Genomic DNA, 438,648 nt, shown 5'->3' with positions numbered 1-438,648 from the left:
ACCATGAAATTAATGTGCATGCTGAGTTCTTCCATGTTAAGATTAATAATCAACTGGTTATTTCTGAAGCTGGACTGGGGGAAGATGGTAAGGGCATCATCTCTTCTTTTGACTTTGTGCTTTTTCTACAGTATTTGGATATTTGCAATAAGAATGTACTGCTTTTCTAACCTAAACAATAACAAAAATTAGGGGCCCCAAAACATGGATTTCTTGCAATGTCTGACTGCTTATCTTCTTTAAGTAGCTGCATTTTGTGAACTTTCTCACATGAAGGTGCCTTCCCAGTCTCAGCAAACTGTAGTCAAGGTTCCAACATTCTGGTGTATGTCACAGTTGGCTACACACCTTCATACATCACGTCAAAGAAAAGCATAGACGCTTTAACCTCCTCCCTTTTACCTACTTCCTCTTCCATTCCTCAGGGGAATCACAGCTAAAAGGCGCCACATCTAAAAATTAAGTATGATATTCATTACCTGGAACGTATGATGAGAAAAATACTGATCTTACGGCCAAGAATGCTAGATATGCATCTTAACCTCTGAGTCTGTTTTTAAATCTATAAAAGGGAGAGAATATTACGTGCCCTTACCAACTCAAAGACCTATACTACAGGAAATGGTCATTATTAAATTACAACTGTACAGCCAGAAATGATGGCTAACCTCCACGCCACACAGATATTTTGTGTATCTGGAGTTCAAAGTTAGCACATCAGTTTGCTGAAAGAAAATAAGTAAATACTTCAAACTTATATTGAATCTAGAGGAGCTACTTATTTATATTATTCCTGCTTTGCTGGATAATTATCTAGTCTTCTGTAAACATCGGGTCAAACGACCCATAATTACTTTTGCTCAATTTGTTAATAAATTAAATTTGTGAGGAAAGTTCAGGTTTTCTAGCACATTTACAGATAGAGAAGCTAAGCACTGTTAAAAACTGACTTACCTGTGGTCAGCCATGATTCAATTCCTTCTTTCCATTATGCTGCCTATTCTAATTAGAAAGATTTGCTAATTCAGCACTGTCCAATAGGATTACCACATAAGTAATTGCAAAGTATGTGCAAAAAGTGATTTAAAATTTTCTAGTACATTTTAGCAGATTTGATTAAAAGTTCAAATTAATTTTAATATTCTATGTAACCTGATCTATGCTAAATATTATCATTTCAACATGTAATCAATATAAAAATCATTAATGAGATACTGTAACTTTTTTCCTAAAAGACTAATAAGTCTTAGAATCTGGTATTTCACACTTACCTAATTTCTATTCAAGCTTTAATAATGGTAAGAATAAGTAGCCAGAAAACATGATTTCCTCTGATTTGATTTCATATGCTTCGTAGCCACATGTAATTGTTAGTACAGATTGAATTGCTCTTACTTCAGTCCAGAGGAGGGTAGGATGAGATATGTGGGCTCTGGAATCAGCCAGCATGTCCTAGGTGTTGGTTCCACTGCCACTAAATGTGTGACGTGGGCAACTCACTTTCCGTACCACATGTTCTTACACGTCAAATCTTTGATAGAGTTGTTGTAAGAATGAAATGAGCTAATATTTAGTGCCTGACAAGTAGTAGGCATTAAATGTTAGCTATTGTTATCGTTGTTGTCAGATGACACACAGGAACAAACTCTTCTTTGTATCCTCCCCCCAGTGAGACTTATAAGAAACTGAACACATTAGATCTATGACAGGGTTTGTTATGTGTTGAACTACATCCCCCCATAGGATATGTTGAAGTCCCTTATCCTCCTATAGCTCAGAATAGGACCTTATTTGGAAATAGGGTAGTTGGAGATATAATTAGTTAAGAAGAGGTCATATTGGTTTTTTTATATGTTGGTCCTTAATCCATTATGACTTATATCCTCAGAAGAAGAAGAAAATTTGGAAACAGAGACATATAGGGAGAACATCATGTGACAAGAGAGCCAGATGCTAGGATGATGCAGATGTAAGGAAAGGAACATCAAGGACTGCCAGTCACCCTCAGGAGCTGGGAAAAGCAAGGCAGGATTCTACCCAGAGTCTCAGAGAGACCGTGTCCTGCGGATACCATGATACAGAACCTCCAGCTTTCAGAACTATGAGAGAACAAAGTTTTGTTGTTTTAAGTCACCCAGTGTGTGGTACTTTGTTATGGCACTTCCAGGAAACTAATATAGGATTCTTCACCCAAAAGGAAGCACTGTGTCTTACAAACAGCCAAGAGTTGGAAGACTGACAACCTGGCACTTCCAAAGTTTCCCAGAGTCAGTGGAGGCTTCTATATAGTCCGGACAGTCCTATCTTCTCAAGGGCTCTTAGGCTGGTCCTTAACTGCACACATATTCTTTGGAAGGAGGATCCTGCCCTTGGAGGTGGTATCTGGGTGGGACAGCTGCCTGTGAAATGACTGAGTTAAGTCACAAACCCAGAGGAACGATTCCATTGGTTCCTTGGGAATTACACTGGTGTGAGCACCATGTCTCCTAAAGTCTCCATGTTTTTAAATTGAAGTATAGTTGACACAGAGTGTTATATTAGTTTCAGGTGTGTAACAGTGAATCAATAATTCCATTCATGAAGCACTGCTCACGGCCATAGTGAGTCACCATACAACATCATCACAATATTACTGACTACATCGTCTATGCTGCACTTTTAATCTCTGGGACTTTTTATATATATATATATATATATAACTGGAATTCTCTACCATTTGCTTTTAATGGACTTGGTCGTTTTTTGGCCACATTTTTTCTCAAACATGCTATGATGATCAAAACATACTAATTTTAACTGGGTTGAGAAGTTTTTTGTATGTCCTTAAAAACTGGGCACTAAAGGGGGTACACACAAAGAAGTAAAATAAAAATAATCTCAAATGAATTTTTTTTATTTTTAATACTCCTGGTCCTGTGAACTGTTCTATAGATTGTTTTCTACAGTTCTTCATCCTCCTAAATTAAAAGCTACTTTCTTTTTTTCTCCAAATACACATTAAAAAAATGAAGTTCTCAATCACATATGCATATTTTGTGATAAATTTAGAGAAGAAATAATCTCTCTAAAAGAAATACTGCTTTCCCAATTTCAAAAATGCTTGGCTGACTGAAAACATAGAAAATAGTCAATAAATATATATTATACTGATTTTCATCTGATGATTCTGAAGTACTTTATTTCAGTGTTATGATCTGTTAATTCTTCATATTTGCCAGGAAAACACGTTTCTACAATAACATCATTTAAATATATTAGATGTCCCCTCCAAATCTCTATTTATATTTAGAAGAATATAAACTGCTCCAAGTAGAATGTTAGGCCTAAAAGAACCTTGGGAGAGCTTTTGTCCTAAACTTTTCATTTTATAGATGAAATAACCAGAGCAAAGGAATGTTAAAGACTTGACCAAGGAGGTGCTTGGCCAGCTCAGTCAGTAGAGAATGCAACTCTTGATCTCAGGGTTGTGAGGCTAAAACCCAGCTCAAGGGCTTTCACCCCATACCACCAAGCAATAAATATGATCATCCTGACACAGATGAGGTGGACAGTTAGCAATGAATCGGTGAATTTAAGCAGAATTTAGAAAAAGTCTTTACCATTAAATGAAATAATGCATGTAAAGCTCTTCACATGAATGTGGGCCCATTCTAAATTCTTGTGAAATGGAGCTCCTCTTGCTGTTGTATAATTCAGAGGGACCTGGGTTCCCCTGACCGTGTTCTGGGCAAGTCACTTCAACTTTCTATACATCTATTTCCTCACAAGCAAAATGGAAATAATAAAGAGATAAAGGCCTGTCAAATAGCAGATAAGCAGAGGTATTTGTTAATATTAATAATGAACTTACAGTTTGTTTTTTGGTATCCTGAATCAAGAATATAATTAATCCAAAGAGCTGCTCCTGTCATTAACACATCCACGTAAAATGGAAGGGAGTAGGGCAGGCTCACACCGACTCTGTCTTTAGTACCTGTCTACCTCGCTTGTTTGCCACCTCGCATTGTCTCTCTGGCATTGACAAATCAGCCTAAGTGTCCTTACACTGCTGTCCCGTGGGTGTTCAGGAAACTCCCCCTGCCTGCCTGTGTCTATGTCTCTCTACAGGTTCCCCTGGTTTTAAAAACTCTCCCCTCCTTCACTTCATCCTCTCAAACACTTGATCTTGACTTTATAAGGTAAAGTATACTTAGCAAGTTTAACTTATCCAACTAAGGTAGTGATTCCTGAATCATTTTCTGTGGTGTTCCATGAGAGAAGGCCAAGTAAGTCTGAGAAATGCTACAGAAATCCCACTACTGCAGATGCCCACTTTTGGATAAGGCCCACCAGTACCTCCTCAGCACTTCTGGTGCCCTTTCACCCTGAGGGCTTTCTGGTACAAGCACCTCGGACTCCTCAGAGGCCATTCTGACTGGGAGCTCGCTCTGCCAGCTCCATGTGCAGCCAGAGAGTTCACGCTGCCAAGAGCAGCCCATGACCCACGGCAGGTGGGAACCGACGGGTACATCTACTCTAGCTTCCTTGTTCTCAACTGCCACAGTCCTGAGAGAGGTTCTAGCAGTTTTCCAGAGGTCCATGGTAGGAGAGTGCCCCAGATGCCTATGCCAATGACTCGCTCATGAATACACCTGATCTATATTCGCTTTCTCCCCTTCTGGGTCTCATTTCCCGATAGCTCACCAGTATTTCATGGGACCGTCTTCGAAATAAACTACTTGCTTTAAGATCTGTTTTTCTTTCCTCAAAAGTTATGACACATGCTGGCAATATTAGAGACTGTGTGAAATCCTTCAGGAAAGAGATTAATTTAACTTTATTTAATCAGAAACTTTATTTAGTAAGTTTCCCAAACTTATTTGGCCATGGGAGACTTTTCCTTTTTTTTTTTAATTTTATTTATTTATTGGAGAGAGAGACAGTGAGTGGGAGAGAGCACAAGCCAGGGGAAAAGGCAGAGGGAGAGGGAGAGACAGGCTCCCCACTGAGCAGGGAGCCTGATGTAGGGCTCAATTCCAGGATCCCAGGATCCCGGGATCCCAGGATCATGAGCTGAGCCCAAGGCAGTCACTTAACCGACTGAGCCACCCAGGTGCCCCTGGCCATGGGAACATTTTTAAGGATAAGAGTTTTAGGGACGCCTGGGTGGCTCAGTTGGTTAGGCAGCTGCCTTCGGCTCAGGTCATGATCCTAGCGTCCTGGGATCGAGTCCCACATCGGGCTCCTTGCTCGGCAGGGAGCCTGCTTCTCCCTCTGCCTCTGCCTGCCATTCTGTCTGCCTGTACTTGCTCTCTGCCCCCCTCTCTCTCTGATAAATAAATAAAATCTTTAAAAAAAAAAAAAAAAAAGGATAAGAGTTTTAATCCTATGAAACTAGTGTTTCTCTTTGAAATATACTTTGGGAAATGCTGAATGAAGCATTAATGACAGACAAATTAAAGTATTATCCCTCTCAGAGATATCCACATCTTAACAGCTTCTGCAAATCTGTACTTTCTGACTCAAAGAACTGGGTCCCTTTAGATGAGGAGTTCAGGTTCTACAGCAGACATGATGGGAACTAATTTGGGAAGGGTGTGTCTTGTGAAGTCTCTTAAATCAAATCAGGTTGGTAAGTGTCTGCATACTCTGCTATCAAGAACAGGAAATTACAGATGGCTTTGTTTTGACTCCAGAGTATAGTCCTGAGACTTGGAGGACAGCAGGAGGTGTATGGAATGAAGACAGTTACTTTCTAAAACTGCTCTGGAGAAAATAACTATCATTTGGAAGAAGGAGCTCATTTTTCAGTGGTCTCAGCCCAAAACATCAGATGCCTAGGACTGCAATATCCCTTAAGATATTTCAGGAAAAAAAAAAAAAAAGCTATTTCAGGAATAAAATGGTCAATATTTACCAAAATTTTAAATACTTAAGCCTTGAACTACTTTGGAAACTCCATAAAAAGAGGTTCCCTGATCTAGAAATACAGATCGGGAATATTCTGGAAAGCAGTCTTGCTCTGATTTTAACATAAGCATTGGCAACAGCCATGTACTCACTCTACTGTCCAGGCTGGACCCCACTGGAAGGAAGTGGTAAGAAGCCTTGTGAATGGACAGTACTTGGGGGGGGGGTGAGGGGTAAACAGTCAGCGTGTGTGGGAGCATGTTTAGCACAGCTGGGATAGTTCATCTCCAGGGCCTGACTTCTGCCGCTTATAGCAGTTCTCCTCCTAATTCTGCAACAAGATTTATACTATCTCTTTTGTCATTTCAGTCACATTATCCCCTCTCATGGCCGTTTTCCAGATGTTGAGATATGGAATATTTTAAAATGAACTGCCATGGATCAACGTTAAAACATGCCACTTTTTTTTTTTTTTTTTTTTTTTGGTCAACACAGCTATTCTGAAACGCTCTCTCACTTATAAAACATTAATAAATGAGCTACAAATCAGTGAAGAGAAATTTCAAGTAATCCTAGTTCTCCTAGGGGTCCATTCTCTGTATTAAAAACAATAAGAACAGAATAGTGCACAGTGAGAAAGTGTGGAAAAGCAGTACCGATCATCCAGCATGGCCACGAGTTGGAGGGATCTGACATTTCCATCTTCATCCCGGGGGATTCTGTCAAGTAGCAACTCAAACTCCTCACCGGTAATCTCCACACCAAACCTGAAACAAATAGCAGTTAGCATCAGTCACCCCCCAAGTTCACATCTGGGTCACCCTTACCCACAATACCCGAAGCATATGGCTGCCATTACCGCTTTGTTACTGCTGCGGTCCTCGAGATCAAGAGCACCACGTGAATATCAGAGGTTAATCAGGGTGTTGATCGCTTCAGCTTTCTCAAAGAAAGAGATTCTACCACAGAAACCCCGCATTGGTGATGCACAGAAATAGAAATACCGGGGTGTTGAATTGTGTGGGATTGTCCTCTGTAAAAAGTTATTCATTACACTAAAACACTGGTATTGCTTAAACAAGCTAACTCTGAAAGGCCTTTCAATTGAACTGCTTAGCACGAAAGAAAAGGTAAGAAAAAAAAGTGCCTTTCCAAAAACAGCTTCCTAATGCTCTTGCAAAAGCATTTCATAATGGCTTTACAGATATTTTGCATACAAATATTTAAAAAGCGGCAGTGTTTATTCATCAGCAAGAAAGTGTTTTCATCTCTCCAGAACAATCAAAACATAATCCTTGAATTACTGGCATAAATAAGAATGACTTAAGCAATAATAATGAACAAGGCATTCATTCATCATTTTGCAAAGCTGATAAAGACCCAGCTGACTTTTGGAAAAGAGGGGGAATAGATTTTCTTTTGGCAATGCAATGAAAGAATAACATGAGAAAGGGTTTCTTTTTCTCCCCTCATTTTCATTAATACTTCCTTGATAATTATCAAACAAAACATAGACACCATCAAGAATAACACAACAAACAAAAAATGGCTTTATGAAGAATTAATTTATCACATATGTGCATTTCATAAATATGGAGTGTGATAGTGCCTCAGAGGCTTGGATGTCCTTTTTTCACTTGCATAAAATCAGGGAAAAAAAGGAGAGACCCAATTATTTAATGAGACACGTAACACTTTTCCCTTTATTCCCTGTTATACTCTTTTCTTTTTCATTTCCTAGCACTGAAGTTACCAGTACTAATGAATAAATCTTTGGCATTGTCCTGAGAAGATAAAACTAATTCTCAGGTTTTATTTGCACTTAAATTCTTAAACTCAGTACTTAAAAAAGAAAAGAAATGGTTTTTTCCCAGGGATACTGGAAAAAATATCAGACTGAAAGTCAAGAGAACTGAATTCAGTCTATATTTACCACTGCACAGCAATGTAATTATGGCAAAATCACTCGACAGTCAGATTTCAGTTATCTCAACTCTCAAGTGGTCTGTAAGTTCTCTCTATCTTACTTAGTAGTCACAGGATTATGAGAAAATGAAAATAAAAGTGCCTTGAAAAATAGGAGAATATTATAAAATATTATGTATTATGAAAAAAATACTGTATACTGTGCATTATTATTATTGATATAGAGTACAGTTTTAAAAATCTTCAAAAAGGGGCTCCTGGGTGGCACAATCGGTTAAGCATCTGACTCTTGGCTTTGGCTCAGGTTGTGAGATCCAGCCCCACCCGGGGCTCTGTGCTCAGAAGGGAATCTGCCTGAGGTTTTCTCTCCCTTTCCCACTGTGCTTCCTGCTCATGCTCTCTCTCTCCCCCCAAGTAAATAAACCTTTAATAAAATCTTCAAAAAAAATACTAGAATTTATTGCTTAAACAGTGACACAAGTAGCCCTTTTTCTCCGGATGCCTTCTGAGTGGAAAATGACAGTGGAGAGAACGTGGGCTTTGGATTAATTAGACTGACATTTGAACCCCAGTTCTACTTAGCTCTCTGTGGCCTTGGGCAATTTTCTTAATTCCCAGAGCTTCATGAAACTCTGGGAAATTTTATGCATCCATAAAAAGAAAAGCTACTCAGGAAATTTAAAAAGTTAATACATGTAATATGCACATACTCTCTCTCTCTCTCTCTTTGGCTTTTTTTTTAATTTTTAATTTTTTTATTAACATATAATGGATTATTAGCTCCAGGGGTAGAGGTCTGTGAATCACCAGGTTTACACATACCTTCTCCAATGTCCATAACCCAACCACCCTCTCTCTGCCCCCTCCCCCGGCAACCTTCAGTTTATTTTGTGAGATTAAGAGTCTCTTAGTCTCCCTCCTGATCCCATCTTGTTTCATTTATTCCTTTCCTACCCCCTAAACCCCCCACATTGCCTCTCAACTTCCTCATATCAGGGAGATCATGTGATAATTAGGTTGACTGACTTATTTTGCTGGGCCTAATACCCTCTAGTTCCATCCACATAGTTGCAAATGGCAAGATTTCATTTCTTTTGATGGCTACATAGTATTCCATTGTATATATATACCACATCTTCTTTATCCATTCATCTGTTGATGGACATCTAGGTTCTTGCACATACTCTCTTTAATGGGAAAGGTATTTGGGGGGGATGTATTTCCATAACAGTTAAACCGCCTTCCTTTTACTGATGGGTAAAATGAGGCTTTCTCTAACCACTTTACTTCACTCTCCCCTCACTGACCTAGTTATTATCATTATCATTCTATTTTTATTATTATTTTTCTTATCAATGGAAATTATTCTTACTGCTTTATTAGTGACTAGGTATTGTCTGTCCTGTGTCTGCACTTCTCATGTAAGCTACATGAAAATAGGTACCTTGCCTCTCATGCTCAGCACTGTATCCTTAGAACTTACAACAATGGCCATAAAGTGCTCAAAATGTAGTGAATGAATGAGTAACTCATGCCTCCAGTATGATGATATGTATTCATAGAAAGAGGAACTTTTAAAAGCTACCCTTCCATTATCCATTCTAATATGACAGGGAAAAATGAAAGTCAGACATGTTTGCTTTGGAAAACATTTTACACTTTTTTTTTTAAAGATTTTATTTATTAATTTGACACAGAGAAATCACAAGTAGACAGAGAGGCAGCCAGATAGAGAGATAGGGAAGCAGGCTCCCTGCTGAGCAGAGAGCTTGATGCGGGACTCGATCCCAGGACCCTGAGATCATGACCTGAGCCGAAGGCAGCGGCTTAACCCACTGAGCCACCCAGGCACCCAAACATTTTACACTTTGAATTAAGTGTGGATAGCCTATGTTCACAAATTTAACAAGACTTCTAAAAAATAATAAAGCTATATTTATTCATCCTTCTGGTTATTCAACAAATACTTAGAGACCACCTACTATGTGTTAGGCAGTATATTAAAGGTTTGGAATACAGTGATAAGACAGACCTTACAGCATAGCAAGGAAGACTGTAAACAAGACATTGCAATAAAATGTGAAGAATATTATGACAAGAAATACAGGATTTTAACAGAGCTTTTAACAACATGACCTAACTCAGTCTATAAGTGAGGAAATGAATCTTAAGAAAAGGGTGAGCTGTGAGTCACCTAAGTAGAGAAGAAAAGAGAAAGAGCATTATAGGTAGAGAACAGGCACATTCTGGAAATGAAAAGATCTCAATCTTACTAATGCACACAGTTCAGGTATCAGAGGAGAGAGAGACCAGGTTTGACAGAAAGATGAATGCCAGGTTGTACAGACATTACAGTAGCCCCTGCTCCCCCATCTGCAGGAAATACGTTCCAAGGTCCCCAGTGGACACCGGAAATGGCAGAGAGCACTGAACCTTATATGCACTGTGGGTTTTCCCATACATACATATCTAAGATAAAGTTTAATTTATAAAAAAGGCACAGTAAGAGACTAAGAGTAATAACACAAAAAAGTAGAACAATTACAATATGCTGTAATAAAGTTAGGTGCGTGTGGTCTCACTCCTAAAATATCTTATAGTAATTGTGCTCACCCTTCTACTTCTCGTGATGCTGCGAGATGGTAAGAGGTCTACATGATGAAATGAACAGAGGTAAGTGATGTGAGCACTGTGACATCCTGTTAGGCTACTACAAACCTGACAATAGGTCAGGAGGAGAATTATGTGATTCTAGACCATGGTTGATGCCTTGTAATTGAAACCAGTGAAAGTGAAGCCTCAGATGAGGGGGGACTACTGTACATGCAGCCACTTTTAAAAAGTATGGGCTGTATTTGAAAGGTGTGAGAAGCTATTTGATGGCCTTTGATGTGTCAGTGTGGCTCGGCTAACAGTCCCCAGTTATTCAATTAAACACTCATCTATGTGTTGCATATTTGGCAAATACGACTGAAGTTCATAATCACTTGACTTTAGGTAAAGGAGATGATCCTAGATCATCTGGCTGGGGTTGACTTAATCAGTTGAAAGACCTTAAAAGCAGAACCAGATATTCCCTGAAGAAGAAATTCTGCCCATACACAGCAACTTCAGGCCATGCCTGAGAATGCCAGGCTGCTCTTCCTAGAGCCTGCCTTATGGCATTTAGACTTTGCCTCAACCCGTGTAAACCAATTCCTTGCAAGGAATCTCTTAGTATATTGGTTCTGTTTCTCTGGTTAAACCCTAAGTAAAATACCATTAAAGGATTTAAAGCATACAGAGACAGACAAACTTGTGTTTTTAAAAGCACTGAGTGGAGAGGGATTTGAAGGAGAGCAATGCCTGCACGCTTCAGAAGGAGGCTCTCTAGCGTGAAATAATTCATGTTACAGAGCACACTAGCTTAACTGAGATGGTAAAGCATGAATGAGAGAAACAATGTAAAAGATACAAAACTTGATTTTTTAGTTGGATGTCTAATGTGAGAGAGAAGTCAAGGATAATTCCTAGGTTTCTGGCTTGGATGACTGGGTAGCTGGGGGTGTCATTAACTGAGATGAAGGAACACTGGAGGACAAACAGGCTGTGACGGTGCAAGTGAGGATTCTGAGCTCAGTTTTAAACATGTTGACTTTGGGCTATGAGACAACCAAGAGGAAGTGTCCAATAAGAGGGCCGAGATAAGGGTCTGAAACCCAGGAGAGCCACTGGCTGGAGATATATAAATGTGGAAGTCACTGCTATATAAAGGTGATCTGAGACTATAGGATTACATGTGATATTAAAGGAAAATACATACAGTGAGTTGAGAAGAGGAAGCAGGGCAGAGGCCCTACCTAAGGGACGAGTAGAGGAAGAGTGCTGACAAGAGAACCTAAGAAGTCGTGGGGGGAAAAAAAAAAAGGCAGAAAGGAAGCCAAGAGAAATGATAACAGGAGCCAAGAAAACAGAGGGCTGTGAAGAGGAGCCAATGGTCAGTCACTTCAAAGCAGTCTAGAGGTCAAGCAAACCATGCATTTCATTGAGTTCAGAAGTAAGAAGCCAGGACACCTGGGTGGCTCAGTCGGTTACGTGGCTGCTTTTGGCTCAGGTCATGATCCCAGGGTCTTAGGATTGAGTCCCACATTGGGCTCCTTGCTCAGCCAGGAGCCTGCTTCTCCCTCTGCCTGCTGTTCCCCCTGCTTGTATCCTTTCTTTTTCTGACAAATAAATAAAATCTTGAAAAAAAAATAGAAGTAAGAAGTCAATGACCCTCATGAGAGCAGTTCTGGTAGAGTGATGGGGTCCACAACCATACTGTAGTGGGCTGAGTGAGTGGAACTGGAGGGAAGAGACACAAAATCTACATTTCTTTCAAGAAGCCTCGCTCGGAAGGGAAAAGGAAAAAGAAGGCAAGCCGGAAGGAAAGGTGGAGTCAAGGGAGATGCTTGCTTTTTTAAAGATGAATAATATGAGCACTGTTAAATACTGCCAGGGGCAGTATGAAGGCAGAGGCTGAAAAGAGAAAAAGAAGGAATTACTGACAGAGCCTATGAAAGAAAGATCACGGGACACCTGGGTGGTGCAGTCAGTTGGGCACCCGGGTTCTTGGTTTCTGCTCAGGTTATGATCTTGGGGCCATGAGATCGAGCCCTGCATTGGGCTCTGCACTCAGCATGGAGTCTGTTTCAGATTCGCTCTCTCTTACTCTGCCCCTCCTGCTCATGTGTGTATGCGCACGCTCTCTCTCTCAAATAAACAAATAAAACTTAAAAAAAAAAAAAAAAAGACCACAGGTAGATGGGAGAAAGAATACCTTTCACCAAAACAGGGGGAAAGAAGGAAATAATGGATTTATAGGATTTGAAATATCAGGGGCTCCCCTTTTCTAATTTTACTATGAAGATGCAAGCCTATTTTACCGAGATTAGGGCAGGGGAGGAAAGCAAGTGAGAGGGGATGTGTTTTGAAGAAATTGAAAAAGATGTGAAATATGCAGAGTGGAGACAGAGACATGGAGTTGACTGAGAGAACATAGTAGGGGGTGACAGAGAAAGTGAAGAGCCCAGCTGAAGTTGGTGACAATGAATTTACAGTGATATTCACCTACTAGTAGTCTGGTTTTTCCCAGTAATCTGGTGCAGTGAAGGTAAAATGGACAATTGGACTTATCCATGTTTGGGAATCTGCCGTACGGATGTGAATAAAAGAAACAAAGCAAGATAGTTTATGATATTGACAAGAAAATGTCTAACATGGGAGAAGAGATTCTAAGCTGGCTTTTAGCTCAGAGAAGGTGGTCCATGGACTAGAACAGATAGAGGATGCTAGTCAGAAATAGGCTGAAAGTATGATTTCATAGGATTTTTGGATAATGACACACACTTATGGGAGAGTCAAGTAAACATAAGAGTAAAAACTAATATTTACCAAGAATTTAATATGTTCTTAACACTATGCTGAGTATTTTATGTGCATTGTCCCCATATATTCCCTACAACCATCAATTGAGTATTATCATCACCAACACTATCCTGATAGTATTAGAGATCTCTGAGGTGCCTAAAGAGGGCAGGAGAGAAATGGTCTAGAAATGACAACCAAAAGCTTGGATAACGAGGTTTGGGTTTGTTGTTTTTTGGCGGGGGTTGAGATTTTATTTACTTATTTGAGAGAGAGAGAGAAAGCACAAACAGGGGGAGGGGCAGAGGAGAGGGAGAAGCAGACTTCCATCTGGGCAAGGAGCCCAACATGACGTGATATGGGGCTCAAATCCAGGACCCTGGGATCATAACCTAAGCTTAGGCAGATGCTTAACAAACTGAGTCACCCGGGCAACCTGGACAATGAGCTCTCGAAAGGGCTTCTGGAGAAGTAGTGTCCTTAGCAGAGAGCCATTTGGTTAAACTAGATTGTAACCTTTTGAAGAAGTCAAGAACATAGTAGAAGTTAATTCCTCTTGGATTGGAACTTCTGCCAAGCACAGTGGGAGGATGTCAGAATGAGAAGAGTGAGGGTTTGGAAGAGGGAAGAAGCCCAGATAAATATTAGGATAGGAAAACACCGAGAGGGTACATAGGTTAGACAGTTGAGGAGGTTTACATCATGGGTATTATAGCAAGGAAAATGAGTGTGAGGTCACATGGATTCAGACTCTAGAAGAAACCTTCAAACATAACCATCCAGCCCCTATTTTTCTTTTTTAAGATTTTAAAGTAACCTCTACACCAAACATGGGGCTTGAACTCATAACCCTGAGACCAAGAGTCACATGCTCTACTGACTTGAGCCCACCAGGTGCCCTTGCAATCCCTATTTTCATTTCATCACTCATTCTGTCCCTACAGGCAATGGGTAAGTAGCTTCAATTCTGACTGTAGTCAGATATATTTATCTGACTACAGATATCTGTAGCCAATAGTTATTGGCCACTTACTACATGTCAGATCTTACAAGTATTAATTTTTTCAGTCCTAATACTATTATTATCTCCATTGTATGGTGAAACCTTACATCGCTAGTATCTGATGGAGCTTGAACTTGAACCCTGCTAACGGACTCTGGAGTCCTAAAGCTGGCCATTTCGTTACTCTTACTGTTTGAATAAGGCTGAAATTTCTTCCCTACGATTGTCTTTCCTACATTCTATACTTTCTCGAGCAGAAAAAGGTCCCTCCACAATCCTTCCATAGAAACTTAAACGTTAATGTATAAGATTATGACGTCAATACATCCATAGCTAACCTTTAACGCTATACTCTGTAAGTGAGTTTTGACATAAGGAGAGTTCATCTTGGACTTTATCTAAGAGAACTTACATTCTTAAGTACCCCAAAGACCTCCTTTACTGAGAAGGTAGTCTTGGGACACCTGGGTGGTTCAGTCAGTTAAGAATTTCAGGTTTCAGCTCAGGTCAGGATCTCAGGGTTGTGGGGTAGGCCCCACACCTGCCTCTGCACTCAGCACAGAGTCTGCTGGAGATTACCTCCCTCTTCCTCTATCTCTGCCTCGCCCTCTGTTCCCCTCCTGCTCCCACATGTATGTCTATGAACTCTCTCGAAAATAACTCAATAAAATACTTTAAAAAAAGAAGCTAGTGTTGGGCAGCTGGGTGGCTCAGTTGGCTGGGTGTTTGCCTTCAGCTCAGGTCATGATCTCAGGTTCCTGGGGCTGAGCCCCACATTGGGCTCCCTGCTCAGCAGGGAGTCTGCTTTGCCCTCCACTCCTCCCAGCTTGTGCTCTCTCTCTCTTTCTCTCTCTCTGTTCTCTCTCTTTCAAATGAATGAATTAATTTCTAAAAGGGAGAAGGTAGTCTTTAGGCACAAAGCCCAAAGATACTATTTTAGCACAAATCTACCCTGTTTAAAAAAATCTTCTGTCGGGGCGCCTGGGTTGCTCAGTGGGTTAAGCCGCTGCCTTCGGCTCAGGTCATGATCTCAGGGTCCTGGGATCGAGTCCCGCATCGGGCTCTCTGCTCAGCGGGGAGCCTGCTTCCCTCTCTCTCTCTCTGCCTGCCTCTCCATCTACTTGTGATTTCTCTCTGTCAAATAAATAAATAAAATCTTAAAAAAAAAATCTTCTGTCATGCAATAACTTTATTCTGTCCTCAGAAATATCAGAAACCAGTCTCTGATATTTCTCCCTAAGGACAAAAAACAAGTTACTGACAGGCTTATTACTTTCAATTCCATAACTGACAATATCTCAGGAATTTTTTTAGCTCCATACATTTTTCTGTATGCAATAAATAAAAAAGCAAAGTGGCTTTCACACATATAAAGTAAGCAGAAATCCCATTATAGAAACTCCCCCTTTCTGTTACTGAATGATTTTAAAATCAAAGCACAGTATTTATATACAGAGTACAGAAGTAATAAAAAATAAAATGCCAACAAAGAAGCCAGACTCAGGATTCTATTTTTTTTTTAATTTTATTTATTTATTTGACAGACAGAGATCGCAAGCAGGCAGAGAGGCAGGCAGAGAGAGGGGGAAGCCGGCTTCCCACAGAGCAGAGAGCCCGATGTGGGGCTTGATTCCAGGACCCTGGGATCATGACATGAGCGGAAGGCAGAGGTTTTAACCCACTGAGCCACCCCAGGCGCACATCAGGATTCTATTTTAATATCGATTTAGCAATTAGATTTTGCTTTTAATGAGTGCTATTTCTAAAAGAGTTAAATAAAAAAGATGTGGCAGAGGGCCTCACATTAAATGAAGATCTTTTACTTACTCCAAAGGTAACTACAGCAAGAAGGCTCAAAGTTGAAGTGTTTATATATCAATTAGTTTTGAGCATTTCACTAAGGACTTTGTAAATGGCATTCTTCAGAAACAAACAAAAATACAATGTATATTAGCTAACTATGTTTCAAAATAGAGACAATACTATGTCTGCTATAATAAATTTGGGGTTATTTCATTGTATTTTAGCATTGATTCTTCAGCCAAGTCCCTGGAGATAGGATCATATATTTTCCTGATCGATCTATGTTTAATGGGATAATTCCATTATTTTAAGTGTATTATTAGATCATACTTAACATTCAAAAAAGTATTTAAGGATGATCTCTTTTCTCTAAAGAAGTGTTTGGGGTTTGTTTTAAGACTTTCTTTAATTTATTATATTGTGTTTTTTTCCCAACTAGACCACTTTATTTTTAAAATATAGACAAGGATATATAGTGGAGGAAAAATACTATTTTTCATCACCTCTGTTCCCTTCATTATTGTAGAAACCTTTACTCTATGCTCTCTCAGAAATCATCTGGGTACTACTATAAAATACATTCTCAGGGGACGCCTGGGTGGCTCAGTTGGTTAAGCAGCTGCCTTCGGCTCAGGTCATGATCCCGGCGTCCTGGGATCGAGTCCCACATCAGGCTCCTTTCTCGGCGGGGAGCCTGCTTCTCCCTCTGCCTCTGCCTGCCATTCTGTCTGCCTGTGCTTGCTCTCTCCCCCTCTCTCTCTCTGATAAATAAATAAAATCTTTAAAAAAAAAAATACATTCTCAGGTTCTGAAAAAAGTATTTTCTGTCTTTATTTCAAAGTGGACAGATAATTTAAGCTAATGCTTAGGACTATACTTTTCTAACATGATTAGATGTTAAAACAAAAGCACAGTATAAAAAAAATCACTGATCAAACCCAGGGTGAGTGACAGAAAACCCACCAACACAGATCACATATGTCAGATCTCTTGGCATATGACAAGCCTGCTATATGTCCCGAGTAATATGTCTTGTCTTTTCGCTCTCCTGTGCACCAAGTCAGGCAGAAATTACCCTAGGAGACCTACAGGCTTAGGTTTGAAAGGTCCCAAGGGGGCCAGGTGGAACCAAGCCTGAGAACGGAGATTTACTAATGTAACCTGGTATGATAAGCCACAAAGTAGTCCAGGGTCACTCCACACTCCCAGAGGACCTCCCAGCTGCTTCTTGGATGACCTCACCTTGAGATAGATAGATAAACATATACATATACATATATATATATATATATATATATGTATTTGTATTTATATTCATATTCATATAAACAGAGGTAAGGATATAGACGCACACACATACATACACATATATGTGTATATGTATACACATATAGGGCATCTTTGTTATTGTTTTATTTTTTAATTAGTTATGGTTAAGAAGAGAAGGATATTTAATACTAGAAGAGTAGTCCTTTTCTTATGTTCACCAAAACAAACACAAGCAAAGGGATTTGAATAATGGATTTTTTTTTCTTTTTTTCTAAAAATCTCTTAGCATGGGTAGTAAAGTGGGAAGTCCTGCGTTTGAGTCCTCACTTCTGCTACTTAATAGATGTAGGACTTCGGCAACTCTCTTCATTTCTCACACACTGTTTTTTCATCTGTAAAACCAGCAAGATAATCCCACCTAACCTACCAAACTACAAGCCTATTTCTAGGGGTCAAGTTGCTTAATAAACATATAAACTACTACATATAAATCCTCAGGCAGTCTCCTGATGTCAGGCAGTAGTGATATTAACCACACAGCTGGGTAAAGTTTGCATTCACTTCAACATTAACTGAAAAAAGAAAAAAAGAAAAAAAAAAGTGGGTGGCTAGCCTCCTCGCACTCCCTTTGCATTCCTTGTTCTTCCAGACATGGTAAACTCGGTTTCTGCGGGATAGGATTTCATTTCAGTTAGTGAGAAACAAAGCAATTGGACAATGAATAATAGCCCAGACAGGATACAGCTGAAGATTTGCGCAGAAGAATGATGAGGACCGGCTTGATGCTGAGCAGGTGTTCTCCCTAGATTGTCTAGCTTGAGGATGATTGACTTTGGGAGCTACGGCTTGTTCCCAGGTGGGTGAGCCTTAGGGCCACGGGTTTTTCGAGATATGGAGGAACACGTGAGACCCTGTGGGAAGAAGGTAGGGGGATTTTCCAAGCATTAATGTGGGGATCTTACCTGGAAAAATTCTTGTTAACGCACACAAGTCCCCGCCCTATCTCAGGGAAAGAGCGGCAGCTGGCATCTGCGCTGCTCGAGGAATGCGAACCGCACAAGCCTCCAGGTAAGCCGCTGTGCCTGTGGCAGCGAGGCATGCTGGGATGGGGAGGTGGCATGCCGGGATGGGGAGGTGGCATGCCGGGATATGGAGGGGCATGCCGGGATGGGGCAGGGCATGCCGGGATGGGGCAGGGCATGCCGGGATGGGGCAGGGCATGCTGGGATGAGGAGGGGCATGCCGGAATGAGGAGGGGCATGCCGGGACGGGGCGGGGCCTGCTGGGAAGTCATCACGTGGAAGGAGGGAACGTGAAGCCCGGGGCTATCTGAGGAGATGGTCCCAGACACAGGTGTCAGTTATTTCAGAAGTGAAATTGCCCTGGTAGTGTCCATTTTAGAGCTGTTCTTATAAAACAAGACAGCTTGGATTGTTTACAACCAGCATCTCTTTTCCAAAGATGAGTTCCCCCCATGGGGTTCCCCGAAGTCCCTCAGCTTGGTCCAGATGCCTGAACGGGACTATGTCCTGCAGCCTCTTCCCACGCCCCCCCGTGTTAACGATCCGCACCTGTACTGACTTCCGCATCCTGGCCCTCTAAGCCGTCTCTGCCTGGGCTCTAACTTTTTACAGCACTGCAGGGAGAAAGTCCTCTGAAGGTTTTCTTCCACCTGGTGTAAATAATACAGGCCCTTAAAAGCCTCCAAAATCATATTTCAAAATCCCAGCGTTAACGGTTTTTTCCATCTTAGACAAATTCTTTTGATGCATGCATTAATTTGGGATGGAGCCCCAGCCCTAGGTGAGTGGATTGTTGATGCGATCCTATTAAATAGAACTTCGACCTGACTGCAACACACAGATTGGAATATAGCTTCTGTGTCATTTTGAACAAAAACAACAAAGGATTTACACTTTTTCTTTTGTCTCTCTCTCTATCTGTCGCTCACTCTTTTTGGCATGTCTGGCTGAGATGTGACAATGTACTAGAAAGATTCTGGGTCTGATTTCACACTGGAGGTTTTCCCAAATGATAAGTGCAAGAATATCCTCCCGGGTGAAATTATCACCATTACTCTGTTTTTCATATGTAACCTAACCTAGCTAGTTCAAAATTTAGGGCAATTAGGTCCATCTGTGCAAACTATTATTTCCAAACTATTAGCTTCCAAATTCTGCTCTTTTCTAAAGTCTGATTTTAAATATTCTGTTAAGTTCATTTTAGTATATTTGAAATGTTCTCATTCTCCCCTTCCTGTTAGCCCTTTGTGATTCTCTTGTGAGAAGGCCCATATGTAAATCAAATGCAATTGGAGTTGCCTTATGAGATTTACAAAATGCAAGAGAAGAGCTGAAGGGAATAATTCTACTTAATCAAAAGAAAATATTTAATCATTGAAAAAATATTAATTACCTCAATAGGTAAGTAAAGTTGTTATTATGGATCATGTTTAATATTCTATTTTAGGGCAAATACAGTATCATACAGAACACATTTATGACCATAATCATCACCTGTTAATCTGTCCCTTGTGTCATTTTAAACTAAAGTTTTAAAATGAAATTAAAACTTTTACTTTGGGATCACAACTTCATAAAAATGGAGGTATAGACAGACATAGATTTAGCTACAGATATAGACACAGTTCCGTATGAATTACTTCAATGTTAGTTTTCAGTGCAAATAAATAAATTCTTCTTTTTTCAACTTTATCTGTATTGTTTCTTCTTGATAATATAACTTATTTCTATACTTGTTATTGACTTTTTTCTCCTTAAAACACCATGGAAATTATATGAGTTTTACAGAAATGTTTTGAATAGCATAAAAACTTGTAATATAAAACATTATCCCTTCCACAATAACTGCTCCCTCCATCCTCCAGAAAATAACTACTTTTGGCTACTTGATGCCTCATCCTTTCCATTTTTTTTCATACATAACATATACTAACATGTATTGTTATTTCACAATAAAAGTATATTTGAATACTTATTCTGTTATTTTATTTTTTCATAAGTTGATCTTAGATAAGCTGTACTAATACTCGCGTACTTAATCCTTTTTGAAAAGAGATATAGTGTTCCACTGTGTGGATGTACCATCATTTACGTAACCAACCCCTTACTAATGTATATATTGGCTTTGTTGAATTTCTCCTTACAGGCTTGCTTTTTGAACTATGGTTTTTTTTTTTTTCTTTTCATTGCCTGTTTACCAACACCCCTACCACTACCACCACCAATTTGGTGTTTTCTAGTGACCCAGAGCCACTGTACTTCTTTTTCATTTAGCCTGTTTTCTGAAATGTTTTTCTGACTTTTAAGACTTGTCCTTTCCTTTTGAAACTTCTCTTTTCATGCTCTTATTTTTTTCGCATTAAGGACAAAGGTCCTCTTAGAGAAAATCTCTCCTCTCCGGTACAAGTGTGAGCTCCTCACACTCTTTTCCAACCCCGAGGGTGAAGAGAAAGAAGCAGTGAGGATTCCATTTCTGATAAGAAATAAGAGGCTGCTCCTGGCAGGGAGCCTTGTCAAGATCTCCCTATTCTGAGCACTCCATTCCCACGTGAACAACAATGAATGGAGATTTCACCCGCCCACCCCACATTGTTCAAGTTGTCCTTTGCCCTTTCTGTCAAATCTTGGCACCCAGGAGACAGCAGAACATGTTCTGAATTCAACCCTGGGGAGCCACCGATCAATATCACTTGACTCTTCTTACCCACTAGTTGTTCTCTTTCTGTGCCTGACGTGGAGGGATGCCTAAGCTATTCTTTGTCATGGCCCCTTCTCAGTTGGCCCAGCTAACCCCCATAGGGTGGGATGGCTCTCTCCAACCCCTAGAAGAGTGCCACAGGCAGGGAGTAAGAGTGGGGACAAAGTGAGAGGCTGAGTCTCAGGCCATAGGTTCTCTGACTGCTTCAGTTGCGGGGTCAGTGGCTATGGAGAAAGTTAGTATAGTTTACCTCTTTGTGAGCTTAATTACCAAATACCGAAAATATTAACTGTCCACTTGATTCATGGAATACAATAAAAATAAAAATGTATAAAGCACTTTGAAAGTCAGATTCAGCACCGCCCCCCAAAGGACCTGTTTGCATCCTCACAAAAAAAAAAAAAAAAGTCAGATTCCAAAGAAACAGAGTTTACTGTTTTACATGTCTCTTCTCTCTTTTTTGGTACATATATTTCAATGACTTCCCTTTTCTTCCTTTTTCTTGTTTCTGGTTTTGTCCGCCATAACTCCTTAGCCCTCCCCATGAGTTAGTTCTTATTTATGGAGCACATATAATATATTTATATTTGTCTTCAGTGAGACCTTCTTTCAGCAGAGTTTTTTGGTTTTGTTTTTGTTTTTGTTTTGAGGGGGTGGAATGGATTCAGAGGGGAAGAAAGACATGACTATTATCATTTTTTAAAAACCTTTTTTTTTTTTTTATGTTGCTCAAATTTCTTTTATACCTAAAACATTCTCTGGAATGTTTTTATGATTAAGACCTTCATCCTAAGTGGCAACCTTCAAATAAGAACAAAAACTTTAAAGGGAGACTAAATTCCTGTCTGATTTTAAGTGCTTAGAAAGTTAATTTCTTCCAAGCCATAGATAAATTGGTTAGGAAAACCAAATCAAATCCCTAAACCAACTCAGTGTTTCCTTGACACTGACCAATGTCTTAATCTCTCTGTATTTGAATCTTCCAACTTTAATATCAGTAAAACTTTGATGCCAAATGCTAATTATCTTCTAATACTTAGATAGCAGATTATGGGTTAAGTAAAACAAATCTGACCATGACACTGAACTCCTCAGGAGAAAGGTATTTTAGAGATTTTCAGGTTTAAAACTAAGAAATATTTTAGGAGCTTAAATGGGACAAAATTTCAGAAAATTGTAATTCTCATTTCCCATCATAGTTTATGGCAAAAGAAAAGCCAGAGAAATTCTTTTTTAAATGGCTGTGAAAATTTTTTTTTCAATTATAAAAACAGTCTTCATGTATGTATAAAAGTTCTTTTTTTCTTAGTTGGAAATGGCCCATCTCTAAGCATATCTTACCATCTCTTCCTCTGCAATTTACTTCCTCCTTCCCAAATGCATTTTAATACTGTACCAATGAATTCCAGAACTAAATTATTGTTTTGGCCCTTGGTTCCTGAAGAAGGGAAAGATATGCAATTTTCTCTTTTTATTAATAAATGCTTACCTTCTAGTATATTATAGGCAATCTCATAACTCATGTCAACCTGAATATTTAACATCATTTGGATTTTCAAATACAACACTTAACTGTAATAAAAGGAAGCCTGAAGACTCAGTATTCAGTAGAATTCTACGATAATGGACACCAGATTGCAGATCAAAGTGATTATAATGTAATGATCTCACTGAGCATTTCCTCTTTGTTGTTCAAATGACAGAGATTCTGGCCGTCAAGCAGAAGGAAAGACCTCAGAATGTGTGACTAGTAATATGAGGCTGCCAGTGTCCCAAGCTTACAGCCTAAGTTAACTAAAGGCAATTCACATTCATTAAGTTGGAAAATAACAGTGTATTAAAGATTTCAGAAGGGAGCTGAGTGTAAACCGTATTAATCACTAGGATAACATTTCAAATAACTATATGGCTTTCATGAGGAGATCTGACATAAGTGGTATCAACAAAATTATTATTTTTTAAATAGTTTTATTTGACAGACAGAGATCACAAGTAGGCAGAGAGGCAGGCAGAGAGAGAGGTGGAAGCAGGCTCCCCGCTGAGCAGAGAGTCCGATGTGGGGCTCCATCCCAGGACCCCAGGATCATGATCTGAGCTGAAGGCAGAGGATTTAACCCACTGAGCCACCCAGGCATCCCATCAACAAAGGTATTGATGGCGTGTAAAATTATAGATCAAGCTGCTGCACAATTGAGGTTTGAGGAAGTCACTAACATTTTTTTTCACAAAAGGAGGATCTTATTAAATGCTGGCAGAGGCATGTGGTAAGCCAAATGGCCTCCTAACTGGTTAGATTTTCTGACTTGCAATTATGTTGGTTTAATTCGGCTTGGTTACCCTGGACCCTCTATAAAGTTACCCAGTCTGTACAGGGGATTAGGAAGCAGAAGCATGAACAGCTGGTGCCAAAATAAGTCCCAGACCTAATCTCTTTCCCCCATGTCCTTCCCCTTTCTCCACAACCTGCCAAATTCTATATTCAATATATCGAAAATCAGATGAGCCCAGAACTTGAACAGAAAATTATTGAAGAGCGTGAGTTTTGGAGTTAGATAAACCCAGCTTGGAAGACCAGCTCAGCCACTTACTAGCTATGGGATCTTGGTCAAGATATTTAATTTCTCTGAACCTCACTTTCTTCATCTGAATATCTGAATAATGAATATCTGAATAATGAATAAAAATATCTACTTCACAGATTTCACCATGAGGATTTTTTGTTTCTCTTTTTGTTTTGTTTTGTTTTGTTTTGTTTTTTTAGCCCAGGATCTGAATGCAGCAGCCAAAAGAAAGTACCAGGAGTATCACTGTTATGTTTCCTGAATAGTCTTTATATGTCTGCTATGTCAAGAGAAAACAAAAGAGAAGGTAGGGTTAATACCTAAGTCTCAGAAAATAACCACTTTTCCCACCAAAGAAGGACTTTGGTGATGATGACATCTGAGATACTGTGTAATATTACTATTAATACCACCTTACTTCATTTTAGAAAAACACTTAGTAAGTAGAGACCATCCCAAAAGTCACTGGTTGCCAGTTGGATAACATTTGTTGAATTTGAGGGATGGCCCCAAAATAGCCATAAAAATAGCTGGAGTTCACAGCACAAATTAAAATGTGTTCTTCTCAGATTCATGAAAATTAAAACATCTACTTTTCAAAAGGTATCATTAAGAAATGAAACAGCAAACCACATGTTTGCAAAAGGGCTTACATTAAAAATATATAAAGAAGACTTATACCTCAATAAGAAGATAATCCAATTTAAAATGGGCAAAAGATTTGATCAAATTCACAGAAGATGACATACAAATGACCAATGAACTTGTGGAAATACTTTCAGCTTCCTAAATCATTAGGAAAACACAAATTAAAATAGTGAGTAAAGACTCTACATGACCATTAAAGTGGCTACAATTAGAAAGACTGACAATAACAAGTGTTGGAGAGGCCATGAAGCAACTGGATTTTCATACACTGCTGGTAGGAATGCAAAATATTACAACCATGCTGGAAAACAGCTTGGCAGTTTCTTATCAAGTCTCATCCAACCCATCAATACTACTTCTAGGTATTTACCCAAAATATTGAAAAAAATGTCTACAAAGAGACCTATATACACAAAGACCAGCAGCTTTGTCCACAACAGTCCCCAAACTGAGAACAACCCAAGTGTTCGTCAACAGGTGAATGGATAGATAAATTATGGCATATGCACAGAGTGAAATACTTCCCAGCACCAATAAAATACTGACACTCTATGGGTAAATCTCAAAAAACATGCTGAATGAAAGAAGGGAGACACCAAATAAAACACCCTGTATGTTTCCACATATGTGTATGAAATGCTAAAAACAGAAGATCCGTTGGGGGAGTAGAGGGAATTGATTGCAAAGGAGCATGAGGGAACTTTCTAGAGACATGGAAATATCCTCTATCTTGACTGTGGTGGTAGTTACACTGATATACACATTTGTCAAAATTCATTGAGCTATAGACTTCACATGGGTGTGTTTTATTGTATATATGTGTATCTGGGTAGTAAAGAATTTAACTTCACCCAAAAAGGGGTCTGGCCTTTTCCTTCAGCTTCTGGGAGGTAATCTCTAAGCCCTTGGAATGTCGTGTATGATAGGAGTGTCTTTGTTTACCGGGGGGCCTTGGATTATGTTCATCATCTAACAATGTGACATAGGGTTGGAGCTGGACGCATCCGATAGCATTTAGGGTAGGAGCTGATCACACCAGGAAGACCAACAAATTTGAAGTAGGTGAGGGCTTTGGGTCACACAGTATTGGCTTAACCAAAGGGGCTGGAGCCTAGAGAATGAAATTAGCACACAGGCAACCACTCATGCCTGCAAAACAGAACCTCAGTGAAACTCTGAACATGAAGGCGCAGGTGAGCCTCCCTAGTTGTCAACATTCCATGTATTCGACACAGATAGGAGGAAAATAGCACAGCCGAGACTCCATGGGGAGAGGACATGGAAGTTCCACATTTACTTCTCTTCCTGGATTCTGCTCGGTGTCATTTTTCCCTTGGCTGACTGTAATCTGTATCCTTCCCCACAATAGAGTGTAACTATGAGTAGGACAGCGTTCAGCGTGTTCTGTGGGTCTGCTAGCTAGCAAGTTATCAAACCTGCACTTGGTGTCAGAAGCTAGAGTGGGTTTATGGAGAGCGTGTCTCCATGAGTCTTGCAGTTTCCTAAACTCCTTAGGACTCAGCTCTAAGCTTTAGCAATATCACATCTCAATACGTATTATTTTTTAACATATGTACGTACATATGTTTGTGTGTATGTGTATATATACACACACATCCCCAATGAAACATTGCTTTGAGTGCTAGGAAAGAAAGAATCTCTTAAAAATTTTGCAAGGGCCTTAATATTTTGTGCTCCATATTTTAAAGACATAGATAGATCTTTATAAACTTAGAAAAAATATGAATGAATGGGCCTCAAATCACAGAATTTATCTGGGCAAAGTGGGAAGAGATAAGCACACCAGGGGTTGTCATTTATTTTTCTCTATGAATATTATTCAAGGGCTGCCTCGGTGGCTCAGTCATTAAGCATCTGCCTTTGGCTCAAGTCATGATCCCAGGGTCCTGGGACTGAGCCCCACATAGGGCTCTCTGCTTCTCCTTCTCCCACTCCCCCTTCTTGTGTTCCCTCTTTTACTGTCTCTGTCAAATAAATAAATAAAATCTTCTAAAAAAATAAAATAAGAATAAAAAATATTATTTGAGTGGTAAAATTAAGGGTCATTTTTGTCTCAATATTTTTCAGCATTTTTCAAATTAATGAAAAAATAAATGTATACTGGGCAAATTTATAAATACATACTAATATATATAAGAAATTCAGAAATATGAAAATTTGACACTTAGAACCTTATGGTCACTGGAAATACAAAACATCTATTTTCATTTATACACAGACTCTTGTTGCAGAGAAGGAAAATACTGTGGTCAAAGCATGTAGGCTTAAAACATTTTATATTTGTATAAAATTCTGTAGAGGAAATAAAATGGAAAATAAGGGGGCGCCTGGGTGGCTCAGTGGGTTAAGCCGCTGCCTTCGGCTCAGGTCATGATCTCAAGGTCCTGGGATCGAGTCCTGCATCGGGCTTTCTGCTCAGCAGGGAGCCTGCTTCCCCTCTCTCTCTCTGCCTGCCTCTCTGTCTACTGTGATCTCTCTCTGTCAAATAAATAAATAAAATCTTTAAAAAAAAATGGAAAATAAGGTGTTACGGAGAAAAAGGAGCAATTAAAGTATCCAATGTAGAAGATGAGCTTGTTTTAGAATTTATAAAAATAGCTGATGGTTGCTATCAAATCACTATGGTATTTTGCACTCAATTAGATTCATTTTAAAAAATGAGATAATAATTTAATTTTACAATTTCACTATTTATAGTATGCCAGAAGTTAAACCTCTTCAGTTACTTAAACTTTTGTTGAACGATTTTATACGTAAACCTAAAAGTTTGTGGCTCCTGTGTATGTTTTCAGAATTATTTGAGGGGTACATGAATAAAAGATTTGAGGGCCACTAGCGTTCACTGTGAACCACATTTGGCAATCAGTGGATAAATGTAATATTCAATCTAAGCCAAGGACACTCTGCCACCTGGTGGCTCAGAAATTTTCATGGTCACTAAGCAGAAATAAAAACCTCTTCTCAGATCAGGTATGATGATAAACTAATTCATGTACATAGAATCAAGGATGTGGATTATTTGATTACAAGGCATATAGGTTCAGAGAAAGAAATAAAATGGTTAGTTCTGAATATTATCATTGCAAATCCAGAAAATTATCATTGGTAGTCTTTTAGTGGGTAGGAAGAAGTCTAAAATTTCTCGCCTAAGATCAATTTCAGAGATTCTTAAAATTTCAGAGATTCTTAAAGATTTCAGAGATTCTTAAAATGCTAGTCATGTAGTTTTCTGAATTTAAAAGCAACTTTTACTTGTCATTTTATTGTGGAAAAAAAGAAAAAAACTGATAGACTATATGCACTGTATAAAAGCACAATCATCAAAGATTTCATCATACTTTAATGAAAAAACATACATGTAAATAGTTATTACCTGCTTTCAATGGCTATCTCAAAATTCCTGTGGACTAATGATGTTTTCTTCAATTTGTCAACCTTTCTGTCAAAAAATAAGCAAAAAACAAGAAAATGTGGACGTTGGCAAAGTAAAGCCAGTGGCTATACTTCTAACTTCCTGAAAATCCTTCAACAACTCCTCGGACTTACAGGTAATAGAACTTAAAGGTGGTCCCCTTTCTAGGATGTGTGATTTGAACACATACGTGTGTTCTTCTACCACATTCTCTAGATAACTTGGAATAGACAGATGAGAAACTCTTATTTTCAGGATGCAGCTTCACAATCTTCAGAGTTATTGATAACATACAAATCACACTGCAGATGATTTCAGAACTCTCAGTCCCTTTCATAGAAGTGCCAATCGAAGTGTGTTTCTCTCATATCCCTGTACAAAAACATTTTCAGTTTAATAGGTACCGTACGTAATGGCTGGCTTTGTAATTCCCTAAAGAAAAGAAAGTAACCATTTAGAAACAAAGATAAAAACAAAAGTGGAACATCTACCTTGATTTAATTTTACTTGAAAGTGGTCAAGTGTAAGAGGAAATAAAATTGCAACAAATTTGCTAATTTGACATCAATTCCACTTAGAGTGGAACTGATTCTTCTCTAGTCACTATTTTTTTCTATAGAAAAAAAATATGTAACATAAAAGTCATCATAATCTCTTAGGTTGAAAAAAGGAAACGGGGTCAGGAATCCAGAACAGTCAGCTTTTTTCTCTGTTACCCTAATTTAAAACTCTGCTTTTTTCTTTCCTCCCTCCCATCCTTTCTCCATCACTTCTTTGTTTATTTGTTTGTTTGGTTGGTTCCTTGCTTTACTTTGATTAATTTCCCCACTGTTGGGATATCTTCATGAAAACAAGAGCTCTCTTCTAGAAGTTGGAGGGGTTATTTTGTTTGGTTGGTTGGTTTTGTTTTTGGCTTGCATTAACAGATGATCCTTAAAGGGTCCAATTTATTTACATCTATTAAGGTAACAAAAGGACATATTAATGCATGTGCATATGGGGGGAGGAAGATGTAACATACCCCCCCCCCGCCCGCCGCCAGCAGGGCTAATGATATTAGCTGCTTTATATGAGCATCAGCTATAAGACAGCCTACCCAAGGAAGGTATCATGTCTTTTTTAGTTTATTGTTCCTACTAAGCCTGTCACCACACTTGAATTTAGTAGGTATTCAAAAAACAAACTTATTTAATAAAATGAATAAATAAGACTATGCCCAAGCTAGCTGAAGAAGCTATTATATTTCATTTTGGTTGCTCCTGGGTAATGTTCACATTATCCAACAAAATTTTAAAATATAGCTGCTTCTGAGCTGTCTTGGCTTATAGCTATCTGTTTTGCTTCTCATGTGGTTTAGTCAACTAAAAATGATAGTTTAGAGTAAAAACATATAAAATAATTTAAATTTAATCATTTTTAATGGTTAATTCAGTGTCCACAAATGAGTAGCTTATCGGTGACATCTGGCCTGCAGATGTGTTTAATATTAACATTTTTTATAAACAAATACAGGTATTTAAAAAAATTTTTTTTGAAGATTTTATTTCTTTATATTCAGAGGGAGAGAGAGTGTGTGTGAGCACATATGCAGGGGGATCGGCAGGCAGAGGGAGAAGCCGGCCTGAGGCGGGACTCGATCCCAAAACCCTAGGATCACGATCTGAGCCAAAGGCAGATGCTTAACTAACTGAGCCACCCCGGGGCCTCTAAAGAACTCTGTTCTTAAGTATACAGTAGGCAAGTTTTGGATGGCAGCAAAGTTTTGCATGGACTGATATCTTCAGTAAGTCACAAAGCATTTATGGCTTTGGCCAAGAACTTAATTTTACAGATAAAGAAACTGAAACAGATTGATGACGAGTCAGGAGAGAATGCTTAGGAGCTCTTGCCCTCAACAATAAGTAAAACCAAACCCTCCTCAAAACCTTCCATTAAGATTAACACTTTAAATAAGAAAATTTCATATAAAAATCTGGTTTCCTCATTCTTGTCTAAAAGTCAGAAGATGGGTCAATATCTGCAAATCCTTAGTGACCACAACTGGCTATGGCCGAATGGCCACTGCTCCCTTGAGAAGAAACATATCTGCCACAATATCCACTACTTTTTCCCCCAAACTGAAGCCAGTTTTCAGGGGCTACTTTACCATCCAATTAGTAGTAGAGAAATATTTCTCTGTTGCCATTTTTCTATCAAAAGAGATTAAAAGGACCACAGAGTTTGAGGAAGAAAAAAATGGGTGAACGATTATTTCTTTGTGGAAATTAAACCTATCCCTGCCTGTTTAATCTCTGGACTATGTTTACAGGACTTTGTTTACGGGACTTGCCTGGCCAGTGTGGGCATCCGAATTTGTGACCCCCTGAGATAGCTCACGAAAGGAGCTTTGTCAACATGTTCAAGCACGTAATTCTAGATAACGTGTGTGTGTGAATATGAATACGAACAAGATTTCGAGGCATAGCTCGCCTCTAAATGGGGCTCACATTTCACAAATTCACCTACAAAAACAACTAGGTAAGTTTTGAGAGGCAGTGACAGTGACTTGCCCTACCCCACAGTGAGACATAAAATTGTAGTAACTAAAATCCTACACGTGACTAGCCACCTCAGCAGCTCCAGAAATAGAGCGCAGTCTGTGTGGAGTTTAGAATATGATACAGTTGGCATGGTTGAGTGATAAAAGCAAAGTGCAGGGGCACCTGGGTGCGCAGTTGGTTCGGCAGCTGACTCTTGGTTTTTGGCTCAGGTTGTGATCTCAGAGTCCTGGGATCGAGCCCCCTGTGGCACTCCCTACTCGGCAGGGAGTCTGCTGGATTCTCCTCTCCTTCTGCCCTTCCCCCTGCTTGCATTCTCTCCCTCAAATAAATAAATCTTTTTATTAAAAAAAAAAGCAAAAATACAATAAAATGTATTAGCACATACCCATTTGTGTATGTGTTGTTATATATAAGGGATAATATTTTAAAATTATGAGTGGATTTTTTTCTTTTGTGTTTTGGAGTACAAGCCTTGGGCACTTAAAGCATCTATCTGCCGAAGGAGAAAGACTGGAGTGTGTTTCATGCCGTAGATGTTATCGCTGACAAAGTCAATAACCCTTATTTCTTCCTTCTTCCATGGCGGCAGAAACCCCACAAAAGATGCTGGGGAAATGCCTGATACCTTCCATCCTTGTCTTCTTTCTGGCTACGGTGCTTCATGTGACATGGGTATGAATAAAATGAAAACTAGAGAAATCTGTTGGGATGGCTCCTGAAGAGATTTCTCACCCTGATATAAAGGACAGAGACATGAGGAGATGTCTCTCCATCCCAAAAGCTCCCCTTCACGATCAGCCTCTGAGCGAGGCTGTCGGATGAAGTGATGCCCAGAGTAGCTGTGACCCTGACGTGATAAGACAGAATAAGACAGAAGACGACAAGTCTTCCTGCAGATGGTGGAGACAAGGGTCGGGAACCCTCTGGCATTGCCAAAACAACTCTGAAGTCCTTAACTCCCAGAGTTTTTTTTATCTTGCAAGATTATTAAATGTCTTCATTGATGAGGCCACATTGAGTTAGACACCATCACTTCTACTCCACATCCTTCTAGCTTCTGCATTACAGAAAGAACGTCTAAAGGAGGTCTGAGGTAATATCCGATAACTGATACATAACAACAGTGTTACACAGAGAATTATTCCAACTCCTGTCTGCCCCTGGAGTATATCAGCATCCAAGCCCAGAAGACCCAAGCTCAATGGGTTCCCTCACAGAGTAAAGAAGATAGCGGCTGTGTTGGTGACAGTCGGCGGGGTTGTGTTTGTCTTTCAATCTGTGACATCCAGTCAGGGAGCAGGTAACCGAAGGCACAGGGAAAAGTGGACCCCCTCCACAACCGCTCTGTCTGGGTTCTGGGAGGGTGCAGCCTCATGGCGGGGGGGCCCCAATAGGGGCAGGATCAACTTGGATCATGGTCAGGTGGAAGGTTTAACCCAAGGTTTAGCTTTCATAAGCCACGTGTGCTGGGGCCTGCGTGCTGACAGGCCTCAGAAGTAACTAAGAACCCTGGCGAGGAAGTTCCCCAGAGGCAGCCGCCCTCGCAAGGGCAAACTGACTCTGGAGAGAAAGAAGAAAAGATCTGGCACACAAACCCACAAGAGCTTAACTTGACTCTTAAGTCAGGGGGACAATGAACAGATTGTACCCGAGAATGACATGATGACTTTTGCCGTTTAGAAAGGTCATCCCTGCAGCAGCGTGTGTGGGTCCCGGAAGAGGTGGGCAGCCTGGAGGCAGGTAGACCAGCTCGGAGGACCCAGTGTGGTCTGGTGAAGGGGAACAGTACCTCGTCAGAGGCAGGGAGGACAGAGAAGATGGTCAGGGAGGAGCCTCTCTTCTCCTTGGTGACCTCTACGCTCCTTAAGGGTGAGACGAGAAAGAACGGGAGTCTAGGATGCTTTTTGGTTATCTGGTTTGGATGGGGGGGAGATAGGAGACCTGTAAGGTGGTGTCTAACAGGGTAAGTTTGAGGTGGGGCTTACAGTACACGGATGCATCTGACACACGAGCAAAAGAGATGTGAGCTAGACATGTACGTGTGAGAGCCATCACCACAGAAGTGATTTCGAAGGTATGGGTGTGCGTGAAAGTGACTCTAAGAACATATGAAGGAGAATAGCATTGGGGTCGTGCCACACCCGAGGGGTGAGAAGCTAGAACCCGCCAAGGAACCCATACAGGAGCAGCCGGAGAGAAGAGTGGGAAACCAAAAGAATGCGACATGGTATAACAAAACCCAGGCTAAGTGCAGATTGAAGAAGCAGTGGGGGTTCGGTAGAACTCCGTGTTCCAGATAAACCAAGGACTGGAGAAGGCACATTTTTGTCTGGCAACATGGAGGTCCCCTGAGGCAGCAGCAAGAGTAGCTTCGAAGGGAAGGAGAGCCAAAGCCAGGGGGCCGCGTCGTGCACGAGAGAGTGGGAAAAGCAGAGTACACTTCAGAAAGGGTCTGCCAGGAAAGCAGAAGGTAGAAAGATGCCAGGAAAGCATACAAGCTTGCAGGAGGGGGTTTTGCGACGTTTATCCAGAACTCCGGCACTTAAGTCAACACAGCATGGTGCAATCACAGAAGTAGACTATGTTGACATTGATTTCCGACTTAGAACCGAGAGGCTGAAAGTAAATGACGGCCAAGGCTCTCACTCCTTTGAGGTCATCCAGCAGAAATACCGGACAACTCATTTGTCTTCCGGGGACCTTTATGAAAAGAGTCTCAGGAGGCACCTGGGGGGCTCAGTGGGTTAAAGCATCTGCCTTCAGCTCAGGTCATGATCTCAGGGTCCTGGGATGGAGCCCACATCGGGCTCTCTGCTAAGCAGGGAGCCTGCTCCCCTCTCTCTCTCTGCCTACTTGTGATCTCTCTCTGTCAGAAAAAAAAAAAAAAAAAAAAAAAAAAAAAGAGCCTCAATCTTTTGCCTGAAGACCTCTTGCTCGTCCACTGGACCTTGGTTGGTTGATTTTTCACTGGGTGTGCCAGAGTGGGTTTCCCACTCTCTGTGTTGTAAGTGAGAAGCCCATGTCAAGCTTTTATCTCCCGAGAGAGGACAGTCCTGCAAACAGGCCCCTGATGTGTGTCTAATGCATACGCAATCAATCTGATGAACCATGACTGAGAAACATAGGACTTCTGACCGTCTATGTTTCAGGAAGCAACACAGAGAAAATTTCTGCCCAATGGAGAAGAACATTTTAGGTGATTCTAAATCTACATTGGTTGATGGACTGGGGAAGATGACAGGGACCCAGCAGCCCTGAGCCCTGTCTATGGCTTGCATTGTTGAAGCACCTAGATCTATAGTGCTAGTTATAGGACCATATTTAGCAAATGTTACAGTACATTTTAAATTAACTAAAATAAACAGATTCCACATTACTATGCATATTTCACATCATAGCTATAGCATGGGGTATTTTTTTATTCAAAGAATAATATTATTTGGTCTCTTGGAACACTGCAGAACAAGGTGTTGTAATGATATAATCTTTTCCTATATTTCAAAGAAACGCAGTTATTTACTTACATGTATATTCACTAAGTTTTGCATCAGGAGTAGAAACTTATAAAGTCATAAAGTAGGGCAAAGTGCTAAGCATTCTATCATTTAATAAAAATTCCTAGTTATTTTCATGGGGTTTTAAGTACTCTAAGGGTGAATCACAGTGAAACATTTGGGAGTCTCTCGTCCGTCAAATCCTAACATAAAATGTGGTGTTTATGTTAGAAAGACTGCCAAAACAGAGTGCAACCTCACACTTAGACATAAACGAACTCCTATTTTCCAGTCATAAACAAAACCGAACGCACCGAGCAAAAGATCCCTCCCAGAGCAGGTTTTGGTCATTCTTTCCCATAAACCAAGGCACACGCATTATATATCACACGGCCCGGTCTCAGCTGGGGTTTGGAATTTCCTTTCTTGGTTCTACCTATTGGAGGGAAGAAAAATGATCCCTTCAGTGTCGGAACACACTGTCAAGCTATTCTAAATCACTGTGGGCTAGAAATCTCTCGAGTTTTCTCCTCGTGATTCAAAACCAGTGCAGAGATTGAGACAAGGCTGAAAATCATGTTGACAAGTAAATCAGGAAAAAAAAAAAAAAAGAATAAAATGTTAATAAAGAACAAGCTGAGTGAGAGTCTCTGTGTCCTTCAAAGCAAGCCCACATTCTGTCCAAGAGGTCTGTGATGTCCTTCTTGGCCTGGAAGTCAGAAGCAGGCAAATTCTCACTCACTACCTGTTTGACTCCGGGTCCCTCTCTGAGCGTCAGTCTCTTACATATAAAATGAGGGGATCTGACTACAGGACTGCGAAGAACTCTTCCCTTTAACTTGGAAAGTCGCTGATTCTTTCTTTTTATTCCATTAGGAAATGCATGTCTTACATGTGTCTCTACATAACAACAAGGCATATAGCAGACTCAAAATACACGGGAACTAATGAACTAGTATTAGTTCTCACTGAGAACAAGAGGATCCTCTTTAGCAATTATTTGAGAAACTGTAGCTTATGAGTTCTCTTCAGAGTAGGAAGAGAGAATGTTACATGGTAAAAAGCTTCTGGACTGAAAGATTTCTGGTTCTTTGTTAGTGACTCCAGCCCTGTTAGATCTGCAGAGCTCAAAAATCAAAATCTTTCGGAAACCTAAAGAATCCTTTTGTTCTTCATGCCTACAGGATCCCCATGCCCAGAATGCAAAATCTGGACCAACTGGGGAATGCGTTTTACAGAAAAAAAATTGCAGAAGTACAATCCCTAACAGAGAACTTCAGTGTACCTTCTGAACCAAGAAATAACCTGGGCAGAAGATTTTCACTTCAGATAGGAAATGGAACAATAGAAAATAAAGTTCTATTTAAACACCTTTGAGCAGAAAATAAAGGCAGAGAACACGCTGTAAACTGTGTAAAGACCTAACCACCTCTACGACTTATTTTTATCTTCGTGGAGCTCAATTTCATCATTATTAAACCTTTAACCCTGGATGAGTTAATTTTCTATTTGGGACTTTCTCCTCTAGAACTAAGTAATGTTTGGGGTGGGGGAAAATTGATCCAGATAAATTCTAGAGTCACCTCAAGCTCCTATGATTCTAAATAATACGACTTTTCTAGTTATAGAGGTCACAGAGTTCATATCACAAATTTGTTTTAAAATGGAGGAAACTTGAGGACATTATATTTAGCAAAAGAAGCCTGTCACTAAAGGACAAATACTATATGATTCCTCTCATATGAAGTATCTAAATCATAGAAACAAAAAGCAGAAAAGTGATTACCAAGGGTGGTGGAAAAAGGGAGGGGGAAATAGTGCTTAGTGGATACAGAGTTTCAGTTTTGCAAGATGAGAATGTTCCAGAAATCAGCTGCACAGCAGTGCACATATACTTAACATTACTGCATTGTACACCTAAAAATAGTTAAGATGGTAAACTTAATGTTATGGATTTTTTTTACCACAATAAAAAATAATTTTGTATTAGTATGAAAAGAAAGAAGAAATCTAAAGCCATCCCAAATTCAAAGACTTAGAGAAAATGTCTATTAACTGGCTTGTCTACCAGATATGTTCATTATTTATTTTTCAACAGTTAACGAGTATCTACCCTGCGGTGCTGTCTATTGGGAACAAAACAATGGACATGACAGAGACCCAGCTCTCACAGGTAAGGAGAATAACAATTACATCTAAGGGAAGTAAGTTCCAGAAGAAGGGACACACCGAGAGTAATGGAAGCGTAGAGAAGGGGCCAGGAGGCCAGGGTAGGGATGAGGAAAAGCTTCTCAGGATGAGAAGATATCGAGGCAAAAAGAAGGCAACAGCGTTCTAGTCAGATGTCCGGGTCTCCTCAGTGGCATGAACAGCGCTGCGGGGGGCGGGGGGGGGGGAGCACCCAGAGAGGAGGCGCTGAGGGTACCAGGGGCGAGATTACGAAGGGCCTTGGACCCCGTGTTCTTGAGCACGGACATTTTCTAAAGGCTGTTGCTCCACTCGGTGGAGATTGTTAACTGTGGAATGGACAAGATTAGCTTTGAATTTTGAAAGACCTCTCTGGCTTCGGTGCCAAGAACGGGTTGTAGGGGTCATGCCTGCTGGACGGAGCCCATTTAGGGGGCTGCTGGGCAAACATGATGACAAAAAGGCACAGCTGTGGCCATGCTGCGTTTGTAGTTTGGGGCTCGAGTTTTCACCCTCAATACCCCATAATTAGCATTTTCCTATTTCAATTTAAAAAAAAAATCTGTGGTAATCCTTCCTAATGGCTGCTTGGTACTTCGCTGTCTGGAAATTCCATGATCAGTCTAACTACTCTTCGGTTTTTGAATGTTATTTCCAAGCTTGTTATTCTAAAACAAGCGGGATGGTTATTTTGGTACAAGATCCTTATCTACATTTTAAAAATATTTTCATAAAGAGGCGCCTGGGTGGCTTGGTCGGTTAAGCATCCGACTGTCGATTTCGGCTCAGGTCATGATCTCAGGGGCATGAAGTGGAGCCCTCCACTGGACTCCGCGCTCACCGGGGAGTCTGCATCTCTCTCCTCCTCTGCCCCACCCCTTCTTTGTGTGCATGTGTGTGTGTGTGCACGTGTGCTCTCTCTCTCTCCCTGTCTCAAAATAAATAAATAAATCTTTAACAAATATCTTCATAAATGTTAAGATGATACTAATCTCTTGCCGCAGATGGCAGAAGAGATGTAAAAGAAATGACTGCAATCCAGGCACGCAAAGCAATGTTACGAAAGGGGCGTGTGTGTATGTGTGTGTGTGTGCATACACACAGCTTTACTTTGTCCTAAAAGACAATTCTAGTTTGCAGATCTTCCAAAGAAGGTATAATCTAACACTCCCTGTGTTGCACAGGACATGGGAGGCTGTGGAAGCTCCATAGCACATGGGTCTATCTGGGCAAAAGGTCAAGTGCTGCAGAAGGCCAAAGCTAAAAATAAAGTGTGGCACTGGGAACATTAAGGAGTTGTTTGGAACATTAAGGGGGAAATGAGTCATACTAAAGTAGCACTTCAATATCCTCCCAAGATACTGTGTAACCTCCTCAGCCAGGAAGGTAGACCAGTTCTTTCTTTCTTTCTTTCTTTCTTTTTTTTTTTTTTTTAAGATTTTGTTTATTTATTTGATAGACACAGGGAGAGAGAAAACACAAGCAGGGGGAGTGGAAGAGTAAGAAGTGGGCTTCCCGCCGAGCAGGGAGCCTGATGAGGGGCTCGATCCCAGGACCCCGGGATCATGACCTGAGCCAAAGGCAGATGCTTAACAACTAAGCCACTCAGGTGCCCAAGGCAGACCAGTTCTAATGTGAAAGTAATTTTATTTTATTTTGATTTATTTTTTTGAAAGTAATGTTAATAATAATTCTAATAATTTTATTAACAACACAGAGGAGTGTTGTTAATAAGTACTATAGCACTTTTGTTCCCAAAGGCCAAGTTCTCATGGACCATCTACAGATCATGCTGTCCCATGTCCATTAGCACAGGTCTCCAGAGAGACAGAGCCCTGCAGAGGTGAGGAATCTGAGCCTCCCTGCGAATTTATCAGTGGTTAGTGGATTGGAATATCAGAGCAATGTGGAGGGTCTGTAGAGCCTGTGCATGGGCATGGAGAGGATTTTGTGCATGGTCCCATCATCACTGCAATCCTGGAAATTTTGCAAGAAGTCCAATAACTAATGCTGGTTGGACTGTTTGTAAGAGTAGATCTCTTCCGGAAATCATTAAAAGATCCTCCTCCAGGAGTGCCTGGGTGGCTCAGTCAGTTAAGCTTTTGTCTTTGGCTCAGGTCCTGATCTCAGGGTCCTGCGATAGAGCCCACATCGGTCTCCCTGCTCAGTGGGGAGCCTGCTTCCCTCTCTCTTTGCAGCTTGTACACACACACTTTCTTTCTCTCAAAAAAATAAATAATCTAAAAATAATAAAGTTTTATAAAATTAGATCATTCATAAAATGATAAAAGAATATATGAAAACAAATGCTTTCACACTTAGATCGAGTATCTTTTCTTTTCTTTTCTTTTTTTTTTAAGATTTTATTTATTTATTTGACAGAGAGAGATCACAAGTAGGCAGAGAGGCAGACAGAGAGAGGAGGAAGCAGGCTCCCCACTGAGCAGAGAGCCCGATGTGGGACTCGATCCCAGGACCCTGAGATCATGACCTGAGCTGAAGGCAGCGGCTTAACCCACTGAGCCACCCAGGTGCCCCTCGAGTATCTTTTCTAATTAGATAACTTAATAGATTCATTCTCAGTCTTCGTTTAACTCAGCTGATTCATCCGTTTGGCAGAACTAAAAACCAAAGCAAATTAGGCTGGTTTTGTATTTTGCTTGCACTGTGTCCCCACCTTGCCTAGATATAATGGGATTTCTAAGAATCTAGGAAATTCTCTGCAGAGACTCATAACAAAAGAAGCAGAAAAGCAGAAAACTTTGATAAACTGCAAACTGGATAACTGAGTCAGGGAATGATTTACCTGAATAACAACTATGTACCTGAGAAATTAATAAAACAATCCCATTTACAATTGCACAAAAAAATGAAACACCTGGGAATGAGTTTAAACAAGAGGGAGAAAACCTGTGCCCTGAAAACTATAAAACGCTGATAAAAGAAATGAAGATGACACAAACAAATGGAAAGATACACCATGCTCATGGACTGCAAGAATTCATATTGTTAAAATGTCTATACTACCCAAAGCAATCTACAGATTCTATGCAATCTCTATCAAAATATCAATAGTATTTTTCATAGAACTAGAACAATCTTAAAATGTATATGGAACCACCAAAGACCCTAGATAGCCATGCAATCTTGAGAAAGAAAACAAAGATGGAGGTACCACAGTTCCTGGTTTCAAGATATCCTACAAAGCCACTGTAAGCAAAACAGGATGGTACTGGCACAAACATAGACACATAGATCAAGAGACCAGAATAGAGATCCCAGAAATGAACCCACCTACATATGGTCAATCTATGGCAAAGGAGGCGTCCAACTCTTGGTTTCTGTTCAGGTCATGATCTCAGGGTCATGGGATCAAGCCCTGGATGGGGCTCCTCGCTCAGCATGGAGTCTGTTTGAGTTCTCTCTCTCCCTCTCCCACCACCCCTCCTCTCCTCTTCCTCTCTCTAAAAAAGAAAAAAAAAGGGAGAGTAAATGATATTTTGTATAAAGAACCCAGGACACTGTGCAGCAATTAATAGGGCCCCAACAAATGACCTTCATGATGACCAAGTCAGACCTATTCCATAGCTGACCATAATCCAAAGCTGAGTCTAACACAGGGGCTGGGGTGTGGTTGACAGGGGCAAAAGCTGAGGGGAAATTAAAAGGAGGGCTAGGAAGCAAGCTTTCAACACACATTTACTGAAGAAAAAAAAAAAGAGTAAAATATACATTTTTTGAAAAAATATTTTTTAAAAGAAACAAGCACTAAAAACCAGTGTCCACTGTATGCCAGGCCCCATGCTGGGCACTGGAGTCAGAAATGAGAAGGGAACAAGGAGTGAGAGCAGAGGGTGGTAAGTCTCCTACCCTTAGACCCTTCCAATCACTGCCCATCTGGCTTTAAATGTAAAGCCCAACAAATTCAAGATACAAGGATGTGTTTTCATTGATATTAATGTCACACTTTTTCTTTGCAGTTCCAAGAGGGAATGTGTCAGCATTTGTTCCACAGTAAGTGAAATTTAAAAGAAAAAAAAAAAAGAAAGAAAGAAATGAAAGTTACCACTGCCAAAGTATTCAAACCCCATTTCCTTCATATGAAAACCTAGTTTATTAAGAATTTCCTTAAATTCTGGCCGGAGTGTTGTTTTTTCATCTTCTGCGTTTTTCCCATGGTGTGAGATCCAGGAATCTGTTTTTAATAAAAAGAACAATGGATTGGCTAAAATGTGAACTATATTCCACTACAGACATCTATAAATAGATTCCCACTGACTTGATCCCTTGAGTTGTATTATTTGGATTATCAATGTGAAAGGAGAAGATATAACCCATAAAACCACACACGTCCAAGACACACGCCTCCTGTAATACAATTAACCCTATAAATTCCAGCATAAGCTCTTCGACATTCGGAGCTTGCTTGCACACACTGATAAAAGGCAGGCACTGATTTGTTCATGAAGTCAAGAGCAGACCACATTTGGGGGGCTTTTCCTTTAATGTCTGTATGGACCTGTGAGGCTGTCATCAGCGCCCCCTGGCTTCTATTTAAACGGTCAGACCGGGTAGGAATTCCCGAGGGAAGGGGTTCCTTACCTGCTGTGTACAACTCTTCAACGTTTATCATGATCTAGTCCTTGGAGTTCCAGCCTGTAAGAAATTAAGATCCTAAGACCCCAGGTTCGAGCCCCGCATTGGACTCACTGTTGAGCGGGGAGCCTGCTTCTCCCTCTCCCCCTGCCTGCTGTTCCTCCTGCTTATGCTGTCTCTCAAATAATAATAAATAAATGAAATCCTAAAAAAAAAAAAAAAAAAGTAAAGAAAAGAAAGAATTTCTCTCCACCCTTCTTCATGGAGCCCAGCCACCTCCCGGCACAGTCAAGGAGACTTGACCTTTTAGAGTCAGAGAAATATATTCTGCAAACAGAGTGGGGCGATTTACCCTAAATTCTTGAGTGTGACTTCAACTCCCGTTATTGCTGATTTGCTTTTTTATTTTTTATTTTTTTAATGATCAGCATTAAATCCTCGCCAGGTTTCCACTCCAGCCCCGTTCTCACCTCCGGAGGCTGGTTATCTTCCCTGGTGTAAGAGGCAGGAGGACCTAGTCTGAGTCTTTAATGCTGAGTACTTCCTGGGACACGACAGAGACAGGTCCCAGGCCTTCGAGCTACATAAGATTTTGGAAGCCATTTCTCTTAGCCAGGCCCAGACACAACAGAAAATCCTTACAGAAAAGAAACGTTACCAGAAAAGTGGTAACATTGGAAAAATAAAAACCAGCTTAATTAAACGTAAAAGAAAAAGTAATTAATATAATTACTGCTAACATTCTGGTGTTTGGCATTCATGTTCTTTATCTTGTGTGTATTATTAACACAGCCGAGATTCATATTATATTATATTATATTATATTATATTATATTATATGGTTTTATACAGACAGACACATCCTCATACCTTGTGCTTTTCACCTAACCTTATTATATGAACGTTTCTCATATTATTACAAACTTTTGGGAAAGGGTTATTTTACTGGCTGTGTGATATCCACGGGCTGTGTGAAAGTTCCACACTTTACTTCTTATTAGCCATTTCCCTAGTGGTCATTATTACATACATTCCAAGTTCTATCATAAATAACTCTCTAGTGAAGACCTTTATGCATCCAGATTTTCTCTATATTTTCAATGATCTTCTTGAAATAACTTTCCATTAGTAGGATAGCTGAGTCAAAGAAAAGAAATACTTAACCTTCTTGATATAATTACCTTCATCAAGTCTACAAATGGGTACTCTCTCCATCAGTGTATACAAGTACCAAGATAAGAGTTTGAAGCTAATTCTACTTTTTTTTTTTTCTTCAGATTTTATTTATTTATTTGACACACACACAGAGAGAGAGAGTATATAAGCAGGGGGAGAAACAGGAAGAGGGTTCAGTTCCCTGCTCTAGGGATCCTGGGCTGGATCCCAGGATCCTGGGATCACAACTGAGCAGAAGGCAGATGCTTAACTGACTGAGCCTGCTGGGCGCCCTGAAGCTAATTCTACTTCTTGTTGACTAAAATATTTGGGGCGAGTTATTTAACCTCTCTGAGTCTGTTATCTATGTGAAATAAATTTCAGGTTTGTCCCACTTCCTATTAATCAGGCGCTTAGATCATGGTTGAATCATCTTAACCACAAGGCATGAGAGGAAGATAAAACTGTACAATATGGGCCGTTGCTTACAGAACCTACTAGACACTACATAATTGAAGTGGTAGTAAATACTTGGTACATTTGTTACTGTTACTTCATTTCTGAACAGAGTCAGTGTTTTATATATTTTTCTATTTTATCCTTATGCAAATTATTTACCACCTCTGTTCTCAGCTTCCCCATCAGAAAAAGTAAGGATAATACCTGTGCTTTTTGTAGAATGAGTATTTCTTACTAACTATTAAGCTTTTAACTCACAGACTAATGACACACACACTGAATGGAATACGGGTAGGATTAGCCACACAAGTCAGAGAGACGTGGAGGGGAAGAGGAAAGAAGAAAGTAACCTTTACCCACAGCCTGTATTTTATGCAGATTAACTACACACACACACACTATCATGAGAGGTGCTTCACAGGTACTCAGATTTTACAGATAAGGAAACCGAAATTCAGTAAGGTTAAGCAACTTTCTCAAGTTACCAAGACACAACACAAGCCTGTGTCCTGAAACGCAGAAGGGCACCCTTCTGTTGTATTGGCTTGATCCCAATGCAACACCAAAGGCCAAGTGTCTGTGCCTTGTTGACCTGTAAATGTGGTCAGTGTAGACAGATCCATCTCCTAGCCGAGGCCCTGTAAGATGACTGTGGGTTTAAATGATGCAAATAGGCTCCACATAGGGATTACAAATTACAGGGATTAGCTAATTACAAAGTATCCATTTTATGGTTCCAGTTGTGTGGAGAGATAGCTAAAGACTGGCTGGTCTCCTAGATTTTCCCTAATTGCACATTCAGAGCATTCCGGCAATCCATGTCAGTTCTGCAAGCAGTGCTCGGGCCTTCTGAGACCGGCTTGTGCCCAGCGCCAAGACAAAGATGTGGCCACTGCCCTCCAGGGCCTCCCACCTGAGCCTGGGGCTCAGACAGGTGACTTACAAGGAGGCTGTGGTAGCCAGCAGAGAAGACTAAAAATGCTGTAGGGAAAGGGAGGAGGGAGCAAGCAATCCTACCAGAGGTAGTTTATCCAGAAGGAGGACTTGAGTTAAACTGGGAGGCTGGGAAATAGACTAGAAATAGATGGATTGCTGGAGGCAAGAAACCAGGAGGTCATGTGCCAGCTAAAGGGGGAATGTGACTACAGAGAAGGGAGGGATTGAGAGGGTTTTGAATGCCAGCTGGGAGCTGGCATTAAACTTTAACTTTAAACTGGCCTTAAACCTTATTCTGCAGGAAGCAGGGAGACATCCCAAAGGCCTCCAAGCGGGAAAGTAACACCAGGACGGAGGTCAGTTCTGTCCTTCGAGGACAGGTGGGGAGAATAAGGAGCCTATCCCTTCCCGGTGACGCAGGGAGCCTGAAAGACAGGCATCCCTCCCAGGAGACAACTTGACCTAAACTGTAAGCTCCTTGACGGCAGGGTCAGGGTCTTGGCCACGTGTGTTTCCTTGCTGTCAAGCACAGTGCCTGGTGATTAAACAAGAGAGAGACAGGAAGAAGGGAGGGAGAGAGGAAGAACGTTTGGGGAATGAATCAGATTCACGCAGAGGGATGGATGCACACCTGTGCAGGCTGAGCCCGGGCCTCCCAGGGGAAGGGTCTCAGGTCCTGCCCCAGCTCCGAGAGAGGCCGGAGAGGAGGGGGCCTCCCACACCGGCCTGGAGAAGGTGCTCGCAACACAGAGGCCGCAGCGCCTCGCTCAGGTCGGCCGGCGGAACTAAGCGTGACGCGGCCGCAGCGAGGCACGAAGTCGTCGCTGAGTGAAGCCCGGGGGAGCTCTGCGTCCTGCGGGGCGGGGGTAGACTCAACAACCGAAGGAAGGAACCTCTGCGGCCGGTGAAGGCCGGGAGGGCGCTGGGTTCAGCGAGGCGGGGAGGCTCGTGGTCCCGGGTCGCACGGAAGCTGGACAAACCTCCCCAAACCCCGAAGCCCCAAGCCGAGCGGACCCCAGCCGCCCGCGCGCTCACTTACCTGCCGGCGGCTCCCGCGGGCTCCCCCGGGGCACCGTCTGCCCAGACCGCGGGGGTGCCAGAGCCCGGGTGTCCGCCGCCCCCCGGACGCGCCGCGCACTCAGGCTGGGCTGGGGGCGGGGCGGGAGGGCGTCCGTCCCCGCGGGAGGGACGCGCGGGAGGGGGCGTCCCCGGGCCCGCGCTCCCCGCCGCGCCCCACCCAGCGGCCGCGAGCACCCGCCGAAGCCCGTGCGCTGCTGTCGGGGTTCCTGCTGCGGCGGTGTGGGGTGCCGCGGGTTGAGAAGGGGGCACCGAGAATGCAGAGCGCGCTCAGAGAGCCGGCTCCCTTCCAGCCGCCCGCGGTCACGCCCCTCGTCGCGCAGCCTCGGCTGCTGTCCCCGGACTCCCTGGCGTCTGTCCCGCGGGAGCCGCGAGGCGCAGGGCTCCGCGATGGGCGCCCCACTCGCCGCCGGCTGGAGGTTGCCACCGGCCGCGGCCCCAGGGCGCAGCCTGCCCTCCGCACCGCGCTTCTCCCCAAGCCGAGCACAGAGCCCGAGAAGCGGACCCGCCCGCGGCGACCCCCCGGCCCGAGCTGCCCCCGGACGCGCCCGGGATCTGGTCGCTCCGGGTCGGGGGCCCGGGTAGGGGCACGGACGTTGGGGTCCTCGGAACCCCGGGAATGCGCCTGGCAGGAGAAGGGAACTGCAAGAAAGGAGTAAATCTGCAGATAGCTCCATTCTTTGCTCTTCCCCGTTAAGCAAATCATCCCGCTCCCCTCGGGATAAATCAAGAGAAACAGCCGAGATTGGTGGCCCCGTTAGGCAGCAGGTCCCACTGCAGAAACTCTTTCTACCACCTGTCTAGCTGTCTCTGTTTTCTGAAGACAAATAATCCTCGCTATGAACCTCTCTACCCAGCTTCTCCGGAAGGTTAGAAGAGCTAAACAGATCTTCTTACCGGGACGTTCTATTAGCATTCCATGTTCTTTGCATTTCCACATCAATTTTATAGAATTCGTTTGTCAATTTCTACACCCAAAAGAGCTTGCAGAGATTTTGATCAGGGTTGCATTGAGTCTGTTTTGTCAAACTGATTCCTAAGTTATTCATGTTTCTGAATCCATTGTAAATGTTGTTTTAAAAAATATTTTACTGGGGTGCCTGGGTGGCTCAGTGGGTTAAAGCCTCTGCCTTCAGCTCAGGTCATGGTCCCAGAGTCCTGGGATCGAGCCCCATATCGGGCTCTCTGCTCAGGGTGAGCCTGCTTCCCCCACCCCCTCTCTCTGCCTGCCTCTCTGCCTACTTGTGATTTCTATCTGTCAAATAAATAAATAAATCTTTTTAAAAATATTTTACTTATTTAATTTAGAGAGAGAGAGCGAGCGAGCGAGCAGGGGAAGAGGGAAAGGGAAAGAATCCCACAGCCCCCCTTCTGAGCCAGCCGGACCTGGGGCTGGGTCTCAGGACCATGAGATCATTACCTGAGCGAAATCTAGAGGCGCTGACTTAACCGCTGAGCCACCCAGCGGTTGGCCTGTAAATGTTATTTCTTAATTGAATTTCCAAGTGTTTAATGCTTGTATATAGAAATACAATTGATTTTTGTGCATTGATCTCTTATTCTACTAAGCCTTGTTATTGGATTTCTAGCTCCCAGAACTGTGAGAAAATAAAGTTGTGCTGTATTCAACCACCTAGTTTGTGCAAATTTGATACAGCAGCCCTAGGAAGTGAACACAAGGAGATGGCAATCCCTAATTGTAACTGTGGATCTGTTTCTCCTTGCAATTCTATCAATTTTTGTCTCATGTATCTTAAAACTCTGTTTTTCGATGAATAAACATAGAGGACTGTCATGTCCTCTTGAGGAACCAACACCTTTCTCTTTATGAAATGACTTTCTTCACTGCTCATGACATTTTTTCTGTTACAGTTTTCTCTATCTTTTTACTTTTAGCCTACTTGCGTCTTTTTCTTTTTCCTTTTTTTTATGAAGGGGATTTTCTTTTCTTTTCTTTTCTTTTTGCCTAATTGTGTCTTATGTTTAAAGTGCATTTCTTGCAGCAGGCGCCTACTCAAGTCTTGCTTTCTTTTCCTATATGACAATCACTGCTTTGACTTCATGATTTTTGTTTAATATTTTAAAGCTTCATGTGTATGTCTTTTTAAAAGTAGGGAGATTTCCCCCCCTTAGTTTCTGTAGTATTGACAGGTTTTTAATAAAAATCAGAGACCTAGAACGGCTACATATGATCTCCCCCTAGTGGCTACATTGAATAATGCTATGAAATTCGAACAATTATTTCAGAGCACAACTTCTCCGTGGCAAGCTATGCCCATTAAACAGTTGTGAGAACCTCGTTAATTTGACTTTAGTGTTTTCTGCACTGTGAATAAACTCCTTATGGTCACAAGAGATGCCCAGTCCTTACATAGGCCAAGAAGGGAAACTTGGTAATCTTGAACTGGGACAGTATTAAAACCACCCAAAATAATTAATAACCACTATGGTGTTATTAATACCTTAGTAAGTAATTAAGATAATATATAGTGGTTGACAAGGGATAGTCATGGAAAGTAAGGAATGAAATGATGACTTTCAAAAACATTCAGAGGATAAATAGAAAGCATATAATAAGTGATAAATAAACATTCTAAATATGTGTAGTAATTCCTTTGCAACTTCCTTTGAATCTATAATTATTTCAACATAAAATTTAAAACATATCAACGATCAATGATCATGATAAAGGGAAATGGATCCAAACTTTCTAGCTAAAAGAATAAAAGTATCAACTTTAAAAAAAAGAGAGAGAGAGAAAAGAAAATATGGAAGATTACAGAGAACATACATAAAACATACAAAATGGAGAAAAGTAAAGGGTTAGAAAAAGATTAACCAGGAGAATACAGACCAAATGACACCAGGGGAAAAGACTTCAAGGTGAAAACATTACTTCAGATAAAGAGGATCACAACTTAAGATTAAAAGTTAAATTTGTCCGGGCACCTGGGTGGCTCAATGGGTTAAGCCTCTGCATTCAGCTCAGGTCATGATCTCAGGGTCCTGGGATCGAGCCCTGCATCAGGCTTTCTGCACGGTGGGGAGCCTGCTTTCCCCTCTCTCTCTGCCTGTCTACTTCTCTGCCTATTTGTGATCTCTCACTCTGTCAGATAAATAAAAAAACCTAAAAAAAAAAATTTTTTTTTTAAAAGTTAAGTTTGCCAAGAAAGTATAACAATTCAAATCTTGTATTCCTTTAAAATTAAAGCCCTAAAATATGTAAAGGAAAATTTGACACAGCAGCAAGGAGCGACTGATAAGCCAACCATTAATGTGGCTATGATTTCATATGGCAGATTATTGGTACAGTCATATTTCTGCTAGTATAATTACTCCTCCTACTTTATATGATGAAATTCTGCATACCTGTATTTCCTACTGTTCCACGAAAACTATGGTGGGTTAAATGTGCTCCAGTACTGGAAAAAGTTGAGAACTGTTGCACTAGAAATTGAAGCACACTGTTTCCTATGGATTGAACAGTCTTTACTGAACACCTGTTATGTTAAAAGAGTAAGTTGTTTTACTTATTTAGTTTAGCCATTTAAAAACTGCATAAGCTGGCGTGGGGGTTCTGGGTGGCTCAGTTGGCTAGGTGTCTGAGTCTGGATTTCGGCTCTGGTCATGATCTCAGGGAGATGGAGGTCTGTGCTGATCATGGAACCTGCTTAGGATTCACTGTCTGCTTTTGGTCTGCCCCTACCCCCACCCCCAGGCTCCCGCGTGCTCTCTCTCTCTCTCAAAAATGCATAAGCTGGAGTTTCATAGAGCATGATAGTGAAAACCATAGTTTTCTGTAACTCTAGTTATAGTCCTCAAGTTCCCCCCTCCCCCATCTCTCTCTCTCTCCTTCTGTCAATGAAGTCTGTCTCCTTCTTGAAATAATAAGTGCTTGATTTGCCAAGCAACAGTAAAGAATTTCCAAAATTATGATATATCTTTGGTATATTTTCTTTTAAAACTAAGAAAATACTATATAGCAAGCACAAATATTGGCCCAGGAACTCAACTGTGCAAGACAACTTAATTTCTATGAAGAGACTCCATTCAGCCGCATGGCGAAAGCAATTTGGGTCCTTTTTCTCTTTCACTTTGGCAGTGATTTGCATATAAATCTCAGGGATTTCTATAAAGATGGGAAGGGAGGGGCATATGGTCTGGATTTTCACCTATGCACGCAGGCATCAGCTGCCAGGTTCTTATCTCCTTCTGGTCTTCAGTCACTGCTCTGTCAAGGTCATTCTTGACATTTGTCTCATTTCCAAACATGAGGCTCTCCAGGTCTGGCTTGTTTACAGTTAACTTGGTTGTCCTTGGATACAAAATGCTATTCCGCTGCTCCTGGGCCACAGTGGGGCAGGAGAAACTCATGGGGTCTATGCAGGGTCCTTCAAACAGGCAGACTAACCTACAGGTACTGGAATTTGTTCTTTTGTTCCTTTATACTGGGATGAACTCTGTCTCTGACCTGGGTACTAACACATCACCCAGTCCCTTATCTCCTGGCTTCTTGCTGCCTCTCTGAGCTGGGGGAGAGTACAGCACCCCTATTTCTTTTTTTTTTTTTTTAAAGATTTTATTTATTTATTTGATGGAGAGAGAGTACAAGTAGGCAGAGAAGCAGGCAGAGAGGCAGGCAGAGAGAGAGAGGGAAGCAGGCTCCCCACTGAGCAGAGAGCCCAATGTGGGACTCGATCCCAGGACCCTGAGATCATGACCTGAGCGGAAGGCAGTGGCTTAACCCACTGAGCCACCCAGGCACCCCAGCACCCCTATATCTCAAGGACCCACACTGACATCTCACTTCTTGCTTTCTCCCTAATCCTTTCTCTCCAGGTTTGGGAAAACTTGATGCAATCTTTGGAAGGATGGGGTGGGCGGGAAAATTCGCTTTTCGTCAGGTGTTCTACCAAGTCTACTGTTTATACTTGAAACCTTTCTTTTCTTTTGGAAATTCTAATGCCAAGAATAGTTTTCATTTTCTCTGCTCTCTGCATTTTTTTTTTTTTTTTAAAGATTCCATTCATCCTCTTGACAGAGAGAGACAGAGGGAACACAAGCAGGGGGAGTGGGAGAGAGAGAAAGAGAGAGAAGCAGGCTCCCCCGTGAGCAGGGAGCTGGATGTGGGCCTTGATCCCAGGACTCCGGACCGAGCTAAAGGCAGGCACCTAATGACTTAGCCACCCAGGTGCCTCTGAATCCCCTCCTCCCCCCAAGCAATGACACAGAATGTCTGTCTAGCTGCATGAGAAAAGGATCATGGGATAAAAGCAAGCATATAGGGAAAAACCCTCATGTGTTAAAATAGCAAAATATTGTTACTCAACCGTGCAGAGGAGCAAAAATGGTCTCACTGATAACATTTATGATACGTTGATTGTAATAGTAACAGGGATTCTCCTGTCAATGAAGTGAAAGCAGAGGAGCCCTTGAATCATAAAAAAGGTAGGTGTGGTGTTTGAGTATACAGGTCAGAGACAGACATACAGAATTCACCAAAGTGTTTTAAAAAATGATGGGTTGGTGTGGGGGCACCTGTCTGGCTCAGTTGGAAGAGTGGGTGACTCTTGATTTTGGGTCATGAGTTCAAGCCCCACATTGGGTGTAGAGGTTATTTAAACAAAACTTAGAAAAAAAATTATTGGTAAGTCGCATGAAACACTAAATGCGAGGGAAGCCAGTTCAAAGGGTTCTTAAAAATCAATTAAGTCGGGGCGCCTGGGTGGCTCAGTGGGTTAAGCCGCTGCCTTCGGCTCAGGTCATGATCTCAGGGTCCTGGGATCGAGTCCCGCATCGGGCTCTCTGCTCAGCAGGGAGCCTGCTTCTCTCTCTCTCTCTCTCTGCCTGCCTCTCTGTCTACTTGTGATTTCTGTCAAATAAATAAATAAAATCTTAAAAAAAAATCAATCAAGTCAACTCCAGGTGAGTAATGGCTTTATTCAGAGAATGCAAGTCAAAAACCAGAAGTGTCAACGTTGGAAGTAGATAGTTAGAGTCAGATATGTTATTACTACCCATAAATTAAGCTTAATTGTCCAATAAAATACCAAATATTCTTTTTGGAGTTTTGGATAAAATAAGGAGGGGATGATAAGGTTATGAATGGCAGAGGAGTCATGGAACTCTCTTTAGCAAGGGGGGGTCCTACCTGTGTTAGTGGGGGCTGGAGAGTGCCCCAGCTCCCCTGCCTCTAGCAACCACTGAGCCTCTTTCTCCAGGGATCAGGGCTTTCCAGGAGAAGTCCCTCTCTCTGACCACCTTTTTCTGTTTTTTTTGTTTTTGTTTTTGTTTTTGCTTTTTTTAATGATTCAGGGACTCTTCTGCCACCGGAAATCACATCCTTTAAATAAGAGTGACTAAAATCTTTCTAACCAAACTTTTTGTTTCATAAGCATGCATAAAATGATAAAAAGACAGACTGTGACTGAAGTACCCCTTTGAAAGTCATTCAGCTGGGAGGACAACGAGAGACCCGGTTGGACCCTGTCGCCCACAGCACAGGAATCATCATGTAGACACCAGACATTAGCGTCTCTAGGACAATAATCTTAACTTTCTGATTTTCCTGAAGTTTTCAGTGTCGAAAGTGAGAATGCATTAATGCTTGTTGAAAGGTTTTGAAAAAGAAAAAAGTGAATGAATGAATGAATAAATAAATTAGGTGTTCGTGGTTCAGATCATTTCTATGTTGATGTGGAAAAGTCAGAGGAAAATGCACACCCAAGGATCTGACCACTAAATGTAAGAAGGTTCTAGAATGAACAATGGGTTTAAAAAAAAAAAAAGGACACATTTTGTAGTTTCATAGTTTTGCTTGGCATTAGCTAAAATAGGAACTGGTAGTTGAAGCATTTTGAAGGAATCCTCATGACTTCTGAAGGTATGTGGTGTGTATGCTCAACTTTACTATAATGACACCTGATTATAAAGAACTTGTTAATTCCATGTTTATTAGCTAAGCTACCCTGAGCAAGCATTGTGAGAAATACTGCATTTATTTTGTTTTGCCTTTTTGAAAACAATGCATCATTGTGAACGTGTCTATTAAATACCTTCGAATGAAATTCAGAAATTCATATGTGGTCTTCCACGATTAAAAAAAATAAATTTTCAGAATTTACTCCTTACTTAAGTGTTTTTTATTTCTTGTGCCTTTTATTCTTTAACAGATCCCATTCTCTATGCCCAGCTTGGTAAAAGATTGAAGACTCTTTAAGAAGTTTCTACTAAAATTAATGAAGACTAGCCCAATACCCTCCTCTCAGTTCCTCTCGGACCCCCCAGCCTCCAAGATGCCATGCCAAAGAGTTTTCTCTTTGATCTCCCAGATGCCTTGTCCATTCTCATATTGGCAGAAAGCCCCTGAGTGCTAGGATTGGTGGGTAGACACATGTTCTGCTGAGCACCAGTCTCTCTCCTGCCTGTGTAAGTGATACCTGGATCTTGTGATCACAGTCAGCTCATGCTCCTGAGGGCATCTGAGGCCTCTCTTTTCTGAGAAAGTCCGTGGAGGGAGAGAAGAGAATATAGACTTCCATGGAAAACCTCTTGTCAAGGATTCCAGCTACAGCTTGCTCTACGTGACGGGATAATTGGACAGAAGCCAAGGAGAAATATCATACCTTCCACTTAGAAAATAGAAAAAATTGTGATTGGTGAAATCAAATGCAACAAAGATGATAATACTTCCTGAGTTAGTACGCTAATATTTAATTTAATTTCAGTATCTGTTAAAAATCTTCTAGCGATATGGAACTAATTGAACCACTTGACAGTAAAAACAAATCCAGACATAGAAGCAGACAAAACCTTTTGTTTTTTTAAGTGGTTATAGAATCACATGTAAGTTGTTCTTTTTTAAAGATCAATGATCAAATAAATGAGTCATGGTATGGTGATTTCCTTAATTAAAGCTATATAAGAACACAATATATGACAAACTAGAATTAGTAATCCAAAGCAAATAATGGAGAAAAGAAACTATCTGCTTAAGAATTAGAGTTGGCAGTGGGGGTGGGTGGCATCTGGGTGGCTCAGTTGGTTAAGTATCCAACTCTTGGTTTAGGCTCAGAGGGGTGATGGGATTGAGCCCTGCATGGGGCTCTATGCTCAGCACGGAGTCTGTTTCAGGTTCTGTCTCTTCCCACTCCCCTCCTTACTCCCGTTGCCCATGTGTGCAGATGCTTTCTCTCTCTCAAATAAAATCCTAAAAAAAAAAAAAAAAATAGTGTTGGGAAACCTGAGAATGGTATGGTATGAAATTAGATCAAAAGAAGTAGAAGGAGGGGCGCCTGGGTGGTTCACTCAGTGAAGCTTCTGCCTTTCGCTCAGGTCATGATCTCGGGGTCCTGGGATCGAGCCCCACATCAAGCTCCCTGCTTGGCGGGGAGTCTGCTTCTCCCTCTGCGTCTGCCTCGGCCCCCCACCTGTGCTCATGCTTTCTCTCCCTCAAGTAAATAAATAATATCTTAAAAAAAAAAAAAAAAAAGGAAGTAGAAGGAAATAGGCCAGTAGGGCAAATAGACACTGTATCTACAAAAGATACATTTACATCAGAACATGAAGTATGTCATATGGATCTGTTCATATTTAAATAAATAACACTGCTAGAACAGTGTAATAAAAATCTCAAAAGAAAAACAACAAAATGAAACGTGTTTAACACGCATTTATTGCTGTAAATATATAAAGAATTTTAAATATAAATACTCTGCTTTCACACCACAGGTAGTCAAGGAAGATTAAAAATGGATACCCAGGGGCGCCTGGGTGGCTCAGTGGCTTAAAGTCTCTGCCTCCAGCTCAGGTCATGATCTCAGGGTCCTGGAATCGAGCCCCACATCGGGCTCTCTGCTTGGAGGGGAGTCTGCTTCCTCCTCTCTCTCTGCCTGCCTCTCTGCCTACCTGTGATCTCTGTCTGTCAAATAAATAAATAAATTCTTTAAAAAAAATGTATACCCAAGGAAAACCCTGACAAACTACATCAAATCACATGGGTACATGCAGTTCCATAGCAATTAAGGAGTGCCAATTAGAACTCATAAAATGGCACAAATAACTTAAAGAGGCTTTTTTAAAAGCTAGTGCTGGGGGAGGATCTGTGAGCATTTGACGCTGCTGGTGGGTTGCATCCTTTCTGAGGAGCAATTTCTCAATATGTAGCAAGAGCTAAAAATCTTTCTAAAATATTTAATCTACCCATTCCATTTTACAAAACAGAAATGAGAAGGGAGAGTAGTAAAGGGAAAATAAAATTTGTGCAAAGTACGTAGCAGCATTATTTTTAATCGTGAAAACAAGAAATATCTCTAATGCACAAAGTGAAATGTTTAGGCAACTGCTCAACAGTAACAGAATGGAACCCAGCTATTATGTGGATTAGTTTGACCCATGAAAGCTGGAAGAAATAAAGCTGACTCAGGGACAGATACGTCCACAGAGAAACTCTTAAGTTTCTTGGGACACTGAACCATCTCTTACTCATAGTGAATCTGCGGGGTCAAACTTTGTTCCTGGTACAGGGTAAATGCTACAGGGCTTGTTGAACAAATCCTCCAATGGCTTTTCTATTAATGCTGAATTCTTGACCTTCTGCCTGCTCTGACCTTGATAAACTTGCATTTGCTAGCTTTCACGGGGCTCGCCTAGATTTCTGGACTCTAGCCTGCCCAGCCTCAGATAAATGCATACCCTTCATGGTCCTGGCACCTGACTAGTGACCTCTGCTCTACTGAGGGCTCCATACCCCGGGTGTCAGACAGCTGCAGTTCAATTAACAGTTAACATGAAAGGCTGCGCACTCATCAGCAAACTTATGAAAAAATAAAATGCAAAAACTTTGTCAAATATACAAAAATTGGGAAGAAACTTGTAGGAGCCTCCCCAGTCCTCAGTGCCTAGCATGAAGAGGCAAACACAGACAAGGATTCGACCTTCTCTTACTTGACTCCCAGTCTCCCAGCTGCTTAGACGGGAAGGCGAGCAGCACTGACCCTCAGGAAGCCGCCACCCGCCGGGAGAGCATTCTGCCCAGATTATGTCCCCAGATTCTGCTGACAGCGGAGCAGCACATTGAGCCCTTACGGGATTTACAAAAGAAGCGTCCTGTAAGGCCCGCTGTAAGGCCCCGGTTGTGCCCCTGCACTCGCACTCGGGCTTTCCCCTCTCCCGGTGGCGCTGGAGGCCAGGGCCGTGAAGGATTTCGTGGTAGAATGAATGGTTGAGGGACTGAATGAAGGGAAGAGGGGATTCGGGGCAGGTTGCCAGATTATGAGCTAATCACAGCATCAAGTGACGTTAGCATTTATTTTGGAGGATCTTAATTTGCGAGCGCACACAACTCGGAAGAGGCCCACATCCGAGCAGGGAGCGTGGTGAGGGCCGGACAGGGCTGCAAGGAAGAAGAAAACAGCCCGAAATCCCTTGGCCAGGAGCGGGTCCCGTGCAGGCCCGAGGTTAAAGCAAGCCGTGCTTGAGGCATCGGTCCCCTGTCTGTCCCCAGGTCGGCCCCAGCCTAAGCCTTCTGGTGCTATAAATACAGCGGCCCACACGCAGCAGAGACACGGTGTTCCCTCGGCTCGCCGGGACAGATAACATGAATTTGCCCTTTAAACGTCCCAAGCTCAAGGCACAGCCCCCGGCCCACCCCTGCCTCCCGGAAGCGCCTTCGCCCCGGTTGCCCTCTGCCGAGGAGGGGGACGGCGAGGGGGTGTCCAGGCACCTGCCCAGCCAATGCGCGGTGCGCGCCGGGCCCCGGGGTCCCTCCTCCTCTCGCGAGACGCCGCGCGGGGCATATAAGGAGGGCTGCGGGGCGAGGCGAGCGGCCCCTTCGCGTCGCGCGGGGACAGAGAGCGGGTGGCCGTGCCTGGCCGGGCGGAGGCGAGAGCGAGCGCGGGGCTGCCGGAGGCTGTGTGCGCCCGGCTGTCACCATGAGCGATCAGGCGTTGAGCTTCCTGAAGGATTTCCTGGCCGGCGGCATCGCCGCTGCCGTGTCCAAGACCGCGGTCGCCCCCATCGAGAGGGTCAAACTGCTGCTGCAGGTAGGCACGGCGGGGGCGGGGGCGGGGGCGGGGGCGGGGGCGCGGGCGCAGCGAGCCGGGTGCGGCAGGGCGCGGGGCAGGGCGCGCGGGACGCGGGCGAGCTGCGGCGACGAGGGGGCGCGGAGCGGAGCGGGGCGGGCCGGCCGCGGCGAATCTGGGCTAGGCCACGGGCCCCGGCCTACGGCGAAGGGGAAGGTGCCCTCTGCGTGGAGGCAGGTCCGGCATCCCTGGCAGATTCCTGGTGTCGGGTGGCGCCCAGCGTTCGGGTGTCTATATATGGAAACCCACCCCGGGTAGGTTACAGCCAGCCAGAGCCTGCTCCTGGGACGGCACTGACCCTCCACTTAGGTCTCCGAGGTCGACCTCACCTTTCCATTTTCAGGTCCCTTGCACCTTTTGTCCTGCAACCACCTTCTACAGCACAAGCCTCGGAATAATTATTGCCCCGAACCTCGCATAGTGTGTCCCATGCACCGTGCTGTAGGCTGACATTTATTTCATTTATCTTTCTGTAAGCTGTTAGGTATTATTCCCACTATTTTACAGCTGAGGAAATAGGTTTTGAGAGATGAACAGTTTTCAGAATAGACTCATGTTGTCTTACCTCGTCCCCAAATCTTTTCGTCTGCCGTCTGGTCTATGGCTTCTCTTCCTCCTTCTCATCCTGTCTATCGTGTGTCTCTCTTCTTGCCCAAAAGGCAAGGGCCCCTCAATGAGAAACTCCGCCTCCTCGATTTGGGAGTCAAAATTATCATGAAGAAAAACCCCAGTTGCTCACTCACAGCGACAAACCCCTCAATAATTAATTACTTGCGTAATCTGCTAGAAAATTTTCAGGCTCTAATACCCAGTGGATTTATTCTACTTCTGTGAGAGCATCTACTCCTCCGAGATCCTGGTCTCCAGGGAGACCCAGTGAGACTGAGGCATCATTATCTCCTGCCTGTCCATTGTGTGTGTGTTATATCAGAGCAGGTGCCCTGGAGGGCAGGAATCTTTAATCATTTCTATCTCCCGATAAGCCCCTAGCATAGTTCTCATACCTAGGAAAAAGGCAATGCATAAATGACTCTTTACAGTGGAGTCTTTTCAGTTTATTTGGGGGAAGAACCTTTTCTCTCAAGTGCCCTGATAATTGAGGCAAAAGCAGATTTTTTTGGCTTATTATCCCAGTAGCCGATGTACTTCTTTAGTTAATATCTGCTTGATTTCCCCATAGATGTTTTAAAGAAAGAAATTCAAAGAGTTGTAAACGTTCATTTGCTCCTGTTCTCTTTCCTTCTCCCTCTGCTCTGGCCATCCTCCCCCCATCCTCCCCTCCCTCCATGACCCCCTCCCCCCCGCAGGTCCAGCATGCCAGCAAACAGATCAGTGCCGAGAAGCAGTACAAAGGGATCATTGATTGTGTGGTGAGAATCCCCAAGGAGCAGGGCTTTCTCTCCTTCTGGAGGGGTAACCTGGCCAACGTGATCCGTTACTTCCCCACCCAAGCCCTCAACTTCGCCTTCAAGGACAAGTACAAGCAGATCTTCCTGGGGGGCGTGGACCGGCATAAGCAATTCTGGCGCTACTTTGCTGGTAACCTGGCTTCCGGTGGGGCAGCTGGGGCCACCTCCCTCTGCTTTGTCTACCCGCTGGACTTTGCCAGGACCAGGTTGGCTGCCGATGTGGGCAAGGGTGCCTCCCAGCGCGAGTTCAGTGGTCTGGGTGACTGTCTCACCAAGATCTTCAAGTCTGACGGCCTGAAGGGTCTCTACCAGGGTTTCAGCGTCTCTGTCCAGGGCATCATTATCTACAGAGCGGCCTACTTTGGAGTCTATGATACTGCCAAGGGTGAGAGAGGGGCCTCAGGGGGTGTGGGGTGGGAGGAAGAAGGTCCCCAGGGGTCTGTAACTCACGAAGGACCGGATATTTATTAATAGTCTTGGTTTTGTTCCTAGTCCCCGAGCTAAACGGATGCTTCTGAAGGGGTGGTATAGTGTGGATAAATAGCTAAAGGAGTCTCCTTGTCCTCTACTGAAATAAACTCTGGCCTTCAGTTATTCAGAGAGGAAGAAGGGGTGCCTGTCCCCCCCCTTGCCACAGCTCTGTCAGTGACCTAGTTGAACGTGGAGCCCCTTCAACATGCCCTGCACCCTGGGCACAACTCTGGCTTCCCTGGACCCACAGGGCAGTCCCCAGCTTTGGCTGACTGCCTGGCTGTGAGGCACCCCCAGGGGCAGGTTCTTCCAGAAGGGTAGGGCATGGAGTTGGAGGTACAGTAGCCTCTTCTCCATCTCTGCTTGCTTTTGGCTGAGCTGCTGAGAGAAATCACGTCACAGCCATTTGGCTTCTTGCCTCTGCCTACAGGGATGTTGCCTGATCCCAAGAATGTGCACATTATTGTGAGCTGGATGATTGCCCAGAGCGTGACAGCGGTGGCAGGGCTGGTGTCCTACCCCTTTGACACAGTCCGCCGTAGGATGATGATGCAGTCTGGCCGGAAAGGGGGTAAGCCTGACACCTACTGGTCTAACACGCATTTCTCTGCCCAAGAGAAACACTGCAATGCTCTTCCCAGTCTAAACTGTTCTGGTTAAAATTACGTGTTAAGAACTTAGGAAAGAAGCTTTATAGTCAGTCCCCTTAACACTGAAATAAACAGTGGACAGGAAATAACTGTTATATAATAAATATATATACCTGTTATATAATAAATAACAGTGGACAGGAAAATAACTGTCCACTGTTCCTTTAGAGAAAAGAGTGTGTTTCTATCAGAGATAAGAACATCAAAAAATGAGATATTTCGAGGTGAACTTTACTAAGTATCTAATATTATAGAGGCTGTAGCCCTTTTCCCTTAGAGCCCGAGTACAGAAATACAGGAAACTAATTAATTAGCTGGTTTATTTAAAAATACTGCTTTGGGGAGACGGTGCTTTTGTTGGGTGACATGGCCTGAAGCCATTTCGGCTTCCATAGGTTGAAACATGAAATTGTCATTTTTAGCATCAAAAAGTCAAATATCAGTTCTATTTGCTTCAGCCTAATAGTTTTCTCTCTTTTAACTGTGTCGGGCAATATAATCTGAGACTCTGCCCATAAGATTTTCCGTTCTCATCCATAAAAAGGGGGACCACCAGCTTAGTACTTCCACGCCACCCCATCCCTCCCACTCTATGGTCTGGCCACGTGTGAGTTAGCTGGTTCGTTGCCCCGGTTCTTTACCTGGTTTTGGGTGGAAGGAGCAGGACTGACCAGAGACACTGACAGTTCTGCAAGGAAGAGGGCGCCCAGCTGGACGCCACACGAAGCTGGCGCTTAGCGCTCAAGTGACTGACCTTCCTAACACTGTGTGTATGCGTCTTGCCGAGGAAGAGCCTCTTTCCTCCAGAATTAGAGCCCTTACCAGCATTTGTTTCCACAGCGGATATTATGTACACTGGGACGGTGGACTGCTGGAGGAAGATTGCGAAAGATGAAGGAGCCAAGGCTTTCTTCAAAGGTGCCTGGTCCAATGTGTTGAGAGGCATGGGCGGAGCTTTCGTATTGGTGTTGTATGATGAGATCAAAAAATACGTCTAATGTAGTTAAAACGCAAGGTCATTGGTTCCAGATCCATTGTGTGGTTTAATAGACTTTTCCTATGGGAAGTAAAAAGAAAGATCTGGGATAAAACCAGACTGAAAGGAATACCTCAGAGGAAAAAAAAAAAAAAGCTTCACTGAGTGTTCATTAAACCACAAATGTATTTTGTATTTATTTTACATTTAAATTCCCACGTCAGATATAAAATAACTTATGATACTTGTATAATTAACTGAAGAACTGATAATGAAGATAACCGAATGTGAAATCTCAATAAAGACCACTTAATGCACCATGTTTTTTTGAGTTCTTATTCATTGCTGTGTGGATTTAAACGTAAGACCACCAATGCACATTTTCTAGCATGACTTACATAACTCGGTGGCCCAGCTTCTGAATGTCAGATGTTCTACTGTGTGTCACAGGAGTACCTACAATGCTTAAAATGTGTGGTTTTCAAACTTTGGCGGCTTTTACCTGCTTTCTTTTTATCTTACCTCAGGCCGTGGTGCTGGGGGCTCCAAGGCGATGGCATGGATCCTGACTTGCATAGTCCTACCTGATTTTATGCACTTTCATGCAACCCTCAGGAACTCTGAGATTACACTGAACAGTGTTGGAAGTTTTGTGAGGTGAGGAAATGTTCTGCCTTAGGGCCTTTAGAGAAGTGTGCTACTGAGAATTTTATGACAGTGGGCAGTATTCATTGACAATCAGCTAGCAAGCTAGTATTTAGTACCTGTTAGGCTCTGTGGAAGATACAAAAAGACAGAAACCAATTCTGAAAGAAACTTCCATGGGGTTAGGAGAGAGGAATGAAATGGCTGTTATTATATAATGTAATATTTAATATAATCTTGGTTGGGTAGGACTAGAAAGGAGGACATGAAATGTGGGGAGTGGTAGGAGGCAGGCCTGAAAGAAAATAGCGGAGTTAGATAACAGGTATAGAAGGTATCTGCCAGGGGTGCCTGGGTGGCTCAGTGGGTTAAGCCTCTGGTTTTGGCTCAGGTCATGATCCCAGGAGAGCCCCGCATCGGGCTCTCTGCTCAGCAGGGAGCCTGCTTCCCTTCCTCTCTCTCTGCCTGCCTCTCTGCCTACTTGTGATCTGTCAAATGAATAAATAAAATCTTAAAAAAAAAAAAAAAAAAAGAAGGTATCTGCCAGCACTTCTTTGCAGTAACAGTTTATCAAGACTAGAGACAAAGTCAGTTTTGGATATGACTCTCATAAACTAATGACCAAGAGAAAAATAATTACAATTTCTAGTTGGAAATTACTTCTGGTCCAGCTCATAGAGCACGAGCCTGTTAGCAACAATGCTGGAAACCAGTCCCTAAACCCTAGGCAAAGCTTGAAAGGCAGGCCCATGTGTTTTATGGGTTCCCTGGCGGGTGGTTTGAGGGGTGTGGTGTCTCTGTTCCTCCCGTTCTTCACCCTCCTTCCCAAGCTCTCCCACCTACTCACTCCTAGCTCCCCAGTAAAAAATCAGCTGCTTTTGTTTTACCACAACAAACAAGGTTCCATCTGCCCTACTGTAGTGCCTGTCTGTGCTGATGGGACAGGCTAAGGCATGCAAAAAGCAAGCTTCTCACTCAGTCCCATCTCAAGGCCAGGTCACAAACATGTAGTGTTAGGGGCCTTCTGGATACATTACCCTCATGCTGCTTTTCATCCAGTGAATGGTGTGAATGGTCCCAGTTCTGTTGCTGATGGAGAGGAGAGGAAAGCAGGGCAGGCTAGTAGGGCAGGAACTTCAGTGGAGCATAGCTCAGAGTAAGGCCAGCAGCCTTTTCAGTATTTGAAACCTTAAGAGTTAGGTGAGGGAGGAGCCATGAAGAGCAGCTGAGACCTGAAAGCAGTGGATGAATAGTGGGTGGTCCCAGGCCAACCAAGAACCAAAATTGTTCTTGAGTCTTTACAGGAAATGGGAGTTTATTAAACACACATTATCTGCCACGTGCGAGTGACCCAGATGTCAGCCTCCCCGTTCTGCTAGGGTTACCTCGATGGCACTTAGGAAGTGTAGATTTGCCCAAAGGGCCCCCGAGTCAGTTCCTTGCTATAGTATCGCATTCACTGGTGACTCCTAGAACCAAGCCTCTGTCACGATGCTGTCATCTTCTGGCCGGGGACGTCATAGCTTTACAAATCCCCTCACTGTACCGTCACTGTCAAAGCTGTCACACCTGAAGCTCTGGGAAGATGGAAAGGGTTTACATTAAGCTAACAACTCAGAACCGAGCGCCCTGCCCTCAGGAATTCCTCACTTTGCTTTCTGCAAAGCTCTCTCCCTAAATGCAGCCCTCCTCTTACCACACCCCCTTCAAAAGTTCTTTCCATTTTTTATGCATTTACAGCTTGCCTCGACTGTGTTTAAATCTTAAACCATTTCCTTTCTGTTTTACTTTATGTAAAATACATAAATAGCACAGCTCGTGCTGAGACAAAATTGACAAATACCTACAACGTGCCAGGCTGTGAGGGAATGGAAGTTCTCTCTGCAAGGGCAGTGGTTCTTACTGATTTCACTGGAGCCCAGAACAGTGCCTGGGACACAGGCCATGTGTAGTGTTTGTTAAATTCAAGAACAAATGAAGAAATCAGGCACCTACAATCCAGAGTGAGAGAAACAGATTTAGGGGAAGGCGGGTCCTCCAGTTTGGTGGAATCTTGAACATGCAAAGGGTGTCGAGTGGACAAGTGGGGGCATATAATGTAACTGATAAAAATTTCTGGCTGCTTTACATTCGAATTTCAAGTCTTTAAAAGGACCATTTTACAAAGTCTACCATGCTATGAATTCCTTTTAGTTTTCTGCTTCTCTTGAATATCAGCCTTTTCATCCATCTGTGATAAAATTGACCCTTACTGGCAGATTGCGTATTTGCAAACTGGCCTCCGCTTTAAGATTTTATTTCTAACCCTTTTATGTTCATTCGTGGGTACTGCCTGATACACAGCTGAGGTCAAACAAGGCCAGGCAGGCTCTGCCCTCTTGTTTCAGCTGTCACACTCTAAAAAAGGGTCTTCACATTTTCGTGTTTTGTTGGTGATTTCATGGTTTAAAACGGCCCCCCAGCATAGTGCTGAAGTGATGTGCAGGGTTCCAAAGGGTAAGAAGGCAGTGATGTTCCTTGTGGAGAAAATGTGGGTCACAAGCTTCCTTCAAGCATGAGATGTATACCACAACCTATCAAGTGCTGCTGAAGGGGGGCACTTGGGTGGCTCGTGGGTAGAGCATGTGACTCAATCCCAGGGTCATGAGTTCAGCCCCTATGTTGGGCGTAAAGCCTACTTTAAAAAAAATGAGCCGCCGGACTTTTAAGCAGGGAACTGACTTCAAAATTCCATTTTAGCACTTTGGCTTCAGTGTGGAGAATGGATGCGGGCAAGGAGATAGCAGTGGAAACAGAGCAGTAGCAGCAGGACCACTTGAGGACTAGGGACTTGGAGTGGAGTTCAAAGGGGGAGGAGACCAGGCTTGAGGAGGCTTGTCACTGGTATGAAAAGACAAAAGGATGAAGGATCACGTTCGTCAGCATCCCCCAACCAGGACACACTGGGGAAGAGAACACTGGGCTGCTGCATTTGACAGCTGCCCAAACTCCTTTAGGCTCAAGATGAGCACAACTCACTTGGCAATTTCACTGTAAGATCTAATAATTATCTTGATGTGCCAGGGTGGCTCAGTCGTTAAGCGGCTGCCTTCAGCTCAAGCATGATCCCAGGGGTCCTGGGGTCGAGTCCCGCATCAGGCTCCCTGCTCAGCGGGAAGCCTGCTTCTCCCTCTCCCACTCCCCCTGCTTGTGTTCCCTCTGTTCACTGTGTCTCTGTCGAGTAAATAAATAAAATCCTAAAAAAATATATACTGATTTTTAAAAAAAAGATCCAAGAATTATCTTAAAAAAACAAGTATATTTGTGGTTTATAAAGCATTTCCATATTGGCAGACTAGGTAATACAAACCAATGCTCCCTCTGAAAACAAGAAGGGTTCAAAGTATTTAAAAATCTGCTTGAAGGCACTGGGGAGCTAATAAGGCATGTGAAATTATAGGGCCAAGGCCACGATTTTGAGGAAGATAGCCCTGAGAAAAGAGCTTAGTATTTGAGGGTCACTATTCCCCAGGGAGTATCTTCAATATGTGGAAAACAGCCACAGGGATGAGGAACTAGAAACAGAGTTGAAAACCTCTTGGAGAAAAAGTGACAAAATCCAGATTTCAGGGCCTTCCAAGGAAGAGGAGCCCTGGTAAACATCCATGTTTAGAACCATGTCTAGGACCCCCAAAGCATGACCCTGTAACAATAAGAGAGTATGGGAAGTATAACCCGTGGCCACTGATGCCCACTCCATCTCTGTTTTAACACGATTTGAGACTTCAAGCACCCTTGCTGCCTGCCAGAAGCAAAAGTAAATCCTGTCTGGAAGAAAACACCATCCAGAGCAGGGGTCAACAAACTCTTTCTCTGAAGGACAAGACAGTAAATATTATAGGGTTTGTTGCCAGATGGTTTTTGACACAACACAGCTTTTCCATACTGCAAAAGCAGCCTTGGACAAGAAGAATGAAGGCAGCTTGGCTGTGTTCCAGAAAGCTTGTGTGCGAATACTGAAATGTGAATTTCATATAATATCCACATGCCAAAAATATTTCTGCTGGTTTTAAAAAACCACTTAAAAAGGTAAAAGCCACAAAACAGACACTAGGCTGCTGGCTCATGGGTTATAAAGTTGCTGACCCCTGATCTAGAGTTTCAAGTTTTTTCTACAATTTTTCATATAAACCAAAAATACAATCATAACTTTAAAACATCCTATTAAGGGCACCTAGGTGGCTCAGTAGGTTAAAGCCTCTGCCTTCAGCTCAGGTCATGATCTCAAGGTCCTGGGATTGAACAGGAAGGGGAGCCTGCTTCCCTTCCTCTCTCTCTGCCTACTTGTGATCTCTGTCAAATGAATAAAGTCTTTAAAAATAAAAATAAAAATAAAACATCCCATTAAAATATATATTCTAGCGGTGCCTGGATGGCTCAGTTAAGCATCCAACTTTTGATTTTGGCTCAGGTCATGATCTCAGGGTCGTGTGATTGAGCCCCGCATTGGGATCCATGCTGAGCTCCATGGAGGAGCCTTAAGATTCTCCCTCTTCATCTCCCCCTCCTGAGCTCACAGGCATGCTCACTCTTAAAAAAAAAAAAAAAAAAAAAAAAAAAAAAAAAAAGAATAAACCTATATATATTCTAAAAGAGCCCATGGGTTAAATAGTAGAAATCACAGTGGAAACTCGGGATATTTTGAACATAGTGAAAAGAAAAATACTACATTATCAAAACTGGGAAACAGCTAATGCTATGCTCAGAAGAAACGGATAGCCTTCAATGCATCTACTGGAAAAGGAGACAGGCTGGGGGTCCGGGTGACTCGGGAGAGCATGCAACTCTTGATCTTGGGCTTGTAAGTTTGAGCCCCACATTGGGTACAGAGTTTACTTAAAAAAAAAAAAAGAAAAAAAGAAAAAGAAAAAGCTGAAAATCAGTTAACTGCATGTCCATTTCAAGGAATTAGAAAAATAACAGCAAATTAAGGCCAAGGAATAAAACTGGCAGCCATTAAGGAAAGCCATTTCATTCATGAAAAAGAGACAACAATGCCACGTGAACTGTATAACTAAACGTGAAAGTCAAAACTTCTGGAAAACACTATAGCAGGTATCCTCTTGTATCTGGGTAAATGAAAATTTAATAAAACCCAACATTTAAAAAAAGTACTAACTATAAAAGATTGATAAAGTGGACTAACGTAAAATTAAGCATTGTGTTCACATCATTTATAGTGAAAAAACAAGCCAGACTGGGAGAAAAGAACTGTTAACACACTGGGACTGCATTGTATCCAGAACATGTAACTGCTCCTACAAATCAACAAGAAAAGGACACTCAACCCACAGGAAAACAGGCACATCCACACAAGATATCCTAATGGCCAATACACATGAAAAGGCGTTTGAGCTCATTATAGGTCAGAGCAGTGTGACTAAATCACGTCATAACACCGCACACCCACTCAAATGGTTAGACGAAAATGACGGACACTGAATGTTAGGTGAGGACACAGAGCAACAGGAGCCAGTTAGTAGACTTGTGCTGCGAGAGTCAACTGGGACACTCAGGCTGGAAAACTCTATGTGGGCTCTATAACCCAGCAACCCCACCGCTAAGTGCATGCCAACCAACGCAGGCACATGTAATCAGACGCATCTACTGAAAATCTTCCTATCAGCATCATTTGTAATAACCAGAAACCTGGAAGCCACCTTGAGGTCCATCAGGCACTGAATGGACACATAAATCCTGGGCTGGTCACGCACTGGAGTATCGTACAGAAATGAGAACAAAAGAATTACAGCCACGTGCAACCCCATGAAGGATATCAGCGACGGAAACGTGCTCTGCAGACGCAGGCGGACACCAGAGCATCTTATTCCTTGCGCACGGCAATCAAAACTAGGCAAGACCACACAAGGAAGGGTGTCAGAAGTTTAGACATAGTTACCTTCTGGCAGGCAAAGAGCTTCATGCCTGGTAGGGAGCCACCCAGGATCTTGTGAGTCCCGGCAACACCCCGACTCTGGATCTGGGTAGTGGTGACGCAGGTTTGCTTTGTAACAATAGATGAGGTTATATTTATGTTTTGTGTCCTTTTCTGTATTTCTGTAATATTCACATGAACTGCAAACACCAAAATCTTTGGCATGCCATTCTCATGTCCCTTTCACATTCCCCAAAATAGAATTTCAAATTAAATCTTCTCAAATTAATGGCAGAATTCAGTTTTTCTGGTTAGTATATATAACTGCATGCAAAGAAGATGTATTTACTTAGTACAAGGTATATTCTTCATGAAATAAATCAGTCTCAGAGTAAAATCAAGAGAACAAAGTACATTGCAAACTTGGAGATCAGCTATATAATTTCCAAATACATGAAATAAATGTGTGATTGTTGGTGAAGACTATCACTGTAACATAAATCCTGTAAAAATTTAGACCCATAGTTTTTAAAAGTTTTTTGGTGACTACCTAATTTTTTTTTTTTTACCATCTTGAAACAGTGGATGTGAAATTAGGTTCCTAGGAAAAAAACCCATGTCACACTATAGTAAATTAATGACGTTACCTCTTAAGTTTTACTCTGTAAAAGAGTAAAACCTTAAAAACATCATCTTAGAATAAACAGTGCAACTTACCTGAACTTACAAAGTATACCCTGAAAGAGGTATAGACACTTAAGACTGTATCATGGTGAGTCCAGAAATCTCTCTCAGTGGCTTAAAAAACAGTCACCAGAACCTTAAAAGCAAATAAAACTTTCTGCTATGACGTAATATTTGCTCTAAGCATCCTTGAACTCCGCAGTTGGGAACCCGAATATACTACCACAGGATCTGCTCAGTGATTTATTCCTACAGCTTTGTTGTTATTAAACCCTCATAAAGGGACGCCTGGGTGGCTCAGTTGGTTGGACGACTGCCTTCGGCTCAGGTCATGATCCTGGATTCCTGGGATCGAGTCCCGCATCGGGCTCCCAGCTCCATGGGGAGTCTGCTTCTCTCTCTGACCTTCTCCTCGCTCATGCTCTCCCTCACTGTCTCTCTCTCAAATAAATAAATAAAATATTTAAAAAAAAAAAAAAAAAAACCCTCATAAAAAAAGTTCCTAAACTGATGTTTTAGCAGCAAGTTTTAAAAAGGGTATTTCTTATCACTCATTATGCAAGTGAAATGTTGATATGGACACTAAAAAAACATTCCATGAGGCTCTAAGAGTGTCCAATGCAGCATCATAGCAATGTTACAGAGCAAATTACATGATGTGGGGTCTGAAGAGATGGCCAACGATGTAATTATAAGCAAACTCTTTCCCACATAAATGTAATACTTTCAAAGATATAAATAGCTAATACCCCCTCCTTCCAACTTCATTCTAATTCTTAGGCGTGTAAAGCACCTAAAAGTTATTATTTTAATTTTTAAAAATGGGAACAAGAAAACACAGTTGACATTTCTTAATTTATGGGAAAAAAAAGAAAATACATTTAAGAGATGGGTACAGGATCAAAACTTAGTTATCTTTAATCCTTTCATTTTTCTCTTCACTATGTCAAGCTAATTTTTCAGGCCTTAAAACATGTAACAGATTGGGAAATTAAAAAAAGATATTGATTTTTAAGTTTACTACTAATTTATTCATGGAAATAAAGTAGCCATTATCATTAAGAACATTTTTCGGATGGTATACAATCATGTATAGGTTAAGATTTTGGCATTTAAGATAGTAAACATTTTATGAATTAAAATATAATAAATTCAACTTGTGTCTCCACACTTTTATTGGTCATAATACTTCCCACAGTTTGCGTATTTGAATCTGAAGATGAGAAGCACACAAGCATCATAATGACCTCTTTTTAAAGTTGTCTAGATATCCATTTTGGACATTGGGTCAGTGACTTGAAAACAACTGCATTACACTACATTTATAAGTAAACCAGAAAAACTTTATTTGGAGTAGTAGTGAAGAATGCAGCTTTTCAATGGAGATTGAAAAAAGCAAGGAAATTGTGAGTAACAGCTATCCCTTAGGAAATAATCTTAAGTTAAAAGTCTTTCATAAAATCTTATTAAGATGGAGGCAACATTAGTTTAACATTTGACAGATATGAAAATAATTCCCAATTAGAATCTTGCCTAATAAGTTTAGATCCTGGATTAGTATAATTTCTAGATGCAGATGTAAATCTTCAAAGTATAAATATTAGGTCCAAGTGAACCAAATATAGAGTAGTGCTAGAAGATCCCTTACCTTTTTATAAGTTCTTGAAAATGAAAATAGTATCCTTATGATTCCTTCATGAAAGTGTCCCTCAAACCATAACAACTTCAAAGTACCTTGACTTCTAGCAGAGAACAGCATATTCAACTCTTCTCCTTCTATTTTTACTTATCACATGGAAATAACGACAAGAGAATTACAAATTCTGCTTTGAAAAGATGAATATTGTTCTTCCCAACATTCACTTCAAGTTGAATCCCTACTGTCAGCAATACTTAGATTAATCTCCCCATCAAAGCAATAAAGACAAAAGGCATTAAATTAGTATCTCAAATCAAAGTATAGGTTTACCTATAAAATTATGTGTTATATCCAGACATAGGACAGCAAAGGCCATATAAAATATATTCAGAGACTAATGTCATTATGAAAGGAAAAGGTTTTAAAGGTTTCATATATATACACTTTCCCTAACAACTTAAAACTCAATTTTTAAAAACTGGCTTACAATATCAGGCAGGTGTCCAAATGCTGAGTTATAAATTCAGCATTACCTTATCTCTTCATAAAGATAAGCTGTTATACAAACATTCAAAGTGCAATAAGCTAAAAACACAGCAAAGTAAAACACCCTTGGTTTAGTGTAACTAAAATTAATAAATAAAGCAGAGCACTAAATGATCTACGAACTTGGTCATCAGAACAGAGCATCAAACAATGAACAAACATTATAGCCCAAAGAAAGCAGCAGAGAAATCTCACAGTCGGGTCATGTTCCCGTGAATATTTTTTAACATCACTGTTCACACATTTTATGATCCTATCCTAGACAAAAATCCATCAATAACAACTTAAGACCAAGAAATTCTGAACTGATATTTAGCAAAATGCAGTTTGGCTTAATGCCCAACGTGGTCAGAAAATAAGTTCAGCAAACACTACAAAGCTTGAGCTAACCTGGAAAACTAAACAAATATTATTGCGGCTACAGATCAAGAATTCATATTAAAAAAAGAAAGATTTAGCATTTAATCCATTACATTCTAAAGGTATACTGAAAAGGCCAGTAATGAAAAAGTGATTATTAAGACAGAAGAAGCAACCACATCTGAGATATACTTTGTTGTATGAAATAAGAGTCCACAGATTGACAGAAAATATTCTGATTTCAAAAGTCAACTATATTACACCCTATTTGCCATTACTAATTGCATTAAGATTACTAGGATTTCAAAAGTGGCACTGGCAAAAATGATACTTCAGGATTCAATCCAAAAGCCCAAACCAAATAATACAAGAAATTAGATGACATTTAAAGTAGCCTCAACAAATGTGTGATATTTTCCTTTACCATTTATACTTTAGTTTTCTTTCTCCATTCTTAAAAACAGTAGTTGGAGTTTCTAAAGCTTCAAGACCATGCATTTCTTATTTACCTTCTCTTTTGATACAGCAAACACTAAATATAACACAACCTAACAGTATAGCCTAAAACACTGTTCTGACACAACCGAAGATCAGCTTCTTGGCTCTTCAAATTGGTGGTGCTATTTTGCTCAACAAGTATTTGCTTTTGCTTATGGTCATCTGGTCCTTGGACAACATATTCACAATGTAGTGGACTGTAGCTCTAAAGTCTACCTCATTTCTCAGCATCATCAGTGGTATTTTACCTGAATGTGTAAGAATAAGGAAGAGGGCCTTCCCAGTTCAACTTCCTAATACTCACAGTTTGAAAATGGTCTGGAATGGTTGATTACATTTTTAAGATCTAACTCAGCACACTTATACAGAGGTAGTAGATGATTTTGGTGAATCACAAGGACTGCCCTAGCACAAGCGTCTCTCAATTTGCTCACCAAATATCAGGCCCACCAATGAGAACAAATTTCAAGTTCTGTTTCATAATAAGAAAGTGTACAATCAAGTTTTACAAACAAATTATGAGCTGTACCACCTATGTTCTGGAGCAAAGAGAAAAAGTCAAATTTAGGAGCTATGCTCATAGTTCAAAGCTTATTTAAAAAAAAAACACATAAAACAAGAACAATATAGTTAACATCTTGGGTTCAATGTGCAGTGATATCACAACTGTTTTGTCAATATCGGAGCTGAATCAATTTTTATGTCAAGAAAATATACATGCATACTACCATTTCTCTATCAAATACATCTGCATCTCAGAGAAACACATCCTCATAGGAAACACTGATTTCACACTGTCTTTTTGAAAACAATTTTGCACTGAATTACAATACAATTACAAAACTCATTGTTCATATCTTAAATTAGAGATGTTTACACAGAGAACTGTAGTAATATACAAGAGCACTTCATTAAGAACCGGATGAACAATGCTTAAAGTAAAAAGTTTTTATAACCAAGCCGTACGAACATTAGGGGGCTTAGGTCTTAGTAACAGGGCACTGGACGTGTCAAAAACTGGTCGCTCACTCTTACAACTGAGACCACTGGTAGCGCTGGATGTTCTAGAAGCTCCTCCTGAAAATATATGAAGAACAAGAAATAATTTTATTTAAACTAAATACATACATCATCACCTGAAAAACTTCCTTTCCTAAAGTTCAGAATAAATGTTTGCTCCCTCACATGCATTTTTATTAGTCTAATATAATTCTCAAACAGGAATGTACTTCAGAATTCCCTGTGGAAATTAAAAATATATTAATAAACGTGCCCAGACTCTACACTAGGGGATACTGATTCAGTAGATTTGAGATGGGGATAAAGATTTTAAAAAGCTGCTCAAGTGATTCAAGTGAAAAAACAAAAAAACTGTATTAACTATTTATGAATTTATTCAACAATTTATCACATTCAAGGCAAAATGCTAAGTATAAATTACTGGAACAAGATCCTCCTATCTTAGTCACTAACTATACCAAGGAAGTGATGCTTGAAGAATGAAATTAATGAACAGAATTACTAGTCATGTGAGTGTTTAAGACTCACATGAGCATTGGGGAGTTGGGACTTTTAAAAAAATTAACATACAATGTATTATTTGCTTCAGGGGTACAGGTTGGTGAATCATCAGGCTTACACAATGCCTAGCACTCATCATAGCACATACCCTCCCCGATGTCCATTACCCAGCCACCATCTCCTGCCCACCCCCGACCCCAGCAGCCCTCAGTTTGTTTCCTGAGACTAAGAATCTCTTATGGCTTGTCTCCCTCCCCAGTCCCATCTTGTTTCATTTTGCCCTCTCTTCCCCCCACCCCCGCCCTGTGAGACCAACTTTCTTCTAATACTGTGTTGTCTTTTTTTATAGTTTAGAATGCATACGTGAAGTAATAGCACAGACTTCTGTATGTGAGGATGTCCAGCCTTTCCGCGATGTCACACACCCTACTGCGATGTCACACACCCTACCGCTAAGTGGTCACCGGATGCTACATTCTCTGGGATCCACCACCAGCTGGGTGTGTGCTGATCACAAATCAATAATCAGGAGGGATTATATCTGATGACTCTACAGACTAATTCCTGTTTTAGATATCCAGTATTGAAGACAAAATATATATATAAAGGCTGGACGTTACTACCAATAATTCTTAACTGGTTAGGGGGAATGTTTCAGCAGCTTTTTTAAACAGTGTTATCTACTCATTTCTTCAACAAATGTAATGAAATTCTCTCTGTTATCGAAGACAATACTGATATTTTCAATTTTTATCTCCTTGTTTCTTTCCTATGTTGCCATTACATGCTGTGCGTGAAGCCTGAAATTAAGTGAACTAACAAAAGACAAGGCATGCCAGTCTTATTTTTCAATAAGACTGCATTCCAGAAGTTGGCTTATATATATGCTATATATTATATATGTATGTTATATATATGTTATATATAACATAATGTTATATATTTTGTTATAAAATAAATAACATAATATGTTATATATTTTTTAAAGGATGAAATACACAAATCTAAGAACAAAATAATTCTGAATATGCTTACTTAATGGGCTGTACTGGCCAAGAGTTGATCTCACTCGTCTTGAGGATGGTGATGAGCTGAGATAACCCATATTGCGATGATAGTCCATCAGCTGGTCAGAACGTTTCATACCAACTGTTGGTTTCACAGCTTCAAGCCTTTTCAATAAAGCCTTCATTTAAAGACAATCAATTTGAAAGTCAATGTTAGATAAGTATCAATAAGCAGTAAGTTATTATAATAACTTAGCAAAAGAGCAATAAGTTTTTAAGAAGGCAAATACTTTTTAAATAATTTTATTTTAATTCCAGTATAGTTAACACAGTGTTATATTAGTTTCAGGTGTACAATATAGGGATTCATCAATTTTATACATTATTCATGTACTCATCATGGTAAGTGCACTCTTGATCCCCATCCCCTATCTCATCCATCCTCCAACCCCCCCACTCTGGTAACCATCAGTTTGTTCTCTATAGTTAAGGGTCTGGTATTTTTGCTTTTTTGTCCTTTGTTTCTTAAATTCCACATGTGAGTGAAATTATGTTGTCTTTCTCTGACTTTTTCGTTTAGCATTATACTCTCTAGATCCATCCATCCATGTTGCAAATGGCAAGGTTTCATTCCTTTTAATGGCTGAATAATATTCCATTGTATAATGACATCTTTTTGTCCATTAATCTATCAGTGGACACTTGGGCTGCTTCTGTAGTCGGGCTATCATGTGATAAACATAGGGGTACAGATACTCCTTCAAATTAGTGTTAAATAGAAAAATACTGGATAGAACCTGATAGTTATGAAATAAAGATTTTAAATCATTTTTGAGATACTATATGGAAAATATATACTTTCAGAAAAATCTAAGGGTCCGCCTATCCTGTAAAACCACTGTGATTTTAACACCTGACCACAGGTACATCTCTCTTTTACATCGCCTTACGGTCTTAGGAAAGGTGCTATAAGCTAAAATACACTGAACCACAGAATGGACATAATGGGAGTAAAAAGCCCAGTGTGTTCAACCCTAGAAATTACCATAAACCTATCCAGACTACTATAAATTCTGTTTATGATTCTTGAGCCCTGGCTTTTAACCTGTTCACTTTCCAGCTGGGCCTCAACATTCGGCACTGAAGAGAGGCCAAGTCGGCAGGGCTCTCAGGTCCCCCACTCCTAGCTTCTACCAGCTCCTCTATGCTTTCCACGTTGCCTGTATTATATACTAAAGATTCTGCATCAAATTTAATTTGGAAAAAAATAAAAATAAATTAAAAAATTTTTTATTGGTAAGAAATCTGAAAACCAACTACTTTAGAGTGTAAAACTTAAAAAAAAATTTTTATTTATGTATTTGACAGAGAGATAGAGAGCACAAGTAGGCAGAGCTGCAGGTAGAGGGAGAGGGAGAAGCAGGGTCCCCACTGAGCAAGGAGCTTGATCAAGATCTGAGCTGAAGGCAGACACCTAACTGACTGAGCCACCCAGGCGCCCCTAGAATGTAAGGGCTATATAATATTCAATATTGTGGTATTTTAATATGATTCAGTAACAGCATCTAATGAGTTACATTCCAAATTTTTCTTTCTTCACATATTAGAAGGTGGAGAGAGTTTCTTTTGCTTGATTTTGCCAGGCATTGTTAAGAAAGGAATATTTAAGCAGACCAAATGGATCAAGGAATTGATTTATGATTGTTTTATGATCTCTCTACTGAGTTAAACTATCTCTGCAGCAAGGTGATCTTTCCTTGAAAAGAGAATGTTGTTGTTCAGCACTCAGATTCCCAGTAAAGAAACCAGCCTCCTGAGTTCAGTCACAGGACAAGTTTTCTCACACAATCTGTTTTTTTCCCTCTGCCTCAACTAAGTTTTTCTTTTCTTTTTTTTTTTTTTTTTTGATGGCAAAATATACATAAAATTTACCATTTTGACCATTTAAAAGCATACAGTTCAGTGGCATTTAGTATATTTGTGTCATTATGAACCAGGACCACCAATCAACTCCAGAACTTTTTCTCAACTTTGTGTTTGCTCTTATCAGTCTCCCGCCTACACTTATATTCTAATCAGTGTTCTGAGTAAGTCCAGAGGTAGAACAAGTCAAAATATTCCAGAGAAGAGCCGTTCAGAGAAAGGAGAAGGCTTTACAGAAATGAACTGAGCCTGGGGAAAAATGGCAGAGGTAGAGAGCACAGGAAACAGCAACCGGACCAACTGAGACATCTCAGCCTGCCAGTTTTGTTTTTGTTTTTTGTTGTTGTTTGCATAAAATGGCCTTTCTCAGTTTTTAGGCTTTCAAGGTCTTTCTCCCTCAGGAAGCCAGACCCAACTAGAGTGAGTGGTTTTCTTTGCTGAGAGTTATGATTTAAACACGGTTCCATGTATGGTCTATGGTCTTGCCGCATCATAACATGCTGTCCTTCTCTTGCTGCATACAGAGAAGCTGTATAATTTAGGGGCAAAACCTCCTAAGATTATGCCTTTTCTATATACAGTTTGTAATTGCTCTGAGCTCTGCAAGACACTGGAAGGGACAGAAAGAAAAAAATAAAAAATATATGCCCTGTAAGGTAATTTATAGTTTGGGAAGAAAACACTACTGCATGCCTGAATGAACAAGACATTTACAAATGAGTTAAGAAACTTCCTATATATCACATTGCCAATGTATTTTACTGGGCAGAGCAACATTTGCTGTGCTGATTACCCTATTAACTACCTACTGAACTGTGGAGGGTGGGAGAGACAGGATAGAAAACTTGTTATTTTCAGCTAACTACCAATTTTGATTTTTTTGCTGGTATTAGCCTCATTTTTTGGATAAACTAATTTCCTAAATTTACTTGGCTAGATGTATTTTTTTTTAAATTTTAAGAAAACTGCAATGCTTATTCATCAGATGTAAAACATATAAAGGAATTATGATCAAAATAAATTCTAAGGGGTGCCTGGGTGGCTCGGTGGGTTAAGCCTCTGCCTTCGGCTCAGGTCATGATCTCAGGGTCCTGGGATCGAGCCCCTCGTTGGGCTCTCTGCTCAGCAGGGAGCCTGCTTCCCTTTCTCTCTCTCTGCCTGCCTCTCTGCCTACTTGTGATCGCTCTCTCTGTCAAATGAAATAAATAAAATTTTTAAAAAAATCAATTCTGAGATAATTTGACAATAAGGCAAAGAATACACCCATTCCGTTGTCCTGATAATGGTATTTACCAAGTTTATATGCAGAAACTTTGGGAAATAAGAGAGATATTAATGCTATCCAGACCACATGGAACATATCCCATATTGAGTTTGTACGTCTCATAGGAATATAAGGAGCTAAGCAAAAGCTAAGGGATAGCAAACAGAAATAGCTCGCGCTTATGGAGACTACTAAAATACAAAGCAGTGATTACATTATAAACCCTAAAGTCAAAAGTAGATACATTTTAATCTAGTCAACAGTTTAGAACTTCTGGGTACAACTTTAAAATGACAGTTCAAAATATTTTAACATTTGTATTAGTGACCAGAAATGTAAGCTATCTAGTTAGAAAGGCCTGGATTTAAATCCTGGCTCTGATACTGATTATCAACAACATGACTTGATATGGATACTAACAATGAAATAATCTCCAAGAGTCAGTTTCAAGCAGTGAGATAATGCATATAGAATGTTCACAGCAATACCTGGCATACAGTACAGAGTTATTAAATATTAATGCTATTATTAATACTGTTTTATGTATTTTCTAGTTGTCTGACATAAAAGAGTATTACCTTCCTAGCTACGTTATAAATTATATGACAGGGCAATATTTTATATTTTAATATTCCTTCTGGTGTCTTACACAGCTCATAGCAGACATTAAGCAAATTTATGTTTCATTAACTGAGAAATGGTAAGATTGGTTACTTAACCAATCTGTTGGTTCACAAAATCTTAGAACTGCTGCTCTAATCAATCTAACAATGAATCCCAAAATAGTTTGTCCAAATATTTATTTTCTCTTTAGAAGTATCATTCTTTTTCAAAAGAAAACTAATCCAGCCTGAATCCTAACCTCTTTAGGAAACAGAAAGTTAATGAGTATTACGTTAATGTTTCTGCAGCTGTCAGCAAAGGAGAGGTGATTTATCTTTCTGAAGTGATAAAACAAAGACCTTAAAGGATATTAAAGGGTAACAAGCCTTCTACAGTCAGGGAAAACCAGGACTGTTCTTATTTTTCTGTAACTGAAGTCAAACTTAGTTATCACAGCTTCTTTTCTTCTATGAAAGTACTTTAAAAAAAAAATAAGAAAGAAAGAAAGAAAGAAAGGAGACACAGACAATAACCAGAGAAGGAGGAAACCCAGACTGATCCTAGAGCAAAGGTACTGATTATTCAACATTCACACTTGAATCCTTACACTAGAGATGACTTACTATAAATCTTCATTTTTGTGACAACATTATCACTCTCCCCTTAATTCATTTTTTTTAAAGAAAGAATTTATTTATTTGAGACAGAGTGCGAGCTTGTGGGAGCATGCATATGTCCAAGAGCATGGGGGAGGGGCATCACTTTTACTTTAAAAATATTTTGGGAGCACCTGGGTGGCTCAGTTGGGTTAAGCGTCTGCCTTCAGCTCAGATCATGACCTCTGTGTCCTGGGATGGAGCCACATCAGGCTTCCCACTCAGCGGGGAGTCTGCTTCTCTCTCTACCCCTCTCTGTCCCTCCCCACGGCTTGTTCTCTCTCAAATAATTAAAATCTTTAAAAATATATATATTTTAACAGAGGAACTTCTGAGTGGAAAGACTGTGTTCTACTTTATTGCCTATATATTTTAATTTCTTTAAAATTGACTAATTACCTATACATGTAATGTATGTATATATGTATATGTATTCTCAGAAAGTAAAAAAATAAAATTAATAAACTAGCTCCATTTGAACTCTAGGCTCTAATCCTTATGCCTTCCTTCAGGAATCTTACTTCCTTCCCTGATCTGGGAAGTACTCCTCACACCCTTTTTTCATAGTTCAGGAAACTGACAGTATATTTAAAATAATGAAACAGGGCGCCTGGGTGGCTCAGTAGGTTAAGCCGCTGCCTTCGGCTCAGGTCATGATCTCAGGGTCCTGGGATCGAGTCCCACATTGAGCTCTCTGCTCAGCAGGGAGCCTGCTTCCCTCTCTCTCTCTGTCTGCCTCTCTACTTGTGATCTCTGTCAAATAAACAAAATCTTTAAAAAAAAAATAATGAAATAATCTCATTTCTTTTAGATAGTAAAGTGAAATATAAACTAAGTACCCTCACTTACCTGCTGTCCTTGCCTTCTGCTAAGATTATTCTGGTGCTCTTTCATGAAAATAGGATTCATATTATATTCAAATGAACATAAGGAAATATGCTTTAACAAGAATATTTTTCAAAAAGAATATTTCAAAATTCATGTATTAAAAAATGAGTCCCCCTTTTGGAAATTAACAAATTCTGAGTCTTTATGTAGCAAACACACCCTCTATTGGATAAAATTACTTTTTCTTTTTTATCCCTTTTATTTATCTCCCTTGTGAATGAGGAGGACAATTACTTGCCTCTTGAGACATATAATGAAGACTGTGAACTTCACCAGAAAGATTAACAGTATGCTTTTAACTATAATGCACAGCACACTCAGTTTTATACAGTATCTCTGCCCTTCCTTTCTACCTACTCAGCACAGAACAATTTCTTTGCTAATGTGGACCTAAATAAGGATTTAGTGGGTGGCTGATTATAAGATAAATAAAATCAAAAGTTTACAAAAGCAAGCAGTTAGAAATGTAATAAAATATCTCATGCGCAACAGCATAGAGATATATAGTTTTGAAGAAAACCACAAAACTTTACTAAGGTAGAATATACGAACGGTTGAATTAAAAAAGAAGGTGGGTCACCTGGGTGGCTCAGTGGGTTAAGCCTCTGCCTTTGGCTCAGGTCATGATCTCAGGGTCCTGGGATCGAACCCCACATCGGGCTCTCTGCTCAGCACTGCCCCCCAACCTGCCTGTCTGCCTACTTGTGATCTCTCTTTGTCAAATAAATAAATAAAATCTTTGAAAAAAAAAAATTAAAAAGAAGAAGGCGTGAATAAATGGAAGGACACACTACAGGAAGGTAGTATTTTAAAAGTGCCAAATACTTTCCAATTAAAATATAAATTTAACATAATTCCAACAGAAACTATAATAAATTTAGATGAAAAATTAATCAGTCATTATGAAGAATGACTGTAGAAACAGCCAAGAAAAGTTTTATTTTGGTTTAGAGAATGAAGAGTTAAACACAAATGTGAAGATGAGTTCTCCCTGCAGTAACATAATGATATTTTATAATAAAATGTTTATTTTGCTTTTCAGCTTTAAGTTACTTTTTTCACTTCTGCATGAATTAGTTTTTGATTTAGAGTTGTAATGTCCAAAGTCACTAGCCATATGTGGCTAACACAGCATTTGAAATACGGCCAGTCCAAATTGAGATGAGTTCTAAATGTAAAATATACTAAGATTTCAAAGACCGGGTACCCAAAAAAGAAAAAAAGAAGTAAAATAGCTCATCGTTAATTTTTTACACTGGTTACATATTATAACATTTTGAATTTATTCAGTACATAAAATGGTTTATCAGATTTCACCTGCTTCTTTTGACTGACCTTCTCAATGTGACTACTAGAAAATTTTAAATTATACATGTGGCTCATATTATATTTTTACTGTTTTCAAGTATACCAAAGATCTTACTGTCAAATGGGAAAAAATATTGCTCACATAGGCAAACTACTAAGTATGCCAAGTAAAAAGAACAAAACAGTGGTAATTCTTCAGTGTATTAAAATAGCTGAAATGTGGGGCGCCTGGGTGGCTCAGTGGGTTAAGCCGCTGCCTTCAGCTCAGGTCATGATCTCAGGGTCCTGGGATCGAGTCCCGCATCGGGCTCTCTGCTCAGCAGGGAGCCTGCTTCCTCCTCTCTCTCTCTGCCTGCCTCTCTGCCTACTTGTGATCTCTCTCTGTCAAATAAATAAATAAAATCTTTAAAAAAAAAGTAGCTGAAATGTACAACTGACCTGAGGGATGACAGAAGCCGTAAACAGAAGCTGCTAACAGGGTTCATCCTAATATACAGAATAGCCACTATATAGTAATGGTTTCAACTGTTCAAAAGTAAACCCAGATTCCTCAAAAAGCAGAATTACCATATGATCTAGCAATTTCAGTCTTAAGTATACACTCAAAGGAACTGAAAGCAGGCACAAAAGACACTCAGATATCAATGTTCACTCCAAAATTACTCAAAAGAGCCAGAAGGTGGGAATCACCCAAATGTCCATGTACAGATGAATGGATATGCAAAATGTAGTACACACATAAAGTGGAATACTATTCAGCCAGAAAAAGGAATGAAGCTCTGATACAGACTACAACATGAACCAGTAAAACACTATGCTTTGTGAAATAAGCCTAACATAAAACAACGAACATTGTATCACTACATTTACATGAAATCTAGAATAGGGAAATTCATAGAAACAGAAAGTAGATTAGAGGTTACTTGGGGGGAAGGGGAAAAGAGAGTTATAAATAGGTAAAGGGTTTCCATTCGGATGATGAAAAAAGTTTTGGAAATACTGATGGCACCACTGAACTGACCGCTTCAATCAGTTAAAATAGCAAATTTTACGTTCTATGTGTTTTACTACAAATCAACAAAATTAAATATATCAGAACCCACTGAATTATGCACCTTAAGTGGTTATGGTGTGTGTGTTATCTCAAAAAGCTGTTTAAAAAAAAGTGACCACAAAGCTGGTAGCCTCCATATGCTTCTGTTACTTTGAGCAAGTCAAGGTAACTGTGTCCCACTCAGTGTCTCATTTTCTCCTCCATGACAATAGTCTCTACATTATTTGGTTGCTATGAGGATAAAATGACCTAAAATTTGTAGACTAGTATGGACTACGCAATTACTTGTTAAATGAAATAAGCACCAGAGTAAACCCAAATGTTCATGATACAATTTCAAATTTTCAAAAATCATGAATGAATGAATCTTGAATGAATGAATCTTGAAAAACTGCTAGTCACGTGCAGAAAGCTATACTGTAGCTCATTACCCATCAACCTCATTTCAACTTGTTTTTCTGGTCCCTACTCATTACCACATGTAGGGTAAGCCTCCTGAAGGGTTTAAGACTTTACTGTTTTCTGTAAATATAACTCTCAGCTCCCCAACTCTTAAAATTAGTGATAGCAAAGAAAAAATTAGTGATGGCAAGAAAACATTTTATAAGAGTTGGTACAGATTTAGGTAAGCACATGGTGAAATAGGGCGTACTGGTGATGAAATATCATGAGGATGGATTCTGCAAACTGTTCCAGTCATTTTAATAATAGCTTTCTCATTTATTTTAGCTCTGAATTTGTGCGATTAGGGTCTAATTTTAGTTTAAGACAATACCTGTGGTTAAAATCTTGGTCAGCCCTTTACTCATTCGCTCTATATCCCAGGTTAGTTACCTTATCCCCCTTGGTCTCAGTGATTCTATCAGTAAAAAGGGGATGAAAACAATACCCACCAGAAAGAAATTATTGCAGGATTCAAAAAGCTAATATTTGGAGACACTTGGAACAATGACATTTAGTTCAGAGCCCAGTAGACATCAGCAAATATGATGAGTATAGTTTTACGAAGAAAATCACAGGCTATGAAGAATAGTTTTTATTGGAAGATTTTCAACAGTCCCCATATACCTTAGAACACCGAAGTGTTAACTTTGGAATTTTTAATAATCAATGTCTTTCACACATTCAAGTAGCAGCCCAACAAGGATACAATACAATGGAACAGATATGGCTAGTGAGTGAACACTTTACAGAAGATACATGTATCTGATCCTTGGAATACCATTTCCTATACTACTGTCTGACTTAACACACCTAGCCAAGTAAGAGAGCTTTCAGTATTTTCATTTAACGTTCCCTTAAAATACAGCTTGATGAAAAAAAAAAGCACACATATTGTACCTTCTAGCTCATAGCTCATTATGTATTTTATACAATACATATCTATACTTACTTTCACATTATTAAAATGTGGCTGTATCTCATTTCCTGTTAAATTGGCCTTACAAATCATTACAATTCATTTTCTTTGATGACTAAAAATTTTTAGTTACTTACCAAATTTTCTCTTTCAATCCTTTGCTGTTCCCTCTGTCTGTTGAGGGCACTATGGTACAACTTAGGGGGATGAACAATCGATCTTCTAGGAATCGTACTTTTGCTTCCTGATTTTTCAGCCTGTCTTGACAGTTCTTTCAAAAGCCTCTGATTTTCCCTATCAATCTGTCTCACCTCCTCTCTTGTGAAAGAGTAGTTTTTCCTTGGTGCTACAGAAGGCTGATCAAAGTGATGTTTTTGTGGTCCTTTTTTATCTAATTGCAGAAAAGCTAAAGAAGTGAACAAGAAAAGGAAAAATGACTGAAGGAGCATAGCAACATGGTGGTGTGTACTGATGCTTAACTCTTACAAATGGAAACTATTAATTCATGGAAAGGAATGTATGAAATAGTGTTAATGACATCCAGACTACAACTATGTTGAAAGAAATTCAGAGGCAGCATAGAATTTTAAGTTTTGTTGGATTCTTTGGGAATAAAAGTTACATGCTGAATGGTGAAAATATTTTATTAAGAAATGTAAATGTTATGAGTTCTATGGCAGGTATAATTTATAGAAAATGCCCTTGTCATGTCCAAGTAATTTTATGTTTCCTTAAGGCAGCTCAGTAGTTGGGGAGGTTAGAAACCTCTGGTTAAGTGCATCAACACACCAATACTTCCAACTTGGACTGTTTTTGTTAATTGGAGGGCATACTTAAAATATAAAATGTTCTCAGCAATGACTGATGGAAACAAGGGTTAAAAACTGGCAAAAAAAAAATCCAGCTTATGCTGAAACTTTCAAATTAATCTGAAAATACTTTGTGGTTTTTAATATTAACATTGAAACAAATACAGCTACAGTAAAAGTCAAACATTTTATTCCTAATTAAACATAAACCAAAATAAATACATTATATAAAAAATATTTTGCATACTATTGTTAGCAAATGAAATTTTATTAACATGCTTAATTTTTAAATTTCTGTAACAATTTTCAGTAAATCACAATTACCAAATGTTTGTTCAAAGTTTCTAAAAATATCAAACTTGCTGAATGTTTCAGCTTAACTCTGTACTAAAAAGGAGTATAGCCTATCAGATTAACTGACTGGAACATTTGTTAACAGTATTTTTTTTTTTTAAGAAGTAACTATTATTAGTTTGCAATTCAGTACCTTTAATTCTTTTACTTGCTTAGCATTTTACACTGTTAAAAGCAGAGGGCTTGAAGGGGAAGAATGCTTCCCCTTAAAAATTGAACCCCAATTTTAAAAAGGGACTGTGCAGAAAAGTCAAATCTTTTGAACAAAGTCAAAAGAACTGGAAGTCTACCTCCCTATGTTTAAGCCAAAGACTATCAAAGATTACAGAAACTTAAAAAACTTAAAAGAAAAAGATTTTAAGAAATGGCTTTTTGAAAGGAAAAATGAGAGAATTACTGGTTGGTAATTTGTTGAAAATCATACCAAGTTAATCGCAAAACCTGAAGAACATATTTAGAAAGATGCAGGTGTGATGTACATAATTCAATCATCTTGCTTCCAAGAAATGCACATTTTGTAGAATTTAATAAGGTTCCTGAATTAATTTAGCCACATATGAAAGCCTTTAAAATTAAATTTTAAAGGGAATTAAAAGCTATTTTCCTAATGGCATTTAAAAAAAGTTTTTAGAAGCAAAATAAGGCAATAGCAAAAAAAAAAATTAATAAAGGAAGTTCAATCTAATTCATTAAAAAAAATAGTACTCACTTTCCATGACAGAAAAAGTATACATGGAGTACTACTTATATACTGATACCAGATATCACGATTACATTTTTCTAAAGTGGTTACATGCTTTAGTATGAGGCAACCTCAAATACTTGGCTCATTATTTTTTCAATTAAGATCTAAAAAAGTTTTTTAACTTAAATAAACTTTCAGGAATACAAACATTTATATAAATATGTACATATATATTTAAACTCACATATTTAAGAAATATTGTTTTCCTAATTTTAACAAAACAATTTTGTTCCAGCTCTCTATAGTGTTTCGATATCATGCCCATCATCACTAGATCTACTTACTGAGTCGGTCATCTAACACAAATCACTCACTAGTGGTATCAGCTTTACTTTCATCTATGCTGAGACACAGCATTTAAAAAAATTTATGTTATGCTATCACCAGAAATTTTATTCCATGCTATATTATGTCCTTACTAATATGTTCTTAAAAAAAAATCCATCGTAGACATGTTCATGATCCCTATTAAAAAAACAAAACAAAACAAAACCACCACCGATGGTTTATTTTTTAAAGGTTTAAAGAAAAAGTCCAATACTTGTAGTTGGGGGGTCACAATTCAAGGAATGATGATCAAATTTACTAGATTTCTTTGTCTTCTTTATGAACAACTTGTCAGATGAGGAATTCTGTGACATTCTTCCTATCCCCTTCCTTTGAATCTGGGCAGGCCTGTGACTGTGTGGACCAAAATGATACAGCCCAAATTGTGACTTTCAAGGCTAGGGAAGGAGGAGATGCAGTACCCCACCACCCTCCCACCTTGTTTGCTGGAATACTTGTGCTTGGGGCCCTGAGCCACCCTCTGTGTCTGACTAGACTGAGGCTGCCACCTTGTGAGGAAATCAAAACCACATAAAGGGGCTATGCACACGCATTATGATCCTAGTCTTCTGAGTCATCCTAGGCTGCTGCTTTATGCATCTAAGCTTTGGGTTTTGTTATCAGAGCAACAGTAACTAATACAAAATCCGGTACCAGGAATCAGGGTACTACTGTAAAAAACCCCTAAAGTACAAGGTATTAGTTTTGAGACCAGGTGACAGTAGAGCTGGAAGGGTCTGGAGGAGATGGTCGATGTAGAGGATGAAGTAGCAGAATTTTAGCAAAACTGTTGGCTGTGGCGACAAGGAAAATGGGGAAAATACCTGCCACTGGTGGATTTGGCTAAGCAGAATCCCATGAAGGATGCTGAAAGGACCAATGGTTTACTTTATCCATACTAATGAAAGAGGAGAGGGATAGGCTAAAAAAAAAAAAAAAAAAAAAAAAAGGAAATGATCTATTTTCAGTCAAACTATAGAGAGAATATAAAAAGAACCAGGACTTAGGTGGCTCGAAAATTTATCTACTACTCCTTCCTAATCTCTCCTGGCAGAAGACTGTCCAAATACTCAAAGAGCTATGACTGAGGAACCATGAGTGAGGAGGTTTAGCTGTACTTGGACCAGATTTAGACCCTGGATGTCGAGGTGAGACGAGGCGGGGAGTGGGATCTTCAGAAAGGGGGAATGTGTTCTCGTGTCTGAAGGAATACAAATCAGCGTGTGGCCATAGGCTGAAGAGGTTTTGAAACCTGTCCATAAACTTGACAGTCCTCCCATTAGGATGGAGGGTATGTGTCCCTCCCTCTTAAATTTGGGAAGGCTTATAACTGTTTAATAGAATATGGAAGGAATGATGCTATGCGACTGGCATGGTCACATTCTGAGGCTAGGTCATAAAAGGTGATGAGGTTTTTGCCTTGTCTCTCTAAACACTGTACTTGGAGCCCTGAGCACCATGTTAAGAAATCCAGCTGTACTGAGGCTGCCATATGTGAAGAAGCCAGGACACATGTAAAGCTGCATGTGGGCCCTCTTTCAGCTGCCCTGGTTGACCCTAAACACCTGACATGTCAAAAAACCAGCACTCAGAGGGCTCCAGTCCCCACTGTCAAGTCACCCAGCTTCTGAGTCTCTCCACACCCCAAGTGTTGGGGTGATTTGATTTTTAGCAATAGTAACTGGCATTTCATCACTTAAAAAAAAAATACTGTGTAAAAGACAAAATAGAGCCCATACATAGGCCATTAATTTTGGTATAATTTAGTTATCAATCAGTCTTCCACAGTGATTATGGTTTTGCTCATTTCATGATCTAGTTCTTATCTACTTTTTATCACAAATTTCAAATCAATGGCTGTTCAATTATTTTTGTAGATTTGGTAAGCTTATAAATGTAAAACACTTCTTTTTGTCCCTTTTGTGCTTTTCCCATCTTGAATTCTATTTTGTAAACTATTAGGATTGATAGTTCCATTTTCTCCTCTTTATTTTCATTCCTCCTATACTACTTAAAATGTCTTTTTAGTTTGGATTTGATTTAAATTCTTAAAGATGCCCTGATGGTATCTTCTGGTAAGTTAAAACCGTCTACTTATACTGTTTGAACTCTTTCTCCAATCTTCCTTTTTTAAAATGCTTGTTGTTTTTTCCCCTTTTAGGAAGATTAACTATGCTAATTCTTTCTCTAATACACCAGAAATGATAAATTCTAATTCTATCCTCCTAGAAGTTCTTAAATTTCTTGGTCTCAGAACCCTCCAAAAAATGTTCATGTGAGTTATATTTATCAATATTTACCATTTTAGAACTAAAAAAATACTTTAAAGACATTAATTCAATCGCTTCTCGGCCTTTTGGCTAATATCAAGTGAAGACATTAATTCATCTGAAAATAAACCAATGACAGGTTAAGATCATTCTTTTATAAAAAACGAAAAAAATTAGCGAGGAGAGGGGCAGAGTTTAATAGTCTTGCCAATATTAATGCCTGGCTTAAAACAAGCCAACTGGATGCTCATATCTGCTTCTTTGTTCATTGCAGAGTGCTGTCATTGTAGTGTAGCCCCTGCAAAACCACTATGCAAATGTGACAGGAGAACAAGGCAAATCATGCCTTAGTTTTATTAGTGAAAAGAGTGTTGTCCTTGCAGCCTCTCTCTAAAATCACTGAGCTCTGTTTCAAGCTTATGTTCTTCATCTGTGAGTCTGGTGCCTCTCTGCGGATTCTAGCTTTTCTCAAAAGTTGATAAACACTTGGTGGTGAGTTGAGAATATCTGACATTTCCTACTCCCCTCTCTGAATCCTGTTTGCTGCAGCCTGTCAATAAAGGGCTAAGATGTGCCACCAGGGAGGATGAGGCAGGAGCCCATCTCAGGACAGGCAGCCTCTTCTTTACGGAGTAAAACCAGGTCCAGACCTTTTCCTCAAGTAAGGCACTTCACTTCCTCCATCCTGCGTTGGTGTCAGTTTAGCAGTAAGCTTAACCACTTTCTTTACCCATCAGGGTTTCCTTAATCATATTTCTGCCTCTTATATTACTTTTCCTTTTCAGAATACATCTCTAATGAGGTATCTAATTATTTCATACAGAACCTAGGTGGTAAAATTTGAGGAGGAGCATTTCTAAAATGTGTCTATTTTGCCATCGTTTCTTCCTAAATTGACCTGATTTTACCTATACAAAGACCGAAACACACCTTCAGATCTAGTCATGTCAATTTATTGTTCTGCAAATATCACACTCATGTCATCACCCAATAGATAAACTTGTTTACTCCACCATTTCATTTTTAAACATTCTCTCTGCCTGCCTAGTCAATGCTTTACAGCTCAAGGCCAAAGAACCAATTCCAACCACACCTTTTCAACATAAATAGAGCAAAGAGAAGCTTGGGGTGGGGACAGGAAGTCCCCCAAATCAGTCATGTTATTGAGATAAAAGAAGCTGAAATATTTAGAAATTCTACTAAATTTTCAAGATCTACTTTGAAGTCAGCTATCAGATAAAGTCAAATATCTAATACTACTAGGCTACACTAATCTTCCCTTCTAACAGTTCTTACAGAACCCCAGAACCCTGAATTTAGAATATACCTTAGCAACCTATCAACTGCCTCATTCTACAAATGAAGAAACTGGGGCACAGAATAGTTACTGCTTGTCTAAGGTCACATGGATAACACTCAGAAGCCAAAAGTCTTCTGATTCCACTTCTAGAATTTTCTTCCCCTCACTGTGTAAGTAACCAAGTTCAAAACTGTTTCCTATTCTCTGGCCTGTAATTTGGATACTTGATTTTACATTCCTTGATTAACCATTGTTTCAGAGGCTTAGTATTTTATAGTTCAAATTTATAAACCTGTTAACATGTTATTTTAAACCAATAAATAACATTAACACTGTTGGCTCTATAGGCATCCCTCACCATCTGAACTTTGGCCCAATATTTTAATAACTAAATTTTTTTTTTCTCAAAACAATAAAACTATTTCATTGCATCTTTGCATTGAAGCTAGTGACAATGTTTAAATTGAGAGGGTGCAGATTATACTGTGTTCCCACCTCAGCTGTTCTCTGATAGGATCCCATCTCCTGCTCATAATTTGTGGGATGTGCTGTGCATTATTACTCTTGTTTTCTTCAGGTTAGGTGGAAAACGTTGTGAAGAAACACAACCAGCCAGAACAGCCCATAGAACAGATGTTCTGCTCAGCCAGAACAGCCCATAGAACAGATGTTGAAAGTGATAAAACATATTGAGAAATAAGTGCAGAAAAGGAATAGCTTGGCCATGCACATATCTCCCCCTCACCAGGTCCAACAATTCAGTTTTATAAGAAAAACAAAGAAAACTTAGGAAATTATTCTTGGATCTGAAAAACAGTGGGTCAATTGAGTATGAATCACAACTCTGAAAAACTGAAGTAATACAAAGAAATGCTTTATGCAAAAAACTGATAGCTATAATTAGTGTATACAATCTTTTACTATTATAAAAAACCATTGTGGATTGTTGTATTAAGGACTCCAGTAACAGATGGACCAAGTGGCAAAATGCCACCTTTGTTCCTGTGCCTTTAAAAGCTCTGAGCAGTACTTAAAAATCAGGTCATTCAGATCGGTGATCCTTATCTTGTAGTATTATGAATAAATTTTCCTTCTACATTTAGCTTAGTTCCTGTGCTAAACAGTGTTTCAGTACTTCATTTATATTTGGAGAAACTGTTTAGGGATTTTGGGTGGGAATAATACTTAGGCTTTCCATATCCAATTAAGTTTCAAAAATGAATTAGATTGGAATAGTGAGGGATACATCATTTTATTACAACGAAACCAAATAGATTTTTAATGTCTTGAAACTCAACATTAAGGTCCTTGAATCGGGGTTGGTATCACTTCTGCATTGACTAGAAATGTGGCTCTTTGGGTTTTCTACTCTAGATTTAATGAACCAGAATCTGCTTTAAAAGGCTCTCCAAATGACCTATATCCCCGGAAGAGAGGGCAAGGGACATAGAGAATCTTAAGCAGGCTCCTTGCTCAGTGCAGAGCCAGATGAGGTGCTCAATCTCTCAACCCTTAGATCCTGACCTGAGCCAAAATTGAGTCTGATGCTTAAGCCACTGAGCTACCCAGTGCCCCTGTATGCAATACATATTAAAGCTTGAGAAACTCTGGCCTTGTGGATAAACACAAGAGTCTGCTTTTCCCTTTTAGCATACATTTCTACTTTCCTCAAGTCTTAACAAATCTCCCCGCCTCACTTTTAAAGACACCTACCTACCCCATGAAGCCCTGTCCCCAGAGGAGGCTGACTTCCCTCCTCCTCAGGAATCCTTAGGATTCCTACTCCTAACTTCAGGGGGAATTAGGCCCATAATAACCCTATTCTCTTGCTAATGACTGTCTTACAAATAGGAGCATAACCAATTCTGGGCAATGAGACTTAAGTGAGTCAGATCAAAGCATTCTGAGAGAGCCAGAGGAAGAGACAATTTCCCTTTCTCTGGACATTCTCATGTCTAAATGTAAATACTATAAATTGCCGCAGACATCTCCTACTAGCCTAAGAATGAAGCAAATACCACAGCTGGGGGAACACAGTGGTAGAACCTAGGTCTCTAAGGACATTTTTGAGCCACTGAATTGGCCAACTCTCAAACCTGGTCTATCTCTGGAATTCTTGTTAGGTAAAAAACATTGTTTCATTAGGAATTTCTGTTTCCTGGATCCAAAATCATCCTAATACAAAGAGATGATCATTGACAGTCCTGAACAAAAAGCTCAGGTATCACAAATTATTTTCCATTAGGTGGCTTTTAAAAATCTGACAATTCCAAAAGTGTGAAGTGCTTTCTTTCTACAAGAACCTTGTTATTGGATGTGTCCCCTCTCTCTCACCCTCTCAGTCCTAGGATAGAGTGGTCCTTGTAATTTGTGGAATTAAGAGGCATCTGAGTGGCTTAGTCAGTTAAGCAGCTCCTTCTGCCTTCGGATCAGGTCATGATCCCAGGGTTCTGGATCAAGCCCTGAGTTGGGTTCCCTGCTCAGTGGGGAGCCTTCTTCTTCTCCCTCTGACACTCCCCCCCACCCCTCTTATGCTTTCTCTCTCTCTAGCAAATAAATAAAATCTTTAAAAAACACTAGTAATTTGTGGAATCAAAAAGTACTTAAGAAATGGAACAGTGAGCCCTTAAAATGCAAATTATAATTTAGTCAAACAGTATTAAAAAAACACAATAAAACCTGCAAGTCATTTTAACATTTTCTATTACACTGTTTTCAACATCCATTTATACTGTTTTTAACCTAATTTTATTTTATTTTTTAAGATTTTATTTATTTATTTATTTGACAGAGAGAGAGAGAGAGAGACAGTGAGAGAGGGAACATAAGTAGGGGGAGTGGGAGAAGTAGGCTCCCCACTGAGCAGGGAGCCTGATACGGAGCTTGATCCCAGGACCTTGGGATCATGACCTGAGACGAAAGCAGACACTTAATAACTGGGCCACCCAGACGCCCCTCAACTTAATTTTCAAGAAAAATTTTTTTTTACAAATTTAATTTATTTATTTGAGAGAAAGGGAGAGCACACATGGGTTGGGGGTAGGAGTAGAGAAAGGGACAAGCAGACTCCATACTGAGGGCTCAATCTCATAACCTTGAGATGGTGACCTGATAACAGGAGTGCCCCAAAGACAGTTTTATGAGATACTTTATATGCCAAATGTTAGGCTGCTACTTTTAAAGACATGTAAATCACATTTGAAATGAAGAACTCAGCACTAGAAATAGCATAGAAGAAAAAAAGCAAATATATTAAGATGCACATTATTAATACAAAGCATCAGTGACCAGTCTACATTATCTCATCAGATAAAATTTTTTTTTTAAAGATTTTATTTATTTATTTGACAGAGAGAGACACAGCGAGAGAGGGAACATAAGCAGGGGGAGTGGAAGAGGGAGAAGTAGGCTTCCCACCAAGCAGGGAGCCCGATGCAGGGCTCAATCCCAGGATGCTGGGATCATGACCTGAGCCTAAGGCAGATGCTTAATGACTGAGCCATCCAGGTGCCCCTGATCAGATACATTTTAATGATTTAATTTCAAACACCTTCCAAATTTTATCCTACAGAAATTATTTTTAAAAACAAATTCTGTTGCAGTGTCTGGTTGGCTCAATTGGTAGAGCATGTGACCAATATCAGGGTTGAATCCAAGTCCCACATTGGGTGTAGAGATTACTTAAAAAAAACAAAAAAAAACTTTAAAAATAAATATAAATGAAAATTACGTCAACTTCAAGGAAAACAACTGACAGTATTTTTTGGTGAAAATAAAATCTGAGTGTTTTAGTAAAAATCAGGATTTTTGGCAAACTTGAGTTTGAAAGCTTCCCAAAAGCCTCCTTATGAGATTGGTAGTGATATTAACAACTATAATTTCTATATAGTGTATTATGAAATACGTCATTTGTAAGCTCAACAAACCAGTATTTTCCAAATAACCTATATATTCTGTTATAAAACTATGAAGGGGTAAAAGACACATTCAAAATGTAAGATCAATAAGTTATACAATAATACACTATGATTTAGTCTCAAATGTCACATTGTAACTAACATTTAAGAAATTTATACCTGTGGAATCTTGGTATCAAAGAATATCTAAAATTAACTGAAAGGGCATTAAAATACTCCTCCATTTTCTAAAGATCTGTGAGGCCAGTTTTTCTTCATGTACTTTAACCAAAATATCACAACAGATGTATACAGAAGCCAGTACAAGAATCCAGCTATCTTCTATTGCCACGCATCAGAGATTGGCAAAAATCACTCAGTTTTTGAAAGACAGTTATGTTTCATAAAACATCCTTATTACCATTACTGGTTTATTACCATTATTCTTAGATGAATTAATACTGTTTAAATTTCTAATGTGATAAATATTAATAGATATAATCCACACAAAAAAAGGCTCTTTGGGGTCCTCAATAATTTTTAAGAGTGTGAATGTTTTTGGTCCAAAGGCCAAAAAGTTTGAAAACTGTTGGGGTAGAGCACTGGGGTTTGCACTGGCAATCTGGAAGGGTTGAAGACAGGGAAGACCTCAACTTGATCAATCATCAACCTCATGAATCATACAACTGATCTTATACACTAGAAAGTGGCCATAAATTTTTTTTAAAAAGTGAAAATTTTTACAGTGGATGGCTCCACAAAGATTTTCCCTAAAAAAGAATATTAATAAAATATATTAGCAATTGTAATTTTGACTATGGCACAGATGTATCCTGTGTCTTTCAGATGCCAATCTAAGAGGTAATTGTTAAAAATAAATCAAATGTCAGTGAAATATATGAAATATGCTTCCTGACCACTGCAGCTATGCAACAACAGAAGTTTCCCTTTGTTCTTTCACTGAGAAATACTGCCTATTTTGTGTCAATAGATTTAAAGATTCTAGCAATGACTAAGATCCTACCCTCATGTGGCTTATACCCTAGTGGGAGAAATAAGCAAATCACACTAATTCCAGGGTCTGATAAGTATCCTGATGGAAGGAAACCAGGCTTTTGTGACAGACAGCCAGGGGCAGGAATGTGAAGCTACTAAAAATAGAACGTTGAGAAAAAAGTATCTCTGAGGAGATGATATATATACCATAAAACTCGAAACCAAAGGTGTCTATGCAAAGAAAAAAGGCAACAGCAAGTGGGAATAGCCCATAAAAACAAAGTATCTGGGAACAGTAAGGAAGCACTGTGACTGGAGCAAGGTAATAAAAGATTTTTTTTTTAAAAGGAGATGCAAAAAATATCCAATGTACAGTAATGGTTTTCATCGACTGGAATAGCCTATTAGACTAACTGCATCAAAATTTCTGTGGCGCCTAGGCATCAGTATTTGTTTTGTGTTTGTTTTAATATTAGTCTCCCAGGTGACACTAATATATTGCCTGGGATGAGAATCACTGGGCATTGACTCTGTTAGGCTACAATAAGGAATTTGGATTTTATTCTTAACATAAGAGTGAGCCCATGGAAGAGTTAAGAAAGAAAGTAGTAAGGCTGATTTTATTTTTAAAAGATCACTCTGGTTGTTAGTGGAAGAAGCAAAGGGGCAAGAACAAAAAAACTCAATCCTGAAAGTTTTAAGAGATTGAGTGGAGGGGGTGGAGGCTTAACAACTACATGATAATGGCCAAATTCCAAGAGCCTAATTTTTCAGACACACTAAACAATCAGTAGGTACACAATCAGAGCAAAGAGAAAAGAAAACCTATAAAAAAGGGGACAAGTGTAAACTCCTCCAAAACACTTTACCCATCTGACTATGAGAATCATTTGATTACCTAAGGGATTTGTTTATACTCTTACATTACCACCATATGTAAATTATGTACCAAAAAAATTTATTTTTTCAACTGCATTTCAAACAGAGAATACAATTCACAATTTAAAAATGTTATCTTCAAGTAACTATTTTACAGTTACATTTACTAGAGTAAAGATAAAGTTTCAAGCTATTTTTACCTCATCTGGAAAAAACTATTTCTTTCACACTAAAGAATAATAATAATAATGAATTGATATGTCCAAAAAATAATAAACTGACGGAAGTACAGCAATAAAAATTTTTACTAATTAAAAAGTCTGTATCTTATAAAAATATACCATGCTCATGGATTAGAAGATTAATATTGTTAAAAAGTCACACTACCAAAAACAATCTACAGATTCAGTGCAATCCCCATCAAAATACCAATGGCATTTTTCACAGAGCTAGAACAAAGCATCCTAAAATTTGTATGGAACCACAGAAGACCCCAAATAGCTAAACCAATATTGAGAAAGAATTAAAAAAACACAGTATTACACTTCTTGATTTCAAACTATACTACAAACTATACTACAAAGCTCTAGTAATCAAAATGGTATGGAGTGCCACAAAAACAGACACATAGATCAATGGAACAGAACAGAGAGCCCCAAAATAAGCACACGCATATACAGTCAATCTATGACAAAGAAGACAAGATTATACAACGGGGAAAAGACTGTCTCTTCAATAAATGGTGTTAGAAAAACCAGACAGATACATGCAAAAGAATGAAACTGGACCATCTTATACCATATACAAAAATAAACTAAACATGGATTAAAGATTTGAATGTAACTCCTGAAACCATAAACTCCTGGAAGAAAACATAGGCAGTAAGCTCTCTGACATCAGTATTTGCAGTATCTTTTTTGGACTAGTCTCCTCAGGCAAGGGCAATAAAAGCTAAAATGAATACGATCACACCAAACTAAGAAGCTTTTGTTCAGTGAAGAAAACCATCAATGAAATGAAAAGGCAATCTACTGAATGTGAGAAGATATTTGAATCATACATCTGATAAGGGGTTTGGTTTGTATACCCAAAATATATAAAGAACTTGCACTTTCAAAAACTATCAAAAAAATAACCTGATTAAAAAATGAGCAGAGGACCTGAGCAGACCACAATGAAATATTACCTCATACCTGTTGGAATGGCTAAAATGAAAAAGACAAGAAATAACAAGTGTTGGTGAGGACAGGAGAAAGAATCCCTTGTGTGCTATTGGTGGGGATGCAGAATGGTGTAGTCACAGTAGAAAACAGTAAGGGAGGTTCCTGAGAAAATTAAAAATAGAAATAGCATATGATCCAGTAATTCCATTACTGGGTATTTAATCCAAAGAAATCAGAAAACATTAACTTATGGGGCACCTGCGTGACTCAGTTGGTTAAGCATCCAACTTCTGATCTCAGCTCAGGTCTTGATATCAAGAGTCATGAGTTTGAGCCCCACATTGGGCTTCACGCTGGGTATAGAACCTACAAACAAAAACACTAATTTGAAAAGATATATGGACCCCTATGTTTACTGATTATTTATTATTTACAGTAGTCAAAATAAGGAAGCAACCTAAGTGTTCATACATAGATGAATGGATAAAGAAAATGTGGTATATATGTACAATGCACTATTACTCAGCAATAAAAAAGAATGAGATCTTTTCATTTGCAACATGGGTGGACCCAGAGGGTATAATATTGAGAAATCAGTCAGAGAAAGACAAGCACCATATGACTTCACTCATAGGTGGAATTTCAGAAACAAAACAAACAAAGAAAAAAAGACAAAAAAACAGACTCTTAAATACAGAGAACAAACTAGTGGTTATCAGAGATGAGGTGGATGAGTGGATGGTGAAATAAGGAAAGGAAATTCACAGTACACTTGTCACGATGGGCACTGAGAACTATACAGAATTGTTCAATCATTACACTGTACACCTGAAACTTTAACAGTGTGTATTAATTACACTTTAATTTTTTAAAAAAGGTCAGAGACCTGAATAGCCATCTTTCCAAAGATGACAGGATGACCTACGACAGCAGACAGGTACTGAAAAGGATGCTCATCATAACTAATCCTCAGGGAAATGCAAACCAAAACCGCAATAAGGTGCCACCTCACACCTGTCAGAATGGCTAAAATCAACAATACAAAAACAACAGGGGTTGCTGAGGATGCAGAGAAAAGGGAACCCTCTTACACTGTTGGGAATGTACATGGCGCAGCAGCTACAGAAAACACAATAGAAGTTCCTCAAAAAATTAAAACCAGAAAGGCCATATGATCCAGCAATCTACTTTTGGGTATTTATCAAAAGAAAATGAAAACACCAATTTGAAGAGACATGCAAACCCTGTGTTCACTGCGGCATCATTAACCATAGTCAAGATATGGAAGCAACCGAAGTATCCATAGCCAAATGAATGGATAAAGATGAGATATATACATATAATGCAATTATTACTCAGCGATAAGATATCTTGCCATTTGTGGTGCCACGGACCTAGAGGGTATGATGCTAAGTGAAATAAGATGAAGACAAATACACTGTTTGTCTTTCACTTGTATGTGGAATCTAAAACCCAAACAAAAGAACAATACTAAACAGACTCAGATATAGGAAACAAACTGTTGCTTACCAGAGGAGAGGAAGGGTTAGGGGCTGCGGGGGACAAAAGAGGTGAGGGGAATTAAGAGGTACAAACTTCCAGTTATAAAATAAGTCACAGGGATGTAATATACAGTATAAGGAATATGGTCAACAATATTGTAATAATTTTGCACAGTGACAGATGGTAACTAGACCTATCATGGGCATCATCTCATAATTTATAAAAGTACTGAATCACTGTGATATATACCTGAAGCCAATAGACTACTGTGTCAATAATACTTCAAAAAATTTGTATCTTAAAGGAACTGCCACCTGAATTATGCTATTTCATCAACTTGGTAATTAGTTTTCAAGTAATCCTCTTTAACCTTTAAAGTCTGAATAGTTCCCTACAGTTTATTCCAAAATTTCATTTGGTAGCATTTCTTGCCACTTTCTCTGATATGAAGACAACAGGTCAGGTTATTTTAATTTTAGTACTGTTGCCTTTCTTAAAGAAGAAAGTGAAATCTATCTCATGCCCACATCTCTCAAATGTGAAAAACATCTGTCTCCACTTCTCTCATTTCTGTTGTCTATATGGTCCCTCCAAACTTTATGACTTTGTAAGAAACTAAACAAAATTAGGGTAGTAGTTACTAGTCCTCATTCATTAGCTTTTCAATATTATAACTAATGATATTCCAAGTATTTTTAAGGTAAAATAGGATATTTGGTAAAGTTATTACATCAATTATCCCAAACAATAAAATATATCTATTTTAGAAAAATCAGTGCAAATTCACAGTATTTGCTATTTAAGCTCAATATACCATGAAGTTTACTATTTGCCCAATATTTATAGCTTTTAAAAAGAAAATTACCTTTCAAAAGATGATTGAGATCCATTGTGTCATGTAAGGCTTTTTGTTTGTATCTGTGGTCTGAATTGGAATCTAACACTGAAGATTTTGAAGTGAGATCAGGCCCATGTTTTTCTTGCCCTTTTTTGGTTGATTTCAAAGATTTTGAATTATTTTTTAAATCTTCAACATTTCCATATACTTCTTGACTCACGTTTTCCTGCCTTTTAACTTTTACTTTTTGATCATTTGATGCTCCCAGTTCAAAAGACTGAACAGGGCTGATGTCTGGAGTTGACAGTGGAGTGACATCTGTCACAGTATCTTCCGATTCCTCAGGGTAATCATTGACTTTTGGTTTAGTACTTGAAGGCTGTATTCCTGCTGATTTCATTCCTGGTTTATATTTCTGTTTTGGTGATAAGTGGGTTACACCGCATAGACGTTTCTTTAATGATGGCGATGAATCAGAAATACAGTTATCGGACCCTGCATCTGAACAATCTGTGCCTGAACTTGAAGATGAGGAAGACAGAGAAGAAGAGGAGGAAGAGGAATTATTTTTGGAATATTTTTTACTTATGTTTTTCTTAAAGTTATTAGATGGTTTAGCTGACTTGGACCTGACATGTCTTTTCCCATCATCACTGCTTTCCTCTCCATCTGTATAATAATCATCCTCACCTTCTTTTATAATTTTAGGAATTCTCCTTGGAGTGGGCAAGTGTACTTTATGCCCTGTTGTAGCATCCCACAATTTTTTTGATCTTGGAGTGGTCAATGATAAAGAATTTCTGGTTTGCATATTATCATTTTCTACAGAGTGTTCTGGAGGAATTTCCTCCTTTTTTTCATTTTCCTTTTTTTGTATTCCAAATTTCGAATTTTCCGTATCTTTATCTATTCTCTCTTCAGGGTCATCATTTTGCTTGCCAAAAACTGTGTTACTTTCACATTTCTTTGCTTCTTCAAAGTCACTGTCAAAGAAGGAATGGTCCACTTCACCTTCTGATACATCTATAAACCGATCCATGGTGGTAAAAATATATCTGAAAAAGAGGCCAGTGTTACCATCAAACTAAAGAATAATTTCCTAGTACTTTTCACTTTTTATAGTAATTACATATCCCAAACTGAGACATTTGATTACAGAGAAATGACAAAAAAATAGAGCCACCAAAAAAAAAAAGTAACTCAGTAAGTGATAATCAGGCACAAGGGTAACAATAAATTGTACCAGTGATGTGAAACTTAAGTTCAGTTCACAAGAGTACTCAAGGCAAGTTTATACAAACATATACCTCAGTAAATAGCCATACACCTAGGTGAACCCTAAGGAAAATCTGCCTTCAATAAGTACAATTAGAGTTTAGAATAAGAAGGGATGGTGTTAAACCTCCCCCAAATCAGCTAAGCCATCTTGAATTTAGAATTTGACCTCTAATACTATTCTCCACTTAAAAAACAAAAACAAAAACAAACACACACACACACCCCAAACAAACAAAAAAAAACCATAAGTCAAAAAACTGTAATGACTATTTCTGGAGGTAAAGAAAAACAAGGGCCTAGAAGATCTTACTGTTATAAGAAGGTACAGTATTCAAATATGCCTGATACCGTGATAATACAACAAAGGCTCTAGTTTAAAGGGGTTTCCAGGGCGCCTAGGTGGCTCAGTGGGTTAAGCCGCTGCCTTCGGCTCAGGTCATGATCTCAGGGTCCTGGGATCAAGGCCCGCATCGGGCTCCCTGCTCAGCGGGGAGCTTGCTTCCCTGCCTGCCTCTCTGTCTACTTGTGATCTCTCTCTCTGTCAAATAAATAAATAAAATCTTAAAAAAAAAAAAAAAAAAAAAAAGGAGGGGTTTCCACTGTCCAAGTTGGAAAATTTAGTACTGGAAAACAAAACACACAAAATACTCTTAAAAATGAAAAAGTACTTCCATGGAAAGCTATTATATGATATTCAAAATCGTAATGATATTCAAAAGGGCAAATAATATGAGGTACATTAAAGGAAAGGTACATATAATAATATACAGCCAACAATCCAATTGTGCACTCAGTATACTCAAATTATGATTAATTCTACGACAATTAAAAAAACATGTAATCTGTATTCTCAATCAACCATGATACTCTGGAGCCTTTTATTGCTTAAGTGATCCTGCAACCTATAAAACAAGTACAAACATGATTTAAAAATCAACCAAACTCAAACTATCAGTACTAATGCAATAGGTTAATAAGACAGATGAGAGGTATGTGTGGTAATACATCTTATCATCATTGGGTAACTTACTCTGCCTTAAAGGTTTTGAAGAATTTAAGAGATTCTGACATAATAAACATAAAAACTTAACTATTCAAAATCAACTTTTAGATGCTTATTTAATTTAATAACTTACCAGATTTATTAAAAATGTCTAAGTGCTTAGTTAGACTTCCTTTATTAGATATATAAGTATCCCTGGCCAGATGTCCAAGGTACTTGAGAAAATCAAATATACTAAAATTGTAATTGTGCTGTTCATATAAATTAAATTTGCCAGTCTGCAAATGGTATAGAATGTTCAGGGAAAATCAAGCTAAGTGAAGATTAATCAAAGTACTAGTGAGTTTTATTTTATTTATTAACATATAATATATTATTTGCCCCAGAGGTACAGGTCTGTACAGGCTTACACATTTCACAGCACTCACCATAGCACTAATACTCTAATATTCCCCACAATGTCCATAACCCAGCCACCCTATCCCTATCCCCTCCAATCCCCAGCAACCCTCAGTTTGTTTCCGTGAGATTAAGAGTCTCTTATGGTTAGTACAAGTGAGTTTTAAAATTCTAACACATTATTATATTTAAATTGAGAAAAGATATGTAAGTAGATCTTAAAAGTTTAAAGAAAAATCAGATAACTTATACCTAAACAATAAATACAAGAAATATTATTTCCCATAGCACAGATCAATGCCCTCGTAAGTTTCAAAACTCTATCAACAGAAGGATGCCTTCTCCACAAACCCTCAAAGATATTTAATAGGTTTTAGAGGTCAAATTAAAGTCTACTCTTTTAATTTATAAAAACTGAAACTTATCTCCTTGGCATTTGGCTATTAATTTTCAGAGCCATAAAAAACCCATCAGCCTTTTAAATCAGTACCTTCACTTCGGAAATTCATCCTAAGAATATAGTACTAAAAAGAAAGAATGGTATGCATTATAGTATTACCTGTACTGAAAAAACTTAAATGAAAAAATACTATGATCCATTAAAAAAATTATTTACATCAGGGGTCAGCAGGCTACTGTGCATGAACCAAATCTGACCTGCCATCTGTTTCTGTAAATAAAGTTTTACTGGAACACAGCCACAGGTTTAGATATTGTCTCTGACAGCTATCATACTATACCTGTAGAGTTTAGTAGCTGTGACATAGACTACAATATATTTATCACAAAGCCTAAAATATTTATCAACTGACCCTTTACTGAAAAAGTTTGTGGACCCCTGATTTAGGTGATATATCAGCATGAAAAATGCACAATACAAAACTGTTTATCCATACCGGATTAATAATACAATTTACGCATTTAAATAAAAACCAGGGGGGAAAAGAGCAAAATTAAGTTGACCTGTTTGAAGAAAACCAACAATCTCACTACATTTTTAATATTTCCATTACTGTTTTTATATAGTGTCCCTGCAATAAATTAAGTAGACTGGGAGTTTGCACAATGAAAAAGAATGAACAGAGTCAGACACAAACTTGGTTTTGCCACCTACGAACTGTATTTCTGGGCACATGTAAAGGATGTTCATCACAGCACTACTGTTTCTAACAGCAATGAGTTAGGAAAAACGCAAAGTCTAATAAGAGGAAAATGAATAAGCAAAATATTGTATCTGACATACTATATGTCAGTCAAAAAGGATGAGCTAAGATCTACAAAAATAATATTTACTAAAGAGAATTAAATGAACAATTATATAAAACTTAAAACACACATGATACTGAATTCCTCATGGGAACAAAATTACATAGCATGGCCTGGAAGGACCAGTTCTTAGCTAATAAACAGCTAAGAGTATGAGGCTGTGAGGGAAGAGGAGGAATGAGGGTGAAGAAGCCCATAGAAGGTAAAAATAAAGAACCTGGCATAGGCCTGGGATCATGGGTCACCACATCACAAAGAGTATGACTGACGGGCACCTGGCTGGCTCCGCAATTTGAGCATATGACTCCTCATCTCTGGGTTGCGAGCTGGAGCCCCAAGTTGGGCATAGTGCCTACTTAATTTTAAAAATATAAAAATAAAAATAAAAAAAGAGTATGACTGATCATTGTCAATACAACTCTGCTCATCTGAGTTCAAAAAGGAAACCAATAAATCAAAACAGCCACTGCAGGCTGGCCAGCTCTTACATTATTTTGCCATTAAATTCCCAAAAGTTACCCTCTTTTGTAAGGTAATTAACTCTTTGATCCAAAATACCAAGGGATGGAATAAAAAAGGGTTACAGGTAAATTTTTTTTTCTCTCTCACTTTATTACATGGTTAAAAATACCTTTGTGATTTAAAAAATTTGAGGGGGGGTGTTGCCTGGGTGGCTCAGTCTGGTTAAGCGTCTGACTCTCAATTTCTGCTCAGGTCAGGATCTCAGGGTGGTGAGATCCATGATCCCAGAGTTATGAGACAGAGCATGAAGCCTGCTTAAGATTAGCTCTGTCCTGCTCACTCTGCCCTTCCCTCCACCCCTGCCTCCCCATGCTCTCTCAAAAAAAAAAAAAAAAAAAAAGAATTGTTTTTTGGGATGCCTGGGTAGCTCAGTTGGTTAGGTGGCTGCCTTCAGCTCAGGTCATGATGCCAGGGTTCTGGGATCGAGTCCTGCATTGGGCTCTCTGCTCAGCAGGGAGCCTGCTTCTCCCTCTGCCTCTGCCTGCTGCTCCCCTTGGCTTGTGCTCTCCCTGTCAAATAAATAAATCTTTTAAAAAATTTGTTTTTATGGGGCACCTGAGTGGCTCAGTGAGTTAAGCTGCTGCCTTCGGCTCAGGTCATAATCTCAGGGTCCTGGGATCAAGTCCCGCATTGGGCTCTCTGCTCAGCAGGGAGCCTGCTTCCCTCTCTCTCTCTTTGCCTGCCTCTCCGTCTACTTGTGATTTCTGTCAAATAAATAAATAAAATCTTTAAAAAAAATTGTTTTTTTAAGTTTCTTCAAAATTTAAAAACAAATGGTTTTATGGAATTGCCTGGAGCATAAATTTCCCTAGTTTAGTTTAAAAAACAACTCTTTCAGGGTGCCTGGGTGGCTCAGTGGGTTAAAGCCTCTGCCTTCAGCTTGGGTCATGATCCCAGGGTCCTGGGATCGAGCCCCACATTGGGCTCCCTGCTCACCAGGGAGCCTGCTTCCTCCTCTCTCTCTGCCTGCCTCTCTGCCTACTTGTGATCTCTGTCAAATAAATAAACAAAATCTTAAAAAACAACAACAACAACAACTCTTTCAAAAACAAATCACCAAATCATTCTATCATGCCTCAGAAAAACTTGTTTTTCAGGAAATACACAAAATCACTAACATAACTCTCATTGGTATTAGTATTACTATTCTAGTACAACTAAGAGCTAAAACATATTTAAGGTTAAGAGGTTTTTATCATTCCCATTTACCAATGAGAAAAATGAAGCAGAGCAAGAACTTGCCCAGAGTCACACAGCTTGGTAAGTGGCAAAGCCAGGATTCGCAGGCAGGCAGGCAAAGTTTAAAGATCATGTTATTAATCACTGTTTATTCTGCTTCAAAATAAGGTCCTTAACTAAGATATGGGTTTTTTTTTTAAATCTTTAAAATACATTGCTATGATATCTATGATTTATCTAATAATAAACTGCAAGATAACAAGATCTTCTCATCAAGGGGACTTTTAAAGGAAAACGGGATCTATTTAGCAATACGGTTTTAGGAACAGTTCTGTGCAGAAAAAGAGGATCTGTACAGTTAAAATTAGATACACATGTGATTGCCACACATTTTGCTGGAATTTATTTGCTATGTAGCAATTTTCCATTAACAAAGTAAACTGAAAAAAACCTCATGGGAACCACAAACTAAACCAGTGGTAGCCTTGAGTAAATTAAAAAGTGTTAACCTAGGTAACAAGAATTCAGAACTTTAACTTATGACCCTCTCTATCCCAATCTGAGCTTGTGACCAAACCACCTGTCCAAAGACGGTAGTGAATTACAAAGGTATTTCTGACAAGGAGTGACAATTGTGGAAGTCACTAAATTTGAAATGTTTCCAACATGCCTCCTCTTTATGTGTTTGGCATATCAAGTCAATTTTGCGATCCCTGATAATCTTGGGTAAGACCTACGTAAAGTTCCCTATGAAGGTGCATGGCAAAATAATTCAAGTTAGAGCTAATACCCTTCCATACCCTTAGAGTTTCCCAACAGTCCTGAAAGGAAAAAAATTTACCACCTTACTTTAGGTATGAAGAGACTAAGACCTAGCAATTCAAATGGCTTTAATAATTTAAACTGATAAGTGTCAAGTATGCCTCTTATGATTTCAAGCTTTATCAAATTTGTGAATTAAAAAAAAAACTGAGATAGTTGAAATTAAGGATTCAAATGGATAAGTGGAAAAAAAAGCTATCACTCACAGAGATTTTATGACGTGCCAAGCACTATTCTAAGCACTCTTTCATTGATCATTTGCCACTGATTATTTTCACTGACCATTTAATACTGGTAATGACAAGGAAACTGAAGCACAGAGGTTAACTGACATGTTCAAAGACCATGTGGCTAGAAAGCAGTAGAGTCAGGATTTGAGTCCAGAGAGTCAGCCGTCTTACTGGTTATGCTGTATTGAAACAAGCAAAGGAAAATGAATAAGCCAAAAACCTAATGGGGAGGTATACTCTGAAACTGCCAAATAATAACACAATAATAGCACAGACACAGAATGAGGGAAGGTGAGTAGGGCAGGTGCACTGAGGGGCCCAAGTTCAAAGAACGTTCACTGAAAAAAGACTTGGAGCTTACCAAGTGGCAAAAGAATGACTGAGAAACCAAAACATTAAAATGCTCTTAAGTCATCCCAGGATAGCAATATGCAATCTTGGGGTAACCTGCATTACATTCTGCTTGGTCAAACTACTTCTTGAATAAAGCAGTTAGCTCTCAGTGCTATGGTGAAGAGTCTAGAATCTAAGTCATGATCAATGTTTTATAGAACAAGGGATTCATAGTTAGTAAAAGTAACAGTTAAGAGAAAGGGTATGCTCAGATAAAGGACTGTGATATGAAAAAAGATTTTAGAGCTGTTATTTGTAGTTACAGATGTAGAACTTCCATCAACAGATGTAATCTATAAGAAACCTGTTCTTAATAAAATTAAAAAAAGAAAAAACAAAACTTGTTTTTTGTTTTTTTTAAAGAAACCTTTTCTTAAATCAACATCAGAATTGCTCAAAATGGAATGGGCTACTTTCTAGGATTATGAGCCATGAGTCACTAGATAGATTTTGGAGCAAAAGCTCAATGTCCACTTGTGATGCTACAGAGGGAATTCATGCATTAGGAGGACATGATTTTCCCAACCATAACATTTTATCAACTAGGTCTAAATCCTAACAAATATTTGTAATCCAAATAATTAGATAGTTCTTTGAAATCCGTTTTTCATAGCTAACAGTTTCGTGCCTTATCTCCTTACTAAACTGGGAACTCTAACATTAGACATTCAAAGAATGTTTATCTGATGAAGGAGTTTGGAGCTAGGAGGCTTAAGATTTTCTGCTACGTAAGCAGAAAATTCACTGCTTTTCCCTGAGCTAATTCCCTTGACAGTTTTCCACAATTGTTCCCCTCCAACACCCATACCTCCACCACACACACCAGAATTAACTATCCTCTGATCTGTATTTACATGGTTGATGTAACCCTCAACGGTTGTTAAGGACCCACCTTACTTAGTGTTCATGAGAGGTGGCGAAACACCTGGGAGATTTTTCAGGCATAATACCCAACAGATAGGGTTATTGTAAGGATTTAAGCACTGTGGTGATTTAACTGAATTTATGGAAAAAATTATCCAACCATCCCACCCACTAGGCAATCCTTCCCATAACTTTTATTTCAAAGTTAGTGAGATTCAATTAACATTGGAAAATGAAAATGTGGACTTAGGACTGTCACGATTCTCTTTACAACATATTGGGAAAGGATAGAAATGAAATGATAATTCATTTAATAACTCTTCTGGGGCTCAGTGAAAACCTCTATTTGTCAAAAGCTGCCTGGGCGTCACTTGGACACTTACCATTTGTATAACTCCCGCAGAGCCAGCAACAGAAATACTAATGCTTTTAAAGATACAAATACCAAATAAGAATCTGGCATTTTTCAAACTGTCATTTCGTTACTGTGACATCACATTATTTCTGAAATTAGGTGTATAATACGCTCCTAATAAGGTAACCGACTGGGTATGAAAATTCCGGCCCTAAGTAAAAATCCGTTTTCCAGGACTTGAGTCAAGGGTCCGTTCACCACCTTTTCTTGACCACCCCCTTCCCCGCCCCCCCAGGGCAGCAGAAGATAACTGAGAGGCCGCCCTCAGGCTCCCGAGTTCAGAGTCAAGTCTTCAGAGGTGGGCGGCGCCGACCCGAACCCGGCTCCCAGTTACCCCCACTTCCTGACTCAGGGCCGACCCCGGCCCCCGGGCCATCCCCGAACGCACCCTGGGGGTAGGCCGGGCGGTTCCCACAGGGGCCGGCTGAGGTGCGGGAGGCCCCAAGGACCCTCCGGCCGCGGGCTCGGAAGCCTTTGTTGTGGTTACACCCACCACTGGAGAGGCTGGTTGGGCAGCAGCGCCCACGGAGCAAAGGGGTGGGGGTCCCGGCCAGGCCGTCTTTCCTAACCTCCCGCGCTGGATTCCTCACAGCGACCCTGAGGACTCGCCGCTGCCTGGGCTCCGGAGACAGGAAATGGACCCCCAAACGGAGGCGAGGGAGGCGGGCGGGGAAGAAGGGGTTGCTCGCGCGCCGCTTACCTGGGTGCTGTGGCCGTCGCCGCCGTCTCGCGCGCCGCCAGCGGCGTTCTAGAGTCGCGCGCACGCGCTAGCGCGCGCACGCACGCCCCACACGCGGCTCCCAGCGGCAAGGCTCGAGCTTCCGGAGGCGGAGAGAGCGGAAAGGGAAAGGTGGGGGGTGCAGAGGGAGCGTCGCGAGTACCGCGGGAACTGGGCGGGGGTCAAACGTGCGGCGCGGCGGCTCCTCGTGGCCCCTCGCGGCGCGGGGAGGGGGGGGGGGCGTCATAGAGCGCGGTGGGCCGGCCGGAGGCCTAGAGAGGCTCTCTGTGCCGCGCCCCACTGCGGGTGTCGGGGAGGGGGAAGTCAGGCCCGCGACTCCGAGTGGGAAGGCGCACGTGAAGAAATGAGGCTTGGAGGCCGTTAGTTGCCCAGCGCACCGTTAAGGTCTTACCGCTACTGCCCCCCACCCCCACCCCCACCCCCGCTACTAATGGCAATGCGGTGGACCTAGTTGGTACAGCGGCTAGTTGGGAAAGTGGCTTCAATTATCTTATAAGTCGTTACCAAAACAACGGCAGTAATAAAGGGGGGCAGCTGTGACTTTGTGATTCTTTTTATCAGCAGAACTCCGATCAAAGAACTAGTTGGTTCTACGATTCAAGAGCCGGTAACGCATTCTGACTACTGGTGAACGAGGTGGGTGGTTAAAGGAAGAAAGAAGTGATCTCTGCGGAATATGTTGAAAGCTATCATTTTTCGGCTTCGAACTCCCAGGCACATAGTAGTTGTGATAGGGTAATGGTGCCCCACATATGTACCCTTCCTAATCCCTGGAACCGGTGAATAGGCCATTTCACGTGGCAAAAGGAACTTGGTACAGTGGGGTTAAGGATCTTTTCTGTGTGTGTGTGTGTGATTAAGGGTCTTGAGATGGGAAAATCAACCTAGATTATCCAGGGGCGTTCGGTGTAATCCTATGGTTTCTCAAAAATGAGAGTCAAGAAGTTTGGAGTCGTTAGTAGGAGTGATGGTTGTAGAAGCAAGAGGTTGTTAATGTAGAGCACCGTGACTTCAGTTAACAATACTGTATTGCGTATTGGAAAGTCAATACTGTAGATCTTAAACGTTTCTCATCATGTAAGAAGTTCTCAGGGGCGATGGGGTGGCTCAGTTAAGCCCCCAACTCTTTTTTTTTTTTTTTTAAGATTTTATTTATTTATTTGACAGAGAGAAATCACAAGTAGATGGAGAAACAGGCAGAGAGAGAGAGAGGGAAGCAGGCTCTCCGCCGAGCAGAGAGCCCGATGCGGGACCTGATCCCAGGACCCTGAGATCATGACCCGAGCCGAAGGCAGCGGCTTAAACCACTGAGCCACCCAGGCGCCCCAAGCCCCCAACTCTTGATTTCCTCTCAGGTCACGACCTCAGGGTGGTGAGATAGAGCCCTGAGTGAGGCTATTAAGGCTTAAGAGTCTTTTTTTTTTTAATTTATTTATTTGACAGACAAGAGATCACAAGTAGGTGGAGAGGCAGGCAGAGAGAGAGGAGGAAGCAGGCTCCCCGCTGAGCAGAGAGCCCGATGTGGGGCTCGATCCCAGGACCCTGGGATCATGACCCAAGCTGAAGGCAGAGGCTTTAACCCACTGAGCCACCCAGGCGCCCCAAGGCTTAAGAGTCTTAAGGCCCTTGAGTGTGGAGCCTGCTTAACATTCCTTTTCCTACTTCCTCTGCCCCTCCTCTCTCTCTCTTGCTCCAAAAAAAGTTTTTATCTCAAGGGAATAAATACGTAACTATGTGAGGTGGTGGATGTTAACTAGACTTATTGTGGTATTCCTTTCATAGCTGTACATCCTGGACTTACATGCTGTTATATGTAAGTTATATCAATAAAACTAAAAAAAAAAATTTTTTTTAAATAAAAAGCAGCAAGAGGTCAGAGTGATGTAAGGGGACCTTGAAGCAGGGAAAGCAGGCACCTCTGGAAGTTGACAAAAGGAAGAAAAGGTATTCTCCCCTGAAGCCTCCTAGAGGAATGAAACCCTGTAAATACCATGATCTTAGGCTTCTGACCTCTAGAACAGAAAGAATAAATTTGTGTTGTTTTAAAGCACTAAATTTGTAGTTATTTATTATAGCAGCAGTAGACACCTAATACATTGGGTAGTCAATAACAGTTTTTGCATGAAAGTGCAAAGAAAGCGAGGAACTAAGGGTTATCCATATCCTAGGGAGTGTCACTAAGGAACTGACTGTATTTTTGTTCTTTACAATGCGTTTTGTACTTTCGAGTTATAACTACCAGCAAGTACACAGTATCCTCCTGTTCTTTTTATAGATTAAAAAGTAGGATTTCACTTAATTCTGCCTGATGAAATTTTGCTGGCACCATTTCCCAGGGATGATTTTCTACTCTGTGGTCAAAAGTTTGTTATACAAAGGGTTTGAATAAACATTTCTCTGAAGAATATATACAAATGGCCAGTAAGCACATGAAAAGATGTTCAACATGGCTAATCGTTAGGGAAATGCAAACAAATCATGAAATCCCACTTCACACACATTATGATGGCTATTATAAAAATAAGAGAAAAAATAAAAAGGATTGGCAAAAATGTGGAGAGATTGGGAACCTTGTATATTGCTCATGGGAATGTGAAATGGTATGACTGATGTGGAAAACCATGGCAGAGATCAATAAACTGAACTCAGAGCTACCATATGCCCCAGCGATTTCACTTTGGGTATGTACCCAGAGGAGTTGAAAGCAGAGTTTCAAACACATATTTGTGCACCCATGTTCACAGTAGCAGTATTCACCAAAGCCAAAAGCTGGAAATAACCCAAATGTCTGTCAACAGATGGATAAGCTAAATGTGGTACATTCATGCAGGAATATTATTCAGCCGTAAACAGGAATGAAGTTACGCTAGATGCTACAACATGGATGAATCTTGAGAACATTATGCTAAGCGAAATAAGCCAGGCATGAAGGGACAAATATGACCCCACATATATGAGGTACCTAAAATAGGCAAGTCACAGTAACCGAAATTAGAAGTGGGGGGCCTGACTAGTTCAGTTGATGGAGTATGCAATTCTTGATCTTGGAATTGTGGATTTGAGCCCCACATTGGGTGTGAAGATTGTTTAAAAATAAAATCTAAAAAGAGGAAAAAAGAGACTAGTGGGGGTTGGCGTGGAGAGGGGAGGGGGAGTTCTTATTTAATGCATGCGGCATTTCACTACAGGTTGACAAGAATGATCTAGAGATGGATACTGGTGATGGATGTACAACAGTGTGAATGTACCTAATGCCACTGAACTGTACGCTTAAAGATGGTAAAATATTAATTTTTGTGTATGTTTTATGATTAAAAAATAGCAAAAAAGGCTTATATCTTAAGCTTTAATTTTGGCTTTTTCTGAACTACGAATTTGGAAAAATTTTGCCTTTTGCCTGGTTTTCTTTTCCTATAAAGAGCACATCATCAGTAGTCTATATTGAATGAATCAATAAGCAAATGAAATAGATGGTAAATAAGCTTCTTCAGGCCAGAGATTTTAATTGCTTTGTGCCTCTTCATAATTCTGGTCATAGAGGGTCATTAACTCATAAGTGAAAAAAGGCTCTTCCCCAGATTCATTAAATCTGGACTCTTATCAGAAAAGATGAAAATAATATCCCCTGGCCCCTTTTCAAAAATTGTTTTTCACTTATTGTAAACCTCTTGGAACAGAATATGGGCTTGACTTTCTGCAGAGAGCAATTAAAAGATCTTTTTGCATAATAGCTGGAGGTTTTTTCATGTATGCTAAACTTTCTTATGAGGAAATGTATTTTTTTTAATTTAGGAATTAAGTTTTGAAGGATGAAGTCTTTATGGAGTTGAAGTTTACAACCAAATTTAAATTAAATATAGTTTCATATTTTTTAAGTTTCTTAAGGGGGTACCTTCAAAATATTTAAGTGCTCTAAGAGGAAATTGAGAAAGTAAAATGACTTAGATTCACATTTGAATCTCCTGTACTTCCACAAAGCAGAATTAGTGGCTCTCTTCTCACCACCATAGAACTTTGTAATACCTTAGTAATATATATTACATTGCTTTATGCTTTCCCCCAAACCCAGTTAGAATGTGAGCTCTTCAGGGACAGAGACCTTTTTTTTTTTTTTTTTTTTTTAAGATTTATTTGAGAGAGGGGCAGAAGCAGAGGGAGAGAGAGAATCTCCACCAGACCCCACTAAGCAGGGAGCCTGATGTGGGGCTCAATCCCACAACCCTGAGATCATAACCTGAGCTGAAATCACGAGTGGGATGCTTAACCAATTGAGCCACCCAGGCTGTCTGCAGAGACTATGTTTTACATTGTTTTCTAACAAAGCACCTAGCTAATATTTTTGTACTGAATGAAAGAATAAATAGAAGTCACATACTACTTCTAGAAGTTCACAATATATTGAAGAGCTGGATGAATGCTATTGTACTGGTTTTGTAAGGACATTATTTGTATAATATAGAAAGCAGTTTGTTTTGTCCTTTGACATTACTTTTAGCTATTTGAAAGATGGCATCGTGGAGGAGAATCTTATAATTTAGGTCCACCACCTACTAGCTCTGTGATTTTGAGCAAGTCATTTAACTTCACCGAGTCTCAGTTTCCTAGTCTGGAAAATGGGATTATAAAATTTACCTTATGTCCTTTGTAGAGTTATAGTGAGGAATTTATGTTTTAAACAGGATTTCCGAAAGTTGAAGTTTCCATTAAGGGATACCTGGGTGGCTCAGTGAGTTAGGTGTCTGCCTTTGGGGTCATGATTCTAGGGTCCTGGCATCTAGCCCAGCATCTGTCTCCCGGCTCGGCAGGGTGTCTGCTTCTCCCTCTCCTTCTCCTCCCCTCCACTTGTGCTCTCCTGCTCTCTCTCTCAAATAAATAAAATCTTTTTTTTTTTTAAAGAAGTTTCCATTAAAATATGAGGGTTTTTTTTTTTACTTTTATTTTTTTATTTCTAAATATAGTATCATGGAAGAATATCATTTATTCATTCAAAAATATTTATTAAGGGCCTACTCTGTGCAACCCCTATTCATACTCTAATTAATACTCTAATACTAATTTTTATTGTCTATAGGTATGTTCTCTTTCCTAGAGCAAATAAATGACAAATGAGAGACACTGGCTTCGTTTTGGTAGTATATAAACGCTTTATATAATATTAAATACATAGTGTTAATCTGAAAATATTAAAAATCTTTTCCTAATTTATGTAAGTATATTTAATCCATATTGTGTCCTGCCTACTTTTAATACATATCATGAAAAAGTATCAAGATCAGTTCAAAAATTTTTTTGCCCACATGCATTTTGGAGAAATTAGTTAATAATTAAACACAATTTATATTCTTTTTTAATAATCTGCTGCCCAATAATACTGGATATTAAATTTAAGTGACTGTAGAATTTTTTTCATTTTGTTTCATAACTTGAAAATATTAGAATAAAGCTAAATGATACATCTATATATATAATCATCAAACTCTTTACTGAGAAACATAGTTGTATACTGTCTCCCTTCCCTCTATCTTCCCTAGGTCCATTTGTTCATTTTATAAGTAAATAGGATTAGATTATGAGGAACTATCAATTCCAAGAACAAGAAATGTGAACTTTAACATATTTACAGTGCTAGGTCACAGGATACCACTGATTTTGGTGACCAGCCAGATGATCCACAAGAAACTGATTAGTGTGTTCCCTCAAAGCAAATGGTGGTAAGTTGTTAAACTAATGCAACCAATGAATTATACTCCCCCTATTTAAGCCCATGTGTAGGCCCCTCCCCACTTAATTACTGGATGGGCCATATGATTTGCTTTGGCCAATGGGACATTAGCAAATATAACCTAAGCAAAAGCAAAGCTAAGCATTAGCAAATATAACCTAAGCAAAAGCTTAAAAAAAAAAACGTGGCATTCCTGAGACTGTCCTGAGAAAAAGGCCAACCTGACCTTTTGGAGGGTAAGGATACAGGGAGCAGAGACAAGCCATCTCAACAGAGAGTCCATAGATCACACAGTCCCAGCCTATGCATCCAGGAGGCCATAGTTTCATTAGTGACCCCAGGCAAGAAGAGCAGAATTGCCCAACTGACCCCAGTCCAAATTGCTGACCCACAAAATCATAAGCAAATGAAATGGTTGTTATTTGGTGGTAGCTTGTTATGCAACAGTAGATAACTGTGGCACACTGTATTTCCAGTATGTCTTCTTTTGGATAATAACCTCTTGGATAATACTTTGTTTCAAAAGAATAAATAACTGGAATTTAAATAAAAACTTGAAACAAACAAAAGTATTTGGCAGGTAAAAATCAAATTGCACGGCTCATTGTATGTAAATTATTCATAAAACAATTAAAAAATTAAAAATAAAAAAAATCCATCAAATATCTTACTTCCTGTGAATGTTGTATTTGTCCTTTGTTGAAATAATGACAGACGATTCCTTATAGAAAAATAGTATAGTCACAGTAATTTGAAAATACATTTTAATGCTTTTCTTCACTATGCTCCCTGGGAAGCAGGATATAACGCATTTTATTGGACAACAATAGTGCAGTAGTTGAACTGTTGAAATTCTTCAGGATTGCTATGAGAAGAGAGTTCTGACACTTCGCTTTTGTTTCCCCCCATCCTTTATTTCTCACTGCTTTTCTCGTCTATTTACTTCTTCCCCTTCTTCTTTCTATTCCGGATTGGCCCTATCACCCGTCCTTTCAAATCATTAATCTCTTCAGAGTTCCATCATTTCCTTTACAATTCTTTCATCTATCAAAGATACAGCTGCTTCTTTTACTGCTCTTAGTAGTAATTACTAGTATTTAGCATATTAGCATCTTTTCAGTAAACATCTGTATATTAAGCATGGGATCGTGATAGGAGAATTAGGAAAATAACGTACTCTAGAAATTATTTGGACCTTTTGGCTCGTGTAGGTAATAACACTTCTATTGACTCTTTGTAACAAAAACATAGGGACTTGGAGCCAAAGTGCTTATGGCAGCTGTGCACACCCTCTGGCACCAGGCCGACTTTGGGGGCCTTTCCATAACTAGCAATTGCAGGTTTCATTACTCTTGCACGTTCGTCGGATTCTTTCCCTGAAGGGGAAAAAAAAAAGGAAGGTTGTTGGGGGGGGAAACTGCATTAAAAGCGAGGATCAGGAATGCTTGCCGATTTTATCTAAATAGCAGGTGAAAACAAAGAAATTTGGGGAACCCTAAGCTTGGGAGATTACTTGGCCGTGAAGAACGGAGAGCGAGGATTCAGGGATCACCTGAGCCGGAGAATTACAAACGCTTCTGACACCTGCCGCAAAATTTTCCATCGCGGACGGTACCCTGCGGGGAGGGGAGCAGGAGCGCCGGCCCGAGCAGTTACCCTGGCGATTGGTGGCGCCCCCTTCCCTGAGGGGCAGCGGCGGTCCGACCCCGCCCCCGCGCCGCGGGTGGGCGGTGGGGGCTGGGCGCGGCCGGGCACCTCCCACCTGTCACTCAGCGGGCCGCGGTCGCTCTCCGCCCCCCGCCTGACAGGCACCTCGGGGCCGCCCCCGCCCCCGCTCCGCCTCAGGCTTCGCCAGCTTAAGTCACAACAAGGTCCGGCTACCTGGGCGCGCCCGGCCGGACGGCTGCGGGGCGGGCGCCGGGTGGCGGCGCTGAGGGCTCGCCGAGAGGAGCTCCGCGGCGTCTGTTGGAGCCGTTCCCTCGGTGGGCCGCCGGCGAGGGCATGAGCGCCGACCGCCCGTGCCTCAGGAGCGGCGGCGGCGGGAGCGGCGAGGGGAGGAGGCGCCGCGGAGAGGCCACCGTCCAGGGCAGCGCCGGGGGACAGCAGGGCAGGAAATGTGCCTGTGCTTAGCGGCTCAGGAGGCAGCATGCACCCCGATGCCACCGACAGCAGCGGCGCCGGCCTCAACCTCGCGCCGGCCGCAGCCGCCGGCGGCCGCCCTGACTCCGGCGCCCCGGGCGAGCGCCGGCCGGACCCCCGGGAAGACGCGGCGGCGCCGGGGGCTCCTGGCGGCGGGAGCTGGCGAGTGCCAGTGGCCGTGGCCGCACTCGCCGCCGTGTGCCTCTCCTGGCTGGGGCCCGGTTGCTGGCAGGCGACCGGAGGCGCGGGGCCGTGCACCGTTCTGCTCAGGCTCTGCCTGTACCTGGGCTGCGCCGCGGCCGCCTTCCTCCTGGGGACCCTGTTCTCCCTCGTCTGCCGGAGCCGGCGAGCCCCTCCGCCCGACTTCGTCGCCGCCTGGAGACGGCTGGCTGCGGCCGCCCGCCGGCCGGGGGTAAGTACCGGTCTCCCCACTGCCTCGCGCGCCGGGGCCTCCGCCCGGCCCTCCGCGCTTCCGGTGCCCGCCGCCCGTCTCAGAGCCCCGGGTGGCGGCAGCGGCGGCGGCGTGGTTTGTCCTCTCCGCCCCGGCTGCCGGAGAGGAACCGGGCTGGGGTTGGTTGGCCCCGCGGGTAGCTGCGAGCGGGCTCCGGGCTCCTCCGGGCTGGCGAGATGCTCGCCGAGATGCACGTTGTTAGGCTGTGTAGTTGCTCCACAACCACCCCCAGGCACAACCTCGGTAGCCGAATAATCACTCAGAATCTTGGATGCTGCTCTGCAGTTGGCGGCGGGGGCACTCACTGTACGCACGCGCTGCGCCCTACATCGGTCACTGTATTTCTAACCGTTCTCTGGGGGAGGTAACTTTATGACCTTTTACCGATGGGGAAACTTGTTCAGAGAGGCTGACTTGGCTTAATTCTCATCCTGCCAATACCTCTCATCCCAAATCTGGTGCACTGTGTAGATCAGTGGCGCAGTCCCAGCTAGTTTCTGTGCTTTCGAAAAGGGATGTCAGATATAATTTCAGTTTGCAACAAAAGGAACCGTATTCCCAGTGGGTTGGGGACAGCAGGGCGGTGATTAGGGAAGACAGGAATGAGCTCTTCCCTTCTTCGGTGCCAAACCATTGCTCGATCAACGTCCCAGCTTCCTTTGATAACCTTATCTAAGTGAAACTTAATTCTGATGTAGCTTGTTAGCTTGTGTGTTTGGGGCACATTATGCCGAGTCTGAGATTTGTTTCTGCCAGTAATTTATTTAACCATGGGTTTACTAAGAGAATTATAACTTAAATTTCATAAGCCAATAGGATACAGGATAATGGCTCTAAACAAGGAAGTGAAGAACTAACATACTGCACAAACCAGTGATAGATGAATACACCATTGTTCTAGGGGATAGAGAAAGTCCAGATTCATTCATTCATTCAGAATTGGTTCTTGGTAGAATCAGTGCTTTCAACAAAAAGCTGGGCATTAGCTGCTGGGACACAGAGCTAGTGGTGTTGCTAGTAGCATTGGTGTTGGGAGGCAAGGTGAGCTGCTCTGAAGGTTAGTACTTTAGGGACAGTTACACAGCTTGCACCACTGCAAGAGAAATAGACTCACCAAGGCAGAAACAGATGTCCCTTTCCCTCCTGAGACGGCTGCCTGGTTTAACACCCTGCTGACCAAGAGTTGCCTGACCCCAGCAGAAACAAGTATCTCAAGATCTACAGAGAGCTGTTCAGATCAGCAAAGAGTAGCCTTGGCCAGATTGAATACTCTGGGTTAAGTCCACACAAATTACTGATATTTAAAGTTTAAAGTGTCCATTACATCATAGTTATTCTTCCATATATTTAGATGGATAAGCACTCTAAGAGCACAGTAGTTTTGCAGATACCATCTTGGCAGGGTTTCTCAAATTCACTGTCCAATCAAAAGAACTTCATTTAAAAACGTGAATTTGAAATCTTAACCAATGGATAGCATAACTTGGCACTCACTGCTTGACTGAACGATATTGTCATTAAACTGAAAGTGCCTAGCCACTTTAAGCTAAGGGAAATGGCAGTGATTCAGCTTCATAAAAATATTTGTTAGAGGGAACATTGCCCTCTGGGTTTTGTATTTGCTTATACTATGATCTGCTTATAGTTTTGTAAATATCAAGCTCTTCATCAAAATTACCCTGTCCTGAGTCAGTCTCTTCTGAATGTACTCTTTAGATAATGGCTGGAGGATCGTAGGTAAGGAAGTCAGGCATCCTCACTCTGTAAATTCGGTATATTAAGGAAAAGGAGCTTCTGTTTTCCTCGGTGGTCTCAAAAATTAGTAATGTTTATTTCTTTTAAAAACCTTCATGAAACAGTCCTTTTTTTCGTATTTAATTTAGCAAGAGTTGATGGGCAGGTGTATTTTTCCTCTTGATTTTTCTCTATAATGGTAGAAAATAAGAATCCCGATTTTACTAACTGGTTTATTGATTTATAAATAATGTCCCAATTCTTTAGAGTATTGTAAGAAGTTATAATTCAGTCAGTACATATTAAGTGTTTTATATGAGCCAGATATTATTCTGGAAGCTGGGATTGAATCAGTGAGACACATAAGAGCCCTCCCTACTCCCTGGAGATTATATTCTTATGGGAGATCAGGCCATAAATAAGGTGATATTTTTAGATAGTGATAAATGCTTGTGAGACAAAAAGTAAGAGTTAAATGATTAAGAGTTCCTAGTAGGTGAGAGCAGGAAGTTTAGATGATGAGGTCAGGGTCAAAACCTAGTGTATTGCATTTTGCCTCTGAAGGCACAGAAGTTTTATATTGTGGGTTACCACTATTTCCGGGAAAATACATTTCCCCAAACCGCCCCCCTCCACCACCAACTCATTTAGACCTCTGGGTAGATAAAACTTGGATTAACATCGAGAAAGATGCTTTAGTAGAGGAATTTGAGAAAATAGTATCTTAAAGGTGACAGAAAACGAAGCAGTATATTGTAATTCTTTATGTATACAACTGGAAGATTTCAGTTAATAGAAGTGAAACATAAATTTAAGGAAAGTAGATTATTGGTTATTCTTTGGAACTTGGATTCGTGTAATAGTCTTAAATGAGAAAAGAAGGGCATTGGGAAAAGCTTTATATTATAATTAAAATGCATATTCTTCACATAAAATCTTGTTTTTTTGACAGTACTGGTGTTATTTACTCAAGCTTTAAGTTGTGCTGCATTGCTTATTTTACCCCTTCTTCTAGTTGTGCTATATTTCTAATTTGTATTTAAGTGTTTTTTTTTTTTTAATGTTCTGTTCTTTATGAATGGAAGCATAAGCATGTGGTGTAGTATAAAATATGTCAGTTCTGTGGGGGTAGGAGCTGGACCACACAGGTCATCTAACATATGTGGAGGGGGAGGCTGTTTAGTAGTGAACCAAATGGCGCCTCTTATGATACAGTGACTATTTTACTACAGACATTTTGATTCAGCATGAAGAAAAGAAGCCTCATTCGTTCTTACACATTTTGGATTCTTCTAGTATGAGTCCTACAGGTCAGAGGCTGGGATCTATCCTTCTAGTTGCTTATCCTTCCTTCCTCTTTATTTCCTTCTTGGTCTCCTTCTATAATGAAAAAAAATGTATACACCGTTAAAATAAGCAACCTCAAAGAAGCCCAAACTAAAAGTGACAAGCGTTTTTGTGTCTAGAAGTGTTTAAAATGCTTCTGCCTGTTTCACAGTGTACCTATTGGTTAAAAACTCCATGTAATTAGCACCCGTGATTGACACCTTTTGTCATTACCTTACACGTAGCAAGAGCTCAAGGAGTGTTTGCGGATGATGACAGAGAAAATTGTTCTCTCATGCTTTTCCGCTCCTCTTAATCCAGTACTAGCATTTACTGGGCATCTCCTGTGTGCGTGAATTTTTATTTTGGGAGGGATGGGAATTACTATTGATTAAAGTAGTAAAAATAATTTTCAACTCAAATAGAAATAATATGTAGTAGTATATACAGGTTCTAAGGAAGCTTTCCTGTAAGGTCAGGAAAGTCTTAGAGTTGTTATCTGGGCTTCACTTTAGAAAAACTTGGACTTTGTTACAGGCCAGCAGATTGGAGCTGTAATGCCCGGGCTGGCCTGCTCCTGGGGTAAGTGTTGTTAGTCCAGCTTTGCAGAGCAGGCTGTCATAGTATGTTCCATCTTGTGCCAGGCCAGTTAACTTATCTGGCTCAAGAGCCTCAGGTTCACTGGCCACAGTTACTTGACCCTAGTACATCGTCTAAGCAAGGCAACAGAAAGAGAAATATGATGAAAGTGAATCAGTAGTTTAGAAAACTAAACTATGTCTATGGATTTTCTCTTTTACATTGTAACTTACTAGATATTTCTTGATTTATGGTTCATAAATTCAAAAAATTCAAAAAAAGTAAGCAATTAATTGATGATGATCAGAAGGCTGATACAAGAAAGTCCACAAAAGTGAATAGTAGCATATGGGAAACAAAGTCCACTGCTCTATGAAGAAAACATTAATGAGAGACTTTCCAAAGTTCAAGCAGATAGAAGAGTTCAAGTGGCTTATCAAATCTAATTAATAGGCATTTCCTGAGTATCTGCTACGTATCTGCTATTGTGATCTTATTAGATCACTTTTTGCCTAGTTAGCTGCTGAGTCCCTGTGTCTGACACATAGTAAGAACATAGCAAGCTCTCAGGAGATATCAATTTTGCCTGAATAAATGGATTATTGTTTGAGACAAGAACAAACTTAACTATCCTACTTCCATTTTGAATTGAAATTTTAACCCCAGCATCCTAGAGAAGGGTCAGAGCCTTGCAATAGGTGTCACCAAGAGCTTGGGAAATTGGTCTCTGGAAATGCAGGGCAATGTTTTTACTGTTGGGGAGGATTCAGAGATGAACAAGAATCTCCCTGTCCCTGCCCTCTCAGGCTGAGTAGACAGGACTGATCAAGAAGACTAGTGGTATGCCAGATGTTTATAGAGACAGTAAAATATTCACAGAGCAATCCATGGTGTCAGTTGGCTTGAGTAGGACTTCAAGAATTCCTAAATGAGTTCTTTTACAAATACAAAAGTTCTTTGAGTAAAACAAACTTAATTTAGTTACTTGAGGGGAAAAAGGAAAAAGAGACAGTGATTAGGGAGCCTATATACGACCTCTTTGTGACTTTCCTTTATTATGCTAATGTGATAAACTAACCCTCAGTAATTTGATAATGGATAATGGCATAGTATACTTACTGTCTTCAGAATATTTGCATTTTAACCAGGGGATTTAAGTCATGGTGGCTAGTAGGAAAAAACATAATTGAGGAAGATGGCTTTTTGAGAACCCCTTAAATCACAGGGTCCTCCCTAGCTCTCTTTGTGATCTAAAGGTTGTTTTCCTCTAAATTCACATTATTAATAATTTTTAAATTTAATTTTTTATGTAGATTATAAGTTCACATGTTTATTTAAAAAGCATATACAAGGGTATGCAGTGAAATTTTCTCTTCCCTATAGATAGTTATTATTGATAGTTGTCTATTCTTCCAGATATATATTATGCACATATAAGCAAATACAGATATGTATTTAAAGGGAGAAGTTTTGTACAGTATTTAAAGGGAGAAGTTTTGTACAGTAAATCTGTAATTTACCAATACAAGAACAATGATTACGCATAAAGGACAGTTTTTTCTTTTTTTATATCTTCATTACAAAGGCACTATCCCTTAAGCTTAGGAAACACAAGAAGTTATATATGAATGATAAGTTCAAAGTACGAAGATACAATACATGATTATACCTGGAACAAAAAATAAATGCTCATCAAAAACAGGATATGAATGCTAAGAAATACAGAAAGTGTGATTTGATTTAGCAAGACTCTAAAGGAGGCAATAATTATTTTAATAATTTATACAAAAAATAAGTCAACCAAACTGCTGACAGAATGCCTGTACCATTTAGGATCTGAGTTGCCGCTTAGTATATGAGATGAATCATAAGAGCTAGGATTGGAAAGTTAGTTTGGGTCATGTTGTGGAAATCTTCAGTCAAGAGAATAGATAGAACTGGATTTTAGTCTGGAGACTTGGCAGCTACCGACCCAGGAGGAGAAATGCCATGTTAAGTGCAGTGATAAAAAGTAAAAGTTAATCGCGTGCCTATGTGGCTCAGTCCTTAAGCGTCTCCATTCAGCTTGGGTCATGATCCCAGGATGCTGGGATGAGCCCCACATTCGGCTTCCTGCTCAGCAGGAAACCTGGTTCTCCCTCTCCCACTCCTTCTGCCTGTGTTACCTCTCTAACTGTGTCTCTCTCTGTCAAATAAATAAATGAAATCTTTAAAAAAAAAAAAAAAGAGAGAGATAATGAAGCTGTGTGAATGGAGATAAGAGAATAAATTTGAGTGAGATTTTTTCTTTGATGTAAAATATCATCATTACAGTTAGGTTTAATTATCTTCTCCAGAGTGTTCCAACATTCTCTTTAAACAATAAATTCAGTCCCCAAAAAAGGGTCCTCCTGTTCACAAAATGGAGACCACAGTTTCCAAGTTTAAATGTTTGTTCTTTTTGGAGCCCACATTTTGGTCCTTTCCCGGGAGGTTCATTTCAGTCTTGAATCTCAAGTTTTGTTTTGTTTTTGATGTCACCCTTGTAATTGAATGTTGCCTTCTTGAAAATATCTTAGGTTTTATTTCCCAACCTTATTGTTTTGGGGTAAGGAGTACCCCCAGACTCCTGAAAATGTGAGCTCTTGTAGTCAGAATGGTGCACACAGTTGTATAAAATGGTGACTCAGCAGGTTTAGTGCTGAAGGCTCCCGGCTTAAGAAAATGAACATTGCCAATGGAAGGCTTTAAGTATTAAAATGATAGCATACGAACTTGTGGCTTTAAAAAAAATGCAACTTTGCTTTCGAAAGAAAAATACTGCAAACTTGGAATTTATTTATTTTTTTTTTACCCCAGGATTAGGTCCCTTTCCAAATTAGTGTTGGGTGAGTGGGTGGGAATGATGGGAGTGGTGGGCATCTCTTCTAGTGGGTTCTCCTGGATACCTTGAGCCTCAGGCCAGGGCCTGCATCCATGATTCATTTCTGCATCTGTGTTAGACTTGAGGAGTGTGCTTATATAGTTTCCAGAAACACAGTGAAGGTTTCCAGCAGGTCCAGTGGGTTTGGTTGTATTTTGATGGGTTTCCCAGCTCAGGTCCTGCTTTGGTAGAATGTACTTAGGAGTGTGAGATGTGCCTGCTCTGTCCCTGGGGGTGACCTGTTCTGGTCAGTTACTATAGGCACTGGTCAGTCCAATATATTTGTCAGCCATACTGGGGTTTCCATGTCTGAATTGCCATGAGCTGGATGTAAAAAAAAATGTCTGTGGGAGCTCCAGATAAAATGTCTCTGAGGCCAAGGAAGAAAAAGAACAAATAGTACATTTTTAGGGTAAGAGACATGAACTTGTTTAGGCTACTAGGATCTATTTAATAAGCTTCCAGTTTTGGTATAGAATACTACTCTTAGAAAATTAGATAAGTTTCTACAAATACTTATTTCTTTAAAAAAATTTTTTTTTATTTTGTTATATTAGTCACCATGCAGTACATCTTTAGTTTTTGATGTAGTCTTCCATGATTCATTGTTTGCATGTAACACCCGGTGTTCCATGTAATCTGTGCCCTCCTTAATAACCATTTCTGGGTTCACCCATCCCTCTAAAATCCTCAGTTTGTTTCCTGGAGTCCATAGTCTCTCATGGCTCTTCTCCCACTCTGATTTCCCTGTCCTTCATTTTTCCCTTCCTTCTCCTAATGTCCTCCATGCTATTCCTTATGTTCCACATATAAGTGAAATCATATGATAATTGTCTCTCTGCTTGACTTACTTCACTTAGCATAATCTCCTCCAGTTCCATCTATGTTGATGCAAATGGTGGGTATTCATCCTTTCTGATAGCTGAGTAATATTTCATCGTATATATGGACCACATCTTTATCCACTGACCTGTTGAAGGGCATCTCAGCATCTTCCACAGTTTGGCTGTTGTGGCCATTGCTGCTATGAACATTGGGGTGCATGTGGCTCTTCTTTTCTCTACATCTGTATTTCTGGGGTGAATACCCAGTAGTGCAATTGCCAGGTCATAGGGTGGCTCTATTTTTAACTTTTTGACGAAACTTCACAGTTTTCCAAAGTGGCTACACCAGCTTGTATCCCAACAACAGTGTGAGGGGGTTCCCTTTTCTCCACAACCTCTCCAACATTTGTTGTTTCTTGCCTTGTCAATTTTTGCTATTTTTACTGGTGTCAAGTGGTATCTCAGTGTGGTTTCGATTTGAATTTTCCTGATGGCTAATGATGTTGAACATTTTTTCATGTGTCTGTTAGCCATTTGTGTATCTTCTTTGGAGAAGTGTCTGTTAATGTGTTCTGACCATTTTTTGACTTGATTATTTGTTCTTTTGGTGTTGAGTTTGAGAAGTTCTTTATAGATCTTGAATACCAGCCCTTTATCTGTAGATTTTTGCAAATGATACTACAGATACAAATACCTATTTCTAAAGTAACCTGCATTTCTGTAGTTCTCAATCACCAGTATGTGTGAGTGACAGTATATATATATGACTGCCATTGATGGCAGGAAGTAAAATTTTATAGGTGTTTACTTCTGTCTGCTCATGCAGAACCTTGGTCTACAGTGCCTCTAACTGCCCCTCCCCAGTATTTCTGAGAGTCCATTGGCAGTGTCTTCTGTATTTGTGAATAAGCTTATTTGTGTTCTTCCATTCGTGGTACCTGCAAAGCATTTGAGAGTGGCTTTTCTGCCATCACTGCTGGCAGTCTGTGAAAAAGCATATTTCCTATTGTTCTACTAGTGTCTCAGTCCCCTGAAGCTGGATATCCAGGTGTGTGTATTTAGTCCTTTTTTTTTTGTAGTTCATAGTGGCTGAGTGTGTAGCCCTGTTTCTCTTGGATATACTTCTAAACATTTTTTCCTCACCCTTATTATGGAAGCCGAGGAGCTGATGCCCCTGTTTGCATTTCTTGTGAAGATAGCTCTACCTTGTTGTCCACCTGGCCAGGAGCAGCCCTTGGAGTCAAAGCTAGAGTTCTCTCTGTCTCCAACCTTGAACCCATACATACAAGTCACCTCGCAAAAGGCCTCTTTATCCTCTAAGTCAGCTCTTACAAATACCCACCTGAGGGCTGCATGCAGGCTTTCCCATTTTGTTAGACATGAAGTTAACATTTTAACTATTCCAGAAATTTCACGATGTTTTTTCTGAGGCAATTAATCTCTTTCTCATGATTTTTTTCAGTTTCCCTAAACCTTTCTGAGATTACAATCTCTAGATTATCTCAGGAAGTTGCTTTGTTTTCCAGATTTGAATTATGGTTATTCTTGGATCTCTTTTTTATTATTTTAGGTAGTCTCATCCTTAAGCCCTCTGTAATAACCATCTCTACACTGAGGAGTAGAGATTTATTCCTCTATTGGGGTCTCAGTCTCATGTATTCAACTGATGACTTGGCATTTGCTTTGGTGCCTAAAACTCAGCTAGTTCAAGTGTCCTCATCCCTCTTCTGTTGTCTTTTATGTTCATGACTAACACCTCCTCCATCAGGTACCACAGCCAGAAGGCTTTGAGTTCCCTGAACATCTCCTTCTCCTCACTCTCCATATGCCGTCCGTCCATCACCAGGTCCTGCCTTCTCACCTCTTGAGCATCTTGCACCCATCTACTTCTTTCCATCTTTCCTGCTTCGTCCCAACTGCCATCATGTCCCACCTAGATGACCGCAGTAGCCTCTCACCTGTTCTCTCTGTCTCCTTGGCATATGAAAAATGCAAACCTAATCAATCCATCTGCAACACGTTTAATTAAAATCCACCAGTCGCTTCCTGTTCTTCCCAGCTCTTCAGCCTCACCTGTCTTCACTACCTTCATCCTCATGTTCCATCCTCAGTCCTCAAAAGGCCATGCTTGCTCCTTCACTGGTGACCTTGTATCTAGCTTCCTCTACTTGGAGAAGCCCACTGCCCCTTTGGGTAGTTAATTTCTTTCCCCTAGACCTCAGCTATTGTTTCTGCAGAAATGGTCTCCCTATCTGCTGTGTATACTCTCATGACCACATACCTTTTCTTTATTTTTTCTATCACAACTGTAATTTTAGATGCCCTGGATGATATCTTTCTTCTCTTTCTTGATCTCCATGAAGGCAGAAACTCCCTCATATCTTTAACATTTAGCATGATTTATTTATTTTTATTATTTTTAAAAAGATTTTTATTTATTTATTTGACGGACAGAGATCACAAGTAGGCAGAGAAGCAGGCAGAGAGAGAGGAGGAAGCAGGCTCCCTGCCGAGCAGAGAGCCTGACACGGGGCTCGATCCCAGGACTCCGGGATCATGACCTGAGCTGAAGGCAGAGGCCTTAACCCACTGAGCCACCCAGGCACCCCACATTTAACATGATTTAATAGGTAAAAGATAAATCTTTCTTGACCGAATAACTGGGAATCAACATAATGGTTTTGGAGCCAGTCTTCTGAATTTGAATCATGGCTCTGCCCTAATAACTATGACTATGGGCAACCTGCTTAAGATTCCTAGACCCCAGTCTTCCTATCTGAAAAATGGAGATAAATAATTTCTAGGATTTTTGGGAACAATGTTATAGTATTTGAAAATACAAATTCTAGTATTTGTAGAAGTGCTTTGAATATAGAAGGTATTAAATGGTAGAATTTACAGTATCTCTTTTGAAAAGAACTTTTTATTATAAAATAAAAAATGCAGATTCAGAGAATCTTACAAAATGTATGGTTGGATGAATGATCATAAAGAGAATACCCTTGTAACTTACAAAAACCTCAGAAGCCCCTCTAAGACCCTCTGTATCTCCATCCCATTTCAGCCCCTTCTATTACACCTACGTGTCTTGACTTCATTAGTAATCACTTCCTTGCATGCGATTATAGTTTTATCACTCAAATATGCATCAGTGTACATCATGGTGTTTTTCTTGCCCATTTAAAAAAAAATCAGTTTCCCCTCTCTCCTTTTCTTTCCTTTACAGTTTATCTGTGAAGAACCTGGAGCATCTATCCTGTGGCATGTCCTATAGTTTGGGTTTTGCTTGATTGTGTGTGAATGATGCAGTTCAGCATGTTCTTCTCCTTTGTATGTCCTGCAATTTGGCAGCTGGATCCAGAGGCTTGATTAAACTTGTGTTTGATCCCTTTGGCAGACCAAAGGTGGTGGTGTGATCATTCATCAGGAGGCACATAACCTCATTTTTCTTTTTTGTTTTATCAGTAGCTGTTGATGCTTGATACCAAGTTCCACTGACTTGTTGGGGGTGACAGAATGGTAATGTTTTACTTCTGCCATGGAGTGAGTCTGTAGTACGAGCTACTGGAACCTCTTATGTTTCTGGGCAAGGGGTGATTTGCTGGGGTGGACATCTGAGTCCGAGTGAAGGGTGGTGGTCACGTGGCCCAGATTTACAATCTGCTGGTGGTGATCCATTATCAGAAATATGTGGATGGGGGAAAAAAATAAGTGCGTGAGGCTTCCAAGAAGGAGATCATGTTCATTTTAATTTCATTCTTTCATTTTTATTTATTGTTTTGAATATTTTTAAAGAGAGACATGTTTCCTTCATCTATTTAGTTACACAGTAGTACAGTTCACATAGAAAAGCAGGGTAAATGCTAGTTTTTTCCCCCATTGCTTCTAAAATAATGAGTTGATGGTGGTTGGGGGAGGGATAGGGTGGCTGGGTGATGGATGTTGGTGAGGGTATGTGCTATGGTGAGTGCTGTGAAATGTTGTAAGCCTGATGATTCACAGACTTGTACCCCTGGGGAAAATAATACATTACATGTTAATATAAAAAAATTAAAAAATTTTTTAAAAATCTCAAAAAATAAAATAATGAGTTGATTCCCCATCATCCTCTGAAGGTGATTAGTTGTTTTGTGTTTTGAAAAAAAATTACAAAATTACAGATTTGAAAACAATAGATGGGTTTCAATAGTTGTAATTATCTTTTTTGAAGCTTAAATAATCCCATCTTTGGCTCTCTGGCATAACAGGATATTTCAGATTCATCTTGAGCATTTTCTGTTCTCACACCTGCAATTAGCCATTTCTTCAAAAAGAGCTCTGATTTCTTTTAGTTGGAAGTGGAATTTCAAGAACCCATTCTGCCTCAGCTCTGAGCAGCACAGTCAGACCCAGATCTAGCTGTTGGAACTTCATTTGCTTTATTTGTTTGTAGGGTGACCAGTGGACCTGATTTGCTTAGACCTGTCTTGGTTTTAGCACTGAAAGTTCTGTGGCCCGAAGGGAAAAAAAAATAAAACCAAAAACTCATTCTAGGTGTTAAGCTCATAGCTATTAGTTTGGTCATTGTTTCTTGGCTTTCTCTTTGGAGAAATCTGGAAAAATATGTGTGAGATCACGGGTTCAGGGAAATAGTTTTTGTGGTCTCCATTGAACTCACTGCACTCCAGTGCATGATTGTGAATACAGCAGACAAATATGTGCACTACCGAGTCCCAATGTGAATGTTAGAGAGTGACTGCCTTAGTAATTATTGTAGCTAAACTTAACATTTATTGTACTTACTATATGCTGGTGGCTATATGTATGTATTACCTAATTTAATTTTTATACCTACTATGTGAGATAGGACTGTTATTTTACAGATGGGAAGACTGAAGTTTAGAGGTTTAGAGCAACTGAATAAAGTACCCAGGCCATGTAGCATGTGGAGGAACTAAGGATTAAACCCAGGTCTCTTTTACTCTGGAGCCTGTACACTTAACCACCTTATTACCTTTGTAATTATTAAAGGCTAGTGTTACCTAATTCAAGTTAAAAAAACAAACAAACAAAAAAACCTGGATATTCTCTGAGATGGTTCTAGGATCTGTTTAGGAATTAGTGTCACTTTAGAGCTCTCAGGTTGAATAGAATGGTGTTCCAGCTGCCCCTTCTGTGCTCATGACGATCATTACTAATCAAGTATGGCCATAGTTTGTTTATGTTTTTCTGCTGGATCTGGATGACGTCTCAGAATCCCTTTCAATATAGTCTTCCAGGCAACCACTAAATATTTACAAATATTTACCAGAGTTGGCACATAATGTGAAACCCATCTGCCATTCTGAGTGAGAACCACCTAGAAGGGCAGCGGTTCCTCTGGATTCCCGGAGCACATTTCTGTGTCTGTATTACTGTCATCACTTTACTATATGATAATAGTCAGTTATAGAGTCTTCTCATCTGCTCTGGTAAAAGCCACTTTTCCAAACTACATTCCATTAATATTTAATTTCTGGGAGATGCTTTTAGGTATACTGCAAAAACAAGAGGCAGGATGAGAGCCTTGTTTGGTCACATAATTTCAAAAACGAAGTTCTTGAAACTTGCCTTATTTATTTATTTATTTATAAAAGATTTTATTTAGTTATTTGAGAGAGAGTGATACAGAGAGTGAGCACACAAACTGGAGGGAGAGGCAAAGGAAGAGGGAGAAGCAGACTTTTCACTGAGCAGGGATCCCAATGCAGGGCTCAGTTTCAGGACCCTGAGATCATGACCTGAGCCAATGGCAGACACTTAAGCTACGGAGTTATCCAGGTGCCCCGTTCTTGAACCTTTATAATGTGCATTATTGTGTTAACTTCTGAGAAGTCCTATCTTAATGGAATCTATTAAACTGTACTTAATCCTGTTTTCTATACATGATTGATCCCCATATCCTCACTTTTTTTTTTAAATAATAAAGAGATTATTAAGAAATAATATACAATCTATAGAGGTAGGACAGGCCCAGGGGAGGGCAGGCCCCTGTCAAGCTGCCAGCACCATTTCTTTATTTTTTTGCCCTTCTCTGAGGGGATTAATTCTCAGACTAGTAGCCAGATGACTGTAGTAGGCACAGGTATTGCAGCCACACAGGATGATGTCCAGGGGAAGAAAATCCCTCTTCAGAGCAAGGGAAAAGTTGCCAGAAATGCCTCCTGCAATGTTCCCTTCACATCTTACTGACTGGGCTGGGGCAGATATCCTTTCCTAACGAATTGTTGGCAAGGGGGACAGGATTTCTGAGGGTGACCTGAGTGGGTCCTTTAGGAAGGAAAGAAGTAATAAAGTCAAAACACTGAGCATTTCACTTCACCTCACAGGTCTTCATGACTAGGGCTAACTTCTCTTAGCCTGTCTTCCACACTTTCATTCATTCTTAAAGCTACCTTCTGTTCCTGAATTTACCTTTGTGTGGTGGGTGTGTGAGCACCCACATGCCCCTCGGAAGGCCACTGCCCCCATCTCTACATGGTCACTTCTGCTTGTTGGTAAAAGTCCACTTCAACTGCCCTTCCGTTCAGTCCACTTTACCTGCCCTTTGGGTCTGCCCAGTAAACGTTTATTTCAGTGAGGAGAGGGAGAAGTCTAGGTTAATTCCAGGGTCTGGCATGGGTGGCTGAATGACTCTAGAGGCTATTTGCTCAGTTTTGGAATGGGGGAGGGTAATGAGTTTTTGCCATGTAGATTTTGAGGGGCCCGTGGATATGTTCAGCCTGCAGTGAGGTATGCTGGTGTGCAATTTGAGGGAGAGGCCAGGATGAAGCAAGTAGGCAGTCAGGATGCAGGCGGTAGCTAAAACTACAAGGATTGATTGAATGATTGAAGCCAGGGAGCCAGAGGGTAGGTGGAGGAGGGGCTGCTCACTGAGGTGTGAGAGGAAATATTCCAGGACAGGAAAGAAAAGCCCAGAGAAGCAGAGAATCAATGGCAAGTAGCATCAGGTGTAGGTTCAGAAGAGGTCCAGAAGGAGGTCAGAACGTCCAGAAGGTCCAGAAGGTCAGAGAGGTCCAGAAGGAGGACCAAGCAAGAGGTGTCCACTGGGTTTGACAACTGGGAGGTCTTTGGAGATTTGTGCCAGTGGTGTTTTGGGAAGCAAAGGCGGATGTGGGAGCAAAAATTATATTCTTGTGGGTGAAGAGTGAGCAGGAGGTAAGGAAGGAGAGACAGTACATGGACAGTGCTCCTCTAGAAGCTTGGCTAAGGAGGAAAGTAGAGAAGGCAGCATTTATAGGAGTGTGTGTGTGTGTGTGTGTGTTTGGGGAACTTTTGTTGAGTGGAGATATGTAAAAACATTTTTGGGTTAAAGGGGAATCGTGAAAAGTAGAGAGAAAGGGCCTGAAAGCCTCCGAGCTAGAGGATGATTGATAGGGCAGTGTCCAGGCAGGTGGGACCAGAGCACAGGTGGAGGGTTTAGGCTTGAGACTAGTGGGAAGGAGGAACAAAGGGGAGGGTACAGAGAGAGCCTCGTAGGAGGTTGGCAGAGAACTCAGATGTTTCACAGATGTTTCAAGCTGACCCCTACTTTCTTGGTAAGTAGGAAGTAAAATTAATTGCTCGTGGTTAAGAGGATGACAAATGTAAAAGGTAATTTTTTTTTAAAAGATTTTATTTATTTTGACAGACAGAAATCACAGGGAGGCAGAGAGGCAGAGAGAGAGGAAAGGAAGCAGGCTCCCTGCTGAGCAGAGAGCCCGATGCGGGGCTCGATCCCCGGACCCCGGGATCATGACCTGAGCTGAAGGCAGAGGCTTTAACCCACTGAGCCACCCAGGTGCCCCTGTAAAAGGTAATTTTAAGAGAGGTCGTAAAAGGTTTGGAAACCACCACCACCACCACCACCACTACCACCACCACCACCTCTTGGAGAAAATAACAGGAAAATTTTTTGTTGAGCCCTTACTGTTGTACCTGGGCCCTATACTAAGTACATTCTCATTCAGTCCTCATAGTGACCCCATGAGATACTTACTGTTATCCCCATTTTATGGGTCAGGAAACTGTTTTAAAGAGATTAAGTGACTTGCCAAAGGTCAGGTTGTGAACCAGTGATTCAGGCTTTTTCTGACACTGGGGCCAGCCTCTCAATTTTTATGCTCTCCTGCCACAAGGGAGAGGAAGCCTAGCAAAAGTAAGTGGGCATATTGTTTTATTGGAGTTAAGGGCTGATGTGGGTTGGAGGCCAGGAGAATGTGGTGATGCCCATTGGCTTGGTTGTGATATATTTTTTAGGAGGCCCACTTAGCTCTTTCGATGGAACCAAGAAGGAGCCAGGATGTGGAACAGGTCAGGGGGCAGGAATCCTTGATAAGAGTTGCTCAGGTGTCAGCTAAGCCAAGGAAGGAACAGAGGCCAGGAGGGAGCTTAGAGAAAGGGGAAGGATAAAAGAGATTGACAGACTTCTAATGCTCATGCCAAAACCTTCGGTGTGGCTACAAGAAAGGGGGAGTGGAGAGGAAGGTCCTGGAGCTGAGGAGCCAAGACACTGTGTTGTGGATGTGATGTGCCCGGATGTTGCATGTGATTCATCTTCCTATTTCTCTTGTGACTGAGGAGTTGCCTTCAGGAGCTCTCTGGTAAAATATTGTCTGAGGAGAAAGCTTGCATTATACACTATGAAATCAGAGACAATGGAAAGTCTATGGATGGGGAGAGTGGGGTTATTGTCTCTTGACTGTTTTGACCAAGTCCAGCTCTGGCAATACGAGTGCCCTTCATGGCATTTGCTTTGAACTATACTTGGGTGATTTTACCAGTTAAATGCAATAAGACGTTAGTTAATAGAGTTGTTTTTCTTTAGAAGAGTATGTCTTTGGCAATTTAAATTTCCAAGAATGGTTTCATTCAGTGCCTGTACTCAGTGTCGACCATTCTAGGAATACAAATAATTTTTGATTCAAGAACTGCATTTAAAACTAGCTCTTATTACTTTAACTGATTTTTCTTGTCTCTTAAAGTGAATAATGGTTTGTTAATATTGTGGAATAGAAATTCTTTGGAGAAAGAATTTTTTGAGACTACAAATGAAATACTGTAATTTTGGGGGCATCTGGGTGGCTCAGTGGGTTAAGCATCTGCCTTTGGCTCAGGTAATGATCCCAGGGTCCTGGGAGGGAGCCCTGCGTCAGGCTCTCTGCTCAGCAGGGAGCTTGGTTTCCCTTTTCTTTCTCTCTGCCTGCCTATCTGCCTACTTGTGATCTCTGTCTGTCAAATAAGTAAATAAAAAATCTTTTAAAACATTTAAAAAAAAGAAATATTGTAATTTTCATTTCAGTTAACAGAGCAAAGTCAAAGTTAGGAATAAATCTTCTGTGATTCTGCTTCCACTTAATGTAAAATGATTGCTATGTTCTTAAAATCTTCTGAATAGTAAAAAAGTCTCAGTTTTTTCAGGTGTCATAACTTGTATTACCAGGATTATTTAGCCTTTCTCCGTGTAGTCTAAGGGTCCATAAGTAATTTAGAAATTTTTGTTAAAAATATATACTTATTTCAAAGACACACCTTAAGCTTTCTGAATTAAGAATCTTGGGGGATTGGACCAAGAAATCTGCATTCGAGCAGATTCCTCAAGTGATTCTTGAAAACTGAATTGCTGTGTTTTCAAGCAGTGGATAGCAGCTTCTGGGTATCAATAGGGGCAAAGGAAACTCAGCCACATGTGGTATTCGTATATGTTCATATACCCACAGGTACCAGCATGTCCCCTCTTCTTGAGGATGGAATGGCTGCTGCACAAAGGCCTATCTTTAATACTATGTTTCTTCTCAGAGGAAGTTTTATTCTTTGACTTTCAACATTTATTTTAGATAGGAATGGAAGAAATAATTTGTATGATTTGGATCTAGGCAGGGACAGTTAACTTTTTACTTATCTGTTTGGAAGGGATAAAAAAAGTCAGCCTCTGAGTAGTTTGCATTTAATTGTGTTTTCAGTTTTATACAGCCAGAATTTTTCATGGCAATAATTCATCTCCTACATTTCAATATCTTGTATATATTTGTTATCTGGGCCACTCTACATGGAGCTCAGCTTTTTGCTTTAAGCGAACTGTGGAAATAGAGATCCTACTGAATCAAATTACTCATGTGATATTTTTCTAACTAGGTATGTACTAAATATTTAATCATCTGTTTTTATTTAAAAGCTAGCCAGCAAATTAATAATGGTATTATAGTGTTTCAGGACAGTAATGGAATATTAAAAAAAAAAAAAACCCAATAACCGTGATTGCTTTCATTACTAAAGATCTCTGTGAAAAAAGCAATTCTATGTGACTCATGTATTTCTTGAGTTACATGAAGCAGAGGTAACCACTCTTGACTCCTTTATTATTTGTAGTGAGTGGTTTCAGTGAGAACTTTGGTGAGATGAGAGTAATTTTTGTAATATACTTCAATATGTATGAACTTCAAAATTCTTCTGAAATGATTTCCTGTGTTGACTGTATATTAAGTAACTTTTCTTCCATGACCTGGGCTGGAAAACAAAATGTAGAGAAGATACCAGACTAGGAAGAATATTAGAATTCCTCGGCATAGTCTCCCTCTTTAAAATGGTTTCCTGATCCATAAAATGGGAATAACAGAAACTATCTCATGGTGTCACTGTGAGGACTGAATGAGAATGTACTTAGTATAGGGCCTGGTACAACAGTAAGGGCTCAACAGTAGTTCTTTTTTTTTTTTCCCCCAAACCTTTTGCCACCTGTCTTATTTGATTGTGAACTTCCATCAAGAATAGATTAAGGCCTATGAACCCAGAGAATGTAAGTTCTTTAACTTTGTCTCTGTAGTACCCAACTAAGTGGCAGCAGACACACAGAATCCTCAGTAAATGTTAGATGATTGAATGAATGGATGGAAATGTGATTCATATCATGGAAACTTGTGATTTCCCTCGTGGACTCAAAATTACAGTGGAAGCCAGTGATAAAATGGTTACAGAATTTTCATTACACAAACCTTTTCAGGAATGCACAAAGCTAATGTCAGTTTTCAATTACCCTTCCTAAGCCAATTTGCTTTTCCTCATTCTCCTCCTTCCAGCCCTAGTATCTTTTCTAGAGTTGCCAATTTAGGCCAACTGCTGCTGCCTGTGTACTTTTAAGTGCATGTTAGAATTTCAGTTTCCAAATCTGTTCTGATTTGAAATATACTTAAATTTCTCTTAAAATCAAGTGAAGTGTGTTTTCTAAAGATCTTCAGATTTAAGTTCCTGACATTAGAAAGAAAACACATTTTTCTTCCCATTAGTCTAATTCTTCTGAGTAGAAAAACAATCCTAGATATATTAATCTACTTCAAAATCTACCTCTGCTGATCAATTAATAGAGAAACACTGATTTTTTCTCCTGGAAAGTGGATTATTAACCAAGAAGCCTGCTTGGGACAGTTAGGCCTGAAAGCATGAAAGGTAATACCAGTCACGTGTCATAGAACTCATAATTATTTTGGGGGGAAGGAAATTAACATAGTAAAAAAAATTAGACCATGACTTGGAACCATAATAAGAACCTATATTTGTCAACTGCTTTATAATTTTAAAGCACTTTCATATTGCATTATCCTTCTTACAATGCAGAATAATCCTTTTAATATAAATAGAGCAGAAATGATTTAGATTGAATTGAATCTCAGAAGGTGGATATGTTCACTAGAACTCAGCAAGAAAGTGGCAAAGAACCAACCACAGCCTATGGTTCTGGGTCTTAATTTAGTGCTCTTGTCACTGTAATGTCATGTCCTATGCTTTGCCAGAGTAGTAACAGGGAGATGGTGCTCCAGAAAACAGTATATTTGAATTTCATATTTGTTCAGAGAAAAGTTCTTATTTCATACTCCTTTATAGGATCTAGTCTCAGATCTATCCCAACTGAAGAAGTTCTTTCGTTATAGAGATATAAACAGAACCTTGATTCCTACATTTGATGTGTGCAGGCAGGGCTGACCTTTAGCCTGACACAATAATACTTTGATAAATGGTGTAATAAGCTATAGGAGCTACTGATAATCTAATCTACCATTCATCTCTTGCCAAGTTCATTTTAGGTAAAATCACGATAGGGATTTGTATTTCTGGAGGCCAAGCTGGCTTTACTGAGTATTCTGCAGGGTAGAGAAGACCCTCACTTGCTCCTGTCTCTGTGTCTCTTCCTCATTTCCCTGTCTGGAAATGCCCTGCAGCTTTGGGCTTTCAAGGTACATAGTTTGGAATTGGCTGAAGAGGCTAGAAAGGGATTTTTCCAGTTCACCTTTGCATAATTTGTGCCTCAGAGCACCCCCCACCAAGCCCTCCCACCATGCCCTGTTGTTCCTTCAGTTTGTGCTTAGCTGATAAAAAACTCTCCCTGAAGCACAAAATTCTTGAGGTATACAGTCCTTTGAAGGAAGTCAGAGTCTAAATCCATCTGTATATTTAATAGACACTTAGTATTTTTTTAAGAATGTTTCTGGTGGCACTAAGATCAATAGCATAGAAATGAAAATATTTTTTCATTTAAAATAGGAAAAAATGGTGGAGACAAGGTAAATGTACAAAATAAATAAGAGATTAGTTACATTGTCATTCAAAACCATATATTCCAAATCTTTTATTTAATGAAAGATGTTCATAATGTAGTATTGAGTATGAAAAGCCAATTTCAGAGCTGTGTGAATACTATGATCCTAATTTTTAAAAAAAGTATGAAAATGAAAAAAACTACCAATAATAATTTGTTTTTATTATTGTGTTACCAGGCTCTCTTATGTTCATGTGTGTCAACTCATTTAATGCTCTCATCAACCCAAAGAGGCAGGTGCTATTGTTATCTTTATTTTAGAGATGAAGAATTGAGGTACAGAAAAATAAGTTGCCCAAAGTTACTTAGTAAGTGTCGGAGTTACCCGCTAAGAAGAAATATACTGAAATGTCAGTAACGATTATCTCTGAATTAATGGTGTTATAGGTCAATTTAATTCTTTACATCTATAATGTAGAATGTGTCTTTGTTCTTTATGTTATTAGAAATAGCATTTTGAAAAGAAATTAAAGCATGTTTGGGATCTTAGAAAAACAATATGAGATCATTTGTAGGTTTGAATTTCAAAGCTTTTTTTTTTCTTATATGTGAAATAGGAATAATACTTGGTTGGGGGGGGAACACAAATACTACTACTTTCCATGAGTACACTCTCCCTTAATCCTTAGTGTATGTGTTTGACAATTTTCTTTTATCAATAAAGAAAATGAGACCTTTTTGAATTCCTGATTAAACATTATAAAGCACAATCCAGGAAACTGGCTTCTGATCAGACCAGGTTTTGTTTGAATACTCAAATACTTCACCAGTAATAGAAAGTGTAAAGGTACATACACTGTAGAACATCTCCAGGAAATGTGCACTTTCCTCCTTTTAAAGTATGGCCTCAGAGATAAAAATATTTCAAGAACAATGTGTTTTATTATGTTGTGTCTTATTTTCCTGTTACTGTTTCAGCCCTTCTTTCTTACTTTCATTTCTACCACTCCTTTCCCTTCAGAAAACCAATAAGCCATCCAACCAACCCACTGGTTAGCCTCGGTTTGTTGAAAGCTGGTAACATTTTGAATTGGGTGCCAGGCACTCTGCTAAGTGCTTTCTGGGAGCAGCAGTTACAGAGTAGAGGACCGTAGTTTGAATGTGGCTCATGGTTTTTGGCCCCAACAGTGTAAGCTCGCAGTGTTGGGAATTAAAATTTCTCAGAGATAGCATCTGAGCTTTTTGATTTCTGTTTTTTGTTGAAGAGAGTTGGAAAATCTAGCTATACACCGGGGACAACCCCCTTAACTCATTTATATTCCTTACCAGGCTCCTGTTGTCTTTTTCCATTTTTGGACCCTTGGTACTAGCATCCTCTGAGATATTCTAAGCCCACTGAAGCTAGAAAGGGAAGTGGTTGGTCATGGATCCACCTTGAGTAAAATGCGCTTCTGGACAGATTTGAGAGCCCGTGTTCTCTCTGCTCTGCCCTGCTGCCCTCCTAGCTCTGGCCCCTGGCTACTCAGCTTCCGTCTTAGACCTGACCTATTGCTCATGTCACAGTCTTTTGTCAGTGTCTTAGTCAAATGAAGTGGATTTTCAAGTCTTTTGTCATATCTTCTTGAGATAGCCTTTCAAGTTTTTAGTCCCTTATCTTCTGAGGAAGGCTCTGTCTGATTCTTTGGTTTTGGAGAAACTATTTTTTGAGGCTGAGGCAGAAAATGATTGGCTTGAAAGAGGCAGGTTTTGAAAATAACATAGTTTGAGAATGAGTGTATTAGTCATGGGATCCCAGGAGTCGTCAGATGCTGAGAATACTTGGAAAGGCTCAGCCATGTGACAGCTCCATGTGGTTAATGGTGATGATTGGGGTTTGGGGTTTGTTTTCCTAAGATAAATCACTATTTCGGTACCTTATAAGAAATTACCCATTACTCTTTCAACTCTGTGCAACTGTTTTTCTTTTTAAAGTAGGCTAAAGCACATTAAAAAAAAAAAAAACCTTTTTTTTTTTCACTGTAAAAGCATATACTGAAGGAGAACAAGGAAAGTGGCACTTGTTTGAGTAGCCCAGGTAATGGGCATGAAAGCATTTCCAAGTCATGGGCTGCTGGGCCTGGCTTGGTTTGTGTTCCCACAGGAAGCAACACAGTAAGTAAGCAATGTTGTGCTTATAAACAACGGACAATGAGGTACATGTCTTGACTGGATTCCAGGTCGTTTCTGGTTGTTTAGTTGCTAATGGTGTTGGAGTACCCACGTCTCTCTACATGGATTCTCTCTGGATGTTGCGTCCTCAGGAAATGGTGCCTGTAGCTCCAACACAAAGACAGTGGACTGTGTTTTGGCAACAGACTAAAAACTGATCTTCAGAAGTGAACAGAAAGCTCATATCTACTCAATAAAGGGTTTATTGATATGCTACTCTTTGATACTTGAAGATCTAGTTACATATATTAGAGAAAAGCTCTTTGGTTTTGCCCTGTCTTTGGGAAACAGTTTTTAAAATAAGCAATTATATGTTAGGATCTCATTTTCTCTCCAGAGAACTCACCGAATGATTAAAAATGAACTCAAGTTCATTTTTTTAAAGGATTTTATTTATTTGATAGAGATCACAAGTAGGCAGAGAGGCAGGAAGAGGGAGATGGGGAAGCAGGCTCCTGGCTGAGCAGAGAGCCCGATGCGGAACTTGATCCCAGGACCCTGAGATCATGACCTGAGCCAAAGGCAGAGGCTTAACCCACTGAGCCACCCAGGCACTCCTGAACTCAAGTTAATTTTAAGCTAGATTTAAATCTTAAAATGAAGACGGAGTTCACTTATTTCAATTACATAAAAAACAAAGTGTACTTTTTACCTGACAGGGGTACTGGTTAACCAAAAGCTTTTATGAGTTAATAGTGTGGTATGGATACTAAAAACTTAAATAGAGCTGAGTGGTCAGACTACATTCGAAGTCCTAATTTCTGGATTTGAAATCTTACTGAAGATTTATTTCTAGCACTTTGCTGCAGTGAGAAGAGTACAGACATTTTTATTTCCTGTTTCCCAGTACTGGCATTTTAGGAAAGTGGCTGTCAGGAAGAGGTAAGCTTTCCTTGGGGAACGAGGCCTGTGGCAGCACAGATAGGGCAAGTCAGCATTTGCCTTAAAGAAGAAGTCTTTTGGGGAAGTCTCTGCCATGCGGAGTTTGTTTTTTCAAACCTATAAATAGAAGGGAAATGAAGATAATTTTGGCTCAACTGCCCTCTGAGCCACAGGAATTTATTCAAATTTTGCATTTGTTGCAGCCAACAACTGCAACAAATTTCTCCCTGCCTCTTCCCTTTCTCTTTTCTTTTTCCACTTTGGTATAAGGATTAGTAAATTGCATATTTGTGATCTAAAAGAAGATGAGTATGTGTGGTAGTGACTAACTTATACTTCTTATACTTGTGTAGTAATTTAGAGACAAGGAGATTCTGGCTCCATTATACCCTTAAAAAAGGAATTTTCATGCATGGTTTCCCAGTTATTTTGGGCCCATGATGCTTCCCCCCCACCATTTCCCTTACTCAGAGATTCTCCATCAGGCTGTGGGGATGGGATAGGGATGAAGGAGTTTTTTCTTTCCAGTAAGGGCCAGTAACCCCTGGGGGATGGGCTGTGGAGAAATCCAGAACCCCACATTAGAAAAACAGATTGAAAAAATAATAGTGATTTTACTGAAAGAGCCAAAATAGAGAACATTGTTCTCATACTCTTTTTTAGATTAAAAGAGTGAAGGACTTACTCAGCTGTAGTCAGTAGTGACAAACATATGTTTATATACTGCATATTATATCTAAGTATGAAGCAGAGGGAGAAGAGTATGTGGACAGATGGCAAGAAGTAGTAAAGCCATGATTAGGGACAAAAAAGAGTAAAGGTGAGAATAAAAAAAATTAAATTTTGGAGGAAGTTGTAAAGATTGACACATAAGCACAGAATATGCTTAAATATGTGTGCTGCCTGTCAGTCACATTCTTTTTTTTTTATGGAACACTTCACAAATTTGCATGTCATTCTTGTACAGGGGCCATGCTAATCCTCTCTGTATACTTCCAGCTAATTCTCTGCTTTTAATGGCTGCATTATATTTTAAAATATGGCTGTACCATAATTGAACTCTGACTATTGATATTTGGTTTTTTTTTTTCTCATTTTTTGCCCTTGAAGTCAATAGAGCAGTGAAATTCTTGGTATGTATACTTCTTTGCATACGTGCAAGTATTTCCACTGGTTGGATTCCTAGGAGTAGAATTGCTAAATGAAATTGTAGCTCATAGAAATAACATTTCCCCCAGCAATGTATGAAATGAGCAATTCTATGTATCTTTGCCAATATTAGACAGTATTCATCTTTCCCCCTGCTTTGGTCATTGGTCAAATTTGTATTACATATTTTTTTCATATATTTATTTATTTGTTTATCTTATATGATCTTTCAGTTTCTTTTCTTGGATTTTAGTTATTTTTCTGAGGAGCTCTGTATATGTTAAATAATAGTCCTTTGTTATATATGTTGAGATATTATCTCCTGCTCTATCATTTACATTTCTTAGTATATTTTGCCAAACAGGATTTTATTTTATATAGTTGTATTTGTTAGCTTTTTTTATTTTTTAAACTTTTGAATTTTGTGTCTTCTTTTAGAGAGACCTTCTCCATCCCATGATTATACACGGCTTCTCCCTTATTTCCTTTGAACAATATTTTTAGTTTAAAAAAAAATGTACTTTTTTTTTTTTTAAGATTTTATTTATTTATTTGACAGAGAGAGATATCACAAGTAGATGGAGAGGCAGGCAGAGAGAGAGAGAGAGGAGGAAGCAGGCTTTCCACAGAGCAGAGAGCCCGATGCGGGGCTCGATCCCAGGACCCTGGGATCATGACCTGAGCCGAAGGCAAAGGCTTTAACCCACTGAGCCACCCAGGTGCCCCCCAAAATAATGTACTTTTTATATATTTGGAATTATTTATGCATAAAGTATGAGACAAAGCTCTAACCTTTTCTTATACATGAATATCAAGTTATTCCAAAGCCACTTATTCAATAGTCAAACTTTCTTATGTTCTTGATTCTCATATATAGATAGATTTGTTTTTGTACTTCTATTGTTCTGTTGATTTGTTTATTCTTGCTCTGGCATCATGTTGTTTTGATATCTGTTAGGGAAAATCCCTCTTTTTCAAAAATTTCTTAACTAATGTCAAGCATTTATTTACTTTTCCAGAAGAACTTTATAATCTATTAAGCAACATCTTAAAGCTTATTTAAATGGTATTTCATGGTTTGGTTTTATTTTTATATATAATTTATTCATTTAGTAATCTGTGTCCTTTTTTTCCTTTCTTTACATTTCAGAGTCCTGTGTATGGAAACCCACATGAGTCAGTTCAGTCTAGAAGGGTAGTAATTTCTCATAATATGGACAAAGCTCTGAAAGAAGGTAAGGATTAAATGAAAGCTTATGATTACCATGTAAAGCAATTCATTATGTTCTGAAGGGAAAATTATAATCTCTAACAGATTTATCTATCCTTCTTGTCTGTGTGTAACATTGGGAATTTTTATAATGTCTGAATAAATACATCCATATTTTAGTTGAATGGATGGGATTTAAATATTGACTAGGATTTCAAGGTCACATGAAGCTAACCAGTCATGTAGAGCTAGTTCCACCATATGAAACAAGGATCTGTTCTCTCACCTAAAATAGGTATTAGGAAATATTTTTTCTTTTAGATATAACCTAGAGAAGGTGTGTTGGGGATGAATGCACTCAGGCTTGCTCATCAACAAATCAGTTAAGCAAATTAAGGGATATAGCAGTCAGCCTTCTTAATGGAGGACATGTCAGTAAAACTAGTATTGAGCTATGTTGAAGGTAAGTTGTAAGGGCATGATATTGTTCCATGTAGAAGTGGAAATCAGGTGTAATTAGAAATATTAAAGTTGAAAAGACATTTTGAGATCAAATTAAATTTCAAATAATATTTTAAAAATCAAATTTCTAAAAACACAATTTCAGTTATAAGTACAGAAAAAAAGTGAGTTTTTAGAGTGAATATGGAAATTAGATATAAAGTTGAGAGAAGTGAATAACGTGGTAAGTACATAGTAAGTATGTTTACTTTCATGGTTCACAGAAATCACTGTATTAAAATTTGAAGATGAGTGCTATGTGAATACAGAAGCAGTCTGAAATTGTGTGGATTCATAGTTTTAGAACTTTAGGGACTAATTAAGCTTTAAAAATATTTCTATTAGTAAAGTATGGTAACTTTGATAAAAGCCAAATGTAAAATCCAATAATTTTAATTCATAATCTCAAAATCATGGTTTAAAAGTAACTAATTGCTTTTATTGAGGTAAAATTTACGTACTTTGAAATGCACAGATATTAAGTGTACATAAATTCAGTAATTTTCATAAATGTGTATAACTATGTAACTAGCAACCCTATGAAACTAAAGCACATTTCTATCATTACAGAAAGTTTGCCTTCTGACCCCCTCTAATCAAACACACTTTCCCTTGTTCTAATTTCTATCATTATAGATAAGTTTGCCTGTTCTTAAACCTTATAGAGATGGAATCATACAGGATATAGTCTTTTATGCCTGGCTTCTTTTCTCAGCATGTTTTTAAAATTTATCAATTGTTTGAATCAGTTCATTTTTTGTTATTACTACTGAGTTGTATTCTATTTTACTAATATGACTGTGTCCATATATTTATTCTTTCTTTTTTGGACATTTGTGTTGTTTCTAATTTTTTGAAACACACTGGGTAAGTTGCTATAAACAAGCATTTTTGTGGACATATGTTTTCATGTGTTATGGACAAATTTCAAGGAGTAGAATTACCAGACCTAGGGTAAGTTGTGTGCTTAACTTCATGAGAAATTGACAAATAAAATTGTAAAGTGATGATGTCTTTATTTAGGCTCTCACTATGTATGACTGTTCCAATTGTTTTACATTATCACTGATATTTACTGTTGTCATTTGTTCTATTTTAACTATTCTGATAAATGTAAAACAGAATCTTCCTGGAACCTTAAATTGCATATCTATGACAACTAATGATGGTGAGCATCCTTTCATTGATTATTGACCATTTCTATATCTTCCTTTGTGATGTGTCTGGTCAAGTCTTTCTTTTTTAAAATTTACCTTACAGTTGATTTGTAGGAATGTTTTTAAAGATTGTAGATTCACATCCTTTGTTAGATATAGATACAGAGAATACTTTCTCCTAGTTCGTAAATTCCCTTTTATTTTTTAATGTTGTCTTTGAGCAGAAGTTTTTTATTTTGATGTTGTCTAATTTACTAATTCTTTTTTCTTTCTGTTCTCTAGATAGGGTAATTTTTATTCATCTGTCTTCAAGTTCACTGTTTTTTTCATTGTTTTTATCTACTTAAGTGTATCCAGTGAATTTTAAAATTTCAAATATTGTACAAGGTACCTGGGTGACTCAGTGGATTAAGCCTCTGCCTTTGGCTCAGGTCATGATCTCAAGGTCCTGGGATCAAGCCCCATATTGGGCTCTCTGCTCAGCAGGGAGCCTGTTTACCCCTCTGTCTCTGCCTGCTGCTCTGCCTACTTGTGATCTTGCTTTCTCTGTCAAATAAATAAATAAAATATTTTCAAAAAATTTCAAATATTGTACTTCTGTCTAGAATTTCTTTTCTTTCTTTCTTTTTTTTTTTTTTTTTCAGATTGTATTTATTTATTTGTCAGAGAGAGAGAGTGCACAAGCATGAGGAGCAGCAGGCAGAGGGAGAAGCAGGCTCCCAGCTAAGCAAGGAGCCCGATGCATGACCTGAGCTGAAGGCAGATGTTTAACCAACTGAGCCACCCAGGCATCCCCTGTCTAGAATTTTTATTTAGTTCTCTGCAGAGATTTCCCCATTTGCCATTTGTTATTACCATCTTTATCTTTAATTCCTTGAACATATTTCTATAATTGCTTTAAAGTCTCTGTATGCAAAGTCCAAAATCAAGGCCATCTTAGAGTTGATTTATACCCATTGGTTTTTCTCTTAAGTATGTGTTACTTTTTTTTTCTTTTTCAGTTTTTCTTAGGTCTTCTTATTTTTTATTTTATCCTGAACAATGCAGATGCTACTTTCTAGACATTCTAGTTTTATGTTACCTTCCTCTGAAGAGTGTTGGTTTTTGGTCTAGTAGCCAGCTTAATTTTTGACTGTTCACCTTGAGGATACTTGGTTTTATACATATTTTCAGGGCAGGTCTGCTTGGATTTTATCCTTAGTCTAAGATGAATCCCTCAGTCTTGGGACATAGGCTGAAGTCATCAAGTTCATGTTCCTTACACAGTTTCAATGAAAGTCCATGGTCACACCTGTAACAGGGCAGGACTCCATCTCCAGACTCTGTCACTCTGTCTTGGAATGCAGTCAGAGAATCTGCTCACCTCTTTCAATTCCAGCTGTTGCTGTTTCCTTGCAGTCTTACCTCCATACATGTGTAGGGCAGAGTCAGCAATGGGTTTGAGGGTTTATAATCCAGATTTTGTGGCTCCATCTTATTTGTATTTCCTGCCCTTATTTTTAGGCGCTTTGGCAGTTCCTAACTCTGTTTTCTGATATCTTATATTAAAAAAAATACAGATGTTCAGTCTAAATTTGAACTTCCTTGTGCCTCTAAGACTGGTGAGTACTTTAGGGGAAAGTTACATAAATGTGTTTGGTACCAGGGCTAGTCCCTTCTATCAAGGGTAGATTTTCCCTTCAGTTCCTCTCACTCTGCTCTCCAGTGCCTTTATGTATTTATTTAATTTTTTAAGAGTTTAAAATATTTCCTTTATTTATGTGACAGATAGAGGGACAGACAGAGAGCACAAGCAGGGGAGCAACAGAGGGAGAGACAAGCTCCCCACTGAGGAGGGAGCCCTATGCAGGGGTTTATCCCAGGACCCTGGGATGATGACATGAGCCCAAGGCAGTTGCTTAACTGAGCCACGTAGGCACCCATCTCTCCAAGGTCTTTAAATAGTTCTTTAATATATATTTTTTAAAGTTCCTGATAGTTTTCTGTAGGAAGGTTAGTCTGGTATAAGCTATTCCACCATCCCTGGAATTGGAATCTTCTGCCTTTCTCTTTTAATTTGGTAAAATACATATAATGTAAAATTTAACATCTTAACCATTTTTAAGTTTACTGTTCAGTAGTGTTAAGTACAATTTCATCACTACGAAAAGCCTTTAGAACTCTTTTCATCTTGCAAGACTGAAACTCTGCCTATTAAACCACAATACCTACTCCTCTCTTCCCCCAGATCCTGGTAATCGCCATTCTACTTTCTATCTCGGCGCCTCGACTCTAGGTACTACACATAAATGAGGTCATATAGTAATTGTTCTTTTGTCTTTAGCATATTTGCTTAACATAGTATTCTCAAGGTTAATCCATATTTGTAGGATATGTCAGAATTTCCTTCCTATTTTAAGGTTGAATAATATTCTATTTTATCTTTATAATCACATATAAAAAATATTTCTTAATTTTTTTAAGTAAGCTCACCATGCAATGTGAAGCTTCAGTTTACAACCCTGTGATCAAGAGTCACATACGCTACTAACTGCGCCAACCAGGTGCCCCCTATAACCACATTTTCTTTATCCAGTTATCCACTGATGAATATCTGGGTTGCTTTCATCTTTTGGTTGTAGTGAATATGCTACTGCGAACATGGATATCTCTTTAATTTTTTAAGCCTTTAAAGTTGCTCTGAAATTGGGATAGCATGTTTACTTACCAGGGACCAATTTGTTTCAGAAATGTTAATGGAAAAAAAAAAAAAAAGATAAAGGTTGAGGCCTGGTTGACAAAAACCCAAACAGAACAGAACAAAAAAATCCCCAAACCACATTATCTTCAGGCTAATTTCTGTGCAATGATTTATTTTGAAAGAGCAGTATTATCCAAAGCCTTTGGCTAAGAGCTTTAGTTAATTACACTTTGTACAATAATTGTTTTCTTTGGTTTTTTTTTTTTTTTTTGACTGTATTATTGTTTACAATTTCCTCTTGTTTTAAGCAAAATGATTTTCAGTAGAATTGAGTATTTATATCATCTACCAAAAGAAAAGCTAAAGGCTGCCATAAAGTTGGCTATGAGAATAAAATGAATGCATCTGGCAGTTGTTAAAAACAACAATAAGCTAAAACCAAAATTTTCTTCTAAAAAATCTTGGACATTTAAATTAATGAAAAATTAGAATCTAGAAATACATGTTGAGAAAGTTAAGAGGTTTCATAAGTATTTAGATAACCTGTAATGATTATAATATGCATCTTTGAAGTATTTTAATTTGCATTTCTAAGCCCTGGCACCAGTATATGTAATTGAAATTCTGAATGTTATTAGCTAGCTATAGTAGACTTGTATTGATAAAATTAAGGGTCTCTTGGTATGCTTGCAAATTTTAATAGCAGGTACACTTGTTAAGGCTGCAGTAACTTGAGTTTAGTTGATATGAAATGCTTACGAACTATTTAAAAATTTCCCCCTAACGTTAGTTTGAAGTAGATAACATAATTATTCCATCTTACTTTTATATCTTCATTTCAGTCCCTTTAGAATAAGTATTTTAAAAACAGATTTATTCAAAGAGTTGAGTAAAACACAAGGGGTGTGTGTGTATATGCATGTATAAATGTGGGTGGGTTTTTTGTCATTGTTACTAAAGTGTGCTTGTGTTATAGCTCAGTTAAATTAGGACTTGGCCTTAAATCTTGATAGATTGAATTACAAAGAAGAAAGAAGTAATATTTAAGAATGTAGCTCAAAATAATACAGTTTGGCTTTCTGTGAACTAGTAAGAATTATTAAAGCTTTGAGGTGTGCCTGGCTGACTCAGTTGGTGGAACATGCAACTCTTGGTTTCGGGGTTGTGAGTTTGAGCCCCATGTTGTATGTAGAAATTACTTAAAAATAAAATCTTCAAAAAAAATTACTAAAGCTAAAAGTGCTAGAAGCTGAATGGTATACCCAGGGAAGATGATTAAAGTATATTATTGCTGTGCTTTGTTAGCCGATTTTTAAGTGTAGAAACCGTATTTTGGGGGTTCAGGTATGGTATGAATGAACCATATATTTGAGAAGTCAGAACAGCCATCTTTCTAAACCAGATGCTCTCAAAAGTTTCTCCCAAAGTTACATTCCCAGGAAGACTGACAGGACATACTTTTGAAAATCTTTGAGTATGAAATCTCAGCTCTATAGCCTAATTTTTACTTGGCTATCCCGAGTCACCTCAGGGTGACTTGTCCTTATTACCATTAGGTCAGATTCTGGTTCAGCACTTTCTTTGTTCCAAGGGACTTAGGCCTTGGATGTTTATGACCCCTGGGGCCTTACCTCTTGAGCAGGAAGGCTCTGTCTTGAATTGCTCTGGGGAAAGGCAGAAGTAGAATGGCTCTTATGGAGCTCTTTCTTTTATACTCTTTCTTTAGTTTGAGTCATTCTTTATTCTGAATATGTATAGGCAGAGAGTACCTAACATCACATTATCTAGACTAACATGATGGCCTTTAAATTGGTCTCTTTACTTACAGTTTTTCCCTACTTTGTTACCCTAAATCCTCTTTTCACATTAATCCTACTAAAATTAAAGTTTCAAACATGTTACTCCATTCTTTGTAATCTGCAGTGATTCCTTTTTACCTGCTTATTTCATTGAGAGTAGTCTAGAAAATAGATTTGATAACAGCACTTGAATTTTTGTTGGCTGCTAGAAGAAAGACTCTTTGCTTGGCAATGAAGATAATTATTCTTTTATTTCTCATTTGGTTTGTTATAGTACTCCTATTTATCTCTTATAGAGACCATAAAACAATTTTATCATGAATTTCTGTGTCTCCTCAAATTGATCCATAGGATACATTTTAAAATATTTTGTTCATATGTGCACTTGTATACAAATGAGTATATGTAGATATGTTGTATATAGTTAGAATCATGGTTCTGTTTCATACTTTTTTTTTTTTTCTGCCTGACATGGAGCTCAAGCTCATGGCCTGAGATCAAGAGTCACATGCTTTATGGACTGAGCCAGCCAAGTCCCCTTGGTTCATACTTTTTATATTTGCTCTATTTTTATAATACTTAGCTTAAAGGTATACTGATAAGCTACTGATAGAGATTTGTTAGTTCCAGGTATATCTTCTATTACTGAGTTGAGATTTTTTTTTTTCTTGAAGATTTTATTTTACTGAGAGCTGGAGCATTCACACAAGCAGGCAGAGGGAGAAGGAGAAGCAGGCTCCCCGCAGAGCAGGAAGTGGGATGCGGGGGATGGGGGGGGTGGGGGGGGTGGGGGGGTGCTTGATCCCAGGACCCTGAGATCACGATCTAAGCCAAAGACAATTAACTGACTTAGTTACCCAGGTGCCCCTGAGTTGAGATTTTTACCAATGTTCATTTTTATCAATTCCTAACAAAAATGTAGTATCGGAGGAGTATTTTAGAGCTGTATTAATTAGCATATGCAGTGTGTGGTTAACAAGTGTGATGGGAAATTATGTAGATGAATATGCCCTTCACATAAATCCTTAGCATGCTAAGAAGATCTTATTTTAAAGATATTAAGTCTCTTATAATTGCTTTTCCTTCTATAATTTGAAACTCAATTTTAATGAAAGGAAAAATACTTCTATTTCCCAAACGTTTTGGATTGTAGATTTATTTGCTACTAGCTAAAAATTCTGTGGCGTGACAACTTTGTTTAGTAAAAGAGTAAGGGTGAAAGAATTGAAAATGAATAAATTAGCAGTGCTTTGTTGTCAGGGTGGCTCTTACCAGAAGAAGGGTCTAAAAGCTTTGCAGACAAGGCTCTGTGGAGATTATATAATTCAGCCCCCCATCACAGGAAATGAATTTTTCTAGGTCATCCTTGTCCATTGGATATCCAGCTTGTTTAAAAGTTTCTTATGATAGGATATTCACCATCTGCTGTTAATCTTGGACAGCTTTAATGTTTTTATTCAGTTCCTCCTTATGTCAAACAGAAAAAAACATTTTTCTTATGACTTCCACCCATTCGTCCTATTAGTGCCTTCTGGCACAATTTTTAAAGTGTAGCCGTTTGCATATCTTTTTTCACATAAATGTTTCAAACAAGCTGAATGTCCAATGGAGAAGGATGCTCTTTCAGATTTCTCAGGTCTTTTACTCGTGTGACTTGTTTGTTCTACCTTCATGCAGGACTACTGTGTGCTGAGTAGGAAGGGTGACTGGCAGATAGGACACTTGGCTTTACCACCTATTTGATTTTGAGCCAGTTATTTCACTTCTTGGAGACTCAATTTCTTTCTTTCTTTTTTTTTTTTTTTAATTAACATACAATGTATTATTTGCCCCAGGGGTACAGGTCTGTGAATCATCAGGCTTACACACTTCACAGCACTTACGATAGCACATACCCTCCCCTATGTCCATCACCCCGCCACCCCATCCTCCCATCTCCCCCCCAGCAACCCTGCTTCCTGAGATTAAGAGTCTCTTATGGTTTATCTCCCTCCCCAGTCCCATCTTGTTTCATTTTTTCCCTCCCTTCCCCCCCATGACCCCCTGCCCTGCCTCTCAAATTCCTCATATCAGAGAGATCATATGATACTTGTCTTTCTCTGATTGACTTATTTCCGCTTAACATAATACCCTTTAATTCCATCTATGTCATTGCAAATGGCAAGATTTCGGGGTTTTTTGATGGGCGCCTCAATTTCTTGAGAGGATGTAACTCAATTACTGTGTAGGAACCGTGGTCTATTTGTGTCCATAAATGAGATTATGGGATTATCCTATTCCTGTTTTTGCCCCCATTTTCTTAAATATCCAGGTCAGAAACCATTTATGCCTTCTCCTAGTTGGAATAGTCCAACTAGGAATGAGATGTGTTGGGGCATCTGGGTGGCTCAGTTGGTTAAACGTCTGCCTTTGGCTAAGGTCATGATCCCAGGGTCCTGGGATCAAGCCCGCCCCACGTGGGGCTCCCTGCTCAGTGGGAAGCCTGCTTCTCCCTCTCCCTCTGGTCCTCTACCTGCTTATGCTTTCTCTCTCTCTCTCTCTCTCTCAAAAAAAAAAAAAAAAAAGAAAAAATTTTTTTAAAAGGAATGAGATGTGGCTACTTTTTGTAAAATCTAGAAAACATAACCATTTATTCAAATTAATATCTGGAAGTGAGCAGAAAAAAGCCAAAACATTTAGGATGTGATTTATTTGTTGGTTTTGCCTTTATTTTGCATTTTGTGTCCAGTGGCTATCTATTCTACCATATATACTGGAAGCTTTATATGCCAGAATTAAATGCTTCTTTAATGAAAAATAAAAGATTGAGTTATTTTCTTTTTCTCTTTCTTTCTTTCTTTCTTTTTTTTTTTATCTTTTCAATGCCTCTTAGTCTTTGGCTATAATGGTTCTCCACTATAAGGCTTAAGCTGTCTTAAGTATCTTATCCCACTACTTAGGCCAGTGGTATCACTTTGAGGATTTAGCTAAACCGTTGTACATGTGTCTGTGAACAAAATTCTTGATGCTTTATGTATGTTTTTGACCTACGGAATTTAAAATGCCATTTTGTGAAATACTATAAATCTGCAATGTAGAAATTCTGGAAATGTGGAAAAGCATTGGGTACACTTTCTTTCTTTTTCTTTTTTTTTTTTTAAAGATTTTATTTATTTATTTGACAGAGAGAAATCACAAGTAGATGGAGAGGCAGGCAGAGAGAGAGAGGGAAGCAGGCTCCCTGCCGAGCAGAGAGCCCGATGCGGGACTCGATCCCAGGACCCTGAGATCATGACCTGAGCTGAAGGCAGCAGCTTAACCCACTGAGCCACCCAGGCATCCTTGGGTACACTTTCATAGTTGATATTCTGAGGGAAAAAAAAAGCCATCACGGAATATCAAAACAAGAATTGTGTTTTCCTTGATTTGTGGGCTTTTGCACATATATGGAATCCTTACATAGGATGAACTCTGAGCTGGAGGTTCCATTGCTATTTAGTTTTCTGAGAAATATGACCTCCTTCCTATCACCTGCTCATCTACCCCCACCAAGCCCACTTAAAACTGGTGTGGAGCAGCCAAGATGAATAAAATGAGCCTGACCTGCCAAACTATTTGAGAATTATGGGTTAGACATTTGTGGGCCAGGTGTGCAGTAAATCAGGATCCCAAGTTACATTTTATTCTACAGGATTCCCAAAGCAAAGCAAGAGGATAGACTATCTGAGACAATGATGGTCATATCAAAATAAAGCCAAATGGTATTTGAAGAAGGAAAGAGAAAACCTTGAGAAATAAGCAGTGATGAAAAAATAGTACAGGTATCCTTATGCTGAAACACAGATATGAGGCTGTGCTTTTCTCCCTTGGGGAACTCATGACTTAAGTCCAGTAACATTTTTATTTTTCAATCTTCATCTTCTATGCAGACTTGAGCTTCCCTGAGCAACAGAGAACTGCTGTGTAGAAATGGCGATTAAGTAATGTGGCTAGTCCAAATTAAGATGTGCTGGAAATATAAAATATATACCAGATGATGAACACTTAGCATGGAAAAAGAATTTTATTAATTGGTAATCTTGATTCTGTATTGAAATCATAATATTTGGGGTTTATTAATTGAAAAATATTATTAAAATTTAACCTGTTTCTTTTTCCTTTTTTAAATGTGGCTACTAGACACTTAAAATTACATATGTGACTCTCATATTCTGTTGGACAGCACTGGTCTAGAGCTAAGGGTTTTTATATCCAAGGCATAAAATTGATCCAGAATTAAGAAGAGAGATACTAGAAATCTTCCACAGAAGGTTGTCAGCCACAGATGCTGAGCCGGCTGTGATATCTGACTTAACGGATTCTTCCTGCATTAGTTGGGGTCTCAGTAAGAGACAGAAAACACAGAGTACTTGAACAAGAAAGTTTAATATAAAGAATGATTAGGGGCACGTGGGTGGTTTAGCAGGTTAAGCCTCTGCCTTCAGCTCAGGTCATGATCTCAGGGTCCTGGGACTGAGCCCTGCAATGGGGCTCTCTGCTCAGCAGGGAGCCTGCTCTCCCCAACCCCACTCTGCCCCCTCCTGCCTCTCTGCCTGCTTGTGATGATCTCTGTCAAGTAAATAAAATCTTTTTTTTTTTTTTTTAAAGACTTATTAACTTGCAAGAGAACTTGACTACTGAGGAATAAAGAGAACTCCAAAGAATATAGGAAGAGCAAATAATGGGAGCACCCACTAGTCCTATGGCCGAGACAGAGCACTTTAAGGAGTGATGCATTTGGGAGTGGGTTCCTTCTTCACCCCAGAGCTGAGATCCAGGCCTCACTGGAGAGGGCACAGCTGTGGCCCATGTAATGGTGGAGAAGTTTTGGGGATATAACTCAGGCTGGGGAAGCCACCCCCAGGTTGCTAGCAGACTTCTCTGGGCAGCTGCCCTCTGAGTGCCATTGGAATCTGCTGGGAGTGAGGCCATCTGGTGCCCCATGTGCTGCTGCCTGCTGCACACTGCAGGAGCAATCAGAGAACACACAGGAACCAGGATGGGAAGAAGCCCCTTCCTCCTCCGCAGTCCCTCCGGCATCCTCTCCCGACAGACTCTAACACGGCATGGGTTGGCAAGGAAATGTTTACATGGTCCATCTCCAGTATCATAAAGCAGGGCAAAAAAGGGTGAATTTGGAAGCAAGAGGCAATAAATTGATAACCGGCAGACTCGATAAGTGGTTGCCACTGTGTAAGACACTCTTGTTTTTTGATAAATTTAGATCGGTTGGCCCCAGGATAGAATATTTAAAAATTGGTGTGTCCACAAAAATTCAGGACATGTGGTCACCACACCCTCAGAATTTTAGTTATCTGAGAATCTTTTTATTTTTAAATATTCTAGGAAAGATACGTCTTCTCTTGTGTGGTTATCTATTTGCTTTGTATTTTAAACAGTGAATATTAAATAGTGGGTTGTCAGCTTCCAGTAGAAATGTGGTCGTGGTATATGCTTCTTTAAGTGTATGCTTCTAAGTTTTACTCATTGCTTTGTTTATTCCTGGTAGTGTTTGACTACAGTTATAGAGATTACGTTCTGTCCTGGTATGGAAATCTCAGCAGAGATGAGGGACAGCTTTACCATCTGCTCTTGGAAGACTTTTGGGAAATTGCCAGACAGCTGCGTCACAGACTGAGCCACGTGGATGTGGTTAAAGTCGTCTGCAATGATGTTGTGAGGACTTTACTCACTCATTTCTGTGACCTGAAAGCTGCAAATGCCAGGTAACTGTTCTAACATGAACAATCTCCCCCACCTTTTTTCTACATTAAAATATTTTTGGGCGCCTGGGTGGCTCAGTGGGTTAAGCCGCTGCCTTCGGCTCAGGTCATGGTCTCAGAGTCCTGGGATCGAGTCCCGCATCGGGCTCTCTGCTCAGCAGGGAGCCTGCTTCCTCCTCTCTCTCTGCCTGCCTCTCTGCCTACTTGTGATCTCTCTCTGTCAAATAAGTAAATAAAATCTTAAAAAAATATATTAAAATATTTTTCGTATACAGAAAGGGGTCAAAGTCAAGAGAAAACTCTAGAATTTTCTGCCTCCTGCTGCTGTTTGGCTTGAAGTGTAGATATATTGAAGGAGAACAGTTACAGTGTTGTGATAGAGTAGATTTTTTTTTATAACTCTCTAATAGAAAACCCCTTTATTGACTTCTTTAATTTGTGAAAAACTTAATGAAATTAATTTTACCAAGTTGGTACTGTCATGAACTTGTTTGTAGAATCATGAGTACCTAGAAGTAGAAAATTTAAATGTAGTGTTTTATATTGTGAAATGTCTATGAATTAACAATTTTTAGAAAGATTTAGAATTCATGTTTCCTTTTGTGAGTCCTGTGTTGAGAACTCTGTTGCATCACAATATCCTGAAAACTGACTTTTTAAAGGAACTCAATATTGGAGGTTGTGGGCTATAATTAGAAATGTTTCAATGTGAAAAGTGCGAATAGTTAGGCTCCTTAGTTCTTTGTACTGTTCCACTGACACTGACAAGATGTGTACCTATGAAGTGATTCTGCCTTTGGAAGGAAGACTTTAAGGCCATTTTTGTGCTTGTAACAAATCCTTATGTTCAGAGGTTTGCTGGGGGGATCCTAATTGCATGTGCTATTCCTGAATGAGTGAGAATGCTGAATTACAGCACGTCTAGCTTGCATGTAAAAGTCGTCTTACTGCAGGAGAGGAGTAGCCTTCTGCCTGTTTGGATGTGGACTTAGTAGGAGGGGGCTCCTTAATTTAATGTGGCCTATTCGCACTGATACTATTCTACCTCTACTTTCATGGGAGAGACAAGGTATCTGAAAAATACACACAAGGATGAGTAAACATTGGCATCCTTATCGGGCAGGTGGTATCTCCTATTCTCTGCTGAGAAGCCTGCTGGGCCCTGTGCTGTTGCTCAGTGGGGCCTAGTTGCTAAATGTCCTTGAGCAGCAGCAGCTCCCTGTTCTTGGCTATACTGCCTCTTTCCATGAATCGTGCTTTCTCCCAAAGTCTGTGTCACACAGGCTTATGAGATCAAAATGTGCAGAGCCATCATGGGCCTAATATTTTTCAGTTTGTTGCCCCCAGTATTTTGCATTTTTAAAAAATTGTGACCCATAGTAAGAAATACATTTTATACTGTGACCCAGTTTCATAAAACAATATTATTACCTGCGATAACTGATACTTTTGTGTTAAAATCTTTTTAAAAATGATGTTTGAGATGAGCTGGATTTTAACTTATTCCTTGTGGGCCACAATCCATGATTTGAAAAAAATTACTGTAGTGCAGTGGTTCTAAGATTTTTTTTTTTTTTTTTTTTTTTTTTGGTCTTGGGATCCCCTATACTCTTAAAGTTATTGAAAACCTAAAGGCATTTTTTTTTTTTAAAAGATCTTATTTTTAAGTAATGTCTACACCCAATGTAGGGCTCAAACTCACAATCCCAAGATCAAGAGTTGCGTGTTCTTCTGACCCAGCCATGCACTCTCAAAAGCACCTTGTTTATGTGGGTTCTATCTCATGGGGTTCTGGGACCAGCTTGTACTGGTTTGCAAGAGCTGACTGTGCACATCCCTTCCCTACTTTGAGATCAGGGATATTACCTTGCTAGCTTGTCATTAGCCATGGCGGGAGTACTTACACTGTGCAATGGGAGAATGCTACAAGTCAGAGATGATTTTCCCCTGGGGGAGCTGGTGGTTAAACATATGCCACCTTACCTCTTGCTATCCTATCAGTGTTCACCATGTCAGCTATTAAAACCAAGACTTTTTCCCCCAAGATTTTCTTTATTTGAGAGAGAGAGAGAGCATGAGAGGAGAGAGGTCAGAGGGAGAAGCAGACTCTCCGCCGAGCAGCAAACCCTATGTGGGATTCAGTCCTGGGACTCCAGGATCATGACCTGAGCCGAAGGCAGTTGCTTAACCAACTGAGCCACCCAGGCACCCCCAAACCAAGACATTTTTAAAGTGTACAAATACACAGTTCTCTTGCCATTAGGCAGTAGACTCGTGGTGTTAGCACACATTAGGTAGCCTCTGGATACTCCACTGTGTGTGTAAGAACAGGGTGAAAAAGACAGATGACATTTTATATTACACAGCGGAGTCCTCAGACCACCCTTTGAAAATTGCTGTTGGTGGAGAAAGCAGCTCCCAGCAAGTATGTGAACTAACAAGGAACGTGAGAGAATGAGGACTCTAGGGTTATACCCCTGGCATCTCAAGAGCTTCAGCGACTCCTTTCAAGTGTTCAGCAACCCCTAGGAGCTCCTGCTAGTTTGCTGCAGTATCTGTTGTGTAAAGTGCTCCTGACTTCTGCCTGCCAGATGCTGTCCAAGACTTGTTGGAACTCAGGGGATGCTCATTTTAAAGTACTTAAATTATGGTTCAGTGAAGGACAGTATTTTAAATCCATGTTTTATTCCAGTGAGAAGATGGATAGATTTAGGTTTAGGAGAAGAGCAAGTGGTTAGAGAAATTTAGTATTTTTATGATGATCTAATTTGAACATGAACATATATATTTCATGGAGACATTTACCAGCTTCTGAAATTACTTCTTTTGTGACTAATATAAAGATATTATGGGTAAAGCATCACAGTAATAGAAACAGAGAATTGATTCCATTTTAGAAATGCCTTCCCTCTGGGCTTCTAGTTTTCTTATACCAACAGTAGATTTTATTCTGTTGATATCTGGGCTATGCCTAGAAGCTCTAGTTGATAATTCTAATTAAAGAAAAAAAAAGTCTTACCACTGTACTCTGGGATTATAGATATTTGAAGAAGTGCCAGTAGGCTACTGGTGTTTTTCATATAGATGATTATGCCCTAGAAGTGAACTCTAGAGAACTAATATCTGATTATGCATTATCTTCTACAAATCACATAATGAGACTGCTAGACAATGTGTCTAGGTTTGATGGCTGTGTCTGCACTTGCCTGCCCCAGGTAAATAGTGTCCTCATCCTAGAAATCTCCACTGCTGTGCAGGTATCTATTGGCTGCAAAATGACTTTGGCAGCCTGGGAAGCACCCAATTGAATTGGCCACTGTCAGACAAGACAATAATAAATTGCATTAATAAAAGCAACACATACGCTGGTTGACTGTTAGGCAGTTGTGTGGGGGCAGCTTTTCAGTCAGCTTGTGTTTATTTCCAGGCCGACATTCTGTTGCTGCTTTAAGCCCAGTCCAGATCACATTTAAGGCTTGCCTCTGCTTCCTCTTCCTTTGTCCCATCTGTCTTGTTCCAGCATGTTTCAGGAAAATCTAAAACTGATTCTTTTTAAGCTGTTTAATCAGCAGCATCTTTAATTTCACAGTCTCCTTCTTACATTCCCTTTGTGTTTGATTTACTCGTCAAGCATAGTCATTCTGTTTGAGGGGAAAGTGTTTTTTATTCATATATTCTGTCTTTATCTCTGGATTTTTCACTCTTTTCCTCTTTGCAATCTTTGATTCTGGGGTAGCATAGAGTCTGGACTAGAGAGTCAGGCAGAACAGGAGAGTTAGTTCTACTGTTTATTACCTCTGACTTTGGACTATTTGCATAGCCACTCAGATCTTCAGTGTTCTCATCTATGAAATGCTGTTCATGATGCCTGCTCATCAGCGTAGGTGGGAAGATTAAGTCTTGTTGTACATGTGAAATTTCCAAAAGGTGAATGTCCTTTTGCTCACTCAAGGAGGGAGAGCCCAGATGCAAGTAGTAGGCATTAGAGTAAACAAATGATCCGTCCACACCAGCAGAAGAAGGCTGCTGCCTGGACGCAGGCACGTGGACACATCATGACCCAGAAGCAGCCATGTGCCTAGGGATCTTTTCCTGGGTTCTGAAGCAGTACTCGATGCCCATGAACCGGAAGGCATCATAGGAATATACGGCTTGGAGTGAGCAGAGGGATTCCAGGGAAGCACTGGCCTCCCCTTTTTCCTCAGATGGACCTCATTTTTTTGACCAGATATCTGGCCTTTTATGCTCACTCAGAAAGTTTTCCCTAACTCAGTTCTAGGAGTGAACTTGTAGAAGTCTGTTGGCTAGGATCCTTTGATCTGCTTTCCACTGGAACAGAGAAGGGTTTGCGTATACTTTGAGAGGGATTTGATATTATAGAAAGAAGCTTCTGTCATTAATTTTTTGGGGCCAGATTTCCCCAATAATTGTCAACCGAATACATATTTTAGAGTAAAGTTTTATCCTTAAAAGTGCTTGATGAGACAAGAGTAGCATCTAGATCTTACTATATTAAAAGATCATCTCTAACTGGCAGCATAGCTAGAATTTCAAATAATTGAAGATGCCACTTTAAATGTACTTTACTTGAGCCCTAATAACCCCAACTCATGTGCCCCAAATCAAGAGTCCCATGTTCTACCAATGGAGCCAGTCAGGCACCCTGAAGATGCCATTTTTAAAAAGTCAGCATATGATTAGTATATATGTAAAGGGTTATTCTTAAAATCTGTTTATTTTGTTGGCTTTTCACATTAATATTGAATTTTTCTTGGTTGTCTTAGAAGGAAAAGAGGAAATCTTCCTTTTTTGGAGGATTAGTCTTCTATGGAAGACTAGTCTTCATTCTCCAGTGCAGAAAGAAATTGCAGTCAGCATTCTGGAGGGGCTTGTCGTAAAAGGCACCAAGATGCATTTGTTTCGTCACTGTTTAGCACTGGAGTGATCCCTCCTGCTCTACATAGTGTCAGTACTTCCTCAGGATTGGCCCCTAGTCACTATAAGAAGTCCATAAATGTTCCCTCTTATCTAGAAGGTGTTAGAAGAATGAATGTCCCTGTCTTTCTTGAACTACTACTATCAAGGTACTGTGGGAAAAGGAGGTATAGAAGGTTCTGCTTTCTATTCCTCTTCACTCAGGAGCCTCCAAATTAATGGTCCTGGGATAAGGAGAAGGTCAGTGCTGATAGCGAAGCCTCTGACCACAGCTGTCAAGACTATCTAGAAAATACTTGGGAACCACACAGAAGGCAATTTGCCATCAATTTATGTAGCACCAGATAAGTCATGGACCTTCTCTTCAGTAGAAAACCCATAGCATTTTTATCCCGTGATTACCTAGTCAGGAAAGCTGGCTAGTCACCCTGGTAATATTTTCTTAGATTTTTTTTTTTTTTGAATAATGACGCAATAGATCACATTTAAGAAGATGTCTAGAAGACTTAAAAATAGTCCAGTTAAAGAAACACACAGAGGGGCGCCTGGGTGGCTCAGTGGGTTAAAGCCTCTACCTTCAGCTCAGGTCATGATCTCAGGGTCCTGGGATGGAGCCCCGCATAAGGCTCTCTGCTCAGCGGGGAGCCTGCTTCCTCCTCTCTCTGCCTGCCTTTCTGCCTACTTGTGATCTCTGTCAAATAAATAAATAAAATAAAATATTTTTTAAAAAAAAGAAACATAATTTTCTGGATTGTTGCTGTGATTTGGGAGTTATGTGTAATTGTTGATGCTACTTAAGGTTTGAAATCCTGAAAGAGCATGCATTAGCATTTTTCTAAATTAGTCTGTGACTGAGAAAATTATTAGCTATTGACATTTTTGAGGAGTGGACACAATTATTAAAACTGATATATTGTCCATTTGAGATATTTTATACTTAATGATACATAACTGAATTGTTTTCAGAACTTTCTTTCCTTCCTCTTCCCCTCTTCATCAATTTCTTTTAGACATGAAGAACAACCAAGGCCTTTTGTGTTACATACATGCTTGAGGAACTCATATGATGAAGTGAAATTCCTACAGATGTGTTCTCGGGTTCTGGTGTTCTGTCTCCTTCCCTCAAAAGATGTCCAGTCTTTCAGCTTACGTATAATGCTTGCAGAAATACTCACAACAAAAGGTAGACTTGTAAATAATTCATATTACTAATGTGATGATTATGCAAACAATTGTTCCATACTAATGTGATAACACTTTACCTATGCTGCCCTTGTATATCATGGGATGCATGGGAGCTAAGATATTTTCAGGTTTTCAAATGTGAAGTGTTATTCAAAGACGGCTTTATTTGGCCCTCCATGACAGACAGGTTTTTTATGTAACATGTTGCCAAATACATAGTCCATTCTGTTGTTTATTTTGACACAGGATAATTAGTCCTTATGTTCTTCACAGGCAAGCATCCATTTGGGATAGCTTTTGAATTATCCAGGTCAATAATATATACATCGATGAAAGAATATCTGTACTTGAACTCTAGTGTGCATTTACTTAGAATACTTTTAAGATAGAAAATTCATTGACAATGCCTATATGTAACTTTGTGAACTTGGAATAAATAAAAAAGGAACTGTACCACAACATAATGTAATTACTAAAGGAATTTTAATGAGGAAGGTGCTTGGCCAGAATACGAAAACGGAAGAAAATATGACCTAAGAGAAATTTCTCTTACCTCAAAATCCCAAATAACATTGCATTTGATATGCGTTGATTGATTGTCTCATTTATTATTTGTGGTCATTAGTGGATACCAAACATAGAGAAAAGGGAGTTTTTTGTTTTTTGTTTTTGTTTTTTTGGCTTCATGACTTTGAGATCAGCAACTGAGCTGAGCTTAAGAGCTGGTTGCCTAGCCAGCTGAGCCACCCAGGTGCCCCAGAAATGGGAACCCCCCCTTTTAAAAAAAAAAAAGATTATTTATTTATTTTAGAAAAAGAGGGTATGTGTGAGCAAGTGTGTGTGAAAGTGGTGGGGGTGGGGTGGCGGGGAGAAGCAGAAGGAGAAGAAGAGAGTCCTCAAGCTGGTTCGACACTGGGCTTGATCCCAGGACCCTGAGATCATGACCTGAGCTGAAATTAAGATTCTGATACTTAATCAACTGAGCCCCCCAGATACCCTGAAAAGGGAACTTTTTAACCTAAAGTTAGTAGGATGAGTTTGTTAGTAGGATGAGTTTGTAGTTGTTATCATTGACTTTTTAACAACTTCTTCCCTGAGGCCTGCTTTTTTCAGTTGTGAGAATGTTAACTTTCATTTGGCAGACAAAACACATGAGCCTTATTAAACTAACTAACTAAATAAACAAAAGGAAAAAATCAGTGTACTTAATTTTGATATCAATGTTAAGAGCTTGGGTTCCAAATGACACTCTTTCATTATTAAACTTAACTCATTTGTTAAAACAACCACTTGATTGTAGCCATAGTTGGTAGCATATCCAGAGGGAGCTGTGTGTGCACACAGATTTTTGAATATTTGAATTGTTTGTCCCCATTTGGGTAGTTTAAAAACATTCACCAGAAGTGGTTTCAGTTCTGTAAATGAAAAACAGTTCCTTCAAAGAAACATACCTTTTTCAGTGTTGCTTTCTTCTTCCCACAGTCTTGAAGCCAGTAGTGGAGTTACTTAGTAATCCAGATTACATTAACCAGATGCTACTTGCCCAGCTGGAACGCAGAGAACAGATGAATGAACATCACAAGAGAGCCTACACCTATGCTCCATCTTATGAAGAGTTCATCAAGCTTATTAATAGCAACTCTGATGTTGAGTTCCTGAAGCAGCTAAGGTATTTGATCTTTAATTATAGCATGACAGTAGCTACTTATTATCATCCTCTGCCTAGTTAGGTACTAAAAAAATGTGGTTGTCAGGGAGGCAGAAATAAAGGAAGTCCATAAATCTTACTACTCAGTGACAACTAAATTTATCTAGCTTCTCCTTTAGCAGAGGAATTAGTTTTTTTTTTTCCCCAAGTATCCTGTTTTTCAGGTAATTAGGTTATAATAGATTGCAAGCTGTTTAGTTGTAAGAGTAACTACTTAGCTGCTCAGAAATTTACTTAGAAAAAATGGGAAGGAGATGATATGTTTTTAAAATTATATAATGGAATATTGCATTGATTTTAATTTTTCTTAGAAAATGCAGGCCCAGGTTTGGGAATCATGGGTTCTTGACTAAATATTTTGAGGAAACACATTTGAAATATACCTGGGAGTCTCTTTGATGGGGGCATTGAATCTTCCTTGTTGTACTTGAGATATCTTAGGGGTGAATGTGTCTGTTTTTGTATATTTATTTTTTATTGCCATAGTATATGCATAAACAGTATGATTATATAGCAATATATAATTTTTAGCTTTTCTAGGCTTCTGTTTCTGTAGTTCTTCTGTTTTAGTGTCCCCAAACAATAATACATGGGGAAGAAAGGCAACTCCAGTATGTCCGTTTTGTCTCTGATAAGTAATTTTGATGAATCATAGATGGAAAATAAAATATTAGCTAAAACAATCTTTGAACTCTTCAAGGATTTTAGATTTGGGTCACCATTAAGGTGAGTTGTGCTGCTTAGTCTTCTAATCTGAATAATACACTCTTATAAGAGGTGTACATTTATAGAGGGTACCATGTTCTTGTAAACTGTGTCCTGTATTAATTTAGGTCCTGCAGATGTATAATGATGGCTTCAGTTGTATGATTGTGTATACAGATCATTTAATTCTTAAAGGATGTAATCTCTGGAGATTTGTTTATGCTTCTCTTTCCATGCATAGTCTTGAAAAGCTATGTGGTACTCATTTATTAGAGATTTATAATCATTTGTGTCTGAAACTAGAAATTCATTTTTGATTATTGTGACCCTTGAGCTAATAAAGAAGGCAAGGGTCAATATCCCAGATTTGTTATCTGGAGTATACAGGTTATACACACTCAAAGGTCATTTCTTATCATGACTTTCTTTGAAATTTAAAAGGAGTTTAAAGTGTCATTCTATGGAAAGTGAAAGAGCTCACAAGGACAGTACACCCTTGTTGCCTCCTCTTTGCCTTAAACTGCCAACACACACACACACACACACACACACACACAAAGTGCTGGTTCTAGAGATGCTGTACAAGCTGATACTCCAGTTTTGCTCTACCTGGGTGCTGTTTTACCCTTTGTTCCCGAATACACTGCCTGTGGTATGACCAAGGTCACCCTCTGTGAAATTATAGTTTTCTCTTAATGCATTGTTTGTGAACAGATACTGTTCACGACAGTAGTATCTGTTATAGACAGTATAACTGTATAACTGTATAATAGTATATAACTGTATAACAGCAGGATAACTGTTGTCAACATACTGTGGATAGATTGCCGAGGCCTTGCCTTCCTAAGGACTTTTCCCTGTTAAGCAGTCTTTCAGAATATAGTTAGAAGTGGATCATTGGGTAACTTCAAGGAAGTTTAAGATAACAATCTAGGATCAATAGTGGCAGATAGTTAACTGAATCAGTGTTCATTCTACTTCCAGACTTATGAATGTTCTGTTTTGTGTATCCACAAAAGATCCCAGCACTGCACATATGTTGACACAGACAGTGGTATAATAAAAAGGTACCAAAAGACTATTTTGTGATTAGAGGGCATTATTTTGAGGCATACTACAGTTCTGTAGTATGAGATGAATGAATCTTGATTAGAATGAATGGTTTATCTTTTTCAAAATGCACTAGTCAGAGGCTCGGGACTATTCAAAATGCTGTAGATATTTTAATTTTGGCAGTTGGTCCTATAGTAGGTAAAGAAGAAACTCAGTAAGAATTGACCTTTAGAAACAAAAGCCCTAGGATGACTGGACAACCTGCTTTTGTCACAGTAGGGGCATTTTGGATTGCCTTCACCTGAGTGGCCAAAGATGAACACTAGGGGTCCTGACATGACATTTTCCCCTTTAAAACATGGTGAAAATAAAAATGGTATGAGCCCTTAAGTCTTTCTGTAAGATCACTTCCTCTTGTTGTCATAAATAGGGCAACACTGAAGTCTAACACGTTGGGTATCCTGAGAAGCAGGCGCTCTGTTGAGCATGGAGAGGCTAAGGGGCAGTAGAAATGCTGAGCTAAAGAGTGGCTTATTCTTTAGACACTGAGATATGGTTTATACCCTGTTGAACTCAGCATTTTAAAATACATGTTCCAGTGGTTTTTAGTATCATGTTCCAGTGGTTTTTAGTATCTTCAGACTGTGCAACCATTACCTCTAATTCCAGATTATTTTTGTCATTTTAAGAAGAAATCCTGTACCCATTAGCAGTCACTCCCCATTCTTTCTCTACCCAGCCCTTGGCAACCATTAATCTACTTTCTTTTCTCTGTGGATTTGCCCATTATGGACATTTCATATACATGGAATCATGTAACATGTGGCCTTTTGTGTCTGGCTTATATTCAGCATAATATTTTCAAGGGTCATCCATGTTGTAGTATGTCGCAATATTTCATTTCTTTTTTTGGCTGAATAACATTCCATTGTATGAATATACCATATTTTGTTTATTCTTTTGTCAGCCAATGGATAATTGGGTTGTTTGCATTTTAAAGAATGCCTTTTGAGTTTTCTTTCTTTTTTTTTTTTTTTTAATTTTCTTTAAGGCAGAGAGAGAGCATGAGTGGGGAAGAGGAGCAGAGGGAGAGGAAGAGTAAGAAGCAGACTCCCCACTGAGCAGGGAGCCTGACATGGGGCTCGGTCCCAGGACCCCGAGATCCTGACCTGGCTGAAGGCAGGCGCTAAGCCAACTGAGCCACCCAGGCACCCCCATTTTTACTTTCAAGATACTGAAGCATCTTCAGTAGTATTATCAGAATTTTCCTAATCTCTTCCTATCACCCATCCCATGTATATTCCTGTTGCATATGTTCCTGTTCTCTTTCCTGTCTTCTACTTTACTTCTGGCTTTTGTTTCCAGCAGAGTTCATAGAACCTATGGGGAGGACACTCAGGAGGTACTTTGAGGATTAGATTATCAAACTCTTAAAGTGCCCACTCTGTTAGAAAACAGAATACATTTTCAGATTTAATTAAGTTGCTATAATGACTGAGTGCAACTGCAATGACCTATTTTTCTGACCTCTGTCCCTCTGTAGACCTTCAGTTTCTCATTTACATTTTGGGAGATCTGTTGATGACTTCCTTTGAAGGGCTGCAAATTTCTCTTAGAACAAGGAGTCGTATATGTTAGTCAGCATCTACTATGGAAGCATGGTAATCCTGAAGAGCACACAGTCCCCTCAACAGCTTGGCAAAGAACCTTGGGCGAGAATACTGTGAAGGCCATTTTTCTCAGTGGAAGCTGTACACATCCAGAGTTACTTTCTTTCTTTCTTTTTTTTTTTTTTTAAAGATTTATTTATTTATTTGATAGAGAGAGATCACAAGTAGGCAGAGAGGCAGGCAGAGAGAGAGAGAGGGAAGCAGGCTCCCTGCTGAGCAGAGAGCCCGATGCGGGACTCGATCCCAGGACCCTGAGATCATGACCTGAGCCGAAGGCAGCAGCTCAACCCACTGAGCCACCCAGGCGCGCCCAGTTACTTTCTGAATACTCTTGTAAATACTGCATTACCTCCCCCCAACCTGTGACTATGAGACAGTTACTTGGCCTTTGCTGTAGATAAAATTCCAGGCAATTCTGTTTGCTATAGTACTGGTATATCTTTTATCCAGGGGACAGTGTCTTTACTCATTGTATCTTAGGGTAATCTGAGGGCTAACCTTTCTTCTCTGCTTCTTGCCCAGATTGAACTAGAAAGAGTACCAGGAACAACTCTGCCATGGTAGAGGTTGATCGTTTTGGTCAAAAAAGGTGATGCTGCATAAGTTATCTGGTTACTGGTTATTGTTTATCTGATAGAAAAATTGCTCTTTACATAAGGAATAACATGGAAGACATTAGGAGAAGGAAAGGAAAAGTGAATTGGGTAGATTGGAGGGGGAGACAAACCATGAGAGACTGTGGACTCTGAGAAACGGACTGAGGGTTTTGGAAGGGTGAGGGTTGGGGGGATGGGTGAGCCTGATTGTAGGTATTAAGGAGGACACGAATTGCAGGGAGCACTGGATGTGGTGCATAAACAATGAATCTTGGAACACTGAAAAAATAAAATAAAATAAAGAAAAATTGCTCTCTCTTCAATGGTCAGTTTGCTTAGAGGCAAAATTGCTTTTTATCAGACTTCTTTCTAAGACATCGATGAAGCTTATCAGCTGCCTCGCACTAATGGAGCAGTTTCTTCCATCATAGTCTGAACTATTTTGTCTTTCTTGTACAATTAGAGCACTCTGCTGTCTGACTTTATTAGCATTTTAGGTCGCTATCTTCATGTTGTTCTCAGTAAGATTTTAAGATAGGCCGCCTAGGGCAGGGAATGTGTATTATTTAGACTAAGCAGTAGATGAAACCATCCACTTTTATTTCATACATATTTGGAAGATAGGTGCATATTTTCTGAAGGAAATAAAGTCATTAAACTCCGCTGGGTTGGAATGCATTAAAAACAAACAACCAAACCAAAGAAATCTTGAAGGTCATATTTGTAGTTCTGTGATAGTCTGGTTTTTTCTGAGTCAGCATAAGGTGCTTTGGCAATACGATTCTGGAGCTAGAAATGCTCCCTCCGAGTACACTAAACCAGTGGTTTTCGACCTTGACTATATATTAGAATCACCCAGGCTTTTAAAAAAATTATGGCTGGATATCTCACTGTCCTTTGTAGCTACTTCCTTTTTCTTCTTTTCTGGCATCCAAGGTGTCGAAGTGAGGGTGCGGTGGCGGGACTGGTACAACATTTTTAATTTTCCAGAGTCTTCTCGTGGAAGTCATCCACTCTGCTAATGAGACAGGAGCCAGAAATCTAAATGTCCTGTTCATGCAAGATACTAAAGGACAACTGAACAGAGTTCCACCACCTATGTGGGTGGTGGGGTGATGACCACCCTCAAGGAAGGCAAACCAGAGGTCAGAGCAAAGGGGCATCCGTTAGTGAGACCCGACAATTACAGCCACACTGGAGAAAGCGCTGTGTTCCTTTATTTTGAAGAGAAAGAGGGTGTGGGAATAAACATTAAAGCGGAAATGAAAGGTTCTGCCCTTACAGAATCTCCTAGAGGGAGCAGGCAGATCATGGCCCAGGAATACCCCCTGTTGCCTACGTTGTGTAATTCCTGTGTGTTTGCACAAAGTGCTTTATGAAAGCGATTTTGCTCCTCCTTGAGAAATATACTTGCCTTCACTTCACACCCAGGGATTTTTACAGGTAGAACCTGGGCATCAGTGGTTTTTAAACGCCCCCCAGGTACAACTAGAATTGAGAATATCTTTTTTTTTTTTTTTTTTTTTTTTTTTTTTTTTTTTTAAAGATTTTATTTATTTATTTGACAGAGAGAAATTACAAGTACACTGAGAGGCAGGCAGAGAGAGAGAGAGAAGGAAGCAGGCTCCCTGCCGAGCAGAGAGCCCGATGCGGGACTCGATCCCAGGACCCTGAGATCATGACCTGAGCCGAAGGCAGCGGCTTAACCCACTGAGCCACCCAGGCGCCCGAGAATATCTTTTGAATGGGATATTCTTTCACTTGCTATCAATCTCAAGTCTCGGCTAGGTATCCTATAATTGTTGTATTCTAAGTCTTTGAAAACTGTTTATCACTGTTTGCGAGGATGGTTACTATTGAGAAGAATATTGATTAGGGGTGCCTGGGTGGCTCAGTGGGTTGAGCCACTGCCTTCGGCTCAGGTCATGATCTCAGGCTCCTGGGATTGAGCCCCACATCGGGCTCTCTGCTCAGCGGGGAGCCTGCTTCTCCCTCTCTCTCTGTCTGCCTCTCTGCCTGCTTGTGATCTCTCTGTCAAATAAATAAAATCTTTAAAAAAAAAAAAGAATATTGATTAATCTAGACACCTCATTCTTCTACCCTGTTTAACGTAATGAATAAAGGGCATCTTATTACTGGTGATCCTGAGATACGTATTTAACCCCAGGTTTCTCAGCCTTGGCAAAAGTGCCATTTGGGCCCAGATAATTCTTTGTTGTGGGGGTGGTTCTATTTATTGTGGAATATTAACATCACTAGCCTCCCCACTGGATGCCAGTACCAACCCTGTCGTTGTGACAACCAGAAACGTCCCCCAGACATTGCCACATGTCCTCTGGAGGACAAAATTGCCCCTGATTAAAATCTATTGCGTGAGTCCCATGAAAAGATTGGAGATACTTACATTAGGATTAGATTTAGATGAGGAGGCTAGAAAACCCAAAGAATAATGATCACTTGCCAAAGTACAGAGGGGGCTTTTTCTTTCTTCTATAAAAGAAGTCTGGAACAGGCATTCGAAGACTGGTAGGAGACCTCTACCCTCCTGGGGGACCCAGGCTTCTTCCAGCTCACTGCTCTGCCATCCTAGGGATATTCCAGAGTCCTCAGAGTTCGGGGTGTAGTCTAGAATGCCATTCATCATATCCTAATTCCAGGAAGCACAAATGAAGAGAAGAAAAGAAGGTGGCAAAGGTCATGCATTGGCTGTCTTTTAAAGAACTTCCTGGAAGCTACTACATGACATTTCTGCTTATATTTTTTATGTCAGATAAAATTTTTCTGGGAAGCCTTAGGTTCAGCTAAAAATGAGAGTTCTGTTACTAAGGAAAAAAGAAACATAGACACAGAATGGGCACATAGTCGTTTTTGCTCTGGTGCTACCTTTTGTATAGTTCTAGCAAGGCAGGATAGCGCTACTTCCCGCACAGACATTGGACAAATACTACTTTCCTGGACTGGACACTTGCCAAAGTTAAAGAGATGCCAAGCAAATGCCCAAGAAGAGGAAACTTCTTTGTTTTCAAGCTACCATATGTTGAATATCTAATATGCATTAAGTAAAGTTCTTACCGTGTGATTGTTGTAACAACTATGTGAATTAAGTATTACTATTCTCATTATGTAGTCGAGAAAGGTAAAGTGACTTGCCCTGGATCGTTTAGCTAATAAGGAACAGCTGGGATTTGAACTCAGCTCTGTCTGACTTGAAATCCCACATGAGAAGGTGGGTAACCAGTTAGCCAGGTGGGGAGAAAAGAGGATCCACACACGGCCCCAACCTTGTGGAATTTCCTGCAAGTGTGGTGACCAGTCTGTACTGTCTAGGAGACTTTGCAGGCACTAATTCTTGCATGGAGAAGAATACTGCCAGAAGCTCCATCATTTGTTAGTGAAACAGGCATAGGCTGCCAGAGAAACAAGTCATAATAAAGAAAATTGGGGCAGCCTGTCAGTGCTATAATTTCATCTGCTGCCAGTCCAGTCTTTATTAGATTTTTTCAGTTCTGGATTTGTTTATTTCTGACCCCTTACTTAAAGAGTGACATGGAGAATCTAAAAATAGTAGAGAAGAAATTCTAATAATGAATAAAAGGTTTAAAATTAAAAAGACTTAGTATTATTTCTCTTGGAGAAATGAAGGAAATTTTTTTTATTGAGTGTCTACTGAGATCAATGTGTTTTCTGTTTTACTGGGATAAAGCAAGAGGGAATGGCCATAATGAATAGGTTAATTTAAGAGGTCATAGTGAACAGTGGAATGGGTTACTGAGGAAGTTTGCTAAGTAGTTTTTCTTTAGATATTAAGGGGATGGATTTCATCCCTGAACTTCAGAGATGCGTTTCAGAGGTACATTTGCACATGAAGATTAAAACTCTAAAATTATTAAAATTCCCAAAATTGCTTGCTTCTGTGTAGGTGAATTTAAATTATTTGAATGTTTGGTGCTTCGACCAGTGATTCTGAAGCTATATTGTGAATCATGAGCACTAAAGTTGAATTACATTATAGAGGAACATGGAAAAAGAAATCGAGCATACCCTTCAGACAAACTGCTACACCATGTCAGAAATCAGTAAGCATGTATAAACTGAGGGAAAGGTTAACGTGGGTGGGCAAGGAGATGAGAAATGATGAAGTGCAAAACAAAGAGATGCCTGGCAAATTTTTATGAAAAGAATAAATGAATATAAATTTAGTTTTAAAAAAAAACACATTAAAATGCAAGGCTGCTTATTGAAAACATTCAAAAACATCTTTCAGTTTTATAAAAAGTCAAAGTACATTGACTTCAGAATTTAATTCCTTCTGTTGATGTCTGAGAAATAGCAGAGGGCACAGAGGTGGGAGTTAAACATATGGGAGAAAACAAGATATCTTCATTTAGGAGGAAAGATAAGTATTGACAGCATGGAAATTTTGATCTAAAAAGAGGAAATTTGGGGATAAAGAAGCTTATGATCTCTCTGAAATTAAAGAATTCATGATGAGCTTATAATTAGAAAACACAGGCACTGTGAGTAAGGTGTATCTATCTTATGAATCACCGAATTACCATGAGGACTATGAGTCCATTTACATAAATCACTCAGCCCAGGATCTGCATATTCCAAATTGTTAGCTACCACTATTGTCGTTGTTACAATCTCAGGCCCAGGATTGCAAGTAGATTTAATTTCATCGTGAGCACTGATCAATTACTTGTGGCCCACTAGAGTGCAGCATTTTATTTGGGGGTTTGAGGAGGCCCGATAAATAACAATGCTCCTCTCTCCAGCCTGAGACTGAACCATGTTAGGGCTAAGGAATAAGCCAAATGAAGGCCCAAAACTTTGCTCTTATTACTGATAGATGATGGAGAATGTAGTTTATATGTGCCAACAGTGACTCTCTAAAACTGAGTCTCAGAATATGAGACATTCTTTCCCACCTGGCTTGGTCCCTGATTCTCCCTCCCTCCCCATCTTTCTGACAGGTGCAGAGTCCACATGCTCGCTGTCCTTGGAGGCAGAGAACACATGCTCTGAAGAGGAGGAGAACAGAAGGGCTGTGCTTCACATGCCCGGTTCCTCCTCCTCTGTGGTCAGATGAAAGACCTCTTCCTTCTCTAGGGCTTAGAGGAGAGGATGAGAGAGAGCTGGAGAGAGGCCAGGGATGGAGCCCCTGACACTTAGAACAAAACATCAAAAGGAGGAGGTGGGATGGATGGGTAGTGCTCTTTTCTTTAAAACAAAACAAAAGTGCTGGTGCTGGCTCTCTCCTTTGTAGAGAATTTTATGATTCACTAGGTTCTCGGAAGGAATGGCAGTGAAGAGTATAAGAGGGGGTGCTGGTAATTTTTAAAAATTGGCTTTTAAGGGAAGGGATCAGAAACCCTGACTTGTAGCATTTGCTGGTTTCTGTGGTGTTAATACTAAGCAGCCAGGATGACCTCATTGAGTAGGAAGTTGGAAAGAGACTGGCTGCAGCACACCGTCTCATATGTCGTGTCTCCACTGTGCCGATACAGTAGACGTGAATAGCCGGGAACATAGATAATAGCAAAACATAATTATTAGGAAATGATTAAAGTATTTTCACCTTTTAAGAAGTACAGTTTAATCGCAAATTTGTTTCACTTTAATAGTGGTAGGTTTTAATTCCTGAGATGTTAACAGGCAGCTCACACAAGTCAACACAGGCCTTGTGAGATGGCTCCGGCACGTTGCTGAGTAGTGGCCATGCACGCTCTGTATTTTGATGACCCTGCACTGGACAGAAATGCAGTTCTTCTTGAGGTAGGTGAGGGTTAATAACACAAAAATCACCTTACACCAACCAGTCCAGATCTAACATAGACTCTACCCACAGGCATGGGCTCGAGTCAGATAGCCCAAATTTTTGCAGACCTGGCTTGTGCTTGGCTTCCTTTCTTATAGGCAGTGTGGCCTTGGCAAGTCATGTATACTCTGAGCCTCAGTTTTAACTGTGAAATGGAGAAAGGAGTTTCTATTTCATGAGACTGTTGTGATAATTAAATGAGATTAATGCATCAGCACAGTTCTGAGGACAGACCTGCTAGGCTCCCAATAAAGAGCTAAAAATATAACTGTGAGCAGGAGAAGGCAACAGAATTCTCAGATCCTAACTTGAATAGGCTTAATGGAGGAGATGAGGCAATACAATCTCTCATGTCAGAAAAACTTCAAAGTGTAGAAGAAAGTCATTAGGACATTTTCAGTACAGAACATAAAACTAGGCAACTAAAGATGATATTCAGTAAGCATTCTGAATGAAAATGCTTCAGGCAAGAATTGAGAATGGAATATAACAGCAGTGGTGCCATACATTGGTCTATAAATAAACAGTTTATGGTAATATTAATAGCTGATATAAAAAATATGAGAAGCACTAGTCGAAAAGAGGTACAGATAGCAGAGAGAAAAATTTTGGCCTTTTTGAGGTTAACTGAAGGACACCAGCTAGTTGCTTTTGTAACATGTAATTTCCATAGACTTCTGGGAACTAGAAAATGAATATACGGTAACATGTTATTTTAGGAAATTTAAAAATACAAACCAGATGAAGAAAAATAAGCCACATTGCAAACACATGACAATACTTGATATTTTCCAGGTTATTTTCCATATATATATATATAACATGAATTGTGTACTCGTGTTTACGTAAATTCTGGATACGTCAGGCTGCTCTGGTCCAGAACTTTCTAACTGATGTGACTCAAATATAGTGTATTGGTGTATGGAGATAAAGGTTTCCTCAGCCCTCCAGGTTGTTGGGTAGGGCCTGGGATGGCTGATGACCTTGGCGTTCTGTTCAAATACTATCATTTGCTATGTGTGCCACAAATGGAAAAAGCTTAGGAAGCATTCCTAGTCTTTCTGTTGGAATCAGTTGCCTTCTACACATTAGAAAAATGGGAAACCAGTTTAAAAGTGCCTTTAGAGGCAAGAGCCTCTGACTGCTCTGAGTCCTGACTCATACTTCCCCAGTTTGTCCTACAGCTCCCTGGCACTTCCTGCTTAATACCATTAAACATACCCCATGAGAAGAAAGCTCTGAACCTTGTTGTTCTTTTCAGACATAAAAACTAAAATGAGAGACTTACTTGGTTCATGATACTGGTGAAGATTAAAAATTTGACACCCAGGGTTGGCAAGGCTGTAGGAAGACAGACGACCTCATGTCCTACTGGGAGGAGTATGAATTATTGCCTTTCTGCAGCACAGTTTTATAATGCAGAAAGCAGGTCACAAAATGTGCATTCTTTCTGATACAGTTATTATTCATAAGAACTTATTTTAAGGAAATAATCATGAATGTGTGATAAAGATTGTTCCAAGAAAGTTTCTTGCAGTTTTATGTAAAATAGAGAAAAGCTTGAAATAACGGAATGCCTAATAATTAGGGCTTAGGGAAAAAAAGTGTCGACACATCTGTACATTGGACTGCCACTTAACAATGGCGTTTCATCAGAGTATATAATAAAATTGGCAGATGGTATACATTGAAAAGGCTCTAGGGCTTTTTATAGCATAAATTCAGTCTTACAAAACAAAACAAAAGAAAACAAAAAATTGTTTGAAGTCTGTAAATACTTACCAGATGTTAATTGTGATTGACTCTGAATGTCATGCTTTGTATATTTTCCCATTTTCTTCAATGAATATATGTTATTTTAGAGAAAGTAAAAATGGGTTCAGCATGAGGAGGTAAAATCTGCCCAGCCATTTATCAGGTTGGAATAACAGATTCTAGCTACAAAGTTAACAGGAAACAGTATTTTTTTTTTCCAGGTATACATAACAGCTAGAAAGTGTTGTAATGATAACCTCCTTTGAATGGCTGCTGCTTTCTTATGCACTGAGAAACTTTGCTCTCTAAAATCTTAGATTTCGCCATTTAAAATTACTTTGGTAAGAGTGACACATCCTATTCTTGCCTGGAGGGTTTCGGCCACTTTGACACAGAGAAGCACCCTCATTTATAAATCGGGTATAGAGCTATAGTTAAAGGGTTTTCTGGGCTAACCATTCCATGTTTATTATAACTTTATTGTTTTCAGGAGAGTGAGACCCTGAATCTATGTGAAATGACGATTTACACAGCTCTGCTTTGAACCTGTCAACATGCTGCTTCATTTATAATTTCATCTACACTGCATACTTCCCCAGAATCCCATAGAAGCTATCTTTCCCTTGGTTTGAGGAGACACCCATGTTTCTTCATGCTTACTGCAATGAGTCAATAAACCTGATTGTGTTGGACTTCAGTGACCTTGGTGGCTTTAAATTGACTAGGCTGAGGTACTTTTATGATCAGAAAAAAGTAAGGCTACTTTAAAAATTCTTATATATATTTTACAAGCACGCACATACATCATCTCCTTAAATACTGCATATCTAAAGGGTCAACCAACAGTGGTGTTAAGGTACAAAAATAATAGTTAATATTTATTAAACTCTCACTGTGGCTTGGGCACTATTCCAAATATTTTAAAGGTGTTACCTCATTTAATCTTCATGGCAATCCTGTGAGGAAAAATACTGTTACTCTTCTTTTTACAAAAACAATACTACTCTTCTTTTCTCCTGAGTTTTGGAAAGCTTAAATAATTTTTTTAAGGTGACACAGTAAGTGTTGGAAGCAGGATTTGAACACAAGGCACCTGGTGTCAGAGCTAACATGCTTAACTACTCTGCTTTATTTACCTTGGAAACAGCTTTAGTGTAGCCCTCTGAAATCACCATGTCTTTATTTCTTTTCAAATGTTGTAACCAAAGTCCTTCTAAATGAAAATATTATCCCTAGGCTAGCACAAAGTAACCTGTAACAACCTTGAAAACATTATTTTTAAGTTTTAAATTTTTAAAAAACATGTTTATGTATATGGTATTCTAATTTATGTCATTGTGAATTTTATCTTATTGTGTGTGTGGTGGGGGAAGGGCAGAGGGAGAGAGAAAATCTTAAGCAGACTCTGCACTGAGCATAGACCCGGACATGGTGCTTGATCTTATGACCCTGAGATCATGGCCTGAGCCAAAATCAAGAGCTGGGACGTCTAACTGACTGAGCCCCCCAGGCACCCCTTTAATTGCTACATTTAGTATAAAACCTATTTTAAACCATCCACCATATGTAGACACCTGAGACTAGGATTTATTCAGCTTTTGACTCTCCTAAGACATTCCAGCATATGCACATCCAAGATAGGTCTAAAATAGTAATTTAAAAAAAAAATGTGCAAGGTGTGTGTAATGAAATGAGGAGACTAATATTTGCGTGTGTGTGTGTATAAATAACTTAGAAGTCAATTCTAGGGCGCCTGGGTGGCTCAGTGGGTTAAGCCGCTGCTTTCGGCTCAGGTCATGATCTCAGAGTCCTGGGATCGAGTCCCGCATCAGGCTCTCAGCAGGGAGCCTGCTTCCCTCTCTCTCTCTCTGCCTGCCTCTCTATCTACTTGTGATTTCTCTCTGTCAAATAAATAAATAAAATCTTTAAAAAAAAAAAAAAAAAAAGAAGAAGTCAATTCTAATAGAATTCCAAAGTTGTCCTGAACAATTAACAGTAAAAGGCAATAAATGTATGTATTTCTAAGGGGATTATTTTGAAGACCAATTTTGTAGCATTTCAGGTGAGTTTGAGATGGTGGGAAGACTTCAAAAATACAAACGTGCTCTGAGTCTTTATTAATGTAGCTGAGTGTTCAAAGCCAAAGAGAGGTGAGGTGGTAACTCAGGTAAGAGGTGGCTGGTCTTCATGTGACCTTTTTCTTTTCCCTGGGATAAGAGATACTGGGGGCGAGATCTCACCGTAACTGGAAAAGAGCCAAATTCTTGTTAATATTAGAGTTTACGTTGGAAAAACACATATTACACTTGTGCAGTTGTGATCAAGAGGATGTTCACAAATATCAGTCCTTCAGATTCTTGAACCAAACTCTGCACCAGGAAGGTCATGCACTCCTCTGGTGAAGAAAACTGAGTGAGTGCTGACTCTCCCCAGGGAGCTGGCTTCTGGAGGACTAGGAGGCCTGTGCCATCAAGGATAGCTGCCAGCATTTGGATGTACAGCTGACCACTGAAAAACATAGGGTTGGGATGTTAATCCCTCATGCAGTCAGAAGTCCACATAGAACTTAGAACTTCCCTAACACTCTACTACTAATAGCCTACTATTGACTGGCAGCCTTACCAATAGCATATACAGTCAATCAACACGTTTTATATGTGATATGTGTCATGTACTATATTCTCATAATTAGCTAAAGAAAATGTTAAGAAAATCATAAGGAAAAGAAAATATTTATATTACTGTACTGTATCAAAAAAAATCTGCGTATAAGTAGGCCCACATAATTCAAACCTATGTTGTTCAAGGGTCAACTGTATGTTGTGAGCTTTTGTTGAGAATGAAAGTCACTCATTTCCTGCATTGTCTTTTGGTATCAAGTGAAGGTGAATTTTACAAATTCAATAATCATCTTCAAATGCCTGTTATGTGCAAAGCACTGTGAGAAGGGTTTGGTGTACATAAAGATGAGTTGGTTGTGGGTCCTTGGATTTATTCCCCTGCTGTGAAGGTATTAGTAGTCTAGCATAGGAGACCAATGTGGGTATAAATTGCTAAATTGGAAGTAAGATATTAAGATCAGAAGTGGAGGGCAAATTGCTAAAGAAATGGGTAGGAGCAAATACTTTGTTCTGTAGAAGAGAGGGATCTGAGAACCCTGAGAGAAGAATGCTCTGAACTGATATTTAGGAACAGATAGGATTTCAGCAGATAAGGGAGAGAGGTTGTATGCAAGATGGAGAGAAACAGAGCAAAGGCTGGGGGTCAGGAAAGAGCTGAGTATGTGCTGGGGTATTGCACGCAGTCTGGTTTGGCAGGAAAATGGTATCCAGGAGGGATATAGAGGGCAGTGAGCCTGCAAAGATTATCTGGCATTGGCCATGCTTGTATACTTGGAAAGGCCCAAGACAAGATAAATATTAACCCGTATTGAATTTTAGAGTAGCAGGAAAGTGGTCAAGAGCATGAACTTTAGAATCAGCAGCCGCAGGTTATCATTTTGGCTCTAGTACTTAAAAGCAATGAGACCTGGTATAGATTTCTTAGTCCACCTGAACAACTTCTTCCTCTGTGGTGTGGGGATAATTGCAATACTTATTCTGAGGATTAAATGAGAGAGAGTAATCTAGACAGATACCCGGTATTGAATGAGAGGACTCTGTGTTAATATTAGCTGATATTTCATAATAATTTTATGCATTCATTTAAGAAATTTAACTCTTCACTCAAATAGCGTGCATTTCTTCAGTACCATTGATGACTCATTTGTTCCAGAGGATGAATCACCAAGAATATAAAAAGAACAGAATGTTCAGAATATTATTTGTACCTGTTTAGTTTTACAGGTGTTGTATATTAATGTAACTTCTTGCCTTAGTTTGGACTGGTATAGCAAGATATCATAGTCTGGTTGGCTTAAACAACAGACATTTATTTCTCACACTTCTAGAGGCTGAGAAGTCCAAGATCAAGGGGTTGAATATTGAGCATCCTTCTCACTGTGACATCACCAAATGGGAAGGGCTTTCTGGGGTCTATTTTTTTTTTTTAAGATTTTATTTATTTGAGAGAGAGAGCGAGAGAGAGCACAAACCAGGGTGAGAGGCAGAGGGAGAAGCCGACTGATTTCCCACTGAGAGGGAGCCCAATGGGAGGCTTGATCCTAGGACCCTGAGATCGTGATGTGAGCTGAAGGCAGACACTTAACTGACTGAGCCACCCAGGTGCCCCTCTAGGGTCTGTTTTATAAGGGCACTCTTCTCATTTGTGAGGGCACCACCCACAAGGGCTAATCACCTTCCGAAGATCCCAGGTCCAAATACCATCACATTGGGAATTAAGCTTCAATGTATGAATTTTGGGGGGAACAAAACATTCAGTCTATAATATTCGCTAGTATTTACTGAGTGCCTGTCATGTGTTCAATGTCAAGCTAGGATCTGTAGGAGAATATAACACACAATCCCTGTCTTCAAGAGGCTAATGATTTAGTTGGGGAGGAACAAAAAATAGCATATTTTTGTTATAGACAAAGCCACAGTTTTATCTTATGCTCAGATGTGTTATTTCTTAGACAAGTGTTAGTCTTGAGAGGACCGGATGTACCATTTCTTTTTTTTTTTTTTTTTTTTTTTTAATTTTTTATTTTTTATAAACATATATTTTTATTTCTTAAGAGCACAACACTCCTTATGGAAATGGGAATTTATATTGCTTTAAAACAGCAATATAAAATAGTAGATAACTAGGAACTACTTTTTTTAGAGTTTATTTTTGCGCACGTGAGAGCCCTGTGTTTTATTTGATTAGTACAAAATACAGTCTAAAACTTATCTCTGAAAACAGCATTTTCTAAATATTCGATCTTTTCTTTTTCTCTCTTTTTAAATATCAGGTATCAAATTGTAGTAGAAATAATCCAAGCAACTACAATTAGCAGCTTTCCCCAGCTGAAGAGGCACAAGGGTAAGAACCAGTTTGTTTTCTTCAGTTATATATTCTAAAAGTTCTCAGTCTACCCTGGTCTTTGCTTTTGTCAGAATATTGGCAAGTATGAGCATTCTTCTGGCTTATATTTAGGTACTTTCAATTTATTAAAATAATAGTATATCAGCAGCATTAGAGAAAGTAAATATAAATAACTTCATGCTAACAAAAACCCCTGTTTGTATTTCTGTGTTTCTTTGAACTTTATTCATCTGTCATCATAATTTTTCAAAGATTGAAATCACTGGTATAGAGTGCTTCTGTTTTTAAAGTAAGCATAATTTTACAGTTTTTTCTCATTAAAATTTAATCTTAATATTCATGAATATTTTTAACTTGAAACATAATGATAGTTATTTAAATGACTCCAGTGAGTTGATATTTCATAATTTCCTTAATCTTTTCCTTTAGTTAAGATTTGTATTGTAAATAGCTTCTCTCCTCCTTCTACATTAAAAAAAAAAAAAAAAAAAAAAAAGTTCTTTATTTTTCCTATTTGTTTCTCTTCAGGTGAGATTTTCACCCCAGCATGATAGGAATAATTAAGGTATAAAGCTGGCTCTTAAATCCCTTAAAGTTAGCCTGGGGCTAACGTATCTACTGTCATATATGAAGTTGAAGGTCATGCCATTATTTAGAGTGCAGATCTTGATTTGTGTCTGAGAGGTAGCAAACAGCCCTGACCTTGTAGGCTGGCCTTTCCATGAAAATCTGCAGGCCCACTCAAGTCCCATCAGGGAGCAGAATGTTAAAAGGACAAGTTGGGCCAGAGCCTTAAAATGGGGTCCCAGGTTTCTGAGTGGCACAGAGGCAACAGGAAGCTTGGCCTGAGGTCTATTACCTGTGTCTGAGTCACTGACCAAGGTAAAAAGAGATGAAGGTATAGACTAGAAAGAAGCACTAATTCTTAATCTCTGCCCAGTAAGGAAGATTGTACAAATTTGTTCATTCAAAAAAGGTTTACTGAACACCAGTGAGGCGATGATGATCTAATAATGGACAAAACAAAATCTCTGCATTCATCAAGCCCTAAATTGAGATTGGGAGGCAATCAGACAATGAGCACATCAAATAAACAGTGTTTTAGACAGTGAAACGTGCCCTGGAGAAAAACAAAGCTGTGAGATGGTATGTATGGAAGGGAATCCTGGCCCAGCTGGAGGGGGAGGAAGATTAGTATTCAGATAGGGTTGTCGGGGAAGACCTCACCTATGTGCTGACCTGGGTGCAAAGACCTGGGGACCTGAGGGTATCTGTGGAAGGACAGGTGCACAACTCTGAGGCAGAAGCATGCAGGGCTTGCTTGAGTTGCTTGTGTGGCTGAAAAGGGGTGAAATGGGGGAGATCAGAGTTGGCACAGGATCCCATTCCGAAGGGCCTTACTGGTACTGCTGGGACTTTGGCTTTTAGTCATCATGAGGAAGGACGTTTATGGCAGTTTACTAGGGCTGCCATAACAAAGTAGCATAGACCAAGTGTCTTAGGCAACAGAGCTTTATTTTCTCACAGTTCTGGAGCCTGGAAGTCCATGAAGGTATCCCTGGGGTCTGCAGTGTTGGTCCTTCCTGAGGACTGTGAGGGAAGGGTCTGTTTGTGCCTTACTTCTTGGCTTCTAGTTGGCCTTCTCTCTCTGTCTTCACTTTGTCTTCCCTCTGCCCTGGTCTTTGAATTTCCTGTTTTTTTTTTTTGTTGTTGTTGTTTTTAATGAATCTTATTTTTTTTTTAAGATTTTATTTATTATTTGACAGACAGAGATCACAAGTAGGCAGAGAGGCAGACAGAGAGAGAGAAAGGAAGAAGCAGGCTCCCTGCTGAGCAGAGAGCCCAATGAGGGGCTCGATTCCAGGACCCTGGGATCATGACCTGAGCTGAAGGCAGAGGCTTTAACCCACTGAGCCACCCAGGCGCCCCTGAATTTCCTGTTCTTGAAAGGACACTAGCCTTTCTGGATGAGGGTCCATGCTAATGGCCCCATTTTCACTTAATCACCACTGTAAAGATACTGTCTCCAAATATGGTCATTCTGAAGCCCTGGGGGTTAGGACTTCGTGAATTTGAGTGTGGGAGGGGGCCCATACAATGTTGTCAGACATTGTCAGTGACACTGCTTACTTTCATGCTTCTATTTGCCATTTGAGCTGCTCTCAACTGTCTTGGGTATTCTGGCTTCCTTCTATCAAGCATTGGGAAAAAGGCAGACAGGCTGAGTTCATTTGGGGCCTTTGAGCTATTTTGCCTTGGGACAGAAAACAGAGGAGACCTGTTTGCTTCTCTGAGGTCACTGTTTAAGAGTGATTATCATCATGTCCACAGAGTGTAATACTCAAACAGATTTTAGTCTTCTTGCTTTTTGCAAAGATAAACTGTCAACATTAGTCTTTTATTACTTAGTGTTTAACATGAACATTTAACATGAGAATGTATGCACATTTTAGGTATATAAGGACAAATTCATTGCTAGGAATGTATTCTTTTTTTCTTTTTTAAAAGATTTTATTTATTTATTTGACACAGAGAGAGATCACAAGTAGGGAGAGAGGCAGGCAGAGAGGGGGTGGGTAGCAGGCTCCCTGCTGAGCAGAGTACCCGATGTGGGGCTCAATCCCAGGACCCTGGGATCATGACCTAAACTGAAGGCAGAGGCTTTAACTCACTGAGCCACCCAGGCATCCCTAAGAATGTATTCTTAATTTGATGTATTCTGGTTGAATTTTGATTATAACTTAAGTATTCAGTTTATTATATGTATTAGTTTCCTAGGACTGCCATAGCAAAGTACCACAAACTGGGTGGCTTAAGAAAGAAAAATGCATTCTGTCACGGTTCTAGAGGCTTGAAGTCCCAAGCCAAGGTGTTAGCGGGGCCATGTTCTCTCTGAATGCTCTAGGGAAGACTCTCTTTCACACTGTTCTCTTAGCTCTTGGTGTTGTCAGCAGTCCTTGGTCTTGAACACATGTCACTCCAGTCCCTGCCTCTATCATTATTACATGGCATTTTCCTTGAGTTGTTGTCTCTTTTTTCTTATACAGATACCAGTCATACTGGATTAAGACCCACCTTAATTAAAATGAGCTCATCTAAACTTAGTACATCTGCAAAGATCATATTTCCAAATAAGGTCACATTCACGGGTACCAGGGTTTAGGACTTCAACATATCTTTTGGGGGGATATAGCTCAACCAACAGTGATATAACTGATATGTTCGAGATAACACTGTAGTGACGTTTTTGTGAAAATGCTACAAACATTTATTTTCAGTAAGCTCTCTGACCACATTAAGATGTGCTTCATTACTCTTCTTTTGGGTTAATTCTGGTACTGTAGTTAACTTTTCTAAATTAGTCTCTTGGGACACCTGGGTGGCTCAGTCGGTTGCCATCTGACTCTTAATTTCAGCTCAGGTCATGATCTCAGGGTCCTGAGATCAAGCCTCGCATTGGCCTCCATGCTGAGCAGGGAGTCTGCTTGAGATTCTCTCTCTCCCTCTGCCCCATCCTTACTTTCTCTCTCTCTAAGATAAATAAATAAATCTTGAAAAAAAAATTAGTCTCTTTTAAAGCCTATAGTAGGGTTCGAAGTAAGAAATAAAATAGCAGCAAAATGTAGGATAGTTGAAACCATTAGGTGATTTCAGCCACAGTGTGTCTTCATGTCCAGAACAAAGAGAATTTCCGTGGAATCCGCACTCTGACAAAATGTGTGGGTCTGTATAAGAATGAAGGGAAGCATAGTAGGGGGAAAAAGGGGGTAAATTGGATTGCATTAGAAATTAAAAACGTGTGCTGTATCATAAGAAAGTAAAAAGACAACCTACAGAATGAAAGAATATTTGCAAATCCTATATCTGATTGTATCCAGAATATATAAGGAGCTTCTACAATTCCATAATCAGAAGACAGTGTAATTGAAAAATGGGCCGAGGATTTGCATAGACATATACAAATGGCTAATAAGCACATGAAAATATGCCCTGCTTCATTCTATACTAGGGAAATGCAAATTAGAACTAATAGGAGATAACCAGTTTACACTTGGTAGAATGGCTAAAATTAAAAAAAAAAAAAATGGTATTATGTGTTGGTAACGATGTGAGGAAATTGGAACTTGTATACGTTGGTGGAAGAGATGGAAAACAGTCTGGCAGTTCTCCAAAATGTTAAACAGAATTACCATGAGACCTAGAGTTTCCATTCCTAAGTATATACCTAAGAGAAATGAAAACATACACCCACAGAAAAACCTGTGCTTGAATGTTTGTAGTGGTGTTATTCATAATAGACAAAAAGTAGAAACAACCCAATAGCCATGAACAAAATGTAGTATATCCATACAATGGAATATCATTCAGCAGTAAAAGGAGTTGATTCATAAAATACATAAGTGAGTATTACACATACTACAGCCTGAATAAACCTGAAAACATTTTGATAAGTGAAAAAACCAGTTATAAAAGGCCACATACTGTATAATTCCCTTCATATGAAATTCCCAGAATAGGCAGATCTATACTGACAGAAAGTAGATTATTGGTTACTTGGGGCCCTCAGCATAGATATTGGCATGGGAAGTGAGTATGAGGGCTGGTGGGTACAAGGTTTCTTTTGGGAGTGATGCAAATATTCTTTCACATTCAGATTGTGGTGATGGTTGTATGACCCTGAATATACTAAAAACTACTGAACTGTGTGTGGTAAATGGGTGAATTTTATTTTTATTTATTTTCTTAATAAAGATTTTATTTTATTTGACACAGAGAGAGAGAGAGATCACAAGTAGGCAGAGAGGGAGGCAGAGAGAGAGGGGGAAGCCGACTCCCCGCTGAGCAGAGAGCCCTATGTGGTACTCGATCCCAGGACCCTGACATCATGACCTGAGCTGAAGGTAGAGGCTTAATGCACTGAGCCACCCAGATGCCCCAAATGGGTGAATTTTAGAGTGTGTGAGTTATATCTCAGTAAAACTGTCTAAAAAAGGAATGAGAAGGTAGAGACTAAAAATTCAGCTCGTGGCAAAACTAACTTAAGTGAGTGGCTGCCATATTGGACTATAGGACCTAATCAGGAATTTCTAGGAGTTTTTAGCACTTTCAATAACTAAATGAAGTAGCATGTTCAAATATCTAGGCTCATCTCTGGCAGGCAAATGCTTAGTAGAGTCGAACTTGAATAATAAGTAAAGTTATTTTATAAAAGCTTTTTGGTGAAATGTATTTCTGTTTTTAAGTTTATTCTAAATTCTAATTGGTCCTTCTGGTTTATCTGATTTGGCTTTGAGCCAGAGAATTTCTTTTTCAGAGTCTAGGACTCTGCTTCTTGTGTATGTAAAACTAGCTTGAAACAACTTTATAGGCTTAGAGTGTGGGCAGAGTGGTCTCCATTCAAAGGGGACTTCACATTGGGCTCAGAGGACACGTGCTGGAGAACTGAGTAGGGAGAACCAGCTCTTGTATTGCTTCACAAAGCAAACTCTCACATTTCATGTACCTGCAGGTAACATATAATAGTGGGGAATTGAGTGTGACCAAAACAAAGATTTTTATAATTATCTTTCCAGGTTAGTCTGTGTATCACTAGAATGGTTTGATAGAATATTTACATTATATTTTTATTGACTAGTTCTATTTAAATAGGGTGTTCAATATTTTTATGTTATTTGAGTTACTAGATCTTCTAAATCTTATAGCAATTCATTTTTGATAAGTAATTAAAATTTTTCTCCCTAGTTGTATTCAGGTTATGGTTAATGATTCAGATCTATTTATGTTCCTATTTCTATAATAAAACATTTCAGTGTAGTGCCATTGCACATTATAGCTCTAACAAGGTAGAGAAACCATGTAATGCACAATCACATATAAATGGAAATAGAAAAATGAAAGTTCATTGTGTATGAAGTAGATTTCATTTCTTTTGAGGGACAGAGTACAAGTGGAGGAAGGGGCAGAGGGAGAGAGAATTTCAGGCAAACTCCGTCCTGGGCATGGAGCTTGAACTGGGACTCAATTCCACAACCCCACGATCCCTAGATCATAATGTGAGCTGAAACCAAGAGCCAGATGCTCAACTGAGTGAGCCATCCAGGAACCCCTATTTATGAAATCTTTTGAAGTATTTTTGGAGTATTCTCACTGTCAGGGTGATGCAATGTCTGGGAATGAGGTATTCTAGTCTGGGACCTGGATAATGGTAGTGTGAGGACAGGATTGACAGGAAGACTATGAAGGAAAATGGCCTACTTGCTGACTGATTGGATGTAAAGAAGAATCAGAGCATGGGAAATTATCCTGCTGGTACAGCCTGCTGACTTTACCCATGAGGAAATGGCTATCTGGAGAAGTTAGAGACCCTAACTTCTAGTCTGCAGCTGTTCTATAATATTCCATTGCTTCAGACTGGTGAAGTGGTTTAGGGTAGACAAGAAACCTTGTTCAAGTGAGCTTCTCTTGCAAGCTTCCTCATGAAACCTGGATACATCCTAGGACTCAGTTTTTTCAGTCTTCAGATTGAGGCTCTGCATGGTCATACAGGGTTTCTCAGTGAACACATCAGAAGAGTTAAGGAATGTATATGGGGGACTGGTTTTGGACATTCTGGATGTGCAGGACTGGAGGAGAGGGAAGTGCTTGTTTGATTTATTTTGCTCAACATCAGTCAGAGAAAGACAAATACCATATGATTTCACTCATATGTGGAATTTAAGAAACAGAACAGGTGAACATAGTGGAAGGGGAAAGAAAAATAAATAAGACAAAATCAGAGAGGGAGACACAGCATAGGAGACTTAACTGTAAGAAACAAATTGAGTTGCTGGAGTGGAGGTGGGTGGGGGATTGGGTAGCTGGGTGACGGGTACTAAGGAGGGCACGGGATGGAATGAGCACAGGATGTTACCTGCAACTCAACTCTACCTCTGAAACTAAAAGTATACTATATGTTAATTAACTTATTTTAAATAAATAAATAGTACCCATTTGGCATTTCGAATCTGGGATTCACACTGTGGAGAAAAGATGCAACCCTGCAGAGAAATATTTGCATGTTACCAGTGTAGAGATAACAGTCTTCTATTCATGCTGTCTCCAAGTCACTTATCTTTGCAGAACTGATGCTGTGTTCTCCATTATCAGAGGAGAGCACTGTATACCAGTCTGAAGTGACTTCCCCTAATTCATAATATCATCTGCTGCCTCACTGTATAAGTTCATTAATGTGGCTTCCCTTTTTAAATAATTGGGTTGTTATAATTTAAGTGCACATACTTTCTTGTAAAAGAGGAAGATCAAATTTAGTATTCCCCACTGTCCTTACTTTTTCTTTTAACTGAATATTCAATAACATATCAAGTCTCACAGTATGTGAGATCTAGAGTTTTAATGTATGGCTGGCTCATAAAAGGTACTTTAAAAACTGGTTCTAGGTAGCTCCTGTATCGTTCCTCAAATTGATCTTTTCAAACAAATTTGTCTGTTTATTTTCCTCCCTGTTAAAGTCATTAAGGAAAGTTAAATTTTTAGCATTATAGTCTCCCCAAAACCCAATTATTGAGTTGCTTTTAGTGATCTTTGAATTTTAGGGATAGTGTGCTTTAGTGAAAATAGGCAAAGAATCAGGGAAAAACCTCAGGCACAGAATCAGGCAAAGAATCGGGCAGAGTTGGGGAAAGACCTCAGTCATAAAGTTAACTTCTTGCTACAAGCTGCACCTACCTGGACTGGTTTCCTTCAACCTAGAAAATCAGGCTGTGCTCATTTCTGTCTTCGAGTGACCATGTAGTAATGTTAGGTTGTGTGTGCTGTTGTAAGCACTTCCATTGCCAGTGCTGTTTCTCCTTAGTTTCGCGTTCTTTCTGTGAGTGGGAAGCTGAAGTTTTAAAAAAAGAACGAACAGATGGAAGATCCTACGAATATTTAGATTCAACCTAGGGTTGAGAAATTTATTTATGAATGTAGTGATATGTGTGTACTATAAATATAGTTTTGTAGTTACATATAAAGATGTTTCTGGCAAATCTTTTTTTAAAAAGATTTATTTATTTATTTTAGAGGGAGAGAGTGAGCATGAGCAGGAGGGACAAAGGGAGAGGGAGAGACAGTCTAAAGCAGACTATGCTGAAGGCGGAGCCCGATGTGGGGCTCTATCTCATGATGCTGAGATCGTGGGAAATCAAGAGTTGGATGCTCAACTGACTGTACCTCCCAGGTGCCCCCCCCCTCTTTAAAAGATTTATTTACTCAGAGAGAAAGAGAGCATGCACATGCACTGAGTGTGGGGAGGGGCAGAGGGAGACAGAATCCTGAAGCAGACTCCTAGCTGAGTGCAGAGCCTGGAGCAGGACCTTGAGCTGAAATTAAGAGTCGGCTGCTTAAGGACTGAGCCACCAAGGCACCCCAACTCTTTTTCAGTCAAAATCAATGACAACTAAGAAATGGGATGAATAGTGAAAATACTTTGAACATATTAGGAAAAAATATTTGTATAACACTGGGAGAAATTACCTGACTGCTTGTAAGGAACCAGCCAGATAACTCAGGATGACAAAGGACAGCCTGGGGGCTATTTTACTTTGTATACTTATGAAGTATACAAGGCTTTTTTAAGTCTTCAACAAACTCCAACAAATCCACATAAAACTCTGCGTGTGTTTTAGATTCACTGTAGATTAGTATATCACAGATTAGGAACAGATTATCCTCTTTAACAAGGTAGAAGTTTTAATTTTATTTTTGATGGCTTTTTTGGGAGGAGATTTTTATCTTTTCAAGGAATAAGGCATCAAATTATTTTTTATATGTTTACAGAGCTTCAGGGGTTTAATGATATGATATGATATGATATGATATGATACTGATATGATTCTAGGGAAAATAAGTCCTAGAAAGAAAAATCATATTATCAAACTCATTTCCTTGTGTTATAGGTAAGAAAATTTTATTAGCTATAGTTAGGGGGAAAAGATCTTAGAGTAAACTTAAAAACACTAAATATTGAAACAATTAGTCTCAGAAGATTTAGTTTGTTCACAATATTTTCTTGCCTCTGACCTTATTTTATCATTCATCCTGACCAAATGTATTAACTGAGACCTGAGTTTTCCCAATTAATGACCTTAACTGCTTGTTGGTCATGGAATTTAGGAAGTTTAGCCAAGTCCAGCTGGCTAACTTCAGTGAACTTTTTTCAATCTTCATTTTGTTTGACTATTTGGTGCATTTGACATTGTTGACTATACTGGCTAACACTTTGTCTCATTCTTACTTGTTTTTCTGCTTGCTTATTCTTCTATGTTGGCCTTTAAATGTTGGAGTTCCTCAGTATTTGTTTCTCACGCTCTCATTATTTTATACCTGTATGGTCCAATATAAGAGCTATTAAATTAATTAAAGGTAAATACAAATTTAACTCAGTTCCTTAACATACCAGCCACATTTCAGTTGTTCGGTAACCATATGTGGCTACCATATTGGATAGCACAGAATGAACATTTCCATCACCACAGGAAATTCTGTTGGGTAGCACTGCCTCTACCCTTTATCTGGCTAGTCTTCTCTTTCCCTTATCTATATGCCGATAAGTCTCCAAATTTCTAACTACAGAAACTCCATTCTCTACTTTTCTACTTATTCAGTGTTTTTGTTTGGATATCAGAAAGGGACCTCCAAATGAAAATGTCCAAATCAAAGTACCACATAACTGGTCCCCCTCTTAGTTTCTTGTTTCAGTGAATGGGAATACTGTCTGTCCATATACCATAAAGTAGGAGTAATTTCTTTCAACATGTACTATGTAGTCCATTACTGTCATACAGATTGTCCTCCTAAATATATCTCAACTCTGTTCTCTTTTACACAACCATCTTCCAGTGCCACTCTTTCTTGAACAGTGGTAATAGCTTCTTAATTGGTCTCCTTCTATCTACTCCTGCCCCTATTTAATATATTTTTTCATATTGAAGTCACAATGATTAAAAAAATATGCAGATGTCATCATGTTACCTTCATGCTTCCAACCATTCATTGTCTTCCCATTGTTCTTAGACATGCAGCCTACAAGATTCCTGCTTGCTCTGGCCCCTGTTTCTGTCTTCAGCCTCATCTCTTGCCATTCCATTCCCTCTCATTGTACTCTAGCCACACTAATGTTTCTTTTTCCTCAACTCACCCTGATTCAGCCTCCTCATATTCCTTGCCCTTTTCTCTGATTCTTCTAAGAATGCTTACCCTCTTCTCAGTCTCACTCTGTGTAGGTGATTCCTATTTATCTTTATATTTTATCTCAAATGCGACATCTCTGATCACAGCCCCACTTTTCCTGATTCTGGGCAGATAAGAAAGCTCTTGAATTTTTAGGAACCCTCTTATCAGTAGAGAATAATATACTCTGGAGGAAGTCATAATCACCAGAAGTAGGTCTTTAGTCATTCAGCAAATATTTTTTTGAGTGCCATTATGTGTTAGGCACAGCTGTGTAATGAAAAAAAACTGTCTCTGACCTTAAGGAGATCATAATCTGACAAGGAGACAGGGAGACACACATACAGAATTATAATACAATTTGATAAATGTAGTGAGACTTACCTGTTCAGAATTTAGTGATGGAACAGAAGTGTCGAGCAGGCAGCTCTACCTGGAACAGAGGTCAGGAAAGACTTTTTCTTAAGAGTAGCAGCATTGAGATGGAAAGATTGAGTCACCCTTGTTTTCTTCTGGGTTTATCAGGTGGAAATGGGTAAATGGTACCACATGTCTACAGACAAAGAAGAGAGGTGTGGAATGGGCTCCTGTGTATAAGCTTTGTCAGGTGAGACACTGTGCTGGTGCTTGGCATGTAATGAAGAAGTAAGGCTTGATAGGAAGACAGGGGCTGATGCTAAAGAAACTTGTAAGCTATCCTAAGAAGTTTGGGCTAAATCCGGTAGAACAGTGGTTTTCAAACTACAGTGTATATCAGGATCACGTGGAGGGCTTGTTATAATGCAGATGCCCAGACCCTACCCCACAGTTTCTGATTCTGGAGATCTGGAGTGGGCCCAGGAGTTTGCAGTAATGCTGCTGCTACTTATCCAGGAACCACACTTTGAGAGCCACTGCTGTAGATTATGAAGAGCCATTAATGTATTAATGTTTATATTTTAGTACCCAACTCTTTAGCTTTTTATTTACAATTAGAACAGCCAGAGTAATAGTCTGTTGAAATAAGTGAACTGCTATGGTCTGAATGTTCATGTTTCCCCAATTTTTTAAAAAAAGATTTTATTTATTCATTTGACAGAGAAAGAAAGTACAAGCAGAGGTAATGGCCGGCAGAGGTAGAGAAAGCAGGGAGCCTAATGTGGGACTTTTTCTCAGGACCCTAAGATCATGACTTGAGCCAAAGGCAGACACTTAACCTGGCCACCCAGGTACCCCAAGAATTGAGTTTTTAAATGACCCATGGTGGCCAGGTTTTCTGCCCCTGCCTTCTGTGTCATGCCGGTCCCTGGAAGGTCACAGACCTGACTGGCTTTATTGACCACACAGCCTTGCACCTCTTGGCAAAGGCTGGCCATGGATCTTGTGTCTCCCAAAATTCTTACACTGAAATCCTAACTCCCCCAAACATGATGGTATTAGGCGGTAACGCCTTTGGGAGGTATGTAACTCATGAGTGTGGAGCCCTAGTCCCACTAGTGTGGGACTCGTGCGGTACTTTTATCCAGAGGCTCCATGGAGATCCCTAGCTGCTTCTACCATGTAAACACATGGCATCTGCATCCTGGAAAGGGCCTTTCACTAGAACCTGCTCATGCTGGGACCCTGATCTTGGATTTCCAGTCTCCAGGACTGTGAGAAATAAATTTTTGTTGTTTATAGCCACCCAGTCTGTGTTAGAGGTGCCTGAACGAACTAAGACACTGGCCAACTATAGGAATTCTAAGTAGTACCGGGACACAGAGATTGTCCCTGCAGTTTGGTGGATATAAGTCTAGGATTACAGTTCCCTTTTTAAAGCCTTCTTTTCTGTTCTGAATCCTGAAATGTTATGAAGAATAGTTAAGGTGATTCACGAGTAACATGTATCCAGCTGATGACAACAAAGGACATGATGATGTTGATTTGAGTCTGCTAGAAACTGCAAAGTATAAATAGTATACACTGGGGAGTAATATACTCATAGTATAGGTGGGGAGGCTTTGGTCAAGTTGTGCAACTTTAGAGTTTAAATAGTTTTGGAATTGAATATATCAAGTAGAACTATAGAAGAACTTCAGAAAATATTACATATGTGTATGGATAAGAACCATAATGTTATCCATTATCCAATATTAGGAATTATTTTAATAAAGATAATATGTACCTTCTTTGTCTGATCTTGCGTTTAAAGATGCATTGAAAGAAGGGAGCTAATCTGTAGACTTTAGTGGACTTCTCACTCTTCTTCCTTGTGTTTTTGATGTGATCTGATTTTCTAGCATTGCAGTAATTTGATAAAAACAGATTTATCATGAAAAACAGATTTATGAATGACCTAAACTTAGAAGACACCTCAGCCCATGGCTACCGGGGCCCCTGCCAGAGTTTCTCCCTGCCCAGCCCTCATACCCTGAGTACTGCAACCTCTGCTATCCCTTCTCCAGCATCCCATCTGGCTCCCTGGACCCCCTCCGTCCTCTGCCTGGAGGGACTAAGGGCTCAGGGCACTTCCGTTACTCTCTATATAGTCCCAAAACATTATAGCCAGTCCTCTTACCACCTCTGTACCTCAAGAAAACTTTAATCATCACATATGATGGCACCCACATTTAAACAAATGAAGTTTAGGTCCAGAGATGGTAAATAATATGCCTGGTATAATTAGAACTAGTTAGTCACATATAGATTTGGAACTTGAACCCAGGTCTCCTGATTTTTAGTCCTGGTCTCTTCCCACCACACTGCTCACTCTCATGGGTAGATGTTATGAAAGTCTTGTTCAAAACTTAACAAATTATTGGGCTGGATCTCTGTTCTAAGTGTATGTCTTGTGCCTGTTCAACTCATGATTCCAGTTTGGGAGCAGGACTCTCTTAGTCTTGTGTGGATTTAGTTGATATGGCATTATTACTTTAAAAATGTATTGTAAGCATGTTGGAGGGCTTTAAACCAAAGGAAATGCTCGAAGTTTCAGTACTTGAGACATTTAAAGGAAGAAGAAAAGGTGTACTATAAGCCTCCCTGACCAGGCGTGGCTAGGTCAAACTACCAGCCCTCTGTAGTCTTTTCCACTATAACATGAGTACTTCTACCACCAGCTCCTGCTGTGAACTCTGCTTATTCCTCAAGTATGCTTTCTGCTAAAGTGGAGTGACACTTTAGACTGAAATTCAGGTGTTTGATGTGGTAAGAAAATTCCATTTGTTCTTTTTGAAAAAGAACATACTGGCCTCAAGTTGAAAAGTAAGATAAATATATATATTTTAGTTCCTGGGAAACTTCTGAGGTGATTTTCAGATAATTTTGAAGAAATTGCCGATGATTAGTAACTGCTGAGAATTGCTAGTTTCATGTTAAGAAGTCGAACACCATTTCTCATGGTGGAACTTGACTCTTCCCTAGGTAAATGCATACCTGTTCCTTGAATCCTCCTCTCAAGAGGGTTTATTAAAACTCCTATTTACATGTACCAGAAAGATTCAAATGATTGTTAGTTTGTCACTATGGACACGAGTTGAGGAATGGAGGCCCAATATTTTCTGGTGAGGAACTTTAATTCCTTACCTCAAGGGTCTGGGGGTCAAAAGCAGGCCTGCTGGGGAGGAGAGCCACATGTTGAGGGGTCAGGGGAAGGGGGCAAGTGTGCAGACTTGTCTTAACCATCACAAAGTTTGTACCGCTGTATTAGTACTTCTTTGTGGGGTGGGGGTGCAGGGCACAGTACCCCCAACCCCCACCCCTCAGGGTGCCAGGGACATTTGAGTGTCCAGAGACCTTATTGGTTGTCCCATCTGGGGGAAGGAATGCTGCTGGCACCTAGTGGTAGAGGCCAGGAACGCTGCTCAGCATCCCACAATGCACAGGATGGCCCCCAGGAAATTTATCCGGCCCAGAATGTCAGCAGTGCTGATGATGAGAACCCCTGCCCTGTTACCCATCAACACCCCAGTCAGCCTGCTGAGAGTGCTGCTGGCAGGAGATGTCTTGGAATTCGGTAGCGTGCTATGAGGAAAGAAAAAATACCTTGCTCCTGACATTTTCTAGGACCTGAAAAAGAAAGTGGGGCCATGTTAATTCACTTGTACTCATGCTATTTCTGGAGTCCTTAGTTTACACTGTAAATGACTTCACTCTCCTTTGCTTCATTAGAACCTGTACCTAACAGTTCTCCCTGGTGTTTGTATTTTACTGCTAGACACTTCACTTGCTTGAGGAAGAACTCTGTCATGCACAGAAGGTTTAAAGCAGAAAGCAGTGGCAGATATTGTCCATAGGTCTCCTGTAATGTCTTCATAGCCAAAAGCATTCACCCAATGTGTAATCTGAATTTCTTTTCTCAGCAGAGGAACCCAATGAACCCATTTCCTTTTGTTCTGGCCTCAGTAGAATCTGGTTTATCTGGAAGGAAGAACAGTAAATATTTATAATTAATTGCTTTAGAATATTCGATCACTTGTGTGTTCATCTTGGCACCAGTTTCAAGAACCACTGCCATTCACTGTTTCACCTGCTGCTGTTCATCTTCTTGGCCTTCTTTTTAAAGCTAGGTCAAACAGTTGTGTGATTCACCAGTTTGTAACAATGCAGTGTTCCCTCATGCTCTCCAGAGAGCCAGCCATGTGAATCTGGCTTGAGCGGGGCCACAGTGTTTTGTCACATACCCACTGGCCTTTACTTTCCATGGCCTGAATATTTCCTGACTGAATGGGTTTTCAGGTCACAGAACACATTCATGAGCATCGCTGGATTTACAAGGGTTTTGGCACGACACACACAAGGGCTACATGAGTTCCACGTTAGTCACTTAGCACCGAACGTGGCATTAGTCTTCCGAGGCAGAAATAAACAGAATTGCCTAAGCAACAAGCTGCTGTCGAATTTGTTAGCAACAAGCTTTGTGATCAGACAATGGCATTGTGTTCACGTGAGCAGGCGACATTCAAGTAGAACACGAGAATATTCTTCTCAGCCCTGCAGCTGGGTTTTAGATGAAGGTTTATTCTCTTTATTACTTTTTTTTTTTTTTTTTTTTTTGGAATTTGCTTCTAGTTTTTGTGCTTTTAGAAAGGCTTTTATGCTTTCTTAAGAGAAGAGTTTGGTTGTTGATAAATGTGTGTCGATTCCTTTCTATGTGTGGCTCTTTATTAGCCCATCTTAACCCCAAATTAAAACTCCGCTCTAGATTTATTTTATAAAAGGCAATTATTTTGTTCCCAAACTTTAGAATATTTTAATATATCTAAGATTTGGATTTTAAATATCTATGTTATAAAAATGAAAAATTTTTTCTGAAAAATTAGCTGTTCCAATCCATGTTATTTCGTTTGGTTACCCACAGAAAACATCCTAGTTTGTGATAGACTAATTCGGAGGCAGACTTACATTCACCTTTATTTTCCCACTAAGGGAACTCTGGAAATACCATTTTTTTCTTCTTTAGATTGTCATAATTATTATTATTAACCTTGGGTTAATTAATTCTTTGGTCAGGACCTATTAGTTAAGTATAGGACAAGTTAAAAAATTATTATTAAAGTCGAAAGCATTTCCTTGGTGCTCATACAGAAAAGTCATCCTATAATATCTGTCAGACCCTCTGGAACAAGGAAATCTGTTGATCTGAAGTCAGCTTATTACCCTTTGTGCTAAGTGCTGAAAAAATATGCTTCTGAAAGATAAAATGTTTTGTGGTACTCATCTAAGCTTTTTCAGTGAATTTGTTCAGCCTGCTCGGGTATTGTTTTAGGGTTTGCACAAATTGACTAAGTGGGACATGAGAGAGGTAATGATCATTCTAGGGATTGGAGGACTCCAGAAGAGTTCTAGAAAACATTACAAAGTGTTCTATAAAACATTTTCAGGGGCACCAAGAAGCAGAATCCAGCTTCCTTTATTACGGGTACTTCCAATCTGAGCCGACCACATTATGACTCCCTTTCAGAAGGTGTGATCTGTCTGCCTAGGTATATTTATATTTATCTAGTGGTCACCTAGCCCCCGAACATTGCCTGAAACAATCTCACTGTTTCTGTAGTGAGCTTGCTCTTCTCCTTTCCATAGAGGATTTCCCACTTCCCCACTTTCTGCAGGCCTCTGACACTTGCCCTTTTTACTTATCTCACTGTAAGCAGATAACCTCACTCACTACTTCAGGGGAATGGAGACCATATGAGGAGAATGGCCCCCGCTTCCAACCACCAGCCTTCAAACTTGGGTTTGTAGGTGTGCCCATCTCTTCTGCCTTCTGTGTTACTGTGGTGGAGGAGGTGGCCTTTTCCCAGAGCCCTCTATTTACCTGTCTTCTGGATGCCACTCCCCATCATCACTTGGCTTTCTCTCTGAGTTGATTCCTTCTCATCAGCAATAAAACCAGCTCATCTCTCTCCCACTAAAAAAAAAAAAAAAGAAAAAAAGAAAAGAAAAGAAAAAGAAAAAGAAGCCTTCCCTCAATCCCAGTCCTGCTTCTACGTTGTGTATGCCAAGCCAGTCCATTATCCACAGGGAGATGACTAAATACTTAGTCATTTTTGAAAATCAATATTGTATAAACTTTTTGCTTTTACTTGAAATTATATAATGCTCACATAAGGAAACATATCACTGTAAATGCTTTTGAACTAAATCTTAAAAACTTCTTGCTAAGATCGATAACTCCTAAGTGGAACCGTCAGAATTCTGATTCTAGATGTTAAAGAAAATGCTCCACCGTATTTAACATGGTGATTGCTAGTGATTGACAATAACAGGTTTGGTGGAGAGAAGGGGCAGAAACAATGTTGTCAGAGTAAAGTGAAGAATGGGAGATGAGGATACTCTGTTTCTCTCCTTTAGAGCCCAAGTTCTAGAGAAGGCCAATACCTGAAACATAGTAAGCACTTAGCGAAATATTAGCTCTATGCTTGTTGACCTCTCAGGAATGCTTGACACAGCTCATTCACCCATTCAACAAATATTCAATGAATTCCCACTGTGTTGCCAGGCACTGCTGTAGGTGCTGGAGACACAATAGTGTGTAAATAAACAAAATGCTGACCTTGATGAGGACCTACTTACAGGATAAATAAGTCGAATATAAGTGTGGTGATAGGTTCTATGGACAAAGTAAAGCAGAGAGGGAGAAAGGCAGGGTTGTAGGCTGGGGTTGCTATTAGAAATAGGGTGCCTGGGAGGGCTCCCCCGAGATCTGAACTGAGGATCTGAAGGAGGTGAGGAAATGAGCCTTGCAGATCCCGGGGGCAGGGGGTGCCGTGAGGGGGTGAAAGGGCCTTGCTGAGGGAAGGCATGAAAAAGCCCTGAGCAGGGAGCCACCCAGTGTGTTTTGGAAGCTGGTCACCAAAGACCATGTATTATGTGAAATGTCCAGAATAGGCAAATTTCTAGAGAAAACCCCATAAAAATTCCCAGGGCTGAGAGGTTTGGTGACTGCTAATGGGTACCTGGCTTCTTCCGAGGGTGATGAAAATCTTCAAAAAAAGTGATTGCGGTGATGGCAGCACGGTCTGTAAATATACTAAAAGCAGCTAAACTGTACACTTTAAATAAGGAGAATCATATAGTCTGTGAAGTGTATCTCAATAAAGCTTTTATTTAAAAAAGGCAAGAGCCTGTAAGGAAACTGGTGTAATTACTATGGAGAGCTGGGGAGGATGAGGCTGGAGTGTGTAGGGCCTCTGTGCCCTCTTTTAAAGCCTTTCCCTGCGGGTGAAATGGTATGGGGCAGGGTTTTGAGCAGGGGAATGATGTGACTGGGTTGATACGTTACATAGGTTAGCCTCGGCTGCCATGCTAACTGAAGGGGAGGCAAAGCCGAAGATATGGTGACCATTAGGAGGCTGTGCAGCACCACACAGGAGATTCTGTTTTCCCTGTGTTGCTGAAATTTCTTCTTTGGATTCTCTGTAAACCATATACTCACGTTCATCTTCTATCTCTCCTTTACCTTCTCCTTTGCTGGCTTTTCTTCTTCTTTCTCACTATTAAATGTAGGGTTGACTTAGATTCTGTACTGGGACCATTTTGTCTTCTCTGGGTTGTCTCACCTCCTCCTGTGACTTGAGTTGTCATCAACTGCTGAATACTTGTCAACTCCACACCTTCCATCTCCACTCAGGGAGCCAAATGCCCTCAAACTCTGTTCTCTTGTTCTTTTGTTGTGCTACAAAAACCATCCCAAAAGGCAGTGTCTTAAACAATATAATTTCTTCTGTACACAAGTTGGCAGTTTGAGCAGGTTTGGCAGGGATGACTCTTCTCTGCTTGACTGCAGCTGGATGCCTCCCCTTCTAGATGATATATGAACATGGTGCCAAGTTGGTGCTGAATGTGAGCCGAGGCTCCAGCCAGGGCTATGGTCTGGGGGGCCTCTCTATGTGGATCTCTCCATTGACTGCTTAGGCCTCCACAAGCACAGAGGCCTCCTGGCTGGAGGCTTAGGGCTTAGGGCTCTAAGCGCATGACGATCTAACTTTAGAAGTCATGGCATTGCTTCCTCTGTAATCACAAACCCACCCTGTGTTCAAGAAAATGGAACATATACCCTATTTCTCAGAGGGAGGTTGTCAAAATAACACTGACTGAAAAGAGCAGGTGGGATGAGAGATCTCGTGAGCACCTTTGGCAAATATCATCTGCCACATGGTCTGTGGTTGGATTTAAGATCTTTCATAATCGTGCTTTTTCTATAATGTTCCCTGGTTCATAAGTGGCCCCACCACCTCCATGGTTGCTCATGGCAGAAACTTGGGAGTGTCTTTGATACCTTTGTTTTCTTTACAGTCCTCAGCTGCCTGTCCTCTCCTGTCTGGTCAGTCACAGAGTCCTGTTCTCTTAAAAAATCATTCTCAGATCCTTCCAGTCCCCTCTCCTGCCATTGCCATGACCCTGGTTTAGGCACCTGCTTCCTCGGTTACTGCAGTGGTCTTCAGCTGGTTTGCCTTCTTACGGTCTTTTGCCTTCCAATTTTTTTTTTTTTAATCCTTCCTGTATAATCTTTAAAAATACAAATCCAGGGCGCCTGGGTGGCTCAGTTGGTTAAGCCTCTGCCTTCGGCTCAGGTCATGATCTCAGGGTCTTGGGATCAAGTCCCGCATAGGGCTCTCTGCTCAGCAGGGAGCCTGCTTCCCTCTATCTCTCTCTCTCTGCCTGCCTCTCCATCTACTTGTGATCTCTCTTTGTCAAATAAATAAATAAAATCTTAAAAAAAAATACAAATCCATTTATGACATACTCCTGCTTAAAAACCCATTAGGCGCTGCTCAGTGCTATTGAGCTAAAGACCGAAGTTGTTTCTATGGACTAAACAGACGAAACAGCTTTGTGTCTTCTGGCCCCTGCCTCCTCCACATTTACTTTGGATCCCTAGCTCCCCCTTGCATCTGCTGCACTGGCTCTTCCAAGCCCTCCCAGGCTCTCTCCTTCCTGCCTCAAGGCTTTCACTTTCACACCTGCTGCTCTCCCTGGGCGCCACATTCCACTGCTTCATTTCATTTGAGTGTAATTTGCTCAGGGAAACCTGGGTCAGGAGCACTGGTCAAGCAGCTCAAGGATACCTGCACATTTTCTCTGTAACCCATATGCGCTCGTAATTGCTGTTGCTATCTTTGGGTATCTGCCTTGCTAGGCTATAAGTTCCATGAGATCTAACAGTTCGTCTCGGGTCCCAAATGCCTAGCCAGTGCCTGACACACAGTGAGCACTCCATGCTTAGGAATGTCTCTGCATACATGATACATGCATATATTTAAATACACATATGCACATGTACATTGATTGTGAGTGTAAGTGTATAGATGAGGTGTTTTTTTTTTTAAATGTTTCATGCCTGAGTAGGATTTTTCAGTGGTATATTTAGAAATTAATGATACTTCTATTTGAGAGTATATATGTCTATATGTGTGTTTAGCATGAATTCTCTTCTTTAGTACCCACTGTTCAAAATATACCACATCAGACACCAGTCTCGTTCAGAGTTGTTACGTTCCCCTTTTTATACCTTGTCCTCTGACTGGGTCCTGTCCGTCCATCCCATTCAAGGTAAAGAAACTGCTGCAATGAAAGCTGATCTCCTAAGGGCCAGGAATATGAAAAGGTACATTAACCAACTGACTGTGGCAAAGAAGCAGTGTGAGAAGAGAATCCGAATCCTGGGAGGCCCTGCCTATGACCAGCAAGACGAGGGGGCCTTGGATGAGGGAGAAGGGCCTCAAAGCCAGAAGGTAGAGCTTTGTGGTTTCTGTTTTGACCATTTCATGTTCGTTATAAACACTCATGTAATCTCCTATCTGGTCTTTTAACTTTCTGGTATTTAACATAGGACATACATTCCAAAACAGAGACTCACACGTTTGCTCACAAAGATCTGTATTACTTGGTGTCCTTGACTTCTGTGAATGGTAACAGGTAGGATAGGTAGGCATGGGGTGTGTGTGTGTGTGTGTGTGTGTACATGCACACGTGTGTTTTCCTAACTCACAAACCCTGAAGCACGCACTTACATTTATAAGGGCCCAATCGAATTATCCACTACCAGTTGGATAGAACTAACCACCTATGGACTAGAAGGCATCTTGTAAATAATTTTACTTAGCTCTCACCACAATTCAGTGAAATTTGAATTTCTTGATATTTCCATTCTACAGGTGAAGAAACAGAGTTGGTTTAAGTGAATTACCTAGGGCCAGGTGGGAAGAGTCAAAATTAGATAAAAACCTAGATCTAGTTGCTTCACAGTCTGAGTGCTTTCTCACTAAGCCATACTATGTCAGCGATTGTTTCAACAACAAAACTTTGGACTGTCTGATACTGGGTCTTCAAATCATGGAGCTTAGGAAAGTGTCCTAACCCTACCTCAGTACTGTTCTTACTCTCAAGGACCCAAGCTTGTCTTCCAAGACCCAGAGAATGCTAGGGTTGAAGGAAACAGCAGCAGCACTCCCTGAGGAGCTTGTTTGTACCACTTGGGAACAAGACTTCAAGGCAATCTCCAAACCTCTCTTTTATAACATGGCACTTAGTCACAAAGAGGCTACCATCACTATAATTTGACTGGTACAGCCTCTGACCTCACCTGTTTGGGTTTTTAGTCTCTTGATCTTTTCTTACTCAGTTCTTGGTTTGACTTCAGATGCCTATCTGTGACTTTTACCTTCCTTCTCATTCCAGAGATGAACTTTGACCTTTTTCTTGTTCGTGGCCCAGTCACCATTAGATCCTCTTCAGGATAGTTTATGCTTGACCTTGGACCAACTAACACAAGCCAGAGTTTTTCTTCTGCAACATCTTGGACAAGTGGCACAAATGCAGCCCCGAGTAGCTCTTATTTTATGGAAGGGTCTCCCCTTACCGCTGGAGATATGTTTGTTTTGCTCTTAGTAAATAAACATTTCTACAATTTTGGCTTTGTGGTCCAAAGTGAAAATCTTGCCTTTTGGTGAATGTTGGAGAGAGAGTGGAATTGGCAGGTTGAATATTGTCCTTCTTTCCCTTTCTCCTCAGCCTCGGGACTCTTAGATAGATTCCTAGCCACGTTTGTCACAGAAAAAGTTCTCTTCTTGTGTCCCGTATATTCATTCATTCATTCATTCATTCATTCAACAGACATTTATTGAGGGTCCACATTCTCTCAGTTATAGTGCAAGGTATTAGAATACAAAAGGTATAAGATGGAGTCCCTGAGGGTTTCTGGGGGGTTGTGGGGTAGGGCTGGGGGTGGCTAGGGTGATGGACTTTGGGGAGGGTATGTGCTATGGTGAGTGCTATAAATTGTGTAAGACTGATGATTAACAGACCTGTACCCCTGAAGCAATAATACAATATATATTAATAAAATAAAAAAAGAAGTCCTATACAGTTATGAAATAGAAAGGTAAGTGATCCAATGGAGATTAGAGATTTATATATCTAGAAGGCCCATCTAATAGTTTGCCACCTAGTCAAAAGATGATGTGGTTTTAGATCTTACAGTAGAAGAAAACCTTGAGAAACGTAAAAGAAGATCATTTTAGGAGAACTGAATGTGATGTTAGTACATGTTATCCAGCAGTATTTACTAGAAGTAGACTTAATCTGGTTTTATCTCCATTTTGACTTGTTTCTCCAGATATTTAGGAAAAGAGCAACCTATTACTGTTGCAACAGTTTAATCTCAGTAAATTTATTTCCTTAGGCTTCAGGCTGAAAGCCTTAGATAATGTTGCAGAATTCTCATGTTCATGCTGCAGTGTTTTCTTCCCAATGTTCACTTTTTTTCCCCACATAGGAATGAAATTATATGGTATTTGTCTTTCTCTGACTTATTTCATTTAGTGTAATACTCTGTAGCATTATCCGTGTCCTTACAAATGGCAAGATTTCACTCTTTTTTATGGCTGGATAATATTCCATTACACACTCGTGTGCTTGCGTACACTTCTTTACCCATTCATTAGTCAGTGGCCACTTGGAGGGGGCTTCCATATCTTGGCTATTGTCAGTAATGCTGCTATAAACATCAGAGTGCATGTATCTCTCTGAATTCGTGTTCTTGTATTCTTAGGGTAAATACCCAGTAGTGCAATTGTTGGATTCTAAGGTAATTCTATTTTTAACTTTTTGAGCAACAGTGCACTAGGGTTCTTTTTTCTCCACATCCTCACCAACAACACCCGTTGTTTCTTGTGTTTTTGATTTTAGCCAATCTGACAGGTGTGAGATGATCTCTCACTGTAGTTATGATTTGCATTTCCCTGATAATAATTGATGATAAGCATCTTTTCATGTGTCTGTCGGCCATCTGGATGTCTTCTTTGGAGAAACATCTTCATGTCTTCTGTTTGTTTTTTAATTGGATCATTTGCTTTTTGGTGTTGGGTGGTTTCGGGGTGAATATTGAGCCACCCTTACAACCCAGGAGAAAAATCCCATTTGATCATGGTGAATGATTTTTTTAAAAATGTATTGTTGAATTCAAAGCTAGTATTTTGTTGAGAATTTTTCCATCAGTGTTCATCGGGATATTGGCCCGTGGCTCTCCTTTTAAGTGGTGTCTTTATCTGATTTTGGTGTCAGAGTAATGCGGCCTCATAGAATGAATTTGGAAGTTTTTCTTCTTTTATTTTTTGGAATAGTTTGAGAAGAATAGGTATTAATTTTTTAAGTGTTTGGTAGAATTCACTTGTGAAGACAACAGGCCCTGGACTTTTGTTTTGTTTTAGTTGATTACTGATTGAATCTCTTTGCTGGTTATTGGCCTGTTTAAATTTTCTAATTTGTTTTGGTAGTTTATAGGAATTTATCCATTTCTTCTAGGTTGTCTAATGGCACGTATTTTTTCATAATATTCCCTTGTAAATATTTGTATTTCTGTGATATTGGTTGTTATTTCTCCTTTCTCATTTGTGATTTTGAGTCCTTTTTCTTTATTTCTTGTGAAGTCTAGTTAGAGGTTTGCCAATTTTACTGATTTTTTTCTCAAAGGACCATGTCCTGGTTTTATTATTCTATTCCATTGCTTTTGTTTGGTTTTGGTTTTTGTTTTAGATTATGTATCACTTATTTCTGTTCTAGTCTTATTTCACTCTTTCTTCTAGGTTTAGGTTTCATTTGTTGTTCTTTTTCTAGGTTCTTTAGGTGTAAGTTTAGGTTATTTATTTGTGATTTTTCTTGCTTTTTGAGGTAGGCCTGTATTGCTATATATTTCCTCTTAGAACTGCTTTTGCTGCATCCCAAGGTTTTGGGCTGTTGTATTTTTATTTTCATTTATTTCTATATAATTTTTAAAATTTCTTCTTTGATTTCCTGGTTGACTCATCCATTGTTTAGCAGCATATTATTTAACCTCCATGTAATTTTGGTCTTTACAGATTTTTTCTTGTGGTTGATTTCTAGTTATAGCATTAGCATTTAGCATAACATTGTGGTAAGTAAAGATGCATGATATAACTTTGATTTTTTAAAATTTATTTATTGAAACTTGTTTTGAGGCCTAACATGTGATCTGTTCTGAAGAATGTTCCATGTGCTCCCGAAAAGAATGTGTATTCTTTTGGTCTAGGAGGAAATGTTCTAAATATATGTTTATTATACATTTATTATATATATATATATATATATATATATATATATATATATATATGGATATTATATATCCATTGCTGGTCCAATGTGTCATCAAATGTGTCATCAAAGCCATTGTTTCTTCGTTGATTTTATGATTAGATGATCTGTCCATTGATATAAGGAGGGAGTTAAAGTCCCCTGCTCTTAGTGCATTATTATCATCATAAAGTTCCTTTATATTTGTTATTAACTGTTTTATGTATTTGGGTCCTCCCATGTGGGATGCACTAGATATTTACAATTGTATCTTCTTTTTGGTTTGTCCCATTTATCATTTATTATATAGTGTCCTTCTTTGTCTCTGCTTAGAGTCTTTGTTTTAAAGTCCATTTGTCCGATATAATTATAAGTAGAATATATTATTACTCCAACTTTCTTTTGACATTCTTTTGCATGGTAGCTGTTCTTCTGTGCCCTCACTTTTATTCTGCAGGTGTCTTTTTTTTTTTAAAGTAGGCTCCATGCTCAGTGTGGAGCCCATTGTGGGGCTTTAACTCACAACCCTGAGATCAGGGCCTGAGCTGAAATCAAGAGTTTGATGTTCAACTGGGTGAGCCACTCAGGCGCCCCTCCATCTGCAGGTGTCTTTAGGTCTAAAATGAGTCTCATATAGGCAACATATGGATGGGTCTTATTTTTTTATCCTTTCTGTCTTTTGATGGGAGTGTGTAGTCCATTTACATTCAAAGTAATTATTGATAGATACATATTTATTGTCACTTTATTTCTTTTGTGGTTGTCTCTAAAGATTTTCTCTGGTCTTTTCTTGTTTTTCTCTTTTTCATGGTTTGGTGATTTTCCTTAGTGATGTATTTGGATTTCTTTCTCTTTATTCTTTGCATATTTATTAGTGGTTTTTGATATATGGTTATCATTAGGTTTGTATATAATCTCTTCTGCATATAATAGTCTATATTAAATTCATGGTCATTTAAGTTGAACCCATTTTTTATTTCTCTCCTCCCCATGTTCTAGGTATATGTTATCATATTTTACATCCTTTTGTGAGTTCCTTGACTGATTTTATACTTATATACTCATTTTTACTGCTTTGATGTTTCTTACCTATGTACTATAATTTTTGGTCTCTCATTTATACTCACAATTTCCCCTCTAATATTTCTTGGAGGGCTGGGTTAGTGGTCATGAACTCCTTTAGTTTTTGTTTGTCTGGGAAATTCCTTATATCTCCTATTCTGAATGATAGCCTTGCTGGATAAAGTATTCTTGGCTGCAGATTTCCTACTCAGCACTTTGAATATGTCCTGCCACTCTCTTCTGGCTCAGAAAGTTTCTCTAAAAAAGTCCCTGATAGCCTTATGGGGTTTAACTGTCTTCTTTTGTCTTACTGCTTTTAAACTTTTTTCTTTATCGTGTGTTTTGCCAGTTTAATTACAGTATGTCTTGATGTGGATCTGGTTTTGTTGATTTTGTTGGGGATTCTCTGTGCCTCCTCGATCTGGATATCTGTTTCCTTCCCCACATTCAGGAAGTTTTCAGGTATTATTTCTTCACATAAATTTTTTGCCCCTTTTTCTCTTTCTTCTTCTGGGACACCTGTAATATAAATATTACTACATTTGATGGAGTCACTGAGTTCCCTATTCTCATTTTGCATAATTCATTTTTTTTCTCTTTTATTCACCTTGGTTACTTTCCATCACTCTGTCTTCTAGGTCATTAATTTGTTCCTCTGCTTCTTCCAGCCTGCTGTTCATTCCTACAAGCATGTTTCCCATTTTGTTTATTGAGCCCTTTGTCTCTGCTTTGTTATTCCTTATCTCTGTGTAAGACATGTAAGACACTCATCTTTCACTCTTTTCTCAAGTCCAGTGAGTATGCTTATAATCATTGCTTTAAATACTCCTTAAGACATGTTACTGATATCTGTTTCACTTCGCTGTCTGGCTGTGACCTTGTCCAGTTCTTTCATTTGGGATAAATTTCTTATTTTAAAAAAGATTTTACTTATTTATTAATAAAGACAAAGAGAGAGAGACAGTGTGTGTGTGTGTGTGTGTGTGTGTGTGTGCGCGCGCGCGCACTCGCACGAGAGGAGGGGCAGATGGAGAGAGAAGACTCCCTTTTGAGCAGGGAGCCCAACATGGGGCTCAAACCCAAGACCCTGAGATCATGACCTAAGCCGAAGGCAGATGCTTAACTGACTGAGCCACCCAGGCGCCCTCATTTGGGATAAGTTTTTGTCTTCTCATTTTGTCTACATCTCTGCCTGTTTCTCCTGTTCTTGAGGGTAATGACCTTCTGAAGAATAGGTGTTATAATGTCCTACCATGTAGTATCCTTGTTTCCCAAGCCTGGTGATTCTGGGACTGTCTCCAGTATGTGGTGTGTATATTCTGCTCTTCTATCCTGGCTGCTTTATCCTTCAGGCCAGTTATCTGGAGAGGCTCTCTTTGGCTGTCGTGGGCAGTGTTTGGTCCCTGCACTGAATGTGGCACATTTTAACCAGATGTGCTCAGTCTGCTTGTGAAGTGAGACCTATCACCACTGCCAGCAGAACTACAAAACTCCTGAGTCGGGACACGTGTGAGCAAGTGTTTGGGCTGGTCTTCTTGGGGAGGGGGCCTGCCATGCTGGGACTGAGGCAAACATGACTGTGAGGGACAGTTCCACTGGAGCACAAACACAGGGGGTGCTTGGTATCAGCAAGTTAGGTAGTGAGTGTGAGCATAGTGTTGTTTCCTGCAGGTGGCCCTGTACTTATGCTGAGGGGTGGGGGAAGAAGATGAATATGGCCAGTTCCTTTGTTCCTAGAGTAGTCTCTCCATGAACACTGCCTCTCTGGGATATCTTCTGAAAGGAGTGAATAACCTCCCCACTGTGTGCCCTAGGTGCTCTTCAGATCTCTGTTTCCATTTTGTATGTCTGCAGGTTGTTTGCTGGCCTTCTCTCCAAGAGTAGCACAGTTCCTTCCAGGCTCTAAGAACTCCAGGCTTTAGGCCCCACTGGTTGCCAGAAGGCACGAAATTTGAAATTTGGCCCCTCTTACTTTCTAAACCAGTTACTGTGGGAATTTGTTTCCCCCGTGTTCCCCCATCTCCATCCTTGTCTGTGACCCTGGCTGCATCTTCACCGCAGCACCAGGATCCATCAGCTCTCCTGAGCCACATGTCTGTATTTCCCACTTTTTTAATGTGGCTTTTTCTCTACCTTAAGTTGTGGAGTTTGTTCTGCCTGTATTCAGGTCAGTTTGGGGGGCATTTAGGGTGATTTGGTAGTTATCTAGTTTTGTTTGTGGGTCAGGGTGAGCTTGGGATCTTCCAAACCACTGTCTAAGATCAGTTTTCATATCAACTTATATTTGATCCGAGACCCATCCAAAATGAGCACCCATCCAGTGTAGCTCAGGACTCTGTGCTTGAATATGAAAAGATGCCCTGACTTTTTGTTTCTGCTGGAGTTCTCGTAGAGCATTTTTCCTAAATGCAGCTTTCCTTCTTGAATTCCATGGTATTCATAGTTTGCTACAAACACAAATAAAGTAATTTCTTAAAGAGAGGAACTGTTTAATTATGGTTAAGAAGCTGTGCTACAGAGTCAGAAAGCCTAGCTTTCAATCCCATATCTACTGGGATTGACTTTGGACAAGTTAGCTTCTTTGTACTCCATTTGTAAAATCAGGATAATTATATGTACTCTTTGGGTGGTGACCATTAAATAATGCACATAATGGGATAAGTACACCACTTGGTATGTGAGCACTCAGTAAATATTTGTTATTACTGGCATTGATTATTATGGGAGTATGTTTAGGGATGATATAGATATTAAAAAAATCCAATTGTAATCTCTTCTTTTAAGATAAAACAACATTCCCAAGATCCTTATTCTGCATATTCTCATTAGTACGCTGGAGATAGCCTCATGAGTATATTGTAGATATTGTGTAACTAGAGAAGCCTGGTCCTACATCACTCTTGATAACATGTTGGGTATGTTAGGAACACATTTATTTCTCTAAGGCCCTGAGGTACTTCTGATTGCTTTTCTTTCTGGAGAAAAATTAGCTGGATAAGAGGTAGTAACCCACACAAAACACAAAACTAATTTGCAAAATATGCATCATGAAACTAGATCCAGTTGGACTGGGAGAGACCGAAAAAGCAGTAAATAAAAATTCCTGAAGAGGAATAGATAATAATCTGCTTTCCTGTCTGAAATGCTTCACATCCCTTAGCACATGTGACTGTCTACCAGGATAATATTTTGTCTCCTGCCTAGAGACCATTGACTATGGTGGCATCCCTCCCAGAATTACCAGGGGTTTTAGGACAGAAAGAAAAGGGCTGAACTAACAAATAAATTAAGAGCACAATGTTTGCTGTATGGAAGCCCTTAGTGAATGTTAATTATTGTTCTATCCTCTATAGTTTAAAAAAATAATTATTTTTGTTGTGGTGTCAACTTTGACCTACCCACCTTTCTCTTCATACATCTATACAAAAATCTCAGAATTACTAAAATTAGTTAATCTCAAATGAATTGAAATTGAGTTACTCTCAAATGAATACATTTGACTGAAGTATACGATCTAGTCATCCTGTTCACCCAGACCCATACCCTTAGTGTAGGTGTTACACAGTGAAATGCTCTTCTTTCCTTCAAAAGCAGAAAAACAAAAATGGAGCAGACAATTTGGTTAATCCACCAGCCAAGGTAAGATCTATCAGATGTTTAATTATACTTGAGATGTATTTGCCGTCATGTACTTATATATATTTGTACTGTTGGAACTGAGCATAAACTATTCCAAAGACCAGTAAGAATCTAAAAATGGCTAATATTTTAGAAGATTTTTAAAAATTAAATTTATATTTTTTTAATTTTTAAATTTATTTGACAGAGATCACAAGTAGGCAGAGAGGCAGGCAGAGAGAGAGAAGAAGGGAAGCAGGCTCCCTGCTGAGCAGAGAGCCCCATGTGGGGCTCGATCCCAGGACCCCAGGATCATGACCTGAGCCGAAGGCAGAGGCTTTAACCCACTGAGCCACCCAGGCGCCCCTTAGAAGATGTTTTGAACTTGGCTTTGCAAATATGTGAATTTGTACCTAACTTGGAATTCATTTTTATCCAAGGAAAATTATACTGGGAAGACTTCCTTAGATTTCATGGAATGCCCTTTCTGCTCAGCTTCTTCTGATACTAAAAACCGATAGCTCTCTGAGTGCTCTGTTATCCCTAACCAAATTTGATATGGATTCCCACAAACCTCTGTGGACCATGTACAGTTAGAATTTGTGTTTCAAAATGCTTTACTGTTAGTGTTTGCATAACGATACATGCTGTGATCTCCCAAAGTTGGTAAACTAACTAAATACTATTTGTCTGATATATTTTGGACTCTAATTTTTAGTTATCTGTAGCACAGAATGGCTGTCTCCTTTAATTAGTTACCAGAAATTGTTAGAAAAATGCCTGCTCCTTTCTGCTCACAAAACCTCTTAAGGGCTCACTGTCGGCAGAAGAGTTGAATCTGTGTTGATCATAAACACTTGATTTTAGAAAGATCTTACTGGTAACATTTCCAAAAAATTTCTGATTGTCACAATTTAAATTTTAATAATCTTAAAACATAAATTTTTCTTTTAATTATATTTGATTTATACTCACATGTCTTCTTTTTTTTTAAACCTAACTAAGAGCTAAGGATATGGGGTTTCAATTCTTTCTAAAGTAATTTGAGGCATTTCTCCTAACTAATTGAGTTACGAGTAATTATAAAGGTGATCTGCTTTCTCCTAATACGGCAGCCTATGCTCAAGATTGTGCACACTGGGGGGGAGGAGTCAAGATGGCGGAGAAGTAGCAAGCTGAGACTGCTTCAGCTAGCCGGAGATCAGCTAGATAGCTTATCTAAAGATTGCAAACACCTGAAAATCCATCGGCAGATCGAAGAGAAGAAGAACAGCAATTCTGGAAACAGAAAAACAACCACTTTCTGAAAGGTAGGACCAGCGGAGAAGTGAATCCAAAGCGACGGGAAGATAGACCCCGGGGGGAGGGGCCGGCTCCCGGCAAGCGGCGGAGCAACCGCGCACAAAATCAGGACTTTTAAAAGTCTGTTCTGCTGAGGGACATCGCTCCAGAGGCTAAACCGGGGCGAAGCCCACGCGGGGTCAGCGTGGCCTCAGGTCCCGCAGGGTCACAGAAGGATCGGGGGTGTCTGAGTGTCGCAGAGCTTGCGGCTATTGGAACGGGAAAGCCGGCTACAGAGACAGAGCCGACAGTAAGCTCACAGCTCGGTGTTACCTTGAACCGGTCGCAGGCTCGGTGAGCTCGGAGCGCGGCTGGAGGTCAGACAGACGAGAGTAACTGGGCGCTGTTCTCTGAGGGCGCACTGAGGAGTGGGGCCCTGGGCTCTCGGCTCCTCCAGGCCGGAGACCAGGAGGCCGCCATTTGTATTCCCGTCCTCCGGAACTCTACAGAAAGCGCTCAGGGAACAAAAGCTCCTGAAAGCAAACCCGAGCAGATTACTCACCCCGGCCCCGGGTAAGGGCGGTGTAATTCCGCCTGGGGCAAAGACACTTGAGAATCACTACAACAGGCCCCTCCCCCAGAAAATCAACAAGAAATCCAGCCGAGACCAAGTTCACCTACCAAGGAGTGCGGTTTCAATACCAAGGAGAGCAGCAGAATTCCAGAGGAGGAGAAAGCCAAGCACGGAACTCATGGCTTTTTTCCTGTGGTTTTTTTTTCAGTCTTGCAGTTAACTTAATTTTTTCTTTTTCATTTTTTTTTTTTCTTTTTTATTCTCGCCTTCGGGTTAAATTATTTTTTTTAATTTTTTTTTTAACTGTTACCTTTTTCTTTTTTAACGATTTTTTACTAGTCTATCTAATATATATATTTTTTCTTTTTTACATTTTTCTTAGGTGTTTTCTTTTTTTAAAAAATTCTTTTCTTTTCTTTTATTTTTTCTTTTTTCTTTTTTTTTTATTTCTTCCTTTTTGAACCTCTTTTTATCCCCTTTCTCCCCACTCACGATTTTGGATCTCTTCTAATTTGGTTAAAGCATATTTTCCTGGAGTTGTTGCCACCCTTTTAGTATTTTACTTGCCCCTTCATTTACTCTTATCTGGACAAAATGACAAGACGTAAAAATTCAACACACAAAAAAAGAACAAGACGCAGTACCGAAGGCTAGGGACCTAATCAATACAGACATTGGTAATATGTCAGATCTAGAGTTCAGAATGACAATTCTCAAGGTTCTAGCCAGGCTCGAAAAAGGCATGGAAGATATTAGAGAAACCCTCTCGAGAGATATAAAAGCCCTTTCTGGAGAAATAAAAGAACTAAAATCTAACCAGGTTGAAATCAAAAAAGCTATTAATGAGGTGCAATCAAAAATGGAGGCTCTAACTGCTAGGATAAATGAGGCAGAAGAAAGAATTAGTGATATAGAAGACCAAATGACAGAAAATAAAGAAGCTGAGCAAAAGAGGGACAAACAGCTACTGGACCACGAGGGGAGAATTCGAGAGATAAGTGACACCATAAGACGAAACAACATTAGAATAATTGGGATTCCAGAAGAAGAAGAAAGAGAGAGGGGAGCAGAAGGTATACTGGAAAGAATTATTGGGGAGAATTTCCCCAATATGGCAAAGGGAACGAGCATCAAAATTCAGGAGGTTCAGAGAACGCCCCTCAAAATCAATAAGAATAGGCCGACACCCCGTCACCTAATAGTAAAATTTACAAGTCTCAGTGACAAAGAGAAAATCCTGAAAGCAGCCCGGGAAAAGAAGTCTGTAACATACAATGGTAAAAATATTAGATTGGCAGCTGACTTATCCACAGAGACCTGGCAGGCCAGAAAGAGCTGGCATGATATTTTCAGAGCACTAAACGAGAAAAACATGCAGCCAAGAATACTATATCCAGCTAGGCTATCATTGAAAATAGAAAGAGAGATTAAAAGCTTCCAGGACAAACAAAAACTGAAAGAATTTGCAAACACCAAACCAGCTCTACAGGAAATATTGAAAGGGGTCCTCTAAGCAAAGAGAGAGCCTACAAGTGGTAGATCAGAAAGGAACAGAGACCATATACAGTAACAGTCACCTTACAGGCAATACAATGGCACTAAATTCATATCTCTCAATAGTTACCCTGAATGTTAATGGGCTAAATGCCCCTGTCAAAAGACACAGGGTATCAGAATGGATAAAAAAGCAAAACCCATCTATATGTTGCCTCCAAGAAACTCATTTTAAGCCCGAAGACACCTCCAGATTTAAAATGAGGGGGTGCAAAAGAATTTACCATGCTAATGGACATCAGAAGAAAGCAGGAGTGGCAATCCTTATATCAGATCAATTAGATTTTAAGCCAAAGACTATAATAAGAGATGAGGAAGGACACTATATCATACTCAAAGGGTCTGTCCAACAAGAAGATTTAACAATTTTAAATATCTATGCCCCCAACGTGGGAGCAGCCAACTATATAAACCAATTAATAACAAAATCAAAGAAACACATCAACAATAATACAATAATAGTAGGGGACTTTAACACTCCCCTCACTGAAATGGACAGATCATCCAAGCAAAAGATCAGCAAGGAAATAAAGGCCTTAAACAACACACTGGTGATGGACATCACAGATATATTCAGAACATTTCATCCCAAAGCAACAGAATACACATTCTTCTCTAGTGCACATGGAACATTCTCCAGAATAGATCACATCCTCGGTCCTAAATCAGGACTCAACCGGTATCAAAAGATTGGGATCATTCCCTGCATATTTTCAGACCACAATGCTCTAAAGCTAGAACTCAACCACAAAAGGAAGTTTGGAAAGAACCCAAATACATGGAGACTAAACAGTATCCTTCTAAAGAATGAATGGGTCAACCGGGAAATTAAAGAAGAATTGGAAAAAATCATGGAAACAAATGATAATGAAAATACAACGGTTCAAAATCTGTGGGACACAACAAAGGCAGTCCTGAGAGGAAAATATATAGCGGTACAAGCCTTTCTCAAGAAACAAGAAAGGTCTCAGGTACACAACCTAACCCTACACCTAAAGGAGCTGGAGAAAGAACAAGAAAGAAACCCTAAGCCCAGCAGGAGAAGAGAAATCATAAAGATCAGAGCAGAAATCAATGAAATAGAAACCAAAAAAACAATAGAACAAATCAACGAAACTAGGAGCTGGTTCTTTGAAAGAATTAATAAAATTGATAAACCCCTGGCCCAACTTATCAAAAAGAAAAAAGAAAGGACCCAAATAAATAAAATCATGAATGAAAGAGGAGAGATCACAACTAACACCAAAGAAATACAAACTATTATAAGAACATACTATGAGCAACTCTACGGCAATAAATTTGACAATCTGGAAGAAATGGATGCATTCCTAGAAACATATAAACTACCACAACTGAACCAGGAAGAAATAGAAAGCCTGAACAGACCCATAACCAGTAAGGAGATTGAAACAGTCATTAAAAATCTCCAAACAAACAAAAGCCCAGGGCCAGACGGCTTTCCGGGGGAATTCTACCAAACATTTAAAGAAGAACTAATTCCTATTCTCCTGAAACTGTTCCAAAAAATAGAAATGGAAGGAAAACTTCCAAACTCATTTTATGAGGCCAGCATCACCTTGATCCCAAAACCAGACAAGGATCCCACCAAAAAAGAGAGCTATAGACCGATATCCTTGATGAACACAGATGCGAAAATACTCAACAAAATACTAGCCAATAGGATTCAACAGTACATTAAAAAGATTATTCACCACGACCAAGTGGGATTTATTCCAGGGCTGCAAGGTTGGTTCAACATCCGCAAATCAGTCAATGTGATACAACACATCAATAAAAGAAAGAACAAGAACCATATGATTCTCTCAATAGATGCTGAAAAAGCATTTGACAAAGTACAGCATCCCTTCCTGATCAAAACTCTTCAAAGTGTAGGGATAGAGGGCACATACCTCAATATCATCAAAGCCATCTATGAAAAACCCACCGCAAATATCATTCTCAATGGAGAAAAACTGAAAGCTTTTCCGCTAAGGTCAGGAACACGGCAGGGATGTCCATTATCACCACTGCTATTCAACTTAGTACTAGAGGTCCTAGCCTCAGCAATCAGACAACAAAAGGAAATTAAAGGCATCCAAATCGCCAAAGAAGAAGTCAAATTATCACTCTTCGCAGATGATATGATACTATATGTGGAAAACCCAAAAGACTCCACTCCAAAACTGCTAGAACTTATACAGGAATTCAGTAAAGTGTCAGGATATAAAATCAATGCACAGAAATCAGTTGCATTTCTCTACACCAACAGCAAGACAGAAGAAAGAGATATTAAGGAGTCAATCCCATTTACAATTGCATCCAAAACCATAAGATACCTAGGAATAAACCTAACCAAAGAGACACAGAATCTATACTCAGAAAACTATAAAGTACTCATGAAAGAAATTGAGGAAGACACAAAGAAATGGAAAAATGTTCCATGCTCCTGGATTGGAAGAATAAATATTGTGAAAATGTCTATGCTACCTAAAGCAATCTACACATTTAATGCAATTCCTATCAAAGTACCATCCATCTTTTTCAAAGAAATGGAACAAATAATTCTAAAATTTATATGGAACCAGAAAAGACCTCGAATAGCCAAAGGGATATTGAAAAAGAAAGCCAACGTTGGTGGCATCACAATTCCGGACTTCAAGCTCTATTACAAAGCTGTCATCATCAAGACAGCATGGTACTGGCACAAAAACAGACACATAGATCAATGGAACAGAATAGAGAGCCCAGAAATAGACCCTCAAATCTATGGTCAACTAATCTTCGACAAAGCAGGAAAGAATGTCCAATGGAAAAAAGACAGCCTCTTCAATAAATGGTGCTGGGAAAATTGGACAGCCACATGCAGAAAAATGAAATTGGACCATTTCCTTACACCACACACAAAAATAGACTCAAAATCGATGAAGGACCTCAATGTGCGAAAGGAATCCATCAAAATCCTTGAGGAGAACACGGGCAGCAACCTCTTCGACCTCTGCCGCAGCAACATCTTCCTAGGAACAACGCAAAAGGCAAGGGAAGCAAGGGAAAAAATGAACTACTGGGATTTCATCAAGATCAAAAGCTTTTGCACAGCAAAGGAAACAGTTAACAAAATCAAAAGACAACTGACAGAATGGGAGAAGATATTTGCAAACAACATATCAGATAAAGGACTAGTGTCCAGAATCTATAAAGAACTTAGCAAACTCAACATCCAAAGAACAAAAAATCCAATCAAGAAATGGGCAGAGGACATGAACAGACATTTTGCAAAGAAGACATCCAGATGGCCAACAGACACATGAAAAAGTGCTCCATATCACTCGGCATCAGGGAAATACAAATCAAAACCACAATGAGATATCACCTCACACCAGGCAGAATGGCTAAAATCAACAAGTCAGGAAATGACAGATGCTGGCGAGGATGCGGAGAAAGGGGAACCCTCCTACACTGTTGGTGGGAATGCAAGCTGGTGCAGCCACTCTGGAAAACAGCATGGAGGTTCCTCAAAATGTTGAAAATAGAACTGCCCTATGACCCAGCAATTGCACTATTGGGTATTTACCCTAAAGATACAAACGTGGTGATCCAAAGGGGCACGTGCACCCGAATGTTTATAGCAGCAATGTCCACAATAGCCAAACTATGGAAAGAACCTAGATGTCCATCAACAGATGAATGGATCAAGAAGATGTGGTATATATACACAATGGAATACTATGCAGCCATCAAAAGAAATGAAATCTTGCCATTTGCAACAACATGGATGGAACTAGAGCGTATCATGCTTAGCGAAATAAGTCAAGCAGAGAAAGACAACTATCATATGATCTCCCTGATATGAGGAAGTGGTGATGCAACATGGGGGCTTAAGTGGGTAGGAGAAGAATCAATGAAACAAGATGGGATTGGGAGGGAGACAAACCATAAGTGACTCTTAATCTCACAAAACAAACTGAGGGTTGCTGGGGGGAGGGGGTTTGGGAGAAGGGGGTGGGATTATGGACATTGGGGAGGGTATGTGCTTTGGTGAGTGCTGTGAAGTGTGTAAACCTGGTAATTCACAGACCTGTACCCCTGGGGATAAAAATATATGTTTATAAAAAATAAAAAATTAAAATACAAAAAACAACAACAACAACAACAAAAAAAAGATTGTGCACACTGTGTCTCCAGATGTAGTTTCTCTTTTTCTCTAAGCATGCATGCAAAATGGTAAACAAAGGAGTAGTTTTGGTACATTTTTTAAAAATTTTAAATTAAAATGATGCTTACAAAAGATTTTTTAAATAAATCTGAATAAGGCTGGTTGTTTAGCGAATAGTACTGTGTTGATGTTCATTTCCTTATTTTGATCATTATATGTTGTTCATGTAAGAAAATACTCTTGTTTGTAGGAAATGTAGGCTTTATCCAGTGCTAAAGGGCTGATCATGTCTGCAGCTTTACTTTTTTTTTTTTAATAGTATGGTAGCGGTGATGGTGTGTGTGTGTGTGTGTGTAGCAGGGAGAGAATGTGATTTTAAAAGGTGGTAAAATTTGGGGCCTTGGGGCAATAAGTAAAGTTAATTGAAAAAAAGATACTATAAACAAAAGAGCAAGATATAAAATCATTTTCCTCAGCTGTATAAAAATAAGATGGAAGGCAAAAATGTCAAATTATTGGATTCTAAACTTCTAGTTTTTTTTTATACATTTCTCTTCAATTTTTCTATTCTGAATATCTGTTTCTTTTAACTGTATATCCCACAGGGCAGGGATTTTCATCTGTTTCATTTCCTAGAAATGTGCCCGATACAGAGTAGATGTCAAAAAGATCTTTTGCTGAGTGTGGATGATTAATTGAAAATTGGTGTTTATTGAATATGTACGTATTGAATCTTTAATAAACTTCTCCATTTACAATTTAGGAAGTGGAGTGAAATACCATAGTACACTATTGACCCTAAAAAATGAAACTCCCTCCCAATGTAAAAACTGATCCATTGAAAGTTAAAGTAAACTGATAAAGTATGATTTTTGATATTTTTCTTAATTTTTTTCCTTATATTTCCTTGATAGATTCTTCAGTTTGAAGATATCTTGGCCAGTACTTTCTATCGAGAGCACTTTCGAACGTACATGGAAAGGATGGACAAGAGAGCTCTGATTAGTTTTTGGGAGTCTGTGGAATATTTAAAGAGTGCTAACAAGGTAGTATATAAAGCATCAAAAGAATATTAATCACTAGCTGATGAAAACTTGCATGTTAGACACTGTATCTGTGTTTTTCTGTGAAGCTGTAAGATAAGTATACACTTAAAAGACTATTTAAAACCAAATATAATAATGAATTATTGTCTAGCCCCTAATGGTAAATAAAATTAGATTTTATTTTACAAAAAACACACCTTTGAATGTGTAGTCAAGGGAAAAAGTGACTTAAACGTGTACCGAAATACTGTATTTACTTTCAGGTAGTTATTTTTTTTAACACATTGTAAAAAGACATCTCTCTCTTTCTCTCTCTCTCTCTCTCTTCTCTCCACACTGCTGTTTATAATGAATTGATCTTGTCATCTGAACCTCAGTCTCATAACCATATTATTTTAATGTCATATTCATATGTGTAATTTATATGACTGTTCTTCTTTTATTTCATTTAAAATATAATTGAATTAATGGGGCCTGGATGGCTCAGCCAGTTTAGTGGCTGACTATTGGTTTCAGCTCAGGTCATGATCTCAGGGTCCTGGGATTAAGCCTCCCATTGGGCTCTGCACTCAGCGGGGAGTTTGCTTGTGGATTCTCTCTCTCCCTCCTCCTCTCTCCCTGCTCTCTCTCTCAAATAAATAAATAAACAAATAAATCTTTAAAAAAACAAACAAAATATAATTGAATTAAGAAACACAATGAAGGGCGCCTGGGTGGCTCAGTGGGTTAAGCCGCTGCCTTCGGCTCAGGTCATGATCTCAGGGTCCTGGGATCGAGTCCCGCATCAGGCTCTCTGCTCGGCAGGGAGTCTGCTTCCTCCTCTCTCTCTCTCTGCCTGCCTCTCTGCCTACTTGTGATCTCTCTCTGTCAAATAAATAAATAAAAATCTTAAAAAAAAAAAAAAAAGAAACACAATGAAACAAGATGGGATTGGGAGGGAGACAAACCATAAGTGACTCTTAATCTCACAAAACAAACTGAGGGTTGCTGGGGGGAGGGGGTTTGGGAGAAGGGGGTGGGATTATGGACATTGGGGAGGGTATGTGCTTTGGTGAGTGCTATGAAGTGTGTAAACCTGGTGATTCACAGACCTGTACCCCTGGGGATAAAAATATATGTTTATAAAAAATAAAAGATTAATTAAAAAAAAAAAGAAACACAAAAGAACATTTTTGGTTATAGATGCCTCTTACAATGAAAACCCCAACAATAAACATCATGTTTTGCGCTCAGCAATGTCTCAATACATTTAACGATTAAAGACTGTGAAATATGTATGTTATATGTGTTTATAACTATGTGGGACAGTATGTATAACATACATATGTATTTTGAGAGGCTTACTAAAATAAGCACAAAGAGCAATGGGTACATTAAATTACTATTTGCACTTTATATGAGTGTTGGCAGAACTCAATACCAACTTAAAATACATCATAAATCACAAACTACCTCTTTTTTGTTTTTTTGTAAAAGATTTTTATTTACTTATTTGAGAGAGAGAGGGAGGGAACACAAGAAGGGAGAGGGGTAGAGGCAGAGGGAGAAGCAAACTCCCCGCCTGAGTCGGGACCCTGATGTGGGCCTCCCTTCTGGGACTCCAGGATTTTGACCTGAGCTGAAGGCTGATGCTTAAAGGACTGAGCCATGCAGGTGCTCCACAAACTACGTTGGTTAAGGAATTAAATTCATTCTCATAGTATTTTTAAATTCTCTTAGAAATGCCTTTCATTGTTAATTTGTAAGCCACAAATTACCTCATTTTAACAAATAATGTTTTTGCCCACTTTATTACACGTTTTATTTACTAGACTTGATTCCAAATGACTTTTGGCTGGTCTCAAAGGAATATTGCAAAGAGCAATCTAAAGAATTTTTCTAAACTACTGAAAATGATTCAGAAGATTTCAGTGGAGTAAGAGCATATAACTTTGTCAAATGCAACACTGATTTGGATGTGAAATTTATGGGATGTTTATTAAATTCACAGTCTTCATTTGTTAAGTTGCTTGTCTTCATTTTTTTCTTTTTAAAGATTTTATTTATTTCAGAGAGAGAGAGAGAGAGTGCGTGAGCAGGGGGAGGAGCAGAGGGAGAGAGAGAGGGAATAAATCTCCAGCAGACTCCACGCTGAGTGGCAGGCCCTAAGACCCAGAGATCATGACCTGAGCTGAAACCAAGAGTTGGATGCTCAGCCACCCAGGCACCCCTCTCTTTATTTTCACTCCTATTGAAGACTCTGTGTAACATTCCTAGAGTTAATGAGATGTGTCTAGAGGAAATATAAATATTATGTCAGCCAGAAGGGATATTTGCATTTGTGAGCTGGCTGGCTGTGACCTACGTGTAACGTTTACAGCTAAGTCCTCTAATATAAGCTTGATTATAATGCAATAATCATCATTCTGAAAGAACATTTTTCGTCTTTTCTTAAATTATACAATACTGATTTTTTTTTCTTTAGTGAGAAATGGCACTTCCAATTATTTATATTAGATTTTTAAAAGCCAAATTAAATTTAACTGACATTTGAGCTGTGGTGTTCAGATTTACGATAAGGAGTCCATTGCAAGAAGAGAACTGTTGTCATTTTTCTCCTTCCAGCATTTCAAAGACGTTACATTTGTTAACTACTCAACTGAAGTTTCATTTTAAGGAGCCAGTTGTCTTGTCAGGGTCTGCCTCTTGCCCCTTGCTTCTGAATGTGCATACAAAACCCAAAGAGCCGCACTGAAATGTACAGTGTACATTCCTCATGTCTTCCTTCCAGCTTAGAAATGTAGAAAGTTCTGAAGATAATCCTTTTTGTCAGAGGTGATATTTCTTACCTTTCTTGTTCATTTTTCTGTCTTTTCAGAATGAAATTCCTCAATTAGTTGGCGAAATTTACCAGAATTTCTTTGTGGAAAGCAAAGAAATATCTGTGGAAAAATCACTTTACAAAGAAATCCAGCAGTGTCTTGTAGGAAATAAAGGTATTGAAGTGTTCTGCAAAATCCAGGGAGATGTTTATGAGACCCTAAAGGATAGGTATTACCCTTCGTTCATTGTCAGTGACCTGTATGAGAAGCTGATGCTGAAAGAGGAAGAGAAAAATGTCTCCCAGTTGATTTCCAGCAAGGATGAACTGGTGAGTCACCTTTAATTTTCTCCTCCCTTCGCAGTGGTTAAGCTTCAAAAGTGATCAGGTAGGCTCATATTGTATAAGCGGAATTTGGTGTGCGCCTTCATCTTTTAATGTATAGGACTATAAGTAGAATTTACCGACTTCTTCCCTTGTTCCTGTGAAAACTGACTCCTGCTGCCTGGTGTCAAGTCAGAGACCTCACTGCCCCGTCTAGACCTGAGACACACCCTGAAAATGCGAAGGCAGAAAGCCTGTGGGGTGGGGCATTTGTGGCCTAGACCAGATAAGAGAATCCGTAGAACATGGTGCAGCCTGAGAATAGTCAAAGGATGGGAACATAAGGAGAGGAAGAGAATGTGGGTGGAGTTACAGGAAATATTTTGGAGTTAAAAAATATCAAATGTAAGTAAGATAGATGTTCCAAAGAAAACCTTGCTCAGCCACACCTGAAGTCTAATTTTCTTAAACGTGTTGCCATTTAATTGGAGAACTACAATTGCCACCTGTCATTTACTATTAATGATTTACATGGGTTTTAAGATTTGTGAAGGTGCAAAGAAAAACAAAATGTTTTATAGTCACCCTACTTGGAAAGATGGTAATTGATCACGGATTTTTTTTTTCTGCCCAGTGGTATCTCAAGCCCTAGGGAATCAAGTGCTTGCTCTCAATGATATTAGAAGTCAATATCTCTGAACTGTTAAATTCATTCCTTCAGACTTTTTTAAAAGATTTGTTACTTAGTTCTTTATATTTTCAGTGTATAACACCACCAAACTGGTCCAAAAGTCATTACTCATTGCATCTTATTTTTAAGATAGGTCAATTTGTTTAATTTTTTATTATTTATTTATTATTTTTTGGTCAGATTATTTTAACTGTGTTACCTCTCTCCCTCAAAAATTAAAATGGTTAATTTGCAAATGCTGTAGAAGAGGTTATTCAGACTAATTAAAAATGTCAGTACCCAACAGATAAATTGAGGAAGGTCTTGAACTAACAGTTGATATGAAAGGCAAACAAATATGAAAAATTGTCCAACTTCACCTTGGACTCAAGAGTAATATGTATCACTGATCTTTTGAAAGATCCTACTTCTAAAAATTTATCTTAAGATAATAACTAAAGGGTAGAAAAGTATATATATAATGGAGTTTGCTTTAGTACGTTTGGGATAGCAAACCAGCAGAATAAACCCAGAGTAGGAACAGCAGCAGGAATATGTGTTGGTGTACTATCAATTCCCAGGATATTATAGAGCCATAAAAATTAAAATTTTATGTTTTTATTATGTTTAAACTGTAATCAATACCCTCAAAATAAGCAGCATTGTGAGTTATATGGAAAAGACAGAATACATGTTTATGTATACAAAGTGTACTATACTATGTCATGATATGTACATTGCGGACAAAGATTTGAAAGACCCTACAAAAATAAAAAGAGCTTGGTTTTTTAGGACTATTAATACTTATTTTTGTCGAAAAAAGTTATTGTTTGTTACTTACTAATTACCAAAAATTAGAAGAAAAAATTCTGGAAGAACGTTAAGGACTATAAACAAAGAAGAAGGCTGTTCTCAGCTGTTCTTTCCACTGCCCTGCACAAATCTGTTTTATATGCTGTCTGTTGGTAGTCTATCCAGATTTTAAAAGTTACACAGTTCTTTATGAATCTTAAGTCACTTTGCTTTTATTTAATTAATTTTAAGTCCCTTTGAAATGCTAACCATTTTACTTGTAAAATGATCTACCTGTTGATTTATAAAATACATCTTCAAGAGAAGGACTGAACAAAGTGTATACTGAAAATACTTTCACTAATGGGGATTTGGAAATTTTATTTTATCTTATTTTTTGAAAGATTTTATTTATTTATTTGACAGAAAGAGAGAGAGAGAGAGCACAAGCAGTGAGGAGCAGCAGAGGGAGAGGGAGAAGCAGGCTTCCCAAGGAGAAAGGAGACTGATGTGGGGCTCAATCCCAGGACCCTGGGATCATGATCTAAGCTGAAGGCAGAACCTTAACCAACTGAGCCACTCAGGTGCTCTGGAAATCTTATTTTAAAGAGACTTGCTTGAGTTTTCTATAATATTCTTTGGAGCCGGAAAGGAAGCCAAGTGTTTCTCAGTGTCTTTGTCCAGGATTAGGCACGGATCATTCGGTTGGGCTGGACAGAGAACTCAGTTGCATTCCTTTGTTCCAAGCAGATTCCCTTGGGTGTACAATCTGGAAAATAATGGTATGGAATCCACCCCAGGCCCTCCTACTTCAGGCTTAATGATGTTTCTTTTTTCAGTGCAGTTCCAGATAACTTTGATTTGTTACTTTGTTGAGGCACAGCAGCCAGCTCCTGGGCTTTCTACCATAGAGTCTTTCCTTAGTGGGATCTAGTATTGGGCACAGTGTAATCATATCAAACTTATACACTAGTAATAATGGTTGAACAGTCCAGCATCAGAAGATAGTGTGGTTCATGTGACTTTCTCCCCCAGGGCCCAGGAATTGAGGCTGGTGAGGAAGCTGTAGATGAAGGCACCAGCCGGATTAATGAACAAGCCAGTTTTGCTGTAAACAAACTACGAGAACTAAATGAGAAACTTGAATATAAAAGGCAAGCTCTAAATTCTATTCAAAATGCACCAAAACCTGACAAGAAGGTAACTCTTTTGCTTTCAAGGTTGTATTTGAAAGTTTCCACTTTCCGATTTGATAAAGTTTTCAGTTTATGTTTGCAAATCATCACAATTTCCTTAAAAAGAATTTTAACTGTTAAGTTCCATTGTCAATTTTTTGCTTCTAGTATAGAATGAGAAAAGTAGTTGCTTTTAGTCTTCCATGGCTTGGGGTTCTCCCTCAGTCATCAGCGGTGAGTAGCTCCGTGTTCTCTCACCTGGCTTGCCTATGGTACCTTTACAGAAGAGGGCAAAGCATTTCCTTGTGCCAGTCACAGCCCCAGCTGATGGTAAAAAGCAGGTTCAGAAGGTTTAGGCTGGGAGTACTTCCTGTAGGCTTTTTGAGCAAGGACAGAATCCTTGCAGCCTTCGTGTTCAGGAGAGTTTGAAGTGAAACTTCTGTCCTCACACCACAGAGTTACATATCCTTACAGGTTTTCTCATGAAAGAGATCCATAGCCTTTAAAAAAAAAAAATAAAATTACTTATTTTTTAAAAATTGTTGCAAAATATACATAACATAAAGCCTACCATTTCAACCGTTCTGTACAGATCAGTGTCTGCATTCACACTGTTATGCAACTGTCACTACCATTCCATCGCAGGACTCCTTTCATATGGCAGAATTGAAGCCCTGTACCCATTAAATAATACTTCCCATTGCCCGCTCCCCAGCCCCCTGGAAACCACCATTCTGCTTACTATCTCTTACAGATTTAACTACTCTGAAATACATCATGAGTGGAGTCATACAGCATTCATCCTTTTGTGACTGGTTTATTTCACTTAGTATAATGTCTTCAAGGTTCATTCATATTATACCGTGTGTCAGAACTTCCTTCCTTTTTAAGGCTAAGTAATTTTCCACTGTGTGTATATATAACATTTTGTTTATCCATTCACCCATCAGTGGACATTTGGTTTGCTGCCATCTTTTGAGTATCATGAATAATCCTGCCATGGACATGGGTGTATAAATATCCTTTCAAGGTCTTGCTTTCAGCTCTTCTGAGCATGTACCCAGAAGTAGAATTCCTGGGTCATATGGTAATTCTGTTTTTAATTCTTCGAGGAGCATCCATACTTTTTTTCCATAATGGCAGCAGCATTTAATACCTTCTCACCAACAGTCCATGTAGTTTCTGATTTCTGTATATCCTCACTAATAATTGTTGTTTTTCAGTTTTTTGATAGTAACCATCCCAATGGGTATGAGGTGGTAGTTCATTGTGGTTTTGATTTGCATCCCACTAATGACTAATGAGTATCTTGTCATGCATTTTTTTTGTCATTTATATAAATTTTTTTTGAGAAATGTCTATTCAAGTCCTTTGCCCATTTTTTAATCAGACTGTTTGGTTTTTGTTTTTACGTTTTTAGAGTTCCCTATATATTCTAGATGTTAATACCTTATGAGATATTTGATTTACAAATATTCCCTCCAACTCCGTGGGTTGCTTTTTTACTGTGTTGATAGTATTTGCACAGAAGTTTTAAATTTTTATGAAATCCAGTTTTCCTATATTTTCTTTTGTTGCCTTTGCCTTTGGTGTCATAGCCAACAAGTCTTTGCTACTTTAATGTTATGAAGCTTTTCCCTATGTTTTCTTCTAAGAATTTATAGTTTTAGCTCTTATGTTTAGGTCTTTTCTCCATTTTGAGTTAATTGTTGTTTAGGAGTTTAGGGAAGTGTCTCACTTCATTATTTAGCATGTAGGTATCCAATTTTCTGAGCACTCTTTATTGAAGAGATTGTTCTTTTCCCATTGATTGCTGCAAAAATCCTTTGGCCTATATACAAAGGTTTATTTCTTGGCTGTCTATTCTAGTCCATTGGTCTACATGTTTGTCTTTATGTCACTACCATACGTTTTGATTAGTGTAGCTTTGTAGTAAGTATCGAAATCAGGAAGTGTGAGTCCTCCAACTTTGTTCTTTTTTAAGATTGTTTTGTCTATTCAGTATCCCTTGAGATTCCGTATGAATTTTACAATGGATTTTTCTATTTTTGCAAAATACATTAGAATTTTTAGAGGTATTGTGTTCAGTCTGTAGATCACTTTGGGTAGCACTGTCTTCTTAGCAATGTTTAGTCTTCTAATCCATGAACATTGGAGATCATTCCATATAGTTATGTCTTCAATTTCTTTCATCAGTGTTTTTTAGTTTTCACTGTAGAAGTCTTTCACTCCCTTATTTAATTCCTATTTTAAAAATTTTATGCTATCTTAATTGGAATTGTTTTCTTAGATTTCCTTTTTAGATTGTCCATTGTTAGTGTATAGAAATACAGCGTATTTTTCCTGTTGATTTAAATATCCTACTACTTTGCTGAATTGTGCAGCATTGCAAGTAATTTAATAACTCTCAGGATGTTTTCCCTTTGGCAGATTGTTTTAAAGTTGAAGGAAGAGATAATTCTAATAGAGAAAGAACGCACAGACCTACAGCTGCACATGGCAAGAACAGATTGGTGGTGTGAGAACCTCGGAATGTGGAAAGCCTCCATCACCAGTGGAGAGGTAGTTCTTACTGCTTTTCCTCCCAATTAATTTTAAGAGTATATCTTTTTTTTTTTTTTTTTTTTTTTTAAAGATTTTATTTATTTATTTGACAGAAATCACAAGTAGATGGAGAGGCAGGCAGAGAGAGAGAGAGAGGGAAGCAGGCTCTCTGCTGAGCAGAGAGCCCGATGCGGGACTCGATCCCAGGACCCTGAGATCATGACCTGAGCCGAAGGCAGCGGCTTAACCCACTGAGCCACCCAGGTGCCCCAATTTTAAGAGTATATCTTTATACGGAAGATTTTGTCCTAGAGAATTAAGGTTGAGGGTAGAAAACCTATGTTTGTTCTTGTAGACTGCATTTGTCATTCCTTCTCTGCTGTTTTCACTCTGTCACACCTGTGACTGCGAGTTATAGGAGGGCTGCCTGGTATAGATCTGTTTTCATTCCACTTCAGGTTCTCCTTATTCACCGGAATTGTAAGCAACTTTCAGATAGGGACAGTTAATGTCTCTGAATTGACATTTTATTTTTCCATTAACAATTGAAATAAAATTGGAAGGCGCTTTTTGAAATTTGGTGGTGAAAATTAAAAATTTAAGTGTCTCTGAGTGCTCCATTCTGCTGATTTCATTCACTTAAATCTCAGTTGCTATAAGATCTTTAATAATGAATATTTTTTCCTTTGAATTAGAAAATATTTTGCCGTTCTTTGAGGAATATGGGTAACAGTTTTCAGAATATGCTATATCCTTTTTGTCTTTGAAAATAATTTCTTTTCAAGTAGAGAAGCATGTGGGCATTTGCATTGTTAATTTTGACAACTTCTTCATTCCCGCCTGCCTTACTCTCAGTCCTGTGGAAATCTGGAGTTGAAGGTCAGGTCCACACAGAAACGAGATCATGAGTAACATAGTGTTAATGTTCACACTCTTACTATGGTGTAGGGTGGCTTGAAATTCATAATCTTAAATTCACCTCTAGATTACATAGCAGACAAAGCATGTTCTCCAAAAGCCACTGTGAAAGCACACACAGTACATGAGTGCTTGACCAAGTGCTTCACCATGTCTTTGGTACTTACTAGCACTCCCATCAAGGTAAGCTGCAGGAATTTGCTGTGAGACATTGGTCATGGAAAAGATAGTGGATAAGGCACTGAGGAGTCCCCTGAGTGCCAGAGTTCACAAGGCAGTCCCATGGGGATTATGTGGAAGATATGTCGGCATCATGCCAGAGTCTTCTGAACTCTGATCCGGGCTGACTTCCTTACTAGATGTGTGATCCTACAACAACCGAAGGACCCTGTGCATGCTCTGATCTCCTGTGTCCTCACAGTGGGATAAAGATCCTACCTCATGGGGCCCCGGGCATGCTCCCGGAGTCTTGTCTCCTTTGCCTTCCTTATTGAGTCTTTGTCTCTAATTCAGTTTGTAATACCAATTCAAGCTTAAATTCAGTGTGTTTTGTTTTTTCTCTTAATCTATTTATGTTAAGTATAATAATGGCCTTTCTGAATTGTGATATTGTATATATATGTTAAGGAACTGTGCTAAGGAATTATCTAAGTTGGAAGGTAGAGGAAATTATGTGTTTCAATGTAAAATTTCATGGAAATTGAAATCCTGGTTTGTTGAATCCAGAAATTAAACTGGGGAAGGCTTTATCCTTTCCTGAGACAGGTTTTGGCATATCTCACACTTGTTTGCTTGCTGTTCATTTGTCTTTTCAAAGAAACACACTTAAGATGTTAATTAAGTCCACTATATTAGTTTTCTTTTGATGTGTAACAAATTACCACAAATTTCATGGCTTCAAACAACACCCATTTATTAGCTCACAATTCTGTAGGTTGAAAGATTTAACTAGACTCTCTCTCATTCTCTACTCATTGCATCATAAGGCTGAAATCAACATACTGGCCAGACTGAGTTCTTTTCTGGAGACTGGGGGGAAAATCCACTTCCAAGCTCAGTCGGGTTGTTGGCAGAAAGTTCCCTGTGGTTGTGGACCTGTCTCTGTTCTCTTGCTGTCAGTGGAAGATGCATTCCCCCCGACTCGCCCTTCTCCATCTTCACACTAGCACCACGTGTGCAGTCTTTCTTGTACTTCCAGTCTTTCTGATGTCTTCTCCTGCCACTTGCCCAAGGAATCTCTCTGCTCTTCAAGGGCTTGTGTGATTAGGTTAGGCCCACCCAGGTAATCCCTTGTGTTAATTTCAGCTGTCAAATGTAACATAACCTAATTGCAAGAATGGATTCCATGATATTCATAGTTCAGGGATGAATACACTAAGGAGGGCATATACACTAAGGGCATATACACTATATATACAGGGCATGTACGCTAAGGAGTGGGAGGTCTTGGGGCTATTTAAAAATCGTGCCTACTGTATCTGCTCACCACCCTTTTGTTGTGTTTGTTTTTTTCAAGGTTACAGAAGAGAATGGTGAGCAAATGCCTTGTTACTTTGTTATGGTAAGCTTACAAGAAGTTGGAGGAGTTGAAACTAAGAACTGGACCGTCCCCAGGAGGCTCAGTGAGTTCCAGAATTTGCACCGGAAACTTAGTGAGGTATGAATACTCATGAATACAAGGTGTAGAATTACGAAGCAAGAAGATATGTAAGAGCTCCTTTCAAGTTTTTACATATAAAGAAACTAATTAACCTTTCTCCTTTGCTGTGGATACTGGCAAAGTGGCATTTTCAGCCTGACATTTGGAAATTAACTAATAGACCAAACCATTTTCGTAGAAATCCTTCAGGACAAAGAATTGTCTGATCTCAATTGAGCCTCATAGAACCTCAGGGCTGAGAGAGGGCTAGGGATCACTTAGGGCCACTGGTTTTTGAAGCTGCCAGTCGTGACCTTTTAGTGGGTGGAATCAATTAATGATTGTAGCGACAAGAAGAACATAGAATATATTAGATTTCAGGGACACCTAGGTGGCTTAGTCATTAAGCATTTGCCTTTGCTTTGGGTCACGATCCCGGGGTCCTGGGATTGAGCCCCATGTTGGGCTCCCTGCTCAGCAGAGCAGGAAGCCTGCTTCTCCCTCTCCCTCTCCCCCTGCTTGTGTTCCTGCTTTCACTGCCTCTCTTTCTCTGTCAAGTAAATAAATAGAGTCTTTTAAAAAGAAAAAAAAAAAAAGAAGAAGAATATATTGGATTTCAGCACTAAGAGTAAGGGTCATAAAGTGTTATGGTTGAAAGCACAGACTCAGGATCCACACTGCTTGTGTTTGGATCCTAACTGTACTATTTAGTAGCATATGACCTGGTACTTGTCACTGTGTCTCGCTGTCTCTCTTCGTCAGTAAAGTACAAATATGATAATGCCCATGTCTCCTATCTCTCAGACTTTTTGTGAGAATTAAGGGAATAAATGCATACAAAGCATTGAGAAGAAGGTGTAGCACCTACCAAGCATTATCGTGTTGGTGGTGGTAGTAGTAACAATGAGCATTGTTTCATAGAACTTCTTAGTTTTATGGGTGGGTTATATTTTATGTAGATATGCATGTATGTGTGTGTCAGATGTTGCAACATAGCATGTATTTCCTCCTGTGAGTTTTAGTTAAAAATGTCAGAAACCTTCTAATCTAGGTCAGTTCTTTTAAGAGGAGAGGAACTGACCCCGGAGAGTTTGATCAGTCTATCACAGGACCTGTTCCTAGTGGCCCAAACCATGTTGGAATCCGGATCATCTTATTTTTCATTCCTTATCCCCCCATCTTTCTCAGGAACTGCATCTTCTCTAACTCTCCTCCTCCTGAAGATGATGGCCCTCTTCCCTGGCAACTGAAGCACTCTTTGGTCACTTCTTTTGTTTCTGTTCATTGTTCTCTGGCTCAGAATGAACGGACACTGGTAAAATCCTGTGGTCACCTATTAGATTGCTCTTCTGCGAATGAAATGTGTCTGTTTCCTTTAACCTTTTCTCTGAAGGGGATTTAAAAAAAAAAAAAAACACTTGTAATCACTAACTTATGAATACTGTAATTTCTTCAAGTGCTTTTAAAACGATGGTGGCCAAAGTCAAGCGTCCTGCCCCAGTACTTCTCAAAGGGAATGCTGTCACAGTTGCAGTGTGGAAAGTGAAATCTCTGTCTTAATAAAAAATTACATTTTTCCCAAAATGTGTGAGTAAAATTGATCCTACAGAAAAGTGTGTCATTTGCCCTGTAACAAACCAGTGTGAAAGTTCAGTATCCATTCAATTGCTGATAAAAACAGAAGGAAGGAGAAAAAGGAATTTAGGGGAGATTTTAAAATAAAATGTATATGGAAAGTGTTCTTTGAAAAAAAAAAACAAGTAGACTGAAGCCTTAGAGGAAATAAACCTTATAAAATTCTATGTCTGTCCTTTAGTCTCATTTTCCTTATCTATAGCTGATCCCTGGAGTTCTTTTCTTACCCTTAGAATTTACTCTCCTGTGACTTTTCATTTTTGTGTATGAACCCTTCCTATTGACAGCAGGGACAAGAAGCACCTTTTCAGGTCCCTGGTGAATTTTAATCTTCCCTTCTGACTCTCACTGCCTCTTTCATTTCTTGAAAATTGTACCCTAAATTTGAGCCCTGATTTGCATGTCTCCTTGGGCACATGCCATTGTACCCCTGATTCTTCTGTGGGCTCTGTGGGAAGGGCTAGTTTTTCCTTCCCCAGTACCCAAGTACTTGCATGCATTGTTACAAGTGACTTCTCTTGCTGTGGCCAGGCCAGCAGGGTACTCCTGTGCGTGGAGGATGACAACAGCAGTCAAAGCAATTGCAGGCAGAGGCTGTGTTCACTGACTTTTCAATGCCAGTTGGTTTCATTAAGTATATTCATCTGGCCCCAGTGCCTTCATGAAGGGCCAGTGTTTGGAAATGGGGGCAGAGTCTGGAGCATTTGGAACCCACTGCCCTCCTAGGGTCTGAGGTTAGACTGGCAGAGTCCTGTGTGGGAACGGGCATGAAGAACACAGAATTTGTGGTCAGATGGATCTGGGTTTTAATCCTGATCTTTAATTGTCTCATATGTGAAATCGGAATAACAATTGCCAACTCTTCGAGCTGTTATCACACACGCCGAGCTTCTAGCACAGTGTCTGACAGAATGTAGGACTGATCAGTGCACAAAGGGGCTGTTATTATTTGTTGATATATTATTATTCATGTACTTGCATTTTGCAGTTTGCCACTGAAGGACAATAATTTTTCTTTCTGTTGTTTTTCCAAATGGGATAACTTTTTCACAAAGATGCTGTAAACAAAGCATGTTCTAATAGGAAGATTTTCTTCCCGTGAGCCAGGCGTCCACACCTAGAGTCTTGTGCTTTGGTGTGTGTTGTGTGAATCTACCTGAGCAGCCTGGCATCTGCACTGGCCAGCTCCCAGGCGTTCGGAGTCCTAGGGATGAGCTTTAGCTCTTTTCATCAAATGTCCCATTCCTCTCAATTCCATGAGCCTGATTAGAACAAGTTGCAAACCTCAGAGGAACAAGTATAGGAGGAAGGTTGTTTTGTTCTAATTATAATTCTAAACTTTTTTTTTTAACATGAAAATATGATTCGAGATGCTAACATTTAATGTTTTCCTCCACAGTGTTTCCCTTCTTTAAAAAAAGTTCAGTTGCCTTCTCTCAGCAAGCTGCCTTTCAAATCTATAGATCACAAGTTTATGGAGAAGTCAAAGAATCAATTAAATAAGTTTTTACAGGTAAGCAACTGAAAAGTTTTGGATACGAAAGGAAAAATTCGTTATTGGGGTTAAACTGTCATCATTCTAAGAGCTTGCTTGTTTGCTTCCTGGTCTTATAGGTCATGCCAGATCCTTAAAATATCTTTGGTTTGCTTGTTTGTTAATAATTAAGGTATGGGGGTGCCTGGGTGACTCAATGGGTTAAAGCCTCTGCCTTCAGCTCAGATCATGATCTCAGGGTCCTGGGATCAAGCCCTGCATCGGGCTCTTTGCTCAGTGAGGAGCCTGCTTCCCCCTCTCTCTACCTGCCTCTCTGCCTACTTGTGATCTCTGTCTGTCAAATAAATAAATAAAATCTTTTAAAAAAAGAAAAAAATAATTAAAGTATGCGATGCACACACAAAATATAAATACAGAAAATATAAAATATGTACAGTACAGATAGCATGTGTGTAACTTGTCCTTTTCTGCATACTGAGCCCACCCTGTAACTAGCACCCAGGCCAGTACTTCCTTCCTGTCATGGCCTTCGTCCCAGGGTGGTGGCGATCCCAGCTACTAATCACACAGATACAGTTGTCTTTGAACTTCCTGTAAATGGGGTCATGCAGTGTAGGCTCCTTTGTGTCTGACCTCTTTCACTCAACAACTGTGATCAGAGGATCTGTCCATAGTGCTGTTCTGGTTGTAGATTATTTGCTTTCACGACTGTGTAGGTTTTTCACTGTGCAAATACACTACGGTCTATTCATCCCACTGTTGACAAGCATTTGGACCATTTCCAGTGGAGGCTATCTTGAAGAGGGCTTCTATAGAATGGTACTTAACTTGTGGTGAATCTGTGTTGTGTGGTACCTCCGGGTCTGGGTTTCTTCGTTTGTCCAAGTGGTTGTGGCAGTTTTTACACTGTGACCACAGCACATCAGGGTTCTGATGGCTCTCCCTCCTCCCCCCAACTCTTCTCTGCCTGTTTCTCTTTCGTCCTCCTGGTGGGTATGTGCTGGTATCTCACTGTGGTTTTAGTTTGCATTTCCCCCGGCAGCTAATGAAGTGGAGCACCAGTCTGGGTGTTACTGGCTACTCGGATAGTTTCTCTGATGAATTGTCTGGTCAAGTTGAGTCTGCTCTTCCGTCATGTTGCCCATCTTTTCCACACCGCCTTGTGGGACTTCTGCATGGGATTTAGATGGGAATCTCTTGTCAGACCACTTATGTTGCAAATACCTTCTCCCTTTCTGTGGATGGCCTTTTCTGTCTCTTAATGATTTCATTTCGTGAACAGAAATTCTCACTTTTAATTTAGTCCACTATATCAATTTTGTCTTTTATGATTATGCCTCTGTGCCTCTTAAGAAATCTTTGCCTACTCCAAAGTCCTAAAGATACTCTCCTGATTTTTTCTAAATGCTTTATTCTTTGTCTTCAGTCCATTTTTAGAGAATAAGGCCAAACATATACTACCCTTGATAGAAACCACTATTTATTTTTCCTTAGCTGGTCCCTCTGTATTCAGAAGATGGTTAATTTACTCAAAGCATGGACCCCAAAGCCCATATAGTCTTTGGAGGCATGGAACTTTGCATCATGAAACACTTTTTGGCTATATAGTGGTAGCTAGATGGCCTAGGATTTTTAAATAATAGATGTTGCCAAACTCTTAGTGAAGGCTTTATTTTAAAACATAGTTGTTCAATCAGAAGTATGGGTCATTGTTAAAATAGATTTAAGTCAGAGTCGCTTTGAAAGTGTTAGTCTCTTTTTTCTACTATTCCTATCTTCCTCTTTCTCTCTCTCTCTATATATATTTATATATGTGTGTGTATTTTATGTATATATGTATCCTAAAGTTTTTCCAAGATGCAAATTATTTTATTCCCCGAGGGAAACTTTCATTTTATAATAAAATAATATATAAATATGTGCGTATATGTACATATAATATAATGTAATATAGAGTAAATTTCCCTTAGGAAATAAAACAATTTACACCTTGAAAAACTCTCTGAGTTTAATTATGGCAGAACTGGATTAGAGAATCGCCAAAGTTTATTTAAATGCTCTTACATGAAAATTTGAAACTGAAATACTACCATTTTGTTGCTGATTCAAAATATCTAGGAAATAATTAAACTCACTCCCACACTGTACATGATTAAATCATTTGGATGAGCTAACAATCTCGTGTGTGAAATAGAAGTGTATTTTTCAAAATTCAGGACTTCTCAGCTTAAAGTGTGTAGCTTTGGAACCCTCCAGCTGACTCTCTTGTTTCCTTCCAGCCTCTGCTGTTGGGAGGGTCTCTGTTTGTCTGGCCTTTCCTGCTGTCGCAGACCCCACACTCTGGACCTGCACTTTCGGGGGCACAGGAAGGGCGCAAATGTGCTTTTATTGGATTGGTGGTTGTGAAAGTGGGTTAGCGAGTTCTACTGTTGTGCCAAAAGAAACTGCACTCTGAGACCCTGCCGATAGGTCGTGGGGACATGAACAGGCTGCAGCTAAGCCAGATGAAACAGTGGTGTCTTTTGTGTGACCTTTTGTCTTTTAATCAAGAGGATTTTAAGTCAGGAAATAATAATTTAGATTGTTTTGCATTTCCTCAAAGACTCTTTGATAAAGCCCTAGCCATTGAATGTATGTTATACAGCAGACTGTCTTTTCATAATTGTTGTCCCACCAACCGCAAACAGGAAAAGTAAGGTGCAGAATGCTTCGTCTTTTATTGGGTCCACAGGACCTTCCAGAAAAAGAGATTCCACTGAGTGTGTGTTTACTTGATTGCTTATTTATGACAAATGGTTTTCTAGTGAAGCATACGAATCGCACAGATACCTAATAACCTAGCTACTCATGGCACCTGGGTGGCTCAAGTTGGTTGAGCATTTGTCTTCGGGTCCTGGGATTAAGCCCTGCATCCAGTTCTGCTCTGCTTCTCCCTCTTCCTCTGCCTGCTGTTCCCTCTGCTTGTGCTCTCTCTCTGTGTCAAATAGATAAATAAAATCTTAAAAAAAAAAAAAAAAAAAAACAAAAACGTAGCTACTCATTCCTGGCTATCCTGTTGCTAATATCTTTCTTCATTCCTGCTCACATAGGCACACCACCTGCCCTAGCCATTCCCCTCCTGTGGCGCTCTGTCCTGTTTCTGGGTGTGCATGTGCTGTGCACTCTTCTTGGAATGTCTTACCCCTTTCTGCATCACCCACTGAATGGTCATCTGAGGTCTTTGCTAGAATAGAATAACATGCTATAAGTATTTGGAGAGAAGGAGTTGGAAATGGGATGCCATCCCCAGAGAGCTTAAAAATGATAAAACCCTAATTATATCTTGTCCCACAGAAATCTGTGAGAACTTCTCACTTTTCCTATGTACTTAATCTGATTATTTTCCCTCGTAATAGAATATAATTTAGGCCAAAGTCTTATCACCATTCATGATCTCTTTATTTATGTTGATTGTAATAAGTTTGAGACTTAACATTAGTTAACGTTTCCTACTATTTTATAAAATAATGCTGGAGTAAAGGTTAGCTAAAGGAAATCAAGTTAGGGAGAGGATATCTCCTGTCACCTAGTCCATCTGTACATATGACTGAACATTTGATACTCTGCAAAAGGAATAAAGGCCTATTTATTGGGCTCCCGGGCTGGGGAAGGCAGTAGTGACACCAGCTCCCCATTCCCCTTAATCTCCTTCTCTCCATCTGGGCAGAACTTGCCCATTTCCAGTCCGGTCTTCTGCAGGACAGAGGAAGCTAACAACCACTGGCGTGTTGACCGTCCCTCTTGGAGCCCCTGTCCCCAGTGTGGCAGTACTGGATGTTCTCACAGGTGCCTGTTCTAGGCAGTCATAGAGTTCATTGGATTTCAACTTTCACCTGAATAAATGTAATATTACTGTCAGGGACCAAGTCCTCTGAGACTAGATCTTAACCTCTTCTGCCACCCCAGGCTCTGAGATCAGAAGTTCTGTGTGCTCCCAGCGTCCCTCTCCCCTAAGGGGATTACATCATCAGTGGGGCACTGTTTCCCACTGGTCTCATTATTCCTAAACCCTTTATCCTTTTTGTTGTTGTTGTTGGTTTCAAGTTTTTATTTAAATTCCAGTAGCTAACATACAGTGTTATATTAGTTTCTGGTGTACAGTGGAGTGATCCAACACTTCCATGCAACACCTGGTGCCCATCACAACAAGTGCCCTCAATCCCCATCACCTCTATCGCCCAGCCCCCTAAACCCCCGCTCTGGTAACTATCAGGTCTCTAGAGTTAAGAGTCAGTTTTTTGGTTTGCCTCTCTCTCTGTTTTCCCTTTGCTCATTTGTTTTGTTTCTTAAGTTCCAGATATGAGTGAAGTCATATTAAAAACTGTGTCTTTTAATACTAGACATTTAGACATTCTTGTGGTCATGTTGTTGATCTTACTGTCCTATCAGTAGCACCTGCTTGGACACAAAAGTTAATTTATGTTCTTCTTTCCTATCTCCGGAGACCAGATAAGTACCTAAAGAACTTAAGGACATTTCTAGTCTTGAACAGTTCTGTAATTGTGTGAACAAGCACTGCTTAGCAGATGGCAGCACGGGGAAAAAAACTCCTGCCTGGTGTTCGGTGCCATGTGACAACTCAAAGTGTCTTTTTTCAGCTGATGTACAGTACAAAGTCTGAACCCAGCCATGAAAGGGTGGTTGAGTGGTTTCCTTGTGCAGTGTGTGAATGTGTAAGTTGTTCCAGTGCCACTGGATGGAGTGAAGTTGACATTCGCAGGCAGTGGTCCCTGGTTCTGTAAGCTGATGCGAAGCTGGATGTCTTCTTGCACTGAGCAGTTGTCCACACAGCCTCTCCCACAAGCAGGATGATTAGGGTGCTTCAGTTAACCTGCAGGGGTTGCTTGCAATTAAGATCATTGGAATTCATCTCAATGCTCTGTTTCAGGGGGAGAGGGAAATGGTTTTGGGTCCGGAATTATGAAAAGAAATCCCCAATGCAATCCTTCGTGCCTTACTTGCCCCTGTTTGTGGTGGTTTTCCGGCAGCATGGACGTATTCCTCCATAAGAGTAATGCACCCTCTTTCCTTCCCAGAATCTGCTTTCAGATGAAAGACTGTGTCAGAGTGAAGCACTTTATGCCTTTTTGAGCCCTTCTCCTGACTACCTCAAGGTTATTGATGTGCAGGGGAAAAAATCCACTTTTTCATTATCCTCATTTTTGGAAAGACTTCCTCGTGACTTCTTCTCCCATCAAGAGGTGAGCTATGGAAAGGTCATGCCATGTTTGCAGCAGATTTAGGGGAATGTCTTTTTGAGGGTTTCTTGAAGTATTTTAAACCTTGGCTAAGGCTTTAACATCAAGCTTTTCCCTGAGGTTAGACACACATTTTGGCCTGTGTTGAGAATGCATAGATTTCTGCATGTAGAAAAGTTGAAAGAGTACTTAAGGTTGAAATGTGAGCACATAGTTGGAATATACACTTGAAAGGAAAGAACAGCTCTACCAACTTTCCTGGATAATTGATCTGCTTCCTTTGATCTTTCTGAACCCCAGGAGGAGGCGGAAGAGGACAGTGACCTGTCAGATTATGGTGATGATGTGGATGGGAGGAAAGATGCCTTGGCTGAACCATGTTTCATGTTGATTGGGGAGATCTTTGAACTTCGAGGAAGTAAGCTTCTTTATTATTATTTAATGTTATTGCTGTTAAGTGGTTACACACACACACACACACACACACACACACACACACATTCTCTCTCTCTCTCTCTCTTTCTCTCTCATAAGATCCCTCTCTCATAATGTCCTTCCTGAATCAAATGTGTAGTTATATCCATTCATTCATCAGCAAATACTTTCAAGAGCCAACGAGACACCATGGTAGAATCTGAAGCCATGACCTTAAGGCAGATAATTATCTCTGCACTTGCAGAACTTTGGGTGAGTTACTGTATACCATGTTCCTCTGAATATAGATAGAATGCCTTGAATTTCTTCTCTGTGATTTAGCATGGCCTCATTGCTTTATCCCCAAAAGGTATACAAAAATTAATTTTACATAGCCAAGGAAGGAGCGGTGTTGTTCAAGGTGAGGTTTGGTGCTGGTAGGGTGTGCTGTGGTGAGGGACACAGGCATGCTTCAACCTTGCCCTTCAACTACACCTTTGTTCCCATAGAAGAGTGGTTACCACTGGAAGGGTGGGGGGGTTCTGTCCTTCAGGGGACATTTGGTGATATCTGGAAACATTTTGGTTGTTACAGCTTGGGGAATGGTACTACTGGCGTCTTGTGGGTAGAGGCCAGGGATGTTGCTAAACTTCCTATAATGCACAGGTCAGCCTCCCACAACACAGAGTTGTCCTGTCCAAAAGAGTCAGTGCCCAGTTGAGAAGTGTTACCCTCGTAGTACTTGAGGGAGATGTACTTAGAAGAAACAAGAGCAAAAAGAGGGTGAAAATACTCTGATTAAGACCCACACAGGTGCTTCTCTCCCAAAATGGTCCTTGGGTAAAAGGTCAAACCATACTACTTGGGCATGTCTTGAGTCCTAAATAGGACCCTCTGTCTACACACAGCTTCCATAGGCCCCCAACACTCTAAATCATGAGACCAGTGTACTCAGTGTCCCTGGAGCCTCAGGACTAGCTAGAGCTAGGACAGGTGCCTGAAGGCACACCTCCCCACCTAGAAAAGAAGCACAGGAGAGGAGTCAGGGTTAGCAAAGCACAGTAATGCCACCAGCCAGTGCTAGATGTGTTGCTCTCTGACTGACTGCCCTGTGCTCTGTGTGCTCAGATTAGCATCTCTTCCCTTGGGGTGAAGAACATGGGCTAGGAGTTTTAAGTGCCAGAATTAATTATTTTGGCCATCAATAAGCCAAAGTTAAAACAACCAGCAACACTTTGGGAACATATGTTTTAGATACCACTCTGTAGGAGAAACAAAAGTATATCAGATATAGAGTCTTCCTTCGGTGAATTTACAACACAAGAGTTCCAACAATGTGCTTCACGTTAAGTAGTAAACCCAAGTCTAAACTACAGGCCTAGACTTATACATAAGGGGGTATTCATTTTAGCATCATTTCAGTAATGAAAAGTTGGAACTAAGCAGAACTTTAGAAATGGGAGATAGTTAAATTAAGAAATATCCATGGGAGAATATCATCCAAATGCTAGAGATGCTTTCAGATGAAAAAGCTCTCCCTGTTCCATATTTGAGACACCCTAAGGTATAAACTGATGTTTGCCTTGGTTCAAGGTAGGCAGAAACAACTAGTTCTCCACCCAAAGTCTGACTCTTAGTGAGATCTGGCCCATTAAATCGTGAATCCTCCCTGTTCCCCAGAGTGGAGGAAGCAGTGTTTCAGCTTTCGGCAGTGTGCTCTTTGTGATCCAGAGACTGAGAGACCAAGTCTTGTCTTTGCAGCGTGGATTTCCTCCATCATATGCCTGCTCAGAAGCATATTTGGTTTTGCCTGTGACATTTCAGAGGGGAATAAATAGAACATCATTTATAATGAGATGTGATATCGTTGCCATCAGCAAAATTCTAGAGTAGCTGCAGCTGCTTCTGTCTCTGAACAAATGAGTCCTTGGAAGAAATACTAGGGCTGTTTCCTGTGTGGTTTGGGGTCTGGGGACCAGGAGAGGCTAGGAAGAAAGTAGTAAAGGCACAGTTCAGTGTTGGGAGAGAATTTGCACCAAAGACATTTTGTGGTTCCTGCTCTAGTTCAGTGTACAAAAGGGCATCAGTGAGACAGCCTTTAAAAAATCAGTAACTGTCGCTGATCTGTCAGGCATTCTTCTGACAGCTGCCTATGTCCTCAGACCCTCTGCATGGAGCTCTCTGCCCTAGAAAGCCAGAGTGAAGTTATCAGCACTGGCAGGCATGCTCCTCCCAGCCGAAATGACAGCCTACAGTGAACACGTCAGCTTGCTCTCAGCGTGCTCTGAATTCCATAAAAAATTAAAGGCACTCTTGAAGCATAGTTCTGATTCCAAGACTTGACTCTTACTTGAAAGATTAACAACACTACTTTAACTGGACATTTAGGTCCATCTAAAAAGTTAGAAATAACTCTAGAATGTTTTCAAGTCTGTGTTAATTGTTGATTTTATTTGGTTGGTTTTCCTTGTACAGACGTGTTTGTGAACTTAGTTCTTTCAGGTTTTCCTAATTGGGCAGGAACCCTGAACTCTTATAGCTAAGCCTGAATTTCTCATTTATGTGTGAATAGCTAAACATTTCAATGAATGGAAATTTATATAGATGGAAAAATTGGTTTAGATTCCAATTTGCAGAACGGAAATATCCTCATAGCATTTCTTTCTTTCTTTCTTTCTTTTTTTTTAAAGATTTTACTAATTTGTTTGACAGAGTGAGACCATGAGAGGGAATACAAGCAGGAGAAGAAGGAGAGGGAGAAGCGGGCCTCCTGCCAAGCTGGGAGCCTGATGTGGGGCTCGATTCCAGAACCCTGGGATCATGACCTGAGCCAAAGGCAGACGCCTAACGACTGAACCACTCAGGCATTTGTTTGCCTTCTTTTGGCTTATATTCATATTTGGTACCTGTAAAAATATCTCTCCATGTTAGTAATAAAAGTTTAGATCTGTAAAACCTTTCACAACGCTCGCATAAAATATCAACAAGATCCTTAAAACCACATGTTACTCTTTCCTTGAACAGATGAGGAGACTGAGGCTCAGAGAAGGTGGTTTGTGCCCAGCAGCTCTGCGAGGTGGCCCAAGAGAGCGCTGACCCCACCTCTCACTCAGGGACCCAGCTCTTCGAAGTTCACCTTTCTTCCAAAGGCATAAAATACATAAAAATATGCAGTGATCTACAAACTACTATCCACATGGGAAGTTAGGCCCACCCATTCATTAATATTTCAAAATATTTGTCAATATTGAACCACAGATGTTTCTCATTCAGAGCAGTGTGTGAGAAAATTGGGTTCGACAAACCAGACAGAAATCTAAAATAGGCATTGCACTGTCTGCTAGCAGAAAACTGACGTCTAAGTAGCCCGGAGACATGTGAAATAAAGTATTATTTCCACTTGCTAGCTCAGCTGGTTGTTCAGGCATTGAAAAGCTATAAAAGCTTAGGTTTTCTCTCATCAGTTGCTATGTAGAAAATGAAAGCTTGGGAGAATTTTGGGGGGCAGAAGTTTGCTAACCTAGCCCCAGATTCTGCAGGTATCATAGTCTTGACTTTGGTGTCAGGACTTGGATTGTGTCAAGTGATAAGAATTTATGCTTTTTTGCAGCTATGAAAATGTCATCACTGTGATACACTGTGCAAATTCTTTTCCTCTGATTTCTATTTCAGTGTTTAAATGGGTGAGAAGAACATTAATTGCTCTTGTTCAGGTCACATTTGGAAGAACCATCAACAAGTGAGTTACATGACATTAGTATTTGAGTTCATGCCTTACTTTTTGCCTTAATGGTCAAATTATTAAACTCGTGGTATGGTAGCCAGTGATCTCTCTAGCTGAAGGTTTTGTATTTTCTCATTTTGTTGCTGCTATGATTCTAAGATTGGATAGAGAGACAGGTTTCTGAAATAATTTCTCCCATAGAATGCATGATGAACTAGATGATCAAAGCTTCAGCTGTCTTCAGCATTCTGGCTGAAAGGGGCGGAAAGTACCGTTCTGCAGGGGCATCTGGCTGCCTTAAATTGTGGAGTGTGAGACTCTTGTGGTTGTGAGTTCGAGCCCCATATTGAGTGTGTAGAGGTTATTTAAAAACATAAAAAACAAAAGCAAAAACAAAAAAAGTTCTGTGACGTTCTCTTTTGATCATGATGACCAGTTGGGGTATCTTGGATACAGCGTTTTTATGTTATATCATGGGAATCAGTTTACGGCTTAGACTTTAACCCGAAATGAAAGTAGGATGAGCATCACATGACATATATTTATTTGGAGGGAAATGCAAACCATATGTTTTCTTTTTTTCCAAGTTGGGGTAACATTAAAATAGTAATTGCTCTTACAGTTAATATCTTAATATCATCCATTGAGATATATGTGTATAACATATAACAGTGTTATAAGCCATATGTGTATTCTAAGCTATACATAAGAGTTTATATCCAGTACTCTTCAAGAGATAACATGACTTACTGCACAATAAAAATGTGAATCACTTATGCTAAAAGATAAGGGGGAGAAATCACAGCAAAATATTTTCAAGATTAAATTATTGGATTTTCCCATGTGAAAGATCAGTTGTCAAAACCACCCCAGTAAACTCGTACATATGTTTATCATATAAATCATAACTTTTTAAAGAAAACATAGTGAAGAACAGGTTATCTTCTGACTCATTCACAAATAGAATATAGTTTCCTTTTGGTCATAAGCAAAAGTTCATTTCAATTTCTGAGATCTTTAAAAAATGATATTAGTGTCTTATTTAGTTTGCTTAGTTATCTAAACTTTTGTTTTAATCAGAAACATGGCCCGTATAACTTACCATTTCAGTCTAACATGAGCCTCTTAACTGTTACACAGACAGGCCTTAGATAAAGAAAATTCCACCACGGCCCTATATTTCTCAGTACTCCGTACTTGCTAATTTGTTTTCCTTTTCAGTTTCAGCAAACCATGCATACTTTCCTTGCTCCTATCTACCATAGTGGCTCTTACTTAAAAATGAGCAGCCGTGGTTTGTGAGCAGTGAATATATTTGGCATTTACTTTCATGGGACTTGGAGGAGAGGCATCATGTAGAGGGTTTTCAGGCTGTTCATTTCAGTGGGCTTTTTATCAGGTAGAGAAATGATGGAGCACCTGGCCCTTTGCTATTTTTGCCTTTAGCAGAGATGACACATCATAAAATTAAGCAGCAGTACAATATGTGCCTCTTGCCTTGTACCAACTATAATTTCACATAGCAGAATTGATTCAAAAGCTTCCTATGGTTTTGGCTAATTGAGAGTCAGACTTAAATTGGTAGAAAATACTTAGGTGATGGCCTTTTGTGAGAGTCACTTAGCTAATTTTAAATTGCAAATTGAAATTTTCTTACTTAATTTCTTCATGTAGTGCCAGTGAGTGACTCAAAGCAAGACTACAGAAAAAACAAGCTGTCTGCATTTTCATGTAGATTTTTTTTAAGGTAGGAGGCTGGCAGGTTCTCTCTTAAAGCAGAAGTCCCATTAAATTAGTTAATTTATTTGGTCTCGATACAAATTGCTCAGTTTTTTTTTTGTTGTTGTTGTTGTTTTTTAAGATTTTTTTTTTTTTTATTCATTTGCGAGAGAGCACATGCATGGGGAGGTGGGGAAGGGCAGAGGAAGAGGCGGACTTTGTCGTGTGCAGGGAGCCTGACGTGGAGCTGGAGCCCCTTGTGGGGCAGGATGCCAGGATCGTGACCTGAGCCAAAGGCAGATGCTTAACCAACTGAGCCACCCAGGCATTCCTGAATTTCCCAGTTCTAAACAGTATAGGGAAGTATCGTAGGAGACATGTAGTTATGAACAGAATTAACATAGTTTTGACTCATGTTGGAGTTTATAGACATCGATAGTAACTGATTCCTGTGCAAAGTACCAGGGCTTGAAACCTATATTTTAGATACTATTTCTGAAAGCCTTACATTGTCTCTTTAAATAGTTAGGAAGTCAGATATTCTTGAAGGCTTTTTGATTTATTATTATTATTCATGAATTGAATTTGAAATTTCAAGATTTTCTGGCACTGTCAAGATGATTCTTTCCCCCTTCCCCCTTCCAACCTCACAACTGTTCTTGGGCTCTTTGAACTGTGTTACTTGTCTCTTGACAGCAGAAATCCTGGAATGGGTTAGCATTTTACTAATGACTAATGAGATAGGGCTATGCGGAAAAGCTGCATAACCAGATAAAAGCCATTTATTTGTAACTGTGCAAGTCAAATGTCTGCCCAACTTTTATTCCCAGAGAAGTGTGGAATACTCTAGCAATGTATCTTTTCAAAGGCTTCCACTTGAAGGTGAAAGGTAATATATGGGGGCATCTGGATGGCTCATCAGTTAAGCATCTGCCTTCTGCTTGGGTCATGATCTTAGCATCCTGGGATAGAGGCCCACATGGTTTCCTGCTTCTCAGGGAGTCTGCTTCTCCCTCTGCCTCTCCACCACCGTCTGGCTTGTGCTCGCTCTTGCGCTCTTTCTCTCTCTCTCTCATATAAATAAAATCTTAAAGAAAAGAAAGAAAGGTAGTATCTTTTTTTCCCCTTGCCTGGTGAGCATGTGAAATGCTTACCCTGGGTCGGGGCACTCTGCCTAGCATGATGTGCCGTAGCAACACCAAGAGACAGCTAGTGAAAAAGCCAGGTTCTTCCCCCAAGACTCCAGGAGCTCAGGAAAGCTTTCCAGACCACTTTTAACAGTCTTAAAATGATTATGTTTTCAATTTATACCACACCATGGAGAAGTTAGTGAGTTAAGTACTGTGCACAGTTAAAGTAGCTGCAGGTTTCAAACCAGTCGGTCTCCTCTGGGTTCTTGTCCTTACCGACTGCAGGGTACTACATGGCAGACATTTGGAGAGGTCGGTACCAACAGAAAAGTGAGCTCCAAGAATAAACAGTCATCCAGTACCGCCAAAATGAAGAATACCTTTCAGAGCCAGAGTTTAAAAATCCAATTCCTAGTTTATTCATCAAACATTTAGATCAGGCTGTATTTTCACCTACCCATTGATAAATGCCTTTTGAGAATAGAGTATACAACTTTTAAAAACCTCATCCAAGAAATATTTTTCTCTTAAAAGACAAATCCGGGACACAGTGAACTGGATTTTCAGTGAGCAAATGTTGGTTTACTACATCAATGTTTTCCGGGATGCTTTTTGGCCAAATGGGAAATTGGCACCACCGACCACAATCAGAAGTGAAGAACACAGTCAGGCCACAAAGCAGAGGGCACAGCAGAAGTTGCTTGAAAACATCCCAGGTGAGACCTGGCTTCTGATCCTGAAAAATACAGGGATAAAGGGCGAATGTTAACCCTAGTAAGGCGTTTTCCAGGAAACCTTATTTACAAGATAAATTTTTTTTTCTTTATTTTTCTTTTCTTTTTTTTTTTTCTTTTAAAACATGTCCTTTGCTAAGAAATTATACTGAGAATCTTAAGAACAGTAGTGGTTATAATGCTTTCTTTTACTTAGAAAAATGTTTTAGGACAGATAATAAATGTTGTGCTTTAAAAATCCTGCTAAAGTACACTGTTCAGAGAGATTAATTTTTTAATTGGGTAGCAATATATTAAAATTGTAGTTTGTATAAATGCCTTCTGTTGAAAATTCTAAATAAAGCTATTTTTTTCTTTAAACGTTTGAAAGAACTGATCATTCATGTTCCTCATGCCCCAGTGCCTTTATTTGTTCCATATACATCATGTACTGTTTCCCTCACTGGATATGCATAGACTGTGTACTTTATTGGTAACAGCACAGAATGTAAACTTAATCTTTCAGATACGCTTCAGAGCCTTGTTGGACAGCAAAATGCCCGGCATGGTATAATAAAAATATTCAATGCACTGCAAGAAACAAGAGCCAATAAGCATCTGTTATATGTGAGTAATTTAAAGCCAACCAGAGGACCAGCTATTAATTCAATCTGACATTTCAGTTCACAATGGGAGTTCATTTTAACCCCTTGTGTACTTAATCATTCCTCTTACTTGTAACTCTGAACCCATTATCTACTCAGCTTCATTTTTGTTTGTCTGACTGTTCAGTTGTTCAGTTTGGAAAAAGAAAAAGAGTGCCTCCGGTGTGTGCAGCTTTCCCATCCTGTCACGGGAGAGATGCATGTGACATTTTTGCATGGCTGTTTAACTTTATTTCGGGAAAGCAAACTATTTCCCAGTCATCCGTCTGATTATAATTATCAATATTAACTATTGTTGATGGTGTGATAATGGCAAAGAGACCATGAAATGAATCAGTCTGATACTAAATGGAGTTTAGATTATATTAGTCCCATTTATTGGAGAATAACTTGTTCATGGAGAAGCATCTCAGACCTAAAATGAGACTTTCTCTTAAGACATAAAAATTATGAGTAAACCCTTAGAGAAAAAAAACTCCATATTTTCCTACTTTTTTTTCTTCTTTCTTGGTTCAGGTGCTGATGGAACTGCTGCTAATTGAGTTGTGTCCTGAGCTGAGAAGTCATTTAGATCAACTAAAAGCTGGTCAAGTTTGAGACTGCACAAATAAACCACCAGAGAAATGTCTGTGTAACAATAGACATGAAATATTTTCCTCTTTTCCACAGAGGGCTTGGTTGAGAACCATAATGATTTTTATGTTAGTTACCTCCCTCTAGTTTTGTGTGAAGTAAGCAGAATTTGTTGGGGAGGATACTTAATGCCGTCATAGGCAACAGAAAAACACACTTCTATAACTATTGTTTTTATTTTAATAATAAGATAAAGTTCAACACACTGATTGAAATAAAAACGTTAATATGTGATAAGAACCTAGGAAATATTTTAAATATTTATGAAAACAGTTTTGTTTTAAAATGAAGAACTATGACTATTGTACAGCTACTTTCCTCACTGAGGACTCTGAACATTCCTGTATTATTTCATGTGTACTAAAGAACATTGTTGTGCAATGCTTTGTGGAAAGTTATTGTGAAAATTTTATTGTCTTTATTTTTACCAAAGATTTCCCATAGTTTGAAGCATTTGAAGCAATAAAATACAAAAATGGATCACTGAGCTCTGTGATGTGTAAGGTACATACATCTCAAAAAACGAGGTTGAAACACTTCAGGCAGTTCAAATATTTATCAGATACCTTTTTTGGGAGGGGGTAAAAAGCACTGTGCACATAAATACTTCCGCAAGGAAGTACAAAGTTGGCTGCCTTTCTCCAAACACAGAATGAATATGTGAAAAATACAGTTTTTAGTGTGAATGTGAAGAGCCGAATTCATGTGTGAAGTGATCTGTTGGGAAGTGGGATAGGAGCTGACTTTGAAGGGTGTGCAGCGATGAGACAGGGAGACGCGGATGGGAAGTTACTTCAGGGACCTGAAGGACTTGATTTCATCATCAAGTCTTGTGGACTCTTCGGAGCCTTGTGTGAGATCCAGGGTGTAGGTGTCACTTTGTGTGACTGTTAATAGTGGGGCCATGAACATGTCAATCACTTTTTACCATCTATTATGCAATATTAATAAAACACATTCCCTTCTATAACTGTCCTTCCCCCTAGCCCAGGAATATTGAAAACAATACAACTAGTTGGCAAAAATTCAGTCTGAAATCCATGAAAGAAAGTACTGTATATATACTAAAGTGGTATTGATTATGGCATTGCTAGATCCTACCTGCCAAGTCCTCAATATCGAGTGTAAGAATGAAAGGTGAACAATTAAAAATTAGTAAACCAAATTTCATCTTTGGGATAAAGATAGTCACAGCTCTTTGATCGTTTTTTTTCAAGCCAGGAGGATATTTGACGCTTCAGGATGAATAAGAGATATCCTTCACTCAGATAAGAGAAGCAACCTGAGAACACAGAACCACAGGAACTCATCCTAACACAGTCTAATGTCCACCTTATGCATAATGAAACCATAGCTGTTAAAGTGTATACTGAACGTGAGAAAAATCACGATTTTGAGTCCTCAGTCTTTTTTAAGATAAATTTTAACATTTTGGGGAAGTATAAGAAATAGGAGCTATGAGAAATCGTAAGAGTTTTTTGGTTTCTTTCTTTTTGTTTTTTTTAAGGTTAAGGATCTGGAACTCACTCAGCTCACTTCAATTCACTTGAGTTAAAGAAACTGACCCACTGACCAGTCACGGTGTATACCTCGGTCTGCAGCAGTGGTAGTTTACAAGGGCTCCCTCATGCCACAAGTACCAGCTTAATGGTAACTACAGTAAACTGAAACTTTAAATTTTATGTTGGATTCACTGAAGATAGTTAAGTGTAATGTTTCACCCCATATGACACCTGTCAAATTCCTACATTGGGAATTTCTCAGACCTATATTTTAATAGCAGTTACAAAGCAGTCTTGACTTTGGGATGAAGAAAAGAAAGCATATCTATTAAGTGTGCAGTTAAAGCCAACAAGCACCGCCGTATTACATTCCTATGTTAGGATTCTTAAAAGCTTAAGGGACTGGATTCAGTGTGGAGAAAAGAATACTGGTTGGGAGTTTAGATTGTCAAATGGCTGAAGGAATATTATATATGGATGGTATTAAGAACAAGAGTGAAGTAAGTGGGCTTATATTGTAGAAAGAGATTTAAGCTAGGTATTATGAAATCTTGTTATGGACTTGAGCTATTGAAACATTAGTGGGGGGAAATAGAGACTCTTGAGTAGAGATTTTTAAAGAAAAGGATTAGATTTCAGGGATGGTTTAATTTTCTCTGTCTTAAGAGATTTAAGGGAGAAGTATGTGATCTTTTGAGGGTATCACACAGACCTAAGTCTATGGAAAGTGCTTTTCTTTATATAGAGACAAAATGAAGTTCAAGTAATATAGAAAAACCAGAGTACAAAACAAGAACGAGCAATTTCTGCCATACAGAACTTCTTTAGTGACTGGTACCTGCGTATTAATTATACTAAGATAAGACCTTGTTTAGATCCTCTTTTGGGAAGGATGATTGTGATTTATAAAATAAAGACACATTGGTATGGTGTGTTTTCAGAGAAGGTGTTGTGAAGGTATCTAGAAGACACTGTTTCCAATGTGTTTGTTTCACAGATGTACACTGCTACACCATCTTCTCCATCTGGATGGTACTATTTAAATGATTAACTTTTGTCTTCACAGATCTCATTAATGTAAGGAAAGCCTCTTGCTAATTTAAATTTTTAGCATATTTACTGTTCTTATATTGATAGATGACTTGAGTTTTTTTTCATATTTTATCTTGCTTTGAAATGCATCTAAGTTTTTTTAAACCTAGAAAATGAGTCTAAGCACAAAGAAACATCTAGCTTAACTGGTTATCTTATCAGGAATATAGCAGTGGTTTTACTCCTTAAGATCTTTAAGGGGAGATATGGAGAGGCAAGATTCTAAAACTTACTTTTTTTTCAAGTTTTTAATAAATTAACCAATTATTTATAAGAATATCTTTTAAGAATAAAAGATGTCCCAAAAGACTTAGTGCAGTCTTAGTTTTAACTTCTTCAGAAGTATAAATGCTGGGGCGCCTGGGTGGCTCAGTGGGTTAAGCCGCTGCCTTCGGCTCAGGTCATGATCTCAGAGTCCTGGGATTGAGTCCCACATCGGGCTCTCTGCTGAGCAGAGATCCTGCTTTCCTCTCTCTCTCTGCCTGCCTCTCCATCTACTTGTGATTTCTCTCTGTCAAATAAATAAATAAAATCTTAAAAAAAAAAAAAGTATAAATGCTACACAAATTTATTTAAAAACATAATTTGAAAATTTCTTTAAATTTCTTTATTTCATATTAGTTTAGTGCATCTTAAAAATTTTAAATGACAGCAAATTAAAATCAATAATCTGTCCAAAATCCAGAAAACTAAATAAGGGTCAAAGAAATTTAATGAATTAAACTTGCAAATGGTGTTTTTTATGTTTGCAGCATATATCTGAAGGAATTATAGCTAAGAAGACTACACTAAGTCTTTTAGACACTCTATTGAAAGAAAAGAAAGAGGTATTTGTTTATGGAATGGTTTTCCATATTTGATGTTATCTTGGCCAGTCTGTAAACTAAGAGCTGGATCTCTAAGGACTTTTTTTGCAATTTGATCCTATAGCTGGGTTTCAAGTTGCAAAATTAGAGATTTAAGAATGAAGGTAACATTTCTTTAGTAAAATACCCAGAATAATGTAACTTGGGGTGCAGAAGATAACCAAACGTTGCTCCTGTAAAAATACACACATTCTACAGTGTTAGGGTTGACGATCTTTGTTGAAATCCATTATGGTCTAAATTCTTTGACGAATAAGTAAACAGTGAAGTTCATCTGCCAATGCAGGATTGAGACGACAAGCCTGAAAGTCAAAGATAAAAAGTCCGTAATTTAGATACATTTTGAATTGTTAAGGTCTTACTAAAACTTAAAGTTTTAGGTTTGTTTTTAAGAACTACAGTGAATTTCAAGGGAATTTCTTAGTTATGACACATTTCTATTTTGATTTCTTGATAAAAGAAATTCAAATTAGTCTATGCAAAAAAAAAGATCTTACTGAAAATAACCATGTTATTGTTACTGTCACTTGAAAGAGAAAATTTTATGAGTGTGAAACAATCAAGGGAATTTACATACTGATGATAGTGTTCTAGGTTATGAATTATTAAAATAAGTAACATGGAAAGCATTAGCATTTGGCCTCAAACTTGCTATTATCTTATTATATGAATAGCAGCAACTCTATGATAATTTTATTTTAAAATAACATTTTATTATGATAAAGTAAATAGCGAGAAGTAATAGTGCATGTAACTGCACAGAAAGTCAAGAATTTGGAAGAGACATCGGAGGTTATCTCATTCACACCTGACTCCTTTTTCCTTCAGGACCCATGACAGTTGGTTTGCTTGGTTGCTAAGTCACCATCTTATAGGGAAGACTTTTGTTTTTATTTCACAAGCAGTTGTATTAGGTTTTTCTTTATACTAAGCTAAAATGTCCCTCTGTGTACTTTAGAATCAATGAAGGGGTCCTAGGAGAATATATGAAACTGGTTTTGTGGTGACCCAGAGAGGCAAAGTAGTTGGCATTTGCCTCATTTGACAGGATTCCAGACCCTTCACTGGCATGCTACTTTTGAATTTTCTTCATTTTTAAAAATCATCTTCTGTAAAATACAATGCCCAAAATTGAGTAATGGGGGTATTATCTCCCACCATGTGCAAAATAGTTTTAAGATTGCAGTCTGCTTGTTTTGCTGTTTTATTTGGGATTAATATATACCACATATCAGCATATTTTTGACCCAGAATTTTCTCTGCTTATATTTATTTAGAAAGGACATGATGGATACCACAGAATCTGAAATTGACTTGGTTTGGAAATTGGTATAATACAGAGCATTTAGATTTTTTAAAAATTTAAAGACAACAGTTTTTCTTACTGGTAGAATGGTGTAGTGGTAAATCTCTCAAACACAGTTTGTGTACTGTGTTCCTATGTTTATGTGTCAATATGGCCTTAATACTTTGGAAATTTTAATTTGAAACAATTTAGGGTTTCCAAAGTTGCCTGCACATTGGAGTCCCCTGGAAGGCTCATGACTTAATTGTTCTGAAATAACCTGGGCTTTGGAATTTTTAAGAGATCCCCAGGTGATTTTATTTTATTATTTATTTTATTTTTATTATTATTTATTTATTTTTAAAAAGATTTTACCTTTTTTGAGAGAGAGAGTGAGAAAGAGCACCATCATGGCATAGGAGGCAGAGGGAGAGAGAGGAGATTCCCTGTTAAGCAGGGAGCCAGGGTGATCCCAGGACCCCAGGATCATGATCTGAGGCAAAGGCAGATGTTTAACCCACTGAGCCGCAAAGCCGCCCCCCACCCAGGTAATTTTAATGTAGACAAGTTTGAGAACCACTACAATCCTATGGTCAGATTCAGGCAAAGGATTTTTGTTCCCCTGCTCCAGGTAAACAGCTTGTGTACCCCCACGAATTGCTTTATAAATTTTAAGAAGACATAATTCTAGTTTGGACTTGATGGATGTCATGGACCTAAGGCATGCAGTTTTTATTATATTTATTTTTTTTTAAAATTTTCTTGCAGTTACTATTCATAATGAGTCCCCCTTTCCCCACCTCATTCCCACTTTTTAAGTTGCTTGATTTTAGAGGTGAAATCCGTTTGGAATCTACATCACATGAAATCAAACAGGAAAAGTCTCACTTCAATGGATTACCTCAAACTCATGAATATTCCTCCTAAGTGTGGTAGATGTCATACATAACATTTTTAAAAACTACGTATCTTTAAGGTACTAAAATGAGAGTAGATTCACACTTCAACGTGGAAGAAGGCATGAATATTCTAGCTTTAAGGTCTCTCTCGGTGCTGGGCCTTAGGCTGTAGAGTAGCAGAGTGAGAGGGAATAATATGCATCAAAATGGGACTTCCATCATCTAGTTCAATTATGCTAATAAGAATCTGTTGAATTATCTGCAAACAATTCATGTGTCTGACAACCTCTCCTAGACAGGTTATCTGCACAATGGTTAAGTAGGAAAAAAAAATACTAATCCATAAGTATGTTCAAGGCTTAACTACCAGTTTGGAAATATCTGTTTGGGTTCATTCATATAGATTCTCAGGTTTACTTACTTTAGAATAGTAGTGTTTAGCTGTTGCTTCATCCTTTGTGATACCCAAGCCAAGCTGAAGGCATCGGGCATGGTAGAAAGATGCCATGGCCATGCCTCTGATGATGAATTCTGGGAGACAGTCCGTGACCTGGGCTATCATGGGTATGTCGTGAACCTCATCATAGTCAGCAATCCTGTTGTGATGTTTAATTATGAAATTATAAAAAGACATCACTTGAGTTTTACATTTTTACAAATGACATATTCAGAGATACAATATTCCTTGCACCCAAAGTGATTTCCCAGTTTTTCCCCGTTTGAGGATTAAGTTGTTTGTTATTGGTGAAGGGTAAATATAATAGAATATTTATATATAACATATACATTTAGATGTCATATATAAATTATACATATGTATAATTTATATATAATAGAATAAATAGAATAAAATAAAACCAGGGGAAGAGGAACTACCAGAGTGGTTATGTCACAGCTTCTCTGTGATAATACTTGTCAGACTTAATAACCAAAAGGTTTCTTTTTTTTTCTTGTAATATTAATATTTTAAACTCAATATCACTTTGCAGATTCAAACAATGGGGAAAAAGGCATTTTCTATTTCTTTGGGTCATTTATTCAAACATTAACCTTAAATTTGCACTAAGTCCCATAGGATCAGAAAACATACTTAGTAACTAACACATCTGTCTTTGGTAAAAATGGGCAATAAAAAGAAGTCCTCCTTTATCATTCGGACACAAGCATGGAGAGTTGTGTGAGAATGTGAGCTACTCAACTCAATGTCACCTGTAAAATTATGGGGAATAGGAATGTGGATAATAATGAAAAGTCTGAAATATTTTAAGAACTATTTAAAGTGTTGGTGTTAACCAGATGGGTACTTGAAGATTGGGGACTTCGAGAATCGCACTTTTTTAAAAAAAATTTTAATTTTTAATTTTTTTTATAAACATATATTTTTATCCCCTGGGGTACAGGTCTGTGAATCGGCAGGTTTACACACTTCACAGCACTCACCAAAGCACATACCCTCCCCAATGTCCATAACCCCACCCCCCTTCTCCCAGCCCCCCTCCCCCCAGCAACCCTCAGTTTATTTTGTGAGATTAAGAGTCACTTATGCAAGTGGCCTGCTGCCTGGAAGCCATGATATTGGGGGATGAAGGGTGGAACCAGCTCTTTCATCCTACATTGTAGATGGCTGCCCCACCCTGGGCGAGGCCAGAGGGGGGCCCAGGGAGTGGCTCAGTCAGGCATTATTGGGAGGGAAACACATCATCATGGCCTTATAGCCTTTCTAGAAGACATCCAGGTTTGTTTTTCCTGGTACATTACTTTTTGTAAGTTATGAGCAAATAAATGTAGGAAAGCACATGGGCTCAAAGAAGAGAAATCTCCATATATTTTATAAGATGTTAATGTTGACATTTTTTAACCATTACTCTCATTGTACAATCTTATCAAGCTATCTTGCAACTGTGCAGTTCTAGAACATGTGGCTGAAGAGTCTAGAAGAAATAAACGTATTTAATAAGCATTTCTTATATGCTAAACTATGTTAAGTACTTTATATACACTATTTTTATAATGCTATCAAAGCATTTTCTTCTTTATTAAAAAGGAGATTGATGCCCCCAAAAGTTAAAGTTGATGAGGATGATGCAGCTGGCATATAGAGCAAATAGCGCTGAAATCCTGAAGACCAATGGCATAGAATTATACTATTCAATAAGGTAGCTGCTAGTTACACGTAGTTATTTGAATTAATTAAAATGCAGTGAAATGTTCAGCACTCAGTGGCACTAACCACATTTCCAGTGCTCAATAGCCATCCTTTCCAGTACTGCAGCAAGTTCTATTGAACAGACCTGGCACAGAACATTTAGTAAATGCTCTGTAACATTTACTGTAAATATGTCCATCCAGCTTATTTACCTTTTGGAAAATGAAACACACTTGGTAAAAAATTTCATTTTGTAGTAATACTCCACGAGATTCCCTTGAGCATAGACATTTCCACGTTCTGCTGCTTCCCTTAAGCACTGCAAGGCAGCTTCAGTATCTTGGCGGATGCCTTGTCCATAAAAATACATTAATCCAAGTGCACCCTGGGACTCCAGATTTCCATTGCCACATGCTTCCGAGTGCCAATAAAATGCCTAAGGAAAAACACAACTTCATTTATTTATTATTCACCAGGCAGAATTATAAGGGAATACTGGAAAGAAAAAAAAATCTCTCATTATAAGGTAGTAGTATTAATTAATCTCCTGGAATAGTTCTAGCACCTTGAGTATATTTCAGGTTGGTCCCAATTTCACATACCTAGAAGAGAGTGCTAAGGTGAGCCCACCTGTCTTCTACCCACCGTGTAGGTTAGGCCACAGTCTAGACTGCAGCTGTTTCAGGATTCACGATTTCTCATTTTTCCAGAGGAAGGACTGGGAGGGTAGGGAGTAGGAGGTAAGTGTCTGCTGGGCTTTGAGACACCTGCCATGAGGCCCTGCAGGGAGAGGAGAGCTGCCAATGCTGAAGGGCAGTCAGGTCCAGGTGGACCTCCGAGATGGCGCCTATTGAGATCAGAGGCAACCAAGGTAAAAGCCATGTGTGGCCACGAGCACATGTGCTCAATGTGCAACTGCAGTGAATTTAAATTAGTTCAAAAAATTATTTCCAAGTAGCTGTTCAGTTATCCAAAGTGGGTCTTGGTTGCTATGTGTTTCTTTTAAGTTTGTCCTTAATGCCTCCTACAAGTAGGACTTGGCTCTACATTTCCTTCTCCCTATAGGATTTCTTTGAAAATGTTTCAGTGATTGATGATTAAAGAGATTGTATTTCTGTAAAAATCTTAAATTGATTTGATTTGTTACTAGGCTTTTGTTTTGGTTTTGGTTTTGGGGTGTTTTTTTTTTTTTGTATTTTACTTATTAACATCATAACTTTCTTAGGACAAATTAATTTATTCACATGTAAAAGGATTTGGGCTATATTTCAGGATTCTCTTAGCTTTCATGGTATAATAATATTTTGTGTGTGTGGCTTTTAATAGCATGCAAAATTCTCACACATCTGTGGACTCCTTTGGTAGAGGTGGAGATGAGTAAAGCATGAAATGAGCTTTGAGATACTAAAATGTGAACTTTACATTTTAAAGAATTATAAGAGATCTTTAAAAGTAAACACTCATTCTTTACCATCCTTCATTCAAAAAAGAAATAGCAGGGGTGCCTGGGTGGCTCAGTGGGTTAAAGCCTCTGCCTTCTGCTCGGGTCATGGTCCCAGGGTTCTGGGATAGAGCCCCGTGTCGGGCTCTCTGTTAGGTGGGGAGCCTGCTTCCTCCTCCCTCTCTCTCTCTGCCTGCCTCTCTGCCTACTTGTGATCTGTGTCTGTCAAATAAATTAATAAAATATTAAAAAAAAAAGAAATAGCAAAATATTAATCTACATGTGGTGCTAGCATTAAAGACAAATAGATCAGTGTTACCTTTTCTAAGTCTTTAGGCTCTTTTGTTGAATAATACAATCCTAGGATACTTTGAGCCTTCACACTAGCTTTAGGATTTCCATTGTCTGCAGCAAAAAGCCACAGTCTGAAAAAGAAAGGCAAGGCAAGTTATTCTTTGTGTCAGCATTTGATTTAAAAATAAATAAATAAATAAATAAATAAACAAACACTTGTTTTCAGGTAAAACTACCTTTCAGCTTCCTCATCTGATTGTTTGATGCCTTTCCCTTCATAATAAGCTCTTCCAAGGTTGTAGGCAGCTGCAAACTGTAAGTGCCTTGCTTTGGGACATGGAGAATCAACAATTTTCTTCATATATTCCACTCCTTTTTCCTTCCACAAAGGAAAAGAACAAACAAAAAAAACCCTAGTTTTTAGTTTTATCCAAACTAAATTCTTTCTCCCAATAATACTGTAAAGTGTTCACCCTCTGACATGATGTTTGCTCTCATGACTCTGTGCCCAGACAGGATGGTTGTGCTTTAGTCTGCAGAGCTGGAAAGAAAAGAGGGACGGAGGGAGGGAGGGGAGATCCGTCTACTGAGTAGGCGTTCCCAGAGTTCCAGGATAGAAGGCATTTCCCTCACTCTATAGCTTTCAGAGTTGCATTATGTTTCAATATGGTTTCCTTTCTTCTCTCCTTCTTCCTACCTTATCACCCTTATTCTGCATGGGCACAGTTTTTAGTATTTATCAAAGTACAGGAATATCTGTAACTTCTTCCACATTTATAATTAGAGTACATTTGTGAGCCCCAAACACTGTTTTCTCTCTTTAAGCACACCAAGTATGCTCAGTGATAATTTACATCCAATATGCTAATCTTCATATGATATCTGCTTAGTCGCAAAGAGCACAAGAAGACACTGCGCCCTCCAGAAATCCATCAGACACAAATTTTCAAACATCACTCCAAAAAAGAAAATGTTTGACCATCAAATACATTGCTTATACACTACATTCTAGCTTTCATCCTTCACTGCTCTCTCCAAGTTCTGTTGCTGGCTGAACACCACAATAATAGAAAATAAAGATGTTTGCCTTCTAGTGAGTCCCAATTTATAAGGATTTATTTTTGTGAATGTGTCACATGGGTATTTGCCTTTTCCCCAAAACCTAATAGTAAGAGGGAGCTTACTGGTAGTCAAGTGATGTGATTGTGTAAATCCTTCCACAGATCGCAATGTCTAAATCTGGAGCAAACATTAAAAAATAACCGACTTTTTAAAGTAGGTTCCAAAAAGCTCCCCAACTTTTTAAAGACACTGGAAAGTTTACCAGAGGACACACAAGTTGAGAGATTATTCTTTTTTTTTTTTCCTTAAATTAAACTATAATGTATTATTTGTCCCGATGGTACAGGTCTGTGATTCATCAGTCTTACACATTTCATAGCACTCACCATAGCACACACCTGCCCCAATGTCCATAACCCAGCTACCCTCTCCCTACCTCCCCACCCCACAGCAACCCTCAGTTTGCTTCATGAGATTAAGAGTCTCCTATGGTTTGTCTCCCTCCCGATCCCATCTTGTTTCGCTTTTTCCTTCCCTACTGGAGAGATTATTCTTAAAAACTGCAAATAGAAGGGATCCATGAAGTTCAGTGAACCCCAGGCTGGATAAACACAAAGTAGCGTTCCTAGGCATACATCATAGTCAACCTGCTGAAAGCCAAAGAAATTTTGAAAGCAGCCAGATAAAAATGACGCATTAAATACAGAAGAACAACTACATAATTAGTATTTCAGAAGACTGAAATCACACTGTGCATCTTTTCTGACTACAACAGTATGAAACTAGAAATAAATCAGAAGAAAAAAGGGTGGGGAATACACATGGAGGTTAAATCACACGATACGAAACAACCATGGGTCAATAAAGCAAAGAAGAAATCAACAAAGTATGTGGAGACAAATGCAAATGAAAACACAATATCCCCAAATATTGGGACACAGCAAAGACAGTTCTAAGAGGAAATTATGTAGTGATACAGGCCTACCTCAAGAAACAAGAAAAAAGCTCAATCTAACCTTACACCTAAAGGAACTAGAAAAAGAAAAACAAAGCCCAAGGTTTGTAGAAGGAAGGATAAAGATCAGAGCAGAAATAAATACAAGGGCGCCTGGGTGGCTCAGTGGTTAAGCCGCTGCCTTCGGCTCAGGTCATGATCTCAGGGTCCTGGGATCGAGTCCCGCATCGGGCTCTCTGCTCAGCGGGGAGCCTGCTTCCTCCTCTCTCTCTCTCTGCCTGCCTCTCTGCCTACTTGTGTTCTCTCTGTGTCAAATAAATAAATAAATAAAATCTTAAAAAAAAAAAAAAAAAGAAAGAAATACAAGACTGAAGAAAAATGTCAATGAAACCAAGAGCTAGTTCCTTGAAAAGATAAACATATGCCAATAAATTGAACAACCTTGAATAAATTCCTAGAATCCTCCAATCTTCTGAAACTAAATCAAGAAGAAATTAAAAATCCGAACATTACTAGTAATGAAATTTAATCAGTAAATTTAATCACTAACAAAAAAGTCAAGGAACAGATGGCTTCACAGGTAAATTCTACCAAACATTTAAAGAAGAGATAATACCTATCCCCCTCAAACTATTCCAAAACAATAGAAGAGGAAGGAAACTTTCCATGTACATTCTGTGATGCTAGCATTAACTGATACCAAAACCAGACAAAGACACCATAAAAAAAACTGCAGACTAATATTCCTGATGAACATAGATGGAAAAATCCTCAACAAAATATTAGCAAACTGAATCCAACAATACATTAAATCAAGTGGGATTTATTCCAGGGATGCAAGGATGTTTCAATATTCACAAATCAGTGTGATAACATCACATCAGCAAAACAAAGGATAAAAATAATATGATCATCTCAAGAGACACAGAAAAAACATCTGGTAGAACTCAACATCCATTCATGATAAAAACTCTCAACAAAGTAGGTTTAGAGGAAGCTTACCTCAATACAATAAAGGCTATATATGAAAACTCCACAGCTAACATCTTACTCACTGATGAAAAACAGAACTTTTTTTCTAATATCAGGAATAAGACAAGGATGTCCAGTCTTACCACTTGTATTCAACATAATACTGGAAGTCCTAGCCTCAGCAATCAGATAAGAAAAAGAAGTATTGGGGCGCCTGGGTGGCTCAGTGGGTTAAGCCGCTGCCTTCGGCTCAGGTCATGATCTCAGGGTCCTGGGATCGAGTCCCGCATGGGGCTCTCTGCTCGGCAGGGAGCCTGCTTCCCTCTCTCTCTGCCTGCCTCTCCATCTACTTGTGATTTCTCTGTCAAATAAATACATAAAATTAAAAAAAAAAGAAAAAGAAGTATTCATTTTTTAAATAAGCAAACTGTCACTGTTTATAGATGACAATGATACTATATGTAGAAAATCCTAAAAACTCCACAGAAAGCTACTGGAAGTCATAAATTAAATCAGTAAAGTTTCAGTGTATAAAATTAATACTCAGAAATTAGTAGTATGTCTACATTCTAATAACAAAGTAGCAGAAAAAGAAATTAAGTAACTCTCATTTACATGGGTCACCTGGGTGGCTCAGTTAGTTAAGCCTCTGCCTTCGGCTCAGGTCATGATCTCGGGGTCCTGGGATTGAGCCCTGTGTCAGGCTTCCTGCTCAGTGGAGAATCTGCTTCTCCCTCTGCCCTCCTCCACTCCCACTCATGCTCACTGTAAAATAAAATCTTAAAAAAAACTCCAAAACTTCCAATTACAGTTGCACAGAAGATAATAAAGTACATAGGAATAAACTTAACTAAAGAGGTGGAAGACCTATACTGTGAAAACTATAAAACACTGATTAAAGAAATTGAAGATGACACAAACAAAATGGAAAGATATTCCACACTACTGGGTTGGAAGACAACATTGTTAAAATGTCTGTCTTACCCAAAGCAGTCTACAGATTCAGTGCAATCCCTATCAAAATACCAACAACATTTTTCACAAAAGTAGAACAAAAAGTACTAAAATTTGCATGGATCCACAAAAGACCCTGAATTGGCAAAGTAGTCTTGATAAAGAGCAACAAAGCTGGAGATATCTTAATTCCAGATTTCAAGGTATACTACCAAAGCTATAGTAATCAAAACAGTATGGTATTGGCACAAAAATAGACACAGAGATCAATGGACAGGAGGTAGAGCCCAGTAGTAAACCCACAATTATATGGTCAATTAATCTGACAAATGAAGCAAGAATACACCATGAGAGAAAGACAGTCTCTTCAATAAATGCTGCTGGGAAAAGCGGATAGTTACATGTAAAAGAATGAAATTGGACCACTTTCTAACACCACACACAAAAATAAAAAGGCCCAAAGACTTATATGTGAGACTTGAAACCATAAAACTCCTAGAAAACAGGCAGTATTTTCTCTGACGTTGGCCATTAGAACATTTTTCTAGATAATGTCTCATAAAGCTAGGGAAACAAAAGCCAAAATGAACTACTGAGACTACTTCAAAATAAAAAGCTTTTGTAGCACAGTGAAGGAAACCACACCAAAAGAAAAAAGCCAAAAATCTACTGAATGGAGAAGTTATTTGCAAATGGTATAGCTGATAAGCAGTTAATATCCAAAATATATAAAGAACTTACCCAACTCTGTCATACACACAAATAACCCAATTAAAAATGGGCATAAGACCTGAATAGCCATTTTGCCAAAGAAGACCTAAAGATGGCCAACAGACAAATGGAAAGATACCCAACATCCCTCATCATCAGGAAAATGTAAATCAAAACTACAATGAGCTATCACTTCACACCTGTCAGAATGGCTAAAATAAAAAAGACAAGAAATAACAAGTGTTGGTGAGGATATAGAGAAAAAGGAACATTTGTGCACTGTTGGTGGGAATGCAAACCGGTGCAGCTATTGTGGAAAACAGTATGTAGGTTCCTCAAAAAATTAAAATAGAAATACCGTATGGTTGAATAATTCCACTATTGGGTATTTACCCAAACATAATGAAAATAGTAATTTGAAAATATATATATGTCTCTGCATTTATTGCAGAATTATTTATAAAAACCAAGATATGGAAGCAACTTACATGTCCACAGATAGATGAATGGATAAAGAAGATGTGATGTATATGTATTTGTATGCACACACACACCTTAAATTAATACAATGTTATATGTTAATTACATCTCAATAAAAATGGCAGGGGCAACAATAGTAGTAGTGAGTGACTTCTCATGGGAATTAATGAAGGCCAGAAGATTTGAGAACAGCATTTTTATTTTTATTTATTTATTTATTAAGGTTTTATTTATTTATTTGACAGAGATCACAAGTAGGCAGAGAGGCAGGCAGAGAGAGAAGAGGAAGCAGGCTCCCCGCTGAGCAGAGAGCCCGATGTGGGGCTCGATCCCAGGACCCTGAGGATCATGATCTGAGCCGAAGACAGAGCCTTTAACCCACTGAGCCACCCAGGTGCCCCAAGAACAGCATTTTTAAAATGTGGAAAAGAAAAACTTCGACCAGCAAAAAAATTCATAAAAAGTGAAGGCAGATAAAATAATGAATACTGTTATGCTGAAAATAAATAAATTTAATTAAAAAAAAGAAAAGATGGCTTCTGGTTCCAAAAGGAACAATGCTATGCAGACAAAAATAAAAGCTGTCTTCCTGATTTAGCAAAAAAAAAAAAAAAAAAAAAAAAAAGGCAAATTAACAACATTTTTAGATTACCAAAATCAGAGATAATTCATTCTCTGCAAACTGTACTATAAGAAGTGCCCTTCAGAGGAAATTCTTCAGGTTGAAAGGAAAAGAACATAGTGCCAGATGTCTACACAGGTTGATAGGAAGGAATAAAGAGTTCCAGAAGTGGTAAGTATGTAACAAATATAAAAGGATACACACATATATACATATACATATGTGTACCTAATTGTTTTCCTCCTAGTTTCTTCAAAAGATATGACTAAAGTGGGCGCCTGGGTGGCTCAGTGGGTTAAGCCACTGCCTTCGGCTCAAGTCATGATCTCAGAGTCCTGGGATCGAGTCCCGCGTTGGGCTCTCTGCTCAGCAGGGAGCGGGCTTCCTCCTCTCTCTCTCTGCCTGCCTCTCTGCCTACTTGTGATCTCTCTCTGTCAAACAAATAAATAAAATCTTTAAAAAAAAAAAGATATGACTAAAGCAAAAATTACACTTTTATATTTGGGGATTTATAATATAACGTAAATTTAAGAAGTATACTATGACAACACTAAAGATTGGTTGCTTTACCCGTTTTCCCCCAGTGCTATTTCCAGGTTGCATTTGTAGCTTCCTCAGATACGGCAGTGTGTGTGATCGTTATCTCTGTGCGGGTAATAACGACCTGTGAATGCTCCCTGAAGAAAACGGTTCAAATCTACCGCGCCAAGTATATACAGTTCAGTCAGCCTCTGGACCAAATGAGTATCAAGAACAACTTGGTAAATTAATAAAAGAAAGCGATAAAAATTAAGAATGGGCTCTTTGGCCCTTTACTGCAGGTTAAGAGTATAATCAAGCTAACAGTGTCAGTCTAGGTGAGGAGGGACCTGCAGAGGCCATCTTTATGCTCCTCTGGCCTCCATATGTAATCACATTCGAGCCATTCTGTTTGGAGTTGCCCTATGCCAACCCATTGAATCTGCTAACCTTCTGGATCCTCCACTTCTTCATGTTCTTAATTCCCATATTTTCGGCTGATTCTGTATCTGTGGCCATACTCATGTCTTTGTTCCTGTTTCCTTCTTTGGCCTTCTCTGCCTACTCAGCTGCACTCAAGCAGCTGAGCATGGTCCTTCTTTAAACTCGTGATCACACATTTCAGAGCGAGCTCTCCGCCCTGGCAAACAGTACTATCAATTTGTCTCATCAATTATCTGGCCCACTTACCTGGTAGAGAAGATACGATTTCAGACTTTATCCTTTGTCTTCGCACTTCTACTGCTCCCTGCCCTTTCCCTCATTCTCAGTTCATGGCTTCACCTTTTTAAAATTTTTATATTTTTATTAAAAAAAAATGGAGTGGTTCAAGACTTTGTATGTCATCTTTGTACACAGAGACTATGCTAATTTTTTCTGTCCTTCCAATTTTAGTACACATACTGCTGAAGCAAGCATATGGCTTCACTTTCTGCACTGAGAAAATAGAAAATCAAAAGAAACACCAAATCCGTGAATTTACCCAGCTCATCATTTTTTCCCTCTATACTAGATCTCGTGTATCGACTTACAAATATACTGTGGCATCTCTGTTCTGGGGGGATGCCCCCTCGAGTCCATGATCCCTTCGTTATTGCATATGCATCTGTTCTGCTTTATGGTAAAACTCAGTGCTTCTGTCTGCCTTCTCCCCGGCAGTCTCCCCAGCCCCCTTTGGCCTGCGTCCCTTACCATTCCACTGCAAAGGCTGGTCAGTCTGTCCAGTGAGATTCATCTTAATGTGCCTAATTCTAAGTGCTCAGTTTCCATTAAACTCACCACAGCAGAATTTGAGACAGATGATCTCTCTCTCTCTCTCCCCCCTTTTTTTTTTTGGTAAAGATTTTATTTATTTATTTGAGCGCATGAGACGGGGGAGGGTCAGAGGGAGAAGCAGGCTCCCCGTTGAGCAGGGAGCCCGATTTGGGGCTGGATCCCAGGACCCTGGGATGGACCCTGAGCTGAAGGGAGATGTTTAACCAACTTAGCCTCATGTTGTTCCCTCCGTCCGAATGCCAGTCCCGACCTTATGAGCTGTTCTTGTGTCCTGAGCATCAGCACCTGTCAGCGGCTCTGTGAAAACAAGTCCCGCCTTGTGCCTAGCACACGCACCTGTCTCCGTCCAGGACTCAAAACTGCACTCGTAGTTTTCCTCAGACTATGCGCTCCTCTTCGTACTGACCTTTGCTTCCCCAAGCATCTCAGACTCTTCCTGCCTTGTAAATGTTTGTGGAATGAAGGAGTGAGTAAAGAATACAATGAATCCAACTAAACTAGAGCTGGATAAGTCACAAGAGTACACACCTCGGGGATGGTAGAGCAGGTGCTCACAGCGCGAAAAACAGAGGCGGATATTTTTTAAGCTGCTTTTGTGTCTTTTAAGGCAACTCCATTGATGATGATGACCCCCATGAACGGTACCAGTGCACAAAGAAACGCCACTGTCTTAAGTGGTAGGATCTATGTGTGTTTTAAGCATCGGGGTTGTAGGTGAACTAGAGGTGAGTTCAAAGGACCTGAGAGATGCTTACTTATCTAGGGAGAGACAGGCAGTTGGTGGTATGGATCTCAGCAGGAGGCTCTGGTGTGAAGACAACAATCTGGACATCTTTGTGAAGTCTAGGGAGTGTTAGCCATGGGGCAGGATGAGCTGAGAGAGTAAGTGGGGGCAGCAGAGGCCTAGGTTGTTCTTTTTTTTTCCCCTCAAAGATTTTATTTATTTATTTGACAGAGAGATCACAAGTAGGCAGAGAGGCAGGCAGAGAGAGCATGGTCACCCAGGTGCCCAGGGACCTAGGTTCTGACATACTTCACACTTAGGAGAGAAGCAGCTAGCAAAAAACAGGGGAGGCTATGAAGAGATGAAGAGGGAAAGTTGTATTCCAGACACATACAAGGTTTGATGGAAGATTGGGGCGCCTGGGTGGCTCAGCTGGTTAAGCCTCTGCCTTCAGCTCAGGTCATGATTCCAGGGTCCTGGGATTGAGCCCCGAACTGGGCTCACTGTTCAGTGGGGAGTCTGCTTCTCCTCCTCCTGCTGCCTGCCACTCCCCCTGCTTGTGCTCTATCAAATAAATAAATAAATAAAACCTTTAAAACGACAACAAAGAACCCCCCAAACAGTAGAAGATGATGGTAAGAGTTTTTAAAAGCATGGGAGAGAATCTTAGATACCAAGAGGAAGATGTTTCAAGAGGGGTATGGTCAACTGTGTTCAATTCACAGTAAGGGCAATGTAGTCCTGCATTCGACATGTTACTGTGTTTTTAACAGGCTAAATTATAAATAGTTTAAAATAAAATATCTTGGATTTCATGGAAATATTCATTTTTTTCATCATTTACTTATTTCATGTGCTATGATTACAACAGAGTACAAATGAAGAATTTCAGGAATTAAAGTGTAGTCCCCATTGTTAACTTTATACAACACCAAGTCAGGAAAGAAGACACGTGCCTTCCTTTAGAAGTTATTCAGTCTCTTGACAACTCTGCGAGTTAGATGGACAGGTTTTATTTTGTGTGCTGCCTCCAGTGGATTGAATTGGTAATGTCACCTTCAAGCTATGTATTGATAAAAGTCCTGCGCTATGTCTGGATTCAACTATTAAGGGGGCTGTGATGAGTTATCTAGGATGGCCAAGGGTGTGGGGAAATGACAGAGGTATCTCTAACTTGGGTTTATTTGTCCTAATTTTACAAATGTGGAAACTGGAGTCCAGAAATAATCTCCCCAAGACCATTCTGCTTATAAGCAGTGAAGTGAAGATTAGAAAGCCTGTGACTTTTCACAAATTGTTAATAGACCATTATGGATAGAGCAGTTTTGCTAATGAACACAGAGAAATGAACTTCTGAGCATCTTTGAAAAATTTAAAAGTAAATTCCCAATATTTATTTGATAGTATGTGAAATTTCCTTGTAAGAGGAGACATAATAAATAAATAAATAATAAAGCCCATAAGGAATAGAAAAAATTATAAAACTGATCTCCAAACCTCATAGCTCAGTTTATTCTTTCTTTTATCTTCAAGCATGCATAAATAAATGAGGTCTAAAATATTGATACACATCAATTATGCAGGTATTTAAATAATAATATAGATCATATTTATTGACAAGGAGAAGGATATTCAAAATACATTGTTAGGAGAAAAAGGATATAAAAAACATATATAGTACGGCCCTACCTTGAACAAAACGTACACACACAAATATATATATATATAATTTTTTGCATGGGGTAATACATGGAAGCATATACTTTAAAATAATAACCAGGGTCATATTTGACAGTAGAATTTGGTGATCCTATTTTGCTTATTTTCTAACTTTCCCCATGGAATAAATTTTTAAAATAAAGGAAAACATTTTAAAACAAAAGTGTTATTGACAGTCAATATTAGCAAGGAGGGGGTGAAAAGAAATTTTGTGTTTCACATAAATGTAAAAATGCCTACTGCTATACCTTAAATACTAAAAGGATAGATATTATTAAAGTATAAGTATAGAAATATATTATTAAAATATAATTTTAATTCTATCAAATAATCCGTTAACTATGAGATCTTTAGAGACCGTAAACAAACAGTAACTTACAGCATCTGTAGGTGTCCCCAGCCCATCATAATACATCACTCCTAGCTGGTAAGTTGCTTGATGGTCTTTCTCCTTGATTTCTTCGAACTGTTCTAATGCTTCTTCATACCATCCCTAAAAGCTCCCAGGAAATATTGAATTACTTTCATTATTACCTTAAAGTAATCCCAAATACTTAATTCCCACTTAAATCTGGCTAGGAGCACCAAATATAACAAAAGACGGCAACAAATTTATGGAATTTGCAAGTATGGCATCGACAATAGTCAGCGCACTATAAAATCAATTAAATAGATGTGAGTATGGCAACTGAGGGTGACCAGGAAGAATCTGGGTGAGATTTCTCTTTTGCTTTCACTCTTATTTTTGGATATGCCAAACTTCTCTTGAAGTGATAGCGCAGCCCTCTTGAATCCATCCTACCATATACCCTCACCACTTCTGGAGTACGAGAAACTTCAGAGCTGGGGCAAGAGCATCAGAGAAAATGTGAACATCAGGATATTCACTATCATTAATTATCCACTACTTGGATGGTTCATGTCCTCCAGGGTTGCAGTTCTCCAGCTAGGGAGAAGACATGAAACAACAAATGTGATTCTCTAAAATTATCTTTCTCCCAGGCTTCCTTTGGAAACCTGCATGTTTTAAGGCTCCTTAACAGTGCTATGATCTGAAGCTATGGTGTGAGGGACTAATGGGGCTGATATCTTACTCCACAAGGGAAAATATCTTGCACTAAAGACTGAATCCTTTGTAATCATGGAAAGAAAGTCTGTTACTAAACTGGAAAGTTATTACTTAGGGAGAGCAGACCAGAGAAAAGCAACTTCTGGAAGGCACAACAGCCACTGAAATCCTTTTTTTATAAACTATAATGAATCAACAAATTGACAAAACCAATTAAAACTGCACCAAAATACTAATAAATACTGATTTTAAAGAACACATAATAATGAGTTAATAACCTAGCTGTTAAGACTCATTCTCCTTTCTGGCTAATGATTGGCCGAGATGTGAGGGAGCTGGAAAAGTTAGAATATGCTATAGGAAGAAAGAGAAAGGAGGTCCTTTTAGTTTTCGTGATTTTTTTTTTTTTTTAAGATTTTTTATTTATTTATTTGACAGAGAGAAATCACAAGTAGATGGAGAGGCAGGCAGAGAGAGAGAGAGGGAGGGAAGCAGGCTCCCTGCCGAGCAGAGAGCCCGATGCGGGACTCGATCCCAGGACCCTGAGATCATGACCTGAGCCGAAGGCAGCGGCTTAACCCACTGAGCCACCCAGGCGCCCCAGTTTTCGTGATTTTTAATACCATCTACATGCTGGAAAATCTTAAATATATATTTTCAACCCAGACTTCTCCTTGGAGACCTAGACTCTTAATGTGTAAGTTTCTACTTTGAAACCTGTCTACATAGATGACAACGGACATCCGAAACACCATGTGTATGAAACCTGAACTCTTGACTATCTTCTCAATAGTCACCCTCCCCATTCCTCTACTTTTCAGTCCATGATGCTATTATTTGTGTCTCCAAAGTAAATCCAGGACCCAGCTTCCACTGCACCATTCTGGTCAAGACCAGCATCCTCTCTTGCTTGAAGTAGTATGATTTCCCCCTCAACTGGTCTTGGTTTCATGCCTGCCTTCTAATCTGTTCATCATGGACTCAAGACACTTGAGTGTTTTCTTATTACAATTTAAACAAAGCTGATCTAAAGCCATTCTCTGCCTTGCTTGTTACCACATTGGTCTCAATTTCTAGAGCTCACAGAGCACGCCTTCATCTCTGAAACACTGCATTTTCTCCCCTTTGCCTGGGATGCACTTGCACTGGGCTGTTTGCACTGCTCATTTCATTTTTTTTCAAATTAGTTTCTCTCTCTCTTTTTTTTTTTTTTTTAAGATCATTTATTCACTGGAGAGAGCATGAACGAGTGAGAGCAGGAACAGCAGGGGTGGAGGAGAGGGAGAGGGAGAAGTAGACCCCCTGCTGAGCAGGGAACCCGATACAAGGCTTGATCCTGGGATCCGGAATCATGACCCGAGCTGAAAGCAGACACTTAACCAGCAGAGTCACCCAGGGGACCCTCTTCAAATTAGTTTTAAACACAGGTCTTTCCACCCTCTCCTAAGTTAATCTCTTAACTTACCCAGTTAACTGCTCTCATAGGACTCCTTCTTATTTGTAATGATGTATTCATTTATTTCCTTCCTCTAGTAGACTAAGTTTCATGAAATGGGGACTATTCTGGTCCCCTCATCATGATATGGTCTGAACTGAGCATCATAATAGTTAACACCTATAAAACACATATTAGGTGCCAGGCCCTGTTAGTAATACTTCTACAATGAATACATCCTTACAGTGGCTCTAGGAAACACACATTACCCACCTTTTACAGACGAAGAAACTGAGACTCTAAGAGGTAAAGTCTTTGTGTCCAAGGCTGCACAGTTAACAAGTACTAGGAATCATACTACCTGATGCCCCGAGCTGAGAGATCATTCTCTTAACCTATGCTAGCCTCATGGTGACAGGTGCATGATGAGCCCTCAACAAATATTTGTCGTCAGAAGGAATGATGGGGCAATCAGATTTAGGGGTAAGTGGGATAGAGGTTAACAGCTGCCCAAATAGTCAGTGAGTGGTGAAGGGATTGGGGACAGCTGGTCCGTTTCCACATGTCCCCGTGGGGGTCAATGAAGGACTGCTGTTATATATATTATATGTTTTACACAGTTTCGCCTACATCTGTGCCTCAGGATGCCTCAGTGTAATGTGGAGAAAGAGGGCAGCTACCCTCCTACCTCTGGAGAGGAACATATGAAGCCTCTAAGTGCTAGGTAAGAATCAGCGTCTTTAGTTGTTATTCATAGGAAAAGAATTTATAAATGATATTATTTGGGGCAAAAATATAAAAGTGATATTTTTAATTTCTAATGTGAGAATGGATTATATACCGGAATGACTCCTATAAATGACTTTTATTAGAATGACTTTTATGGAGGAAGGTCAAATATCTCCCTAATCTTGTGCTTAAAGCCATAACCATACCTATGGAATTTACCAGAATTCCCTCTGCATAAAGGAACTCTACAGGTAATTTTGCAATGAGGATCCTACAACAGCATTATATGAAATGAAAACTGGGAAAAATGAAATAGAAAAAAAAACCAGAGAGGGAGATAAACCATAAGAGACTCTTACCTCTATGGGACAAACCGAGGGTTGCTGGAGGGAAAGGGGATGGGGGGAGGGAGTAACGGGGTGAGGGACATTAAGGAGTAACTGGGTAAGTGATGTAATGAGCACTGGGTCTTCTATGCAACTGATGAATCACTAAATTGTACCCCTGAAACTAATAATATGCTATATGTTAACTAAACTGAATTTAAAGACATTTTAAAAAATGAGAAAAAAAAAAACCAAGCAGGAAATAATACCTCTTCAAAATATAGTTGGCCTCGGAGAAAATATGCCATAGCATCCCCTCTTCTTATTCTTTCCTTCAAGAGCTGCAATGCCTTATCCACCAAATTCTCATGGCTGTAACGATCTGGTTTTAAAAAGGTAAAGAATTCCATCTTTATCCCTATGATATGAATTTCCACTCTTGAAGTCATGAATTATATAGAACTCATCTGGCACTGTTTATACTAGTTTCCTTCCTGGTTCTCATTTATAAAACTGGCCTCCTTACCTCAAGGGAAAAAGATGATGACAGCACCTAACACTGCACCTGGTATAATCATAAAATAAAATGTTTATTGGTTTCCAAGCCCACCTGGTTTACTAATGGGAGCTTGAGCACCGCAGTCTGTGTGCAGATCTTTAGGCAAAGCTACCCTGTGGATGAGTGAAATTCTTAATTTGAGCGTTAATTAGATCTAATCTAACCAAATGAGCTAGTGCCATTCCCAATTTAATATCTGTAAATCTATGGAAACATAGTGGTAGCTTTCAATGCCGAGTTGAAGTAAAGTGTGGCATTGTTTTCTTTAACGGAAGTGACATCTGGCTTCTCTTTTGCAGAAGGGTGTCCTAAAGTCTTAAGAGTAAAATCAGGATTGGAATTTAATTATGAGACTTCTCTACTGAGGATTGGTTACCAGGTGAGCAGCAATTTCTCAGATTCCTGCAGGAAATCTAGAAAGGATTAGAAAGTTAACCAGTTCCTTCACAGCAGTTTAGGCTCCTATTTCTTGTGTTTTTTGCTCTGGTGTACAAAACTGACTTTTAGTGAGAATATTATCAGAATGTACCAGTCTTTTCCTTCCTCCATTGGAAGAATTTTGGGTTCTTAGCACCATACCGGGATAGAGAGGTATAAAAAGGGTTCTTGGGCAACTTTTCACTGGTCAACTTCATCCTGTTTCCACAATGTGTATTCTGTAAACAAGAATAAAAAAAAACAAAAAACAAAAAACAAGATGGTAGAAATGTCTTCCTCCAGAAAAAAATGCAAAAAGATTCCACTCTCAGTCGGCACTCATAAAATGCAGCCTCCCCACATTTGCCTAGGGATGGGGCAGCAAACTACGAGCTCAGGGATGTGTACATTCTTTCTGAGGAAACCAGGGCCATCCATAGCTAGCAGAGGCACAAGCATCCTCCATTCTATTTCCACAGCTTGGGGTGAAAGAGGAGGGCCATTGGCAAGTCCTCGCTAGCTGTGAGTTCACATCTGCAGTGGCTTGTGACATCACGACACCTGCCACACTCGCAGGAACTGAGAACCCTGCCCATAGGCAGAGTTCTTTTTTTTTTTTTTTTTTTAAGATTTTATTTATTTATTTGACAGAGAGAGAGAGAGCGAGATCACGAGTAGGCAGAGAGGCAGGCAGAGAGAAAGGAGGAAGCAGACTCCCCGCTGAGCAGAGAGCCCGATGTGGGGCTCGATCCCAGGACGCTGAGACCATGACCTGAGCCGAAGGCAGAGGCTTAACCCACTGAGCCACCCAGGCGCCCCCATAGGCAGAGTTCTTGTGCACTGGTACTTTGCCTCCTTACTGAAGCTCAGGATACTCATTCATTTCAAACTAAAGCATTTGTCTGTTTTACCTGGGAACACACTTTATTTTAGCTGTGTTGTTCAGTTTTATCTTCCCGTCTGCATTGGATTGCCATGTTATAAGATGGATCAGAGTCGAATGGACAATCAAAGCCTTCATATAAAATGTAGAGGCCACCTCATTGGGGATGAAGGAGTCCAGGTTGGCCCAGGCTGAGGGTAGTGAGACAGCAAACTCAGTTGTTGCTATGCTTTTTTTGTTTACTCCTTGGTGTTCTAGGGTTACAGCTGACTCCAGCCAATCAGGGACAAGCTTCCAGTAACGGTTCCTGATTGGTGGTGAGGAAAAGAACTCGAGACCTTTAATGTGATTGGAAAGCGGCATTTATGCTATTATGTGAAAGGATTTGGGGCAATAAATTGTTTCATTAATAAGAATGAAGTGCAGAAAAGGGAGATGATTCAGTATTGGGGGGGGGGGGAACCACTGCAGTATCTTTGTCATTTTGAAAGAGGCATTTAATCTTTTAAAAGGTCAACTTTCTCATCTGTAGTTTGAACTATTAGTTTGCGCTAGAGGATTTCCAAATGCCTGTTGCTAGATATATAAAATTTTTTGATTATATGATTCCCAAACCCTTTGTTTCAGTGAATGTGAAAGTTTCTAGTGAGCTTCGAGGTGAAGCAATAATAGGTTAAGTATGTAGAAGAAAACCGACTCAAATAGGATGATATTATCAATTTACTGAGAAACTGGTTACAGAAGTTTTTCTTTTTCTGAAGACATCATCCTGTGTGCTATTGTATCTAAAACGGCTCAGAAAAACCTTGGCATATTCAGGAAGGTCACAGGAGATGAAGCAAGTCAAGAAACATTTCCTACCTTCTTTGAACTCATGTTGCTCTCTGCGGTTACAATACTGCACAGGGTTTTTGTTGTTGTGGCTTAAAAGAAGCGTTGCAGGGGGTCTAGAAAACACAAGCAAAGATTGATTGAGCTCTCTTAAATGCCAGGTTTGTTCTAAGTGCTTCACAGGCAGTAACTCCTACAAAACTTTATGAGATAGGAGCTATTATGAGGCCCTTTTAACATATGAGAACACGGAGGGAGTTAAGTAACTTCCCTAGGGTCCTAGGGCTTGGACGTGGGACAACAGGGACACCCCAGCACCCCTGCACCTCATCATTATTCTATACTATTCTCCCCAAACTGCTGATCTTTCTAAGTGCCACGACTTCTGTAAGAGAATACATCAAAATTTAGTACTTCATAATTTTAGAAAATGAGATCTAAGAAGATTTTAAAAAGGAAAGTCTGGGTTTATTTCTGTCAAATCTTGGGGTTAGACATAAAATCATCATTTGAAACTCGACAACTGTTTGCAGAGCATGCTGTGAGTTTAAAGAATTTTCTAATAAAAATTGTAGACATTAAATGATGATATAGAATCTGAAAGAAATCCACAGTCTTAAAGGGAAGTGTTGGTGTAGTAGATGCTGATGGTGGCCTTCCCAGATCCTCGTTACTACTTAGTGCCCATCTCCAGCTGCTGGCAGGATTAATTGAAAACAACTTACAGCTGTTCCTTCTTCCTCTGTCCCCCTGCCAAATATGAGTCCCCTCAGTCCTGGACACTTCGCTTTCCTTCTCAGAGACTGATCCCTCGCACGAGCACTTGGAAGGCCAGTTCCTACAGAGAGACACAATCTGACACGAGTCTTGAGCATTCTGGCACATCCTTGCTGCGTATGTCAAGAACACAGGCCATGACTTCTTTCCACATGAGCCATTTCTCAGGGTTGTGTTTGCAGTGAGTACCCTTGAGGGATAGGGTAGTAACTCCCCACAGATAAAGAACAGGCCTGTTTCTCTGAGAAGTACTAAATCCTCCCCCCTCCTCCATTGCTTAGTTCTGTTCTCTTATAATACAGCCTACTGAATACATGCATCTATCGCCGGTCCTTTGTATGACCTCTGTGGGAATTAGGGGTCATAGGGAACCAGTTTCAGCAGCACGCGGACAACTCTAGCTAATGCTTTTACTATGAGTGAGAAAGTCATTTATCTCTGACCCAGGACTGTTGTGTGTTCTGTCAAGATCCATGCAACATGTTGCTTGTGAGTTATAAGTAGACTAAAACCTCAGGCCTGCACAATTCTTGGTATGCCTTTGCCTCAGGGTGAGATGAACTCAGAAATATGATATGTTCTCTGTGAGATCAGAATGAAGATCAGAATGAAGATCAAAATGAAGTTGCCATCTGAGCCCACATTCCTATTTAGCATTCCCTCCTTGCCACCAGATTGTGCTTCTTTTACTCCCTCTTCCCTGAGAGTTACCACCCCCCCCAACCCCCACCGCCCCCTCGCCCAGCCCAGCCTAGCACTTGAATAAAAATCCCTGGGTCAGACTCTGCTTCTAGGGAAACTGACCTAACAATAGAGATATATGGAGGAAGAGGTATTTAATTCCTATTTTTCTTTTCTTTCTTTTTTTTTTTTAAAGATTTTATTTATTTGACACAGAGAGAGATCAGAAGTAGGCAGAGAGGCAGGCAGAGAGAGAGAGAGAGAGAAGGAAACAGGCTCCCTGTTGAGTAGAGAGCCCAATGCGGGACTCGATCCCAGGACCCTGAGATCATGACCTGAGCCGAAGGCAGAGGCTTTAACCCATTGAGCCACCCAGGCACCCTATTCCTATTTTTCTAAAGTCGTCAAAATAAAGGATAACTTTCCTTCCAATAAACTTTTAGACACAGTATACTGTGGATAGTATGTACAGTATAGTATATGAATATTTTGATAAAATAATAATCATTGGTAAGAGGACTAAAATTAGCCTAATGATGAATAACCTTATTAAAATGCTGGATGACGGGAAGCAAAGAATGATCTGAGAGTAGGGGGAGTCCATAGAGATGGAGACGGAAGTTCTAGCTGCTTCTCTGTCAGCAGAGAGTCACCAGATAGAATTGTAGGACAGAGCTGAAGCCAAATGAGTATTTCAGGCACGCTGGGACTCCTCTGTGGTTATGTTTTAGCAGGGATTCGAATTCAAATGAAGATAAATACAAAAGATAAACGTGAAAAGCCAGGGGAAAAAGACAACAAGTGTTTAGAACAGACTAGATTGTAGTACTACAAGTGAGAAATCATTAAGTCTTAACGATAATGCCGAAAGACTTCTATTTAATTTTTAAAAACTTAAAAATTAAAATCTAAAAAATTGAATAGATACAAAATAGCTTTTGGATATATGTGTAAAGAATGAAGTAAAATAATACGATTAACATCCATTGCCTGCCATTTTAATGTTTAAAAGATCCATTACCTTTAAGTGTCCTGTAGGCCCCTCATTTAGACCTCATCCTTCCTCCCCTCTGAGCCCCCCTACCCAAACATAAGCGACTTTTTCACGTTTCCTAGCTATTTGTGTTTTCTCTTCTGCTAGTATCTGCTTTTGTGACATTTGTCTTGTTGAGTTGTAGTCCTACAGATGTCAGGCGGGTCTCTTATAAGTAGGCTTCTTTAGATTTGTTGATTCTTTTTTTATAACCAGGCCAATAACCTTTGATTATTACCGGTACATTTAGTTCTTTTACATTTATTTTAATCACTGTTGAATTAGAATGATTCTGTACTTTCAATCCATTTGCTTTATTCATGTTTCTTTTTTTTTTCTTTTAATACCTGTTGTTGGATTTATGGAACTGACTAGTTATTTAATTTGCCTTGAGAATATTGAACTTCTGAGTCGTAGGGTTGGTGTCTTTGAATAATTCTCAGACATAATGTATTTATGTTAGTTTCAGGTTCCTAAAGCTCCTGTAACAAATTAGCACAAACTTTGTGGCTCAAGACAAGAAAAATTTAGTCTTTCATAGTTCTGGAGGATAGAAGTCCAAAATCAAGGTGTTGTCAGGGCCATGGTCCCTCTGGTTCTATGGAAGAAACCATCCCAGATTTCTTTCCTAGATTCTGCTGGTTGCTGGCAATATTTGGGGATCCTAGGCTTGTAGGCTCTGTCACTCCATCTTGATCTTTGTCTTCACATGGCCTTCTTTATGCATCTCCTCTACCCTGTTTGTCCTCTGCTTATAAGGACACCAGCCCCTGGATTGGAGCCCACCCAAATCTAGTATGATCTCAACTTCACTTGATTTTTTTGTAAAGATCTTTTTTTCAAATAAGGTTTCATTCACAGGAATCAGGTTTTATAGGACTTTGATATATCTTTTTGGAGAACACCCACTACATTCTTCAAATATGGCTTCTGCCCCATTCTATCCTTCTTCTCTTTCTGGCATTCTACTTAGACCTTCCTCCTATATCTCTTATTCTGTTTTTCACATTTGCCATCTGTTTATCTCTTTTTGCCACATTCTAAGTAATCTCTTCAGCACTCTTTCCCATTCCATTAATCCTTTCTTTAGCCACATCTGGTCTGCTGCTAATATTTAAAATCTTAATATTAGATATTTAAAATTTTTTTATTGAAGTGTAACATAAATACAGAAATGTATATGTGAGTTTCCAGCTTGATGAATTTTCACACAGATCAAGAAAGAGAAAATTACCAGCACCCCAGAAGCCTCTCTCGTACTGCCTTCTAGTTACTACATAAACCTCCATGTAAATACAATATTGCGTAAGTGATTTTTGCATGCTTTGTATACCATATAAAGGGAATCATTCACTGTATATTATTTTGTGCCTGGCTTCTATTGTTCAACACAGGGGATTCATCCATTTTGTAGTGTTAGTTGTAGCTTTCTCCTTCTTGTTGCTGTATAGTATATTACAGTGTGTGAATATACCATAATCTATCTCTTGCACTTGATGGACATTTGGGTAGCTTCTATTTTGGACTTCTGAGAACAGTTCTTCTTACGAACATTCTTCAGCCTTTTTTTTTTTTTTTTTTTTAACCCCGTAGCCATCTGTATGCATTTCTCTTGGGTATAAACATAGGAGTAATAATTGCTAGGTCAATGGGTATGCATGTTCAGCTTAATTGCCAAATAGTTTCCAAGTGCTTGTGCACCAATTACTTTTTAAAATTAAGTGCTTGTTTTGGATCTCTGGTGGTTTAGGTAATCTATGGTAAGATTCTTGGTTCATTTAAGTTTTCTGTTGAAATCACCTATTCAGTTAGGGCAATTTATCAGAACTCCTGGTTAAAAGCTTTTAGTAGTCTTGACTCCAACAAATCTGAGACAACCTTCAACTCAGGACTTGTTCATCTTGTACAGCTGAAAGTTTGTACCTCTGCCTAATACCCTGCCATTATTCCCACCCCAGCCCCTGGTAACTGCCATTCTACTTTCTGCTTCTGTGAATTTAACTAGTTTAGATCCCTTATGTAAGTGGAGTCGTGCTGTATTTGTCCTGTGTCTGGCTTATTCCACTTAGCATAATGTCCTCCACGTTCACCTGTGTAGCAAAATTGGCAGGATTTCTTCCTTTTGAAAGACTGAATGATATTCCACTACATGTAAATACCACATTTTCTTTATCCATCTGTCAATGGACTAAATGTCTTGGCTTTTGTAAATAACACTGTAGTGAACATGGAAGTGCAAATCTTACTTTGAGATTCTAATTTCATTTTAAAACATTCAAAAGTAGGTTTGCTGGATTATTTGGTAGTTCTAGTTTTAATTTTCTGAGGAACCTCCATACTGTTTTCCAGAGTGGAAATTTACATGCCCACCAATAGTGCAGCAGGGTTCTCTTTTTTTCCACATCCTCACCAACGCTTGTTGTCTTTTGTTTTTATGATAAAAGTTATTCTTAATCTCAGGAAACAAACTGAGGGTTGCTAGATCGGAGAGGGGTGGGTCATGGGGTGGCTGTGTGATGGACATTAGGGAGGGTATGTGCTATGGTAAGTGCTGTGTCAGACGGATGAATCACAGACACATACCCCTGAAACAAATAATACGTTATATGTTAATAATTTTTAAAAAGTCTCTTCTAATGGATATGAGGTTTTCTCATTGCGGTTTCGATTTGTCTTTCTTTGATGATGAGTGATGCAGAGTACCTTTTCGTATACCTTTTGGCATATGTATGTCTTCTTTTGAGAAATGTCTATTCAGGTCCTTTGCCCGTTTGTATTTATTTATTATTTTTTAAAATTTTAATTCCAGTATAGCTAATGTATAGTGTTTTATTAGTTTTGGGTGTAATACAGTGATTTAACAATTCTATACATTACTCAGTATTCTTCATAAGTTGTACTCTTAATCTTCCTTTGCCCATTTTTAAATTGGGTTATTTATTTATTTATTTTTTATTTTATTTTTTTAAAGATTTTATTTATTTATTTGACAGAGAGAGAGATCACAAATAGGCAGAGAGACAGACAGAGAGATGAGGAGAAGCAGGCTCCCTGCTGAGCAGAGAGCCCTATGCGGGACTCGACCCCAGGCCCCTGGGATCATGACCTGAGCCGAAGGTAGAGGCTTAACCCACTGAGCCACCCAGGCGCCCCGGGTTATTTATTTATTTATTTAGCTATTGAATTACACAAATTGAAGTCCAATTTTTTTTTTCTTGTTTGTGGGTTAGGTATCGTATCTAAGGTAAGAAAACCATCGCCTATATCAAGATCACAAAGATTTACCCCTTTATCTCCTTCTAAACGTTTTATTGTTTCAGCTATAGGCTTTTGCTCTCCATTTTGAGTTATTTTGGTATACAATGGGAGGAAGGGGTTCAAAGTAAGTCTTTTACATCTAGATATCCATTTGTCCCAGTACCATTTGTTTAGATGACTATTATTCCTCCAGCTTTTGTTATACTTTTATAACTAAGTAGTTTTGTTTTGAAGTACATGTATTAACTTTTTTATTTTTTTAAGATTTTATTTATTTGACAGACAGAGATCAGCAGGCAGGGAGGCAGGCAGAGAGTGAGGGGGAGGCAGGCTCCCTGCTGAGCAGAGAGCCTGATGCAGGGCTAGATCCCAGGAGCTTGGGATCATGATCTGAGCTGAAGGCAGAGGCTTAACCCACTGAGCCACCCAGGCACCCATGTATTAACACTTTTACAGGCAACTTCAGCCTTTAAATTTTGTTTTCTGAACAATCTATTTTGAAAGGTAAAAACTTTTTAGAGATAGAATTGAATTTCTACTTTAAGTGGTAAATCAAATGTATTAAATTCAGAATGGAAACTTCCATTGGTATATGGAAAGTAGTTTCTATTTACAACTTCTATTTGTATATTGTCAGTAACAGGTAAAGTAGGTAATTCTCAGATCAATTTTGCAACTATTTTAACAATGCAACTAAAATATTAAAAATTATTTTAATTTTGTTTAGGTGAAGGTGGCCTTTATATTCTGAAATAGAGGGTATCTGCCATTATGTACATACCTCATCAAGCAAAAAATGGTTTCATTAGGAACTTGGCTTCAGAAATGGTAAAGAACATCAGGGACTAGATTTTCCTCATCTTCTTTATATGATAAAAAAAAATGTAAAGAGCATGTTAAGTGGCTAATATTGATAAGTGGAGAAAATTTACCACCCAATATGGTCAGTAAAGTGTCAGGAGATCTGATGTCAGGCGCTTAGGAGAGGAATCAGGCTATTGGGGCTACAGAGAATAAATGTGAGCCTCAGCCATGCTGGAGGTGTCCCCCATCTCTGATAATTCACAGACTGGACCCCAACAAACTGAAGGATACAATTAGAGAATGAGGGACAAAGTCAGAGAAGGGCTTGTGAAATTGTTGCTGGGCTCAGGATGGTGAGGAAGAGATGAAGTCTTAGATGAAAAACTGCCACAAAGGAGGGTGGCTAAGCGCTGCAGTCCCTGGTGAAATTGAGAGTGAATGCAGGACCCTGCATTATTTACTGCTGCAGAAAGGCACACACTTATTTAAAGTTCTTTTAAAATCCATGTATAACACTGAAATTCCTATCATAGTAGATAAACAATGTTATTGGTGCCCATAAAAATAGAGTTAAATAAGTGTCCTTGGCAAATGTGCAAAGGCCTGGGTTTATTGTTATTGTTCCTTTCATTACTGTTGCCTAATAGTCATTAAAAGAATAGTAGTGTTCATATATTAACTGAAAGCATAACCTGTACACATACATGGAAACTTAGAAAAGAATATTATGAACATTACAGAGATCTCCCAAGACAATATTGAGTCAGGCAGTGGCCTTCTGTTTTTTTATTCACCCCCCTCTTCCAGTTAGGTCTAATTGTTTATTTAAAACAAAAGTGCTTTTCTTTTTTTTCATGCCCTTCCTTTTTATGCCCTGAAATGAGGGGGAAAAGAAGTGTAGGAAAAGGCAGGATGTCTTTTACTACCAGATAAGCACTGGGTGGAAGAGCCGCATAGCTTTTTTTTCTCCCAATTTACCATGTTTTCTGTGAGCAAATAAGCCAATTGAGGAAAGACTGATTTGTTAAAAATCTTGGTAGTTACGTGAGATTCACATGCCTCACCTGTCTTGTTCCTGCTGTGTGGAAACCGTTTTTGGCCAGTTATGGTTACCAGAGTCTTTCCTGAGGGGAGTCACTCAACATCCAAAGGTGAATGAGGCCACTTGCTACGATGAGCACTGGGTGTTATATGTAAGTGATGAATCACTAAATTCTACTTCTGAAACCAATACTAAACTACATGTTAGCTGAATGGATTTAAATAAAATTTAAATAAAATTTTAAAATCAATTTTTATTTAAATAAAAATTTGAAAAAATATAATGCACTCTATTCAGCTACTCTCTTTATATTGCTTAAATGAAAGAAATACGTTGCTCAATAAATATTTTTACTGCCAGCATTTATTGTGTTTGGTCAGTTAAATAAGAATAGATAGAGGAATTAATAAAGAATATATGAGGGGCGCCTGGGTGGCTCAGTGGGTTAAGCCGCTGCCTTCGGCTCAGGTCATGATCTCAGGGTCCTGGGATCGAGTCCCGCATCGGGCTCTCTGCTCGTCAGGGAGCCTGCTTCCCTCTCTCTCTCTCTCTGCCTGCCTCTCCATCTACTTGTGATTTCTCTCTGTCAAATAAATAAATAAAATCTTTAAAAAAAAAATAAAGAATATATGATCACACCATATGCATTTTAAATTATAACATGTAAATATATGTCACTTTGGAATCTTCTCATCTAGGGTCAGAAGCAATTTCTTTAACAGAGGTTGAATGTTGAGAGTTTAGAGTTGTATTTTTTTCATAAACCATAGGCATATGAATTCCATTTTATGCTCCTTTGGAGTATGAGTTTAAAAATGTCCATGAAACAGTCTGAATGTAGAGCTATTTCTCATCTTTTATGGTTGACTTATCCTCACCTACTTGGAGAACATTCTTCTTAGAGACTGGATTTTGAAAGCATTGAGTTTAGTTTTCTTAAAAATCACAGCTCTCATTGTTCCTATTTCACCAGTTATGTAATATTTAATTATATTAGATGTTAAAAATGATCTTTTTAAATGTGGAAAAAATTCAAAGTGATGTGAGCCCAAGTAACTGGGCATTCTAGAAACAGCCTGATAAGATCTCACAGTGATCAAGGCAATATGCAGTGTGTTTTGCAGGGGAACTGAAGTGTATTGGTCAATCAGAACAAAAAACAAGTACTGTTTGGTTTTGAAGACTTTATGGATTTTTTTGTGTGCTTTTGATTAAAACTAGCTTCATAAGGTTTTAGGTATCATCTATCATTACTGTATTTGGAAAGAGAGTTACTTAAAAGTGAAAATAAATATTTGTATACACAAAAACTTTAATAGCCATGGTCTACAGAAAGAAAAAGAATACATAATGGTTTAATTTTAAGTTGACTCAAGTCCTCTTTTTAAAAATACATTTTATATTTTAGAATAATCTGGGATTTACAGAAAACTGCAAAAATAGTACACAGAATTGCCCTAATTTCCTCTACTGTTTTTTTTTATTTGTTTTTGGCAAATACTTAAAATCTTATTTGAATATAGTTGATGTTATATTAGTTTCAGGTTTACAGCTTAGTGATTCAACTTTACTATATGTTTCACTAAATGAAAGAGTTGTTTTTCTATGGATTGTAATAATATTCTCTAATGACTTTCTTTTGGTTTTAAGAAGTCAATCTTAGGGGTGCCTGGGTGGCTCAGACAGTTAAGCAGCTGTCTTCACCTCAGGTCATGATCCCAGGACCCTGGGCATAAAGCCCCATGTAGGGCTTTCTGCTCAGCTGGGAGACTGTTTCTCCCTCTCCTTCTGACTGCTGCTCTGCCTGCTTGTGCTCTGTCAAATAAATGAATAAAATCTTAAAAAAAAAAAAAAAGACGTTACTCTTAGTAACTTCAAATCTACCAATGATGACCAAAATTCTTTAAAATTTAGATATAAGAATGTGGTCTGTGGAATCAAATGATCTGAGTGCCAGCTCTATCCCTTCATAATGATAGCACCTTAGATAAGTTATTGAACCTCCCTAAGCGTCAATTTCCTTTCCTGTAAAATGGAGCAGATAATGCCTATCTGTATTAATCTTGGGGCATAGCAAGTGCTCAATGTCAATTTATTTTAAAAATTGAAATAGACATTAGTGGTCACTTAATATTTGTAAATCTTTATTTTACATCACTGCTCTGTACCATATTCTGCAACTAGACTGAATTGCATATAGTTCTCTTAACATTGGAAGATACTTCATACTCCCTAGAAATACTCTTTGCTTCATGGGCTACCTGGCAAACTCCTCCTACTCACCCTTCCTCAGTCCACACATCTTTCATTCATTCATTTGGTCATTTGGTCATCATCCAACTTTTTTGGTAAAACACTCACTCTAAATGGCATCCTCTTTCTGGAAACACATCTACCAGCAAATTTAACATAAATAGAATTAACATTGCTTGGAAGAGGGCCTGTTGAATATGTATCTTAGATCATTTTTCTCTTTAGAAAACTGACCCCGTTTGCTCTGTGTTCGGTAGTAACTCCAGCTGCTTGCTGGTAAGATAGTATTTCTTCTCCAAATGTATTTCTTCTGTGTATTTTGGTGCTCCACAAGCTTTATTCATTTTTAGAAAGCTTTTAGGTCCATTACTAACAGTAAACCAGATACTTAACTGAGACAATTTTTCTGAAACATTGTTGAGCGATGGACAGGTAGGAATGAAAGACCCGCGGATCCCCTTACCCAAGAATTCAACACTGCCACAGGATGCAAACAGCAAGAGGTTCTTTAATGTTACGCAGGCGCCTGCGGGTGGTCAGCGCGCGCCTGCGGGTGGTCAGCGGCTCCTGCTAGCTGAGCACACCTGGCTGGGGTACATACAAGTCCCGGATGGGACGGGGCCGATTGGCTGACAATTTGAACATTTGAAAAAAGGCATACTTGGTGTTAGCGGATTGGCTTTGGAAGACCCCCTCGCGCGAAGAGAAAGGCGGGAAGGGGAACAAAGAGGGGAAGTTTGACCTTATTACTCAGCAGAAAGACATCCTGCCTACCTGACTATGCAGCCCCCTGTCTACGTGACCTATATGACCATGCAGCCCCCTTGCCTACGTAACCAAGCCCCGGCTATTAGGAGAGGGTATCTTGTTCAAACAGGAGTCAAGTGTCATGCCCTAAAAGCCAAGCGGTTACAGAAAGGCAAAAGAGCAGTTACATTGAATTCAACCCTGGGGGAAGGGTCTTTACAGTGCAAGGGGAGGAGGGGTGCTCTTACACAACAAAAGAGCAGTTAATTAGTTAACGACAGGGGGGGGTCTTTCAGGAAGTGATTAAAAGGAGAAAAGCTTTAACAACTATTCACAAAATTCCTTTTCCTTGTCAAACTCAGGTATGTAACAAGAAGTTAACACTAATTACCAGACTTAACACTTGCTGAATAGACTCTTGTTTTAAATAAAAAGGATATAATATGGAGGCATATTCATCACACCGATATGCCATTGCACATGTTAACTGCAATTTCTGGTTAGAAGGCTATGAAGTTCTCTGATAATCCCGCGTATCATTTAAAAGTTCCTGAAAATGAATTCTGACATTCATTTTCATCTGTGTGAACCTGAAGCTTAATTATTTGCTTTTTTTTTTTTAAAGATTTTATTTATTTATTTGACAGAGAGAAATCACAAGTAGATGGAGAGGCAGGCAGAGAGAGAGAGAGAGGGAAGCAGGCTCTCAGCAGAGAGCCCGATGTGGGACTCGATCCCAGGACTCTGAGATCATGACCTGAGCCGAAGGCACCGGCTTAACCCACTGAGCCACCCAGGCGCCCCAATTATTTGCTTTAAAAAACAGTCCTCACGTAACTGATAAACAGGAGAAAAGGGAAATTGGCAGTGATCACGTGTTCTCACAGATCTCTGACATTCTTCAAATATCATAAAAAAAGGTATTTTGAATAGTTTCAATATAAAAACTATAGAACACAAGCACGATTCTATGTGTTTGAACATAAATACACACACACACACACACTTATGTTCAGGTATACACATGAATATGGAAAACTACCCTTTGGGTCAGTGTATAATAAACTATCGTAAAATTATTTTGTGGCTCTTATTACAAAATAAACAAGATCCTGCCACCAAAATGAGAACTCAAAGGCCGCTCACAGAGCTCGAGCTCCAAGAGCGTAAGAATCAAGTTTCCTCATCCGTTTGCTCTCAAAGGTATCAGCAGGAAGAAGGGAATCCCCGAGGATGTTAAGGAAAAGGAATATAAGGCTGCAGCTTTAGTTTCCGGCAAGACTGATCCGGAAAGCGCATTCAGGTCACGACGGTCAAGAGACGACGGACGTGGGGACCGCTACGCCCCGAAGGCCGGGAGTCGGCGGCTCCAGTGGCCCGGACCGGAAGGCCTCCAGCGGAACGGAAGGAACCCGCGCCCCCCGGCCCCCCGCCAACCGCGGCCCCCTTCCCCGCTTTCCCCTCCTGGCCGTAAGCGAGGGCCCCGCGGCCCCGCCGGGGAAGAGCCTTTTGGGTCACAAACGTCCTTGGCCTGCGTCCCTCCGACTTTCCTTGAACACCCTCCCCCGTCGCCACAGTGAGGGTTCGGGCTGAGCGTCCTCGTCCTTGACGCAAGCTCAAGGTTAACAGCCGGGGCTCTCAACCCTTCCCCAGGCGACGAGCCCAGGGGTGCTTCAACCTGTCCCCAAGAGGGGACCCAGGACAATGGTTGGCGGGTTTTTACCGGATTTCCCAGGATGGGCGTGGTGTCACCGAAAGGGCCGGGTTTGAGAAATCGTTTAGGTTGGGGAGGGGTGTCAAAGCAGTCCCTGTGGTAAAAGCCATCACCTCAGTTCCCTCAGCCGCCCCTCCGCCGCCACAGCTCCCGCCCTCCTCCCTAAAGGTCCAGGGCGTCGGTGACAGAGGAGAGCTGGGGGGCGCGGGTGAGATTTTGAACGTGAAGCCAAAGGAACTCTCATCCTTCCTCCGGAGCTGGAGGGCGGAGGACACGGCGCCAGCACCACGCACAGCGGCTTCCAGAGATGGTTGCCAGAATTCTCTCGTTTCCTGGTTACGTGCGTGCTCGCAGAAACGAGAACCTTCGCCCGCGACTCCCGCTTCTCCACAGGGACCAAAGGGCTGGGCACGCTAGTGTGAGACGTGCCAAACGCAGCAAGCCTCATGGCTGCCGCTGGAGTCCCGCCGCCCTGCATTCCCGGGGGCGCAAGCGCACTGAGGCTCCGCGGGCGCTACTTAGAGCCCCGCCCCGGGGTGGGCGGAGCTGGCGCCTCCCGGCTGGCCAATCGGCGGGCGAACCCGCGACTTCCGCGCCAGCCCGCCCGGAGGTGGCACGTGGCTGTGTTTGTGTACGTGCTGCTCCCGCAGGGAGGAGAAACGCCCCGCAGCTGGGGTGAGGCTCCTGGGGCGCGGCCGGGGCTGGGGCGCTGCGGCGAGAGGCCCGGCCCCCTGGCCCCGGCAATCTAAATTCTCCCGCCCTCGGGTGGGCTGCGCACTCTTACCTGCCGGTCCGCGGCGCCTGGCCCGCTGCTCTGCGCTCCCCAGGCGTCCTGTCCTCGGCCGTAGGCGGAAGATGCTGTTGCTTGATTGCAACCCAGAGGTGAGACGCGGGCGCCTTCCGGCCTGCAGGCTTAGCTTCCCCGGGTGTCTGTCAGCTCGGGAGCACTAGCGAGGGGGGACTGACCACTGAGCGCTGCCGAGTCCACCCCCTTCAGAGTCAGGTTTGGGGCGTGGGGTAAGATTTCCGACAGCGGGAGAGCGCGGGGCGGGATAAAGGCAAGAGGGATGCTGGAGCTGCTGTTCTCCTCCCGCAGGTGGATAGTCTGAAGCATCTGCTGGAGGCCGGGGCCTCGGTCAACGCACCCCCGGATCCCTGCGAGCAGTCGCCTGTCCATTTGGCCGCAGGTGGGGGCCTGGCTGGCTTGCTTCTGTGGCAGCTGCAAACGGGCGCTGACCTCAACCAGCAGGTAACTAGGTTACCGATTGTTGCTGTGGCCCGCCCCCCTCCCCCGCCAAGATCCACAGAAACGTTTCGCAGACGCCAGAATATTGTTTCCCTTGTTACGAATGTGACTATCGCGAGATGTCTGATAGCAATATAAAGTGAGGCACTCAAGGAATGTACAAGTTTCTGGGAGCCGCGTTAACGAGGTGACACGTGAAGTTAATTCTGTGATTCGGCACCGCTGACCTCAGTATTTCAATATTGACTTAGGGGACTTAGATTTTTCCATGGTCCTTTCAGACATCTCAGTCTGGCGTGTATTTTACGTTTACAGCGCATTTCAGCTTAGTCTGGCCACGTTTCAAGGGCTCGTCCGCCAACGAGCTCTGTGGCTCCTGCTGGGATCCTGCGCAGCACACGCAGGTCTGCAGTTCGTTTCAAAAGGAACGGATGCTGCATTACCAGACGAAAAGTCTCACTACGGAAATTATTTAAATAACAGTTGTGATTAAAAAAATAATAAATAACAGTTGTGAGGCAAGCTCACAACTATTACAGTTTTCTACAGAACTGTTTTGTGGTAGTCTGCATCTCCCATTGAATATTAAAGTAGGGTGAATTTAAATTGTTTTACCTTTATAATACTCTACTCTGCTTTTATACACCTAAATTTTAATGTAGGTAGTTGTGGCTGCATGTGTTTTTATTGATGAAAACTTTGTACTTAATAGAACACCAGGTGAACTTTATTGAAAAAAAAAACACCAAATTAAAAAAATTTAGTACAATGTTGTTCTAACTGGTTCTCTTCAACAGTGATTTGACTCTCCCTACCGACTTCCACAGAAATGGTTTTGGAAGAAACTAAAATGTGCTGTCTTATCTTTAAGGATGTCTTTGGAGAGGCTCCGCTACACAAGGCAGCAAAAGTTGGAAGTCTGGAATGCCTTAGCCTGCTTGTAGCCAGGGATGCCAAAATTGAGTGAGTATAAAATCAGTGACTTCAAAAATTTCGTATTTTCTTGGATTAGGCTAACAGATCCTTGAAGCTTAATTACATGCGCTTTTAAAAATGATGCTTGCCTAATTGACAATTTAGAGTATCATTTAAATGTTAACTTAGGTTGTTAATGATACCTAATACTATTGAATTTAAGTAAAAAAATGGATCCTTAGCAGAGGTGCAGTTCTGTTCTTCTGTTGTGGCAATATTACATCTTAGTTTTGGTTTGGGATAATCCCTTCAATAAAAGTTCTCATTGACTTCCTTGGAGTATTACTAGATGGAGCACAGAACACTTCCATTCACTCAAAAATGGAAGGTCCACTGTGTGCTGAACTCTGCTAGTCACTCAGGATGCAGTAGCAAGGAATATTGGAATTCTTTGATTGCTTTACCACTTCTGTTCTGAAACCAAGATTTGTATGAACCCAAAGCTCTTTTGTAGAAGGATATATTAAAAAGGCTAAACAGTTGTCAGTTTTTATGTAACTCCGTTTTTGTCTTAAATTCAGTTTATGTAATAAGAATGGACAAACAGCTGAAGATATTGCTTGGGCCTATGGATTTCTAGAATGTGCCAAGTTTCTTACAACAATTAAATGTATGCAGACAGTAAAATCAAGTGACCGATCCAATAGAGATGATTGTGTTCCAGTGCTCAGACAGAAACGAAGCTTCGGAAGTGTAGAAAATACGACTGGAAAAAGGAAGTGTTGGTGAGTAACTCAGTTCTGTTTTCCTCCTTCCTCAGGGATTGCTTATTCGGCGCAGTTAGTTATTTCAGTCTTGGCAGTCTTATTTCGAAGTGTGTCTTTTTCTTTTTGTGAACACATGCTAATACTGGTTATAGTAACTACTGCTAGATTCTGGAGCACAGAAATCATCTTGCATGATGGAAGGCTAGGGAGAAAACCTTTTTTAAAAAACTTTCTAACTCCCTATGTTTAACCACAGATTCACGTTGGTTCTGAAAAGGTTTGAAGAAGGCCTTCACTCCGTGCAGATCTACTGCTCAGCTACAAGCTATGGCTTTTGGCTCACCAGGTGTATATTTCAGCTCCTTCTAAGAAGGAGGAAAACTTTCTTCTAAGTGAAGATAACAGTTCAGAATACATGTTTTTACATGCCTGTAATATTTCGGTTGTGCCTGCTTTGTCTTTTAAGTTATTAAAGAATGTCTAAAGAATAAACTTTTATTTGTGTAGTACCTAACAGCCTTTGAAAAAAATTGTAGTTTATTTTTTACTTTTTTAAAATTCTATTTTAAAATTGTAGTTTAAACCATCAGACCACACCCAGGATTCTCTTTGAAGTTAAACTTAGTCTTTATTAACAAATCTATAATACAACTTTACTACAGTCTTCGAGTCCAAGATATTTTAAAAAATATTTGGTCGCTGAGGAAGACATAAATTATAATAAGCGTCTTTGTTCCAAAAGTCTGGGCCCTTCCATCCACACCAGCCCTAGATTTGGGAGAAGGGAAAGGAAAACCTTTTACTAAATGATAGGATTACATGATCAAAATTGTAGCATTTTACAGTCCCGTTCTGTCAGCTGAATCCTGGAATACGACTCTAACTTACAAAACTCAAAGATCTGAACAACTATAAAGCATAGAAAAGTAACATACTTGGGTCCATTTCAGATAGAGTTAAAAAAAAAAATTAAATTCTACAGTACTTAATCACAGAAAAGATAAAGTTCCCTTATGGTAACTGTTACTCCAAATAATCACATTTTTACTGAGTCTAAGTTTTATAATTCTGGCAGTCAGCAGCAGGTGATAGAATTGGCAATCTGTTTTTCTTGGGAGGCCACTAAAGGCCGTGTTAGGGACCATACTGCGCATCTTAGCTACGAGGAAAGTGGCAGGGAGAGATCTGTGCTGGCCTCTTGAATTGCCCTTCACTGTCCTCAGGCTATAATCCTTCCACTTCCCATTCTTTTCCCCAGCAGAGAAAATTACTTTTAAACAAAATCTGTGAATCCAAAAGTACATCAAATTTCTTCTAGGGCCATTGATCTATTTTCTTAAAGACCCAGCTAATGACTAGTCTGAGTTACATCATTTTGAAATGAAACGCTTTGCTGGGAGTTGGCCAGCTAGAACTCTTTAAAATAAATACCACTGGGTTTGTGACAAGTAGTGTGGTCTCATTCCTTAGCCTAACTCGGAAGCTGCTGCTCTGTATCCTGGCAGTGACCGAGAGCTAAAGTTCATGGTTTCTACAGAAAATAGTGTCTTAGCTCTATTTTTTAGTGTGGAGGTTGGAGGGTTTAGAGGAACTCTTTACTGTTTGCATTTTTCTTTCTTGGGCTGCAAAAATTAGATCTACATTCTAAAAGTTCAATGAAAGTAAAAAAAAAAAAATCCTCCATCAGTCCTATTTCCCCACTCCTAGGTAATTACAAAAAAAATCTTTTGTCTTTGAGACCTGTTTCTTTATGTAAATAACCTTTTTTAGCCAAACCTTTTCTAAAATTTAATGTCTTAAAATCTGTTATCTTAATGATGAATAAAGGCTTTTACTCTCTGTTTTCATCTTTCAGCCTTTTCCAGGTAACCAGGCTCAAATCATTGTAAAGAGAAGTGGGTAGAGTGGGTGCCCAAACCAGAAACTGATGGGAGTAGACAGGGGAGTATGGTCTTTTTCTTTGAGGAGACTAGTCTGGGAACTTCAAACAGGAAAGTTCCACAGGAGGGTAAAGAGAGGTCAGGCAGAGGCAGAACTTTCCCTACAGTCCTTGTTAGGCGGAATGTTTGTGAAACCTAATCCCAAAGTGCCCGTATGTGGAGGTGGGGCCTCTGGGAGAGGACTAGGTTGAGAGAGGGGAACGCATGAAGGGGATTAGTGCCTTCATTAAGGAGGCCCCAGAAAGGTCCCCCATGCCTTCCACTCTGTGCAGATCCAGTGAAAGAGACTGCTGTCTGTGAGCTAGTAAGTGGTGCTCACCAGACCGAACCTGCCGGTATCTTGCATTTCCCCACCTTCGGAAAGCCGAGGAACCCATTTCTCTTGTTCATAAGCCGACTGGGCTATGGTGTTCTGTTACAGTAGCCCAGGCTCTAAGACACTGCTCTCGATTCTCAAGTGAGAGTAGTGTTGACTCTCACAAGGTCAGGCCTTGGCTTCAGGGCTCCTTATACGTGCTAAAAGGGCAGAAGGTTTTCTCCAATTGAAAATTCTACAGGGACGCCTGGGTGGCTCAGTTGGTTAAGCAGCTGCCTTCGGCTCAGGTCATGATCCCAGCGTCCTGGGATCGAGTCCCACATCGGGCTCCTTGCTCCGCAGGGAGCCTGCTTCTCCCTCTGACTCTGCCTGCCATTCTGTCTGCCTGTGTTCGCTCTCGCTCGCTCTCTCTCTGACAAATAAATAAATAAAATCTTTAAAAAAAAAAAAAAAAAGAAAATTCTACAGAAATCTAATTAGCAAAAAAGAACATTAGGAGCCTCCGAAAGTAATCAGGGACAACGCCTTATTCAACTGCTTCAGGAAAGCCTATCTAGACCATTCCATCTACTGCAAAGTTCCTCAAACCAGCCAGAAAGAAGTAATTTTATTATCTATATCATATTTCTAATTAAAGTAATGAACGCTTCTCACTGCTTCTAAGATGAAAACTGAATGCTCTGCTTCTCTGCCTGGCTCAGTTTCACCCCTGCCCATCCCTCCAGCCACACCCCTTCGCAGGCTTGGATCCTGTTGGAACTGGCGTAGTTCTGGGAACGTGGCCTGCGGTCCTTTCACCGGCTCTAAGGGATCCCTCTAATGGATCAGCCTGGTAAACTCTATTTTTTTGTTGGGAATAGTTTTTGGATCTCTTTTTTCTTCAACTCTAGACTAAGAGCTCCTTAAAGACCTTTATTAATACCCCTACTGCTCCAAGCAGTGGGCGGCACATACTGGCACTTCATGCTGAGTGACCCAACACTTGACTACGGAAAGAGGAAATACTGCTCCCACTTTGGTGTGCAGCAGGAAACATTTCAGAGACTTACAAGTCCAAATGCCTTGAAGGATAAAAGCAGGACACATTTATCTCCTGTTGTATTTATAGTCTTATCACTGGCAAAATATTTTACTAAACTGGGTTATAAAAGCATTCAGCTACACACACACTAAGCTCCTGACTACTAAACCCCTCATTCCCAGGGCTTTGGTAACTTCATACAGTTACGTTCTATTTAACTTCTGAAAATGTCTCACCAGTGACTTTCCAACTGTGCTTTTAAAAAAATGACCTAATTAAACTACAGCTTCAAAGTTCACAGAAAGCTTTTTATAAGGTATTAATGATGTTGACTTAAGTGACAATTTGAGAAAAATGAAGGGTAGTGAGTAACAGTAGGAAATATTTATGGGTTTGTGGCTGAAAAGGTTGTATGCTTTCTTTGTAATTTTAATATATTTAGCAAAGAATACAGAAGCTTAAATTCAAGTTAATTATGTCTTATTATCCTTGCCTTCTAAAGTTTTAGAATGAGTTTTCATACGTGAGAATTAGTTGCCTATACATTAAGTTAAATTTACACCTCCTTTAACTGGTACTGTAAGTATCAATGAATATTCTCACATTTGTCTCAAATTCAAATCCTTTACAGAATGAGAATAAATTATATGTAAATAAATTACAAGTAGCCTCCATAATGTCCAACATACTGGTTATTTTTGGTTAATAATACAATTATAAAGGTTATTTAATCTACTCTATTTCATTACATTTGTTTATGCAAAGCTGTAACATGTCCAAAAGAATGTATTTCTAAGCTCTTTGTTCCATTATTAAGTTTAATAACTAGGAAAGTCTTCATAAATCTAACCTGAATTTTGTTCTTTGCAATTCACTTTAGTTCCCTCTTCTCCTCCCTATGCAGACAGACAGTCCTCACTGGCCTACAGTACCTGCTGGGAGGGTGCATCACAGCCCTGGGTCTGTAGTTCTGTTAAAGGCCAGTTTGCTCTCCTTTGCGTCTGGATTCTTTCCCTTGCATCTAAATCTGTGTTAAACAGATACTTACCTTTTCCAAAATAACTTGTAGATCTTCAGTGCCTGTATAATGTGGATCTAAAATCAGAAATTTTATCTGCCCTGTAATCTCATTCCACGCCACTCCTAGTATTGTGTGGGCCAAAACTCCTCCCCCTATAGCAAGGGAAATCAGAAAAAAGAGGGCATATGTGAATCTCAACTCCCTAGTCAATTTCAATTTAAAAACATTATTTGGCCTGTTAATCTAACATAGCATTAAAATTGCTAGCCTAGATTATAAAAGATTACAGATCACGTCAAGTGTACTCTGAGAAGATAAAATTGTTACCTTTAAAATCAGAAAAGATGCAATCATATTTGTAACCACATCAGGTTTCTATTCCACTGCCATATCCGTGGAACTGGATCTAGAAAGGGCTACGGAGGATCACAGTCGCCGCTGTGAGGCCTCTCTCAGCAAATGGGCAATGCGGCCTCTGTTCCGAGTACGCCCCGAGGGACAGCCCATCTACCCATTCAGGTCCTTCTGATACTCTGCTGAAATCTGCCTGCCTGCATATCTTACATACCAGTCTTAGCTTGCCTTCTGTCATCCCAGATCAAGTCTTGTTCTCCACAGAATCATCAAGGTTTAGACCAACTCATCTAATCCTCTTTATAAACAGAGCCCAGAGAGGTGAAGCAATTCATGTAATGCTACACAGCCAGCCGCGTTAGAGACCGCACCATGACTTACTGGGCTCAACTGAGTGACCATGGCCTCTTTTTTATATACTGTTCTTGATTCTTTAAGTACTTCAACAGTTCTATCACTTCTCTTCTCAGCCTTTACTTCTGGCTATTACATCTTTTTTATAACTTTCCTCCCACCTTGAAAATTGAACAATAAATAACCAGAGGTCAGTATGTATGGTATAAAAGCTAATTTTCAAATGTTTAAAAATGACTGATTTTATGTGACATTATTGTATCAACAATAAATTTTATATATTCTTCTCTTTACCCAAAGAGCCCAAGATGTCCCAAGCATCTTACCGATCATGACTGGAGTTCCTTCAGTCCGGAAGTGATGAGCCAGCTCCCGTCCTCGAGAGGCCATTTCACAACCTTGGCTAGAAAGAAACCATCTTCCATCAGATGAATGATTTCTCATACTAAGGTCCATTACGGAATTTGGGAGCCAGTGTTTTCTACTGTTTTGTTTTCTTTTTTGGTTATTGAAAAAAAACATGGTAAATTTAAATAACATTAAGTGGTAGGTAACTGACTTGAGAGCAACCAAAAGCACCATAACCTTTCAAAGTATTTAAGGCCACTTAAGACCTTGCTTCTTTGCTTCTGGAATTGCATAACGAAAGATTTTTTTTTTTTTTTAAGATTTTATTTATTTATTTGACAGAGAGAGATCACAAGTAGGCAGAGAGGCAGGCAGAGAGAGAGAGAAAGGGAAGCAGACTCCCTGCTGAGCAGAGAGCCCGATGCGGGACTTGATCCCAGGACCCTGAGATCATGACCTGAGCCGAAGGCAGAGGCTTAATCCACTGAGCCACCCAGGTGCCCCTAACGAAGGATTTTTAAGGGAAGAGTGAAAGTGGTCACCTTGATGACCACAGGGCTCTTATGGGTGGATTTAATGTCAGAAGAATGAGTTTTAAGTCCTGGGTTCTTGTCTTTTTACCATCAGACTCAGTCTCCCTCCTCATCTTTAGCCTGGCACCTATCACCCCTGCCCTATCTACGTGACAGGAGATCTGGACTAAAACAGACAAGAGCTGTGAAGCCATAGTGAAAACTACAAAATGTTTTCAAGTATGACATATTATTTTAGGGAATATTTTAATGTCCTATACAATTTGTACTTTGGAGAAGAGAGAAAGCTGGCCAGATGAAGGGAGATCCTTTTTTGGATTGGAGGTCCCAACTGGTGGCTAATTCTAAGCTCTTGCTTAGTAAGAAACGTGTAAGGTTTTGATGTGCCAAAACGTTCCCTTTGCAATCATCATGTGCTTCACTATTTAACCGATCATTTATCTGTTAGCTCCGGTTTTCACAGGCGGTCTAAACTGCAGCTGTGAAATCAGACATTCTGGAACATAAGCACATGGACAAAAGAGGGTAATGTATCTATTGAGGTCACTGTAATACAACATGTATTTAAATTGAGGTCACTGTAATACAAAATGTATTTAAAACACAAGTTCACTGATAAGGAATAACTTCTTATTTAATTAATATTAGCTCATATTTTACTTTTATTTTTTTAAAGATTGATTTATTTATTATTACTTTTTTGAGATTTATGTATTTAAAGAGACAGAGAGAGTGAGTAAGAGAATTTCCCAGGGTGGAGCCTGACCCAGCACTTGATCCCAGGGCCCTGCAATCATGACCTGATATTTACTCATATTTTCAAGCTAGAATTATGGCTAAACTGTATTGGGAAAAAACGAATATATTATTTGGACACATTATTAGTTTACTGACCTTTTAAGAAGAAAAAGGGCAGGAGGTACACAAAAAGGGCCATCAAAGATCAACATCTGAATCTCTCCCTTCAAGATATTTTAAAGAGTTGAAGATAAAGAAAAAAGTTGATTTTCTGTAACTCTAGTCATAGCTGACATATTTCCAAGTGTTCCTTTTCTCAGCTAAATTAACACCATGCAAGTATACATATTGCCAAGTTTACTCATCCACTCAAAGTCTTCAATAGCCAAAAAATGTAGCGTTTAAAAAAAGATTTGTAAAGCAGTGAGGCAATGTGGAGGAGAGAGTAAAAATAAAAACAGTGTGGAGGAAGAGGAAGGAGAATCCATAATTTTCCCCTTTTCTAATAAAATGACAAACTTGCTTTAAAACGATGTCACTAATTTCTTAAGGTGTCCTCACCTGACAAACAGTATTTTTGAAGTTACACCAATCAGTTGGTTCAGTACGAGCTGTACCTCGATCGATCCAATCCACTGCCGTGATCCAACAAACGTTGCTGGTTTGTCCCCGGCATCAACTAGAGCCTTTGTGTATTTAAAAACACAAAAAAACCCATACACAAGACAGCTATTAAACAACTACATTTAGGACCTGTTCCCTGATTACCAGTATGGTTTTTTTCCCCCTTCAAAACAGAAATAAGTCTGTACCATGAGGTAATAATCATTATTACTGGTATATTAAGGGCTAATGAAATGTACAGTTGATTAGAAGCGTACCTGCTGAATCTCCCTGTGTGTCGGAATGGATCTCTCTGTGTAGCCCTGGTGCCTGAACCAAGAGCAGATTGTCTGCAGAGATCGGTAAGCACAGCCCCAGCCACTGTCATCCACCCGATCCTGCATATAGTGATGATAGCCATAGGTGCCCTGGACCACATGGATCTGTATAAAAAGAAGAAACAGAGTAACATACTAACTTAAGATGGACGCACATTTTCTACACAGACATCCAAGCCAAGTTTACTGTTCTCAGAGCCAAACTGTTACTTCAGTTCCTTACAAAAATGCCTTCAGAGAACTACAGTTGAACATTATACTTTCCTGGCTTTCAGCAACTGTCCAAAGTCATTACCCTGGGCTCTCAGGCCCGGCAAATCTTGCTCCCTGGCCGCCTCTCCAAGGTCATCTTCTACCACTTTCCTCTGTAGCTTGCTCTGCTTTGGGTTCGGATCTTCCAGGGGCAATCTGAGGCCAGAGCCTTATGGTTTGCTCTGCCTGGAACATTCTACCCAAATAATGTGCAGCTCGGCACCCTTACTTCATTCAGGTCTCTGCTCAAGTATCAGAGACTGTCCATCATCAGCCAACCTGGAAATGGCATGCTTCCCTCCCTCACCACCCACCTCCTGCCCTGGCCAGCACTCTAGCTTGCTTTATTTTTTTATTTTCAAAGCACCGCTTGACACCTTACTTGTTACTTTTTAAATCTCCTCTTAACCACACTAATATTTGAGTTTAATAAGGGCAAGTACTGTGCCTTATTTATTTCTGGACCTAAGCTTCTACAGGGGGTGAGGCAAACAGTTAATAGTCAGTAAATGTTTACTGAATAAATGATGAAGAGAGGAATAAATGAATGAAGGGGCCATATAATGGGACATATGAAGAATATTCCTCCAGTCTTGTAAACCTGCCACCATTGATTATAGCCCAGGTATGCTATTTAAATATCCTTAAATAAAGGCCAAGATCATGTAACTTCTTTCTTGTAGTATAACGTTAAGAATACTCGTGTGTTTTTGTCCCCCAAAACTGGTATTTTTTTAAAAAAATTAGGTAAGAAGAGGCACGGACAAACAGAATCCTCATCCAACAATTAGCGTATTTTCTTCTCAAGCACAGACAGAACATTTTTAATGACAACATTGTGGTAGGTGGAAAAATGACCCCCAAATGATGTCTATCTCCTCATCCCTGGAACCCGTGAAGACTATGTTATAGGGTCGAAAGGCAAAAAAAAAAAAAAAAACGGGGGTGGGGGGCCTGGGTGGCTCAGTGGTTAAAGCCTCTGCTTTCAGCTCAGGTCAGGTCCCAGGGATCCCTGGAATCGAGCCCCGCATCCGGCTCTCTGCTCAGCAGGAGGCTGCTTTCCCCTCTCTCTGCCTGCCTCTCTGCCTACTTGTGATCTCTGTCAAATAAATAAATAAAATCTTAAAAAAAAAAAAAAAAGGGAGGGGGGAGGCGGGCTCTTAAGATGTGATTAAATTAAGGAACTTAACGTATGGGAGAATTTTCTTGTACCAAGGTGTGCCTGAAACGCAACTCCTACAAGTATCCTGGTGAGAGAGCGGAGAGGGACGCTGGCGCAGTGGAGAGAAGGAAACAGCATGAGCACAGAGGCCGATGGGAGCGATGTGGCCAAGGAGCGCTGGCAGCCACCACAGCTGGAAGAGGCACGGGAGGGATTCTCCCCAAAGCCCTTGGAGGGCGCCGGGCCCCACTGACACTTGATTTCAGCCTCATGATAGGGATTTCAGACTTGTGGCCTCCACAGCTGAGAGAATACATTTTTGTAGTTTCTTTTTTAAAAAATTTTATTTATTTGACAGACAGAGAGAGAAAGAGAAACAGGCTCCCCACTGACCAGAGAGCCCAATGCAGGGCTCGATCCCAGGACCCTAGAATCATGACCTGAGCCAAAGGCAGAGGCTTCAACTCACTGAGCCACCCAGGTGCCCCATTTTTGTAGTTTCAAGCTACCAAATTTGTGGCTTTTGTAGCATCCTCAGGAAATGAATGTGTCTCAGTAAATTTCAGAATCTTTATTACATAAAAATTGTTTCTGATCAGTATGCAAAGGAGTCAGAAATCAGTAAAAAAATATATATATACGTACCTACATATATAAATAAATTCTAATATATTTGGATGTTAAAAAAAACTCTGAAATAACACATGGATTAAAGATGAATCAGGGGCGCCTGGGTGGCTCAGTGGGTTAAGCCTCTGCCTTTGGCTCAGGTCATGATGGTCATGACCTCAGGGTCCTGGGATCGAGTCCCACATCAGGCTCTCTGCTTGGCGGGAAGCCTGCTTCCTCCTCTCTCTCTCTGCCTACTTGTGATCTCTGTCTGTCAAATAAATAAATAAAATCTTTGGGGGAAAAAAAAAAAAAAAAGCTTCTGCCTTCGGCTCAGGTCATGATCCCAAGGTCCTGGGATCGAGCCCCACTTCGGGCTCTCTGCTTGGCAGGAAGCCTGCTTCCTCCTCTCTCTCTGCCTGCCTCTCTGCCTACTTGTGACCTCTGGCTGTCAAATAAATAAATAAAATCTTAAAAAAAAAAAGATGAATCATAATAGAGGTGTAAAAACATCTAGAACTGAATAAAACAAATACTTGAAATTAAAACCTGTGAAAATAGTGCTTTGCTTGAAATTTAGAAACTTAGAGAATAAAAAAGATAAACAATATCCAAAATGCCAACTTAAGAAGTGAGAACAAAAACAACGAATCAAAGAAAGTAAAGGAAGGAGGAAGTGAAAAGGGCACGTATTGCAGGGAGCACTGGGTGTGGTACATGAACAATGAATCTTGGAACACTGAAAAAATAAAATTAAGTTAAAAAAATAAAATTGATTCCTCCCCCGCCAGAAAAAAGTTAAGAGCAAAAAATTAATGAAACAGGATATAGAATTTACAATAAAGGGGGTTAGCAAAGCCAAAAGTTTTTTTTTTTTTTAAAGGCATAAAAATGATACAAAGAATGAAAAAAAAAACCCATCACTACAACTATGGGAGAGACTAAAACCTAGGTAAAGAGAACTTAGAAATATGAAAAAAGTCTTATAACCATTAATAAAATTAATTTTATTAACAATGTTCTCATAAAGAAAATGCTAATCACAGATTATTTTATAGGTAAGCTTTACCAAATGATCAAAAAAGATCATGCCAATCTTATAAAAACTCCTCTAGAAAATTAAAAAAAAAAAAAAAAAGGGAATGCTACCCAACTCTTTTAATGAGCCAGTATATTATTGACAGAAAAAAAAAATCATGTGAGGAAATTCAGAAGCCAATCTTATTCATGAACACAGATGCAAAAATCTTAAAAATGTTAGCAAATGAAATCCAGCAGAGAACAAAAAGTAATAATGAATCATAACCAAAGTAGGTTAATCCCATGAATGCAAATCTATTACCATTGGAGATTTGTGCTATAGTGTTTAGGGGTAAATACCAGGCTGTGCGTGGCTTTCTTTGAAATGGCCCGGGTCGGGGGGGGGGGGGGGGGGGGGGGAGGGGGGGGGGAAGAAGGTGAAATGAAGCAAAATGTTAATGGCTGTTGCACATATATAACAAGAAATAGGTACAGCAACTTTCCTATCAGGGTTGGCTGAATAACAAAATATCTGGACAAGCCATACACAGTTTGTTACATGGCAATAAAGAAGTCGAACCACAGTTCGACACAATACCATGACGAACTCTTGGATACTTAACAGTGAGTGCCAGAGTGAGTTGTAGAAGACCAAATATAAAATGACCCAGTTTTTTATAAAACTCAAAATGAGCAAAACTGTAAGTGTTGAGGAAATACGCACCTATGTGGGGAAACTATTTAAAAAAAAAAGGAAGTGAGTGATACAAATAAAACTCAGGATACACTGAGTTCCTTTCAGGCTGTGGGGAGGCAGAGGAGTGGAAAAGGAGGGAACACACAGGTAGGCTGGTATGTTCTAGTTCTTAAGTTGGGTAGGGAGCTCTCTGGTATTCATCTCCTTACTGTGCTTTACAATTTATATATATGTTATATGTACACATCAAACATCATATACTGAATTTCTTAAAATATGTAAGTGCGTCTTATATCTCCATAATAGAAATAACAAACCCATTTCACTGTCAAAAATCAATCAGCATTTATTTGGTACGTTTTGAATGTCTAGGCACTTTGTAAGGAACTATTAAAATTTAAAAATGAATATATGACACAGGTACACCCACCCTATCTAGAGGAGTCCCAAATATAGTCTGAGAGAAGACGTTTATGCAATAATCGAGAAAACCACCAAGATTATGTTGTTTGTTAGAGACTCTACACTTTGTATGGCCTATGGTGACACTATGACTGTGACAGAGCAAGGTTCTTAACCAGGAAGAGGTCTCCCAGGATTTCCTCCCATACAAGCAAAATAAATAAAATGATTTTCTATCATCAACAGGATGACTAGAGATAGAGACTCATCTGTCCACACGACCTGGTAAGCAGCCAGCCAGGGTCTCTCCGTGGGAAGCCCGGCAGTCTGCGGCTGCTGCGGGCGGAACTGCTGTCCCCAGCGCCCTCTGACGGCCAGGACTAGAAGTGGCTCCCGTAGTCCTTTAGGCTGTATCATGTATTCATTTTTCATTCTTAGGATTTCCTTACAAAGCGCACAGAGACGCATGAGATACTGAATAAATGCCAGGACATGTTGGACAATTAGGTTTCCTCTCAGGGGATCTGGGGTGTGAGAGGTGCCAGTCGGGGGTGGGAATCGGGCTGAAATGAGCTGGGTGGTGAGCTGCTTTAAAGATGACAGGAAACAACTGGAAACAATGAGGAAACAGGCTGAGAAAAGACAGGGTAAAAAAGCAGGCCACTTCAGATCAAAGCATACCCCTGGAAAGAGTAAACATCCCAGTAAGGAAGCAGCGGAGGCCTGAGACAGGAGGCCGCCAGTCATAGGGCTGCTAAGAGGCCGGGCTGTGTAAGAACTCCTGGGCTGGGTGCCCATGGGACCCTTTCTTCCCAGCCCACACGCACCCTTAAGGAACCGTTCCTCGTGCCCCACCAGCCACACTTCTTGGAGCTTCCGCTGGTGGGAAGCTGCCAATTGCACCCAGGCACCTGCTGCAGAGAAAACGTGCCGCAGGGCCTTCCCGAACTTGGCTGTGGCGTGCTGTGGGTAAACACGCTCTTTACTTGGCATGATTTCTCAGGCTCAGGGTGAAAATAAATGGGGAGACGCCTTTGAATAAATCAGGGAATGGAATTTTAGTAGGAAAACTGTGGTACATGCTATCTATTTCTGACCTTTTCAGACTATTGTGAATACTGCTATTAAGCAACGATTATTAAAAGAAAGGGGTGGTAAATTTTGTTTGAGAGATGACATACATTCGGAATCAATCCTTAAAACTTCTACTGGATATACACAAAAAAATCACCACTGACACTGGTCATCAGTCGACTCCATAAATAATTATTAAACTCACCATACCAGTCTCTACGTTAGGTGGATTGAGATAAGTATGTGGATTTCTAATGTAACCATCTTTGTATGGCTCATCTGGAAAGTGATAAGCATTAGATCTTCTGAAATACGGTCTGTCGTGAGGCAGATTGAAGAGGTCATGTAATTCCTAAATGAAATCAGAATCAATAGAAAAGAAGAGAAAAAAGTTAAATAGCTTAGACTCCTTGCTCGTTGGTAAACAAACTCAATCTAAAGACATAAAACAAAAATAACTATATATTGGCTATAAAAGTTATCAAACACACTTATAATTCACAGAGGTCGAAAAGGGTGGGATTTAAACTAAACCCAAAAGAGAGTTATGTATGTTTTTCCATGGATATGGGTAGAAACTGGAAGGGATCACAGAGAAAAGGAAAATGCAGTTGAGCCTTGAACAATGTGGGGATTTGAGGCACTGAGCCCTCTCACGGTCAAAAATCCACATACATGTCTATGTATTATATACTATATTCTTACAATATAGTAAGCTACATAAAAGAAAATGCTATTACAGAAATATGAAGGGAAAGTACATTTACAGTGCTGTATCATAGTTACTGAAAATGATCTGTGGGCCAGCGGACTCTTGCAGTTCAAACCTGTGTTATTCAAGGGCTGACTGTAATTTGTCAGAGTGAGAGAAGTAACACAATTTCAAATTACTTTATTATAATGCAGTCTATTAAAATACATCCAGGGTGAAATCTGTTTTGGAAACAGCCTTGTAAATGAGTAAATTAGAATTAACAAGGATAGAATAACATGAAAGTATTCTGAAAAGTCATGCTTACAGTACTTAACAAATACAAGGGGTGGTGATTAAATTCTGGAGGAGAGATAGGTGGTAGGAAGCCAACCAATAGGGCATCAAAATTAAAATACGCATACATGTTTAAAATGCAAAGTTTTCCCAACTGCATAAAAATGTGACCCTTCTTTGTAAAGTCTGACATTTTCTTTTTCGTGTCTCCTAAGTACTCTCACAGCTGGAGTGGGATCATCTGGTGCCTCTGCAGGTCAAGTCCACCAGCACTTACAGACTGAGCAGAGGATCACAGCACTCTGCCTCCTCCCAGGGACAGATGAGGGAGATGTTCCTGTGGTACAGTGGCATGGACGCCAGGCAAGACCACACATCAAAAATACGCACTCCAAAACTAGCCAATTCATTAATAAATTTCAGTTCTTTGAATGCTGATCATGCTTTCCTCAAACTGCCTCTAATAAAACCCAAATAACCCTGGGAGGTGGGGGTGGGGTGTAAAGTATTACTATAAATCCTAATTAGAATTAGCATAAATCCTAGCTTTCCTTCCCTAACCGTGATCTTGTCTCTTCTACAAATCTGAAAGCAAGGGATGGGAAAAGGAATTTATTTATAAACACTCAGCAGCAGCTCAAGGCATGTAAGCATCTTTTCATTTCTGTATCTCATTACAGAAAAATTTCACAGAACATATGAACCATACTGAGTGTCTGAAATCAAAATGTAAAATATGGTTTAGCATATTTTTTCATTAATACGCTTTTAAAAAAGTTCTATGTTAACAGAAATTAAATAACATGTGAAGACGGTAGTCTGATTCCACTTTCATGTTAAATCACAAAATAAGTTCCATTTATTTGAAATGTTTTAAGTAAATATAAAGTGAATGAATGTCATAATTTTTCTAAGAATAAGTGTATTGGCTTTACCTTTCTTGCTTCCTTTTTTTTTTTTTTTTTTTAAAGGATTTTATTTATTTGACAGAGAAGAAAAAGCACAAGCAGGGGAAGTAGCAGAGGGAGAGGAAGAAGCAGGCTCCCCGCTGAGCAGGGAGCCTGACCCCAGGATGCTGGGATTATGACCCAAGTTGAAGGCAGATGCTTAGCCGACTGAGCCACCCAGGCGCCCCTTGGTATTACCTTTCTATAGGCCTGAAGCTGACCATCTGGAATTCCTGATGGATATGAAATTGTTACAAGATTTTTTTCCCCTGGCAATAAAAAGTGCAGTGGTTCAGGGACCACAATAGATGTTCCTTTCATATACTTCAAAATACATTTCTCCATGTCAGTTAGTTGATTATGAATTGCATCAACTAGAAGTTTACGAACTCTGTGGAGGGAAATATTCAAGTACATTAACGAAAGTTATAGTGGTTATGATAAATTAGAATGGAGAGTTAATATATCCCAAATACAGTAAGAAAAAACTTCACTGGACCAGGATTATTAAATGAAGTCTAACTTTATGCAAAATTAAGTATACTGTATATTTCCTAGGTATAGGTAATGGGAAAACCTTATAGGTTTTGCACACTACCCTATTTCCTCTAAATAAACATTTAATTACTAGATGACTCAGTTTAATAACAAGGAATAAATCATAGTAAAAGTAACAATAATCCTGGATATATCTACGTGATATTTAAAAACGGGCTCTGATTACTCTGGGGAGGAGGGCTTATATAAATGTGTCAGTAGCAGTACAAAATACTTACTTTCCCCATGTTTCTTCTGGAGCAACAGACAGAACTACATCTACAGGTAAAGTCATACTAACGTAGTGGTGTCCTCCGCTTTCTCTTTCAATGATGGGGGTGACAGCTCCCACAGGGATTGACATTTCCAGCATAAGATCTATGTTTACTATTTGATGCTATAAAGAGAAACAGTAATAGTCAACTTATAGCATACTGAACATTAAATATAAAGGGCAAGTGACTTTTTAAGGGCCATACAAAGCTGTATTATAGTAAACTGTTTAAAAGCACAAATCTTAAAAAAAAAAATCTCCTCTGCTCCAAAATAATTCGCAGGGAGGTGGAGAGGGAGTGGGGATGAAGATGAACTCGGACTGACCATTTGTTGATCACTTTTTTTTTTAAACATTCGTGTGTGTCATGTGTGTGTATGTGCGCGTGTGTTTATAAGTATTAAAGCTGGTACACGTTCACCAGGATTACATATATTATTCTACTTCTGTATAGACTTAGAGTGAAGAAAAAATCCAATGAACAGGGCGCCTGGGTGGCTCAGTGGGTTAAGCCGCTGCCTTCGGCTCGGGTCGTGATCTCAGGGTCCTGGGATCGAGTCCCGCATCGGGCTCTCTGCTCAGCGGGGAGCCTGCTTCCTCCTCTCTCTCTCTGCCTGCCTCTCTGCCTACTTGTGATTTCTCTCTGTCAAATAAATAAATAAAATCTTTTAAAAAAAAAATAAATAAATTAAAAAAAAAATCCAATGAACAAGATATAATAACCATACACCAAAGGAACTTTTAAACGTACATTAGAACTATAAGCCCCTGGCCTAAAGACACAGAGAACTATAAACAGATACTGAACTGTTAGTAGGATTGAATTTTACAGTGGTATGGAATAACAACTCTGAAAGTACTTTGTTTGAATGTTTTCTGTTTTGAACAAATCTGGCAAAATAGTGAGTATACTAGAAGCCAAGTTTCTCAGAGGCAAAAAGTTACAAATTCAGTGAGGCAGAAGTAGAACTGGAAATACAAATATGACTTACAAAGATAAATAGAAATGTACCGTGGTATGTGTGTGTGTGTCTCTGTGTGTATAAATATGTATACATGTATGGTACGTATGCATATGTGTGTGTGCTCCTTAGAGAAATGCCTGATCCCTGGGCTGGAACAGGGACAGTAGTACATAATGTGCCTAGATCATCTTGTGGAAGAAGTAGGAAGTACTCAAAAATACGTGTCTAAAGGACATTGGAGCAAGCCTGAAGAAGCATTCATTGACCAAATCTTGGAAAATGTGAGCATCCAAAGATTTTAACTCATTGCATAAAGTAGGAACTCATGCTTCCATGCACGTAATAAATAAATAGGGAAAAACAAAGCTCTCCTTACGGTCCAATGTCATCTAAGAAGTATAAAAGGAAATTATAGCAAAATCACTTTGCAACCATCAGGTTATTGTCGGATTCAGACAAAAATTATTGGTTGACACTGAAAGTGGTGGGTAAAACTTTGGTGAGGAATAGGATAGCCTCAAAGTATCTTACCATGAGATACTTGCTACTTACAAGGGAAAATATAGTGGCCTCACAGAGAAGAAAATGAGCAGACACCATGGGAAGAAAGGGATCAGAGTTAACATCACCAATACTAGAGGCCAACTGATAGCACATGCCTCTTCAATACGATGTGCTGAGGAGGACAGGACATTGCTTCAGGCGCATTCCTACCAACAGCGCACCACCTCAATCTAGTCATGAGGAAGCCTAAAACAAATCCCATCTGAGGAAGTAACTGACCCGTACTCCTCAAAATGTCAAGCTCCAGCTACACGTAATTCTCAAATCACCTGATTCTACAGCCCACAGTATGTTCTATAACAGCTCATGTGGATGTCTCACTGGTGTCTCAAACCATGTGACCAAAACCGACCTTATGACTTCCCCATCGCCCATCTTAACCCAAGAAAGAAAATGGTCGTTCCATTTCCAATTCCTTTCCAAGTATCGTCCATTTTATCCCCTAAACATCTCCTGGATCCCTCCTCTCTGTTACCACAGCTGCTGGCTGAGTTCGGCTTCTTCTGAAGTGGCCCCCGCCTAGCTCTCTAACCTCATGTCCACCCTATTTTCCATAACAGCCTAGAAAAACACTGCAGTCATATTAACTTCGTAAAACTTCCTCCCTTGAAGTAGCTCCATTATTTATCTCCAGTGCTTGCCAACTTTGTGGCAAATGGCCGGTCCTCAATAACACTGGTTCAAAAAGCACCAGAACTAAGAACAGTGTGAAGAAAGGTAAATCATTTATTTACTATCTCACAGCACCATGTGTCTCTGTCATGTTTTAGAGTGGTTCATTTTTATTTAATTTTAAGTAATTTGCAAACATACTCGAACTGTGTATTTTTGTGGGAGCACAGAAAGCATCCCCCAAAATGTATGTATTAGGATATGTATGACTATGGAACAAAAGCTTAAACATGTAAAACAGAGATATAACCTCCGACAAGTCACTCTTGTCATTTTTGACCTCAAAAATCTGATCTGTAAAAAATAAGAGAGTTGCATTAAATAACCTCTAAGATCTCATCACTCTGGTCCAAATTCAAGGATTATAAATTTGCTTACCATGTCCGATAACTTCTTGTCTTTCTTTCTCATAAATTTTCGTTTTATATCTTCTTCCTGTTCAAAGCTAGACGTTTAATACACAAAGATGTTTACAATATGAAATGACATTTTGAAAACATTTCTAGCAATTTTCAAACATACTCACTGAATAAAGCGCATTATGTTCTTACAAGCAGAGCTATCACTCAGTTCTCCTGGAATGGTGTTTACGTCACTATTAGGCCATATATATACTGAACTATGGCAAATTCTGAACACAAGGGCATTTGAAGAAAGCTTGGTTGACAGGTCACTCAGCACATGTTTTAGTGCTTTCTTGATAAATATTTCTAAATTAAAAGAATATAAATAGAGGTTAATAAAAGAAATCTTAAACTTTTCAACATGAATCGTTCCAAACACACAAAAGTACAACATAGGAAATTGACTCCCAAATAACTATTCTCTAGATTCAATAATTGAACATATAAAAAGAAAATTTATGCCTTTCTTTTTAATAAATTGAGATTAAATTCACAGAGCATAAAATTCATCCTTTTAATGCATATAATTCACTTGCTTTTAGAAGCTGACAAGGTTTATAACCATCACTATTTCCCGAACACTATCATCACCCCAAAAGAACCCTATACTTATCAGCACTCATTTCCCATTCCTCTTACACTGACCCATAGCAACCACTAATCTACTTTCTGTCTATATAGATCCGCCTATTCTGGAAACATCCTATAAATGGAATCACGCATTATGTGTCCTTTCATGTCTACCTTTCATCTTGTCTAGTACTTTCAAGACTCATTCATATTGTAGTATAAATCAGTACTTTATTTCTTTTTTCTGGCTCAATAATAATATCCTTGAATGAACACAATATACTTTGTTTATCCATTCATAAACTGATACACAAGTGGACTGTCTCTCTGCTTTCTGGCTATCATGAATAATGCTATGAACATTTGTGTGCAAATTATTGTGTGCACATATCTTTCTTAGGTGATCACTTAGAGTAGAATTGCTGGGTCACAGGGCAAGTCTATGTTTAACCTTTTGAGAAACTGCCAACCTGTTTTCCGAACAGTTATTTCACCACTAATATAAGAGGATACCAATTATTTTCAAAATACCACATAACTTATAGCAGTAAACTATTGAATGAAATTCAAATTTCTTTGAAGTTCTTTTTATCTTTGGACTCTGCCCCACTAAGAGTAGTGTATTCTAACGGCAAAGTTTTTTCTGTGTAATGTGTCATTAACCTGAAACTTTTTTTACTTCATTTTCAGGGATTTCTTTTTAATTTACTATAATCTTTGGATTATGTAAAACATTTTCATGGTTCAAGAAGATATATTTAAAGACAATACACAAATACTTATTTAAACTTTATATTCTTAAATCCTAAACCTATTTAATCTTGTGATTAAAACATTTATTTAGGGACGCCTGGGTGGCTCAGTTGGTTGGACGGCTGCCTTCGGCTCAGGTCATGATCCCGGAGTCCCGGGATCGAGTCCCGCATCAGGCTCCCAGCTCCACGGGGAGTCTGCTTCTCCCTCTGACCTTCTCCTCGCTCATGCTCTCTCTCATTGTCTCTCTCTCTCAAATAAATAAATAAAATCTTTAAAACAACAACAACAACAACAAAAAACATTTATTTAACTATCACCCTGATATCTTAAATAAATACCTTGGGGCTGTGGTTGATAAAAGATTACTTATTAACAAGAGAGATTTAAGACATCTCGATATGTTTCAGAAGGCCAAATTTAAAGACTTTCAGCTACACTACAAAAGACAAACATAATTCCTGGATTATCTTCTGTTTATCCCCGAATTTCCTTTCATTAGTTTGGGAGTGGGGATTCGAATGGACCAAGATTGAGAGCAATTTTTTTAGCATGAAAGAATGAGTCAGAAAGAACATTCTGCATTCTCTCTCTTCCTATTTCTGTGGGGCCAGGAAATGATGGCCAGCTAGGGACCTTTCCATTCCTTATCTTTCTGAACTTCTCTGTGGTTTCTGATGCCACTGATCACACTTTTCCTGAATGATTTTATTTCTTATCATGGTGTTAATGATCCTTCAGAGATATTCTTTCTCTCCAGTCTTGACCACCCACCCTCCCCTAAATTTCAGATTCAAATTACCTGAATCTGCACTTGATAGACTCTGGCATCTCAAATGAAACATCTTTCAAACACAACTCATCTCCCTACCCTGATATCCTTTACCTCTGTTTGTGGCCTTAGCCCAAGTCAGAAACGGGAAGACATCCTAGAATTTGCTTGATACAAACTCTGCTGATATTTCTCCCACAGAATTCTTATACCATTAAAAAACAACATAACTTTCAAGAGTGTAGGCTCTGGAGACTCAGGGTTATATATAGGTGCAAGTCTGCAATGTTCAAATCTGCATGTCTTGTTTGCCCTGTGCTCATTGTGGATATTTATATTTATTGTGACAACTGTCTGTCAGTGGACAGTGAAGTTTCTTTTTTTAAGAAAGAGGACATTTTTTTCTAATTTGCACAGAGAAGCCTCACAGGCAAGCAGTGGTGCTGGAACATAGTGCCCAAGTTTAAATCCGATTTATAGAACTCACTAACCACCCGATTTGAGTTTATCCTCTCTCTCACTCAGTTTCATTTGCAAAATGAAGAGGATCCCAGTATATTTCATCATCAATTTATAATAAAAAAGAAGTTTTTTTGGTCAGACTTACCATTAGCAGTAGCTAGCTGAAAAGCCAGATCAAGGCCTCCTCTTATTCTGAAGAGTATATCCATAGTCTCTGAAATCACCTGAGACAAACAGAACCAAAATTCCGTTGTAAAACAAAACAAATTCATCTTCATACAAATGAGAGTCAATTCTACTTCTGGAAATTTGTCCTAAGGAAATAATCGAAGTTCAGCAAAAATTTAACTTCAATGTTGTGCACTTCCCACACTGTTTTCATCATAGCAAAAAAAAAAAAAAAAAAAAAAAAAAAAGGAAATCTTCTAAACCAGTAAGAAGTCAGTTAAATAAAGAACAATACTACCATATAAATATTAGGCAACCATTTGAGGAACTGCTCTATGAAGTGTTCTACAGCTGCCATCTGAACAAAAAATACTTAATGACAATGAAAAATACAGAAGGCAAAAGTGAAAAAGGCAAGAGCGTATTTAACGCTGCATGATTCTGCACAATGTAACTAATCACTCAGGACTTCTGTACTCTTCTGTAAAATAGGAAAAATCCGCTATTTCATAGGGTTGTTGCGATGATTCCACAAGAGATCTCAACCTCCCTAGGCTTCCGAATTGAGATCCTCTCTGAAGAAATAACATTTAAGGCTGAGATGAGAAGGGCAAGTAGGTACGAGTATGAACAACTAGAAAGCAAAGTTGGGGGTGGAGGTAGGAGAACCCACTGCAAGCAGGGGCACAGGCTGGTGAAGACCCACTTGGAAGAACACTTAAAAGCCTACCACGGATCAGTTGAGATCTGACGAGGGCAAGGACAGGGATGGTAGGAGTGGCGTGAAGGACAAGTGACAGGCATGCCGAAATAGCACGCAGAGGATCTGATTATTGATCAGATGTTCGGGGGTTGAGAAGGGGAAGACGACAAGGATGTTTTCCAGGTTTCCGGCATGACCAACACGGTGGATTTCCTGATCCGCGGATATCTGGAAGAGCGGGTGTGGGACGAGCCGAGGTGGAAATAGTTTTGAACTTGCTGCGTGTGAAATACATAGGAGTTATCCAGGCGAAGGTACAGTTAGTAGATAAAGATCTAGAGCTCGGAATACATTTCTAAAATCTGGATCTATAACTTGGGAGGAAACGCAGGATGTAAAGAAAAGCATCCTTGAAGACCACCACATCCAGGGAAAGGCTCGGAAGACCTGGCCGGACGGCTGGGAGGGAAACGCGGGGGCTCAGGGAATAGAGGATCTGAAGAAAGTGACTCCTATCTTTCCCAGGTCCGATACCTCTTCAAACCTTCAAGACAACAAATAATCCCTCGTTCTCAACATGATTCCACAAGGAGGAGACGCGGGGAGCGAAGGTCCTACAGTGGCTGAGCTGGGATAGTCTAGGCTGTGCGGGACAGTCTCCTTCCAGCTCTAGCAGGGACAGACCGAGAGAAAGGAGGCCCAGCCCACCGAGCTCGCAGCTGCTACCGTGGGTCCTGCCAGGGCAGCTCCTTTCAAGGGCTTGGACCCACCGAAACTACGAAAGCCTGAAGGGAAACGCAGGGGTCTACTGCATGTACTCACCATGTCTGCTACGTGGCTCCGACAGCGGCGCTGACGACCGCGCAAGGGCTCCCCACGCTAGCCCGGAAGTGGCGTTTCCAGGGGCGGAGCCTGGGAAGACTAACTACAACTCCCAACATGCCCCGCAGCAACGTCACGGGGCGGACCTTACCACGGCTTCTCGCGGAAGAAGTCTCTTCCCCCTAAATTCTATTGGTTGATTCTTTCTCATTCTACCCATATTCTAAAGTCTTTACGCCTGTTCGCACTCTCCACGTATCCTTCCGTAGCGTACTTAGAAACGAGTTCTCCCGTGCCCGAGGCAACGCGTCACAATAAACAGCTGCGGCCACGGTCCCTATAGGCCGCGCGCGGAGCGTGCGGAGGCGCTTCGCAGGGAGGCGTCGCGCGCAGGAGTTGGCGCGACGTGGCTTGTAGCCCCTGTCGCTCCTGTGGCAGAGTTAACGCGGCCCCGACCTCAGACGACCTGGTGTCGGCTGTCGGACGGGGTGTCCTTCTGAGAGGTGACTTGGTCCTCGGGGCCGCAGGGTGTTGTCCTTTAGATGCGTCCCTACTCAGAGCCTGTTTCCTTCATGGGAAGTCATTTTCCTGTCGCTTCAGTGTTCCGCCCCTCCTCCACCGTCCCGTCCCCTCAGCGCTTGAAGCTTAAGGGAATCTTGCCGAAGTCAGCTTGGGGTACACTTCAGCCTGCGCTCGCCGGCTTAGGTTGTAAGCAACCTGGGGCCAGGATCCGTGGTGCCCTTTGAAATGTTTTCCTAGCTTCTGTCCGCGAGCTTTACCCAGAGGAGGGGTTTGCGAAGTGTTTGTTGAAGGAACGAACGATTCTGTAAATGTGGGTCACGAAGAGTTAAGTAGTGGGAAAATTCAAGGCGGGAACTTCTCCTTTCCTTTTCCCCTCTGTGGCTCGCTGGGTCGTGCGCCGGGCGCTGCGCAGACGCTGGAAACACTGGGGTAAGGAAGAGCCAGACTCTCCCCGGTGCCTGCCCTCGTGGAGCCAACAGTTTAGTGGAGGAAAACAGCTGTTGATTAAAGGATGCCCACACGTTGTACGTGAACTCATAACCCGTTAGATAAACCATGGCGAGGGCTTGGGAAGGGAAGTACGTGAGAGATAATTAAAGAAGTGATCAATGAGCTACACAGCCCGAAGGATCCGTGTTAGCTGGGGGAACTAAAGGAGTCGGCACGGTGAAGTACTCGCAGGAAGCGAAACAGCAGGTGCCATGGTCCTGTGGCTGCAGCGAGCCTTATCTGAGAATTGAAAGAAGTCAAATGGAGCCCAGGTGCCAGGGAGTGGGGTTCCCCGTGGTGACAAACGTGGGTGATTAGAGGACTTTGCGAACCATTTAAAGGATTTGAGTCCGTGAAACAGCAGTGGGTTGGAGCTTTGAAACAAGCCGCAAATGAAAGTGGTACATCCCTACTGACTGACGTTTGCTTTGAAAACAGACCTGGTCAGGGGAAGAGGAGGAAGGGTGGGGGTGTGGGGGGTGGGATGGAAGCATATCTTCTTATGCTTTTGTTTAAACGGAATCTCGCGGCCTTGATATTACACGTCAGCTCAGATGAGCCCCAGTTGCCTGTGAACACACAAGCAAGTGTGTTTAGTGTCACTGAAATTCAAGACAAAAGGGTCTTACCGAGGATTATAAATTGGGAAGCACAAACCGTGTCTGTTTTATTCAGTAATGTAAGCCCAGTGCATCTAGTTGGTACTTAAAAAAATATTATGGGAGTGCCCTGGGGGCTCAGTCTAAGGGACCCACGCTTGATCTCAGCTCAGGTCTTGATCCCAGGGTAGTGCATTCAAGCCCCCACTTTGGGGCTCCACACTAGATGTGGAGACCATTTAAAAAATAATATATGTTTAAAAAATATAATGATGTATATAAATATATTTATATAGATACATTTATAAATAAAAATATATTTAAAAATATATAATGATGAAATGGAAGCAAATATTCCTTAGCTCTTGGTTTTCCTTTCCAGAACCTGTTTAATTAAAAAACATCTAAATAAATACTTGAATGTATAATGTGGTATTTCAGAAGGAAATTCACAATTGCAGTTTGCCCTTTAACAAATACTCTTAATTCATTGTGGATTATCATTTGTTTTTTTTGTTCTTAATTTTTATCTTGCCTAGACAATTGTCCTTTCCCATCCATCCCCTTTGTGAACTAATTTTGCCAGTGACACATTTCTTGTATTCATTCAAGGTTGAGAAAAGAACTATAGGATAAAATATAATGACCGTATGTGTTGTGGATTCTGAAAAACTGTTGTAATTTCCAACATCAGAGACAACGCAGTATGTTTAAATTATTTGCTCTAAACTGAAAGCGTCCTCTCCCCTTATGTAACTGATTTTTAAATATACTTTGAACTTCTCAAAAGAAAGATGTTTTTTACACAGTATTTGTACTATACTATACAGTAACAGTTTTATCATTTACAACAGATGAATGGCAATGTGACAGATGCTGTCATACACATTTGTTCCTATTTGTGGATACATCAGCCAGAGAATCCAGGGGAAGGTTCTAGGTCATAATTTTGAATGCTATTATTCCCCTTTAGTCCCACAAAGTAGATTCTTTCCCCACATAGTTTGGGACATTGTTTTACAGTGAATGCTAATTCCCAGACTGCAAGTAATTTGGACTGAAATGTAATAATTGTCTTTCTCCTGAACTTTTTTCCCTGGATTTTTCAAAAGAAAGTAGGATTTTGCTATAAAGAAATAACCATAGTGAACCCTCTGAAGTTGTCAATATAGAGAATACCACCACAAGAAGGAACCATGCCTGTGGAAGGAGGGAAAACGGATATGGAGAGGATTGGCCTCTTCAGTGAGATGGAATATATTACTGTTGGTGATAAATATGTGTCATCATTTAATCGTAAGTATATCTGGTTTTCTTTACAGCCTAACAGTGGGTACTTACTATATGAAATTTGGGGTTTAATATTTTATTTATTTATTTATTTATTTTAAGATTTTATTTACTTATTTGACAGATAGAGATCACAATTGGGCAGAGAGGCAGGCAGAGAGAGAGGAGGAAGCAGGCTCCCTGCTGAGCAGAGAGCCAGATGCGGGGCTCCATCCCAGGACCCTGGGATCATCACCTGAGCCAAAGGCAGAGGCTTTAACCCACTGAGCCACCCAGGTGTCCCATGGGGTTTAATATTTTTAAATGGTATTTTTTATTGTTCTGTATTTTAGAGCATTAAGTTTAAAATTGAATAAAATTGTAAAATTTCAAAAGCGTTAAGAGAGAACTTAATTTTATAAGAACAGGAAGCTCCTTTCACTGGGATACCCTTCCTTTGTATATTCTCTGTCCTAGGTAATTTTACTTCTTTCTGAAGGTGCAGAATAATTTGTTTTTAGCTTATGGTTTCTCAGATGGGACACTTTCTTATGCAAGCAGTATTTACATTTACATGCCAAAAGGCCATACATGACTTGCTTTCCTGAAAAGTAAAATACTAAGTGAACAGTTAAGGGATTTTTAGAAAAGTCATAAATAATAAAGAGCTAAAGTAAATAAACATTTTAAATGACTTAGTTAAATTTTTGGTTATTCAGTGACTCCTTTGTTACAAAAAGAATACACTGACGTGAAACATCTCCAAGATATATTGTTAAATAAAAAAAAAAAATCAAGTTGCAGAATTGTTTATTATCTATTATACTAAGCATCAAAGATAGAAAAGTAAATGAAAATATTCATTGGGACATGTTTAAACATTCTCTGGAAAACAAAATACCATGATTTCCTGTGGGAGAGGAACTGGATGTACGAGTGTGGGAGGAAAATTTATTGTAAAAACATGTTATTGGATTTGGAACCATGTGAATATATTACCTTTTCAAAAATTTCAATTAAAAAACCAGTGATACAAACTCAATTTAAATAACTTGCTGATTTAAGGATTGTTTGCAGTTCAAAAAAATTTTCAAATTACCGAAGGACTTCCCAAATTGAGGGCTCCTAGATCTAAATTTCAAAAGAAGCTCTAAATGTAAAATAAATAAGGCTTTTTAAAAAAAGGCTGTTATAAAAAAAGCCTTTTAAAAAAATTGCTGGGCTACTACTATTTTGTTGTATAAATATATCACATTTATTTATCTGCTCTCCTGTTGATGCACATTTGAGTAGTTACTTGTTTTTTAATATTCTGAATGAAACAGCTATGAAAATTCTTGTTCACATCTTTTAGTGAGTATAAACCTCCTGTGTGTGGAGTATATATCCAGGAGGGGAATTGTCTCAGTTTGAGAATGGAACACCTTTCAATTCAACCTAAACCCCCAGCCCCGCCCCCAACAAGTACTTACTGATAATCTCACACAGTGTTTTCTAGTTTATGGATGGGGAAATATTGGATTAAATAATTTTCAGGGTCTTTTTAAGCTCTAAAATTCAGAGCCTATAACCAGGACCTAATTAATAAAATGGTTTAGTGGAAACCTCTTAGGTCTTATTGTGAATGTACTCTAACACGGAGCTTTCAGTGAACGTTTCGAGACAGTATTTAGAACTCAAAACTCACTGGGCCCAATCCCACAGTTTGAAACTTTTCTCAGTTATTTTTCATGTTCTTTAATTATTAGTGAGCTCAAAATTATGATATTCCTAATTTATTTTTAAAGGACCTTTTAATGAGGCTGCAAGCAAAAATAAACAGATGCTTCCTGGGGGATCCAAAGAAATGTCGAATCTCCAGGCTGGTTATTTTGATCCCCATTTTGTAAGGATATTTGAAGGTGAAGGCTATGTAAGTCTGAACCAAGTGAGGAGACAGCGTATGATGGAAGAAGCCAAAAAAAATCTAGGCAAAGCCTTCCTCCCTAGTAGTGGAGATAAAAAGCCGTAAGTGTTTGGGGAAAAGTCATAGATATGTCTCCTGTCCTTTTCTCTACTCTAGCTCAAATTGTGTATTATTCTGGAGGACTTAAGAAGTATGATCCATTTTTTAAACTTTTACACTTGTTTTGGAGGTGGAGACAGTTAATATTGGGTGATACAGGTTGATAGGTAGTTCTAAGTAGATCCTCATCTCATTAGATTTTTGATTATGTCATTGCTCTCTATTAGTTCATGTAATAAAAGCCGGCTAAATAATGCAAATACATTTGTTTCAAAACCTTGAAAAAGCTACCTTGGGTCATCTGTGCCCTTTACTCTTTTTTTTTTTTTTTTTTTTTTGCTTTGTAAAAACTTTAAAAATGTATACATAAAAATTATAAAATTAAGAGAAGCCCTTTTTTTGATAAAGAAGATAATTTATGAAGGTGTTATTTAAAAATCATGGTGAAGATACATGCATAGAGTTTAACAGTATTTTAGTTGAGACAGTTATTAATGTGAAGGTCCATTTTTTTCTTACCTTTAAACCACTAAACAAAGAAAATCATGTAGTCTGGTGTATCATATTATATATAAGCTTTATGATATGACATTAATGCACATTCTGTAATGTGTGTAGAGTTTGTGGTGAGGATTGGTTGAAGGCCAATTTTGTGCTTAATTGTCCTATTTTTTTGAGGTTAGTAAAGCTGTAATCTCCTGAATTAATGGAAACTATTTTCACTTCCTAGAGATTATGAAATTTTGTTTATATGGAACATTTAAAATAAGCATAAAAAATAAAAACATTATCTCACTAGAAAATTTGTGACTTTGGAAAATGGGGAAAATTAAAAACTAAAAACGTTGGTTGCTTTTTTCTTACCAAAGTTAGGCAAGTCAGTTCCGTTGCATTATTTTGTTCCTTTTTCAGTCATTCTTTAAATAAATTGTGATCAAATATGTATAATACAAAATTTGCTGTATTAATTTGCCTCTTTTTTTAAAAAACTGTATTTAAGATGTGGTTTAGGAAGCTACTATGGCACATTAGGTGGTCCCGTGCCATTCTTCAGTGCACAGTCAAAACCCAGAGAAAAATATGAGGCACCTGGAAAGAATTTATACACAAACCCAGGAAAGAAAGGAACTGGATATGGGTAAGATGTTTTTCATACTTTCATATAATTTGTTTTGAACTTAAATTTAAATTTCTGAATCCTAAAATCACCATTACTTAATTTCCTCCCTTAGCTATGCAAATATTACCATTGGTAAGCAGTTTTCACACTCTGCTGATTTCTATGATGCACCGAAACTAAATTATAAGGTAAAATAATCTATTTTTAACTTTCTTCAATCTTTGTTAGTTGACCTAGAGAACTCATTTGTGATCTAATTATGCATTGTTTTATTTTATCAGTGTTTGTTTTACTAGGGCAATGGTAGACTGATACTCATGATTTGTGATAATTTTACCTTTTTGATATTGATATCCATATCTTGCTATATATCTTTTCACTCTTCCCAGGATGAGCTTTTAACTCCTGGTATAGTTTATCACATCAACCTTATATCTCTCTCAACTGCTATGAGACTTCAGTTAACTTGGCCTGATCAGCTATGTCCTATTTTGAGTAGAAGAGCCATGTCTCAAACCTTAGCCATATTCCCACTACACCCTGGTATCTTGTGGCTAATGCAGTAGCGGCAGTACCTGCAGCCTAGTCGAGCCATTATGATCAATGAATGCAATGCAGGAGTGATAGGGAGAGAGGAGAATGTCAAAGGAAGAGAATGGGTGAATAGTGAATACCTACAGAAAAGAGAGTGATAGGATGGGAGGAAAGTACTCTATTTAATGATAGAAATAAAAGCTAAATGTGCGCGTATATGCCTCTATACGCATTTTATATAATATTTGACTTTGAATGAAACATAGTCGCTTATATAGACAAAGCCTGTATGGGAATGAGTAGGGGAAACCTTATAAATTTTGGAGCAGTATTAACATAATTTAACAATTTCAATATAACTTAGAGGAAACTGGCATTAATGAAAAGTCAAATTCGTTTGGACATTAAACAATAGAACTTAAATGGCAACATTTTATTAGTTTTTGTTGTTGTTGTTGTTGTTTTAGGCATGCAGTTTTCAACAATTTTTCCGTGGTGACTTTAAGCAGCAGTAGGGCCACGAGATAGAAGGATAGTGGCCATTTTTGCAAAGGGGTGTGTCCAAACCCAGGAAAAGTTTTCTATTAAATTGGGCAGAACCTTGGTCATTTAACAAGCATCTTTGTTGCTATGTATGGATTATCACAAAATTATGTATAAGCTACTTTTCATCTGTAGGAATAGTAATAACATACAAATATACACAAAGCAGTTTTATCAGTGACTCAGTAGTCTTTTTTTTTAAGATTTTATTTATGTATTTGAGAGAGAGAACGAACGGGGGAGGGGAAAGGGATAAGCAGACTCCCCACTGAGCAGAGAGCCCAACTCAGGACTTGATCCCAGGTCCCTGGGATCATGACCTGAGCCGGAAGGCAGTCACCTAACCGATTGAGCCCCTTGGCTGCCCCAGTAATTAGTCTTATCCGAAACTTTATGTGCATAAAATACTTTTCTCTCCTAATAGTAAAGTTCTGCTCTTATTTTCAGAACTTATTATTTAAAAGTCAGAAATTTTATGTATTTTTTTAGAATTTTAAAGAGCTTACCCTGTTGCATTCTTGCTTGTTTCTGACAAGAAATCTGCTGTCATGCTGATTTTTGTTGTTCTTCTGTATGTACTTACTGTCCTCTCTTCTTTGGCTACTTTTAAGATTTGTATGTTACTCGTTTGAGTAATTTGATTATGATGTGCTTTGGTAGTGTTTTCATCTTGCTTCTTCTTGGAGTTTATTGAGCTTCTTGGACTTGTGGGTTTATAGTTTTCATCAAAGTTGGAATATTTTCAGCTATTATTTCTTCAGTTATTTTTTCTGTTCTTTTATCTTTCTCTTCTCTCTCAGGGACCCCTTTTACATATGCATTAGATCTCTTGAAATTGTCCCACAGATTATCAGTGCTCTGTTTGCTTTGTTTTTTATTGTTTCTTTTACTTCTCTTTTTCCTTTTCTGTATTCCATTTTGAATTGTTTCTTTTTCTATGTCCTTAAGGTCACTAATCTATTCTTCTGCAAGATCTGGTATGCTTTCATGTGTGTATTTCTAATCTCACACATGGTGTTTTTGCTCTCCAGAAGTTCTACTTCATTGGTTTCTTAAAAAAATATATCTTATATGTCTCTATAGTTAGTATACAGTTTGATTATTGTTTCAATTTCCTTTTCTGTTAATTGTAACATCTATGTCAGTTCTTGGTTAATTTTGAATTACTGGTTTTTCTTCTTTGAGGTCATATTTTTCTACTTTGTATTATTAATGATTTTTGATTGGATGTCAGGCACTGTGACATTTACTTTGTTGAGTGCTGTATGTTTTCTTATATTATAAAAATTCTTGGGGCACCTGGGTGGCTCAGTGGGTTAAGCCTCGGCCTTCGGCTCAGGTCGTGGTCCCAGGGTCCTGGGATCGAGCCCCACATCGGGCTTTCTGCTCTGCAGGGAGCCTGCTTCCTCCTCTCTCTCTGCCTGCCTCTCTGCCTACTTGTGATCTCTGTTAGATAAATAAAGAAAAAATCTTAAAAAAAAAAAAATTCTTGGGCTTTGTTCTGGGATGCAGTGAAATGACTTGGAAACTGTTGGAATTTTTTCAGGTCTCACTTTTAAGATTTGTTAGGTGGGATAGGAGCAATGCTCAATCTAGGGCTAAGTGTCCCTGCTCCTGAGGTCACCCCTTTCTGTGTGCTCTACCCCGGGCCCTAGCAGCCATGTTTTCCAGTATAGCTGATGGAACCAGAACTGTTGCCAGCCCCGTGGTAAGAGCCAGGCACTGTTACCTCTAGTCTTTTAAGGTGGTTCTTTTTTTGCCTTTGAGTAGTTTACTCATATATAATTTTTTAAAAGATTTTTATTTACGTATTTGACAGACAGAGATCACAAGTAGGCAGAGAGTCAGGCAGAGAGAGAAAGAGAGAGAGGAGGAAGCAGACTCCCCACTGAGCAGAGAGCCCGATGTGGGACTCAGTCCCAGGACCCTGAGATCATGACCTGAGCCGAAGGCAGAGGCTTAACCCACTGAGCCACCCAGGCATCCCCTATTTACTCACATATATGTGCTGATTCGTACTCAACTGAATACTACAGTGCAAGAGTTGGTAAAACAGACACAATATTCTAGCAAAAGGTGATCTTTAAAGCATTGCTTTATGGTACCTGCATCAGCATCACCTGGGGGTGACTGACAAAACTACAGATTTGAGGATCGTCTAGCAGACCAAGAGGATCAGAAATCTTTGAGAGAAGAGCTTGTAATTTGTATTTTAAATAAATTATCAAGAATTTCCTATGAAAACTAAAATTTGAGAAACACTACCCAAAAGAATAAATTGAATGGTTATCCTTACCACTGTAGTGTGGAAGAGGTGGTATCTTTTGTATCATAGAAACAAAACATAACAAATGAATGTTTTAAAGTGAACCTAGCAGTATATATTTAAAAAATCTACATGCATGTTTTAAAATATAAAAGAAAAATTTAATCATTTTGCATCATTTGAATCATTTGTTACATAGTTTCAAACTCTGATTTACAGAAGGAGAATGAAGAACACCACCGTTTAGTTAAAGGAACACCTTTCAAGTTAAACCTTTACCCAAGGGAATATTTTGATACCAATCCTTATTCATTTGAGAAAACTTTACCACCAATTAAAAAAACAGAGAAGAAAGAATTACTTTCACACCCCTTTAAGCCCTCTTCTCCAGGTAAAAAGGTAAGTTAAAAAAATTTTAATGAGATTATTACACATTATAAAGAACTGTTGCTTCTTTCTGTCAAATCATTTTATTAGCCATGTAAATAACAAACTTCCATCTATGATTCACATTGGTATTGTGCACAGTAAGAATTGTGAAATTTATTTTAACAAAATTATGAAAAGTCACAAAGCCTGGCTAGTATAGGGAATAATGGAGTTCTTGAAATAATTATTTGTGACTTTAAGTGTATTTCAGTTTACAGTGAATTTTCTCAGTTCCTCTCTAGATCTTAGGCACAAAACCACAAAAATCCAGACCATCTTTTAGTTTGTGAAATGGTGATTAAAATGAATTCTTTCCTACTCTGCTGAGGTTTACAAGTGTGAATAAAAATAAAAATGCTTCTTATAGTTTACAAACCTTAGTATTCTGTGCATTGCCTGTTCATTTTCCCTGCAGATTTTCTACTGGGATATTTGTCTTTTTCGTATCAATTTATAAGATCTTTTAATGTGTAAATGATATTTTGTCATTTGTGTTGAAAATAATTTTTTTTAGTCTTGAACCTTTGACTTCATTTATGGTATTTTGTGCTATTCAGAAATTTGATAATTTGATGTGGTCAAATTTATCAATTCTTTGTGCTGAGTTTTATGTCATTCTCAGAATCACTTTCCTTACCACCAATATTATAGAAATATACATTTTTTATTCCTTCTATTAATGTTACACTTTTGCATTTAAATCTTCATTTGAAATATGTTTTGACATGAGCAAGGTACGGATTCAGGTTTTGTCTTTCTCAAAATCAGGGTTTTTTTTTTCCCCTCAGAGATTTTATTCATTTATTTGAGAGGAAAAGAGTGTGTGCAAGTTGGGGGAGGTCCAGAGGGACAGGGAAAGTGGACTTCTTGCTGAGCAGGGAGCTGGACTTGATCTCAGGACCTTGGGATCATGACCTGAGCTGAAGGCAGACACTTAACCGCTTAACTTACTGAGCACACAGGTGCCCCTCAAAATCCAGTTTTTAAGGCAGGGGGAAACTTTGGGGGAGGATGTGCTCTGTATCTTGATTGCAGTCATGGTTTCAAGGGCATATACAACTCTCAAAAGTCATAGAATTGTAACTTTAAATGGGTAGTTTACTGATGTGAATTAGACTTCAAGAAAATCGTTTTTTTAAAAAGACACTAATATCACTGATAGAATAATTTTTAATACCACTGCTTTGAAATGGCACCCTTGTCAAGTCAAAATTCCCATTTTCCCCTTCAATTTCTATTTTGTTTGATGTTTATTTCTATCTATACCAAGCTACTTTTAATTACATTTTGATTTAGTATGGTCTAGTTTCTTCTTGCTACTCTTTAAAAAAATTACATTGCCTATTTTCCCACATTTACTCTCTAGAACTTTGAGGTTATTTTCTAAAGATTTGGGGAGAAAGATGATGTTTGGTATTTTGCTTAAAAGTTAAATCTTCAGATTTTTGGGTGTATTAGCATATTTATGATTTGAATCTTCTCATCTAGAAATAAACTACTTATAAAAACCTTTAGTACCTTGTAGAATTCTATATTTTACTTCACACAGGTTTATATACCCTGCATTTTATGTATTTTAAGGCTCTAGTCAACATGTTTTTTTCCCCATCATATATTCCCTTATGTAATTTATCTTTATAAAAACATTTGATAATTGGCTATTTCATTAAGTTTTCTTATGTTCTAATGGGTAATACTTGATTCTCTTTAGATTTTCAGATATATGATTACATTATCTGCAAATAATTTTGCTCCCTCCTTTCCAGTATTTGTAGCTCTTAAGTCATGTTCTTGTCTAATAGCGTAGGTTAGCAGTGGTGGCCATCCTTTGCCTTACTCTTGAATTTACTGAATTACTTGAATTTTTTCTAGTGTTTCATGTTTATAGATGCCAAAAATAGGGATAAATCAGGAATGTATGTAGAATTATATTGAATGTTTTGGTGTAATCTACTTAGACCATTTTTTTCTCTTTTTTACTTGTTATAAGATGAATAATAATAATAGATTTCTTGGGATGAATTCCACTTACCCATGTTGTATTAATCTCTAAGTGTACTAGTTTATTTTATTTGTTAATATTTTAAGTATTTTTGCATCAATAACATTAAGTGTAACTGGTCTGTCCATTTTTTTTTGTATGCTTTGATCTATTTTGTTATGAGTAGATGTTAGCATAGATTCAAAACAATCTATATGTCCTCAGGTGGAAAACTTGAAATATTAAAATTATATCTTTTAATTTAATTTTCATGTATATTTGGCTTAGATACTGTAAGATAAAGAATGCCTTCTTAAATGGTTTATTATGATTCTGTAGAGTTTTCTTAGTAGCTATATATAATAAAGAGATTAAAATTGTGGCAAATCAGCTTAAATAGTCAAGAAAATAATTTCTTTTATGCACAGGTCAAAAAATAATTGACTTCTTTTAGTAGACTATAAAAAAGTATAAAATAGATCACATTTTCCTCTCCATTTCTGTTTCTATGTACTATTCCTTATTTTTTAAAGCTTTTATTTTTTATATCTTTTTCATCATTGACTGATATTTAATAAACTAATGTTATGTCAGCCTCCCAGTTGGACAGATCTTAGCTTTGGCCTCTTCTCTGAGCATCCTCTTGTTCTGAGCCCCCAGCTCCTTTCTGTATTAAAATATATTTGACCTAAGTCTTACTCCCTCAGTAATAGGTTCACTCCTTAACTAGATGATAGCCTGATCTGGTAAACTCTTACTAAAATATTAATAATTGACAGGAATTTGGAATATTACCTTTTTGTAAACATTTGCATTTTAATAGAGAACTCTTGTAAATTACAGTGTCTTGCCCCTTAAAATTGGCGGCAGGGAGACTGCTGGTATTTGAAAAGTACAGGCAAACTTAGTTTTATTGGGCTTTGCTTTACTGTGCTTCACAGGTACGGTTTTTTTTTTTTTTTTTTTTTTTTTAACAAATTGCAGGTTTGTGACAATCCTGTTTGGAGCACGTCTATTGACACCATTTTCCCAACAGTATTTGCTTACTTTGTGTCTCTGTGTCACATTTTAATACTTCTTGCAATATTTTGAACTTCTTTACTATTAGTATATTTGTTGTGGTGATCTGTGATCAATGTGATCTTTGCTGTTACTATTGTCATTGTTTGTGTGGGGGGTAACAGGAATACCACCTATGTAAGACGGTGAACTTAACTGATCAGTGTCGTGTGTTCTGACTGCTCCATGGACTGGCCATTCTCCCTTGGAATTCCCCCTTCCCCGAGAACCAGCAATATTGAGATTAGGCCAATTAATAACCCTGCAATAGTGTTCCTGTGAAAGGAGGAGTTGCATGTGTCACTTTATTATTTTTTTTTTTAGAGAGGGAGAAAGAGACAGAGTTGGAGAGAGAAGGTACAGAGGAGAGGGAATGAGAAATCTCAAGCAGACTTTCTGCTGAGTGCAGAGCCCTATGAGAGGCTCGATCTCATGAACCTGAGATCATGGCCTGAGCCAAAATCAAGAGTCGGAAGCTTAATGGACAGAGCCACCCAGGTGCCCTGCATGTCTCACTTTAAATCACATGCTAGAAATGATGAAGACATATTGAAAGCAGAGATAGGCTGAAAGGCTAGGAATGTTGTGCCAAACAGTTACTCAAGTTGTGAATGTAAAGGAACAGTTCTTGAAGGAAATTAAAAGTGCTACCCCAGTACACATAAATGATAGGAAGCAAAACCCGCTTCTTGCTGATGGAGAAAGTTTTAGTGTTTAGAAGATCAAGGCTGCCTCAACATTTCCTTATGTCAAAGCAAGGCCCCCCCTCTTTCCTATGAAGGCTGAGAGAAGTAAAGAAGCTGCAGAAGAAAAGTTGAGGCTAGCTGAAGTTGGTCCATGAGGTTTAAGGAAGGAAGCCATCTCCGTAACATAAAAGTGTAAGGTAAGGCAACAAGTGCTGATACAGCTGCAGCAAATTACAGCTAAGAAGACCTAGCTAAGAGAATTCATGATGGTGGCTACACTCAGCAACAGATTTTTAATGTAGATGAAACAGCCTTTTATTGGAAGAAGATACCATCTATGACTTCAAGAGCTGGAGAGGAGAGTTCACTGCCTGGCTTCAAAGCTACAAAGGACAGGCTGGCTCTCTTGTTAGGGGCTAACGCAGCTGGTGGCTTTAAGTTGAATCCAGTGCCCACTTAGATAACCAAAATTGTAGGGCCCTTAAGAATTATGATAAATCTACTCTGGGTTCTATAAAGGGAACAACAAAGCCTGGATGACAGCACATTTGTTTATGACAGGATTTACTGAATATTTTAAGCCTACAGTTGAGACCTACTGCTCAGAAAAAAAAAAAAAAGATTCAAAATATTACTGGTTATTGACAATACCTCTGGTCACCCAAGAGTGATGGCAATATACAATGAGATTTGTTGTTTTCATGCTTGTTAACACATCTATTCAGCAGCCCATGGATCATGGAATAAATTCAACTTTCAAGTCTTATAATTTAAGAAATACGTATCATAAGGCTATAGCTGTCGTAGATAGTGACTCCTCTGATGGATCTGGGCAAAGTCATTTGAACGCCTTCTGGAAAGGATTCACCAATCTAGATGCTATTAAGAATATCGATAATTCATGGGAAGAGGTCAAAATATCAACAGTCTGGAGGTTGATTCCAACCCTCATGGATGACTTTGAGGGGTTCCAACTTCAGTGGAGGAAGGAACTGAAGATGTGGTGGAAACAGCAAGAAAACTGGAATCAGAAGAGGAGCCCAGAGATGGGACTGAACTGCTATTATCTCATGATCAGAGTTTAATGGATGAGGGGTTGCTTCTTATGTCTGAGCAAAGAAAGTAGTTTCTTAAGATGGCATCTACTCCTGATGAAGATGCTGTGAAGATTGTTGAAATGACAACAAAGGATTTAGAATATGACATAAATTTAGGTGATAAAGCAGCAGCAGAGTTTGAGAGGATCGACTCCAATTTGAAAGAGGTTCTCCGCTGTGGGTAAAACATTGTCAAGCAGGTTGCGTGTTACAAGGAAATCATTGATGAGAGGAAGAGTCCATCAATATGGCAAACTTGATTGTCTTATTTTAAGAAATTGCCATAGCCACACTAACCTTCAGCAGTCACCACCTGGTCAGTAAGCAACCATTAGCACATCAAGGCAAGAATTTCCATCAGCAAAAATAATGATTCACTGAAAGCTCAAATGATGTTTAGTAATTTTTGCCTTTAGCAGTAAAACATTATTAAAGTAAGGTATGTGCATTGTTCTTTTTGACACTATCCTATTACACAGTTAATAGACTCTAGCATAGTGTGAATATAACTTTAAATGTACTGAGAAACCAAAAAAATCTTTAGCTTGCAGTTGTCTTGAACTGAGCCCCCAATATCTCTGAGGTATGTCTGTACAGACAACTTTCTTTAAATGTAAAACCAACTCCGTAGACAATACACAAATATATTTGAACTTCCTCAAAATCTAATTTTGTTAGAAGCAGTTTACAAAACTACATTAGATTGTCTCATTTTTATTTGTAGGCTGGTGGAATGAAAGCAGGAACATTTGACCCTTACCCTTCACATTCTGCTGACCCTTATGTGGTTAAATTGGCAACCCAGATTTCCAGCAAAGATGCTAAGATTTTTCACCCACCAGGTGGACCAAAGAGCAGACCGGTTGAAAGTATAATGACTTTGAATGTCAAAAGGTAGTAATATGTTATCTTAGCCTGTAAACTAAGAGAAATTGTTTTTGACTTTTTGATCCCTAATATCTCTTATTTATACATACTTTAAACAATGAAATATCTAAGTATCTTTGAAAATCTCAGCTCCTTTTATGTAGAGGCTCTCCCATGTAGAAGTTTCCCCATATTCTGAAATTTCTAATAGAAAAAGCCCAATTTATCTGTATAAACTATTCTGTTCATTATTTTTAAAGCAAATCTGTAGTATCATTATGAGTTGTTTGAGGCTGTTTAGATATTTATAGTTCAGTTAGCAGTACAGTTAACATTGTTTTTCAAGGGGTGTTTTTGATCTTTGTTAAATTATTATCTTTATGTGGGCTTCAGGCTCTCAGTAATTATGAGGAATTCTAATGACACTTAAGACCTCTTAAGTTTGAAATAATCTTTTTTTTTAAAGATTTTATTTATTTATTTGACAGAGAGAGATTACAAGTAGGCAGAGAGGCAGGCAGAGAGAGAGAGGAAGGAAGCAGGCTCCCTGCTGAGCAGAGAGCCTGATGCGGGACTCGATCCCAGGACCCTGAGATCATGACCTGAGCCGAAGGCAGTGGCTCAACCCACTGAGCCACCCAGGCGCCCTTGAAATAATCTTTTATGAAATCTTCTAGGAAATATTTTGGTTAGTTAAAAAAGCTATCAGCATCACTTTATAATACTTTAAAGAAAAGTATATTATTAAAGTATCTTAAAAGTTCAATTTTACCCAAGGTTTGAGCACTCTCAAAACTGAAAAAAGTTCTCAGGAGTTCAAAATGTAAATTAGAGAAGGACAGTCCATCATTCCTTCTTTGTTTGTGTCCAACATTATGCATAAGTGGAAGAATTGATTTGATTACCTTTCTATCTATTCACTGAAAAAGTTTTATTACAAATTAAGCTAATTTATATATTTCTAACTTCAGGGTAACCATACACTAGATTAGGTAAAGGACACCAAATTCATAATCTTTTCTTTCATTAAAATATCTCAGTACATCTGTATCATTTGTGAGCAATGATTATAATGTAAATCTTACTCTCCTATCCCCAAAATAAGACTGTTCATCATTATTTATGTAATCTGTTGTCTAAAGGCATAATGTTCTAAGGGACTAGTTGATGAAAATGTGAATATATAGAGTCCTTCTCTCATGTCCTTTGATCTTCATCCTTTGGCAAGCCTCTTTTCTATCAGTACTCTGCCCAGCTCTATCTACGTAATACAGAACCAGAGGGTAAAATCAGTATTTTCTTCACCACACTTACCCTCAAATAGATGTGTTTTTTTTGTGGAGGTGGGGGAGGGGGACAGTTGCAGGTTTTCCGAGTGTTCTTTTCTATCCATAGAACAGACCTGAGAAAGTTCTATGATAAATTTGCTTGTGGCAGAGAGAATAACATTGCTCTTTTGGATAATCAGAAGTTTATCTTCTGTTTAGCAATTTTGAGTTTATTGATACTTTTTATATTATTGTAAATATTATCCAAAAGCAAGTTTTAGCTTTTTTTTTTTTTTTTTACCCCAGGTTTATTTATTTATTTAAAGATTTTATTTATTTATTTATTTTAGACGGCTTGCAAGTAGGGGGAAATGCAGAGTGAGAGGGGGAGAGAGAATCCCAAGAACACTGCACCAAGTGCAGAGCCTGATGCAGGGCTCCATCCCACAACCCCAAGATCATATGACCAGTCAAAATCAAGTCAGATGCTCAACTGACTGAATCATCCAAGCATCCCTTACCCTAATTATTTATTTGTAGGCTGGTGTCTGCTTAAGATTCTTTCTCTCTCCCTTTGGCCTCCCCTCCCCTGCCTGCCTTTCTGCTCCGCCTGCTCACATACATGCATTCTCTCTGCGTGATATTTAAAATTGGTCCTCCAAACTAATTTTTCCCTCTTAATTTATATTTTAAGTGACAATTTTTAATCTGGTGAGAGAGTTTGGTTTTAGATGATTAATTTTTTATTGCAAAACTTTTTTTATAAGAATATACAAATATATTACCTACACCTAAAAAATTAAATGTGCATTTATTTTCCAATTTTAGGGCACTAAATACGAAGAACTACAAGACTGCTTCAGTACAGTCCTATTAGCATCTGGAAGACAAATAGCTTTCTAGGTTGTGACTACCAATAATTCATTATCGAGTGCTAACTATTTGCAAAAAACATAAGATGTGGAACATATCTCAAACATTTAAAAGATATTTGAGCCTGAAATTCTAATATTCTTCCTTGCTTTAGTACTATTACTTAACAAATAAACCGTATTTCTTAATAATTTAATATATGGTTATTGATCTTTGTTTAGATATGTGTTCTGGGGAGAATATAATGTTTAGACCTTCCATAAAATTCTTAAGTGCTGTCTATCATTTGAAAGCTTAGTCCTAATGTTGAAGAATTGCAAGCTTGGAAATCCAGGGTGAAGGCTGGGGCTGGTGGGATGGAAAGAGCACATTAAGTTCTTACCTTGTATTTCTTCCTGGAGATATCTGAAAATTGGAATGACAGCTTCTCCCAAGTGTCACAGCCCATTAAAGCATTCTTAACATCAAAAAGAAATATGGATCCACTCCTATTGCATAGATTAATGTATACACTTTACAGAGTGAGGTAAATGTCTCCTTTTATGTAGTTTCATGCCTTCTATTTATGGCCTGTGTAGAACTTCGTATTAGCCAGTGGCAGCCCCAGGATGAGTTGGAGGAAGGGAAAATGGGGAATGCCCTTTTAGTTGAGTATCTTATAAAAATACAAAGTTACAAGGTGGATGAAGTTTGTCTTTGGTGTCCTGTCATGCGCATTTGTAGCTGTCCAAAGCTGCCTCTCCTGGAACATCTCCCTCTAGGTCTTATTCCCTTGTTCCCAGATTATCTCTTTTTCATTTGCCCTACCACTTTAAAAAATACCTGTTCTTAAAAGATATGATTTACAGACATACTGTAATTTACAGTAAGGTCTTTATTAACAATCCTTATTCAATTGGGGGTGGTAGTGGTAGTATTTAAAAAAGGAAATTTATCTCTATTAATGTAATATATTGGGGAAGTTATTTTTGATCGACGGTGATTTCCTTAGTACGTGTCCTTTTGCCATTCTAGACTTCTCAGAGCTGGAAATCAGAATATATGAAGGCTGCAGTACTCTTCTTTTCAACCTGCTTTTTTTTTTTTTTTTTTCCCGGCAGGGGGGATTTATGTCAATTCAGCTGAATCTGGCTTTTAAAAGGATTACAGATGGTACAGAAAATTTTTATTGTTGTAATATGTATCTATTACACACACACATATGTATACACATACATACATACTTTGAGGGGGGAATGTCTCCTATATATATTTATTTTTATATCATTTATTTTATTTTTTAATATTTTATTTATTTATTTATTTATTTTTATATCTCATACTATTTACTTTTTTTCTAAAAGAATATTTAAAATCTTTATTTCCTGTGCAAAAGACAGTGTAGATTGAACATCCTGAAGACATTATCCAGGATGTAATGTGACCCAGAGGGAATACATTTGTCTTTGGGAATAATTTCACCAGGTGCACATAACTGAATAAAAGTCATATATATTGATAAGTGTTTCTGAATAAGCCTTAAAGATGTATTAATTCTTTTGCAGTGAGGTATATATTTTTAAATTTTATTAAAATCTAAATAATTGCTCATTTACACTTTTACCTTTGTTAGCTATAACTAATTTTTATTGATGTGCCTCTAATGGCAGTACACACTTCATATAATATTCATAGATGGGAATGCTCATCTAATACCTTACTGGAGGGTGTAAGAAGCAGTATGACAGTTGGCAGAGCTTATTAAGAGTTTACATAAATGCATTGTGTCAATTTACAGAAAAGCAAACACAGAAACCAGTTATAGGAATAGTGAAGTCTGTGGAGAAACTAAGATATTTGAAATGATAACAGAGGAACACACACACACACTTGATTTAAGGGGCATAAATTAGTTAGGATGGTCACTGATTTCATTTTTTAAAATGTCACTTGTTTATTTAGAGAGAGAGTGCGCATGTGCGAGTAGAGGAGGGCAAAGGGAAAGGGACAGAGAGAATCTCAAGCAGACACAGCACTGAGTGTGGAGGCCCACTCAGGGCTCCATCTCATGACCCTGAGATCATGACCTGAGCTACAATCAAGAGTTGGACACTTAACTGACTGAGCCACTGAAGTGCTGCAACCTTTTGTTATTTATATTATCTTGGTCATAGAAAAAATATGAAAAGAGTTTCAATTTATTTTATGAGGCTAATATAACTGAACAAGGATAGCTGGGATGGAAAATAATATTTTTCACTCATTAAAAAAAACAGAATCAAGTACTAGCCAAAGGAGTCCACATTTTAAATGATCATAAAATAAGATTGATTATTCTATGGCTATATGATAGCTTGACATTATTGGATCTATTATTATAATAACTCAATATATTAAAATGGAAAAAATACATGTTTTTCCGATAGATGCTAAAAAGCCATTTTACAAAATTAAATACCTTTTCCACTTAAAACCTCTTAGAAGGTGAGGATTAGGAAGACCCTTTCTTACTTTATAAAGGATATCTATCAGAATTGTAACTAACATTAAGCTGGAGCCATCAATAACTCTAACACTATTGGAAAATCCAGTTAATGCAATAAGACAAGAAAAAATTCCCGAGGGGAATAAATATTAAAAAATAATACAATATCATAACTTGCAGATGATATAGTTACCGATGATGTAAAAAGAAATTATTGAACAATATTAGAAATAATAAAATAGGCCAATAAACAGGATGTATATAATGATCTGCAAAAAAGATAAGTTTTTTTTTATTTATTTATTTATTTATTTATTTATTTATTTATTTATTTATTTGACACAGAGAGATTACAAGTAGGCAGAGAGGCAGGCAGAGAGAGAGAGGAGGAAGCAGGCTCCCTGCCGAGCAGAGAGCCCGATGCGGGACTCGATCCCAGGACCCTGAGATCATGACCTGAGCCGAAGGCAGCGGCTTAACCCACTGAGCCACCCAGGCGCCCGATAAGTTTTTTTTTTAATATGACAATTAGAAAGTGTGAAGCTATTGTATTTACAATAGAAAACAAACTATGGAAATTTAAGATTAAAATGCAGCTATAAAAGAATGGCCTGAACAATGTATGATGTTCCAGGGAGACTCAATATGTAAACATTCTATTTCTACTACATCAATAGATTAAATGCAGTTTAGTCAAAAGCCCTACAGAATTAAAAATAATAAAACTTCAATAGCTACTTCTAAATTTTATTTTGAAGACCAAATATGAAAATACTGGTAGGAAAATTTGAAAGAGGATATTTGTTCCAACCAAAAATATAGTATGGGACTACTTATTAATAGGGCATTTAAATTGAATGCCAATTAAAACTGGCAGGGAGAACACATTTATTTGCTGGCATTCTTTCTCTGACACTGAAAATATAACATTAAAATAATGGAAAATTATTTCCATTTCTAGAAAAATGTATAATGTAAAGGGATCATCAGAGAATAAGGAGTTTCAAAAAAATACAATAGACCAGAAAGAAAGAAAGAGCAAGCTAGAAACATTTAACTTAAAGTGTGTTTAGGAAAGACTTTCTCAGTCTATTTCTTTTTTCCTCCCACCTCTTTTCTATTCTCAGTGCTTTGAGCAGCCCAGAATTTTAACCCCAGATAAAAAAATCTAAAAGATCTTGCCTCTAAACATTTGGAAGATTTACCTAAGGAAAATTAGGGCTACAAGAGTAAGGTTTTTATTCTGGCATTATTCTCATAATAATACTTAGCGTGGTGGTTTTTCTGGAGGCCTCCATAGCCTAAGTGTGGCTCTCTACTTAGACACCTTCAAGTGAAAAATGGCTAGTCAATAGCTGTATACACATACCCATAGCCACAGGCAGCTTTTCTAGAGATGAGGGAGAGTCAGTGGAAAAACATTCCTACAGATTTACTAGCTACCTAGAAAAATCACTGCTATGTTCTGTTCATTCATAGGACTTTCTAAACTTCCCAAACTTAACTGTCCCAAATTGCCTTCTGGCCAAGGTAGAATAAGAGGGGCTGGACTTATTCTCCTAACTTAAACAATTGAAAACTGTACAAAACATACACAACCCTTCTTCTTAGACATTGGACACAGTACAAGACTGATCAATGAGAAAAAAAACAACTGCAGTTGCTTTTTATTTGGAGGCACCTTCTGGACTGGAGATGATGGAGGGAAACCTCAAAGTATGGTAGCCTTGCTCAGGTGAGACAGAAATCGGAACTCAGGGAGTCTAAAGTGTCTGGAATTTATGGGGTAGAGTTCTAGAGAGGAAAGAGCTACATAGGAAAAAAGTTTAGAATTGTGCACTGGAGTACCCTTAATTCTGCTGACACCTAAGGCACATGGAATTTAACCCCATGAAAGAAGGCAAAGGACAACTAGGGACTTGTCAGTTAAGTGGTTCCACAGCTTGTAGAGCACCAGGCATCATTTGAGAATGGGAAGTTCCTATCAGCCCATGGAGGGTCTTTGTCAGTCTCTTAGGGGATCTAGTCTGTGATAAAGGTTGCACTAGACCCACCCTAACAAAAGTTTCAAAACAAGTCTCTAAGGATCAAAATGAAACAGAAGTAACTAATCTCAATAGAACTACCCCCTTTTCTGTAAAGGGGACAACTAACAATATGAAATATGGTGTTTGCCTTCTAATAAAACACTACTAGGCATGCCAAGAAGCAGGCAAATAACCAGAAAAAAAAAAAACAACTTATCAGAAACAAGCCCCCAAATGGCAGAGAAGATGGAATCAGCAGCAAGGATATTAGAATAGCTATTATAACTATGTTAATGTATTTAAAGGAAAATATGAGCACAATGAGGAGAGAAATTAAAAGCATAACCAAGACCAGATGGAAAATCTAGAGATGAAGAAGAAAATATCTGAAATGAAAATTTTTAGTAAATGGGGATAATAACAAATTAGGCATTGCAAAAGGAAAAAAAGAAACTAGTGTACTTGAAGATATAAAAATAGAAAACGTTCAAAGTGAAACAGAAAAAAAGACTAAAAAGAAAATGAAAGGAATGTCAGTGAGCTTTAGAACAGTATCAAGTATCATATGTGTTATCAAGTCTTAGAAAGTGGCAGAGAGAAAAGGATTTAAAGAAATAGTGGCTGAAAGTTTCCAAATATGAAGAAAGACCCTAATCTAAGATGCCCAAGGTATAATAAGCAGGATAAACAAAGAAAATGCACAACAAGACACATCACAATAAAATTATTGGAAAGCAGTGATAAAGAGAAAAATCTTAACATCTGCCAGAGAAAAAAAGACTATGAGAATTCTTATCAGAAATGATGCAAGTCAGAAAAAGAATGACAACTTCAAAGAGTTCAAGGAAACTGTCAATTCAGAATTCTATATTCTATATATATATAATATATATATATATTCTATATTCACTGAAACACTTTTTTCCATTTCTTTTTTCCAAAACACTAAGGTAAAATAAAGACTTGGATTACAACAAATGTTAAGGGAAATTTTTAGGTAGAATAAAAATGATCAGATGGAAACATGGGTTTAAAAGATGCTAGAAGAGGACATGACTGGCTGGGTCATTGGAGCATGTGACTCCTGATATCAGGGTTGTGAGTTCGAGCCCAATGTTGAGCATGAAGCCTACTTAAATAAATAAATAAATAAATACAATAAAAAAAAAATTTTAAAAGGATGCTAGTAATGATAAATAGAAAGACCTTTTAAAAATGATTTTATTTATTTGACAGAGATCACAAGCGGGCAGAGGCTGGCAGAGAGAGGGTGAAGCTGGTCTCCGCTGAGTGGAGAACCCCACACGAGGTTCAATCCCAGGACCCTGAGATCATGATCTGAGCCAAAGGCAGAGGCTTAACCCACTCAGGCACCCAAATTTCTTTTCCTCTCCTGGTTTAATTTCTTTAAAGAGTCAGAGATAACTTACTATTTGTAGTAAAACTATTAAAAATGTGTTGGGTTTATAACATAAACAAAAATAAATTCTAAACAGTAGCACAAAAATGGGAGGAGGGAAATAGAGATACAAGAGTCTTCCATTGTGTATGAATTGCTATAGTATCATTTGAAGAAAATCAGTAGTTAGCTAAAAATATATGACTGCAGGAAAGCCTTTAAAAAGCCAACAGAGGGGCTCCTGGGTGGCTCAGTGGGTTAAGCCGCTGCCTTCAGCTCAGGTCATGATTTCAGGGTCCTGGGATAGAGTCCCGCATTGGGCTCTGCTCAGCGGGGAGCCTGCTTCCCTCTCTCTCTCTGCCTGCTTCTCTGCCTACTTGTGATCTTTCTCTGTCAAATAAATATATAAAATCTTTAAAAAAAAAAAAAGCCAACAGATTCCTGATAAGATAAATTGGAGAGAAAATGTAATCCTAAGTACTTAATCCAAAAGAAGGCAGGAAAAGATAAAAGGAATAAAATAGATGGGATAAATAGAAATCAAATACATAAAAATCAATTGAATTAAACATATTGATAATTACATTAAATGTAAATAGCTAAACACTGCTTTTTGAAGGCATAGATTATCAGGCTTGGTAAAAAGAAAGACCCATTTATGTGCTTTCTAAAGTAAACCCTCTTTCAATGTAAACACGTAGGTTAAAAGTAAAAGGATCTACTTAGGTTTTTGGCAACGGTGTTAGCACAAATATTCTATTTTGTAACTGTTTTAAGTCTTTAGTCTTAATTCTGTATTTAAATTGTTACAATGCTCACCTTTACTTCTTTTTTCAATACCCAAATTCATTCTTTTTTTTTTTTTGCCATTTGTAAATTTTATAATAAAGGAGAATGTGAGACCATAGTTTTTCACATTTGTGAGCATCATACTTTTTTAAAATTAATTTTTATTTGAATGTAGTTGGCACACAATGTAACATTAGCTTCAGGTTTACAACATAGTGGTTTGACAAGTTTAAACATTATGCTATGCTAACTACAAGTATAGCTACCATCTGTCACCACACCATGCTGTTACAATATCATTGACTATATTTCTTATGTTGTGCCTCTTATTCCTGTAACTTATTAATTCCATAACTAAAAGCCTCCATTTTCCACCCCTCTTCACATATTTGTCCCTTCCCCCTGCCTTTTCTCAAGATTACTTTGGCTATTCAGGGTCTTTTGTGATTCTATGCAATCTGAGTAATTTTTGCTTTCGTTTTGTGAAAAATGCTGTTGGTGTTTGATAGGGATTGCATTCAATTTGTAGGTTCCTTTGGGTGATATGGACATTCTTTTAACCCAAGCTCATTTGTTTGTGTCATCTTCAATTTCTTTCATCAGTGTTTTATAGTTCTCAGTGTGTAGGCCTTTTACCTCTTTTGTTAGTTAAATAATATCCTAGATATTTTATTCTTTTTGGTACAGTTGTAAATTGAGTTATTTTCTTAATTTCTCTTTATGCTACTTCATTATTAGTGTATAGGAATGCTGCCAACTTCTGGGTGTTTTATATCTTGCAAATTTACTGAGTTCATTTGTTACTTCTAACTGTTTTTGTTATTTTTAACATTTTTTTTTTTTTTTTGTGAAGTCTTTAGGGTGTTCTATGTATAGTATCATGTCATCTGCAAATAGTGATGTTTTAACTTCTTTACCAATATGGATGCTGTTTATTTCTCATCTGATTGTTGTGGCTAGGACTTCCAGTACTATATTGAATAAAAGTGGTAAGAATGGACATCTTTGTCTTGTTCCTGATCTTAGAAGAAAAGCTCTCAGTTTTTGTCCATTGAGTAAGATGTTTGCTGTGGATTTTTAAAAAATGGCCTTTCTTATGTTCAGGTGTATTTCCTCTAAACCCAATTTGTTGAATTTTTTTTTCCATCATAAAATGATATTGAATTTTATGAAAATTTTTCTGCATTTATTGAGATGATCATGTGATTTTTATCCTTTGTTTTGTTGGTATGGTGTGTTAGATTGATTTGTGAATATTGAATCATTCTTGCATCCTCAAAATGAACCCCACTTGATTGTGGTGAGTGATCCCTTCAATGTATTGTTGAATGTGGTTTGTGATTTTTTTTAAGTATCTTTAAAAAAAATATTTCACTTATTTGAGAAAGAGAGAGAGAGGATGAGTGGAGGATGGAGAGAGGAAGAGGGAGAAACAGACTCCCTGCTGGACAGAGAGTCAGATGTGGAACTCGATCCCAGGACTCTGGGATCATGACCTCGGCTGAAGGCAGATGCTTAACCAACTGAGCCACCCAATTCTCCCTTTGTTGAGGATCTTTGTACCCATGTTTCTTTTTTGTGGTGTCTTCTGCTTTTAGTATCAGGGTAATGTTGGCCTCATAGAATGTATTTGGAAGCTTTCCTTTCTCTATTTTTTGGAATAGTTTGAAGGAAATAGGTTTTAACTCTTCTTTAAATGTTTGGTAGAATTTACCTGTGAATCATCCCAGTCCTGGACCTTTATTTTTTGATGATTGATTACTGGCTAAGTTTTATTATTAGTAATTGGCCTGTTTGAATATTTATTTCTTCCTGATTGTTTTGGAAGACTTTGTGTTTCTAGGAATTTATCCATTCTGTCCCAGTTTATTGACATATAATTTTTCATGATATTCTCTTATAATCCTTTGTATTTCTGTGATGTCAGTTATTCTGTCTTTTTTCTGATTTTATTTATTTGGATCCTTTTTCTTTTCTTCCTTGATAAGTCTAAGAGTTTATAAATTTTGGTTATTTTTTCAAAGAACCATCTGTTGGGTTTCATTGATTGTGTGTGTGTGTGTGTGTGTGTGTATCTGTCTGTCATTTATTTCTGCTCTTTTGTTATTTGCTTCCTCCTACCCACCTTGGGTTTTGTTTCTCTTTTTCTAGTTTTTGTAGGTGTAGGGTTAGGTTGAGCTTTTACTTTTTTTTTTTTCCCCTTGTTTCTTGAGGTAAGCCTGTATTGCTGTATACTCTTAGGACTCATTTTGCTGGGTCCCAAGGATTTTGAATCATCATGTTTTCATTTGTTTCTGTGTACTTTTTAAAATTTATTCTTTGCTCCACTGACCTACTGGTTGTTCAGTATCATGTTGTTCAGCCTTCACATGTTTGTGTTTTTTACAATTTTTTTCTTGTGATTTAGTTCTAGTTTCATACCATTGTAGTCAGAAAAGATGCATGGTATGAATCCAATCTTCTGAAATTTATTGAGGCTTGTTTGGTGGCTTAATACGTGATCTGTTCTGGAGAATGCCACATGTGAATTTGAAAGGAATGTGTATTCCGTTGTTTCTGGGTGGACTGTTCTGTGTATGTTACGTCTATCTGGTCTAATGTGTCATTACAAGACACTGTTTCCTTATGGATTTTCTGCCTGGATGATCTATCCACTGATGCAAGTGGAGTGTTAAAATCCCCTGCTGTTATTGCATTCCTGTCAGTTCTCCTCTTAGTTAATATTTGCTTTATGTTTAAGGGCTCCTGTGTTTTGTGTGTAGATATTTACAATTGTTATGTCCTCTTGTTGGTTTGATCCCTTTATCATTACATAATGCCCTTCTTTGCCTCGTGTTAGTCATTGTTTTAAAATCTATTTGGTGTGATATAAATATTGCTAGTCCGGCTTTCCCCTGCTCACGTCCATTTGCATGGTAACTGTGTTTCCATCCCTTCACTTCAGTTTGTGTGTCTTTAGGCCCAGCAGGGCAGCTGAAGCGGAAGTGGACACAAGCCAAGGTGTCCCAAGATTCTCTGTGCTGATGGCACCCTGGCAGGACAGCTGAAGCTGAAGTGGGTATAAGCTGGGGTGCCCTGGGATGCTCTGAGCAAGGTGTGCCCAGAGCAGGGGGAAGCTGAAGCCTAGGTGTTGTGCACAGGAGGTCCCTGAGCTCACCGCCCAGGGGATGCCGTGACAGGACAGCTGAGCTCAAGTGGATGCACTCGGGGCATGGGGGTGAGGGTTGGGTCTCTATGTACAGAGGACACCTTGGCAGGATAGTGAAGCTGATGTAGATATAAATGGGTGTTCCAGGACTATCTGTGAGTATCCTGAAGGGACAGTTGACTCTGAGATGGGGGACAGGCCAGGAGGTCCTGGGATGCTCTGCAAAGGGGGCGCCTTTAGCAGGACAGCTAAAGCTGAACTGGGTGCAAGCCAGGGTGCACCATGTTCTCAGTGAGGAGGGTCTTCTGGCCAGGCCGCTGGGACTGAGTCTGGTACAGGCAGGTGTGTTCTGGGGTGCCTTGCATAGGGGTACCCTGTGGGGTAGCTGAAACCAATGCAACACCAGCAAATGTTTCTAGGGTGCTCTGTGTGAGGGGCACCCTGCCAGACAGCTGTGTCTGAGGCAGACATCCACTCAAAGGTTCTGGAGCGCTTTATACTTAGGGAGCCCTAATAAACTGAAGGCGAAGTGGTGAGGGCCTCTTGTGTTCTGGGGTGCTTTGTACCTGTGTCACCTTGGTGTGAGGGATGGGGCTATAGTGAATGCTATTCAGAGGTGTCCTGGTGCGCACTGTCCTTCGGCTGCCTTGGTGGGGTGGCTGGGGCTTATGTGGCTACAGGTCTGGGGCTCACTGAGACGGCAGGTCAGCCAGGATACCTGGACCATGCACTGGTCCATGCTTTCAAGGGGGAGCGTAAACCATATCCACCAGACCCTCCCACCCAGAGAGTGTTCCAGCAGCTCCCCTAGCCTCTGGTGGAGTTCTAGTGCTATCTCATATGCCAGGCGCAATGTTAAACTTCATCTTTTTAAAGAAAAGAAAAAGGGAGTAAGGGGGGAAAAGAAAAAAAAAGAAATAAAAGGCAAAAACAAATATAAAAAAGCATTTTTTTTTCTTAATTTAATCCCCACCCCCTCCATGCCCAGGTGCAACTGGGGTTATTGTGGGCTTGCAGTTCCGGGGCTTGCTGTGGTGTTGAGCAGTCCCTCGGCTTCAGGGAGTATTCCTGCGGTTCCTTTGCCCTTTTATTTTTTTAACTTAAAGATTTATTTATTTTAGAGAGAGAGGGAGAGCGCCTGCATGCGCCAGAATGAGCGTGGGGGTAGGGGTAAGGGGGAGGGGGCAGAGGATCTCAAGCAGACTGCCCACTGAGCATGGAGCTCCACGTGGGGCTCCAGTCCCGGACCCTGAGACCACGACCTGAGCCAAAATCAAGAGCTGGTCACTCAGCTGAGACACCCAGGCGCCCCTCCTTTCGCCTTTTAAGCTATAGCGTTTTTTCTGTGTCCCATCACAGCTGGGGCTGGTGTGTGCTTGTGGTCCCAGGGTTTACTGAGGCAGCCAGTCAGGGCAACCAGACTCTATTCTCATCTGTGCTTTTAAGGTGTCATTCTTCAGTCCCTATGACTTGGAAAGCGTTCGCCCAGCTCCTCCATGTTTTGGCAAAGTTCTAGAACTACCTTTTATATGTTAATTGCTCTTTTAAACTGCTCCAGATTCTCTCTCTCCCTCTTCCTCTATCTCTCCCCACCCCCCAGATGTTCTCTCTCTCAAATAAATAAATTAAAAAATAATTTTGTGGAGAAAAAAGTACTGGACAAAGGATTTTGAAACATTGATTTTAGAAATTTATTTACATATCTTGGATGGAAGCAATTGATATAGTTGACTTGGAATTCCTGGAAAAAAAAGATTTTTTTTTTTAACATGGGAGTGCCAAGTATACTTGATAAAACAGAAACAAAATCTCTGCTCTCTGTCAAAGTTGCTGTGTGCATATACAATGTAGAGAAGTGATATAAGTAACAACAAGAGTCTTATCAAAAGAGAAAAAATCCTTTCTCTCTCTCTCTCTCTCTTTTTTTTTTTTTTAAAGTAGGCTCCATGCCCAGCATTGAGCCTAATGCGGGGCTTGAACTTGTGACCGTGAGATAAGACTTGAGATCAAGAGACAGACACTTAACCAAATGAGCCACTCAGGTGCCCCCAAAGAGCAAAGGTCCTAAATAATTCCAGTATATAATAAATTGGATACAAATCTTATAAGACTAAATTGTATTCATCTTAAAAGTTTCCTTCTTATTACTGTACTCTGGCTAGTGCTCAGTGGGTGAAAAAAATCTTAAATACATCTCTACTAATTCACCACAATATTACATACCTTTCAAATCAGGAGCCAAAGGCCTACTCCTAGGACTGGAGGTGTCTTCATAAGTATCATAGTTGTCCAAATGGAATTTCTCTCTTCTTGAAATATAACCCTTTTTTGATGGGTCCTTCTGTGGACTACAGATTTTTTCACTTAAATTTAAATACTCTCTTTGAAGATTCCGCATCTCAAATTCTAAGGTATCCCTTTCATTTTCTATACTTCTTACATAGTTTTCTAAAAGTATTTTATCTTCTGCAAGTCTACTGATGCTATTTTCAAATTTTATATTTTCTTTACTATGTTTTTTTAGTTCTTCTTTTAGAATCTGATTATCTGTTTTAATTTCCATTACCATTTTTGATAACATTTCACATTCAGTGCCCATTTCTGACAAACTATTCTTATAAATACTTGCTTCTGATTTTGCATTTTTTATTTCTTTCAGAAAATTCTCCTCTGCAGTAGATTGGTAGGTTTGAATATTCTCAATTTCTCTTTCCATCATTTGTCTAGCAGCAATGGATTCTTGTAATGTTGTTTCAAGATTAAGTTTTTCATTTTTAACTGTTTCTATTATTTGAAGAAGCGTCTCTTGTTCAGTTTTTGCCAACCTTTCTTTCTCTTTTAGCTGCATTATCTCTAGTTGATTTTCCTTCAGTTCATTTTCAACTGAGCTTCTTTCCTTTAGAAGCTGGTATGTTTTTTTCTCTAGCATTTCCTTTTCATCTTGTATCAATAGAATATTTGTTTTCAGTGATTCCATTTCCATACTCATTCTATTATTTTCATTATTGACAATGGCCATATCATTTTGGGTTTTGTGTTCTTTACTTTTTAGTTGATCTAATGTTTCTATCATTTGTTGCTTCTCCAAACAAAGTTGACTATTTTTTTCCTCTAGAGTTTTGTTTTGTCCTACAAGAACATTATATTTACTAATTAATTTTTTCAATTCTTTAAGACATTCTTTACCATCTTCTTCTGTTTTAATTAACTTGGACTGAATAGCGTTCTTTTCTTCAACCAGATTCTTAAGTTCCTTTTCATACGTTTCGATTTTCTGTATCAGAGATTGTGTAGTAAAGACAAGAGGTTTTATTTTGTTCTTAAGGGTTAGATTTTTGTTCTCCAGTTCCGTTACTTTTTTCTGTATCTGCATAGATTCTTTTAGGTAATTCTGTAAGTACTGAATTTTTGCAACACACTGCTCAGTAACAGAATTGACTTTGGATGTTTTCTCATTTTCAAACATTATTGGTCCTTGTTTTGATAGTGGTCGTGTCTCTTTGTCTTTCATTTCATATTTTGTTGGGTCAAAAAATGACAGTGTATGCCTTGGAACTCTGGAATGGAATTTTAAATCTGTAATATTCTTGCCAGTGATAGGAATTTCTTTACTGTTTTTCTCATTTCTCTTTCCCCTGTGCATTTCACTCTTAGATAACCTTTTACATTTCCTGCAAAAATTCACATGGAATTTTGATACGGTTTCCCTGAATGGGAGTAATTTGTTTACTAATGCCTCTAACTCTGAAATTCTCTTTGATTTTATATCTTCATTTAAGTTACTTTCTATATTTTCTTCCTTAATAAAGTTAGTTTCTTCTTTGTGACTGTGGGACAGGTCATATTTACCATTTCTTGGAACATTTGTGTCAGTTTTTAAAGTCTGAAGTTCATTTGTAAGTGCCAGTTCTCTATCATGTGACTTCTTTAGTTCTTCCTTCATTTGTTTGATAGAATGGCAGATATCATCTAAATTTTCACAAAATCCATGCTTGAGGAAAGGCTCAGTAATTTTGGATTTATCCAGAATTACTGTATCAGCTTGAGACATCACATTTTGAGGTGCATGAGGTAGAAAACTATAAAGGTTATTATAATTCTTTAATATGTCAGAATTTTCTGAGGGGTTCATAATTATGTTTGAAGCTGAATTATTTGTTGAAGTTCTCCAAGTTAATAGGTTCTTGAAATGTATTTGGGATGGAATATCTATACCTTGACAGAGATTGTTAACAGTATCACTGCTGAATTTTTCTTCTGTTGAATGAATAGTGTTGGACTCCTCAAAAGGATGAATTTTCTCCATAGAAAGGACTTCTTGATTCTCTATAGGCTAGTGACAATAAAAAAGCATAGTATAAATGTACTATCATTTGCCACATGATAAGAAAATCAAGAAAATATTTTGTGGGGGATTTATTTTTATAGCCCAGATGAACATTTTATCCATTTCTATAGGCAAAGAAGCCTAATGAATATGACTCATTTTCTCCAGAAAAATCTAACAGCAGTTATTTTGAGATCTGTAACTCTGGTATTCACAGTTTGCTTAGAAATTATATTTATTTCCTCAGAGGCTGACATACATGGGCCAACCCTTCAATATCAGAAATAGAAATTTAGAACCCATTAAGAGACCATTGTAGATAGATGGGGAAGATAGAAGCAATAGGTCAAATGCAGTAGGAAATTTAAGGAAGACGAGTATTTCCACTCTGGGCTATTTGTCAACCTTAGCTTGCATTCCTATTTCAGATGACTCTAGGGCTGTGTCTATTCTAGAAATGTGAGTTCTAATCACTGTAGACAGAGTGACTCTGGTTCCAGCCTGTTTCTAAAGAATTCACCTCAGGTCTTGGTCAATCCTAAAAGTAGAAAAATTCTTAAGTGGATAGACAGGCTAAAAAAACCTGCCTTATATTTCAATTTACTTGGGAATATTTTAGGTATTCCTCTGACAGTCCATTTGACCCTTGAAGAAGGTTAAAAATGTAAAGGTGAAGATAATCTGATTGTAGTAACGTTTTTGAAGTGACTGAATATAGAAATAGTTTTGTACAGAATAACATACCAAAGCTTTTTCAATGCATGTGCCGAATACTAGATTTTTTTCTGAGCTATATTGTGGGTTTTCTACTTCAATAATACTTTTGTTCAAGATTTCACTGATTTCAGACTGTACCTTTAAAAGATAAATTGATGTTATAATTTGATTTCAGATTTATACACTTATAAACTTATAGTTTATAAACTTCTAAACATAAGAAACATATGAATGTATAGGGATAATAGATACTATAATTAAAAGATACCTTTAAATTTCCTGGACCTAAAAATTCTTTCCCATCATATAGAATATAAAACAAATGTATTTAATTTATAATAATCTCTATCATTAAAGGAATTTTTAAAGAAAATTAAAAATTTTAAAGAAAATTATGGCTTTATTATATCATATGTATATTATATATATGATATATTATTATATGGCTTTATAAGAAAAACTTACTTTAGTAAAATGATAAAATTTTATGAACTACATTCAAGTAATTTTGGATTTTGATTTTTTATATTGTTGAATAAAGCAGAGACTTTTGATCTCTCTCATCAGAATTGTCTCTGATCAGAATCTCTCTCATCAGTCTGTCTTCTCTTGCCATTTCCCTGCAGCTGCTTTTAGTATAAGAATATTACGATGAAGTTTATATTGGATCTTCAGTGAGTATGTGTTGTGTTATGCACCGCCAGTATCCATACCCTATCCTTCTGTTAGTACTATCCCCCATTTGTTCTGGATGAAGTCCATGTGCCTTTGGTGATCCCACTTTCAGCTGCGTATGACTGAGAGCTAACCAGTCAGAACACTGCCTTCCTTTCAACGCGATTTATTTATTCAAGCACTGCATATGACACAATCTCAGGCAGTCAGAATCAGGCCAAGAATTCAGTATAAGGGAGAAAAAAACATGGTCTCTTTGCCGACTGGAATCTGGAAGGATAAAAGCCTAGAGCTTCTAGAAGCCCTTTTGGTACCACATGGAATCTGAGAATCCAGTACAGTGGAAAGTAGAACCAAAATAAAGAGTGAGATGGTTTCTGATGACCAAAGGCCTGATCATATGGATTAAGCCACTGCCAAGTGAACTGTCCCTAGGATTTTCAGTTACCTGTGCTAATAAAATATACTTTTTCCCTGGGTCAATTTGAGTTAGATTTCAGATCACTTATATGAGAGTTCCCTTTTGTAGGCTATATATTGGTAGTATCCAAATTCAACTATAATAGAATGTAGTTTCCCTCAAATTTTGAGCCTGGAATATGTTGTGGCCTTATTTTATTACATTCTACATGAATGAATCAGTTGGCTAGTGGTCATTAGCTTGGAAATGTGGGGTGATATCTTAAGTTTGGGTATTTCCCAATAGAGATTAAAAGAAACATACCATACTAACATTCTGCAAAGTCTGAATTCGGAGAGCCTGAAATGATTCCAGCTGATGCTGAAGGGCCTGTAATAAAATGAAACATGGTATGAAATTGAACCATTTTGGTATATGTGCTGCCGAAGCGAGCACGAAATTGAACCATTTTGAAATTGCTATTATTTCTTATATATGTTCCCCAAAGTTGCCTATTAACAGAAATGATCACATGAGGGTCAAAGGACTCACATTCTTAGTCATTCTTGCTAATTCTCCAGTGTATTTTCATGAAGATTTTTGTGAAAAATCCACATCATTTTGGAAGTATTTATTCTGAAAGAGATCAGCCTTTATACAGGTATTTGGGGAAAAAACCAAAATGAAAATGAACTTACTTTCAGTGCTGATTGTGGTTGTATTTGATTTTCCGATTCTGATATGCAGCCATATTCTAAAAAGAAAACTGAAAAACCATTATGATCTAATTCTTAAGTTTTATTTTTAAACAACTGTAATAGAAAGTAGTCTCCTAACTTTCTTGGATAGTGAGACAGAGATATGAGAATTTGATGTCCATATTAGGACATCAAAGAACCCAATGCTAGTCACATAATAAGGTCAAGAAATAATTTTCACTTGGCTTAAAATACCTACTTGAGGTTCTAATAATGGTTTTACTTTTATAATAAACTATTAATTTGTAATGCCAAACTTGGAACTCTCAAAAACTCAATTATCTTTGTTTCTGCAATATAAACTGCATTAAAAAAAAAAACTAAAACTAATAATCCTGTAATGGGAGACCTTTGACAAAGTACTGTGTAGGTCTCAGTGTCTATGAAATGGCCATGTGATGTTTTTCCTCATCATGGAAAACAAATTGGACTTACCAGCACAATTTTTGTCATGCTCCTAAGCAAAGTACTATAAAGATCCATGTGTTCCTTCCTAGAAAATAGGTTATGGACCTCTAACAGGGGAGAGACTATAAACTGTTTGCAAATTTCCTGACATACACCTCTCTTTGTCCAAATAGGTTTTTTGCTTGCTTTGTAAATTCTTATTAAATAATTAAAAAAAAACATTCAGTGTCCCAAATGAAATGAGAGTTATGTTGGAATGTTCCCCTAGGCTGACAATTTCTGCCCTGAGAGAAGTTTTCAAAAGAGATCAGCACATCTCTCCTTTGGAATGACAGTCTGCCAGATGTTATAGGAGCTGGTTTGCAGAGTATAGGACCCCTCCCACCCCCATCTGGCAACTGGCATCATCCCTGAGAAGTTCAGAGCCTGGAGCTATTTGCTTAATTGAAGAATCCCACCTTCATCAGAGGGCAGGGAGGGACAGTAAGTCTGTTTGGATGTTGCTCAGCTTTGTATCTTACTAGGAATAAAACAGTAGTCTGAAATGTTCATCTTAGAGAGATTAAAAAAAAAAAAACAAACTCAAGTGAGATCTGGAAAAATGCAACAAGTCATCCCAAAGTTTTTCAGACTCTAAGAACTTCTAAATGAACTCAAATTGCAAATCCAAACCAATATATTACCTAGAAGCCTACCACCCAGAATCAACCATTATGGATTTTAGGTACTCTCCTTTCAGTCAGCTCTCTATGCATATATGCAGAAAAAAAGAAATTATTTTAGAACAGTGGGATCATATTATACATGTTACTTTTGATAAGTAGTATTAAATTTATGTTTCTTTTTAATAGAACAAAGAAAACTGCAATTAGTTGAAGTTATCACTATTACTCAGATTTTTTTCACTACATGAAAGATTATTTCCTATAAGATTCCTTTTAGCTAATGAAAACATGTCATGAAAAGGACTAACAGACAGGAATTTTTATATTTTTTTAATAACATGCACTTCCTTTGTATTCAGTGTTGTTTTTTCCCTGCCAAGAAGGGGGAATAAATGATGAGAAAATTAGCTGTAATTATACTTGCTCTCACATTTACTTCCCACATTTCATGATATTTGCTTATTAAATTATTTTCACACTGTGATGTTTTATGATGTTTTACATTTTGTTATGTGACCTTAATTTCCACAAAGCTATTTAAACACAAAGATGGGACATTATTATTGTAAATATTTTCAGCCTTCAACTTTATTCTTAATGGATTTACTGTTCAAAATTCCATCTCCTTTCTACCTCTGCAGCATCAGTTTCCCCTTTCCACACAGGTTTCCTTTGTCTTGTTAGGAGGACTTAGAAGTTGAAGGCTAAGCACAGTATTTCTTTCTAAAACGGAGTATGACATATGAGTCAAAAGAAATTTAAAGACTCGGTAAAGGGATATAGCAAATACAAGATTTTAAAGAAAGAACATGAGATTTAAATACTGCTACTACATATATTTCCTTCTCTCTATCTCATCCTTCTTTTCTGACTATCGTATGATTGTAGTTACCATGATGCTTCTTTTCATATGGCTCAGTGAAACCTGAGCAACTCTGCTCAGAATTTCTATTTTCTTTGACATATTGTAGATATTTTCTCTAGACATTCTTCTTGGAGTCTATTGGTCTGTTCCTCTGAGAGTTGCAGGGCCATTGTGTTTTCCTATCTGTTTTCTATAGCTTAAAAATTAGGTGAAGGGGTCTGGTGGAAGTGATCTCTGGCATTTTGTTGTTCCCTGAAACTGGGTAGAAATCTAGAGGAGATATATCTTATTACTGTAGGGAGATAGTCTCCTGACTGGGATCACTCCCTCAATTCAAGATGGAGTCCTGGAACTAGGACTGCCACGTAAGACTGTAAAGGTTATTCACTACACAGGGGCTCCTGGCCAAAAGATACATGTGGGCTGAGATGTGCGCCTTGCTGTACTACACTCAGCTAACTGGTATCCTATGTGGGTTTGCATGTACCCAGAGTTGGATATACCTTTCTCTAATCCATGCAGAGGCACCCCATGAGCTAGTGGCAGCCCTACTCAGAACTTCTTTCTGCAGAGCAAAGTAAGCCCCTCTTGATCAGTGTCCAGATTTACTCATCTATTCTCCTAGCTGTTCCTCTCTATCCAACCTAAAGCCCAGTCAGCAGAAAGGAAGACACAGGTATTTCTTCTTTTTGTATTCACAGTGGGAGGGGCATAAATGAGTATTTTCAGAATTTTGACTTGGTTTATTGCTTCTGAAAGTCAGAAGCCAGTCTGTAGTTTGCCTTGTCAGAATCTTCTGGTTATTTATTTATTTATTTGACAGACAGAGGTCACAAGTAGGCAGAGAGGCAGGCAGAGAGAGAGGAGGAAGCAAGTTCCCTGCTGAGCAGAGAGCGACATGGGGCCTGGGATCATGACCTGAGCTGAAGGCAGAGGCTTAACCCACTGAGCCACCCAGGTGCCCCAGAATCTTCTGTTCTTATCTTTGGCCTCCATTTTCCAATTTTATGTCCTTCAGGTGCTGCTGGTGAAGTTTTTGCCAGTTTTCTAATTTTATTTTTCTTTTGTCCATTTCTTTTGGTACTGGAGGGGGAAGATCTGGGGTCTTCCTTGACTCTAAAATCTCTATCTGAAAGTCTAGAATAATTTTTAAAAGTTTTTGTTTGTTTCATATTTAGTGATTCATTCCTTCAACAACATCATTCACTCAAATATTGAGTGTCTAGTGTGTGGTATGGCCAATTGTAGGTACTAGAGACACAGCAATAAATAAGACAACCAAGACTCCTATGGAACCTACTTTCTGGAGAATGAACAGCAAATAAAAAGCAAATAGAAATAAACAAGATACTTTCAAATAGTGGTAAATAACACAAAGAGGATAGGCTAATGTGACAGGGAGGATGGGAACAGCCCTGGAGAGGTGGTTGGCAGAGGCTTATCTGGCCTGGTCCCTGGCCTGAATGTGGTGAGTTTTAGCTAGGGGTGCTCTGGACTGCTTGTGAAATGAAACCTGTCACCACCTTCACTGGAACTGAGGCCCTTCAAAACTCTCTGGTCAGGAGACATGGTGTGGGCAGGGGTATGCACTGATATTCTAGGGGTGGGACCTTCTATGCTGGGGCTGAGGCAAGCATGTTTGAGAAAGGCAGTTCTGCTGGCTTCAGCCAAGATTACCATATGATGAGAAGAGGCCAGCCATGTGAACATCTGTAGGAAGAGATTTGGAGCAGAGGACATGGCAGGGTCCTGAAGTATAACATGCTTATCTGTGTTTGCAGGAAGGAAAGTCAGTATGGCTGTGGCTTAATGAGCAGACGGTAGCCCATTATGCTTAGAGGTCAGAGGGGGAGACAAGGGCTAGATTATGTAGGCCCTAGTGGGCCAACCTGAGGGGTTTGGCATTTATTTTAAGTGAAATGGGAAGCTTTAGAGTGTTTCATTCATGAGAATGATTTGATCTGAAAACAAACATATATAGGTCACTCTCCAGCGTGATAATGGGTTATAAAGTGGCAATGGCAGAGGTACTTTGGTAATCCAAGTGAGAGACAAAGTTGTCTTGGACTAGAATGGCAGAGGGGAAGATGCAGGAATGTAGGTGGATTTAGGATAGGTTTTGAAGATAAAACATTCCTAGGGGATTAAATGTGGCCAGAAGAGATGAAGGAAGGACGACTCCTGGTTGTTTTTGGTGAAATCATATGGATGATGAGTGCTGATGTTATTTACTACAATGGAAGAGAACGGAGTAGGAAGATGTTTTAGGGAAAACTTTTAGATATGTTCAAGTTCGGTTTTCTGTTAGTTGTCAAAGTGGACATCAAAAGGCAGTGGGTATTCTTGTCTCTTGTTCAGAGGAATGGATAGGAACACTATACTAGAAAATATAGATGTCACTGCTGGCCTAGACAAGGGCAGTTTCTGTGCAGTGACAGGCACGGAAGTCTGAAAGAAGTGGCCGGAGAGAATGAAATGTGAAGATTTGTGGGCATTGAGTATAGGCAACTCCTCTGAGTTTTTCCTGTGGAAAGAAATCGGGTGGCTAGTGGTATAGAGTGCATGTTAGAAGAGATGTGAAGGTCAGGACATGCCTGCTTCCTGCTGGAATCATGTAGTAGAAAAAAGGGAAGAATCACTCTGGAGAATGAGGGAGATTAATTGCTGAAGCCAAGTACTTGAGAATTCCAGGAGAGCTAGGATAAAGGGAATGAGCTTTGGCTCAGCAGGGACAATTCTTCCATTGAGACTGGGGACAGCGGGAACAGGAGCAGGAAGATGGTGGTGGGAAGGTGGTGGTGGAATAGGAGGATCCCAGGCTCACTTTGTCCCATGAACACAACTAGAAAAAAGGAGAAAAAAGAATTGTACAAAATGAGAATAGATTTAGGGAAATCAGTGACTCTGCCAAATGTAATAATATTCATATTATGGGAGTCCCAGAAGAAAAGAGAAAAGGGGACAAAAAATTTATTTGATGTAATAGCTGAAAAATTGCCTAATCTGGGGAAGAAAACAACATCCAGATCCAGGAGGCATGGAGATCTCCCATCAAAATCAGCAAAAGCAGTCAACCACCAAGACATATTGTAATTAAATTTTGCAACATATAGTGATAAAGAAAAAAAATCTTAAAAACAGCAAGACAAAAGTCCTTAACTCCTATTCTTCTCAAACTATTCCAAAAAATAGAAAAGGAAGGAAAATTCCAAATCCATTCTATGAGGCCAACATTACTCTGATACCAAAACAAGATAAAGACAACACTAAAAAGAGAACTACAGGCCAATATCTCTGATGAGCATAGTTACAAAAATTCTCAAATGCTAACAAACCAAATCCAACAATACATTAGATCATTCACCAAGATCAAGTGGAATTTCTTCCTCAATTGCAAAGGCAGTTCAGTATTTTCAAATCAATCAACATGATACATCACATTCATAAAAGAAAGGATAAGTGTGATCATTTCAGTAGGTGCAGAGAAAGCATCTGACAAAGTACAACATCCATTCATGGTAAAAACCGTCAACAATGTAGGTTTAGAGGGAACACACCTTAACATAGTAAAGTCCATATATGAAAAATCCACAGCTAATATCAAGATAAATGGGAAAAAACTGAGAGCTTTTCCTCTATGGTCAGGAACAAGACAAGGATGTCCACTCAAACCACCTTTATTCAACATAGTATTGGAAGTCCTAGCCACAGCAATCACACAACAAAAGAAAATCCAGATAGGCAAGGGAGAAATGAAACTTTCACTATTTGCAGATGACACAATACTCTGTGTAGAGAAAACCCTAACAAATCCACCAAAAAACTGTTAGAACTGATAAACCAGTTCAGTAAATTTAAGATACAAAATCAACACACAGGAATCTGTTGCATTTCTATACATCAATAATAAAGCAGCAGAAAAGAGAAAGCCAGGAACCAATCCAGTTTACAATTGCACCCCAAACAATGAGACACCTGGGAATAAACTGAACCAAAGTGGTGAAAGACCTGTACTCTAAAAACTCTAAAACACTGATGAAAGAAATAAAAGATGACACAAAGGAATGGAAAGACATTCCATCCTCATGGATTGGAAGAACAAATATTGTTAAATGTCTATACTATCCAAAGCAATTTCCATATTTAATGCAATCTTTATCAAAATACCAATAGCATTTTTCACAGAACTGGAACAAACAATCCTAAAATTTGTATGGAACCACAAAGGACCCTGAATAGCCAAAGTGATCTTGAACTAGAAAAGCAAGCCAGGAGACATCACAATTCCAGACTTCAAGTTTTATTACAAAACTGTAGTCATCAAAACAGTATGGTACTGGCACAAAAACACACATAGATCAATGGAACGGAATAGGAAATTGATAAATAAACCCATAATTATATGGTCAATTAATCCTTAATAAACCAAGAAAGAATATCCAGTGGGAAAAGGAGAGTCTCTTCAAAAAATGGTGTAGGGCAAACTGGACAGCTACATGCAAATGAATGAAACTGGGCCACTTTCTTATACTTCAACATAAATAAATTCAAAATGGATTAAAGGCCTAAATGTGAGACCTGAAATCATAAGAATCCTAGAAGGGAATACAGGCAGTAACTTTTTTGACATTGGCCATGGCAAATTCTTTTTAGGTATGTCTCCTGAGGCCAGAAAAATAATAAAATAATAAAAATAATAAAAGCAAAAATAGACTATTAAGACTACATCAAAATAAAAAAGCTTCTGCACAGCAAAGGAAACCATTAACAAAACTAAAAAGCAATCTACAGAATGGGAGAAGATATTTGCAAATGTCATATCTGATAAAGGGCTAGTATCCAAAATATATTTTAAAAACTAATACAAATCAATACCCCCAAATAAATAATCTAATTTAAAAATGATCAGCTAACACAAATAGACATTTTTTCTAAAGAAAACACACCGATGACCAACAGACACATGAAAAGATGCTCAACATCACATATCATTAGGGAAATGCAGGTCAAAACTACCACGAGACATCACCTCACCTGTCAGAATGGCTAAAATCAACACAAGAAACAACAGATGCTGGTGAGGATGTGGAGAAAGGGGAACCTTCTTGCACAGTTAGTGGGGATGCAAACTGGTGCAGCCGCTATGGAAAACAGTGTGGAGGGTCCACCAAAGATCTACCCTATGAACCAGCAATTGTACTACTAGGTATTTACCCAAAGAATTAAAAAAAAAAAAATACTGAGTCAAAGGAATACATGCACCTTGATATTTATAGTAGCATTATCTACAAGAGCCAAATTATGGAAATAGCCCAGGTGTCCATCGACTGATAAATGGATAAAGAAGTGGTGTGTATACATATATATGGGATACTCTTCAACTATAAAAAAAGAATGAAATCTTGCTATTTGCAGTGACATAGTGGAGGTAGTATTATGCTAAGGGAAATAAGTCAGAGAAAGACAGATACCATATGATTTCACACATGTGGAATTTAAGAAACAAAACAAAGGAGCAAAGGGGGAAAAAAGAGAGGCAAACCAAGAAGCGGACTCTGAACTCTAGAGAACAAACTGATGGTTACCGGAGGGGAAGGGGGAGGGGGGAGGGGGATGGGTCACATAGGTGATGGGGATTAAGGAGGGCACTGGTGTGACCAGCACCAAGTGAAGTTTGGAAGTGTTGAATTGCTGTATTGTACACCTGAAATTAATATTATACTGTATGGTAACTGGAATTTAAATAAAAACTTGACAAACAAGAAATGGAGGACAGCGGATAATATGGGTACACAAACAGGTAGGTCAGCAAATTTTAAGTTTGAGGGTCATGGAGTTTGGATCTGATTGCTGCTTGGTTTTTTTTTTTTTTTTTTTTCCACAGTGTAAGATTATGTAATGAGTTTAGAGGTAGTGGTGAAGGGTTTTAGAGATTGAGGAAACAATAAGAGTGAAATAGTTATTTGGAGTAGTTTTGATTTATTGCTTTCTAAAGGCTATCAGAAAAACTTTTTGTTTTTTTATGAGTTTTGGAGACATTGGCTACCACTTATTCCCAAAGGAAAGCTAATCTTAAAATTCAGTAATACTTAAATAACCACATAGAATTATATGATTCTAGAATTGGAAGGGAAATTACCAAAGAGGCACAGGAGGGGGAACACAATCACAGGTCATCATTTATTAAGTCTTTGATAAACATGCAATATTGAGAGGTGTGTAGACAAAGTGAAAGATATGGTCCCAGCCCCGGAAGCTGATACTCTACTGGGAATGCAAGAAATAGTATTCATATTATATTGAATTAAATTGTCTAGCTGTCTCATATTTAAATGTGAGGAGTGAAAAACAAGATAGTTTATCAGTGGGATGGCTTTCGAAGTACTTAAAGATATGGGGAATTTATTCTGAAACCTGCAGAGGATTATGTCATAGTCAACCTACAGGCACACCTCATTTTATTACGTTTGGCAAATACTGTGATTTTTTACAAATTGAAGGTTTGTGGCAACCCTGTGTCAAACAAGTCTATTGGTGCCATTTTTTTCCAATAGCACCTACTTATTTTGTGTCTCTTGTCACATTTTGGTAATTCTCACAAAATTTCAAAAATTTTCATTATTATATTTGTTATAGTGATCTGTAGTCAGTGCCAATAACTTGCTGAAAGCTTAGAGATGGTCAAAATTTTTTAGCAAAAAGTATTTTTTAGGGCGCCTGGGTGGCTCAGTTGGTTAAACAACTGCCTTTGGCTCAGGTCATGATTCCGGAGTCCCTGGATGAGTCCCACATGGGGCTCCCAGCTCCACGGGGAGTCTGTTTCTCCCTCTGACCTTCTCCGCTCTCATGCTCTCTCTTACTGTCTCTCTCTCAAATAAATAAATAAAACCTTCAAAAAAAAAGTATTTTTTATACTTCGTACACTTTTATGTACATTTAAAAAATAGACAATGCTATTGCATGCTTAGTAGACTACAGTAATATAAACATAACTTTTATAGACACTGGGAAACCAAAATATATAACTCGCTTTATTGTGACATTCTCTTTATTGCAATGGTCTGGAACCAAAGCCACAATATCTCTGAGATATGTCTGTGTTAAGTGCATACCTGTAACTAATAGATGAAGGAGAACAAACGAGTTTTTAAAATGCAACATAGTAATTACTCAGTATAAAATGTTAAGTACTCTGTAGCCAAAGCTTTGTCATTCTCAGATTCAAATGCAGAGTTTTGCTCTGACAATATAAATTCATTCCTAGAAGGAACTGTTTTACAGAGCCTAATGAGGTGTGACACCGTCTGCTTGGGGCTTTGTCAGGGAAGCTACAGAGTCAGGCTGCCTGTGCTTGAATCCTGGCTTTGCCATACACTTGCTATGAGGGACAACACAAGTAGTTATCTGGTTTGTAGGTAAAGCCCTTTGCAGAATAGAATGCATGGTACCAACTAAATGCTCAAAAAATATTTATTCCAATCACTACTGCAGAGACAAGGGTATTATGGATATGATAGTAAGTCAGGAAATGTCAAATTTCCAGTTGCAATGGAGGGGAGGGATGGCTGCTTGAAACTCTTCAATGTTTCCCATTTTGTGCTCAATAATGCCCCAGATCCTGACGCAGAACTACAGTGCCCCCCCCCCCCCCATTTCCTTGCTGATCCTCTCCCTTCGCTTTCCCATTTCACCCCAACTGTTCCTCAAATGTGCCAGGCATTCTCCTACTTCAGGGCCCTCACGGTTGCTGTTCTCTCTGCTCAGATGCTCTTTTCTTGGAAATCTGCACTGATTACTCCTTTACCTCCTTCAGGTCTTTGCTCAGAAGTGATCTGCCCAGTGAAGTCTCCTACCACCCTACTTAAAATAAAATCGCACACTCCTCACCCACCTCCAATCCTCCCGCACTCTCTCTGTGCATTACTTTGCTCCATGGGATTTACAAGTCCCATCGTACACACAATCTCATTTGTTCCTTCCAGGAGAAGGTAAGCTTCGTGTAAGCAGGGATTCTGCACATTTTGTTTGCTGTTGGATCCCCAGCACTTAGGACAGTGCTTGTTCAAAAATATTTGTTAGACGAATGAATGAATGGATGGTTGGATGAATGAATGAAGACTTGGGTAGAACAGGGCACTAAAAGCCGCACACGGTGAATACTGAAGTTTCAAAGCATCCTTCACATCTTCATTCCAACCAATCAAGGATTACATAGGCTAACCACTTTTTTATAATTAAAGAGACCTCAGAAATACTATAGAGTTTCTTTAAACTTGGCATTATTTATACAAGTGGGGTTAATATTCTGTTGGTTAGTACTCAGGGAATGGATCACATGGTGACAATGAGGTATAGATAGAACAGAAAAAGAGGACAAAACAAAGCCATACCTCCTAGTTTTGCCATCTAAGGCGGCACCGGAGTTCGAATCTATGCTCCTAAAAACCTGCCCTTGCTAGACCTTGCACTTGTAACCCATCTGCTTTAGCCAGATGGACTGTGGCTCTTAAATAAATGTATGTGCTATTTTGCACACAGCTTCATGTTCTGTGATGTTGGCGTCTTTCCCCAGAGCCCTGAATCTCACTCGTGTTAGGGAACACAGGATCTTGCCAAATTAAAGTACATCAATTTCTTCTCACCTTAAATACTCTCTTCGAGGTAAACATGGAGCTGTCGCAGCCTCTCTATTCCCTGTGAAGACTCTTACTCCCTGTTCAGGTTTCCTATGCACAAGGATGCCTGCATGTCTTTGTGGATGGTGGGGCACAGAAGAGTTCTGGCAGGTCACTGCACTGTCCTGCTCGCCTCCCCTGGGATGCTGCTTATACTGATGGCTCCTGGGCTTCCAGCTGTCTTTGGTCTACTCAGATGTGGCTGCTTTAGCTCTTCTTTCAGGGCCCCTCGATAAGGCATTTGTGAAGATCCTGAGTTTAGGAAGGTGCAGAAATCCTGCCCTGATCTCAGGTCACTTCCTTCAGTGCCTCTGTGTCTTGATTCCCCATTTGCCACGTGTGGGTTTTGGGCAACGGGGGGTCCTAACTTAGCACATCTCTTTAGATACCGCCTTCTACCCAGAGCGCTCTGTTCCTTCCCTGGCTTGTCACACTGACCACCAGGCTCTTCCAAGAGGTGTGTAACCTCCTGGAGCTTCTCTCAAGGAAGTAAGAATGCCGGATTCTCAATATGATACCCCTAACTGGGGATTTACACATATCTTATTTGTGGTTCATGGGGAGCTTGGAATTGTAGCTCTTTGCTTATTTCAAACAGCCTCCCTATACAATATCTTGTAGTCCACAAATATTTCCTGTAAAAAGTATTTTCTTTTGGGAAAAGTGTGTATCTTTTTATCATCTGCCTAAAATATTCTTCTTTGGTATTCAGAGAAGCAGTACAGTGTAGCACGATAGGTAAGGCTGGACTCTGGAGACGCCCTGCTGAATACTGGCTTTGTCACTTGCCACCTGTGGGACCTGGGGAGGGAGTTAGTCACTCTGTGCCTCAATTTCCTCATAAAATGTGGATGATGGTAGTACCTACTTCATAGGGTTGTTGAGAGGATTAAATGAATTGATACACTTAAATGCTTGGAACCACATCTGGCACAATGTAAGTGTGCTGTGTTAGCTCTTTTTAGTCCTATAATAAAAGTTCCCCGAAGTACCTGTGGACTGGAAGTGCACCTGTCAGGCCCGTGGATTTAGGCAGGGGACCCCTTGTCTATAGTCAAGGGGCAGAAACACCACTGCAGTGGAGATATTACCTGTTTCACTGCCACCACTTTCCTTTACCCCGTCAGAGGAATTTAGGATCTTGGACGCTGAAAGGAGAACGCAGTCAACTTCGTCCGCTTCCTCGTGATGCTTCTCTGCAACAGAACCATAGGTGGCTTTCAGCTTCTTTGGGAGAAGGGAGGCGAGGCGTGTGATTCGGGCGCCCGAAGCGGCCACGGGAGGGCGCGCTGGGGCCACGAAGCGCGGCGGGACCGGGAGCCTCCGGGGCTGGAAGCAAAGGCCGGGCGTGGGGATGTAGGCGGCGGTTTTCTCCCCGGGGAGAGCAGGGTGCTCGGCTGGTCGGGAAGATCGGCTCTCCAGAAGGGACCCGCCTTGGTGCTGAAAGGGCCGGGGCGCAGGGGGACGGCGTCCTCCCCTACCCGTCCACTTCCCAGGGCTCCCCCTCAAGAGACAGCTCCCCAGCCCGGCTCTCACCAGGGCCCATTTCTGCTGCTGAAGGTCTCCTCCCAACTGCCTTCCCCCACGCATTCCGCCCAGTAGCTCCGCGCCGGGGCAGCGCGTTGCCTGGTAACCTGGAGGCAGGCCCCTTCGAGCCGCTGCAGGGCACGTGCGGGGTCGGGGTGGTGGGAGGCGGAGGTGCGCGCTGGGGTCCCGGTCCCCGGACAGGGGCGGTTTGCTGTGCCCTCCCAAACCCGGGGCCGGTCTCCCTGGGCAGTTACTCCTGCCGCCGCTTTCGTGACCAGAACTTGATCTTGATCGTAGCTGGACTCTTAAGGCAGCACCTGTTGGACCAGAGCTGTGGGGACAAAGGCTCCAATGCTTGGAGACAGGCAAACACCTAGGAACTTTCTCCGTTTTTTATTTCATTGTTTATTTTGCTTCATTCCTCGTTTTTCAGCCTATCCGCCGGAGTAGTTTCAGCGTTTGGGGATTTGAACAGTCCAACATCAATATTGTGAAAGGACTTTTGTTTTCTTAAAAGAAGACCCCGATTTCCAAGAATGATCTTAAAATAATAATGAAATGTATGAAAATGTGCACATTAAAGCTGTCTCCACTGATCTCCATATGTCAAAGCTCGCTTATTTCCTGTGCACCTGGGCGAACCACTTGCAAAAGATGGATGTTGTGTTGGAATCTGGAACTCGTTCAACTAAGGGCTCGTTCAACTAAGGACTGGCGTAGCTGCAGGCGATAACTTTGTGTAGAACAGAAAATGGCGCTCTTTAAGTAAAAGTTTTGATGAATATGTAGTACTTATTTTGCAAAGGCAACCATTACGGATAGAATATAAAATAATTGAAAGTTCAAAACTTAAGTCACAGTAAGGAATTTAAAGTTATGATACAGTAATTTATAATAATTATATGTTTTGCTTTCATGGAAATGAAACTCATTATGGTAGTCTCAATGTTTACTTGCTGTGCTTTCTCGTTTTCTAGAAGATTTGAGAGTCTTTCTTGTGGCATTGTAGACAATTTGAGTAAATTGCGTTTTTGAGAATTTATGTTCTGCATTGATGAATATAGTGACAAAATTAACTCCCCATCTACAAAAATTTTCAGCAATGTGTAGTTTAACAGACACATTGCTGAAAATTTTTGTAGATGGGGGGGTTAATTTTGTCACTATATACTCTAAATAATTTACAGTATTTTGAAGTGAGGATGTAGATAAAACACCACCACAATTTAATAAGTTAATTTCAATACTAATGAAATTTCCATAACAAATGCCATGTTTCATGTAACTATCAAAACCAATAATATGCTAATATAATGTAATGTTCTCTCATAACTCTAATTTGTCTATATGATATATGTAGATTATGATGGCAAGTGAATATTTGTTACTATACAGAAATTTCTTGGGGATTTAAATGGGAGGATTTTGCGACACTATTTAGTATAGAATATGAAAAGAAGATGGTAACTTGCAATGTCAAACTCAAATTTACGAGGTGCCATAATCTCATACTTTAAGATACTTCCCAGTCAGAAAGCAGTTCTTAGGACAGTTTATTTGAGAAGTTAAATCAACAAGACCTTTGGATTTCAAACATTTTTCTTTTGTAAACTAAATCGTATCTATATTCTCAGAAGAAAAAAATAATGTGTCAAAAACTTATTGTAATTAACATAAAAAAGCCTATCTTTGGAGCCTACAAAGTTATAAAAATTAATACATTAAGAAAAATCTTTTAAATAATAAAGATGTCTATGATGTAAGTGGCATCCCCTCAGAAGAGGCCTCTTGTGTAGGACCTCCCACCAACAATTACACATGGAGACCCTCTCTGGTGAGAGAGAACCTGGAAATTCTAATAAGAGAACACATCTGTGGAGCGCCTGGGTGGCTCAGTGGGTTAAAGCCTCTGCTTTCGGCTCAGGTCATGGTCCCAGGGTCCTGGAATTGAGCCCCACATTGGGTTCTCTGCTCAGCAGGGAGCATGCTTCCCTCTCTCTCTGCCTGCCTCTCTGCCTACTCGCGATCTCTGTCTGTCAAATAAATAAAATCTTAAAAAAGAGAGAGAGAGAGAGAGAGAGAGAACACCTTCCTAAAAAATGAGGGTGGATGGTAGACATTTCTCTGGGGGCCTTCACTGCATTTCTGAATGTATGTTGAGGAAATTTTATTTGAATACTCAGGATCACTTAAAACCATTGTCATCTATCACAGCCAGTACTTGAAACTCCATTCTGAATGTGATTCAGTGACTTCCCCGATGTGAGCATGAGTTTACTTCTCTGTACAACTGGGAGCCAACAACATTGTTCTGAGGATTACTGGGATCTTGTGTGAGGGTCCCACTACAGCAGGTACGGACGATAGCTGTGTCGGAGGACGACCATAATAGCAGCTCTAGACCTCAGAGTCTAAGGTGAGAGTTCATAAATAGTGTTGTTAACTTTTCCTTATTTAAAAAGATTTTATACTTCAGTTGAAAAAGATTCAACGATTCTAGCTCAAATATCAGAAAAAATCTATATTTTAAAAAGTAGGGAAGTGTACTCTCTAATTTGTATTGTATATCAACTTTCTTGATGCATTTGTCCAACTTCTAAAAATTTTACATGGTTGCTAAGTAAATGCACATTTAGATGGCCTGTAAAATGTGAAGTCCTCATTATGTTTTATTTATTAAATTATTTTTTGATAAATTTAATAATTATGGAAAGTGCAAAGAATGATGTAATAACCCTTTGCTTCTATCTCCCAGAATTAACAGTTATAATTCTACTGATGTATTTGGCTTATATTTATTTAGACAAATTAAAACGTTACATAGACGTGAACTCCCTACCACTGCCTATCCTGTTCCCCCGTCCCCATGTTCTTCCCACAAGAAACCACTATAATGAATTTAGAGTATTGCCTTACAGTCCATTCTTACATCTTTATAGTAATTACATGTGTGTTCTTGAGTAATGTAGATGGTTGCTCTTGTTTGTTTTAAAAATTTTCATGAATGATATCATAATTTTGTTTTATTCTGCAGCTTGCTCCTTTTACTCAAAATTATATATATTTTTAGGTCTCTCTGTATTAAAAAAATAGGTCTGTAATTGAGTTGTGAAAATGGGCTTAAATATCTTAGTTCTGCTGTTGTTTTTGACTTTTTTGGTTTCCTATTTATTTATTTATATACTTGTTTTGATTTTTAAAAAAATATTTTGTTTATTTTTGAGAGAAGTGAGAGAGAAAGAGAGTGAGGAAAAGAGAGAATGAAGGTGATAGGCAGAGGGAGAGGGAAAAGGAGGCTCTGCTCCCTAGAGCCTGGTCCCAGGGGCTCAATCCCAGAACCCCAGGATCATGACCTGAGCCAAAGGCAGACACTTAACTGACTGAGCCACCCAGGCGCCCCGTTCTTTTTTTTTCTTTAAATTTTTGAAATTATCATCCACTTAAAGTAAAGTTGGAGCTACATGTTTCATTTTTTCTTGAACCTTTAAGAGGGAGTTGCTGACATGGTTTCCCATCACTCCTGAATGCTTTGATATGTACTTATAAGGACATTCTTCATTAAGAGCACAATATGGCTATTAAAATCCAGAAATTAGCACTGATACATTACTACTATCTAACCTTCAGACCCCACTCAAGTTTCACTGATTCTCCCAATATTGTCCGTTAGACAAAAGGGTCCAGTTCAAACTCTCGCACTGCACGTATTTGTCTTGCCTTTAATCAGAGTCTCGTAAACTCAGAGTTTCCCATTTCATTCGGTGGGAATGGATTACCTTCTGTTGCTAACATGATTGATGTTGTTGCTTAAATTTTCCTAGAGGGGTCAGTGAGAGTTTCTTTATCTGGCTTCTATGTACATTTGACATGTCCCCTTTATTACTGGAACATTTCTTCATTTTTTTGCCTAGACAACCAGATGTTCCCGTCTCATCCCATACTTTCCCTGCCCTAGCCTTGAAATCAGCCCTTCCCTTGAGGAACCTTGGTTTGTTTTAGAAGAGAATGGTATTGTATTTAGAAACCAGGAAGTGAGTGTTAGGTGTGAGTGTTGCTATCTGGGTATAGCTGCTCCCAGGCCATCTTAGTGGATAGAGCTGGAAAACGCCTGGATACACATGCACACATACATACTGACATCTATACCCATACTACATCCGAACACACGGACATTTGCATCCATATTTAGTTCTGTATCTATCTCCATATATTGAGTTCATGATACCTCCAGTTCCAGTCCAACACCGTAGTGCTGTTTCTAGGTCTCTCTCCATATTGTAATTTCCCTTAATCAACAGTGAGAAAGTTGACTCTTGTTATCTTTCCTATATTTATTTATGTGAGTAATACCTTTGTAGATATCCATTCTCTCAATGCCAGTCACTCAGCAGGTCCCATGGAGATGTCCTTGCCATCCAATTGGGTTCTAATACCCTGCACTGCCTCTTCCCTCCTAACTTTGCCTTTGACTTTGAACCCTGTATTGGGCCTGTTCTCCACTTAGATACCCTCCTCCTCTTCTTGGGCTCTGTGCACACTATGCTGGGCCTCCCGTCTGTGTAGAAGACTTCCACGTCCCCCTGAACTTTGACACCATGCGCTAGCCAGTCCCACACTAGCCAGTCCCTCCTTACTCGGCTCAGGCTCTGCTGCTTACTGCTGCCAGTGCTCCCCCACACATGGGTGCTCCCCTTTCCCTCTTTGGGAATGGACACCCTGTGTCTGCTTTTGCAAGGTTGTGAAATGATTCATTCTTTTTTTTTTTTCCCCCTAAAAGCTGGATTGTTTTACCTTTCATATTTAGATTTGCTAATTCATCTGGAATTGATCTTTTTATAGAGTACGAGGTATGTGTCAATATCCATTTTAAAAATTATGGCTATCTGATTGACCCACCATTTATTGTAAAGAACATAAGTTTTTTCTTTTCTTTTCTTTTCTTTTTAAAGATTTTTATTTATGTTTTTGACAGACAGAGATCACAAGTAGGCAGAGAGGCAGACAGAGAGAGAGGAAGGGAAGCAGGGAGCTCCTGCTGAGTAGAGAGCCCAATGCGGGGCTCGATCCCAGGACCCTGGGATCATGACCTGAGCTGAAGACAGAGGCTTAACCCATTGAGCCACCAAGGCGCCCCATAAGTATTTTTCTTCTATGTGCTCTCACTCTACCATCTTGACCCTAAAGTTCCTCATTGCCAAGTTGTAAAGTCAAGTAAGATGATTATTTGCTTGCCCAGAATATAGATTAGAATTCGATAAAAGGGAGAGTATGTTGAAATTTCCTTTAGACTTCTCAAATGGGGAAAACCTCATTCTTCTGAGTGAGACCAGGACGACCTGGTCCTCTGAGGCTCTCATGAGCCATTGGCTGCTATTGAGTACTCAGTGTCTTCTACAACACTCAGATTTTCAATATATAGAAATGAAGTGTCATGATGTACAGAAAAATCTGTAAATTATGCATTATGCTTGCGGAGCCTACCTGTCTCTGTTCCTGCTCCTGTGACACTGAATGGCTCACTATCCCATCTGAAATTGTTAAATAAAGCTTATACTCGGAACACTTAATGAGGGATGTTCAATTTTCTCCCTCCCTAATGTATTTATTTCCCCAATAATTAAGCTCTTAGTGAAATATTCCTACTTATACTAAATGGCATTGAGAATTGTGGAATTTTATGAAGAAACATCTTCTAGATGGGTATAGGAGAAAACTGAAACATGGGAAGGTTCAGGAACTTTTTAAAAACTCTGTAACTGATCATTGACAGACTTCCTGATTCTGACACACCGGTTTACCCAAATCAGCTTATTTTAATGTTTTCTTTTCCCTATAACAAATTATAGTTTTATGAGATGGGACAACATGTCATTTAAATTTTACATAAGTATAGGCGAAGTATAAATATAATTAATACTAGAGCTAAAAGTTTCTATTTCCTGCTGTGATATCACAGTTCACCTGCACTTTCTCGGTGGGATGAGACTGTTTCTTTTCTTTTCTTTTTTTTTTAAGATTTTATTTATTTCTTTGACAGAGACAGAGAGATCACAAGTAGGCAGAGAGGCAGGCAGAGAGAAAGGGGGAAACAGGCTCCCTGCTGAGCAGAGAGCCTGATGTGGGGCTTGATCCCAGGACCCTGAGACCATGACCTGAGCTGTAGGCAGAGGCTAAACCCACTGAGCCACCCATGCACCCTAAGACTGTTTCTGTTTCGTTTGACCTTCTATTAGATAGACAGCGGAGCATATTCGGTCAGGAGATATGCTTTCTCTGGTCACACATGTCAGTTGATTCAACAACTTCCCTGAAAATGTCTGATTTTGATTGTGGAATTCATTGCTAATGGACAGAATTAGAATCTGTGCTGACAATGAGAAAAGTCTGTGAGTCACAGTATTTCAAAATCTTCAAATGGTAACTCCTCCTAGAGAATCCGCTTTCACCTGTTGACTAACTGCTGCAGATTCAAGAATCTGGAACAAATTCAAGAGCACGGCATAAACACAAGCTAGCCAAAGCTTTTCTTAGCAATCTATTACTGGACTACAATACTTCTTGTTTTTTTAAATTTTTTAGCCTCAGAAGATCTTTTTTTTTTTTTAAGCCTGAGATCACAAGGCTATCAGTCATAGATGAGATCTACAGTAGTGTGAAAAAGTGATCAAACTTCTCTTAGGATATAATAAATTTGGATAATTTTTCCTAAGGCAAGTGCTTTGGCCAGAGAGGCAGACCGACGTGCTGGTGACTTCGGAAGTCTACCTTGCGTAGCAGGCCTTTGACAGCTCAACGCTTGCTCCCAATGCAAACATTTCCACTCTGCCTTCTCTAAGTTTCCTTTAGTTGGTTTTAACCTAGTATCATCTGTATAGAATGAATCCCACAATTCACTAAGGATGGCCAATAGCTTTGGCCCTTAGGAAGTTGTTTGCCGTTTTAAGAGGACTTACTAATAGCGGGAAGGTGGGGTTGCTGAGAAAGTGGGTTTGGTCTAACTCTGAGACATTTGTGTGCTAAAGGGATAGATGTAGGTCACTATCAAGGTAGCTTGAGAAGGAATAGTTGTTAGGGAGAGAGGTACTTTCAGGATGGTATATGATACTTGAGCATACTTGCAGGCTGGAAAGAGTCAGTGACAGAGAGAGAGACAGAATTGGAAAAATAAGTTGGGAAGAGAACTTGAGGAATAAATTAATGGGCATGATTTGGACCAAGAAGATGATAGAGGACCAACAGTCTCTTTGACCATGTGAAGGTCTGGCCGTTTTGTCAAAAATCAAAAGCCAATTAAATGAGCACAACTACATCAAGCCAGAAGATTCATGAATTAGATAACTATTCCTGATAGTCCCAGGAGAGCCAGTGTTTCACACTGAGACAGATCAGATTCATGAAGTTCACTAGAACTTCTTTTCATTTGAGAAGAGTAATTTTAAAAGCTTGAGTTCATGCAAAGTAATTGCACCAAAGACTCACTGGCAATATTCTGTTATACCCAATGCTGAGTTCAAAGCAGTTCTTATATACTCTAAGGATTTAGAAGACTAATGGAATTAAAGTTGATCCCAAGTGAAAATTCAAGCAAAGGCAAAGAATGACAACAGCAACTAAAACTGTAGGTTATAATCTTGTAGCTATAAAGAGGACTAAGTTCCCTTTGTTGACTATATGTATTTTATTTGAGTACGTAGATTTTTAATAGAATGTTTACAAAATTCATGACATAATACCAGTTATATTTATACATTGTTTCTAATCCTTATGACTTAGCCAAATAAACATTTTACAAATGAGGAAAATATCAGAGAGCTTAATTTTTGTACAAGGCTACACAATTAGAAAAAATCCCGTTTCAAATCATCAATGTTCCCTAGTCATAAGTAATATGTTTGGGAAATCTTTAAATCTATGAATTCTAAACACTATTATATTTCTTTCTCTCTGTGGCTTTATTTATTTATGTCAGTATTAACTTATAGTCAATGTTTGTTTTCTTTATAGTAAAAAATAACCTCTTCTATAAGTGCTAGGAAAAGTAGTATGGAATAATAAAAATAGTAAGTATTTAATAATAATAATAATATTAGTAATAATTAGTAATAATAATAATAGTAAGGGATTTTATTAAGTAATGAGTAAGTAAGAAGGTTGTCATGGAAAGAGCTCTGAAGAAGGATCTTGATTCTAACTGTAGCTCTGCCCCTGGGCTTTAACTCCTTAATCTTCAGAACTAGGAAGTTCTGAAGATTGGATGATCTCTGAGATGATTTCTGAGACTCTACCAGCCCATACAGTCCAGACCTGCACTTGACACTGTGTTTATCAGTGTTAACTGGCTGGCCGATCCATTCAGTGACAGCGTAATATCAGTGTGGCTAGGTTCTTGGTTCAAATTAGAAGTTTCATTCTATTCCAGTGGTCATGGACACCACCTCTGACTCACGTCACAGCTCACAGCTGAAGTCAAGCAAGGAATATGGGTGTTTTATTGCAAATCCATTTGCTCTGTTGGAAGTACATATTAATGGTATCTTCATACAGCAAAGGAAACATACTATATTTAAAGCGTGACCAGTGCAGCTTCTTTAGTGTCCAAAAACCAGGAAGCAGTTTAGCATCAGGAAGAAGGGGGTCACGTACTTTGAGGAATGAAAAGCTTTGTAACATGAAGTAGTGTTCTGAAAGGGTCATAGTTGGGAGTTTGGGGAGCTCAGATAGCAGCAGCTGGAGCCCAGATGCATGAAAGGGCAGGCTGAGCAATGTGTGTTACTTATGGTCATGACTAAGCCTAAAGCAGGCTCTTCATCCATGTGACATTGGCTGCCTGACCTTGGTGCTTTTATAAACCGGAGACATGTGCACACATGGGTACATGTACCTGTGGTGACTAATCCACATGCCTGTGTTTTTCAACCCTCATACTTCACACAAGGAGGCAATGGGAATTTGGCCTCATGAGAGGTAGTTCTCAAACTTACAACATAGTTTTGCTTTTGGTACAGAAATAATAACATGTGTATACTCCTTCACCAGGTGAAAAACTGAATAAATAAACAAATGGAATAATTTTCATCCCCCAATATTTAGCTTTTCGTATAATCTTAACTTAAAATCCATTTATGCTTGCTGCTTATGATAAGGGTAGCAATTAGGACTTAAGAGCAGATATGGTATTAGTCTTTGAATAATGGACAATGGAATTGTGCTTTGGGTGTTCATAAATTAAAACATGCTGACATGCTTTGTTCCTAGAGAAAGAAAAACATGTTGTTGGACATTCTCTGTATATTTAGACAAAGTTTTCAGGTAATTAAAAAGGTAATGTTGATAGCTGATTTTATGTTCCTCTGAAATGAATGTTTGGTAATATTACTAGAACATTCAAAAGGAACTGTTTATAAGCAACCACTTCTTATAAAGGTGCTTTGTTTTAAAATTAAGTCCAGTGAAGCATTCTAATTAGCTTACAAATGTCCATTTGTAAATGTGCACAAAGTATTCAAAAGTCCATATTGTTATACCTCATATTTAACACCTCTTACTCGGTAGGTTTTCAAATAAATATTTATTGAGTGCTCTCCAAAATGAACAGACTTGAGAGGATGGTCTTGAAATGGTCCTTTAAAGGAGATAAGTGGTTTATTTACTTGAATTATCTAAACATCTCACTCTTTTTTTTTTGAATCACCTTTTTTATGCTTATGATTCAGATGGCACAGTATACGTAGTACAAGAACATCAAATTCTGATGACAGATAATAGAGAGTAATGGCTATAAGTAGCATTTTTCTAGGGTGGAAATAAAATCTGTTCAAAGGTCAATTTGACAAACTTTTGTAACTCCAGTTGTTAATAGAAGAGACTGAGATTTGCATTCTGTTTATCTTGGAACGTTCCCACGTTGGACACACTGGAGATTATTTTTCGAAGAGGTGCATAAATTGTCTGTGTGTCATATTAACGAATATGTTTTTACTCTGCTTACACAGGTGCAAACACCTGTGATAACTAGAACTGTTTTTTATTCAAACATTCATCCCGGTAGAGAGTGTAGCACTCTACCGGGATGAATGTTTGAATCCCGTGTTTACTCTGAAAAAACCTGTAATCTAGTTAATCATGAGTCCAAAGTTCATAGAAGCCCAGATCTCAACCTTAATGGATGGTTTCATTGATCATTGTTAGCTTTAATAAGCTTATAAATGTAAACACAGTGACTAGTCTCTTTACTAAGAAAATGTGTTATTCTGTGAGCTAAATCAAAACTGGTTGGCATTCTTTGTTCATGGCATGAATTCCTATGTAGGGTCTGGTATGAACTTATTGAGAGACAAAATATTAGTATACGGGGATAAAATGTGTTCTCATTTTTTAAAAGTTTTAATTCTTTTTCATTTCAACAGTGCTATTTTTATTTTATTTTGTACTTCATATATTAAAAACAATTTTCATATTGCATTCATTCTTTTTAAATTAGGTTTTTATTTTGATTTCAGTTAGTTAACACACAGAACTCATCACAGCAAGTGCCCTCCTTAATTCCGTCACCTATTTCATCCATCACCCACTCCCTCCCCACAGATTGTTCTCTATAATTAAGAGTCTGTTTTTTACTCTCTCTCTCTCTTTCTCTCTTTTTTCCCTTTGCTTATTTATTTTGTTTCTTTAGTTCCACATATGTGTGAAATCACACATATGTGTGATTCATTTTGCCTAGCATTATACTCTCTAGTTCTATCCATGTCATTGCAAATGGCAAGATTTTATTATTTTTTATGGCTGAATAGTATTCCATTCTCTCTCACTCTCTCTCTTTCTCTCTCTCTCACACACACACACACACACACACACACACACATCTTCTTTATCCATTCATCAGTTGATGGACAAATTCTTTCCATAATTTGGCTATTGTTGATAATGTTGCTATAAACCTTGGAGGGCATGTGTCTCTTCACATCAGTATTTTTGTATCCTTTGGGTAAATACCTGTTTATACAAAGTGTAATTGCTGGGTTGTAGGGTTGTTCCATTTTTAACTTTTTAAAAAAATTATCAGCATCAGGGAAAGACAAATATATTTTTAACTTTTTGTGGAACTACCATAGTGTTTTCCACAGTGGCTGCACCAGTTTGCATTCCCACTGGCAGTGTAAGTGGGTTCCCCTTCCTCTGCATCTTTGCCAACATCTGTTGTTGATTTTAGCCATTCTGACTGGTGTGAGGTGGGATCTCATTGTAGTATTGATTTGTATTTCCCCGATGCCGAGTGAGGTTGAGTATTTTTAATGTGTCTGTTAACTCTCTCTATGTCTTCTTTGAAAAACTGTCTATTCACATCTTCTGCCCATTTCTTAACTGTTAGGGCCAATTTAATGTTAAAACCTGTTTAACTATTAGGGCCTGCTTAGCCAGAGCAACTCCATATTGCCTAGGTAGCCATATTGTTGTTTACATCCACAGACTTCATTCCGGGAATAAACAAACACCCCGTAGTTACTGGTATGGTTCCGGGTATTGGTTCTGGGAGTAAACGCCTTAACAATAGAAGCCACATACCTTGGGTCTGCGGTTATGCCCTATAAAACCAGCCTGTCAGATCAGGACGGGGTCGCTCTCTTCAGAGGTGGCCCTGGCCGGTCAGTCTGACTTCTAATGCTTGGCACAGAATAAAACTTCACATAACTTTCACTTTGTCTCAGTCTCGTTCCCCTGGCCAATCAGTCTAACTTCTAATGCTTGGCATAGAATAGGCTTTGCCTAACTTTCACTTTGTCTCAGTCTTGTTCCTTTGATAATGGACCCCAACATTAACTGGTTTATTTATTTTGGGGGGTGCTGAGTTTTATAAGTTCTTTATACATTTTGGATACTAGCTTTTTTTTTTTTTAATCAAATATGTCATTGTAAATATCTTGTCTCATACAGTAGGCTGCCATTTATTTATATCTTAATGTGGTCCCTATAGTTTATTTTTGCTTTTGTTTCCCTTGCTTCAGGAGACCTATCTGGTAAGAAGTTGCTATGGACAATGTCAAAGAAGTTACTGCCTTGGTCTCCTCTAGGATTTTGATGGTTTCAGGTCTTTCATCCTTTTTGAGTTTGTTATTTTGTATGGTGTAAGAAGGTGGTTCAGTTTCATTCTTTTGCATTTGGTGTCCAGGTTTCCCAACACCATTTGTGGAAAAGACTGTCCTTTTCCTACTTGATATTGTTTCCTGTTTTGTCAAAGATTAATTGACCATATAATTATGGGTTTATTTCTCAGTTTTCTATTCTGCTCCATTGTTCTATGTGTTAGTACCACACTTTTTTGATTATTACAACTTTGTAATATAACTTGAAGTCTGGAATTGCGATGCCTCCAGCTTTGCTTTTCTTTTTCAAGATTGCTTTGGCTATTTGGGGTCCTTTGTGGTTCCATACTAATTTTAGGATTGTTTGTTCAGTTCTGTGAAAAATGCTATTGGTATTTTGATAGCGATTACTTTCAATGTATAGATTGCCTTGAGTAGTATAGACATTTTAACAATATTTGTTTTTCCCATCCATGAGCATGGAATATCTTTCCATTTCTTTGTGTCACCTTCAATTTGTTTCATCAGCATTTTATAGGTTTCAGAGTACATGTTTTTCACCTTTTTGGTTAGGCTTATTCCTAGGTATCTTACTAACTTTGGTGCAATTTTAAATGGGATTGACCCTGAATTTCTTTTTCTGCTACTTCACTATTGGTATATAGACATGCAGCAGATTTGCTGTATTTGTGTATTCATTTTGTATCTGTTGACTTCACTGCATTAATTTGTCAGTTCTAGCAGTTTTTTGGTGGAGTCTTCAGGGTTTTCTATTTATGCGTTAATCTCTAGTTATTAATTCTCTACATGTTGAAATTTCTAGATTTAATTGTTGAAAGAACAATTTTTATTAAATATAATGAACATGAAACTTCAGGGCATGCTTCACAGGCCTTGGTCGCTTAGTCTGAATTACCAGATTTCAGCCATATTTCTCTTGAATTTCAGATTAGAACTGTCTTATTATAAAAAAACAAATTTTATATTATTTTATTTTATTTTATTTATTTGAAAGAAAGCGAAAGAGAGAGAGAGAGAGAGGAAAGAGATTGAGAGCATGAGCAGGGTGGAGGGGCAGAGGGAAAAGCAGACTCCCTGCTGAGCAGGGAGCCCAATGTGGAGCTCCATCCCAGAACCACCAGATCATGACCTGAGCCATAGGCAGACCTTAACTGACTGAACCACCCAGGCACCCCTATACTACCTTTTTAAAAAACTAATTATTAAACATGTGAACCTAAGCCATTCATTATTATTCTACTGTATACTACTATACGATATACATTAACATGCAATATAATGTCTAATGCACACTTTTATCATGAATCTTTCATTATTTAACCTCTTTTTAGTATAGTACACAGGTCCTCAGCTGTGCTTCCTGACCCCAGCTGAGGTGTTGATTAATCCTCTACAGATAACAGCTGGCAGAATTTCACTGGAAAAAGCCATGAGGTGTGAGAGGGAACAGCTCTGGGGATTGAATATTTCTCAAACAGATTCTATTTGCTCCTTCTGATAAAGTCATTCCATCTCCATCCCCTAGTCCAGAAATACTGGTGCTATTAATTTCAACACTTTTGCAAGACCCTGGAGGGTGTATTGGGTTGGTTTTCCGTATTCTCCACTGCTGCTTTGGATTTCAGCTTTCTTGAGTTTTCTAAGTCAATTACCATTTATTTCCCTAGCTTCCAAACTTTTAAGTGTAAAGATTTCCCAGAACAAAATACTTTAAAATGACATATGAACAAAAAAATATAGTCTATTTTGGATACAGTCATTTCTTTGATCTCTATGTTTCTTATTTATTTTAATGTTGCTCCAGTTGCAATCTCAAAGCCTGACGGGCCAAGTAGGTGTTGTGGTTCTTCTCACTGGATCCAAACCTTAGTCAGGTCAGAGTTAGAAATAACCAGTGAAGTCTGGGGGGATTCCAGAGCAATACAACATGTAGCTCCATCTTCCATTTTGGGACAATAGGAGATTACCTGCTCCAGACCCAGAGGGTAGGGTATAGATATAGAGGGTTGGATAATCGAGTAGAGATGACTTTGTGACCGGGGGTGAGACAAAGGGTGCAAGACTGTCCCTAGCTCCCCTTCTCCACATCCTGCCAGTTCCCCATGGTTTTATGTGGAGGGGACATTTTCAGAGTTTCCAATGTATCCCCAATGAGGAGCATGGGAAGTAGGTAAGACATGCAAGTTAGGGGTGTTGCTATGTGGCTACCATAGTGAGAGGCAAGGTGACAAGACAGAACCAGGGGCCAGGTAGAATTCAGTGAGATGCAAAGGACCCATTACTCCAGGGAAAGCTGAGCTAAGACTTCTGGAGATGATGCTGGAGGTGGGTTTATTGTCTGCTCCCAACCATGTGGGGAAAACAGACAAGTGAAACCATGGATTTTAGCAGTGGATCCAATAGGATCCCCTTACTCAGAAGGGCCCTGAGCCTGTCTCCTCTTGGAGATGCCATCTTGGGAAGGAAGAAGCAGCAGTGATGAATTTTTGAGCATAAAGAAACAGACTTGAGGGAGGTCTGAGCCTTGAAGGCACTGACTATTTCGTTTGAAAGAAACATTTATAAAATAAAAGACCATTTCAATGCACAAAAAATTGTTTTTATGGGAAAGGGACTGAATTACCTTTAGCAAATTTAAATACCCCTCCACATCAGCAGAAATTTATGGGCTCCTAAGAAAGAGTAAGAACTAAAGAAGTCACATTTTTCTTAAAATATCTGAGTTGTTAGTGTACATGTCAAGATATGATTGGGCCCTTTTGTTGGAATGTTGATTTTATTTGAATTCATTGAATGCCACTTCATTAGGTATTTTAAAACTATTTATGTATTTATTATGTATGTTGCATCTGGTGGTATAATTGTTTGAATATGAAACTAGAGAAATCTAGGGAATTTTTTTCTGACATGCACTATAACAATTAAAACAGGTAACAGACAATTGCAGGTTGTGTTAGAATACAAGATTGTCAGTTGGTATTTAATACAGTTGCAAAATCAGCTTGTTAAGGAAAGATAATCAGACTCCCCCAAATCTCTTGATGTCATAATATAAATATAAATTGTGGAGTATGACATACAAAAAATTTAATGAGTTAAATGTGACTAAATTATTGCTAGCCCAAGAGGGAGAAAGCTGCAGACATAGCTAAGTGTCCATTTCCACGTCCATTTACAGCCGGCACATATCTCCCGCTCCCTTTTCTTCAGTAACAATAAGAAAAACGTCTAAAAGCCTTGATTTTAGGTTTGGAGCCAACAGTTTGCTGTACTTCTGCCCAAAGCCATGGATGTCTTCCTGTGTAAGCGTGCTTGAGGGTGTGCACTCCGGTCTGTATAAGACGTCATTAAGCTTTGGGATAGAGAGTCACTGTGTCGTAGCCCTCCGGGGGCCTCGTGCGAGCCCTTGCATGAGTTTCGCAGTACAGCTCCCCCTCCACGAAGAAGTAGCCCTTCTGTTTGAGGTTGAGGTTACAGTCGGCGCACACGAAACACTCTGGATGCCGGTACTTATCCCGTGCCTTCACGACAGCACCACTGTTGAGGAAAAGGAGGGGAAGTGAAAAACAGAAACGGAAAACATGCTACGAGGGCGATAACAGGGCGGATAGGGCAGGTGTGATCTGTTTCATGGGTGGGCGGTAGCCTCCCGGGGAAAGCCGGCACAGCTGTGCGAGTGAGGTCATGGTCGGGGAGAACCAAGACAACCGCAGTAACACACCACGGCGTTCTCTCGGATGTTGACGTGTGAATATTTGCCCGATTTTTCAAACAAGTCGCTTCTATACACGTTATGGGATCTTCCTTCACGATCTATGCTGATTCTTTCCTTGAAAGAGGAAAACATCATCTAGATAAGACTAATACCTCTGCCAAGGATTCGGATTTTGACGACGCTTGCCTACACAACTAGAGGTCCCTCTAATTGCTTCATATCTTGCCACTGCAGCCTCCTGTCCGTGGAGCACAGAGGAAACAGCAAAGGGCAGAGATGGAATTTCCATTTCTGTAGACTCAAGTCTACTGTCAAAACAGTTTACTCCAACTTAGGAGCAATAATTGCTTTTGGTACCATCCTAAACTCGTGTGTTTCATGAGATCCTCTTTGCTCCTGAGTTGCGGGTCCTGTGTCTTTCTTTCCTTGTGTGTCACATTCCCCTCCTTGTTCTAACCAGGTTTCTCTCCCTCTTCCCTCCTGGGATGACTCCTGGGATCACTGCACACACAGTATCGCTGTGTGTGAGCTAACAGTGGAGGCGCAGAATAGAGGGGCGGGAGAAGTGACCACGTGGGGCGTCTGCAGGGGAGAGACTGAAATGATCTGGAGATTTGAACCAGCAAGTGTCACTGTGCAAACACAAGGGACCTTGAAATGGAAGTGGACTGCATTTTTAAAAGCTAGACTTCAATATTTGTGCAAATTAAGAAACTGAATAAGGATAATATGTTTTCATGAACCACATGATGACCCTCATGTTTGGTTTCCTCAGTTTATACCAAAGAGGAAGTACTGAAAAACTATACATTAACCAAGGGAGGGCATTTTTGAAGTGAAGCTATGCTTCTTGGAAGCAATTTTTTAAAAATAGGCCTGGAGGACAGTTTTGTTTTTTTTTTTTTAAATGAGAATATATCTGAAATTCGAAGTCCAGATTGCTGACTCACATCATATGCCAGTTTTAGGGTACGTTGAAGGGATTCTGGTCAAAATGTGCTAAATGTTGGACACAGTTCAGTTCACTGACTAGAAACGGAGAGCGGGTACCAAGATTTATAGCGAAGGCCTGGGTTAAAAATGAAACTTACACGATGCCGCTCCCACATTTGTCACAGAGCGGCATCTTCTGAGCGCTGCCAGCACTGCCGTGGGCTTTGGTAACGGGAGCTCGCACACTCCGGGTTCCAGCAGGACGGTCGTCTGAAAAACAAAGTGTTTCCATTTATGGCAAGGGAACAGCTGGCTACAGTTTGTACTTCGCTTCTATTTTAAGGTGTGCACTTTAACCCAAGGAATTCTCCAGTTGCGCCAGCTCTCTCATTTCAAAAGTTGGAGGACAGGTTCAAGCATCACTTGTTCGGAAGGAGGGCCCTTCCAGAAAGAAGTCGTTAAAATTTGTTGTTGTCCTTGTTGGAGGGAGTGGTTAGAAAATGCCAAAAGGAGTGGAAAACATTTGGCATTTTTTTTCTTCTTCTTATTGCCGTAAAACATACAGAACATATAATGGACCATCTTGACCACTTCTGAAGGCGTAATTCAGTAATTCAGTAGCAGCAAATACTTAGACAGTGTTGTGCACCCATCACCAACAGTTCTTTCCAGAACTCTTTCATCCTCCAAAAACAAAAAACAAAAAAACCGTCTGTACCTATCAAACAGTAACTCCCCACTCCCTCTTCCTCCCAGATCGCGGTACTTCTATTCTACTGTCTGTCTTTAGGACTTTCCTATCCCCGGTGCCTCACAGGAGTGGACGCATGCAGTTTTTATCTTCCTGTGTCTGGCCTATTTCCGTCGGCATGTTTTCAGGGTTCATCCCTGTTGCAGCATGCATTAGAATTTCATTCATTTTTGAGGCTGAATAATGCTCTGTTGGATGGAAAGACCACATTTTGTTTATCCGTTGATCGGGTGATAGACAGATGTGTGGTTTTCACTTTCTGGCTATTGTGGATAAAGATCTGTGAATATTGGTTATGAATATATCTTTGAGTCCCTGCTTTCGATTCTTTGGGTACATACCCAGGAGTCCAGTTGTTGGATAATACAGTAATTTCTGTGTTTAACTTTTTGAGGAACCGCTATCCTGGTTTTCACAGTGGCTGCACCATTTTACATTCCCTCAACCATGAACAAGAGTCCCAGTTTTCCCACGTGCTCTCCAACACTTGTAAGTTTTTTTGTTTTTTAAATAGCCAACTTAATAGGGCACTTTGCATTTTTGTGCAACTTTTAAAGGACAATGTGTATCTTTGTGGGATAGAAAAACATTGATAAGATTATGACCCCTGAGGACAGCAGGAGTGGGCTAGAGATTCAGCCTTATTTCTTACTGGCTGTGTCTCCTTGTACAAATCTCTCTCTGCGGCAGTTTCTCATTTGTTGAAAGGGAAAATCAATAGTCCCTATCTCACAGGTTATTGGGAGGACTAAGTGATCAAGCACACAAAATACTTAGCACAGGGTTTGGAACACAGTAAGGGTTCATCTCAGTGTTATTTTAAAATTTTGATGATTCTGACTCTCTGGAGTGGAGGGAGGCTGAGAAATTTAGCGATATCCATTTAAAATTCCAACTTACGATTTTTGAGCCCAACTAGCCCCTTGACGACTATGAATGGAATTTATCTCTGGTGTCCTTTTATCACTGGGTTGGTGGCTACTTGGATACATTCTGGGAGCTCCTTTTCTAAACCAAGCACCGTTCAGATCTTCCTCAGGGAAGATTCATGGGATCACTGAACTGAATCAATGCTGAGTCTTTCATTCTGCAGTATGTTTGCTCTCCTCCCCCTCTCTGTACTGTTCCATTCATGGCTGCTCACCATCGTTCACTAATTCCTGGAGCACTCTGAAGGAGCCCGACTGGCGAGGCTGAGTAGGCTCATTCCGATTGTCGTGGAGCATCCGGTATACGTCAGACTGGGGAGGCACTGAGGCTGTGGGTTCACTGAAACACAGGACGGCATGTGAAGCAGTGTCAGAAGCCGTGTGAGGCATGGCATGTGCAAGAAACCACAAGACATGACTAAGTGATAATCACTGCATTTGCAGTAACTCCTGAGCCAAGATTCAGTTAATCTCTATACAGTTAAAAATACGGTATGAGTTCACATGGGTCAACTTCATGATGTCGTTCATTAACCTGGGAGTCACATCAGCACTTCTTCACCTAGCAGAATGCGTCAGAGGACAAGTACAATGTGATTGTTTGGGAATAGTGATTTAAAAAACAATAATACCCTTGTCTGATGGATATATCATTATAATGTGAAAAAAATGAACTTTTCTCAGAAAACAGACAACATACACATGGGAAGAAATGCAGGAGTGAGCCCAGTTTGATTATTCTCAGTCATAAAATTGTCTATAAAATTCAGATTCATTTCTGATATTCAACTGAAAAGTATGGTTTAATTTTGCCTCTAAGGTTAATTTGTGAACTCCAGAAAACAACAAAGGTATCATTTTGCCTATAAGCTGAAGAAATTTAGCTTGTATGTGAAAGTCTATAATGTAGAAACTTTCATATATATGTCAGTTATATTGATTACATTATGTTTTTTAATAGCCATATTATAATTCACTTATGATAACAGTGATAGCAGCTTTATTTTACTATTCTACAAATATAATTCATGATGAACAATAAGGAACTGCCACAGTAATACTACCTCAGACACTAAATGCTTTATTATTTTATGTCATTTAATTATAGTATCTAGAATAGGTAGTTGCTATCTCCACATATTTTTACTTCCTGTATCACATTTTAAAATCATCATCTTATATATCTGAAATTCTTTGCAAAAAGGCTTTGAGATGCATTACATGGTTATTATCCCATTGTATTCATCGCAAGAGACATTTGGGGATTTAGTTACATAGTACTCTAAAACATTATAAAACTTTCATTTATAAAAAGTGGTTATATAATATTGAAAGTAGTAGTAAGATTTTATCTTATAATAAGTCCTTTTATTTGAAAAAACTTGATGGCAAAAGTACTTTGAGCAAATACTCCTAATAAAGATGAAATTAGTCAAAATAGGGACCAATGGAAATTAAGTATTTACATTAATAGCTTGGAGCTTATAAAAGCTTTTTCATGGTAAAAGTTCTAAATGTAAAAATGACTACCTCTCCACAAGCTACCATTAAAAGAGACAAGAGTTGTCATCCCTTAAAATTCCTCCGAGCCTCCCATTCCTTACCAATTTTTGACCTCCAAAGAAGCAGTAGGAGTATACTAGATTATAAGTCACTTTTGAGAAGTATTGTACTAGACATTTGTAAAGAACATTATAGCTTCTAAAAGACATAGACATTTTTTCCTTCCCTGATTTCTTCTTCTTCTTCTTCTTTTTTTTTTTTTTTTTGTGCTCTGTCACATAAAGCTCTATTTAGTTAATTCTTGAAATCACTTTTATCTTTAAGTCTAGATATTTGCAGTACACCCCTAGTATTCTTTTTCTTTATAGCTTTCCACCCAGCCTTCTTTCAATTACGACACTATTAAAAGACACCAGTAAAGTTGACATTGCCCATGTGTTTAGTTAATATGCCCATGGTTCAGAAAGACTCGCATTACCTCATGGAGGGTGCTTCCCCTAGAGCTGTTGAAACCTGACCCTGAAGTGTTTCCATAATATTGTCATCTGAGTACAACTGCATAGGTGTATTAAATTGAGCATGTACAATCTTCACACCGGGAAGCTCCATTTCCAAAGGAATGTTAGGGGCCATCTTAGCAGCAACTTTCAAGTCACCTGGGCAAATAGTACTAAGAGTACTGACAGAAGAAGGGGTGCTACGTCCACTGCCACCGTCAATACCGGACGGAGTGCTGCATCCACTGTGTTAATGACCACGTGACACAGAGGTGACACAGGAATCAGAAAAATCCAGACACAACACAGAGAACAAGTACAGAGAGGTTAAAAGGAATTGAAGACAGAAAGGAAGAAGTGAATTAAATCAAATTCAAATGAAAAATCAAAGGGCTAGGATGTATTTTACAAAGGGAAGACATTTCAAGATTCATGATTGAAAAGAGTGCAAGAAAATTAAAAATTACAGGTGATATTGCATTTTTTGGCTCTGTTCTACTAGGCAATATGTTGAGGGTTACCCACAGAGTAGTATGCGAGGTAGAAAAGATGCAACTATCTTTACTTTTTTAAAATAGGCCAAACAATTTTAAAACTTGCCCACATCACAAACAGATGATGTGGGGAAATGACACTGGTGGGATGGCTCTTTTACATTTATGAGCTGCGGTATTTAAAATCAAAATATTACTGAGCGATTCTTCACAGATAGTAAGGGACTACGCAACATGAAGATCCAGTCAAATATTTAGGCTAAACATTTCAAAATACGAAATGTGTTTCAGAAATGCAGTTATGCTTTCGTTGTAGAATAACTAGTAACTTGAAGGTTCTGTGATAAAGATTATGTTTTAAAGCTATTTTGTAAATGCCTTATAGTTGGGATTTTAACTTTTTCTACTTTCATTCTCTACTTTTGTGAAGAATACATGTTAATAAACTGTTCAGTCATTTAATACAGGCTCTAGAAACAGCCAATAAATGCTTGTCACCTTGAAATTAATTGATTAGAGGGTAGATAAGGTGGTCTTAGACTCTTTGGATATACCTAGGGCTAAGCTCTGTTTCTGCCATACATAGCTATTTCCTGTAATAATTTTGGAGGCTCACATGTATTTCCATGCATACTTCTTATTTCATTTTAAAGATCAACTGAGGGGACTTATTATACTTATTACTAAAATATGAGAAAAGCCAGTCATGCAATTTCAAGAACAACTAGGTAGATTTCATATTCTCTACGAATCTGGATAAGAGGCTAGTCGCAGCTGACATGCCAATGACTGAAGTCATTTTTCTACATGCATTTTAAGGGCAGCGTGAGAAATGCATTTTACGAGAAAATGGAATATACTGAGATTTTGTTTTTAAGCACAGTCATTTAAGACTAAGCCAAAAGAAATGTTAGTATTTGTAAACTTTCATCACGCTTGCAGGTTAGTGTTGCTATAAACACCAGACAGAGAACAATTTATATGATGTGTTTATCTCAAAGTCCGTTTTCTCCTGGGGCTCAAGTATGGCCGTTGCGTTTACTCTTTAGGGCTGCGAATGCTAACCTTGGCCCCATATGGACAGCAAAACCAAGTGGGTATTAGACCCCAATTTTGTTGACTTCATCAGTGTGGTAGCCTGCCTCGTCTGGACAACCCATGCCACAAAATGGAATTTTAAACGTATTTGTCTCGTGTTACCAGTTCAACCAACTGCATGGCCTAAATGAGGCAAGTGTATAGGGATGTGCTCCTTCACTTCCTGCCTGTTAAGAGCCTATTTAAAACCCAGTCTCTAAATTGTTTGATCACATACAAAATGCCCAATGGCTTATTTACCATTTTTGTAGGCTCAACACTGTACTAGCTCCTGAAATCGACCTCAGTTGGTTTAAAAAAAAAAAAAAAAAAGTCAATTTTCAGTTATAGTGCAGTTTACTCAGGGTTATATTGATTTGACCTAAGTGCAATGAAGCATAGTAAACTGTAATTTTGGGATTTGAAACACTGGGTTGACTCTTGGGAGAGTTGAGCTTTAAATAGTGAATCTTGTCAGTAAGCATTTATAGCTACTCTGACCCTATGTGTGCCATGGGGTAGATAGCTAAACTATGAGCAGTCAGAACTTACAGACAGACCTTATTTTGTAGTTGTAATTAATAAGTAATCTTGCATATAACATGTTTGTATACACAGTTTTATTTCAGCAAGGGTGGTGTCTTCTATTGCTTGGTTTCTTTATCATTCTATTTAGGGACCTGTAGTTATTGAGGAGATAGGAAGTAAACCTTAAGCAAACAAGAATGATCTCTTATAAATTTTTGGGACAGTTTCACAAGATCTCTTGAACTGATAATTTAAATAGTTTTCATGGACTCCAATCACTTTGGTAGTGCCATGGGTCACCATGACCTATTCCTGTGACCTGAAAAGATAGGGAGTAATGAGATTTTTTGACTTTGACTTCGTGACTTGGCAGGACCACTTGTCAGGTTGATGATACACTCAATCACTTCTTGCCTCCATAGATCATCAGACTGAGAACTAACTTCCCTGGCCTTATACAGACTTTCTGGGATGAGCTTCTTGAAGTGACTTGTCCAAAAACCACTCACAAGATTCTGTCATTTGGATCTATAAAATAAAAATTTTATATTTACATATTTGCCTATGAAGATACTGCCTTTTAAATATGATTCAATTATGAGATAATGAAAAGAACCATAACTAGCAGTAAGGCCCTAGGGAGATGAATGTATGAACAATTTAGCATCTCCCATTTACTTTGGATTAAAAAGTTGTTCATTGATGGTGTAGGTGTAGCTTGGTGTGTAGACACCTGAAATGCCACCTTGACAAAGAATCGTTTGGTAAGAACAAGAAATTCAGAAGCTAGAGTAAATAGTGAGAGGACACAGGAAGAAAGGAAAAATAGTACAGGCATTTTTACATTTCTTTAAGATTAAGTGCTGGTGCCTGTCTTTAAAGCAAACCTTTTTACCCCCATTCCTCCTCTCTCCTTCTCCAAATTCAGCTGTATGAAGAGGCACCTTACAATGACAAAAGGATGAGGGGCTTGTTAGGATTACCATTTTTGAATTAAAATGCAAATATAAAAGAAGGCCATTAGCTACCTAAATCTCTCTGACTTTCCCTGAATTTTTATGACATTAAATGTCTTACTGGTTTTTAGAGGCAAGATCTGTTACTCTAATGCCTCCTGAAGTCCTATAATTCAGATTAGTGAGCGTAGAGTTAAACCAGCCTCAAAAGAATGCAAGTGTATTAATTTTACGATGCTCCTTTAGAAAGTTGTATATATATTTATTCAGTGGTAAAATAGCATTTTCCCTCTTAATCTAGTGTTATGATATCAGGGGTGGGGCTGGGAAGCTGTTGAATGTGGAGAAGTAGGGAGAAAATTCAGAGGAAAATAGAATGGAAGCCAAGGAATAAAAAAGAAAAGTAAAGAAAGCTTGTGCAGAGTTGAATGAATGAGAGAGGGGTGTTAACTCTTGTTTCTTCTTGCCATCAGAAAATATTATCAGGTACTCTTAGGATTTTGTTCCTTCATCTAATGAACATCGATGGAGCATTTAGTCTGTCCCAGCCTTGTTTCTAGGTGCTGGGAAGATAGAAGTTGCTCCATTCTAGTGGGGGGGAGGGGAGGGGAGATACACTTTGTAGTCACTGGCTTCTTAACTTCGCTTCCTCATCTTCCACTCTGTCTCTCCTGCCTGAGTCTGATATCACAAAATTGTCCAGCTTATTTTGAGATAATCCTCTGGCCCCAACTCCAGTTTATGGGAAGGTCTGCGTAAGGAGATCACATATCCATTGATGACTGACCATCCAAAGCAGGTATCATAAACTTGGATACCCCCAGGGGCTAGTAGGGCTACACATGTATGAAAATGGGCCCAGTATCAGGAATGGTGGGCATTTTGACAGGATGGAGAGTAGATGTTCTATCTTAAGGCATTTACTTAAGTTTTTTTTTTTTTTTTTTTTTTTTTTTTTTTTTAACAACGGGAGGATTATGTAAAACACTGTCTATAAATTGGATGGGCCACAGTTTGGGACACTGGATATAGATCATTAGTCAATAATCCTAACCACCAACTTCCTTCTTCAGGGCTGATTAATGGAGCTGAGGTCAGAGGAATAGGTTTGAGGTTTCCCAAAGTCACTCTTTCCCAATGTGCCAACACAGGGCATTAATTTCTCCCCCTTGGGTTGGAGTACAATTTCTAGAGAAGAAATTTATTTGAAAAGGATCATCTGACCATGATCTTTTTCTCTGATTGACAGCCATGAAGCACTTCCTCATTCTTATTGCAGTGTGTACACGGTTATCCATGAGGGTATATATATATATATATATATATATATATACATCTCCCTCTCTCCCAACTCTTTCCTTCTACTTACTTTCCCCCATGTAGAAAAGCTCCTTTTCAAGTGACTTCTCTTCCTTTGCAAGTATCCGCAAGAAGGCAGAGTTATTGTTATGTAAGAGCTAGAAAGAGTGGGATTACCAGCGGGTTGGTGGAGCAGTGGGAAGCAGGTGTTGAGGTGGGCTGCTCAGAGAATGTCAAACATGGAAGGGCTGCCCCGGGGCTCCCACTGGGCCCACCTGCTTCCCTTACTCCTGACCAGGGGCTGGTTTCCCGGTTTGCTTCTGTTGGCTGGGCCTTCCTGACCTGGAAATGGGGTACATCTGCTTGCCTCAAAGGTCAATGTGTTCTGGAAGGGATCCTCAGAACAGCAGGGTATTAGTTATAAATATACGTGGTGATTGCCTAACTTTTCACAGCCCTATAATCCTGTCAGTATTTACTTTGAGAAATGGAGATTAGTGGCCTCCTATACTCTGCAAAGTGAGTTTGTTTTTCTTGCTTTTGAAATAAGCTTCACGATGAGCAGAGTCACTCCAAACACCTATGTGTTACTCTTCTTAGTGATTAGTAAGGATTTACTAAAGAAACATGCACTACAGACACCAAAATCTCAGAGCTTATGACCTGCTTCGGCCTGGGATAATGAAAGGTTTGGGCCGAATATTGTGCTTGTGTTCAAAGTAGTTCACATCCTGTAAAAACAAAGGGTTAAAAAGTTCCTCAGTGGAAGACAGTTTTTTTTTCCTTTTTTCTTTTTTTTTTTCCTCTTAAGATAAAAGTAAATGAATGATCACTGTACAGAGGATTATTTACCACCACCTATTGACATGACTGAGAAGGGTGACAATGGAACCAGAGCGATTTCTTCATTTTAAGCATCTGTTCACTAGAAATGTTCAGGAACTGGCGGATTGGACTCCAGAACATTGGAACCATGTTCTGGATGCTTGTCTTTAAACTAAAAATCTGATTGTGCCTTCAGGAAAGTAAAAATAAAACAGCAAGAGCTGGACTTTGGAAAGGAGAAGAAACCATACTATCACTGTTAAGAGCATGGTGGCCAGAAACCAAGTCAGATACTTACTGTTGAGGCGAGCTAGGAATGAGACCTCGCAGCTGTCCGTGAAGCGCGTCTTGTATATTGCTAGTAGAATAGAGCCCAATTGGTGAGTTATAGGAAGCGCTCACTACCTGTCTTTTGTCATCAATGTTTGCTGCTGCAACAAAAGGCTGGGCCCTTCTGTTGTGCGCGGTACCAATAGGTTTGAACTCCTGTACAATGGCAGACAAAATACACAGAGCCACAGAATGCACAAGAAAGCCGTTAATGAGCAAACCAACAGCATCGCCATTGTTAATCAAGGCTTCTTTACCCTACAGCAAGATTCATGGCAATGCTCAAGGAGGAGGTGAGTATAAACCTGTCTGCATTTTCCGTGAACTTCACATGTGCTGTACTCAACCACCGCATGGTGCAAAGGAATCTATCTTATTTAAATATTATATTATAAAAGAATTTGAACCTTATATCTTTCCTCTGGTCCTACAAGTTTTTACATCTATAGCTTTTAAGAAACTCTCATTAGATGCATCTGAAGACAGAAATTCCATGTCAGAAATGAGATTTGGGATTTAGAATAATTATTATGTTTCACATTTCCTCAAGTAGAGCTTACATTTGCTTTCTCTTCTATTAATATCTTGATAAAGCTTTCTCCATTTTAGGAAATGGAGTAGCAAAACGATCAGAATGAGAGGGACCATTTGTGAATCACTATACTGAATCACTTTAACTAATCCAAGTAAAAAAGTTTTGGTTTTTTCTTAATACCTACCACAAAGAACAAAATTCTTTTTGTTCTTTTTCTAAATTTAAATTCAATTAGCCAACATATAGTACATCATTAGTAAAAAACAAAATTCTTAATTTGCAGTAGGGTCTAACCTTAAATTTAGAACAAATAAGAAGAACTGGAAGACTATTTTTCCTATGAGAGAAGGTTTTCCAATTTTTATATAGACTTAAATTTTTAAAGTCATTAAATATGTTTTTCTTCTAAGTAGCCGAAGAAAACCAAAAGCGAAGGCTAAAATACACACAAGCTGACTCTTCTTCCAAATCTTTTCATTTGGCAGGATCAGTAAGAATAATCTTTCCAATATTTTCGCCCACACACTCACATTGACTTCATTTACTTTTGTGAATGTGCCACCAGTTTTTCACACAGATTTCAACTAGTACAAACATTTATGTGTCTTTGAAGTGTTACTGAAAAGATGCTGTTTTTATTAAGAAATAAAAAGGTCTTGTGATATTCTTGCTCATATCATTTATTTTTTCTCCCCTTGTCATTATAAATGAATAGATGGTGAGACGGTCCTTTTCTATTTGGAAAAGACACCCTCTTCCTTTCTTAGGGGGTGGAACCAGAGTTTTCAGGGAGATTCTTGTGCGTGAGAACACCAACAACTTCTGGAGGGACCCATGCTCCGAGATGCTTAGTTCTGGTTCTGAGCAGGGAGTCATCACAGATGGCCCCTGTTCCCCCATCCAGGTCTATTGGCAGAGTTCACTTGAAAATTATAACAGACAAGTGAGGTGCAGCTTTGAATACTAGTGGAGTCTTTGACTCCAGCTGCCCCAAATCTCATGGTACTTGAAAATCTGTGAGGTGATAGAGAGCAGCAGCTTTTTCTCTCATCAACCTTGGACAGCACAGTATAGCAGCTCTTGAATTTGAAAGGTCTGAGTTGAATACAATAGCCTGTGATCCTATAGTGTGGTTGGATTGACTAATGTCTTACTGATTTATTATTTTTACCTCCAGAAGAGTGGCTCACTGCCTCTGAGTTGGTTGGGTGGCAGTATGGCTGCTGCTATTAGGTAGCAGAATGACCAAAACAACCAAATGTGGCTTTAGAATAATGCTGAATCCCACAACCTGTGAAAAGTTGTGTAGTCAAACATTGATACAGGGGTACCATCTGATTGTTTTGGCTGATTTAATAATGAACTTTGATTGTCTTTTTGTGATTAACCATTCTGATTAGCCATTATTATAGCATAAAAAAAAAGTGAACTGGAAATAATTGTTAAGTAATGACAGTGGCCATGATTTAAGCCTTTGTTCCTCCTTTCGATATAAAAGAAGACAGGAGGCTAATTGCCTCATTTAGTTTCGGTGTATTTTAAATTTCTCAGGCTAATTAAATGAGTCAGTCGGGCAGAACTGAAGGACTCAAGCTTTATGGAATTAAATTTTTTTTCTTTTAAGTATGCCTTAAAGATTTCTGTAAATAGAATTAAATATATAAAAATTAGTTAATATATAGTGGTTTTGTGGGGAAAATGTCTCTGCCTTATTACTTCTTTGTCTTAAAATGAAAAATAAATATGGATGATGACTGTCCTATAAATGAGGCAACTTCTCTGGAAATATTTATGCACTAATAATCTCTAGTAGTGCTTCCAAAAAGCAGCATATGAGTTAATGAGCTCCAAGCTTTTTCTTTGTTATTTTCAGTTTTGGTTTTATATTGCAAAAGTTGCAAATGTGTAATTTGTCAAAATTAAAAAAAAAAGCCCTTCTATTTTTTGCATATAATCATAAAATATCATAAAAGGAAGTGTTTCTAAGAGAGCCTTCAAACATTTGTATTTAGGCTTTGCAAAGCATTAGTTTATGGGCTGCTAGTCATTCCAAAAAAAGCACAATGAAGTGTATACATCAAAGGTAAACATTTAAGTATGGCACGGAGAGGCAACATTCTATCCAAATCTTACATCATTGTTGATGGTCAAACAGAATCAAGAGACAAAAGCAATGAGAAGTTTGCTATTCCACTTTAATTCCATTTTACTTTTTCAGGAAAATCAGTCGTCTCAGAAAATACCAGTAAAAAAAATTATATACCAGTCAATGTAGTCCAGCTCTTGTGTTTATTTTTCCCAGACAACAGCATCCAAGTGACTCTCATCTCTTAGGAATTCAAGAAGTACTTACTACCCTTAATTAGTGCATTTTCAATGGTATTTTAAAATGTCATTCCTTGAATTATATTCCTTATATTAAGGAATAACATTCTGAATTCATAAAATACTCGAGCTGCCAGAGTCAGAGCTAGGTAACTGGGTAGAGATTTGGTGAGATCAGGGAGAATGTAGGTCTTGACTACCATCTCCCAAGCCCTTAGAATGACCTCACCAATGACAGCATTCAAAGACACGACCACTTTTTCAACTTCTTACTGGAAGAAGTTGTCCAGAGATAGAGATTCAGTTCAAGAACTGACGCAATTACCAGCTCCAACAGAAACAACATGTTTGATAATGTGCATATATTTATTTATTTAAAAAAAAAAACAGTGGTGGGATAATAAGGTATACAAACTGTATCAAGCAATCATATACTTGACCAAGCCACACTGAGTGATGGTATCTTATCATGTTTGGAATTTATGAATAATCACCACCCCTACCTCAAATGAAAAATAAAGTCACCCTTATAAATCCTCCCCACCTGCCCCCAGCAATCTGTTTCAAGTATTCCCCATATATAACAGGAGAAAAGTTTGGGGGGAATGGGGTTTACAAAACCTTGTTTTGTGTAGTTCACCTTCCAGTTATCAACAAATTATAGGATAAAGGTATCTTTTTGAAAATATAAATAACTTTAACCTGTATCTCACTTGAGTTTGTGTATTATTTCTATATATCTTTATCATCAATCTTCTGTGGCAAGGATGCAGTCTTTTTATGGAAATAGGCACAGCTATCTTCTCTTTTAGGAAAGAATGATATTTGTTTCTGAAAAGCATCTTTCCTATATGGGATAGCTATGTTATAATTTCGAGTCGTTCAACTAACATTAAACAAAGAGGAGGGTAATGTTTTATTTGAGAATGCCAGATTGGAGAAGGACCCCGAGCTCTAAAAACGTACCTTTAGCCTAGAGCAAGAATGCTTTGCATAGGAAAATGCATATGTCTGCTCATAGGCCATGTTCGGGATTGTATAGAAGGCATTTATTCAATCCCTGGGAATAACTTTTTATATGTACATATATAACTTCCTATAAATAAACAAGTAACATTTATTCAAAGGCGAAGAATACTTTCTAAGCTTCTATTTAAGCTAAAAATCCAAGTCTAAACTGATAAAAACAAAATTTATTTAATAAAAAGATGGACAAATGAAAAAAAAACCTAGGTATTAAAATTTCTTGCCAGTTATTACTATAACTATGTAAAAAAAAGTCTCCAAAGCCTAAATCTAAGCATAGGGAAAAGACTGGAAAGAAATACACTAACATGTTGTTATTTGTGGCTGGGGTTGGATGGTAGGATATAATGTGTTTTTTTTTTCTTCAAAGGATATGTATTATTTTTTAAATGAAAGAGTATTATATAATATATATTATATAATTATATATATAGTAGCAAAAGTCACAAAGCTTGCAGTTACAGTTTCACTCGGGTTGAGAAACAAGAACTCAAATAACTGTATTGCTCAATGGCCCTTTCTCTTTATCTACAGTAGGATCTGAAAGCTTGATGTAGTAATGGCATGTGTTTCTCAGATGGACACATCTTTGTTGTCCAGAAAGTTGCTTTATTTGCAGAGTGTCCATTTTTGGGGTGGGAGTGGGGGTGGAGGAAGACCTCCTTTGCAACACCTCTTTTTGCATGGCTTGTGTTAACTAAAAAGATAAAATAAGACAAATATAACCTCAGTTTAGCTCTATTCTGCTCTCATGCTCCAAGTTAAATTCACTGCTTGTATTTTTTTTTTTTTTTTAACATGGCATTTTGTTAAGTTTATGCTTTGGCATTTCGGCTAGCAAGGGTTTAACTATGCTTGTAGGGAATGTCCGATCTGAAGTGCCAAGTTAGGTGAACTCATCATGCAGAAATCTGGCCTGAGGATCCTAAGGACGGGAATCCTTTGGCCCATTAGGGGAAGAATTGAAATGGTTCTTATCTCGGAGACATTCAAATACTGGCCTCTTGGAGGAGGTGCCAGTAAGAATTAGTCATGACTCAAACTAAAGGAATTTTCAAAGGCTCCATCCGACTGGCTTCTGGATCCTTTAACCCAATCTTCACCATTTTTTTTTTCAAACCTATCTCATCCTTTATTTTTTCCCCGTTTGTACTATCATACATGTCCATAGTGCCCTACCCCATAAGGTAGGGCATGTGGACTAATACATGATGGATGAGAGGCCAGAGTACTTAAAATTGGGTCTATTTTTAAAAATCCAGTTCTTGGGACAATCATGGTCATAAGTTAGTACTTATAGACTTATAAAAGGGGCTTCTACTAGAACGAAAGTCAGACAATTGCCCTTAAACTCCAGTTCTGGAGAGATATTAACAAAACACAGGCTCCCATCTTGGTCTAAGCTCAGCCGTGAGTAATAAATACTTGGTAAGTCACCCACATGCCAGACACTGCGACATGGCCAGGGATCCTTGGGGATCTGGTACTTTGGTCTGTCAAATAAAATTTGGTCAGATCTGTCTCATTGACCCCATGCCTTAGCGTCTCATATTGGTGAAACCGGATTTTAAAAATTAGGAGAAATTTTGAATGAACAAATGAATGAATGACTAATTTGCAAAAGGGTGCAGTATAATTTTGGTTGTGTACTATATATATATGGAAAGGAATTTCAGAATTTTATCCGTTTTGTCCTGGTGATAATAAGAGATTGGGTGGTCAGTGAATGCATATGTACAAGCCTTAAGCTTTCACTTCTTTCCATTGTTTCTTAAAACACCACATGATCTCTTTCTCTCACGGGTTGCCTCTATCTGATGACTCAGTGAAGCTGGGAGGAAGCTGTGGGCTTGGGCATTACTGTAAAGGACAATCTCCAAGTGACAGCTCTGCCTGGAGAGCTTTGCTTTTTCTTCTTCCAATTTTTTCTTCTATCAAAGATAATGTTGGGGCGCCTGGACAGCTCAGTGGGTTAAAGCCTCTGCCTTCGGCTCAGGTCGTGATCCCAGGGTTCTGGGATCGAGCCCCCGCATTGGGCTCTCTGCTCAGCAGGGAGCTTGCTTCCTCCCCTCTCTCTCTGCCTGCCTCTCTGCCTACTTGTGATCTGTCAAATAAAATAAATAAAATCTTAAAAAAAAAAAAAGATGCCAGGGGGTAAGCCACCATCAGCATTCAGACCCTTTCGCCACAGTTATTACCAGTCTTGTCTATTTCATCTTTCCCTCACTCTTCCTGAAGAGCTGGGCTCTCACCTGACCTAACTCCCATTCAACCTGCACGACCACTCTTGCCATACAACAGTGGGGGCTGGTGGCAGCTGAGCACCATTCTGAGAACTGGTTCCCAGGTGTGGTCCTGGGCAGTGTTAGAAAATGCAGTTTATCAGTAGAGCCTCTGTTCTTTTCATTCATCAGCTGTTTAATTGAGCGCTTGCTGTGTGCCATGCTGGGAGACTCCCCACTTAAAGAGAAGAGACCAGCAGTTCCCGCCTGCACAGATAGTCCATAACCTGCTCACTCCCTAGAGGGCCCGTTTTCTTCTCCTCTGCTCTTAGTGATTTTCAGGCTCAGGCTCTTCCTTTCCTTTAGTCAAAAGTCCATGACGAGGATCTAATAAACTCACGCTGTCTAAAGGTTAAGCTATTCAGGATGTTTCTTCTCCTGGGGGGATTGTATTTGAACTGAAAATAAAGTTTTAATCCAAAGCAATTTTTAATGACCCTTCTCATAGTAATGTGGAAAGCATTCCTGGTCTCCAGAAAGTCCTATCACATGGGCAGCCCCCCATCTCACTGTCAGGAAAGGTCAGAGACCTGCGCATCACAGCCTGGTAGGAGGGGGCAGGTATTACCAAGAGCTCCCACTACATTGAATGTCTCTAGGAGCAATTCGATGTGCCAAGGTCTTTTTCTATGATATTTTATTTAAATCTTTGAGAAGCCCTATGAGATACAGTTACGTGGTACTCTAAGTGTATTTTATCAAGGAGAAAGTGGAGGTAAATTCATGGAGAAAGTAGAAAACTGGAAGCACAAATTCAGGCGTTGGTGATCCTGGAAAGGGAAATGCTGCTGAAGCACAAGTTGCAAATACGTTTTCATGCATTTTCCACAGACACATGGGAAAATTATAGTTTGGGAATATTTGAAATATAATACACTTAGTATGAATACTTGTTTAAAAAGGGATGCCTAGTTTATATATCTAAACTTGGGAAACATCTGGCGAAGGAGAGGTTCTAAAATCCTTGTCTTAATTACATTTTCCCACACAGCACAACTGGGGGTTGCTTTCATTACAGGGATTTTTTTTTTTTTTGAGCTTTTTGAAAGTAGACATCATCAGATAAGCTTCAGATTATTAGATTAATTTAGCTCATTAGAATTGCCTCAAGGGAAAATCCTCTATCTTTTGTAATTTTACTACATGGGCACAAATATCACCATGATTACATAATGCAAAACCCTTTTTGTAGCGTAAACTTAATTATAGAACACTAGAACTGAGAATTTAAAAAGGATGTAAAATAAGATCTGGACGAAGACCTCAAAGAATTGAAGTTTACAATAATTATTAGATTGGAGACACCTGTTTCAAATGGTAGACATTAATTTCGTTTTGCTTTGTTTTAATATGTTAAACTTCTTGGATTAGGTCATGGTCATTTGGCAGAAGTCCATCATAAAGAATGAAAAAATAACTGGACTGTACGTAGATAGAGCCAAATTTGTCCTGAGAACATGTTTGTCTTTTAACAAGGCACTTGCCTAGGGACACTTCTCTTTTCTCTTGATATAAAAAGACATGAATAATATAAATTAATCTCACAGGGTAAAGACAGACAATCGTTCCATCATGTGGCTTATTCCAGTTTTTTGTATTTGTCATTTATTCCTCTTGGAAGGCATCCGCATCATTTAAAAGGAAATAAAACATGAATATAATTTACTCTACAACTCATACCTGTGGTTCTGATTCTAAGTTGATTTTGAAAGGATGAGCCTTCCCATCTTCAGACACCTGTGGAGACCATAAGCGAGTTTCTGCCCTGTGAATAAAAGAAATTTTGTAAACTCCAAATTCTAACATTATTTCCGGTTTTAGCATACTTTAATCTCTCATTATTGTGTATGAAAATACTATTGAGCCTTGATGATTTAAACAAAAGGAATACTCCTTGCTCATTATTCTGTATTCTTTCATCTAATTAGTTTTTTTACTTTTGGGGAAACTTGAATGGATAAAAATTGCATGGAGGACTACCATAGACTGAAGTGTGTGTCCCCCCGCCCACCCCCACCAACCAAGTTCTTATGTTGCAACCCTACCCCGCAATGTGATGGTATTTGGAGGTGAGGTCTCTGGGAGGTAATTAGGATTAGATTACGTCATGAGGGTAGAGCTGTCATAATAGGATTAATGTCCTTATATAAAGAGGAAGAGACCCGAGATCTCGGTCTCTGTGTCCACACGCCAAGAAATGTCATGTGAGGAAGTAATTAGGAACCTGATTATGCTGCATCCTGGTCTCAGACTTCCAGCCTCCAGAACTGCGAAAAATAAATTTTTGTTTAAGTCACCCAGTTTATGGTATGTTTATTGTAGGAGCCCGAACTGACTAAGGCAAAGACATTGTACAGTTTCTAGAGAAAGTAAGCCTGCTGTACCTGCAAGGAACAGTACAGGAGAGGAAGATTCTGGAGGCAGATGACCACAGGGCAAACTCCCTAGGTTTCCTCTACTTCCCTTCCATCCTACCCACGCCACCATAGGAGACAGTGAATGGTATGCCACGGGGATTTGCTGCTGGCATGAAGGAAATGAGCTTTATCCAATCTCATGTCCTTCTCATGTATCTCTTTGGGACCATGTGCTCCTAAGAGACTGTGTGCTTGGCAGGAACACTAGTTATAAATAAATAGGGAAAGAGTCAATTTCACCCCTGAAATGGCAGATGGGCTGATTGGGCCTTCTGAACCACGGCAAGTAGGGAATAAAATAGCAACAGGATAAACACACACTAATAACCACTATAACAAAACATTATTTTCACAATTCAACTTCAGATCAGGCCTATGATGGCCAAAGATCAGGGTCAGTTTCTTAAATTTGTTACTAATGTCTCATTTCTAATATTCTCACTTCATGTGCACTCTTTACATTTTGTAAGATTCTTCTGGGTTGAATTCTGTACAAAACAGCCAATGGCATAAACAGTATTAGCAACCAGTTTTCAATATGCTCAAATTTTTGCAAGTCAAGAGATTCTTTTAGGAGAATCTTTAAATTCTATTCCATTCTCTACCACATTCAGAACAGCAATACAAGTAGCTGTTCTGTGCAGGGTTTCTGTGGCCAGTACCTTTCGTGGTTCTATTTTCATAGTCAATTCACAAGAAAAAGAATTCTTTTACACTCTTTTTTTTTTTTTTTTTTTTTTTTTTTTTTTTTTTTTTAAAGATTTATTTATTTATTTATTTATTTGACAGAGAGAGATCACAAGTAGGCAGAGAGGCAGGAAGAGAGGCAGGCAGAGAGAGAGGAGGAAGCAGGCTCCCTGCCGAGCAGAGAGCCCGATGTGGGACTCGATCCCAGGACCCTGAGATCATGACCTGAGCTGAAGGCAGCGGCTTAACCCACTGAGCCACCCAGGCACCCCTTCTTTTACACTCTTCCCTTATTCTGACCTTCCAGAAAATTCTTTTCAGAAATAGTTTTTTAACAGTGACTAGACTGTGAAGAACAGAATAAAGTGGCTGATATACTTAAAAAAAAAGCTGGTCAAAATTCAGAATTCTGGGTCCTGTGAAACTCTTTCTTACAGGGAGGATGAAATCATTTTTAGTTCTGGTTCAGGATCTTCTGCAAAACAGATCACATTTTAACACCATTAATTAAAAAGTACCTGTCAATTTTGAGACACAGCTGGTGTGCTGCTGCTTTAATCCTGTCCTGCGCATCAGCATGAGTCATGGACTCTGTACCAAAGCCATCAATAGCCAAGATGACATCTCCAGGACACAGGTTGGCAGCTGCCGCCTTGCTTCCTGGAGTAATCTGAAAGAAATCATGGCATCATTTAAAAATCAACATTCTGCAATATCTTGAGTTTTGTGCCTGACATTTATATTTCAGCTTGGTAACATTTTAAAAGTTTCAGTGGGCAGGGAATTTTAAATCTAACTTGAAATAACTCTTCAATGATCAACTGTGTTAGCTCTATCTTTCCACCATGCTAAATAATTTTGTTTCTTACTAACACTTCACTTCTTTCTTACTTACGCTTCATCTATCATGACATCTTTTACTGTCATCTAAAGCATCTTCCTTAATACCTGTTTGATCTTATTTTCTTTGTTTTAAATAAAATAATTTATTCTTTAGGGTTTTTTAAATCCATAACTCCCTATTTGGGAGTACAACTTTACCACATTTAGGGACCTTTTATATTTGAATTGAAGCTACTGTAGCATCCTTATAAGTAATGATCTTTAGAATTCACATGAAGGGGCATCTAGGATGTAGAAAACCAGAAAGAGAATCACTCTTGTAGTAGGTAGAAGATACCACATAAGATACAAAATTATAACTTTTCTTGAACTATTCAGAGAGCTGAAGCTGCAGGGCAACCAACGAAACCTGGAATCTAAGGAAAGACAGGTGCCTCCAAGGAAAGTCAAGATGTAAGCAAATTGTAAAACTTGTGTCAGAGCACAGAGGAAGATGGGGGCACCATTTTGGTCATAGAGAATTCAGCTAAAATGATGAGCTATCAGTTAACACTGAGTGTCTAGAACTCCTGAGGACTGCAGACACCAAAGAAGTTTGTATTCAGGCACAGTGTCTTCTCCATGAATGAAAAACAAATTGAACAAATAAAAAGCAACTAACAAGATGCTAGATTTTCATTAAACCTAATCAGAAATTACATTAAATATAAGTGGTATAACCACATCATACTCTGTGTTTTAACAAAGATTGCCAAACTAGGTAAAAAAACAAGATCCATTTTTATGTTGTCTGAAAGAAACCCACATGAACTTCATTTTCCTGCTTTCTTTCTTTCTTTCTTTCTTTCTTTCTTTTTCTTTCTTTCTTTATTTCTTGTGGGGGGTGTGTGGGGAGATGAAACGAATACTTAAGGATCCGGGAAACATATGGTTATTAAATGTTTAAAAGATACCAAATTTGAAATTATTAATTACTACACTGAGTATTCAGTTTTTGATTGCTATTCCTACTCCTATTTTTTTTTTTTTTAAAATCCTAATTATTTACAACTGCCTAATAGTCCTTACCTGGTCTTACCCACCTACTTCTCTAACATCATCTTACACCATTCCTGCTCCCCTCCACCCACTGTGCTGTAGTTATTCCAGATTCCTTTCAGTTCCTCAAATAGACCAAGTGTGTACCCTTTTCAGGGTTTTACATGCACTATTATTTTTGCCTGAAATGTTTCCCCCACTCATCACCCAGTTGTTCCTCCTAATCCTTTAGGTCTAGGCTTAAATGTCACATTCTCAAAGAGACTTCCCCAAACATCTGAAGCAGCTTCTCCAGACACCTTCCATCATTCTCCACCATTATATTTTATTCATTTTCTTCCTGAAGACAAGTTGTACTTTAGTGTTTGTTTATTGTGCATTATTTGTTTTCTCAACTTGACTAGAAGTTCTTGAGGATATGTATAATATTATGTATATTTCTAATGTGTCATGGTATATGTTCCAGTATTTGGAATTAATGGATAATTAAAAATGAATGAAAGGGTTATTTAAAGTAGATCTCATGAAACGAAAAGAGCTAGTCCCTATATAACTATTACCCAAAGGATTACCTATATACCCAAAGATTATAGGTATTAATGTCAACCCATCATTGTTGCATTTGCAAGTTCCTACTGTTCAGAGCAGAAGAATGTACAGAACTTGACTTAAACCTCCAACTGCTCCAGGAATAAGATTGTTCCTAATATTTTACTTGAGGATCATTCATTCATTCATTTTTTTCTCTATTTACTTAATTAATCTAATTATCGATTCTATTTAACTTCGTGGCTCTAAGGGATAGCCAAGATTCATCTAAATGAATAAAATTGCAAAGGTCATAAATTATCATGTGTCTGAGACCTTCAGTCTCATCGCTAAAATGTTTATTGCACTCACTTCATTTCTGTGATCATCTCACTGTAGTGATTGTGATTATTTTCCAATAAGAACAGTTGGTAGAAGCTTGATGAAGACAATGGAGATTATTATTTCCCAGCCTTTGGGAGACATTTCATAGCTGTTTTCCATTTGGAAAATGGAAAGCCCAGAACTGTTAGGAGAATAAAAGTTTCCATCCCCAGTGTGACTTGCAGGGATAAAAATAATCGTAAACTTTTAATTTTCTGTAGCTATAGTTTGTCAAAATCAGTACCATCTATTTTTGAACATCAGAGACCAGAAGTCTATTCTTTGAGTTAAAAAATGGGAAAGAATGGCTCAATGTGTTTTCTTTTAACCTAGGTTTTCTAATAACCTTAAATAGATTTGTTATATAATGCTCAATCTTGATTTAGAAAAGCCTAACATCATTTTTTTAGCTCTGGTTGGGATCAATGGAAGGTAGGGTTGTGTGTGTGTCTGTCTATGAGTTTTAAACTGAGACATCTGGTGTATGTTGAACTTCAATTCTGAACATTACTAAGTTTCATTAAGCATATGAATATATAAGTATTAACACTATCTTATATTTATTCCAAATATCATATTTGTGAAGCTCTTCCTAATAACTTTGACCACTGCAACTACTTTAAGACAACCTGGACAAAGAAAACTATTTTTTCAAAGGAGGGTAAATGTGCAAGTAACCTCTGGCTCCATATGAACATGGGAACAGCAGTTTGGCTATGTCAGCAATGGTTTCAGAAGTCAAATAAAAAGGTGGTTGGGGGAGCCTGAGTGTCTAAGTTGGTTAAGTGTCTGCTTTCGGCTCCGGTGTGGTTCTGGGGTCCTGGGATTGAGCCCCAGGTCGGGCTCCCTGCTTGGCAGGGAATTTGCTTCTCCTTATGCTCTCTCTCTGTCTCAAATAAATAAAATCTTTAAAAAAAAAAAAAAAGGTGGTTGATGGTGATGCCAGAACCCACTTCTGACTTTGTGTTCAACCTAGTGACTGATGTCCTTAGATCTCTAAGGGGGTAGTGGATAAGGGGAAAAAGGATGGAGAGAGAGGGATGAGGGAGAAGGAGAACATATGGTCCCTTTACCTCTGGTTCTTAAGTTCGGCTAGGCTAATGATAAGAAAATGACCACTAAATTGGTCTGGTTTTAGTAAGTTAAACTATCTGTTTAGACGTAAAGATATGTTATTTCCCATTATTATTTACATTATATTGTTACTATATTATGTAATCAGTTTATGTTATTGTTCATAGTTTGTTATTAACATTTTTCCCTAAATCAGAAGAGAGAGCTACAGTGAGGCAAAGAGTTTTTCAATTGATTATTTATTATCAGGCTCCTTGGAGTCTCACATATCATTGAAAATGGTACTGCCATATCACTTAGCACATGTTTTCAAATTTGTCTAATTGGAGAAATCATGTGGGTGTCCTTGCTGGACATAAAGACTCCCACTCTACTCCAGATGCCTGGAATCACAAATCATAAGCTCTAGGAGAGGAACTAGGCAATTTGTGTTATTCACATCAACCTATCATTTGGGTCCATTTGGAAAAATAAAAAACTAAATCACAGATAAAGCATCTATAATATTCTATTTACCATGGGAAACATGAGGGAAGCACAAGATATGGCCCTGGTGAGACTTCTTTTTTAAGATTAATCGATTAATTGATTGTTTTGAAAGAGAGAGCCAGGGGAGGGCAAGAGGGAGAGGGAGAGACCAGAATCTCAAGCAGACCCCCTGCTGATGGTGGAGCCCTATGTGGGGCTCCATCTCACGACCCTGAGATCATGACCTGAGCTGAAATCAAGAGTTGGCTGGGAGCCATCCAGACACCCTGGTGAGACATTTATGTTAAGAATAAAAGTGAAATAGTTATGGACAAGACAAGTATACACTGAAGGGCTATGTTGTAGGGCATGGATTCAAATAGGGAGAAAGCCCAATGTTGAGTTGTCCTCTGTTGTCTACAAGTAAACTCCACCTTGCATCTAAAGCCTTCTAGAGCCTGGCTCTAATCTGCATTTCTAGGGCCATACCTCATATGGGTTACTTCAGAACCTCTGCAAGTAGCACCTGAGCATCGGTAGTTTCATATGTTTTCTGGGTGACTCTAACATGCAGCCAGCATCAAGAACCGTGGCGGTATTGTTATTATTATTGACACTGTATTCCTGAGAACTACTATCTCATGGAATTCTCAAGACTCTCTTTTAAGATGAGAAAATGGATGTTCTCAGAGTATAAGAAACTTTCTTAGGGCCTAGATGCAGTAAAAATCTGCAATTCCTCATAGGGCTAACTCTGCAGCTCGAGATCTTCCACTGTCTTCCACGCCACTGAGGCAGGGAATCTCTGTCCTGACCCCTCCTATCTCTTTGGCTGTGCTTTTCTCATGGAGTCCTGGACACATTGTGTATTGGTAGTTTAGGTACAAGTATATCCCTCTCTTCTCATATTTGAGCATCTCAGGGAGTAGAAACCTGTTAAGTTATAATTGTATCCCCCACAGTGCCTTCACTTAATAGATATTTGTGGGATGTAGGAGAGTTATGAACATATGAACCAGCATATCCATGCAGACATATCTTTGGGATAATAAAATTAAATAGATTTTCCCATCAACTTTCTTACTACACTTGAATCTTGCTGAAGGATTGCATTCAGTGTAAACACTTCTTTCTAAAAAAAGCTTGAATTTCAAATATAATCTATATTAAAGTCATGTACTTTTCAATGTTCAAGCCTGCAAAACTTGAGAATACAGTAACATTTTCTACATTGGTACCCAAGCCCATAGAGTGTTTCCAGTTACAATGATCTTGGCCCTAAATGTGCACTGAAAAGGAATGAGGAAAGAAGTAGTGGGGGAGAAGAGGCACTGAGTGAGAAAGGACATACCAGCATCAGATGTATGTAATAATCTTACATCATATACACAAAAGAAACTTGCACTTGATTCCAAATTGGACCATTTGTGAAAACAAACCATCTGTAACTTGGCTGTGATGGTAGATCCACCTTCTGGGTGGTCCAAACACTTAAAAAAGAAAGAGACTTCTTAGAATCTTCGTGGCAGAAAAAGAAAAGCTGCTTACTTAGCGATGTGAACCTCAGATTTATTCTGTGAAATGCGGAGACCAGTTATATATGATGTTTGCAGGAACAACCTTTCCACATCCACAACTCAAATTTCTATTGCACAATGTGTCACATACCTATTGCCTACAAAACTGTTTTTCTACCAAATGTGTGTATCACAACCCATTGCTGAATTTTTTTTTTTTTTTTTTTTTTTTAGAATGTCTGGTGATTGGTTTACCTTATTACTTCTGGTGTCTCTTATGATACGGATTCACCTGGTTGATTAATTAGATTGTAAATTATTTCTATGATGGACACTTCGGACACTTATTAGGACACTTTGTCCTAAATTTGTGAACTGTAATTTCGATCGCTGGAGAGAGTTACATTTGTAAATCCCTCACCCAGCTCTGGTGGAGTAGAGGCCCACTGTCTAGGAGCACTTGTATTTGCGAAGTGTGAGGCAGGGAGGGAAAGTGATAGCTTGCAGGAAGACAAAAATTGTTTGGCTTGAAGAATGTATCTCATTTATAGGAATTTTTGTGGTATTAAGTTCAGGCATTCGTTTCTCAATTCTTTGCATACTTAAGAGCTTAACTAAAATAGATCCATGAACAATAAAGCAATTCTCTTTTTTTATTGTGGAATATCTTTGAGGATATAATCTATACCTATTATGATAATAATAGCTATATAAGAAGTGAACAAGTTAATCAACCATTCATATTGTGTCTATATTTCTGTCAGATAGATGATGCACAGCACTAACCATCCCCTAAATCTGAAAGTTCCTGCCTTTAGGGAGCATGCAACTTGTGGGATACAGATGTACTCAAACATCTGTGGTACAAGGCATGATGTAAGGAGAGGTTGTAGGGCAAGAGTTATGGTAACCAATGGTAAAATGCTTATTATGAGAAGAAGGCTAGGGAGTGATACTTGATTGAGTTTCCTAGGCAGAGGACAGTGGGGTTGGGTGGGGAGGAGAAATTTCTAGAAAAACGGTAGTGGGTGTAGACAGATGGAGAAATTGTAAATCGGCTGGGATAGTGACACGACTGTCCTCCAGAAGAAAGGGAGAGAGAGGGAAGAGAGAGGGAGGAAACAAAGTTGGAAACATGGGTTAGGAAGAGGATGAAGGCCATGACACTGCTCAGAGGTCACACATGCTATTCCCTTTAGTCGGTGTTGCTCTTGAAGGAATTTTAAGAACGGGCAGGATAGATGCCACCTAGCGTTTCCCAAAGATGGCTGGTGAGAAATATGCAGAGTGAACTGGAGAGGGGACACAGAGCTAGGCACGAAGTCATGAAAGCTTGAATAGGGACAGTTAGAGGAACAAAGAGAAGTGGTAGATCCTAAAGATATAGAATCAGTAGGACCAGAGGATGATGAAGTGGATGGCACAACGCATGTATTTGGAAAGATCTGTACAATGAACAGATTTTGTTTGTTTGCTTTTTGTCTTACACATGTGGACTTCAGAATGCAGGCTTTGGAGGCAAGTAGAACTAGTGTCAAATTCTGTCCCACCACTTGTGACCATCAGCAGGTTAGTGAAATTCTTGAAGCCTCATTCTCTCATCCACAAAAAGAGGTATTATTACTGCTCGTCTTACAGAATTACTGTGAGGTTTAAGGGAGTTAGTCCATATAAAGGTTCTATGAGACATTCATGGCAAGCAAAGGAGTACAATAATACACAGACAATCTTATTCACTGCCTTTTAATATATACAACAGCTATAAAATGGAATTTTACTATTTAATTACAACATTGATAATTAGCTTTGTGTAAGGTCTTTTAGTTAAACTTTTTGTAAGTGATTTTAACTGTTCTTATAATTTCAGTGGAGACATTCTCAGTTAGGTGTTCACTAAGGCAAAAAAATTCGAGAGAATATGCTTTCATTCATTCAACACGACTCTGTTATGTGCGTGCTTTGGAGGACTCTTGGAATACAAAATAGCTGAATTTTATCTGCTATTCTTGAGTTAAATTAATTGAAGAGAAAAGACATAGTCAAATGAAATCAGCACTTATAGTCAGGCATTATTATTGAACCATGTCAAAATGAGGGATATAAATTAGTAATGAATTAGACATTCAAATATGAATTGGCTTCCCAAATAATAATTGTCATATCAAATAAATTTGCCAAAATAGCTCCTGTGGTCGGTCCAACACAATATATAAGTACTGCTTTAAAATAAACATTGTTTATAATGTCAACAATTCAATATTTCAAACCTAGGATTAATCATATTGAGATGTTACATATTAATAGCAAGACATTTCTTTTATAAATCACTTAAAAGGTTTTGGTAACAATTTTTTTTTTAGAATTTACTATAAGTATGATTTATCCTTTGTTTGATTTAGCCTATGATTTATCCTTTATCCTTTGTAATGAGCTTCAAAAGCTCATTTTCCTTTAATCTAAACAAATGAAAACTATACTTCAGAAACTTTAAAAATATTTCTTAGTAGAGATAATGGAAACTGTTTTGGTTGGTAAATCCATAAAAGGCATTCGTTGCTTGGCTCAGATCACTGAACCATTTTCTACTTAATTGACTTAGGAACATTCTGGGGGTATGTTAGCTTTTCATGTCTCATACAAAAACACATGTCAGATGTGTTTATATGTTTTTGAAAAATGCAAAACAAAGCTTGAAATGTTCCATGGTATGTGTATGTACGGTACATGTTTTGAGATATTTCAAAAAGACACTGGTGCCCAAATCTCCTAGATATATGAACAGAATTTAAAAGGTATTACCTTGTTCAAAAATCTATATGAGTAAGCCAGATTATAAAGCATACATTTATAAAATACAATATAAGCAGTAAGGAAAAAAAAAACATAAGAAAAGTATAATATTCTGGAAGTTTATGCTTTTAGATTGTTTTATTGATAATTGAAATAACAATAACTTTCTATTAAGACAAACACTTGATTTAGAAAAAAAAAAATCAACTAGACCAACTAGAAATTTACTGACAGGACAGAAATCCCCAAATGTCCTTTTTCTTCTTCTCTTTTTTTCTAATTAGACAATACTCTAGGGAATATTAAGTAAGGGAAAGTTGACTCTGATAGTAAAGTACTATTTTTCAGAGTTTTTCCGCTGACTGGTGACTTTCTATCAGGTAAAGTAAACTATCTGGCACGTTTTCTTTGTAGTTTGAGTTATAGGTGATGATTCCTAAGCCAAACTCCCAGCTTTGGAAAATATTTTTTCAAAATGCTTGGAAACCTAGGAAAACACATTAGTAATATTTTCCCTGTCTGGGCTGATACGAGCGCTTCCAACTTGGCCCACCCAGATTGTGCCCTGGGATCAGCACTGCGCTGAAGTTCTCATCCATAGGAGAAAAGCGCTCAGGTGTGCGTCTAGCTCCGAGGAGCAACCGCCACTGTCAGTCATTTCTCCTTTCTTTCTGGGACCTCATTTCTTTTGTTCCTGAAAGGAAACGGGGGGGGGGGGTTGGAGGGCAGAACACCCCCACCCCTGGCCCGGCCCCGCCCCAGCCCTCGCTGTCCAGCCTCCAGTAAGCCCAGGAGAATCAGGCTGTCAGTTCACCTCTCCTGGAAAGTTGCTGGGGACGGAGAGGATGCAGCCAGAGACCATTGCAGCCGACTTTCCAAATCCTGTAAGTTGCTCTGCATCCCCCCAGCTTCAGTTTGCCAAGTTGCTGCCGCCCCTCGAACTGTGGGCCCGAAGGGGAGGACCACCCCCCGCCACCAGCGCACCCGGGCCTCACTAGCCAGCCACTCTGCAATCCAGGGAGACCCGTCGCACGCCAGCCCCCCACCTGCAGCGAAAGAACGGAAAACACCTACCCTGGTGATGACCAAAGGCTGGTTGAAGTCTATGCCCCCTGAGAGTCTGAAGCCCCAGGGCGCAGGGCCCGGGAGGACCACGTTCTGGGGCATAGTGCTTTCGGCGCGGCCTCCAGCCGGAGCGCCTTGGCTTCTGGGGACCGACTGGGGCACAGCGAGGGGTGGCCCTGCCCACCGCAAGGGTCTCCCAGCGGCACAGACACTGCGCTGCTCAGAGAGTGCCCTCGCCCAGATTGCGGCCCGGGAGCTTTATCCTCGCTCCTGAGTGACGTCACTGGCCTACCCTCCTCCCCACCCCCTCCCACCAAGGAGAGCTCCAACTTTGGAAGAAAGAGACGCGCCAGACCCACGGGAGTTTACAGACCAGCACCGGCTGGGTGCAGCCTCCCAGACCTTTCCGCGGGCCTGGAGGAGGCTTCGGGTTACAGCCTCCAGGAGTCTCTTAAAGTGACACCTGTCCTCCTGTTTATCTTGTGCTGGGAGCTCAGCAGCGCGCTCCATTCAAAGTTAAAAGTAGTGAAACCACAGCTTCTATGCTTCCAGTTAAAAGAAAAGCTTCATAAATGCAGTGAGTTATTTAGCAATTTTGAGTGCGCTTATTAGCTGTGTGACCCAGGTGAAATTACCTGATGTCCTTAAGTCTCAGTTTCTTCATCTGTAAAACGGGAATACTAATTGTACTTCTCTGGTAGGGTGGCCTGGAGAATTCCATGAGCTACTTTGGCACAGTGCCTGGCACAGAAGCAATAATTGCTAAGCGTTTCTGCAATTAAGTACCCACAGTCACATATATTTATATAGGTAGATATAATATACATTAATACATATACAAATAGACTCAAAATTTATTTTTTTAAAAACAAAGCCATGTAAAAGTGAAAATGTCATACAAACATACTCAATCCAATGAGCGATCTAAAAGTACACATGAGAAAACCATGCATCACTATATTCAAAATGTTGTGTAATTTTGATTGGAGCAATTGTCACCTCCCTCAAATTCAGTCTCTAAAGTGAGTTTTTGACCCATGGGAGGTGAGTGTAACAGAAACCTACGAGGTGAGAGGGTCCTGTGTGGGTGCTCCAACCAGAGGGAGGGTGCTGAGTAGAGTACAGTGGTCCAAGAGGACCCCCAGACCAGATGAAAGTGCCTGAAGGAAACAGAGAGACAGGCATTCACTGAGCATCTCTGGGGTCCAGGCGCTATAGTGCTGGTATCACTTGACCTCATCCTTGTGACAAGTCCACTAGAAGGCTATTATCATTCCTATTTCTTCCCCACGGTAAGGAAATAGTTTCTTAGAAGTTGAGTAATTTGTGTGAGATCACAAACCCACGTTCACGGACACGGCTCTCTGCCTGGTGTAGGTATAAAGGTCAGGAAAGTCTGGGGAGGGTCTTTTCATAGTCCCATGCCTCAGGGTGGAATCAAGTGTTTCTGACATTGCACCCCAGGATGTTCTGATTCACCAGGCAGGGGAGAGGGAGGAGGGTAGAGAAGTACAAATGCTTTAAAAACACAACAGTGGGGGTCTTGGACTTGTAAATTATATAAAAAGTCCCAGGGGATACTTGTTTTCTGGTCTCAAAAGCATTTTCCAGTGCCCCGCCTATGTTGGGTTAACAGGGAAATAAGCATCATACATTCTTGTTGACTTTGTCTGTTTGGGCTGGCTGTATCATTGCAAATCACGTTTCCTCGGTCGGTCACTGGCTGTGTCTGTGTGGTACACACACACACACACACACACACACAGGTCAATTCAGAAAGAAAACATCAGGCAAGGTATTTGGCATAGTGTAATTGCAATAATCAATCTTTAATAGCTCACCTCATGAGTTGGTTTATATAATCAGCAGATAATATGCTTTTTGTTTTCTGCCTTTTTACATGTCATTTTGGTGCCATTTAGATATGAGCAGCATCTATACAACATCAGTATAATACCTGATGTGTTCTTTGGGCTTTGCAGAGGGAACGGAAATCAGGGACTAGAAATGGACAGTTTTCCTATATCCTACTGTTCCCTGAGGTCAGCAAGAAAGTGTTCAGAAGTGATTGTCAGAGTAGGGGTGGGAATAGCTGTGAGGGAACATTATAAGGAAGAAGCAGTGGCCCGACCCTAATCACTCTCAGAGGTTTCTGCCTCTGGTTTCGGTAGTATTCTAAGAAGCAGTACTTTTTGGATGGCCCGTCCATTTTTTCTTTTTATATCTCCCCTTTTAAAGAATTATGATAGTAGAGATAAAAACACAAGGACCGACTAAAAAAAGAAGGGATTACGATAGCCAATTTATGATTCTGTTAAATATGACTTTTGTGATTATTGTTTTGAACCATGTTTAGAAAGTTCTTGAACATTTTCTTTTTAGAGGATGGTCAGTAAAAATTGTTCATTCTACTCTTATATAATTGGAAAACTTTTCTCTTGGTAAAAAAACAAATCATGTCTCTTAGTTTAATTCTCAAATCTATAATTTTAACCTTGAACTCCCATCAATTTTCTGATCTTGTTTTACCTAACTACCTACTGATACATATATAACCCAACCTGTTCAAACCCAAACCCATCATTTTCTTTACTCACTTCAAGCTAATTTCCTGGTACCCATGCCTTTTAATTTTCTCATTTCTGTTCATTTTTTCTACTACTGTTTCAGGTTTGTAGAATAGATACTAAAAATTTTGCCTCTTCTTTATTTTCTGTATGTCAAATATCACTATGTATTGTGTTTTATTCATTCATTTTTTTGTTCATTCAACAAGCATTCACTGGACATCTCTGACATGTCAGGCACCGGGGATGCAATGATGAATAAGGCCCACTTTCTGTCCTCTAGGAGCCAGTGACAAAACAAGGGAGATGGAGATTTGCAATGATTTGCAAACGTGTTTTGCAATGACATAGCCACATCACTACATTATGGGGTAATGTTGGGACAGTGTTCTATACACTGATGAAGAGTGAAGTAATCAACACTTCTTGGGGAAGGTGTCAAGCAGTGTTTCCAGAAGAATTGATGTTAGAGCTGGGTTTTGTAGGGTTAATAAGAATTCTCCAGATGACTGGGAATTGAAAGAGGAAAAGGAAGGAGGATATTCAAGGTAGAAAAAGTTGTATAGGACGGGCAGTGGCAGGGAGGAAAGAAACAGATGGAAAATTAAGAAATGAAAGTTGGTACGGATAGATCTTAGCATTCTGGGTAGGGAAGGAGACAAGGATCATAGTAGTCAGAGACGAACCATATCAGAGGATGTCATCTGTTACACTGACACTTTGATTTTATCCTACTGGGGGTCTTTGAAGAGTTTTAAGCAACATGTATAATAATCAGATTTGCATTCTACAAGCATCATTTTGGACATTGGGAGGATGAATCACAGTTGCAAAAGATAGGAAGCAGGAAGTCCAGTTTAAACTTACAGAGGAAGATGTCGATTAGGGCAGTGGGGCTGGAGACAAAAGGGCAGATATGAGAATCATTGTGCTCAGTTCTCAGCGCAATCTGAGGACAGATCTCACCTGGGGAATTAGTGGGGTTAGGACATTTGAGTGGCTTCCAGACTTCTTCATTTGGGTATTATGTGGATGTTGGAATTATTAGCAAGGAGGAAATACATAAGTACAGCAAGATAGTTTTATTTTAATGAGGTGTGGCAGATTAAAACACAGTTTTGGTAATGCTGAATCTGAAGTAACTGTGTAATATCTGCTATCTAGTATCCTGGTTAAACATCTAAAATTTGGAGCCACATTGCCTGAATGATATCCTTGCTACATGATATCGGGCAGATTATTTAACATCTTTTTAAAATGATGATTACCATAGTATTTGTCCCCTGGAGTTATTATGAGGTTCACAGGAGTTAATAAGTACAGAATATTTAGAATTTACTGTTATTAGGTCTTTCCTAGTGTATGTGTTGACCAGTTGATGAAAATGTGACCAGAAACTCATAGGAACTTAACCCTGTATTTCCCCTAGGAGCAATGGCTCAGTATTTGCTAATTTGGTGTTTGCGGCAGCTTTATAGACCATAACTCATGTGAATAATGAGAACCAAATATAATGTCATAGAAGTATGATGTGCATCATGTCACAAGATGTAGCCATGTGCAGTAGGAAATCCACAGCATGTCCTGCTCAGCTAAATCCCCAACCTCACTATTTGGAGCCCAGGGTGAAGAGACTTGTGCATTTATCCTCTTATCTCTGATTTGTCCTGATTGTTGGGAAGTTTAGGCACATGTCATCTCTAACACTTGTTTTTGTTTTATTTAATTATTTTTAAACTTAAGGAAAAAAAAATGAAAAACAAAAAAACAACCCAGTTCATCTGTTCTCCCTTACCTCTCTACTCTGTGCCTCTGGAAATCACTTAGGGTTGGTTTTCATTTCTTTTTGTTTTGTTTTTCTTTGTTTTGTTTTTGACTTCAGATATAAGAGAGATCATATGGTATTTGTCTTTCTCTGTCTGACTTACTCACTTAGCTTAATGCTGTTAAGGTTGGTCCATGTTGTCACAAATGGTAAGATTTCATTATTTTTATGGCTCAATAATCTTCCACATACGTATATATGTACACACACACATATGGCAATTTCTTTTCTCATCCACTGATGGACACTTAGGTTGTTTGCATAGTTGGTGATTGTAAATAATGCTGCACTGAATATGGTGGGGGGGCAGACACCTTTTCAAATTAGTGTTTCTGTTTTCTTCAGATAAATACCAGAATTGGAGTTTCTGGATCATAAGGCAGTTTTATTTTCAACTTTCTGAGGCACTTCCATACTGAATAGTTGTATCAATTTACATTCCACCAACAGTACACAAAGCTTTCCTTTCTCCGCATTCTCACCAACACTTATTTCTTGCTGTTTTGATACTAACTGTTCTGAATGGTGAGAGGTGATATTTCACAGTGGCTCTGAGCTGCATTTCCCTGATGATTATTGATATTGAGCATCTTTTTCATGGAGCTGTTGACCATCTACATGTCTTCTTTGAAAAATGTCTTGTCAGATTTTCTGCCCACTTTTAATTGGATTGCTTGTGGGTTTTGTCTGTTTTTGCTGTTGAGTTGTATGAATTCCTTGTATATTTTGGATATTAGCATCTTATCAGATATATCATTTGCCATTATTTTCTCCCATTCAGAAGCTTGCCTTTTCATTTGGTGGATGGCTTCCTTCGTCATGCAGAAGATTTTTGGTTTGATGTAGTCCCACTTGTTTTTTTTTTTTTTTTCCTTTTGTTGCTTTAGCTTTTGATGTCAGATTAAAAATCATTGCCCACAATCCATGTCAAGGAGCTTACTGCTTATATTTTCTTCTAGGAGTTTTATGGTTTCAGGTCTTATGTTCAAGTCTTTAATCCATTTCAAATTATTTTTTGTTATATGGTATAAGGTAATAGTCCAGTTTTTTCTTTTGTGTGTCACTGCCTGGTGTTCTCAGCACCGTTTATTGAAGAGAGTGTCCTTTCCTCATTGTATATTATTGGTTCCTATGTCATAAATTAATTAACCATATATATGTGGGTTTATTTCTGGACTCTCTATTCTGCTCCAGTAATCTGTGTCTGTTTTTATGCCAACACCATACTGTTTTGATTACTATAGCTTTGTAATACAGTTTGAAATCAAGGAGTGTGATGCCTCCTGCTTTGTTCTCCTTTCTCAAGACTGATTTGGCTATTCAGGGTCTTCTGTGGGTCCATACAAATTTAAAGATTGTTCTATTGTTGTGAAAAATACCATCAGAATTGTGATGGGAATTTCATTGAATCTGTAGATTGTTTTGGGTAGTATGGGCATTTAAATGGTATTGATTCTTCTCATCCATGAGCTTGGAATATCTTTCCATTTATTTGTGTCTCCTCCCATTGCTGTCACTGTTGTTCTGTCACAATACACAGTTCTCTTACTTCCTTGGTTAAATTTATTCCCAGTTATTTTTTATGCAATTTTAAATGGGATCATTTTTTACTTTCTCTTTCTGATAGTTCCTTATTAACATAAAGAAATGCAGATTTTTGTTTATGGATTTTGTAACCTGTAATTTCACCAAATTTACTTATTAGTTATAACAGTTTTATGATGGAGTGTTTAGGGTTTTCTATATGTAATAGCATGTTATCTGCAAATAATGACAGCTTTACTTCTTTATTTGCTATTATTAGTAGTAATAATAGTACAGTAAGCAATTTGATTTATAAATAAGAGCAGTTGGGTATAAAAGTCTAGAGATCCGGGTTTGAAGATGAATATTTTGGACCAATAACAGAATCTGTTGCGGTGAGTGCCAGACTTTTTTTTTTTTCTTTTTTGACATTCTTCGTTTTGAGAAGTGGAGTTTGTATCCTATCCTCTTGAACTTGTGTAAATGTCTGACTTATATTTCCAATAAAATATGGTGGAAGAAACATTGTGCCCTCCGATGCTAGGTGGTGTAATTGCTGCCTTATTGATTTTAACATTTAGACAGAAGTCTTCAGCAGCCATGTGAAGGCTCTGAGGTGCCCTGCTGTGAGAAAGACCTAGATGTTGTTACTATTACTGGTAGCCCCAGACTAGACACCATACAAGAAAAGATACCTTCTTCCAAAATGGATTCCTAGAAACACACAATCTTCCAAAATTGAACCAGGAAGAAATAGAATATCTGAACAGACCAATTACTAGTAATGAAATTGAATCAGTAAACAAAAACTACGAAAAAGTAAAAATCCAGGATGAGATGTACTCACAAAGCTAATACCTATTCTCCTCAAACTATTCCAAAAAATATAAGAGGAAGGAAGCTTCCAAATATATTCCACAAGGCACACACACACACACACACACACACACACACATACACCCCACAGGCATATACACACAACAGAGTATTATGCAGCCATAAACAAGGATGAAATCATGCCATTTCCAACGTGGATGGACCTAAAAGATATCATTCTAAGTGAAAAAAGTCAGATTATGTAAGACGAACACTGTATGAATTCCCTATGTGGAATCTAAAAGAACCAAATGAATAGGTTAACAAACAAAAAGTAGAATCAGACCTACACACATAGAAAATAAAGTAATGACTGCCAGGAGGGCTGGAGGAAAGGAGGAAGAACAAAATAGCTGAAGGAAAGCAGTAAATACAGGCTTCCAGTTATGGAATGAATAAGCCAGAGGAATAAAAGGCATGGCATAAGGAATATAGCCAGTGATTTTGTAAATGATGAATTAGGACAGATGGTAGCTGTACTTGTAGAGAGCCTACCAGAATGTATAAAGAAGTTGAAACACTATATTGTACATCTGAAACTAATGTAACATTGTGTGTCAACTATACTCAAATTAGAAGAATTTTTTTAAAAGGTTTTATTTATTTATTTGACAGAGAGATCACAAGTAGGCAGAGAGGCAGGCAGATAGAGAAGGGGAAGCAGGCTTCCCACTGAGCAGAGAGCCCGATGCAAGGCTCAATCCTAGGACCCTGAGATCATGACCCGAGCTGAAGGCAGAGGCTTAACCCACTGAGTCACCCAGGCACCCCTAGAAGAAGATTTTTAAAAAAGATTCCAGTTTTTTAAAAGATTCCAGATTTTTAAAAAAGATTCTAGACTTTATATCACCCCAGCCTCCAAGTCCTCCCGGCTCAGGTTATGGACATTGTGGAGCACAGAGGAGTCATCCTCACTTGTATAGTTTCAAAATTGTTGACCACAGATTCCGTGATAACCATATTACAGTGGTTGTTTTAAGCCTCTGACCTTCCAGATTATTGTTACACAGGTATATTAACTGATATGGGATGGTATCACCCAAGGAAGCTAGGGGTGTGAAGCAACACTAAGATGATTGATGATTAAACTTAGAGGCACAGCAGAAACAGCAACAGTTCAAGGGCAGGAGTAGAAGAAGAGGGTTTTCCTCTTATAAAACATTTAAAGAAACCGCTTAAAGATGACATGGAAGACACATGAAAAAGTTCAAGGAGAGATGGCAAATATCTCAGGGTGGTGGAAAGCACAGCTATGGTCAGGGCTGTTAGATCTGGTAAGTGTGACTTTCTGGGTCTCAGGGGAGGGCCAGAAATGGTGAGACGGAGGCAGATGTATGGTTTGAAGAAAGTAGGAGGAGGGTATGAACATAGACCATCTTTTCAAGGAATTGGTAAATGAAAGGAAAGGAGAGAGCTAGGGTGTCCTTGCAGGGAATGCAGGCTGAGAGAAAGAACTTTATTATTTTTTTAAATGGGGAGCTTACTGATGTTTGCTGAAGTCAGAGGGAAGATTTGGAAGAACTGAGGGAGAGGGATGCAGATGAAGCTCCGCTGGGGATTGACACAAGAGGTGGAGGTCTAAGTCTTAAAGAGGACAGACCCCTTTTCTTCTGAGAGGAGATGGCGTTCCCATAAACTGAGGCATGTGAGCAGCCCAACTGATGATCTAGTTGTCTTCAATTTAGATGCTGCCTGAGTGTTTCAAGCCCTCGGTACCTTCATGTCTTGATGGTGGTTTAAGTGTTCTGAGTTTGCCTCCTTGGCAAAAATCTCCCCCATTCTCTCTACATTACAGACTACTGCCAGATTGAAATGCTGTACCGTATGGTGGCTGACATAACGTAATAATAATAAAAAATAAATAAAACCACAATGAGAGAAACATCTTTATACATGGGAGCAATAAAAAGAGAAGCTGGGTTAAAACATAACAAATAAAGGATGTTATGAATTTAAATTGCGCATGTAAAAATAAACGTGAAAAAGAAATACTGTCTCTCTCTTGGTTGGGAACCTACAACAGCACTTTTTATCTCCAGCTTAGAGGCCAATTCTGCTGATGAAGGGCTTGGAGGACCTTTTGTCCTGTGATGTGTGTATGTGTGTGTGTATGTGTGTGTGTGTGTATGTTTGAGAGAGAGATTGTATTCAAATTTGGTTTCCTCATCATACAGCAGTCACTGCAGAGCCTGGCCAAGTGGACTCTGACTCCCTTCCCATCTCAAGTTCCTTCATTTCAATGTTTTTCTTTCTGTTTCCTTCTCTCTTCTCTTCCTTTCGTACCTCTCTTCCTTTCTGCCTGTCTTTAAAGGAAGAGCACGTCTTTGTTTACATCTGAGATCACCTTAGCCAGTGGTTCTGCATTTTGATGATCATTAAAAGAACCTCAGTGCTTATTAGAAATGCAAATTCTGAATTCCACTAACGAGATACTTGAATTCAGTTTCTGGGGTCAAATCCATTGTGGGTGGTCTATGGACCACACATTTAGAAAAAGTAATTAAATACTATATATGTGCTGTTCTTCCTTTCTGTAATGTTCTCTCTTCTCTATCACGCCCTACTCCCTTTTCATATTTTCTGGAAAGACATGCTTGACCACCTGCTTCTACATCGAAGTTTGTTTTTATTTAATTCTTCTTTCTAGTCCATATATCACAATTTTAAACTGAGCTATTCTCCAATTTAACTGAACACCTGGCAGTGTGGCAGGTGCTGGGATTACACAAAGCAGCAGGGCATGATCGGAACTTTGAGAGGCACGTCATCTCACAAGGATCACGTTCCCATGGAGCTATTTTTGCATGGCCAACCTGACGATGGGCTCCTCTAGGACACAAGCTATTTAGAATCTACCACAACTGCCATCCAGTGCTGGGCCCTGAGGAGGTGATCAGTAATTATTGGTGGGTAGAAACAGGTTTTGGTCTTGAGATCTACTGGTTGGGGAAGCATGCTCTTCCTTGTCAATTCTTTCCTCCAAGTAGTCCTCCCAGGAGTACCTTCCTTGACAATTGCCATTATGTCCATTGTATCCAGTTTCCTCTCCCCCAGCTTCACCTTGATGTTGCTGTATTTGCCTGTACTTGCTGGTTTGGCTGTGCAAAGCGGCCCATCCAAGGGCCTGGGCAGTCAGCCAGGGCTCCCAAGCCCTTCCATGCATTGTGTCTGTCTTCCTCTTTGGTAGGAATCCGTGTGATTTTCATGCTTTGGAGGATTTGGGCCCTTGTGAAATCTCTTCTGGGGAATTAGCCACATGAATTCCATGCTTTGTGTCTGCCTCCAGTGTTGGCAGGAGGCTATATTGTTTCGTTCCCACATCATCACACTCCTAGGGACACGGTGATGGTTCAGCTCAAGTTCATTTGGTATTCCCCTTTGAAATGTCACCGAGTTTTCCCACTGTTTGCACTGAATTAACGAATAACAATCAAGGGAATCATTAGTATGCTGGAAACATGAACCGAGGCAGTGTGGGCTGAGCATCAGATAAAGGCCTCTCCTGGGCACCCGCCCCCCGTGACTGCTGGTGGCCGCCATTTTAGTGCTAGTACATTTACATGGAGACAGAGTGTGTTGGTTAGAGAGGGGAGACCTTAACATGTTTTCCTATCGAAGCAGCTTAACGTGGGCATTTTCATCCTTACTGGATTGCCTTCTGGATGGACTTCAAACTGAATGAGGGCATGTTGCTTCCTGCCACTGGCAGGCTGAGTAAGAGGCTTCTTTCTTCGTGCACTAATTACCTGTTTCTGATTCTGGGAAAATAAACTTGATCAGAAGATCGATCCTGATGTGTCAGGTGCTGTGCTGAACATTTAACATGCTAATTATTCCTAATTCTTAAAGCAAGCCTGCAAAATAGATACTATTATCCTAGGCTGTCAACTAGGTGAGACGATAAGGAATTTGTCTGAGATCTTACATCCAGTAAGCAGCAGAACTGGATTCAAACCTAGATTGCCCTCTTTCTGCCTCTCCCTGATTCTTCTGCTGTTCTGTGTTGCCTTTTAAGGCACATTTGCTGAGGTTTGTTGACCCTGGAGCACTTCTGACAACCTCTGTAGACTGTCTGAGGTTCCTGAAAGGCCAGCAGCTCTGTTCACACTGAAGTTTCGTTTTCTGTGGGGACTTAGGTAGCGTCACAAAACATGGCGGAAATGGACTCCCCAGAAAGCCGAAGTCAGTCTCATTCACTGCAGCCTGTTAATGCTGCTTTCAGGATCCTAGAAATTCCTGCTTCAATGTGTCTCAGGAAATCAGACTCTTCATTTTCAGTTGAATAGTATTTTACTTGATAGGGTTAACTGCCCTCAGTTTCTCTGTAGATGTACCTTCACATGTTTAATGACACTGGAGAGCAATCAGAAGGGCCGGGATGCATAGTTACAATAAAAACACATCTGAGCCCATTCTTGAGTAACAGAGCACATGTGTTTTGGGGCTTTTCTATTTGGAGTCAGTTTATCATCACTATAAAAACATTTCGGATGGGAATGGAGTCAGTGGAAACCCTGGGGACTGTACAGGGAGCTCTAGATTGAGATGGCTGAATGCCTGGCCTGGGTTTAGTCACTCAGGAGGTTTGAAGTGAAGCCTTAATGCTAGAATGTAATCTATCACAGACGCCTTGGCCATCTCCTTGAGCATTCCCACCTGTTTCACCACTGGGAGTCATGGCTGGTCTCCTAACAAATAAAATGTGTGTGTTCTGTACTCAACATGTCAATTAAGTCAGGGGAGAACTGGGTCCCGTATGTAGTCATCTTAATGGTGTCTGGGTTTTTTGTTTTTTTTAATTCTTGAACTTAAGATGAGAAATAGGGATAAATAACTAAGGAGTAATTTAGATAGCGCATATTTAAATTATGTGGAGAATAATATCCCAATCTAAAGTAATGAGCTTAGCCTCCTTTAGGTGGAAGACACGTTGTAGAGTGGAGGAAAATTAGTACTTCTGTCCTATTTTCCCCAGTTTTCTGGCGATACCAGGAAGGAAATGGACATTGTAGGTTCTGAGTCCTGGCCCAAGTGATAATGGTGATAATGGAGGGAAAGTCTTCACTCTACAGCAAAGCTATCTGTGAGGAAAATACACTTGCTGTTCCCCTAGAATAATGAAATCACTAAGTTTAAGACATGCACTTGGATGTTCATTGTACAAAGTAAAATAAAACTCAATGAAGTTTCTGAACCTAGGTTTTTGTTAAAATCATTCATCTCTTTGGATCCTGTCATACTACAATATTCTGGATTTTCTCTGACATGTATCACTGGATGCTCCTTCTTAGTTCTTTCAAAACTGCCTCTTAAATGTCAGTGGTTCTTAGGCTCATGCAATGTTTTGGAATCTCATTACGTGTTTTCATTTAAAACCCATAGCTTTTTCTGCTTAAAAATTAAGGCCTACCTCCCCCAATCAGATTTATATCCGATCACTACCATTTTCATTTTTCTGGACGTGAGATCCAGATATCGAAGAGTCTGTTCAACTCTTTCTCTCAGAGCAACTCAAACTCAACTTGTCCAAAATTCAAATCTTTTGCTCCTCTCCCTTCCTCTCTCCTCTGCTGTGATGAAGAGGAGCACTGTCCCCAGGAGAGTTACTTGAGGCTCAGATCTGAGCATTGTCTTCCACTCCTGCCCTCAGCTACCCCCCTGATCCACGACTGCTCACCAGTCTCATGGATTGCTTCAGCACATTGCTAGCTCTGGTATCAAAACCCCTGTCCCTAGGTCTGTTCCTTTAGTTCAGGCATCTCACATTCTTCCTGGGATGACTCGCAAACTCTCCTCCCTTCTTTCCTTGTCCTTGGTTTCATGACCTCCAATTCACTCTGCAGACTACTGCTGAAGTGATCTTTTCTAAAATCTAGGAGTAATCATATCCCTTATTTAGCTGTTTAAAATTCTTCAAGGACTCTCCAGTAGCTTCCAGAATAAATGTCAACTCCTTAGCTTAGCCACAGGGCTTAGCTACTCTGCCTTAAACCAGATCTCTGGCCTCAGCTTCCATATTCCTGACCAGACACCATTTTTCCAGCCAAGTAACACTTCTTGTGGCCAACGGAACTCACTGAACTGCTTAGTGTTGATGAGTCTTAGTGTTGATGACAGTTGTTTCTTTGGCATAGAATTCATCTCTTCATTCATGTACTAAGTAATTTATTCAACAAATATTTGTCAAGTATTTATTCTATATCAGACACTGTGACACCGTGACACAGCAGTGATGAACATGAACACGACAGACAAAGGTCCTGCTCTAATGAAACTCACATTCTCCTCGGAAAAGATAGTGTAAAGCAGACAATGAATTGCAGATGGTTTTGGAGGCTATGAAGACAAGGAACCAAAGTAATGAGATAGCAAATAGTAGAAGGTGTATATGAACGTGTGGGACTTCTTAAGATGGGGTTCTCTGGGAAGGCTCTCCTGAGGAGGGCTATTTGAAAAAAGATCTCTGCTGGGCAGGAACAGTCATCAGGTCTGGGGACAGCATGTGTAAAGGACCTGAGTCAGGAATGCCCTGGGCATTTTCAAGGGATAGTAAGAAGCCCAATGTGGCTATAGTTCAGACGTTGAGGGAGAGGGTTGTAAGTTTTTATTTTATTTTATTTAAAAAATTTTTAAAGATTTTTATTTATTCATTTGAGAGAGGAGAGAAAGCACAAGCAGGGGAAGGGGCAGAGAGAGAGGGAGAAGCAGACTCCCCACTGAGCTGGGAGCCTGATATGGGGCTCGATCCCAGGACCTGGAGATCATGACCTGAGCTGAAGGCACACACACTTAATCATCTGAGTCACCCAGGCACCCCTAGTTTTTATTTTAAACAGAGGAGTGATCTGATCAGGTTCATATTTTAAAAAGGTTATTCTAAAATAACAGTGTTGGCTGGATGTAGAGAAATTGGAAACCTCATATACTGCTGGTGGGAACATAAAATGGTGCAGCCACTGTGGAAAATAGCTTGGCAGTTCCTCAGTAAGTTACTTCACAGACTTACCTAACTATACCCCAGATAATTGAAAATTGGTGTTCAAACAAAAACTTGTACATGAATATTTATAGTCATTTATATTTAATGTAATATATATTATATTATATATTATATAGTTATATAATTTAATATAATATATCAATAATATATAAATAATTTAATATACTATTTATTATATTATATACTATGTATTATAATATTAATAAATATAATATTTATATAAAATAATATTTATAGCTATTTGTATTTAAATAGTCAAAAGATAGAAACAACCCAGATGTCCACCAACTAATGGATGAATAAACAAAATATGATATACCCATACAATGGAATATTATTCAGTCTTAAAAAGGAAGACAGCACTGATAAATACTACAATATCGATGAACCTTGAAAATATGCTGAGTAAAGAAAGCCAGACACAAAAGGTCACATATTGTATGATTTCATTTATTTGTTTATTATTTATTTTTTTTTTAAAGATTTTTATTTATTTATTTGACAGAGAGAGATCACAAGTAGGCAGAGAGGCAGGCAGAGAGAGAGAGAGGAGGAAGCAGACTCCCTGCCGAGCAGAGAGCCTGATGCGGGACTCGATCCCAGGACCCTGAGATCATGACCTGAGCCGAAGGCAGCGGCTTAACCCACTGAGCCACCCAGGCGCCCTGTATGATTTCATTTATATGTAAGTCCAGAATAGGCAAATCCACAGAGACATAAAAGGGATTAGTTGCTACTAGGGGCTTAGGGTGTGGGAGATGGGGAGAGATTATTTAATGGGATTTCCTTTGGAGGTCATGAAAAGATCCTGAACCTAGACAGTGGTGGTGGTTGTGCAACATGTTGAATGCATTCAATGCCACTGAATTGTATATTTGAAAATGGTTAAAGTGGTATGTGTTATGCCATGTGTATTAGTTTGGACTACTGTAACAGAATGATTTTAGGTAACACAATATCATAGACCGGGTGTCTTAAACAACAGAAATTTATTTTCTCACAATCCTGGAGACTGGGAAACCTAAAATCAAGGTTCCAACAGGGTTGATGTCTGATGCTATCCCCTTGGGTTGGAGACAGCTGCCCTTCTTCAATGTGCTCAGGTCGCTTTTCCTCAGTTGCCTTGGAGAGTGAATGGGCTTTCTGATGTATTCACTTATAAGGACACTAATCCTATCAGATCAGGATCCCACCTTTATAACCTCATTTAACCTTAATTACTTCCTTACCTCAAATACAGTCACATTAGGGGTTCACACTTCAGCATATAAGTATGGGGCAGGGCAGTGGCGGGGTGGACCACTGTTCAGTCCATAACATTACTGCAATCACTTATGGAGTGTCCTTTCTGGGAGAGACAATGCCAGTGTATTCCAAATACACATTGTATATCATACTACTGCATTCACAGCTTCTAAAGACATTACGCTTCTTAAAGGTGAGGCCCATCTTAATCGCTTTACATTTCCCATGTCTGATGCAATGTTTGACGCATAGTAGGAGCTAATAAATGTTGAATACACAGCTTCAGCAGAAATTTAATGTTCCTTCTTCACCTTTCTTTATAAGAGAGTCATAGAGTATAAGAGGGTCTCCAGATCTTCCTTGCCATCAAAGGTTGACTATCAAATAGTTGACATTATATATATATATAAAACATATATGAATTATATATATAAATATGAATATTAATATATATAATATATAATATATGAAAAAAATATATATGAATGTTGGAGAGAATCTGGAGAAACTGGAACCATTGTGCATTATTGGTGAGAAGGTAAGATGGTGCAGCCTTTATGGAAAGTAGTATGGTAGTTCCTCCAAAAATTAAAAATAGAACTATTATTTGATCCAACAATCTACCTTCTGAATATATGTCTAAAATCAATAAAATCAGGATCTCAAGGAGCTACATGCACTTCCATGTTCACTGCAGGGTTATTTGTAATAGCCTAGTTACGGAAACAATCTGAATATCCATTGGCAGCTGAATGGATGAAGAAAATGTGGTATATACATGCAACAAAACATTATTTAGCCTTTAAAAAGAAGGAAATCCTGCCATATGTGACAACTTGGATGAACCTGGAGGACATGATGCTAAGTGAACTAAACCAGTAATAGAAGGACAAATACTGCATAATTTCATTTCTATGAGGTATTGAAAATAATCAAACTCATAGAAACAGAGTAGAATGGTTATTGCCAGGGGCTGTGGGGAGGAGGAAATGAGGTACTGTTCTTCAATGGATATAAAACTTTAGTTTTACAAGATGGATAAGTTCTAGGGATCTGCAATTCAACATGTAATTTAACAATGATGTTGGCTTAAAAACTGGTTAAGAGGGGGGATTTCATTCTAAGTGTTCTTGCCACAATAAAAAAAAAAAAAAAGTAAAAAATCATGGAAGAGATTGGATCCAGAATTCACATATAAGTATTCAGCCTAAAGAATATGTCCAGTGAGGCAACTAGAGTTGTTTCATGTTTTGATAAACTCATGACTATGAGACTCAGTTGGAATTTGTATTCTTCTCTGAAGGTTTTCTAAATTCCTGCAGTCATGGAGTGATATAGCTTCTTGGCACTGATTGCCTGAAAATCATCTGGGGAAAGAAAGCTGGTGTGTGTTTTCAGTTCTTGGGATAGTGAAAGGTAGCAATGTTCTTGGGGGTCATCTCTCTCCTTGGAAAATTGGAAAAGGTAGATATAAATTATACATTTCTTCAGATGCAAAAATGAATGCCCATCAAGAGGTTATGGACCTTGGGGAGTTTTCTACCAATGGTTATGGGTTTTGCTGTTGTGTGCATATATTCTCATCTAGTTTCCCTATGACTAGGGACCTGCATCCTTTTGGTGTTCGGCTAGTCTCAGGGCTGTCGTCTGAGAGCATAAAATCAGTTGAAGCTGCTTCTTAATATAACAGTTGAATTCTTTGATTTGCATTATTAAAATTTCCATTCTTCAGGTAGAAAATTGACCAGCTACAGGTTACAAACTTCCTAAAAATTAGACTGTGAAAGGATTTAAAACCTATTTTGAGATGTCTCAGATATCTTGAAAAATGTTAGTGACGTATTTCTCAAGATAGTATGCTGCCTAAAAATATAAGCAAAATAGTTTGAATGTTATGCTAGTTGGCAAGTAAAACATAAATAATAAATTGTACATTTATTTGGCAGCATGATATTTAAAAGATGCCAAGACTGGAAAGAAAAATTTGTATCTATGGGTGTCATGGAGAAATGAAATAAAGACGCCTGTCATTCATGGGCCATGTGTGACTCTATCTAGTAGAGATATGCTCCTTTGTCCTAGGAAAATGCTCTGTTATCTCTTCCTCTCATGGGTTAAATTTAGCCCCCTGCCCAACTTACAATGTCCTTTGAATAACACAGGGCCTCCTTGGAAGCAAGATATCTTTTCAGCTAAATATTTTTTAAAGGTGGATGAGATGGTGATTGACTCAAGAGGTTGGTGGGAGGTCTCGCAGGCATTCCTAGAATTGCAGGCATGTCCAACTTCATTTTACAGAACAGTTTAAAATAGAAGACACAGAATTAGTCTGTCTAGGAGCTTTAATATTGCCTGGTCGTCCAGCTGTGATGTGGAAGCCAGAGACGTGTCTACATTTAGAATCCTCAGGGGTAGGTCTTCTTATGAGTCTTTTGCTGAAGCCCTCAAATTAGAGATGCTGTGTTTTTGACAGAAGAGTCTAGAGAGTCTGAAGATATTTACGTTGTTATACCCAGTTAGGAAATTCAAGTTCAATTGATTACTGCAGTTTTAAACAAATTATCAGGAACAGGGGAACTTCTTTTATTGATATTAGGTTTCTTACCGTCTTCTATTATTATTATTATTATTTAAGATTTTATTTATTTATTTGACAGACAGAGATCACAAGTAGGCAGAGACAGGCAGAGAGAGAGAGGGAGAGAGAGAGGGAGGCAGGCTCCCTGCTGAGTGGAGAGCCCCATGCGGAGCTCAATCCCAGGACCCTGGGATCATGACCTGAGGTGGAGGCAGAGGCTTTAACCCACTGAGCCACTCAGGCGCCCCTTCTATTATGTTTTTTTTTTTTTTTTAAAGATTTTTATTTATTTATTTGATAGACAGAGAAAGATCACAAGTAGGCAGAGAGGCAGGCAGAGAGAGAGGGGGAAGCAGGCTCCCTGCTGAGCAGAGAGCCCCATGCGGGGCTCGATCCCAGGGCCCTGAGATCATGACCTGAGCCGAAGGCAGAGGCCCAACCCACTGAGCCACCCAGGTACCCCTCTATTATGGTTTTAATGGGCTGTATCTCAGGATTAGGACAGAGGTTTTAATTTATTTAAAGATCATGGGGTTACTTCTAGGGACACAAACAAAGAAAAACAAAGCAATCAAGTTGTTCAAATAGAGTAGATAACCTATGCTTTTTGCATTCAGGTATTGAATTTCTAGGTTTCTTTACCACTTGGCTTGAATAAAGATAAGACCAGTTCTCATTGTGTTTGAAATAAATACTCTCAATAAAAGAAAGCAGGTATTTGCAGACGGTACGCCTTGGAATTCAACATTATCTGGGCATGAGTGAAGGACTTGTGAGCCTACCAAGCTTTTGAAGAAATTGATCCTAAGGGAAGAAGAGTTCAATGGATGCTTTAACAGTGGAGGAGTATATCCAGTTGTTATCATTCCAGATTGACCATATCAATGTATTTCTAAGCCCTAAAGCGAGGAGTGATTTCATGAAGCTATCTATGCAATTAAAGCACACAGACTGCTAGTTACCCTGGGGCCAGCAACTGGTATTTTAAGAGGGCCACTTCCTTACTCAATAGCATCCTACGGTCTGCTGGAGACCGTAGGCATTAGTCACAGTAACATTGCCCCTGAGAGGGAGCACATAGGTGTAGTCCCACTGCCCACTCCCTTGGGAACTGTTCTCTTGGGATCAGTGACTTCAGTGGGCATAGGCAGAGCGACGGCAACTTCTCTGAGCGCTGGTGATTGTGACTGCATCATGTTTCATGGGCATACACCACCACTTTCGGAGTAAACAGTTGTTGGAGCTGGACCGCATAAAAGTACGGTGGAGCGCATGAGAGATACTCCTGGAGAGGTAGAGGAGAATTGGGGAATTCAAGGGAAGTTGGAGGGCCTATAGAATTGTCAGGGAAGAGCCAGTTTTGTAGATTGCAGCCTTTAATTGTGACCTGCTTTTTATCCTAGTTTAGAACGACTTGGGAACGAGATTTCATTACTCTGGGCCAGGTATTCTGCTTAAATTTTGATGTGTTGAAATGTTAGTTGTTTAGAGGAAACCAATGAGTAACCAAGAAAGGAAAATTATAAAGCACTCCTTTCTTTTCTGTTTTCTTTCCATTTTTCTTCTAGTCATATTAAGATTTTTTTTAAGTTCCCTTAATTTCAAGATTTCCAGCTTAATTTTGCATGAAGAGAAGCCTTTGTAAAAGTAATCATTCTGTTTACATTCCTCCCACAAATGTAAAAAGAATGTAAGTGAGGATGAGTTTTACTGAAGCCCTACTGGCCAGGGCCAAGGATGAATGGATGGATCCCTTATAAATCCACGGTGGCTGGTAACTCTGGAAATTGAGCATCACTATTTTCCATCCTGTCATTTACTCCTCAGTGGCTCAGCTCCATGTTGGTCATTACGATCAAACGTCATCTCCGAGTTTGGCAAACAGCTGCCCTATTTGGTTTAGGTTGAAAGCCTGTTCTGGCAAAGATGGATCTACTCACTTCAGATGAGAAAGTTTAGATAGAAGTGGTGTGGCTATCTGTTAAAGCTGCGGGGACCAGAATGAAGGCTGCGGAACGTGTACCTTGTGACCTGGACCCGGGAGTGCAGATGAAACCTATAGACTCAGAATCTATGTGCTAAAGGATCAAACTTGGAGCTCTCAAGCCAGCAAAATCCAGTCATGGAACAATTGCACAGCCTTGGATCTAGCTATGTCCCATCATATCCCCTGAAAATCCTTACATGTGATAAAGGTCATTTATGTCTCAGTTCTTTCTTGTACCAGAGGATATATTAGCCTGGTCCCTCATAAAATTCCTTGTCCATGTGTCATAGAAATAGTAATTTAGTATCACTACTAGAAACATTCTGGATAATATTGTATTGGATTAGTCCTTAAGTAGCCATTATGAATCTACCAGCTTCTCGCTTATGTGTTTAATAAACTTTGGTGTGTCTAACATTGCGTAATGGCAGATAAAAATGAAGTAAGAAGTGACATTCTCTGACCTTGAGAAGACAAGATGTGCTGTGGGGAACACACATGTAGAATGAGGGTTAGCAGTTTCAAAAGTTAAAGACAATTCTGAAAAAAAAATTGCAGGGGTGAGAAATAGTCAGGGCAGGATACTTGAATGTCCTGCACAAAACGAAGGAAATGCTTCATGTTAGTTGGAAAAGAGGATTTAGCTTTAGAGGCTGGTAAACATTAGAAAAACGATGTAGGTAGAGAAAAGCAGGTAAAGGAAGAGGCAATGAGAAGCTTGGATAACGGTTGTAGTAGTAGGGGGAAGTAGGGGAAAGACAGAGTAAAGATTGGCCTTACGTGTTCTTGTTAAGGTTGTTGGAAGGAAACGTTGGCTAGATTGGATGGCTCCATCTGATGGAAGCTCTTAAACATCTGGCAAGGGCCTTTGGGTTGTCATTCCCTCATTTGCTTATTCATTTATTTATCAAATGTTTATGTGTTTGGCACTGGACTAGACATTGGGGATGAACAAGACTGATGCCTGAAGGAATTCCCATTAGGGAAAAGACACACGCGAACAGCCGTACAACATAATGGTTCTAAAGAGGTCTGTAGAAAGTAGCCTGGTAACAGAGCAGAAGGATTAATTTTGCCTGGAATGGAGGCAAGGCTAAAAAAAACTTTGGGGAAGTGTAAGCAGGTGGAACTGATGGAAACAAATCCGAAGCCAATGAAACTGACAGAGTGGCCTCTAGGTTGCTCTTGCGGAGCAATCCAGACACAGTGAGAAGAGCGTCTGTGCAGTAACGAAAACTGCAATGGGCACCAAGGAACAGGAGGGAAGCAGAAGCCCTTTAAAGATGGAATGAAGCTTGGGTGTGTAGTCGACCGAGGTTTGGGCTGCTGGAAGAAAGGCCACGACGCAGAGCAGCTTGGTGCTTACCACGAGAGCGGCTGGCCGACGTCCGAGTCCTTGCGAGGAGCACCACACTGTGTGAGAAGATGGCCGGACTCCCACCCACGTTCCCTTTTAGGGGACAGTATTCTTGGTACTCTCTTTGCTGGTCCAGTAATACCTCACGCACTTTTTTTGTGCTTCTCAATCTATGACTATCTCCCTCTCCATCCTCTCCCACCCCTGAGTGCCCTTATTCTCCTGGAGAAATCTTATTCATCCTTCACACCCTTCTGTACCCTGAGGAGTTACTCCTGTAGGTAAATACCTCCACTTCGTATGTAACTCAGCTTTCGCCCTTATCTTTTCATATTTCCTCATTTACGTGCAGATTTCCTCTATAAATTGTTCATTCCTTAAGGACAGGGATTGTGTCTTATTTATAGCAAAAGCAAGATTGAGCCTAGTCTTGGCTTTATTTATTTATTTTTTTAAATTTTATTTATTTATTTAACAGAGAGAGAGAGATCAATAGTAGGCAGCGGTGGGGAGGGGGGCGGGGCGGGAAGCAGGATCTCTGCTGAGCAGAGAGCCTGATGCAGGGCTTGATCCCAGAACCCTGAGATCATGACCTGAGCCAAAGGCAGAGGCTTAACCCACTGAGCTCCCCAGGCACCCCCTAGTCTTGGCTTTAAATCCCTGCTTTACTATTTACTAGCTCTGTGAACATGGTTAATCTCTCTTTACCCATGTTCTTCATTTATAAAATAGGGCAAATAATATCTATCTAATAAGGTGACTAGTTAAAAAACACCAAGATAATATATGTAAAACATCTGTCAGAGTGATTTGTTCATAAAGACTCAATAAACATTCATCTTTTCCTTCCTCCATTCTCATCGTTCATATTCACAATGCTTAGCATCGTGCTGGGCACATACTAGGAACTCAATAACTGTGGTTGAATATGCAGACTTTAAAATTTATTGAGTGCATATCACATTCCAGACACGGTTATAAGCACTGTGGATGTATATGAACTCATTTAGTACTCTCCATAACACCACAAAAACATCATTAATATCCTCATTTTACTTATGAGGAGGCCAGGACACAATAAGGTAAATACTAACTCAGGGGATCCCTGAGTATATGGAATCCTGAAGTCCATGCTCTTGCCTTAACATTTTTTCTACTCATTGATTCTATGTAGTTAACATAGATATGGAACATGATATGGAACCTTCTGGCAATTCTCTGCTGGTGATGATCTGGCTCATAGAGAGCTTCAAACAGCAGGGTTGCCATATGTCTTGAATAAATCCATTTCTAGTATACTTCTGCAGAGACTTTGAATACTTTTAAATTCTTCAGAAATTAGTTCCCATAAGAAGGAAGAGCTAGTTCTTTGTTTTGGTGGAAACACCTCCACTGGTATAGACATCCATTCAAATTAGTCTGTGAGGTAATTAAGGAACATATTCGTCTGAACCCTACTTGGACGTCAAGCTGTAGAGTTACAAGACATGGGAGTTGCCCCTTGGTGAATATCTACTGCCCTCACCACACAAGTACCATTTTGTGAGCTTCTATCTGGCAGCCCTAGGAGTAAGCTACAGCTTACTGCTCTAGCTCCATATCGTAGCTGAAAACTGAAGCTCATAGACGTAACTAATCTTCCCAAGGTCATAAAGCCAGCATGTTTGCACTAAGGCCTTCCCAATTCAGGTTTTACTTGGGGAAACAAGAGCAGCATAATTAGAGAAGTTGGTGATGGCTTCAGAATGGTTTGTCCTTGGTTTGTCTCAAGAGGAAAGAATCGAATGTGTATGATCAGTGCTTCTCAGGGTAGAGGCTTCACTACCTGTGTGGCATTCAGGAGAACCTCATGTTATTTCAAGCTAGCTGCAGTGCAGAGGAGGAGAAAAAAAGCAAAAGGCACAGTGCAGGATGTCTTGGGTTTGAGGCTGGCTTCCCCACTCACGTCACCTAATTCCTTGGTTTATTACAAAACTAAGAATAATAATGACACTCACCTCAAAGCATTGTTGGGAAGATGACATTTTGATGGTACTTCACTAAGTTAAGTTGCTTATAAGCAACTATCTATTTTTCTGCCCAGCTTCTATGAGACAGAGAGAGGCATTTACTTACTGGTGGGAACGTAAATAGAAACAATACATAGACATGAAGCGGGAGACTCCTGAAGAAACCAAAAAGGAGCCATGAGTAAGAGGGGCCAAAAGGCTGAGAAGAAAAGGTGTGGGCTATTTATTACCAGAATGGTGGGAATTGCCACCTTTTTATCCCTGAGGGGCAAGAAGGTAATCCAGGGTATTACTTTCTTATTGCTGAATTACAATGACCACAAACTTAGTGGCTTAAGACAAACAAATCTATTATTTCACAGTTTCTGTAGGTCGGAAGTCCAGGCATGACTTAACTTGGTCCTCTGCTCAAGGCCAGTGGAGGGGATCTCATTAAACTTTTCTACTGTGGTGTCTTCTAGAACAATGTTATCAAGGAGCGACTACCCTACCAGACTCACAGTCTCTCCACATTCAAGGGGAGGGGTTATACAAGGTGTGTATGCCAGTGGTGTTAATCTTGGGAACCATCTTAGAATTCTGCCCGACACACACAGGCACCTGAATCTTCTAGTTCTTGAGCTCTATTTTAGCTTCCTGGGCTCTTTGTCCAGTTCCTAGCTCCCTCATTGCTAAATGCTGTAATTCCTCGAATGGATCAAAAAACTCTATTTAATACACATTGACAGGGAAAGATAAGAAAAACTATCTTTTTTGATCTGAGAAGTGAAAAATTTCTAGTGAAAAAGAAAAAAAACCATGTTTCAGACATTTTCTTTTAGTTATTCCTGATAAATATATTAGCACTGAATTTTGATTTGAGTAAAAGCATGATTACATGGCCTAAAAACTATAGCTACCCTAAAGTCAGACTTTTTTCCTTAAGAAAAATTGAAGGTTTCAAAATCAATTCATTTTCTGACTAGTATTAGATGGAAGAATATTTTTCTATAATAAATTTCTCCTTAACATTAGTTAATAAGATTACAATAGTTTTCTCTTTTTCCTCACTCACTATGTAATTTTTCAATTTGTGGGGAAGCCAGACAATGAAGTTCTTGGTAGGAAATGAAGCATTATATACATATTTTCTCAGAAGAGGCTCCCACAGACAATACTACTTACAAGTGATGAAACGCTATAACCTTATGACATCTAATTTTGGTTGTGTTGTAGTGTATTGACTGATGGAATCCAATTTCCTTTTTACTTTATTTAAACCCATCTTATGGTTCAAAAAGCTTAAAACTGAGCAGACATGATTAATAAGACTAAAGTGCACAAAGTACACATTCCTTTCCAAACTGGAAAGTACATACATTCCTTTTCTCCCCTAGTTGGCTAGCTGAGCACAGACTGTACTTGTGATTAAGTCAAGAACAAAGTCATAAGCTCCAAGTATGCAATATTAAAAAGTCAATTGATATATGTGACTTTGCACTTCGGTAAGATTCCCTGGGAAGTCAGTAGCGATGCTAGGCAGGGAAGTGACTGCGGCTCTGTTCCCTGGTTCGGGTCTCCTTGGGACCCTGCTTCCCTGTTGGCCATTCATGTGCTGCAGGAAGGAGTCAACCAGATGGAAATGCCAACAGGCCTCTGGCATTAGGGAGAACGTGGAGCAGGATAGGCTCCAAGTTTTCCAGTGTTGTTTGATGTTGCAGTGGGTTTGGGTCTCTTTCCCTCAGATGCTGAATCTCAGCACCATAGGACCAGTCTGCCCAGTTTGCTCTTTTGTGGTTTCTTTCAGCCTGCAGGCAGTCCAGATACAGGTGACAAGAGCACATTTGCTTCTGTTTTCCTCCTGGCAGGACAGTGGTACTTAGGTGGTATATTTGCACATCAGGTAGGCCCATAGGAATTCTGAGAAGAAGGAGCCTCGGAGCCAGATGTGAGCACTTCTGACCCTATAAGCCTGGCTTTGCACCTTCAGGTCTCCTGGTCACCAGCATCTCTGCCTCCTCATGGGTCACCAAGGGCACTGAATAGACTTTCTATTCTTGGGAGCCCCTCATGCTCATGTTCAGTCAAGAACATCCCATGCAAAACTCCTGGGTCCCAAACCTATAGTTCTTGGTGACACATCTCTTTCCGTTACCATGTAACGCCATTTGTCTTTTAGCACATACACTATGACGGAGTGACCAGACAGTTGTCTACTCAAATTCCTCCCCTAACTTTTAATTTTTCATGCTCAGCAGTAGTCTATCCTATGATATCCCGCAGGTTGTTTATCCATATCTGTTGATGAATATTTGGGTTATTACAGTTTTAGGTTATTATGAATCCACCTGCTGTAAACATTTCTGTATAATTCTTTGTGTGAACTTACGTTTTTCACTCCTTTTGGGTGAATACCTAGGTTTAGATTGGATCCTATGAAGGTGTATATTTAACCTTTTAAGAGACGGTCATATGGTTTTTTCTCAGTGGTTGTACCATTTTGCATTCCTACGAGCAGTGTATGAAAGTTCCGGTTCCTCCACATCCTTTCAACATTTGGGATCATCAGTATATGTGCATTTTCTTAACGTGTAGTTTCATGTAAATTAGCAGTTGCATATGTGTACAGTTATGTGTATTACAAATAATCCTAGAGAATTTTTGTTTTTTAGTGACCAAAACTTTCGAGACCTTTCTCTTTCTTTTATTTTCTTATGTTACGTTAAATTGGATACTTAGGAAAGAAAATCCATATTCTTTTAGTCACCAGGGGACCTTTGAACCCACTGTAGTTGATGTTTATAAAATGCATCACTTTTGGTTTTCTGACAGGAAGAATTTTTTGTTTCTTAACTCTCTAAATTACGATTGGAAATAGAGAAGGAAAAAAAGTGATTAAAAACTGAATGTGGGAAAGGGGGAAATAGGCTGGAGTATGGTGATTTCCACAGTAGTTCCAATTATATGTAGTCATATTGATGTCCAAACCATAGCTCCACCTCTGGATTTCAAAGGCTGGGTAGCCAAATTGGGCCTCACCACATCCGCTAACCTCTAGTGTGCTTTCTTCTCCGTTGTCCATTTTCTACTGTTCCTCCAGCCATGTTAACAGGGCCTCCTAAGAGACCAAGATCATAAGAAGCTGGAAGTAGCCTTGACTCATTTTTTTCTGCCTTACTATTCAGTTAGCAGCCCATAGAGCAGCTGGAGTGGCGGGAAGGGGTCGAAGTCCTAGGTGGGTAGGAGGACATGGGCAGGGTGAAGTGCCATCTGCCGTGGTGTCTACTTTGGGGGGGCGTCTTCCGTTCTCGAGAACTTCCCCAGACCTGGTGATGGTGTCTAAGCATGTGTGGGGCTCTAAGGTAAGGTGAGTGGGTAAAGTGGAGAGAGTGGAGAAAAGAAGGAGGGGGACAGGAAGAGGAAAGAGACGGGAAACAAACACTTGTGACCAAGGAAAAGAGCTTTTTACTTTTATTTTTTTAATTTGTGTTTTTAAGAACTTTTTAAAAATATGAAAACAGTATGCAATAAAGTTTCCCATTTTTACACGAAAAATACCCACTATAACCTCTGCCTAATCCTGCCTTGACCTTTGGTGGGGGAACAACAGTACTACTGATGGGAGCTGTTATGCCTGGATGCGTCACAGCATTCTTACCTAAATCACAGCCTGCGCAGGACCAAGGAGACGGGGACCGGACGGATGAGTCCTGGCGTGAGATCAGAAGCCTGGCTCTGGGTCTAACCAACCTCGGCTTCAGTTTCCTCATCTGTCACACAGCAATTAACAATTTTACTAAAGGGTTATTGTGAAGATCAAAAAGATGGTGTGAAAACTGGCATTCAGCGAATACTGCGTTGTAGTACTTTCACGTTTCCCAGGTTTTTCTAAAAGATTTTATTTATTTATTTTAGAGAGAGAGAGAGCATGTGTGAGTTTGGGGGGACGGTGTAGAAGGAGAGAGAGAATCTCAAGCAGACTATGTGCTTGAGCCCCATGTGGGGTTCGATCCTAGGACCCTGAGGTCACACCAGAACCCAGACCAAGAGTCAGATGCTTAACCAACTGAGCCACCCAGGCGCCCCCTCATGTTTCCCAGTTATGAAAACAATATTTGTGAGAGCTCAGTTCTGAACAATCTCTTGTCACATGTCTTCAATAGCATGATGGGAATATAGAATTGAAGAAAGGTTCTTCTGAATGTCTTTTACTTTAACTCTTTTCATTTTTATCAAAATTAGATAGTTTTAGCAACATCTTCAGCAAAATTAGTACTACCACTTGCAGATAAGCAGCCCTTGAAAGATCAGGTCTTACGAAAGTTTAATTCTTTCCACTTAATCACTGAAGCTTATTCTACTTATCTTCTGTGTAGATTTCATACTGTCCGGCCTCCCACAACTGGACCAAATCTGTCTTTCCCTCTTGAGGATCTTCCACAGTTTTTCTTCAGTAAACCCTGTGATGAGTTTCATTAACAAGATGCCTGCTGTTTCCATGCCTACAAGTCCTGTTTTCCAAACTGGCTGTTCTCACGCTGGCAAGAGTAAACTGATTTAACTCCAGAAACATTTTAAACTTCCCTGAAAGCTTCAATGGCCAGGAGTGCTCCCATAGATACCCTGCAGCGTTCACTTATAGGGTCAAGGTTCATGCTTTCTTTAACCATACGATTTTCTGTAGTTGTCCGAACCCAAACAGCCATCAGAGGCTGCTACAGCTGTCATCCAAAAAAGTCTGTCTTCCCACTGCCCCTTCTTTCCAGACTCTCTAGAATGCTTTGATCTCCAGCTGCTTTTTTGTTGTTGTTGTTGATGTTGGTTTCCCGAACTTTTACCTGTTCTAGATGAACATGTAATGCTTGGGCTGCCTTGGCGATGGCTTCCCAGGGCGTCTGACCCCGAAGACTAAAAATAGCAAGATGAGGCCCACAGCATTCTCTGAGGAAATGAAATCGAGCAACGTAACTGGCTTATTCTCGGTTATCTTGCAGATAGCCGTGTGACCAGACGTCTGCAAATGGTGGTGAGATCATTTCTAGTCGCCTTTTAATCTGCTGGCTGCTGGCTTCTGAAAGCTTCTCCATAGTTCCTTTTTCTCCCCCAGGCCAAAGGCAGCCAGCAGATTGGAAACTGTCCACGTCAGTTTGTCATTCTGACTTTCACGAATCACTTTGGAAGGTTCTTTTTGCTTTCTTCCTTCATTTCAGGCTCGGTTTTCTGAGGGGGGAGGGGAAGGCAGGGTTCTACTTGCTCACAGTGGTTGCTAAGAAAGCATCTTCTCTGTTTATAGGCCCCTGACAAATAGTGACAGCTGAGAGACAAATATGGTGTTGTGTTTGCAGGAGGTGGATGGAAGAAGGCCAGCAATTAGCAGCCTCCGAGCATAAGCGCTCACAATGAGGGCTTTGAGAGCGTTGGCTGGCATCATGCTTCCACAGATTGCTTGAAATCATTTAAAAAGGTGTTTGCCTCATGCTTTCAATGACAAACGCATTTCCAGAAATCAGCGTTGTGTAACTTGAGAAGATTGTAAAATGGCATAGTCTTTTCTTTCTTAAAGAAGCTTTTGCTTAGCAGGAGCCAACTCTCTGTAGGACTTGTATCCATTTTCAGAACAGGATTCTTTTAGCTTTGGGTCAGAGGCTGGAGGTATCACACACCGACAAAGGGAAGCCAGGAGGATCTGCATTCACTTTCACCTTCCTTGACTCTTTGAGGGGATTTACTCCATTCTGGTAGTGTTGTCCTAGAGCAGGATGATGTCAGTTGGGCTAGAAATTAGAAAAACATTATGCAAAGAGAAGACAAAGGTGGATTTCTGTCTAACACTAATATATTATTGGGTATTTGAATCCTTCATTTCATAATTCCGGCATCAAAGAAACAGTTGTCTGGGATGCGGTAGAGGCCGTGACAAGATGCTCATTGAAAAGGTCTAGTGGGAATAGGATGGGCATTTAGTCTTTACTCAGGGATGATGTTGAGAGGTTAGAGTTAGCAATGGCTGATGCCGGCGACAATGGTGGGGCACTCTTGTAATGTTCTCTACACTGTATCAACTCATTTCGTTCTCGGCACAGCCCCAGCGGGCAGATGCTATTATAATCTCAACTTAGGAGGAAAGAGGGCATGAATAACTTGTCTAAAATATGTAGTAAGTGGTGGAACTTGGGTATGAATCCAGAAAGCGCCATTCGGAACCAGGGCTCACAACCGCTGCACGGTATTGTCTATCCGGTTGCCAGTGGTTCTCAAAGTCTCGGACTTCATTCTGCATCCCTCAACAGCTGATCCACAGCTGTCTCTGGGGAGACTGCCCCGAGAAAGCTTTCTCACTGAGTTAGTAGGGAGAATGCCTGGCTTGCTTCCCTTCCTTTCTCCTCCACTTCCTCTAAGGGAACATCATATGTGTAGAATCCGGAAATGACTTCGAAAGAAACATATGGAACTTTGATGTGAAAAGAATGGCAAAGGTTTAAGGTTATTTTTTTTTTTTCCTATTCAATACACAGTAAAAATCTGAACTTTTCCATTGAGTACCACTACTCCACATGTTCTGTTTTAACTGGATTTATTTAATCTGGTGTCCAGAACATGTCAGAAATGATCTGTAAGTACATGGCGTCAGGGCATCAACCTGTCATCAGTGAAGAAAAATTTAAGTTCCTGTGGGAGAGATTTCAATCCCGTTGAAGAGCTGAGATACCTATAGGTCAACATAAAACTGAGGAAGCAGGGCTTGTCCTGGCTTTCAGGGTGAAATTCAGACTGCCCGCCCACAAGCCTCTAGCCACCTGTCCATCCCACAGGGGATTCTGCAAAGGTGCTTCTCTCTGCCTTTAATTCCTTTTGCAGAGAGTTGTGAGCACTGGTTCGGAATGAACCAAGTTGCCTGGAGTCAGACCACAGCTCTGCCATTTACTAGAAACTTCTATTGTAAATTTTCTTTTCTTTTCTACTAACTCCGGTGATTGCACAATATCCACTTATTTAAGAACAAACTTGAGGGGTGCCTGGGTGGCTCAGTTGGTCAAGCTGCCAACTCGAGATTTTGACTCGGGTCATGATCTCAGGGTTGTGAGTTCAAGTCCCGAGTTGGGCTTCGTGTTGAGTGAGGAGCCTGCTTAAGATTCTCCCTCTCTCTCTCTCTCTCTCTCTCGCTCTCTCTCCTTACTCCCCACTTCCTGTGTTTGCCCTTGCATGTGCATGAATGCATTCTTTCTCTTCCAAAAAGACAAATAAAAAATAAAAATAAAAACAAACTTGAGGGGGAAAAATTTAAAAATGAAACAAATCTGAAGAGCAAAATGCTCAAAACAGTAAATTTCTATAAACAGGAACCTACTTAGAAGGGGAAATGGAGACCCTGCTTCCTGTTTATATTCACTTGTATTATGTTATTGGTAAAATTTACACATTATTATTTTTATTTATATATTTATTTATTTTTAAAAAGATTTTACTTATTTATTTGACAGACAGAGATCACAAGCAGGCAGAGAGGCTGGCAGAGAGAGAGGGAGGAAGCAGGCTCCCCACTGAGCAGAGAGCCCGATGTGGGGCTCGATCCGAGGATCCTGGGATCATGACCCGAGTCAAAGGCAGAGGCTTAACCCACTGAGCCACACAGGTCCCCACACATTATTATTTTAAAAATGAAATCTAGCTAATTGGAAATAACATAGTTTAAATGACTTTTAATGTTTACTAATTAATGAGGGAATGCTGATTAACACTCATTAATTAATATTTACCAATTGATTGATTAATCATATTGTTCATGTTCACCCGGACAGTGAGGGAGAGCTGGGACTTCTCCCGTATGAGAGATGACACGTGTACAGTGGGTTATCACGTAGCTTTAAATGCGTGACCGGCAGCAAGATTCACTTGTTGTGAGAGCGTAGAGCAAGGAGTTGGGTTTGGGGAAATGTCGGTGTAGTGAGGAAAAGTTTACAGAGGAGATATTTTGGCTAAATTTTGATAGAGGATTTGTTCATCCATTCAAAAAGTATTGTTGAATATTTACTATATGTTAGATTCTATGAGAGATGCAGGGTGGACAGTGGGGAAAAAAGGCCCAGGTTCACCCTCAGAGTGGACGCAGAGGGGCTCAGAGGACTGTGAGCTGCCAGAAGCCCGGAGCTTGGCAAGAGGAGGCTGTCCTGGCAGTGGTCTGGATTGACAAGAGGCGATGTAGGACTCAGGTGTCAGCTGCGAGAGAAGCCGTCATCTGCCACAAGTCCTGTTGGGACCGGTTGTCTTGAGGGGGCACTGATCCAGAGCCCAGCATGAGACCAGCTCAGGAGGGCAGCCCACCCCCTCACCATGGCTTGGAGGACTCGTAAAGTTTCCCCTGTGCCCAGATCAACTTGGGAAGGAGCAAGAAAGGGGAGAAAAAAAAATCTGTTAGCGAGTGTACCAGAAGCTTCCTCAGTCTTCACCAAAATTAAATTGCCTTAAACTAGAAACACCTGAGATACTACCGATTGTGAAATTTGAGCTAAAGTAAATTTTTACTGCCCCCGATTGGGGTTGAAATTCATAGGGGCGGTTTGGTTGATCATATAGACATGATTCAGCTGATACAAAAAATCTAAAATGGGCATACGCAGAGAGACAGAAAGTAGATTAGAGTTCTCTGGGGACCGAGGAGAATGGAGCGTGGGAAGCAATGGCTAAGTGGTGTGGCGTGTCTTTCTGGAGTGACAATAACGTCCAGGAATTAGATAGTGCTGATGGTTGTACGACGTTGTGAATATACTAAAAAAGCACTCGATTGTACACTTTAAAGGGATATGGTATGTGAATTTTATCTCAACAAAAAATACATGGAAAAGATGGTTAATAAAAGAAAATAAGGAAGCTGTGAGTTTTCCTCACACATCTACGCAGTGGTATGAGTAACGTCCCTTCCATACGGGAACTGTCAACCAAACACTGGTCTTCCCAACATCCTTTATATTGTTTTGCCAAAATAATAAACTTCATAAAAAACTTAACTGGGGGTCAGAATGCAACTCAACTATCACTTGAAGCAAAAAGTACTTCTTAGATAACAATGCAAAAATAAAGTGATCTACAACATATATGAACTCAATTGAGATGACGTGTTAAGTTCAGATACTTTTGTGTAAGTGTTTTTGTTTTTTGATTTTGTTCACCCTTTGAAGATACGATAGATGTATATTCTATATCAGAATACTGGTTGAAAACATATGCTTTGAACTTCTTACTGCCATTAAACATACCTATTACTCAGTACAAATTTTTGAGTCTTTAAAATTTCCCCTCTTTAATTTTGGTCTACTTATTGCTAAAGAGAAAACACATATGTGGAAAATAAATTGCTGCCCTTCTGTTTTAAGAGCAAGACTGAAAGTGGGCCTTTTCTTGTCATGTTTTTATCATTCCTCTGGTTGTCTTGTTTGAAGCCTCATAGTCCTCATGGATTCCAACCCTCTCCTTCAACCCCTACATCCAATCAGTGGTCAAGTTTTGCTTATTGTATTTTTGTAATCCTTCTCTCAATTATGTCCCAACCTGGATCAAGATGGCTGCTGGCTTCTCAGCTTCTGTCTTGCTTCTCCTAAAGCCTCCGGGGTCATCTCCCTAAAGCTTCAAGCCACCCAGGCCCCTCCCCCCCCACACTCTCACCGTGGCTCCCTTGAGCCCTCATTTCTTTCCACACCGGGTGTATCTTTCTCACTATTTCATTTCCAACATTTCTTTCTCTTCAAATTCTATTTTGTCTGCGTGAAGGAGAAACTTTACATCTTTAACTGAAGAAGAAGCATTCTTTTTTTTGGAAGCTCCCTAATCATTTTTCCTGTAGCATTGAGAGTTATCCCTGTTAGTTTCCTGAAATCCTTTCTGAAACAACACGATAGAGAAATGAACTATGGACTGGGTCTTGATTATTTATCTTGTTCTCCTAAAGGTTTAATGCCCAAGGCTGGAAGATTGTGTGTACCATAATTAGGTCTTTTTGAGGCAATTCGAGGGTATAGTGAAACGGTAAATATTACAAATAAAAATATACAGGACATTTTCATTTTTATTGTCCAAACCTTCTCTGTATTTTACACTGGTTTTTCTGAATTCCTTCCTTATATTTTAGCTTCCAAGTGTCTGTTTAAGCCTTTTTCTCCCTCTCCTAGGGTGTCCCTGTTTTATCTAGGTATATCTCTTTTTTTCAAATAACTTTATAATGGAGATAAAGTTATAAAATATTTTCTTATTTGCTTTATTGAATCAGCAACCTTTACTTCCTCTTCCCTGAGTATTTATTTAAGTGTAAATTTTCATAGATGTGCTGGGATAAAGATGAAGGTAATATTCAATATTAATATTATGTGATTTAAAATGAGAATGATGTAAGCTGTTACCTTGCAAGCTATTTCTTGAAAAAGGCTTCCTATTTCCCTTTATCAAAATAATAACTGAGCATTGAGGGCACCATTCAGAGTGTTTTTCACAGTGCACAGAAGAGACCCCTGTACACATAGCTGGATTGGAGGTAGGAGGACATGGGGTATCGTGTACATAAAAGAAAAGCAGGGCCATATTCTGTATGGGAAATGATGGGAAGATGGAGAAGGAGAGAAAGAATGAAAAGAGTGGGGTGTCTCTTGATTTCCTAGTGGAGGCCTCTGCTTTAAGGCTAATTAACTTCAAGAGCAATGTAGACCGATGTAGCTTACTTAGCCACATCCAAATAAGCCGGACAATGCAGCAGGGTCAGGCAGAAAGGGAGCTCTGGGATTTAGCTTTTCCAGACTGCTTTCATTCTTTACCTCATGGGGATGTAGATTTGAGAAATGAAGAATCCATGATGGTGCACACGATGGCAAGGTGAGGTGTCCCCACAGCAGAGCCTGGGTGTGTGTGCTCGCCGGGCCAGAGGCTGCAGGAAGGGCATGGCAGATGGTCAGGAGTCTGGAGCCTGCAGGGGTTAACGTGAGGCTGAGTCAGCCAGGAAGTGATCATTCCTGACCAAACCAAGGGAGATCAGATCACCCGTTACACCATCCTCAGATTTCAGCCCCGAAGGCCAGGAGATACCCAGGGGATAAAGGACACAGCCCTGGAGACCAGAAGAGGTAGAGAACATTGTGCCAAATCCCCCAGATCTTTCCCACCACCATGAGAATGTTAAGTTCTCTTTCTTCCCATTCACTTGGGAACTATCTTGGGAAGGAAGCATGGGTGAGGAGGCTGTTCTGAAAGATCAAGTATTTTTATCCTGATGAGTGATTCTTTCCTAATATGAGGCTTAAATCCTTGGACTTGCTTACATTGAAACAGGATTACACATTAGGTCTATTATATATACACTGTATAATTATATATATATTGGGTTAGTTATATATATGTACATAACACATAAATATAAGTAAATATTACATAAATTATCTATAATATGTATTTCTATTAATCGGAAGATGGGAATCTGGAAGCTAAGAAATGACATATTTTAGGCTTATTTAACTTGTGTGTAATTGAAAAATAAAGGTAACCATAATCACTAAGATATGGTCATAGTTAATATTTTTATGAATATTTTTCTAGTCTCATTTCAGCATCTATGTATTTGTGTGTTTGGTTGAACCCTATGAAGTGATGGTTATTTGACTGTTTGGCAATTTCATAGGGCCAACTTAATGCATTTATCCTTGTTATACACACGCATACACATACACCTTTCTATTTTTTAGGTACATGGACACATATGTAAAAATATATATTGTTTTTACAAAAACAGGATTGTATTGTTTTGTAACATTTTTTTCACTTAACAATGTATTGCGAATATGTTTATGGATCATTAAATATTGTTCCATGAACTCTTTTAAAATGATTACATGGCATTTCATAGTAAGAAGTGCCACAATTTACTTAACAATTCTTATTGTTAGAATTTAAGCTTTTAAAAATTGATTGATTTCAAGAAATGACATGACAATGCACGCTTGCAGCTAAATATTTGAACACATTCATAATTATTTCTGGTAAATACATATATATATGGAATATATAGAAATAACATATAAACATATATTGAATTACACAGAATAAATATATAGAAATGACATTGCTGGGGCACCTGGTGGCTTAGTCGTTAAGCATCTGCCTTCGGCTCAGATCATGATCCCAGGGTCCTGGGATCCATCAGGCTCTCTGCTCAGCGGGGGAGTCTGCTCCTGCCCCCCACTCTCTGCCTACTTGTGATCTCTGTCTGTCAAATAAATAAAATCTTAAAAAAAAAAAAAAAAGAAATGACATTGCTGGTAATAGATTTATAGTATTTTGAAGTTTTTGTTATGAATTGTCAGATTGTTGTCCAAAAGGTTATCGAATATTCATTCCCACCGACACTATATGGAGATAAACTTTTGCATAGTTGCCAATTTGCTAGTTGAAAAATGGTCATTTATTTTATTTATTTTACCTATTTTATTTTTTGTTTCTAAGGTTGTTTAGTTATTCATATGCTTAGTACTTTCATGTTTTTTTGGTCTTTATCTGTTAAAAAAAAGAGTCTCTTCATGTCCTTTGTTTTGTGCTGTACTCTTTACTGGACCTATGTGGGTAGAGGCTGAGCTCACAGTCTGACCTCTTGTCCCCAGTTCCCACTCCCACTCCAGGGCAGGATTGCCAGCCTTGGAACCAGTGTTAATGAATTTCCACTCCTTTGAAATCCATATCCAGTTGCCACAGAGTCTTCTGGTCTTTTTTCTAAAATATTTTCCATAAAGATTTCATGGGTAGTGTAGAAATGAAAGAATCTTGATGATTTGGTTGATTTTCTCCATGTTACCAATGAGGATATAGGCATTTTTGATATTCCAGTAACTTCTACATGTCACAGATCATAGGAGGACAGAATTTGGAGCTCTATAATGCCAGGCTCCAGCCTTCTGGTCTGGTTGCGTATCTTATCACCCCTCAGTCCTATCAGGCTTTCTGCTGCCTCTACCATAGACTAGATCTTCATGTTGGAACCATCAAAAGAACCAATGGCTGGTAGGACTTCATCTAATTTTTCTGCTCTGTTCCCTCTCTATTTCTAGTTTTATCTCCATTTTGATGTCACTTCCTTCTTTAGAACTGATTAGATTAGGATGAAAAATGACAACACCTGATTTATACAACACGACATTTTCTTTGAAAATCTTATTGGCTTCAAATGTATTTTTAGGGGCATCTGTGTGGCTCAGTTTGTTAAGTGTCTGACTCTTGATTTTGGTTCAGGTCTTGATCTTGGCTCGGGGTCATGAGATGGAGCCCTCAGTTGGGCTCTGCCCTTAGCGGGGAGTCTTCTTGGGGTTCTCTCTCCATCTATACCTCCCTCTGCTCTCCTTTCTCTCTCTCAGATAAATATTCTGATTGTCCTCTTGAAACACCCCACTTCTATAACTCGGGAGTATAGCCAAGAGGAGTATAGAACAGTAAATCCAAATGTTTGATGCCAATTAGCATCAGACAAAATGGTAGCTTCAACAGGAGAAAAGGTTATGGAAATCACCTTTATTTAGTGCCAGCTACATGCTAGATTCTGTTTTTATATTTTGTATCATTTCCTTCTCAGATAAATGCTATGTGATTTTTAAAAATTGTACCCATTTTACAAGCTAAGTGAAGTTATCGCCAGTGTAGGGCCACTTCCTTAGAAACTCAAGTGAGTCTGCATTTGAAAAATATGCTTTTCTGTTTTGTAGGATTGGTGACAGCAAAGCAAGGCATTCACTCTTTGATGCTTATTCTCTTTGTAAACTGGATTCCAGAATGATCCACAAATAACACCCATATACGGTCAAGGAGGAAGCTTAGACATGTTTGGATTGGAAGTTTACAGTGTGGCCCTTGTTGTTGCTTTAAATCTTTTCATATAGGGAAAAATGTCTCCCGAGGTAGGAAGATTACTCATGACCCCATTTAGGATATAGGTCATCTCATGTGTGCAGCATCAGTGTTGAGAAGTATGTTGTGGTTTTCAATACAGCTGTCTAGCAATTTATCTTTGATACTGAAAGAGATACCATGCCCATTAATCCATGGGCAGATGTCTGCTGAGTTTGTTTTCATATCATCTGACAGCTGACCAAAGGCATAACTGTGTGTGTTGAGGGATATTGGATGAGTGGGAGGTCTAGATGACACGAGCTTAGAGTTCATGAGCGTTTTAAGATTTCTCCAGTAGGAGACAGAAGAAGAAGAAGAGAGGATTTTAGAGGCCTTGTTGTAGGTACTTCCAGTGAATAGTATCACTCTTTTTTCTAAGGAGTAGATCAAAGATAAACTTGCTAGTTCCAACTCATATCCGTCTGCCAGTAACTATGTTTCTTTGCTAAAGGCTTAGCAGGGGAAAATGCCAATAATTCTAGGGAGAAGCCTATGCTATCAGCCACGCTGTAAGTGAGAAAATCTTAGATTTCTGGTCTGATCCAAGATGACATACACAGGTTGTGAATATCTTGATGTCTGTGTGTGCACTTTCTTCTGTTTTGAATCAGACATATTTTATTGACATCGAGTCACCAAGAGGAGTCCAGTGGCATTATCTGAAAGAGTCATTACTTGCTGTGTCAACAGCTTTGAGTGTCAACCCCCCCGGGGCCCTTAGTTGAGATGTTGGTGGCATTCAGTCAGGAATCTTCAGGCTGGAATGCCTTGCGTGCCAACTTTGTGTGGAATTTTGGTCTTGAAATCCTATTCCCTGTATCAAAGCTCATCTGCAGAAAAAAACAGTGGCATTGGCTCAAATATAGTCTAATGTCTTTGAACAATGACAATAAAAATGTGCTATTGGTTGGTATTACATTACGAACCCAATAACATCAATATTTATGCCACTGTAAATTTGAGGCCAATTTTACTTGATATGATTAAGTCATTAGAAAAGGCATACTGATTCCTTGCCATTTTGCCCAAGGGAATTTTTCTGGAATAGTATTATCTACAAATTCTTGAGCTTCTAACTCATCATGGCTTTAATACTTGTACCCTAAGGAAGAACACTGACATTTCATGATTATGCAGTTAACTTCTGATATTAATAGCTGTCAGTTCCTATCTTTTTTGTATTTTAACCCTGTCCATAAAGATATATACATATATATTTTAAAATATATGCATTTACACATTTTATAAATATTTACATATTCCTATGTATATTTTATACACTCAGCGGCAAATAGGAGTTGATGAACTATTTCAATGTCATCCTCCATTCCTTGTGGAAGGGAGACTAGCAGACTGCTGACACTTTCTTTAAAGGCTCTTCTGAGTATGTATTTGAGATGATTTCTTGATGAAGCATCGTATCAAGAACATCTGATGCCACGATAAAAGTTAAATAGCCGGGTCTTGTGGAATTAACTGCAAGCCAGAAACCTCAAAAGAGTCTGAGGGCTTGGGGTATCATCTGAAACGATCTGGGCACCCATTTATTGTTTTTGTTGTTGTTGTTGCTGTTATTTTTTGCCTCATCAGCTCACCCTTTCCGAGTTGTCCAGTTATCATTAGAAATGCGGTGTGCCCCGCTTAGGGGGTGGCTGCCATGGCAGCACCTTCGTAAAACCTAGGGACCCAGGGTTCTGAAAGGCTAACCAGAATAAACCAGAAGTCCCTGGAGCTTGCGGAGACATAAAAGGCTTTGGGTAGCTTCTCAACAGACCCCGTGCGGACAGTTCTAGCCACCAAGATGACTTCCGCAAGTTTGTTGAAATGAGGTGGTGCTTCAGTTCCTGGTCTTACATTCTCAAGATACTGCAAAATGCTGTTCAGTGACCTGTGACTCCATAAAGTATGTTCCTACTGAACCTTCTGAACTCCCTGGAGGTACTCAAGTTCTGCGTGATGTGCAGCCATGAAAAAGACAATGGAGCAAGTTCATATCAGCGACAGGGACCCCTTTCCTGTGAGGGATACTGCCCCTGACTCAGACAGAGCCCTCTGCTGGAGGGTGAGTGGATGGTGGGTTTTCTTGTCAATGCAAGTTCATATGTCATTAACAAGGAGTAAGAAGGTATTGCTAAATTTTACCTCCTGGGGACCCAGTATTTTCTTCCTGCATTATACCACTGGCTATTTTTTGTTAAGGTGGCTCTGGGTGTGTCTGTGTGTGTGCACACGAGTGCTTGCCAGAGGAAGGGGGTCTCTTCTTTCTGTGAAGGCCTAGGCCAGAACTACTCAATAGTTATCCTTTGTTATATCTTGTTTTTATATGCACATTCCAAATTGAGGACAGGGTTAGCAGGAGGGGGAATTGCAGTCATTACCTCTGGACCGAGATGTGTGTTCTGTGTTTATCGCCCACTGAGAACTGAGGAGCACAGAAGGAGAGGCCCTCTGAGAGAAGGCCTGGATTATTTTTGTAGCACTGCTATACCCGGGTACCACAGACCAAGTGGCTTAAACAGCACTTTTGGGGGCTACAGGTCCAAGATCAAGGTGTCAGTAGGTTTCGAGTCTTCAGGAAGCCTCTCTCCTTGGCTTGTAGGTAGCTGTCCTCTCTCTGGGTCTTTACATGGTCTACTTTCTGTGCTCCTTTGTGTCTGAATCTCCCCTTAAGGTAAGAGCACCAGTCATACTGGATTAGGGATCACCCACATAATCGCATTTTACCTTAATTACCTCTTTAAAGGTCCTACCTCCAAATACAGTCACGTCCTGATGTCCTGGTGGAGAGGGCTTCAGCGTATGGATTGGGGAACAAAATGCAGCCATACCAAAGACTGAGCTCCTCGTTTTCTAGTTAAACAGTCCCTATCACTGTAGATGCTGACCAGAGATGAGAATAGTCCCACTCTTTTATTTACTAGCAACATAGATGGGACTCTCACTGCAGATGGTGAGAATGAGCAGAGCAGCACAACTGGAGGCCCCAAGTGAAGCCTCCAGAGATGGTGCGTCCAGGTTCCCACTCAGAGCCCAGGCTAGCCTTGTCATGAGCTCCCTGTGGTCTGCACGTCTTCTGGAAGGAGGTGGAGTCTCTCTTCCCCAACCAGGAGACCTATGAACAGCTTATTAATAACTGAACTTCTCTCACCTCTTGACAAAACTACACTGTCTGTGGGATCCCCTGTAGGAGAAGATGTCCTCTGTTCCCAATGGGCTCAAGCGGCAGAGCAAATGCTCTCACCGATGAATGTTTCTGTCAGCATTTCTTTGATTCGCACCTCATCAAATCTCACCTGTTGTCTTACTCCATATGTACTTTCTTTTTAAAAAAAATTTTTTTAAGATTTTATTTATCAATTTGTCAGAGAGAGAGCATGAGGGAGAGCACAAGCAGGGGGAGGGGCAGAGGGAGAACCTGACTCCCCGCTGAGCAAGGATCCCAATGTGGGACTCGATTCAAAGACGGTGGAATCAGGACCTGAGCCGAAGGCAGCCACTTAACCGACTGAGCCACCCAGCCCCCCCCCCCATACATACTTTCATATGTATTTTGTTCTTACTTCCAAAATTTGGGAGGAGGGACTGCTTTCTCCCAAAGGATCTGGTATTGCCAGATGTAGGGAAAATACAGAGACAATTCAAATACATGTGCACTTCGCTAACCCCCAGGATGGTTTGGAGGCTGTATCCCAGCGATCTGAAGTTCACATATATCTGAATGTAATATCTCTCTTCCTATAGCCACTCCTTAGCTATAAAAATGCATAAAGCATGTGATGGCTTATGGTAGGGAGATAATAAATATTATTTTCCTTTCCCTCTTCCTCTTTTCTTTCCTTTTTGTAGTAATTTCTCAGATTGTGACCAGTTTTCTAGCTCAGTGGTAGTTCTGTAATCCTTGCCTCTTGGTTTCAAATTAATTGCATGTTCATAAATCCTGGGGATTGACTTTGACTTTTCCTTACTCTTTTTATAAACTTTGGTCATGTCTAATTGACTTGAAAACCTGATTTCTATTTTTTTTTTCAAATATTAACATTAAGTGCAGGTTATAAAATAGTATTTACATTCAAATATGATCCCACTTCTGCCTACATACTAGATACTACACACACACCAATACGCATGTGCAGAAAACGATCTGGAGGGATATATTTCAAACATAATCTTTTTTAAAAAATGATTTTAAAGATTTTAATTTATTTATTTGTGTGTGTGTGTGAGAGAGAGAAAGCACAAGAAAGGGAGGGACAGAGGGAGAAGCAGGTTCCCTCCTGAGCATGGAGTCCGATGCGGTGCTCGATCCCAAGACCCTGGGCTCATGACCCGAGCCAAAGGCAGATGCTTAACTGACTGATCCCCCCAAAGTATAATCTTTACCCTAAATGGACCTGTTAGTAATTCTTTGTTTCTTCTTTTTATTTGTATTTTCTAGTTTTTTCTATAGTTTGTCTGTTGCCTAAAGGAAATAGTGCTTTAAGAAGTCATTCTCAAGCTTCTTGTAGAATCAGTGCAAGATTTGACACTTGTCTACTGGTGGTGGTCATGGCAGCAGGAGTTTTGTTTGAAATGGCACTTATTTTTAGAAGACACAGGGACTCCAACTGAGTCACCCATCGTATTTTAGGGGAAAGTATGAAACAAGACACCCCAAAAGAACAGGTGAAGATTTGCTAGGCAGATTTCTGTCTTGTACTGCAAGTTTTTTGGGTCAAGATATATGTATGTGGATGAGCTCAGATGGAATTTTCCTGAGCCGAGTGGCTGAATTTAGCAGTGAGCTAAGGCTTAGCAAGTCATCCAGTGGAGAATGGCTAGTGTACCCTGGGACTTGGGCTATTGAAAAGACGTCCAGTAAGCACACTGTGTTCCTAGAGCATGCCGGGTTTATCTGTCTCCAAGCAGCTCAACAATACCAAGCCCTTCCCAGAACTCCACCTGCCGTGCAGCCAGCTTCCAAGCAGTCACCTCTAGGGCCGTAATGAATCACAAGGCATGGACAGGCTTGTGCTCAATTAAAGCACGTTGGTAATCAAAGTTACATCCTCTCTGGTCACTGTGTGCTTTTAGAAACCAAAGTTAGCTTTCCTCCGGGAAACACTGGCACACTAGACCGAGCACATACCTGTCCCTTGTCGTCCTGTGCACCACGAGGGCCTGTTATGGATCACTGGCTGCTCGTGATGGAAGAGTTGGTGAGAACGGTGGGGACGAAGGATGTAGCTGTTTAACTATGGGTGCACGGTTTGATCAACAGGATATTTAACCCCATGCTTGGATGATCTAGAAGAAAGAGCACAGGCTCGGGAGATAGATAAGCCAGATTCTGAATTTAATGTCCATCCCGTATTTTGTATCAACTTTTTGGAGCCTCAACTTCCTCACCTATAAAATGGGCCCAAAGCAGATGTCCTTTTAGATTTGTCTGAGGAGAAGTAGAACACATGTAAGTTACCGCTTGGTAATACAGCCCATTTTCAACACTCCTTTCCCTCTGGTCAGTTTTCATGTTTGTTGCTGGCAATTGGCATAGACCAGGGGTTCACAGGGTTTTTCTGTACAGAGATAGTATATATTTAGGTTTTGTGGGGCACGAAGCAGAATGGAAGATATTATGCACATACTCACATAACAAAAAAGAGCAAATTTTTACCAATTAATTGATGAGATTCAAAATATAACCGTATCAGAATAAAATTTTAATAATATAGATCTACCAGTGAAAAAGAGAAAGGAATTCTTTTTCTGGGGAGACAAGATCTCACTTAATTGGGGTTCAAAATTAGTGTTCCCTACCACCAAATAGATAGCCAATGTATATCTGTACAAACAATGGGAATAACCATGGCTATTCCTAATTTGCAAGCCATAAAAAAAGAGGTAGCAAGCTGAATTTGGTCCACAGGACTTAGGTTGCCAATCCCTGGTGTAGACCATTCATTCATAATACCAGTCTCTGCTTGTACTCTGACCTAGTCATTCATGATGAGGAAATAATTTGAAACCATAACTGATGGTTAGAAGGCTACAGTCCGGAAAGGAGAATGAAATGATTAAATCTTTAAATAAACAGGCTTTTGGAAGCTGACAGAGTACTTAGTCTTTTTGATTGAGTGATTCTTTAAAGAATATCTCCTTTTGTGGCTAAAATCTGGAAAACAGTAGGAAGAAATGCTCAGACCACACAAAGTGACCACCTACACAGAGAGATCAAGCAGAGAAAGTTCATGGAAACAGTTACTCAAACAGGTTCTTTTTGCTTTCTGTCAAATAAGAAATGGACATATATATGCTAGCTTTTAGTGAGAGTGTAGTTACCGGATGGATTAAAATTTGGCCTATCATACGGGAGGGTCCCTTGCTGCTACTCTTCCACTGACCTAGGCCAGTTAATGCTCAGATGTGAGCCACAGCAGATAAAGGCAGAGAAGCAGACAGTGTTTTCCATGGCCTGGCCATGTGGGGTTCACAACAAGAGATCCTACTTCACCTACTGGGGGGACTTCTGTAGCCTAAATGAGATGCCAGAAGTAATTTGGGGTGTATGTTGATGAGTGTGTATTGGCATAAAATCGAGTAAGATATGTTACTGAGGATCAAATGACTCTAAA

General features: G+C 39.3%; 9 protein-coding genes, 2 long non-coding RNA genes, 1 other non-coding gene and 1 pseudogene across 43 annotated transcripts in view; 4 read left to right on the top strand and 9 right to left on the bottom strand.

Moving 5' to 3' along the window:
- The window catches only part of LOC131820478 (uncharacterized), a 46,355-nt gene extending 27,517 nt beyond the window's left edge, over nucleotides 1-18,838 (bottom strand). The window contains exons 1-2 of the long non-coding RNA XR_009349658.1: nucleotides 18,238-18,838; nucleotides 6,546-6,656 (exon numbers count right to left, since the gene is read on the bottom strand). This is a non-coding gene — a long non-coding RNA (uncharacterized LOC131820478). The remainder of the gene's footprint in view (nucleotides 1-6,545; nucleotides 6,657-18,237) is intronic.
- A 36,045-nt stretch (nucleotides 18,839-54,883) lies between these two features.
- Nucleotides 54,884-58,990, top strand: SLC25A4 (solute carrier family 25 member 4). Its single transcript, XM_059155852.1, has 4 exons — nucleotides 54,884-55,123; nucleotides 56,470-56,956; nucleotides 57,473-57,613; nucleotides 58,533-58,990. The coding sequence occupies exons 1-4, from the start codon at nucleotides 55,013-55,015 to the stop codon at nucleotides 58,688-58,690; spliced, it is 897 nt and encodes a 298-aa protein (XP_059011835.1). The 5' UTR covers nucleotides 54,884-55,012; the 3' UTR covers nucleotides 58,691-58,990.
- Nucleotides 58,779-64,542, bottom strand: LOC131820324 (uncharacterized). Of its 2 annotated transcripts, XR_009349581.1 has the most exons (3): nucleotides 61,157-64,542; nucleotides 60,699-60,890; nucleotides 58,779-60,545 (listed from the first exon to the last, which is right to left on the bottom strand). It is a non-coding gene; the product is annotated as an uncharacterized LOC131820324 (long non-coding RNA). The 2 variants fall into 2 exon arrangements; XR_009349580.1 differs by having other exon boundaries at nucleotides 58,779-60,890.
- Nucleotides 64,543-67,232: 2,690 nt separating this feature from the next.
- Nucleotides 67,233-104,829, bottom strand: CFAP97 (cilia and flagella associated protein 97). 3 transcript variants are annotated; one of them, XM_059155831.1, is made up of 5 exons: nucleotides 104,690-104,829; nucleotides 95,646-96,673; nucleotides 80,676-80,944; nucleotides 71,511-71,661; nucleotides 67,233-70,031 (listed from the first exon to the last, which is right to left on the bottom strand). In XM_059155831.1, exons 2-5 carry the CDS (start codon nucleotides 96,655-96,657, stop codon nucleotides 69,904-69,906), a joined length of 1,560 nt encoding a protein of 519 aa, XP_059011814.1. In that variant the 5' UTR covers nucleotides 96,658-96,673; nucleotides 104,690-104,829; the 3' UTR covers nucleotides 67,233-69,903. The 3 variants fall into 3 exon arrangements, with proteins under 3 accessions (XP_059011814.1, XP_059011815.1, XP_059011816.1); XM_059155832.1 differs by lacking the exon at nucleotides 104,690-104,829 and adding an exon at nucleotides 104,559-104,664; XM_059155833.1 differs by lacking the exon at nucleotides 104,690-104,829 and adding an exon at nucleotides 104,483-104,562.
- Nucleotides 104,830-112,365: 7,536 nt separating this feature from the next.
- On the top strand, nucleotides 112,366-240,907 carry SNX25 (sorting nexin 25). Of its 2 annotated transcripts, XM_059155829.1 has the most exons (19): nucleotides 112,389-113,001; nucleotides 138,321-138,405; nucleotides 150,045-150,261; nucleotides 156,204-156,376; nucleotides 157,861-158,047; nucleotides 174,581-174,651; nucleotides 194,875-195,056; nucleotides 212,069-212,200; nucleotides 215,058-215,330; nucleotides 217,822-217,986; nucleotides 220,392-220,523; nucleotides 222,940-223,080; nucleotides 226,097-226,210; nucleotides 231,268-231,432; nucleotides 231,730-231,847; nucleotides 235,516-235,582; nucleotides 238,951-239,132; nucleotides 239,656-239,756; nucleotides 240,311-240,907. In XM_059155829.1, exons 1-19 carry the CDS (start codon nucleotides 112,597-112,599, stop codon nucleotides 240,389-240,391), a joined length of 2,991 nt encoding a protein of 996 aa, XP_059011812.1. In that variant the 5' UTR covers nucleotides 112,389-112,596; the 3' UTR covers nucleotides 240,392-240,907. The 2 variants fall into 2 exon arrangements, with proteins under 2 accessions (XP_059011813.1, XP_059011812.1); XM_059155830.1 differs by lacking the exons at nucleotides 226,097-226,210; nucleotides 231,268-231,432; nucleotides 231,730-231,847; ... (2 more) ...; nucleotides 239,656-239,756; nucleotides 240,311-240,907 and adding an exon at nucleotides 224,251-226,062 and having other exon boundaries at nucleotides 112,366-113,001.
- On the bottom strand, nucleotides 136,944-137,041 carry LOC131820722 (U6 spliceosomal RNA; annotated as a pseudogene).
- On the bottom strand, nucleotides 239,012-279,422 carry LRP2BP (LRP2 binding protein). Of its 8 annotated transcripts, none has more exons than XM_059155837.1 (11): nucleotides 279,288-279,422; nucleotides 266,225-266,310; nucleotides 264,593-264,719; nucleotides 263,774-263,886; nucleotides 260,325-260,438; nucleotides 250,189-250,331; nucleotides 249,978-250,083; nucleotides 248,430-248,653; nucleotides 246,493-246,667; nucleotides 244,077-244,189; nucleotides 239,012-239,152 (listed from the first exon to the last, which is right to left on the bottom strand). In XM_059155837.1, the coding sequence occupies exons 2-10, from the start codon at nucleotides 266,237-266,239 to the stop codon at nucleotides 244,124-244,126; spliced, it is 1,083 nt and encodes a 360-aa protein (XP_059011820.1). In that variant the 5' UTR covers nucleotides 266,240-266,310; nucleotides 279,288-279,422; the 3' UTR covers nucleotides 239,012-239,152; nucleotides 244,077-244,123. The 8 variants fall into 8 exon arrangements, 7 of the variants coding, with proteins under 7 accessions (XP_059011820.1, XP_059011822.1, XP_059011823.1 ...); XM_059155839.1 differs by lacking the exon at nucleotides 279,288-279,422 and adding an exon at nucleotides 265,392-265,554 and having other exon boundaries at nucleotides 266,225-266,312; XR_009349577.1 differs by having other exon boundaries at nucleotides 239,015-239,152; nucleotides 244,015-244,189.
- Nucleotides 257,039-257,145, bottom strand: LOC131820724 (U6 spliceosomal RNA). The gene has a single exon (XR_009349750.1). It is a non-coding gene; the product is annotated as a U6 spliceosomal RNA (small nuclear RNA).
- ANKRD37 (ankyrin repeat domain 37) lies at nucleotides 279,129-295,616 on the top strand. 11 transcript variants are annotated; one of them, XM_059155856.1, is made up of 9 exons: nucleotides 279,129-279,385; nucleotides 279,600-279,752; nucleotides 280,621-280,712; nucleotides 281,246-281,449; nucleotides 284,389-284,519; nucleotides 286,738-286,887; nucleotides 288,904-289,021; nucleotides 289,997-290,090; nucleotides 290,466-291,568. In XM_059155856.1, the coding sequence occupies exons 1-5, from the start codon at nucleotides 279,359-279,361 to the stop codon at nucleotides 284,453-284,455; spliced, it is 543 nt and encodes a 180-aa protein (XP_059011839.1). In that variant the 5' UTR covers nucleotides 279,129-279,358; the 3' UTR covers nucleotides 284,456-284,519; nucleotides 286,738-286,887; nucleotides 288,904-289,021; nucleotides 289,997-290,090; nucleotides 290,466-291,568. The 11 variants fall into 11 exon arrangements, with proteins under 11 accessions (XP_059011839.1, XP_059011838.1, XP_059011837.1 ...); XM_059155855.1 differs by having other exon boundaries at nucleotides 286,738-287,843; XM_059155854.1 differs by having other exon boundaries at nucleotides 286,738-289,021; nucleotides 290,466-291,204; nucleotides 291,372-291,568.
- On the bottom strand, nucleotides 282,035-303,923 carry UFSP2 (UFM1 specific peptidase 2). 2 transcript variants are annotated; one of them, XM_059155834.1, is made up of 12 exons: nucleotides 303,815-303,923; nucleotides 302,267-302,345; nucleotides 299,687-299,870; nucleotides 299,539-299,605; nucleotides 296,925-297,082; nucleotides 296,347-296,539; nucleotides 294,419-294,565; nucleotides 288,938-289,102; nucleotides 288,618-288,742; nucleotides 286,764-286,840; nucleotides 285,757-285,881; nucleotides 282,035-282,199 (listed from the first exon to the last, which is right to left on the bottom strand). In XM_059155834.1, exons 1-12 carry the CDS (start codon nucleotides 303,815-303,817, stop codon nucleotides 282,113-282,115), a joined length of 1,410 nt encoding a protein of 469 aa, XP_059011817.1. In that variant the 5' UTR covers nucleotides 303,818-303,923; the 3' UTR covers nucleotides 282,035-282,112. The 2 variants fall into 2 exon arrangements, with proteins under 2 accessions (XP_059011817.1, XP_059011818.1); XM_059155835.1 differs by lacking the exon at nucleotides 303,815-303,923 and adding an exon at nucleotides 303,020-303,282.
- Nucleotides 303,924-304,046: 123 nt separating this feature from the next.
- CFAP96 (cilia and flagella associated protein 96) lies at nucleotides 304,047-321,617 on the top strand. 8 transcript variants are annotated; one of them, XM_059155851.1, is made up of 8 exons: nucleotides 304,067-304,317; nucleotides 306,537-306,720; nucleotides 308,481-308,700; nucleotides 309,699-309,836; nucleotides 309,931-310,006; nucleotides 313,381-313,560; nucleotides 319,138-319,307; nucleotides 321,377-321,617. In XM_059155851.1, the coding sequence occupies exons 2-8, from the start codon at nucleotides 306,621-306,623 to the stop codon at nucleotides 321,423-321,425; spliced, it is 933 nt and encodes a 310-aa protein (XP_059011834.1). In that variant the 5' UTR covers nucleotides 304,067-304,317; nucleotides 306,537-306,620; the 3' UTR covers nucleotides 321,426-321,617. The 8 variants fall into 8 exon arrangements, with proteins under 8 accessions (XP_059011833.1, XP_059011832.1, XP_059011831.1 ...); XM_059155850.1 differs by lacking the exons at nucleotides 319,138-319,307; nucleotides 321,377-321,617 and adding an exon at nucleotides 316,955-318,941 and having other exon boundaries at nucleotides 304,047-304,317; nucleotides 306,585-306,720; XM_059155849.1 differs by lacking the exons at nucleotides 319,138-319,307; nucleotides 321,377-321,617 and adding an exon at nucleotides 316,955-318,941 and having other exon boundaries at nucleotides 304,047-304,765; nucleotides 306,585-306,720.
- An 11,315-nt stretch (nucleotides 321,618-332,932) lies between these two features.
- On the bottom strand, nucleotides 332,933-350,367 carry CCDC110 (coiled-coil domain containing 110). The gene is made up of 7 exons (XM_059156268.1): nucleotides 350,275-350,367; nucleotides 349,830-349,934; nucleotides 338,066-338,121; nucleotides 337,692-337,757; nucleotides 336,320-336,430; nucleotides 333,472-335,581; nucleotides 332,933-332,989 (listed from the first exon to the last, which is right to left on the bottom strand). Exons 1-7 carry the CDS (start codon nucleotides 350,282-350,284, stop codon nucleotides 332,940-332,942), a joined length of 2,508 nt encoding a protein of 835 aa, XP_059012251.1. The 5' UTR covers nucleotides 350,285-350,367; the 3' UTR covers nucleotides 332,933-332,939.
- Nucleotides 350,368-365,175: 14,808 nt separating this feature from the next.
- On the bottom strand, nucleotides 365,176-395,444 carry PDLIM3 (PDZ and LIM domain 3). 3 transcript variants are annotated; one of them, XM_059156038.1, is made up of 8 exons: nucleotides 395,192-395,444; nucleotides 385,994-386,145; nucleotides 384,052-384,136; nucleotides 375,712-375,779; nucleotides 370,676-370,939; nucleotides 368,910-369,034; nucleotides 367,173-367,284; nucleotides 365,176-365,903 (listed from the first exon to the last, which is right to left on the bottom strand). In XM_059156038.1, the coding sequence occupies exons 1-8, from the start codon at nucleotides 395,282-395,284 to the stop codon at nucleotides 365,714-365,716; spliced, it is 1,089 nt and encodes a 362-aa protein (XP_059012021.1). In that variant the 5' UTR covers nucleotides 395,285-395,444; the 3' UTR covers nucleotides 365,176-365,713. The 3 variants fall into 3 exon arrangements, with proteins under 3 accessions (XP_059012021.1, XP_059012023.1, XP_059012022.1); XM_059156040.1 differs by lacking the exon at nucleotides 370,676-370,939 and having other exon boundaries at nucleotides 395,192-395,441; XM_059156039.1 differs by lacking the exons at nucleotides 370,676-370,939; nucleotides 375,712-375,779 and adding an exon at nucleotides 376,172-376,359 and having other exon boundaries at nucleotides 395,192-395,440.
- Nucleotides 395,445-438,648: the final 43,204 nt, after the last annotated feature.

Source organism: Mustela lutreola, chromosome 18, assembly GCF_030435805.1.
Source record: "Mustela lutreola isolate mMusLut2 chromosome 18, mMusLut2.pri, whole genome shotgun sequence".
NCBI lineage: Eukaryota > Metazoa > Chordata > Mammalia > Carnivora > Mustelidae > Mustela > Mustela lutreola.
Note: the sequence above shows the minus strand (reverse complement) of the source record. Positions and strands in the feature narration are given on the sequence as shown.

Excerpts from the sequence above, each read along its gene's own strand:
- SLC25A4 (XM_059155852.1), top strand. The coding sequence starts at position 55,013 with ATGAGCGATCAGGCGTTGAGCTTCCTGAAGGATTTCCTGGCCGGCGGC. Across the intron at positions 55,124-56,469 it reads GGGTCAAACTGCTGCTGCAG|GTCCAGCATGCCAGCAAACA; the intron begins GTAGGCACGGCG and ends TCCCCCCCGCAG. Across the intron at positions 57,614-58,532 it reads GCAGTCTGGCCGGAAAGGGG|CGGATATTATGTACACTGGG; the intron begins GTAAGCCTGACA and ends TTGTTTCCACAG.
- CFAP97 (XM_059155831.1), bottom strand. The coding sequence starts at position 96,657 with ATGGATCGGTTTATAGATGTATCAGAAGGTGAAGTGGACCATTCCTTC. Across the intron at positions 71,662-80,675 it reads GGATTGAAAGAGAAAATTTG|GCTTTATTGAAAAGGCTTGA; the intron begins GTAAGTAACTAA and ends CTTTAAATGAAG. Across the intron at positions 70,032-71,510 it reads TGGCCAGTACAGCCCATTAA|GAGGAGCTTCTAGAACATCC; the intron begins GTAAGCATATTC and ends ATATATTTTCAG.
- SNX25 (XM_059155829.1), top strand. The coding sequence starts at position 112,597 with ATGCACCCCGATGCCACCGACAGCAGCGGCGCCGGCCTCAACCTCGCG. Across the intron at positions 113,002-138,320 it reads CGGCCGCCCGCCGGCCGGGG|AGTCCTGTGTATGGAAACCC; the intron begins GTAAGTACCGGT and ends TTTACATTTCAG. Across the intron at positions 174,652-194,874 it reads CCAGCTGAAGAGGCACAAGG|GTAAAGAAACTGCTGCAATG; the intron begins GTAAGAACCAGT and ends ATCCCATTCAAG.
- LRP2BP (XM_059155837.1), bottom strand. Across the intron at positions 246,668-248,429 it reads TGTGTTTCATTTTCCAAAAG|GATTGCTGACTATGATGAGG; the intron begins GTAAATAAGCTG and ends ACATCACAACAG. Across the intron at positions 244,190-246,492 it reads CTAAACACTACTATTCTAAA|GCTTGTCGTCTCAATCCTGC; the intron begins GTAAGTAAACCT and ends TTTGACTTTCAG.
- ANKRD37 (XM_059155858.1), top strand. The coding sequence starts at position 279,359 with ATGCTGTTGCTTGATTGCAACCCAGAG. Across the intron at positions 279,753-280,620 it reads GCGCTGACCTCAACCAGCAG|GATGTCTTTGGAGAGGCTCC; the intron begins GTAACTAGGTTA and ends CTTATCTTTAAG. Across the intron at positions 280,713-281,245 it reads GCCAGGGATGCCAAAATTGA|TTTATGTAATAAGAATGGAC; the intron begins GTGAGTATAAAA and ends TCTTAAATTCAG.
- UFSP2 (XM_059155834.1), bottom strand. Across the intron at positions 299,606-299,686 it reads AACATAATGCGCTTTATTCA|CTTTGAACAGGAAGAAGATA; the intron begins GTGAGTATGTTT and ends TTAAACGTCTAG. Across the intron at positions 282,200-285,756 it reads TACAAGTTATTTTGGAAAAG|GGCTGGTGTGGATGGAAGGG; the intron begins GTAAGTATCTGT and ends TCCCAAATCTAG.
- CFAP96 (XM_059155850.1), top strand. The coding sequence starts at position 306,621 with ATGCCTGTGGAAGGAGGGAAAACGGATATGGAGAGGATTGGCCTCTTC. Across the intron at positions 306,721-308,480 it reads ATATGTGTCATCATTTAATC|GACCTTTTAATGAGGCTGCA; the intron begins GTAAGTATATCT and ends TTATTTTTAAAG. Across the intron at positions 313,561-316,954 it reads CCTCTTCTCCAGGTAAAAAG|AGAGGGAGAAAGAGACAGAG; the intron begins GTAAGTTAAAAA and ends TTTTTTTTTTAG.
- CCDC110 (XM_059156268.1), bottom strand. Across the intron at positions 338,122-349,829 it reads AAGTGGTGGCAGTGAAACAG|AATATGGCTGCATATCAGAA; the intron begins GTAATATCTCCA and ends TTTTCTTTTTAG. Across the intron at positions 332,990-333,471 it reads TTTGGCTCCTGATTTGAAAG|GAATTCCAAGTCAACTATAT; the intron begins GTATGTAATATT and ends TTTTTTTTCCAG.
- PDLIM3 (XM_059156038.1), bottom strand. The coding sequence starts at position 395,284 with ATGCCCCAGAACGTGGTCCTCCCGGGCCCTGCGCCCTGGGGCTTCAGA. Across the intron at positions 375,780-384,051 it reads ACTTAGAATCAGAACCACAG|GATGTGAACTACTTTGAACA; the intron begins GTATGAGTTGTA and ends TTGTTTTTACAG. Across the intron at positions 369,035-370,675 it reads GGGGAAGCACCCTCCATGAG|TGAACCCACAGCCTCAGTGC; the intron begins GTAATGCGAGTC and ends CCTGTGTTTCAG.